The 576,716-nt window shown below is 41.5% G+C and overlaps 4 protein-coding genes, 1 long non-coding RNA gene and 1 pseudogene across 14 annotated transcripts in view; 5 read left to right on the forward strand and 1 right to left on the reverse strand.

The window, feature by feature from the left end:
• Positions 1–30,066: 30,066 nt before the first annotated feature.
• On the forward strand, positions 30,067–349,834 carry STXBP6 (syntaxin binding protein 6). Of its 8 annotated transcripts, none has more exons than XM_079912942.1 (6): positions 30,067–30,085; positions 146,770–146,958; positions 282,488–282,618; positions 283,770–283,935; positions 340,715–340,872; positions 346,435–349,831. In XM_079912942.1, exons 2-6 carry the CDS (start codon positions 146,805–146,807, stop codon positions 346,456–346,458), a joined length of 633 nt encoding a protein of 210 aa, XP_079769068.1. In that variant the 5' UTR covers positions 30,067–30,085; positions 146,770–146,804; the 3' UTR covers positions 346,459–349,831. The 8 variants fall into 8 exon arrangements, with proteins under 8 accessions (XP_079769068.1, XP_079769067.1, XP_079769071.1 ...); XM_079912941.1 differs by lacking the exon at positions 30,067–30,085 and adding an exon at positions 75,039–75,350; XM_079912943.1 differs by lacking the exon at positions 30,067–30,085 and adding an exon at positions 76,027–76,045.
• LOC307181966 lies at positions 321,149–438,214 on the reverse strand. Its single transcript, XR_013827086.1, has 5 exons — positions 437,450–438,214; positions 337,825–337,874; positions 325,749–325,939; positions 324,052–324,188; positions 321,149–321,181 (listed from the first exon to the last, which is right to left on the reverse strand). It is a non-coding gene; the product is annotated as an uncharacterized lncRNA (long non-coding RNA).
• Positions 438,215–518,899: 80,685 nt separating this feature from the next.
• Positions 518,900–523,819, forward strand: LOC307179443 (granzyme B-like). Its single transcript, XM_079908599.1, has 5 exons — positions 518,900–518,975; positions 521,597–521,744; positions 522,199–522,334; positions 522,534–522,791; positions 523,447–523,819. The coding sequence occupies exons 1-5, from the start codon at positions 518,915–518,917 to the stop codon at positions 523,588–523,590; spliced, it is 747 nt and encodes a 248-aa protein (XP_079764725.1). The 5' UTR covers positions 518,900–518,914; the 3' UTR covers positions 523,591–523,819.
• A 12,412-nt stretch (positions 523,820–536,231) lies between these two features.
• LOC307182331 (mast cell protease 3-like) lies at positions 536,232–537,498 on the forward strand (annotated as a pseudogene). The gene is made up of 2 exons: positions 536,232–536,333; positions 536,813–537,498. The product of its transcript is annotated as a mast cell protease 3-like (transcript).
• Positions 537,499–538,060: 562 nt separating this feature from the next.
• On the forward strand, positions 538,061–541,124 carry LOC307179449 (granzyme H-like). 2 transcript variants are annotated; one of them, XM_079908612.1, is made up of 5 exons: positions 538,061–538,209; positions 539,283–539,443; positions 539,865–540,000; positions 540,202–540,459; positions 540,873–541,124. In XM_079908612.1, the coding sequence occupies exons 1-5, from the start codon at positions 538,156–538,158 to the stop codon at positions 541,047–541,049; spliced, it is 786 nt and encodes a 261-aa protein (XP_079764738.1). In that variant the 5' UTR covers positions 538,061–538,155; the 3' UTR covers positions 541,050–541,124. The 2 variants fall into 2 exon arrangements, with proteins under 2 accessions (XP_079764738.1, XP_079764739.1); XM_079908613.1 differs by having other exon boundaries at positions 540,202–540,441.
• Positions 541,125–574,737: 33,613 nt separating this feature from the next.
• Positions 574,738–576,716, forward strand: part of LOC307179462 (cathepsin G-like) — a gene marked incomplete at its 5' end in the record, with an annotated part of 2,668 nt that continues 689 nt past the window's right edge. Inside the window, 4 exons of the mRNA XM_079908647.1 lie at positions 574,738–574,792; positions 575,530–575,677; positions 576,125–576,260; positions 576,409–576,663. Of these exons, the coding sequence (XP_079764773.1) occupies positions 574,738–574,792; positions 575,530–575,677; positions 576,125–576,260; positions 576,409–576,663 (594 nt within the window). The remainder of the gene's footprint in view (positions 574,793–575,529; positions 575,678–576,124; positions 576,261–576,408; positions 576,664–576,716) is intronic.

Here is a 576,716-nt window from a genome sequence, read left to right on the forward strand (position 1 = left end):
TTCCCAAGCACACCATGGTGCTGTGTGTCCATGATTTTTATTGGTAGTTGCTGGATAAGCTCATGTGTCTGCTCTATACAACTGTCTCACTCCAGCCACTTTGATTAGGGCCTCTCTTTCATTGCACATATTTCTACAATAATACATATTATCTTATTACATTCTGACTTTAAAAAAAAATGCCGGCCTCCCTTACTAGACTGTAAGTTCATTAAAATCAGTGACCATGTCTAATCGCTGTATTTCCAGTGAAAACATAGATCTTGGCACTTCCTAGGTAGTCTATAAATATTCGGGGACATAATGAATAACGACCAGATCCGTTGTTAAAAATCAGCAAAGCTTCAAAAGGGCTTTGTTCAAAAGGGCTTTGCTTCAAAGTCCCTAATGTTGTTATACACATGGTCTCATGGACCCCTCACAATAAACCTGTGAATTCTTTCTTGATATTCTCATTCTAAAGATGGGAAACGTGCTCAGAGGAGAGAAGTGGTTTGCACAACATCTCAGAAGTTTTAGCAACAGAAGCAGGACTTCCAGCTAGAATCTCTGATGCCAAAATTAGTCAATGCTTTTTTACTACTTTATAGAAATCCGTGCCCTCTACGTGGTTAAAGAAGGAGGCACTTGTGCCCAGTGGTTCGAGAAACAGGAGTGAAATTCTGGTTCTATAGATGAGAGGATCAGTACGTGTGAGTTACTTTTTTATACTGAAGAATACCTAGAAGCGTAGCCAGGTATTCTGTGCAATGAATGAATGAACAAATGAATGAATGAGCAAAATGCCAGACTTGACGACATTAGCAATTCTCATCCAACAATACATCTTAGCACTGGCCTCAGGTGTGGCCTAAAATGTGCAGATCAGTCCTGAAGGGCTTTGGAACTGATTCGGAGAGAAATTACGTGTGAGGTAAATGAGTTCTCATTAAAATTGAGATTTTTGCCCTGCAAAATGGGCATTGCATTAGTTCATCTTATGATTGCCACCTTTGTCTTGAGTTCCTCAAGAAACTGTAAAAAAGGTAAGTATGAGGCCCTGCCTGCCCAATAATCACTCCTTGGTAGTACCCTGAGGATTCTGGACAGATTTTCTGGGGTCGGGGTATTGAGAGGTCTCAAGAAGAGAGACTTTGAAGACACATAGACCTGGAATGGAATCTTGGTTTTTCTCTCACTGCCTACGTGATGCTGGGAAAATTCCTTAACCTCGCCACACTTCATCTGTAAAACTGGGTTGATGCTAATGTCTACCTCATACGGTTTTTGTGAGAATTAAATGAAGTGAAACTTAGGTAGCAACTCAACCAGTGTTTGTTAACTTAGAGTCCCAGGGCCTCTGAAGGCCCTCAGATTTTCTTAAAATCCAAAAAGTCTATGATAATGTAGGTTTGTGTTTTCATTTTGATGATAATCTAACTATAAATAGTCATGCAAACATAGCTCATGTCACCTGGATGAATATGAGGTTCCAAAGGGTTCCTCTATATTTGTGTTTACAATCAGATATACAGCAACCCAAGGACCAATGATGTTACCATACATTGCGCAAGACTTTTGTAGCAATTTGAACAGAGACAAGTCATGGGAGAATTGAGTCGTTTTATGGCCCATGACTGTTGAAAAGCTAAACATCCGAGTGCCTGTGATGTTGCAGTCCAGTGCCATATTCATGCTCCCAATAAATAAGCAGTAGGCATCCTTTCCTTAAAGGATACTTTCTGGTTTTCAGTGTGGGAGTGTGCACTCTAAATTAGCCAACCCATTAAAGGTTTAACATGACTTTATTGTTAAAATAGCAAAAGAATAATAATGAAAATGACTACGATATAAATAACGATAGGCAGTCATTAAAATGAAGAGAAAACAGTCATGAGTAAGACATAATTATGCCAACGGAGGGGGATGAAGATGGCAGAGTAGGAGGACATGGAGCTCACCTCCCTCCACAAACACATCAAAAATATGTCTAATGTGGAAAATTCTCATGGAAAACTAACTGGAAACTAGCAGAAGAACTGCTATACGACCAAAGTTTTAAGAAAGACCTCCACATAACCAGGACCAGGGAGGATGGATAAAAAAGGCACTGTGGGGACCTGAGCTCCTAGGAGGGATCTGTAAGGAGGAGAGGGTCTGCACGGGCAGACCTTCATCCTGGGGAATGAGCAGGTCGAGCCACAATCTGGGCATCCCAATCCTGGGGTCCTGCGCAGAGGAGACAAGCCCCTTTGCCTGCTGGGAAATCCACTGAGACACTGAGACAGATAGAAGGGGTAGAGAAGCCTAGACTCTACTCATGAGGCGTGCACACATGGTGGCTTGCTAACAATCAGGGCGAAGACAGCCTTGCACTGGTGGCTGCTACCTTGCTGCACTTCCCAACCTGAAGGGGTGAACATCTCAGCCTCACCTAATCCACAACACAGTCTGGCATGAAATCTGGGCAGAGACTCAGTCTAGCTGTGCAGAGACAGACTGGGGCACCTGGGGTGTGATCTGGGTGCAACTACAGAGACCACTGTTAGTGAACACACAGGGCAGCAGGTATAGCCAGGGGGACACCATCAGCATGTACACAGAGCAGCACCACAAGAATGCACAGCAGCTATGTGCCAGATCTCGGGCAGACAAGCCCTGGGAGGGGACTCATCTAGCTACACAGAGACAGCGCAGAGGGCTTAGGGTGTGGCCTAGTTGGGGTGGCAACGGCCACTGTCAGTGTGCTCAGGAGTACCAGGCAATTTTTTTTTTCTTTTTTTGCGGTACGTGGGCCTCTCACTGTTGTGGCCTCTCCCATTGCGGAGCACAGGCTCCAGACGCGCAGGCTCAGCAGCCATGGCTCACAGGCCCAGTCGCTCTGCGTCATGTGGGATCTTACCGGACCGGGGCATGAACCCGTGTCCCCTGCATCGGCAGGCGGACCCTCAACCACTGTGCCACCAGGGAAGCCCAGGAGTACTTAGCAATTTGTCTCCCAGCAAAAGCACCCCAACTCTGCCCACTCCACACCACAGCTTAGCACTGGATCTGGGGCAGACAGGTCCCAGGAGAAGACTGCCACAGAGACAGCCCAGATATCAGGCAGCAGCGCAGACACCTCAATTGCTGCAGCCACAATGCTCTGACCCCATCCCTAGCCCACTCTACACCACAGCCTTGCACCAGATCTGAGATGAGCACACAGGAAAAGGAACGGGACCTTGGGTTGCTTCTGAGCAGAACCACAGATGCCTACACAGGTGGTGCATATGTCCTCTGTGACTGTATGGGTCTCACTTACTTCAGTGGTCACCTCCTTTGGGGCAGGGCATGTACCCAAGGGCAATGGAACCTGATTGAACCCAACCCTCAGGGCTTCTACTCCAACAACTGGGAGCCGACCCCGCCCCTGACAGGGCAGTGACAGCCAGGGAGCAGAGAGGAAGCTTAGCCTTTCATTCAGCAAGGCTCTAGATACTACAACACCAACTGCACCCCCTATCAAGGGGAAGATAGCAGCACACCCTGAGGAAAGACGTGATTGGCATCACCAAAACCAGCCCTCATACCAAAAACATTGGATGCACACAGTCTACACAGGGATGCTCCCACATAAAAACACCCCTTCCAGACCATAGTAGATAACTGTTTCTCCTAAATTCATAGAGACAGAGAAGGTTAAGTAAAATGAAAAGGCAGAGGAACTACTCCCAATTGAAAGAACAAGAGAAATCCCCTGAAAGAAAAAATAACAAAACAGAGCTCACTAGTCTATTAGACTTCAAGTTGAAAAAGGAGGTAGTAGAAATACTAACTGAATTAAGAATGATTATCAATAGAAATGCAGATCACTGCAACAAGTAACTAGAAATTATAAAAATTGAACCAATCAAAAATAGACAATTCAATTGCTGAGATAAAGACCAATCTAGAAGCAATGAATAGAAGACTAAATGACACAAAAGAACAAATAAGTGATCTGAAAGATAGAATAATGGAACTCACCTAATCAGAATGCCAGACAGTAAGATAAACTTAAAAAATGAAAGCAACATACAAGATCTATGGGATAATATAAAATGTACCAACCCATGCATAATAGGGGTTCCAGAAGGAGAAGACAGAGAGAACAGGACTGAAAATGTATTTGAAAAAATTATGGTTAAAAACTGCCCAAACTGGGACTTCCCTGGTGGTCCAGTGGTTAAGAATCTGCCTTCCAATGCAGGGGATGCAGGTTCAATCCCTCGTCAGGGAACTAAGATCCTACATGCAATGGGGCAACTAAGCTCATGCAACGCAACTACTGAGCCCACACACTCTAGAGCCCGCACGCCACAACTAGAGAGAAGCCCGCGTGCCACAATGAAGAGCCTACATGCCACAATGCAAGATCCCGCATGCTGCAACAAAGATCCCGCATGCCAAAATTAAGACCTGACGCAGCCAAATAAATAAATATGGGCTTCTCTGGTGGCACAGTGGTTAAGAATCTGCCTGCCAAATGCAGGGGACACAGCTTTGAGCTCTGGTCTGGGAAGATCCCACATGCTGTGGAGCAACAAAGCCCACGAGCCACAACTACTGAGTCCACGTGCTACAACTACTGAAGCCCACACTCCTAGAGCCCATGCTCCACAACAAGAGAAGCCACCGCAATGAGAAGGCTGTGCACCTCAATGAAGAGTATCCCCTGCTCGCTGCAACTAGAGAAAGCCCGTGTGCAGCAATGAAGACCCAATGCAGCCAAAAATAAATAAATAAAAAATAAATAAACAAAAATTTTTAAAGGTGACATTTAAAATATATATATATTTTTTTTTTAAAAAACTGCCCAAACCTAAAGAAGAAAATAGATACCCAGGTATAGGAAGCACAGAGGGTCCCAAACAGGACGAACCCAAGAAGACCCTCACCAAGACATATCATAATCAAAATGACAAAAGTGAAAGATAGAGGACCCTAAAGACACAAGAAAAAAAAAAGAGTCAATTACAAGGGAACCCCCATAAGGCTATCAGCTGATTTCTCTGCAGAAACTTTGCAGGCCAGAAGGGAGTAGCATGATATGTTCAAACTCCTGAAAGGGAAAAACCCACAACCTAGGATACTCTACCCAACAAGATTATCATTTAGAATAGAAGGAGAAGTAAAGAACTTCTCAGGAATAAGCAAAAACTAAAAAAAAAAATTCAGCAATACTTAACCAACCCTAAAAGAAATACTTTAGAGTCTTCTCTAAATAGAAAAGAGGCAAGAATCTATAGGAGAGGGAAAATAACAATAGAAAAAGCAAATATATAAAAATACTGAAGATCACTTACATAAGCCAGTACATAGATTAAAAAACAATTTAAAAAATTATAAAAGCAATTATAACTACAATGAACAGTAAAAGGATAAGTATGAAGATGTAAAATAGGATATCAAAATCACAAAATGTGAGGGAGGAGAGTATAAAAATGTAGATCTTTTAGAATGTGTTTGACTTGAATGACTATCAGTTGAAAGCAAGTAGATATAGTTATGGGTCAACATACTTGAACTCCATGGTAACCACAGTTCAAAATTATACAATAGATTCACAAGAACCAAAAAGAAAAGAACTCAAGCATAATACAAAAGAAAACCATCAAACCACAAAAAGGAAAAATAAAAAGAAGAAACGAACAAAGAAGAACTACAAAAACAACTGGAAAACAAGGATTAAAGTGGCAATAAGTACATACTATCAATAGCCACTTTAAATGTCAATGGACTAAACGCTCTGATCAAAAGACAGAGTGGCAGATTGTATTTTTTTTTTTAAATCTACAATATGCTGCCTACAAGAGACTTACGTCAGGGCAAAATACACAGACTGAAAGTGGGGGAATGGGAGGATATACTTCATGCAAATGGAAATGACAAGAAAGTGGGGGTAGCAATACTCATATCAGAAAAAAACAAAGGCTATAAAGAAATACAAAGAAGGGCATTATATAATGATAAAGGGATCAATACAAGAAGAGGAAATTATACTCATTAACACATATGCACCCAGTATAGGAGCACCTAAATATATAAAACAAATACTAACAGACATAAAGGGAGAAATTGACAATAATATCAATACAATAATAGTAGAAGACTTTAACACTCCATGGATATCAATGGACAGATCATCCAGACAGAAAATCAATAAAACAACAGAAGTCCTAAATGATGCAATAGACCAATTGGACTTAATTTATATCTATAGGGCACTACCTCCAAAAAAATAAAAACAGAATACACATTCTTTTCAAGCACACATGGAACATTCTCTAGGATAGATCACATACTAGGTCACAAAGCAAGCCTCAACAAATTTAAGAGGATAGAAATTATTTCAAGCACCTTTTCTTACCACAATGATATGAAACTAGAAATCAACCACAGAAAGAAAAACGGGGAAGGAAGAAACAAATGGGGACTATACAACATGATATGAAAAAAACAACGGGTCAACGATAAAATCAAAGGAAAACATCAGAAAATACCTCAAGACAAATGAAAATGAAACACAACCTTACAAAACCTATAGGATGCAGCAAAAACAGTTCTAAGAGGGACTTTCATAGTGCTACAGGCCTTCCTCAAGAAAGAAGGAAAATCTCAAATAAACAACCTAAACTACTACCTAAAAAAACTAGAAAAAGAAGAACAAACAAAACCTAAAGTCAGCAGAAGGAAGGAAATATAAAGATCAGAGAGGAAACAAATAAAACAGAGATTTAAAAAAATAGAAAAAAATCAATAAAACCAAGCTGGTTTTTTGTGTGCTTTTTTTTTGAAAAGATAAACAAAATCAACAATCCTCTAGCCAGGCTCACCAAGAAGAAAAACGATAGGGTCCAAATAAATAAAATAAGGAATGAAAGGGGAGAAAAAAACCCAATACCACAGAAATACACCAAAAAAAAAGAAATAGAGAGAATACTATGAACAGTTATATGCCAACAAACTGGACAACCTAGAAGAAATGGACAAGTTTATAGAAACATACAGCCTGCCAAAACTGAGTCAAGAAAAAATAGACAATTTGAACAGACCAATAACTAGAAATGAAATAGAATCTGAAATTTAATCTGCAAACAAAAGCCCAGGACTGGATGGCTTCACTGGGGAATTCTAACAAACATACAAAGAAGAACTCATACCTATCCTTCTCAAACTAATCCAAAAAACTGAAGAGGAAGGAACACTCCCAAATTCATTCTATGAGGACATCATCACACTAATGCCAGAATCAGACAAAGACACTACAAAAGAAAGATAATTACAGGTCAATATCTTTGATGTATATAAATGCAAAAATCCTCAACAAATTATTAGCAAATGAAGTCCATCAATACATAAAAAGGATAATATACCATGATGAAGTTGGATTCACTCCAGTTTTGCAAGGGTGGTGCAACATACACAAATCAAGCAATGTAATGTACCACATTAACAAAAGGAAAGACAAAAACCACATGAACATCTCAACAGATGCAGAAAAAAGCAGTTGACAATTTTCCAAATCCATTCACGACAAAAAACTCTCACAAAAATGGATATAGAGGGAACATATCTCAACATAATAAAAGCCATTTATGACAAACCCACAGCCAACATAATACTCAATGGTGAAAAGCTGAGAGCCTTCCTGCTAAATTTAGGAATAAGACAAGGATGCCCACTCTCACCACTTCTATTCAACATAGTATTGGAAGTCCTAGCCACATCAATCAGACAATAAAAAGAAATAAAAGGTATCCAAATTGGAGGAGAAAGAGGTAAAACTGTCACTATTTGCAGATGACATGACACTCTATTTAGAGAACACTAAATTCTCCACACAAAAACTATTAGAAGTAATTCAGCAAAACAGCAGGATACAAGATTAATATACAGGAATTTGTTGCCTTTCTATACACTAATAATGAAATATCAGAAAGAGAAAGTAAAAAAAAAAAAAAAACCATGTAAAAAATAATACCTAGGAAAAAACTTAACCAAGGAGGTCAAAGACCTATACACTGAAAACTATAAAACATTGATAAAGGAAACTCAAGATGATTCAGAGAAATGGAAAGATATCCCATGCTCTTGGATTGGAAGAATTAATATTGTTTAAATGGCAATACTACCAAAAACAATCTAAAGATTTAATACAATTCCTATCAAAGTACCCATGACATTTTTCATAAAACTAGAAATAACAATCCTAAAATTTGTATGGAATCACAAAAGGCCCAGAATTTTCAAATCATTCCTTAGGAAAAAGAACAAAGCTGGAGCCATAACCATTTCAGATTTCAAACTATACTACAAAACTACAGTAATCAAAACAGTATGGTACTGGCACAAAAACAAACAAATAGATCAATGGAACAGAATAGAGAGCCCAGAAATAAACCCACACACCTATGGTCAATTAATTCTTGACAAAGGAGGCAAGAATATACAATGGAGAAAACACAGTCTCTTCAACAAGTGGTGTTGGGAAAGCTGGACAGCTATATGTAAATCAATGAAATTAGAACACTTCCTCACACCATATACAAAAAAACCCTCAAAATGATTTAAAGACTTAAATATAAAACAGGACACAATAAAACTCCTAGAAGAGAACATAGGCAAAACATTCTCTGACATAAATCATAGCAATATTTTCTTAGATCAGTCTCCCAAGGCAAAAGAAATAAAAGCAAAAATAAACAAATGAGACCTAATTAAACCTAAAAGCTTTTATACAGCAAAGTAAATCATAAACAAAATGAAAAGACAGCCTACAGAATGGGAGAAAATATTTGTAAATCATGCAACTGACAAGGGGTTAAAATCCAAAATACACAGACTGCTCATACAAAAGAATACTGCAAAAACAAGCAACTCAATAAAAAAATGAGACCTAAATAGACATTATTCCAAAGAAGACATACAGATGGACAACAGGCACAAGAAACAATGCTCAGTATTGCTAATTATTAGAGAAATGCAGTGAAAACCATCATAAGGTATCACCTCACACCAGTCAGAATGGCTATTATCAAAATGTCTACAAATAAATGCTGGAGAGGGTGTAGAGAAAAGGGAACCCTCTTACACTGTTGTTGGGAATGTAAATTAGTGCAGCCACTATGGAAAACAATATTGAGGTTCCTTTAAAAACTAAAAAGTAGAGCTACCATATGATCCAGAAATCCCACTCCTGTGTATATATCCAGAAAAAATGAAAACTCTAATTCATAAAGATACATGCACCCAATCTTCACAGCAGCTCTATTTACAATAGCCAAGACATGGAAAGAACCCAAGTGCCCATCAATAGACACAGATTGGCTTAAGAAGATGTGGAATACATATCTACAATGGAATATTACACAGTTGTAAAAAAAGAATGAAATATTGCCATTTGCAGCAACATGAATGGACCTAGAGAATATTATACTTCGTGAAGTGATTCAGAAAAAGACAAATACTATATGATATCACTTATATATGGAATCTAAAAATAATACAAATGAATCTATATACAAAACAGGAACAGATGCACAGACATAGAAAACACACTTATGCTTACCAAAGGGGAGAGGGAAGGAGGGAGGGACAAATTAGGAGTATGAGATTAACAGATAAAAACTATTGTACATAAAATAGATAAGCAACAAGGATTTACTGTACAGCACAGGGAATTATATTTTATACCTTGTAATAACCTATAATAGAATATAATCTGAAAAAAATATATAATTATGAAAATGTATCTTTCTATTAATGTATCCAGCATTGACAATTTAAATTAAACCAATATATCCTCTATAATGTCTTTAATTTGAAATATTTGATTGTAGTTTTGTTTATATTTAATATGTAATCTTTTGTGTTTTCATGATTTCTATACACATATGTATAGTTTTATATTTTACTTTTTTTGGCATTTTAAAAAAATTTTTCTTTTTTTTAACATCTTTATTGGAGTATAATTGCTTTACAATGGTGTGTTAGTTTCTGCTTTACAACAAAGTGAATCAGCTATACATAAACATATATCCCAGTATCCCCTCCCTCTTGCATCTGCCTCCCACACTCCCTATCCCACCCCTCTAGGTGATAACAAAGCACCGAGCTGATCTCCCTGTGCTATGCGGCTGCTTCCCACTAGCTATTTATTTTACATTTGGTAGTGTATATATGTCCATGCCACTCTCTCACTTCATCCCAGCTTACCCTTCCCCATTCCTGTGTCTTCAAGTCCATTCTCTATGTCTGCACCTTTATTCCTGGTCTGCCCCTAGGTTCTTTGGAACCTTTTTTTTTTTAAGATTCCAAATATACGTGTTAGCATACGGTATTTGTTTTTCTCTTTCTGACTTACTTCAGTATGACAGGCTCGAGGTCCATCCACCTAACTATGAATATCTCAATTTCGTTTCTTTTTATGGCTGAGTAATATTCCATTGTATATATGTGCTACATCTTCTTTATCCATTCATCTGTCGATGGATAATTAGGTTGCTTTCATGTCCTGGCTATTGTAAACAGAGCTGCAATGAAGATTGTGGTACATGACTCTTTCTGAATTACGGTTTTCTCAGGGTATATGCTCAGTAGTGGGATTGCTGGGTCAGATGGTAGTTCTATTTGTAGTTTTTTAAGGAACTTCCATACTGTTCTCCATAGTGGCTGTATCAATTTACATTCCCACCAACAGTGCAAGAGGATTCCCTTTTCTCCATATCCTCTCCAGCATTTATTGTTTGTAGATTTTTTGATGATGACCATTCTGACTGGTGTGAGGTGATACCTAATTGTAGTTTTGATTTGCATTTCTCTAATGATTAGTGATGTTGAGCATCCTTTCATGTGTTTGTTGTCAATCTGTATATCATCTTTTGAGAAATATCTATTTAGGTCTTCTGCCCATTTTAGGATTGGGTTGTTTGCTTTTTTGATATTGAGCTGCATGAGCTGCTTGTAAATTTTGGAGATTAATCCTTTGTCACTTGCTTCATTTGCAAATATTTTCTCCCATTCTGAGGGTTGCCTTATCATCTTGTTTATGGTTTCCTTTGCTGTGCAAAAGCTTTTAAGTTTCATTAGGTCCCATTTGTTTATTTTTGTTTTTATTTCCATTTTTCTAGGAGGTGGGTCAAAAAGGATCTTGCTGTGATTTATGCCATAGAGTGTTCTGCCTATATTTTCCTCTAAGAGTTTTATAGTGCCTGGCCTTACATTTAGGTCTTTATCCATCTTGAGTTTATTTTTGTGTATGGTATTAGGGAGTGTTCTAATCTCATTCTTTTACATGTAGTTGTCCAGTTTTCCAAGCACCACTTATTGAAGAGGCTGTCTTTTCTCCTCTGTCTTTTCTCCATTGTATATTCTTGCCTCCTTTATTAAAAATAAGGTCACCATATGTGCGTGGATTTATCTCTGGGCTTTCTGTCCTGTTCCACTGATCTATATTTCTGTTTTTGTGCCAGTACCATACTGTATTGATTACTGTAGCCTTGTAGTATAGTCTGAAGTCAGGGAGCCTGATTCCTCCAGCTCCATTTTTCTTTCTCAAGAATGCTTTGGCTATTCAGGGTCTTTTGTGTTTCCATACAAATTGTGAATTTTTTTGTTCTACTTCTGTGAAAACTGCCATTGGTAGTTTGATAGGGATTGCATTGAATCTGTAGATTGCTTTGGGTAGTAGTGTCATTTTCACAATGTCGATTCTTCCAATCCAAGAACGTCGTATATCTCTCCATCTGTTTGTATCATCTTTAATTTCTTTCATCAGTGTCTTATAGTTTTCTGCATACAGGTATTTTGTCTCCTTAGGTAGGTTTATTCCCAGGTATTTTATTATTTTTGTTGCAGTGGTAAATGGGAGTGTTTCCTTAATTTCTCTTTCAGATTTTTCATCATTGGTTATAGGAATGCAAGAGGTTTCTGTGCATTAATTCTGTATCCTGCTACTTTACCAAATTCATTGATTAGTTTTAGTAGTTTTCTGGTAGCATCTTTAGAATTCTCTATATATAATATCATGTCATCTTCAAACAGTGACAGCTTTACTTCTTCTTTTCTGATTTGTAGTCCCTTTATTTCTTTTTCTTCTCTGATTGCTGTGGCTAGGACTTCCAAAACTGTGTTAAATAATAGTGGTGAGAGTGGACAACCTTGTCTTGTTCCTGATCTTAGTGGAAATGGTTTCACTTTTTAACCATTGAGAATGATGTTGGCTGTGGGTTTGTCATATATGACCTTTATTATGTTGAGGTAAGTTCCCTCTGTGCCTACTTTCTGGAGGGTTTTTATCATAAATGGGTGTTGAATTTTGTTGAAAGCTTTTTCTGCATCTATTGAGATGATCATATTGTTTTTATCCTTCAGTTTGTTAATATGGTGTATCACAATGATTGATTTGTGTATATTGAAGAATCCTTGCATTCCTGGAATAAACCCCACTTGATCACGGTGTATAATCCTTTTAATGTGCTGTTGGATTCTGTTTGCTAGTATTTTGTTGAGGATTTTTGCATCTATGTTCATCAGTGATATTGGCCTGTAGTTTTCTTTCTTTGTGACATCTTTGTCTGGTTTTGGTATCAGGGTCATGGTGGCCTCATGGAATGAGTTTGGGAGTGTTCCTCCCTCTGCTATATTTTGGAAGAGTTTGAGAAAGATAGGTGTTAGCTCTTCTCTAAATGTTTGGTAGAATTTGCCTGTGAAGCCATCTGATCCTGGGCTTTTGTTTGTTAGAAGATGTTTAATCACTGTCTCAATTTCAGTGCTTGTGATTGGTCTGTTTATATTTTCTTTTTCTTCCTGGTTCAGTGTTGGAAGGTTGTGCTTTTGTAAGAATGTGTTCATTTCTTCCAGGTTGTCCATTTTATTGGCATATAGTTGCTTGTAGTAATCTCTCATGATCCTTTGTATTTCTGCAGTTTCAGTTGTTACCTCCCCTTTTTCATTTCTAATTCTATTGATTTGAGTCTTCTCCCTTTTTTTCTTGATGAGTCTGGCTAATGGTTTATCAATTTTGTTTATCTTCTCAAAGAACCACCTTTTAGTTTTATTGATCTTTGCTATTGTTTCCTTCTTTTCTTTTTCATTTATATCTGATCTGATCTTTATGATTTCTTTCCTTCTGCTAACTTTGGGGTTTTTTTTTTTTTTCTTCTTTCTCTAATTGCTTTAGGTGTAAGGTTAGGTTGTTTATTTGAGATGTTTCTTTTTTCTTGAGGTAGGATTGTACTGCTATAAACCTCCCTCTTAGAACTGTTTTTGCTGCATCCCAAAGGTTTTGGGTTGTCATGTTTTTGTTGCCATTTGTTTCTAGGTATAATTTGATTTCCTCTTTGATTTCTTCAGTGATCTTTTGGTTATTTAGTAGTGTATTTTTTACCCTCCATGTGTTTGTATGTTTTACAGATTTTTTCCTGTAATTGATATCTAGTCTCATAGCTTTGTGGTTGGAAAAGATACTTGATAAGATTTAAATTTTCTTAAATTTACCAAGGCTCGATTTATGACCTAAGATATGATCTATCCTGGAGAATGTTCCATGAGCACTTGAGAAGAAAGTGTATTCTGTTGTTTTTGGATGGAATGTCCTATAAATATCAATTAAGTCCATCTTCCTTACTGTGTCATTTAAAGCTTGTGTTTCCTTATTTTTTTTTTTTTTTTGGATGATATGTCCATTGGTGACAGTGGTGTGTTAAAGTCCCCTACTATGATTCTGTTACTGTCGATTTCCCCTTTTATGGCTGTTAGTATTTGTCTTATGTATTGAGGTGTTCCTATGTTGGATGCATAAATATTTACAATTGTTATATCTTCTTCTTGGATTGATCCCTAGATCATTATGTAGTGTCCTTCTTTGTCTCTTGTAACAGTCTTTATTTTAAAGTCTATTTTGTCTAATATGAGAATTGCTACTCCAGCTTTCTTTTGATTTCCATTTGCATGGAATATCTTTTTCCATCCCCTCACTTTCAGTCTCTATGTGTCCATAGGTCTGACTTGGGTCTCTTGTAGACAGCAATATATATGGGTCTTATTTTTGTATCCATTCAGCCAGTCTATGTCTTTTGGTTGGAGCATTTAATCCATTTACATTTAAGGTAATTATCCATATGTATGTTCCTATTACCGTTTTCTTAATTGTTTTTGGTTTTTTATTTTAGGTCTTTTCCTTCTCTTGTGTTTCCTGCCTAGAGAAGTTCCTTTAACTTTTGTTTTAAAGCTGGTTTTGTGGTGCTGAATTCTCTTAGCTCTTGCTTATCTGTAAAGTTTTTAATTTCTCCGTTGAATCCAAGTGAGATCCTTGCTGGGTAGAGTCATCTTGGTTGTAGGTTTTTCCCTTTCATCTCTTTAAACATGTCTTGCCACTCCCTTCTGGCTTGCAGAGTTTCTGCTGAAAGATCAGCTGTTAACCTTATGGGGATTCCCTTGTATGTTATTTGCTGTTTCTCCCTTGCTGCTTTTAATATTTTTTCTTTGTATTTAATTTTTGATAGTTTGATTATTATGTGTCTTGGCATGTTTCTCCTTGGATTTATCCTGTATGGAACTCTCTGTGCTTCTTGGACTTGATTAACTGTTTCCTTTCCCATATTAGAGAAGTTTTCAACTAAAACCTCTTCAAGTTTTACCTCAGTCCCTTTCTTTTTCTCTTCTTCTTCTGAGACCCCTATAATTCGAAAGTTGGTGCGTTTCATGTTGTCCCAGAGGTCTATGAGACTGTCCTCAATTCTTTTCATTCTTTTTTCTGCCCTGGCATAGTTATTTCCACTATTTTATCTTCCAGGTCACTTGTCTGTTCGTCTGCCTCAGTTATTCTGCTATTGATTCCTTCTAGAGAATTTTTAATTTCATTTACTGTGTTGTTCATCACTGTTATTTGCTCTTTAGTTCTTCTAGGTCCTTGTTAAACATTTCTTGTATTTTTTCCATTCTATTTCCAAGATTTTGGATCATCTTTACTATCATTACTCTGAATTCTTTTTCAGGTAGACTGCCTATTTCCTCTTCATTTGTTTTGTCTGGTGGGTTTTTACCGTGCTCCTTCACCTGCTGTGTGTTTCTCTGTCTTCTCATTTTGCTTATCTTACTGTGTTTGGGGTCTCCTTTTGCAGGCTGCAGGTTTGTAGTTCCTGTTGTTTTTGGTGTCTGTCCCCAGTGGCTAAGGTTGGTTCAGTGGGTTGTGTAGGCTTCCTGGTGGAGGGGACTGGTTCCTGTGTTCTGGAGGATGAGGCTGGATCGTGTTTTTCTGATGGTCAGGACCACGTCTGGTGGTGTGTTTTGGGGTGTCTGTGACCTTATTATGATTTTAGGCAGCCTCTCTGCTAGTGGGTGGGGATGTGTTCCTGTCTTGATAGTTGTTTGGCATAGGGTGTCCAGCACCGTAGCTTGCTGGTCGTTGAGTGGAGCTGGGTCTTAGCGTTGAGATGGAGATGTCTGGGAGAGCTTTTGCCGCTTGATACTACGTGGAGCCGGGAGGTCTCTCGTGGACCAATGTCCTGAACTTGGCTCTCCCACCTCAGAGGCACATGCCTGACACTGGGCTGGAGCACCAAGACCCTGTCAGCCACACGGCTCAGAAGAAGAGGGAGAATAAAGAAAGCAAGAAAAAATAAAATAAAATAAAAGTTATTAAAATAAAAAAAATTTAATTATTAAAAATTAATTTAAAATTTTTTTAAATAAAAAGAGAAAGAAGAGAGCAACCAAACCAAAAATCAAATCCAACAATGATAACAAGTGCTGAAAACTATACTTAAAAAAAAACAAAAACAAAACCTCCCCCCCAAAACAAAAGGACAGACAGAACCCTAGGAGAATGGTAAAAGCAAAGCTATACAGACAAAATCACACAAAGAAGTATACAGATACACACTCACAAAAAGAGAAAAAGGAAAAATATATATATATTGTTGTTCCCAAAGTCCACCTCCTCAATTTGGAATGATTCGTTGTCTATTCAGGTATTTCACGGATGCAGGGTACATCAAGTTGATTGTGGAGCTTTGTGGAGCTTTAATCCGCCGCTTCTGAAGCTGCTGGGAGAGATTTCCCTTTCTCTTCTTTGTTCTCACAGCTCTCAGGGGCTCAGCTTTGGATTTGGCCCCGCCTCTGTGTGTAGGTCGCCTGAGGGCGTCTGTTCTTCGGCTCAGACAGGACGGGGGTCAAAGGAGCAGCTGATTCGGGAGCTCTGGCTCACTCAGGCCGGGGCGGGGGGCGGGGGGGGGGCACGGAGTGCGGGGCGAGCGTGCGGCGGTAGAGACCTGAGGCGCGCCGTGCGTTCTCCCGGGTAAGTTGTCCCTGGATCGCAGGACCCTGGCAATGGCGGGCTGCACAGGCTCCCCGGAAGGGGGGTGTGGAGAGTGACCTGTGCTCGCACACAGGCTTCTTGGTGGCGGCAGCAGCAGCCTTAGCGTCTCATGCCCCGTCTCTGGGGTCCGCACTGATAGCCGCGGCTCGCGCCCGTCTCTGGAGCTCGTTTAGGCAGTGTTCTGAATCCCCTCTCCTCGCGCACCCTGAAACAATGGTCTCTTGCCTCTTAGGCAAGTCCAGACCTTTTCCCGGACTCCTTCCCGGCTAGCTGTGGCGCACTAGCCCCCTTCAGGCTGTGTTCACGCCGCCAACGGCAGTCCTCTCCTTGGGATCTGACCTCCGAAGCCGCAGCCTAGCTCCCAGCCCCCGCCCGCCCCGGCGGGTGAGCAGACAAGCCTGTCGGGCTGGTGAGTGCTGGTTGGCACCCATACTCTGTGCGACAATCTCTCCTCTTTGCCCTCCGCACCCCTATTGCTGCGCTCTCCTCCGTGGCTCCGAAGTTTCCCCCCTCCACCCGTGTCTCCGCCCGTGAAGGGGCTTCCTAGTGTGTGGAAACCATTCCTCCTTCACAGCTCCCTCCCAGAGGTGCAGGTCCCATCCCTTTTCTTTTGTCCTACCCAGGTATGTGGGGGAGTTTCTTGCCTTTTGGGAAGTCTGAGGTCTTCTGCCAGCATTCAGTAGGTGTTCTGTAGGAGTTGTTCCACATGTAGATGTATTTCTGATGTATTTGTGGGGAGGAATGCGATCTCCACGTCTCACTCCTCCGCCATCTTGAAGGTCTCCTATATTTTACATATTTAATGCATTTTATAGAATGATATGATGTAATGCTCTAGGCCCGCAAGAATTTATTTCCTTTCAAAGGGATCTGTGTAAACCCAAGGTTACTCAGGTCAGACACTGAACCAGACAGCTCTTCCAGGTCTTAAATTTTCTAATAAGAAACTAATGACTTCAGGGTGCAGGTGGGAGGGAGGGGAGCCATGGGGTGACCTCAGTTCATTATAAGACTTTTCATTATAATTATTATACAATTTTCTCTCTGCTTTTCCATAAGGATTAAGAAAAGACAGCAGAGATATTCCAGATGATCAAGCATGGAATGCTATTATGCAAATTCAAAACTATAAAGGGAAGCATCTCACACTTGGCATGATTATATCTCATTACTCAGAAATCAGTAAACAGGGGAAGAGGTAGAAGTTACCACATAGTCAAATAAGGACTGTCTTACCTGTGGAGGATTCATCACAAAACTGCTTTTAGTATTTGTAAACTACGAAGTCCATACACTGGAGTATATTAACCCAATGCCTTTATTGCAGGAAACGAGCTGAAAAGTGTCTCTAAGTGACCAATACCAGCTCCTGTTTTCTCCAAGCCAAAACAATGACAAAGGCATTTCTTTTCAAATTCCCAGGGAGGGTGGGAAGGAGATGATTTTTCTTACCGTGTAGTTTTTTTTTTGTTTTTGCGGTACATGGGCCTCTCACTGTTGTGGCCTCTCCCGTTGCGGAGCACAGCCTCCGGATGCGCAGTCTCAGCGGCCATGACTCACGGGCCCAGCTGCTTCGCGGCATGTGGGATCTTCCCGGACCGGGGCACGAACCCGTGTCCCCTGCATCGGCAGGCAGACTCTTAACCACTGTGCCACCAGGGAAGCCCCTACCGTGTAGTATTTACTCTTAGGTCGGCATCCTCTTTGCCTCCGTCAATGAGCATCACATCCTCCTTTCATTTAAATTCCCTGCTTTGGTGATCCTGTGATTTCAAACAGAGGAGACAGAAGTGACAGTAATAGTGTGGCAGCGTCTCCACTCTGTAACCTGTATGCTAAGTTGAAATCTTGTTGATTCAAGTAAAAACAGGTTTCCAAATTGTGGAGTCAGACACAGAATGTCATAGGTGCGTGGTTAGACTAGTTGGGCCATGCTAGGGAAACACCAGCATGAAGGGCAGGCTGCCTTGGACTAGCCCCAGAGTGGCCTGCTGGTGACACTATATCTCACATGCTTTCTCCCTCCTTTTAGTTATAGCATGAATGGATCTTCTCAAATAAGTGAAATATTATGGACTAGAGGAGAGCATCCAACCCCAAACAGCAAATACACAGCATGACCACAGATGCTTGGTGGGCGAGCTTGGCCCTATACCCACCATAGTGACTCACGACAGCAATCTGTGTCTCTTTCTCAAACATGTAAACTCAAGGTTGACGTTGAGAGTCAGTTGCGACAGATATAATGGGAAGACAGTAATGACAGCTTTATTCTTTGAGCAGTTACGGGGTCCCAGGAAATCCTGTAACAGGTTACACCTGTTATCTCATTTAATCCTACAACAAGATAGATACAATTAGTATTCTCATATTTCAGACAAGAAAACTGAGGCCCAGAGAGGTTAGGTAAAGTGCCCAAGGTCATACAGAGAATAAGCCAGAATTCTAACTCAAGCAGCCTTATTCCAGGACTTCAGCTAAGCCACTCTGCTGTAAACAGAGACAGAATTGTTGAGTCATGAGAGGATTAAGGCACTAGAGGAACAAACCAGGAAGAAACTCCTGCAGCTGGGCAAGCGATGAGTCAGCCTGGCCTGCCGTTCCTGATCTTGAATCACACTCCATGCTCCCAGACCACATCCCAGTTCCTGGATGCCTTGCTGTGCCACGGAGGTTGGTCACACATATCCTGATTGCGCAACTTTTCCTGGGTTCCCATGAAACCTGATTTCTTATTCCCACAAATATTCTTGTAGTAAGCCTTCTCCATTGCTGTGGATAAGCTGGGGAAATCCACTTTTCTTGTTTCTCAAAAGCCGAACACTGAGGCAAACTGGAAACTATTATCTAGCAGTGGTTCTCAAACTTTAGATACATCAGAATCACCTGCAGGCCCTGTTAAGCCGGATTACTGGGCTCCACCCCCTGAGCTACTGATTCACTAGGCCTGGGTTGGGGCCCAAGAATTTGCATTTCTAACAAGTTCCCTGGTGATGTTGATGCTGCAAATCCAAGGACCACACTTTGAGAACCGCTGATCTAGAGCCTTGCTCCCCAACGTGTGGAGAGCAGCGGCAGCAGCCTTACCTGGGAACTTGTTAGAAATGAGATCCTCAGCACCAACAGGCCTATTGAATCAGAATCTGCATTTTTAACAAGGCCCCATTTTAACAAGCACATTTTAACAAGGTGCTTTCTGTGCACATAAGAATTTGGAGAATCACTGCTAGAGCAGAGGTTCCCAACTGGCTGCACACCGGAAATACCAAGAAGCTTTAAAAACAGCACTGATGCCTGGTCCACATACAGAGATGCTGATTTGGTGCCTGGCCCCTCCCCCAGACATGTTAATTTAGCAGGTTGAGTGTGTGTCTGATGCGGGGATGTTTTAAATCTCCTCCTGTGATTCTGATGTGCGGCCAAGGTTGTGAACCACTGACACAGAGCTGTTGACTTCAGCTGACCTGCCGACATTTTCTCTTGCCCCACGCTCATTTACGAAGTGTGTTCTTCTAGAAGGAAAAAGAGCAGTCACTATAGTATTTATTAAACTGACAGAAGAGAAGAAAAAGTGGAAATAACTTTATGCCTGAAATCTCCACTTTGGCCAAGTTCAGCTTCAAGTTGTAATCAATTGAAGAGTAAAGGAGACCAACAAAATAAAATCATGTTTAAATCCAGCAACTATTACTCTAGCACTGGTCTGCAGCAGACCAGTCAGATAGAAAAATACGCTCTTCCCAAATGAGCATTTGTTCTCAGAATGAAGTGCTTCACTGCAGCCCCATTTCCCTGTGAAGCACTATTCCTCCCCTACTTTTTATGTGTTTGTTTAGTTTTGTTTTTTACTTATTTTTTTAAAATGTATTTTATTTATTTATTTTTTTTGCCGCGTTGGGTCTTCATTGCTGCGCACAGGCTTTCTCTAGTTGCGGCGAGTGGGGGCTACTCTTTGTTGAGGTGTGCAGGCTTCTCATTGCGGTGGCTTCTCTTGTTGCAGAACATGGGCTCTAGGTGCGTGAGCTTCAGTAGCTGTGGCACATGGGCTTAGTTGTTCCATGGCATGTGGGAACTTCCCGGACAAGGGCTCGAACCCGTGTCCCCTGTGCTGGCAGTCGGATTCTTAACCACAGTGCCACCAGGGAAGTCCCTAGTTTTGTTTTTTAGTAAGATGTGTGACTTTAGACAAGTTATCCAAATTCTCTGTACCTCAAGTTTCTCAACTGAAAATGGAGATGGATCCCTAGCTCCACAGAATGTGGAGACGGAGTTGGATTCTATACAAGGTGCCCGGCATATGCCTGACTGTACAGGGAAAGCACAGTAAATGGTCTACCTGGGAGAATTCCTCAATTAAGAGCTTTAAAGATTAGGTAGCTGATGATCTGTAATACCCTCCTGAGCACCTGCTCATCTCATTTTAATAAGGAGAGTGTGTTCGGCCTTCTACAGGAAGTCACAGATACTTCAGCCAACAAGGTTGGAGGAAAGACTAGATCTGGACCAAGAAGACTGGTCAGCAGGTGCTCAAAAGCCAACCACTGAAATCATGAATCAGAAAGGCTTCCTGCAGCTCCAGGCACAGGATGGGCAACAGCAGGCGCCTCTCCAAATCTTGCTGTAGTCAGAGAATTCGGGATATGAGCCCACTCAGAAAGGGTAGGGTGTAGCATTTCAAGAACTGTTTTCATCACCAGGAGAGTGAAGTAGGTTGTGAAAAGGCAAATATTTCTATAGACTCTCTTGAGAGAGAGTTTTGACACAGAAAATATAAAGGAGAAGGGGTTGGCATGAGCAGTGAAACATGCCTCCTTCAAGCTTGTTTCCTTCCAGCCTCTCCCTTATCCTCCATCTTCTGAGCTCTGAGATGGGAGGTATTTAAGAAGGCATCTCTCCTAATAGATGTTTTGTGAGGCCTCAGAGGCATTTCCAAGTTGGAGTCAATATACTTTGTATACTGAGGAGATTCTGCAGTAAACTAATTAGCAGTCTGCAACAAGTTAATTAAGAGATCCTGCAGTACCTTGGCCTCAGGCATTAAGCAACTCTAGCTGATAAGCCGGAAATTGGCAAGTAAGAGGATTGACAGTACACAAGGGGATTATGTGTCACTCACTTAGGAATATGTTTTTCCAAGCGGTAGATGAATACAGCCTAAAGGAGGTCATATGGGTGGGATCTTCATGAGACTCCATAATTGTCAGAAAAGCAGGGATTTCCAACTCTTGGGAAATGCAGCAGTAAACAGAGTTCTCCCTAAATTTCATTCTGTTTTCCCTCTTTCTATCACCACAAGACCTAGTTTATTGAAGTCAAGGAGGGCATTAAGACTCAGAGATCTTCGGGTATGCCACCTGGCAGGGTCATAATTAACATAGACCCTGTGCAGATTTTTTAAAGGTGCCCATTTCTCTGGCTAGCCAGAGCCTGTTACCAAACCAAACTCGGGTCCACTTGCCCACCATGCAACAAAGCCAATCTACTGACGCTGGGTTGCGATGAAGGAAAGTACAGTGTTTATTGCAGGACCCAGCAAGGAGTATGGGCAGTTAAGGCTCAAAAGACACAAGCCCCCCAACGGCTTTCAGAGAATGGTTTTTAAAGGCAACATTTGGAGTGAGGGTTACCGAGTACATAGCTTTCTTCTGATTGGTTGGTGATGAGGTAACAGGGTGCTGTTTCGGGAAACTTAACCATCAACCTTCTGGTTCCAACCAGTCTGGGGTCTACATGGTTGTGGTCAGCATGTAGTCACCATCCTCCATGTGGATGTGGTTCTTAGTTTCTGCAGAACAACTCAAAGGTCCTGCTCGGTTTCTAGCCCTTGGCCTTGCTCTAACATCTGGCCTAGTGAGTAGGATCTGGACTGGACTCCAGCTATACTCTCCCTTTGGGAATGCACCTGCAGCCTGCATAACTGTAGGCAGGGACCTCACCTTCCACCCCCAGCCCAGATCAAAGGAAGACTAGAATTTGGAGGGGGAGCCCTCATGCTGAAGGGACCAGATTATCTCTCCCCACCGTCGAAGGGAAGGAACATTCCCAAAGCCAAGCCTTATCTGCTACTCACCCACAATGCAAGTTCTCTGGTGCCTTGAGTGTTAGCAAAAGTCTCCTCACACCCAGAAATTCCCCAAGAGACACTGGCTATTCTCTAAGCTAAGAATCACCTCTTGGTGAGTGGAGTGAGAAGTAGGAAATATTATCAGCATCTGGGAGGGCTTTACATATGCCCACCTGGAGACTATGATGTGTGACCGCCCCTCTCATTGGCACATTTAACTCTCCCACTACCCCTACCATGGTTTTCAGTTTCCTATCTGATGAGGTAATGGTGAAAGAATATATAAATGTGAAGAGGATCAAAGCAGAAAAAAATGTTTGGAAATGACAGATAGCCCTTTAAGTCAAAACTCTGGGACATCTGAATGGTTTGCTCTCTGTCCCAAGCAGTTTCTGCTCTTCAATGCCGTTCTTTCTTATTGTGTGCTCCACTGACTCCTTGCATAAGAATCACTTGGGGCACATATCTAAAATACATCCCAGGCCTACTCAGTCAGAATTACTGGGAGCAGAGCTGGAAATCTACATTTTTTAACAAGGTCCCCAGGTGACGTTTATGTATTTTAAGGTTTGTGAATGACTAATCTACTAGGACAGGTAGCTTATCTGGTGAATACTTATTCATCTCGTTTATCTGCTTATGACTTCTTTCACATTTAGAGAGTGGAACCTGAGTCCCCAGTGTCATTTACACAGATATCTATTAGCCTAAACCTAGCATAATGTAGTTCTACTTCGTTGTATTCACAGAACAGCAATCTAACTTCCAATGGCCATAAATAATCAATCATAAGTTTTGACTAAGCAGTTACCATTGAACTTATATGGCCTCAAGCCTCCAGTTCTAACACTGCCCTAAAACCAATCCTATCTCAAGTAGATGCCTTATTATCTTACGTGTAGTCCCAGCCATTTGTTTCTAACTCTTGAGACAGTGCTGAGAAGGAGCTCTTTGCTGGAAAGAAGAGTGAAGAGACAGATGGAGTTGAAGGGGAGAAAGATGAATAGGTGAAACTGTCACGTTGAGCAGCGCAATCCACTTCCTGGCCACATTCAGAACCTCTTTCTTAGTGCCCAGAGGGAACTGTGTAAAGTTAAGGGGTCAGACCAAGAAGACAACTTACAGTAAAGTAGACAGGTTATATTAGGTTCTTTCCCATTTCTGCTGTAGCAAATTACCACAAACTTGATTTTTTTCCATATCTACCTTTCAACACTTACTTTTTAAAGAAGATAAATGAGAGGAAATCAATTATGCGTACAAGTGGAAGAAAATGAACCTCTTTGTCATTATTATCTGAGTTTAATTTCATCCATATACTACATGCCAATGACATCTCTGGTGCATTGACTATTATTTATCCATGAAAAATTTCACGAAAGTTTTGCATGTATTTTAGCACCTATTATAAAGAATCTTACAGTGTCATGAACACACTAAGCATTAAAATGTAAATTGAGGGGAAGAGAAAGTTAAAAAAATTGCTTCAGGGGAAAAATAAGAGGTCATTCTGAAGTATAGAGTCAAAAGGATTGCTGAAGAATAGATAGTAATGCTACTAGGAACACTGGCTGGAGTATACTGGTATGTAGGAGAAACTGGATTCTTGTTCTACCAGCAGCAGTTCTGCCAGGAGCAGATGTTAGTGGCTCTCCTAAGTGGAGCAAATTTCAGCATATGTCTGTATTTCTGTGTAGACACTGGTCCAGAGTCACGCATGACCTCAACTTACCATTCTCTGCCTCTGGCCCAGAAGGATAATGGTCTACTACTGACTGTTCTTCACTTTTACTTTATGAGTTTATTTTAAATTGTGAGAATAATAAATGCTTGATGTATCTTCCCAAAGTTCAAAGCATGAAGAAATGTGTGAAGAGTGAAGGTCACTGTATCCACCCCTTCCTCATTCTACCTTCTCTCCTCCAAAATAACCACTAAATGGTATGTGTCCTCCCTGACCTTTTCCCATGTCCATTGTATACCTTTTTGTGTTGTTCTCATTAACTCAATATATCCTGGGTACCCTCCCATGTAAGTATATACAGTTCAACCACATTTTTAAATGGCTTCATCGTACTCCTTAGGGAGAAATGCACTGTAATTGTTTAACTCTTTTTTTATGAATAGATATTTGCTTGGTTTCAGTTTTCTATTTTTAAGCAGTGTTGGAGTAAATACCATTGTACACATATCCTTGCACACTTACATGGTTATTTCTGGAAGAAACATGCCAAAGAGGAGATTTCAGGGTAGATTTTAATTCATGTTGCCAACTTCCATGCCTACCAACAACAAATGAGAGTTCCATCTTCTCTATATTCTCAAAGAAACTGGATCTTAAAATACTTATAATTTTCGCCTACATGATGGCATGAAAATAGTATCTAATGTGGTTCCTTTGATTTGCTTTTACCTGATCAGTTATAAGATTGAGCGTTTTCTCATATTTTATCATAGTGTTTCCTTTTTTTAAAAATATTTTCAGTTATTTTTTTATTTTTAACATCTTTATTGGAGTATAATGGCTTTACAATGGTGTGTTAGTTTCTGCTTTATAACAAAGTGAATCAGTTATACATACACATATGTTTCCATATCTCTTCCCTCTTGCGTCTCCCTCCCTCCCACCCTCCCTATCCCACCCCTCCAGGTGGTCACAAAGCACCAAGCTGATCTCCCAGTGCTATGCGGCTGCTTCCCACTAGCTATCTACCTTACGTTTGGTAGTGTATATATGTCCATGCCTCTCTCTTGCTTTGTCACAGCTTACCCTTCCCCCTCCCCATATCCTCAAGTCCATTCTCTAGTAGGTCTGTGTCTTTATTCCTGTCTTACCCCCAGGTTCTTCATGACATTTTTTTTCTTAAATTCCATATATATGTGTTAGCATACGGTATTTGTCTTTCTCTTTCTGACTTACTTCACTCTGTATGACAGACTCTAGGTCCATCCACCTCATTACAAATAGCTCGATTTCGTTTCTTTTTATGGCTGAGTAGTATTCCATTGTATATATGCGCCACATCTTCTTTATCCATTCATCCGATGCATAGTGTTTCCTTTAAAACCTATTAGAGTCCTGAGGGTCCTCTGGAAGATGGCTATGGTCATTGACAGACAGTATATGACAACCTGGAGTGAATCTGGAACATAGCAAGCTAAGATTCTGGGAAAGTGGGAAAGAACCATCCTTCAGATTCCTAATTAGGCAGCTCCCTATCTATCTGTAGGCTTCCTCTTTTCTCTCTGTGAACTAACAAGAGGCTTACGGGCAATCAGTAGTTCTCACCCTGCAGGTCATCAAGGTTGGGAAATGTCTTTGATTTTTCCAACACTCACCTTCTGGAAGGGCAACTGGTCAGCAATCCCTGAAGAACCCCCAAAATGGCATAAAAGAAAGAATATGGGTTTAGAGTCAGTCAAGCCTATATCCTCTACTTAATAAATTCATCATCTCGATCAGATCACTAAACCTTTCTGTGAAGAGTGCTCCCAGAAATGCTGCAAGAATCCAAGTACAAGGAGTATTAGATGCTCAATAAGTGTAAGAATTCCTTACCTTTTTTCATCTCCTCTGCCTAGGCCCTTTGCAGTCCTAGAGTCTGTCCCTCTACCCACGGGGCGTCGGTGCCAGCCGGCACAGTCTTGCCCCCTGCTCGAGTCGCGGACTAGGGCTTGCTGTTTGATCTCTGTCCATCCAGCTGATTTTGCCAAAGGTTGGGCTTTGGTCCTTGCTCTTTCTCTGCCTTATATTTAGAAAGGTTTTCTTGAAGGACACTATTCTTCCTCATTGTCTCCTCATCCTTTCCCTATAGTTTAAAAGTCTCATCCCCTTCCTCTGGATTTCACAATCTGCCTGACACTAACCCAGAACTACCACTCCCAAGTTTGGATTTGGACTTGACCTGCAATTAGGCACCTTCACCCCCTCATAATTCAGTCTCCGATATAAATGGATATAAACCCTACGTCCTTAACCCCCAATCTCACCTCCTGTTCCTGCTCTACTGCAGTTTTTCCTTTGCTAGAATAAGGCATTGCAAAGCAGTCTCTAACAGCCTCCCAGGAGCAAATGCTCAAGGCTTATCTAGGTTCTAGCAAGTGATGCTGATGAAGAGAAGGAAGTAAAGTTGCCCAGAGAGAACGACATGCCTCTCACTCTTCTGTTTCTCCTTCTTACCTATTGGCCTTCATACAGCCACTCGCAGTACAAGAAGCCTCCCCTTCTCCCCAAATTGGAACAACTGGGGGATAAAGATCAGACAGAGCAAACTGGATAAATAAGCACACATATCCCATACTGCATGCCAGGGACAGGGGTGGAACACAAAAATCGCCACTAACACTCTATAGCTTTGAGACCACTTAGAGACCTAAGCAAAGCTTTCATCTTTTTACAACTGCATCTGCCGCTTTTCTGAAACATATGTATATCTGATTGCCAGAATAGCAGAGGCACAATGTTAAACATTCTGCTTTTATTAATGAAACTCCTATCAGGACCTCTTAGTGTTATTACTAAGGCCATTAGTGTCCTTAAGTATGAAACAATTATAAGGAATGAAAATGTTAATATATTTTACACAGTTGCTATCTGTGCTAGTTAGGATATAGTTCAGCTGCTTAAGCAGAAGACTCTATCACAGTGGCTGAAAACAAGATAGATATTTCTCCCGTTAAAGTTCCACGTGACAGGTTCAGCAGGGAGAAGCTGTACTCCACAAGATCATCCAGGGACCTAGGCGCCTATCTTACTGTTCTGTCATTCCTTAGAGTGTTGTTCTTGTCCTCATGGTCAAAATTGGCTTACCAACTACCGCATCATATATCAGCCTATGGAAAGGGAGAAAAAAGACATAGGGGGCAAGTAGCTTTCTTTTGGGAAGATGTTCTGGAAGTGGCGTCCATCACTTCTGCTCACATGCACCGGCTGGAACTTGCTTGTGTGGCCCCACCTTGCCAAGGGAAACTGGAAATGTCATTTCTAGTTGAGGTCTTGGACCTCAGGTGCTTCTGTTACCAAAATTCCATCATACCATATATACAATTTTTAGCCTACCTTTTCATTTAATATTTTAACAATCATTGCCTCATGTCATTAATAAATTTTCATGAACATCATCTTTAATGATTATATAGTGGTCCTATATATGAAGTATTTCCCTATTGTCAGACATGTATGTTGTTTCCAATTTGGGGATTGTATAAATAATACTACAATTAAAAATAATACTACAATAAAAAATTAAAATAATTAAACAATTAAAAATTGTTTAATTTTATTATTTATACCTTATTAAAAAATAATTTTTTATTTTATTATTTTATTTTATTTATTAAAATTTTTATTTATTTATAATATATTAAATATAATAAAAAATTATAAATAAAATAAAAATTTTATTTATAATTTTATAATAAAATTTTTTTATTATTTTTTAAAATAATTTTTAAAAAAATTTTTTTATTTAATAATAAAATTTTATAATAAAAATAAAAATTATAAATAAAAAAATTAAATTAAATATATTTTATTTATTTATTTTATTATTAAAATTGTTTAATTTTATTATTTATACCTTATTTAAAAATAATTTATTATTATTATTATTATTAAAAATAATACTACAATAAAAAAATATCCAGCATATTAATCTTACTTGCTTTTCTGGTAATTTCCTTGGGATTTATTCTCGCAAGTAGGATAGTTTTACTTAAAAGTTGTACCAGTTAACCTTCTCAGCAGCAAATGAGAGGGTCAAACTTATGCCACTACCACTAGCAATAATTTAGTCTTTTTTTATAATCTTCACAAATTTGATTGATTGAAAATGGCATCTAATTGTAATTTTAAATTTCATTCCTTTAATTATCAGTGTGTTTATTTCATTACTTGTGAATGTTAACAAGTTCCAAATATTTATTAACTGCTTGTAAATCTTCTCTTAAGAATTTGTCTTTGCCATGCATTGTCTCCGGTTATTTTTTTCATCTGTAAAACAAGACAATAATAGTACCTGCATAATAGAGTATGGTGAGAATCAAACTTTGTTTCCTCTACTCCATCTGTTCTGGTTTCTTCTGGGTAAGCCTTGCAACCTAGGGCCCACTGTATGCTGGGGCCACTGTGGATTGGTCTGAGGACCCCTATTCATTCTGCCACATTACCCCATCTTATTTTGTTCACAGCACCGATGATTTTCTTCTTTTTATAAATTTATTTACTTTTGGCTGCGTTGGGTCTTCGTTGCTGCACACGGGCTTTCTCTAGTTGCGGCGAGCGGGCGCTACTCTCCGTTGCGGTGCGTGGGCTTCTTGTTGCGGTGGCTTCTCTTGTTGCGGAGCGCAGGCTCCAGGCACGCAGGCTTCAGTAGTTGTGGCTCGTGGGCTCCAGAGAGCAGGCTCAGTAGTTGTGGTGCACGGGCTTAGTTGCTCTGCGGCATGTGGGATCTTCCCAGACCAGGGCTTGAACCCGTGTCCCCTGCGGTGGCAGGCAGATTCTTAACCACTGAGCCACCAGGGAAGTCGCAGCACTGATGATTATCAGAAATTACACTTTTCCACTGGTCTGCTTATTTCTGTCTGTCTCGCCCCACCCCCGGCCCTGCCAGCCCACATCTCCCACCCCCTAGAAGAACCAGGCCCTGGTTTCTCCTTTTCACTGGTGTTTCTCTACCACCAAAACAGCATCTGGCCCATAGTAGGTACTCAATAAACACTTGCTGGATAAATAAACGAACTTCCTTCTCTCACCGCCGGAATCTTTTGACTATGTAAAAGACTTGGGCACAGTCTGCAATTACCTCTTTCCAAAGACAAGCCTTGAAGCCCCCCGCGCACGCACGGGCACGCGCGCACACACACACACACACACACACACACACACCCCACATTCCAACACCGTCACTCACTCACGCTTCCAGGCTCTGGTCTCTGCCTCACTCTGTCACACTGACAATCCCAATTCCATGCACTACCACAACCAATTATGTCTGAACATTCCCCACACTGCATCACACATCTGGCCCAGTTTCTACTAAGACCTATAGTCTCTAATCAAGACTGAAGAGAAAAGAAAGAGGAGGTAAGCCCTGATCTGGCTGCCTAAAAAATATTGTCCTCATGCAGAAAGGAATGTGGTTGCCTGACTTTCTGGTTAGAAGCCCTGAGCTAGGGAGGCTATGACTGTAACAGAGAGCTTCTTCCTCTCTTCTGCCAGATGATGTGCACTTTGCCAAGACAGAGGGTGGAATAAATAGAGTCCACAACTGTGCTTCTCAGTCCAGCACCACTGATGTGGCAGTCTGTGGAAATCCTCCCAGAGTCCAGCATACGATTGTCCTGTGTACTGATTATCAGAACGGCTGCAATTAAAAACCGAAAAAAACACTTGTACATTTTCAAAGGGATTTTCATGGAATGTTAGGAGAAGACCGATAAGGTATCTCTCGCATGACTTATATTAAACTGGAAGTCTAGGTAATGTCTAATTTTTTATTTTTTTTTTGCAGTACGCGGGCCTCTCACTGTTGTGGCCTCTCCCGTTGCGGAGCAGAGTCTCCGGACGCGCAGGCTCAGCGGCCATGGCTCACGGGCCCAGCCGCTCCGCGGCACGTGGGATCTTCCCGGACCGGGGCACGAACCTGTGTCCCCTGCATCGGCAGGCGAACTCTCAACCACTGCGCCACCAGGGAAGCCCGGTAATGTCTAATTTTAAATTCACTTTTTTTAGCATGAAGCAAGAGGTATTATACACCTTTTTGGACATTTTGTTCTATCTTACTTTTGTTGTCTCAGAATTATTATGAGTGTTTTCAAATGTATTTTAATATTTTAAAATCAATTCCACTTTAATTAATATACTTTTATGGTCTATAGTTAGAAGATTAACCACTTTTGAGGTCCAATAATTAAGGACTTAACTTGCAGAATTTCTTTGACAAATTAAAAAGCAGATTGAACATGTAAATGTTTTTGGAACTTAGGCTGAATATTCTCTAGTGAAAATATGAACTATCCTTCTGAAGTGCCCAGGGAAAGCATGTCCCTGGTCCTCCCAACTGCTAAGTATCTCCCACCCTCTGTTACTCTTCCTGCATCTACTCAGCTTCCTTGGTGAATTAAATGGAAGTCCACTTTAGTAAAGCTACTTCAAAACTATATCCTGACCACCCTCAACCCCGGATCTTTCCATCTTGAAACAAAGGGAAATGACCTCTTTTCTCATTGTTTTATTTAAAAGAACTACAAACTCATGAAAATACTGCATGTTACTTTAGAGTCACGCCAGCCACATTTTTGCTGGTTTGGAGATTCACTGGGAAGAGAATGAGCTGTTGGCCAGATAATGAGCTCTTGGCCAAATCCCCTCGTGTGTCCCAATGTGTTACCATGTCCTAAACGTGCGTTCAATGAGGCTTCTATTGTGGCTAACATCCAGCATGCCCAGAACTGAAGCCAACTTAGTCATTTCTTCAATCTCTTCCAGATCTGGCTGGGCTCGATAGCTAGGAGGCAGGGATAGAGCAGCCTGAGAATAATTAGGTGGGGAAAATATTTACTATGATAAACAAGGTGTTGATGTGGCAAGCTAACCAAAATATCCCTTGTCAGGGATATGATGACAAACTGTGTCTCTCTCCCAGTCCTCTTGTCCACCTATCGTTTGAGTGATTATCTCTAATTTCATCTCAGCACTTCATGTTCTTCACAAATTGATGACCTCAGAATTCATGCCAGGATATTCTTGGTTATACTGGGAATCTAAGATATTCTTATTATCATTATGCTTTCAGAGACATTGATTTCTATGATACCGAAAATGTTAGGAACTGGCATGTCTATGAAACCAAAACTTACAAAACCTGTCTTGTTTTGGGTAGCATGAAAATAGTCAAGGGATAAATTGCTCTCTAATAAAACTACTCTTTATTACCACAAGAACTCTCTGCAGTGCACAAATACAGATGCTCTAAAGGAATGAAATCACTAGCGTTAATACACTGCACCCCGTGGCATATGTAAAGGTGAAGTAAAATGATGTACAAATATATAAAATTTTTAAACGACTTCACGGGAAGATGTTTAAAAGTTTCCAAGGTTCTCGGTTTATAAAATCAAGTTTTAAAAAGTTTTAGTACATCAACAAATGTTTTAGTGCATCAGTAAGACCTAGCCTGGTGACTAATGAATCTGGAGGATTCAATCTAGGCAGAACTATCTTTTTTTCACAGTATTTTAAAGGACATTAAATCTCTGATGTTCCCAGATTATGCTTTAGAAGAGTTCAAAGAACTGGCTTTGATAGAGATGGCTTTGAATGTGGACTGATGATCGTTTCTAAGAAGAAACTTGAAAGTAGGTGGAGGCAGTGACAGCAAAGAGCAAATGTAGGTCCAGGAGCCTGTAAGCAAGGTCAGGCTTTAAACATGGCAAGAGTCCTGCCTCCTAGGAACCTTAGAATAAGAACAAGTTAGAATGCTAGCTGCAGAAGCAGAGAAATGTCCAAGCTATCCTGCAGGACTTCTAATACCCATGTAGTGGTCGCTAAGATGGGTTCATCCAGAGGAGATATGAAGGGGAGATTAAATAATTTTTCTGTTGAAGAAGTAGTTTTAGAAACTCCTAGGAGATGAAGTGTGCTGACCTGAATTTAATTCATGAACCTGACCTAACTCTGAGCCAGTCATAGGCTCACTGGGTTGCAAGAGGCCTTAAAGGTCATGTAGTCTAAGTACCTACATCAGTGTTCCCTGGAAGGCAGACGGCTAAACAGCTGGATCAAGATCCTCCTCGGGTGATATTTTAAAATATAGATGCCCAGGCCACGCCATGGGGCCTTCTAATTCAGTTGGTCTAGAATGAAGCCCAAGCATCTCTACTTTCAACAAGCTCCACTGTTGGAAAAGCAACTTGGAAAGAGACGGATGGATCAGGCTGATAGAGCTCAGGGCCCAGGAACCTGGCCCACCTGCCACTTGGATGCAGGTACTTGGATGAGTTTCCAGGCAGGAAGTCACACCAAGGGGCTATCAGATGGGATGCCCAAGCAAGAGGCTAGGGCATGGTGATCCCTAGTGATCCAAGTAGACGGCAGGCAGGCAGAGGCCAGCAGCTCCCTTCAAAAGTCTGGAAGGAGGCATAGTCATAGCTAAGGCCAGGTTCAGAGATAGATGCTCAGTCTTGAAAGTTATCAGAATCTGAGGAGGTTATCCACACCGGGACACAGGCATGGAAGGACCAAAGAGGTCCATGGAGGTGGGCGAAGCTGCGGCTTGGTCACGAGAATAGGGCAGAAGCCCAGTCTTTAAAACTAAGACAGAACCAAGGGGAATTCATGTTTGCTGAACACTTTTTCTCTGGGAAGTACAGGCTGTCTCCTGTCCTCCTCCCTGTGTTACCCTAACACATGCTGATTTAATCTTAATAGGTGAGGTGAATTTGCAAGGTGATCACAAACTAATTTTTATCTCTCTGGGCCACAACATCATCATCTTTAAAATGAGTGGAAAAATTCTTACGCCACAGAGTCTGGAAAGGATAAAACACGACAGTATAGTCTAAAAGGAATTTCATAGTTCCTAAAAGGAAATCCTTAATTTATGTGGTACTATTTTGCAAGACAGTGTGTTCAAAAACCTACCAGGACCTTCTATATCCAGTTAACCTCCCTGTCTAGCTTTTTTTTTTTTTTTTGCGGTACGCAGGCCTCTCACTGCCGTGGCCTCTCCCATTGCAGAGCACAGGCTCCGGACGCGCAGGCTCAGTGGCCATGGATCACAGGCCCAGCTGCTCCGCGGCATGTGGGATCCTCCCGGACCAGGGTACGAACCCGTGTCCCCTGCATCGGCAGGCGGACTCTCAACCATTGCGCCACCAGGGAAGCCCCATGGTCTCTGTTCTTGACCAAGCAGTCTGTCACTCAAGGCTAAACTTAAACCCCAAGAAGTGCAGGGCTGCTCTAGGCTTCACTGGATCAAAGTAACACCAAAAAATTTATTGAAGTACATCACAGTTTGGAAACCAAATAGAGAATCAATGAGAATGCATCATTCTCCCTTGCCTTTGAGGCAAATAGGAAAATGGTGAAGTTCACTGAAAACTTAACTGGAGTCTTTTCCCAGGAAGACAGGAGCTGAGCCTCATTTTTTAAAAGTCAGAAGCATGAAAACAAATAGTAATACATGCTTTAGGAAAATCACTCTGAACTTTGGTTTTAACTCTGTTTAACTCTAGAGAGGGTGTTTTAGGACAAACAAGTCAAAGTCTGTCCAGTTCTCATCTCTGAATCTTTCCTCTCTTCCTGGCGAGGGCCTCTTCACCCACACCTGCGGCCCTGGCTCCTCCAGGAAGAAGTTAAAACTCCTAGCCTCACATTCTCTGACTGAGGCTTGTCACGACTTACACTACTCTGGCCCTGGCCTTATAGTCAGTTTCAAAAACTAAGAGATGGTTGTTGGATAAATATATAGGTAAGTTTATATAATTATACACATATGCACAGATTTATGTATCTGTATAGATCAATTTGCCTATCTATCAATATAAATATATCTGTACGTCAGTCACCTGGTAGGTGATGTGTCAGTTTAACAAACATTTATAAAACCCCTACTGTGCACCAGCCTCTGTATTATGCACTAGAGAAAAAAAATATAGTCAATATTATGCACCTAGATGTTACCTCATTTGGTCAGAGTCACCCTGTTACACCTTTATTATTTTATACAGAATGAAAAGAGAGACCAGGGACACCCAAAGAAATTAAATAATTTGTTCAAGGTTATAGAGAAAGTAAGTGGTAGATGCCTCTGTCCCCAAAACACAAACACATCTGGCCTCCATGTGTTGCTTCTGAGTCTTTCCAAGATCTAGTCTTCCACTTTGATCCTGTTTCTAGCAGTTCAACCAACCTATGGATCCGTTTCCTGATTCCTTGCCCAATAACCCTTAAATTTGTTTCTGAACTCCCACACTCTGATAGGGGGAGCTTCCCTAGGGATTGAAATTCTTCCACTAAACTCCAGGTGGCGCTCTGTCACTAGAGACCATGCACGCCAGCTGCTGGCTGCTGGGCCCTTTGCATCTGTTGTAACCCTTGTTTAAGGAGGAGAAAGCCACAGTGCTGGCTCCATTGTTCCATCAAGATCAATGTTATTCCAGTGGTGACCTCCCTGATGCTCCCGGCTTCACCAGATGACATCATTGCTTGTCTCCTCGCCCTCTAGATACCACGCTCTGCCTAGCAGCCTGCACGCCCTCTCAGACCTCCTAGGCCTGCCTGTGTGTGTTCTAGGTCTTTACCTCCCCACGTGTGCCCCATCCCAAGGTGGTTAATCAACTCATGCCTGACTACGCCCCAAGACATAATAGGAAGTACTATAACTGTATTCAGTTCTCCTGCAGCTCAGTTTGTCAGTAAATAACAGCACATAAAATGTCAAGGGACTTCCCTGATGGCGCAGTGGTTAAGAATCCACCTGCCATTGTAGGGGACATGGGTTCGAGCCCTGGTCCGGGAAGATCCCACATGCCGCGGAGCAACTAAGCCCGTGTGCCACAACTACTGAAGCCCACGTGCCTAGAGCCCGTGCTCCGCAACAAGAGAAGCCACCGCAATGAGAAGCCTGTGCACCACAATGAAGAGTAGCCCCCGCTCGCCACAGCTAGAGAAAGCCTGCACGCAGCAACAAAGACCCAATGCAACCAAAAATAAATTTAAAAAAAAAAATGTCAGGAAAGAAAGGGGGTCCACACTAGAGGAGAGAGGACTGGCAGGCTGGAGGGAATAATCTGAATTAATCTCTCTCTTATACACCTACACACACACACACACACACACACACACACACACAGTCTCTCTCTTTCACATATACAAATACAGTTTCTGTCTCCTTCTCTCTCTCTCTCCTCATTCTCTTTGTCTGTCTGTCTCTCTCTCTCTCTTTCTCTCAGTTAAGTTTCTATAGGACTGAAGTTCAGAGCAAGGAGTTCTCACCCAGAGCCACAATGAAGGGGTCAGAGTGACTTGTGAATCCAGTGAGGCTAGAGCTATTAGGCCCCTCACTCTCGCTGGCCTCTCTGAGCACCAGGAATATGCTTTGAGTGTTCTAAGTGGTAAAAGGAAGCCAGGCTACAACAGGAAGCATTTCATGTTAGCTTTTCTGATAAACTGCCTAAAGAGATCTCTGAAGAAAGAAACATAAATTTCCAAGGAGCCATGCTGTGATTTATTTTCTCATTCTAAACGAGTATTTACATTTTTACCCGTTAGTATTGATAATTTTGTAGTATATTAGGAAAGCTCCCCAAATTGAATAAGCTATGGGCACCACAAAACTGAGACCCGCTCCTGGGAGGGAGAATACTGATACCAAAGAAGGAAGAAAATTCAAAAGTTGTGCTGAGATCCGAAATGCGGGAGGAGACTCTCAAGTGTCAGCCCAGCACGGGGAGCAAAGGCAGTCAGGGAAGGTGATGCATACAGTCTGGAATCCAGGAGTCTAGTTACAAGCAAAATGGGAGGGATTCAAAGAATTGCTAGAGTATTGTAGCTTGCCGTTAGGAGTCCCAGTCAGGGGAGAGGCCAATGGGAGGGGTGATGGTGTAGATTGGTCAGGGCAAGGCATGGTGTCAGGGGTCCAATCAAGGGCACTGGGGTTGATGGCAAGGCTGCAGTCCAAGCAGAGGAGACCAGGACACAAGTGCTATTGCACAGACTGGGCAGACACGGTGGGGGAGGGGAGGGGAAAGCCCTTGACCAGTGGGCACACAGGCGCCGTTGTTGCCTCACCCTAAGACATCGCACCCCAGTGGTGCAGTTGGGCACCTTACACGTTTGTAGGCTGCCTCAGGGACTCCTCAGAGAGGATGTGGTGCTAAATTAGCAGGATTGGGGAAGGCAGGCAATGGCAGGCCAGGAAGCATGATAAGCAGTAGAATCTTACCTATGAGATGGGGATACGAATATTACTAACCATCTCGGAACATTGTTGGGATGATGCAGTCAACGGTGTAGATAGAATGGAAAGCCTGGTGCCTTATTCAATCCTGGAGAACCACTCAGCTTTCTGGAATGTGATTCTACCTTGAATATGGTCAGAAGAAGGGAGTTAAAAGCATCCTGGTATGAGAGTCGCAAATTGATTCAAGGAAATATCACAATAAGGAAAGAGCAGCTAATTTTACTTCAAAAAAGAAATCACCAATACAATGCAAAAAGGCAGCTTATGTGTTTCCTCATTGATTTAATGAATTCCTTGGTAAATTTCTATCTGCTTAGTTGGTTAGTGATTGGTTAGTCTTCCCTTATGGTAACAGTAATAGTTTTAGTTTTCCATATAGTAATGACTACCATTACTGTATTTTATTTTCTCAATTGACATTGTACTCTAATACCACTCTGTTTCCTTGTGTTGTGGGAAAAATTAGAAATTTCTTTCCGTTTCAACAGTTTACCAGGTGTTTGTGCCCCTCCCCCAACTGCCCCTCATTCCGGAATGCGGAGTGTCCCGAGTTGACTCCCTGATATCTGTACATAGATAAAGTCTCCTGGGCGTCTGGTCCATCACTCAGAGATCCTGCCCTCATGAGGACATGTTGATCCCCAGCACTGAGACCTGTCACCAAGGCCTTTGGAAGTGATCTTATCCCCAACTGAAAAGCTAGATTCCAGTTCTATCTCATTACAAAAGGTTGGGTCTCAGCCTTTCAACAGAGCTGTTTAGACCAAAGCAAGAGATACATGGTTACAGTTAAACCGCCGAAGGATGTCAGAAGGTTAGAGGCTGGGATTTTTATTCAGTTCAGATGTGGACCCTTTTGCCTTCCTCTGAGGGGAAAAATATTTACTGTTATTAAGGAAAAATTTCTACTAACTGCAGTCGTGTTCAAAGCACCCACAGAAAATACTTTGAATGCACGAGGTTTCTCTCAGGGAAGAATATTTACTGTTTCAGAGGAGGGAAAGGAGTCAGTCATACATTTTCTCCCACCTACCCTAGCACCCACGATTAAGGGAATTAATTAGGTTTTACTGAATCTCCATGACAAAGCAATCCTTGCTGGACCTCTCCAATTCCCATCAATCTAGAGATTATATCACCAGAAGGAGTGGTGGTAAATGCTCAAGAGACAACACAGGTGAAAATGGGCTGAAGTCTGGAATCACCAATTGCTGTCTAAATCTGTGGGCTCTGGGAGTCTTCCTAAATTGTACCCATAAGCCATAGCAAGATTAAGCCATGCTTAAATCTCCCCATCCTTTCTTTTAATTGATAAATTGTAATTCTTTTTGAAAGACAGGAAATATTTACCCTAGCTCTTATTTATTTAAATGAGAGACGTCGCTTGCAGAAAGAAGCAAATGCAAGTGAAAACACAGCTACCATCACTATGTATCATTTTCTAAAATGATTTATAACACAACACAGCATAAATAACATCCAAATTAAAAGAGAATCATCAACTCAATAAAGGCAAAGCCAAATCATTGCTCTTTAGTAAATGTCTGCTAGAACCTCAAAAATGTACACGACGTGGAAAAGTTCAGAAATACAACAGCTGTACAGAATTCAGCTTAGTGCTTTGTATTTGGTATGTGCCGAATAAATTTTTACTAAATTTTTCACCTTCAACTCTAATGACCAATACACATTTACATGGTCTGAGGTGAAGTCTGTGCAGCTTTGACATAATTCAGTTAATTCAGCATTATAAATGCCACGACTAATCTGGCAAAATTATACTACCAATTCCTCCTTATTTATCTAGTTGATTTATCAACCCCACATTCCATTTTGTGTCTGACCTCAGAATGACATACAAACATAATGAAAGTGAAAATTGAGGACACCTGCAGATATGGTTCACACTCTAAATCCATGACAGTGTGGGCATCGAGCATAGAAGAGCTCATGCCATGTGTTCTCCAGGGATCAAGGTGGCAACAGGTTGTCCCTGCAGCCAGGCCTTCACATTTGAAGGAGGAAACTGTCAAACTGTGATTCCTCTGGGCAACTCTTTGCTCTGCTGTAGAGAAAATCCAATTAGGGCATTGCCTGATTGGGTACATTGATTCTTGCCCTAATAAATAGGGATTATCTGCCAGGCCATGGCCTCCTTCTAGCTGCACTGCAGAGAAAAGCCAACAGATATTCTTCTCACACCAGGCCGGTAGCTTAATCTATTACTTTACATAGTGTCCAGGGCAGCCCCTGATTAATATAGTTCAGCCAGTTTAGGAATCCGGTTGGAGAGTGGGGGAATACTGCTGCCGTGCTCTCCAAATAATCCTGACTCTGAGATAGCAGAAAAAGAAAGGGTGCTTTAGAAAAAATTAGGAACAGATAAATTGTCGGTAGAGATGAATATTTCTAAGTGTTCAGACCTCCCTTCCTGCCCACTTGAGATCTTTCAGTGGTTGGCTTTGAAGTTAATTTTTATCTTGGGCTTCTTAGACCTCCATCAGTAAGACGGGATGACTTTACAAGGAGAACTGGTCCTGCTAGCTTTGAGCGGCTTCTGTGTAATTTTAGGCAACAAGGAACACGCTCCACAATGCAGTGTGGGAGGGACAGCACCTGACTGTGAGTCACAAGACCGGGGTCTGGCGGAGCCTCCACGGACAACAACAGAGTCTCCATCTGGGTCGATTTCTGCATCTTCAACATGGGGTTGATGGGCTACTTTCTGCCATATCCAAAGGAAGTACCTTGGGAAAATATTCTAAGAGAGTTCAAACAATTTATAATATTTTGGAAGAGAAACAGAGACTGTTAAGGTAAGCCAAGGGGCGTAGGTTCTTTGCACATGGAGGTGGAGAATGGAGCAGTTAGTCAAACAGTTACTACAAAAACCACTCCGGCCTGCCACAGAGAAGGGCAAACAATACTCACACACTTACCAACACTTATCTCACTAACCTGAGAATTTCAGATCAAAGGAAATTCTTGATCTGATTAATTACCTGAAGTACCCAGATAATTCCCTTAAAAATCTCAATTTCACATCGGTAGGGATAACCTCAATAAGGACAATATTCTCTTTTAAGGAATGAGACACTAGACCTAAAACCACTTCTCTCCCTTTGAAGTTCATGTCTGAGGAAGACAAGTATTATGCCATTTTCACCCAAATGGAACCTAAGACTTCTGAAGACCACAGGAGCTATCTGGAGTGTAGCTAAGAGGTTAAGATTCAGACTCTTCCAGAAAGCCTCTCTTGAAGTCATCTCTCTAGGGTGACAGACTGAACCCTGGGGGTTTCTGGGTGATCCTTGCACAGCATTAAACTTTAGTTCCATGGTTGTGCTACTAGGAGATATACATCAAGATTGCAATAAATTGCAATCCTTCAGGCTTAGACGAGCTTGGGGGGATTTTATTGTGGTCCTTAGTCTAATTTCTGGAAAGAGTTTGTGAAAGTTCTTCTCAAATCAATAGATAGGATGAGAGAAAGATACACCAACTTTGTACATTCAATTTAAATATTATTGGGGGAGGGAAAGGGAAATAATTCTCTCACTGTATCTTACTCTTTGATTCCAGAAATGAATCTACATTCTTAATTTTTCAAAGATATTTGAGACATACAAGTACATACACATATATTTCTCAATTTATGACTACCCTTAATTGTTGTTATAACTCAGGTATGTCATTTAGCATTCCTTAAGACAAATCCCTTATCTTCATAAGGTAGGTCATTTTAATAATGCATAAAAGTTATTGAGAATTTTAATCCAAAACCTTTATTTATGTTACAGCTTTACAGTAGCCTTGGGTAGAAGACAGGCAGTGCTTCATATTTATGACCACAAGATGTTAAATGTAACTTCCTGAGTATAACCTAGTTGCCTAGGAAAAACAAAATGCTGCTTCTAGAAGCACCTCTGTTAAAGTGCCTTCTGTTGGGGAGAAATTGACTGAACAAATGTGACAATGCAAGAAAAAAAAAGTGGCAGTACCAACTCCATACCTAATGATACTACTCCTTGATAAGACTTGGGCTCTGAGTGTCAGCCTTCCATGGCTCCTGTAATCTGTCAAATTCACCACCAAGTCTCATAAACTTGGGAATCCAAACTTTCTTATAATTTATTGTATAAGTCTTAACCTGCACAGAGATCAGTCTCCCCTTTGGCCTAATGTTCTATCCTTTCATCCAAGCAGTGGTTTTGCCCTTCCCCTAAGAGACAGGCTCTCCCTTCAGCTGCTGAATCAGGCCAAACAACCCTACAGCCACCTCTCCCACCCTCAGGAGAGCACACTCATGCTGGGTTCATCCTGGACCCTGATTCAGAGCAGGAGCAACCCAGTATTACACAGGAAACCACAGCAGCAAGAGAGAGAGAAAAAAAAAAAGGTCTCCTGGCCTACAGTGCCCTAGCCCTGTTCAGTAAGGTTTTCTTAAAGATACAACTTGAAGCACACTAAGAATCCAGCATTACATGTAACGCCCAGAATTCCAGACCAACAAACACTGATTCATTTTACAGATTCAAGGAAAAACAGGACGCAGGAGGATATGTGAAAATCAAGGATCTTGTTCAAAAATATAATGTTCTGACTGCAGAAAGTAAGTCAAAGCAACATGACTATACATCAGGTTTCATAATTCTTAATATTTGAGGAAAAATACCTTCTTAGACCTACACGACTCCAAATTAAATATATAGGTATATATGTAAATCTCTATGTATCTGTGTATCTTGACCCCTTATAGTTGAATATCAGGCTTAAACAGGGCTTAGCACACAAGCTCAAACACTGACCTACAGGCCCATTAAATCAGTATTGATATTTGCAAGATCTAAACAAAATGAGAAGAAAAATTTAGTGTGTGTGTGTTTGTGTGTGTGTGTGGGTGTATCATTGTTAAGCTTTCTCTTTTCCTTACCCCAAAAGACTTACTCTTTATTATGTCCTTCCTGTGTTTTTTTTTTTTTTTTTGGTAAAATTATCTCTCTTTTATGAAATGATGCTCATAGTAGAAAATGGTTTTGCTTTTTTGATGTTGCTTGGTTTGTTTTTCATTTGGCAAAATACAATGTTGAAAACTTGATATGAGTGTCCAAGTTTGGGGAGTAGCATAGGTATTTTACTGATCCTTGAAATCCTTACGTCTGGGACGTAAGACCCAGACCACATACAGCGGACTCGATCTGATGTTTAAATGCTTCTTAATAACCCGCACTCATCAGTCCTAGTTCTGGCTCCTGCAGCCACGTGGTTGTCCTTCTTCCACATGAAAGCCCTTTTTAAGTTCCTGTGCTGCCCCTAAAATCTTTTTTGTTCACAATAAAAACAAAAACCAAAAATAACACCTTTTATTGTCTTCAACTATCCTTTTGAGCCAGACCTCTAAAAAGAGCTTGTCAAGAGGAAGAAAAAACTTGAAAGAAATATGTATATACTGTTGTTATTATTTTTGTTATCATTTAAAGAAGGAGTCACATCTTTTCTATGTTTTATAAATGAGGAAACTCATTTATAAAAGTGGTTAAGAGACAATCGAGATCAAACAGCTTGTAAGTTACATTCGGAATATGGTAAAAGAATATGCCTTGCCCTTGATAAATGTATGCATGAAGACCAAGGACACAGAGAGTAGCAGATGTATATAAATTAATTCAACAAACATTTTCATCGTGCAAACTACACCATGCCTCGCTATAGCAGCAAGCTTACAAAGAACATGGAAGCGTCCCTGCTTTTGAGGAGCTCACAATCATGACACAGTATGTAAATGAAACAGTGAAAGTAGGGACTTCCCTGGTGGCGCAGTGGTTAAGAATCTGCCTGCCAATGCAGGGGACATGGGTTCGAGCCTTGCTCCGGGAAGATCCCACATGCCGTGGAGCAACTAAGCCCGTGCACCACAACTACTGAGCCTGCGCTCTAGGGCCTGCGAGCCACAACTACTGAGTCCACGTGCCACAACTACTGACGCCCGCCCACCTAGAGCCTGTGCTCCGCAACAAGAGCAGCCACCAACCACAATGAGAAGTCTGCGCACCACAACGAAGAGTAGCCTCTGCTCACCGCAACTAGAGGAAGCCCGCATGCAGCAACGAAGCTCTAACGCAGCCAAAAATAAATTTATAACAACAAAAAAATATCAGAAAAGTATTTTAAAAAAACAGTGAAAGTATGAAAACAATTGCATGAGAAAATAGGAACAAAAACAACTAAGTGAAAGTATGAACAAAATTGCATGAGATAATAGGAACAAAAACAACTAACTTGACTTGGGAGAGCTGGAAAGTCACAAGAGAGGACGTGATATTTAGGCTAAGGCCATGAAGGATGAGTAGAAGTTTGCCAAGGAGCATGAACCATTACCTAAGATATTTCCTACAGAAGGAAGAGCATGTTTGGAGGGGAGATATGAAGAGTTCAGTTCCAGAGTTGAACTTCAGGTAACTTGGAGACATCCAAACAGGATAGCCAGGAGGCAATTACACCATGGAAAAGAAAACTGAAAAAACAGACTTAGGACGTGCCTGCTGTAGAGCTGCAGACTGTAGAGCTGGAAAAAACCTTTTTCACTCTTCTACTAAATTGCAAAATGCTTTGTATAAAAGCTTAGAATGAATTACTTTTAGCTCTATGATCCAAGAGGGTTTTCTTTTCTGAATCCTGGTGCAGAAACCCATTTTCACTGGTAGTGATGAAATGAGAAAGAGAATAGGAAAAGTATCCTCTAAAGGGGTGAGTTTCAACAGTGTGAGAATAAAGTTATTCACCATCAAACTGTCTCTTTAACTCATAGCTACATACTGTTAATCTACAGCCAATGGGTTCTCAGGGCTTAGAGAATATTTACTGTAGTTTGTCATTCTAGCAAAACAGAAGTGAAGGTTTAGCCTTAGCTTTGAAATTCCTTAATATTGCCTGCCTAAAATTATTTCCCGATAAATATGGAAGTGACTTCTGGAGAGTGATAAGCACTCTGTGATTTTTTTTTTTTCCATCCTAGCAGAGATAGGTAGCTTGGTTTAGGTCTCCGTCGATTTGAAGCATGTCTGAGAGATACCGACGTACAGATTTGCCATCATTAACTCTGTCTTTAAAGGCAGATGGGTGGTGGGACAGAGAAGGCTGCCAAGGAGCCACTGTGTGCCAAGAAGCATCACTCTGATAACTGTTCTGTTAAAGTGAAGGGAGCTGGCTTATACCAGGGTTACTCTGCTGTGAGAAAGGCTGCACACAACAGGCTGCACCTGCATGAGACAGTTCTGGCAGGATCTCTTCAGCCTGGTGTTCGCTGAGCCTGCCTCCTGCATGCTCCGTCCAACAACCACAAATTCCACTCCTGGTGTCTCCTGGAATGGAAGCTTGGACCTCATCATCTTAGCTTTAGCTACACTTACACACCATGCCATGCACATCGTAGTAGCTCCGTAATTATTTTCTGTTTGATGATAAACGCAGCCAACAACAGTCACAAATTTAAAAAAATAAATTTGAGTCAACCCCACCTAGCAACGCTGCCTGCCCACACGCTTAGGATCCATATGTGGAGGTCTTCAGAAGACACGATCCAGAAAACCTCCTGCCGGCATTGTTTGCTCCTTCCTTCTTACGCATCCCTTGAAAGTTTCAACTTGAAATTTTGAATACTAACCTGGATAACCAATTGGGCTTACTTTAACCTCTAATACTACATTTCAACTTACTGAACGAAATGATCTCTCTCTGTCCTGAGGCTTCTATTTTGAGTTTTCTCTTGGCACCATTTAAGCATGCACTTAAAACTGGGATTTTTTTGAGCTTGGATGAGATGCAGAATAATTTTCTGTTATGCATGAGTGAGAGGCAGGAAAAATATTTCAGAGAAAGAAAGCTCTCTCTAAGTGGTTGTAAGAATAATTTTGGATAGAACTGATAGAGAATTTAATTTTAGCAGCATTAATATGTGGAACAAAATACTAAAATATCACTTCCCTTCTTTGTGGTATATTGCTAATCACACGTAACACCTGTGATTAATATATATTTTATTTGCATCTAAAGAATTCTCATCTATATGCCTGCATTAAGAGCCTCCATTAAAAATACAGAGCTTCAAAATTTAAAAAACCCAAGACTTAGATACAATCCATTCAAGAATATTGTTCTCTGGGGCTGCTGTTGGTCAGCCTCCCTCCAGTTTAATCTGTCTCTCAGCAAAAATGCCAAGACAGTTCCAGGGAATATTACACTCAAAAATATTGCTTCTATATATATTGGCAGGAAGCATGTCTGGGAAGGAAAATCATCTTGTCCTAGAAGGCTGCAGAAACTGTCCTGTGAAAAACAATGAAGTAAATCCAACGTGGCAAACCAAAACAATGAAAGTAAAGGTGCATTTTATAAAGGCTTTCAAAGCAAATTCGGTTTCCTTTCGAAAATTTTTGAGTCCTGCGTAGACTCTACTCCTTAAGGCTGGAAAAGAAATAATTTCTCTCTGTCTTGTTACGAACCCTTCAGAGGAAAATCTGAGCAATAATTTGTGGTATTGTGGGATAATCCATTTTAAAACTAATTGTGAAAGCAAGGCCATAATTTAAAGAAAATCAATGGATAGGTTCCCAGGGAGCTAATCCTGGAACTGATGTATTCCTTGTTCTCTTTCTCCTTGACTTCGTTGTCCCACTAAACACAGCTGGAAATCTTTGCCCCCTGAGCCTCTGGTCACAGCACTTGCCTTATTCTTTTCTTTCCTCCCCATCTTCGCTCTGTTACCTACGGTCCCACGCCGATCATGAATTCACATCAAGGTCTCCGCTTATGTAAAGTTATGAGAATCCATCTCTTGAATTTTCCACGGCAAATCTAATGCCCAAACCTGGTGTCCCTGGGACTGCTGCAGTTCTGGCAAGCCACACATACCTTTCCAATGACACAGGCAGCTAATTCTCTCCCACTTATGCCCTGTTATCCAGTTATCCAGTTAGACATCAACTTTCCTAAATTCTTCCACTGTAATATCACCTAACAATGTTTATTTCTGGGTGATGGGATTTTACAATAAATACATATTAATCATTTAAGCACACACACATTGCATCTTTAATATCCATATAGACAAACATTTTCCTACATAGCCGTATCTTGTGTCTGTCACTTCTTATCTCAATACTAAGCTTTGTGTTTCTCTTTACTTCATTCCTAAGCTCATCTCACTTGTCCTCAAAACCTCACTTCTGACTTGGTTAAGAAGATGGAAGGCTTCCAAAGTGTGTTTTCCCTATTTCCATTCTTATAAACCTCAGAATTTCCCAGGATACTCAAATATTCCTCCCTTGTGTTTTCTAATTGGCCTTGATTCTTTGCCTTTCTTGGATTTTGGCCCATCGATTGAATATCTCCTATCTCTCTCTGGCATCTTCCACCTCTTTCTGGAAAAAAAAAAATCAACTTCTCCTGTACCCACAACATTCCCATAAGTCATCTGAGAAAAAAGGGCCTTTTTTAGCTGTGCTAATCTCTTAAGCTACCAGGCCAATCCCTCTTTCCCTCACACCATTCTTGTTGAGAGAGGTTTGCTTTCCCTCCCTAACTTCCCACTGATTCCTCAACCCGCTGTACTATTTTCAGTTTTTAGCACCCTACTGAAATAGCTGTCTTGAAGATTATCATTTAACTCCCCCAAAACAAATGCAATAGCCTCACTGCAGTTCTTAGCCTTCTTGGCTTCTCTAATACATTTGTCACCACCAACAACCCCCTGATTCTCAAAATTCTCTCCTCCCTTGGCCCTGTGGCTCTCCAGTCCTCTGAGTTCCTTTCTATTTTCTTGACACATATCAGATTTCCCTTTCTGGCATGTCTTCCTCTTTCTATCCCGTAAATATAGATTTCCCCCAAGGTCCCATTGTTAAACCCTTACTTTCTCTCTATATATTCTTTTTCAGGTCCATTCATTGGCGCACGTGTGACTGGCTAGCAAATTTGTATCTCTTACTTCTCTCTTGAAATGAAGATTCGGTTTCTAACCACCTTCCAGACAGCTCTAATTCGTCTTTTGCAGGCACCTCAAACTCAACTGTCCAACATGTAGCATAACATCCTCCGTGTAAATTTCCTCTCCTTGCTTGAAGTTACCGTTTTATCCATATCCTTCCATGTTAAAAAACGATCGAATGGGATTGTTCTATTTACTCAACTGTTTCTTCATAGATATTTTAAGTGATCCTCATTACTGGAATATCTTTCTTCTTTCTTTCCAGCAATCCAGATGCTGTGCAGCTTTTCAGATCTTGATGTCGAGTCCCTACTGTCCTACGACCTGACCACTTCTCTCCTCTGACACCTGTGTCACTTAGGGTCCGTTGCTGTGATTGAACATTTAACAATTTATTACTTGTGACTCATTTATTTTTGTATCATATTTTCTTTAACTTTTTATGTGTCTATATTTCATTTACTCAATTAGATTGTAATTTATTTCAAAGCATGGTTCATTTATTACCTTTCCTCAATCTGTCTCCCTCATTCGTGTGTTAAAAACATGTTTGTGGGTATGGACTATATGCCAAACACAATGTTAGATACTGGAGAAAAATATATAGGACATATTCCAGGTCATAGAGGAATGTACCATCTAATGGAAGAGCCAGAAATAAAAATAAATAGGTATAGCAATGTGATGAATGTGTGTTAGAGCTTTGTGTGGTCTACTTTGGGAAAACAAGAAAGAATGGCCTTGATGGATTAAAAATGATCCCAGAAGACACTACCTGGCTTTATTCTCAAAGGAGGAATAATAGTTAAGAAGGTGGACAAAAGTGAAAGGGCATTCCAGACAGAGCAAATATAAATAGTTAAGAAAAAAGATAGTTTATTTGTAGGACACAAGTAATGAGGTATGAGTAGACTGGGGAAGTGACAGGACTTTGGAAAGACAAGAATCACCAAAGGTTTTAAATATCAACTAAGGGGTTGACTCAATCCTGGAGACAATGAAAAGCCATGGGGAGATTTTTTAATATAGCTTTTTATTTAAGTCAGACATACACACAGGTACATAACTCATACATCCACAGCTCAATGAATTTTCACAGAGCAAACATACCTATTTAGCCAACACCTAGATTTAGAAACACTACCAGAACCCATGGAAAGATTTGAACCAATGGAAATACATTATCAGACTTGCACTTTGAAAGATCTTTCTGGTGCATTGGAGGAAGAAACTGTTTGGCAGGGATTTTTTTCCCCGAAGTTCCTGAATCATTTCTTCTCCCCTCCTTGAGATAGAGCCCTGAAGCTAATTTGCGAGGTAAATACCACTCACTTCTCCAAAGGGTCTCTCCAGATCAAGATGTCCAGAGCGGCCCCTGAGCCCAGACCCAACAAATTAAGCACCAAGAGGGATTCCCCTCCACACTTCCTCAAAGGTCCCCCAGCAAATTAGATGAATTCATCAGGTGAGCTGCTGCAGCCCACTGCATCCCCTGTTGGGAACTGGAGGAACCCAAAGGGGTTAGACAAGTGGTCCTGCCAGAGTTGCCAAAATGTGTTAGCTGAAAACCGGGTTCACCTCTTACTGGGTGTTGAGCCAAAAGACACAACAAAGCCAAGGAGCAGGAGAAGGAAGGATGTATTACTTGCAGCAAGTAAGGAGAACACTGGGGATCTTTCCCAGAGCAGTGTCTCCTGTTTGACAGGGATTTAGATTGCAAAAGCACAAAATCATAAAGGCTTTAAAGTAGTGGCATTGTGAATGGAGAGGAAACATTTAAGAGGCAGAATCAATAAGATGAGAGGCAGTCTTTCAATAGACCGTTATGCCCATATGTACCAATAATGCCCATATGGGGCAGCGCACTCTCTGGTTCTTTGGCAAAGACCCTGTTTAGTCAGGGTTCTCCAGAGAGATAGAACCAATAAGGGTGTGTGTGTGTGTGTGTGTGCGTGTGTGTATGTGTGTAGGAGGCAAGGAGGGAGGGAGGGAGGAAGGGAGAGAGAGAGAAGGGAAGAGATTTTTATTATAAGGAATCGGTTCACATGATTATGCAGCTGTGGAGGCCGAAAGGTCCCAAGATCTGTCGTGATCACCTGGAGACCCAGGAGAACTGAAGGTATACATTTTCTCTAAGTCTGAAGGGCTGAGAACCAGAGAGCTGATGGTATAATCCAGTTTGAAAGCAGGCAGGCTCAAGACCCAGTTCTAAGGCAGGAAAAGACGGATGTCCCAGCGCAAGGTAGTCAGGCAAGAGGAGTTCCCTCTTACTCAGGAGAAGGTGTCTTTTCTCTCTATTCTTGCCTCCACCTGATTGAATGTGATCCACCCACTATAGAGAGGACAATCTCCTTTACTCTGTCTGCAGATTCAAATGTTCATCTCATTCAAAAACACCCTCCCAGACACACCGAGAATAATATTTGAGAAAATGTCTGGGTACCCCACGGCCCTAGCAAGTTGACACGTAGAATTAACCATCATAGAACCCTCTGTGCTGATTGTTCCTTGAATGAGCACTAGAAGAATTGGGCTCTGTGCCTTTCTTCTTGTTCTGCCTCTGTTGCTGGCTGTGTTTTTGTTTGACATATTCTTTCTTTAGATGGTCTAGCAGCCTTTCTCTCTCTTTAGAGTAACTTTCAATAACTACTCTTGTCGCTTAACCACCTCTACATCAATTCCCATGATTAGGAGACTCACATTATCCACCCATCCACACTCCCATACTAGCGGTTGGCCAAAAAGTTCCTTCGGTTTTTAAGTAAAAATAAAAGACACATTTTTAATTTTCACCAAGAACTTTATTGAACAACATATTCACCATTTTGTTCCACTACCTTCTGCCATTTTTCAGGCAACTTCGTAATTCCATCTTCCCGAAACTGTTCCAGGTGCCTTTTACAGTCTTCCTGGGAATTGAACTTTTTCCATTAAGAGAGTTTTGTAAAGACCAAAATAAATGGAAATCCAAAGGTGCAATGTCTGGTGAATAAGGCAGATGAATCAGAACTTCCCAGCCAAGTTGTAACAGTCTTTGCTTGGTCACCAAAGAAACATGCGGTCTTGTGTTATCCTGATGGAAGATTATGTGTTTTCTGTTGATAATTCCGGACACTTTTCATTGAGTGCTGCTTTCAGTTGGTCTCATTGGGAGCAGTACTTGTTGGAATTAATCATTTGGTTTTCCGGAAGGAGCTCATGAGAGAGGACTCCCTTCCAATCCCACCCTATACACAACATCACCTTCTTTGGATGAAGATCGGCCTTTGGTGTGGTTGGTGGTGGTTCATTTCGCTTGCCCCATGATCACTTCCATTCCACACGATTGTACAGTATCCACTTTTCATCACTTGTCACAATTTGTTTTAAAAACGAAATGTTTTCATTACGTTTAGGCAGAGAATTGCCTGCAGAAATACTGTCAAGGTTTTCTTCCCTTAATTTATGTGGAACCCAAACATCAAAGCGATTAGCATAAGCAAGCTGGTGCCAATGATTTTCAACGCTTGATTTGGGTATTTTGAGTATGTCGGCTATCTCCCGCGTGGTATAACATTGATGGTTCTCAATTAATGTCTGGATTAGATCGCTATCAACTTCAAATGGTCTACCCGACCGTGGAGCATCCGTCCAGCGAGAAAGCTCCAGCATGAAACTTCACAAACCACTTTTTAAAATTTATTTATTTATTTATTTAGTTATGTCTGCATCGGGTCTTCGTCTCTGCGCGGGTTTTCTTTAGTTGCGGCGAGCGAGGGCTACTCTTCATTGTGGTGCGTGGGCTTCTCTCATTGTGGTGGCTTCCCTTGTTTCAGAGCATGGGCTCTAGGCGTGCGGGCTTTAGTAGTTGTGGCACGTGGGCTCAGTAGTTGTGGCTCGTGGGCTCTAGAGCGCAGGTTCAGTAGTTGGGGCACACGGGCTTAGTTGCTCCGTGGCATGTGGGATCTTCCTGGACCAGGGCTCAAACCCGTGTCCCCTGCATTGGCAGGCAGACTCTTAACCACTGCACCACCAGGGAAGTCCCGCAAACCACTTTCGACACGTTCGATCCATCACAGCACCTTCTCCATACACTGAACAAATCTTTTCTTGCGTTTCAGTTGCGTTTTTACCTTTCTTGAAATAATAAAGCATACTATGCCGAAAATGTTGCTTTTTTCTTCCATCTTCTGTGTTAAAATGGCTACACAAAAATTCACCAATTTTGATGTTTTTTTTTAAATGCACACTATCACAGCTGTCATAATACAATCTAACAAAATTGTTTCAAATGAAGTTAAAGAAAACTAAGTGCTACTAGAGTCATCTTACAGAAAAAACTGAATGAACTTTTTGGCCCACCCAACACTTCTATCTGGTATACATGCCAAATGATAGAATAATTATTATTATTATTATGTATATTATTATAATAAGGATAATAAGAGAAAGGATATATAGAAAACAGAGGAAGTAATACATGTGTGAAAACAGAAGTGCCCTTTCTTAGCTGTAAATCAGTTTTTAAAATGTTTATTGCTATGAATCTGAACAGGTAACATATATTTAGTTTACTGCTTCTATTTTTTTTAAATTTATATTATTTCTCAAAGTAAAGGCATTGTCCAGGGCCTTTGCACATACAGTTCTCTTCACCTGAACATTTTTTCTAGGTTTATTGAGATACAATTGACATATAACATTGTATAAGTTTAAGGTGTACAGTGTAATAACTTTATGTAAGTATTGTGATATTACTTCTATTTTAATTATCTGTTTAATTTATCTTAAAATATCTTGGGCTTCCCTGGTGGCCCAGTGGTTGGGAGTCCGCCTGCTGATGCTAGGGAACGCGGGTTCGTGCCCCAGTCCGGGAGGATCCCGCATGCCGCGGAGCGGCTGGACCCGTGAGCCATGGCCGCTGAGCCTGCGCGTCCGGAGCCTGTGCTCCGCAGAGGGAGAGGCCACAACAGTGAGAGGCCCGCGTACCGCAAAAAAAAAAAAAAAAAAAAAAAAAAAAAATCTTGACCTCAGCTGCTCTCTCTCTCTTTTTTTAAAATGTCTCTAGCCTTCTTATTTCTTCTTGGTAAATTTTTAACTTTTATCATGCCTGGAAAAAGCTCTGGAATGAAACACACTCAGTGATGGCCGTTCTGGAACACTACTCTCTCCTTGGTTGTCTGCCTGCTTATCTGACCACTGTTTTTATCTTTCTCCCCCGGTACTCTCTTTCCCACTCCCTAAACATTCATGCTTGTAAGCTTCTCTCGTTGGCTCTTAGCTCTTCTCAGTTCGTGGTTCTCCTTGAATAACTAATCTACTTTCATTGCTTCAACAGAGTGTTAGGGTCCTCTGAGCAGCAAAATCCAAGATGCAAAGGAAAGTAAGAAGGGAGCTGGTAGAGGCTGAAAAGCTGCCAGACTGCGATGCCAGTCGGAACCTAAGTGAGTCACAGAGAGGGAGGGAAAGTCGGGTGGAAGCATCCTGGAGGGCTGTGCAATTCTGTGAATGTTTGCCAAGGTCACTGGAGAGTCCGCAAACCAGTCACTTATCAGAGGAGCCCCCATTTCCCTTCTGCATCCATTCATTGCCTGGGAGCTGTGCGTGGGAAAGTTGGCCTTGGTGCAAATACGGGAAGTATTTCAAAGTGTAGCAGCTGGAGCCATTGGTCAATTACACTCCCTACAGTCAGTGATATAAGGAGAGCATTGCACAGCTGCCACAAACCAGCACCTCACAATTCCCAAAGTCTAATCTCCAGCCCTGGCTTCTATTCTAAGCATCAGAATCATAATCTTTTTTTTTTTTTGCGTTAAGTGGGCCTCTCACTGTTGTGGCCTCTCCTGCTGCGGAGCACAGGCTCCGGATGCGCAGGCTCAGCGGCTATGGCTCACGGGCCCAGCCGCTCCGCAGCATGTGGGATCCTCCCGGACCGGGGCACGAACCCGTGTCCCTTGCATCGGCAGGCGGACTCTCAACCACTGCGCCACCAGGGAAGCCCCAAAATCATAATCTTGCTTTTTCCACCAATTATCTTCAACAGATGCCCCATATGAACCTCATTAATGTGCACAATAAATCATTATTGAGTCCCTATTATATGCCAGACATTGTACTCTTCTGAAGAAGCTGGACAAGGGGATAAACATGTAATAAATAAATTATAAGTCACTTGTTCTCTCAACAAGTATTGACTGTGTACCTATTGTACACCAGGCACTGGGGCAAGGTCCAGAGCTACAACAGTGAATAAAACATGATATGTGCCCTAAGGACCTCACAGTCCAGTTGGATAAGCTGAATTAAAAACCACATAATTATCATACAATGTAGTATGTGTAATAGGAAAGGCATAATCTATGTCTTGAAGTATAAATAGGAGGTGTCCACATGGATAAGGGGAAGGGCAGGGTTTCTTAGGTTCTTAACGGCATTAGCAAAGATGCATTCACAAGTAAAGGTATGGTGTGTAAGGAACTACATGGTCTTATTGTTGTAATTGGCTATTTTGATAAGTGAAAAATAATAAATACCGGAGTTGAATGTTTGCCAAGTAAATGAAAGACTATGGAGGGAGAAAGGAGGTATGGGAAAGATATTTAAGAGATACAATTGTGAGGATTTGGCGACAGACTGGATTTAGGATGGCAGAAAAGAAGAATCTTCCCAATCTCAGCATGTCCAACCCCTGTCTCACCTCCTATATTTTATCTCTCCCTGCTACCGTCATGCACAAGGATGCTCCAGTTGGAAACTTCAGTGAGATCCCAACCCAGAGCCTGGCAGGCATGTGATAAATGCATAATGAGCAAACGACTTCATATCTATGAATCCAAAACATGAACTGGCATCATTGCCTATATCACCAGAGTTCTTAGCTGCAACCACAGAATCCATTCCAGAGAGCTTAAGCAGTAAAAGGATTTATTAAAGGGTATTAGGTAGCTCATAGGAAAAAAAGAGAGCTGGAGAATGATAGGAGGCTAAATTTTCAGGAAGAATGTTCATAACCAAACCACAGAACTGGTCTGAGGAGGAAATGGCCACCACCACCTCCAATGCTAAGTGTTAAACCTTGCAACTTGACCGAAATGGCTGCTACAGCCGGTACCAGGGCCACTTCTGTGTCAGGCATTTGGCCTGCCCAACACTGCTGCGGCAACCACTATCAAAACTGGGTACCACCCACAGCAGCAACAACCAAAGTCACACGTGGAGCCCGTCTCCTTTGGTTCTGGTATCAGTGGGTGTATCTTGTGTGGGTGTCACTGACTGGTGGAACCTGGATCACTTGCTTGAGTTTCAGCTGCAAAGGAGACTGAGACGCTTGAGTTTTGTTTTCAAAGTCAAAAATTCTATGTTGGAGAAGTGGGGTTCTTAATGTGGGAAATTTCCAAATATAGGAAGTAGTCAAGCTATGATGGGCAGCTCTACGCACGATGTGCTTAGCTTCACGCATCTTGTGATTTTTATGTAAGAATTAATATTGATGCCTATTTAGAAAAGGCACCAAGCAGACTGTCCCAAGTTAAAAAAGGAATATCCCTGCCTTGAAGCACGCATTTCTGAAGCTTAGACTTCTTTAAAGGGTGTGAGACCATTTCGTACTGCAAACACAGGTAGTCTCACAAGTTTTGATTGCAACTAACATGTGACATTTTTTTACATAAATGGTTAGGCCTGTGTTCCACAAAATACATTCCCCTTTTCCAGGCTTACAGATTAGCTGACAATTTCTTCCATTTAGTGGGTTCCTTTATTTATCTTAGATTGAATAACAGTCTGTTTTCTTCTTTCTTCTTCAAATTGAACAGTTTGGGAGTGCAGTGTATCATTCCGCCAGCTACCACTGCTAGTTCTTGAATAAAATTTGCTCAGATGTTTTATGGTCTAAACAGGTACTTCCAGTAGAACTTTCTGTGACGATAGGAATGTTCTAAATCTGTGCTGTCTGGTCAGAAGGCACTACTGTAGTCCCAGGAAGCTATGGAGCGCTTGAAATATGACTGGTGACTCTATGGGACTGGATTTTTTATTTTATTTAATTTTAATTAATCTAAATTGAAAGTTAAATAGCTACATATGAATAGTAGCTAGTGAGTTGGACAATGTAGGTATAAACCTTCAATATTAGAAAATGACCTTAAATATTAAAAAATGATCCTAAGTTCTTCAATCCCCAACATTCTTTCCTTTACCTCTATTTATGCAAAATATTACTATCCCTGCTATCTGGAGTTGGGTCAGTTTCCTTTCTTTAAATTTTATTGACAGTCTTGACCTAGACTTGAATAACTGTCTTCATTATTGGAATCAGTCAGAACTGGACACACTCCAAGTATATAAAATCTGGATGATCTAGATAAGTGTGTAAAGGCCTCCTTGATCCATTCATTTCCAGCAGAAAATGAATTCAATGATTAACAGTGAAGTGTGATTATACAAGCACATTCTGGGAAAGGTTATATATATACACGTTTTAACAATAGAGGGACGGATTATTCATACTGATTACAGGTGTGTCTTTAAAATCAGGTTATAGGGGAAAATGGCCGAATACTATCAGTGCAAATATGCATCATGATGGTTGTAGGATTAACCAAGTGACCTTTAACGAAAATAAATACATAATGATGAAACTAAACCAATCACAATCTATGCTAAAAAAAGAGAATGGAAATAAACGCCAAGTCTACATCTTATCTGTGTTGCAATTATCCTACGAAGTAACTATCACTCACAGGCAGGCTCAGTAAGAACCTGCTACAAATCCATCAATGCATGGCCGCCAGAATTCATAGCAAAACATAGATAGGATTTTAGTTTAGTTTAGTTTATAAAATTTTAGAACTCACTTGAGAGGACAGTCAAATTGAATACAAATATACCATCCACGTAAATTGTATCATTCACCTGGAAAAACTGAAGGAAGGTCGCACTTTGCTTTCGATTGGTTCACAGCCCAAAGGACTCTCACACTTTGAGAATCCCCTCTCTAGTCATTGAACGTAGACTCTTTGTTCTCTGACACCGTGTTCCTCCACATGGGTCATAGTCCGCCGAATTTAAATAGATAAACAAGCAGATAAATAAGTAAGGATCAGTTACATGATGTTTAACTGGACTGGATATTAAAAGGCGTTCATATCTACATTGAGATTTTCCTCATCGTTCTAAAATATAATCATTTCCATCATGAAAGCCCTCTTGATCCTTACACATGAAATCAGGGGGAAACAAAGTAAAGGAAATTGGAAAGCTGAGACGGGTCAGCAAGAAGGTCTCCTTTGGAGCGTGGAGAAAGTCGTCAAAGCAAATGTAACCTCCCAAGTATACCTGAGTCCAGGTCTGTCCTGTGACATCCTTAAGGGAAATCAGATCTCCCAGACAGAAAATCATTCACTTATTCAACAGTATTTACCTGGTCCTGCTTAGCAACCTTATCCTAGATGTATGAAAACAGAAAAGCTTAAACACTACCTTCCAGGGATTACAATCTATTCAGTGAGACTAATTCATCAGACTCATTCTGAACCTAAAGTGATAAAATATAGTTCATCTTAGCATTAGGCAGTGCTCTTATTTTTTAGGGTAGCATGTCACATCCAAATATTCCAGAAGTTTCTATTCATTTAACTATTTTTGTATTATTACAGTACTGAATAAAAACAGGTAAAGAAATCATTTATCCACAGCAATAATGTTAACAGCATTATGATAATTATGGTGATAATTCTATGAAAAATAAATATGTAAGCCATCCCTAAACATCCAAAACATTCATAAGTCATGTGGAAATCAGATTCTCTTATTTTTGAAGAGCAATGTAAAAGTCAATGTATCAAGAAGAATAGTTCCACCACCTGAGGTGGAGATCTTCTCTAGAAAAATAGAACATTAAACTAATCTTAATATTTCTATGAACCAAAAATAAAAAGATAGTGTGTCCAATCTGAAACATAAGCAAAAGATTTGTTTAACCCTCCTGAATCTAAGTTCCTCCAGTCAACTCAATAGTGTGAACTACTTGTAAGCCTTTTCACCCAACAGGTCCTTACAATGCCTGGAAGTAGAGAAGAGTAAACCAATAAATTAATTTTAATGCTTCACATTATCCCTGGCAAAATCCTTAGAAAGTTTTCTGTGACACATCCGTGATAGATTCCAAAATATACTGTTAGTATAGTACAAACTCATTTATACAAATAGATTATAACTTAACATGATTTCTGTATTTAAAAACATGCATATCCATTTAAAAACATGGATTTAAAATCATGTATTTAAAAACATGGACCACCTTAGAGTGGTCCCCAGAGGGACCACTCGTCATACACTCACACATGACGTAAATTCCAGCTTTGGAAGTAGTCACAAGCAAATCTTTTCAGCCCTTCTTCCATATACATTCAGATTCTACAGAGGTTATCTCCAAAGAGAGGTGCTCATACCCCTGAGGACTGTATGAGAAGGAAATATTAGAATACCTACTTACGTGTATACAAAAAATAAGAAATAGATTGTTACTAATATCTTCCATACTAGGTCCCTCACTTGGTTCACTCGTTAGGTGGTCACATGAGTGTACAACACCAGAGGTGTCCAGAGGGAAGTAGAGGAGTTCCATGATACCGAAGAATCGGTATTGGCAACCTCACCCAATCTCTGCTTCTAGCAAACTTCAGTAAGTTGTAGTTTACATGTGCTAAGTGTAATGAAAAGTATTTTATCTTCATTAGTAGACTCCTAGGCACTGGAGTCTAGCTGTTAAAAGGAGAGTCTCTAAAGCCAAAATGGCTAGGGTCAGATCCTGCCTGACTTGGAACAAGTTTCTTGTTAACTTGTCTCTGCCTTAGTTAATCTCATCTGTAAAACGGGAATGAAACTGAATTGATAATGTATGTAATTATGAGATTAACTGAGTTAATATTTGTAAAGCGCTTAAAACAGTGCCTGGAGAATAGTAAGCTCCATATAAATCTCTGTTAAATAAATATGTACTCATGAGACAAGGAGTGTCTGTGAACATATTTTGTGCTGCAGAGAGGTTCATGGTTACGCCATGGCAAAACATTTCAAACTCTTGTCAACCTTAAAGGTGAATTATATAGTTTTCTTTTACAGAGAAGAAATGTTTTCCAAATTTGCTGATCTTTTCTGTGAGGATCTGGGGGAGACAAGTAGAGAAACCCCAATTGCCCATCCAGACAGGTCAAAGACAAGAGGCAGACAATAATCAGGATGGATGTGCCCTAGTCAATATCCTGTTTGACCAATGTGGAGCATCCTAGTAGATATGAAGAAAAAGAAAATTTGCTTAACTTTTCTGTGATAGATGCCGGTCAGTAGTAAGCCTCCTACGAATATTAAGACAAAACAAAATGAAATGAATCTGTCCATCAAGGTGGAGGTGAGATTTTAGCAATAAGTAAGAAAGTAACTGCTTCTTTTTGAGTACTATGGAAACAGCCTTCTGAAAATGGGTGTTTAAAAATGTTTAGATCAGTGTGTGATTTTTGTTTGAAAATGATGTGTCATTCATTAACATTTTTATTTCTACACACACAAAAAATCTTGGAAACAGAATTTTCTAACTCATTACAAAAATATGGAGTTGCCTTGGAGTTTGGAAATGTTTGAAAAAACTTAAAAAGCAAAAAACATCCCATTTATACTTCATATTTTTATTTATTAAGTAGTGTTTCTTTGATCTTTGTCACATTCTTTTTAAATTTTACCTTTATGTATGCTTTATGCCCATAATATGTTTGTCAAGAAGGAATATGTATATAATTTGTAAATAAATAATTAAGGGTTATATGATGAAAATATTTTTACTGCTATGGGTGCATGATTTAAAAAAAAAAAAGACTACCATTCTACTACCTAGAAATGGTCATTCTTGAGCACCTGCTGGGTGACAGAAATTTATCATATTAACCTTACTTAATCTTCACGATAAGTCTAAGAGATAGGCACTTACATCATTCCTATTTTACAGAATAGAAAACTAAGGTTAAAAGAAGTAAAATAATTTCCCTAAAGTCATAGAGCATGCAAGTGATTGAATCAGGATTGGAACACGGTTTTATCTGGCTCTAAGGACATAATGGTAACCATGCTGCTTCTCCACTTTCCTAAATACAGAAGGATGGTGCTGATACCACACAGCAAAATAACTTGAACAGAATAATAGCAGAAAATTCAGACTGGTTAACCTAAAGAAAAGATATTTAAAAGATATTTTGGTTACATATATACAGACAGTCTTTAACTTTCAAATGGTTTGTGCTCTAAACTGGGAAATCATTTGTCAGGAATGTAAACAGAAAGCATTTTCTTATAGAAACAAAACTAAAGATAGCAGCTGAATTTCTGGAATATACACAATCCTATTCTTCTCATAACATGTCTGAATTATTAGATATTAGCAGTGAGAAATAGCAGAAAACCAAACTTCTGCAAATGTCAGCAACTGAACACACACATAGAATCAGAATATTGCTGCTTAAGGGAAAACACGTTCTAAAGGACTGTGATAAGGTATAGGGAAATTTTGTGCATGTTTCCAAAGCAATAGTTCCTTCTTTTCATGGACTTCAGAAGTTAATGGTATCAGTTCTTTACAAAGCCTAATTTAATTTCAACGTATATACATTTAATGTTCTTGATAGAGGTGTATAATTAGTGTCCTCTTACTTTTATCAGAATTGATTAAGTCTGTTTTCTGAGCTAAGGAAAAATGGGCAAATGGGCAGAGAGAAAGAAAGAGGGGTTGAGAGCTCAATTTTCCTGAGATAAAGTTAGCAGAAAAAGAGAATAGGAAGATTAGCAATGACGTGTATATTTGTAAAACACAGTGTCTTCGATAAAAATGGCATGGGCTGGAGAAAAGAGACACAGCATGGCAAGTGCTTATTCAAACCCATTCACTGTGGTTCTGCTAGGTGCCAATTTTGCTGTTATATTATGATCTTGTTTAATGGTTTTGGATGAGGTAGGCCCTCCTTCCCCTGAGATTGCCAGTAGCTTGGTTGCTCCAGGGCAGTCTGGTTGTGGTGGTGACTGGGAGGGATAGGCATCAGATGTCTTGAAGGACAGATGTCAGGTATGTCGATTGCAAGAACATTCTCAAGGTGGCTTTGAGAGCAGAGAATGACTAACGACCAAATTATGAGTCCAGAGTTTTTAATTCAAGAAGCACTTAAGATGCAGCATTATTCTTTGGGGCAATGAATTAAATTCAGCAACCTCCACTGAGAGAAATATTCAACTAATCACTCTGTGAAATCTCCCAGGATTCTCTAGCTCCAAAGAGGAAGAACATTAGAATTGGAATACTTTTCAGAGAATAATTCATTCTCATCTTTACGAGGAAAATGTTTTCTATATTTTCGGTCAGCTTCCCTAGATTGTTGTACTTAGAAATACACTGGATACACTGGCTACTCTCTTCTTACCTACAATACACTTTTTTATTTTTTTTGACTTAAACAAGAAATTTATTTTCTCACAGCTCTGGAGCCTAGAAGTCCAAGGTAGCTGTCAGCAGGTTTGGTTTCTCCTGAGGCCTCTCTCCTTGGCTTGCAGATAGCTGTCCTCTCACTGTGTCCTCCCATGACCTTTTCTCTGTACATGTGATCCCCTGTGTCTCTCTTCTTATGGATCAGGGCTCCACCGTAATGGACTCATTTAAACTTAATCACCTCTTTAAAGACATTTTTTTTCCCAGTCTAATGGAGATATGATTGACATATAGCACTGCGTAAGTCTAAGGTGTGCAGCATAATGATTTGACTTCATACATCATGAAATGATTATCAGTAAGTTTAGTGAACATCCATCCTCTCATATGGATACAAATTAAAGAAACATTTAAACGTATTTTTCCATGTGGTAAGGACTCTTAGATTTACTCTTAACAGATTTTGTATATAACATACAGCTGTGTTAATTATTTTTATCATGTTGTACATTACACCCTAGGACTTATTTATCTTATAACTGGAAGTTTGTACCTTTTGACTGCCTTCATTCAATTCCCCATCCCCCTCCCCCTGGCTGCTGGAAAACACAAATCTAACCTTTTTCTGACTTTTTTTTGTTTCTTTGTTTTTGAAATATAATTGACCTACAACACCGTCTTAGTTTCTGTTATACAACAGAGTGATTCAATATTTCTATACATTTCAAAATGATCACCACATTAAATTGAATTACCATCTGTCACCATACAAAGATATTACATAATCATTGACTATATTCCCTATACTGTACATTTCATACCCGTGACCCATTTATCTTGCAGTTTGAAATCTGTAACCTCTTAATCTCCCTCACCTATTTCTTTCCTTCCTTCACCCCCTCCCCTCTGGCAACCACTGTTTGTTCTCTGTATTTATGACTCTGTTTCTGTTTTGTTTTGTTTGTTCATTTGTTTTGTTTTGTTTCTAGATTCCACATATAAGTGAAATTCACATGTAAATGAAATCTGTCTGATTTATTTCACTTACTATAATACCCCTGGGTCCATCCATATTATCCCAAATGGCAAGATTTCATTCTTTTATATGGCTCAGTAATATTCGGTTTATATATATATATATATATTTATTTATATCACATCTTCTTTATCCATTCATCTATTGATGGACACTTAGGTTGCTTCCAAATCTTGGCTATTGTAAAGAATGCTGCTATAAACATAGGGGTGCATGTATCTTTTTGAATTAGTGTTTTTGTTTTCTTCAGATAAATACCCAGGAGTAGAATTGCTGGATTGTATAGTTGTTCTATTTTTAATTTTTTGAGGCGTCTCCATACTCTTTTCCATCATGGCTGCACCAGTTTACCTTCCCACCAATACTGTACTAGAGTTCCTTTTTCTCCACATCCTTGCCAACACTTGTTATTTGTTGTTTTTTTGATAATAGCCACTCTGACAGGTGTGAGGTGATATCTCATTGTGGTTTTGATTTACATTTCCTTGATGATTAGTGATGGTGAGTGTCATTTCACATGCCTGTTGTCCATCTGTATGTCTTCTTTGGAAAAATGTCTCTTCATATGCTCTGCTCATTTTTCAATCAGGTTGTTTGGAACTTTTGGTTTTTTTGTTTGGTTGTTTTTTGACGTTGAGTTTTATGAGTTTTTTTGTATATTTTTGGATATTAACCCTTTATTGGATATATCATTTACAAATGTCTTCTATTCAGTAGGTGGCCTTTTCATTTTGTTGATAGTTTCCTTCACTGGGCAAAAGCTTTTTAGTTTGATGCAGTCTCACTTGTCTAGTTTTGTTTCCCTTGCCTGAGGAGACAAATCCCCCCTCCCCAAATATTACTAAGACTGATGTCAAAGAGTACACTGCCTGTGTTTTCCTCTAGAAGTTTTATGGATAAAAATTTTCAACAAAATGAGTATAGATGGAACATACTTCAACATAATAAAGGCCATAGACGATAAGCTCATAGTTAACATCATACTTAATGGGGAAAAGGTGAAAGCACTTCCTCCAAGATCAGGAATAAGATAAGAATGCCCACTCTTGCCACTTTTATTCAACATAGTATTGGAAGTCCTAGCCACAGCAATGAGGCAAGAAAAGGAAATAAAGGAATCCAAATTGGAAAGGAAGAAGTAAAACTCTCACTGTTAGCAGATGACATGATACTATACAGAGAACATCCTAAAGACACCACCGAAAAACTACTAGAACTCATCAACTTTGGTAAAGTTGCAGGATACAAAATTGATATACAGAAATCTGTTGCCTTTCTCTACACTAACAATGAACTATCAGAAAGAGAAATTAAAAAAAAAATCCCATTTACAATCACATCAGGAAGAATAAAATACCTAAGAATAAATCTAACTAAGGAGATAAAAAACCTGTAGTCAGAAAACTGTAAGACACTGATAAAAGAAATTGAAAAGGATACAAACAGATGGAAAGATATACCATGTTCATGGATTAGAAGAATTAAAATTCTTAAAATGACCATGCTACCCAAAGCAATCTACAGATTTAATGCAATCCCTATCAAAATACAAATGGCATTTTTCATAGAACTACAACAAATAATTCTGAAATTTGTATAGAAGTACAAAAGACCCTGAATAGCCAAAATAATCTTGAGAGAAGAACAAACCTGGAGGTATCGTGCTCCCTGATTTTACACTATACCAGAAAGCTATAGTAATCAAAACCGTTTGGTAGTGGCACAAAAATAGACACATAAATCATTGGAACAGAATAGAGAGCCCAGAAATGAAGTCACACTTATATGAACATTTAATCTACAACAAAGGAGGTAAGAATATACAGTGGGGGAAAGACAGCCTCTTCAAAAAATGGTGTTGGGAAAACTGGAAAATTACATGCCAAAGAATCAAACTGGACCACTTTCTCACACCATATTCAAAAGTAAATCCAAAATGGATTAAAGACTTAAATGTAAAAACTGAAACTATCAAACTTCTAGAAGAATACAATACTCTTTTAAATTCATTGTAGTTTAACTTCTTGGTCCTCACCCTCTCTAACCTTAAGATAGGGCATAAATTGATATTACTCACCTCCTTCCTTTTTGAAACTCTTGTCTCTCACTGAACTCTTATCGCTCTCCTTCTACTTTTTAAAATGACTCATTTCTGTCTGTCTATGACTTTATATCTGCAGCATTTCTAAATTTAAATATCTTCTAACATTCTTCTTTCAGCTCTATTTGTTTCTTAAACCCTCCCATGGGGTGTCATCCACACACAACTTGAACAATTACCACCATTGAACAAATCTCCACATGCAATTGACCCCTGAAGAACATGGATTTGAACTGCTGGGTCCACTTACATGTGGATTTTTTTCTATAAATATTTACTACAGGATCTGAAGTTGATTGAATCCATGGATGCAGGACCATGGATACAGAGGGCCAACTATAAAGCTACACATGGATTTTGACTGCATGCAGGGTCAGTGTCCCTAACCCCTAAGTTGCTCAAGGGTCAAATGTTTATCTGTCTCCCCCTCCTTTATATATCTTGACCCCTAAAGTCCCAGGACTTGACATCCATGCTTGATAGTAATTCAAATTGCTACATCCAGTAGGTTCTATTTCCTCAGTGGTTTTCCCTTCCAATCTCTCTATCCAGTCCTACTGCTACATTGGCAACTTGGGAACAATCATTATTTCCATCCTGAACTATTAGATAGCAACCCAAATACTTTCCCTACTTCCAGTTTTCCTCTGTGGATTTTTATTTTATTTTATTTTTTTTACTCAAGTTGCCTTCTGCAAGCATATTCTACATATAATATCCTTGTTCAAAAACACTTAATGGCCCTGAGAAGAACCTAGCCAGGCTATGTGGGAATCCTGACCCAGGTAATAAATGGGTGCCGTTTTAAGCTGCTAAATTTGTGGCGATTTGTTGCACAGAAATAGAAAAATAACACACTCTTCAAGACATGGCAGCTAACATCCCCTAGAGTGAGCAGTCCAAGAGACAGCAAGGAGGTAGCCACAGTGCTTTTCTGTGGAAAAATGATGAACAGTCTATTGGTTAGAAGTCACTAAGGCCAATGCACACTCAAGGGGAAAAACATTAAGCTTCACCTCTTGGAGCAAGAAATATCAAAGAATTTGTGGATATATTTAAAAGCCACCATAATAATAATAATAATAATTAATGTCTTCTTATTTTTACTATGCTAAACAATAGTTCATTTAATACAAAAAAAATAGGTAGTGTTTTTACGCACATTTTGTAGATGAGGAAAGGGAAGCACAGAGAAATTAAATAATTTTCCCAAGGTCATGGCCAGTAGCTGGCTGTGTTGGATGCCAGTCCCAAAATCTTAACTCCAAAGACACTGTGTTAATTTTGGCAATGCAATTAAAAATAAGCTTCATAATAAAATCTGTAAACAAAATACTAAAATATTTGCCAATGAAAATATACCTGGCTGAATTCATAATTAGTTCAATGACCATTTCTTTCTAATTAGGGATGACCAATTAATGACTGAAGTCTACCTGGAAGGGAAAATAGAGTGGTTTGCTTAGAATTATATCTTCTACAATGTTCTCTAAAATATTTTATTAATGCTTTGAATGTCAGCATCAAAAGCATGCTTACCAAATTAATGAATGGCAAGAAGATAGTAGAAAAGCCAGTATACCAGACCACAGAATCAGGATCCTAAAAGTGCTCATAGTATATAATTATAGGAAAAATCTAACACAATGAAATTTTTAAATGATAAATTTAGAAGTTCAACACTTGAGTACTGGATTGGGAAAACTGACTTAATATTTGCACTCCCAAAAACAATTTTAGGCAGGTGTTAATATATGTTAACTTGGTGACGTGCCTGCCAGGACCTGAATAGAACCTCAGGCTGTATTAGGAGCAGAAGTGATGGTACTTAGACCAGACCTAGAGAAACAAATCTGGTATTGATTGCTACACTGACATAGGAATGCAGGAATTTACAGAGAACAGATTAATAGTAATTGCAGGAGTCTTAAAAAGCATGTCATAAAAGAAACAATTAGAGCAACCAGGAATATCTAAATTAGAAAAGAGAAGCCAAAAAGGAGAACATATTTCCTGACTTAAATACTAGAAGAGCTGATATGAAAAAAAAATCATTTTAGGAGGCAGAACTAAAACAAATAGACATTGTGGGCAGGCAGATTTTCAATCAATACAAGAACTCTAACAATTTTAGTCATCTAACAGCAGTCCAGGCTGTCTTAGAAGTTGGTGACTTCTGAGTCACTAGAGGAATTCCAAAAGAGACTGAATGGCCTCTTGTCAGATGCTGTAGGAAAGATCCATTTTGTAGACAGAAAGTTGGAAAAAATTACTTCTAAATCACCTTCAGACTCTAAATGTCTTCAGTTCTATCCTACAAGTCCTTGATACCTCCTCAACCTTAACTTCCATCATTTGGCCTACTAAACCATGGCCCCCAGGCAAGCATGGCTACTCCCTGTTCCCCATAACAACCACCTTTTATTTCTTGGCTCTGTAATTTTTCTCATCTTCTTCCCTTCACTTAGATTGACTCCGTTAGCACCTTATGTGATTGCCAGAATCACACTCATCCTTGAAGATCAAGTACAAAGCTTCAGCATCCCCGATGCTTTCTCCAATAACTAATTATCCTCTTCATTTCCTTAGCACCATGGTCACCTCTCTTACATAGCTTTTTTGACACTCTGTCTTGTATTAGACATTTTTATTAGCCGTCTTTATTCCCTATAAAATTGAAAGCTACTTGAAGGCAAATGACCATCTATGCTCATTTCAGCATTTCTGTTCAGTGTGAAGTATGACTGTCGATAACAACCTTAATAAGACATGCTTATTAAACTGGATGTGGCAGAGTTACTGCACGAAATCAATAGCAATACTGGAAGAATAATTTAAATATATTTTTCTGATTAAACATACTTCTGAAGTGGAATATTTGTGCCCTTTTCATTGATCCTACTCTTTTTTGGCCTGATTTTTCAAACTGTGGTACGATACCTGGCATTTACCATTTTAACCATGTTAAAGTGTACAGCAGCATTTAGCACATTCACAGCGTTGTATAATCGTCACCACTAAGTAGTTCCAGAACTTTTTCATCATCCAAAAATGCAACCCATACCCTTTTTTTTTTTTTTTTTTGCGGTACGCGGGCCTCTCACCGCTATGGCCTCTTCCGCTGCGGAGCACAGGCTCCGGACGCGCAGGCCCAGCGGCCGTGGCTCACGGGCCCAGCTGCTCCGCGGCATGTGGGATCTTCCTGGACCGGGGCACAAACCCGCGTCCCCTGCATCAGCAGGCGGACTCTCAACCACTGCGCCACCAGGGAAGCCCTGGTCAAACCTTTTAAATGCTTATCAAAGAAAATATGTCTCCCCTTTGTGAACTCCACTCCTACAACAAAGTCTCTGCATGTGGGTCATCGACTCGTTTTATGAGTCACAACAGTATTGACACTAGTAAAGTCTAATTTCTTATAAGTCCTTAAATCCTAGGAACATTTCCCATTATATTTTGTGTGTGGTAAAATTATAATGACACCAGGATGTCTGTTGGGAAGATATGTTTATTGTGAATATGACATCTGATCTAGAGTCAAGGTTTTTCATTGACTCAGCTATCAAGAGTAATAAAATGATTTGTTCTTTTAACTTGTAACTTGCAGCCAGAAACTCATTGCCTTTACTAAAGGATGCATTACAAAAACTTGAATTAGGAACACTAAATATTGTTTTCAATAAGATTTCTTTTTAAAGAAAAGATATTAGAATCTGAAATATATTTTTAAAATACTTTTTTTAAAGAAAAAAATGAGTATATTAACTTTCAAGTGGGAATAGACCTAGGACAGAAAGTGGGTGAAGAGGTATTCCTTTCAGAGCCCACAGCATACTTTTTAAAAGCTAGGGGTCAAGGCCCTAGCAGACAGAATTGTGATTCTATTCCAGAAAGAGGCCTGCTTTGGGCCAGTTCCAGATGGTGAGTGCTGTGATGGGGTGGATTTGAATCTAATCTAGTCCAGTTAGCTCTGGAAACTATGACAGTTCCATGCCCAGTGTATTGGGGCTCTTTTAAATTCCTGTTTCAAACAGGCTCAAGTCCACACCTGGGGCTGAACTCAGTTTTTCAGAAACATTTGCTTCACTAATGGAGTTCTTTTTTCCCTTTCTTCCTTCCTCCCTTCCTTCCTTCCTCCCTTCCTTCCTTCCTTTCGATTAATAACTACGCTTTTTTTTTTCTTTCCATGGCCCACTGTGCTAGACACTCTAGAGGATATAAAGAAGGTTCTGGCGAATCTCAAGCCTCAAGCAGGATGGATTAGACTCATGCAAACATACTTGTACAGTGTAAACAGACCTGCTAAGAGCCAAAGGGAAGATCCAGGTAAATGAGTGCGAGATGCCTCTGGCTGACACAATCAGTAAAGATTTCCACAGAGCAGGCATTTCAGACAGCTCAGAGAAAAACAGGGTAGGATTTAGATACGCAGAGATGAGGCCTGCAGATTGGAGTAAGAAAGGGCATCCAGGACAGCGGAAATAGATTTCACCATTAAAGTGCCTTTTATTTTCTCCTTGTCTTTCTTGGCTGGGTGTCCTAGGGCAGTGCTCCTTAAACTTTAATGTTTAAAATGAATTACAGTCTTGTAATTCACCAGGTCTGGGTAGACAGGAATCTGCATTTCTAACAAGCTCCCAAGTAATGCTGAAGCTGCTAGTCTGAAAAGTGCACTTTGATTGGCAAAGTCCTAAGCTGCACGTTTCCAAGGTGAGGCAGCAGCAACAGGGAATTATAGGGCCACCTATGGCTGGGCAGGTCTGCATGGCCTGAAAAGCTTCTGGGGACGCAGCAGCAGGAGCTTCTTTCACTGTTAGTCTTTGGCAGGGCTCAGCGGCCATAACAAACAGAAGGAAAAGAGCTGCTGGATGCAATAGAGATGACCTGTCCTCAGACTGTGAATGGATTGCATCATTCTATCCTCCAAACTAGCAACACAGAGACTTGGGGAGAGATAGCAGCTCTGTGTGTCCAGGCAGAAGAAGGGATTCTTTGTTCGCTCAAAGCCTAGCAGCTTTTCTGGATCTTGGTGGAGAAAGTCATTTGGAAACAAAAATAGGTCTTTCAAAAACATTGCTGAATAAAGGAAGGAGGAATTAGGATGATTCAGTCTACCAAACTCTGAACTTAACACAACAAACCAGGCCTGAGTTAAGGTGGGAGCTCTGTTGCAGCAAAAGGTGATCGTAATTGTCTTAGCGGACTTTTATTTTTCGGCTATATACTTCCAGATTTTTAATTCAAGCAAGTCAAGAGATAAGAGGAGTCATACTTGACTATTTGTGATTGAAATTCAGAACTAGTCACTGTTTAAACTTATGTATCTGTATAATGTCTTAGTAAATCCTGAGTCCTAACTTAATAAGTACAAATGATGAAATCGCTAAACTTTTAATACCCCTTCTCCATCCCCCCGCTTCCCACCTTAGGCCTTTTCTTTGGAAATATAGTAATAGGTGGCAACACTAGGACACCTGGACAGGGGAAGGTGGAAATTTTGTAAAAAGCACTTTCTATATAAGTAAAATTGTTTTTGTGAAAACAGGAATGCTATACTGCATCTATGGAGATAAAATATGATTGCTATAGCAGAAGCAGTGCTTCTTAGAAACAGCTCAGATTGGAAATCTAAAACACTCTTTTGGTTTCCCCTTCCCATTTTTCTGGAAGTTACCAAGATGGGTTGGAAGTAATATTTATTCAGCTCTTGCTGTGGGCCAGGTACTGTGCTTAGTGTATTACATATGTATTCCCATTTAATTCTCTAACTGAAGCCATGAGTGGATAGTAATATGCAGTTTTTGGAGATAAGAAATGTAGTATTTAGACTTTGCCCAAGGTTATAAACAAGAAGGAGTTGAAGCAGAGGTTCAAACTCGATCTGTCTAAAATAAAATTCAAGTCCTTTCTCCCATGGCCTGCAGTAGTTTAATAAAAGAGCAACCAAGTCCGGAATGTAACCAAGTTTTTTGCAAGACTAAAACTTCTTTGGTTTCATTTCTTTCAAGAAACTGTTTCTTGTTTTAGCCTATGTCTTATCTATATGTTGGTATATGAAAGCTGAAGCAGCTTAGGGGATAAAGTAGTATCATTAGAGAAGCAGAAAGAAGCTCTGAGGAAAACAGAAGACCAATAAAGATGAAAGGGCAGAATGAGAATGACAGTTTGACATGCCTCTCAGTAATGTTCTCTTACAGTGAATGGCAGTGGACTCCGTCCCACCATATTTCATATCAATAGTTAATATTTACCCTGGCTCTCAAAAACATAGGAGAGAAAGAAACCAGAAGCTTAGTAAATTAGGGACAGAGTGTTGTCCCACGACAACTCAGTCAAAAAAAGGTGAACTCTGTAAGGCCAACTGGCCCGAGGCAGGGGAACACAATCAGATTCACAGGTTGCATCAGACCGAAATTCTCCGGACCACCCAGTTCCAGAAACTGCCCTGGAGACATTCCGGACCACCCAGTTCCAGGAACTGACCTGGGGACTTTGAACCCAGCCCAGCCTTCCCGTCTTTCGAGGGGCGGGAATAACGGTCCCCCAGGATACCGGAAAAGACCACCAAATAAGGAATACCCTGCGCCCTCCTAGATTCACCACGCCTCTTTCCCTTCTTCCCCTATAAAATCTTGCCCAACCCTCGCCCGGGTGCGACTTCTGGCCGCTTTCTCTCGGACCAGTGAACCTCGCCCGGGAGCGCTCCCTAATAAAGCTCACTTGAAGCTTTCCTCTGTTTCGCGGTGCCGTTTGTTAAGATCCGACCTTACAAACTCCAGTTATAAACCGGCTAGAAACCTTAAAAAGTAAAAGCACGAACCAAGACTAATTGTGTGGGAAACAGAATAGGATCCCAAGCATAAGCTCCACTAGCCCACTGGATTCTGCAGGTCTTCCAGACCCCACCATATCCATGTCACTGGAAATGAGAGGTTTTATTCCCAATCTACAAATGGTACATACATGCAAGAGCCACAGACCTATCCTAGCCTGGGGATGCTCACTGCTATTGCCAGGGGAACCACTGTGGAAAGCGAAAAGTAACCCCAAACCTCAAAAGAAACCATAGTGTTGAAGAAGGAGGATGGAAAGAAATTATAAACTGTAGAATGATAGGGAACAGAACTAAAAAAAGTTCCTTGTCCTCAATATGTTGTTTCTACCCCTCACGACCAGAATTGTTTCTTTTGTCACTTTTCATTCTCTGGAATTTTATTATGGAAATGTCCCTTTGGGACCACAAAATACTCTTAAAATTACATATATCTTTGGGAAGATGGATAATCTTCCACAGATAAGTGTGATTTAGTTTATTAATCAAGTTATTTTATTTAGTTCTAACTTGTAGTATACTAAAGGAATGCTGATTTTTAACACTAGAAAGCAACAGTCAATCTGGGTGAGATAGGGGTGTGCACTAAAGACATCTAGGAGATGTTTGGGGAGAATAGTGGGGAAAAAGGCACAAAAGGAGCTAAAGATTATTTTTTACCTATTTTAAGACCAACCAAGACTGGTGCTGTACTCACCAACAGAGGAAGAGAAATGTCCTCCTTTTTGACCCTTTTGTACAGACTGGGCCCAACTCTGGTACCATTAAAAACCACAAATATTAAATAGGCTTCTCTGAGCTGGTTTAGTGACACAGCTCTTGTGGGAAAATGAATGGTATGCCAACCCACTTAAAGAAAAGAGACTTTCAGGTCTAAAAATGTATCATTTTTGGTTGATTGAACCACATGAAATTGCCAATATTCAAGTAACTGTGACCAACAAAAATGGCAGTTTCATATGGATCAACCTAAAAGCTGATAAACTGAGACTTACCTGAAGTCACATGGTTGGAATGAAGAATTTAGAACGCTGTCAGTTATGCTGTATAGAAGGATTTTTTTTTTTAATGCAGATTTTGCTAGACTTGAAGACATAACCGTGACTGATGATGCTATACCATAGTGATGCTCTTAAAGACAGTGATTTATAGGGCTTCCCTGGTGGCGCAGTGGTTGAGAGTCCGCCTGCCAATGCAGGGGACGCGGGTTCCTGCCCCGGTCTGGGAAGATCCCACATGCCACGGAGCGGCTGGGCCCGTGAGCCATGGCCGCTGAGCCTGCGCGTCCGGAGCCTGTGCTCCGCAACGAGAGAGGCCACAACAGCGAGAGGCCCGCGTACCGCAAAAAAAAAAAAAAAGACAGACAGTGATTTACAATGCACAATTCCCTAGATCAAGCTCTCTTTGTCCACGTCACTTCATTCCAACTGTTATTTAGACAGTACCTCCTTCTACAGCCCTGGGCAACCTAGGATATCTAAATCTGTGGGTGTTTTAGGTTGAGGTTGACAGTGGGCATTATGGGTTTCAGGAGAACTCTAGGTGAACTCAATTTTTTCTTGTACCACTCAATGCTCAGAAGGAGGGTTTCACCACGTGATCTGGTGTCCTTATGACCATGAGTTGACTTGTGCCATAAGAGAAAACTGCTCTCATGGTTTCCTTTTCTATTCCAAAATATAATAGTCATTTAAAGTCTGTAATTTGGTATCTTGATGAGCTATATAAGGTATTTTTCAATTCTATAGTTTTATGATCAGACTTTAAGGAAAAAAGCCAACTATGCTTGTTCTCACGCTCATCGGGTATTTCTGTAATTATATGCAAGAAACTGATAACAATAGTAGTTCTTGGGGAGAGAAACTCACTTTTTTTCTCTTTACTGAGCTTTTTTTGCATTGAGCTTCTTTTTAATATCATGTATTATTTACTACTACTACTAAAAATATTTAAAAAACAAATACAATTAATTTAAAATTTAAGTAGACAAAGCATTTTACTTTAAAAGTACAGAGTCCCTCCCTTGACAAATGTTTACATCCTGTTCTTCTTGCTCTTCTGTACAACCTTATCACTGTTGTGATTATTTTTTCGCAGGGCCTCTCCCTGTCGTGGCCTCTCCCGTTGCGGAGCACAGGCTCTGGACGCGCAGGCTCAGCGGCCATGGCTCACGGGGCCCAGCCGCTCCGCGGCATGCGGGATCTTCCCAGACCGGGGCACGAACCCGCGTCCCCTGCATCGGCAGGCGGACCCTCAACCACTGCGCCACCAGGGAAGCCCCACTGTTGTGATTTTTAAAAGTAATTCTTAGGAACTGTGGGAGGCGGAACAGAGATACCGAAGATTTTGATGATGGAAATTGCTATTTATGCTGCAAATATTTGTAATTACCTATTATGTGATAAGTCCTCGGCTAGGTACTTCCTCCTTTCCATAACTTCTGGAAAGCTTATGTAAACACCAAGTATTTTTTTTTTCTTTGAGAGTTCTGCATGCTTAAAATGCTTCCCATAGATAAGCAGTGGTCTGTTCTTTATGAATGCAGCAACCAATGAGCTCACCTGCAGGGAGTATCCCCCAGGGCACTGAGGGAAGTCCCAGGTGTCTGGCTGAGGCAGGACTACACCATGACCTGTAGGTGAGCTAGAGGGTAGTCATGGAGCAGGGTGGGGTGGGGGATCTGCAATACTGAGAAAAGGTAAAAAGGAAGATTTAAAAAAGGAAGGTGGTAGAAGGGAGGTGACAATAGAAACTAGTACAGGGACTTTTTTTCCTTCCAGTTTTACTGAGATAGGATTGACATATAGCACTGTGTATGTTTAAGGCATACAGCATAGTGATTTGACTTAATCATGAAAGGATTATCACAGTAAATTCAGTGAACATCCATCATCTCATATGGGTACAGAATTCTTTGTGTTAAGAACTCTTAGGATTTGCTCTCTTAACAACTTTCATATATATCGTGTAGCAGTGTTAATTATATTTATCATGTTTTACATTACATACCTAGTACTTATCTGTCTTATAACTGAGAGTTTGTACCTCTTGAATACCTTCATCCAATTCCCCTTCCCCCCACCCCTGGCCTCTGGTAATCACAAATCTGATCTCTTTTTCTATGAGTTTGTTTCTGAAGTATAATTGATCTATAACACTATGTTGGCTCCTGTTACACAACATAGTGATTTGCTATTTCTATACATTTCAAAATGATCACCATGATAAGTCTGGTTACCATCTGTCACCATCCTAAGATATTACATAGTTATTGACTATATTCCCCACACTGTACATTTCATACCTGTGACTCATTTATTTTGCAACTAGAAGTTTGTACCTCTTAATGTCCCTCACCTATTTCTTTCTATACAGGGACATTTTAATGCACAAAATCGTTAAATTACCCAAAAGCTGATTCTGAAGACTTGTAACAGAATCCTAAACACAGAGAGAGCGAGCTTGCTAAATCAAAGATGCTTACTACTTAAGACAATTTTTGTAAAGCTATAGAGCTTCCTCGTTTAAATTCAGAGTTCATAGAGATGACGTGTAGATAAGAACAATGCCTTATATTTGCTTAAATTCTCAGTTTTCAAAGCCCTCAGATATACATTGCTGCTCTAAATCCTCTCAAAAAACGCTATGAGAACTGTTTTCCATTTCACAGATGAGGAAAGTGCAGCTTAGAAGTGGAGCCATTTGCCCATGGAAACCTGGTAGAAAATGACTGAGGCTTAGCTGCAGCAGCCCTACCTGTTGGCGTTAAGCTAGCCCTACCACAAGAAATAAGCAGAGACACGTGAATTTATTAGGGACATCCCTCTGACTTTCAAAAAACCACAACCATGAATATGCCCTAGGTATCCCCATTTCTCCCATTCTCCCCCTCCAAACCACCTTCCTGGGTCTGCAGTCCAGCCCATCTTCCTAGAGTTCAGTTCTGATTGTCGCTTTCTTCCCCCAGCATCTGCTAGCTCCACACAGCCTACAAAATGAAGTTCAGGTTCTACAAAATGGCACCCAAGTCCTCTGCCTCAGCCCCCATCCACTACTCCAGCTCTCTTTCCCATGTCAGTATGGTGTTTCTTGCCCCTTATATTTTTAATCGAGCAGACCGGGGTACCACCATCTGACACCCCAGCAGGGCCTGGGCTAGGATGAGGCGGGCTGCACAGTTTAACGGGACATCAAAGAACCCAATCATCAAGATAAATGTTTTAATGCAATATTTTAAAAATTAATACAGAAAATGAAAACTATCAAAATTTAAAATAAAGACAGGGTCATATTACTGGTTTTCCCTTTTTTCCTTTTTCAGACTCCAAAAATGCCTCAGCAGAGTTCTGTTATGGATCCTACGGTGACTTTCCACTTGGGTACTTTTATTAAAGATGTTTCCCAAGAGTTAGTTCTCACACCCCTTTCCACATTAGTATCAGTACCTTACTTCTCTTCTTGAATGCCTCAGCACTTATCTGTAACCCTCTTCTGTCTGGAAAACCTCCTTCCCTTAGTAACTGGTCGTACTTTGATGGCAATCTGAATCATCTCGGATACTCGCCAGCGCCTTCCCAAAGCACAGTGGGCACTCGGCTGCTCTTTGGTAAAAGAACGCAGAAATCACAGTCCTCACACTGGCTGGCTGTGGGGTTGAGCAGAGAAGGAACTCAAATATATTTTGTTTGGTCCAGAGTGCTTTTTAAAATCTGAATTAGTTATCAAGATTGAAAAACCAGGATATTTTACATTTAAAAAAATCGAAATCTCTGTCATTTTTTGAAAAAAAAAATCAGAAACTCTAGCCAAAGCAGGCCGCGATTCTTCCAGGATACCAACGGGAGTTTGCAGCCCAGTGGCTCTGCCTTCAGAGCTCTCTCCAGTTCGCCGCCTGCTACCCGTTTCACTCACTCACATTGCCGGCCAGGCCCTATTCGCTTTTTTGGCGACCCTAGGCTTGAAGCAACGAGTGCACTGGATAAAACCAATCTGCTGGGTCCACTTGTTCTCTCGGGGAGAATAATGTTTCCTCGTTGTCCTTTCTAGGCTTGCAGAGGCTCACAGAAGCAGCTCGCCTTTCTCACCCACAAACTTCCCACGACCTGTGAAACTTGCAAGGCCCTCCTCCTTCACTGTTTCTCCTCCGCCCTTTGCTCCAGGGTCCCCTCCCCGGCACCGGCCCTTCCCTCCCTCCCCCACCCAAGGCGCTCCGGAGCTCGGGGCGGGTCCCCGGCCCCCAGCTCGGCCATCTGCCCCGGCCCAGGGCGCTGGGGCTCGCCCACGGCGGCACTGGGCATGCTCAGAGGCGGCCGCACGGGCAGCTTCGCTTCGCAGGCGCTAGCACTCGGCGGCGGGCGGGCGCGCGGCTGCAGCTGGAGCTCCAGCGCCTGGAGTTGGAGTTGCCGGGAGTTTCCCCCCCTCCCCCTTGCGCGCGGCAGCTGGAGCCGGCGCGGCAGCCGCGAGCGGCGGCTACCCAGCACCCGGGCCGGCCGAGCCTTGTCCGGAGCCCGGAGCCCCGCGCGGGGCAGCTTCCGAGGAGGAGCCTTGCGGGCTGGGACGCGTGCAGCGCACTGGCACTGCCGGGGCACGAACCGGGCTGCAAGGTAGGGCCGGGGCGTGGGGAACCAGGCGAGTGAGGCAGAGGCCAGGCCGGGGGTTGCGGAGGGTGGAGGATGCGGCTGCAGAAGCTGCGGCGTTTGGGGCGCCCAGCGCTGGGTCTGAGGCGCGTGGCCGGGTCGGGGACGCCGCTGCGGGGCAGAGGGAGTAGGCAGGCGCCCAGGGAGATGCTTTCAAGTTGGCGAGCGACGGGAGAGGGGGCCGCGCGCTCGGGCGCAACTGCTTTGTGCGCGCCGAGAGGGACTCGGGTCCCTGGTTCTCCCCAAACCTGGGACCCGATGTGCGGGCAGGGCTGGGCAAGCCGCAGAGCCGAGCAGTTTCATCCGAGAAAGTTGAGGATGGAGCCCTTCTTTCCTCACTGTCCCCGCGGTAGGATAGCCCCGCGGGTGCCGCCCTGAGGCCCCCACTGTGGAGGAGCTGCGCCCCTGGGCTAAGTTCCTCCGCCCCCGGCTGAAATCCACGAATCACCCAGATCTTCGCTTCCCTGGCTGGCGTCTAGGAAAATCATTCCTGCCAAATCTGAGGTAGGCTGTCCGGGCGGGAATGGCTCCCTGCCTCCGGGACGCTTAGCTGGGCGACGCCCCCTTCTCAACCTAAGACGTGGCCAAGGGCGCCCGGTTCCGAGTTAGTGCTTACGGTGCGCACTGGAATGGAGCCTCACACACATGGCGGGGAACGTGGGGTAGGTGGATGGCCTGATTTTTCCTCTAGTCTTTTCTCAGCTTTACAACACCCCACCAACCCCACCCGGCTCATCTTCGCAGAGGACAGGACCTGGAGGGGAAGGCCAGGTGGAGAGTTTGGGTTGACATACCGTTCCTTAGGAGAGGATGCCTGGGCTGTATCTGGCTTGGGTTCCAGCCCCAGAACTTCATAACGAGCCCTCTCCCCTTTCGGTTATTCTTCCTCAGGGACCGGGTGGGAAGGAGTAGGGGCGGTGGGTCCACAAGAATGTCCACTTCGTCCCACCATCTCCTAAGAGTGCGTTCCAGGGGACCCCAGGACCCTGGAACTGGCGTTATGTGGATTACGAGAATGTGGAGGATGCTGACCGTTCTCCTAGCTCCACTTTTTTCACTTCTTGTTTTGAGTTTTGGGGTATTGCCTGCACACGAGTCAGAGCTGCTCTGTCATAACCGGGGGATGGTGGAGCTTCAGCCTGGCAGTGAGCCGCTGTTCACCTCCGAGGCTGCTAGTGGGAATTGGTCCAGAAATGATTATGCAGGCTAGAAATATGCCTCTTTTTTTTCCCCCCGTCTTTTGACTGAACACCTTGGCTGTTGGGTTTGTGTGTTAAGTTCTTAAAGGAGAACCCACACACTGCTCAAGTACTATGTTTTAGGGATCACCATTTCTGCTACATGTTCTTCTCTTTGCTTTTTTCCTGAGGGTGGGGGTGGGAATCTGCTTTGGGGCAGATTTCCAAATGTGGAAATCACCTGGTGTTGGTACACAGGTTCTAGAGTGAGATAGACCCGAGGTCAAGATTTAGGTTTACAGTCGGATTACTATGCTAACTGACAAATTGTTGGACACTATGAACTTCAGTTTTCTCTTCTGTCAAATGGGGATAATAGTGGCCTTATCTCCTTTCATTGCAGGGTTGTTGTGAGACCTGGGGGAGATAATGGGCATCAGAAGTGCTAAGAAAGCTTTAAAGCACCAATTGTGTTTTCCTGTGGCTGTGCTCTTTACTCAGTTTTTTTTTTTGAATTAACTACTTCTTTTAATTGTAACAAGCTGCCTGAATCTTCTCTCCTCCACCCACTCTTCACCAAAAGGTTTGGTTTCTCAGGGCTTTGGAAGTCGCTCTTTATCTTCTTTTTTCTCTTCCCTTAAATCCATCTCTTTTTTGATTTTAAGGGTTGAGGCTCCAGTCCTTGTATTTATCTGAAGGAAGCAGCGAGGTGTAGTTTAGGAGATGGGAGCGTGGTGGGGTGCGTCATCAATGTTCAGAATCCTGGGCCCCAGAACTGGCATGTTAACAACGCCCCAGTTTGAGATCCAAGGTTGATGAAGGAGTCAGCAGACTTGGGGCTGGAGCTCTGGCATGGTCTCTAATAGTGACCTTGAACTAGGGACTCAACCCTTCATCAGTGGAATCAGACTGAGCTTGAGGGCCAGTGCTGATCAGAGGCCAGAACAGGTGAGATGTCTCTCACTCAGTTAATAAGGGATTAATCAGGCTCCTGACCCCTCCCCCCCCAGGTGCTGCACCTTCCCTAATCCTAGGGTAGTGGTTCTCAAACTGGAGCATCAGAGTCCCCTGGAGGGCTTGTTAAATCACAGCTAGGTGGGCTGCATTGCCAGAGCCTCTGATTCTCTGTGTCTAGGGTGAGGGGAAGGGGGGGGGGGGGGTCCAAGAATTTGCATCTCTAACTAGTTCCAGGTGATGACAGTGCTGCTGGTCCAGTGACCATGCCTATAGAATCACTGACTTAGGGGGTGAGAGAGAGTAAGAGAGGTGAGGTTTGTTCAGAAACACCATTATTTTAATACCTCATGTGTGGAGACAAGGTTTCTTCAGGCCGTTTTAGGAACTTGCCTGAGGCATTTTCTATTTCTGATACCTGTGCCACTTCTCATTGTCCAGTGTAGATAATTCTGATTGCTTTTCAAATGAATGAATTTTACACAAAAGAAGTTCCCCCTTCTTTTCATACTGTAAAATACTTAGCCTCTGGTTTCCAGGACACTCTTGGATAGGCTGAGATTGGTGACCTTGATATTGATAAATCCAGCAACTACCCTATTTCCTTTCTTTGGGGATCTCAGACGTTTGTGGAGAGGAGGTTTCGAGAAGTTCTGGCAGCTTAAACCTTAAGATTGGAGAACAGGGGGCTTCCCTGGTGGCGCAGTGGTTGAGAGTCCGCCTGCCGATGCAGGGGACACGGGTTCGTGCCCTGGTCCGGGAAGATCCCACATGCCGCGGAGCGGCTAGGCCCGTGAGCCATGGCCGCTGAGCCTGCGCGTCCGGAGCCTGTGCTCCGCAACGGGAGAGGCCACAACAGTGAGAGGCCCGCGTACCGCAAAAAAAAACAAAAAAAGATTGGAGAACAGGTGAATCACTTATGAGCAAGATTAAAAAGAATTTGCAATGTGGTGTCTTCTCTGAAGGGACAGCTTTGGGGGAGGTGACAGATGTCCTGTGGTGGTCAGATCTGGTGAAGGCCTTCCATTCCTTCTAGAGGATGGTACTGTTGGCCGTAACTGAGGGAGACCCTCCATCACTGTCTGAGGGCTGGGAAGCCCAACGTTTTGGAGCAGCTGTGCAGTATCAGTGCTGCTCTGTGTAGCTGAGTTTATAATCGAGCACTGTTTGGGCACAACCCAACCTTAATCTCTTCCTTGCCCCCTAAGCTATGGTCCAGGGCTGACAGTTCACTGTGACTTAAGGTGGCCTAGGTTGTGGCCTTGAATTTTAGCTGCTTTGTATCAGAGAGGCTTCGGGAACCTGCTGGAGTCAGGAAGATTCCCGAGATGATATTCGAGGGCAGAAATAAGGTTTACGTAGCACCCAAGTGGACTGTGTGTCCAAGGGGCTCTTGTGTTGCTGTACCAAATGGAGTCCAGCTGACTGTCAGGCTTTATCTCAGCTTTCCATTTGTGCTTTGTTTTCGTTTTCAAGTGATTAGCACTAGAGAAACCTATCAGTAAATCAGAAACCTATTCAAAAACTCAAGTGTACCACTTAGTGTTCCAGCAGATAAATCTGCAAGGCCCATGCCTGTCTTCCTGACCGCAATCAGCCCTCAGTAGACACAACCTTCAGCTTGAAATTCTTTAGATGCACTAATCACTGATATAAATGGTTTCTCCTACTTAACACGAGTACAGAAAATTTCTATTTTAAAATTCTTTTCCATAACTTGATATTTATATTTTGGGTGTTACCCCTACTTTTTGCTGGGAGGATTTCTTCTCCAGGGTGGGGAAGCTTCTTTCCTTATCACTGTTATTCACTTTTTTCAGCACATGACCACTTGATATCTTGGCTCCCTTGGCTAAGTTTGTTGTGAGACAGTCATTTTGATAACTTTATTTCTCTTTGATCATCAGGGCTGTTACTGGGTCCTAGAGAGTCATGGTCAGTTCCTGGAAGGCTCTCTTCCTCAACTGTCCTAGAGGATTCTTTTAAAATAACACTCCGTTTATACTGCACTAGCTCATTTCTAAGATCCTTTTTTTTTTCTTTTCACATTTCATCATTTTCCAATTTCAAAAATCTAGATGGGTCTGAAAAGTTATGAACACATTTAATGTATGGTTTCTTTCTTCTCTTCCTGTAACCTGTTAACAGTGGCTTCCAATGAATGGCATCCTAAAACAAAGCAAGTTTGGTTCCTGACCTGGGTAGAAAATGTGGTTCCTGCTGTCCAGCTGATAGAATTGAGCAGTCATCCAATTAGCTCAGCAGTTCCCAGAGCACTGGGAAGAATACTGTTAGGTGGATGTTAATAGGTGTGGTCTTGTAAAGGTCAAATCAATTTGGAAGCACTGCCTGTTATTTTCCCCTGTCTCAGAGATTCTCGGTGTTCATCCTTGTATCAAAGACTCTGAGAAGGACTGCAGTTAACGATATCAACAACAAGAAACTTAGTTCTATTTATCTAACCAGACATTTCCCAGAGCATTTTGAGGTTATGTGTGTAGCTTCTAGGACTGCTTTACTGAATCAGCACATCCCAGCAGTTCTAATATATTATTTAACACCATCTATGGGTAGGGTGGTTTCACCTGGTCTATCTCTAAAATATAGGGGCATTCATAAGCTATGGATATTAATTGATGCATGGACTGTACAGGTGGTTACTGTTTATTTCAGAGTAGAGAGAAGCCATTTGAAGCTGTGGTGGCTGAGGAAGCCTATACGGATGGGCTAGACTATGAAAACTCTGGCAACGATGCGTAGCACTTCTGTAGAGAGGAGAAAGGGTGTTTTAGGTTGCTGGTGTTAGGGAGCAGAAGTGTGAAGTCGTACTTGCGCCTGCATATAAAAAAATACCTTTCAGAGCACATAAGACAAGCGATGTGCCTAGCACAGAGTGAGACTGTGTGAATCTGTGGCAGTGGTCAAAGAACCTGTCGTCAAGTTCTTTCTTGATTCTGTGAATTCACTGAAGTAGCAGATGAGTTCTCGTGACCACAGGAGAGCTCATTGTGGATAAAGGGGGGCACAGCACCCAGGCTGAAAGCAAGGAGGGGTGCATGGGACAGAAAGGGAGAGAGAAAGTGTTCCCAGGCTTTCAGAGGGTAGTGGTTCCAGGTGCAGAGGGATTAATTCAAATGTATGTCCAGCTGAAGAATATTGGATATTTGGGGGAAGAGCTTTTCAGGAAGAGGGGAACTTGACTGGAGTTTCAAAAATAAGCAAGAACTCTTATAACTCAACAATAAAAAGGCAAATAACCCAATTTATAAAGGAGCCAAGGGGCTTCCCTGGTGGTGCAGTGGTTAAGAATCCACCTGCCAGGGGACACGGGTTTGAGCCCTGGTCTGGGAAGATTCCACATGCTGCGGAGCAACTAAGCCCGTGTGCCACAACTACTGAGCCTGCGCTCTAGAGCCCGTGAGCCACAACTACTGAGCCTGCGTGCCACAGCTACTGAAGCCCGAGCGCCTAGAGCCCGTGCTCTGCAACAAGAGAAGCCACTGCAGTGAGAAGCCCGCGCACCGCAACGAAGAGTAGCTCCCGCTCACTGCAACTAGAGAAAGCCTGCGCGCAGCAACGAAGACCCAATGCAGCCAAAAATACACAAATGAAATAAATAAATTTATTAAAAAAGGGGCCAAGGATTTAAATATACATTTGTTTTTTCAGGTAAGATAAACAAATGGCCAATAAGGGGATGAAAAGATGCTCAACATTATTAGTCCTTGGGGAAATACAAATCAAAACCTCGGTGAGGTACCACTTCACACCCATCAGGATGGCTTTGATCAAAAAGATGTATAATAACAAATGTTGGTGAGGATGTGGAAAAATCAGAACCCTCCTACATTACATTGTTGATGGGAATGGAAAATAGTGCAGCTGCTTTGGAAAACAGGCAGTTCCTCCTCAAAATGTTAAACATCAGGGTAGCCCATGACCAATTCCACTTTTTGGCAAATCCAAAAAGTTACATTAGCGGTTGCCAAGAGCTGGGGGGCAGGGCAAGAAGAATGGGAGGGCCTGTTGATGGACATGGGGTTTCTTTTGGGGGTGATGAAAATATTCTGGAATGGTTGCACAACTTTATGAATACATTAAAACATTGTGAATACATTAAAACTACTAAATTGTACACTTTAAAAGGGTGACTTTTATAGTGAATATCTCAACTAAAAGAAAAACAGTAAGAATGCCACTGGGGGTAGAGTGAAAGGAGAATAATAAGAAAAACGTGGAGAGAGAGATGCAGGAATAGGCTATCAGTTTCAGGGCAAATTTTCTGCTCTTGGGTAAAAAAAAAGGTAACTAGATAATTCCTTTCTCCTTGTTTGTCTTTGGATCTTTTAGGATTTTTCTGTTACTCTTTCATCCCAAAGTCCTTCCTCTGAATTAAGAGGGTCGTGTGCCAAGTTGCTTCTGAGTCAGTGGAATCGTTTTCATGGCAAATACCCTGTGACCTTCGGAGAGGAGTGTGTTTCTGGGCTTTGCTCTGGGGACTAACTCCATATTTAGGCTTCGTTGCTGTGATCCACTAGAGGGCAGTGGGCAGGGCTGACCGGACAGCTTATGTTTAGCTTCTCCCTTAAGATTTGACTGTGGTAGACGTTTTAGCATCATCTTCTAAGTTGTTAGTGGAACTGTGTCAACACTGTCCTTAAAAAAAAATCTCTGGGGTTTCCCTGGTGGCGCAGTGGTTAAGAGTCCGCCTGCCGATGCAGGGGACACGGGTTCGTGCCCCGGTCCGGGAAGATCCCACATGCCGCGGGGCGGCTGCGCCCGTGAGCCATGGCTGCTGAGCCTGCGCGTCCGGAGCCTATGCTCCGCAACGGGAGAGGCCACAACATTCAGAGGCCCGCGTACCAAAAAAAAAAAAAAAAAAAAAGTCTCTGTATTAAACAGGATTCATGTGGTACTTGGCACTACACGAGCATCGGTGTATTTGGGTGCAAGAGTCATGATGCTAAATGAGGTTAAACGCCACTGGAACAGTTGTTCCCTTGGTAGAGACTTTCTACTCCCTTTAACAGTGTAGTGTAGCCTAGCTGTGCTTCTCCAACTCGTGGACAAGAGCACTTGGGGATCTTGTTAAGGTGCTGATTCTGATTCAGTAGGGGTTGGGGTCTGGGATTCTGCACTTATAACAAACTCCCACTGATGCATGTGCTGCCAGTCCACGGATCATTCTGTGAGTAGAAGCTAATACAGTGTGAAGATGGCAATGGCGTGGGACAGAGCTGAATGTGAAATGTGGCTCCACCATTGATTTGTTGTGGGAACTCGGGTGGGGTAGTTAACACCTGAGCCATGGTTTTCTTATCTGTAAGATCAGAGGGAGACCTAGCTTGTAGACAAGTACCTAATATGATGCACCTGGAATGTTTAATGTTCTTTGCCTTCTCGTCCCACAAGGGCTAAGAATCCCACTGTTAGGACTAAGGAAAAAGTATATGGAAGAAAGTCAAGAGCTTCGAAAAGTTTTCTGATTTGTGTGGGTGAGGTTGGGGTAGGGGGAGAGGCTGTAGGGGAGAAGGGCATGAATCATCCTCAGAACAATGTAAATTTGCATATTGATTCTTAAATTACCATAGTTTTGGTAAAGTCACAGAGCTAGTCTCAGCTGAGTCTGGCTGACTTTCAGTCAAGGTGTTGGGTCTTTTTCTTTTTAATTTATTTTATTTATTATTATTGGCTGTGTTGGGTCTTCGTTGCTGCACACGGGCTTTCTCTAGTTGTGGCGAGCGGGGGCTACTCTTCGTTGCAGTGGCTTCTCTTGTTGGGGAGCACGGGCTCTAGGCACACGGGCTTCAGTAGTTGTGGCACGTGGGCTCAGTTGCTCCGTGGCACGTGGGATCTTCCCGGACCAGGGCTCGAACCCGTGTCCCCTGCACGGGCAGGCAGATTCTTAACCACTGCATCACCAGGGAAGTCCAAGGTGTTGGGTCTTGAATCTGCTATCATGGAGTTGGTTTCTTTTTGACCAGAAAGGCAGCCCTGAGCTGCTCAGTTGGTGCTAAGTTTCCTTCGTGTGGTGGTCTCAGCCCATCCTTGCCTGGCTGCCTTCCCCCCATCACTTACTGATTTTCATCTCTTATGCAGACGGGAGGCGATAAAGCGACCTAAAATGCACACCGTTGAGTTTCATTCACAGCGGGAGTGAACGTTTCTTGGGATTAGGTTGAAAATATTCGCTTCATTGTTGGCTGTAGAAAATCTGGGCATTTCATTAGTTTACCTTCGGTGAGTCTATTCAACTCTGGAAAGGTTTGGTTGAATTAGGTGAATGGGAAACAATGGAAGAGGAAGAATTGGGAGCTAAATCCTGGCACCTGGACCCTGGGTCACTGCCTTCACCAAGCCTCAGTTTCCTCTGCTGTTATTTGGGACCAGTTCCTGCTGGCCGGCCTGCCTCATGGGCTTGGTTTGAGGCTCAAATGAATAGCACCTGTGAGGGCACCCTAAGATGACGGGCCTCTGTAAAGTGTGGACCATCCCTCAGCACTGCCGGCTCAGGCGAGGGCATTGTCTCAGGGTTACGGTGGCCTGTTAGCTTTTGTTCTCTTTCTGTCTCCTTTGTCGTCATCCAAAGTGGGAGGAGATAAGAGATTGTGTTTTGTTTCAGTGAAGTTGATGGCTCCTTTTCATTTTCCCCTGGGGAAGAAATTACACCCAGTTTGTAAGATTTGAACAAAGCCTCAAGTGCAGTGAATCAAACGAGTTTCCAGTCTTCACAGCCTGAAATTCACTGCTTTCCTAAGGATGGTAATTTTGCCCTATTTCACCTCGTTGGACTGTTTTGTGGATTGGCAGGTGTGGGCCTTTAGTGCCCAATGGCTCTGAAGAAAAGGGCCGCTTTGTTACAGAGCCGGGGCTAAGCATTTAAACCCAGGCTGTGCCAACATTAGTAATCAAAGAGAGGATATCAGAGTTGAAGCCGAATACACTAGGCCTCACCGGCACAGCACTGTCCTTCCCGACGGTGCAAGTGGGAATGATCTCAGGTGAGTGAATACATGTGTGACCCTGTAACCACCTTTCATAACCACTGTTGGTCAGAGAGGGTGTATGTCAGTGCTGGTCTTTGTTTTTCGACTTCCTAGGAATATGTCACCTCACACAGTCCAAGGTGACAGCCAGCAGTATCTAGTGGTTGAGAAGCTAATATTATTCCTGAAGAATTTAATCGACCCTATCATTAAGTAGCAATAAGGAGCTGGGTGTAGAAAGCTGGGTGTCCCTGAAGTAAGTCCTTTTAAAATTAAATCCTTATGCAACTGTAACAGTAGTTTAAAAAATAAGTTGAAGGTAGAAATTTGGTGCTTATATAAAGAGCTCAGTGCTGATAAAGTGGACATTTCTCCCAGTTTCATCCACTGGAAAGTGAGACTTTCTCCTTTTAATCAGATCCTTTTCTGACCTTGCCAACCACACACTCGCTGGTCTATCTGGTGGTTGACTTTTGAAAATGGAACAGAGAATGCTGAACTCAGAAATCTTGTTTATGAACAGCCTTGCTTTCAACCCCCCCCACCCCAGACTGTGAACTCCTCCAGAGACTGGGATCTGTGTGTGTGTCTGGCATGTAGGAGAGAATCAATAAAAATATGTTGAGCTGGACAGCTGCTTTCTCCTGGGATTCCCCCTTCCTGTCTATTAATTTTTCTGTTCATATATTATTTGAATAATGTTTCCCTAGAGGTGATTAGGTGCTTCCATAGTACATGGTTCTAAGCACTTTACAGATACTGATTCCTTTCATCCTCCCAACAACTCTCAGAGGTAGGTACTATTACTTATCCCTATTTTACAGTTCAAAAAACAGGCATGGAGAGGTCATGTTGATACCAGCCAGGGTTCTTGGCCTTCGTTAATCAATAGAAATTGATAAGAGGCCAGAAAAGAAATTCAGGTAAGGCTTTACTGGGGCCCCTGCTGCAACGGGGGGGAGAGAAAACAAGTAACAGTTTCCCTTGTTCACTCCCCAAGGGGGAGACGAGCTGGTTCCTTACATGGCATGAGGGTTGGGCAGGAGGGGGGCTTAGGAGGTCTGCCCACCCCTTTGGTGGTGTTGAGTGCAGGGGGCATGCGCAGTATCCTATTTCTGCTCCTCCCACCCTGTTTTTCCTCCAGGCTCTTCAGAAGTGGCGCTTGGGTCTTTGGTCTTTTTGTATCTTGTCCATAATTTGCCGCGACTGTGCTTTCGTGTAGTTATTTTTAGTCCCTTATAGTTTCTTTGCATTTTGTTGCTCAAGGAGGTGTTTGTCCAGGTGCCAGCACTGCAGCAAAGGGTCCCGGGTCCCAGCCTGTCTCAACGCGACTTGTGTAAGACCCCAATGCTGCCGCGTAGAGAGCTGCAGGTGAACCAGGTGCCCCAGTTTCAGGGTTCCTGCTCTCATGGACAAGACAAGCCTGGCTAAGCTTCAGTAGACACCCCTCTCCTGCCTGCTCCGTGTTCCAATATTACCTTTCTCCCCACCCCCACCCCCGTCCCACCCCGGCTTTCCTGAGCGCTGCAGAGAAATGAGGGCAGGCACACCTTTTCCGTCTTCCTTCTCCCCGCCTCCTTTGTCCTCTGCCCTTTTCTGCCCACTCCCAAGTTCCAGGAAAATGTGACCCTGGATTTGGAAAACAGGTACAGCACCATGGCCCATTCGTCTGGGCCCCGCCTTGCGGGGAGGCCGTTCACAGAGGGGTTGTTAGAATGAACTCCACTACCTGGGTGAGGCTGTGACCTCCAGCTCTGGGCCTCTCAGTTTGTCAGGTGACAGGCAGTGTGACCTAGGTCAGTGCCTCTCAGACCTTTAAGTGCAGGTGAATCTCCTGGGCGTCCTGTTAAGGCACAGATTCTGATTCACTGGGACCGAGGTGGGGGGGCCTGGGATTCTTCTCACAGGCTTCCAGGAATGTTGAGGCTGCTTGTCCTTGACCCAGGGCTCTAAAGGAGCCCTGAGTCTGTGCGAGGTCAAACCTGCTATTCCAAGCACTGAATAGCTGAACAGGCCTGAACAGGCCTGATTCCTAACCCAGGGCCCAGAGGAAACTTAAGACATCTAGGGAGAGACCCACCAAGATTGGAAGTCTCATGAAGGCAGAGGCTTGAGACAGAATGAGAACGTAACTGAGAGTAAAGGAAAGTTGATGTTCCGAAAGGAAGCATGCGCATCATCTTCAAACGTGGCCTGAAAAGTGCTCTCTTTATGATGGAAAGCTTACTACAGAGTGGCTCTAGGGATCCAGCAGAGAGAATACAAAGTGCAATAACTCCTGTTTGAGTTGATATGAAATTTCACAAAGAACCTATGCTACTGGCCCCTAAAACTCTTGAAAGTAACCCCCCCGAAGCTCCTCAGAATCTCCCTGAGTCTCCCCAGGTTCTGCCTGCTTTCCAGCTGCATCTGCTATGGTAGGTGCCACAGTCCTAGGAACCAATGTTGGGATACCAGTGGGACAGATACGAAGTGCTCTCCTATCTCATCTGAGTCTCCTAATTACCCAGCTGTTTTTGATTGATGAGTCGTGAGACTCAGGGAGTCAAACTCCCTGGGAGCCACAGGCTCACAAGGGAGGGAGCTGGGAGCAGGCACGGCGAGGCAGTGTGGCCTGATGTCTCTTGCTCTCCTTACCCGACCTGACTGCTTAATTAAATCAGTTTGCCCTGTTTGGCTTTGCAAGGAGGAGGCATCCAGGTGGGTTTGCTTTTTAAAGAAAATGACTTTTTTGAAGGTTAACTTAACGTAGAAACAGGCAGAGATTCCATGGGTGCGGTGTAGTGAATTTCTGTTCCAAGAGCACACCCATTTATTCTTAACACAGCTCAAGAGAGGAAGAGCCACCAGCACCCTGGAATCTCTCCTCCGGTGCGTCCCCTCCCGTTACTTCCTCCTCCATGGTACCGCTGTCCTGACTTCTAAGACTGTAGATCACCTCTGCCTGTTTTTGAGTTTTCCGTAAATACGCTGGTCCTTTTGTATTCTTTTATGTCTAACTTCTTTTCCTCAACATTGTAAGATTCATCCATGTTGTGCATGCAGCAGTAGCTGGATTATGTTCCATCGTATAAATACACTGCAATTACTGATTATGGACATTGGAATTGTTGCCCGTTTTTGGCTCTTACGAATAATGCTGCTGTGAACATCCATGTGTATATGTTTTTGGTGGTGCCCATAGGTATGCATCTCTGGTGTGTGTGTATGTGGGTGTTTCTGTAATGCCTGGTTCCTTTGATGTGACTATGTTTGCCTTTAGTAGATAACGCCAAAGAGTTTTCCAATGTGGCCATTCCAATTTATAGTCCCATCTGGTGTGAGTGAGCGTTCCATTACTCCACGTTCTTGCCAATACTTACTTTGATAGGTCATTTGTTTTTTCAATTTTATTTATTTATTTATTTTTGGCTGTGTTGGGTCTTCGTTTCTGTGCGAGGGCTTTCTCTAGTTGTGGCGAGCGGGGGCCACTCTTCATCGCGGTGCGCGGGCCTCTCACTGTCGCGGCCTCTTGTTGCGGAGCACAAGCTCCAGACGCGCAGGCTCAGTAGTTGTGGCTCACAGGCCTAGTTGCTCCGCGGCATGTGGGATCTTCCCAGACCAGGGCTCGAACCCGTGTCCCCTGCATTGGCAGGCAGATCCTCAACCACGGTGCCACCAGGGAAGCCCCTGATAGGTCATTTTAATCTTAGCCTTTCTGATGTGGTATAGAGGGCTCTCATTATGATTTTCACTTGCATTTCTCTTATCACCATTGGAAGCTTAGTGTCTTTGCCTGTATATTTGGCATTTGGATATCTGCTTTTGTGAAGTGCCTGTTCAAGTCCCTTGCCTATTTTTCAATTGTGTTGTTTGTTTCACTTTTAAAAACAAAATGAAAACATCTATGAAAAATCCTTGAAATCTATAGTGATGGGAATCACCTGTGAGTGAGATCGGATTATATTCTCAGAGGTAATTTCTGGAGATCCCCTCCTGCAGGAGGCCCAGCAGGCTGAGGATAGGCAGAGGCATAAAACCCTTAGCAGGGAACTTGCTGCCAAGTTGAGGAGCCCCGGGCTCTGTGGCTCAGGGCAATTGTCAAGTTGTGAGATCACCTGAAAGCTTGAAAGCACTTCACTTCTAAATGTTTGCCTTTTACAGACCGTCACTCTGGAAGATTGTAGACCAACTCCAAAAGTATTGCTGAAAACATTTTTGGAATTGCTTTGAGTATATTGTTTTGGATATTTTTAGTTGCTTTCAAAATGCCCTTTGAGAATGTATTTGATTTGGGGAAACAGCAGCAGACCTCTCAGAACCCAGCCCAGTGAATAAGGAGGGTGCTTCATGGGTGACTTAAAAAACAAAACATTATTTGTAAGGCTTGCCTGTAGGGGGAGGGAAGGTGAGCAGGAAGGAGGAAAGCACTGCGCTCAATGCCTGAGTTTCCTGATCTCTTTTCATCTTTATAGTAACCTATGAAGTACTAACTGTTGTGAGTATTCCTACTTTGTAGATGAAAAGTCAGACTTAGAAAGGGAAAGACAGCGTGATTGAGGAGTCAAACCTAGCTCTGTCTTACTTGAGGGCCACTAGTACCCTTTCCTTTTCCCCACCCTGCCTCGCCTCTGATGAGTGTTAGAGGAATCAAAATTGTTGCAGCCAGAACACCGTGTGCTGATGGCGAAGGTCTGGTTTCCACCCTGTCCTGTTATAGACCCTGGGATCTGGGTGGGTCCTCTTCCTGGTGGGGGTTGGGAGAGGAGAGGAGAACTCAGGCTTCAGGGCACTCATTTCCAAACACGATTCCTGGGCTTCCCTGGTGGCGCAGTGGTTAAGAATCCGCCTGCCAATGCAGGGGACACAGGTTCGAGCCTTGGTCCAGGAAGACCCCACATGCTGTGGAGCAACTAAGCCCATGCGCCGCAACTACTGAGCTGCGCTCTGGAGCCCACGAACCACAACTACTGAAGCCCACGTGCCACAACTACTGAAGCCCTTGCACCTAGAGCCCGTGCTCTGCAACAAGAGAAGCCACTGCAGTGAGAAGCCCGCGCACCGCAACGAAGAGTAGCCCCCGCTCACCACTACTAGAGGAAGCCCGCGTGCAGCAAGGAAGACCCAACGCAGCCACAAGTAAATAAATAAAAAATTAAAAAATTTATAAAAAACCCCCCACGATTCCTGTGGCTCCTGCTGTTTAGGGGAGCAGCTGAGGGCCTTTCAGTATCCTGGCCCATGTCCTGCCCAGGATAGTCTGACCTGTAGGCTTTACTTTGCTCTTCCTTTTTTTTTTTTTTTCTCACGGTACGCGGGCCTCTCACTGCTGTGGCCTCTCCCGTTGCGGAGCACAGGCTCCAGACGCGCAGGCTCAGCTGCCATGGCGCACGGGCCCAGCCGCTCCGCAGCATGTGGGATCTTTCCGTTCGTGTCCCCCGCATTGGCAGGCGGACTCTCAACCATAGCGCCTCCAGGGAAGCCCTGCTCTTCCTTTTAAGTGGCTGGCAAGCCACCCAGGAAATACTCTAGGATGTGTTCATGAATATTGTCACTGTTGGAAACTTTATTCTATGTAGAGAGTCTTTCTCCAGATGAGCACTTACAGAAAATCTGACCAGAAGAGGCAGAATGTTGCTGAATTCTTTAATATTCATTCATTCCTGATCTTAAGGGAAAAATCACCCATTAGTTTTCTCTGAAACAGAGTGGGTTAATGGCTTTCGGTGTGTAATGAAGACCTTCAGAAATGATTCCTGAAAAGAGTGTCCTGGGTGGATTGCTTTCAGATAGACCCTGGGGAATCCAGCCGGCCCTGAGATGTGAAGGGCCCGGGAGAGACACAAAAATACACTTGGCCATCGCAGAGGCTTGTTCTCACCCTTCCTGTCTCATGGACCCCAACAAGCTGACCCCCTTCCACTGAGCTTTGGAATGTTGTCTCAAAGTTGAGTACCCAGAACGTAGAAACTACAACCTATTTTTCTGTCTCAAAGCAGTAAAGAAGCCTCTGGACTTCTTTTGAGACTGCACAGTAGAATGGTTTCTTCGTTTGATGGTTTCTTTATTCTTAGCACCTTAGATCCTGCGTAGCCTTGCTTTTCGGGGCAAAGCTCTGGGCTGTGGGTAATCAGATAACCAAACCATTTCCTAAACAAATTAGAATTTGATTTCATTCATAGTCACACAGCTTTCCCTAGATAAAATGAGGCATCTGAGAAAAAAAAATGTGAGGAAATTTTAATGAAAACTTCTCCTGGTAAGATACTCATTTTCCTATCACATTTAATTCCTGTAGAGTATTCTAGAGCAGGTGTGAAGAGCCAGGTGTTGCCCTCGTCCCCCAGTGACTGTGGATACCTGATGCAGCATCTTTACCTGTTTCCTAGCAGATTATATGATCCCATGCATGTGTGCAGGTTGAACACCTCAGATTTGAACTTGGCTGGGGGACATGGGAACTTATTCACTTCCTGCCAAAAGAAAGAAACTTACAAGTAGTGCTTTGTGTTTTGAATTTTACAGTGCGCTGAGTAAACACAAGTTATGCATTGTGATGGGAGGGGTAAAAAGGTCTGCCACGTCTTTATTTTTTGAGTGGGTGTAACTAAATGACTAGGTCCTGGATGTGTTACTAAGATGTAGGTCACAGTCTCCGGCAGAGCGACAGTAAACATTTCTCACCTGTGTTATCTTACAGCTGCAGGTGTCTAAAGTTCTTTTTATCCTAAAATGTTTTCCTCAAAGGTTTTTTGTTTTGATTTGTTTTAATAAGCCTCTTGCTTTGGGAATAAGGAACTCACTTCAGTGAATACCTAAGGCTTTCTTAATTCCCTTATGTTACAGATGAGGACACCAGGGCTGTACAGTTCTACCATGAATCAGTAGTAAACCAAGGACTCTTTAATTCCAGGCTTTTGTTTCTCAGCTCACTGTGATTTTCTAGAACTGTAAAATATTCCTAAGATTCTTTGTTTTAAAATCTAGCTTTCAGTTTAAGGTCATTGTCTCTTAGCAGTTGTTTCCTTGCTTTATGGTAACCAAAGCTTTAAAATGATCCAGTACAAGGGGAGAACCAAGCCATGACTTTCTCTTGTTCTAAAATTAATATAAAAATGTATAGCTGTATAAATAATATTTACTGAATTTGACACTATTATTTGTATGTATGAATAAATAATTTTGAAGTATACCAATATTTTATGGCTGATCTGGTCAAATTTCCACTTGGAGGAGACTGTATCTGTGTTGAAACACACCGTCCTTTCTCTATTATCTTGGCCTTTGTGAAGGATGAATCCTTGGACTCATGATTTTTCACCCTGAGTTTGTGTAGGAAATCAGGATGTGTCTAATTATCATATAGGGCGTCAGAAAATTCTCATAACAGTTCATTTAAATTCACTTAAATTAAAAATAAAGAACACATTATATAGCAACAGAGGTTTTTTTTTTTTTTTTTCTTTTAAAGAGGAGATCGGACTCCGTGAATCAGATGAGCACTTTCAGAACTCATGGGGATTACTGCTTTAAAGGCCCAGGAGGAGTAGATAAGAACCCGTCAGCTCTGTCAGTCCTCACTGTGCCCTGGTATATTGATGCTCTCTGTGACTGTTGATCTATGACCTATTTCTCTCTAAAAGCTGTCTATTTAAAATCAGTTCTCTCTTCTTCTGCCCAGCTCAGTGAGCATGTCTTTTTTTCTGTGCTGCTCTTGGAGCTGACCCTCAGGATGGAGAACCTTTGACAGAATAGCATCTTATCCTCAACTCAAGGTCTCAAAGTCATGATTAACTGGCAGATACTGGCTTCAAGAAAAAAAAAACAAACACACCAAGACACTAGTGCTTAGAATCCACAGGGCTTATGGGGTAAGAGTAAGGGTACTAAGAGAAGAGTTGGAAAACATGTTGGGCAGAGGTGGCCAGGCTCTCCTGGTGAGTTGATGAGTACCTTGGCTCCCTTTGCCCATGTGTCTGCCCCCTGTCCTCCCTTTTCTCCCACCTTTGGGGGCGGGGTGCTGTCTTAGGTGCTGAGCTCAGACAGGCACAGAAGACTGGTCTTTGGGGACTAGGGTGTGTTGACCTTTGCTTCTCTATTGGCCATCTCCATCCTTCTGTCCCAGCTTTCTCTCTCCGTTGTCATTTGATACTATTCTGGATGGCATGAAGTACCCTGGTAGCATCATTCGTTTTCATTCTTTTGTCCTTAAATGCCCTTCTCCTCCTGTCTTGTATCTTTGCAATCACTCTTCAGATACCACCTCTTTGAAACCTTCTGTGACCACTGAACTTGTACCCTGAGGCAGAGATGGTCTGTGCTACTCCTGTGCCGTATATAACTTATCATGCTCAAGTGTGATTACTTGCTTGCATGTCTAGACTGAACATTTGAGGGATGGGACTGTGACTTGTACATCTTGTATCTTAGCATGGTGCCTGGTGTATGATAGGTACCCAAAAGAGGGTGGATGGATGGATGGATGGATGGATGGATGGATGGGTGGGTGGGTGGGGCACATTCAAAGAGAACTTCTGAGAAAGGAGAGAGAGCGTATTTTCAGCTGGGATACATGGGAAAAGCTCTAGGTGGGGACAGGAGTTGCTTATACTACATAGTTACTGAAAAAGCTGTATATATAGTAGAGGATAGAAGTATGTGCTACGGAGAATGAGCTGTGCCTTTTTTTTTTTTTTTTCCAGAGTAGAAACCATGTAGTTGGCAAGAGATGACATTGCAGTCATTTGGCTTTCCTTCTTAAAAGCTCTGGGATTTTTACTGAAAGATCCAGTTTCTTATGTGTAAAATGATATCCTATAATGTAGGTTCTATTTTTAATGTGAGGATCAATTGAGACTTTCAAAGGGCTCAACACCCTGCCTTGTCTGTCGTGAGGGCTCAGTAGGGTAAATGGTAGCTCTTGCTATCACCATCGGCCTCTATTGTCTGATAGAATTGAGGTGCCTGGTATAAATGTTCTCCCACACCCTGAATAAGAAATGTAGATTCATAGGTAACCACAAAATGTGTGTCTGGGTGTTAGGATTCACTGGAAATGGGATTATGTCATCTCTTTTGTCTTCCTACTTACTTAGTACTTCTTTTTAGAAAGAAAGGCACTTATCAGTTTCTTAGGAAAGCACTTGGTTCTAAAACAAATTTTTCATGCAAGGCATTCATGGGAGTCTTTCTAGTTGTTTAAAAAATATATGTGATAGATGCCTGTATCTATATATTATTTGCAAAAAGTGTAATTCTTTCCTGACGTTCTAGAGAGCAGGGGACATGCGTTGCTGTTTCTATTTTGATATGGAAGCAAGTTGTGTTCTTCCGGGACAGCTTGATTTTGGCCATTGTTTGTATGTGTACAGTTCTGCCCCCACTATTGGAGATACATTTAAAAATCAGTGGTAGGAGTTTCTAATAGTATTTATTTACACAGTCATTCATACATTCATTTCCTGCGCTGCTTTTCTCACCTGGTCTTGCAGTGCTGGATCCGGCAATGATTACTGTTTTTTTTCCCCCTTAATGTTCTTAGAAGCTACTACAGTTGCCAGTGATAAAGACTCTTTGCATGTGCCTCTGAGCCCCTTCTCCTCCGAATATTTTATAGCCTATGTTGCTGTTTGGGTAGTGGCCAGTTTTCTTTGTTGCCTAATATAGGTCAGTCCTGCCGTAGTGAATTTCTGAGCAGATGAGGAAATGAATGGGAACCATCTACACACATCTGGTGATGCGGACCCCCCATCCTTTCTCTCTAATTCCAAGATGCTCAGAAAGCTCTTGTAATCCATTTGGCGGCAAGACCTCCCTTGAGCAAGAGTCTATTTATATTCTTCATTTATCTTGTTTAGTGTGGTTATCCGTCAGTTCCGCTGCAGAAGTATTACTGTGTTTGAGTATGAGGTGCTGACCAACACTTTACGGGGAGCATAAAGTACATGTTACATTTCTAAAATGTTAAAACTTTTGCATTCCAAAATACATTTGGCTGTATGGGATTTGGGTAAGAGATGTGGGCCTGTAGTATTTTTATTAGGGCCTCTAAGCCTTTTTTTTTTTTTTTGCGGTACGCGGGCCTCTCACTGTTGTGGCCTCTCCCGTTGCGGAGCACAGGCTCCGGACGCGCAGGCTCGGCGGCCATGGCTCACGGGCCCAGCCGCTCCGCGGCATGTGGGATCCTCCCAGACTGGGGCACGAACCCGTGTCCCCTGCATCGGCAGGCGGACTCTCAACCACTGCGCCACCAGGGAAGCCCTAAGCCTTTTTTTTTTTTTTTTTTTTTGACAGCCTTCCCTTGAGATTCTCTCCTGGGTACCATCTTTGTGTGGCATGCAAATGAGGACCTCCTTTGTCTGTCACTCAAGCAGTATTTAATGAGCTGCTGTGGCTTTGTACTAGGAATTGGGAAGAATGAGGCATTGGCTCTTTTTGCCCTGGAGAAGCTCAGAGACTCATAATGATGCGGAAGGTGCTCAGTCTGTGGATTCCTGCCTGTGGTGGGATAATCACAGCCCGAAACTTCACCAAAATTGCAAAGGTAAAGAAATGTGGAAGAGAATGTAATCAAGGAGCAGTTGTGTATTTGCTGTGGTCTTTGAAAAGTAAAGCCAGAGATGGGGCTGCAGAGGAGCCAGTTTTTGAAGAGCCTTATCTACCAAGCTAAATAGTTAAGAATTTATCCTTTGGCAGTAAAGATTCTTTAAACCTGGGAATGAATGATTGGGTTCGCATTTTAGTAAGAGCCCTCTAACGTTATCTTAGGGGACCCCCAAAAGAAGTCATTGAAATATTCTGGGCAACAGTCCTATAATACTTATATTGTATAGTGCTTTAGGGTTTTCAAAAGATTTCTCCAGCCTTAATTTCTTTTGCAGTAGCCTTGGGGGATGGGTAGGTAATAACTAAGGAAACATTTCAAGAAGTGACTTGCCCAAGGTCATATCCAGCAAACGGCTGTACCAGCTCTCCTAATTCTACATTCATTCCTGCTTGAAAGTGATATTAAAACATTTTAATATACTGTCCAGATACTGAGCATACTTAAAGGTAATCTGCCACCAGCGTATCTTTTATACTTGTACTTGATTAGACTGTCAGCTCCTTGAGGACTTGCAGTATTAAATTTGATAAGCTCACAATAGGCACCACCAAGAATTTGCTAAACTTTCTCCTCCAGAGCAAGCACAGTCCTAGAAAGAAGAAACATTTGTGAAAACAGAGGGACTGTCGTTTTTCTTGTTGTATATCTCATCATGCGTACTTATTAGGCAGTTTCTATGTTTAGGACACAGCACTAAGTGCTGTGGGAATACAAAATGCAAAACAGTTAGATTTAAATTTTTTTAAAAAGTCATGAATTAAGCCTGTTCTGTCCTATTCAGATCTCACCAAATTTCTTGGCTTTTTGTAACAAATTTCCTTTTTAAAGGATGTTAGGTGTTGAAATCAAAAGCCTTCTTGCACAGACTGACTGGAACTCTTAGGCTTATACATTTGCTTTGCAGTCATTAGGTATAACATGGCACATTTCCGGGTGGTTATCTTTGAAACAAAGAAAGAAACAAAACCATTAAATAGGCATATTTTATTATGAAAGAATGAAAGTTTTACCTTGACTAGATGCCCAGTAATATCACCTCACAAGTGAGAATCATCTTGTGATTCATACTTAAAACCAGTAGTCACCTGTAAGTTTTGTGTCAACCCTACTGAATTAGCACTGAAATTAATGATGTAATCTTTTTCTTACACACCTGGCATATACTGCTGTTTATGCTAGCAGTATTTCCTAGACTGTCTAGGCGTTAGGGAAAAGTCAAGGTCTAAATTATTCTCAGTCTTAAGAATCCATGTCAGTTTTAAAGCATTTATTGAGTTGATTCAGTTCTGATTTCTTTTACCACCTTTGTATCAGAAAAGCTTTGGGGGCCCCAGAAGAAATTCTAGAGGTCATTCAGACCCAGGGGCTAGACTGGGGGAAAGACAAATTAGGAAACTGATTCCTGTGGGTTCAAGTCCATTCTTCATCTTGTTAATTATAACTTTGGTCAAGTGTTTGAGCCTCTGGTTCCTTATCTGAAAAATGAGGCTTATGATAATGTTTTTCAAAGATTCTAAGACATACATTTTTATCTTAAAACAAGATGTGTTTTTGTTTTTGTTTTGTTTTTTCGTGGTATGCGGGCCTCTCACTGCTGCGGCTGCTCCCGTTGCGGAGCACAGGCTCCGGATGCGCAGGCTCAGTGGCCATGGCTCACGGCCCCAGCCGCTCCGCGGCATGTGGGATCCTCCCGGCCCGGGGCACGAACCCGTGTCCCCTGCATCGGCAGGCGGACTGTCAACCACCTGCGCCACCAACTGCGCCACCAGGGAAGCCCAAGATGTGTTTTATAGTGCATTATATGTTATGGTTTAATTTGTGGTGTTTTTGTTTAATATAGTGGTGCATAAACTGATGCATCTTAGAATCAGTGATTTCTTACATTTGATGAAATATGGTAATAATTTGCCTTACCAACCTCCTGAGTTGTTGTCAGGATCAAATCAGATATGTTTACTAGAAAACTACCGCTGTGCCAACTAACATGCAAACAAAAGCACCTTCCAAGGTCCCTGGACAATTTTTCTGCCTTTGGTATTTCTGGGTTTTTAAAATAAATTTTATTTATTTAATTATCTATTTTTGGTTGCATTGAGTCTTTTGTTGCTGAGCGCAGGCTTTTCTAGTTGTAGCGAGCAGGGGCCACTCTACGTTGCTGTGTGCGGGCTTCTCATTGCAGTGGCTTCTCTAGTTGCGGAGCAAGGGCTCTATGCGCACAGGCTCAGTAGTTGTGGCTTGCAGGCTCTAGAGCGCAGGCTCAGTAGCTGTGGCACATGGGCTTAGTTGCTCCGCTGCACGTGGGATCTTCCTGGACCAGGGCTCGAATCTGTGTCCCCTGCATTGGCAGATGGATTCTTAACCACTGTGCCACTAGGGATTTCTATGTGTGTTAAAAAAAAAACTGGGAAGAGTTGGAAAATGAAAATTGCAAATCTATATGAATTAAGATATCAAATGTCTTTCTTAAATATTTGAAGTAACAACAGAATTTCAGTTGACTTACACTTGGACTTCCTGAAAGATTCTATTTTTCTTTCAAGCAGTACCTCAGTCATGTTGGTCTTATCTCCCCTTACTTTTCCCTCCACTTCCCCGCCCCTAAATAAGAGCGCTGAGTAAGGCCAGCTTTGGATGGGAGAGGAGTGTGGGGTGAGAAGATCATTAATTTCATTTTGGGCACATTGAATTTGAGATGAGTTTGAGGCATCCAAGTGAAGATGTTGAGTAGGCAGTTGAATTTGTGAGTCAGAGATAAAAAAATGTGGCATTTGGGTTATAGAAATGGTAGATGAAGGCTTGAGCTTGGATGAGATCACCTAGGAAACAAGAAAGCAGGATTGGGACCGGACGTTGACAAGCCACCTTCAGCCAGCAAACCTGTTTTATTTGGCCTATGCAGTGTTTTTCAAATATTTGAACAAGTTGCTGTAGCATGTTTAGGGGTTTTTGGCTGCCCCAAGTATACTTTGTCTTTTGATGGCAGCATCCTAGTTTCCTTTTAAGAAATTCCCTATCCCCCAGTCTCAGACCTTAGCCTTAGGTAAAGTTCTTCCCCTGACTCTGAATGAAGCATGGGACTCAGGGCTGGCCAATCATTCCTGAGTCGTCTGGCCACAATGGTTGGTTCAAGAATGGCCTTCTTAATAATCCAAGCTGGTCTAATCAGAGGGAATTTTGAGACTGGGGGGTGGGAGGTAGAGGAAACTCCAGGAAGAGAATCTTTCTCCTTTTCTGCTTAAACCTGGCAGGATGTGGTCTGGAGGTCTAGCAATGGCCTTGCTGCCATAGGGTAGATCTTATCTGAGAATTAGGGACACGAAGAATCCAGATAGAGAAACTGGCCCTGATCATGTTGATTAAACCCTGTGGCAAGCTGTACCTCTAGGCTTTGCGGTTAAATGAGCCGATAAATTCTCCTTTTGGTGTAACCCAGGATTTCTTTTATTCACACCAGAAAGAAATCTTAATTGCCAAGATTTAAAAATCGTGAGTTTTCATTTATATATCAGGACTTTGGCTTGAGCTAAGTAATTGTTGTTTTAGTAGGAACATCTGCTCTCCATTTTATTATAGTCTGTACCTCTCCCTACTGTCATCTGACCCTGATGCTTCAGGTCTGTTGCCAGCTATCCTGTTGGTTCTGCTGTGCTTTAAATTGTAGACCTGTGGGGGAAGTGAAAGTCAACTTTGTTTCCCTTAATTGTATTAACTTGCTTGTCCCTGTGGGTAGTTGGGCTTTTGGCTGCTGATATAGAGTGAAAAGGGAAGGAGACCTAGATTCCAGCTTTGAAGAGTTTGAACCGTGGAAGAATAGGCAGAGGAGGATAAGCTTGCAAAGAGAAGGAAGCCATGGCGGCAGGAAGAACATTGATTGTAGAGGCCAAAGCAAGGAGTGTTTCAGGGAGAAATTGATCAACATGGCCAGATACTGTCAGGATGTCAAATAAGATAAAGAGTGAAAAAAAAAATTCTCATTTGAATTTGGCAACAAAGAGATCATTATTGATCCAGCCTGGAGCTGTTTCAGTGAGCAATGGAGCCATGCTAGGTTGGAATGGGTTGAAAAATGAATGGGAGATGGAAAAATGGGAGATATCCAAGGAGGACAATCTTTATTTTTCCTGTGAAGGAAGCAAAGAAATAAAGCACTAGCTGGAGACGTGAGGTTGAGGGTAGAAAGCTTTAAAAATAGGATTCGAGGGCTTCCCTGGTGGCGCAGTGGTTGAGAGTCCGCCTGCCGATGCAGGGGACACGGGTTCGTGCCCTGGTCCGGGAAGATCCCACATGCTGCGGGGCGGCTGGGCCCGTGAGCCATGGCCGCTGAGCCTGCGCGTCCGGAGCCTGTGCTCCACAACGGAAGAGGCCACAACAGTGAGAGGCCCGCGTACCGCAAAAAAGGATTCGAGTGTGTTGAATTGTTGATGGGAAAGATCTGGTTGAAAGGGAGAAGCTGGTTGAATAGACAGGAGAGAAGAGACAAGGGGTAATTGATTATATGAGTCTGAGAAGGTGGGGTGAAGTGGGATCTAAAGCCCAGTGGAGAGATTGACCTTGGGGGAGAGGAGGGAACAGGATGCAACGGGAGGGCAGAAGCTGAAGTTCAGTAGTAAGTTAGTCTGATAATGAGAAGTTGCTGTGTCATAGGTTCCATTTCTCTGTTAGGAGGCAAGGTCATCTGGGAATGGGGGTGATGGTGGTGTGGATGTCAGAAGGGGTGGCCCTTTGAAGGTGAAATAAGAGTTGAGGAGAGTGGGAGAATGAGTGGGTGGGATCACCCAGCGTTGTGGAGGACTGACTCGTGAGTGGTTGGTGCTCACGAATACTGAATGACTCTCGGCAGTGCCTGGGTACTCATTTGTGGGCACAGACAGAGCTACCATAGGTATCAGCTATGGGGTTTGGCAGAAGAGGAAGGACAAAAGGGTGAGCAAGGTAACTTGAGGGCATTTGTCAAGGGTGTTATGGGATGCGCTCTATGGAGATGTTGGCCTTTAGAAAGGAAGCTGAGTAAGAAGGGACATGAAATGAAACTTCAGATGAGGCCCAAATGGTTGATCACAATGAAGGGGATTTTAATGAGGCAGCCGAAGCTGAGGGTATTGTAGTCAGAGGAGGGATGCTGGGTGGTGAGTCTTGGGTGGAGTGCTGGAGAGGTTTTGTTGGAGGTGAGGCAGGCCAGGGAACAGAGACCAGAGTGGTGATGGATTTTGGATATTCAGGTCTCCCTTGCTCATTGCAGGACTAAGACCGGAAAGGAGAATTTTGGTCAGGGTTCAACGTCATTTGTATCTGGGTTGGCTGTTTTAATAAGAATAGGTTATCCATTTCCTCTTAACCTCCTTCCCTTTGATTTCAATGGAAGAGTATATTGAAGTGGTTTGGGGCCTACCTCTGTTTTTGCAATATGTCCAGAGAGTGATATTAGGAAAACTGTGTCTTTAATCACTTTTGGTACAGAAAATGTAAATCATTTAAACCTCTTGAGTTCATAGACTTTTCAGTTGCTGGAATGATTTGGTGCTCTTTTGCCTTCCATAGTCATGTTACTTCTGAAGGTGACTGATGGTGTAATCAAAACCTTTAAGAGGAGCCCATGTTTAACTGGATCCCTTGTGGCTCTCACTATGATGAGCTTTGAAGGCAGGGTAAGTAGGAAGCTATATCAGAGACACCTGTTGTTATTTGTAACGTGTGTCGTGCTTCGGCAGTAACAGAACCCGAGCAGGCCCATCAGTCGGTAGTTTATAAGCAGTAATCCGAGAGCTCAAAAAGTTCTTCTCTGAATGGTAAGGCATTGGAGCCAGCATTGCTTATATGTGAGAGGGGAAAAAGGTTTGGAAGTCTCACCAAGGGGGGGGGGGGGGAAACCTTGGGATTTGCGTTTAATAAGATGCTAAATCTGATAATCTCAAAACATCTGAAGGTTGTGATAAAAATCCTCACCAAGTAATCAGGATGCAGCAGTCTAGAGTCTTAAAAAAAAAAATTCAAGCGTGTAGGCTTTCAGATACAGCATCTATTTGTTACTGATTCTGAACAGATTAGATAAGCGACAGAGCACAGGGAAAGACGACTCAGAGATCTGCCACAGAATGAAGTGTCTTACAGCCCAGAGCAGCTCTGCTGCCAGCCAGCCACCACTCTGCTCTCTGTAGGGCTGTTTCCTTATTCTTCCCCAAGGAACCTGTTTATTTATCCCCACTCTTACCTGTACTTTGCCCCATCCCAAGGCCTGTCCTCCCCTTTCTCCATCTCACATCCATTTTACCCTGCCCAGTGAGGCCAAAGCCAAGTCCAAAATGATACTAGATCTTTCCTTTTTCTGACTCCCTTGTGTATATTGTTTGTGTATCTTAGTAAGTTAGCTCTTTCATAGACTTCTAGATTGTTAAGTTTGTGAGAAACCTTGGATATTTTTTGTTCTCAAACTATTCGCAAAACAAGAATCATTTTACCGGACTCAAGGCTTAACAGTCTGCAAGTTCCTTTAGATCTGGTGTATTCAAGAGTCTGGAGACTTGGGTCCTCCTGTCTGGGACTTCAGGCCTTTAAGGATTGCTTCATTTTTCTCCAATAAAGAGAACGTTGCTGATGAGCATGGCATGTCCTTGACCTCTGCTGTTTTATACTGTTTGACCCAAAAGCAATAGTTCAGACCCTGCCTTGATCATTTTTCCTTGCTCTCTAAATAACTAAACCACCTGCTTTGTCCTTAGAATTTTTTTTGAAAGGCTGAGTTCAGTCTCGACATAAGTCTTCTTGTGGCTTATTAATTCCTTCTGTACTTTTGTGTACATCTTTACTTGCTGTTGTAAAGCTTATAAAGTGGGAGGTGGGGTGTAAGTCTACCAAGCATTGCTTCTTGGGCTCAACGGAGCAGAGGGGGCTGAGTTAAATTGTAGCCAAGGAGCCCTTTCCTCCTTAAGGTCCTTTAAAGTCTCAGTTGACTTTGTAAACTGCCAAGAGCATTGCCTGGGACGGGGTAGGCCATTAATGGTAGCTATTCTTATTGGGCCTAGGTGGCTGGTCAGAAAGATCCCACATTAAAGAAGTTTATCACCTAAGAACTAATCTCCTACATGAAGTGAACCTCAGCATTTTCATGTCGTGGTAGTTCTCTGTACTGAGGCCAAAGTGTAAATGGGGACTTTAGAATCACAGAGTGTTACAGCTGGCAGGAAATAGATGTCAGCATCTAAAATATTATATAGAAGGAAACTGAGGTCTGGAGAAGATTGATAACCGTCCACAGGCCATATAGTTTATATTGGTACACTGGGACCTGGATGCAGCTCTCTGGGCTCTGGAACCAGGATTTTCCTAGCGGACCAAGGTGTATGACTCTGAAAATTCACTCTTGAGGGAGGAATGTGGAAAGACAGGAGGAAAGGGATAGTGTCCGGAGGGTACCCTAACCCTGGGTGGCGATGTCAAATAATAGCATAAATTTAGAGGTTTAGCCCCAGATATTTCAGCACATTACTCCTCTCAGATGGTTGTCCTCTACGTCTGCTCCTTTTTAGGTAAATTCTGGGTCAGTACTTTGGAAAACCAGGAGGGTGTGGGGTTCTAGGAATAATGAGAGCCTCCCGTAATATTAAAGGTCACAGCTTTGACAATGCATTTGGAAAAGACAGAGAAGAGCCTGGTCTCAGAGAAGCCTTCAGGCTTTGTGGGAAACTCGGGTTCTAGTGCATTGCTGCCGAGGCCTGGGGTGGGCGCTCAGCATTTAGCTATGTAAGGACCGAGTTGCAGGTGAGCACGAAGCCCCTGGCAGTGGCTGAGGTCTGAGATATATGGAGAATTTCTGGGAGACCTGCTTGTGTACACTGCGGGAAGGATGCGAGAATAAAAAAGTAATACCAAAAAAAGAAAAAAAAAGTAATGCAGCACCATGGTGACAAAACATTTTGAAAGGAATCCATCCAAAGATTAGGGGAAGAATGTGTTTTCTGGAATTACTGACATGGGAGCAGAGGATAATGGGGTTGTATGTTGTCGAGAAATCCTGTGTTTCTTTACTTGGGGAGAAGACCGACTAGTGACCCACAACCAGGAGAATTTGGAAAGAGGGAGAGTTCAGGGGTGGATGTCTGAGCAGGCAGAACAAGCACTGAGTTTGAGCTAGTGGATGACAAACTGAGGTTCAGACCCACGCGGTTTGGTTTCACAGTTGGAAATCTCAACTGCTGTGCTGTCTGTCTGCCCCTGCTCAGCTGCTTGCTGTGATCCAAGCCCTGGGAGAAGCAGCCAGGTCCAGTTTAAGTGCTCCTGCTTCCTGGTGTCCCCCAGGGATTCCTTAGAGCCTAGTAAGCCGTTGAGACATATGATGGCCCAGGGCCACCCTTAGTCAAACGGCCATGATTTTTAGGTCCCCATGGAGTCTTGATCTTTTAATGCACTTGCATCCTTTCCTTAGACCATCAATCTTATATCTTGGTAACTGAGTACCAACTGGTTTCCTCTGCCCTTTGGAGGTCTTTAGTCAAACTTGGCTCAACCCAGAGCCTTCTCGTGATTCCACACATTCCTGTGTCTTCCTTGCTCACGCCTCCCTCTGCCTCTGAGCGTCTGTGTCCTAAACTGCTCTCGTGTCACTCACGTGCGTTCTGAGTGCAACACTTTTTCCCACGCAGTTTCCCTGGGAAACCGAGTCCCATCAGATGGGCTTTTGTGAAGACTCGAAGAGTCACAGTTTGACATATGTGATCTTTCCCCAGCTTTACTGATTCCACCCCTCCTTCATATTCTTTCTCACTCGAGTATCAAAGTTCTATCCACGTAGGGGCAGCTGTGGGACAAGTCCTCACTTTATACCTTAACAGCTAGCACAAATAAATACTGCCTATTTTCTGAGAATTCTGGTGAATAAAAGATTTGTCCCATTACATTCACTTCAGCTTGGGTGCAAATATATACAGAGATACCTAGGCCTTTGACTATGCCATTACTGGACTATTTCATATTAATTGCTACTAAATCTTTTACCGCTTACTCAGCACTGTACACTGTACCGCTGGACAGCACTCACCTCAGATTTCTTTATCTCCTTTATCTGCCAACTTCTCTTAAATGCAAGACATTAACTTTGCGTTCAGTTCTCATACCAGTTCCCATGTTTTTAGAACCTAAAGCATGTGTGAATCTCATTCCATTTCCCCTTTCTGACTCCTTGTAGCCTAGAATATAATGATCTTGGGTTGTTTTTGTTTTTTCATGTCCTATTTCATATCCAGGAGTCTCCCTGATAGTACAACGCACCTAGAATTTTCTTTTGAGTAAAAGCTGTGTATGACATGTGAATATTCTGAAGACTTGTGTTCCTTTCTCTAGAATCATGTGAATTTCTCCCCATCATTCTTATTGGCATAGATTGTCTGAATGACTTATTTTCTCAAAAGAGCCATGAGTGACTTAGTGGAATTGGAAACTAGATCCCCAGTTCAAAGGCATCTGGTGGGGATTGGGGAGTGACTGTCTCTAATTCTGAGGATTGCCTAGGATCTCAGAAACTGTGAGAGATTTTTTCTAGGTTCAGGGAGTTGGGAATCTGCTACCATTCATAAACTAAAGGGAAATCTAACTGCATCCTTGTTTTTGCTTTTTTTTTTTTCCTAGACGAAAAGTTTCTGCTCTGGGGAAAGTAGAAGAGTCCAGGTTTAAAATAGATTACGGTATTCACTGATGAGGCTAAAGAATTAGAAGTTTGTAAAATCTTTTGTTTCTTGGATGAAAAAAGGAAAAAAGGGAGAGGATAGAGTAGAAAAAAGATGTATTAAGTTATAATAGCAGTAATAGGTAGCATTTATAGAGCATGTATGTGTTAGGTACTGTCCTAGGAATTTTTCCATTTCTCATCTCAGTTAGTGTAGCCCTATGACACTCCCACTCTTTATTTTGTACAAGAGGAACCCATGCTGCACAGAGAGGTTAAACAGCTTACTCAAAGTCTCATAAATGTCAGGTTGGTGATTTTCACGTTGGAAATGTAGTCGAAGTCTCACACTCTTTAACTTCAAGGTTACAATGCGATATGTTGAGTCATCTTAACTTTTTCCCTTGATTTGAGTACAGCCTCCCACAGTATATATAAAGCACAGGAGAAGTACCAGTTTCAGCTTCTTTTTCTTGTTGTTGTTTGTTTATTTAATGGCAGGGTTAAAAAAAAAAGGCAGTGTGCAGTCTAAGTCAAGTTTAATTAGACCCGTGTGGAAAACATAGCAATTATCGATGCCAATTTCCAATGTTTTTCTTTTTTCATGTTCAATTATTAATAGATACGGCACACATATTCTTTCATTTTCTAAGTGAAATGATTGAAGCAGGCATAGGATTCTAAGCTGTTGCCTAGTTTTTTTTTTTTTTAAGAATCTTCATCTGAAAGGAACATTTTCTCTAAAAAAGAAAAAAAATCTGTTTTTGTTTGTGGGACGCATCTTCCCTTGGAGAATATGGTGTTACCAGGTGTGGAATCTTGGCATTAAACTAAATTTCCCTTTCTCTTTCCTGAACTGATGGAAAGGAGTGGGGTGGGTTGGGGGAGGGGAGGGGTGGTGGTGGGATATACACGTACATAGATGTATATAGATGCACATCTCCAGACCTGTCCAGTATCTGGAAAGAAGGTCTTTCATTAGGTCCCAGACACCCCTGTTTGTCCCCAGCTTCCAGTGCTGAAACTGAGGTTTTAGAAGAATCTCAAGAGATTTTCTTGGGCTAGGTTGTCCAGACGGGGTTTTTTAAAAATAGCATCTCTCCTTTATTTTATAGAGGAAAAGATAATGAAGAGTATCTCCCCTTTCCCAAATATAAAAAGGATGTTTTTCTGTTGCTTTCATAATTGAATTAAAAATCCCTCAAGGATAGTTTTTAATATTTTCTTCATGATTATAATGTTCTTCCTTTATCTGAGCCATGGAAAGGTTCACAGAAATATAACAAAGAAAATATTCTTACTATTTATAAAGAACTGTCTATAGAGTTTTGGTATTATAGATGATTTAAAAATAGTTTATTAGGTGTCTTCCCACATTTAATACAGTAATTGCAGAAAATTGGGGAAATTCAGAGAAATAGATGCAAAGAAAAGCAAATTCTCGTAGTCCCTATACCCGGGAGAATAAACAACAACAACAAAAACCTTAAACTTACTGTTTTCATGTGTGTTCTTTATCTGTGAAGAGTTTTTACACCTTTCTCTGTGTTGAGTTTTTGTTTCTCGGTTAGGATCATACTCTAAATGCAGTGTTGTTTCCTGCTCTGTTGGAAAGATGTCTCAGGTTCAGAGACAGCGGATTCAGGGCTTCTTTGCTGAACCTACCCCGTCACAGGTCAGCTGGCAGCCTGGGTCATGGAGTGCCTCAAAAACTTGCTGTGTGGTCCATGCTGCTGAGTGCTGGGCGGCAGAGAGGACCTGCCTTCCCAGCTCACAGAATCGCTGGAGAAGACAAGCAGATGTTTTCATGGCCACTTCTGTTTTTTTGGAGTGGAAAATTTCAAACATACAGAAATAGAACATTACAATGGACCCTGTGTGCCTTTCTCTCAGCTTCAACAATGGTCAATTTATAGCCATCTTTCTTCATTTAGATCCCAACCTCTTTTCCCACACCCTGGACTATTTTGAAGCAAATCCCTAACATCCTATTATTTCACTAGTAAGTATTTCTATACACATCTCTGAAAGAAAAGGACTCTTTCTTTTCTTTTAATACTGTAATATTACCATACTTTAAGAACTTCTGTAATATAATCAAATATGAAATATCTAGTCAGGACTGAGATTTATCTGTTTTCTTTCTTTTTTTTTTTTTTTTTTGTTTGTTTGTATCAGGATCCAAATAAGGCCCGGACATTGCAATTGATTGACATCCCTCTTCAGTACCTTTTAGTCTGTAGGTTCACCCTTCACTATCTTTTCCTTGCAATTTATTTTTTGCCAAACCAGACCATTTCTTCTGGTCTATTGGCTGGATTTTGCCAATAACATCCCACAGAGTTAAATGTCAAGTGTTCCTGTGTTTAACATATTCCTTTAGCCACCACATTTCTTGGGAATTGGTAGTCACATCTAGAGGCTGGGTCAATTCTATTTCCAGTTTTTGTCAAGAATACTCTAAGTATGTGTGTACTCTCATCAGGAGGCATTTAACACCAGTTCCCTCTCTCTCTCTGTGTGTGTGTGTGTGTGTGTGTGTGTGTGTGTGTGTGTGAGTGTGAGTGTGAGTGTGAGAGAGAGACAGAGAGACAGAGAAGGAGAGAAAAAGAGAGAGATGTGAACAGTTAATGGTGATTAGGGGTTTCAAAACCTTCATTTCCATCATTTCTTCATTTATTAACTGGAATACTTGAATAAAGAGAAACTTCTTCTAATCAGCTACTTGGTTCTCCTGGGTAAAATTTATATAGGAAAGGCAGGAAATATGTCTGATTCTTTCTCTTTATTTACCAGTTTTTAAAGTAGTTACGGTTGACCCTTGAACAACATGGGGGTTAGGGGTGCTGATCCTTTATGAAGTTGAAAATTTACATATAACTTATAGTCCGACCCTCCCCATTGGTGGGTTCAACCAACAGCAGATAGTGTTGCACTGTAGTATTTACTACTGAAAGAAACCCACATATAAGTGGGTTCAGTTCAAACCCATGTTGTTCAAGGGTCAACTGTTGTTGGCTCCATTAGCCAGCTAATTAGTAATGTCCTCAAAAGGTAGCCATTGAGAGAGAGTGAGAGAGGTATGTGATTCATGAAGAATTCATGAATGAAAAAATATTGGTGTTTTAATCCATTGCATTTATTCTTGACACTAAAATTGTCCCGTCTTTGGCCAGTGGGAGTCCCTTGGTGCTGACTCCTGGATCCTCTTGATATGATTCTAGTGGTCTTTGACAGCTTCTCTGCTTTCTGTATGTTAAGATATTCGAGGCCAGTGGTTCTCAAAGTATAATCTGAAGGTGCCTGAGGGTTCCCAAGACCCTTTGAAGGGGTCTGTGAAGTCAAAACAGTTTTCATTGTGGTACTAAGACATTGTTTACCTCTTTTATTTTCTTATGTGTTTAGTGGAGTTTTCTAGAGGCTACATGTTGGCTCTTGGAATGTGTGTATATTCTTGTTTTCTAGAATTTGGAGTCTTCAGTAATCTCTAAGAATGTAAAGGGGTCCTAAGAACAAAAAACTGCTGCTCTAGGCTCATTTTTTAACATTTCTTGCCATGTACATGGAATCACTGGTGACCTTGTAAATCAGCTCCCTTTTTTGTCAACTCTTTTATTATGTGGGTGTGATCTGCTCCAAATCTCAAAGCTAATAAATAGCAAAACCAGAATTTGAACGTAGATTTTTATGCAGTAGTTTTTTTCCCTGTAAAACAATCACTGATATCCAAAATTTATGATTAATTAAAGCTTAGAAATTGTAAACACTGCCCGAAATGCCAGACGTGTACATTTTAGAGGCCACCAAACAAAATTAGCAGTTCTTTTTCTCCAACGGAATGGCTGTCAAAAAGGGAAAAACAGATGTAGAGGCAGGATGAGTGGTTGCTATAGCTCCATGATATAATGTAAAACCATGCACTGAGTATGTTGTTTTTCTGGTCACAGTAAGGAAATTCAGAATGCAGTAGTAACTCATTAGCATGGCAGCTTTTAAAGATTTCAGTCATCTGGCGAAAAGCCTGCTTGGCCCGTGGAATTCAATAATGGCTCATGCGGGCTTCCCTGGTGGCACAGTGGTTAAGAATCCACCTGCCAATGCAAGGGACACGGGTTCGAGCCCTGGCCGGGGAAGATCCCACAAGCCGCGGAGCAACTAAGCCCGTGCGCCACAACTACTGATCCTGAGCTCTAGAGCCCGCGCACCACAACTACTGAGCCCACGTGCCACAACTACTGAAGCCTGCGCGCCTGGGGCCTGTGCTCCGCAGTAAGAGAAGCCATGACAATGAGAAGCCCGCGCACCGCAACGAAGAGTACCCCTGCTCACGGCAACTAGAGAAAGCCCGCGCACAGCAACGAAGACCCAACCCAGCCAAAAATATTAATTAATTAATTAAAAAAATAATGGCTCATGCGTTTCCCACTAATTTCTGAACCCAGGTACCGATTCATTGCTTGAACATGTAGCTTAGAAATACCTTTTTTTCATCTTGTAGTTCGTTGAATCAAATCCTGCAAGAAAACATCCTGCAGTGTTCAGATAATGGTGCCTTAAGCCTGGGACAGCAATTTTTCCATCACTAGTTTGGGATTAGCAGATGCAAACTATTATATATAAAATGGGTAAACAACAAGGTCCTACTGCATAGCACAGAGAACTATATTCAATATCCTGTGATAAACCATAATGGAAAAGAATATGAAAAAGAATATATATTTGTTTAAATGAATCACTTTTCTGTACAGAAGAAATTAACAACATTGTAAATCAACTATACTTCAATCAAATTATAAATAAATAAAATAATTTTTCCATCACTGAATAGTATACAAACCTCTAAAAGATGGCTACTTAAAACCACTGGATTTTGCAGTTCCAGCTCCTTGGGGGAATCTTTATTTTGTCTCACTGTGTTGAGCTGAACTCAGTAACTTGTCCTTTGTTTACCGTTCCCAGTAACTGCGTCTTCTTTTGGATACTGAACAACATTGACTCTTACTTCCCAGCCACGCAGGAGAGCTTCCATCATAAGAAAAGGAAGTAAGCCTTCAAAACGGCTTTCTGAAGCTAGTGTATGTACCAGAGGCGATCAGCCTTACGTAAGGTCCTTGAGTATTTGCCAAAGTAAGAAACACCCGACAGCCTCAGGCGCCATCTGGAAAAGTGTCCTCATAGAGGAAGCTTGGCTCAGAGCTCACATCACTGTTCAGGTGCTTCATCATTACTTTGTGGTTCAGGGGGGGAGTGAGGCAAAGAACTTGTCCAGAGTTTCAGGACTCTCAGTAAAATGCAGATGTCTTTGTTGGAAAGTAGATTTTGAATACTGATACGTTTTTTTCTTTATGAGCAAACTCATTTTCCACTGGAGCCTTGCTTGTGATTTTTCTCGACATTAAATGTCAGAGCAAAATGATGTAAATATCTGCTCTAGGTGACTAGTTGCATTTAGATTTATGGATTTGTAAAGTCAGGTGCCTGGGCTTTTCTAGCAAGTCATTCATTGATGTTGTGAAGATAGTTTTAGAATACGTGCAAGTTAGAGTAAAGGTAGTGTTTCATAGGGATGGGCACTACCATGGGTCATGTCAAAATTTTATTTTCTTTATTTGCCACTTTGACCAAATTGCAAAAACAAATTTTTTTTTTAAATTTCATGTTCAGTTCACTGAACTGTCCTGTCTCCATATGCTCACTGAACCACAGCATGTGGTTTATGATGTAGCAAGCCTTGAACGTATGGCTGGGGAATGTCAGGAATTTTGGGTTCTGGTGTCATTGAGGAAAATGGCCCCGCCTTTCTACACTTTGGTTTCCTGTTTAGAAAGTTCTGTTCCTTCATAAGGACCTTGAAGTTCTAGGAGGGAAGGTGCTGTGTGTGTGGAGTTTTCCATGAAGTGCAGTCCTAACGGAAAGGCTGAGTTAAAGGTAGGTGAATGCTTTATAAAAACATGTTTTACATATATATGAGATATTTATTAGTTTATGCCACACTTATTTATTTACTTAAGTATGAATTAGCCCCAGGCAATTTGAAGTCAGATTTAAAATTCAGGTTTTGTTTACTTAATGCCCTTCTTTCTCTTAAGGAGGAATAGAAAAGCTTAGGAAGTGGAAATTGATGTTAATGGCCTGAACAGGTTTACTGGAGAATCATTTTATCGAGGTGAAAATGAGGGCCAGATTATTTTTGTTCTTGCTGTGTGTCTAATTCCAGGCAACTTTGGAGGAGTCCATAAATCTCACTCCAAGTCTCAGGGAGAATCTCCATCATAAAGTGAGCCAGAATGGAACAACTCTGTGACGACTGCCTTGGCTAAACATCTCTACTGGTGAGAACTCAGAATTACACGAGTGCACTTGGATGTGGGATCGATTATACCGATGATTCCCACGAGGAACAGGAAACTCTTTTAGGCTCTCCCAGTGTGCTTTTGCAGCTCTGAAGACCTCTTGCCTGTTCCCCCAGAGCTCAGTGAGCCACTGTTGGGAGCAGTTGTGTTCTGTACTCTTGAGGTGAAGCTGGACTGGTGTGAAAAGTGGGGATAGCCTATTAGAACAGCATTTCTCTCTGGGGGGTGCTTTAACTCTTTCAAGAAAAGATACGTAGTGGCATTGAGTGATTTGTAACATACAGTGGCAGTCACTGTTGCTTAAATTTAGGATCATGTGATGTTCAAATGTGTGGTATTTTGTTTTGGTGTTAAATGCAGGTTTTTTGTGTGTGATGTCATTTTTGCATGAAGAGTCTATATGTAGGTGCTTTGGAGCCCAGAAACCAGTGGGACTGGAAAAGCTGCTCTGTTTAGTTGAGGGTCAACACCAAGTTGGAGTGAGTTCTCAGAGAGTATGTGACACTGTGGCCATGCCATGTTCCTTAGTGAGTGAGATTGGGCTTGTTGGGTTTCTGTTTCACTGAGGGGGGAGAGCTTTTGTGTGCGTTTGACTCTGCTCCATGATATGTGGAACATGACATTTGTGGACTTAGGTCTGGGGTTTAAAAAATGTGGTTTAATTTTTTATTGCATAGTTTTGTATAATTTGTGTAATTTTTCTCTCTGTTGCTTTGAGAAGCAAGTAGAAAAATGGAAAAGCAAAGAACTCAAGTGATCTGCACATGAGATTAAGAGGAAAAAAGTCTCCAGGAAATAAGATACGTGAATGTTTAAGTTTTAGAACATCAGGTATTAAACCCAGTGATGGAGAATTCTCTACTGGGAGTTCCCTAGTAGCTTAGTGGTTAGGATTCCAGGGTTTCACTGTCACGGCCTGGGTTCAGTCCCTGGTCGGGGAACTGAGATCCTGCAAGCACGTGGTGGGCCAAAAAAAAAAAAAACAGATTTCTCTACTTACCAAAGTATTTTGAAATTTCACTTTCTAAAAAAAATTTTTTATTGAAGTGTAGTTGATTTTCTGCTGTACAGCAAAGTGATTCAGTTATACATATATAGATTCTTTTTCATATTCTTTTCCATTATGATTTATTACAGGCTATTGAATATAGTTCCCTGTGCTATACAGTAGGGCCTTGTTGTTTATCTATTTTATATATAACAGTTTGTATCTGCTAATCCCAAACCCCTAAGTTAGAAATTTCACTTTTTCATTGTTGCCTGACTTAACTCGATGTCTTGAAAAGTCTTATAGTTGTTTAAAGTTGTTCTGAAGTCAAAACAAAACAGATTTGCTAGAAAGAGTCTTGGCTGTCATCTAGTGTGTCCTTTGTACTTGCTGATGAATCTATCCAGTAGCTCACGGTGAAACTTACATCTGAGTCTCATATTCCCCATGCCTAGCACTAGATTTAACACATAATACATATTGGCTGGCTGGTGGGCTGACTAGGGTAGTACTTACTTTAAAAAGAAAAAAACAAAACAAAAACAAAACTTGACACAAACCTTTTGGCCAGAATGTACTTGAATAGGGTCTTAGTGGAAAATTTGAAAAGTATGGTTAAGGGTATAAGAACAACTCTTCTGGGCTTCCCTGGTGGCGCAGTGGTTGAGAGTCCGCCTGCCGATGCAGGGCCCCGTCTGGGAAGATCTCACATGCCACGGAGCGGCTAGGCCCGTGAGCCATGGCCGTTGAGCCTGTGCGTCCGGAGCCTGTGCTCCGCAATGGGAGAGGCCACAACAGTGAGAGTTTTGGGATTTAGAAACTTTGCCCTTCTTCTATGAATTGTTAGATCCTAATGTCTTTAGAATGTAAATTCTAAAGACTTCTGATGTGTAAAATGTATAAAAACATTTTGGTGTGTAAAATATCATTTGTGTTACACATTTTCAAGCTGGTAGTCTTTTTACCATTACTTTGTGAGTATTATTTAATTACTATTTGAGAGTCAACAGAAGAATGAATGAATAAGGATCATCGTTCCCGATAGACACTGTTCTCCCATATACCAAAAATTAAATATAATGCGGATTTTAAAGTTCAAACAAGAGTTTGGTAAATTAATATTAACATTCAGTGATTTCTTAACCTAAAGGAGTTTATTTTATCAGGTCATGGCCATGTTTGGAAAGCTGAGAATTTGAACTTGAACCATATTTTTTCTTCCTTTAAGTGAATCGTGGCTGCTTCCCATGGGTAGAGCTGGGTCTAGGATCTGATCATTTTGCTCATGTGAGACTCAGGAAAATTGGTTTCTGAAGCTGTTTGAAGGAATTTCCCATCCTCCTATTTGGTTTCATGCTTCAGGTGCTGGTGCCGGCTCCATGGGCAAGTGTCTAGAATGGAGAGGGAGCAAGGCCTGCACACGTGGTCCTTGTTTGGTGAAAGGCTGCCCAACGTGTGTCCACTCCGGGAGATTCTGTCCATTCTCAGTTTATTTGGGGACTTTAAGATGGCATGATAATAACTTGGGTTTCTAGAAACCCTGCTTTATGAGCTAACAAATGTGTTGTCTGTGAGATCTCTTTTTGAGATGTTCTCACTAGGTCAGAAGAATCTAACCATGCTGGAGTATTGCAGGGATCATTTCTTTTGTGGCTAAAATCTTCAGATTTGGAGAAAAGAATCCAAATATCTTCTGTATTTCATCCATTCCTTCCACAAATGTTTATTGAATATGTCTGGTGTGCCAGGTACTCTTCTAGGTGCTAGACAACATGGGCATAATTCCTTGTCCTTATAGAGCTTCTCGTTGGGAGAAATAAGTTAAATATGTCAGATGGCGTTATGAGCTCTGGAGAAAATTAAAACAGGGATGGGAGATAGGAATAGGGCTGAGGGAACCGTATTAAGACCTGGGGTCTTACTTCCGGGGACTGAGTAGACCCACCCGCATGAAACAGCCCAGTCCTTTCTGTTTTGTGGCTGATCGTGCTGTCACCTTATTGCCAGCATTGTCACTGTCACAGTCGGAAGGCGTTTATCTCACACCTATTAGCAAGACTGTGCACAGAATGAGTCATGGATGAGTCCCCAAGACTGGCAGCCCTTATGTGGACACATGCAGAGGACTTACAGATGACAAATTTTTCAAATGACGGTATTCATTCAGCAAATGTTTACCGAGTGATGGTATACAGACAAGGCATTGTGGGGAATAACAAGATTAATCATGTATATACCTTGCCAACAGAATGTATGGTCTAGTAGATTTGTATATAGTAGATCATTTGCAAGCCAGTGATTCCATATCACAAGAAGTCCATAGCGTATGCTGATTTGGTCTTTTGCTGAGGCGTGGTGTTTCAGTCAACTGCTTTGGGAGGTGGGTATGGGGTAACTAACCTAGGAGTGGTGGATTAGCAGTTGCCCGCTGTCCAAATTCCAGGGCAGCACTGTTTCTACCCCTCGTTTCATGTGTAAAATGCACACTTGAAGTGAAATATGCTTTCTTTGTGAAAGATTGCGCTGAGAAAAAAAGCCAACTTCCAGTGCTGGTGACGAAAGTGCTGATCCTAAGGCGTGATGATTCTTAGCCAGAAAATGGAATCATTGAGGGTCTCAAGGAAATACCAAGCATTTTGCTCCCTTTATAAGGGGAAATCATGTACTGCACTAGTATTTTGCCAGCTTGGAGATGAGCCCCTCATGAGTGTATTATTTGCGTGGATCTTGATAAGGTCCCTAAGGGAAGTGTGGACGTGGGAGGGTTTATCCCCCTTGTCTGAAGGTGCCTCTCAGAGGAAGCTAAGCAAAGCTTCTTCATGAGCTGCTTCACCTGTGTCGTAATATCCAGTTATTCCCATTCCTTCCAAATAAAGGGTCACCCATCTTTGTGTGAGGCTCCCTGGCGTTTATTATACAGATGGGATCAAAAGTTTACTGTATAAAACATAGTTTTATATATGTATGTGTGTGTGATATACACACACACACACACACACACACACACACACACACGTACAGACATGCATCCATGCATATCCACAGAGAGCAAGGGAAAGCTTGGAAGGGGAGGGAAAAGTCATAAAATACAGTGGCCGAGGCTGTGGGTTAGTCACCAAAACCCACATTTCCCTCTTCCTGAGCCCACAGCAAGAATGCATTTTCCAAGCTCCCTTGCACTTACGTACGACAGGTAACTGAGTTCTAGCCAATAGAGTGACCCTGATAAAGATGGCAGAGCCTTGCAGCCTGAATCCCTATTTCAGTGTGAATAAGAGGAAGACCTCATTCACCCCTTTCCCAGGCACAAAGTTCTGAGGTGTTTGAGCCATAATATATTTTGAGGTCTGTTTCAGCAGTGACTAGCCTTCCCTTACTAATACTGATTCTCTGTGTGGTAAATGAGAGAGGCAAAAACCACAGTTTCAGGGCTTTACTCTTACTTCATTGGGACCCTGGACCCAGTTGTTTCTACCTGAATGTCAGAATCGGTGCTCTTGGAAGGGGGTGGTTATTGTGCTTATAGGTTCAGGCTGTGTGCTTATTACTGCACTCACCGTTCAGTGCTTACAGAGAGCTACGCTTCTTCTTGTAGCCCCAGTGTCTGAGGGTAGAGTGCTAGCTAACCCTGATTTTCTTCTTTTTTCCTCTTGTCCACAAATATTTTAGTTGACCAGACCACCTCAAATGGTACTCTCAGCTGGAGGTAACAAAAAACTCAAGTCAAAGAGAAAAAACAGGTGGTTGCCAGAGGGAGGGGGTGGGAAGAGGAAAGAAATGGGTGAGGGAGACTGAGGTGCAAATTTCCAGTTGCAAAATAAATGAGTCACAGGCATGAAATGTACAGTGTGGAGAATATAGTCAGTAACTATGTGATGTATTTGTAAGGTAACTAGATATTGCGGTAATCATTTTGAAATGTGCAGAACGATTGAATCAGTATGTTGTGTAACAAGAACTAACATGGTACTGTAGGCCAATTAGACTTCAAAAACAAACAAACTCATAGAAAAAGAGATCAGATTTGTGGTTATCAGAGGTGGGGAGTGGGGAGGTGGAATTGTCAAAAGGTACAAGCTTCCAGTTATAGGATAAATAAATACTAGGGATGTAATGTACAACAGGATAAATGTAATTAACGCTTCTGTATGTTATGTATGAAAGTTGAGAGTAAAACCTAAGCGTTCTCATCACAAGAAAAAAACATTTTTTTCTATTTCTTTAATTTTGTATCTACATGAGATGATGGATGTTCACCAAACTTATTGTGATAAGTCAAATCGTTATGCTGTACACCTTAAACTTACACAGTGCTATATGTCGATTATATCTCAACAAAACTGGAAGAAAACAATCGAGTGGATTTCCTATAGGAATAAACCGTTTTTCACCAGTTAGTGATTTTATTAAGAGCTGAGTGGTACGTTTGACTTCAGGTGCTGTTTGTCTGTGACTCTTAATCCAGTCAGACCTTCATCCACAGATTGCCACACCTCAGCTATCTTTGTATTCTTTCCCTAGTCCTTTACCCCAGAGCATAGCACCGTGCTTTATATATTATGTGTGGCTAAATAAATGTTTGATGAATTAATTAATTACTTAAATCTCGTATGCTGGAAGAGCTTCTTGAGCTAGTTTCATGCTCGGTGAATAGTTCTTTCCATGGTGAACATCACTCCTGCTACGGATGTGTTGCTGTCAATTCACGTGATGTTTCATCTTGTTTAAGTTTGTGATGCTGGCCTTAGCCAATAACAGGAGTCACCCAGCATGAGGTTTGAGAAGGGAGAGAGGTGATGGGCTAAATGGTTGCTATATGAGTGTAGTAGCATGTGTCTTGACCTGGTTCCAAAGGTACCTGTAGGGCTCATGTCTGGTAGATGATACTGAGGTACATTCCTATGCTTTTCTTGGCAAAAGAGTCCTCTCATGTTATTATATGTACTATGCCGCTTGATTTAATAGAAGAACAACAGATTAGTTTTTATCTGCCTGGTAACTAGGTTTGTATCTTAGGTCTTGCTTGACTCAGCAAAGGTTCTAGAGAATTCTCTGTAAAGAGATACATGCACATTCATAATTAGGCTTGTGTCCCCTAATACAATTACAGCTGAAATCTTTCCCTCAGGGATTTATGCTCCTTCTTAAGAGCACGTTTTAATATCGGTAACACAACGGAAGGATGACTTAACAGGATTGAGGACACTAATGGCTAGGAAAGAAATTGGGCGTTTCATCAGCATATCTTCCTTTGAGCAGCAGTGGGGTTACCTTCCATGTCTTTCTTCACTGGTCCTTCCTTCCTCTCCAGCTGAGAGGTGACTTTGAAAGAAGCTGGCCAGAGCTTTTCTCTGATCTTGCTCTTCTCACTTCTTTTGTCAGTTTATGATCCTTTTGCCAAAAGTCAGTGAAGCAAAAGATCATCTTCACATCTTTGATTGTTTGACCCTTAACATTCAAGAATCTGCGATGTGAACATTTCAGTGCGGACTTACTTGTTGCTAAACTTCAGCTGGCTTGGTGAAGATGGGGAAACCATTGTTTCTTTAACAGGACTTAGGAAGTCACAAGAACTCAATTGTTTAGGCTTCCCTGTCATAGTTACTTAAATTGTAAGCATTTATGTTGGAAATATGCAGCCTATTATCTTCTCTCAAGGTAGTCTGTGATGATTAATAGCAAAGAAGTTAAATTTTTTCTGCATCTCAATTCACTGGCCTAAATGACATTAGAGAGGCCTGAAAATACTGGTCCAGTCTCATCTACTTAAAGGAATTAGTTGTGGAGAATGTTTTTACCACAACTGTATGTTGGGTTATAAGAAAAGCAACTAGTTTGTAATGTGGATAAATCAGTGCTGTCTCTAACCTTGACTGGTATTGTGATCCCACCTTTCACAGTGGTTAAATGGTGTTGCTTCAAGTGGTAGCCTGAGAAACTAGCTCAGTCCAGAGACCTAACAGAAGGTACATGTTTGAACAGGGAATAATGATTAATAAGTTCAAGAATATTTATTGCTTTATTGTGGAAGATAATGCTACCCTCTGCTTTCATTATAGTCACTGTGATGGAAAAATAAAAAATCATCACCCTAAAGGCCTACTTACCTCACTTCCTATCGACTGACACAACCTGCCCCACATTCAACAAAAAATTACAAGGCATGCCAACAGGTAAGAAAGAGCACAGTCTAGAGAGACAACATAATAAGCAAAAAACAGACTCTCTTATGACACAGGTGTTAGAACTATCAGACAAGGAAATTAAATGAATTAGGATATGTCAAGGGCTCTAATGGAAAAAGACAACATGCAAGAACAGATGGGTAATGTAAGCAGAGAGATTGAAACTCAGAGAAATAATTACAAGAAAATGCTAGAAATCAAAAACATAGTAACAAAAATGGAAAGTAACTTTGACGGACTTGTAAGTAGGCTTGACACTGACAAAGAAAGAATCAGTGAACTTGAAGATAGATCGATGGAAACTTTCCAAACTTAAATGCAAAGAGAAAAAATAATTTAAAAAAAGAATAGAACATACAAAGTCTGTGGAACAATATAAAAAGGCATAGCATACGTGCCATGCCAGAAGGAGAAAAGAAAGGAGCAGAAGAAATATCTGAAAACTAATGACAGACACCAAACCACATGTCCAGGAAGATTGAGCTAAATATTGGGTTGGCCAAAAAGTTCGTTCGGGTTTTTCCATAAGATGTTACAGAAAAATCTGAATGAACTTTTTGGCCAACCCAATACCTGCGGGTTCTCCCCACACCCCACACCAAATATGTGTTGTTGTTTTTTTCCCACACCAATTCTCCAGTTCTCTGACACCAACTTGGGTCTCCAGCAATTCAGTTCAATTCTGACACTAGTTCTTGGAGTTAGTGCAGACCCTACTGGTTAAGGGCTCAGTCCCACAAGTCTGTCCCCACTTCAGATGCCAGCCACAAATGGGGTGCTCAAGGCTACCCACATTTCTGCGCAGCCAACGACAAATTCTGGGGTCCCATGACCCTAACCCCCTGAGGTTGGATCATTCGCTAAAACAACTCACAGAACTCAGGAAAAGTGCTATGCTTACTATTACCAGTTTATTATAAAGGATACAACTCAGGTGGAAGAGATGCACAGAGCAAGCTGTATGTGGGGAGGTGGGGGCACAGAGCTTCCATGCCTTCTCCGGGTGTGCTACCCTCCTAGCACCTTTGTATGTTCACCAACCTGGAAGTTTTCTAAAACTTCATTTTTAGAGGTTTTTTATGGAGGTTTCATTATGTAGGCCTGATGGACTAAATCACTGGTGATTGGTGATTCAATCTCTAACCCCTCTCTCCTCCCTGGAGGTCAGGAAAGGAGGGCTGCTGAAAATTCCAACCCTCTAATCGTGGCTTGGTCTTTGTAGCAAGAGCCGCCATCCTAAAGCTCTCTTCTAAGGGTCCACAGGAGTCACCTTATTAGCATAAACTCAGGTATGGCTGGAAAGGGCTTTTTATGAATAACAAGACACTCCTGTTACTCCTATCACTCTGGCAATTTCAAGAGTTTTAGGAGTTCTGTGCCAGGAACCAGGGACAAAGACCAAATATATACTTCCCATTACATCACAGTACCCCTCCAAAACAACAACAACAGCGCACACACACACACACACACACACACACACACACACACACACACACACACACACACACACACACACACACACAGTAAGGCATGTCTTATATAAACTGCAGAAAACAAAAGACAGAGAAAATCCTGAAGGAAGCCAGAGGGGAAAAAGAACACCTTGCCTGTGGAGGAACAAGGATAGGAATTACAGTGGCTTCTTGCTCATCAGAAACCATGCAAGCAAGAAGAGTGATATCTTCAGAATGTTGAAAGAAAAGAACGTTTTCATTGAGACCAACAACCTTAATTGAGTTTCTGTGCTCCCATCTGGGATATAACCAGGAAAGAGTAAACCGTGAATGCTGCCCTCAAGCAGTAAATGAGAGTGTTGGACTAGATTAGTGGCCTTTTATGCTTTTATTTTTCCCTTTTTTTCTTTAGAAATAGAACTTTTATTCAAAGGATCTCGTCTTTAAGTTGGGAGCAAATAAAACAGGTAACAGTGGAACTGTTCTATTTGAGCTAGAATAGTTGATGGGTGGGAAGTGATGCTGAGGCTTCCCCCTCCCCATCCTCAAGGAGGCTCCTGGGGGGACTCTGTGGGACCCCCAGGGCACTGGGGGAGCACTGGTGGAAAACTCTAGCCTAGCAGGACAGGGGAGCCCTTTCAGGTCTGAAGACTCTATAGCCAAGCCACTAAGCTAGTTGGATGACAGTGCTTCCTTCACCTTTAGATGTGTCTCTCTTTTGGCCTAATTTCTTCCCTACCTAATATTCTGTGTACATCCACGTTCAGTGTCTTTTTTCATCATACCTAAAGAGCTTCTCTACTTTAGGCCCATCTTCTTGCCATTTTTCTTCTCTCATATCTCTTGTTTCTTATCGATTTTTTTCCACTGTAATTTGTGTGAGTAGACTGGCCTTTTTAGGATACAAAGAAAGTTATGAGAGGTAACACTTATTGAGTGGCCATGGTGGGTGCTGTTCTAAACAGCTTGTGTAAATGATCTCATTTCATCCTCATGATACTTCATGAGGCAGGTATTAATGTCATGATTATTTTACAGTTGAGGAGACCAAAGCAGGCACAAAGAGGCAAATAATGCGATGAGGTCAAAGAGTAAGAGTTGTCAGAACTGCAGCTGGCGTGCAGGTGAGCCCTTCCACCTAACTGGGGCCTCAACTTTTTTACTTTCACTTTTTTAGTTGTTAATTCTCAGGAAGGGTGTGCTCACACTCATTCATGTCTTGGTAGCTCTAGAGCTATGTCTTTCCTTCCTTTCCTTCCCCCTTCCCTTTTTTTGAAAAGAGAGAAGCAAAGAAACCCTATGTGATGCCAAGAACGAGATAATTAAGATTTAACTGAAACTCACGAGAGAAGTGGTTTGGGGATTGTTGTTCTGAGTGGCTTTCTCAGGATGGGACAGAGGGAAATGAAGCTGAGAGTTTCAGGTGTAGCAAGACCATTTAGGCTGACAGTTGTAAGTTGACCAAGGAGTTGGCTGTGAGGAAGGAAGGCAAGGGGAAAGGGGGCAGGGCCAGCACTAGCCCATTGTCAAAGTCAAGAGAGAGTAGAGTAATGATGGAAAGTAGAGACAGCTTCCTATTTTGAAAAGCTAAACAGCTTTTAGGTAATGATTTCTCCTTTTGTGCTGCTGTGCAATTTTAACATTATTAAGTGTGGTACGAAGACTATGCTATTAATTATATTAAGAATAGTCTTGGGCTTCCCTGGTGGCACAGTGGTTGAGAGTCTGCCTGCCGATGCAGGGGACACGGGTTCATGCTCCTGTCCGGGAAGATCCCACATGCCGCGGAGTGGCTGGGCCCGTGAGCCATGGCCGCTGAGCCTGCGCATCCGGAGCCTGTGCTCCGCAACGGGAGAGGCCACGGCAGTGAGAGGCCCGCGTACCGCAAAAAAAAAAAAAAAAAAAAAGAATAGTCTTAATATAATTAGCTGAACATAATAAGAAATGTGTGCCATCTTTGATCTGTGCTAAAGTATATTGTTGCTACCAAGAAGAGATCAAGGGAAAAAGTAAATGGTTAACCAAATTCCTGAGGACAAAAACCTTTGAACTGCAAAATGTTATGATGTTTACTTAGCAGAAACAAGTCTACTAAATGGCCAAGAAGCATTACAAGAAATTAACCTAGAAGCTTTTGGCCAATGTTCGACCTATTTCATCATAAATAAATTTAAAGTGTGAAAGGTAAGTTTTGAGAAGTAAAATTCATGTAGATCTGTTACTTTTACTATAAAGTTACAAAACTTTAGGAAAAGTTAGCCATTTCTCTTATTATTTAAACTATTTGGGGTGGGGGTAAGACTGAGTTCCAAATATGGAAACACATTTCCGATATATATAGTAAATCTATATAGCGAGATCAATAGAAAGAGCTTTACCTCATTGAAGCATTTTTCTTTCCATTTACTGAGTTCTGAAAGTACTGTTCAGGTTTATGACATACTTGATTTAAAGCAGGTTCTGAAATCTGGTGTGTGTGAGGTTTTTGAAAGGAAAGCAATAAAGTGTATTGGGATCTTATACACAGTTTACTTTAGAACAGATGTTGGAAACCAGGTAGGCCTTCTCAAAGGGGAAAGTATGGGTCGATAAACATCCAGGAGAGTTCAATCTCTGTATTTCTTTTTTTTTTAAAAATAAATTTCTTTGTTTATTTTTTAGCTGCATTAGGTTTTCGTTGCTGGGTGCGGGCTTTCTCTAGTTGTGGCAATTGGGGGCTACTGTTCATTGCAGTGTGCAGGCTGCTCATTGCGGTGGCTTCTCTTGTTGTGGAGCACGGGCTCCAGGCTCACAGGCTTCAGTAGTTGTGGCTTGCGGGCTCTAGAGCGCAGGCTCAGTAGTTGTGGTGTACAGGCTTAGTTGTTCCACAGCATGTGGGATCTTCCTGCACCAGGGCTCGAACCTGTGTCCCCTGCATTGGCAGGCAGATTCTTAACCACTGCACCACCAGGGAAGTCCCAGTCACTATATTTGTAAGGTAGCTTTATCCAGGTGGTTTGCCTGTGGATAAATCCCAAAGATATGTTTTATTCCCAAGAAGCTTATTTTTCAAGAGCTGCTTGATAATTTGGATACCCCTAGAAGAAAAATAATTCTTTTTACTTATTTTGGGAGTCCATGGAAACTAAGGATAATAATTTCTGTAAAATTTCTGCAGTGCTGGAGATTGGGTTTAGCAGCCCAGGGCAAAATCCTACCTTCTTTAAGAAGCATTCCCACATCTCCCTTGTAGGAATTAATCTACACCTTCTTATTTATGGATTTGTTCACTCATCCAACAAGTTATTATTGAAAACTTGCTATGTGGGATTAAAACTGGGAGCCAGATAAACATAGTACCTGTCTTCCCAGAATTCGTGGTTCTGTGGGAATACAGAGTAAAGACAGAGTTAACAGGCAGTATCATTACTGCTCTAATGGGTGAAGTTAGGCTGCAGGCAAATCTGGGAAGAATTCCTGGAGAAGGTGTCATGTAAGCTAAGTAGGAGCTAACTGGATGAGCAGAGAGGATCAGGGACACCATATACAAGGCTGGGGACAGCTTCGTGAAGGGAATGAAGGAGGAGAGTGGTTCTGAAATGGAAAGGAGTTCAGAGTGGTTGAAGCCTGGAACATGAGAAGGAGGAAGGAGTGGCAAGGGGAGAAGCTAGAGAGAGAAACAGGGGCTCTAGAACCCTGAGAGCCGTAGTGGGTTTCACTTTCCTGATGGCACTGGTGAGCCAATGAGGTGATGGCAGACGCTCTATAAGCATCACAGTGGCGGCTGTGTAGGGAGTGCATTGGGAGGCACGAGGTTATCACCTTCAAGGTCCAAGAGGTAAGCAACTCCGTCCCAGAATCCCACGTTTGGGGTTGATGTCCTGGGAACTAGTCCTGGTACCATGTACTGCATCAGCCAGGATCCAGTCAGAAAATAGATACCAGGCTGATATTTCAGATACAGGTGATCTGACGTAGGGAATTGGAGACACAAGGTGTCTGAGGGCTGAAAGAATAACTAGTGGAAGCAGAGGTAACACAGAGATTTGTAACTTCAGGAAACGGCTGCTGTCCCTGGGGGTGGGAGGAGCAAAAGGGAATGGGTGTGGTTAACTAAACCTAGAAACTCAGAGGGGCCGCCATACAGCTGACGGGCCAACTGCCGAGCAGTTGCGTGGGCCTCTGGGGAGGGACTTACCTCATGGCCGGTGCTCCCACCATCCAGGGGGGTCCACGGCTAGTATATAGAGTGCTAAAAGCACGGGGAACTGGAATAGCTGCTACTGTGAAGTCCGACAGGAGCTGGAAAGCGGGAGAGTTCCTTCTCCCCACCTCTGCCTTCCGATCTGCCAGTGGCTTGCAACGGCAGAATTGAACAAGAAACCAGTTGCAAGGGAGTCTGGAAGATGGGGTTTGCAGATTTCTAGCTCCAGCATCATAAAGCAGAGTACAAAAGGGTGGGCTTGGGCCAAGACGGCTGGTAAATAATCTGCCCCAGGTATTTGAGAAAAGTAACTCTAGCTCTACCATGGGAAGTGGGTTGGAGGGAGGCAAACCGGGATATTGGTTGATCCGTTCAGAGGTTGTTATCAAGACAGGAGATGATGGCTGCCTGACTGAGGGCAAGGACAGAGAGAGAAAAAGAAGTGGGTAGATGCGGAGAAATTTAGAATGTGGAATTGAAACAGAATTTGGGAACTGATGTATTGTGAGGGATGAGGGCATAGATCAGAGGGAATAAAGGAGGAGGAGGTAAGGAGGAGGCTTGTGTTGCTGGTTTCTGACGTAGGAACACGGAAACTGTTTAGGGGAAGATGATTCATTCAGTTTTGGACTGTTGAGTCTGATGTGTCTGTGGTTCATCCAGATGGAAATTCATTGTGGATGCCTGGGAAGAAGATGTAGATGTGATTTGTTTTCAGCCTATAGGTTTTAGGAATGAATGAAATTGCCAAGGGAGACTATAGACGGCAGAGACAAGAGAGCTGTGGGCCAGAACCCGGAGGAGTAACAGCATTTTAGGAACGAACAAGGTAGTGGAGACAAGTTTGTGAAGGCGACTGTGAAATAGTGGTCAGAGAGGTTGGAAGAAAACCAGAGCACGTGATGTCCCAGAGATCAGGGAAGAGTGTTGGAAAAGAAGGTCGTGGTCAACAGTTCAGGCGCTCAGAGGTTTACTGTTGGATGTTTTTGGTGCTTCTATACCATACTCATCAAGTCTGCCTGTTTTTCATTGTTACTTATGGGTGGTTGTCCTCTAGAATAGTGTGGGCCTGGGACACTGCAGCACATCCCTCAGCATCTGGCGTTGCTGTTTTGCACATGAGTATATCTGTGATATGTGTTTGTTTCATTGGGTTATTATAGGTATCTGCAAACTCCAGCTTGTGGATTGGCCATTTGATCTTGTAAATAAAGTTTTATTGGAACACAGGCTGCCCATTCATTTATCTGTTGCGTGTGATTGCTTTCATGCTGTAACGGCAGATCTGGGGAGTTGTGACTGAGACCCTATGGCCTGCAAAACCTAAATTATTTACTATGTGGCTGTTTATGTTTGCGGATCCCTGCATTACGGTCTTGAAGCTGTTTTATGTAAGCTGGTAAGATTGTATCTTTGAATTTCTTTTTTTAAAAAAATCCGTTTAATATATTTAGGGAGAATATGGAGCATAGAACATGCGTTCTCCGGGTTGGTCATGGTCTTGTTTTTGGTATGAAGGCAGCAGAGCCAAGGGAAAGAAAAGTTAGCAGATGGTCACAGCAGTCTCTTCAGCATGACTGTGGGGCTGAGTAGTACCCTTATCAGGACACCTGCCAGCCCAGGGATGGTGGGACAAGAGGATCGTGGACCTTAAAGGCATGCGTTTAAGACAGGCCTTTTCAGCCCTGTGATGTACCAGCCACTGTGCTAGGTGCCCGCATTCTCCAGTAGCTCAGAATCTGGTTGGAGACACAGACCCACCAGCAGAAACGTACAGTTGCCTATAATATGCCAGGCCCAGTGATAAAGCTGCACATGTGGTACCTAAGAGGGGCAGCTAGTCCGGCCTGAGGAGAAGCAGCGGGAGGAAGAATGGCCATACCGGGTGCCACCCCGCCACGTGGGAGCTGGGAGTGGGTGTGGAGGGGAGGAGGCTGGGCGGGGAGGTCTACCAGCTCTGGAGTTGGAAGTTCTGTGTGAGAAGTAGGGCCCTTGAGGCTGTGCAGGCATGGAGACAAGTGGAGACAAGGCAGTTCTCAGAGGTCTACTTGTCTGTCACCAAAGTTTGTCTTCTAGGCATTCTTTTCTTTACTTTTTAGCTGACATATTTAGCGTGGTTTGCGTTTGTGGGAATCATAACCTTGAATTGGTTGGGTTTTTTTCCCCTCTTACATAAAGTCCAGAAGTCGTCTTGCATGAATATGTCTTTTTGTCTTGCCTTTAGGGATGATAAAAGCTCAGTGAGCTGAGCAGGTTAACATAGGCAAGGAAAGTTTTCTGTTTATTTAGAACTGTGAACTTGCTGTCATTCTACTATCCACACCCCTCGGTAACAACAAATTACACATTCACAGTAATCTGACTGTGCTCCCCCAATGGCTTGTGTGAACTGATTGGGCAGGTGTTAGGCCTGTTATATGAATAAAGAAAGTGAGATACATACTTAGATTTTAAGTTGCTTGCCAATGTTCGTTGCTTCCAGTAAGTCCTTTTGTTTGCATGTAAGAGCAACTCATTCCAATTAGTTCAGGAAAATAGGAGTTTTTCATTACCTTGCTTATGAACCAGAAAACTGGGTGTACCCAAGAGGCTCTGAGTGTTTCCTTTCCTTTTCTCTGTCTACTTTATCTGTCTGTCTCTCTCTCTCCCTCTCCTTCTCCCCACATATCTGCACCATCCTTTCCTCAATCTACAGGTCAGTTTTCTCTCTAAGTTTGCCTTCCATGAATCTGTCTTTCAGCCTCTCTCTGCATCATAAATGACAGTTAAAGCTTCAGCTTCCACTGCTATTTTGGTCATTAACTGTTTTCTTTCAGAATCTGATTGGCCCAGCTTCTCTTTTTAAGTGAGGCCATATTGTAGCTGGATTGACTCTTCCTGGGTCAAGGGCCTTTCCTGTTCCACTCAGCTTGGACTGGGAAGGTGTACCCATGTGGTTCATAAAAGCAGGCAGTTGGGTAGCTCCCCTGAGAACCATAAAGGGAGAAGCAAGGCATCTTGAGTTGTGACCTGTCCTGTACATCCCTTCCCTGCCTAGCTCATAACTCACTTCCTACATATAGTTCCAAAGATACCCTCTACTAATGTAACCCAATCCTCATAGGTAAAACCACACATTCATTTACCCCTCTCCTAACAGGAAGCACCCCAAAGTCATAGTCAGCTGCTGCCACATTGAGAAGCAGTCATGGGACCCCATCATCCAATCTGAATCCACAGCTCTCAGTGATGTCCATTTCAACTCTGGTTCTCTCACGATGCAGTCTAGCCATTCTGAAACCCATGGACTAAATGTTATGTGTAACACCCAACACACCCTGTGTACAATGGTGGAGACTCTCTTAATGCTCATTTAAAAAAAAAAAGGGAAAAGAAATTTCCACCCCTTAATCTAGCTGCGAGATACATACATTGGTCACCAGCTCAGCCTATATTCTGTCTAGTAGACTAGAGCCCACATCTGGTGATGGGCAGCCTCCTGCTGGTATGGTGAGGCCAGATGCTTGGACATAGTAAGATGTATTGGAGGAGCCGGGACTGCTAAGCCTTTGGCTTGCTGCCTTTCCTCTTCCATGAAACGAGTTCCCTGATCTGTAAACAACTACTCTAGAGATATTGTCTTTGGCTGTTGATTGACCTGGGTCTTTGGAAACACCATGGAATCTTCTATTTTCTTCCTAGGCCTTTTCTTCTATTTTTCTTCTCTGTGTCTTGTGAAGTCTGGTTGTGGAGGTTTTTGTTTTTGTTTTTTTATGAGTTCTTTAGTAGTTAATGATGTGACATCATAAAACTATCAGCTGAGTGGCTACATCTCAAGCCAGAATCTTTTGGGATTTTTTTCCATTCAACTCCTGTTAAGAGTTTAGAGCACTCTAATTTTGTAATAGATAGAGTAGGTATCTATGGGGCTGGGCTTCTGTAATCAAGCTTGTTTATTACTGAGCGTTCTTTCTTGGCTAATTTCCATGTGGTTTCTGGGTTAATTGCATAGAAAAAAAAAGAAAAATTTCATTTTCCGCACTGTATTGACATGACTTTTGCATTTGCGTTTAATCATTTGCACTTCTTCTATCTCAGTCCCTACAGTGAGCTGTCTTTATATTTACATACCATTGAGAACCATATGATAAATGAGGGGTAGAATTAGAACAGAGGAGATCAGCATAGTTATTTTGTAAATAACTAAGTATCAAGGAATGCTGCAGCCATCAACCAACACCGAATAACCTCAAGCTAATTAAGGCACTGGAGTATTTTTTTAAACATATGTTATTTAGTCTTAATTTAGCTGTAAGAGTTCCTGTTCCCTAACCTGTCCTCTTTCTCTTCAGAGCTTCCCAGCTTTTGCTGGGTTGGGTGGGGCTTACCAATGAGAAATGGATACAGCTATCCAGAGCCACAGGAGGATTTCTGTGTTATAGGAGCATACACACATGCACATACATATAGAATTAACAGACCATGTTTATAATGATGTGCAGTGCTAGGTATTTCACACAGGGTGTGAGACAGGTGGTGATTGTCCTGGGAATGATGGTTTGGCATTGTGTCATTTACTGCTGTCTAGGTATTTTTGAGGTGAATACAGACATCTAAGAAGTCTGCTGCATGGGCTATGAGCAAAAGGCCAGATTTAAACATTCTTTTAAAAAAACAAAATGCAGGTCTTATATGTTTAAGCTCTCTTCATGAAGCCAGGGGTTCTTAGGACAGCAGCGGTTATTGAGAGCCCCCTGCAGTTCTGGGCCTCTTCCGGTGAAACCTCCTGCCCATGCCTGTCCTGCCTCTCATGTGCATGTCTCCAGTCTAGCACAAACTAGTAGACACTCGAGGAAATGCCTGGTCAAAAGCAGGAAAACACGGGTAGGTTTGAAGGTTTGGGCCTTCAAATTTCTGTGGAACACTGACTCTTTACGATTTATATTGAGATTAAATATGATATCCGTGAAAGAAAACTACCAGGCTGGTGTTTTAAGAGAACCAATCAAGTAGATAAACATCCTTGCATATGCACCTTTGCCCACTTGTTTGATGATTTCCTTCGTATTCTTAGGAGTAGAATTGCTGTGTGCCAATTTTCAGAGCTTTTGATAAATGTACCACAAGTGTCCTCCAGGTGGCTGTGTGTGAGGCTGCAGGAGTACCCACCTTCCACGTTTCACCTCATTTGTATTTATGGCTCCAGAGCCTGGTGACACTTTCTCAGAGCAGTTGGCTTGTTGGGAGGGGTGAGAATAGGACGTGTATATAAACTTCTAAGATGACAGAGTGATATGAACATTGGCTTGTTTTTGTTTATTTTGATACCGTTGGTTTAATTCCCCCCGATTCATGTGATGATTTCTTGATCTTGGCTTTACGTTCCCATTGGGCAGTAACATTTTTTTTTTAAACTGTGCTCCCTCTGCCTTATGGGCTCTTAGAAACTTTCCCAGTCATGCTAATTAATTTAGTATCTACATCAGGTTATTCATACTCAATAACCATACAGAAATAAATTAGCCAACAGGCCAGATATAAGAAAAGCAGGGCAACTTGGATGATGGTCAACTGATGTTAAGCCTCAGTTTGGGCAATAAAATAGACAGTGGTGGGGATGATGAATTTGAGACTGTGGACCGTGGTCAGTGGTGGGGGGAGGGGGGCTGCTGGGAGAAGACTGTAGGACTACTTAATGTTGCTGGATCTTCAGGAGAAACTAGAAATCGGTTTCACATAAAATATGCATTTTTTCTTTTTCTTTTTTTTTAAACATCTTTGTTAGAGTATAGTTGCTTTACAATGGTGTGTTAGTTTGTGCTGTATAACAAAGTGAATCAGCTATATGTATACATATATCCCCATATCTCCTCCCTCTTGCATGTCCCTCCCACCCTCCCTATCCCACCCCTCTAGCTGGTCACAAAGCAACGACCTGATCTCCCTTTGCTATGCGGCTGCTTCCCACTAGCTATCTGTTTTACATTTGGTAGTGTATATATGTCCATGTCACACTCTCACTTCGTCCCAGCTTACCCTTCCCCCTCCCCGTGTCTTCAAGTCCATTCTCTATGTCTGTGTCTTTATTCCTGTCCTACCCCTAGGTTCTTCATAACCATTTTTTTTTTAAGATTCCATATATATGTGTTAGCATATGGTATTTGTTTTTCTCTTTCTGACTTACTTCACTCTGTATGACAGTCTCTAGGTCCATCCACCTCACTACAAATAACTCAATTTCATTTCCTTTTATGGCTGAGTAATATTCCACTGTATATATGTGCCACATCTTCTTTATCCATTCATCGGTCGATGGACACTTAGGTTGCTTCCATGTCCTGGCTCTTGTAAATAGAGCTGCAATGAACCTTGTGGTACATGACTCTTTTTGAATTATGGTTTTCTCAGGGTATATGCCCAGGAGTGGGATGCTGGGTCGTATGGTAGTTCTATTTTTAGTTTTTTAAGGAACCTCCATACTGTTCTCCATAGTGGCTGTATCAGTTTACATTCCCACCAGCAGTGCAAGAGGGTTCCCTTTTCTCCACACCCTCTCCAGCATTTATTGTTTGTAGATTTTTTGATGATGGCTGTTCTGACTGGTGTGAGGTGATACCTCATTGTAGTTTTGATTTGCATTTCTCTAATGATTAGTGATGTTGAGCATCCTTTCATGTATTTGTTGGCAATCTGTATATCTTCTTTGGAGAAATGTCTGTTTAGGTCTTCTACCCATTTTTGGACTGGGTTGTTTGTTTTTTTGATATTGAGCTGCATGAGCTGCTTGTAAAGTTTGGAGGTTAATCCTTTGTCAGTTGCTTCATTTGCAAATATTTTCTCCTATTCTGAGGGTTGTCTTTTTGTCTTGTTTATGGTTTCCTTTGCTGTGCAAAAGCTTTTAAGTTTCATTAGGTCCCATTTGTTTATTTTTGTTTTTATTTCCATTTCTCTAGGAGGTGGGTCAAAAAGGATCTTGCTGTGATGTATGTCATAGAGTGTTCTGCCTATATTTTCCTCTAAGAGTTTTATAGTGTCTGCCCTTACATTTAGGTCTTTAATCCATTTTGAGTTTATTTTTGTGTATGGTGTTAGGGACATTCTTTTACATGTAGCTGTCCAGTTTTCCCAGCACCACTTATTGAAGAGGCTGTCTTTTCTCCATTGTATATTCTTGCCTCCTTTATCAAAAATAAGATGACCATATGTGCGTGGGTTTATCTCTGAGCTTCCTATCCTGTTCCATTGATCTGTATTTCTGTTTTTGTATCAGTACCATATTGTCTTGATGACTGTAGCTTTGTAGGATAGTCTGAAGTCAGGGAGCCTGATTCCTCCAGCTCCATTTTTCTTTCTCAACATTGCTTTGGCTATTCGGGGTCTTTTGTGTTTCCTTACAAATGGTGAATTTTTTTGTTCTAGTTCTGTGAGAACTGCCATTGGTAGTTTGATAGGGATTGCATTGAATCTGTAGATTGCTTTGGGTAGTAGAGTCATTTTCACAATGTTGATTCTTCCAATCCAAGGACATGGTATATCTCTCCATCTGTTTGTATCATCTTTAATTTCTTTCATCAGTGTCTTATAGTTTTCTGCGTACAGGTCTTTTGTCTCCCTAGGTAGCTTTATGCCTAGGTATTTTATTCTTTTTGTTGCATTGGTAAATGGGAGTGTTTCCTTAATTTCTGTTTCAGATTTTTCATCATTAGTGTATAGGAATGCCAGAGATTTCTGTGCATGAATTTTGTATCCTGCTGCTGTACCAAATTCATTGATTAGCTCTAGTAGTTTTCTGGTAGCATCTTTAGGGTTCTCTATGTATAGTATCATGTCATCTGCAAACAGTGGCAACTTTACTTCTTCTTTTCTGATTTGGATTCCTTTTATTTCTTTTTTGTCTCTGATTGCTGTGGCTAAAACTTCCAAAACTATGTTGAATAATAGTGGTGAGAGTGGGCAACCTTGTCTTATTCCTGATCTTAGAGGAAATGGTTTCAGTTTAAAATATGTATTTTTAAAATGTACATGGGCCAAGAACATTTATTCTTGCAAAACTACCCATTGGTGACCTCAGGTCTGTCCACCCCCACTTCAGTGAACAGGTGGGGACGTGCATTTTAAAAGTTCACCTTTCACCTTCCTTCCTCCCACCAACCCCCATAAGACTTAGTACCAAATGGACATCGGAGGAGTTTATATTTGTCTCAGATACCTTTTTTCCTTAACAGCTTCTTTGACCATGCTTCCTCCCATACATGTACCCGGAGTTGCCCTTTGCTGTTCTGAAAGTGTGTAGGGTCTGTGCAGAAGTAAGTATGTCCCTCCAGGGAGTCCTCTGCATTCACCTTAGGTCCGCCTGTGTCCGTCTGTCTTGAAGCATTCAGGGCACAACCCTGGCACAGATCCCAGGTGGAAGCCCAGGCATGTGTCAGGTGACTCAGAGTTAACAGCTTCCATGGCTTTCCATCAAAGTGGATCTCCCTGCATAATCCGTGCAGGTCGACCTAAATAAATTCTTTAATTACATCTCAAGGACAGGCTTAGCAGAGTAAGTAGCTCCTGATCACCAGCCTCTGAAGGATTAAAATACCTGCCTCTTCTGCTGCTGTGAAGCAGCAGCCTCAGACTCCTCATTTGGTCCAGGGTGGCCTGTTTCCTTGTGCTTCTCCTCGACTAGACTCTTTCCATTGGATGGATCTAACTGGTCTGTAATCTCCATCCCTCGTACAAAGCCCACGTCACGGAAATTACTCAGTAAATGTGTGAAGAAGGATAGGTCCCGTCCCACGGTGGAATTTCTTTGTTACCTCTGATAATAAGGAATAATGTGTTTGGAGCAGAAATGGTCATCAAAGCTGGATGTTGTCCTCTTAGAAGGCTTGGAGAGCTTTAGCTCCACATGATGTATTTCCCTGTCTGACCGTGAGTGGTGAATGATAGTGACTGTTATTCATCAGCCCCTTCCCTAATTGCTGAACCCACTGGACCAGTCTTAATTAATTTCTTCTCAAATGCTGCATAGAATTGCTTGCTTGTTGATTGTTCTTCTTCTCCACTAGGATGTAAACTCTGTGAGGGAAAGGACTGCTTTGACCTGAGTGTCCTCAGTGTCTAGGACAGTGTTGCCTATTGAATAAGTGAGGCTGTGTCTTATCCCAGCTCTGCTCCTTGGGTGTGCCTTTTCTTTTCTCGCCCTTTTTTTCTTTAAATGTCTACACAACCCTGCATCTCTCTTGTGTAGCAACACTGCATCCACATTGGGGCAGACTTCAGTTAGCTCTGTCATTATTTTCCTGTGTAAGCTGGCAGTTCCATATGGTGAGGCAGAGAGGTGCAATGGAAACAGGACAGGACTGCAGGAAGAAAACCCATCTCTCTTCCGGCTGAGTCTAGCAGAGCCATCAAGGTTTTTCCCTTCTCTGAGCCTTACGCTCTTTACCTGTCTGGGAGAGATGATAACCTCCCTCATAAATTGGGCAGATGAAATAAGATGACACTGGAAGTAAGCTTTGTAAGATACTCTGTGATGTGTATATGCTTTTGCAGGTATAAGCTGACATGCTTACATGTTCGTCTGCCTTTCAAGGACCAGGGCACCCCAGGTAAAAGCAGGCTGACCCAGGGAGCTGTTTTCCTCCTCCTTCATCCTTCACAACAGTCTTGTGAAGTGGGTGGCACTACCCCATCTTAAAATTGAAGGTACGGCTCTCAGAGATCTAGAATTTTACTCAAAATTATTCGTCGAGTAAAGGCAAAGACAGAGCTCAGACCTGATCATCTGATGACAACATCTAGAAGATTGAGTGGGGGGTAGTGACCACTATGCCCTTGTCCTGGATTCTGGAGCTGGATTACGTGTGCTTGAACGTCTGTGTAATTCGTTAACGTGTGATACTATAAACTTGTGCTAGTATTAACCTGAGTTAGCATTAGAGGAGTGTTCAATTTTCAATTGATAGATTTTTCTTCCCTATCAAACACTGCACAGCTGGTTAGGTCAGAAGTTAGTTATTTTCTGGAACATGCTGACTAAGAAAGGGGTTGACATTGAATGACAGAAGAACTGAGCGAATGGGGCAGAACCTGCATTTGCATATGGACCTTGCGTCTGACCTGGATTTGTAGGCTGATCTGTGGCATCCCCAATGCATAGAACGGGGATGCCTGCCTACCCACCGATCCGTCCCTCTCACGTGGAGATTTCACTGTTGATTGGATGGTGGATCCTAACCAAGGCATTCTAGTTTGTTGCTTCTGGGGAGTCTCAAGTGAACCTGTAGAGAACTCTTCAGTTACCCAACAGGACCTTGTGCAGCTGCGTGTGGAAGTCAGGATAATTTCGGCATTTCTGAGAGCATTTTAATAGAGCACTGATTACAGATTGCAGGCACCTGGTGGTGTTTTTGTACTGAGGCTGAAGGGTGCAGTTCCAAAGACAAGAACTGGACTTGACAGATTCCTATTTTCCTCCCCTGTTGTTTCCAGGGCCTGGAATAAGTGCTGAGAAACCTTTATAAGAGCTGATCCAGACTCTTAGTGTGGTTAGCATTGTGCTTTCAGGAGACCCCCCAATCCAGAGCATTAATTCCCAGACTGGCAATAGACTTGTGCCTTTGCCCAGGGCATGTTCTCCTTCCAGTGGCTCAGAGCACTGAGACGGTAGGAGGGGCTCCTGTTCGTTGGGGTCAGCACAGAGCCCTGTGGCTTGGGACTTGGCCAAAACAATTCTGTGCTTCTTGGACTGTCTCAACCTGTTCCATTTGGGCAGGCCATCATTGCTTTTGGCCTCGACAGCCAAATGAGAAAACATAAACTGTGAAAATTCAGGGGAATAGAAGGTGATAGCCAAAAGTTGAGGTTTAGAAATCTATGGGCTAGGGATATTCTAGTCCAACACTTAATTCCATGCCAATTCATGAGAAAAAGGATGAATCTGAGAAGAGTCGCCACTGTAATAAATGATATTTTCTCTCTTTCCCTCTCCCTTCTGACATAACCACCTATTCTCACCTTCCACAAACTTGGGATCGCAGTTATGTGGAGAACATCGCGGTAAGGTGGAGAATAGTGGCTGGCCCTCATCTTGGCCTTGCTACTCTTTCGTTGTATGATTTGGGAAGTACCCTCTGGATTTCAGTTTTCTTATGATTTAAGGAAGAGAATTGGATGAGCTAGACAATCCCTAGATCACTTCTAGCTGTTAAGTGTGTAAGCTTAAGAATGCTAACATACTAACTTGCACACATCTTTCAACTGAAGTATAAGCTGCTGGTGGGTAGGGCCCCCAAATTGGTCAGGCAATGGTTGTTGGTTGGCTCATTTGGAAGGTCTTGCTGAGATCCTACTCAGTAAAGTCAAGTGGATAGAATTCCTCTTGCCAAGCGTTTCAAATGTGGGAAGCCAGGGGCACTGCTGTTAGGGAAGCAGCTAAGGTTGCTTGAAGCCTTGGCAGTGGAAGACAGAAGACACAGAAAGAGTATGGGGTAGGAGGTAACAAGGAGGGTCCCAGTTGTGCTTTTGAAATACTAGAGGGGGGTAATACAGCAAAGGAAGTGGAAAGAGGAGTTTTCCCTGAGAACCAGCAGAAACCTTTGAAATATGTGCCTTTCATTTTTAAGCCTTTTCCGGTTTGGAAAATAGCCTGCAAGTTCATAAAACTGCCTGGTGGCAGCCATCCAAGATCCTCCCAGGAGTTGACTCCTGTTATAAACAGCTGGTCTCCAAAGGAGGGTGGCAAACAGCTGTGATGAGGCTTTGGTGGGCATTGTCCTGTTTGTGGAGATAGAGCTTTATCACAGACTCTCTGCTAATGCATCCTGAACTCCCCAATTTTCATCTGTGGAATCAAAACAAGCTCTATTCTAACTAGATTACGTGATCCTCTCTGCCAGTTTCACAGCATGACCTGCACACCCAAGATGAGCAGATATCCAGAAAGAACGACTTCAAACTCCAGCCTGACCCGTTACCTTTGTAGTAGCTGGGCAGGGATGATAACAGTATCTTGTCCACCCGAAAGCAAGGCTGATCAGAGGCAAAACTGTGAAGCAGATGAATTTGTCTTGATTTACCTGGAATGTATTTCTATCTCATCTCTTCCTACCTTTTTCATTTCTTCAATAGGAGATAGAGAGAGCAAAGACTACAAGTATCACGCTTCCCAGGTTCACATCCTAGCTCTGCCCTTGAAAAGCTGCATGATCTAGAGTAACTTACTTAACTACTCTGAGCTTTAGTTTCCTCATCTATGAAATGGAATCTCACCCTCCTCTCGCCCACATAAAAATGTATTAATGAGGACTTTCAGATACCAAAGTCACACGTTTAAGTGTACACAACTCCTGTCGGAATTTGAGGTGCTGACGGGAAAAGCCTTTGGAGGCTGGGAGGGAATCTTTTTCAGCACCATTCAGGTTACACTGCACAGGCACAAAATCATGAACCTGGTTGTTGGGGAGACTGATTAAAGTTGAAATGACAGTCCTTGGCTTGATCCGTATGGGAAGAGTTTAATGACCTTATTGATAATCTCACTTGTGAAATTGAGCCATTGGAGGACAGAGTCCTTAGTCTTTTAAGTTGACAGTGTAAATATGTATAACAGGGCTTCTGGATGTATCACATTTCTTCTGCGCCCCTCATTGCTGTGAAGGACTTCATGTCAGAGTATAACACTGATAAAATGTCAATTACAGAAAACGAATTGAAACTCTCTCAAGAAATTATAAAGTGATGATATTCTCCAAATAAGGGATTCAAGTAGGAAATATTCTCAGAATTGATGATTCAGAGACTATTTTGAGAAGTTTTGCTCTGATTTTTAGATTTTTAGAAAATATATAAACTTGTTTCAGCTACTTTTCTGGGTTTTGTAGGTTTCATACACTTAAAATTGGAGGGTCTTTTTAAAGGTTTATTACCTTTTTAGTGTTATATTCCAGGTCTGTTCTAAAACAGAAATAGCTGAATCAAGAGAATTTAAAATTTACCTAAGATTTGAGTTAACAAATATCGATATAAAAGGCTTATTTTATGCTTACTGGAGGATTTGTTCATTGATTTGTTTGTTTTTAGTGGTTGATATGTTTGGTCTTTATTTTTTAATCCAAAACTTCTGTTGTAAACTTCTGTATACATCAAAAAGAGAAAACACCTGAACCACACTGTCTTCCACTTCCTTTCATGTGTGGGTTCAGTGTTTCCCCCGTTGTTTTATCTTCAGTGTAAGTAGAAGAAGCACACTAATTCAGCAATCAGTACAGAGCGTGGCACACAATTAAAATGTTTATTTTCATGTTGTCAATCTTCGTGTGGCTTGGTCCATATTTGGTTGGAATAGATTTGTCTATAATGAGTGTTGTTAATAAACAATGCTCTCAGGCCAACATATTGTCTTGTTCGTTTGCCAACTAGCTGTTGGGCACCACAATGACATGAGTACTCGAAAATTGGGAGATGCCAACAGTTGGAGCTCCTTTTGGTTCATTTTCCCTTATAACCCTTTGTTCTTTCTTTGATACGCTTAAACTCATTTTTAAGGCCTGCCTCACACTTTGGATCAATAATTCTGTCATAATCCAGTGAGTGCACCCCAGCCTGCCCTTCCCTTTGGTACTTTATTTCTCCCCATCACTGTCGAGTCGGTATATGGGTACTGTAGGACCAACTTAGCTGATCCTGGAAATTTAAACTTGTGAATGTGGAGGTTCTATTACAGAATAAATCCCTCAACAAATCCTCCAAATGGCGTATTCCCAGCAGCCTTTTTTTGTTCTTGGTAATGTTATTTTTTGGCTTTGTCATATCATCTGTTAAAGGTAGGAAGTGATCGACAAGGCGGCTAAAAAGTCCACCCACCACGTAAATAAACTTGTGTAAACACAGGTCTTGTGGTCTGGGTGCAGAGAAGGGTTTGTTCTTTGGATATTAAGCCTACAAGAAGAATGTGCTCACTGAACATATAAACAAGGAAAGAGGAGATGACAATAGTCTAGATTTATAATTAAAGCAGACATGAGTCACCGGCTTGGAGGATCCTGTGAACGTAATGTCTCATACAAGAGGAGGGTTAGTATATACACGGAAGAGAAAGCCAGCCAGGTCTTATGGTATTTGGTAGCCTGGTGGTAAAAAAGAGCTTCTTTTCCTTCCTCAAGGAGCTAAGAGTCATGACCAGGGTTGCTGTGTGTGGTTGTGCTGCTTTTGTACTGCTCCAGGGGTTGTGTCCAAGCGAACAGGTGCAAGTGGACATCTGGCTGGCATTCTGCTCACCAGGTCGTGGGTCCCGGCACGGAGCTGCATTTGCTCAGAGGAAAGGTGACGTTTTCTTCTCACCAAAATCACTTCCAGGCCTTGTGGTAATCATTCACAACATCTGCTCTCCTTTCTCACAGCTCTTTGAAGGTGGAAATGTATCCGCTTTCACCTTTGGGATTCCCGACACCATGCCTGGACTGGAGTTGAAAAGAGAGTAGGGCAGACTGATAATTGGATCTCAATAAAATAAATTTTGATATATCTTCCAGTTTGGGGAGAAAGAGTGTACCTCAAAAACACATTTTTTTAAGGAACACTGTAGTCAAGTTATAGTGGAATAAGAATACTGCCCTGCAGAATCTTAGACCTATTTTTCTTTGTTTCAAAACCCAGACATAATCATATTAACATTTTGGCAGACTTTTTTCTAGAAATCTCTTTATGCGTATCAGTACACACATATACGTTTACATTCATGAGCTCATTTTCTGTCTTGTAACTTCCTTGTTTGCACTCTGTATTACGTCATTTTTTCAAGTTAGTATCTATAGATCTTTGCCATGATTTTGAAAGGTTATGTGATAGTCCATTGGGTTGAAGGGCTATACTGCATTTTAACAATGTAGATTGAATATTGATGGGTATTTAGGTTGTGTATATGTTTTGCTCTTAAAAATGGATCTGAAGTAAGCATGCGTCATGTATAATACACACAACATTTCCTTTTTCTCTAGTAGTGGAGTTGCTGGTTCTGGAGGTTTCAGTTCAAATACTAATCTCCATAAGAGAGGAATTATAACTTCTTCATAATCCTGAGACCAATAGGGGTGGGTTAAAAATGCCATAGTTTACCATTCATAAATGCACATACCTAAAGATTCTAATTTACAAAAAGAGCAAGCTTTGGAAGATGCGTTCAGCAGCTGTCTTGATTGTATACTTGGGATCGCACGGAGGTGTTTTGTAAATCATGAAGTGCTGTACAAACCTCAGTGACTCATTACTAGAGCTTTACAGAGCATCTGCCATGTACTCTCAAAAAAGGTTTACGGAGTCTTTATTTTATAAATAATTCATTAAATACAGAGAAAAAACCAAAAACCCAGAGACAGTGGATCTGGACCTGGTTGTACAGTGGAATAGATCAAAGATATCATCAAGAAAACAAATCCCAGACCTTGCCCCCACAGGTCCCCTGAATCTGTGTGAACAAGACCTGGGCACCCCCAGTTGATGTTGATGTACACAGTCTTTGTTTGGAATTCCCCCTTTAATATATTTTTTGGTCTATCTCCAAATATTTTTCTAGCAGAATAGAGAATATTTTTAGCTTTTATACCTATACTTAAAATTTTTATTTTTCCTGTTTGTAAGTTTCTGGCTCTTTCTAGGATATTTTTAGCAGATTTGCTGTATGACATTGACTTAGTCTCAGTCTTTGTAAGTCTTGTGAAATCTTAAGTGTGGGTTCTTGGTCTGCCATCCCCTTCTGGTTTTATACCATTGGCAAGCCCCTTCCTTAGCCCTTGTTGTTTCTACCAGAAAGAATGATGAACTCATAGTGATTGCAGTTTTCAACTTTGAATGGTATCACCAGATTAAAGTTATCTGTCTAGTCTAGTGGCATATCTGGCTCCCCTTTTAGATTCTATTTATAAGAACTTTTAGTTGAGAGTAATAGTTGAAGTACATGGAAAAATTGTCTGGTAGGTTGAAACTTTCGTCTAATTAATTTATCCTCATGCTTACATGCTATGGATAGACTAGAGTTTTCATCTTGAGAACTGTCTTATCCAAGAGTAAAGTTGTCTAAGAAGAAGTAGAATTGCATATTTATAATAATCAGTAACCCTTACTTGCGTAAATTTTTATAAAGTAGCTAAATTGACCTCATATTATCTCATTGGTCTTAATTTATGAAACAAGAAAAAATAAAATTGATTTTTATTGCCTAACAAGTTGCATATTTTCTGGCTACTAAGTGAAGTTTTTGGATTTTGGAGTACAGTTAACATTTTTAGATTATCTCCAAGTTTAATGACTGTGTAATAACATCTGACTTGTAACCTTTAGTACTTAAATACGGTGGAGTTTAAGGGAAGCAATTTAACATTTCTCTACTTTGGCCTCAATATTTATAACATTCCCCAGTTCCTTGTCAAGGTAATTGTGTTTCTCTTTCAGGACATGAGGCATGGAGTAGAAACAGTTGAATACAGGTATACTTGAATCATATTTATCCTTTAGAGTATTACCTTGGACAGTATAGAGGGACAATGGTAGCAAGATGGGAGTGGTACTAGAACCCTTTTAGGAGGCATCCAAATCTTTCAAACCAGGGACGATGGGGATCCGAATTAAGGGAGAGGATGTGAGGGTGAAGAGAATCTGGTGGTGCCCAGAAATATTAAATTGGATCTACAGAACTTGGTCATTGGTTAGTTGTTATGGGGACTTGGAGGGTTGGAGAGACAAGACTGAGTCTAAATTAACTCTTAGTGGAAATGCTCAGTTGCCAGCTAGACACATGGATTTAAAACGAGGAAGGCAATGGGATCTGTCATCCAATTAAAGGCGGGAGTCAAGTTGCATTTGTAGAATTTCGGAAACAAAGTGGCAATGTAGAGAAGTCCTATCTTAGAGAATAACCTTATTTCTAAGTTATTTGAGGTCACCTCACTAGAGTTCCCATGCACCAGTAGAGACCAGCTGATTCTCCCCAAAAGTGTTCTGGGATGATATCCTGTTTGCTGTTAACTTGCAGAATTCTGAAACTTGATATTGGCTGGTTTTGAATGCATCTACCTCAGGGTTGAGTCATAGTAACTAGTTTAAGAGGGTGAGGTCTAGGGCTTCCCTGGTGGCGCAGTGGTTGAGAGTCCGCCTGCCGATGCAGGGGACACGGGTTCGTGCCCTGGTCTGGGAAGATTCCACATGCCGCGGAGCGGCTCGGCCCATGAGCCATGGCCGCTGAGCCTGCGCATCCGTCCGGAGCCTGTGCTCCGCAACGGGAGAGGCCACAACAGTGAGAAGCCCGCGTACTGGGGAAAAAAAAAAAAAAAAAAAGAGGGTGAGGTCTAAACCCAGGCATTCTGGTTACTTGTTGGCAATGGGAATATAATCGTCATCCAGTCCAGATTACTTGTGTTGGCATAGCCAGTGCTATACCACGATCAGAAGATTGCATGTGAAGCGTGGCAAGTGAATAAGGTTAGAGAATTTGTTATCTAATGATATTAAGCGAAATAAATGGCGCCTCTGTTTCACCAGAGGCCGCGCTTACCTCTCAGGTGAGAAATATTTAAGCCCGGTCAGCCCCACCGCCTTAGACCCACCTGCAGGATGATGAGTGCACCACCACAGGTCATCTGCGGTTTTAATGAGTTCCTACCACTCCTCCTTGTCTCTTGACCACAGAGGACACGTGTCAGTTCAAGTACCGGAAATGGAAAATGTTAGTGTTGGAATGCAAAAACGTCTTACCTCTCTACCCCTTAACTTATGTACTTCATCTGCCTCCTCCGTGAGGTCCTTGGAGTTTACAACTCCTCCTGGAGAGGAGGATAGTAGGTGCAGGGCCATCTCACTACCATAACAATGTGCTGACAAAAGTGGTTATGGGTTAGATGGCTTAAAGGGAGAAGAAGATAGATGAAAAAGCTTGAGGGAGAGGAAAGCTAAATGTGATTAGTTTCCAAAACTACCACGTAAGGCAGCCAGCTGCTTTGACTTGCAAATCATATTGTAGGTTGGTTTCTTGGATGGGAAAACTTTGTAATTATAGCCTTTAGAAGCTGTGGACCAGGAAGAAAGAAAACGTCCATGGGTTGTAGGGGAGGAAAAATAATTTTCCCTTTACTCTTCTGAGTTCTTAGCTGAGACCCCTGTAATAAAAGACAGATTAACAAGAGAAAACCAATCAGAAGTTTATTAACATGTATACCTTGTGTATACATGGGAGATACCCTGGGAAAAATGAATAATTCCCAAGGTGGCTTAGAATTCAGGATTAAATACCATCTTATTAGGGAAGGGGGACGGGGTGTAGACCTCTTAGGGGAGAGAAAAAGATTTTTAGAGAAGATGAATGGGCCCTTACAAGACTAGATGGGAGGTGTGACAGTTTGTGACAGAGTGTGTCTGAGTGCGGTGTCGACTTCTAGTCTACTGTCCTGTGGCAAGAATCAGTCTTTGGTGGATGAAACTCCTGGAGAGGGATTTATAACAACTGAGTTCCTTTTGGAGGATCTGTCTTTAGACAGATAAAGGGAATTCAGAGAAAGCCTGTCCCTACATTTGCTGTTTTTCAGATACCTTTGGCTCAAAACCATCAATATATTAAAGCAGAATATTTCAGGGCGGCATGTCCTGCTCCCCTTCAGGGTGATGTAGGTTGGAGTAACTGTGGTCAGTGGTGTACCACCGCTGTGCATTCATCTTGTTTTCCTTACAAAGAGGTACAGCTGTGGGCTGGACATTGATTTACCAGTAGGAAGATCTAAGACCTGAGAAATCTGCTTGGTTGAATGGAGAGAAAAAGTTCTGTACATTCTCTTCCTGTATTCTCTCCTGAGAATACACTCCTTTCCATCCCCACAGTTCCTCCTTAGTTAGGCTGTCAGCTTTTCACTTAGGTGTCAGGATGGCTGCAGTTAGAGAGTTGTTTAAACTACAGATCCCAAGATTCTTATTTGGTGGGGGTAAAGGAGGGGCCCAGGGGTCTGCATTTTTGAAAAGCTCTCCTTGCCGAGTTCAGATGTGCAGTCAGGTTTGGGAGACACTCATAGATTATTTCCATGAAGCTACATTATCACCCCTTTTACGTTCTGATTCTTTCTCTTCTAATCCACTGTCCGTTCCCATTTCCAGGTGGCATCAAAAACATACATGCGTGCTCCCAGGCTTGTTAGTATCCTTGGCCTGGACAAAAACTTTAGACAATTTCCCATAAACATGAGCCTGATTGGGCTTCCGGAGGGGAAGCAGGGGACACGGGTTCGTGCCCTGGTCCGGGAAGATCCCACATGGCGCAGTGGTTGAGAGTCCACCTGCCGATGCAGGGGACACGGGTTCGTGCCCCGGTCCGGGAAGATACCACATGCCGCGGAGCAGCTAGGCCCGTGAGCCATGGCCGCTGAGCCTGCGCGTCTGGAGCCTGTGCTCCGCAACGGGAGAGGCCACAACAGTGAGAGGCCCGCGTACCGCAAAAAACAACAACAACAACAAAAATGAGCCTGATAGTCTCTTGCGAGTGAGTTTCCTGAGGGTGAAACCTATAAATAGCTCATCCTGATAACACTTTATACAGAGCCCTCCATATGTTGGACTGTTTATCCATATTTAGAGGGTTTCATACCCATGAGTGAGAAAAGCAAAGCTTTGGTAAATAAAATCGAGTTTCTCTTTTACAAATACCTTCTGTTATGGATGGCTCCATTTACTCAGTTTCTGCAAGTTCAGAGGGTCTTTTATTTTTCATATCTTAGTAGGAGAGTTAATAAAAATTTTCCACTTTAAGCATTCATTATGATTCAGGCACCAGAATAAGTGATTTGCATGCATTGTTTCATCTAATTCTTTCAATGCTTCCATGAATTAGGTGACGCTCTCTCCATGTTGCAGAGAGTAAACTGAGGGTCTGAATTTTAAGAGATTTACCCACATACAGGTCTTCAGTTTGGGAAATAAGATTTGAACCCAAGTTTGTCTGATTGTCTGATAAGATTTGAACCCAAGTTTGTCTGATTCCAAACTTGTGGTCAGTGAAGTTACTGACCAACAAAAAAACCAACAAAAGGCCATTTCCATTTCTTACCAGTTTTTCAAAAGAAGAGCAAGATTTCCTGAAAATTTAGTAGCACATGCATGTTGTTCCTTTTCTTTTTTTTTCTCTGACAGATTTTGCATAATACAATGATAGCTCTCTATTTCTTTTAGCCACAAGTTTTGAAAAATGTGAATCTGATTTGGAAAAGCAAAAGCCTTGTCACAGTTGGGAAGGCGCTGGTTAGAGAATGCCTGATGAGTTTGGGAAGATGACTTTCTTTCTACATTGTTTTTATCGGACGTTTGAAGCCACCGTGCTACCACTGGCTTTCTCTTTCATGTGTCCCCAAACGCTGAGAGGTGAGAGGCCTTGGAGCTAGAAAAGAACTAGTTTCTCTCTTTTTTTTAAAAAAAAGTCCCTGTAAATTATAACACCCTGCATAGCAAAGTCATGGGGTAAATCGCAGTGGGGGAAATTCTGTTTGCTAACTTCTAGGAAATCACAGGGTGTCAGTTAGAGGTCAGCACTTTGAGAAACTCCGTCATCATTTTGTACTCAGCTAGTATGAAGAACCTGATGGCAATGATAAAATGGCATGATCTGAGCACATAGATCTGGGCATAGATCTATAATGTATAGATAGAGGTATAGATAGATAATAAACACCAACACTATTTATTCTTTATTCTTGCTGCCACTAAGAAAACCTACTACAGAACTGAAACCACGAGAAATTTCTTTAACCAGGGGAAGGTTCTTTTTTAATATATCTCTTTCCTACCATGAGGTTACAGGTGTGGGACCAGTTACAGGTGGACAGCTGTGTGGGCAGCATTTGTGAATCTTGCATTGGGAAGGATGTTTCATGGTCTTGCATCATAAATAATCTGGATGTAAGGGAAACCTTTGATGTAGTCAGTAGTCAACTCCTTTTAGAGCAGGGAGCATATCTTAGTTATTTCTTATATCTCTACACTGAGCACTGAGGTGGCACGTAATAGGTGTTTGTTTACCAACTGGCTTGATTTTACAGTAGGTTGACCAGCTCTTTGAGCTACTGTTACCATATATAGCTGTGCTGTTGATCCCTCTGCAGGATCTCTGAATGCTCTGTACAGCCTGCATGACCAACCCATTGGCCTTCTCTGCACCTTTAGTTCTGATTTGTTATTTGCTTGAGCAAATGTTGGTTACTGCTTAAGACATAGACTCTGACTAGGATGTTGGAATAGAAAACATTTACTCATTTACTCAAGTTGCAGCTGAGTTTTTGGATGATAGAGGGTTAAAATTCAGATTGACCTTGAATATAATAGACACAAATAAGCAGAATCAAGACCTTTAGGGAAGTACAACTTTGGAAAACTAAATATAACATGGGGTCTGTGTATATGTAAATTTGAAGGGTGGGGGGGGCTCTTTGGGAGTCAGCAACACGATGCTTTATTTTCTTAATTATTGGGCACACACTGCCAGTTAACCACAGGAGCATAACATGTGGGAACTGCTGGGTAACATTTCCAAAATACTTGGCATTAGTCAGACATTTTTTTAGAATTCTGTGTCCACTTTGGCTGAAGGAAACTGTGGAGAATTTGGCGAGGGTCCAGAGCGTGGCAATGAGAGGCAGAGGAGCAATGGAAAATAGGACCCGTTGAAAGAGGCTAATAAATAAGGATTAATTACTTAGCCTGATCGAGAGCAGCTGAAGGGTGATTAAATTAATGGGCTTCTGTTGCATATATAGTTATTACGTGGTAGATGATATAATTATTTCTGCTATGAATAGAATTAGGGAAATGGGTTTACATTAGAGTTAAAGGAGATTTTGAATTTGCATAAAGAACTCTTGACTTTAAAGATTTTTAGACAGTGGAAAGATCTCAGCTGGAAATGTGAAATCATGGTCCTTACAGGATGGGAATGGGGTGGGTGCCACTTGCCTGTTAGAGTCAGGTGCAGCTGGGGTAGAGACTGACACACTTTCTAGATCTCATTTTGTGCTGCTCATCTCACATTGCGTTTGTCATTTTCAGCGAGTAAATCTGTATTCCTTTTTTGTTTGAGTTTTTTCACAGTTATTACAAATGTAAAGGCCTTTTAATGATTCTATGATGCATTTCAAGCGAGAGGTTAAACCACAAATTGAAAATTACTTCATGTGTGAATCAACTTGTTGCTTATTCTTTTTTTTTATTTTAGTTGATTTACAGTGTTCTAGGTGTACAGCAAAGTGATCCAGTTATGCATATATATGTATTTTCCATTATAGGGTCTTACAAGATATTGGATATAGTTCCCTGTGCTATAGAGTAGGTCCTTGTTGTTTATCTAATTTTATATATAGTAGTGTGTTTCTGTTAATCCCAGATTTCCAATTTATCCCTCCCTACCCTTTCCCCTTTGGTAACCATAAGTTTGTTTTCTATGTCTATGAGTCTGTTTATGTTTTATAAATAAGTTCATTTATATCATTTATTTAGATTCCACATATGTGATATCATATGATATTTGTCCTTCTCTGACTTACTTCACATAGTATGATAATCTCTAGGTCCGTCCATATTGCTGCAAATGGCATTATTTCATTGTCTTTTATGGCTGAGTAGTATTCCATTATGTGTGTACACCACATCTTCTTTATCCATTCATCTATGGACAGACGTTTACATTGCTTCCATGTCTTGACTATTGTAAATAGTATTACTGTGAACGTTGGGGTGCATGTATCTTTTTGAAATAGAGTTTTCATCTTTTCTGGCTGTTTGCCCAGGAGTGGGATTGCTGGTTCGTATCTGCTGCTCATTCTTATACGAGCCCTTGTAATACTGCCAATTCCAGCTTGCCTTTTCTTTTTCTTTAGAAAACTCACTGCGTGCCCTGCTTGCTTGGTCAACAATGAGTGCCAAGTCTGCCATCAGCAAGGAAATTTTTGCACCTCTTGATGAAAGGATGCTGGGAGCTGTCCAAGTCAAGAGGAGGACAAAGAAAAAGATTCCTTTCTTGGCAACAGGAGGTCAAGGCGAATATTTAACTTACATCTGCCTGTCAGGTAATGAAAATCAGATATGAATATCATTAAAACAACTTCTGTTTTAAAGCAGTTAGTTCTAAGGTGTCCAGGAGGGTTATAGCCCAAGGTTTGGATACACCTGCCTTTCCATTCCTTTCCTGTTTCTCTGTTACCTTCTTTGATCTTTATTTGCTCCTGGCACCTTGGCTTTTGATGTCGCCTAGCACGGAAAGGTAATGAAGTGCAATTTTAATGTCCTTTCAGTTTCATTAAGAGCATCTGTAAAGGGTTTGGCAAACACTTCTGTTTGTCCATACTTTTCCTTCACTAGGGCCTTGACAGAAAGTGGGCTATCCTCTGAGATTTTTTGTTTTAGAACACTTCCTGGTATTTGCATAATTGTTACTACCAGCAGCCTGAGTTTCATTGGCTTTTCTTTTTCTTAAGAGTTGCCAATAATCAGTAATAGTTGGTCTCAAGATAAATATCGACACTGTATGGAATGTGAGAAAGTAGACTCAGCTCATAAATCACAGCTTTGCCTGACAGCTGTTCCTTGTCAGGAAGAGACATCTGTTCTATTAAGCTTAGAATTTTGTGGGATTACTTTTTTTCTCTTTCCGTTTGTGATTGTAGGTTATCTGTGGGACTTACTGTGAATTCATACCAAGTGTTTTGAGATGAAATTTGGATAAGTTTTCCATGGAACTATGGGTGATGCTAATCTGAGCACCTGGAGCGTTTGTAATATTTCTGATATTTCTTGTAACTGGGCAATGGAGGAATTAGGCTTACCTTAATTCATCTTTTTTCCAATTTTCTTCAGTTGTGGCTTGGGAATAAAACTTTATTTTTAGACCCATTTTTAGCTTTTTTTTTTTTTAAATTAAGCCTCAGATCATTTGTTTTATCAGAATTTATTTCAAGGTGGAAATAGCTTTTTTTCCAGAAAGAACATGTAGAGATAATAATAGGACTGTATCTTAGTTTAAAATAAAATGGAAATATAACCCTTTGGTAAGAATGCCTTTTCAATGGTTAGAATGAGAATTGACCTTGAAATATTGGTCTTTCTTTAATCCCAAGTAACAATTAGGTTAATAAGATTTGGTGACTGTTGGAAGACATTTGCATTCCTTTAGTGTGCTGAGCAGTGCTTGCCACATAATAGGGGCTCAGTTAATAACGAAAGAAGTAGCCTTTCCTAATACCTTCCTAGTATTTTGTTAATGAGGTTCAGGTCTTAAAAATATTTCCACATCTTTAAATTTGAATTCTAGAGTTTTCGCTTATACCAGTAATGAATAGAATGCATTAAAAGAAATTTTGTTTTGTATTTGGGCTGAACTGAACATGGAATGAGCAGGGACACATAATATTCTAATTAACCTCCATTCTCTCAATGTTTCATTGAGATTTCTTGAAGACAGGCAGTTGCAGAAAAGGTGGATGAAGAAAAGGGCCGTTTTGTTTGCCTTTTAGGCACGTGTTATTGTCAGCCTCTTTCTGATCATGAGGTCTGCAAGAGTGATATGGGGCCTCTAATTCCCTCTCCCGGTGAAAGAGCATGACCATTTCCCCTGCCATAGGAGATAATGACCGGGGACTTACTGGATAACTGCATTTCCTTTACAAATCACCAAGACCTTCAGGTTTAAAGCCTGCGACTATGAGAATTACTTTTCTGTTGCATTCTAATGGAGGACAGTCTTGAGTTCTGAAAGCCTTCATCCTTTTCATGGATTTGAATTTTGAGAGGATAGGTTGACAAAGCAGATCTGACATTTAAGCAGCTGATTTAATGGAAACTGGGGCAGGAGAAGACCAGGCAACTTTGACACCCACAGCGTTTTTGCAGTTTGATTTTTCTTGTAATCGAGAAAGAAGCAGCCACCTTTATTTTCGAACTCATGAAAAGCGTAGAGGGCTATCAGTACATCTTTGATAAGGTGTTGCTTTAATTAACAAGTAATCAATTAATTACGTACATATTTATTAAGTACTTTTTATGTGCTGAGCACTCTTGGTGCTGGGGGTTCAGTTAGGAGAAAAACTCATGAGGCTTACCTTGTTTGTTGGGGAAGGAGCAGTAGACATTAATATTTTATTCACTAAAATAAACATAATTATTAACTGTGAAAAGGTTAAAGAGGAAAAATATAGTGATGTGAAAGCATGTGTGAGGAGGATTTGACCTGGTTGGGAGAACCCAGAGCTGCAAGAAAAGTAGGGCCTCACTGGTTCTGAAAAGAAATGGTGTGGGTGCAGGGAGCATTCCAGGCAGAGGAAGGGCGGCTTCTTTGAAAGATGAACTGGATTCTGAGTTCCTCCTTGTCTCCTGTTTAGTCCTGTTTAGTCTTTGTAGCTCAACTCACATAGGAGGCTGTGAAGTGAAAGCAGAGCCCTGGAATGACAGCTGTTCCTTCCTGCTATCAGTGTGAACCTCCTGTGCTTTCTGGGAGTCCGAGCCCTTCAACTCTTGTGGTTTGGATGATGAAAACCAGCTCTCCATTTTGAATAGGCAAAATTTGTCCAAATTAGGGCAGTGTCTGCAAATAATTTTTAACCACTTTCCAAACAGCATAGTTATATTCTTTTTTTAAAGAGAAGAGTATCAAAACTTTAAAAGTTTGCCAACATATGCATGTAAGCATGGGTGTTTTATATATCCAGTGTCTTTTAGTAATGATTCTTTGTGTGAATTTTTTTCCACCAGTATTTGGCAGAGTTTATAATCTGAGAGGGAGAGGCCTGTGATCATGAGACTTATTATTTTCAGAGCGGGTTGTATATCCTCTAGGGGAATCCAAAATGGTGCTGGAGCAAAGGAAATAAGATCTTTCTTGAGTTACTTAGCTATAATTGTGTAAGGAGAGAAATAACCTCTCCAATTCATCCATGGAGCTTTGGGATGGAATTTGATTGTTTCTCATTGGACTTCCTGGCTGGCTTCTTGAATGGTATGCAGATACTTACATACTGAGAGGCCTCTGTGATTAACATTCTTAAAGCATTGGTTTCCAGTTTCTCTTTTCAGCAATGGCTAAAATTAAAAAGGCTGACAATACCAAGTGTTGGCAGGCATGTGGAGCAATTTGAGCTCTCCTACTTTGCTGGTGGGAATGTAAAAATGATAGAATTGCTTTGGTAAACAATTTGACAGTTGTTTATAAAGTCAAACTTGCATTTATATGACTCAACAAGTCTGTTCCTAGGCATTTACCCAAGAGAAATAAAAACATATGTCCACATAAAGACATGTACATAGAGGTTCATAACAGTTTTATTTATAATAACCAAAAATCAGAACTCAGATGTCCATCTATATGTGAGTGAATAAAATTATTTTTATAACTATGCAGTGGAATGCTACCTGGAAATTAAATGAACTACCAATACATGCAGCAACATGGATGAATCTCAAAAGCCTTGTGTTCTGTGTGAAAAAAAATGGAAAAGATGACATGATGTATGATTCTATTTATATGAAATTCTAGAATGGACAGAACTTAAGCTATAGTGACAGAAAGCCCATTGGTGGTTGCCAGGGGGTGGAGTCGGTGATTGATTGCAAAGGAGGGAGGGGATTTCTTGCAATGGTGTAAGGGTTCTATATGTTGATTGTGGTGGTGCTTACTTGGGTGTATCACAAGTAACCACCAACTCATCAAACTACACACTTAAAATGGGTGCATTTTATTATATGTAAATATATCTTGGTAAAATTGATTCTAAAAAATGTCTTACAGAGTCACTTGTGGGATGATCATAAGAATTAATTAACCTTCTTATCTTAGTCTGCTCTGTAAGATGGACAGAGGCTAGCCCTCTCCCTTAAAGGTATGAGAAGTTATCCTAGATGGCCTTTTGAGTCCTCAGACAGAAGCAGCTGTGTATCATGTAAACCTGTGCTTCCATCTCTCTGATCTGTGTCTCGATAGTTCCTTATAGCACCTGGCACATTGCTGAGTATAGACACAATAGATACTTAAATGGAAGATGCTATGTAAATGGATAGCTTACTAAATATCTGATGATAGTATGGACTTTATTTATAACTTAGAGCTGTTAACTCATTCAAACTGTAAAGCAAGCTCTGCCTACAACTATTTCTATAATCAGTTGCCCCCTCCATGAAATTTGGGTCTATAATACTACACTAGACACTGTCTGTGGAGAGTGTTTCTCTCTAAATAAGTGCACTTCTTACCTATCAAAAAAAAATACTACAGTAGAAGCATGCTAAGAAGTTAATATCAATTTGCTATTAGAGGCCAGTTACCTACTGAACATTCCATAATTTCCTGTTTAAAATCTATTTTCCTGATCCTGTTTTAATTCAGTATGCATGATGTATGATGCTACCCTTCGTATACGTAAATGGATAAAAATCTTTCATTGGCTGCTCCCCATAGAAGGAGCATGAAGAAACTTCCGTTTTTGTAATTAATACATTCTCTTACATAAACTTTAATTTTTGTGATTAAAACATTCTCTGTTCTTAAAACAGAGAATCTTAATCTTTTCAGAATGATTTTAGATTTGTAGAGAGCAAAATTTTATTATTAAAAAAAAAAGTTCTGGGCTTCCCTGGTGGTGCAGTGGTTGAGAGTCTGCCTGCCGATGCAGGGGACACGGGTTTGTGCCCCGGTCCGGGAAGATCCCACATGCCGCGGAGCGGCTGGGCCCGTGAGCCATGGCCGCTGAGCCTGCGCATCCGGAGCCTGTACTCCGCAACGGGAGAGGCCACAACAGTGAGAGGCCCCTGTACCGCAAAAAAAAAAAAAAGTTCTGAGTGATCTTTGATGAAACCATTTATGTAAATGGATCCGCATGGAAAGGTAATGATGGGGATTAGGAGGCTAGGACTTGGCAATACTGTTCTTTATCTCCGTAGTTGCCAGTCCTGGGTGTTCCTTAGAATAACCTCTAGAATTTTATGGATGGCCTGGTTCCACCTAGGCCCTACTAATGCAGCACTAGGGGTAGTGGGGAAACTTACCTGTATCTTGAAAGTGTCATGCATGAGATACTGAAGCTAAGGTTGAGAAGTTTCACCATCTTGGGGAGTTACGCTCTGCGTTGTCTAATTGTTGTACTTGACATAATGATATATTTATGGTACTCAATTCTATCAAAAGAATACATCTTAGTCCTTTTCTTTTTGACTAGCCATGGTCAAAGCTCTGAATTTTTCTGGGCTTCAATTCAGTTGACAAGTTCAAAGCTTCTTTTAGGCCCTGAGGTTCTAGGATTCTGAACCACCTTGGAAATTTTGTAGCAAATTTCATTCTTGTTTCATACATAATCATATAGGGAGAAATTCAGGTTGTTAATAATCCAAATGGACATTCAAACCAATTATGAGGGTTTGAGGACATTTTTTATAGGTTGCTATTGGATTAGGGTAACCAAAGTTAATTGTCAGAGATCTGGCATAAGAAATTCTTTTTATCTACTTTCTAAAGTCAGACAGGATCTCATCACAAGGTCTATAAATATTAGAAGAGAGAGAAGGAAAAAATACAAGACAGATGAAATTTGACCTTGATAGAAATGGTTTATTCAGGAGTGGTGAGCTGACTTTCTAAGAGTTTTTATCCAGGAAAAATGAAGAAATCCACAGTGAACTCAGAGATGGACAAAGGTATTAGTAGTGAAAGAAGAAACACAAAACAACTGTAATAATGATATATATGTTATTATACTTTGTTATAGAAGTAGTAAATATTGAAAATACCAATCTTTCAGATATTATGTAGAAGAAAATAAAAATCATCCTGTGTATGTTTTATTATTTGTTTTAATTCCAGTTAATCCTCACAACATCCCTATGCCTATCCCAATTGGGTGGTATATTCTTTTCCCAGGTAAAGGCACCAGTGTTCATCAGAGAGGTCGTGATGTCCCAGGGTCACCACTTTTGAAGTAACAGAAGTCCACCCAGTCCTTGTGACCCCATTGGCCATGCTTGTAGTGCCACAGCACCTCATTTTTTCTGACATAGGTCAGGAGGGCTTGTGGTGTAGAGTGAGCCATATTTTAAGGAACAGGTTTCTCCCTGACTCTTCAAAATTCATAAAGACGTTGAACAGTTTTGACCTGTACTGTGTCTTCTATCTCATTTCTGAGGTTATTGAGTAATAAACTCTCCTCCATTTGGAATATACATCAGGGTAAGCTTTTTTTTTTTTTGCGGTATGTGGGCTTCTCACTGTTGTGGCCTCTCCCGTTGCGGAGCACAGGCTCCGGACGCACAGGCTCAGCGGCCATGGCTCACGAGCCCAGCCGTCCCACGGCATGTGGGATCTTCCCGGACCGGGGCTCGAACCCGTGTGCCTTGAATCCGCAGGCGGACTCTCAACCCCTGCGCCACCAGGGAAGCCCAGGGTAAGCTTTTTATCTCTTTATCATAGAGATTTGGTATGTAAATCCAGCCCTAAAACTTTAAGTAGCTCTAGAAGGCAGTGCAGTCAAAAACAAAGTTATTTCCAGTGCCATGATTATATGATTCTTTGTACATCCTTTTTTATTTTAGAAAAATATAATATCTTCTATTATATTTTACATTGAGAATTTGGCCCTTTTGTGACACGTGCATAGACACATTGGATTAAAACATTTGCAATGATATCCTTGGTTACATGAAGTTAAAAGTAGAGAGGGTTTTCTTCTGCACTGTTTTCTGGTTCAGCGGTTGTTGCCACCAGGTGTCACTCGTAAATGACCTTCAGTGTAGCACCTGCCATGAACCCATCACATGCTTCAGTGCTCAATAAGGTTAGAGAAGCACCAGTCCCCCTATGAATTAGGAGTAGTAATAATACTAATAGTAGTAATAGTATTTATTGAGTTCTTATATTGGGCGTGGTTTTATGCCCTTTACATATATTAACTCATTTAATCCTTATGACAATGAGGTAGATAACAGTACCATCCTCATTTTGTAGATGAGGAAACTGAGCATATGGAATTCAATTGGCTGGCTGGTCCAAGGTCATCGGTTTGTGAGATACAGAACAGAGATTTAAACCCAGGTGCTTTGATTCTAGGCCTGTATTGCCTTAGACACTGTGCTTCTCTGTTTGTCTGTCTCTTAGGCATAAGAGTTATATGAGAGAGGACTTCCCAAACCAAGCATCTTTTCTCACACTCCCTCGTACATCTTTAGAGATAATCATGTTTCGCGATTACTCTACTTTCCTACCAGTTTAGGCCTTGGTTGGTTTTGGCTGGGAGGTGACAGTCCTCTACACCAGTATCTAGACTGTTAAGGAAGCCCCACAGGAGAATGAGAGTGTCAGCGGATGTATTTGAGTCTTAGAGAAAATCAATTCCCCCGGGGAAATTCTGAGAGGCTCCTGACAAGGACACCGCCATGTATGAACTTGTCTTCAGTTATGCAGTAAAAAAAAAAGTAGATGCCTTAAAGTTGTTTTAGAGTTTCCCTGATGGTTCTAGATCTCTTCCTGAGAAAACTGGTAGTAATAATATTTGTCTTTTCTGAAGCCTTGTGAATAGGAGACTCCAAAAATGGAGAACAAAGCACTGAACAGATGTGATGTCATTTAATCCTCACAACAGCTTTGTGATGTGGCTTTTGTTGTCGTTTCTACTTTCCATGCAATAGCCAAGGTTTAAAGTGGGTGGGTACACTGCCCAGGGGCAGACAGCTAGATGGTGGTAAGGCTGAGACTCAAATCTGGGTCCCTCTCCCTCCCAAGTGTGCACTCTTTAAAATTTTTTTTCAGGACAGGCCTGGACCCAAGAAAATGAACTCTCCCCTTCCTTAAAAACAATGTGACAACATGCCTTGTGCAAAGCGTTTTAATCTCCAAGGATTTAGAGGATGTGCTGTTGACCACCTTAGCTTTTCTAGTGGTTTGGCACGCCAACAGAATTTTCTTTTTCCATTCTCTCATGTACGTGTTCCAATACTAAAACCAGATGGAAACAAGGGAAAACTCTTAACAGAGGCTAGTGCCAAAACATTTCCTTTAAAAAGGAAACTCCATCTGTGCTCTCTCCCACCACACAGCCCACTGTGCAGAACAGGGATTTCACAGCTGATTCGCTTATTTTCATTTTGATTAGTTTGGACTAATTGCAAAGGTAGAGCAAGTGGAGGTTCGGGAGATTGCAAACTAAGGCAGCTCTCCTTCTGGGATGTTGCTGGCAAGGTGCTGGGAACCTGGCCAATGTCCTAAACAGCAGCCTAGCAGTAGGCAGGGTTTTAATTCATGCCCATGCGTTCTTTGGTGGTCGTCGTTTTTACCCCTTTTAGATGTTAGTGCTCTTTGCTGTTGTATTTCGCGTGAAACATCATCAGGGGTTCATTCATCAGTAAGTTGCAGTCAGAGGCGCTTGGGTCTCTATTGCTCCAGGCCTTCTCCCAGCCCAGCTGTGCAGAACACGGGGGTAGGCATAAGACTGACTTGGGGTAAAATACTGGCTTGTAGTCTTTGATACTCGGTTTTCTCATCTGTAAAATGGAAATAATATCCATATCCCAAGGGCATTTTGAGGATTAACTGAACTCTGTGTGTGTGTGTGTGTGTGTGTGTGTGTATGTATGTATAAGTCCTGATTCCTAGAAAGTACTCAGCTTTATGAACAGTATTATTACCTTGTCACTAAATGGGACATCCACCTGCTATTGCCATACAAACGTAATTCATCTGCAGATTTTAGAAAACATGTGAATGTATGTCAGATAGGCTTCTGTGACCCATGTCATGTGAGACAAAAATCCCATGAAAACCCAGATTTGTCTTGGGATTTTCCTACCTCCCCTTCCATACTTTTTCCCTTTCCCTCTCAAGTTCACTTTCCCCTCCCCTCTGTGTCCCACCCCTGCCAGGGATCTCAAGGTCATTCTGACTCCCAGTTTCTAAACCTGGCTTCTCTTAATTCTCTGCTCCAAATTATACGACCCCACGCAAACTGCAGTACTAGGGGGAAGCCCACTGCTCTTCTATTTCTGAGAGTTTGAAGACGCTCACTCTGATCTCATGAGTATTTGCACATTGTTGGGTATATTGGCTGCGGGGGTCCTGTGTTCAGGCCTCTTTATCCCCTTTTGTGGGGAGTTAGAACTGGCTTAGTGGAGTTCCTGTTCCTGAAATGGGAGATGTTATTTTCCTACACCTATCTTCGCTGATCAAAAGAAAAATCGAAGCAAAATAAAACCAAACATCCTTTGGGGTCAATCAAGTGCACTGTTAAGCAAACAGCAGAAGTGGGAGAGGCTGGTACAAATGCCTGGACCCAGCTTTTCAGCCCAGATCAAGTTCTTGTTTGCCCAGCTCTTTCCTGTTACCTTTCCTTTAGAGAGAGAGAGAGAGAATGAATACGAGTGATATTTCCATGCCAGTTACAGTCATGCTAAACCACACGCAGAATTTTCCAGAAGAAACTATAAATGACCACGAGGACAGTGAGGTTGCTTGAGACTAGATGACCAGTTCGTTAGAGTGTTGAGACTTGCTCGCATTTCTCCCTGGTCTCCCCTGTCATCTCCATGATAGCACTTAGCATTGCCAGGTTGTATTTGTCACTCTGCTTTCTGTTTACCTCCCCAGACTGCCATTCCCTAGAGGGCAGGGTCCATGTTGTACACACCTCATCCCTTTGTGGAACAGAGAAGTGTCTGGGGGGAAAATCAGGCAAAATCCCCTTTGGCTGGGACTGCTGGCTCGGCCTCACTGTCTGGGCTGGAGCTCCCGCCTGTAAGCTGGAGTGTTTTTTTTTCCTTTGGTTTTGTTTGTTTGTTTGTTTAAGATGCTGCTGGGTGGTCTTTGAATTCCCTTGGAATTCGTCAGGTTACTGAGCAGGAGTTTTTATTCTACCTGACAGCCCAGTTACCAAGAAGAAAGCGTAGATTTGTCTGGTTTATTCAGACTTGAAGAATCATCAAAAATGAGCAATTTATAAATGCTTCTGTTGTAACCTACAGTGGGATGCTGTTATCTCAAATTTCTGAAGCACTTAAGTGTTTCTCCTGACGAAAGAGTTCACATTACAGGGGAATAAATGATCATTTAATGAGCATCGAATATATCGAAACTCTCCCTGAATGGTCTTTTCTCACAGCAGTCGTTTTCAGTTCTACACATTTCCTTAAAGTCGGCTTTCAAGGGAAAAATGGAAACTCTATTTTTATTAAAAATCTCTGAGGATATTCATACTGTCTCCCCCTCCCCCGTACACACCGTTTTAACACAAATTATTTTTTATTCACCGCATGTGGCTCCCATGTAGCTTAGGTTGTAGACCCCATGCCCAATTACATTTTGATGTTTATATCGGTTTAAAAAATTATGCTTCTTTGAGAAGCTACAGCAGCTTGGCAAGTGGATTTGAGATGACAAGAATATATCCAGCCTTGATTCCTGGAGATCTCAGTTTCCATTTTCATAAGAGGAAGCAACAGAATTGAGAGTTGTCCTTTTTGGTTTTCCAGCTAATATGACTAAGCAGCAGATACACAAGTTTTTTCTCTGGTTAGAATCCTTTCCACCTTGTGGGTAGGTAAGAATCAACTGGTTTTGGATCCATGAATTTTCAACTGTATTTCTCCCTATAAATGTATTATCAAAAACATAAAGTACCACCAAAAAGAAAAAAAAAATGGGAAAAATCATGAAAAATTGTGACATTGGCTGTTTCGGTTTCACATTTTTTTTTTAATACCCCTCCCCCTTTATAATATTCTAGGTACAATTTTGTCTTCTCTTTTCATTTTTATGGTAACAAACATGTTAATTTTTTATACAGTCTTTATGAGGTTAATTTTAATGGCTTCTTGGGTGCCTAGAGTATTTAACCATTCATCTGTTGCTTGATATTTTGTTTTTTCAATTTTCACAGTGAGAAATAAGGAACTTGGTCTTGCCTTTTTAGAAAACACCCCTCTTGGGCTTCCCTGGTGGCGCAGTGGTTGAGAGTCCGCCTGCCGATGCAGGGGACATGTGTTCGTGCCCCGGTCCGGGAAGATCCCACATGCCGCGGAGCGGCTGGGCCCGTGAGCCATGGCCGCTGAGCCTGCGCGTCCGGAGCCTGTGCTCCGCAACGGGAGAGGCCACAACAGCGAGAGGCCCGCGTACCGCAAAAAAAAAAAAAAAAGAAAACACCCCTCTTACAGGTGAGGAGATTGAGGCACACGCATAACTTGTAAGAGGAAACCTCCACACTGCTCCTGAGTGGTAGGAGCAACTGGAATCTCAGTGCTCTGTGGGCTAAAATAAGCTTATCTCAAAGCCCACGTCTGCCAGAACGCCTTAAAAGTAAAATGTCCTGTGAGTTTGTATGCTTAATAGCTGGTTAGTCATCTCTGTGATATTTAAGATAGCTCTAGATCAGGCTCTTTGAGGTTCATGTGATGCCTGCTCCCTTTAGGATTGGGACGTTAGGCGATTTTCGTGTGCATTTGCAGGTGTTCGTGCGTGTGTGTGTGCAACTGTGTTTGCAGAAAAAGAAGGCATGTGTCTTACCTAGAGTCAGCCCTCATGTTCCTTCAAAGAGGTGGCTCTTCGCCACATCTTTTTGGTCTGTTTCACGTACTAATTCATTCGACATCTTCTATACTGTTGTTAGATGAGGGATGGGGGAAGTGGTAAATGTCAACCAGACATATGATGCTTTGTATCCTAGGTCAGTGCATTTCCTTAATGATTCACATATGACATTATATCAGATCCAACATTTGAAACTGTGGAGCAAATAGGTTGAGGGAAGTTAACTTCTGAGGAATTTTCTTTCAGAACTCTAGATTTTTATAGCTAGGAGAATCCTTAGTCATTCTCAAATACATCACCAACTTTTATATGAAAAATGAGGCCGAGGGGCTTGGATGGCTTGGGCTGACATCGCAGAACCACTGCAGTCAGGCAAAAGAAGGAAGAAAACGTGCCCTGGGGGCGTCCCTGGTGGCGCAGTGGTTGAGAGTCCACCTGCCGATGCAGGGGACACGGGTTCGTGCCCCGGTCCGGGAAGATCCCACATGCCGTGGAGCGGCTGGGCCCGTGAGCCATGGCCGCTGAGCCTGCGCGTCCGGAGCATGTGCTCCGCAACGAGAGATGAGATTCGTAGCTAAACTGAATTGGAGGATATAGCTCTGTGCCTTTCCTTTTCACTTGTACCACTCACTCCTGGGAAGAACCTGTCGGCTGCCGATCAAGGAAGTGGCTCTGTCCGTTCTAGGGTCTGGGTATTGTAAGAAACTGGACGTGGGTTACCTGTAACAGCCAAGTGTGCAGGCTTGTCTCACTTCTCTGTCACTTCCTTCTGGGCTTGGGGACCCATATAGTGGAGAGTGCCCAGTGGGAGTGTTTTCGAGGGGAAAAGCCAGAATGTCATTGTCTCTAAATGTGATGCACTGCCTGATCCATTGGGCTAAGAGAAGAAAATGTTAGAATTTCTATTTAAAATATAATTGTTTTCTAATTTATATCTTTCCTGTATGTTTTACAATCGCCATAATAGTTTAGAGCCGTAGTCCAAGTCTGTAACTTACAAGCATGCATATATTGGCAGTTAATACTCATAATTTTTTATTGAGGGGCTGCATAGTCAGAAATGGTTGGAGGGCTTCCCTGGTGGCGCAGTGGTTAAGAATCCGCCTGCCAATGCAGGGGACACGGGTTCGAGCCCTGGTCTGGGAAGATCCCACATGCCGCGGAGCAACTAAGCCCGTGCACCACAACTACTGAGCCTGCGCTCTAGAGCCCGCTGGCCACAACTAGTGAGCCCGCGTGCTACAACTACTGAAGCCCTTGCACCTAGAGCCCGTGCTCTGCAACAAGAGAAGCCACCGCAATGAGAAGCCCACACACCACAACAAAGAGTAGCCCACGCTCGCTGCAACTAGAGAAAGCCCGCACGCAGCAACAAGGACCCAACGCAGCCAAAAATAAATAAATAAAAATTAGTTGATTAATTAGTTCATTAAAAATGCTTTAAAAAGAAATGGTTGAAGAGCCCCAGCTAGAGTCATGGGGGATGGAAGCTTTTGCTACAATAACAACAACTTCTGGCTGGTGGACTGTAAATGATTGCTGTAAAATTTCTGGCTTTTAGACGTAGTTGCCCCAAGCAGTGAGCATAAAACTGCCCTTTGGAATCAGCCTAAGCCCCACTCCTGCCCCTAACCCACCCCCAGTGATTCCACGGCTTTCCGGAAGGCAGAGAGCCAGCTGCTGTGCGAACTAAGTGTCCTAACACAGGTGCGGGGCCTGGCACAGTGCTTGGCGCTTGGTAGTTGCAACTGATGGCTCTCCTTTTGGAAACTGAGATCTGGCGAAGATAGTTATCTGTTTCAGTTCTAATGTTTGGTTTGATTTGGACTGGCTGTAAACAACTGTGGCTTTGCTTTTCCTACACTATCCTCAGGTCGGACATGGTTGATTTAGTTCTGAAGCTTCTTGGTCTTTTGTACTGTTTAAAAAAGGGAAACCTACATTTCCTTTCTGGGCCTGACGTTTATTGATTCATCCAAGGGAGCCTCATTCTTTGCTGATAGAGCAATGTCCTTGGTTCCCGTATGAGCAATTCTGTTTGTTAGTGCATTTCCTCTTTTGTACATAATTATTTTTCTTTATTTGTCAGTTGTTATACTTCATAGGTTAGAGTTATAGAGACCATTTACTTCGAGCATGGCTATGTCACCCTTCTTTGAGACAGAAATTTTTGAACTTAAATTCAAATACTAGGTCTCCAAAAGGCATTCAGCTGTGTCACATCTTACATAAACATAAGTCAGAATATTCCCTTTTCCATGGAATTCGGACCTATTAAAAGTATCACTTTTGTTACCAGAAATAGCATAGTTCTGAGGTTGGGTTGCCTTTGACTCTGTGAGTGTGTATTTCAGAGATCGTGTTTACCCTCCGTTCCCCTTTCTCTGTGGCTCCTCGCTTCAGGGGTCCTTTTCAGCTCCTCTTAGGTACTAATACCCTTTGCAGCCCATCGCAATTGGCCACTGTTCCCTCACTCATACTATTGAAAACACAGTTCCTCAGAGTGACTGCTCTGAGATGTTAGGAGAGAAATACTATAATTTATGAAAACCTTTACAGACGGATATGTAAGCTGAATACCTTCCCTGAGGGCATTTGTATTTGCAAAACATGGCAACCCCTCTAAGACTAGTGATGCTGGTGGTGGTAGTAACACTGAGAGCATTTATTGAACGATTCCTATCACCCATTTTGTACCTTCTCAGATATTATATCTGGGGTTGATACCCACACTGGATAAACATGTGGTGTTTATCAGGGTGTCCTGTTTTGATCATTATTCCATAGTGCTTATTTCCTCATGTCCACGTTGGAAGCATTCATTTGTTCAACGTTAATACTTAAGGACTCTTGCTTGGAACCTTTTTGTGTGGTGACAGTTTTTACCTTGAATTTTAGAGGACAGCCTGTTAAACGGACTTTGATTTCATTTAATTTGGCCGCTGTTGGTTTTTGCATTTTAACAAAAAGTGTTGCAGAAAAAGACACAACTTGATACTAAGGAGCCTTGCATCACTCGTTTTCATAAAGTGACTTCCTGACCAAGGGCACTTAGGAGTATAAATGCCTACTTCAGTTTCAAAAAGGGTGTTTGTGGTGTTTTTTTTTTTAAATCGCTGTTAGCCAGCCTTACAGATAAAATTCTCTGGCTTTGAGACCGTGATGTGATAGGGATCTTGTTGCCAAGATTTTTCTACATAATATTTCAAACTCGCTTCCTTCCAAAATCTAATTTTATTCTGAGCTACAGTATAGCTCTGTGAATGTTGAGGTCAGAGGAAGAAAGGAATCTTCTTCCTCTGAGCATAAAACGAGCTCTTTGAATCTGGACTGGGGATACCGCACAGGTCACAAGCAAGGGGGGAGAGTCTTGCGGCAATGAGTTTAAATTTCCCTGTGACCAGTTTAATTTTCGCCTGGAGGTAAGAATAGGATGGTGATACTTAAAGTCTTTTGAGGATACAGCACTTGGCATTATACAGTGTAGTTAGTACTATCATAAATACGTTGGTCTGTGCAGTATTGGAAACAAGATTTGGATTGGAATGACTTACTTAGACTTATGAGTTGGATTACTCTAATTTTAGCCTCACCACACTGAGTCCAATTAGAACTTTTAAGTTTTACTTTGATGAGAGGTGCTCTGTAGAGCATCATTTTCCGAAGTCTCTAATGGGTCTTGAAAAGATAAGAGTTGTCTGTGTTATGTTGACAAGTCAGGTACACCGTGTTGGTGAGAAGTTGCAGAAGCCCTTCTGATTGGAGGCTTTTTGTCACGCATAGTGTAACGAGTGGGGAAAACCTAGGGCCCAGAAATGGCTAATCAAGTGTTGGTTCTGTGTGCATAATCTTTTTCATCCATTTCCAGGATCAAAGTGACCAGAAGTAACCCTGCATAAGGGCAGAAGTTTTGGAGACAGAAAAAAATACGGATTTCAATCTTGGTTCTACTACAGACTAGTCGTATAACCTGTGTAACCTAGAGAGAATCAGTTTGGCCTGTCTGGGCCTCAGTTCCCACTTATGTAAAATGGTGGTTAAAAATAGCTCTCTTGGTAGACTATTATGAGAACTGAAAACATTGTATGAGATGATATATATATATATATATATATATATATATATAAACCACCTTGCTTGGCCCCAGAATATAATAAATGTTAGTTTCTTCATCATCCTCATCTGACATTTGGAAGTGTTCTTCTACTGGTGACAAGGCGTAAGAGACATTAGTCATCTGTCATAGACTGAACTAGAAAAGGCAAGAAAGCAGCAGCTGGTGACTTTGCACGTTCCTCCAACAGGAATGGAAATCTGTGGAGGGGCCAAAGAGGGTTTCTAGTCCAAGGAACTTGACACACCTCAGGAGCCTGATCACAAGTTTTGTCACTGCCACAGTGACTTGTATAACAGTATCCCTTCTGAAGATGAAAATTATCCGTCTTTTCTGAAGAGCAAATAAGTGACAAGTTTCAGTTTAAAGCGAGGAGGTTGGATGATACTTAACATCATTAACTGTGCTGCAAGGTTTGGTGTGGTGAAAGCACAGGAGGGCTCAGGCACAGCTCTGTTCGAAGCTCAGCCGTGGCCCTTTCTAGCTGGGGTCACAGAACGCACCTGACCCCTGTGAGTCACGTTCCTCAGCTACGCAGTGGGGGTACAATTCATATGTGGGCTTGGTGTGCAAGTTAAACAAGGCCACCTGCCGAGAGCCTGGCACACCAGAGACCTCAGTGAATGCTGGTTGACAACACACTAAGCTTAGTGTGTGTGGATGTGTGTCTGTGTACATGCACAGAATCGTGCAAAATGCAGCTCCATCCAAAGAGAGCTTAAGAGCCCTGAGGATACCTTGAATGCTTAAACAGCAGTACATTCAAGGGAAGAAAACAGTGGGACCCACCCGACTGCTTTATGGCTATGCTACCTGTTGACACCAAGTGCCGTGGCCCTGGCATCAGCATGAGTGTTGTCTCTGTTAAGAGCTAAGTTCCAGTATCTTGTTTGGAAGGAATGGTCAATCCGTGTGTTACAAGAACAAAGCACACAGACACTTGCTTGGTCGTTTAGCATGAGTTTTTTTTTTTAAGCTGATACACTGTCAATTTTAATTTTCTTCTTCTTAAAATGTCATTGTTTGGGTGGAGAGCCTTAAACCCCCGCAGGCAGCAGGCAGCCTTCACAAGTCTGTACACAGCCATGGCTTTAAGCTGGGCCACCAGTCTCCAAAGAGCTTGGATTCCCTGCAGTTTGATAACACGCTTTAAAGATATAAAAGAAACCTCTGAAAACCAACTTCTGGTTTATCATTCTATTTTCTCCATGTTCATTTTTATGCAAGCTAATGCCATTCATCTGGATGTTTTTTCCTACCATTAAAAGCTTTCAGAGTGAAAGCCTGCCCCTGACGACTTAGTCTGTAGCATTTCAACTGGGTCCCTGGTGAGGTGTCACTCCCTTCATCCCAGTAGGCAGCAGCGAAGCCCTGTGCTGTTGGTGTGGCAGCCTTTGTAACTTGGTCCTAGCTCCTTACTGAGGGCTTGTTCTTTTCTGTGTAACTCCAGTCTATTCAAAGGTGCCATGTTTTTTTTGTTTTTTGTTTTCTCCCTTAATTCCATTGACCCACATGATCAATACCCGGTAGGCGATGGTTTCTTCGTGTTCAGTTACCCAGTTGTTTGTCAGTTGGAAATTAAACTCTCTCTTGTGCTTTCGGAGGCGCATGGGGATCAGTAGCTAGTAGCTGCATCATATAGTGGAGAAAAGAACTGGGCCTTGGCAGTCAAACAGGCTTGGGTTTGAGTCTTGCACTGATACCTGCTGTGTGATATTGAGCAAGTGCCTTCTCTTCTCTGAGCCTTGGTTTCCTAGGTAATAAAGGTGGACGTTCGGTGTGGTTGTGAAGATTAGAGGTGATATGTGTGAAGCACCTGGTATGTTTCCTGGCACGTACTAGGTGGGTTGAACGGCAGCTGCTGCTACTGTGGTTGTCGTCTCCTGGTTGTCCACCTGGTTGGTTTGGAGCCCTGGCCCTGGTCTCTGTGGAGAAGAACTTGCTGAGGGAAGCGGGGCCAGATCCTGGAACCACCTGCAGGCTGAGAAATGCTGTGCCTTGAGGAGCAGCCTGACCACAGCCACCGACTGCCCATCATAGGCCTTATGCCCAGCTTACTTCCACTGAGGGCTATGACTCCATCTCACTTTGCCATTTGGGCTTAATGTCTAATTGTTCCTGGTGGTGAGAGTTCCATGCTACCAGTTCACCCCGTAGACGTGTGCAGAGTGGCTGGGGTACCTACATTCCAACCTGTTTGTCCTTATCAGCAAAGGAGGCAGCCAGGACCCCAGGGGCCAGGTCCAAAAATAGAATAAACGTTAACCCTTTCCCTTCCACCTGTGTGATGAAGATGGAGAAGGTACGGCAGGATGGGTGGCTCTTGTGGCAGCTGGAGCAGAAGAGTTTGGACGCGTGGCCTGTGGGAGCTTTGGCATCAGACATGGGACTCCCGTGTCGAGTGGGGCACCAGCCCCCAGGGGGGTCGATCACTTTAACGTCTGTCCACTAGGCATCCCACTAGTCCTTTGACCATTTGGAAGGGGGTGACCAGTTAGGCATCTTACTAAGGATGTTCCTCTCCCTTCCTGCCACATTCAACTTGATTTTTATAGACCAATAGCTGAGCATAAGAGAACTTTTCAGATGGCAACAGCAATACAAATAACATTAATTGAACACTTACTATATGCCAGTTACTGTTCTGAGCAGCTTACATGCATGATCTTATTTAATCCACACACATATATATGGATTAAATATATATACACATATACATTTATATTGAGTATCTACCTGTCTGTACCTATACTCTTCCCAGAGAGGCGTGGTTGCTTGTTATCCCCTTGCTCAGGTGAGGAAAGTGAGCAACAGGGAGGTCCAGTAACTTGCCTAACATCACAGAGCCAGTGAGTATTGGAGCAGGGACTCAAACCAGATCCTTCTGTCTCCAGAGCCTGAGCACTTAGCCTCCATGCTTCCTAAAACCACTGCTTTCTGTGTCAGGCTGTGTCCCTCTCCTCAGAGAATATTCCTAAGAGGGAATTGTTGATCATTTATTTTAGCGCCACTGTTGCACTGCCTTATAGCCACCTCATTTTATAGGAAAGATGACCCATGTCCCCACCACGCACACACACACGCACACAGAGGTTGTAAATTACTGTGGGACCCAGATAGCACTTGGCCTCTCCTCGCCTGTCTCCTGCTCATACCTGTTCCATATCTGTGACCCTGGGTCAGGGTCAGCTCACATGCAGATCTCAGTGCTCCGTTAGACCTTCACTTAGGGTGATTCACTTAGCAGAGGGCATTAGTGAGCAGTGTAGACACCGTGAAGTTTAGTAGAGGGGGGAGAGGGTGTTTACCTCATGTACTGACAGCGGGTAACACACCCTCTGTTCCCCACGGGACTTGTCTCTCAAAGCTGCCTTTTTATGAAGAGTGTAGGGCTCTGTTTAGAGGACCTCCTCTCCTCCTCAGCCTGCTCTCCCCTGCCATCAGGCAGAGCAATTCAGGACTTCTTCAGGTGCTACCCCCTCCCCTTGCTTAACCAAACCCATTTGAAGACTCGCCCAAACCCATCTTAACCCAAAATGGAGATAAAACAACCCTAGTCATTATTAGGACCTATCCTCCTTAGGAAGCAGTTAGGGTTTGAAATAATTTTATTTCCCTGGTTGTTCCCTGAGTTAAGGAGATTTGGCAACCCCTTCCATGCGTGCCGGAAATGTAGATGGGCCGCTTTTCTTTGGAAAAGAACTGGCTACTTTCATGTCTAAGAGCCAGTGACCAGCTCGCTGTCCCCTTTCTTCTTGGGAGTCGGCAGCCTTTGCAAGGATGCTCAGCCCCCACTGGGACCCACTCTCTTTTCCAGCCCTCTCTGAGGCCCCGCCACCCCACCCATGGAGACCAAGTAGTACTTAGTACACACTCCACGTCTTCATGCCCTTAGCCTTTTCTCTGTCTTTTCTGAAGATGCTAACCTCTGCTATGAGTATCAGTGATTCTAAGCCTTAGGGCCACCATTTAGCTCAAGTTAGTTTTTCACTCATTCAATAAATATTTATTGAGATCTTACTGTGGACCAAAAATTGATTAACACGGTCAACTGCATTTATGGTGTTGAGATGGGGAGAGAGCCATAAATAATCAGCTATAAAATATTGAGTTGGTTACTATGAAAGAGAACATAGAGCAGAACTTGATGTCTTCAGGAGGAAGCGAGTGACTAACTGGGATGTGATGGTAGGGAAAGAGTTTACTTAGGGGTCTTGGGAAGGGGCGGGGAACCGAGGGGCTACAGGCAAACATTCTCTGCTCCATGTGAAAGAAGGGAGCAAGCCAACCTTGAGAAACAGAAAGAAGGCCAGTGTGACTACAGCACAGTAAACAGAGGGAGCATCATGGACCGGAGGACCAATAGTGGCTCCCAAAGGTATGTCCACATCCTCATGCCAGGAACCTGTGAATTTTACCTTATTTGGAAAAAGGTTCTTTGCAGATGTAATTAAGCATTTTGAGATGAGGAGATTACCCCAGATCATCTTGGTGAGGCTTAAATGCTACCTCACATGTCTTTATGAGAGTGGCAAAGGTAGATCAGATACACAGACGAGAAGGTGAAGACGGAGTCAGAGATTGGGTGATGCGGCCACAAGTCAAGGAGTGTTGGCAGCCTCTGAAGCTGGAAGATGCAAGGAACAGGTTTTCCCCAAGAACCTTTGGTAAGAGCATGGCCTGCTGACACCTAAGTTTTGGGCTTCTGACCTCCAGAACCGTGAGAGAATAAACGTACCTTGTTTTAAGCCCCATGGTTTGTAGTAATTTGTTATGACAGCTGTGGGCTGTTCCCCTCTAACATTCTATATTATCAGCACTCAGGATTTTAGACATTTAGACAAAGCCCATTCCTTTAGACACAAAGGAATGCTATCAGAGGTGCAGAAGACATTATTCTTACCTTCATGCTGTCTGTCAGAAATTTCATAGAAATTTAAGCGGGAACAGATCTGTCCATTGAGCATTTTGCATGTGCTTGCAAATATATGAAGAAATAAAATAGGTTTGGGGGTATTTCCTTACTGTTAGAAACTTCATGGTATGGCTTCCTCCTCTGAGCTAGAGTGTCCTTTGGTCATATCATTTATTGTTGTGCTTGTTTGACAAAATTTGTTGATAGCATTAAACAAACCAAGAGGGAAAATGTACCTTTTTCTACCTATGCTTCGTGAGATGAGGTACTTGTCTAGTTCATAGCGTATTTTTCTTGAGTTACAATACTTCAGAATACTTTCAACCCAGAACTTTGTTCTAATGGTAGAGTCTTAACTGTGGGGTCGGGGTTAAATTTTCATGATTCAGAACATTAAACGCTGCTTGCAGAGCATGAATAGTCACAGTCCTGCCACTTCAGAAATTCAGTTTTGTCTAGAATAACTCAAAAAAAGAAATATAAAATGATATTTGGGTTTAACCAAGTAAAATCTTCAGATTTGCTTTTTGTTGTGCAGAATATTAGGAATGAACTTTATGGAAGCTTAGAAAACATTTGGTAAAAAAATGTCTATGGTATTAATAGGTGAATATAATATGAATATAATACATGAGAACTGTGCTGACATGTATTATTTATGTGCATTTACTTAAATAGGCCACTTGGCCTACAGGCTTGCATTAAGCTTATTATTTTTCTGAATGGGATTTTCTACTTATTTTTTTAAATTTTTTCATGGAAAATAATAAATATGCAACAGTAGAGGGAAGAGTATAATGAACCCCATCCCATGTACCCATCATCGACCTTCAACAGTTAACTCTCCTGGCCAATCCTGTTGCATTTATTTCCCATCTACTTCCCCTCACTGAATCATTTTTATGTAAGCCATCTCATTTCATTCTTAAATATTTCGATATATGTATATTCAAAAGACAGAGACATTTAAAAAAACACAGTCAAAATACCAATATCATAACAACAAATTCCTTAATATCATGGAGTCAGTATTCAACTTTCCCAATTGCCCCATATAGATTTACCTCTCGTATATATAAATTCAAATAAAGTATGAAAATTTGAATGAACTGTAAAAAATATGATTTTTATACCTCATCCATATCCATACATGTTTTTATGCACCTCTAATTAGAATCCAGGTAAGGCCTAAACATTACAATTGCTAATCTCTTAATAGCTTAAATTTATATTTCCATACAAAAAAGTATACAGATTATCAATGTATAGCCCAGTGAATTTTCACAACGAGAACACTGCTTTGTAACCAGCACCCAGATCAAGAACCCAAATATTATCAACTCCTCAGAAGCTCCCCATGTCCCTCTCTTCAATACCTCCCACCCCACAAGATAACCGTGATTTTTATTTCTAGCACCACAGTTTAGATTTACCTGTCTATGAACTTACGAAATCCTAGAGTATGTACTAGTTAGTCCTTCGTTTCTTCCTCTCAGTATCGTTTGTGAGATTGATTCACCCATGCTGTTGCATACAGCTGTAGTTTGTCATTCTCATTACTGAGTACGATTCTGTTGTAAAAACTATACCCCAGTTTTTCATTCTATTTTTTGGTTTGTTTTGTTTTTAATTGAAGTTTAATTGATTTACAATATTGTGTTAGTTTCAGGTGTACAGCAAAGTGATTCATTATATAAGTGTGTGTGTGTGTGTGTGTATATATATATATATAAAATACACTTATATATATATTCTTTTTCAGATTCTTTTCCCTTATAGGTTATTAGAAAATATTGAGTATAGTTCCCTGTGCTATACAGTAGGTCTGTGTTGACTATCTATTTTATATATAATAGTGCATATATGTTAATCCTGAACTCCTCATTTATCCTTCCGCCCCCCACCCCCGAATCAATGAACATGAGAGGAGAAGAGTACAAATGCAGGATATTTGAAATGCATTTCATTCTGTTTTTGATGGACGTTTGGACTTTTTCCAGGTTTTCGATTATTACAAATAGTGCTGCTATGAACATTCTTGTACATGTCTTTAGGTGACTGTATACCTACATATTCCTGTTAGGTATGTACCAGGAATATGATTACTATGTAGAAGAGTATGTACCTCTTCAGCTTCAGTATATGTGCCAAACAGGTTTCCAAGAGGTAGTACCAACTTACGCTCTCAACAGCAGCAGATAAAGTGCCAGTCCCACTACATATGGGGTCATTATGAATTATAAATTACTTAGTGGGCATGTAGGGTTCCTAAATGTATTTTTGCAGTTGAATATTGACAGGTGTAAGAAAGATATTTCTTCTAGATCTTAGATTTAGAACGTAGAAAACACATTACTATTTTTATTAAGCTGAAATTTTAAGGAAATGGATTTTGGCCACATTAAAGGTAGTTTACTCATTCATTCTACATCTGAGAAATATTTCCCATTTATAAAGTATCCAACTCTGAGAGGGCAGACAGCAGAAGCAAGAAAAACTACAATCCTGCAGCCTGTGGAACAAAAACCACGTTCACAGAAAGACAAGATGAAAAGGCAGAGGGCTATGTACCAGATGAAGGAACAAGATAAAACCCCAGAAAAACAAATGAAGTGGAGATAGGCAACCTTCCAGAAAAAGAATTCAGAATAATGATAGTGAAGATGATCCAGGACCTTGGAAAAAGAATGGAGGCAAAGATCAAGAAGATGCAAGAAATGTTTAACAAAGACCTAGAAGAATTAAAGAATAAACAGAGATTAACAATACAATAACTGAAATGAAGACTACACTAGAAGGAATCAATAGGAGAATAACTGAGGCAGAAGAACGGATAAGTGACCTGGAAGACAGAATGGTGAAATTCACTGCCGCAGAACAGAATAAAGGAAAAAGAATGAAAAGAAATGAAGACAGCCTAAGAGACCTCTGGGACAACATTAAATACAACAACATTTGTATTATAGGGGTCCCAGAAGGAGAAGAGAGAGAGAAAGGACCTGAGAAAGTATTTGAACAGATTATAGTCGAAAAGTTCCCTAACATGGGAAAGGAAATAGCCACCCAAGCCCAGGAAGCGCAGAGAGACCCATACAGGATAAACCCAAGGAGAAACACGCCGAGACACATGTAATCAAAGTGGCAAAAATTAAAGACAAAGAAAAATAATTGAAAGCAGCAAGGGAAAAATGACAAATAACATACAAGGGAACTCCCATAAGGTTAACAGCTAATTTCACAGCAGAAACTCTACAAGCCAGAAGGGAGTGGCATGATATACTGAAAGTGATGAAAGGGAAGAACCTACAACCACGATTACTCTACCCGGCAAGGATCTCATTCAGACTCGATGGAGAAATCAAAAGTTTTACAGACAAGCAAAGCTAAGAGAGTTCACCACCACCAAACCAGCTCTACAACAAATGCTAAAGGAACTTCTCTAAGTGGGAAACACAAGAGAAGAAAAGGATGTACAAAAACAACACCAAAACAATTAAGAAAATGGTCATAGGGACATACATATAGATAATTACCTTAAACATGAATGGATTAAATGCTCCAACCAAAAAACACAGGCTTGCTGAATGGATACAAAAACAAGACCCCTATATATGCTGTCTACAAGAGACCCACTTCAGACCTAGGGACACATACAGACTGAAAGTGGGGGGATGGAAAAAGATATTCCATGCAAATGGAAATAAAAAGAAAGCTGGAGTAACAATACTCATATCAGATAAAATAGACTTTAAAATAAAGAATGTTACAAGAGACAAGGAAGGATACTACATAATGATCAGGGATCAATCCAAGAAGAAGATATAACAATTATAAATATATATAAATATATATGCAGCACTATATATAGGAGCACTTCAATACATAAGGCAACCGCTAACAGCTGTAAAAGAGGAAATCAACAGTAACACAATAATAGTGGGGGACTTTAACACCTCACTTACACCAATGGACAGATCATCCAGACAGAAAATTAATAAGAAAACACAAGCTTTAAATGACACAATAGACCAGATAGATTTAACTGATATTTATAGGACATTCCATATGAAAATAGGAGGTTACACTTTCTTCTCAAGTGCACATGGAACATTCTCCAGGATAGATCACATCTTGGGTCACAAATCAAGCCTCAGTAAATTTAAGAAAATTGAAGTCATATCAAGCATCTTTTCTGACCACAACATTATGAGAGTAGAAATGAATTACAGGGGAAAAAATGTAAAAATCACAAACACATGGAGGGTAAACGATACGTTACTAAATAACCAAGAGATCACTGAAGAAATCAAAGAGAAAATCAAGAAATACCTAGAGACAAATGACAATGAAAACCCAATGATCCAAAACCTATGGGATGCAGCAAAAGCAGTTCTAACAGGGAAGTTTATAGCTATACAAGCCTACCTCAAGAAACAAGAAAAATCTCAAATAAACAATCTAACCTTACAAGTAAAGGAACTAGAGAAAGAAGAACAAACAAAACCCAAAGTAATCAGAAGGAAAGAAATCATAAAGATCAGAGCAGAAATAAATGAAATAGAAACAAAGAAAACAATAGCAAAGATCAATAAAACTAAAAGCTGGTTCTTTGAGAAGATAAACAAAATTGATAAACCATTAGCCGACACATCAAGAAAAAGAGAGAGAGGACTCAAACCAATAAAATTAGAAATGGGAAAGGAGAAGTTACAACAGACACCGCAGACATATAGAGCATCATAAGAGACTACTACAGGCAACTCTGTGCCAATAAAATGGACAACCTGGAAGAAATGGACAAATTCTTAGGTATAACCTTCCAAGACGGAACCAGGAAGAAATAGAAAACATGAGCAGACCAATCACAAGTAATGAAATTCAAACTGTGATTAAAATTCTTCCAACAAACAAAAGTCCAGGACCAGATGGCTTCACAGGTGAATTCTATCAAACATTTAGAGAAGAGCTAACACCTATCCTTCTCAAACTCTTCCAAAAAAATTGCAGAGGAACGAACACTCCCAAACTCATTCTATGAGACCACGATCACCCTGATACCAAAACCAGAGAAAGATACTACCAAAAAAAAATTTACAGACCAATATCGCTGGTGAATATAGGTGCAAAAATTCTCAACAGAATACTAGCAAACAAAATCCAACAACACATTGAAAGTATCATACACCATGATCAAGTGAGATTTTCCCCAGGGATGCAAGGATTCTTCAATGTACTCAAATCAATGTGATCGACCATATTAACAAATTGAAGAATAAAAGCCATATGATCATCTCAATAGATGCAGAAAAAGCTTTTGACAAAATTCACCACCCATTTATCGTAAAAACTCTCCAGAAAGTGGGCATGGAGGAAACCTATCTCAACATAATAAAGGCCATATACGACAAACCCACAGTAAACATCATTCTCAATGGTGAAAGACTGAAAGCATTTCCTCTAAGATCAGGAACAAGACAAGGATGTTCACTCTCACCACTATTATTCAACATAGTTCTGGAAGTCCTAGCCATGGCAATCAGAGAAGAAAAAGAAATAAAAGGAATACAAATTGGAAAAGAAGAAGTAAAATTGTCACTCTTTGCAGATGACATGATTCTATACATAGAGAATCCTAAAGATGACACCAGAAAACTACTAGAGCTAATCAGTGAATTTGGTAAAGTTGCAGGATACAAAATTAATGCACAGAAATCTCTTGCAATCCTATACAGTAATGATGAAAAGTCTGAAAAAGAAATTAAGGAAACACTCCCATTTACCATTGCAACAAAAAGAATAAAATACCTAGGAATAAACCTACCTAGGGAGACAAAAGACCTGTATGCAGAAAACTATAAGACACTGATGAAAGAAATTAAAGATGATACCAACAGATGGAGAGATATACCATGTTCTTGGATTTGAAGAATCAATATTGTGAAAATGACTGTGCTACCCAAAGCAGTCTACAAATTCAATGCAATCCCTATCAAGTTACCAGTGGCATTTTTTACGGAACTAGAACAAAACATCTTAAAATTTGTATGGAGACACAGAAGACCCTGAATAGCCAAAGCAGTCTTGAGGGAAAAAAACAGAGCTGGAGGAATCAGACTCCCCGACTTCAGACTATACTACAAAGCTACAGTAATCAAGACAATATGGTACTGGCACAAAGACAGAAGCATAGATCAATGGAACAAGATAGAAAGCCAGGAGATAAACCCATGCACCTATGGTCAACTAATCTATGACAAAGGAGGCAAGGATATACAATAGAGAAAAGACGGTCTCTTCAATAAGTGGTGCTGGGAAATCTGGACAGCTACCTGTAAAAGAATGAAATTAAAACACTCCCTAACACCATACATAGAAATAAACTCAAAATGGATTAGAGACCTAAATGTAAGACCGGACTCTGTAAAACTCTTAGAGGAAAACATAGGAAGAACTCTCTTTGACATAAATCACAGCAAGATCTTTTTTGATCCACCTCCTAGAGTAATGGAAATAAAAAGAAAAATAAACAAATGGGACCTAATGAAAGTTCAAGGCTCATGCACAGTTAAGGAAATGATAAACAAGATGAAAAGACAATCCTCAGAATGGGAGAAATATTTGCCAATGAATCAGTGGACAAAGGATTAGTCTCCAAAATATATAAACAGCTCATGCAGCTCAATATTAAAACAAACAACCCAATTCAAAAATGGGCAGAAGACCTAAATAGACATTTCTCCCAAGAAGACATACAGATGGCCAAGAAGCACATGAAAAGCTGCTCAACATCACTAATGATTAGAGAAATGCAAATCAAAATTACAATGAGGTATCATCTCACACAGGTTAGAATGGGCATCATCAGAAAATCTACAAACAACAAATGTTGGAGAGGGTGTGGAGAAAAGTGAACGCTCTTGCACTGTTGGTGAGCATGTAAATTGATACAGCCACTATGGAGAACAGTATGGAGGTTCCTTAAAAAAGTAAAAATAGAATTACCATATGACCCAGGAATCCCACTACTGGGCATATACCCAGAGAAAACCATATTTCAAAAAGACACATGCACCCCAGTGTTCATTGCAGCACTATTTACAATAGCCAGGTCATGGAAGCAACCTAAATGCCCATTGACAGACGAATGGATGAAAAAGATGTGGTACATATATACAGTGGAATATTACTCAGCCATAAAAGAGAACGAAATTGGGTCATTTGCAGAGACGTGGATGGATCTAGAGACTGTCATCCAGAGTGAAGTAAGTCAGAAAGAGAAAAACAAATACCGTATATTAACGCATATATGTGGAACCTAAAAAATGGTACAGATGAACCGGCTTGCAGGGCAGAAATAGAGACACAGATGTAGAGAACAAACGTATGGACACCAAGGGGGGAAAGCGGGGTGGGGGTGGGATGAATTGGGCGATTGGGATTGACATGTATACACTGATATGTATAAAATTGATGACTAATAAGAACCTGCCATATAAACAAATAAAATTTTAAAAAAAGTATCGAACTGTGTGTATAACCATCTTGTCTGGATATATCTCTCTCGATGTGACGAAAATGGAGAATTGTTTGCCATGATTCCTTTGGTAAGAACTCTTAGAAATCTGGGGCGTCTCAGTCTTTTCAAGGTCAAGTAGTGCTTAACCCAAGTACCCCCTTTTCACCCCTTTAGTTGTCTGTTTCACTCTTCTGTGGAATCATTTTTAGTTTCTTCATTTCTCTGAAACTATGAAGGTTAAGCAAAACTTCAAACTTAGGAAGAGAGAATCACTACTAAGTGTAGAGAAAAAGCTTACCTTCTGGCCTATGCATTTTATACTTCTGTTAGCATTTTTTAAAGATATTAGATGTCAAAATAATGGCATTGTGTGGTGAGGTATCCAGCTGTATGTAACCAGCTTTTGACTGTAGCTAAAATATGTTCCCTCTAATGCTTATACTCTGTGCTCTTTCCTTTGGAATTTAGTTCTAATTCAGATGGATTCATGCCTTTCCCCCTATAATTACTTTTAGTTCTTTCCTTATCTTTCTTTTCTTTTTAATAAATTTATTTATTTTATTTATTTATTTTTGGCTGCGTTGGGTCTTCATTGCTGTGTGCGGGCTTTCTCTCCCTGTTGCGGTGAGCAGGGGCTACTCTTTGTTGTGGTACATGAGCTTCTTATTGCAGTGGCTTCTCTTGTTGCGGAGCACAGACTCTAGGCATGCGGGCTTCAGTAGTTATGGCACGTGGGCTCAGTAGTTGTGGCTCAGGCTCTAGAGCGCAGGCTCAGTAGTTGTGGTGCATGGGCTTAGTTGCTCCAGGGCATGGGGGATCTTCCCAGACCAGGGCTCAAACCCGCATCCGCTGCATTGGCAGGCAGATTCTTAACCACTGCGCCGCAAGGGAAGCCCTCCTTATCTTTGCATTTGCTCTGTGTGCGCTCCCCTTCCCCACTGATGTCATCAGCTCTGGACACTGGGCATCAAGTCATGCACCAAGGTAGCAGGAAGAAGGTAGGATCAGTTTGAGGATGACCACGAGATCTTGTTCTCCACTTTAAGCTATGGAACACATTTCTGTCACGTGGCAAAGACCCATTTCCTTCAGCACTTAGGAGTCTGTGTGATATTTTTGAGTAATTTATAACCGATCGCGTTTGCGATTGTTATGTGAGACACAATCGGTAATACTTTTTTATTTCTCCGAGACAGGGATTTCTCTTTTCCTCTCTCACCTTCTATTAATTTTTAAAAGTCTTGTTAAGGATGAACTGTACACTTTATTGGTCTCTGGTTAATCAGGGACCGCCCCTGCCAAGGTGGCAGCGAAAGAGGAGAAAGTGGTAGTTAGGAATCATTGAAGATGCTGTCAAGGTGCTCGTGGGCAGAAGGCAGTTCTCATTTGGTTTTTCTATCTCAAGAGAGTTCTCTAAGCTCAGAAAATCTACCATATGAGAGTAACGTCAGGTGGTCCCTCTTTGGGCCAGTAACAGGGAGTCTGTTACTGACTGTGAGATACTTCAGTGGCACAGGGCTTCCCAGTGCCTGCCCCAGAGCCTGAGCTCTTGGCACTTCCCAGAGACGCTTTATGTAAGGCACCCGATCCCCGCCGACTTCGAGAGGTAGGCTCAAAGTTTCACTAAAGGGCGTATAACATCCAGGCTTTTCATCACCATTAGAGTCTCCCCTCAGAGATTCTTTGGGTCTAAGCGCAGGGCTGGGCCATTGCCTAGGAGTCTCAGCAAAGCCCTGCCCTTTTATCAGGCTCCACTGTGGGTTCAAAAATGGATCTTCACAAATTTTAGGACTTTTTCAAAGTGTGAGTCCTTTTCAAGCATGTTTCCTGTCTCCAGAGGAAGTGAGATCGGGCACCTTTTCTCACTTCCACTTTCAGGGATGTAGCACTTTGTGCCTTTTGTTTAATACGGGGGCAAAGGATACGGCATAGAGAGACTTATTTTTTATATTAAATTAAGGTTTGTTTTTCAGACTGGAGACTGATCTGACTTAAGAAGCTGTTAGTCATTAGTGAAAATCTGAGTGATCTTCTTGAAAGCAGAGATCAATCTGTGTAGACATATGAGCTTATCTAATGAGATGGTACTTCTGATTATTAATCCTTGATCCTTATGAATCCAAGTACATCTTGGGAAGTGGCATGTGGGGAGAAGGTGTTCCCTTTCAAGAAGCCTGTTTGGCAGGTGATGATATCATCCTGTAATTGAGCAGTGTGTGGATTTAGACTTTATTTTGGTCATTAAACTTTAGCTATAATATTATACATTCTTATCACTGCCTATTTACTGTTATGTAGAACAGCCCACTCCCCAGTCTTCATATTTAGTCAGTTTCCCCCACGTGTAAAGAATGTGCAGGGTCTAAGAATGGAAGTTTTGTTTGTGGAAACGTCTCTGTTTTGTGTAGCTGATGTGTGAATAATATTCTTCCTCCCAGTTCTGGCTTCTTCCCGCTGTAGTTGACAGTTACTTTTCTGGTTGGTAATTGGTCTTTGTGTGTCATTCTTGGACATGTGTACACCATGCCTCCTTGGCATTCTGTCAGAATTGTTCTGGATTTTCTCATTACTTCTCCATCACTGTCTCTGTCACCATTTCATGCTTCTCACTTCCTGTTTTCTTCAAAGACCCATCTGTGTTGCCTTCTGTGAACTGTGCCCGTCATGGCTGTCACTCCTGTCTGAGCATAGCCACAGCTTCTTGTTCAAACTAGTTTGGTCCCAGAGAGTCAGAATAACTGTGAATTCTTTTGCTTTCCCTTCACATATGGAGCTCTGTATTATTAATACTGTGTTCTCCCTTTACTTTCTATTTCAGAAGACCTGTTTCACCTTGTTAATCGAGGTTAGATTATTTGGGGAGAATTTTACTGATAGATGGGGCCCTTTCTGTTTATAGTTAATAAGCTCTTGACTTTGATAGTGATCTGCTATGACTTCTGTACTTTCTTAGGTTGTTACTTATGAGCAATTTCTCGGTTACCCATGTCACATAAATTCTTAAGTTACAGGACTCTAGTCTCTTGATCCAACTACCAAAAATCCTGGCCGCATTCATCTTTCTCTTCTTGCCTCCTTTCAAAGGCTAGCCCTTCCCTCTGTGTCATCTGTATCCCATACCTTCTATGCTCTTCTGGCTGTCTTCTCTCCAACCAGCTCTAGGAAACTGTTCTCATAGGTACACCTACATGTTTTCATGTCTTCCATTCAAAAAATAATCCTTTTATGACTCCAGACCTCCTGCCAACCTTTCCTCTTAGCCTCATATCCCTGGAGAGATGTCTGCACTTGTTTTGGGTACTTGTTAATTCACCCTTTAGCCTACTTCAGTCTGGCCAAGACCTTCCCCACTTGACTTCTGCTCCTGAAAGGGTTGTGCGGAGCCCCTGTGCTAACCCACTGGCCAGCTTTCCCCTCCTCTTCACCTCATCTCTTAGTAGTTTTCAACACAGTTGACATCTCTCTGCCTTAAAATCATTTCTCTCTTGGCTATCCTTCCACCCCATCACTAACTGTTGTTTTTGTCTCCACTGCAGATCTCCTGTACCTTAATTCTTAAATTTGGAGACTCTCAGGCTCTGCCCTGGGGTCCTCTGCTATTATACTTCCTCTCTTTCTCTACATTCTTAGTGCTCTGATCAGTAAGTGTTAGGGATGATTATTTCTAATCTTTATACGGTATTTATGACAATAAGAATTTACATAAACTGCCTAGAATACAGAAAATATTCCATAAATGGTGCTGTTACATACTTTTTAATCTTTGTTTCTCTCATAAACTTGTATATCGAGTAGACTCCACTATTCGTTAAAGGAAAGAATAGTTGAATTTATCTTTCTTTGGTTTCAGACATTCAATATCTTGGTTTCCTATTAGGTGTCAATTGCCACACACTCTAAGAAGACATGTATCCAGTCCACCAGACATTGGGGCAAACATTTTAAGATCATTTTTGTTTTGACCCATCTACCTTTATTGGTCCACTCTCTTGACTTCACCCATTTTGATTGTTCCCAAATCCAGTGTGCATTCCTGAAAGTCAGGTAGTTACTAGTTTTAGAAAAAAATTATTATGTTTCTAATTAAGATGCTTTTGAGAAGAATTCAATGAGTCAGTATAAGTTTGTAACATACATAAAGCCCTTAGAACAATACCTAGCACCTAGTCAATGTCTGGTAAATGTCAGCCACTATTTTTTTAATTCTTATTATTTGGCAACATAGGGAACTCCTTGAGGGAAGGGCAAATCCATCTGTTTATGGACATTGTGGCAGTGATGGTCTGACTTTCCTTTTCTGTAGGGTAGGGTTTTCAAGTATTGTCCAAAGGCTGACCAGTTTAGGACAATGCGAGATATGCAGAAAATAGCAGATTCCTGGGCTCCACTTCATCAGACTTACCATACTAGGATCTGTCAAAGTGGGAACTAGGAATCCGCTTGTTAAAACAAATTTTCCTGGTTGGTTCTTAAACAAAGTCAAGTTTGAGAATTATTTTTGTACCCAATAAATGGTGAGTCCTTGGAGGTACAATATCTTTTGAAACATCATCCATGGTGTAGTTACTTAATAAATGGTTTGTGGAATTATAGACCTTAGAGAGCATTGGTTCCATTGCCCTCGTGTTGCCAACAGGAAATAGAAGCCTAGTGAGAAGAATCTCCTTCCCCAAGATCAGATCGTCTGCTAGTGATAGAATCAGAGCTGAGGCTCAGGCTTTCTGGCTCCCAGTTCTGTTTACTTTCCACATTCCACCCAAGCTCCCCACACCCACATAATGGCTCAGAGGTTTTCCAATGTGCCTTCCATTAGGCAGTGGAGGGACTGTCCTAGGGGAAAATAGATGAAGGAGAAAGAAAATGTGAGAGGAGACAGAGTGGTCTAAAGGAAAAGAAAAAGAGAACCCAAGAAGATGGCTGGGATTTTGTAAGAAGACCATAGGTTTTGTTTTGTTTTTTTGCGGTACGAGGGCTTCCCACCGCTGTGGCCTCTCCCATTGTGGAGCACAGGCTCCGGACGTGCAGGCTCAGCGGCCATGGCTCACGGGCCTAGCCGCTCCGCGGCATGTGGGATCTTCCTGGACCGGGGCACGAACCCGCGTCCCCTGCGTCAGCAGGCGGACCCCCAACCACTGCGCCACCAGGGAAGCCCAAAGACCATAGGTTTTGAAGATAGGAGGGTTTAGGGGAAACAAGAAAGGAGGTTATATATAAATATAGAGAGCAGAGTAAAGGTAGGAAAAACTGGGATAGGACTGTAATGGGTAAGTGTTCAAGTTTCATGCTCAAAGTGTTCACAGTGCAGTGTAGTGATGAGAGCCCTGGATTGAAGACTGGTTTCAAACTCTTCAGCACCTCAGACTCCTGGACAAGATTCCCAAGCTCCTTCTAGTTCCAGCCTCTCCAGCTTTGATCTGAATGTGATAAAGTGACCAGTGCATTGTGGTCGATTCAAGGCACTCTCGGGTTTTCACTGGGGAAAACGATGGGCTCCAAAGGAAACCCTCCCCCATATTCCTAATGCCCTCCCCACGTTTGCCTGAGCATGGCTGATGGTGCAAGGATTCTGCGACTGTGATGCATTTTAAAGTAACTTTAATTAGAACTTTTTCATGGGGGGGGGGCGGTTAAAAGCAAGAAGAATAACAGCTGTGTTTATCTACCTCTGCCTGAGAGCGAGGCTTCCCGCCCATGTTGGAGGTGGTTATACCCTTGGCTGCTCTTGGTGGTGGTCAGCATGTCCAAGACTGACGGTGACCAGACCTTCTGTGCGATGGCAGAACTCCATAGGGTTCCTCCTGCTTTTACTATTACTCATCTTCAAATATAAAAAAAAAAAAAAGAATTGTCAGGCTCCTTTTACTCATTCGTTCCTTGAATTGACAGCTTTTTGTTGCATACTCTGGCCTCTTCTTGGGGAGGAAACTACATTTTGACTGGCTAAAGAAAGATGGAGAAAGGCCATGGCAAAAAAAGAAAGAGAAAAAGCCCGAATTTCTGTTCAAAATGTGTTTGGAGGGAAAACAAAGCATGTAAGAAATTCATGTTGGGCTTCCCTGGTGGCGCAGTGGTTAAGAATCCACCTGCCAATGCAAGGGACACGGGTTCAAGCCCTGGTCCGGGAAGATACCACGTGCCGCGGATCAACTAAGCCCGTGTGCCACAACTACTGAGCCTGCGCTCTAGAGCCCGTGAGCCACAACCACTGAGCCCTTGTACCACAACTGCTGAAGCCCGTGTGCCTAGAGCCTATGCTCTGCAACGAGAAGCCACTGCAATGAGAAGCCCGTGCACCGCATCAAAGAGTAGCCCCTGCTTGCTGCAACTAGAGAAAGCCCGTGTGCAGCAACGAAGACCCAACGCAGAAAAATAAATTAACTAATTTTAAAAAAAGAAGAAATTCGTGTTGCTTAATACAAAAGAGCAACAAATGAATTTCATTGACTACGTAAATAACAATGTTGACTCACCAAGTTACAAGTTTTTTTAAGTAAGAAAACAGGTGTTCATTCCAGTTCATTGGTACATTTAAGTCAAAGCTGGAGTCCCTGCTGTTCAAAATTTTTAATGATTTTTTTTAAAAAATGTTGAGCCTTCTTTTTAATTTATTTATTTTTACTTTTGGCTGTGTTGGCTTCCTCTGGTTGTGGCAAGCGGGGGCCACTCTTCATCACGGTGCGCGGGCCTCTCACTGTCGTGGCCTCTCTTGTTGCGGAGCACAGGCTCCAGACGCGCAGGCTCAGTAGTTGTGGCTCGCGGGCCTAGTCGCTCCGCAGCATGTGGGATCTTCCCAGACCAGGGCTCGAACCCGTGTCCCCTGCATTAGCAGGCAGATTCTCAACCTCTGCGCCACCAGGGAAGCCCGAATGATTTTTACTTAAAGGTCAAGCTAGAGGCATTATACGAACCAGTGAAACCAATTTTTATTCCTTTCTAAATCTTATAATCCAATTATATAGTAGTGCATTGTGCTGAATATATTCAGCTCAGTAGTGAAGAAAAACTGGTCTTTATTATCCGTAGCAATTAAGTTTTCAAATGTCCTTCTTGACTTCAGAAGGAAACCTGGCAGTTTTCATTAAGTGTACCTTTTTAACAAAGAATTCAGGATTTAATTACTGAATGTCATAAGGAACATAGAACAGATGTAAAAAATGTAAGGTTTTGATTCTGATGGAACTTTGAGAATAAATCATTTATCAGTTAAGATTCCGTTCAGCTGCACATAATGAAAAACCTGAATAAACAGTGGCTTCTACAGATTGGGAATGCATTTTTTCATCTAGGCGTCCAGGGTGGGTATCGCCACTCTTCCGCCTTTTAGCTCTGCCAGAGTTGCCTTGTGGTTGCAAGAGGAATGGGCCACCTGCAGGGTCACACCTGCCTTTCTGGAAGGCAGAAGGGTCAAACCAGGAGACAAAAGGAGCAAGCCAGCTTTCAAAGAGTTCTCCCAGAAACCCAGGTGACCAGCAAGTGCGTTTCATTGGTCAAGACTCAGTCACATAGCCGCGCCCAGCCTTGAGTGAGGCTGAAAACACAGTGCCACCTTCCCATCGCCAAAATCAGGGTTCTGTTGAGAAAAAAATGTATATTGGGTGGGCTACTAATAGCCCTGTCATTCCCTGGAGAGGGAACATACACATTTTCTGAAAGGGTCTTCACCTTAAAGAACTGATTCTAATTAACTTAAGATTTTTCTCTGATCCTTCTTTCACTTGTTTTCTTCTCTGGGCCGTGTCACTTTCCTCTTTACTAGTAAGGGTACCCATCTTGATGTTTCTGCTTCCTAGCAGTCAGTTCAAAAACAATTAAACATGCACTTAGCTATTGGTCTGTGAATTGGGAAGAGGCCAAAAGGGCACAAGTCACCCCGTTACCTTTTGTGGAGATTCCTGCCACTTGTGAGTAATTGACTTGCACTTTTCGTGGTCTTCACAGCACTCACTACCTGCCCTCACATCAAGGGTGGCTGTGTTCAATAAATGCTGAATAAAAATGAAAACTGTCAGTGATCAACTGTCAGTGATCAAAGCATGAGGACAAGATAACTGACCGTTGGATTCTGGCCATTTCATTATTCTTGGGAAGAGGGTGAGAGAATACTGTTCATGCATTGTGATGACAGTTTTCTGCAGAACACACTGTCTCCCGCCCACCGAGGCCCCTGAGGGTCCTTAATCTCGTCCCTTCCGTGATGGGACTGTATGTGGCAGATACCACTGTGACCACTGGGGAGTTTTCTCACACACTCACCTCCTCCTTCCCACCTTCACCCAATGAGGGTGAGCCATTTCCAGGTAATCTACTGGTGTCACCCTTCTGCCTCCTCTGGATGGAGTTGTTGGCAATGTGCATTCGGTTATCCAGTCTGCTTTGAAATATGGTTCTAATTTTCTCCAATAAAAATGAGGCCCAGGTGGTACCACTTGTGTGCCTTTGGTCCTTTGGTCTCATTATCACTCTTAAGGCCTCCACCGAAGGGATCGAAAGTGGTTCAAGACCTATTTGAAGAGTTGGTTTCTTCTGCTTATTCTGCTTCCCTTCATTTTCTTTCAGGAATCCTGTCAAAATCCATCCTGCAGTTTCATTGAATCATTGCTCTTTACAAGTTGACTGTGTTCCCAGCCCCAGATTCTCATTCTCTCCTCTTCTCAGCAGCCAATCTCTTCACAGTCTCATTTCTCAAACACAGGATGAGTTGAAATAAGCCCCTCCCCCAGACAGATGTGCAGATGTACAGCATGGAAGCCTGTTGGCGTTCAGCCGGCAGCGCCTGGACCTGTACTCAGGGGCTCTCAGAGACTGAGGAAGTATTACCTCATTCATTAATTTGTACAAGTCTCTGGGACTGGTGGTCCCTGAGTTAAGTACATATGATGGCACTCACTCAGGCAGAGGAAGTAGCCAAGGAAGAGGGAGGACTGAGACAAAAAAGGGTAGACACCTAGGAGTAGGTAGGGGGGTGCACCAGGTGGAGGGCTCCTGGCCTGACCCCAAGGGGCAGAACCTATTGCTGGGCTCTGTATTCATGGCAGTGAACCTGGAGTAGCTAGTGGTTACAGGGTCTACTCCGTAATGGCCCCTGGACAAAAGTTGGGACTCCATTTAGAATTATAAGCTTGTAATGATCTGTTGTTTGCTTATTTCTTTATTATTCACAACTCTCTGACACTCATATTATAATGGCCACTCTTTTCCCTGACCCCACGCACAACCTTCGTGTCTGTGTCAGCCGTGTGGATTAATCTGATGAACTTGCATATTTTTCCATCTTCCTTTATTTGCATTTCCTATTTCTGTACTCATCTGAATTTGGTGAGTCCTTCCAACTTCCCCTCACATGTCGGTCCCAGATCCCTGCTTGAGTCCCCCAGCCTGATTGGATGCCCCTCACCTGTACTGTCACAGTGTCCTTGTGCATCCTAGTCACATTGTCCTGTAGTTTAGGTTTGCTTGTCTTCCCTCCTCCTAGATGGCAGGACTTTGAGGTTAGTGACCATATGTTATTCAGCATCCTAAACACAGTGTCTAACCTGGTGTCTGACAGAAGGTATTTGCTCAGTACTGTTAGCTGAATTAATGGATAAAGGCTAAAGGAACTGGTTCTGTTGTCAGATGTCATAGCTGCATTTTTCATCTCTCCAGTTCACATAATAGATCCTACTTGCCAAGTCCCTGTATGATTACTTAGCTTCATTGTCTATTTGGGTTTGGGGTGAGGTGGAGTGGAGTGGGGGAAGTTGCTGTGGGAAGAGAGAGGAAGGGCATTGATTTCAGAAAAAGGTTTGCTTGCAGGTCAGCAGGTCTCTGACATGCACCAGCATAAAAATCGACCTACGGTCCTTATCAGGCTACAGACAGCCTGTTTACTGAAAGGTCAAAAATGAGGCATCGAGCATCACGGCAGGAGAGCAATAATGAAAAGCAGCCGATGACAGATTCAGGATAAAGGGAAGGTGAACATCATCTTAACCACAGACTGTACAAACACTGCATGCATTTCTCGCCCATGGACCCACCATCTGGCTGAGTGCCTTCAATGTGAACGTCCCTTTTCCATAATCACAATTCTGAGCTGCACTTTGTTTGCCTTGTCCCTTTCCGCAATCGTATTTCCCACTAAGGTTACGTGTGCCTATGTGAAGGTAAGAGTTTTGGAACTGGAACCATCCTTCTCCATTCCTTCTAGATACCAGATCTTGTCATTTTATCTTATATTGGGAACCATCCCAGTAAAACTCATCCTTTTTACCCCAGTTGGGTGTTTTTCTTCTTCAGGTACCAATTGGATAGACAGGCAGGTCATCCTCCAAAGTTAATCTCTAGGGCTTACATTGCTCTCTCAGCTTTATAAAAACATGACTATCTCAAAAAGACAGCAATATTTGGGGACTGGAGTGTAGGAGGTCAGTAATGACATACCTTTTTAAGATACTGGGCAAACAGGCAACAGAACCCCTCTCTTTCTAAAGGATGTGGATGGGGCCTCAGTTTGCTGTATTCTGTAATATAAAGGTCTAGAGATGTGCTGTCCTGTATGGCAGCAACAAGCTATATGTGACTTTGAACACTTGTAATTAAAACTAGTCCCCGGGCTTCCCTGGTGGCGCAGTGGTTGGGAGTCTGCCTGCTGATGCAGGGGACACGGGTTCGTGCCCCAGTCCGGGGAGATCCCACATGCCACGGAGCGGCTAGGCCCGTGAGCCATGGCCGCTGAGCCTGCGCGTCCAGAGCCTGTGCTGCACAACGGGAGAGGCCACAACAGTGAGAAGCCCGTGTGCCGCAAAAAAAAAAAAAAAAAACTAGTCCCAATTAAGTTGTGTTGTAAGTCTAATATATACACCAGATTTTGAAGATTTAGTACAAAAGAAAAGAATATGAAATAACAACGTTTTTATGTGTATTACATGTTGGGTTAATTGAGATGAATTTTTAATGTCATCTGTTTCTTTTTACTTTTTAATATAGCTGTCAGAAAATGAATGTTGTCCACATTTCATTCTATCGGACAGTGAAGCTCTAGTGTTGTAACATCATGATACAGTGCACATGCAGTATACATAGTAGGAATTCAATAAACCTATCTTGATAGCTTTGACTTAGAGATAATGGCCATTCCCACCTTCAGAACAACAGAAACTTCCTCATCTTCCCTTCTCAGATTAGCCCAACAAAGCTGTAACTCCAAGGGTACATATATCTAATTGAACCTTTTGCTAAAATCTTTCATTTATCTCTGTTGTTTCCAGAGGAAACCATTGCTTTTCAGTTGCCTAACTGAGCATCTAGGGTTGGAGTTAAGACTTCCCAAACTAGAATAGAAGTCAGGAAGATACTCAGACACCAAGAGCCAGAATTACGTTCATCCATATGGTCTTCTGATGCAGTATCTCTGTTGCCTTGGCCACCAGATCACCACGAGGGGATGTAAATGTTATTAGGCAAATGCAGCAAAACATCTTGGTATTTAGCTTCATCTAAATTAATCGTACCTCTTTAGACAAAGGCAAATGAGTGCAATGTGGTTATTTTCTTTTCGTATAATGTTGAGATGTAATTAATTTACTGCCTTTCAGTCCCTCGTACCCACCTAATTTTTTTCAGTTCTGGATTAATGGCACTCTCTGGGTCCTTGAAGTTGACACTTAAGTGTCCTTTTTCCCCTGGACATCAACAGCCTGCTTTGTTAGTTCACCAGTGAGGCTTATTTGAGCATGTTGAACAAGTGTTTATGCAGAAACTGGGCTAGACCATGTCTTAAATCAGCATGGTGACTTTTCTAATAGGAATGTCTGGCTAATGGGGAGAGGACTTGATGGTTAGGGCTTTTGTGAAACCTTTTGGGTGTGGTTCACCACGGAGGTGCTTTTTGTTCTGTTTCGAGGAAGGCGACGGCTGACTTGCCCCCATTAGGAGCAAATAATATTTAAAAATTCAAACATCATTCCTTATAATGCAGTTTAGCTCTGGTATAATGAGCAAACTTTGTTTTGTACTTTTTTCCCCTTTTCTTATTAAAAGCTGAAAGAGTGACTTCCTCTGGCCCTTAGAATCGGGAAGGGGATTTGGTGTAGACATCAATTTTTAAATGCCTTAGAAATGGAGGAACAGTGTCTAATGTAAAATGGACAGGGCTCTTGTGGTGGGGTGTTATTTTTCTTAGCAGAGATAAAGTGTGAAGTTAAGTATTACAATCATAAAATCATCAAAGAAGAGAGAAATGGAATCTTTTGAAAGACTGAATCTTTGCATGACTGTGTTAGCTGTTATAGAGATATTAGGAGATAAGCAATCCTCAGCGCTGGTAAGCAGGGCACAGCATCTGATGAAGCAGCTCTCCTGCGGTTACCTGTTTACACGTTGTGGTTAATATTACCACTTCTATTTTTTTTTTTTTTTCTTTTTCCTTCCTTTTTGCGGAACATGGGCCTCTCACTGCTGTGGCCTCTCCCGTTGCGGAGCACAGGCTCCGGACGCGCAGGCTCAGCGGCCATGGCTCACGGGCCCAGCCACTCCGCGGCATGTGGGATCCTCCCAGACCGGGGCACGAACCCGTGTCCCCTGCAGCGGCAGGCGGACTCTCAACCACTGCGCCACCAGGGAAGCCCACCACTTCTATTTTTAAAAAAAGTGCTGAGATTGTCACGCTCCCTGCGTATTTTGTGTTTTCAGTCCAACAGCCAAATACAAGAATCTAACCCTGATGTTCTCCTTTCTAAAGTTTTATGTGATTTCCATTGCCTGATACGATGTGTGCACTGTAGATAAACAAGATGAATTATTTTGTTGCCCACATAAAGCTAGGCAGAATTTTTGTATATAATTTTACATCTAATTAACGTGTTACTGCATTTGTAAAGTGGTAAAGTATAAGTGATTTTTGATTGGCAGTTCTAAAATGCCTTCCATCCATAAAGCCCAGAACACGGGAAGCAAAATGATTACCCAAATCTCTGAAAACCTGAACGTACACAGGCAATATTCTTACATCTCAGCCAAATGGCTGCGTGCACATGTACACACACAATACACACACAGGGACTCTAAAGCTTAATGTCAAATGGTAATATTTAAAGACAAAACTTACAGCCAGGAAAATAATTGCTTAATTATTATCATGTTTCTGGGTGTTCACATGTTTAAAACATATCAGCTATAGTCAGAAATGGTAATATAAATTACTTTGTTTCCTATATTTCTAAGTTGGTTTTTTTTTTTTTTTTTACATTTTATTCTGCAGTTGGGTTATATCTTAGAGTCTGTGGCATCTTTAAATTGTTATCAGCCAGGTGGCCGTCGTGACCTAATTGTGATTGCTGTGCAGGCTGGATATAACTGCCCATATTGTCATCACGTCATTTAAGGTAGATGGGATTTAATTGCCCTGTAAGCTGCCTTCAAAAAGATCATGCCATTCAGTGTATCTATAAAGGCACAGGAACAGAGCAACGTGATATATGATAAGTCTGAGTCTAAAAGAGCTCTTTCAGAAAGTATGAAATAGAAGAGTGTGGTCAGAAAGCACTGTGTCACGGTTTCATTGATAATTTCTGTACTTATTTAGAGTTACATTAATAACAGTACATCTCGATAATCAGTAGTGACCTGGATATGATGAAAACCAAAATATGAGATCGGGACCTTTGCGAAGCGAATGTAGATTTTTCTCCTTTACATTCTTCCTGCGGATATATTTTCCGTTTCTCCATCTCACTACAAGCTAGTGATCTCTTCTGTCTGAGGCAGCATTGCTGACTCAGCATCCAGAGAGCATGCCCCTCTGGTTTTGGTGTATCTGATGCATCCCCTGAGTGAGCGAAGGAACAATCCACCTGTGTTCTTTTGCCCATACTCTGTGTGTGTGTGTGTGTGTGTGTGTGTGTGTGTGTGTGTACGTGTACACAATAGTGTTGAAAAGGCAAATGGCCAGTGTTCAAGTCGAGTTGGGACTAATGAAACAGAGAAAGCCATTAGACTCCCAAATGGCCCTAAGTCTTGACTGTGACCTAACATAGGTCTCTAGCCGACAGAGCTAACCTGCTACAGATACAAAAACTGAGCTAAGGGCCTCCCTGGTGGCGCAGTGGTTGAGAGTCCGCCTGCCGATGCAGGGGACACAGGTTCGTGCCCCGGTCTGGGAAGATCCCACATGCCGCGGAGCGGCTGGGCCCATGAGCCATGGCCGCTGAGCCTGCGCGTCCGGAGCCTGTACTCCGCAACGGGAGAGGCCACAACAGTGAGAGGCCCGCGTACCACACACACACACAAAAAAAAACTAAGCTAAGTTCAAAGACATGTGGTCCTACCCAACCTAAAGCTACTTGTAAATGAAAGGAAGCCTCACACGTGCTCTGTGACGCTATATGCATTCTACTGTGTTTCTTGTTTGTTTGAGACTCCGGGGCTAGGTCTCTCCTGTGAAAGTAGATCTGAATGAGAGTTGCCAAGTTGTTTCTGTCTGGTCCATTCGTGGATGCTAAGTTGTTTTGTGGTATGTGTTTATCAGGAAATGATTATTTCCACGGACAGTGCAACATTTGAGAAGAAACCCTTTCTAGGTGGAGATATGTCAACTAATCTTGGATTTCAAGGAAAGACTTCAAAGAAAACGCAATCTAGTATAATTCTATTCTAGTTTATTCTAATTCTGTAATTCTATAATTCCAAGCTTATTATAATTCCATAATTGTGTATTCTAAAAGTAGAAGTTTTATATTTTTATGGACATGTTTACTCTTATGTTTTCAGACAGTACTTTTTTTTGTATGCAAAGCCCATCCGACTTCATCTTGAATTATCTTAAATTTCACTTCCTCTTGCAATTCGTTTACTGCACGTACTTCCACAGTTTTCTTTTTCCTGTTAAAATTCAGATCATTCTTACTTGTTTTGCTTTAGTTTGACTTTTGATGAGCTCTTTTTCACATGAATCATGCATATGGACTTTTTTTCCTGGTTTTTGTTTTTTTATCTGTTCTCTCTTTTTTTTTTTTTGGGCATTTTACCTTCAGTTCATTTTCAACTTTATTTTCTACCTTTTCTGCATATTCTACCCTTTTCTCCATTGCCCAAAATTTATTTCCTTAATTTGGAGATTCCTATATTATCAATGTTGTCCAGCAATATCTATCTCCAGTGGAGAGGCTCTGCAGGAAACATTATGGTAAAATGGTTTATTGCTTTGAGAAATTGAGTGCACATAAAAATCCTACATTTGCCCTTTCCACTTTTCCATATTTACTAAATGAGTTTCATTCAATGCTATATTTGAAAATCAGTTTTTGTAAAATACAGCTCTAGATGGTACAGAATTTCTCTCTGGGAAGATGAGTCTCCTAGAGAGGTTTCCGTCCTTTCTTTTTGTGCCCCCTGCTCTTACACCCATCCCACTGTCCTGCTCACCATACTCCAGTACCTGAAACATGGCAGGTATTCTGCAAATATGGTTGAATGAGTGAGTCTGTCTTTAAAATGTATTTTTTTTGCTTCCCCCGAAAGAAAGAAGCCCAACTGTGCCAGGAGAAGTTTGGTGGAAGCTCTGAGGAATGAGGGAGAAAATGGGCAATAACTCTTAGCATCCGACTTTTTCATCTTGGGTTGGGGAAGTTGGCTAAACAGTAGCTTTCTGAGGATGTGCAATATGCTTACACAAGAAGGTATTAATTTTTATACTTCCAGGTAATTTCTTTTAATTACTTTTATTCAAATATCAGTGTAATAACCATTTAAACGTTTTCTTGTGAAAGAGCCGAAATCCTTAATCCTGTTACTCAAACACACTTTTCAGCCCTTGTCCATGTTCTTTCATACAGTTGTGATTTTAGTAAACCAACCCTTCTCTGTATCTGAGTAGGATGTCTCAAGAAATGTTCTCTTTCATGTTACTGGTTAATTGTGATGGAAGACATTCTGGGTGTGATCACCAGAATAATGAAGTGATTTATTTAGTTCATAGAGAATAAGGCACAGAGCATCCCCCCCTCCCCCCAACAGTCATCGTGAAAGAATTTATTTTCAAGACTATTATATGCAGGTAAAAGTTGTGTTCATAAAATCTGTGTTATAACTAGCACAATGCTCGTCTCAAAAACGTGTGGTCAAGGTTTCATTATAAAGGATATGCTTTATTTTTTTAAGGAAATGGGGCTTTTCTGCAGAAGCTACAAGTTCAAGGGACAAATGAAAAATACATGAAAAAAAATACTTTCCACAATTTTAGGAAAACGCAGGTGCAGTGAGATCTGAGACCAGCGCGGACCATGTTATCTCTGAGTGATTTGTCATGGTCCTGCTCTCCCTGAGCAAGTGTGATTAGCCATCAGAGGAGCACATCACAGCCTAAAGTGGATTTGGTTTCAAAAGTGGATTCGTCCTGTGCTAACAGAAGCATAGCAGGTCTTGAAGAAACCAAACAATATTTCTGTACCTATGGCCTGGGGAATATTTGTAAGTTCAAGTGCCTCTGAAAGTTCAGCCTTGCACGTTGAAGACACAGCTATGTTCTTTTTCGTATAGTAATGAAGTGCTGCTTTGTGTGAGTAGGAGGCTACGTATTTTCTGCATTGTCTAGAAGCCATTTTGGTGTGACACTGCTAGCATTTCTGCCAGACTACACTTTTCTAAGGGCTGGGATCCAAGGGGAGGAAGGGGAAAGTTCTTCAGTGGAACGTGTTTTCATTCCAGCTTATTGAACGATGCCCAGGGTGAAGCAGAGGTCACTCGCCCATCCTTTGTAGAACATTGTTTTTTCTCCCCTTCAGCCTTTTCAAGCTGGTACAGTCTATAACGTTTTGTTGCTGGTATAAATATCTAATTTGAAGAAATTCCACTTGTGCTGTACATTCTCCTAGTACTAAGAATCTAAATGCGAAACCAGACAGATGTTTATCAGCTTCCTGGGAAGTTCAACAGTAAAATTTCCTGAAACTGCCGATGTGGGCACAAATGCTTTTTAGAACTGCCAGCTACTACTTGAAATCTCTGCAGTCTCTGGTTAGCGACAAAATAATTTGTTGTCCCAGAAAAGGAATGGTTTGCACTAGATGTTGTCTTAAGGGAACAGAGATGTTCAGAAATCCAGCCTGTGTGTCTCACACCTTAAAGTGATGGACGGGAAACAGTTTCAGCTCTGTGCAGGTGTGTGGAAAGAGGGAACGAAGGCGTTTGCCATTGCAGTGTCTACGGTGTCCAAGGAATGGAAAGATTGAAAGGCTTCTGAGAACTCTTTGATTTTGGAACAACTTTTTTCTGAAAGGCCTATGACTTGCCAAAGAGAACAATTTTCCCCAAACTTAGAGATTTTATTCAAAATAGCCAGTCTCTTCTTGGGATAGGTGATGAGATTTGTGAAGAATAGATTTTTTTTTGGAGGCCTGTGTTCACTCTCTGTTTTAGAGCATATTCTTTTCTGCTGGGTTTCAGGGTGAGGTTTGGAAACCTGCAGGGCATATTTCCCTTTGCTGCTCTGCTGAACTTTTACCTGATATCTTCTGTCATCCATTGGCCTTGTAGAATGTCACACTTTTTTTTTTTTTTTTTTTTAATCTAGTGCCTATGTTGGGTTTTCGTTTCCAACCCAAGGGAACTACGTGGATTGATATTCAGAGGGCTTTCATTTTTCAGTAAATTTAAAGAACACTTAAAAACTCTATTCTCTTCTGAATACCCATGTACCAGAATACTGGAAATGTTTAAAAATCTGGGAGTGCATGGTCTCAAGTACCTTTGAAACAAACAAATCAAAATAAACAGTGATCAGATATGAGGACTGCCAGCCTGGCTTGGAAGCTCTGAGCTGGTGATTGCATGTTTTTGCTTCAATCACCAAGATACTAATTTATTTCAGCTATGCGTTTCTTGTTTCTATGTATAGGTTTATCAGTATCAGAAGTGACTGCTCATAAACTAGAAAGTGGTGTCAAAAGCCGGGTAGGTTATCCAATTCTAATCCGTGTTCACAGTGTGGGGTTGCTAATACACTAATAAGCTAGTAGGAAAAGAAATAATGAGTTTATGAGCTAGAGACACCATTAAAATTGTAAATGAACAACTTTGCATATGGCTGTGATGAGAATAAAAACAGAAATTGAGGAAAAAATAAAACACAAAACAAACCCCAACACGTGGTTTGTTTAGAAGCATTGACAGGGAGCAAGGTTAAACTGGAATCTCTACATTCCAGACCATTCTTTCCCAGCTTTCCAGTCATTTCCGTGGTGCTGGGGCCTAAACCCTCCTGTTCCCCTATGTACTTGTACATCGTTTTTAATGTTCCAGTTGTTAGTGATGCGTATTTGTATCGATTAGGTCTGGTTTTCTAAGGAGAGTGAGAAGTCTGTAGGGTGCTGACAGATCACTCTGGTTAGGGCTTGATTGTTCTAAATTCGGGGGAACTCTCTTGCGATAGGCAGGGCACCTCAAGGCACCTCTGTGTTTCAGTTTTCTACTCTCTCTTCACCCATCCCTCCACTCACTTGTGCGCAGAGGTGTAACAACATTGGATAGTAATTCAAAGGCTGTCTGTGCAGTAAATGAAGATTAGTGAGAATTAAGCCCCGGATTAATTATAGTTCTCCAGAACTAGAGAAAAGGGACTTTTTGTTAAGTTGCAAATATAAAGATTTAGGAATATTTCATTTTAAGTGTTAACACAGCACAGTGAAGGGAGACAAACTATAATAAAGAAAAATAAGCCCCAAACATAGCTGGTTGACATTTCTGCTAATGTCACCCAAAGGAAAGCTACTGCAGTTCATCCCTTGGACCAAGAAGGACTATGGGTCTGACGCAGCACAGAAGCGGGTAAAAAGGACGACGTCAGGAGTGATTTAGAAAATAAATAAACTGTTCTTTGAAGATGTCTTTAGAGAAAAGGTTATTGCAACGTATAATAGTTAGAAAAACTTTCTCTGGAGATCAAGATTTGAGTGATAACACTCGTTAAAAGATTTTGAGCATAATATGCCCTTGCCTTTGGCAATTACAGATAACATGAAAAATATTCTCGCTTGTTTCACTCGACTCTATTTCAGAAGGATGTCAACACAGCCCAGAGGCCAAGACCCTCAGCCACGGAGAACCAAAGATTAAGATGTGAGGGAAGATGGATTGTGCAGCCAGGAGGGTGGGAGTGGAAGGACCCTCCAGGGGCGGCCAGGGACCAGGGCTGGGTGTGGAAGCGCAGAAACCCCCGAGGCGGCCTCCATCACTCGCGCACATCAGCCCTGCGCTCATAAACATTCTTCTTCAGTGGTGGCTCACAAAACGCCTGATTCTTCACACGGTGCCTGACTGTCATACAAGCACTTCATCCATTATGGTTTCCTTATACCTCTAGTCTTCACCTGTAGTATTCTACACACAAGCTTTTACTTGTTCTAGTCCACCAAAACCTTGAATTTCACCCACTCTTTTAAAATTAGGGAACCAGCGTTGGCTAGTAGCAATCAGAAACTTTATTTTTAAAAAAGAAAATAGGGCTTCCCTGGTGGCGCAGTGGTTGAGAGTCTGCCTGCCGATGCAGGGGACGCGGGTTCGTGCCCCGGTCCGGGAAGATCCCACATGCCGCGGAGCGGCTGGGCCCGTGAGCCATGGCCGCTGGGCCTGCGTGTCCGGAGCCTGTGCTCCGCAACGGGAGAGGCCACAAGAGTGAGAGGCCCGCATACCGCAAAATTAAAAAAAAGAAAAAAAAAAAGAAAATAGCAGATGGCCTAACCTTTCCAGAGTACACGCTCAGTCTGTTCCAGGTAATATTCCAAGTGTTGCATGTGTATTAGCTCCTTTGATCTATACCTGTATGGCATGGTTCAGATTATCAGCTCCCTTTTAAAGATGAGGAGCCAGGTGTGGAAAGGTGAAGTAACTTGGCCACATTTATGCAGTGGTTAGTGTGGAGCTGGAATAGGAACTGAGGGCCGGGTTTTGTGTTCTGATCCGTTGTGCTATCCTTTCCTATTGGCAAATGACTAGATCCGCATTGGAAATCGTTGTTTTTTTTTTTTTTTTTAATTTTTATTGAAATACAGTTGATTTACAATATTGTGTTAGTTTCAGGTGTACAGTAAAGTGATTCAGATATATATATATGTGTGTGTGTGTATGTTTGTATATATATACACACATATTCTTTTTTAGATTCTTTTCCATTATAGGTTATTACAAGATACTGAGTATAGTTCCCTGTATTATACAGTAGGTCCTTGTTGGTTATCTATTTTACATATGGTAGTGTGTATATTTTAATCCCAAACTTCTAATTTATCCCCCACCCCTTTCCCCGTTGGTAACCATGAGTTTGGAAATAGTTTTTTAAATCTTAATTTAGCATTTATTTATTTACAGCACTACTCTCCAGCTCTAGGCATGAACACACCAAAAAAATGGTAGCAGAGTACTAATAGAGTTCCTTAGCCTATATGTTTTTCTCAACAATCACAGGGAGTAAAAATGTGTGAAATCTCACCTCTTTAACTTGCCTGACATTACTTGTTACTTGCCCGAATGAAAGGCCATGAGATAGACTAACCCCATGGTTCCTACCTGGAGGAAGAGGTATCCATACCTGACTAGGCAGAACAATGTTGCGAACCCAGGGACATCTAGAGAAGCAATTTCAGAAAGTGGGTTTAATCTCCCCTATTAGGCCCTCCCTTCTCGTCCTAATTTTCACCACCTACTCTCAGTTCCCATTGTGTTCTAGCCCCTTTTAGCAAGAACTTTTTTCCTTTCCTTTTTTCCTTTCCTTCCCTTTCCTTTTTTCATCAGGACTTTGCTAGACTGGTGGGAAATCGAATAAATGCTTGCTTGTTTGTTTATCCAAAGAAGAAAAGTGGAAAGAAACAAGCATAAAAGCTCCTTGCCAAAAATTGAATACAACTAGGCAGGCAGCAGAGCAGAAATATTTGAGAATGTATCAGAGCCCTCCCTGAGGAAATATTTCCATTGTAACAGTACTGTTGCATCTTTGTTTTACGCCTAAGCCACTCAGAAACACTTGCCCCTTACCCGTTTTCTAGGTGACACAGTCTAGGGGACTTCTGACAGGGCCGAGGTGAAATGCTGATTTTTTTGTGTTGTGAGGTAACTTCCAAAACAAGTCAGAGAGTTGTTTTTCAGTTGGATTCTTCTCTCTTACCCTCTTTAATGTAGGGAAAGGATGGAGATTATAAAATTTCTTTCTGGGGGGTATTCGCAGATTATGGAATACTGTAAAAACCTGTGTGTGAGCTTATTCAGTGTTTCTAAAGTCAATTAATTAAGCAATTGCTACAATTTTGCTTGGTCCATGTATATGGTTCTGTTATACTTTAAAAGTAGAATTGCTTGGGCTTCCCTGGTGGCGCAGTGGTTGAGAGTCCGCCTGCCGATGCAGGGGACACGGGTTCGTGCCCCGTTCCGGGAAGATCCCACATGCCTCGGAGCGGCTGGGCCCATGAGCCATGGCCGCTGAGGCTGCGTGTCCGGAGCCTGTGCTCCGCAACGGGAGAGGCCACAACAGTGAGAGGCCCGTGTACTGCGAAAAAAAAAAAAAAAAAAGTAGAATTGCTTGTTTCTGAGAAATGACTCAAAAATCCTATGGCGCTGAGAAGCATCTGAGTGTAGAGAAATGCTGAGACCCCTTGTCCTTGGTATTTCCTCCGGGACAGGGCAGCTCCCAGGACTGAACCAGAAGGTTCGCATCTCCCTCTGCTATTGTAGTTTTACGATTATGGAAGCAAATACCTGAGTAGCAGTGACATCTTCTTAACCGTGTTTTCTGGCCCATGTTACTTCAGTTGTTTTGCTTCTGTAATTGCTTATGCCTGGAATGGAATTAGTTGTATAAAGTCTCTAGTAATGGCAGGAAATATTCTGATCTTCAGGGTACCTAGGGTCTTTGTGTTCATCTGATTGCAGTGTGCTTCGTGTGCAGCTGACACCTGGGCACAGGCTGTCTTCTTTATCTAGGTGTGTCTTGTAGTGAGCAGAGAAGGACTCTTGGGATTGTTGTCTAAACCACATTTTGTGAATAATTAAATGAAAATGCTTTTAGGGGAATTCACCATTTAATGATATTCTATTGTGAATTCCCTTTTAAGGGCAAGTCTTACCCCTATGTAATTCCGTATCTCTCTACCTGTCACGTGTTAACGAAGGTGGGGTGCATTCGTGACTGCGAGTAGTTTCTCAAATTGAGTACCCTACCCTGAATGCAGCACTGTACTGAAACCTGCTAACTGAATGGGCAGAAGAGTATCTTGGTACAATGGTATCCGCTTTTTTTTTTTTAACATCTTTATTGGAGTATAATTGCTTTGCAATGGTGTGTTAGTTTCTGCTTTATAACAAAGTGAATCAGTTATACATATACATATGTTCCCATATCTCTTCCATCTTGCGTCTCCCTCCCTCCCACCCTCCCTATCCCACCCCTCCAGGCGGTCACAAAGCACCGAGCTGATCTCCCCGTGCTATGCAGCTGCTTCCCACTAGCTATCTACCTTACGTTTGGTAGTGTATATATGTCCATGCCTCTCTCTCGCTTTGTCACAGCTTACCCTTCCCCCTCCCCATATCCTCAAGTCCGTTCTCTAGTAGGTCTGTGTCTTTATGCGGTAAACACGTGCTTGCCTTATTGAATTCTTCGAGGAAATCGATAGGTGAAGAGATGGCTAGTGAGAATGTAGAAACACCAGATAGGGCGCAGAGTTAATGAATAAGAACTAAAAGTAGGTCATTGACCATTGCCACACTTACTTTTTTCTGACTACTCCCTTGGAGTTTGAGATTGTATCTACTTCTAAGTGAACTCAAAGGCCTGTAGTAATTTGAAATTTTTTCCAAGACAAAATTGCATTGTTGGGTTAGAAATGAGTCCCTTCGCTCGTTGTGAGTGTGCCTGTCAACCACTCAGCATCTCCATTTCAGTATAGTTTGAGTCTCTGTTTATCCCAGAATAAGAAGAACATTTTCTGAGCCATTTTCACAAAAATGCAAGACTGCTAATGCAGCAGAGTGAAGAAGTAAAATAAACGGATGGTCCACACACAGATGACAACTTGATATTTGATAGCTGGCAGTGCAGGTCAGTGGAGCAAGGATGAGCTGACTGTTCAATAATTGGAACCATGACATCTGATTATGTTTGATGAGAAGATAGTGGACCTTTAGCTCACACCGAAACCAAAAATCCATTCAAGGTAGACTAAAGATCTAAATGGAAGTTTGATGAGAAGATAGTGGACCTTTAGCTCACACCGAAACCAAAAATCAATTCAAGGTAGACTAAAGATCTAAATGGAAAAAGCAAAGCCTTAAAGCTTTTAGTGGAAAATATGTAGGAGTCTATATTTACTTTCTCAGGGTAAAGCAGGATTTCCTAAATGACTACAGAAAGGACAAATCATAAGGGAAAAGATTAATTTGACTATGTTAACATGAAAATCCTTTGTGCACAGAAAAGCACCATCAACAAAATGAAAAGATCGCTGCATTCAAGGAAAAGATATTTGCAACTTTGTGTAACTGACAAAGGACTAGAATAGAAGGAGAGTTTTCCACAAATCAGTAAGAACAGCCCAGTAGAAAGTGGACAAAGCCTTGGGGCAGGTAGGTCAAAGAAGAGGAGCTGCGAGTCAACAGTAAGCATGAAAGATGCTCAGCCTCGCTAGTCATCAGGAAGATGTAAATGAAATGCCGTTTCACACTCACCAGGCTTGAAAAAGGTTTTGAAATTTGGCAGTACAAGCATTGGTTGAAGGTATAGAGCAATGGGAAGTCTAACACCTTGTGAATGGAAATGTAAATCAATTCAACCACCTTGGAGAACCATTTGGCAACAGGTCCTTAAGTGTAAGATATGTTTATAGGGCTCGGCTACTAGCTACACCCTAGAGGAACGGACACGTTCATAAGGAAACACGAAAAAGAATTTTCAGGGCAACATTGTTTGTAATGTTGTAAAATTGAGCATAGGAAAATGGGTGAATACATTGTGCTATTTTAATGAAATGGGATACTATACAGCAGTGACAGTAACTAAAACTACAGGAATCAACAAGAGTAAATTTCACAAACATAATGTTGAGCAAAAATAGCTAGTTGTGGGAGGAAATATTTCCTGTGCTGCCGTTTACATAAAGTTTACAAACATACAAAATGTTACATATTGTGTGCAGTTAGTAACATGTGAGTATAATTACATGCAGAGGTATGGTTAACATCAAATTCAGGGTTTTGGTCGCCGTTGTCGGGGACGGGAAATGAGATCAGGAATGGATACATGAGGTGTTTGCTATGGATTATTTCTTATATTGAATGTCAGAAATATTGCATATTAAAATTAAGCAAAAAGAAGGAATATTTCTTAACTAAGGGTTAGGAATCAGATTAAAGATCAAGATACTAAATTCCAGATAGCTCAAATCTGTATCGTAAGTCCATCATTGAACTGGACATGCCATTCTTTCATTTAAATTCATTAATGGTCAGAATCTACTTCTCCATCTAAAGTACGTGTTCATTAGTTAAAAGTGCTCTCAACACTGCGTCTGCTTCTCACCTATCAGAGCTATCAATGCCGTTATTTTCCCTCTCTTTAAAATACATCACCAAGGGCTCATTTTCCTCTTGCCACAGTCAGGCTCTTATGTCTGTAAAGATAATCTCTTTCCCTTTCTTATTTCTGGCCTTCCCCGTACTAAATCTTCATGGCTGGAATTCTGCTTGTTTTTAACATTCTTCCTAGAATGCATCTTTTTTTCTATAGCCTTCTAATTCCTTTATGTCCGCAGGAATGCTGCCCTTTCCAGCCGCAGCCTGGGCACAAGATAAATGCATCCTTCCACTTGAGACGTACTTTGTTTTACACTTCTGCCCAGAGAGCACATATGACCAGGAATCAAAAGGTGGTCAGGGGGCTTCCCTGGTGGCGCAGTGGTTGAGAGTCCGCCTGCCGATGCAGGGGACACGGGTTCATGCCCCGGTCCGGGAAGATCCCACATGCCGCGGAGCGGCTGGGCCCGTGAGCCATGGCCACTGAGCCTGCGCGTCCGGAGCCTGTGCTCCGCAACGGGAGAGGCCACAACAGTGAGAGGCCTGCGTACCGCAAAAAAAAAAAAAAAAAAAAAAGATGGTCAGGTCTGCTCCTGGTTCCCCCACATACTGACTGCCTGGCTTTGCAGACATCACTTAGTACCTCTGAGCCTCATTTTTCTTCTCTCTAAAAGTTAGGGAATTGATTTTGATGAGCTCTAAAGTGACCTTCAGGTCTGGAATTGTGTGCTAATTTTCCATCTGGAGAGAGGGAAGTGTGAGGGAGAGGACTTGAGGGGAGAAGGCAGAAAGAGATGAAAAAAGGACAGAGGACCTAATAGAGGGGTTGGAGGGTGGCTCATTCTGGTGAGATGACTGCTGAGAGAGTAAAGGAAGAAACCTAAGAAATCCAATTGTAAAAAGGAAGACCCAGGTGAACTCCTGAGGGGTGAAAGGAGTCTTGGCAAGGCCCGGAACATGATGCATGGTGTCCTGAAGAAGCAGGATGAAGATGGAGGAATTTGGGAGTCCACTGGGTATCTTACCAAGTAAGGGTGATGGTGGGGGGTAGGCAGCAGAAAGCAGGGAGCACAGGGACCAAGTGATAGAGAGTGTGGGAAGCGGGGGGCAACTTTGAAACAAGAAATAGCTGAGATGTAAGAGGAAGGGTTGGAGCTCCTGAGCCATGTTCTTATTTTAAAATATAGTAGGAAGGGCAGTAGTCAATAAAGTAGGTTAAAATAGGCAGATGGGGGTGATTTCCTTCCTATGAGAAAATGACTGTAATTTGCTGCCTGACATTCCTGAGCTGTTGGGGACTCTGTGCGTGTGCCTGGGCACCATGAATCTTTGTTCTGGAGTAAACAGGGATAGGCCTTCCGCTAGTAGCAAAAAGGGATAATAACAAGTTCCTGTTACTTTAATGCCAGTTAATTTTAAACCTTGAATTGGTCTAGCCACCTGCCCTGTTACAATGAAATTGCATTTAAACAAAAAGAAACAACTTACACAGGATACCACTTGACAGCCAGAAATAAAGGATATTATATAGATTGAATTAAGCCAATGCATGTTGGCATGTGTTTGCAAATATTGGCAAATTTTAGTGAAATTCCTTTTCTTAGGCCATAACTATAAATTCCTTCATGGAGATCCCATTTTGCTCTCAGCACCTTATTAAACTGTTAAAGAGCCATCAGATAGATTCCTGGTGGAGCTGGGAATATATAGCTCACACCAGGTTTGCTTTGTTCAGTGGATGAGAACAGCAGTCATTGTTACCATGCACTGAGAGCTGGTATGTACAGCATTGTATTAATTAAGTACTTTACAAATATTTCTTTGAATCCTCACCACATCTCTGTGAGGTAAGTAGTGCTATTTCCACTTTACGGACAGGAAAAATGAAGCTTCAGAAGATGGTACAACTTGTCTACTGAGTGGCAGTGATGAAAAGGCAGAGCCTCTTTGAAACTGGGTCTCTCTGATTCCAAAGCCAGATTTATTAAGATTTAATAAGTACTAAGCCTCGCCTCTGGTGCCTTGTGTCTGTCGTGCCATCAGCAGTGCATCCCACGTGCCAGATTTCTAGATCCTCTGGTGGTCATGGCATGTGCTGCTCCGCTGAGCTCATTTTCCTGTTTCCCGGAAATGAGTGAAACAGACCATATTGGTGGGAAAAGACAGGCTCCAGTTATAAACAGGTTGCTTGGCAAACCCTTCATAATATAAAAAGTTAGATGTCTCAGGACGTTTGATACTGAAGGTGAGAAACTGTGCGACGGTCGGGGCTTGAAGGGTCTGACACTGAGGGAGGCGTTGGGATTGACTGTCAGGTGAAGAAGAGGGAGACCGGGCTTATTGAGGTCCTCCGGGAGCCGTGTGACTCCACTGGGGCAGAGGCCTGGCTGGTTAACAGAATTTTTCCAATTCAGATAAGATTTAGTGTATGAATCAGGGTTCTCCAGAGAAATAGTTCCGATAGGATATATATGGATAAATACGGAGAGATTTATTATGAGGGATTGGCTCATTTATGGAGCCAGTTATGGAGGCCAAGTCCCGTGATTTGTTACCTGCAAGCTGGAGGCCCAGGGAAGGAGGTGATGAAGTTCCAGTTCAAACCTGAGAAAAGGCCTGACCACCAGGAGCATTGATATCAGAGGACGGGAAAAGATGGCTGTCCCAGCTCAGGCAGAGGGCGTATTCACCCTTCTTCCACCTTTGTGTTCTCTTCAGGCCCTCAGTGGGTTGGTTGACACCCACCCGCATTGGTGAGGGCGATGTGCTTCACTCAGTCTGCCCCTTCCAATGCTTACGTCTTCCTGAGACACACGTGCACACACACGCACCCACACCCAGAAATAATGTTTTACTGGCTACCTGGGCATCCCTTAGCCCATTCAAGTTGACACGTAAAATCAACCATCACGTATGGCGAACGTTTTATTAAAAATAAAAAAAAAAAAAAGGAGAATAGCTAGAAATGTGCACTTCACTCAGGAGCCTTGAGTTTCATTCTCATTAAACTAGAAAAAGGATAAACTATCACCAGCAAGGAAGTATATAGCACAACCCCTGAGCGATCACCTCCTCTCTTTGGAAGCAATAAAGAGAAAATGTTAAGTAGTGTTGATCAAACATTAAAAATTGTTGAGGATTTTAATGAGCAAATGTTTTTAAACTGCTAAAAACATTAAAGATGACTTGTAAATGATAGTCTTGTTATTTTTCTAAAAATGGCCACAGTTAACACACCTTCTTTGAAACCTAATTTAGCGTACAAACACCAGACATTTACATAGCTTCCTCCAGTGTGTTTTGGGTATTGAGGTCCTAATCTCTTTGCTTTCTTTGCTTTTCTGAATACCAGGCACAAGTACACTCATGAGTTTCAAGACTGGTTTGTGGTGCCTTTTGATACATGGCTGCTGTTTGATATTCTGTTCCCTTAAATTGGAAAGACCAAGAGCTACATAAGAATTTTTAAAGTTTCTAGATATCAAAATCTTTGGGAAGCTAAACGTTTTCGAGGGTTTCTCTCCTCTCATTTTCCTTTATATTCCCTATTAGGACACAAATGAAGCTTCTATAGTGTTCCATTTGACCTCACTTGTCTCTCTTAGATGTTGTCACCTGAGTAGCTATTTTTCTTCTTATTACAAGCATACCTTCAAAATTTCAGCTCTTGGGCACTGTCAGCAAGTCAAAATTTATAAAAGATGAATCTCATTTTTCCCCACGCACCCACCCCATCCTTAACTATGTACCCATGTGTACACGGACACATACGCAGGCACACCACGCCCCTTTTCCCACTCCTGTTTTTCCTAACAAGTATACATTTATTTAATTAACCAAATTACTATTTTACACAAAAGAGACTGAAGGGTATTAGCAGAGTCACAGGTGTGAGGCGTATTCACAGGTTTGTTAAAATCATCGTAGATGGGGTAAATTCGCTCCTAATTTCCAAGTAGGAGCAGAATTTAACCTGACTTGAGGGCAATGTGGTTTAAAAAAAAATCCCATTGAATCCTTCTGAAGAGATATAATTCTTCTTTAAAGGAGTCTGATGAGCCTTAAAGGTAACTTAAAATCTGTTTTAGGGGGTTATTTTGCATTTATTCATCAGTTGTTGAAACATCCAAAATGTTTTTGTGAAGAACTAGGAAATGAAACACCATACATTCCTGCCAGTGTATTTGTTATGGGGTAGTTTTTCTTTTCCTAGAAACCTTTCTTCCTTCTCTTTTCTTTTTTTTTTTTAAACTTCTTATTTTATATTGGAGTATAGCCGATTAACAATGTTGTGATAGTTTCAGGTGCACAGCAAAGGGACTCAGCCTTACACATGCATGTATCCATTCTCCCCCATCTTCCTTCTGTTTAATATGATCTACGAGTTACTGTATGATGCACCCATGTCAGAATGAGATTTGTTAATGAGGTTATTTTAAGCATGTGAGGCAGAAATTGCCCTGAACGTACTTGATTTCTGAGTGTGTCTGTTGCATAAGTAAAAGGCAGGCAACACGGGCAGCCCTGACACATCGCACCCCGAGCAGCGGGTCTTGGGAAGGAGGGAGTCAGGCTGTGGGAGGTGACACAGCCTCCGTCATGGCAACAGCGGCCTTCTCATCGGGAGCACATACTTAGATTCGGAGCACTTGCTGTCCTCCGCGTGTGGGAGCTTGAGCCTACGGCCTCGGAGTTGAAAAGCACGCATTACTTCATAGTGCAATTGGGAAGTTCCTTTCTTTCAAGCACTTAGTTTAGAATAAAATGGAAATTTAATTTTAAACCAAGTATTTGGCAATGAATGTTCACACGTGAGGTGTTACGATTTTGCTTTCCCATATTCGATCTGTCAATATTCCGTGGTGGTCCAGGTGAGAATGTGCTGTCACAGGGTAGCAGACAGTATCAGAATGATGCATACTTCAGTCTCTATTATAATAAAGCATTTGTATTGAATAGATAAATCCTTATTCTTCAGCAATTTGACTACCAATTTTAGAGTATTTCATTAAGTGAAACTTTTTTTCCTTTCTTTCACTTCACCAACTAAACAAGATTTCCCATGGGTTAGACATCTATGCCTGCAGTTAAGTTTTTTGTTTGGTTGTTTTTTTGTTAAGAACTGATCACACCATTTTTAGAAATTGAATGTGTACATGATTCTTGGGACTATCAGTGGCTTCCTTTTGTCACAAACACCCCATAATTCCAGCTCCTTTGACAGTAACTGTAGGTTAGTATGGACACCATTTAAATAAAATCATCAGGGGCCATTCTTTCGTCCCCTTATTGCTGCCTACCTTTTTTTTTTTTAAAGAATAGCTTTATTGATATATGTCATAGACCATGGAGTTCACCTATTTAGAACGTATGATTCCATTTTTTAATATATTCACAGACTTATGAAAATATCACTATCTCTACACAACTCTTTTTATCACACCCCCTTCCCCCAAAAATCATACCCCTTAATAGCCACTCCTCACCTCCCACCATCCCCTGGCAACCAGTAATTTACTTTCTGTGTCTGTAGATTTACCTATACTGGACATTTCATATAAATAGAAAGATACAGTCTTTTTGACTGACTGCTTTTATTTAGTATAATTTCTTTTAATATAGCAATAATGTTTTAAAAGGAATGAAATACTGATATATGCTACAACGTGAATATCCATGTTGTAGCATATATCAGTATTTCATTCCTTTTTATTGCTGAGTAATATATACCATTGTATGACTGTACCTCAACTTGTTTATTAATTCATCAGCTGATGGACATTTGAGTCAGTGGTAAGCAGAATGATAGTACCCAAAGATGCCCATGTTCTTATTCCCAGACCTGTGGCGTGGCAAAAGGGACTTTGCCAATATAGTTAAGGTCAAGGACCTTTTGAGACGAGATTACCCTCGATTAGCTGGTGCACCTACTCTAATCACATGAGTCCCTCAAAGTGGACAGCCTTTCATGTCTTTTGTGAAGAGTCAAAGAGATGCAATATTGCTGCCTGTGAAGATAGAGGAAGGAAAATTCCATGAGCCAAGGAAGTGGGTGGATCCTAGGAGCTGGAAAAAGCAAAGAAATGGGGGCTTCCCTGGTGGCGCAGTGGTTGAGAGTCCGCCTGCCGATGCAGGGGACAGCCCCGGTCCGGGAAGATCCCACATGCCGCGGAGCGGCTGGGCCCGTGAGCCATGGCCGCTGAGCCTGCGCGTCCGGAGCCTGTGCTCCGCAACGGGAGAGGCCACAGCAGTGAGAGGCCCGCGTAGCGCAAAAAAAAAAAAAAAAAAAAAAAAAAAAAAAAGCAAAGAAATGGAATTCTCCCCAAGTCCTTCCAGGAAGGATGAGACCTGCAGTCTGTAATATAATAAACTCGTGATGTTTTAAGCTATTAAATTTGTGGTAATTTGTTACAGCAGCAACAGAAAACTAATATAGGTTTGTGTCCACTTTGGGGCTTTCATGACCAGTACTGCTATGAACATTTGTGTCCAAGTATGTGTGAGGACACATGCCTTCATTTTTCTCGGGTATCTACCTAGGAGTGAAGTTGCTGGGTCATATGGTAACTGTAAGTACAACATTTTAAGGAACTGCCAGACAGTTTTCCAAGTTGGCTGCACCATTTTGCTTTCCCATCAGCAAATATTTCCATTTCTCTACATCCTCATTAACACTTCTTATTATCTGTCCTCTTGATTTTAGTCATCCCAGTGGATGTCAAGTAGTATCTCATTATAGTTTTGATTTGTATTTTCCTAATGACTAATAATGTTGAGTGTCTTTTCATGTGCTCATTAGCTATTTGTAGAATTGGCTTTATAGAAACGTCTATTCAATCTTTATAGAAATGTCTATTCAAATCTTCTGTTGATTTTTAACCTTGCATTGTCTTTGTATTATTTAGTTGTTCTTTATATTCTGGATACAAGTCCCTTATTAGAGCCACGGTTAGCATATATTTTCTCCCAGTCGGGGGGTTGTCTTCTCACTTTATTGATAGTGTCCTTTTGAGCACAAAATGTTTTAATTTCGATGAAGTCCAATTTATTTTTTCCTTTTATCTCATATGCTTTTAGTGTCTTATCTTAGAAACTACTGCCTAAGCCGACATCACAAAAATTTATAACAAGATTTTTTGAACATTGCCTCTTACTTTGAGATCTGTGATCCATTTTGCGTTAGTTTTTGTGTGTGGTATGGGGTAGGTATCCAGCTTCATTCTTCTGCGTGTGGATATCCAGTTTTTCCGGGGCTTAGATACAGTTAATTTTTAATTGGAAATGTTAACCCCCATAGTTTATCTTTGGGTGTTTCCCATGCCGCTGGTGTTTGGGGAGGGTTGCTGCTGCGGCTGTGTTCCATGTTTGGAATTCACCATGCTGGTGACAGGCTTTTCTCACGGGCTTCAGTGAAGAATGTATAAGGAGTCTCCTGTTCCCAGATGGGTTGCAATACCTTGTCAAAAGGTGTGCGAAATTTAGGAAATCAAACACACTTTTGGCTACCTCGTCCTTTCCCCTTTTCCTCTAGTCTTTGTTTCATTCCTGATGGTATTGGATTTTTGTCGACAAAATCATTACTTGAGTTGCCATGATCGGGAAGCCTGTTGAAAAAAAGGATTTTAATATTACCATTTCCTCACTAATTTAGAGTTGCTCAACTGTTTAAGCCCTTGGAAATTATCAAGTGCACCAGGGGCCCGAATGCATTTTATTCCTCCTCTTCTGGTTTCCTTATGCTCTGCTTCCTGGGCAGAGATGGGTTTTTCTCAGCTATTCCTAAACCATAGGATTGCTCTGTGCCATCCCTAGTTTATTCACGTTAGGACGTCTCTGGAAAGTAATTGTGGCGTAGGAATGGTCATGTGTGTGTCCAGGAGTTAACTACTTCTGATTTCTAGGTTGGAGAGATCCTTATTCTGGAAAGAACTGGTTCCCTAAAGTAGTGCTTCTCAAATTTGAATGTGCATCTAAGTCAGTGGCATGGACATATATACTACCAAATGTAAAATAGATAGCTAGTGGGAAGCAGCCGCATAGCACAGGGAGATCAGCTTGGTGCTTTGTGACCACCTAGAGGGGTGAGATAGGGAGGGTGGGAGGGAGGGAGAGGCAAGAGGGAAGAGATGTGGGAACATATGTATATGTATAGCTGATCCACTTAGTTATAAAGCAGAAACTAACACACCATAGTAAAGCAATTATACCCCAATAAAGATGTTAAAAAACAAAAAAATGAATTTGAATTCAGTATATCCAGGTAGAGCCTGAGATTTCCACATTTGGTCCGTGCAGAATCTCACAGGGGTGCTGATATTATTGGCCCATGAACCACATTTTGAGAAGTCAGGTCCCCCAGGATCCAAGATTCTAGGGGGAATTCAGGAACTGGTAAACTTTGGATGCATTTTAATCTAGACCCTGAGTTTTCCCTTTAAGTTTTCTAGAAACCAAAACAAAATTTTTTTAATAAAACAAAATATTTCTCCCATACCCTTCAAAATAAGTCTATTTCAGATACACTCCAGCAGCTGCAGTCAGGTAGAAGTTCAGTTTCTTGAAGAAATGAAAAATTGCCTTTAGAATAATCAGAAATGTTGCTGTGGCTAGTTACATAGTTGCAAAGCCTGATTTATATGCTCCAGGTGATGTCAGGGTGACATATCTGGAGGGTCTTTTGGTGTAGTATGCACATCATGCCTTACAAAGGTGTTACATGACTTATGCTTTGAGAAGAGTGCCCATCTGGCTGTTTTCATGATAAATTTCCCCCAGGCGATTTCCCCCAGGCGATTTACGAATGAAGTGGAGGTAAGAGTTGGATCCCTCTAATTGGTCAATTTTACTTTTCTCTAGGTTCAGTTAAGCTTTCATAGCAATTTAGGCAGGCATCATCTGATTCCTTTATCATGAAATCCGCATCTAACCAAAGTCCAGGGCTTGAAGACCTTGTATGTTGCATTTCTTGGGAGTGATTTTACCTTAATTCATTCAGTGAAAGGCTGATCTCTCACTGACCAGCGTGTCTATCTATTAGAGTCTTTCAGTTTTTGCTGGTAGTTACTTCAAAATCAAAGTTGTAACTGCATTAACTATCATAGTTAAAACACAATGATTTTTATAAAACATCTGTCTGCTGAATGCTATTAAGAAGCGAGTTTTGAAATGTCAGTGAATTTCTGAAAGCATAAACCATATTTTTAGTTTCTTTTAGGATGATTGCAGTTTTCTTTTAGGTTCTTTTTTTTGTTTTGAATTTTAGAATTTTATTGTTTTCTACAGCAGGTTCATATTAGTCATCCATTTTATACATATTACTGTATACATGTCAATCCCAATTGCCCAATTGACCACACTACCACCATCCCCTCCACTTTGCCCCCTTGGTGTCCATATGTTTGTTCTCTACATCTGTGTCTCTATTTCTGCCCTGAAAACAAGTTCATCTGTACCATTTTTCTAGGTTCCACATATATGCGTTAATATACAATGTTTGTTTTTCTCTTGCTCACTCACTTCACTCTGCATGACAGTCTCTGGATCCATCCATGTCTCTACAAATGACCCAATTTCGTTCCTTTTTATGGCTGAGTAATATTCCATTGTATATATGTACCACATCTTCTTTATCCATTTGTCTGTCGATGGGCATTTAGGTTGCTTCCATGACCTGGCTATTGTAAATAGTGCTGCAGTGAACACTGGGGTGCCTGTGTCTTTTTGAACTGTAGTTTTCTCTGGGTATATGCCCAGTAGTGGGATTCCTGGGTCATATGGTAGTTCTATTTTTAGTTTTATAAGCAACCTCCATACTGGTCTCCATAGTGGCTGTATCAATTTTCATTCCCACCAACAGTACAAGAGGGTTCCCTTTTCTCCACACCCTCTCCAGCATTTGTTGTTTGTAGGTTTTCTAATGATGCCCATTCTAACTGGTGTGAGGAGATACCTCATTGTAGTTTTGATTTGCATTTCTCTAATCATTAGTGATGTTGAGCAGCTTTTCATGTGCCTCTTGGCCATCTGTATGTCTTCTTTGGAGAAATGTCTATTTAGGTCTTCTGCCCATTTTTTGATTGGGTTGTTTGTTATTTTAATATTGAGATGCATTAGCTGTTTATATATTTTGGAGATTAATCCTTTGTTCGTTGATTCACTTGCAAATATTTTCTCTCATTCTGAGGGTTGTCTTATGGTCTTGTTTGTATTTTCCTTTGCTTTGCAAAAGCTTCTAAATTTCATTAGGTCCCATTTGTTTATTTTTGTTTTTATTTCCATTACTGTAAGAGGTGGATCAAAAAAGATCTTGCTGTGATTTATGTGAAAGAGTGTTCTTCCTATGTTTTCCTCTAAGAGTTTCATAGTGTCCAGTCTTACATTTAGGTCTTGAATCCATTTTGAGTTTATTTTTGTGTATGGTGTTACGGAGTGTTCTAATTTCATTCTTTCACATGTAGTTGTCCAATTTTCCCAGCACCACTTATTGAAGAGACTGGCTTTTCTCCATTATATATCCTTGCCTCCTTTGTCATAGATTAGTTGACCATAGGTGCGTGGGTTTATCTCTGGGCTTTCTATCTTCTTCCATTGATCTATGTTTCTGTTTTTGTGCCAGTACCAAATTGTCTTGATTACTGTAGCTTTTTAGTATAGTCTGAAGTCGGGGAGTCTGATTCCTCCAGCTCTGTTTTTTCCCCCCAAGACTATTTTGGCTATTCGGGGTCTTTTGTGTCTCCATACAAATTTTAAGATGTTTTGTTCTAGTTCTGTAAAAAATGCCATTGATAATTTGATAAGGATTGCATTGAATCTGTAGATTGCTTTGGGTAGTATAGTCATTTTCACAATATTGATTCTTCCAATCCAATAACATGGTATATCTCTCCATCTGTTGGTATCATCTTTAATTTCTTTCATCAGTGTCTTATAGTTTTCTGCATACAGGTCTTTTGTCTCCCTAGGTAGGTTTATTCCTAGGTATTTTATTCTTTTTGTTGGAATGGTAAATGGGAGTGTTTCCTTAATTTCTCTTTCAGATTTTTCATCATTAGTGTATACGAATGCAAGAGATTTCTGTGCATTAATTTTGTATCCTGCAACTTTACCAAATTCATTGATTATCTCTAGTAGTTTTCTGGTAACATCTTTAGGATTCTCTGTGTGTAGTATCATATCATCTGCAAACAGTGACAGTTCTACTTCTTCTTGTCCAATTTGGATTCTTTTAATTTCTTTTTCTTCTCTGATTGCCGTGGCTAGGACTTCCAAAACTATGTTGAATAATAGTGGCGAGAGTGAACATCCTTGTCTCATTCCTGATCTTAGAGGAAATGCTTTCAGTTTTTCACCATTGAGAATGATATTTGCTGTGAGTTTGCCATATATGGCCTTTATTATGTTGAGGTAGGTTCCCTCTATGCCCACTTTTTGGAGAGTTTTTATGATAAATGGGTGTTGAATTGTGTCAAAAGCTTTTTCTGCATCTATTGAGATGATCATATGGTTTTTATGCTTCAGTTTGTTAATATGGTGTATCACATTGATTGATTTGTGTAGATTGAAGAATCCTTACATCCCTGGGATAAATCCCACTTGATCATGGTGTATGATCCTTTGAACGTGTTGTTGGATTCTGTTTGCTAGTATTTTGTTGAGGATTTTTGCATCTGTATTCATCAGTGATATTGGTTTGTAATTTTCTTTTTTTGTAGTATCTTTGTCTGGTTTTGGTATCAGGGTGATGGTGGCCTCATAGAATGAGTTTGGGAGTGTTCCTTCCTCTGCAATTGTTTGAAACAGTTTGAGAAGGATGGGTGTTAGCTCTTCTCTAAATGTTTGATACAGTTCACCTGTGAAGCCGTCCGGTCCTGGACTTTTGTTTCTTTGAAGATTTTTAATCACAGTTTGAATTTTATTACTTGTGATTGGTCTGTTCATATTTTCTATTTCTTCCTGGTTCAGTCTTGGAAGGTTATACCTGTCTAAGAATTTGTCCATTTCTTCCAGGTTGTCCATTTTATTGGCATAGGGTTGCTTGTAGTAGTCTCTTAGGATGCTTTGTATTTCTGCAGTTCTGTTGTAACGTCTCCTTTTTCATTTCTACTTTTATTGATTTGAGTCCTCTCCCTCTTTTTCCTAATGAGTCTGGCTAATGATTTTTCAATTTTGCTTATCTTCTCAAAGAACCAGCTTTTAGTTTTATTGATCTTTGCTATTGTTTTCTTTGTTTCTATTTCGTTTATGCCTGCTCTGATCTTTATGATCTCTTTCCTTCTGCTAACTTTGGGTTTTGTTTGTTCTTCATTCTCTAGTTCCTTTATGTGTAAGCTTAGATTGTTTATTTGAGATTTTTCTTGTTTCTTGAGGTAGGCTTATATTGCTATAAAATTCCCCTTTAGAACTGCTTTTGCTGCATCCCATACGTTTTGCATCGTTGTGTTTTCATTTGTCTCTAAGTATTTTTTGATTTCCTCTTTGATTTCTTCAGTGATCTCTTAGTTATTTAATATCATATTGTTTAGTCTCCATGTGTTTGTGTGTTTTACGTTTTTTTCCCCTATAATTGATATCTAATCTCATAGCGTTGTGGTCAGAAAAGATGCTTGATATGATTTCAATTTTCTTAAATTTGCTGAGGCTTGATTTGTGACCCAAGATGTGACCTATCCTGGAGAATGTTCTATGTGCACTTGAGAAGAAAGTAATCTGCTCTTTTTGGATAGAATGTCCTATAAATATCGATTAAATCTGTTCAGTTTCTTGTGTCATTTAAAGCTTGTGTTTCCTCATTAATTTTCTATCTGGATGATCTGTCCATTGGTGTGAGGTGTTAAAGTCCCCGACTCTTATTGTGTTACTGTCGATTTCCTCTTTTATAGCTGTTAGCAGTTGCCTTATGTATTGAGGTGCTCCTTTGTTGGGTGCATATATATTTATAGCTCTTACATCTTCTTCTTAGATTGATCCCTTGATCATCATGTAGTATCCTTCCTTGTCTCTTGTAACATTCTTTATTTTAAAGTCTATTTTATGTGATATGAGTATTGCTACTCCAGCTTTCTTTTGATTTCTATTTGCATGGAATATCTTTTTCCATCCCCTCACTTTCAGTCTGTATGTGTCCCCAGGTCTGAAGTGGGTCTCTTGTAGACAGCATATATATAGGTCTTGTTAGGTTTGTTCCTATTACCATTTTCTTAATTTTTATGGGTATGTTTTTGTCAGTTCTTTTTTTTTTCTTGTGTTTCCCACTTAGAGAAGTTCCTTTAGCATTTATTGTAGAGCTGGTTTGGTGGTGCTGAATTCTCTTAGCTTTTGCTGTCGTAAAGCTTTTGATTTCTCTGTTAAATCTGAATGAGATCCTTGCTGGGTAGAGTAATCTTGGTTGTAGGTTTTTCCCTTTCATCACTTTAAATATATCATGCCACTCCTTTCTGACTTGTAGAGTTTGTGCTGAGAAATCAGCTGTTAACCTTATGGGAGTTCCCTTGTATGTTAGTTGTCATTTTTCCCTTGTTGCTTTCAATAGTTTTTCTTTGTCTTTAGTTTTTATCAATTTGATTACTATGTGTCTCAGCATGTTTCTCCTTGGGTTTATCCTGTATGGGTCTCTCTGCGCTTTCTGGACTTTGCTGGCTATTTCCTTTCCCATATTAGGGAAGTTTTCGACTATAATCTGTTGAAATATTTTCTCCTTTCTCTCTCTCTTCTCCTTCTTGGACCCCTATAATGGGAATGTTGTTGCGTTTAATGTTGTCCCAGAGGTCTCTTAGGCTGTCTTCATTTCTTTTCATTCTTTTTTCTTTATTCTGTTCCGTGGCAGTGAATTCCAGCATTCTGTCTTTCAGGTCACTTATCTGTTCTTCTGCCTCAATTATTCTGCTATTGATTCCTTCTAGTGTGTTTTTCATTTCAGTTATTGTATTGTTCATCTCTGTTTGTTCTTTAATTCTTCTAGGTTTTTGTTCTTTAATTCTTCTAGGTCTTTGTTAAATATTTCTTGCATATTCTTGATCTTTACGTCCATTCTTTTTCTGAGGTCCTAGATCATCTTCACTATCATTATTCTGAATCCTTTTTCTGGAAGGTTTCCTGTCTCCACTTCATTTAGTTGTTTTTCTGGGGTTTTATCTTGTTCCTTCATCTGGTACAGAGCCCTCTGCCTTTTCATCTTGTCTGTGTTTCTGTGGTTGTGGTTTTTGTTTCACAGGCTGTAGGATTGTAGTTCTTCTTGCTTCTGCTGTCTTCCCTGTGGTGGGTGAGGCTACCTAAGAGGCTTGTGCAAGCTTCTTCATGGGAGGGACTGGTGGTGAGTAGAGCTGGGTGTTGCTCTGGTGGGCAGAGCTCAGTGAAACTTTAATCTGCTTGACTGCTGATGGGTGGAGCTGGGTTCCCTCCCTGTTGGTTGTTTGGCCTGAGATGGCCCAGCACTGGAGCCTACAGGCTCTTTGGTGGGTCCAATGGTGGACTCTGGGAGGGCTCATGCCAAGGAGTACTGCCCAGAACTTCTGCTGCCAGTGTCCTTGTCCCCAGGGTGAACCACAGCCACCTCCCACCTCTGCAGGCACCCCTCCAACACTAGCAGGTAGGTCTGGTTCAGTCTCCTATGGGGTCACTGCTCCTTCCCCTGGGTCCCGATGCACACACTACTTTGTGTGTGTCCTCCAAGAGTGGAGTCTCTGTTTCCCCCAGTCCTGTCGAATCCTGCACTCAATTCCCAGTAGCCTTCAACGTCTGATTCTCTAGGAATTCCTCCTCCTGTTGCCTGACCCCCAGGTTGAGAAGCGTGACGTGGGGCTCCGAACCTTCACTCCAGTGGGTAGACTTCTGTGGTATAAGTGTTCTCCAGTCTGTGAGTCACCCACCCAGCAGTTATGGGGTTTGATTTTATTGTGATTGCACCCTTCCTACCATCTCGCTGTGGCTTCTCCTTTGTCTTTGGATGTGGGGTATCTTTTTTGGTGAGTTCCAGTGTCTTCCTGTTGATGATTGTTCAGCAGGTAGTTGTTATTCGGGTGCTCTCACAAGAGGGAGTCTGTTTTTGTTATGTAAAACTTAGTCCAGGGAGGGAAAGGGGGAGACATTGATTGACTCACTGACTCATTTGTCATTCCACTTACACCTGATAAAGATTATTTATCTTGGAGCTGGATTAGAAGTACAGTCATCCCATGGTATCTGCAGGCAGTTGTTTCCAGGAGCCCCACTGATACCAAAATCCTTGGATGCTTCAGTCCCTTATGTAAAATGGCAAAGGACAATGAGTACAGTGAGCCCTCCATATCCGTGGGTTTCACATCAGTGGATATGGAGGGCCGAGTTTAGTTTTATGTGGTTGTGGGTGCCCATGTTGATTGGAAAGGGGGAGAGAAAAAAAGAGGAAGACTGTTCATTTGTATGAGTATATCAGGACTTCCTAGTCTATGCTAATTTCTATAACTTTTATAAAAAGTCTTTATGACTTAGCTTCCTTGCTAGGAGATGAAGCAAAGTTAAAAATTTGTATGTTCTCCTTAGTGGACTATATTTAAAATCCAAATGGTTTACCTAATGTGCTGTTTTTGGTAAGTAAGAGCCAGTGCCTTCTGGTGGCTGGCTTAGGATGAAGTACAACTGTAATAGTAATAGCAACCATAATCATTGGGAGTAGTAGTTGTTGTTCCATTGTTTTAGCTGTGAAAGGATCCATGCCTCAACCTGTGGGTAACGTCTGGGTAACTCGATGGACCATCTGCTTGGGTCTTGAAAACCTCACTTATACTAGCTGAAGGAGTTATATCAGAGTGTGGTTCTGAAATGCAATTGTATATTTTTGTTAAGCTCTGAGAAACATGACAGATTGACCTCATCCATGAGTCCCCTCTCTCCTCCTTGAAAAAGACTGTGTTGACCCAAGCATTGTGATAAATAACTTCTGGTAATAATGGCGAAAGCTGAGGGAGAGTACTGTTCTGCTTTGCAGCCATCCTGGTGCCTGGTACTCACGTTTGAAACAGTTGAGGAAATAATTTTCAGAAAATGAACAAAACTGTGAAGCCAAGAGCTACATCCGTTGGAAGTTGTTGAGTGAAATACTGAAATGCAGAAGCAAGCTCGTACATCTTAGTCCGTCATCGCGAATCTCCATCAGAGAATCGTGCATGGGCCATCCTTTGAACGTACATTTTAAATGCAAAAGATGCGAAAAGGGAAGAGTCATTGTGACAACTCATACAAGATCATGGAAGAGAGAGCCACCTGGAGACAACCAGCAGAGTCCATGCCAGGGGTGTGAGGGGCCAAGGGCCTGGCACACAGGATAGTCCCAGGTGGTCTTCTAAGCGAGGCAAGAGAGAGATGGATAGCTTCTTTAGGAAGGGGAAGGACAGTATGTCAGCTCTGTCTTTGAAGATGTGTAATTGTCATGAGTGTGTAGATTTTTCTTCCATTCATTTATTAAGGCCGATACAAGGAATCATTGCATCACCTGGGATTTTGAAGTTCAGTTAGAAAACAAAGAAAAACACGAAGCTAAGCGTCTGACTATCCAGTTAGGATGCAAACTTCACACCTCAATCTTATGATTAAGAGAATATTAAAGGGTGCTATCCATATTAGTAATGAAGTGGTGCTAATCTGTTGTACTGAAAAATGAAGGATCAAGGAAAACTCTAAAATACATCTTGTGATCAAAACTTGGAAGATAGTCCTGCAGTGACAAATGATTAATTAGAAAAACATTGACCTCAGCCACCAGAAATTAAGGTATCTGTAAGATAAAATCCATGAGAAATTAATTTTAAATAACTTCATTTTTTTGCATCACAGTGGCATATTTTCTGTTACCAGCTTTACTGTCTGTTACCAAACGACAGTGAAATATAATGCATAATTTAAGACTCAGTAAATCCCAGTAACGCTGAGCAGCTAAAAAAAGAATGACATGTTGACATCAAAAACAAGGGGCGCAGCAAAGGAAAGGGAAGAGCCATGCTGCTTGTTGGCTGCAGTGTTTCTTGAGTCCTTACCTGCATCCTCAAACCCCTGTCCTGGTGACCTCCTTACCCCATTTCCACTTCCTTGGTGATGCTTTTTTGAGATTGGTAAGGTGTGACGCAAGACAGCAGCGTTTTTTAAAGACAGAAAAGATTTCATCACTCATTGTTTTTGATTGATGCCTTTAAAACAGAAGGTGAAACATGGAAATTATACACTACAGCAAAGCAATTCACTTTTCAAATTGACTGTTTAAAAATTTTCCAATGAAGACTAATTGCCTTATAGACTTTCCTGCCCTTCCTCTCAGCGTACCCATGAGCTAGGGTTTTAAAAGAGGCTATACAGTCCTTCTCTTCTGAAAGTAGCCCAGAACACGCACAGAGATGACCTATTCTTTATTAAGTGGTCCTCATCTCCTGTTTCCAGGACTGTGGCCCCTTCAGCAAGGAGGGAATAATTTCCCTTTGGCCAGTGAAGGAGTGAGCAACCGTAACGGTTGAGCTACTTTTTTTTGTGGAATCCCTTCAATGGAAGTTCTCCTGTTCAGCGTCTTTTAGGATCATTTGAGTTTCATACCTGTTCATGATTCTGCACATTACTCCCCTATTACACCCACCTCCTGACTGTGTAGGTGTTTGCAGCATTCAGACTGGGCACATAACTCAGGACTGCAAAGAAAAAATTGTCTAAAGAAGAAAAAGAGCTCAAATTCCAATTAATCTAGTGCTGGCTTCTCAAAATAGCTGTGCGCTGAAGGACCCATTTTTAAATTCCCAGTCTGCTTGGACCGTTGCTTTAAGTACATGGAGTAAAAATGAATTGGTAGAAAAATGAAATGAAAAAAGACACATCCACATTTTTTTTAAAAAAGTATTATTAGATTCAACAGTCATAAAATTACTCTTCAAGTTCTACAAAAGTTTCTGAATACTCTTTCTCAATTTCTTCTCTTATTACAGAACAGGAGGGGATAGAACAGCCTGAGGCCCACACTTTGAGTAGCTCTCATCTAGCGCACTCATATTCACTCACTTGTACCCACTGCCGTTCCAAGTCATCTTGTTTTTTAAATAAATTGTTGTTTAAACCTTTAGATAAAGTATTGCACTTAAGACAAGGCTGTGTGCCTTTTAAATAGATGGAGGTACATCTAAATTACAAACTCGAATACATTATTAGTCATAGAAGATTTTAACAATTATTTGGCAAACACTAATTGCTGCATTTCACATTTCTTTGGCTTCATCTCCTATCACCCATTATAAATCTCACCCAGCCACGTCTGCCTACTAACAATACCAAATGGTGCTATCGAGTGATTTTTGACAACATCCATCTAGATACTTTACATATCTCAACATAGTTTTTAAGGTCTTGAATTATTTAGTTGAAAAAAGCTAATCTGGGACCTTAGTTTTGTTAAAATTACTTTTAAAGCTATAGAAAAATAATCACATTAAATTCTAATCCACTCATATCTCAAGCAGTTAAAAAATGTTTGAGTTCCATGAATTCCTTGTTCAGAGTGGGTACGTAGAGAAATAACGTTACTTACAGAATACCAGCTTGATGGACCTCGCATGCCAAACAGATACTGTCTGCCATTGGTGGTTAGGTGAGCTTCTCTCTTCCCAATGCACAAGGTAGAGTTTAACATGGAAAGAACTCAAGGGGGTGTACTTGCTGTCTTGCAGTGTTTGGCGGGCTGCCATGTGGACAGGAAGGTTGAGTAGCCCTTTAACTGGAGAGCACACAGACCTGTGGGTAGAAGTCAACAGAGAGGCTGATTTCAATTAAATGAAGGGTTTCCCAACTAGCACACACACGTTTAGAGGGAGACAAGGAGGAACTGAAGAACTCTTCTGGTCTTCCTCAGCTATGGGAGGTCCTGTGCTGCACATGAGGCTGCTGGGGTGAGCCTGAGAGTAGAATAAAAGCTTGGACTACTCACTCCAAGAAATGGAAGAAGGCCTTGCCAGTGAAAGAAAGATGGAGGAGAAGGCATACGACTGATTGTTGGGCTGTTGGAGAGGGATACCCATGCTGTGGATACAGATTGGTCTGGGTGACTCTGAAGGAGTTTTCCATCTTTGAGAAGCTCAGATAGCAGATTCTGGTCTCTGTGATGGAGACTGGCTACTCCTCCCTCCCTTCCTTCCTTCCTTCCTTCCTTCCTTCCTTCCTCCCTCCCTCCCTCCCTCCCTCCCTCCCTCCCTCCCTCCCTCCCTCCCTCCCTCCTTCCTTCCCTCCCTCTCTCTCTCCCTCTCTCATTATAAAACAGCTTGAACCTATAGAAAGTCACCAGATTTAATATTTTGCCATATTTCCTCTCTCTCATTCTCTTTTTTTTAATGTCATGGATACAGCTAAGCCTTATCACCACCATTTCATCGTTTTTTTCCTTCTTTCCTACTCAGAGGTGGCTGCTGAATTGTTCAGAAGCTCTTTGACTGTCTCTTGTGAGATTCCTCTGTGGTGAGGAATTTTATTTTTACTTTCTGACTTTTACCCAGCCAAGGCATTTCTGAGTGGTGACGGTTTTTTAACATCTCTGGTATAAGCAGTAAAGATAGACATAGAAGGTTTGAGGGCTTTGCTAAAATTTATGTTGTTAAAATCAGCCTCTAGTAACTGATTATCATATATATGTGTTTTCTAGTCCTGTGATCTGTCATATACAAAATTGTGAATTGCAAAGTTTACTCTGATTAAAGACACAGATTTTTTTAAATTTATTTACTTATTTCTGGCTGCACTGGGTCTTCATTGCTGCACACTGGCTTTCTTTAGTTGTGGCGAACGGGCTACTCTTCGTTGGGGTGTGCAGGCTTCTCATTGCGGTGGCTTTTCTTGTTGCGGAGCATAGGCTCTAAGCACACAGGCTTCAGTAGTTATGGCATGCAGGCTCAGTAGTTGTGGCTCGCGGGCTCTAGAGCGCAAGCTCAGTAGTTGTGGTGCACGAGCTTAGTTGCTCCACGGCATGTGGGATCTTCCCGGACCAGGGCTCGAACCCGTGTCCCCTGCATTGGCAGGCGGATTCTTAACCACTGCGCCACCAGGGAAGTCCCAAAGACACAGATTTTGATACCAAGAATGCTATAGTTGCCTGTCTTATGGTAGCCAGACCAGAAGGGACTAGAAGATGATAATCACGATACGTTCATTCATACAATTAGTTTATTCACATCTCTCCTCCATTTATTAGATAAGTGTTTAAAGGGCATACTCTGTGCCAGCCATTGTACTAGGCTTCATGGATACCAGGCAGTAGACAGAAATCCCTACTTTCATCAAGTTGACAGTCTAGTTACGAGAAGACAGGAGAACAAAGGAACACGTCAGATGGAGAAGAAATATGTACCGTGGAGAACTATAAAAGAGGGTAGGTGAAAAGCAGTGTGGGTTGGAGGCAGGGGCCACTGTTCTGTTTTGGGTGGTTGGCGAAGGCCTCTCTAATATGGGGACATGTGAGCCTCCCTCGAGGAAGTGAGGGACAAGCTGTGGGTGTCGAGGGAAGCGCGTTCTAGGGATCAGCAAGTGGAGGGAGGTTTAGGCGGGAGTGTGCTTCGTGTGAGGACAGCCGCGAGGCAGTGTGGATGGGTGGTGTGAGCTGAGGACCAGCCATAGGCGATGTGATCAGAGGTCGGTCGCAGTTGCTCCTCAAAACAGTCCTGGGGCAGGGCTAAAGCTGTGGTTATTACACCCATTTTTTACACATGAGGAAACTAAGGCCTAGATAAGTGACTTGCTCAAGGCGACTTGCTGGTTGATGACAGGACCAGGACTAGCTTGTCTGCTGGATTCCAAAACACTGCCCCTTCCTGTACCACAACTTCATTTTTTAATGTAACTAAGACATGGTTGAGTTTTTATAGCTCGTTCTTTGGTCGAATTGCATAAAATCCCTGGACATCAGTTCCCACATCTATAAAATCGTGGAAATAAGATTCAGGGTTGTTGTGAGATCCAGACAGGATGACATTGATGGGGCCCTGTGGACTGCAGTGCTCTCTGGCTGGAGCTGGACAGCGCCTGTGGCCAGGTTCCTGATGGGCAGGCCTGGAGTTTGTAAATTGACCTTATTCAAGGCCAAATCTATATAACCAGAGCGTAGCATTTTTGGTCCCTATAGATGCCCCATATTCTGATTTTTCAGGAATTGTCAAGTCAGGTTCAATGCAGATTCTAACAGATTTAGACGTACTTAAGTGACTCTGCATCTCTTTTCCTGCTTGTCCCTAAAGATAACACAGAAATGCAAATACGGTTTGATGCATTTAGCTGGCACAGATTCTACTACTGTGTATTTTACCTATCTCTATTTTAAGTGCATTTTCCTTTGTAATTTCTGGTTTCCTTTTATGTTCTGCCAAATCCCATTAACTTGTCCTTGAGCTGTGTAATCTCGAGTTAGCTACTAGGAGTGACGGGGTTTGCCCAAAGTGGAACCTGACGGGCCGGGAATGACGAGCTCCTTTCTGCCAGCGCTGCAGCTCAGTCCAGCCTCTGACTGCTCGCCGTCTATTGTGTCTTCTCAAGGCAGCTGCTGGCCTGGTGGTCCCGGCACAACCTAAGCCTTATGAGGAAATTTTAGATCTGTTTGGTCTGAGTAGTAGGCCAAGGACCATTTGTGAAGGTAGACTTAGGAAAGCGCTTTCCAGGCAGAGGGGACAAAAAGTGATGCAGTTCAATGACCAAAGAAAGGTCAGGGTGGCTGGAGCACAGTGGGAGTGGAGAATAAATGAGATTGAGGTGGTAGGTGGGTCCAGAGCCCATAAAGGCCTTGTCAACCACGATACAGAGTTTAGATTTTATCATATGGATGGTGGGACGTGGGGGACAGCTTTTAAGCAAAGGTATGACATGACATGTTTTGCATTCCTGCTACCATGAAGACAGATGGGGTCATAGTGCACACCACTTAGGCGGCCGGTACGGGGGTCCATTTGAGAGATGGCTGGCTGTGGCCAAGTGGAGGCCACAGAAGTGGTAGGAAGCAGTGGATTCAGGGCATATGTTGAGATGGCACTAACAAGTCTTGATAATGGATTGACTTCTTTGAGATGGTTAGGAAAAGAATGGAATCAAGATAGTTTCTACTATTTTGTTGTAAGCAACTGAGTAAATTAGTGACACCATTTAAGTGAAAGACTCCAGGAGGCATGGATTAGGAAAGACTGGGAAATGGAGGAGAGAGCAAATCAATGATGCTATTTGGCAATGTTATGTTTGAGAGACCTGTGATAGACACCCAGGTGGGATTGTCGGGTAGGGGGTTGCAATCCAGAGTTCAAGGAGGAGAAATACAGACTTTGGATGCTTCAGCATTGAAGTGGTACTTAAAGGAATACATTGGATGGTTAAGATCACATAGGAAGAGAGTATAGCCAAGACAGAGACCTGGGATACTCCAACAGTTAGAGATCTAACTGGAGGAGGAAGAGTCAGAAGAGGGAGCAGAAGGAAGCACACTTCACAAGAAGTGGGAAAAAAGGATTTGGTAATTAAGCTTTTTTAAAAGGCGGAATAACATCAGTGTCTTTTTCTTGGAAACAGTGTTATTGGTATCATTTATTCAAGTACGAGAACAATTCATGGTGACTACTTTTAGCTTTTTAATTAAAAATTTTAATTAAAAATTAAATTACAATGAAAAACCAATCCATTCTCATTCTTTAAAAACATTTTAAATAAAAAGTATAGAGAAGAAGAGAAATCACTTAAAACTTGAAGACTCTTAGAAATTCCAATTTCAGATGCTAACGTTTTAGTGTGTTTTTCCAATCATTCCTGATGCTTCCAAGGTATTTTTATATAACTGAGGTGATGTTGCATAGATGTAGACAGCTGTGTGTGATGCTTTCTACATGCAACATTATAATGGAAGCAATTCCTGGTGTTATAAATTGTTTAATAAAATTTTAATTTCTGTTTAAAATTAAACAGAAATTTAATAAGTTTTTAATAAAAACTTATTTTTTAAATGCTTCCAAATCTGTATCTTTGCTATTCTTGAGCAGTTCCTGATTTTTTCATTTTTCCTCCTAGGGGAAAAAGTGAAGTAGACAACTCATCTCCTTGACCTAGTATTTCCCTACTGTATAAGAAGAAGTAAAGAGTCAGTCAAACTACCTACTTAGAAATTTGGCTCAGTAAGATTCCCTCTAGTGAGGGATATGAAAACCTTGTGATTCAGCTCTATCCTTCATTTTCCTGTAGCCCTTAAATTAAAATCTGTCACGAATACTCCATTTTCAGGTTAGATTTCCTAACAAAACAGTCCTTTAAAATATCCAAATACAATGACTTAAAAAATAAGATGGCAGATAAAAAAGGGAAATACTGCTGAAGTATACAGTATTCTGTATTTGAAAGTCTCCAAGCTAGAAAGCTAAATATACTTTCTGCACACAAAAGATCAGAGTCAATGGCAGTTGAGACAGTGGCCCTTTCTGACCTGTTGCTTGGATTGCTGTATGTGAAAGTCATTAAAATGGCCTCATAAAAAAAGACTAAGTAAAACGTACACATATATACGTACCTGATTTTTAAAATTTTTACTTATTGTGGAATATCATTAATACGTCTTTAACCTTGGGTGTGTTTAGTCTAAAGGGACAATTTATGTGCAAATTGAAAAGTAACATAATATTTATTTTACAGTAGTAAGGTTTGCATTGAGATGAGTAGATCTCAGATCTCTAAATAAAGGGGTGATAGAATTGTCATTCGTGGACTTTTTAAAGAAAATCTGATTATTTGGAACAATGGAAATATATCTTTAATCAAGATGCATTCACCTTTTAGGGAAAGTGTATGATTAAATGATCATTAGAAGTGGTTGATGAGTGTTGTGTGTGTATATGTCCATGCCTTTTTGCTACTCCAGGTTTTTACTCTCAGGTTTCCATCACCATTGCTTGCTACAACAGATAGGAGGGTTTCTGTAGCCCCCAGTTTATCTCGCATTGCACCTTGGCACCATCTTCTACAAAGGACGTGTGTGTGTGTGTGTGTGTGTGTGTGTGCGCGTGCGCGCGTGCGCGCGCGCAGGTGTAGGAGCCAAAAGCTACGTGAGCTTCGACCACAAGCAGGCCCTCTGTTGTTCTTCCAAGGTTTTGTTTAGGAACTGACACATAAAAAGTCTTAAGTATTTATTTGTTGGAGTAAGTGAAAAACAGTGTTATAGAAACAACAGTGATTCCAGCTGGGAGAGGATTGCACAACATGTGGAACTGGATTGGGATAACTAGCCTCGTGGGCTATCTTCCTCCTTTGGCAGTTCTGCTCCATGGGTCATAGAGCCAGAGATCAGAACAGCAGACTTCCTGTAGGTTCTCAAGGTTTTCTTCCTTAGACGGACTGGGACGGGAGAGCAAAAGACCAGACTTGTAGGGTGGAGAGTGCACAGCAAGATTCAGGTTCAGCAAACATGTATTCAATGTCAGCTGCATTCCAGGCACTTTGCAATCACTTTCCCATGTTCCTTGTGTGAGATGACACTCCTCTACGTAGACATCATTAGCCCACTTTACTGATGAGGAAACTGAAGCTTAGAAAATGTAAATAATTTGACTCAGGCGACCTTGTGTACAGGCAAGGCTGAAATTTGAACTCAAGCCTCCAGACATTTAAGCCACCATAGGAACTTTCAAATAAATAGCCCCAAAGAGTAGATGTGTAGATGGTTAAGTCTGAATCCTGGTTAAGATGGTATCTCATGTCCCTTTTCTTCTTCTTTTTTAAAATTTATTTAAGTATAGTTGACTTACAAAACTATATTACTTTCAGGTGTTCAACATAGTGATTTTTATAGTTTTATAGATTATACACCATAAGAGTTATTGTAAAATATTGGCTATATTCCCTGTGCTGTACGTTACATCCCTGTGACTTAGTTATTTTATAACTGCTAGTTTGTACCTCTTTTTTTCTAATTGCATTTTTTATTGAAGTACAGTTAATATGCAGTATTAAATAAGTTACAGTATACAACATAGTGATTCACAATCTTTAAAGGTTATACTTCATTTATAGTTATTATGAAATGTTGGCTATTTTCCCTGTGTTGTACAAGTCCTCGTAGTTTATTTATTTTATACGTAATAGTTTGTACCTCTTAATCCCATACCTCTATCTGGCCCCTCCCCCTTCCCTCTCCCCACTGTAACCACTAGTTTGTTTCCTATATCTGTGAGTCTGCTTCTTTTTTGTTACATTCACTAGTTTTATTTTTTAGATTCCACTCATCTGTCCCTTTTCTGATATCCAATAAAAAAAAATCCATACAAACCATGGCAGATTCCAGTAAATCACAGAATCCTCTATTTGGAAAGAATAGCTTTGTATTTGGGGAATAGAGGCACAGAGAGGACGAGTGATTTACCTGTAGCCACATTGCCACTTGTGACAAAGCCAAGACTCAAAACCCTCAGGCTGAGGTCTTTCAGCATCCTCTTAATAACCAATATTCGAATGACATGGTAACTTTCCAGCACCTGGCTGTAGTCAAATAGATCTGCTTTAGATGAATCAAGGGAGTATTAGAGCACTGGTCCCCTGTCACTTAGATGGGGTGCTTGACCTAACCAAGTAGGTGTGAAGTTGTAGCAGGATGCAATCACCTATATTATTCCATAAAACCAGTTTAATAACTGGGGGTCTGTGTTTGGACTGGACATGTGGGACTTGAGGAATGTATTTCATTTCAGTTCCTTAACTCTGTTCGTTCTAATATGAATGAGTGACAAGGTCATTCATGAGCTTGATGTTCCTGGTGCTAAACCTCTGGCATCCTTTGCCTGTGCCCTGAGGCTGGCCCTTGAGCTTTGTGACTGAATGTCATTGTTCTTGCTTCAAAGGGACTATATCAAAACCTGGTTGGGAAGGGAGAGGGAAGCAGAGTCGGAAAGATAAAACTAGTATATACGTATACAGGCCCTTTTATGTAAATCTTCATTTAAGCCTAGAAAATGTTCTGTGAAGTAAGCAATACCCCCATTTTCATAGATGGAACACTGAAACTCAGTGATATAATATAGTTTGTCCACGTTTCTCAGTGGAGTGAATGGTTGAACCTTTGCTTTAAACTTGGGTTTCTAACTTTGAAGTTCATATTCTTTTTTACCCCTCTGTGTTATATCCCTAAAGTATAGAAAACAAAGCATTCTTATTTAGTAGATTTTGTTTTCACAGTAGAGAGACTTCACACTGGTTGTTCTGGTCATCTCTGTCTGAACTTTTAAGCATATTAAATTTTGGAGTTTCATCTATGTACCAATTGTAACACATCCCTCAAACATTTATAGAAAACTTAGGGGGGTGGAGGGAGGAGAGAAATAAGTGAGGGAGATTGAGGTACAAACTTTGAGTTACAAAGTGAGTCACAGATATGAAATGTACAGTGCGGGGAATATAGTCAATAATTATGTAGAATCTTTGGTGACAGATGGTAACTAGGTTTATTGTGGTGATCATTTTGAAATGTATAGAAATATTGAATCACTATGTGGTATACCAGGAGCTAACATAGTGTTGTAGGTCAATTAGACTTCAAAAACAAACAAACTCATAGAAAAAGAGATCAGATTTGTGGTTACCAGGGGTGGGGGAAGAGGGAATTGGAGGAAGGTTGTTAAAAGGTACAAACTTCCAGTTATAAGATAAATAAGTCCTAGGGATGTACTGTACAACACGATAAATATAATTAACACTGCTCTATGTTATATTTGAAAGTTGTTAAGAGTAAATCCAAAGAGTTCCCATCACAAAGAAAAATCTTTTTTTCTATTTCTTTAATTTTGTATCTGTATGAGATGATGGATGTTCACTAAACTTGTTGTGATAATCATTTCATGATATATGATATATATATATCATATATATGATATATAAGTCAAATGATTATGCTGTACACCTTAAATATATACAGTGCTGTATGTCAAGTACATCTCAGTAAAACTGGAGGAAAAAATATAAAGAACTTTCTTTAATGGACTGTACTAGGCATTACAGAAAATAAAGATGAAAATTCTGTTTTCAAGTTGTAAAGTATGGGATGTAAAATGTAAAGTTAAATAAGCATAATGTAATGCAATAACTAGCAAAGGCCACTGGAGAGACACTGCACAGGCACTTGGGCAGTTAGAGGAGAGCTTTTAGACAGGAGCCCAAATACCAAAGTATGCCTAGGTTACCTTGAGTCTCTGGACAGGTCGTCCAATCCATTCTTTTTCTTTTTTTTTTTTTTTTTTTTGTTAGTACGTGGGCCTGTCACTGTTGTGGCCTCTCCCGTTGCGGAGCACAGGCTCCGGACGCGCAGGCTCAGCGGCCATGGCTCACCGGCCCAGCCGCTCCGCAGCATGTGGGATCTTCCCGGACAGGGGCACGAACCCACGTCCCCTGCATCAGCAGGTGGACTCTCAACCACTGCGCCACCAGGGAAGCCCACGTCCAATCCATTCTTAACACTCTTTCTTTTTTACATACTTTTTTAAAAAAAATTTTACTGGCATATAATTGATTTACAGTGTTGTGTCAGTTTCAGGTGTACAGCGAGGTGAATCAGTTACACATATACATCTATCCACTCCTTTTTTAGATTCTTTTCCCATATAGGCCATTACAGAGTATTGAATAGAGTTCCCTGTGCTATACAGTAGGTCCTTATTAGTTATCTATTTTGTGTATAGTAGTGTGTATATGTCAATCGCAATCTCCCAAAACAGTCTTTCAACAAGACAACAAAAGTAGAGAAAAACCGAAATAAATGTGAACACCAAAAATGAACGCTCTAACAGATCTGGAAAACTTACAGCAAAGGCACAGGCACATGTGATAATTCAGAGGGATTCAATATAAAAAACCTTGGTTAATAAAATTTTTTTAAACCTCTGATAAAATGGTTACCAGTTGCTTGTTGGAACCACTTTTCAATGTGGTTATTAGCTGTCTTTCATAGATACACCAAAGTTCAAATTAAATGCAAAAGCGTATTCAAAGATAAATAAATTACAAAGTATTTTGCTTAACTTAGTGTGATCCTTGGTGAAAATTCTAGGATGGATCTCCTGGTTGAATTTAGACCCGCCACAATCCTGGGTATTTATACAAAGAGCCCATGGAATTACCTACAAACAGAAAAATGTCGAAATGAAGCAGTAATCCCCAGAAACACTGCTATACCCTTCTCATCAAATTCCATCACCTTAGATGATATCAGATCTTATCTCTTGATTAACTTTCTCATATTTTTCTCTCTTGATTGGAAAAAGGACTGATTGAACTCAAGGATTCCCAGAAAACTAGTTGGGAGAGATAGACAAGTAGTGTATGTAACTAAGTACTTCACCAAACTGTGTTAGTGAATATTTGATAATCAGTTGTCAGCTATCTGTAGCACTGTGAAGTTATTCAAAGGATAGTGAAGTGGTCCTCACTCTTAGGATGCTTAGAGAAGCATCTGTGGTAGGCGCAATAATGGCCCCACCAAAGACATCCAAGTCCTTGTCCCCAGAACCTATGACTTTGTTACCTTACAGGGCAAAAGATGTCATTAGAGGTTAAGGACCTTGAGAGGAGGAGATTATTCAAGATTATCCAGGTGGGCACAACCTAAGCACATTCCCTAAAAGAGAAGAACCTTTTCTGGCTTTGAAAATGGAGAAGAGGGATCTTGAGCCAATGATATGGGTTGCCTCTCGAAGCTGGAAAAGGCAAGAAAATATCCTCCAGAAGGAATGCTAACACACTGATTTTGGCCCATTGAGATCCATGGTGGACTTTTAACCAACCATCATACAATAAATTTGTGTTGTTTTCAGACACTAAGTGAATGGTAATTACAGCAGCAGTAGATAACTAATGGAGAATTTGAAAAGTTAATTAGCCAACTAGAGCTATTTCTGGGAAGGAGAGTTTTCAACAGGTTGGTGTTACCTAGAAAGATATAACAAGGAGTTATGGAAGTTTAGCTGAGCCTTCAAGAATAAACAGTAATACAGTAAAGGGCGAACACTAGAGCATTCCAGGATAAAGGTGGAATCAGGGATATATAAGGTATCCTTGGAATCAGTAACTAGGCCAGTCAGGGGGAAAAAAAAAAGGTTTATATAAGATAGTGTTCGTAGGTAGGAGGAAAGAAGCCTTCAAGTTAGGTTTAAGAGACGGAACATTTAGCGCTTGAAGTTTGAATTTGTTACATAGAATGCTGGTTTTCACAGTGTCATTTGGGACTTGGAGATACGTCAGGGGATAGCAAAGCATAATTCCTGATACTCCAGCATCCTACTCCTCCTACCAGAGCAGCTCTGTTCTTACCTGTTGCCAGGTTGGAGATTGCGCCCACCACCCACCCCTGTTCTTACCTGTTTTATATATAGGGGATCTGCTTAGATTTTGCTCAAAAAAAGATTCTACTACTTTAAAACAGTTAAGTGAGGAAAATTAAGTGGAGCAGCTGCAGTGGGCTTCTTCTCCAGCCAGTGCCCTGCTGCTTTCTTGCTTTCCTCAAGATTGTTTCTATTTAACCCTTAGCACTTTTTAAGATAAATACAACAGATGTCTAATTTTACAATTAAATTACTTTTACAGTCACTCTTGCACACTATGTCTTGGTATTCTGACTTAAAAAGAAAAAAGATATCACCGAAAGATAAAGCCTGTTATATTCAACAGTGTACTTTTCTGCATACACACCCATATAAAAGGAACCATAAATGTTCTTATACCTGGCTTTTTCTTTTGCTAGATTTTATCTTTCCCTGTCTCTGGCAAATATTACTGTAACATTTTTATTTAGTTCAGGTATAGTATTCTAACATATAAATATACCCATAACCAATTCCCTATCATTGGACATTCAAATTTGTTTTTCTAATTTTTACCTGTAAGAAACAATTTTACAATGGACATTCTTGCACTTATCCTTTCATTAGCAAAAAATAAGTATTTCTTATATTTCTTACCTATAATCAGATTTTTAGCTGTCCTTTAGATGCACAGATATGAAATTATTTAATGTTAAAAAATTTCATCTTTTTGGATCTGTATCCCAAAGCAAAGGAAACAAAAGCAAAAATAAACAAATGGGACCTAATTAAATTTAAAAGCTTTTGCACAGCAAAGGAAGTAATCGACAAAACAAAAAGACAACCTACTGAATGGGAGAAGATATTTGCAAATGATATGACCAATAAGGGGTTAATATCCAACATATATAAACAGCTCATACAACTCAGCATCGAAAACAAAAACACAAAAAAACCCAACCCAATTAAAAAAAGGGCAGAAGACCTGAATAGACATTTTTCCAAAGAGGACATGCAGATGGCCAACAAGTACATGAAAAGATGCTCAACATCGCCAGTCATCAGGGAAATACAAATCAAAACCACAGTGAGATATCACCACACACCTGTCAGAATGCCTGTCATCAAAAAGAACACAAATAACAAATGTCGGCGAGGATTTGAAGAAAAGGGAACCCTCGTATGCTGTTGGTGGGAATATAAATTGGTGCAGCCACTGTGGAAAACAGTATGGAGGTTTCTCAGAAAAACTAAAGGTGGAACTACTGTATGACCCAGCAATTCCACTCTTGGGTATATATCCAAAAAAACCCCAAAAACACTAACTGAAAAGATGCATGCACCCCAATGTTCATAGCAGTATTGTTTACAATTGCCAAGGTATGGAAGCAACCTAAGTGTCCATCAACAGATGAATGGATACAGAAGCTGTGTTAGACACAAACACACACTCACACACATACCCACACACCACACATACATACATAAATACGTATAAAATTAATACTACTCAGCCATAAAAAAGAATGAAATTTTGCCATTTACACAAGATGGATGGACTTGGAGGGCATTATGCTAAGTGAAATAAGTCATATAGAGAAAGACAAATACCGTATGATATCATATGTAGAATCTAAAAAATACAAGAAACTAGTGAATACAAAAAAGAAGCAGACTCGCAGATATGGAGAACAAACTAGTAATTACCAGTGGCGGGGGGCAATATCAAGGTAGGAGATTTTTAAAAAATCATGTATGTGAAACTTATGAAAATTGTAAAGCACAATAGAATTTAGAGAATCATTCAATAAAGAGAAGAAAAAGATACTAATGTCTTCAATGTTGTTCATTATTTTACTGAGGGATAACACATGTGCAGTAAAATGCATACATCTTCAATATACTGCTTGATGACATTTTACATGTGTGAATACCCCCCAGATTGAGATATAGAACACTTCTGGCATCTGAGAAAGCTCCTGTGTTCCCCTTACCGGCCAAAAGCCCCGGTCCTCAGAGGTCACCAGTATTCTGACTCTTCTCACCATTGATTAGTTTTGCCTGTTCATGAACTTCGTATACGTGGAATCATACAGCGTGTATTCACTCTTTTAGGTCTGGTTTCTTTTGTTCAGTGTGCTTTTGAGATTCTTCCGTGTTGTTGCTTACGGTGATGTAAACAGTTCCTTTTTATTGCTGAGAAGCGGTCTACCGGCTAGATACGCTCTACTTTGTTGATCCGTTCTCCGGCGGGTGTGCATTTGGCTTGCTTCCAGTTTTTGCGTATTATGAATAGAGTTGCTTTGTACATTCCATTCTCTGTCTTTGACGTGCACTCATTTCTCTCAGGTACACAACTTGGAGTGGAATTGCTGGGTCATAAGAACGTGATGCTTAATTTTATCAGAACTTGCCAACAGTTTTCCAGGTGCTTATAACACTTTACAGTCTGCTTGGAGAGGTATAAATATTCTGGTTGTTCAAACTCCTAGCCTTCGCTTGGTATTGCCAGTCTTATTTATCTCTTCACTCATTAATGCGTGCATGACATCATGCTGAGTATGTTGTGGTGTTCTTTTTAGTTTATCTAAAAAAAATGTATGTCTAAAATGACCCTAAGTAGCTGGATTTGAGAACATTTTGATTTTATATAATGAAAGAAAATGTTAATATACTCTATACTTAATCCTACTTTTCCATAGCTAAAAAAGCCAAAAAAAAAAACAAACAAAAAAATCCTGCGTATACAGGCCAATTAAATAAATTATTTTTTCCTCTATTTATTTAAAATAAGACTAGTAATTAGAGTCTCAGTTTTGTGGTTTGGCTTTTAAATGTAAATGTTTTGCTTTAAGTTACAAATTTCAAGACTCAGTCTGTCCTGGGTTAATACAGTTTAATACTGCCACAAGCAGAATTGTTCCTTCTCCCAATTAAGCAGACATCCCGAGTTTTTTGCCTTCATCTCTGCGTCAGATTTTGCTGGTCATCATTTACTTCTGATATTTAGTAAAAGCCAGGCAGTTGGGAGTCCTGGTTCCTTTAGAGAAGACATACACTATAGTTGCCTTATAGGACAGGCTGATTGCTTCAGTGTTGGATGGGGAGATAATTCATTTTCATGATTTTTATGGCAACATCATTGGATCCTATCATTTTCACAGTCTGGTATGGACTCCATTTCTTTCTTTTTCGATCCCATGGAGACGGGTCCAGAAACCTCACACTGAAAAAATTAGGCATGACTAAGCCACAGTAGCTCAAGGGAACAATTTTGTAAAACTTTCTCTCATCCTTTGGCCCAGTTATTTGGCGTAGAGCTCTTCCAAGATTGCTCTTCCAACAGAGGTCTGACTCTTAATCTGTACCAGATGCAAGGAGGAAAGCCTGGAGTTTATTTTGGACTTCATGATAGATTAGAAAATTAGCAAATGCAGAGTTTCTTTCTTGCTGTTGGCAACTGGTTGTATTTTGTTTTGACTCTTCTGCTGCTCTCCTGTAGCTCAGAGTTCTGTTGGGGTCTATTGTTCTACAGAGCCTGGGATAGTACCACACCCAGTAGGTGCTTTGACAAAAACATTTCGGTGATAACATTATCCCACCAGGGTTGAAATGTAGCTCTCTGATAGAACTGAGAGGAAAGAACTTGAGGTGTGTTAGCCTTAGGACTTCAGGGAAATATGTACGTTCTCCCTCCCTCTGTGTCTCCCTCACAGACGACAGAAATGTGCCTTTCCCTTAATATAGTTCCTAAGAAGATGGAAAATGAAAAATTTTATGTTAGGAACAAAATCGAGCAGATGAACTAAGATTGTATGCATTCATTTTAATCTTTCTTACTGTTTGTAAATTACAATCTGTAAAACATGACGCTCTGTTTACCCATTGGGTAATTTGTTGTGTGGCATTTAGCAAGTTGCTTCACCTCTCTGTACTTCTTTCTTTATGCGAGGTGGTACTAATGATATCCAAGGACCCTCTCAGGTCAGAGGTCAACAAGCGGCCACCTAGCGCGGTGTCTAAGAGCATCACTCAGGATGCTTAGTAGATGTGTGACCTCTGAGTAAGTTACTCACTTTCTTGGTGCCCTGTGTAAGATGGTGATAACTATAGCACCCTCCCAACCCCCACCAGCTACCATGATTCAGTGAGGCAGAAAAGCACTTCCCATTCCTCCTGGCGAAGAGCAGTTTCTCTGAAGTGTTAAGTAAGAGATCACAGTAATATCTGTGCTAATTTGAACTTTTTAACATCATTTCCTAAGAAGTATCTTTTGACATTCTTACTGGGATTTGAAGGAAGACAAATCACTGTTTATTTAATGTAGTGCTTTAATTTCATTGAAATAAATTTCCAAATCAAATTATATTAAATATCTAGAGAGATTTTGGAAAACACAAACTAGTAAGAAGAAGAAAGTAATTAAGTGACTTATATGCTTGCCACCCAAATATAATCATTTTGTTTCCAATCAGGCTTTGATTTTTTTCTTTTCTATTCATAGGTTAACTTCATTTATTTTCCAAGTTATAATTATTCTTTATAAACCATTTTGATTCCTAATCTTTTCATTAATCATCAGTCATAAGCATTTTCCTGTTATTACCTGGGATTAATTAAACATCACCTCACTGGTTGCATAATCATTTTAAATAGATACTTTTGTTTTGTTTTGGTTTGTTTTTTTTGCGGTACGCGGGCCTCTCACTGTTGTGGCCTCTCCCGTTGCGGAGCACAGGCTCCGGATGCGCAGGCTCAGCGGCCATGGCTCACAGGCCCAGCCGCTCCGCGGCATGTGGGATCTTCCCGGACCGGGGCATGAACCCGTGTCCCCTGCATCGGCAGGCGGACTCTCAACCACTGCGCCACCAGGGAAGCCCCTAGTACTGTTTTAATTTGTGTTTCACTATTGGGTGCCTAACAATTTGGTCATGGACTTGCTTAGTAAAGGTATTTGCTCTTTCAGGAAATGTCTGTTCATGTCCTTAACCTGATTATTAGGAGTGTTGGTGTCTTCCTCGCTAATTTGTGTGAGTTCTTTTAAAGGAAAGAACACAACCTATATGTGAAATATTTGCTAAGAATATTTCCTCTTGTATTTTTTGCCTTTTATTTTGGTTATGATCTTTCAAAAGCATATAAAAATAAATGAGTGTAGATAGTTAAATTGGTATTAATTTTCTGTTGCCATTTCTTCTATCATTTCTAAGTTTAGAAGCTCTTCACTTCGTGGAAGTTGGGTAATTATTCAGTTCTGTTTCCCTCTGGTTTTTCTAGGAGTTTGCATATGTATTTATCCATCTATATCTATACTTAATGCCTTTATAGAAATTTAAATGCTTTTAAAGAAAAAAAGAGACTTAGTTTTCTTTTGTCAGGTGAGCCATGGCTATAGCCTGGACTCAAACCTAAATCCCTTGACATTTCAGTACTTGGTTAGAAAAGCCTGTGGTTTCAGTGGCTTCAGTAATATTCCCCAGTGGTGCACTTATACTAATGAGGATCACTGTCAGGGAGTATTTGTTAAATGCTCCCTGTATGAGGCAGCATCTAGTCATGATAGGTGGACTCCTTGCTCTAGAAGAGATTGTGGTCAGAGATGGAAACTTGTGATGCTCAGTAGACACTTACTGAGAAAGTCTCTGATGTGACAGTTTCAGCAGATGACTTGCCTGCTTTGTCCTCAGTTTCCTCATCTGGGAAACGAATGCGTTGAACATCGTGATTTCTAAGGAGCTCTGCAGCCCTGAGATTGCTGGCTTTGATGTACAGAGACTCACGTGTAGACAGACAGCTGTGTAAAGGTGAAATGGCCTCTGTCTACATTGGTTCACCATCTGTTTTCCAATTTGCAGCATCCTAGGCTTTGCTTATTTACACTTGGAGAGACAGGGAAGCAAGGACTGATAAGAATAATAAGGAGGAATTGTAAGTGCCGGACAGTCCAAAGGCACCTTCCCCTTTAGACACACCTCCACATCAGTCCAGGGAAATTGGCTGCTAGGAAACATGGCTCTGATGACTTACACTTATATATTGATATCGCCTCTTAAAAGGTTTCCTTGGTTTCTTAAAGCACCACGGCCACTAAACCTCCTTGTTTGTAAAGGTACACAGTTCCTCATCAAAACCTTAGTCCCAGATGTGTTTTAAAATTCAGAAATTTTCTGAGTTCAGAAATGTTGTATATAGTACATGAACTAAATAGTATAATATCCCCAAATGGGGCTTGGGGCAGTATCCCTAATCAAACATATTAATATTTTTGCAACAGAATGTATGAAGATTCACGGTGAGATCAATAAATAATGACTAGAGGTAACCCCACTTCGTTTCATGGCAGGTTTTGCCATCAAATGAGGTTAAAAAAAAACATCTTTTTGTTTCCGTGGCTTTTTGGATCTTGGAAAGTGGATAAGGATTGTGGGTCTGAGTAACCCTTTCTAATTCACCGGAGAAGACTCACCTTCTCAAAGCTCAGATCCGCTCAGAAGGTTTCCCTCTGCAGAAACCTTCCACAGCAGTTCCTGGCAAAGAGACACTGGGACCCAGACCCCATCTGGCATTAAAGACCTTTCATCCTGTCTGCCATCCAGTAACCCCTCCCCACAAGCCACTCACTTGGGCCACAGCCATACTTACCTGCTTCGACATATTCCAGACTTGTTTACTCCTGGGACTTCTGTTTAGCTGGTTCCCTCTATCGGTGACACACTTGTGTTCCACTGCTCCTTGTTCCCGGCCTGGCTTTTTTTCTGCTGTTCATCCTCACTGCCTTCCAGGCTCCCCTCCAGGAGGTCCTCCTGGATTTCCCTGTTTGGGACAACTCTTTCTCTCTTTTGTTCAGCCTCTATATTCCGTACCTTTATTATGCCACCTATCAAAGACTGCCTGGTATTAGAATAGCTTGCATGTGTGTATCATCTACTAAATTACGAAGCCCTAGAATAGTGGTTCTTGAACCATCATATGCATGAAATGCTGCTTGTTACAGTACAGATTCCTGGGTTCCCCCTTCCCCTCCTAGGAGATTCTCTTTCACCAGGTTTGAGTGAGATCCAGGTAACTGCATGCTAATAAGCCTCTAATAATTTAAACTGTTCTAGTTCGTCTCCTTGACTATGAGGCGCTCGACGGCAGATTCTGTTCTTAAAAGAAGAAGCTGCCCCAGGTCTCCAGAATCAGAACCTAAACCCAAATTGTGGCCTTAACATCAGTCCACACACAAGTGCTGCCTTTGTTTTTCTTGTCTTTTCTCCTTTGTGTAACTCCATTAGAAGTTAAATCTATAACAGATGACGGTGATTATGGGATAGTCTCTAGTAACAAGTATATAGGCAGTTTCTTGGTAGAGCAAAACTGGAATCAGTTATGCCTTTAGGAACATCAAAGTGTGGGAAACGTCCGTGGGCAATGCAAAACCAGCTTAGTGCCAGCAGACTGACAGGTTGGTAATCGATCTGGGGATACTGGATTATGGACTTGAAGGGCTGAAGAATTCATCTGTGACATCCTCTGCCTAAGACAGTCCTTTCAGAAGTTCTGCTGCCTATTCTGCATTTAGATTTCTGAGGTTGGACAGAGCCTACCAAAGATACCCCAGAGTGTTCTCTTTTGGTTTGTGATAAGAATGATGTTGATGAACGTAAGTATTAATTAACTGATGTTCAGTGAGCTCTGTGTGCTGGAACTGTGTTAATCACTTTACATAAACTATCTCATTTAATCCTCAAGATGGCCCTAAGAGGAAGTCTATTCATTGCCTCATTTACTAGTGAGGACGCACATGCCCAGAGAGGTTAGGCAGTGTGTCCGTGGTAACACAGCTAATGAGAAGTGGGGCAGGGATGTCAGCCCACGTGAGCTGACTCCAGAGCCCACGCTCTTTAACTGCTCCAGCTGCCACTTTTGAAGTTCTCAGCATCCTGACTTAGTATTGTAATTGGAGCAGCGCTTCATCTTGTGTGCACACGAGAGAATTTATTTTGTTTCAGTTGTATCTTTGAGTGTGTAGTGTGTGAATGAGTATAACTTCCATTCTGTGTGTATCTGGACGGCTACTAGGCATCATCTGGCATATGGGCAGCTTGCCCAACACAAGGACACACCACCGGGAGTGGCTGGGTGCTGCCGCAGCTCTTTAGAGAAGAGAAGGGCAGCTCCAAGTTGCACTTTCCCAGAGCATGAATGCCAGTGTGCCTAGCCTGTGGTTCAAGTCAGAGAGGAAGAAGGGCAGTCTACGTGAAATGTAAGCACGTTACATTTAATTCACTTCTAATTGCTCTTAATGGGACAAATAGAAAGGGATAAAGGGGGTAACATGTGAGAATTCCATGTGACTTCTTTTGTTTTTTGCAGTACGCGGGCCTCTCCCTGTTGTGGCCTCTCCCGTTGCAGAGCACAGGCTCCGGACGCGCAGGCTCAGCGGCCACGGCTCACGGGACCAGCCGCTCCGCGGCATGTGGGATCTTCCCAGACCGGGGCACGAACCCGTGTCCCCTGCATCGGCAGGCGGACTCTCAACCACTGCGCCACCAGGGAAGCCTCCCTGTGACTTCTTAAATTAGTTTCATGGCTGTAGTCAATCAAATGGTCATTTCAGTAGGAAAGAATCTGGACGGTTTTATGTTCTGTACCTTGCTCCTTTGCTGTTGATATTGGAAAATGTCACTAGCTTGACCAACTATAAATTAGACTGATTTCAGTGAGGAAAGCATTTCTTGGAGGCATTGAGGTGCTTAACACACTGACCATGGTTGAGATTGAGATGAAAATAGTTATTGACTTGGCATTATTTACTTAGAATCTTATTTTAGAGGTCAGGACTAATACCTGAGAGGTAGAGAAAAATCACCAGACAGGCTCAAGGCAAGCATCATAAAGCTGCTGGCATACAGCAAAGCAGCAGCTGGGGAAAATTTCCTGAGCATTAGTTTAAAAAGACAAGAAATAAACAGGAGTGTTAGAATGGGAAACTTTTAAAGTTTCTAGGAAGTTACACAAGCAGGAAGGTACATTCTCCATCAGCTTTTCATCTGCCACCTTGTAGTGCAATGCAAGAATTCCGTGGTTAGGTAGAGAGCGGGGCTGTTCCCTGTCCCGCTGGCCTATAGGGAAGTTATTCAAGCGTGAGTGGAGTTGTGAGACGTGGGTAAGTAAGTACCCCATAAAGCATACACGTGTGGGCAAAGCCAACCCTCAGACTATGAATATAGTCAAAAGAAAATGCAGTGTGTTCTGCGAATTTGGCTACGTGGAATCTGTTTAGAGCTCTTCTAAGCAGCCTTAACTTCCTGTTCCTAGGAGACCAGCCTGCTCTGGTTCTCCTCCAGTTAACTAGACTGTCTCTGCCCCCTCCACCCTGCCAGGCTGCCTATTAAATATTTCCACCTGACCTGAGTCCAGGCGTCACACAGCACCTCCTGGCTTCCCTCCCGTGAATGACTATCAACTATATCACCCTCTCTTTCCCTGAGCTAGAAACATTAGAATTGAACTTGGTCTTCCAATTTTTTTTCATCTTTTACGTTTATGTCAGTTACCACATCCTTGTCATTTTGCATTGTGTGTTTCAGACCTGCATCTTCTGTCTTGTGAAACACCAGGATGCTTTCCAAATTGATCTTTGTCTTTTTTGTCCCTTTCCGTTCAGGAAATCATCAACTCTGCCAGAATGTTTTTATTTCTCAAATGCAAACCTAAGTAAAATAGTCCTGCTTGATTTCTGAAACAAAGACCAAATTCTCCAGCATGACTTAATCAGGTCCCTTGCTGCTTTCACTGTAGAGCCTATAGACATGTGCTTTTTCTTTTTCTCTGGTTTGATGCTGTATGCATATTTTTATTATCCTTGACTGTGATTTTTATTCTTATTTATATTTTATCATTATTTTATATTTTATGGTCTTTTTGTAAGATGTCATTTGCCCAAAAGAGACATGATTTTACTGTAAATCTGGCTGATCCTTTAGTGATATTTGTGATCTTGTACTTGAATGTCATTAGGGAGGTCTAGTCTCTAACTTAAGATTTCTTGGAAAATATTAATGGGGGAGGGCATATATTTTTATTCCCGTTTGAGCCTAGGAGAATGGAGTATCTGACTAGGGCGTATCCCTCCCAGCCCCAAGTGCTATTTGTGAGATTCTCTGTCGGTGATTACTCACAAGATTTTAGTCGTAACAGGAAATCACAGATCCCTCTTAAATACCTTACATCTCACACAGATGGGCTTTGTTGTTGTTGTTGTTATATATACTGTTCATTCTGACACTCTAAGTGTTTGATGGTCCCAACCTAGGAGGCAGCTGGCAGGTCAGAGCACAGCCTCTGAAGCCAAATGGCTACATCATAATCACAGTTCTACCACCAACTAGCTGTGTGATCTTGGGTACATTCCTTAATTTCTGTGTGCCTTTATTTCTCCATCTGCAAAGTGGATTGAAGAGTGGTAAGTTTTGGGGCTTCCCTGGTGGCGCAGTGGTTAAGAATCCGCCTGCCAATGCAGGGGACACGGGTTCGAGCCCTGGTCCAGGAAGATCTCACATGCCACGGAGCGACTACACCCGTGCGCCAAAACTACTAAGCCTGCGCTCTAGAGCCCACGAGACACAACTACTGGGGCCCGTGGGCCTAGAGCCTGCGCTCTACAACAGGAGAAGCCACCGCAATGAGAAGCCCACACACCCCATCAAAGAGCAGCCCCCGCTCGCTGCAACTAGAGAGAGCCCGCGCACAGCAACGGAGACCCAACACAGCCAAAAAATAAATTAATTAATTTAAAAAAAGAAAAAAAAAAAAGAAAGAGTGGTAAGTTTTTCAAACTTACGGTTACCAAAGGGGAAAGGGGGTAGAGAAATTAGGAGTTTGGGATTAACAGATACACACTACTATATATAAAATAGATAACCAACAAGGACCTACTATTATAGCACAGGAAAATATATGCAATATCTTGTAATAACCTATAAGGGAAAAGAATCTGAAAAAGAAGAGATATATATTTGTTGTTAGAGCTGTATTTAATCACGTGTAAGGTCAACCTCCCTTTGTTCTCTGTCAGTATTTCTACCACTGAATCAAAATTAATCATTTGAGGACAGCCAGCATCTCTGGACATCTGAGCAGGCTGGCTGCACCGCACCATCACCGGGAGGCTGAGATCACAGCGCCCCTTGCTGTTGAGATGCGGTTCCTGGGCCCTGGTCCTTGCTGCACATCTCCCCAGAGAGCTCTTCAGAGCCGCAGAATGTGGAAAACGAGGCTCATTCTCCTCCCTTTCCTGCACTTTGGGAGTTCTATTTGTAGTAGTTGATAGTTGAGAATGCGCAGGGTCCACTCGGCTCCCTCCTGGTTCCCTCCAAGCCCCCTCTCGGTGACATCTTGGCAGCGTGCCCCACATTTGTCATCTTCCCTGGTGGCTGCCAAGGCTCAGCAGCTCTTGGGGCCGCGGGCCAGATGGAGCAGCGTGGGAGCCGCAGAGCCCAGAGGACTGCCACTCAGGGATGTCAGGGCGACACCTGGGCCCAAGTGCAGGGTCAGACACCTGCTCAGGCGGTCTGCTCCAAACGCTCACAGAGAGAGCGGTGTGGAGCGGGAATGGGCGCTGCCCTTTGCATGACTGTTCTGGAAAGAGGGACTCTCGTTGGCGGGGTGTGGCTGGCACAGAATCAGGATCGCTTTCTGAGGATGCGGCCCCATGTTTTCTTCCCTCTCAGAAATTTCTCGTTAGAGGATAGGAGCATCTGGCTCGTTTCCCACGTCCTCTGGCAACCTCTGAAATTTCTAAAGCAAAGTAAACAGATACATAATAAAAAGTACTCAGATACACAATAAAAAGTTGATTTAGGGCTTCCCTGGTGGCGCAGTGGTTGAGAGTCCGCCTGCCGATGCAGGGGACACGGGTTCGTGCCCCTGTCTGGAAAGATCCCACATGCCGCGGAGCGGCTGGGCCCGTGAGCCATGGCTGCTGAGCCTGTGCTCCGCAACGGGAGAGGCCACAACAGTGAGAGGCCTGCGTACCGCAAAAAAAAAAAAAAAAAAAAAAAAAGTTGATTTAATTTAGAAATAAATACTACTTCCTAAACTCAGGATTTGTACCTAGACTTTTCTTTCTTTTCCCTCCCTCCCATCCTCCCTTCTTCCCTCCCTCCCTCCCTCTCTTCTTGTTTTCCTTCCCTTTATCTACTTACCTCTTTCCTTCTTTTCTATTATTTATGCATGAAGTGTTCATTGGCCGCCTGCATTGTATTAGACACTGTAAACACGTGGGCAAACAGACACTGCGCTATAGTCATAAAGACCTAGTGTGTGTGGGGTGAGGGGGACACAGTCAATCTCAGAAATATGTAATTATACACTGAGAATAGGTACCAAGAAAGAAAAGTGCTAAGAGCCATGGGCATTTATAAAGGGGGCCTGATCTGGGTTGGGAGTTGTGCAAAGGTTGTCCAGAGGATGTGACTTTCGAGCTGTCCTAGAAGGATGAATCAGAGTTAACAAAAAAGTGGAAGGGCAGGAAGGCAATTCCAGGAAGAGGAAAATTCATGCTTAAAGGTCATGAGATGGAAGAAGCAGTATATTGTTTGAGACATTAGAATTTTTATGATGCAGATGTCAGAAGAGAAGGATTGGTGTTCCATTAGTCTTTTAATTTGTCATGGAGATTTTATATATTTGTAAAACAAATCGAAGTTTTACCTAAATATTTTTTCAGATTACTTTTTCTAAGTTATTAAGGACATGGGGTGCCCTCAAGGCTAATACCAGTTTTGGGTGAAAAGTTTTCCTCCGTTTACTTAAACAGGATATAGTATTCAAAAGAATTCTAAGTAAATTTCTAGGGGGTCTCCTGACACTTTTCTTCCTTTATAGTATGGGGCAGGAGGGGGAGAGAATGAATTAATGGTGAAGTTTTAGTGTGAAATGAGATTGTGATCTTTTAGTCACCTCAGTAACATTGTCTTTTGTCAAACAGGCTACACATCACAAGATATAAACAGCGTAATTCAAGGGGTCGTTAGTCCCCATTTATCCTACAGAGGGAGAAGCTCTGGGAGAGACAGATTTAAATTCCCAATTGATTGCCGTCTCCTTTTTTATTTTAATTTTTATTGAGATACAGTTGATTTACAATGTTGTGTTAGTTTCAGGTGTACAGCAAAGTGATTCAGTTATACATATATATATATAAATATTCTTTTTTTACATTCTCTTCTATTATAGGTTATTACAAAATATTGAGTATAGTTCCCAGTGCTACACAATAGGTCCTTGTTGGTTTTCTGTGCCCCATTCTTTTTTTAAACTGGGCACATTTTTGCCTGAAAATAAAATGTCCGTTAAGCCCGTTTGAAGGACTCCACGATTGGCCGAGGCAGTCTTTTCTCCTGTCTTGTTTTTGGGCTTTATTTGGACCCCAATTAACCCAGTACCCAAACATATCTGTGTATAAACGTTATTATAAACCCTTCCTTAGGAAACTCCCTGAGAACAAGGGTATAACTGAACAAGAGGGAAACATGAGATACAAGAAACAGGGATTCAACACAGGAGAGCGATAAAGGGAAGTCTTGAAATGAGCCCTTATGTTCACAGCACACTAGGCACAAACAACCGCAAACGTTAGGAGTCTACCCTGATACTTGATTGATAGCTTGGCTAGGTATAAAATTCCCACTTGGAATGATTTTCCTTTGAAATTTTTGAAAATGTAGCTCTACTGCATCCTGGCTTCCAGTATTGCTGTTGAGTAAAAAGTTTCCAAATTATTGATCTTTCCTATATGATGTCTATTTTCTTTTTTTCTGAAAGCTTGTAAGATCTTTTGATCCCCAGCGTTATGAAATTTCACAGTAATATATCTAGGTGTGGTCTCTTTTCATCTATTGTACTTGGACTCAGTGGCCTCCTTTAGTGTTGAAATTTATTTCTTTCAAATTCTCTTGAATCATTTTGTGTATGACCCCCTTTCCTCCCTTCTTCCCTCCCTCCCTCCCCTCCCTTTTACTTTTTCTTAAACTTGTTATTCGTATGTAGAGAACATTGTGATAAATGTGGTGAATTACCTCACATCCATTCCAACTTTCTTCTAGTTTACCTTTGGGTACTTCAGAGGCTGGAAAACTAAATACTATATATTTTCAGACTCTCTTGCAGCTAGTGTTCTGGATGTGATTTAGATTCAACTGTACTTCTTCCTATTCTGTTGGCAAACATGGTCGTGGAGGCTTTTTACCCTGGGACAGCATTAGCAGATATCCCAGCGTTTGCTCACTAGCTCTGTGAGGGTCAGGAAGCAGGCTCCTTGCCATTCATTTTGCTTATATGGATTGTGGCAGGCACAGCCTGGCTTTGGAGCCAAGAGCAATAGCTGTGACTCTCTGATCCTGGCAACAGTAACATGCTTCTGGATTCAGCAGCTGTATGTGGCAGTTTGCCACTTCAGGAGGGAGTCTCCTGATGTTACAAGTGGTTGCAGCTCCCTCTGTGGCTTGGTTCTTTGGTGTAGGTTGGGAGTTGTACTGAAAGCTCAATCCCAAACCTGTTTCTTTAGTCCTTCCAGTGATTATGCCATTTAACGTATTGTAAGAAATGATTCTGCTAAAACTAAAAAGAATGGATTCTGTTATCTGCAGAGGACCCTTTGCAGTATGACACTCCTGGATTTGCTTCTCTAATTTCTTTTACTTTTTTTTCTGTCTTTCAGCTGTTTGTCTTTCAGTTCCTTAACTTTAGTTTCTAACCCTGCAATTGAGTTTTTTTAATTCATATGTACATACACATATAATATCTAAGTACACTTTTCTTCTGTGAATGCTCCTATCTTATAGTGTCCTCTCCTTATTTTATCAGTAGATCACCTAATGTTATCTTTCTGAAGGTATTCATGATAGATATTTTTTTTTCCTTTAAGTTTTCTTCTTTCAGCATAGTCCCTATTTTCTCCAAGCTGCTATGGACTGTCTGTTTTAGTCAAGACCCATGGTCTTGACCTGAGAGGTGTTTTAACTTTTCTGTGACTCATGAGGAATAGAAGGGTATTGATTTGCTTTCCATATCTTCACTTGATTAGTTATTAAAAGTAATTATGAAATGTGTGTCTTTAAACTGTGTGTTATTAGGGTTAATTGTGTGTGTGTGTGTGTCTAAGCTTAAAATAGAATGGAGAATAGCTGAAAGAAAGAAATGCTATGTGTCCTAAAACATACACTGATTTCTTTCCTTCACTGCTGGTAGGACTTGCTTCAAGCTGCACTAGTACCAAAGATTTGTTCTTCAGGATGGTTTGAATATAGTTAATGGGAAGCATCTGCAGTCCACATCTCTGCCTTAAACCCTTAGTGTAGGGAAAGGAGTGGTGTTTTGGTTTTCTTTCGTTATGTTTTATGTGATGGGAATTTATATCCACCATCCAAATGGCATGCTACTGCTGGGGACTTGTGGCAAATCAGAAATGATTTGCTTGAGTTCAGGGAAACCTTTCACATCAGCAGATTCTCAGTGTTCTCCATTCCTGGTGCCTACAGCAAAGATTTAATCAGCTCTATTTGCAAAACAAAAAGAGAAAAAGGGGAATGGCTCAGCGGAAAGCCCATTAATGTTTCAGACCACTGATTGTTGAATCCAAATATAGATTTTAGGAAGGAGGGCTAAACTCAGATGAGGAGAGTGAATTTCCTCTAAAACATAAACCTTTTTGTTTTTGCTGTGAAGAAAGAGACTAAAATTGAACCATGGAAGGGAAAAATTGATAAAATTGAACCATGGAAGGTGTTCTAACGATAATAATGGTTTTTGTTTGGAATTTCGTAGTTCCTAGTGATAAATTAACAGCTTCAGTAGTTTGCTGATTTTGAGAAAAAAAATCAGAATAGATACATGTACTTTTAACAAATGGTACACTTAAAAAGTCTGTTATGAAACAAAGCACCGAAGGGAAGATAAAGGGTATATCGAGTATAATAGTTTAGAGGGTTTTTCATTGAGGCCTTGACTGTCAAGTGCTCATAAATTTGTGGAAGCAGAATTCCATTTCTGCCAAAATGTGTTCTTTAATACTTTGAGCCCTGGTATCACTTAGGGTACAGAAGAAATTAGATGAACTAGAGTCTGTAGTTCATGTTAATTGTGTAGAAACATGGTGTAAGGGGTTTCATGTTTTCACTGAACGTGTTTGGCTGTCTCTTTGGGGAGGATTTAGGGAGTAGAGGGATAGCTCAGTACCTATTTGGATACAAGAAAAGGCAATGTATTTTTTACTAAGAGTTGGAAAACTTGGATTTTAATCCAAATTTATCTACTAACTAGTTGCATGACCTGAAGCAAGTCCTTCTCAATTGTTTTGTTGGTAATTTTTTTAAAACTCTGAGTTAACTAAGATGCATGTGGCACGAGAAGAAAATAATACAGAATATTATGGTGGTGTTACTTTGAAAGTCAGATGTGAGTTCAGTCTGCATGAAGTGCTGGACAAAGCATAATTATTTAAAGGTTAAAGCTGAATAACAGGGCCTCCCTGATGGCGCAGTGGTTGAGAGTTCGCCTGCCAATGCAGAGGACATAGGTTCGTGCCCCGGTCCGGGAGGATCCCACATGCCGCGGAGCGGCTGGGCCCGTGAGCCATGGCCGCTGGACCTGCGCGTCCGGAGCCTGTGCTCCGCAACGGGAGAGGCCACAACAGTGAGAGGCCCGCGAACCGCAAAAAAAAAAAAAAAAAAAAAAAGCTGAATAACAAATCATAATGGTAAACTGAATGGTTGGCATTCCACAGAGCAATTAATACCACCGAGATTCCAGAATAAAATAGAACATCTAATCTGAATTGTTGATGAGTTCTGGGTATCAAAGATTTCCCAGAGATGATTGTTATGATAACCAAGGTTTATTGAGCGCTTAATACATGTCAGGCCCTGTATTACAGGTCACTAAATGCATTCGCTTATATATGAGCCTCATAACAACTCAGATTTATAGTTACTGTTACTTTACCTACAAAATAGTAATGACATCTCAACCGAAATCATTCAGGTAGGAAGGGTCAGGTTGCAGACTTGGAGCTAGATCTGCTTGACTCCCAAGCAAAATGTTTTTAACCACTATGCTATGTCAAAAACTGGCACCAGGGGCTTCCCTGGTGGCGCAGTGGTTGAGAATCCGCCTGCCGATGCAGGGGATATGGGTTTGTGCCCCGGTCCGGGAAGATCCAACATGCCGCGGAGCGGCTGGGCCCGTGAGCCATGGCCGCTGAGCCTGCGCGTCCGGAGCCTGTGCTCCGCAACGGGAGAGGCCACAACAGTGAGAGGCCCGCGTACCGCAAAAAAAAAAAAAAAAAAAAAAAAAATACTGGCACCGATTGAAGATTGTGTCACGGAGTACAATGTCAGAACAGCTAATGCTTCTTTTCTCTGTTTTATGAACTCTGAACTGTTGGAGCTAGTAAAAGATTCAGCAAAATTATGTAACAATACAAAAAGCGTTCGTCAGGCTGTCCTACCCCGTAGGAGATTCTAGTCTGGCTGAGGAGGTCAGAAATTCAAGCAATTTGAGTAAAGGATACAAGGTAGTGTGTGAACACAGATGAAAAAGCTAGGTATATTTACCCTAAAAAAGAGCAAATTCATGAAGATTAATTTCAGATATCTAAGGATTAGTAAATGAAAGGCAAGCCAGATTTATTTTCTGGGACTTGAGAAACATGTTCGTATATTTCTGTACATGGAGTGAATGGGCATCCATCCACAAGAGGTAGTGAATGTCCTTTCACTAGGTGAGTTCAAGCAACACAGGTGTTGTGGAGGGAATTCACACAGCCAGGGCTCTTTAAGGTCCTCTTCAACCTGAAAATACTTAGAGGTCAAAGATGTTATAGAAAAGGTCAGTTTGGACTAAATGGAACGAATAGGGAGGATTTCAGGGAGAAGGCAAACCTTGAGCTAATAGCAGAGAGAATAAATGTCCTTCATTTGTGGGTTAACAGGTCAAACTGCTTTTACAAGTAGAAAAACCGGAGATCCAGAGCTGTACTAGGGTCCACCATCTTGGGCAGGTCATCTGTTTTCTGACCCTTGCTTACACCCTGCTGTGAAGGTAGCGGACTGGGGGTGATGGTCTTAAGGCCTGTCCGTTCCAGGAACTCACAGGGTCCTGAGGTGCCTCTCTCCCGTGGCAAGCCTGCCCCACCTTAGCAGTCTGCCCTGTGGCCTTTGGATATGCCAAATCTTGAGTACAGAAAACAAGCTTTCTGCTCAGGACACTTATTTTGGAGGCGGAGAGACTCACCAGAGAACGAAGACTAGCATTTTTCAGCAGGACTTGGAAGAAGACATGGCAACAGCTCAGAAGGCCTCTGCGTTCAAAGGCATCGGTTGTACTTTTTTTTTTAAGCAGCACTTTGCATCAAAGTGAAGAAGAGAAACAGCACAGAAACTCGTGGTCCTCCAGATTTCCAGGGATACCACACAAAGTTTTATTTTACCTTGAAGGAGCAGGTTAAAATAAAGCCTTGAGACTTTTTTCCTTCCAAATGGGTACATTGTTCCTGCTTCTTGATTTTCCATGGCTGGGCCAGAGCAGAGCTCTGATGGAGAGAGCAGTGAAGTCGATCTTGGAGAATCTAGGAAGGTAGCTTCTTTACTTGTGTTACCGACAAAACGGCGGAAGACACACTTCCTTATGGTTTGTTTTGTTTTTTTGTTTTTTTGTGGTACGCGGCCTCTCACTGCTGTGGCCTCTCCCGTTGTGGAGCACAGGCTCCAGACGCGCAGGCTCAGCGGCCATGGCTTACGGGCCCAGCCGCTCCACGGCATGTGGGATCCTCCTGGACCAGGGCACGAACCTGTGTCTCCTGCATCGGCAGGCGGACTCCCAACAACTGCGCCACCAGGGAAGCCCCCTTCCTTATGTTTTTTTCCCTGCGGAACTTTGAAAATATTTGTTCCTCGTGTGACTTTTGACACAAAGGCAAAAGCCACATCACGGTACACAGTAAGGAGCTCTAAAATTCAGTATCTCATTTTAAGTGTACCTCTCTCTCATGGGGCAAGAATATGAACATGGACGGTTTAGAGGTAGGACTGAATATGTGCATTTTTTTGGAAAGTTGGCATTGAAGACTGATTTGCCAGGAGAATTCCTTTGATGCCAGAGGAGTGGATGTTTTGGGAAAAGACATAGAGATGCAGTGTTTGAAATGCCACGTCAGCAAATGCTCCCCATCTCTTACCGACTCCTGGATCAAATAGGCAAAACTTTGGATTTTTCTTATTGCTTTTGGAAAGGGGAGCTATATGAAAATCACCATCCTTTGGGAAACAAGTCAAAATTGGATTCCTTCAGTATGTCACTGAAATTTAAAATGAAAATTTGTTGATTCAGAAATGGAGATATGGGTACCTTCTGTTCCTGAATTTCCATTATGAATGGAAGATGGAAATCAGGAGCCGTTTGCAGCCATTCCAGTCCTTTTAACAAAAATTTTTTTTAATTATATTTGAACCTATAAATGCGTTTTGACAGGAGGAAACAGTTCTGGGTTTTTTTCGAGTATACCTATAAGGGAGTGGATTAGTCTGCAACCAGCCTCACTCCACAGACTGTAAGCAGCTGATGGATCCATTGACTCTCAATGGCTTACTGAAGCCTTTTCTTTCTTTTTCTTCTGTATGAGAAATGGCATTTTTGCAAAGAGAGCCAGAAGTTACATGCTAAAAAGTGAATATGATTCTGTCTTACCGAGGGAAGATAGCCTTTAATAAAACAGGATTTTGGTTTTTGTTATTTTCCTTCCTTTTAAGTATAGCTTGTTATTTTGTTCTTTCCTTTGCCAATTATTTAAGAGCTAGTGTTGTAGGAAAGTTCCAATTCAAAATATTTTTAAAAGGCATTCTTCCTGAGGACGATGGTCTGACATTTACATTCGCTTTTGCAGAAGAATCCCAGGGCTGTGTAGACACTATGGAAGGACAAATAGCTGGTCAGGGAGTCAGCTCCCCGAACCAAACAGCACAGTGGAGACTCAGGGGCAGATTCCAGGCCAGTGACGGCAGTGGGTCGTTTTTCTATAATAAACAGAATGTTCTGGAAGATTTTTTAAATGTCTAAGAGCAGCCTTTAAAAGTACTCAACTCACCTTGGAGACTTTGGGGAGTAAGGAGTTCCCATGTCTAGATAATTAGCTTAAAGCAGATGCCTCAGCAGTTATGGGTGTTGGATGAAACCATCACTCAGGAACACTGTCTTCATGGTCCCTGATATCAATTTGGGGGGTATCCTTGATGGATCCCAGAAGAAAAAAAGGATATTAGGTAAAAACTAGGGAAATCTGAATAGAGTGTGGACTTAACCCGCACTCACAGTAATGTATCAATATGGATTCATAGGTTTTGACAAATGTACCCCCTAATGTAAGATGTTAACAACAGGGGAAACTGGATGTGGGGGAATGTCTGTATTATCTTCACAACCTTTCTGTAAATTTACACCTATTCTAAAGTAAAAAGTTTATTAAAAAATAATAGATGCTTGTAGAAAATTTGAAAAGTACAGAGAAGTTAAAAAAATTGGCTTGCAGTTCTAAGACTCAGAGGAACACTGTATGTTTGTATACTTTCACGTATAGTTAAATGTGTATGCTTTTATATGCATATAATTTCATAACTTCCTCTTCTAATATACAGCTTTACATATCATTAAACATGTTATAGCCTTATAATTATTGCATAGTATTCCATTATAAGAAAACAGGTCAGAATGTATTAAACCAATCCCTGCTTATTAGAAATGGAAGTTATTACCCATGTTTCACTATTATAAACAATGCCATGACTTAGCCATGTAACTAAAACTTGCTCACACTATTATTTCCTCAGGAGCAGTTTCTAGAAATGGTATTACGGACTCAAAGCATATGCACGTTTCAAAAATGTCGATGGCTTTTTGGAACATAAATTTGAATTATATATCAAGGGGAGCTGATTATGCATGAGGGAGCATATGAAAAATTGAATTCCTGGTGGGGGGAGGTGGAGGCTGGAACCAGTTAGCTAGGAAGTCGAGGAAGATCTCATGTAAGGGTTCCATTTATTTATCTATTTATTTATTTATTTTTTTACTATCTTAACCTGAGTTTTGGCAACTCAGGTTAAGGTTTTTATTTATTTATTTATTTTTAATTTTGGCTGTGTTGGGTCTTTGTTTCTGTGCGAGGGCTTTCTCCAGTTGCGGCAAGCGGGGGCCACTCTTCATCGCGGTGCGCAGCCTCTCTTGTTGCGGAGCGCAGGCTCCAGACGCGCAGGCTCAGTAGTTGTGGCTCACGGGCCTAGTTGCTCCGTGGCATGTGGGATCTTCCCAGACCAGGGCTCGAACCCGTGTCCCCTGCATTGGCAGGCAGACTCTCAACCACTGCGCCACCAGGGAAGCCCTACTTATTTATTTTTGAGGCTTTACTGAGAACGACTGTGGGTAGGAAACTGGAAGAGGGTGACTAAATAGATAAAGCCCCATCGAGGCATGTGCAAGAGAGCTGAGTAGGTGCTGGTCAGTGCAGGCTGGGCAAGAAGTAGAGCTCGAGAGACAGGTGGGGCAGGTTGCGGTTGGGGCTGCTCATCTCCTCCTGCTGGGTCCTAGGAGGACGCAAAGGCACGAGGGTCAGGCGTCTGGGACCAAGTCTGCTAGGTATGGGAAGCCCCCTTCTTACGCTCCATCACCCGGAAGAGTGATGAAGGGTAGGTATTGATGGGCAGTGGCCGCTTTAGGTAGGAACTGTCTTAAATAGGGTAAGATGTGCCAGACAGTGAGGGGAGGACCCTGCCAAGGTATGGAGAGAAGAAAGCTAACATCCTCATTTGCACCTTTCCATCTGCAGGCCACTAGCAGGCAATTTTCAGCAAACTGGAATGAACCTCTCCTATTAATGGAGATACTCAACTACCTGCACTGTGCACCATCCCACCAGCCGACCACTAGCCCCTGTAGGCACAGTTCTTCTCTCTTTTCCACTGCAAATCCAGGGTGATGACCAGATTGTCCTGGCTCGTAACACTGCAGTTATCCTGCACACACATGCTGGCCCAGATTATCAGCTTTTGAAAATGCATCCATATCCGTGCTGGAGACAGCCCCCCGGCAGTTTCCTGGCCTGTCCCCCACCTTCAGGGAGTTTAGGAAACTCCAGGACAGCCCACATCGATGTCTCCACGTGGTGAGTGGCTGTAAATGGACAGAAGTGCGAGTTGTGTTTCTGGAATCCAAGATGCTCAGTGAGAGGCTCATCTCTGCAGTTTTACCTTGACTTGTCATTCTTAATGTCTTGTGCTGTTGCAAGCCTTTATCTGCTTGCTCTAAAGTTTAGGTTCCTTTTCATGATGTCTTGAAAGGAGGCTCAGATATTGACTGGCGTTCTTTTCTGAAGTCGGCTTCCTCACAGGGCCCCGCTTTCCCGCCATAACCTTACAGAGTCTTCCAGTGTAAACTGCGTCTGCTGCCTGGGGCGCTGGCCACCCACCATGGTCTGCAGAAAATGAGGAGATTCAGGAAGTCAGAGAGTTCAAAGGACGGTGTAGAGAGTGCTGCCTCTGGATTAATGACCCACAGACACTGTAGGCAGCCTGAGCCGTTCCCCCCAGGATGCCCACTCTTCTCTTCTGTTCAGATTTGCAGAAAAATCCAGAAGGTGATCAAATCTCTGGCAGCTCTCTGGTGGTGACCTCACCTGCTAAGTTAGGTGTGTGGGAAAGCAAATAGGTGGAAAGGGAAGGAAAAGAGTGTGAGAACAATGGTCTCAGAACAATGGAGTAGTATCCAAATGGTATCCTTGGTTTGGAGGTTCTCAAAGCAATGAGAAAACACCCTGTTGCTGGATGAATGTGGAAAAGCATATGAAACGTGACTCATCTAACCTTTTGGAAACTGGAACTGCCCACGTTCTACTCTGCTGAGTCCTGCCCTCTGCCCATCCCTGCTCCCCGTTCTGTTCTCTGCAGGAGAAGTAGGCTCATCATAATTGTTGGTTCATGACATGTCCTCATCATTGATCCATTCCTGACCCACTTTTATGCATTTGGTCTTTTTTTTTTTTTTTTTTGCGGTACGCGGGCCTCTCACTGCTGCGGCCTCTCCTGTTGCGGAGCACTGGCTCCGGACGCGCAGGCCCAGCGGCCATGGCTCATGGGCCCAGCCGCTCCACGGCATGTGGGATCTTCCCGGACCGGGGCATGAACCTGCATCCCCTGCATCAGCAGGCAGACTCTCAACCACTGCGCCACCAGGGAAGCCCTGCATTTGGTCATTTTAAATAACTGTTTCTTCTATTATTACGGACTGGGCTATTTCCAGATTTTTGCTCTCATGTCTAACTTTACCTCTCGTTTACACACCCAGAGCCCAAATTCCCAGCACCAGATGGCAGAGAGCAGTGAATCATACAGCTGGACTGCAGGTCCCAGCACTAGGGATGTGGTCCTATTGCTTCCTATTGTATGTTTCCCAACTCTGACCTTCAGAGGTTCTGCCATCCTTCCAAGGTTCTCCTCTGTGTACCTTGAACCCAAAGCCTTTGTTAGCACAGACCTCAGTCTTACCTGTGGCAGAGGAAAAGCGTAGATGTGAACTAAGCATTATTGTACCCCAAGAGGTTGGGAATAGGTTTTACGTTCTCTGGGAATTGTTCAAAATCTTTGATCTTGTTCCTAGCCACTGTGTTGTTTTCTTCAATGTCAGAGGCGAATTCCTAGTGGTGCCTAGCTCAGGACCTTTCCACTAGTTTCCCTAAGGGATATTCTGAACAATATAGTGAATTAGTAAGTCTGGTTTTCAAAGTGTTTTGTCAGTACCCTTTAGCACGAGACAACTTGGAATACGATGAGGAGAGAAGACAGATGTCAGTTCTACCTTGTCATTTCTTAGTCATTCGCTCACAAATGCAGCCACACCCTTCTCAGAGCACATGGCTGTCAAGCCTAGTGGTAGAAACAGTCACCAGTGAATGAGTGAAGAGAGAGTGCACACCAAGAAGATAAAAGGGAACAAGAACCAGATCATGTAAGTGTTGCCCCCATGTCAGGAGTGGGCTGGGAGCAGGGCAGCCAGACACCCACAGTGGGGAGCGTGCCACCCTCCAGAGCCCCTCAGAGCTGCCATGCAATTGTGTGGGAATCAATGTCTCTGCTGGGCTTTGTATTATTCACAGAGGCATCTCCTGCCAGGCAGGATCCTGTTTCTGTTTTGTAAAAAAGTGTGCCAGGAGCTCAGAGAAAGAAAGGCTGTGTGGAGAGGCAAGGAACATTAAAAGGAGAGGAAGAAAGTGGATTCTGTCAAGTTGTTTGAACAGTTTGTCTCCTTACTTCCTCATCTCTTCTTAAAATAATTGGTTTAGGACTATAATAGAATTGCCTTCAAACAAACCCAGAGAGTCGGTTATCTTGGATGGAGGATGAGTGAAAGTGTACCAAATGAGATGGTGGAGTGAGAATGAAAGAGATATTGATCCAGACTCGAGAGCCAGCCTGGAACAGGAAAGAGCGCAAGAGATGTGTGTGTTGGGGCCGGGGTGGGGGGGGCGTGTTTTTGATCAAATAGTATCTTATACTAAGCATTTATCCCAATAGCAAAATGGATTACAGGAAAAAGCTTTAGGGTACAGAACTCTTTACTCTTGCTCTGTTCTTTTTTTTTTCTTTATTTTTTCTTATAAATTTATTTATTTATTTACTTAATTTTGGCTGCGATGGGTCTTTGTTGCTGCACGCAGGATTTCTCTAGTTGCGGCAAGCGGGGGCTACTCTTAGTTGCAGTGAGCGGGCTTCTCATTGCAGTGGCGTCTCTTGTTGCCGAGTGCGGGCTCTATGCGTGTGGGCTTCAGTAGTTGAGGCAGGCGGGCTCAGTAGTTGTGGCTCGTGGTCTCTAGAGCGCAGGCTCAGTAGTTGTGGCTCACGGGCTTAGTTGCTCTGCGGCATGTGGGATCTTCCTGGACCAGGGATGGAACCTGTGTCCCCTGCATTGGCAGGTGGATTCTTAACCACTGCGCCACCAGGGAAGTCCCAAGAAGGAAGACTTCTATTCATATTATATATAAAGGCTATAGAGAAGATATCAATAGCCATAATGAACCCAATCTTATATATTATTTTCTATGTGATACTTAATTACTAATTATTTCATAGGGGTGATGAACTGAATAGACAGAAATTTCCTTCCTTTTCTTTAAAAGGAAGCTGTTTTCTAACCTACTTCAGTGGCATGTCTCCTGCGGTGTAAATTTACTTGGCCATTAGTTTTTCATTGTTTGTTTTCTTTTTTCAGAGTTCACATGCTTTGATTCTCTTATAGATTCTCAGTAGTCTTTTCTCGTTTTTGTCAACTTCAGCACTGAGGCCTGTGGTGGTCCTGATCAAACACAGTATAATGAGAACTTTAGCTACTGCGTACTTTTTTATAGTCATTCTATCTGGCTCACAGTTTCATTTCAGTAAGAATGGGAATAGGCATAATAGCTCCCTTACATATAAATCTATTCAAGCAGATATCAAACTACCTCCTAAGGAGAGAGCAATTTTTGAATTTGAATCAGGCAAGGTGGCAAGGGAGGAGGGAAGGGATGGGAGTATATGGACACAGAAGTGGGAGTAAGATGTCTCAATATGTTACTCTTGTTTGTTTGTTTGTTGTTTGTTTTAACCCCAAGGTTGAGGTGGGTTTTTTAAATACAATTTTTAAAGGTTTCACTCCATTTACAGTTTGTACAAAATATTGCCTACATTCCCCATGTTGTAGAATACATCCTTGAACCTACCTTATACCCAATCATTTGTACCTCCCACTTCCCCACCCCAGTACTGCCCACTCCACACTGGTAACCACTAGTTTGTTCCCCATATCTGTGAGTCTGCTTCTTTTTCGTTTTATTCACTAGTTTGTTGTATTTTGTAGATTCCACATATAAGTGATAGCATATGATATTTGCCTTTCTCTGTCTGACTTATTTCACTTAGCATAACACCCTCCAAGTCCATCCATGTTGCTACAAGTGGCAAAATTTCACTCTTTTTTATGGCTGAGTAATATTTCATTGTGTGTATATATATATATATATATATATATATTTATATTTATATTTATATTTATATATATATATATACCACATCTTCTTTATCCATTCCTCTGTCGATGGACACTTAGGTTGCTTCCATGTCTTGGCTATTGTAAATAATGCTGCTGTGAACATTGGGGTGCATGTATCTTTTCGAATTAGTGTTTTTGTTTTTTTTCAGTTTCATTATATTTTGAATCATGTGAATATTATTACCCATTTAAAATACAAATTTTAAATAAATTTAGAGTAAAGAGGCACTGCCAGTCGTTATAAATGGCTTTGAGGTCTTTGGTCAAGATCGTCATGAAAGGACCATTCACTTGCTTGACGGCCATCTAGCTGACTGTCTTCTGGGTGCCCCAGTGAGGAGCCGGGTTCTAATGTGCTTTTCACAGTTGAACCGTGTCATGTTCATAGCGCTCAGACTCCTTGGTATCCCCTATAGGCGTAAGCAATCCCAATTGCATATTAGGCCAAATATATACCTGCTGAATTGAATTGAACACTTTTAAGGTGGAGTTTTGTGACAGGGGAAGCCAAGCTTAAAAAGTAAAATATTTTGATAACCCCTGGCATGTAAGGAAATTGAAGAAAACCAACCAAGCTCAACATCTTCTGCTCAAAATACTAGTTGGCTGTGTTAAATTATAGTGCCCAAATTCATTCACTTTCCATTTGCATCTGATTCATCGTTGCTCTCATTTTCAATGTTCTTAAACATTGCCTGTTGAAGCTGTTAGAATCCAGTAAGTGCCTTCGCAATCCCAGTTAAATGCCCAATTACCAGTTTAGAGCTCTTGACTTACGTTTTAAAATGAGATGAACCTAGCCCTACAGCTGAATTGTTTTTGGTTGTTTTTTTTTTTTTTTTTTTTTGCGGTACGCGGGCCTCTCACTGTTGTGGCCTCTCCCGTTGTGGAGCACAGGCTCCGGACACGCAGGCTCAGCGTCCATGGCTCACGGGCCCAGCCGCTCTGCGGCATGTAGGATCCTCCCGGACCGGGCCACGAACCCGTGTCCCCTGCATCAGCAGGCGGACTCTCAACCACTGCGCCGCCACCAGGGAAGCCCCAGCTGAGTTGTTAATGGATGGCAGATCTCAGAGGAAGTAGGATTCTAAGTGTTCTTGCTCAGAAACATTGTTCCCACTGTCTGTACAGGAGCACAAGCACACCATTGCTGCTTCTACATCAAACCCTGTGTAGTTTGTCCTGAACTAGTGTGAGTGATAACTGTGGGTGCCCTTTCAAGAAGAGGAAGAAAATTAAGGGCAAGGAGGAGTGAGTCATTGGAGCCTGGGCAAGGGCACTGGAATCATTTCCTTTTCAAGAAAATAATTGTGCCTTTGTGTTGAGGCCAAGAAACAAGACCAGGAAGCTCCCAGTTCTGCTTTTGAATATAAATATGCATTTAACAAAATTACTTCCTAAACATTGAGTTTGAGCCCCAAGGAGTATCCAGGATTCTTGGCCAGGAAATGGGTTGTCTTGAGATTCATCCCAGGTCAAGGTAATTTAAAAGAAATCAGCTGCTCTCTGGTGGTCTTATTTCTGGTTCCCAGTCAGGAGGGTCATCTTTTTAGTTATGGAAGCACAGGGATGGTTGGAGGCGTGAATCAGATCTGTTTTGCTTCTCTTGGCTTGATCCCCATAAGGCTTATCCATCCTTCTGGCTACAGCTCAGATGACATATCTTTCCTAAAGCAGTTGTCCTGCAACTACAGAAACCCAGCTCCATTCAGAGCATGTTCTTTCCCTCCTCCAGATGCCTAATTACACACCTGCTGGTGGTAAGAAATCTTACATCGTGGTATTTATCATACCCTGCCTTATATTTGAGCACTTAGGGACTTGTCAATTCTCTTCTGAAATGCAAACCTCCTGTGCAGTAGGGCTGTCCTTGAATCACCTTGTCCTTATCCGCACCCCCCCAACTCATCTCCCTCGTCCCTCACTGCTTATCCATCACTTTGCCTTCAGTATGCATGCAGTAAATATTTGTTGAATGACTGTTATTTGTGACTTCAGATTTTCCCAGGAAAATAGAGTAGTCATACTCCTTTCTGATCCAAGTGTTGGCAGTTTAAATTCTTCTTAAGCGAAACAGAAAATTTACATAAATGTCTCATATTCAGCTATGATTCCTCTAGGGGAATATAGGAGAGTTAGGAGCATATCATTTTGCCACTCCCCAGAGAAGAGTGTTCTCATCCCATGATTCTCCCTTCCCGCCAAGAGACCTCCCCTCACCACGCCTCATCCCAGTGCTTCATCAGCCCTGCAAAGGGAAACAGCAGGGCTGACAATCTGTTTGATGGAGATTCCTTAAAAAACTACAAATAGAACTACCATACGACCCAGCAATCCCACTACTGGGCATATACCCTGAGAAAACCATAACTCAAAATGAGTCATGTACCACAGTGTTCATTGCAGCTCTATTTACAATACCAGGACATGGAAGCAACTTGTGTCCATTGACAGATGAATGGATAAAGATGTGGCATATGTATACAATGGAATATTACTCAGCCATAAATAGAAACGAAATTGAGTTATTTGTAGTGAGGTGGATGGACCTAGAGTCTGACATACAGAGTGAAGTAAGTCAGAAAGAGAAAAACAAATACTGTATGCTAACACATACATATGGAATCTAAAAAAAAAAATGGTTCTGAAGAACCTAGGGGCAGGACAGGAATAAAGATGCAGACATAGAGAATGGACTTGAAGACACGGGGCGGGGGAAGGGTAAGCTGGGACGAAGTGAGAGAGTGACATGGACATATATACACTACCATATGTAAAATAGATAGCTAGTGGGAAGCAGCCGCATAGCACAGGGAGATCAGCTCAGTGCTTTGTGACCACCTAGAGGGGTGGGATAGGGAGGGTGGAAGGGAGGGAGATGCAAGAGGGAGGAGATATGGGGATATATGTATATGTATAGCTGATTCACTTTGTTATACAGCAGAAACTAACACACCATTTAAAGCAATTATACTCCAATAAAGATGTTAAAAAAAAAAAAAGTTCCCTGCTAAAGAAAAAAGAATCTAAGAATGAGTCTAGAACAATGACCGGGTAGAAGGAATTCAAGATATCCTTTATGTGTTCAACATTTTTAAATGAATGGATCGTTTATATTTTCTGCTTTTATTCATTGATTTAACTAATTATATTAATAGAAAGATCAGTCTTACTATTTTTATCTGTATAATGGTTTTCTGAGTTCGTTTCTCATTCTATCAGTGAGACGCCTACACTTGAGAAAACGGGCATCATCGTGTGCATTCATGTGACTCGAGAGTCATAGACTGTTAACGCTGGCCAGGGCACGCGGTGTCCGCCTAGCATAGCTTCACCCTAGAAATGATGACATTGAGACCCACACGGTAAAAGACACGTGTCTGAAACGCCCATAGACAGGTAGGCGGAGTGGGCGCAAGACCAGAGCTCCCTGACTCCCAGTGCATTGCTCTCTCTCGCTGAAGTTTGCCCTGCTTAGAAGCAGTGCTGGGATTCAGGGAGCTCTAGTCCAGTGCTAACGGACGCAAGGTTGGTTCCCACAGAGAGCAGCGTCTCCCTTCACAGAGGGCATTGCTTAGTTTCTAGGCCAAATCCTGAGCCTAGAATGCCGTTCTGGTCCATGATGGAGCAGGTGAGGAGCTGTGGGGTGATTCGATACCAGAAGCGTTGGCCCCTGCTGGAGAGCCATTTACTGAGCATGACAGATGTCAGAAAGGAACATTCCCTCCCTCTCAGGAGACAGCAGGTTGAGCTGTGGCTCTTTTTTTTTTTTTTACACACATATTATTTAATAAGCTTCCATTTCTGTGGTTATAGAACAATTCAGTAGAGTAATTTAATTTATGAGAACGGATAAGGAATAGATTGAATGATACAATGGAGTTTATGATGTGCTGGAGCAGAATTTCCCATGCTAAAATATGTCTCTCTGGCATATTAATTGTTTTAAGTTGTTTTTTCTTCTTCTTTCTTTTCTGAGAGACAGCAGACATGGGAAGGGCTCTGAAAACCAAACCAATTTCTTATTTTGTAAGAAAAATTTACATTTGTAAAGGAAATCTCCATTTGTAAGGGTGTCTCCGTCTCTGTATCTGGAAGAGAAAGATGACAAAATCTAGAAATTCTCATCAGTGGAGAAGGCCGGGACTAAATCTGCATCACAATCGCCGTTGTTTACTGTGCTTTTCTTGGTAACCTCCCATAACTGACTCTCTCCACCCTCAACATCCTCTTTTGTCTGTAGCTGAGGATAGTATTGAAGGTGAGGGCTTTGGACAGTTGGGCTAATGACTCAGTTTTTCTGGGTATCTCCCATGAATACATGTTATTAAACTTTTGTTTGATTATCTCCTGTTAATCTGTCTGATGTCCATTTAATTCTTAGACCAGCCAGAAGAACCAATAAGTGTAGAGGAAGATTCCTTTTCTCCCGGTATGATCAGGTCATTCAAGATGGCTGTTCACTTGCTCTCAGTACATCCCCTTGCTCCATCAGTCCCTGCTTCACCTACACCCTACTCAACCTGACTGACCTTCCCTCTTCATCACGGAGCCTAATCAGTAAATGCCTACATGAGCTGTGGCTCTTTTAAAGGGACTTTTCTGAGGCTCCCAGCAGGAAACATGTTATGTATTCTCACATAAATTCCTTTTTACTTCTTTGTCTCAGCAAACAACTCTTTTCTCATATCTGAAAAATAACCATTTAATTAGCTTTACTCTTTCAATGAAGATGACCGTCCACCCATGACAATGCATGAACCATACTAGCTTTCTGCTTGGCTTATATTTGGTGAGCAAAGCTTGTTTACATGAGAAGCCAGTTGGGTTTCTCAGAAGCCTTTCAAGCATGGCGGCCATGCATGGGATGGAGCCTGTGGTATATACCTGTGGGTGGAACTGGGGCCGGGGCTTTCAACAATCCTCTTTTGAACATGCCTGAACAACAGAAAAGAAGGCTAGTAGTGTAGTGAATTCCATTATAACGCAAATATGACATCAGGGCATAAGCACTGGACGTCAGAATCTGAGTGACTGTTCCTCTCCTCTGGCTTTGGTATACAGCCTGGAGTCTGCCCCTCTCAGTTCAGACCACTGGCCAGCGAATCTTCCTTCCTCTAAGGGAGGAGAGAAGGAGTGAGCATTTATCAAGGACAAAGCAGGTTTCCCTCCTCTCTCTTTCTCTCTCACTCAGAAATTGCCATTACTGAAGATGAGATGTTCCCACTCGGAGTGCTCGATGTATGCTCATTTTAGTTTGGGATCCTATAAATGCTTCCCCATCTCACTTATAGGGCAGCAGAATTGACAGTGGAGATCTTCGGCACCTGCCCATTATCAAGAATAGGCACCTCGGCTAGCTAAGGGGGGTGCAGTGGGCTACGGATTGCTAGACACATTGTCTTAGGAACAGATCGCACACAGGAGTCCAGGCAGATGCGGCTGTGTCTGCTGTGTTTGGACACTGTCCCTATGAGTTCTCCCCACACACCCTCATTATTCCCAGCTGTCAGGGAAGAATGAGATGGACTTTCATCTGCCGCATAAACCTCCTTCCAAAGGAGCCCTCAGGAGAAGGGGGAAAGTTAATGGTCGTGGTCCAGCACAAAGGAAGAAAAACAAATGTGGCATGCAGAAGGAAGTGACCTTTCCTATGCTTCCTTCTGTGGTGACGCCATGATGGCTTCAGTCCAGACGCGGAAGTCACTGTTTTCATCTGTCCATTTCACCAGGATTCCCAGCCAGTCACACTGTGGCCGTTTCCACCCTTACTCTCTTCCCTCTAGAAATGTGGCTTTGGGGCATTCATTCTTGCACTTGAGAGAGTGACTCTCCTGAATGTGTCCTCCCGCTCTCAGGGATTCCGCTGCTTCTCTTTCTTAGGGTCTCCCTTTAGAATGTGCCTCCCCTGAACGATGACCTGGCTCTTCTGGCCTGTTGAACCCTCCGTTGGTCCTGAAATATAACTACCATCTCTTGCTTGATTATTTTTTTCATCTAAATGTAACCTGAAAGCCCTTGAGAAGCAAGAACTGTATCCTGTTTTGCCTAGAGTGCCAAAAACGAATTAATTAACAACAAGATCCCACTGCAGTATTATCAGGGAATACATTTTCATTTGAGGGGGCCTCCTGTGTTCTGAATTTAGAATGTTTGCTAATTCGTCACAAGTTTGGCTGGAGCTTCTCTTTGCACTACCTGCAGGGGGGAAATGCTTCCTGAGCAAATGAGTAGAATGATAAGATGGGTACAAAAAAGGTTTCATCTACTAAATTTTTGTTCTTTTAAACTGGCAGTTTAGGACTAATCATTTGTTTGCAAACAGCATATTTCCTTTGTGTTCCTGAATTAGATTCAGTACATCAAAGCCCTAAAAGGAGTGTTAGAGAGGAATACCATGGACGTTTTGGGAAGGAACGTCTTGTGTCAAGGAAAAGTCACGTGGCTGAAGGAGGATCCAGAGTTGGCCTGTGACGGATGCACACAGTTTAGATTTGCAGGAGGTGCCCTAAACCCCCCCAGGCTGAGAAGTCAGAAAGAGCAGAGGTGTGCAGACAGGCGGTCTAGGATGTGTGCAAGGCCCTGGGAGGAACCTGGTACTTTGTGGTGCTGAGTCCCTGGTGGAGTCGGTCTTGGAGGTGTGGAGTAGAACGTGAGGCTGGAGAGATGGGGGCCAGGGGCACTTAGGAGCCATTGCATTGTATTCCTTAAAGAATTGAACATGTATTTTTCTGAAAATAAGTTCCACCATTCAGACTTGAATTATCAGGGCTTCGGAATGGTTTACCCATCAGGATAGCATCTTCTACATATGACAGCAATGGGAAGGACTCCCACCCAGCACCATTTGCAAAGACTTCTTGCTAACTGTGATGGTGGCTAGCCATCAAGAGGGCAGCTTTGCGATTCATCTGGGGTGGACACTGGCTTCTCCCCGTAGAACCCTCAGTGACATCGTGGACCTCCTTAGTGGAGGAAGCACATAGGAAAGAAGCATTAATTCTATTCTTATAACAACATCAGACCCTAAAGTGGCCTTTGTGATGTGTGTTAGTCACTTCCTCAAAGTCTGTGTGGAATTGGCACAGTTTTGCTAGTGCTTATGGCTTTGTGCTGGCTTGTATGATCTGTCTATACAGGGTCACAAGTGACTTGGAACTCCAAAATGCACATGCCCAGTTATCAGTGACCATAGGTATGAAATGAAAGCAACTGAGAGAGACCAGGAGTCTGTGAATGCGTTGCTAGACTACAGTTTGTGTTTGGAGACGTGAATCTTTGTGGGAATCTTGGCGTAGTTTAGTTTCTCTATTTGTTTGATATTGCTCGTTCCTGGAGAGTTTTCCATCTTCACAGAAGTGGCAGTACCTGTAGGTAGTAAGATTCGCTGAAGGCTCAGCAAAGGCTGCTTTGGGAATGGCTCTCCTTGGCCTGTGGAGTCAGATGGTGGAAAATTGGTACAAATTTGTATCTAGGGTTTCCCTGGTGGCACAGTGGTTGAGATTCTGCCTCCCAATGCAGGGGACACGGGTTCGTGCCCCAGTCCGGGAGGATCCCACGTGCCGCGGAGCGGCTGGGCCCGTGAGCCATGGCCGCTGAGCCTGCGCGTCCGGAGCCTGTGTTCCGCAACGGGAGAGGCCGCAACAGTGAGAGGCCCGCGTACCGCAAAAAAAAAAAAAAAAAAAATTGTATCTAGTCTAGGAATTCCTGCATTAGGATGTTTGTGGAGATAATCAGGAATTTGATCCCTGTAGCCATTAGGGGCACAAGGAAGAAGCACCAGATCGCAGCCAAAGCACCTCAGGCAGATGCAGTGCCTGTGTTCTCACTTGTCCCATGGAATCAGGTTCTTGTAGAGTCACTGCCTCTGCTGAGCAAGGTGAGGATTTTGAGTCTATGGTCCTAGGCAATGATATTTGAGTGGACTAGACCTTAGGTTATGGGAAGACATCAGAGTTGCCGAGTTAGCGATCTTAACATTTGAAAACTGTGATCTGGTCTTACCCCAATCCCTCTGGGTACCATCCAGTAGGGAACCTTGTCTGGAGAGCAGCAGCACAGTGTGGTGTCCACACGCTGGAGATGAGATCTTTTATCATTTGCTTCCGCGAGTAGTAAATATTCGGCTGCATTGTGAGAGTTCTGGTGACCTTTGGACCCCTGACATCGTCATCTGGGGTACACTTTGACAGAACAAGACCTACAGCACATACCCATCCTCCCCATGGCCATGGTTGAAACCATGGCAAACTACCGATTATACACCTACACAGAGAGACTTCGTGCAGAGCCTTTCATTTTGTGCCTTTTTTTTTTCCTAATGCCATCCTCCCACTTTCATCAACCCCCACTCCCTGATAGTCAGAGTATTCATTCAACAGACGGTCAGTACTGATGTTTCCTGCATGCGAGGAAGATATTTCCCTGAACTTTGATCGAGAGTGCGGGGATGGAAAAGGGATGGACCAGAAGCCATGCCCACACAGTGTAAAATTCCCTAGTGAGGATAGGAAGTAGTTTCTCTCCCTCAGGGAGCTCCAAATGGGCATGATACCTGCTATGTGGAAATAGTGGCAAAAAGAACATAGTAGGATGTGAAATATTGGTGTTGCTTGTAGAGAAATGTTTTAAATGTCGATTAAAATTTTTCTAATCTCTTTGAGAGATGATGTGACCAAAAAATGGGTCTGTAAATACTTGTGGTAGAGAATATGAACATAAGCATGCAACATCATGGGTTTAAAAAATACTAACATAACCAAATAGAAACCCACATCAATCTAATGCTGAACGTGAATATGTTGCATTGTGTTCGCCATTTTTTTTTTTTTTTTGCGGTACGCGGGCCTCTCACTGTTGTGGCCTCTCCCATTGCGGAGCACAGGCTCCGGACGCGCAGGCCCAGCGGCCATGGCTCACGGGCCCAGCCGCTCCGCGGCGTGTTGGACCTTCCCGGACCGGGGCACGGACCCGTGTCCCCTGCATCGGCAGGCAGACTCAACCACTGCGCCACCAGGGAAGCCCTGTGTTCGCCATTTTTTAACTGTTCTACTTAGATCTGGTTTCGTGAAGGGAACATGAAGGCCCATGGGTGGTAGTGATTGAAAAAGAAACCCAATATGGGAAGGCTGAAGGAACTGGGAGGGTTTTAACTAGGAGAACACTGGAGACCAATTAAATGATGACTTTAGAGAATGTGAAACGCAAGTGGCTTTAATCATCACCTAAAAGGAGAGTTTCTCATCAATGAAGCATTTCAACTATTAGGGTGAGTTGTAAATTATTATTATGGACATTAAAAAAGGTAGAAAAATAACCTATATAAAGTAACTGAGAAGGTAACATGCCCAAAGGTAAGACCTAGACTGGGGAATAAACCTCTTAAGACATCTTCCAATTCTGTAATTCCATATCACTGTGATTGCATAGGCAGAAGTAGAAATCATACATATAAGATCGGTTAAGTGAGCTTTAGTTCTATCAAACTAGTGTCATAAACTGAATAAAACTTTAGTTTGTACACTAAAAGAATGCAAAATATTGCTTTTGAAGGGGTCAATAGAAGTTATAATTTTTAGTCTTTTGTTGATGTAAGGAATTCACTCATTTGGCCCCTGGTTCTAAGTGCTAAATATAGTTTTAAAACAAGTTTAAGTTAACTTGGAATGCACAATTGGTGACCTCTGTCCCAAATTTCAATCCAGGTAGACTGAGGTTGTGGTGCCAAATTAATTTCATGCAAAGAGTTGGAGAATTCAAAGTTAGTAGGTGCACTTACTGGCATGCATGACCCTTCAGTAAGTTTCTTCTCAGCCGCACATGAACTGTGCTTACTCTTGCTGTTCATTTTTTAATATAATGCCTTTACTTTCATAGTGAAGATACACAGTGACATCCAGTCAAACCAAGGAACTGCACTCCATAGTGTATACACTGAAGGGCTAGGTGAGGACTCAACTATATCCCTGAGCCCCTGGGCACAGAGTTTAGTGACCAATTCAGCATTTACTGAGAGCAGCTGCTTCTCTCTCTGGCACAGAGTAACAACAGCGCAGTACAATGACTGCTCTCCAATTCAGATGGGTCTTAATCAGAATGGCCCCTGGTCTAGGCTGTAAGTATGAGGGAGAGGAATGATACCACGGGACAGGCAAGTGGAGGCCTGCGGACATCGTGACTAGCTGAGTTTTGAGAAGAACGATGTATCCACAGTTGTGCCTCACCTCCCTAAGACCATTTGTCCTCCACTTATGTTCTGATTTATTTGGAGGTCATCGGTGGGGAGTTGGATAGAGGAAGCTGGATGTATCTCTACTGGGCACCAGAGGGTCAGGCGTTTTACTCCTTTTGTTCTGAATCTTCATCGAGGCTGTGCTATTGAAAGATCCCCAGGGATTTTTCTTAGGAAGACTCATTTAATACAAGTGGCATCATTTATTTCGGAAATGATTCCTAGGCTGTTCCATAAATACTAATGAAGCGCTTAACAATGTGTTCCACCTTGGAATTTGCAGCAGAAGTCACGGAGGTGCTGGCTTTCTGTGCGCGAGAAGCAGCTCTTTACGTGTCGGAATTTGTAATCAGGTGTGCCTGGTTATTCTTTTTTTTTTTTTTTTTTCCTTCCCTGACATTGCCTTAAATGACTCCAGACAGAAAAAGAAAAACAGAGACACGGCCAAAAAAGAGAGGAGGGTGGGTGAGATATTGCTAAGCACAGTCATCAGTACATACAGCAAAAACTTGCTTATTTCTGATGGGAATGGAGGTATTTCATGTGATGCATGATTGAATTAGGACTCTGTGTAGGGCACTCTCCCAGGTGCCCTGAAGTATGCAAAGACATCATCTTTTACTCTCAGGGTGTTTATAATGTGGTAGATGAGATAGCACATACAGATAAATAAAAGTACAAATCAGAGAGTGATCTTTATTCTGACATTGCAAAGTGAGATGTTTAATAAACAGTGGCTTACGGTACATGAGGCATTAGAGTAGGAAGATGACTGGGACTTGGCGATTGACCTTGAGGATTTCCTCTGGGGGCTCAACAGCTGTGGAGAGTGGGACACACTGTCCCTTTTCTGTGTAGAAGCTCCTAAGTGCTTTCCCTGCTTTCATGCACACTCCTGCCATAACCATGACCTACAACAGTTAGTTTTCTTTTTAATGTAAATCAGACCCATTACACTCCAGCTTCATGTTTACAAAGCCTTGTCCACCTGGGCCTTCACAATCTGGCACTTGCTTGTGTCTGCGACCTCATTCATTCATTCCTTTTCTCACTATTTTGCTACCCCAGTCTTCTCTTCTTTGAACATGTCCAGCTCTTTGCCACCTTTGAGCTTTGGCATTAACTGTTGTGCCCAAAAGCCTTGTTATGTCCAAAGAATGCCTGAAGGATTGTCTCGAGTGTGTCTAGACTGCAGGCAGTGCTGCAATGAAACAAGGAAGATGATGACAGAAGGAAAACCCATTGGGTAACATAGTTTGGAGGCATTTTAATTTTCATAGAGCAGTTTCTGGAGAGTGGTAAGTGGGCAGGGAAGTGATGGGAGAAGCAGTGAGGGACTAAGCGCACATACCTCTTTTCACTCACTACCACATTTCTCAAAAGAATGGATGGAGCTTGAGGACTGGCCTTGTCAACAGAAGATTCTCATGGGAAAAGAAAACATTAAGCACATTCACAGTTAGAGTAGAAGTCTGAAAAGAGGGAGTGATGGAAGCTTCAACCAAGAGTAGGGGTAACTGGAGAAAGGTTCCAAAAGAGTTGAGCAGAAAAGGGGACCATTAGCCCACGTGGAGAGCTTTGCAAGTAGGATATACTTTCAAGTCCCACAGGTAGATTTTTATAAAAGCAAGTATCAGAATTGCAGTGAATAAATTCACTTCTGTTATGGACTGAATGTTTGTGCTTCTCCCCTCCAATTTATATGTTGAAATCCTAACTCCCCCAACATGATGGTATTAGGAGGTGGGGCCTTTGAGAAGTAATTAGGTCATGAGGGTGGAGCCCTCATGAATAAGATTAGCGCCCTTATAAGAAGCGATCCTAGAGCATTCTCTCCCCTGCTGCCATGTGAAGACACAAGAAGAAGATAGCTATCTGTGAACCAGAACGTGGGGTCTCACCAGACACTGAATATGCTTTTGCCTTGATCTTGAACTTCCCAGCCTCCAGACCTGTGGGAAATAAATTTCTGTTTATAAGCCACCCAGTCTATGGTACTTTTTTATAAGCAGCCAGAACAGACTAAGAAAACTTACAAGTTTGCACATTATTCCTCTGTGGGGAACATTCTGGGTGGTGTGACTCTTTTAGTGACATTAACCTTGGAATGAGCTAGGTGTGCGGCAAGTGCTGAGATACATCTGTCAGGGTTGGTGATGACAAACTGGTAGCAAAGAAGTTCATAGCAGCACTACAGGGAAATTCTCAAACCCTTCCATTATTATTATCATTGGTTTACTTTTTATTTAGGTATAACTTACATATTGTAAGGTATACATATCTTAAGTGTACAGTTCAATGAGCTTTTTATATGTGTGTAAACCCATGTAAGCATCACCTGTACCAACATATAGAACCTTTCCAGCACCCTAGAAGGTTCCCTTCTACCTCCATCAAAGGTAATCTCCATTTTGACCACAATCACTATAGATTAGTTTTGTGACTTTTTTAGTAGCATTACTGAGATACAACCAATCTGGAAGAAACTTCATATATCTGAATGGTACAGTTTAGTAACTTTTTACATGTGTGCACCCACAAAATCATCACTACAATCAAAGTAATTAACCTATCCCTCATCCCCCAAAGTTTCCTTGTACCCCTCTGTAATCTCTCCATGGCCCTGAGCATTCCCATATCCCACTCCATATGTTCAGGCAACCACTGATACGCTTTCTGTCTTTATATGTAAGTTTGCACTTCCTAAAATTTTATGTAAATGGAAACATATAGAATATACTGTTGTGGGGTGTTTTTTTGTTTTTTTGGTCTGCCTTTCACTCAGCATAATTATTTTGAGATGGATCTTAAGGTTTTTCCAGTTTGGGGCTGCTCTGAATTCAGCTGCTCTGAATATTTGCACAAGCTAATACTTGGCATGGTCAGCCTTTTGAATTTTAGTCATTCTAACAGGTGTGCAATGGTACCTCATAGTACCTCATCAGGTATTCATTTCCTTAATAGCTGATGATGTTGAGCATCTTTTGTGCTTTTTTCCCATCCACGTTGTCTTTAATAGAGTGTTTCTTCAAATCTTTTGATCATTTTTTTAATATGGGTTCTTTTTATTGGGTTTTGAGAGTTTTCAAAAGTATACTCGGATACCAGTCCTTTACCAGACAATGATTTGCAAATATTTTCTGCCACTTCGTGACCTGTCTTTAATTCTCTCGAAGAGCAGTTTTTCATTTTGATCCTAGTTAATTTATCCTTTCCTGAGTTGTGCTTTCAGTGCCATATCTAAGAAGCCTTGCCTAGCCCAAGGTCACAGAGATTTTCTTGTTTTCTTTCAAGTTTTATAGTTTTAGACTTTTTACATTTAGATCTCTTGATACATTTTTTACTTAATTTTTGTATATGGTACAAAGTATGAGCTGAAGTTCCTTTTCTTTTGCATGTGGGTATTCAATTGTTCGAGTATCATTTGTTGAAAAAAACGATCCTTTATCCACTGCATTGCCCTTGCACTTTTGTTGAAAAAAAATCAGTTTTCCGGTGATGTCCCTGGCGGTCTAGAGGTTGGGACTCCGTGCTTCTACGGCAGGGGGCCTGGGTTCGATTCCTGGCTGGGGAACTAAGATCCTGCAAGCCACATGGCACAGCCAAAGGAAAGTAAAATAAAAAAAGGAAAGAAAACTAGGAAAAAAAATTTTAAAAAAAGAAAATCCGTTTTCCATATGCAGGCGGTCCCCAACTTAGCTTATGATGGTTCAACTTACGTTTTTTTGACTTTACGATGGTGCAAAAGCAATGCGCATTCAGTAGTAACCATACTTTTTTGAATTTTGATCTTCCCTGGGCTAGCAACATGCTGTATGATCCTCCCTCATGATGCTGGGCAGCGACGGCGAGCCAGGCTCCACTCAGCCATGCAGTAACGAGAGTAAACAAACAACAAACTGAAAACCATTCTGTACCCATACAGTCGTTCTGTTTTTCACTTTCAGTGTAGTATTCAATAAATCACATGAGATATTACACACTTTATTATTAAGCACCTTATTATAAAATAGGCTTTGTGTTAGATGATTTTGCCTAATTGTAGGTTAATGTAAGTGTCCTGATAACGTTTAAGGTAGGCTAGGCTAAGCTATGTTGTTCAATGTGTTGGGTATATTAAGTACATTTTCGACTTAAGATATTTTCCATTTACAGTGGGTTTGTTGAGACGTAACCCCATTGTAGATCAAGGAAGATCTGTATACTGGACTCTCTATTCTGTTCCATTGATCTATGTGTCTGTCTTGATGCCAGTACTATAATATCTTGATTAGTTTGGTTTTATGACAAGTCATGTAATCAGGTAGTTTGAGTCCTCCAACTTTGTTCCTTTTTTCCCCTCAGAGTTATTTTTGCTCTTTTAGATCACTTGCATTTCCATGTGAATTTCTGTAATCAATTGGTCATAGTCTACCTAAAAACCCTGCAAGAATTTTGATTGCAGTAGCATTAAATCTATAGATTATATTGGGAAGAATTGACATCCTTTTTTTTTTTCTTTGGCTTTTTTTTTTAGTGGAAGTATAGTTGATTTACAATATTGTATTACTGTAGTTTCATGTGTGTACAACATAGTAATGCAATATTTTATAGATTACACTCCATTTAAAGTTATTACAAAATAATGGCTGTTTCCCTTTGCTATACAATATATCCTTGTTGCTTTCCTACTTTATAGTAGTAGTTTGTATCTCTTAATCCCATACCCCATTTTGCCCCTCCCCCCTTCCTCTTCCCCGCTAGGATCCACTAGGTTGTTTTCTATATCTGTGAGTCTGTTTCTGTTTTGTTATATATATTCATTTGTTTTATTTTTTAGATTTCACATATAAGTCATAACATACAGTATTTGTCTTTCTCTGCCTGACTTATTTCACTAAGGATAATACTCTTTAGGTCCATCCACGTTGTTGCAGATGGCAGAATTTCATTCTTCTTTTGGAATGGCTGAGTAATATTGGAATGGCTGAGTAATGACAGAATATTAAAGAAGAATATATCTTTTTTATCCATTCATCTGTTGATGGACACTTGGGTTGCTTGCATATCTTGGCAATTGTAAATAATGCTTCTGTGAACATTGCGGTACATGTATCTTTTCAAATTAGCGTTTTCATTTTTTTCAGATATTCCAGGAGTGAAATTGCTAGATCATATGCTAACTCTATTTTTAGTTTTTTGAGGAACCTCCATACTCTTCTCCATAGTGGCTGCACCAGTTTACATTCCTACCAACAGTGCAAGAGGGTTCCCTTTTCTCCACACCCTCTCCAGCATTTGTTATTTGTAGACTTTTTGATGATGGCCATTCTGGTGTGAGGTGATATCCCATTGTGGTGTTGATTTGCATTTCTCTAATAATTAGCGATGTTGAGCATCCTTTCATGTGCCTCTTGGCCATCTATATGTCTTCTTTAGAAAAGATGTCTATTCAGGTCTTCTGCCTATTTTTTAATCCAGTTGTTTGTTTCTCTGATATTGCGTTGTATGACCTCTTTATATATTTTGGATATTAACCCCTTATCAGTCAAATATTTTCTCCCATTCAGTAGGGTGTCTTTTTGTTTTGTCGATGATTTCCTTTGCTGTGCAAAAGCTTTTAAGTTTAATTAGGTCCCGCTTGTTTATTTTTGCTTTTATTTCTTTTGTCTTAGCAGACAGATCAAAAAAAATATTGCTATGATTTACGTCAGAGTGTTCTGCCTATGTTCTCTTCTAGGAGTTTTATGGTTTCAGGTCTTATATTTAGGTCTTTAATCCATTTGGAGTTTATTTTTGCATATAGTGTGAGGAAATGTTCTAATCTAATTCTTTATATGTAGCTGTCCAGTTTTCCCAACACCACTTATTGAAGAGACTGTCTTTTCTCCCTTGTATATCCTTGTCTCCTGACATCTTAATAAAATTGAGTCTTTTTTTTTTTTTTTTTTTGCGGTACACGGGCCTCTCACTGTTGTGGCCTGTCCCGTTGCGGAGCACAGGCTCCGGACGCGCAGGCTCAGCGGCCATGGCTCACGAGCCCAGCCACTCCGCGGCATGTGGGGTCTTCCCGGACCGGGGCACGAAACCATGTCCCCTGCATCGGCAGGCGGACTCTCAACCACTGCGCCACCAGGGAAGCCCTAAAATTGAGTCTTTTAACCCATGACCACAGTATGTCTCTCCATTTGAATCTGTAGATGAATTTGGGGATTTTGCCATACTTAACAACATTAAGTTTTCTAATCCTTGAATACAAGATGTTTTTATGTTAAGTCTTCTTTAATTTCTTTCAGTAATGTCTTGTGATTTTGACTATACAAGCCTTGTACTCTTTTGGTTAAATATATTCCTAAGTATTTTATTCTTTTAGTTGTTGCTGTTTTCTTTGTTAGCTTATTAGCTATTGTGTTAGTCAGGATTCTCCAAAGAAACAGAACCGATAGGATGTGTATATATTAATATTATATATAATATTTATAGTGTGCGTGTTTATATTTATATATGGAATTTACTCACGCGATTGTGGAGGCTGTGAAGTCCAAAATCTGCAGGGTGGGCTGGCAGGCTGGAGACCCGGGCAAGAACTAATGTTGTAGTTCAGCTCTGAAAACCACAATTCCTTCTTGCCCTGGAGAAGTCAGTCTGCTGTTCTATTCTGCCCTTCAGCTGATTGAATGAGGCCCACCCACATTATGGAGTGCAATCAGAGTCTACCAATTTAAATGTCAATCCCAAGACACCCTCACAGAAACATCAAAAAGAATGTTTGACCAAATACTGGGGTGCCATGGCCTAACCACAGCCAAACTGACACATAAAACTTAACCATCTCTGATTAGTTTGACTCTCTGTTTTGTTATTTCAGTTATTGTTTTAGAGTTTATGGCATACGCCTTTAACTTAACATGCTTTACCTGCGAGTGATAGTATACTAGTTCATATATAGTATAAGAACCTCCCAGTACTTCACATCCCCTTTTTCCTGTCCTGAGTTTTATGCTATTTATGCTCTGGGAACTAAGATTCCGCAAGCTTTGTGGCGCTGCCAAAAAAACCCAACAAAACCCCAAAATCTAGTCCCTTCCAATTTTAATCTTCTTACCCCTGTCAATAATTTTACTTTAACTATAAAAATACGTAGATTTTTATTTTGAAAGGGTATTCTACTTTTCAAGCCAATGACAGGCTCAGGTACATCACAGGTAGTCTTGGACTGTTAAATCTTTACCTTGAAATCAGGAAGCTTAATCCCCAGAAGGCTTGAGTTCCCATCTCAAGATGGGTGCTCCTTGGGCTTCCCTGGTGGCGTAGTGGTTGAGAATCTACCTGCTAATGCAGGGGACACGGGTTCGAGCCCTGGTCTGGGAAGATCCCACATGCCGCGGGGCAACTGGGCCCGTGAGCCACAGCTACTGAGCCTGCGCGTCTGGAGCCTGTGCTCCGCAACGGGAGACGCAGCGATAGTGAGAGGCCCGCGTACCGCGATGAAGAGTGGCCCCCGCTCACCGCAACTAGAGAAAGCCCTCGCACAGAAACGAAGACCCAACACAGCCAGAAATAAAAATAAATTAAAAGAAGGCTCAACATTAAAAAAAAAAAAAAAGATGGGTGCTCCCCTCTCCAGACCAGTACCACGATGCCCTCCCTATTATAAACTGATACCCGGTGCCAGTGCAGGTACACACACATAAATGAATGAGTGAATCAACAAAGGAAGAAGACAAAAGGAGGAAGAACACCAGAAACCATGAGTAAGCCAACAACTTATATCAGGCTCAACTGGTCTGTTTCAGGATCAGGCCATGGTTGTAAGGCTTGATCTATTTTCTTACTAGAAAAGAGGGGTATCCTGGGAACTAAGGAGAGCAGAGAAAATGGTAAAAACCAGGAAATTATAGAACTATTAGGAGACTAGAAGGAGAAGAAGTTGTGGATTAAAGCCTTTTAAACAATCTTTTTTTCCTGCAAGCCTTATTCTAGCAGCATCTCTCTTAAAATTCTGTTTGTCTCAGCCTCCCTGAAAACATGATTTCATGAGATTCAGCAACCCAAGGTTTCCCACTGTGCTTGAGTTTTTAACTTCCTTAAACTTTTCCCTATATACCTGCGGAAAAAACCAATTTGCATGCATTCTGGGTAAAGGGGAAACATACGATGACTTAAAAAACCTGGTTAATGTTAGTTATTGAAACTTCATATTTTATATGGAAAGCGTATAATATGTCTGGTTTATGTAGTGTAACTGTGAAACAAACAAATAAACAAACAGGCCCAAGCCAGGGAAGTAAATGCCTTGATTTGTGAGAACAGTGATGGTTTCTGAAAGAGATTAAATCCAATACCAAATCCCATAATATACAATGAAGAAAACAGAAGGGGTTAACTGCAGTCATAAAGCCTCATTCTGTTCTTACTTCCTCAATTCTGGAAACAGATATAAACATCATTTTTGATCTATTCTTAGGAGAGATTTACAAACAGAGCATCTAAAGACAAAGGCATCAAAGCAGCAGCTACCTGACTGAAGAATGAATTACATTACTCTACAAGCAGCTCAAAGGCTGGGAATAAAACTTGAAAAAGCGACTCCTTGAACGTGACACTTTCCTTTCGCATTATCTATTATATACCGAAAAGTACAGGCCAAGCAGCAGTTCTCTTCAGGGAAATGCCACACTTGGTAGAAATTCAATACCTTTTTTACCAGTGGGAGCTGCTAAAAAGCATTCTTAGAGCTCAAACGCCCCTTACAGTAAGAAAAGATGGAATCATTTTTGCAGCCTCTACTTCCCCATCTCTCGGCAGCTGTGAAGAGGGGCCCTTACTCCTCACTGTGTGAGGGAACAGCCTGGTTCCCAGCTCCCTGACATGACCCCACCGCTGCAGAATCTTTTAATAGGAATATTTATTCTAAAAGAACCATGGGAGGATGTTACGTGGATATGCTATTATTGTCACACATTTTACTTTTCCATATGTTATAAAATCATACACCATTGTCATCTGTAAGCAAGACTAGAGCATTGTTCAGTCTAGGGCTAATTATTCCTCACTCATAGGGCAAGACCCCTCTGTGTATCCTCAGTGCCCCCTGAATCTTGAGGTTTTCCAGTCAGGCTGGTGGGGATAGGCACTATGCCCAGCCCTTTTGGAGCCTGGAGTACTGTTTCCTCTGTTCATTTTGAGTGGTTCGTTCTCTGGCCTCAGGTAGTTTCCTCACACACCTGTGGTGAGAAGTACTTAGCTAAATACTTAAGGCCAAATCTCTGCAGGTCTCCAGAGTTCTCTGTGCGTGTAGTTCTCTCTCTTCATGACTCTGTCCTGAGAATTTTAATGACCTTGATCTCCCTGCGCTCTCGGCTCTGTCTCCTCAGTGTAGGGAGTCTGACCGTCTCTGCCTGGGTTCCTCCTCCTTGCACTACAGCCTGCAAAACTCTCAAACCCGGAAACGAGGGCAGTTGTAGGGCTGGCCTCATTCATTTCCTGTGTCTCAGGGATCACACTATCATTCCCTGTTTCATATACTTTGTCCGTTTGGGTTGCTTCAGGCAGAAGGGTGGATGTAGCCCTCACTTCTGTTGTGTAGACACAGGGTTAGAATTGCGGAGTCTTAAGAGTATGTGCGTGTTTAGCTTCAGTAGATATCACCTAGAGTTTACCAAAATAAATCCAGGTAATTTTAATTGCAGATAATTTTCACTAATATAATTGACATTCGTTTTACCTAGAACATGTTGCTAGATCTTAGTCCCCCACTTAACATAGTAAAGAGTGAAGGTGACAAGTTCTCAGTGGCACCGTTCACTTTCTTTAGAACTTCAGTGATGTACACCCTCACATTAAATATATTATTGTAAGTATTGAGTAAGTGGTGGTGGCAAGGAGGAGGGAAAGCAGAGAGAGCAGATAAATCTGTCTTTGCTTGACTGTTAGTTGTCATTATATTTGATAGCATATGTTTGCTAAGGCATAGCAGCTTTGATTTTTCCAGAAACCTAGTGATATTATATGTTGCTATTATAGGTACCTGGTCCATTAGCAAATTCTCTGTTGCTCTGTCTTTACAATCTCACTGGGGGGGAGCGGGGGGTACTCTTCTCACATAGAAGGTGTGTACCTGCACTGGCACCGGGTATCAGTTTATAATAGGGAGGGCATCGTGGTACTGGTCTGGAGAGGGGAGCACCCATCTTTTTTTTTTTTTTTTAATGTTGAGCCTTCTTTTAATTTATTTTTATTTCTGGCTGTGTTGGGTCTTCGTTTCTGTGCGAGGGCTTTCTCTAGTTGCGGTGAGCGGGGGCCACTCTTCATCGCGGTGCGCGGGCCTCTCACTGCCGTGGCCTCTCCCGTTGCGGAGCACAGGCTCCAGACGCGCAGGCTCAGTAGCTGTGGCTCACGGGCCCAGTTGCCCCGCGGCATGTGGGATCTTCCCAGACCAGGGCTCGAACCCGTGTCCCCTGCATTAGCAGGTAGATTCTCAACCACTACGCCACCAGGGAAGCCCAAGGAGCACCCATCTTGAGATGGGAACTCAAGCCTTCTGGGGATTAAGCTTCCTGATTTCAAGGTAAAGATTTAACAGTTCAAGACTACCTGTGATGTACCTGAGCCTGTCATTGACTTGAAAAGTAGAATACCCTTTCAAAATAAAAATCTACGTATTTTTATAGTTAAAGTAAAATTATTGACAGGGGTAAGAAGATTAAAATTGGAAGGGACTAGATTTGGGGGTTTTGTTGGGTTTTTTTGGCAGCGCCACAAGGCTTGCGGAATCTTAGTTCCCAGAGCAAGGATTGAACCTGGGCCCCAGCAGTGAAAGCACAAGAGCCCTAACCACTGGACTACCAGGGAATTCTCAAGACTAGATTTTTTTTTTTTTTTTGCGGTACGCGGGCCTCTCACTGTTGTGGCCTCTCCCGTTGTGGAGCACAGGCTCCGGACGCGCAGGCTCAGTGGCCATGGCCCACAGGCCCAGCCGCTCCACGGCATGCGGGATCCCCCCGGACCGGGGCACGAACCCGCGTCCCCCGCACCGGCAGGCAGACTCTCAACCACTGCGCCACCAGGGAAGACCCCCAAGACTAGATTTTTAACTTGGAGCTCATGTTGGCATGAGACATTGAAGTTGTACATTCCAGAAGTAATGCTGTCTCCTTTTGGTAATTTGGAAACATTAAAACCAGCTAGTACTTCCTGCAGAGTTAGTTTAGGGGGCTTGCTTGCTCTACAGACGTGTAGCTGTCAGCTACTTTGGGTATGATGCTGTACTTTCATATTAAAAGAATCCTTCCTGAAGAATGCTTGATGAAAGATGTTTCGTATTCTTCTCCTTCTACTGAAGGGCTCCTCCAAACTTATTTAGAAAAAAAGAGGTTTCCCATACAAATTTCTTTTGGTATCCTTTTGGAGAAATTTCCTAGACTTTGAATCTCATCCTCCTCCCCCTCCAATTTGGAGATGAGAATGTGATGTAGGTACAGCCCTAGGACCTAGTGATACCAAATAAGGAATCGTTTGTGTGGAAAACTCCTTTCTTGGTGATTATCCCTCCTGTAGACCATAGAAGTCTGCCTTTAAAAAACAAACCTCACAGCCCTGTGCAGGACTCTCCCCTTCCCTCCCCTTTAGAGTTAGTGGAGCGGGGACTGTAGAAGGGCATCCTGTATTCTTCCTCACTGGCTTGGTGGTCATGACTGAAATGCCACCGTTTTTGTTGTTGCAGCTGTTGTTTATTCGGATTAAATTTTTCTTCCTAAACACATGCAGATTGAAGAATACCCTTTCAAACCCATTTGGGGTCCTGTGAGGAATCTGACCAGAGAGCCCCCAGGACCTAAGATGGAAGGAGAGGAATAGGGCCCCAAAGACAAGCTTGGCCATTTCATGAATTGGTCTAGTTCGGGAGCCTGTGGAATCTAAACAACTGTGTCCCTAAATTATGACACACTTTGAGAAATCACGTGAGAAGCAAATGATCAACCCTGTGGGGAGAGCGCCAGGCTCCATTCCCCACTCACCGTAGCAGTGATGACGGGTCCCTGTTCTGAAAGTATGTGAGGTAACAGTCTAGATACTTTTGCTTCTAAGCTTTGTAAACATTCAGCCATCTCACTGCATAAAATTGCTGATGCAGCCTCAGACTTGAAATTTATTTCTCCATAGATACTGTGAAATCCACCTGGAATTAGCATACATTAGGGTTTGGGAAGAGCATTAAGAAAAACAGTTCCAAGTAATCATTTCTCACCTTGTCCTCTTAGCCCGTCTCTGTACCACATCAGCACCCAGCACCCATGCTCAATCTTGCTTTTACTTCCTGAATCACATCTCAGAGGATTTCTTTTTTTTTTTTTTTCTCCTTTATGTCTGTCACCTCCGACACAGCCAGAGAGCAGCCCTGATGAGATTCTACGTGGACATCACTTTTTTTCCTTGCTCCAAATTGTTTATTTCTCATCAACAGTCTTATTGAAATCAAAACGTCTGGCCGTTAGACTCCAGCAGAGCAGAGGGCTAAATCACACCACAAGATGCTGACTTTCACTCAACTACGAGATCAGGAGAGGGCTAAGCATGATGACAGACATTTTTAGGTATCTTAGGTACATAGGTATGGTAAATTCTACGTTTTAGCTGCCTAGCCTTGACCTCAAATTATATTGTAGATACTACAATTTGTTCTTCACCTTTTTTTTTTAATAAGAAATGACCACATAAAGTTATAAGATGATTCAATTTGACTTTAACGTGTAAAGAAATGTTTGTGTTAGTGAAAATATAATATCTATGGAAAATGAGATGGTAGAGGTTGTGAGTCATCATTTTCTTTAAATGCTGATTATTTGTTTTCTTTAAAATAATGTCTTAGGACTGAGACTAGATGTTTTGTATTTGGGCAAAATTGATTTTCCTGTTTGGGACGATTGAGGAATGATACTCTGAATAATGAGATTGTAGAGGAAAGAGTGACTTTAAAAAAAAAGCAGTCTCCCAACCTTTGGACCTTGAAATGGAGGATCAGCCTCTTAATCCCTGGCAGAGTATGTGTTTTTCTGCCATTTAGCATCACATGCAAGTAACCTGCATTTCTGTCTTTCCTTTCTGATAACAGCCTTTGTCCCCTCTTCCACCAATTCCTAACTTGATACAAGACCAGGTTTGATCGACTAGATGGTATTGTACTATTGGCTGGCTTCTCTGGTTTTGATTAAATAGAATTTTCTCACTGGGCAAAAGCAAGGCTGGTGATCTCCACTCTTTGACTATGGCTAAGTGTCTTATTTCTGTACAGTATTTCATGGCTGGACCATTTTTTATTTTTATTGTTTGCGGTACGCGGGCCTCTCACTGTCGTGGCCTCTCCCGTTGCGGAGCACAGGCTCCGGACGCGCAGGCTCAGCGGCCATGGCTCACGGGCCCAGCCGCTCCGCGGCATGTGGGATCTTCCCGGACCAGGGCACGAACCCGTGTCCCCTGCATCGGCAGGCGGACTCTCAACCACTGCGCCACCACGAAAGCCCCTGGACCATTTTTTAAAAGAACTCTTTACACCATTAGTTCATGAGAAAGAGATGTTACACCACTAGAGTAATGATGGTAATGATATTCTAGACATAAGAGTTCCTAACACTGCTTCTTAACTACAGCTGAGATGTAGATAAGTCTACATGAAGGCTGAAAGAAGGCATGCAGCCATGAAAACCACATTCTTTTTGTCACAACTGGTAGTAGAAGGACCTGGATTCGGTTTGCCCCATGCTTCTGTCTTCCTCTGATGCCACCATAGAAAGCAGTGGGTTCCAGGAGTGAGTGAAAAGAAGCATTAGGCTTGGATAACCCCAAAACTTGACTTACCGAAGCATGTCACCTCCAGCTTTGTTCTTCTTTCTCAAGATTTCTTTGGCAAGGAGTTTTTAAAAGATGGTTCAGTCTTACGTATTTCAGTTTGAATAGCCAAGCTGGTCAGAAAGCCGGTTTGGGGAAAATCACAGACGTCCAGGTGAGGGCTAATGTTATAACTCCTGGAATGTGGCTGCTTCATGAAACCTCCCTGACTTTCCCCAACTCTACCTTGGTCCTTAAAGCACCCCCACCTACACACCTCAGATGACTCCTATGTCATTTTTCCTGTTATGCTTTAATACTCTGTTGCATCATTCTCATCTCCTCCCCACCAAAGTTCTTGATTCAGAACCACTTTTTACTCAATATTTGAATTGCCATAAAACTTCCTTCTGTATCTTCCATCTAATAAATATGCCATAAATATTTGTTAAATGACTAAATACATAATTCAGTGGCTCTCAACAGTCAAAGTGCCTCAGAGTCAACTGGAGAGATTTAAAATATGGATGCCAGGGCCACACCCCCAGGGATTCTGATTGACAGTGTTTGGTGTTTTTGTTGTAAAACTCCCAGGTGATTTCGATGTGCGGGTCTGAGTGGAAAACCAGGGGATCAGGCTGATTCTGGGTGGTCTGCAGTATTACCTGGGAATATCATATCCCCTTTGAATGCCTATATATTTACCTTTTCCTCATGAATGATCAAGGCATGACAGAAATGCCCTGATTATCTCGCCTTTAAAGTTATTCAAAATAATGAATATGGAGTCTACCATATGGGGGTAGTTGGACATACAGCACTATGCTGTTACTGATTCAGATCATTTGGTTGCATTTTCCAGCGTGTGCTATCAATTAGCTTTCCTTGGGAAGGAGAAGGTGAATTGCTGTTTTTCACTAGACATCTGGAATTTGACTGACTGACTTATTTTTAACAGCTCTGGATCCTAAAAACACCAAAAGAGGAAGGGGTTAAAACATGCCTCCTTCTAGCACAGAACTCAACGTCTGGCAGTGGTGTGATTGTACAACTGTTTTGACCTCAGCAGGGGAAAGTCTTTATTTAATTCTATGTAATGTGTATATAATAATATCATTTTAAGGCACCTGCTTCAAAATAGAAACTGGGATGTTGGAGATAATAAAAATAAACAAAAATTAAAACCAAACCGGGCTCAGTGCCCAGGAAAACTATCAGATTCCAAGAACTGGGCAAGCAATAACGTAATAGAGGGAAAAAAGTCAGGAATGGATGAAGTTGTAACTGCCTCCGTTAAAAATGACCACTGTGCAGTGCGATTGCTGTTGAACAATTCCGTGGGGCATTTGTTGGGTGGGTGGAGTTCCTGCCCTTCTCATTTCAGTGACAAACTTCCAGTGGAACTTGCCTTCCTAAAAGTGTCAGTCTCAAACATGCCAATAATTACGGCAATCTTGCTTTATGCTTGAACTTTTATAATGCTATAAACTAGTTGGAAATAAATGGACCAGAAATAAAAATATGAGTTAACTGCAGTCAGAAGGAAAGCCTTCATGTTTCCCAGGATGCCTAAATGTCGTGTGATTTACATAAACAAAGGAGGAAATCCTCTTTGTGTGTTTAGGGGTGTGTGTCTAATACAGGAACCCATGTTTTCCTGTTATTGAAAAGCATTCTTTAATCGTTTAAGCACATTTTAGGACCCACATATATTCCAGGTGTGTTGTTTCCCTTGACATTAAAACAGCAGAGCAGGGCCTGACTATCAGAGAAACCTATTAGCGCTTCCCTTTGTGTCATATAGACACATAAAATAAATGAATTAAATTGAGTGGACAGACAGCCCTGGCAGACTGGTAATATTGTGTGAATTTAGTGAAGGGAATGGTTGTTCCTAATGGGACTTAAGCAGACTTATACATGGAGCTGTAGGCTAGACAGGCCATTTGTGAATGGAAGACTGTAACATTTCCTTGATCGTGGGTGTTAAGGGGATGATGACTTTTTAACCGTGAAAGTAAATGTAATTGGTGTGAAACGTTCATAAGCTTCTAGCCAAATATAACTGAATAATGGGCAGTAAACCTAAGCATTATTTGACATTTTTAAAAAATGTTTGCCAAATTCTGGTTAGGAACAAAGGGAGAAGATTGTACTGAGATCCTAAAAACAGCCCAGTCCTGTACCATAGGGTTCTTACCCACCCTAAAGGCAGGGTGCCCACATTTCTTTCCCCTCTTGGTCACTGCTTTCATGACCCCAGACACTGAAGCTGTGATAAAACTCTGGTATGTGTGAAGGAGAGCCTTCTTACCACCAATCATGACTGGAATAGGTGTTTTCTGTCCTTCATCCCGCAAGGATTCTTTTTGCCATCTGTTGAGCATTTGCATGGTTATTTGCAAGTGTGGGATCTGTGGGCTTATTTGAAACTAAGAAAGAATGTAGCACTGATGCACAGTCTTACTAGGATTGCATTCATTACAAGGAATGCTTTCCACTTTTCCTGGCTCCTTCAAGAGCATCGTTTCTATTTAAACTTACAATTCTTATAGGCAGAGCTCAGGAGGAGCTTTTAGGAAAACCCTTCTAAAATACTTAATTACCTCCCCTCCCTTGAGGCTCTAATCCTGAAGTAAGCAGACAGAGAAGTATTCAGAGTGACTCTCTCCTGGTGGCTGCTACTTGACCTCTGTCCAAGAGGTGACAAGGTCCATCCTCAGCATGGAAGGGAGAACTGACTAAGGCCAGGAGGAGGAACTGTCCTGGCCCTACAGTTGTGGTGACCTCAGGAATTCATATGTGGAGAGGGGCAGGGGTTCTAATCAGATGCAAACTGGATACAAACTGACTATATTTTAAAGCCAAATAGTTGGGGGTTTTTTTTGAGTGAAGTATTACTTCTTATCTTCTCACTAAAGCCTGGAATATTTACACTGGACTATAACATTAGAAATATGCATTGCAGCTCCCTAGGGGAACCGGTAACCTGCACTTCCTTTAAAATGCAGCCCCATACGCTGTCAGCCCCATACACTGCTTTCCCTGCTAGACATCATTGTGCATTTGTAGCCTCCATTAGAGGAGCTTGGTGTTAATTATTCCTGTCGTGTTCAATGTGAGTGGATGACGGCATAAATGAAGCTGCCCTTACAATTAAAATTCTATTGTAACTGCTTGAGGGTGCGCGTTATAGTTTCTATTTCTTTTGAGTTCATCTCCTACTAAAGGTACACCTATTCATTCATTTTCATTTTCTCTCTTTCTCTGCTTCTCTTTCTTTCTCTCTGTACTTCTCTGTCCCTCCCCCTCCCTCCTTCCCTCCCTCCCCCCTCTTCCTCCCCTCTGTACTCATACACATACACATGTATATACACACACATGTATATTTCTCTCTCTCTATACACACACCAGATATATCAGTTTTTCTCTCTCTCTCTCATTGCACATATGTATGTAGGTATAAGATAGACACACCACTGAATGAGGACCCAGACCACCCTGCACACCCACTAATCTGACTGGTCTTTTCTTGGCAGTGACAAACAAGAAACCCACACAGGCATCCATCACGAAGGTCAAACAGTTTGAAGGCTCCACGTCGTTCGTGCGGAGATCACAGTGGATGCTTGAGCAGCTTCGCCAGGTTAATGGCATCGATCCTAATCGGGTGAGTGAACTGTCCAGTGCTGAGCGAAGGTGTTCTTTCCACACAATGACTCTCTCGTTGACCTTGGCAGGGTGATGGTTGTCTGAGTCATTTTTAACAAGACGATTGCTCTATTTCAGTTATGTGGCTAAGGCTTTTTGATTCCTGTGCCCTTCTTACGGGAAATTATAAACCTTTTCATCATGTTTGACGGAGGTGCCTAAGGGGATGAATATTGAAGAAGTGCTACTCCAGTAATATGTTTATCAGCCAAGTGCAAAGAGCAGATTCAGATAATCACATCTGTGATTATCAATATGACAAACCATGTTCATCGAAGCTCCATTTATCTCCTAATGCCACCAGTGATGAGGTTTATTTACCAAAAATCAAATAAATGAACTGCACCGTAAAAATGATGTATTAGGATTCCATTGGATTTAATAAGAGAAACATTCCATGGTAGAGTTATGTATTCCAAGTGAATTCCCTTTGCTCACACACTCACCATAAAATACATCAATAATGAGGAAAAAGAGGGCTTCCCTGGTGGCGCAGTGGTTGAGAGTCCGCCTGCCGATGCAGGGAACACGGGTTCGTGCCCCGGTCCGGGAAGATCCCACATGCTGCGGAGCGGCTGGGCCCGTGAGCCATGGCTGCTGGGCCTGCGTGTCCGGAGCCTGTGCTCCGCAACGGGAGAGGCCGCAGTGGTGAGAGGCCTGCGTACAGAAAAATAAATAAATAATGAGGAAAAAGAAAATGTAAAATGTAACTATATACTATAATAGTAAGGGGTAATCTTTTCCTGCCAAAGGTTAGGGACAAGATTAATACTGTTCAGTGCCAAGAACCTAAAGGAATCCTTTTTCGAGTAATTGGGAAGGCAATGCATAGTCTGAATTCTGACACAAGTTGATATGCAGTTAAGCTAAAGGGACTTCTGTGCTCTTAACTTCCTGGGGACATCTAAAAATGCCATGAGATTTGAGGTCTGCTTGATAAGGAGAGAAAGGTATACTCTCTGTGCACCTAGGTGCTAGTTAAATGAGTCTTGTGATTAGGACAAAAGTCTTTGAAAGGTGTTTTAGCCTTTATGAGTCTCTTAACGTGGTGAACTGGAAGCAGCAGTTTTTATAGCTTGAGATCAGTCGTTATTTCACTGTCTTTTCCAGGATTCTGCGGAGTTTGATTTGTTGTTTGAAAATGCTTTTGACCAGTGGGTAGCCAGCACGGCCTCAGAAAAATGCACCTTCTTCCAGATCCTCCACCACACCTGCCAGCGCTACCTCACGGACAGGAAGCCAGAGTTTATTAACTGCCAGTCCAAAATCATGGGAGGTGAGTGGGCGTTTGTGTGACTTTACTCATTCTGTTTCCTTAGATGCACTTTTACATACAGTTAGGTGTTCAGCCGCGTAATTAAAGACCAGAAAAAAAGAATCCGGACGCTCAGAGCTGGACCGTGTGAGGACCACTCTGGGAGTTCATCGCATGCTAATCTAGACACAGTGGTATGTTTTCACTCTTATCCAAAAGCTGATCTTTTAAAAGGAATTAACTCCTTAGCTAAGATTCTTTGTACGATGAGAACAAACCTGTCCCTTTATTAGAAAAACCTTTCCGTTTGGTTTCTTCCCTACCATTTCATCGCAGAACACTCTCCTGGGTTGCTTTTTCCTAGTATTTCTCAAGATATTTTACAAATACTGATATGACCGTTCCTACAGATACAGTCCCTTTCTTTCAAATTGCACCTAGTCTCACATTTATTCCTTGAATGGCAGACAGCTGAAGTAGGATGAGTGCTGTAAGCCAGCCTTAAGGAACGAGTACCAGCATTGGCAAGTTAATGAGAAACACTTAGAGGGTGCTTAGCACATTTCTTTTAGGTGGCGTTTCTTTTTAGAGACTTGAAACTGTGCTAAAAATATAAAGCCTTGCCAGTCACTATGGGAGTTGAGGAAGAGTGTGTATATTATTGGTCTTTTCACTGACCTGTTCTCCTGGTTTTGAGAGCATCTTTTTAAAAATGTACCAACTTTGTCTTAATCAAATGTAAGTGAAGGTCACAATAGAGACAGTACATCTTCCCCTTGGGCTGTATCTATCTTTCATATGAACATGAGGCAGAATCCATCGTTCTGTCCCAACAGCTGCTACGCACACTCTCATTTTGCCATTAGTCTGCTAGATATTGTGGGAGAAAATGCTGTCAATACTTCATTATTTGCCACTGAAGTGTTAGTGTGCCTCTTAAACAGGAAGTTGCTCACATCGTATGAACCTTGAAAGGTCTCTCTTAGATGCTGATAAAGACTCTTGTGTTATCACTTCTCTGTTTAGTCCTAGAGAAATACGAGGTGATGAGTGCATATTTTCTTCAAAGTGACTACATCCTATGGTACAAAAGTGAAAAAAATATTATACATAGATGTTGAAAGGAAAGGAAATATCAAACACTAACCTCTTACTGTTTGGAAAACATAATGAGACTCTATCATGTCTGTGCCACCAGTGTTGTTCAAATGAATCCTGCTTTGAAAATCCAGCATTAATAGACTTGGCCAAAGGTTCAAGCACCCAGGCTGAGGACCACAGATGGTCACATTTTCAGGGAATGGAAAATTGACCAGGCAACCCCAGCTTTCCCTCATTCTTCCTTAGGATCTTCTCTAGTATCCTAGAATCACATTTGTTTCTTGATCTTAAGTTCCTGCTATGAAACATTTCCCCCGTCAGTATCAGTATGGTCAGTAACTTGCCCGGCTGGCCCCTAAGCAGAGTCTCCTCTAAAAAACAGTGTGACGTGTGGATTTGAAATTCCTGTTGCTCTTGGAGACAGACTTTCTCTCGAGCACTCCACTTCTCCAGGTTCCATCCTGGGCGCAGAGGGCATCAGAAGCAGAGGCGGTTCCATGGGGATGACTGCATTTCCTCAGAGTGGAAATATGAGGCGGAAGCAAGGGGGCACAGACTCACTCCTCCGTCCCCATGAGGGAAACAAGCCGCCCCCTTCCTGCAGAGGTTAGGGAGAGCTCTGGGAACTCTCCCATAAGGGACGGCGCTAGTTGTCTTCTTCTCTGTTGTCTCTGAAGCTCTCATTTCTTCTCTCAGAACAGGCCCTTGCATTCCTTCATTCACTCTTAGCTCATCATCCAACCACACAACATGTAAGTACTAAGTACCTACTATGAGCTAGTCACTTTGTTACATCCTCGATGTGGAGAACCATTCTATGTTTGGTCCCTTAATAGACCCTAATTGCCACTACCCAAACCCCAGCCTGGCAGGTCCCTAACAGCCTTTCCATATGCATTACCCTCTCGAATATCCTCAGACCTTTCCACACATTCCCACCCAGCTGCTGTCATTGGCCCAGTCTTTCGATGTCTTCCACTGCCCTATGAACCCCAAATTATGCTGAGTTGAGACAAGAATCTATATATCCATAGTTAAACTGTTGGTATGTATAGTGCGTAAAACTAAAGATTGATCTCCTGTAGTAAGAAAAAGAATACGTTAATGAGACCAAGTGCCAGAATTGGCTCTGCCCTCTGTGACCTTAGATGTGTCTCTCATCTTCCTCAGACCTCAGTTTTCCCTGGTGTAACCTATGGGGGTTAGACTAGATGATATCTACAATCTGTCGGGTCGTTTGAGAATCTGTAATTCCTAAGTTACAGCTTTATTGTGTAGGTTAGTCACTTCTTAATTTAAGAATCAAAAGATTTAGTGCTGTTAAATACTGCCCAGTTCTAGATTCCCAGGGAAGGCAAAAAAGTTCGAATTAGACACATGGTAACTTGCTGGCAGCACATACATCCTCAGTGAGTACAGCCTGTCTTATCTAAACAGTCGCCTATCCTTGATAACAGTTGTACCAACACACCCTAGTGAATTAGCATGCTGATTAGTCTTCCTTTCTGCCAGTTATCACAATTCGGAGACTTAAAAAAACTGTGCAGTTTTCAGGTCACTACATTCTGACCCCTTTAACTTTTAGGGTACCTACCCCATCTTCAGCAAATGAGATCTGTTCCAAATTTCACAAAATCTTTTGGTTTGTCCTTACGGTATGGGCCGTAAGTGCTAGACACAAATTGTTTTCCATGCTGTGAAATGGGATAGGTTTTGTAATTTTAGAGAACTGATGCTGCTGGTGGTGTGCTGTCCTCCATCAGGTTCTGTACATACGTTACCTCATTTAGTTTTTACAGCAGCCTTTGGAAATACAATTTATTATCTCCATTTTACTGAGAAGGAAATAGGATCAGAGAGGTAATTAAACAGCTTGCCAAGGATCGTATAGCCTTTGTCCTCAAGTGGCAGGGCTGAGATTCAAACACAGGCCTTCGCCAATCTAAAACCATCGTTTTTGGGGTCACTGAGTGGAATGCTCCAGGGAACACCATTGATATTGTCTTTGGTATGAATGGTGGCCCCTGGAGTTGTGCAGGAATTTGGGGATATATTTTAGCCAGCACATTCCTAGGTATTAAAAAAAGGAGCTAAGAGGAGAGGGCCAGAGATTATGAGCAGTTTTAACTCTTTTCCTACTTTTATTGAGGTGTATGATTAAGATAATATGATGGAATCATCCGGGACCTCTAAAATCATTTTGCTTTTTGTTTTTGTTCGTGAGAATTTCAATATATTAAAGAGATGAAAGTGAGGCTATTTTAGTCAATGGGGAAGATGCTGGAGCCCTGGCCACTCATCAGACCTCTTAGATATTTTGTTTCTGATCTAACCGCCGTCATTGGGAAAACTGAAGCCCAGTGATTTTGAAGGACTTTTGAAGGACAAATCTGTCTGATTCCCACTGAACCATAGTTTCTTCTTAATCTTTTTTATTTATTTTTTTTATTTATTTTTGGCTGCGATGGGTCTTCATTGCTGCGTGCGGGCTTTCTCTAGTTGCGGCAAGCAGGGGCTACTCTTCGTTGCAGTGTGCAGGCTTCTCATTGCGGCGGCTTCTCTTATTGCAGAGCACAGGCTCTAGGCACGCGGGCTTCAGTAGTTGTGGCATGTGGGCTCAGTAGTTGTGGCTCGTGGGCTCCAGAGCACAGGCTCAGTAGTTTGGCGCACAGGCTTAGTTGCTCCGTGGCATGTGGGATCTTCCCAGACCAGGGCTCGAACCCGTGCCCCTTGCCTTGGCAGGCGGATTCTTAACCACTGCGCCACCAGGGAAGTCCCCCATAGTTTCTTTAATACCAGTTCAAATAGGATTATCATTTAAGCATCTACAATTTCATGAAGTTCTTCTCTTATATTTATTGATTGTTTATACTCCATATGGCCAGGTTTTTCTTCTTGGGGAAAGTCAGTTACACAGAAATAAATTCTTTGGATTGTTTGAAATTCTGTCCTCCAAACATGATATTTCCTTATCTCCAGAGGATAGACTGGGAGCTTTGATCTTCTGGTGCTGGTTACAGGATCCAGGAGACATGGCCAAAGTCTACAGTTGTGAAGACCCCCATAAATTGAAAGACAGCGGGATGCTCTAAGCAGGTGTGAAGCGGAAAGCGTTGGTTTCTTCTGCCTTAGTCAGCATCTTTTCAGCCATCTTCTCTTGTCTGGATGGTTGGAGGACTTTGTCCTCAAGCCTTGGTCATTCCTGACCTCCACCCTACCTCTCTCGTAGTTCATTCAAGGTCAGTCACCTTTAGAAATACAAAGCCATTATTCAGTTGCTGGGTCCCTAAGCTACCAAGTAACCTGCAGAGAAGGAAGGTAGAGGTGTGGAGCGTCTGGCTCCTGGAATATCACACAGCATCAGGAGCGACAGGGCCCTGAAGGTGAAGTCTTGGGTTCATATAGGTCATATTTACTTGTTCTAAGATGGTAGTTTTTTTCTGTTTATAGTAAGCAGAGATGATGATATAAATGATATACTGTTATATGTGTGATAACACATTTGTACTACGAAGATGCCTTGAAGGAGTTAATCACACATGTAGAACTTCAGACTCTAGAAGAGAGACTTGCTTTCAAGAGAGCAACATGGTCTGCCCCAAGTGGTAGCATCAGTTTACTTATAATGGACCTGTCATATTAAGTCAAGGTCCCAAGGGGGACTTTGTTTTGCTCTCTTCATGCTTCTTGACAAAATGTGAGCAAATCCCTCATAGTTCCCCATTGCTGTTTTATTTACACTGACCTTCTGTAGTGATTACTGTCGGCCTATTATTTTTATGCCTAATTCTGTGAAGTAAGGAAATCTTGAATGGTGTTGGCAACTTCTGTGTTAGAACCACAAAATAAATGCTTTGAAACCTATTTTCTTTTTTAGTAAGCACGGTAAATTATTTGCTCACAAAAAAGTAATTTATTCCTCAAGGCAAGGTTCTGTTTAACCTGAAGCATGTCCTAGCATTTTCCTTGAATTCTGAGTCCAAACACCCTTGGCTACCTCATTCAATTACCTCTCACTCTTTCATCTGTTCTATGTGGGTCATCCTTTAGGGGTGTCCCACCTACATTGTTTGAGGCCCACTTGGTTCCATAAGCATTTACTCAGCACCATCTGTCTGACAGGTACTGAGCTACCTGCCGACATCCAACAACCAAGTAGACACCTTTGCCAACTTTACTTATGTTCCTGGAGGGACATCAGATGTAAACAGATATGAAACAATATGATACACCAAGGTGATGGCTAAGCTGCATTTTAAGGGATGGTTAACAGTTGACAGACACACAAGGGCAGGATGAAATGAGTTCTCTCTTATTGCAACAGTTAATCTAGACAGTTTCATTTCAATGTTATCTATATTCAGAATTTGGAACATGGCAGATTGTTTTTTCACGAAACAGGCTATTTTGCAGTGCCATGTATTTTTATCATCATCAAAGGGTATTTCTTAAGCATTGTCTGTCTATGTGCAGACCTTCAGATGATGGTATAAAGCCCAGACTTCTGAGCTCTTTTAGAATTCCAGGGACACAGATGTCTCTGATGTCTGCTTCATAGCAGGCTGGCCCTCATTTGCCCCTGCTGATTGGCATGCTAAAGAAGAACCAGATTGCTTTACTTCGGATTCCCCTGGGGTGGTACAGAATGTCAGGATTCAGACTGTGACTTTGTATTGTACTTTTCTCCCAAACAATGAAGGGGCATATTCCTGAGCAAGGTGTGCAAATATTTCACCTTGTGAGTGTCCCAGGCATGGGCATGTGTAAGGTGAGGTAACATAGATGACACAAAGAGCACATGTATGCATCCTAACAGGGCTCTTACAAAAAAAAGTGATCAATATGGTTTTTAATCCAAATATATGAATGTAGTGCTCTAGTACAATCTATAACATTTGCCATAATTTTTACAGTTCTTCCTCGTGTTTTAATGTTTTCTGTCACTGAATAATGGCTTTGTGGGATGTGAACTTCACCCTCGTACACATGCTCCAACCACAGGCACATTACAAAGAGTTGCTTATTTCTCAAGAATAAATTCACGTGTAATTTTGCCCCTACCACTCAAACTTCAACATACTCGGGGATGCGTGCAGACATACGCTAGTGATTATAATTCACATACCGAGTTAAATCGTATTAAGACCACCATATTGTTGCTTCTTGATGACATGTAGATGAGGGGCAGGCCAGGCTGCTTAGCTGATTCGCTGTTATGAGAGGGTCAGCAAGTGTTTCTAATAGTTCTTTAGATCTAGAGGAATCCATGTCATAGTTCCTCCAGTGAGTTTTTGTTACCCTTGAGGAAATAACAAAGTAGCAAACTTCAGTTATCCTGTACCATGATACAAACAAGGAAAGTGGTGTATGAGGAACTTGCCTGAGGTCCCACAGCTAAATAAGGGCTGGAGCTAGTACCTCCGTCAAGGCCTCTCACTTATTCCCCATCCATTCAGTGGGGACCAGGACTTCCAAGTTCCCTCAATAAGCACAGGTCTTCTTTTCCTTGTATTGATTCAGTCAAGCAGAAGAGGAGATAACTCCAATTTAACAAGGTATTTTTATGAGGCTCAAATTAAAAATTCTGTTTGAAAGTTCTCTCTCGATGTCTGTTAATGATATTAATTGTATACACATGCAGACTTACCCACCACTGTCCCATCACTCCGTCCTCTTCATGGCAGCCCATACCATCCTTTCCTAGACAGCGTGATATTTTATTTAAGACTTGCTTTATAGAAACTTTTTGGAGAGAGTAAGAAATTAAGAATAGAAACCAAAAATTATGCATCAATAAAAATAATGGTACATATTTACCATTACCAAAAATAATGGTACATAACTATACAATGGGAAAAGCCCAGTTTGGGGGATTTTTTTGCTTTGGTTATTGGAATCCCACCAGTGTAACTACTGCGTCAAACACAAGTTTGATATATACTGTGCCACACAAAGTACTAACAAGCATCTGACACTGGCTGAGCGTTCTTCGGAGCAGGACATTGTAGCAGAAGCTATGCGGTGTTTCTTGATCTGAATCTTTTATGTATGTATGTTTAAAATTTAGGATGACATTACCAATCGTTATGTTGGGCATTTTGTGTGCTTTCTCATATTTTCTGATAGTCAGTCTATTCAATACTTCATCTTATTCCCAAAAGGTGAATTAAAAGCAGATGCTTTTATTTTCAGTAAGAAAATTGGAGTAACCAAGGACTAGTTCCTTAGGTCCCATCCAGTTCTATGCATGATATAAATGACTAGTAACTAAAGAAAAATTGGGTCACAGATGTGATTTTCTCTTTTTCATTGCTCATTGGCTGTAAGCCACACAGAAATGCATGCTGTGAAACAGCTGGTGGGTTATGGTTAGTCGTCTTGAGCCAGAGTGACTTTGTGCATTAAGTGCTTTGTGAATCATCTCTCTCCACCAAAATCTTGAACCAAACCAAAGCTACATAAAGGGGACTTCTGAGGTGTCATTTATTGGCACGACAAGGATCATGAACATACTTTGTCTTTCCCATGGTTAAACAATCTGCAGTAGACGAGAGCCATTTCTACTTTCAGAATCAACCAGAACACATAACTTGATAAAGTGGATAAAGTGAAACAACTTGATAAAGTGAAAAGAGCACAACTTGATAAAGTGAAAAGAGCGCAGACTAGATTCACTTACCCCTGTTTCTGATGGCCTCGCTCATTAGCTCTGTAACCTTCTCCAAGCTGCTTAACTTACACTCAGCCTCTCTGTATCATGGATAGCAACGTATACCTTGAAGGAATGCTGTGGGGATTAAAATGAATTTTAAAATATTCAGTCAGATGGGATTTTTGCAAAGTGCCAGTACATGTCTGAATATCCTATTAAAAATTACTATATGCCTATTCATAATATTACATGACTTCTTCTAGGATATTTATCAAAAGCCCTGTCTTATGAAAGGGGTAAGAAAATATTCTTAAACTTTCCTAATCCACGTTGGCCATAAGAATTGCAAAAAAAAAAAAAAAATTAGTAATTTCGTTGTTCCAAGTGGGAAGGAGCTGAGCTATATTATAGACATTTCAGACATCTGGAATGCTGAGTTGTTTGCCTGGTTTATAGAATGCTGAATGTGTCGCATTTTATGTTTGACATTTACAGAATGCATATGTTACTGCTGCCTTTACCAAAACAACAGTGTTTAAAATGTATTGAGTGACACTGTGCCAGAGATCAGGGCACATAATTCAGATCTTCTTGTAGGAAAGAAAAAACCTAAAACATGTTTTCTGAACTTTATAAGAGAATAGAAATGTTTTTTTACCACCAGCGTATCTTCAAGCTAGAATATTTCTTTGAGTCCAGTTCTCTTTACACAGCCCCAAAAGGAGACACATGGATCAGAGGTAAAATTGTTTAATATTGTTAGACAGGAAGTGGTATTTCCAAAACAGACATAAAAGGCATGCTGCATGATTCCCATACTTCTAGATTTAGACAATTTTTAAAAGAATTTGGGAGACAAGTTTGCCAACCAGTTTTCTATGTAAGATGTTAAAAAAAAAATCTTCATATCCAGCATCACCAGTTTCACAAAAGAAAGTTTACTTTAATACTAAAAGATACAAAGGACATAAGGGCTAGTCCTTAAATTGGAAACATTTACCTTTACGAAAAACTTACTACATCTGGTTCTTATCTTTCTTAGTTCACATAGACCAATAAAAACTCCATCGTTGGCATTTAAAAGTTGTTGCTCTGCTGTAACACAGAAGCATCAAGAACTAAAATTACTTGGAATTTTAGTGAAGAGAAGCTGTAAATTCACAAGAACAGTAACTGGTTCTAAAAATGGTCATTTAGTGATTTGTCAAATTCATTCCCACTTCTGGGGGAACCCACTCAGAGCACACACCGTTTGGACAGCAGAACAGATCGTCTTCAGGGTTGAAGGCCATAGTCCTATTCCTTCCCTGGAACAGAGGTAAGGAACTTGCGCATAGTACCTGAGAAACGACCCAGAAATATGAGATTTCTAAAACCTTTAGTGAAGGAGTAAATGAAATGGCCTTTTTTCTCACATTATATCCTAGGCTTTTAAAAAGTTCAGCCTTGTATCTGATCATCAAAATAAGACTAAGCCGCTAAGTTTATCACAAGCAGTTATTTGAAATTTGGACATTGATATAAATCGGAATGTGGAGACTTCAGATTTACAAGACCAAACATTTTTCACCCTTCCATTTGCAATATGCCTACCCAGGGCTGGGTTTATTAGGTGTCCTGCAAGAAGCAAGAGCATTAGGATTGGCAAATTGAGGAAGCAAAAGTAGAAGATGCACAGTTAAATCTGAATTTTAGATAACAATGGATAATTTTTTAGAATAAGTATATTCCATGCAATATTTGAGACAACTAAAAAATTATCCATTGTTTGTCTAAAGTTCACATTTTATCGAGTGTCCTATATTTTATCTGGCAACCTTCATGGGCATCCCAGTTTCTAGCTACCATAACCAATATGGAAAACATAATATGTTTATTGTTATGTAAATAAACTTTATGGTGGCCAAATTATTAGGACTTTAAGATACACTGAGATGGAAATCTCCCAGGCATAATGTTAGGTTAGCCGTTCAAAGATACAAACAGAGAAAAATGTGAGACAGACTGCTAAAGAAGGACAATTAGAAGAACTGAGAGTATTCCTGTCTTATTGTGGCTATTCTACACAGAAAAATGCTGTGAAATGCAAATTAAAGTATTAATAAGTATAGCAATTCCACTAAAGCTCTTTTGTTACCAAACATGAGATTCCTGCTTACTTTTGCACAGGGAAGAAAGCTGTCTTGAGTCTGAATGTCTTTGGCTTGGTTTTGAGGAGTTAGTTTCCTGCAAGAGCAGTGAAAGGAGCCTGCCATTGACTCTTGGGGACACCAACAGACCAAAGGCTCTCATTTATGGAGAAAGAGTAAGAAGTTCTAGGGTCTCAAGAACTAGAAGCAGCTGCCACTTTAAAAATTTAGCCTCCTGGGCTTCCCTGGTGGCGCAGTGGTTGAGAATCTGCCTGCTAATGCAGGGGACACGGGTTCGAGCCCTGGTCTGGGAGGATCCCACATGCCTCAGAGCAACTAGGCCCGTGAGCCACAACTACTGAGCCTGTGCATCTGGAGCCTGTGCTCCGCAACAGGAGAGGCCACGATAGTGAGAGGCCCGTGCACCGCGATGAAGAGTGGCCTCCACTTGCCACAACTAGAGAAAGCCCTCGCACAGAAACAAAGACCCAACACAGCAAAAATAAATTAATAAACTCCTACCCCCAACATCTTAAAAAAAAAAAAAAATTTAGCCTCCTGTCTGACCAGTCTGATGGTTTTCTCAGTAATGGGAGTGACTGGTCTAACAAGGGTCCCTTGTCACACCCTTGTAGCTTGCCTACAAGCTTTGGCTTATCTTTATACATCATACTGACCATCTGTAGCCTCCTCTCATTGTCAGGTAAATGAACATGGACGATAACCCTGGCTTAGCTTTTGGCTGGCTGGTTTGATTTGGGTTTTGTTCTAGCTTCATATAACATCCAAAGGTGATGCTACTATAGGTTCCATTTACCATTCAGTGGGTCCCACCTATGAAAGGGGAAGAATGTCTTCAGTATTTTCTCACTGTGAGAGCACCTTCAGCATAAACACTTCAACTGCAAGACTCGAGTGACAGGAAGGCAATAAAGTATGTCATTATGTTGAGGTAAAATACATGTTTTAGGAAAAGAATGAGGACAAGTCTTCATTGGCCTAGGGATCTGTTTACTTTAACTTTTGAGTGGTTCAATTGTGAGGTGACAAATGTGCGCCTTTTAAACGTAGTGGATGCTGTTGGTGGGAAAGCAACTATCTGTTTTTCTTTTATTTAAATTCATAGTCCATGCCAAAAAGACAGTAGTGGGAAGGACTCAGAGTATTTCTGAGTTTAGATACCTAAGCAGAAGCTGATTATTTATACTTTGAGAAAATCTAAATTGTCATAATCACTCATAATGCTATGCCCTATAGAAAAGAACTTTCAAGTGGAATCGATATTCCCCTCATTGAACCTGATCGAGAACATTCTGGTCAGAATCAGCTTCATGTCCCTTATAACCCAGAGAATTAAACAGGACAGAGTATGATGGGTAAAAAGTCAGGAGCATTCCATGCTTCACATATAAATATTGCACCAGATCTAATCTCCTTGTGATTATGTATACTATTTTATATTATTCCCACTATCAGTGTTTCACTCCATCCTATGGACCTATTTTCACAGTTGGTTGATTTTATTGATCTTCTTTCCAGTTCCCATTATAAGAGGTTGAGACTTACAGAGGGGAAAAAAAGATGGTTTTCACAAGGTCAGAGTAGATTCACACATCTGTGATAAAAGCCAAAAGCCTGTCCTGATGGTTGGGTTCTAGTAATGTTAGGTTTCTTAGACACCAGGTGAAGGAGAGAAAAAACACTTGTAATTTTAAGAAAGTCTTTATGGTGTCAGTGTACAATCCTTGTGTATTTTCCTTAAGCTTTTGACTTTCAAACTTGAATAAGACAGAAAATATTAGAATTGTTTAAAGGTTTACATCATTTAAAAGCGAATTGTTCATCTTAGAGTTAAAATATATTTTTTCTATCGACAGTATGTTTACCATCTTGGCCATTTGTGTTAGTTTCTGAGTGATGCTGGTACAAAATTATCACAAACTTAGTGGCTTAAAACAACACAAATTTATTATCTTCTAGTTCTGGGGGTCAGAAGTCTGGAGTGGGTGTTCAGGCAGTGTTCCTTCTGGAGGCTCTAGGGAAGAATTTGTTTCCATGCCTTTTCCACCTTCTAGAGGCTGCTTGTATTCCATGGTGTGTGGCCTGTTTCTCCATCTTCAGAGTCCCCAGTGTAGCACCTCCAAATCTCTCTCTTTGGCTTTTACACTCCTGCCTCCCTCTTATAAAGACCCTTGTGGTTATATTGGGTCGACACAGGTAATTCAGGATAATCTTACCATCTGAAGACCCTTAAGCACAGCTGCAAAGTCCCTCTTACCGTGTAAGGTAACATATTCACGGGTTACAGGAATTAGGATGTGGGCATCTTTGAGAAGCTGGTGTTCTGCCTACCATAGCATTTTTCTAAGAGCTATAATGTACACGATTGTATAATACTGTCCTACATTTAATTTTTTTCCTTTCGTAAGATATACTTTTAAATACTACCTATAGACTGTATTACTTGTACTAATCTATTATAATTTAAGACACTTAGAAACACCTAAACTTTTTAGGAAAGCCCAGTACTTAAGTAGCTGAAAGGGCTTGCCATGTGCTAGATTATCCAGTAGTTCCTTACTTTACCAACTGGGATATTTGTACCTTTCTCTTCACTTAAGGAATTGATTTTCCTTAATAATTACACAGGTTCTTTACAAGTTCCTAGGAAGTCTTAGTATTTAAGTTTTTGATGATGAAGATGTTGTAGGCCATTTGGTTTTGTTAAAAATCATCCTTTTCCTTCGTATTTCCCTTCCTGCATCCTCAGAAAATGATCCTAATGCCCTACTTGCAAATACCTTGGTGCTATTCCTCTTGAGACTGACAGTCCCTCTTCAGCTTTGATATAAAATGTCAAGGTCAAGTGTATTTAACACATACGCATCAGACAAGTTCACATTAGCTGGTTGGATTTATCTCTTTAATTCAGCATACATTTAGAAGTGATCTAACATGAGCCCCTGAAATGCAATTAGAATATTAATTCAACAGTTTTCTGTATTGCTTAGGGTGTGTGCTTCTTTCCCTGTGGTGGTGTTTCTTACACGCTGTCTTCCCAGTATGGTATGTTAGACACTAAAAAGAAAAAGACTTTGCACAGATCTGGGTTTGAATTTCTGATCTATCATTTACTATCTGTGGACAAGTTACTTAAACCGTAAGCTTGATTTCCTCTTCTTAAACACAATAATAATGCTTATTCCATAGGGTTGTTATAAGATTTTAAATAAGGGCATGTATGAGCATTTAGCATGGTACATAGGGAGTACTGTGGAATGTAGTGGTAGCTGTTATAATTAATAATTATATTAATATAATTATTTTTTTCTTTAAATTCTGCCTTCTTGCTATTGTCCTTCCTTCCCTCCTATTCTGAATAGAATCTGAATTCCAGTCAGACACAGAGGAGGGAGTAGAAATACAGAGATAAATAGCTTTCAGCGTGTCCCTTACATCAGATACAGTAGAGGTACAGTCATATTGTATTTGCATTTTTCTTCTAGGAAAAAAAGCCAGCTAATGATGATAACACTGATAGTCACCATATTGAGTTCCTACCATATGCCAGACAATTCTTTTAGTTCACATTAATCCAAAAAAGTCATCATTGTTATCCCCATTTACAGGTGAAGAAACTGGGTCTCCTAACGTTACTTAACATGCCTAAAGTCACATAGATAATAAAGGAAAATCAAGATTTGAACCTGTCTATTCCTAAAACCTACCTTTCCGCCTTCCCCGTTAGAGAAAAGTAGAGAAACTCTTCAAAGCTATCACTGATGCATGTTTTTGTCTAAAAGTTCCAAGTGTTCCTCCAACAAAATGAGATTCTATTCTCATTTCATCAGCAGTTAGTATAGTTCTTGACATTGGTCAATGCTGTGTTTTCAGGATAACATTTGAATTATAGCATTCATTGCTTTATCACTGTTATTTTCCAGTCAAGGGTTTGATTAAGTTCACTTTCCTAATGCTGCCCTTTCTTATGGTGTTTCAGATCTATTTTCTTTTCCTCTAGGGACACATCTTTGAAATCATATTATACTTAAAAAAGAAAATGCAATATTATTTGTTGAAATATAAGATATACATAAATTTTCAGGAATACATGTTATATAAAGTATGGTACATTTATATTCAACTCTTGTGCATAATAAACACTTATAGGCCAGCAACATGCACAGGAAATTAAGTTGGAGTCCTAGGTAAGGCAGCCTTTGAAAATAGATTATGTATGTATCTTGTTTTGGGAAATAAAAGACTTGGAAGAATGTGTTAAAGCTTTCTTCAATGCTGATTAAGAAAATTCCAAAATTAAGCCTTCCGTCTTTTGGACTATTATACTTCTCAGCTTCATCCTTTAAAAGCTGAGTAAACACAAGTACAAATAGCTGGATTTCTTTCTGATTAAGATGAGGTTAAAAGCTGCAGAAATTTTAAGTTCTAATACAGATAAAAATCAACAGGACCAGTGAGTTACTACTGCTTCTCAACTCTTTTTTTTTTTTTTCTGTTAAGAAATGTAAATTGAGGCGACTTCCCTGGTGGTCCAGTGGTTAAGACTCCGTGCTCCCAATGCAGGGGGCCCGGGTTTGACCCCCGGTCAGGGAACTAGATCCCACACGCATGCCGCAACTAAAGAGTTCTCATGCCACACCTAGAAGATCCCACATGCTGCAACAAAGATCCCACAGATGGCAATGAAGTTCCCACGTGCCGCAACTAAGACCCAGCACAGCCAAATAAATAAATAAATATTAAAAAAAAAAAGTAAATTGCAATTCATCATTTGGGTCCATCTACTTTCAATTAGCCAGGCCTAGGTAAATAAGAGAATCTATCAGTAGGATATAATCAGCTTGTTCTTTGTTTGCTGGTGAGAACAAATGGAAAAATAAGTATTATCACTGCTGAACATTGTAGAATTTTTGGATTGTTATATTGATAAAAATGAATGTTTTAAAAATTGACTCTTGGTGCAGTTTGATGTGAATTCACATTTTAAGCCTCCTTCAGCACCACCACATACAAAATAGAGGAAATTAAAAAGAAAGAATCACTTTCAGGAAAAAGGTAAGTATGCATAAACCAGCAACATAACAGAATCACAAAGCAGTTAGTAGGAATGAAGCTGCTTGCCTGCTGGGCTGCAAGTCTGGAAAGAGGTAGTTTGAATTCCATGCTGTAACAGTGACTAAAAGTACCCCATGCAAAGCAGGAGACCAGAGCCACATTTGCTTTTTGGAACCACAGCTTCTCTGCCCAAGCAAGGAATCTACAAAAAAGCCGTGACCAACTGCTCTATGGGGAACTGGCTTATAAGAAAGAATCTGCATTCCTGGGGAGGCAACAGAAAGAAGACATAGTCTCCCACCCAAGACCTGGAGCCAGCTGCCCACTGGCTTGGCACTGGCTCTGCAATATCCAGAATAGCACCCAGGACAGGAGCCTCAGACCATCACCCTAAGTCCCAGTTGTCTTAGGGGCCAGTACCAGAATCAATAAAACTACACATAGGGGAGAACGGACCAAGGTAGTGAGGAGAAGGGGGAAGAAATTAAAATTCCCCACTCAGGAAGAATGTACTAACCAAAATTTTACAATATATGAGAAATCCAAAAAAAAAAAAAAAAAAAAAAGGAATTTACTCCAAATGAAATGAAAGTAACAGCAATTTGAAAATGACTTTAAAATAAATATGCTTATGATACTCAAAAGATAAAGGAATTAGGAAAAAATCAGATATTACAAAACAAAACCAAACTCAATGAAAAAATGAGGTAGTGGGAAGGAGTGAAAATGAAAAAATATGGTCTGAAATACACTGAGTTGTGAGATTAAACTCTAGATTGGCCACAGTTAAAGAATTAATGAATTGGAAAATAATGAGAAATTCACCCATGATGCAGCTCAGAGAGATGAAGAATATAGAGGGGCAGGTGTGCATGGAAGATAGAAGAGGCTCTACCATTCATCTCATAGGAGTTTCTGAAGATGAGTCTATCAGAATGGTGAGAAAGCAGTATTCCAAAAGATACGGGCTAAAACTTTTCCAGAATTGAAGACTCAGATTGAGAATACCACCAAGTGCCACACTTGAATATTAAACAAAGCTATACCTAGACAAAAACACAATGAAGGAGTAAAACACTGAGGACAAAGAGAAAATCTTCAAAGATACTAAAAGTTTCCTACAGTGGAAGGAAAAACTGATGGCTGTTACCGGCGCTAAGAGATGCCAGAAATCAATAAATTTCCAGAAATAACTGTCAATCTAGAATTCCATACCCAGCTAGACTATAATTTAGAAGTGAGAGAAAAACATATTTTCAAACAGGCAAAGATTATTTGCTTTCTCCTCCACCCTTGCTGAAAGAGCTACTAAATGATATACCTCAACATGGAGCAAAGTGAACCCAAAGGGAAGGAGTATGGTGTGAGAAACAACAGTGATCGCGAATATGGTAAAAATACATCGCCAAACTAAATTGCCTAATGATTATTTTTAAATTATTTTGGATGTTTCCTTTAAAAAACTGGAGCTAAAATTCTAGACATAATTAAGGAATATATGCTGTATGTTCAGTGGATAGTTAATCCATGCTAAAGTCTGTGCTGAGAATGATAGAATTACTGAATTAATTTGACTTTGATAGGGAAAAAAAGTCATAGTTGCATCTGTTAGACTTCTGGTTTTAAAATGGTGGAATAAAAAAAGGATTTTCCTCTCTTCTCTTGAATACTATCCAAAATCAACTAAGAGAATGTAGGATGCAAACTCTCTCTGATGAGTTGAGTAGCTGTCTCTTAATTGCAAACCCCTATATGTGGGGAAGGCCTGACAAGTACAGTAAAGGTCAAGGTAGACCCCCAGAGAGAGCTCTCATAGCTGTGGTCTCAGAGCATAAAGCCAGCAGAATGAAATGGTCCAAAGTGTATGCTAACAATCCCTTTTTGAACAATGAGCAGATGCCAGAAAAGCTCTGGGAGTTTGATGGACTCAGCTTGGCACGATGCCTGGACAAGCAAGAAAGGCTAAACACAGAATCACAGTCAAAGCCATATTTGTAGGAATCAATCTGTTGATGGCAGAAGAAGGAAACTGAATTCTATGTAACCCTGTGGTACAGATCTCATTTGGGAAAGTAAAGGCCTCTGTCACATACACAGCCCTGTGTCATAAAGAGAACACCTGGCGCCTTCTGGTCTAGAATGTGGTCTTCCCTCTTCAGTAACATGAACCTCCTACAAATAGGTGTTCAGAAAGTGATCATCTTATTTTCAAAATGGTCATCCCAACAGAGCCAGCTTAGGCAGCTTCATCACTTACTAGGTTAGTCCTTACACAATTCGCAACCTCCCTAAACCATGGTTTTTGTTAAAATAGGGTAATAGCTCCTCCCATATAGCACTGTGAGTAGGATTAAATAATATATGTAAAACACTAGGCATGCCAACACATGATTAAAAGTCAGTAAATATTTGCTAATCCACAGAGAGGTCCAACCATCTATCTGTGAGGTGGAACTCCCAGGGCTAAGCACTGACTGGCCTTCCTTTTCCTCTTGCTGTCTTAAGAGTAGGGATTAAGATCACAGATACAGGAGCAAGAATGCATGAGTTTGAATCCTACCTCTTTCACCTACTAGCCTTATGATCTTGGCCAAATTATTCATCTGGCCCTCAGTTTTCCCATCTGTAAAGTGGGAATAATAACAGTACCTACATCACAAAGTTGTTGTAAGGATTAAATGAGTTAATTCTTGTAGAGCATTTTTTATAGTGTCTGGGATAGAGTAGTTCAGTACGTATTAACTATTAGTAGTATTTTTCAAGAATTACAAGTCACACCATAGATATGGTTACCATACTTCTTAGGTTTTTAGGAACGGTCACTTTCTCAGGAATGGGATTCTTTTTTTAACATTTTTTTTTCAAAGATTGCTTTATTCTTTTTTTTTTTTTAACATCTTTATTGGAGTATAATTGCTTTACAATGGTGTGTTAGTTTCTGCTGTATAACAAAGTGAATCAGCTATACATATACATATATCCCCATATCTCTTCCCTCTTGCGTCTCCCTCCCTCCCACCCTCCCTATCCCACCCCTCTAGGTGGTCACAAAGCACCAAGCTGATCTCCCTGTGCTATGTGGCTGCTTCCCACTAGCTATCGGTTTTACATTTAGTGGTGTATATATGTACATGCCACCCTCTCACTTTGTCCCAGCTTACCCTTCCCCCTCCCTGTGTCCTCAACTCCATTCTCTCCATCTGCTTCTTTATTCCTGTCCTGCCTCTAGGTTCTTCAGAACCTTTTTTTTTTTTTTAGATTCCATATATATGTGTTAGCATAAAGTATTTGTTCTTCTCTTTCTGACTTACTTCACTCCGTATGACAGACTCTGGGTCCATCCACCTCACTACAAACACCTCAATTTCATTTCTTTTTATGGCTGAGTAATATTCCATTGTATATATGTGCCACATCTTCTTTATCCATTCATCTGTCGATGGACACTTAGGTTGCTTCCATGTCCTGGCTATTGTAAATAGCGATGCAACGAACATTGTGGTAAGTGACTCTTTGAGTTATGGTTTTCTCAGGGTATATTCCCAGTAGTGGGATTGCTGGGTCGTATGGTAGTTCTATTTTTAGTTTTTTAAGAACCCTCCATACTGTTCTCCATAGTGGCTGTATCAGTTTACAAGGAATGGGATTCTTTAAACATAGAATTGACTGATTTTTTTTTTTTTTTTTTTTTTGGTCGGGGTGTAATACCCTATTGCTAGATCATGTATTCCAAATTTTGGTTTATTTTGATCATAAGCAAAATTCTGTTTTGCCAATGGTTAGTTATTTTTTTAAGGTAGATCAACACCATGTGCTGAATAAATTGGTTGTGGGCTGGTACCACCCTTGAATAACTTTAGTTATGAGGCTAGAGCAGAGATCTGCAAACTATAGGCATCAGGCCAGATCCAGCCTGTTTGGTAAAAAGTTTTATTGAAATACAACCATGCCCATTAATTTACATATTTGCTTATAACTTTCACACTACAACAACAGATTGAGTAGTTATGCCAAAACATTATGGCCTTCAAAGCCTAAAATAGTTACTATTTGGCCCTTTACAGAAAAAGTTTGCAGACTCCTGCCCTAGAGTAGTAGTTTTCAGTAAACTTTTAGTTAGTCAAAAACAGCATTTCTGGATGCATTTGATTATGGGCTTTAGCATAATTTGAAAATATAAAGGGTAATGTAATTAGAGGGAAGTTGGCAGTGGTATGGTTCCAGTCCCCCATAATGTTTTTTGTGACTGCATGAATCTGTCAGTCTACAAGAAGACGGTAGGGAATCCCACTCCTTTCTCTGAGTGTGGGAAACATCAGATTTTGGACCTAAGAGCTTGCTGCTGGTCTTTTTGTTAAGGGATGCTGTCAAGGCCAATATGTCTTAAAATTAGAGAACAGAACAGAAAGAGGGCAGACAACAGGGACAGACATGCAACTTCCACTCATAATCACAGAACTCAAGTCCCTGTGGGGTTGCCTGGCCGGGTTCCCTGTTGAGAAGGGAGATCTCTGATGGACTTGGATCATCGGGACTATCTTTTTCTTTTCTTTCCTCTTCTCTGCTTTGGATTTTTTGTTTCATTTTCTTCAGAATGATTGACTTTTTAATCTCAGCTTATAGAAAACATCGCTATTTAAATCTGTTGGGAATGTTTAAATGGGAGGGCATCGTGTGTGTGTGTGTGTGTGTGTGTGTGTGTGTGTTTTAGTAACTTTATTTTCTAAAAATCTGTCCTACAAGTGTTTTTTTCCTACATCTTCACTTCTTTAAATAGAAACAAGGGCAAAAGCTTATCATGATATGGGTTTAGTCAGCCAAATTCAGCTTTTAATAAGTTAAGGTCAACCAGAAGTTCTGCACTTGGCTGCTACCAAGCACTGTCCTTCCAGCAGCATTGCTTGCTCTTCTCACGTCTTTTCCCAGGGATGGAGTCTGTGGCGTCAGCTGCTGAGAGAGAGGGATGGAGATTATAGACTGTTATGGCATAGAGCACATACTGATACTCCCCTGAGTAAGGAACCTCCTGGGTTTGCCAGAGTGTGATGGCAAAAGAGGAGATGTCAGCTTTGGATGTTATGATCTCTTCTGTCAGGAGTCGTGCAGCTCCCTGGGGGTATGTGCCTCCTGGGTGGTAAGGAGGAGTCTGGATGCAACCGGTCACCGATCTTGCAGACATCCTGCCCATTTCCATGACTACACACCACAACAAATACGTCTGTTGCTCATTTAAAAGCCAGCAAAGCTCTCAGTTGGGAAACTGAATCCAGATCCTCAACCAGAATTTAACAAGAAGGAAAAGATTCTCTTGGTTGCCAAACTCCAAGAGGTCATTAGCTGTTGTGCTTCCTTTTTAGTTCCTATTTCCAGCCACCATCAAGTCAGCTCACCAGTGCCTCTCGGACACTTATGCTCCCTAGAGATGACCTAGTCTTTCTGGCAGACCTCCCTTAGGGTGGGGAAGTCCAAGATAAAGATGCTCATCTACAGCTAGTCAGGTCAGAGCACTAGCCTAGACCTCTTTGAGTAATAACGAGTGTTATGTTTCCTACTCATTTGTTGCCTTTCTATTTAATTTGACCAACACGTTCTGCCCTAGCCTTCGCTGAAATGAGCCCAAGTCCCTGTGTAGCAGAGCTCTGGGTGACTGTGCTGGCAGGTGCTCTACTTGGACTCAGCCCCAAAGTTCTAGGGACAGTTCCAACCTGCTCACGCAGTTCCTCCTGCCCACCACCCCCAAAGCCATGGAACAACCTTTTGCTGCCTCTTTTACTTGCTTTTGACTAAAGTATTATGTGTGGAAAAACTTAACATGTGAATATGCCGCTTGAGGGTACAGCTGGGTGGCAATAAATGATCAGATCACTAATGGTGGATCTGCTTCTATTCCTGAACTTAAACCAAGAAAGATAGTAGTCTAGCTTCTTACCAAGAGTATCCATTTAAATATTTCCATGGAAATAAACTACCTGGTGGCCCCTCAAGTTTGCACAGTTCTCAGACTCCTTTTCGTCTTTAAGAATACTAAGCTTTCCTGTGTTCGGCAGAGCTGAGGAATCTGTCCTATTTTCTTCCATCTTCCCTGCTGTTTCAACGTCTTGTTTTAGATCATTTGTGTCAACTTACATTTATTCAAAATAAGCAAAGTGTTCAATTACCTGAAAAAGAGAATAGAAAAAACTGCAATGCCATAGGTTCCCTATAACTTCTAATAATTACGTCTGTATCGACTAACGTGAATCAAAAGATGCATGTTCTTGATGTCTTCTAGTTCACAAAAGGAAATGATTGCTGCCTTTTGTCAAGCTAATGCCGATATGATGATACGTAAAAACGTTCTGCTTGCAGCTGCAAGTTAGTAAGCCATATAAGGGAAAGCTGTAATTATAGCTTCATCCTGCAGTAAAAGTGCTTAATTAGACTCATGTAAGATTTTACTTGAAGCTAGATTTCTTTCTGAAGATTTACAGAATTAAGAAAAAGATTTCTTTTCCTATTCATCTTCCTCTTTCACTTGTTGACCTTGATCCGTACCTACTTCCACCCTAGTTTCCTCCTATAACGAGAACTAACATAAGGAGATTTTAGTCTGTCAGTTAATAGATACTCTCTTGACTGGTTGCTGACTTTCACTTCAGAGTTATGAGTTTTCAGATGCTATCTGTCTTTAGTATTTTGACCAGGTCTTCAGTGCAAAATAAATATTTCACAAAGTCCCTTTCTGTACTGAATCCAGTGGTACTGTTTTGCATTTTGCCAGTAATGTTATTAAAAACCGTTCAAGTACCAAAGCTTGAGTATGATTTCATACATACCTTCAAGGGTGTCACTCACTAAAAGGTGAGCAAGGGTATTGCTCTTGGCTTTCTTGAGTGGCAGTGAAGGGTGGAGTGACGGCCAGCATCCCACTTCTCTCTGCTGCTGTTTCCAGTCCTAATGGCCACAGTGACTGCAGTATATGGTCTGTCTTGTACAATACACTATTTCTTACCTTGTTGCCGTTTTTTCTTTTAGTTTACCCATGGATACATTTTTGATAAGAAGGCAAGTAGAAAATGGGTATTTGAATCTACACTGCACAGAGAAAATGACATTTTGAATCTTGTTACTAAGAGTAGCTATAGCTACAAATTCAAAGCAGAAAATGAGATTTTAATAATAATACTTATACTAGTGTATTAAAGTCTGTTTTTATATTTTAAATCATAAAATTAGGTTAATGCTTATTTTTCAATAGCACCTACTTTTTTATCCTTGTAGTACAGAAATGAGTAAAAAAGAACTAAAATAAAATTTAGTACTTTTAATTAGATAATGTTATGGACTGCATGTTTGTTCCCCTCCATAATTCATATGTTAAAACCCCAACCTGCAGTGGATGGTATTAGGAGGTGGGGCCTTTGGGGGGTATTAGGTCATGGGGGTAAAGCCCTCATGATGAGATTAGTGCCCTAATTATTAGAAGGGAGCTTCCTTCCTCTCTGTGCTATGTGAGGACATAGCAAGAAGATGGCCATCTACAACACAAGGAGAGAACCTTTCATTTAGTTAAATAAAACACTTTTAAGGAGGTCTTCTAAACCTGGTTACTCTCCTCAAAATGTTTTGAAAATGTGAACATCATCCCTTTTATTGGTCAGGACAACACTTGGTTATGCTATGATAACAAACATGTGTCAGAATCTCAGTGGCTTAACAAATAAGACATTATCTCTCACTTCAACAAGTTCCGTGAATTTAATTCCTCTTGAGGGCAGCTTTTAAGTGGTGACTCAAAGATCCAGTCTGCTTGCATCTTGTTGATCCACCGTCTCAACAAGTTCCTTCCAGAGTCAAATTCCATGGGGCAAAAGAGAGCTCCAAGGCCACCCTGGACTTCTCATAACCTCAGCCCAGAAGTGACTCATTGCTTCTGCTTACAGCCTGCTGGCTGTATTACCAATCTAACTGCAAGGAAGGCTGGAAAATAGATACTTTCTATGTATCCAGGAAGAAGGAAAATGAAACACAATTTTGTCAACACCTATCATCATTTCCACCAAACCCTTTGTGTGTATCATGGAGAAGCACTTTTTGAGATCCGTAATTTCTGATCAGGTAACTTGAACTGATCTTACAGTAAGTTACCAACCCAAAGACTCTGCTTTTTCCCTTTCAAAATCCATGATATACTGTCAGCAAACAAGTCATCTTTAACAAGCCATTCTCCCTTACCCTGGGCGCTCCCTCTGTGTCTCTTGAAACTCTGCTTTTTCATTTCTATCTTTACCATTATAGCTCAGGCCCTTGTCATCTTTTCCTGGAATATTTGCAATAGTCTAATCACTGGCCACCTTACTTCCTTTCATTATTCCCACCCCAACCGGATTATCGTTATTTATTCGGCATTGTGTGGTCTCTCTACCTTATAAATTTCAAGGAGCCTTAGCCTCTGTATTACTCATGTGCTATGTAACAGTTACATACCTTAAAAGTACCAAAATTTATTCCTCAAAATATAAAGATCCTTCACACAACAAAGATTACAAGTGGCTTATAATGATACTTAGAAAACCCAATGAGTGAAACGCAAGGTATTTTTAAATTGACAGAAATTTTTATCTTTTAGATGTGATTCTGTTAACAGTTTAACCTGTTTGTTGGCAAGGGATGAAATATATGAAAAGTTTATTCTTCTAAATTGAGTTTTCAATGCTTAATCCTTTTTATTTTTTTAATCCTTTTTAAACGTGTGGTATTTAAACAGGAGGTGTGAAAAACATGCCTTCCTTCATGTATTCTAAGTAGAGTAAACACAGGAAGAAGCAAAATCTGTTTTGGTTTTCACTCACTTTGTGTGTCATCTTTTCCCCACCAGAACCATAACAACAATTTTGGAAATAGGGCTGTTTCTTTTCAAAGTAACATATTCTATAGCAATCAAATATCCTGAGCTTGTATTCTGTACATTATATCTTTGACAGAATACGAAGAAATCCCAAACAATTTAGAAAAATGCTGTAAAACTGGAATTTTATTTCAGGACATCCAGAATTTGATCCTTTCTGTGTGCTGGTTAGAATAGCACAATCTAAGAAGAATACCAATGAAAATAACGATTTAGTCATACATAGTAACCTCATCACATCTTTGTAAAACCACTGTCTTTATCAGTTCACTATCCATTCAACAAGCATCTCGTGGACACCTAATAAATGATAGACATCATACCTGGAAATGCCAAAAAATAAAGGGGCTTCCCTTGTGATCAAGAATAAGTACAAATAAGTAGACCAACAGTTTGGGTACATTATAATAAAATACCTCATCAGAGAAATGCTAAGGGTTCTATGGGAAGCATAGACAGAATGGGAATCAGAACTGAATTCCAGGAGGAAGAATTGTGGCTTAGGTTACCAGGTGATGAAGAGGGAAGGAAAACAGCATGTGAATGTCATGTTCATATCCTAAGGATAAGCATACATCATGTGGCTGGGACAAATGAAAATCTACCCTTGGTACTTTAAGATTGGGTACATGTATACCATGGAATATTACTCAGCCATAAAAAAGAACGAAATAATGCCATTTGCAGCAACATGGACGGACCTAGAGACTGTCATAATGAGTGAAGTAAGTCAGACAGAGAAAGACAAATATCGTATAATATCACACATATGTGGAATCTAAAAAAATGGTACAAATGAACTTATTTACAAAACAGAAATAGAGTCATAGATGTAGAAAACAATCTTATGGTTACCAGGGGGGAAAGGAGGGGAGGGATAAATTGTGAGATTGGGATTGACATATACACAACTATACATAAAACAGATAACTAATAAGGACCTACTGTATAGCACAGGGAACTCTACTCAAAACTCTGAAATGACCTATATGTGAAAAGAATCTAAAAAAGAGTGGATACATGTACACGTATAAGTGATTCACTTTGCTGTACACCTGAAACTAACACAACATTGTAAATCAACTATACTCCAATAAAAAATTTAAAATGAATAAAATAAAACTAGGATAACAAAGTGAGGAAAAGAGAAAAGATTTCGCCTCCCAAGGTGTATCCTTAGGAAACTCTTATGATACCAAAAAAAAAAAAAAAGTGATAATAGAGTTACACAGACTTGAATTCGAATCAAGATTCTGTCACTCACCAGCATTATAATCTTAGGTGAATTTCTGACTTTTATCAGTTTTAAGAGGGGGATAAGAGTATCTGGCTTAAAGGGTAGCCATTAAGGTTTATAAAATAATGGATGTAAAGCATTTAGCACAGGTCCTGGTACACAGCAGGCACTTAGCAAGTCATAGTCCCTAGTAAGAAGAGTACAAATGGAAATGGGTTGCATTTGTAACTTTCATAATAGACATCCAGGTCTACAGTCGGTTGAGCATTCTTTCTTTCAGTTTGTATCTTGTTAATATAAACTGAAAATATTTGTGTTTAAAATGATACAGAATAGATTAAAATTCTTTATGTAACTGAGAATAATTCGATTCAGTTGATGATAATTGCAGTGGATTTTAATGACCAGTTGGCAGGAGTTTTCAGAGCATTCTTCTTAGGAAGTAAAATGTGTCACAGGAATTCATTAGTAATCAAACAAAATACATGTAGACTGTAGAATAACTAATGAATAGTCACGAAAGCCATTGGAATTTTATATCCATTTCCAAATTAAGTATGATACCAGAGAGATGGTACAGCTATCAGCCTGGACAGAAACTGTACTTGACATATGTCAGCATAGCTGCTCACTCATTACCATATTCCCAGTTTATCTGTGAGGTGAGATTCTGGTTTTGCATTCACCATATTAAAACAAGAAATTAAATGACTCTCAAGTTCATAAGGGTGCCAGTATGGGACAGAGTCAGAAAGAGAAACTGAAGTTCAGTGAACTGTCTGCTGAATTCTGTTACCCATGACAATGTCTGAAGCGTAATTGACCCAAACTTTGAAATATCATAAAAGGAAATAGGTCATGGCTGCAGGCTGACTTGATTCTCTTATCTCCTAAAAAATAGGATTTAACTACAACAATGACCTAATCCAGTAGTAAAGTAACCCCGGTGACTGTAATAGAAGGTTTTTGTTATGTTCAGCGTATTTCGCCTGAAATTTAGCAGCAGGCTTATCTTTGTCTGTGGAAGTTCATCTGTCTTATTTCACCTGCTCAAGATAAGAGGTTTCCCGTGCTGCACTGTTTGAGTCTCGTCACATTGCCAGTTTAAGGACTGAACTGTCAGCAGAGCTTTCAGTAATTGAAAGTTTTCCTCACAATTCTTCAGTCCTTTGGACCACATAAATTGGCCATTGGTGCCGTATACGTGTACACTTTTCCTTGAAGTGTATGATTTTCCCCTTGGATTTTATGATTATGAAATCAGAGCTGGGCAGTATCATACACTGAAATCACAAACTAGTGTTTGGGTACATATTCACTGCTGTTAAGGGTCACACTTTCCAAAGGGGACACTCGTATAGGTGGTCTTAAGGAAATCAACTGCCTGATTCTCAGCTTCTGCATGTGTTTTTCTTGAACGTTGAAGACCATGATGGAGCTGAAAACCTCACTGAGCTCCAAGCCAGCAAACATGGCTTCTAGGGTCAGCTCTGCAGTACCTGGGATGTGCCTGGAGCAAGTCCTTTCACTTACCCCTCTGACCACACTTTTCTCTCCTAGGAACTGGATGATCCCTAAGTTGCTTTCCAGTGGAAAGCATAGGGATATTAGCTTGTTTTACATGAAGAAGTCAGGCTAAATTCCCAAAGAGGCTGATCACTCAATGGCAATAGGACTAAGAGACAATTTGAATTAGTTTGAGATAAAACATCTCTGAGAAACAATTTGGGCTGGACACATCCTACACGTGGCAATCGTATTTTCTTAAAGGGCACAGTAAATTCATTTTTGATTACTGTAAAGGATAGTCAAGCTCAGACTTTGTTCTCTATTTCTAGAGCCTCAAATCACTCAACCTTTTATTGTTTTAATCCAAGACCATTTAACTTCCTATTCCATGTTAATAAATTAGCCCTGGTGAGTTCTTTCTCCTTGGTAAGGTTTCTCTATATTTTCCACCCTTTGTATCCTTATTGCATGTTTGTAAAAATGTATGTATGTTCAGAGTAGTACCAGCCACATAATGCACGGGATGTACAGGTTGGGTGCCCTCCTTGGCACCAAATATACAAATAAAGAGGAAAAAGTCAGGAAAATATAAGAAATTCACAGTCTCTTTGGCTAAACAGACACTTAAATGGGTAATTTTAATACAATGTGTTAAATATAGTAATGGAGGCATGGATAAAGTGCTAGGGAAGCTTGGAAGAGGGAGCGTAATCTTCTTATTAATGTTGATGAAGTTACTCTTCTTTTGTTGCTTGTGCTTTTGGGGTCATATCTAGGAAGCTATTGCCTAATCTAAGGTGAGGAAGATTTGTGCCTATGCTTTCTCTGTTTCACAGTTTAGCTCTTATGTTTAGGTCTTTGATCCATTTTGAGTTAAATTTGTGTATGGCGTGAGGTAAGGTCCAACTTCATTCTTTTGCATGTGGATATCCAGGTGTCCTAGTACATCTAACTGAAGACTACTCTTTCCCCATCGAATTATCTTGGCACTATTATAGTGCCTTTTGGATGTATTGTCCTGACTTAGATTCCACTATGCCGAATTCACCTTGGGTTTTCTTCTGCCTCTCAGGCTATTTCTTCTCAGTGTCCTTTGCAGGCACTTTTACCTTCACCTTACTCTAAAGGCTAAAATTCTTAAAGGTATGGTTTGGGGACCCCTTCCCTTCTCTCTCTCGTGTTGCTTTCTAGGTAAGCTTACCCATTCCCACTCTCTTTCTATGCTGGTGACTTAGAAATTTCATCTCCATCACAGACTTCTCTGCAGAGCTTCTATAGGAATATCTATTTGCTTACTGACTTCTCTTAGATATTTCAAAGACAACTTAAGCATAAAATTATCCACAATGAAATACCTGATTCTCGTATCTGCTCACCCTCCAAGGAAATTTGTCTTTCCAACAACTTTTTCTATCTTGTAAAGATATATACCTACTTGCTCAAGTCAGAAACCTGGGATTCACTCCCTGTTCTTCCTTTTCTCTCATCTCCCATGTGTAGTCCCTCAGTATATGTCTTAAATCTGTCCACGGCTCTCATCTCCACTGACATCATTCTAGCTCAGGCCACCAGTATCTCTTACTTGAGTTACTGCAATAGCTTCTTAACTGTTTATTCTGTTTTTCCTCACGCTCCTGTTCTCAGACTATAGCTACAGCAAGAATGTAAAAAATGACTGTGGTCCAGGTTACCCCTGTTTTAAAACCCTGCAATGGCTGCTAGTTGCACTTAATATCCATCTCATTACCATGGTCTATAAGTCCCTACGTAATCCACTCCTGCTTTTCTCCCTAGGCTCATCTCAAACCATGTTCCCCCTTTTATAGCTTATGCCAGTCTTTTGGCTCATGAAACACACAAGTTTCTTTTCCCCCTTTCAAGCCTTTGCACATGGATTTTGCCCCAGCTTGTCTTTTCACATCACAGCTTAAATATTAGCTCTTCAGACAGGTCTTCCTTACTGATGCTTCCCCTTCCCTTGAATTCACTATCACAGCACATTGTTAACAGCCCTGCAGTTTTTAAATTGTACTTGTGTGCGTGTACATAACATACATACACCTACACGCATTGTTTTAAACTATACATAGTTTGCCTCTTGTTGCTAGACGGGCTCCATGCCTGGCATGGGGGGTGCAGACAGTGTGTTGGGAGCGCGTGTCTCTTTTACCTAGGACTGTGCCTATGGCAGATAAAAGATGACTGAAAAACATTTCAGTGAATAAACAAACCACCAGCAGGGAAATTTGGAAAAGATGGGGTGACATCTGATGAGTGCAAATTACCAGGTAGTCCAGGAAAGAAAGGGCATCACAGGTTGAGGAAGAACCAGAGTGTACAAAATCTCAGAGGCAAGAAGAGAGATGGTATGTTTGAAGATATTGATTGTATTCTTTAAAGACTGGTGGGATGTTGTGCATGGAGAGAAAATACCTTTTTTTTGCTTTGTTTCATGCTTAACTTTTAAAATATTTCTACTAAACAAAACTTGGAAAATCAAATTTTCTTGCTCTTTTAAACATTGTTTATTGCAATTTAATGGGACTGAGTATTTTGAACATTTTAGATACTTTAAACAGATAAGACATATGCAAAAATAACAATTATAATACTTAAAAGATTATATTTAAGCCTGTTATGAACTAGCAACATCATGAGTTTAATATATGTCTTCATTATTTATTTCTTCATAGATCTTCTAAATGTAATTGAAATGCTTATTTTCATGGTTCCTGAGTCTAGAGGAATTGGGTTGGCAAACAGTTGGCTTTTGGACAGGGCACAGCCTGACTTCTTCTCACAAAGTGATTCAAACCTGAGTCCCTGGATATCTCACTGGGTCCCTTTTTGTAACTGGACTCGATGTTTCACATCAGCAGCACTGTTAAGCGCACGGTTTTTATGTGAGTCCGTCTGGTTGATGATGAGTTTTCCTCCCAGGGTACCCTCTGCTTTGCTTGGCCGGCATTACATAGTCCTCCACCATGTCATTATTATACACTGATCTGGTATATTAGGAAACATACAGATGCCTCATTACTATCTTATTGTAATTTGTCACGTTACCAGTGGTTTCTTCTCCTAGCAGATGTGATCTGAACAGGTAGCCACATTTCTAATGACCATTGACACCAATCAGTCCTTTCTGGAACAGTTTCTACCCATTGCTATTGGTACAGATAGACACAAATAATACTTTTATAGAGAGATAAATACATAGAAGAAATCAAATATCCAAGTATTTTAATAATCCTTACTTATTTTTTTTAACATCTTTATCGGGGTATAATTGCTTTACAATGGTATGTTAGTTTCTGCTTTATAACAAAGTGAATCAGTCATACATAAACATATGTTCCCATATATCTTCCCTCTTGCGTCTCCCTCCCTCCCACCCTCCCTATCGAACCCCTCCAGGCTGTCACAAAGCACCAAGCCAATATCCCTGTGCCATGCGGCTGCTTCCCACTAGCTATCTACCTTACGTTTGTTAGTGTGTATATGTCCATGACTCACTCTCGCCCTGTCACAGCTCACCCTTCCCCCTCCCCATAACCTCAAGTCCATTCTCTAGGAGGTCTGCGTCTTTATTCCTGCCTTACCCTTAGGTTCTTCATGACATTTTTTTCTTCTTAAATTCCATACATATGTGTTAGCATACGGTATTTGTCTTTTTCTTTCTGACTTACTTCACTCTGTATGACAGATTCTAAGTCTATCCACCTCATTACAAATAGCTCAATTTCCTTTCTTTTTATGGCTGAGTAATATTCCATTGTATATATGTGCCACATCTTCTTTATCCATTCATCTGATGATGGGCCCTTAGGTTGTTTCCATCTCCTGGCTATTGTAAATAGAGCTGCAATGAACATTTTGGTACATGACTCTTTTTGAATTTTGGTTTTCTCAGGGTATATGCCCAGTAGTGGGATTGCTGGGTCATATGGTAGTTCTATTTGTAGTTTTCTAAGGAACCGCCATACTGTTCTCCATAGTGGCTGAACCAATTCACATTCCCACCAGCAGTGCAAGAGTGTTCCCTTTTCTCCACACCCTCTCCAGCATTTATTGTTTCTAGATTTTTTGATGATGGCCATTCTGACTGGTGTGAGATGATATCTCATTGTAGTTTTGATTTGCATTTCTCAAATGATTAATGATGTTGAGCATTCTTTCATGTGTTTGTTGGCAGTCTGTAGATCTTCTTTGGAGAAATGTCTATTTAGGTCTTCTGCCCATTTTTGGATTGGATTGTTTGTTTCTTTAATATTGAGCTGCATGAGCTGTTTATATATTTTGGAGATTAATCCTTTGTCAGTTGATTCATTTGCAAATATTTTCTCCCATTCTGAGGGTTGTCTTTTGGTCTTCTTTATGGTTTCCTTTGCTGTGCAAAAGCTTTGAAGTTTCATTAGGTCCCATTTGTTTATTTTTGTTTTTATTTCCATTACGCTAGGAGGTGGGTCAGAAAGGATCTTGCTGTGATTTATGTCATAGAGTGTTCTGCGATTTATGTCATAGAGTGTTCTGCCGATGTTTTCCTCTAAGAGTTTGATAGTTTCTGGCCTTACATTTAGGTCTTTAATCCATTTTGAGCTTATTTTTGTGTATGGTGTTAGGGAGTGATCTAATCTCATACTTTTACATGTAGCTGTCCAGTTTTCCCAGCACCACTTATTGAAGAGGCTGTCCTTTCTCCACTGTACATTCCTGCCACCTTTATCAAAGATAAGGTGTCCATATGTGCGTGGGTTTATCTCTGGGCTTTCTATCCTGTTCCATTGATCTATCTTTCTGTTTTTGTGCCAGTACCATACCGTCTTGATAACTGTAGCTTTGTAGTATAGTCTGAAGTCAGGGAGCCTGATTCCTCCAGTTCCTTTTTTCGTTCTCAAGATTGCTTTGGGTAGTAGAGTCATTTTCACAATATTGATTCTTCCAATCCAAGAACATGGTATATCTCTCCATCTATTTGTATCATCTTTAATTTCTTTCATCAGTGTCTTATAATTTTCTGCATACAGGTCTTTTGTCTCCTTAGGTAGGTTTATTCCTAGATATTTTATTCTTTTTGTTGCAATGGTAAATGGGAGTGTTTTCTTGATTTCACTTTCAGATTTTTCATCATTAGTATATAGGAATGCCAGAGATTTCTGTGCATTAATTTTGTATCCTGCCACTTTACCAAATTCATTGATTAGCTCTAGTAGTTTTCTGGTAGCATCTTTAGGATTCTCTATGTATAGGATCATGTCATCTGCAAACAGTGACAGCTTTACTTCTTCTTTTCCGATTTGGATTCCTTTTATTTCCTTTTCTTCTCTGATTGCTGTGGCTAAAACTTCCAAAACTATGTTGAATAAGAGTGGTGAGAGTGGGCAACCTTGTCTTGTTCCTGATCTTAGTGGAAATGCTTTCAGTTTTTCACCATTGAGGATGATGTTTGCTGTGGGCTTGTCATATATGGCCTTTATTATGTTGAGGAGAGTTCCCTCTGTGCCTACTTTCTGGAGGGTTTTTATCATAAATGGCTGTTGAATTTTGTCAAAAGCTTTCTCTGCATCTACTGAGATGATCATATGGTTTTTCTCCTTCAATTTGTTAATATGCTTTATCACATTGATAGATTTGTGTATATTGAAGAATCCTTGCATTCCTGGAATAAACCCCACTTGATCATGGTGTATGATCCTTTTAATGTGCTGTTGGATTCTGTTTGCTAGTATTTTGTTGAGGATTTTTGCATCTATGTTCATCAGTGATATTGGCCTGTAGTTTTCTTTCTTTGTGACATCCTTGTCTGGTTTTGGTATCAAGGTGATGGTGGCCTCGTAGAAGGAGTTTGGGAGTGTTCCTCCCTCTGCTATATTTTGGAAGAGTCTGAGAAGGATAGGTGATAGCTCTTCTCTAAATGATAGAATTCGCCTGTGAAGCCATCTGGTCCTGGGCTTTTGTTTGTTGGAAGATTTTTAATCACAGTTTCAATTTCAGTGCTTGTGATTGGTCTGTTCATATTTTCTATTTCTTCCTGAATCAGTCTTGGCAGGTTGTGCATTTCTAAGAATTTGTCCATTTCTTCCAGATTGTCCTTTTATTGGCATAAAGTTGCTTGTAGTAATCTCTCATGATCTTTTTTATTTCTGCAGTGTCAGTTGTTACCTCTCCTTTTTCATTTCTAATTCTATTGATTTGAGTCTTCTCCCTTTTTTTCTTGATGAGTCTGGCTAGTGGTTTATCTATTTTGTTTATCTTCTCAAAGAACCAGCTTTTAGTTTTATTGATCTTTGCTATTGTTTCCTTCATTTCTTTTCATTTATTTCTGATCTGATTTTTATGATTTCTTTCCTTCTGCTAGCTTTGGGGTTTTTTTGTTCTTCTTTCTCTAATTGCTTGAGGTGCAAGGTGAGGTTGTTTATTCGAGATGTTTCCTGCTTCTTAAGGTGGGCTTGTATTGCTATAAACTTCCCCCTTAGAACTGCTTTTGCTGCATCCCATAGGTTTTGGGTCGTTGTGTCTCCATTGTCATTTGTTTCTAGGTATTTTTTGATTTCCTCTTTGATTTCTTCAGTGATCACTTCGTTATTAAGTAGTGTATTGTTTAGCCTCCATGTGTTTGTATTTTTTACAGATCTTTTCCTGTAATTGATATCTAGTCTCATGGCGTTATGGTCAGAAAAGATACTTGATACAATTTCAATTTTCTTAAATTTACCAAGGCTTGATTTGTGACCCAAGATATGATCTATCCTGGAGAATGTTCCATGAGCATTTGAGAAAAATGTGTATTCTGTTGTTTTTGGATGGAATGTCCTATAAATATCAATTAACTCCATCTTGTGTAATGTATCATTTAAAGCTTGTGTTTCCTTATTTATTTTCATTTTGGATGATCTGTCCATGGGTGAAAGTGGAGTGTTTAAGTCCCCTACTATGAATGTGTTACTGTCGATTTCCCCTTTTATGGCTGTTAGTATTTGCCTTATGTATAGAGGTGCTCCTATGTTGGGTGCATAAATATTTACAATTGTTATATCTTCTTCTTGGATCGATCCCTTGATCATTATGTAGTGTCCTTCTTTGTCTCTTTTAATAGTCCTTATTTTAAAGTCTATTTTGTGTGATATGAGAATTGCTACTCCAGCTTTCTTTTGGTTTCCATTTGCATGGAATATCTTTTTCCATCCCCTTACTTTCAGTCTGTATGTGTCTCTAGGTCTGAAGTGGGTCTCTTGTAGACAGCATATATAAGGGTCTTGTTTTTGTATCCATTCAGCTAATCTGTGTCTTTTGGTGGGAGCATTTAGTCCATTTACATTTAACGTAATTATCGATATGTATGTTCCTATTCCCATTTTCTAAATTGTTTTGCGTTCGTTATTATAGGTCTTTTCCTTCTCTTGTTTCTAAATTGTTTTGCGTTCGTTATAGGTCTTTTCCTTCTCTTGTGTTTCTTGCCTAGAGAACATCCTTTAGCATTTGTTGTAAAGCTGGTTTGGTGGTGCTGAACTCTCTCAGCTTTTGCTTGTCTGTAAAGGTTTTAATTTCTCCATCAAATCTGAATGAGATCCTTGCTGGGTAGAGTAGTCTTGGCTGCAGGTTTTTCTCCTTCATCACTTTCAGTATGTCCTGCCACTCCCTTCTGGCTTGTAGGGTTTCTGCTGAGAGATCAGCTGTTAACCTTATGGGGATTCCCTTATGTGTTATTTGTTGTTTTTCCTTTGCTGCTTTTAATATGCTTTCTTTGTATTTAATTTTTGACAGTTTGATTAATATGTGTCTTGGCATATTTCTCCTTGTATTTATCCTGTATGGGACTCTCTGTGCTTCCTGGACTTGATTAACTATTTCCTTTCCCATATTAGGGAAGTTTTCAACTATAATCTCTTCAAATATTTTCTCAGTCCCTTTCTTTTTCTCTTCTTCTTCTGGAACCCCTATAATTCGAATGTTGGTGCGTTTAATGTTGTCCCAGAGGTCTCTGAGACTGTCCTCAGTTCTTTTCATTCTTTTTTCTTTATTCTGCTCTGCAGTAGTTATTTCCACTATTTTATCTTCCAGGTCACTTATCCGTTCTTCTGCCTCAGTTATTCTGCTACTGATCCCATCTAGAGTACTTTTAATTTCATTTATTGTGTTGTTCATCATTGCTTGTTTCATCTTTATTTCTTCTAGGTCCTTGTTAACTGTTTCTTGCATTTTGTCCATTCTATTTCCAAGATTTCGGATCATCCTTACTATCATTATTCTGAATTCTTTTTCAGGTAGACTGGCTATTTCCTCTTCATTTGTTAGGTCTGGTGCATTTTTATCTTGCTCCTTTATCTGCTGTGTGTTTTTCTGTCTTCTCATTTTGCTTATCTTACTGTGTTTGGGGTCTCCTTTTTGCAGACTGCAGGTTCGCAGTTCCCGCTGTTTTTGACGTCTGTCTCCAGTGGCTCAGGTTGGTTCAGTGGGTTGTGTAGGCTTCCTGGTGGAGGGGACTAGTGCCTGTGTTGTGGTGGATGAGGCTGGATCTTGTCTCTCTAGTGGGCAGGTTCACGTCTGGTGGTGTGTTTTGGGGTGTCTGTGGCCTTATTATGATTTTAGGCAGCCTCTCTGCTAATGGGTGGGGTTGTGTTCCTGTTTTGCTAGTTGTTTAGCATAGGTTGTCCAGCACTGTGGCTTGCTGGTCCTTGAGTGAAGCTGGGTGCTGGTGTTAAGATGGAGGTCTCTGGGAGATTTTCGCCGTTTGATATTATGTGGAGCTGGGAGGTCTCTTGTGGACCAGTGTCCTGAAGTTGGCTCTCCTACCTCAGAGGCAGAGCCCTGACTCCTGGCTGGAGCACCAAGAGCCTTTCATCCACACGGCTCAGAATAAAAGGGAGAAAAAGTAGAGGGAATTAGTAGAAGTATGAGGAATGGAGGGAAGGAAGGAAGGAAGAAAGAAAGAAGCAAAGAAAAGACGGCAAGAAGGAAAGAAAGGAGGGAGGGAGGGGGGAGGAAGGAAGGAAGGAGGGAAAGAAGGAAAAAAGACAGAAAGAAGATACAGTAAAAATAAAATAAAGTATAATAAAGTTATTGAATTAAAAAATTCTTATTTAAAAAAAAAAGGACAGATAGAACCTTAGGACAAATGTTGGAAGCAAAGCTATACAGACAAAATCTTACACAGACGCATACACATACACCCTCACTAAAAGAGGTAAAGGGGGAAAAATCATAAATCTTGCTGTCAGAGACCATCTCCTCAATTTGGGATGATTCATTGTCTAAAGGAGGGAAGGAAGGAAAGAAAGAATGAAGGTAAAGTATAATAACGTTATTAAAATTAAAATTGATTATTAAGAAAAAAATTTAAAAAAAAAACCAGGGACGGATAGAACCCTAGGACAAATGGTGAAAGCAAGACTATACAGACAAGATCTCACACAGAAGCATACACATACACATTCACAAAAAGAGGAATAGGGAAAAAAATCATAGATCTTGCTCCTAAAGTCCACTTCCTTAATTTGGGATGATTGGTTGTCTATTCAGGTATTCCACAGATGCAGGGTACATCAAGTTGATTGATTGTGGAGCTTTAATCCGCTGCTTCTGAGGCTGGGAGAGATTTCCCTTTCTCTTCTGTGTTCTCACAGCTCCCAGGGGCTCAGCTTTGGATTTGGCCCTGCCTCTGCGTGTAGGTCACTGGAGGGCATCTGTTTTTTGCTCAGACAGGACGGGGTTAAAGGAGCCGCTGATTCGGGGGCTCTGGCGCCCTCAGGCCGGTGGGGAGGGAGGGGCACGGAGTGCGGGGCGGGCCTGCGGCGGCCAAGTTGGGCGTGACTTTGCACCAGCCTGAGGCCCGCCGTGCGTTCTCCCGGGGAAGTTGTCCCTGGATCCCGGGAACCTGGCAGTGGCGGGCTGCACAGGTTTCGCGGAAGAGGGGTGTGGAGAGTTACCTGTGCTCGCACACAGGCCCCTTGGTGGCGGCAGCAGCAGCCTTAGCGTCTCCCGCCCGTCTCTGAGGTCCGTGCTTTTAGCCGCGGCTCGCGCCCGTCTCTGGAGCTCCTTTAAGCAGCGCTCTTAAACCCCTCTCCTCACGCACCAGGAAACAAAGAGGGAAGAAAAAGTCTCTTGCCTCTTCGGCAGGTGCAGACTTTTCCCCCCGGACTCCCTCCCAGCTAGCCGTGGTGCACTAACCCCTTCAGGCTGTGTTCACGCTGCCAACCCCAGTCCTCTCCCTGCGCTCCCAGCGCGCAGCCCCGCCCGCCCAGGCGGGTGAGCAGATAAGCCTCTCGGGCTGGTGAGTGCCGGTCGGCACCGATCCTCTGTGCGGGAATCTCCCCGCTTTGCCCTCCGCACCCGCTGCTGTGCTCTCCTCCGCGGCTTCGACGCTCCCCCCTCCGCCTCCCGCAGTCTCCGCCCGCGAAGGGGCTTCCTAGTGTGTGGAAACTTTTCCTCCTTCACAGCTCCCTCCCACTGGTGCAGGTGCCGTCCCTATTCTTTTGTCTCTGTTTTTTTCTTTTTTTCTTTTGCCCTACCCAGGTACGTGGGGAGTTTCTTACCTTTTGGGAGGTCTTCTGCCAGCCTTCAGTAGGTGTTCTGTAGGAGTTGTTCCACGTGTAGATGTATTTCTGGTGTATCTGTGGGGAGGAAGGTGATCTCCGCGTCTTACTCTTCCGCCATCTTCTCTGAGGTCCCAATCCTTACTTATTAAAGTCAATAAAATAAATTAAGCATCCAATTATAGTTATTTTAGATTTCAACTTCATTTTTGTACATTTTATATTAACTCAGCATTAAAAAGTTATGGCTTCCACAAAGTTATATAAAATTATTATAATTATCCTCTTCATTGTCATAACTTTTATTGCTATTGAAGTTCTGACATCACAATTGATATCACAACTTGTCTAGTAGGACCTGCTTTAAACTGGCTTCTCTTTCCTTTCAGCATTAGCCCTACCATCACCATCCTTGAAGGTATCCTCGTTGTCTGGCAGTAAGACATTTCAGACCTGAGTTTTCCTTGCCCCAAGGCATAGAATTCACTACTTTCCAAAGAACTTTGCTTTCTTCGAGCAGAAAACCGTGTTAGCCACCAAAACCTAAGTGCTAGGTTTGCATTTAATTATCAGTGTTGAAAAAAAAAAAGCTGAAAGCTGCTATTGCCAATGTTTAGACACTCTTAAGGACAGAGCTGGACCCAGTGTTCCTTGTTATTCACATTCATTTTTTCCAAATTCGTTTATTATACACTCTACCTATAGTAAGAGACTGATAAAATTTTAATGATTTTTCTAAAATTTGTCAAAAAATTAGGCAGTAGAAAGAGATTGGAGTCTGCTGGGGGTGGCCGGTAAGTAACATGGCATGAAATCAGGAAGGACTGCTTTAGCTGACTGTGTTGTATTATGAGTGTGCCAACAAAAGGGTTGAGACAAGGAAGAAACATGATCAGGTTAGCAGTATGGAAAGAAGGGCATGCTATGTTAGAAAACTGAGAGACCAGTGGCAGGAAAACCACCCAGGCCTCTGTGGTGGTCCGGTATGACCTGGTAGGTACTAGAAATAGAGTGGAGAGCTGGGTGAAGAGCCCTTGCTGAGATAAATGCCCTGGACTGCATGAACATTTGGATGTGATGGAGAGTTAAAGGTGAATTGAGTGTAGGATGCTGGGTGACAGAAGAGCCATTAACTAATAGTGAATTCAGGAGGCGGAAAAGGTCAGATGGAGGGTGAGGAGGGAAAGAATAGGCTAATGTTAAGGTAAAATATGAGAAGCAGACACGTATAGATTATGTCTAACCCATGTTTATTCTACAATAAATGTGCTGAATGAATCAGATATTACTAATACTGCAGTGTATATTAAGTTCATACTGCACTACCAACACTATGATAAGTATATATTTTATTTAATTCTCAAAACAAACTCTATGAAAAAGAGGTACTGTTTTTATAACCATTATGCTTATGAGAAAAACACAGGCTCACAGAGCTTAAGGAATTGACCTGAGGTCACAGTGCTAGTACATGGCAGAGACATACTCAAACCCAGACCTCCCTGACCTCACAGCCCTAACCAAGAAAGGAATGAAACTGACTGGGAAGAATCAAAGTGATGGGGGTTCTGGGGAGGTTATCAAGAAACAGTGTGTTATAGAAGCCCAGGGCAAAAGCAGCTTTTAAGTCAGCCCACTTGTAGTCCAGTGGCCAAGTGAAGGAAACTTAAGCAGTAGACTTGGTAAGTCATTGATGAATTTGAGAGACAGTGTTAGGAGAGTGGGCTGGAAGCCACTTCACTAAAAGTAGAGTGCCTGGGAATAGGAGTAGACTCTTCCTTCAGCAAGGTTCAGGGTGAGTGAGAGTAGGGAAGGAAAGATGAGCTAAAGTGGAAAGCTTAACGGAAAGACTCTTTAGTGCCAGGTAACTGAAGTGTCTAAATGGCTAAAGTGTCGGCTATGTGCCCAACACTAAGTGCCGTACTTGTACAACCTCATTCATTCTTCCCAACAATCTTTTGAGGTAGGTACTAGATCAACCCTCACGGAAGGTAAGGAAACAGACTGAAGCCCAGAGGGTAAGGTATTCATTCAAGGTCACACAGCTAGCAAGTACCAGGCTGCCCATGTTGAACAGAATTTGTTTTGGCCAGTAACATTGTAGAGGGTTTTCAAATTGTATCTATCAGGACTTGAAACTGTGGTTATTGAAGTAAAAAGCCCTCGCCTCCAACTGTAATAAAAGCAGAGAGCTGCCGATCGTCGCTGCCTTATTGCCATACACACCAAAGACAGAGAACAAAATCAATTTGACGAAACTTAGAGGCGCTTTAGGTGGTTGACCTCAGGAGAAGGGTTCCCTCTTTGAAGCTGCATTTCAGCCACCCTTCTGAGAACAAAAGAGAACCAAAAGAAGTCCTGATGCCCTCTGAGAACAAAAGAGAACCAAAAGAAGTCCTGATGCCCTGTAACTCCTGGAAGAACATGTTCATAAGGACCAAGTTTCAATGAATATTAAAAGACTGGTGGGGCTTCCCTGGTGGCGCAGTGGTTAAGAATCCACCTGCCAATGCAGGGGACATGGGTTTGAGCCCTGGTCCGGGAAGATCCCACATGCCGCGGAGCAACTACGCCCACGCGCCACAACTACTGAAGCCTGCGTGCCTAGAGCCCATGCTCTGCAACAGGAGAGGCCACTGCAATGAGAAGCCCACACACCACAATGAAGAGTAGCCCCCACTCGCCACAACTAGAGAAAGCCCGCACATAGCAATGAAGACCTAACGCAGCCAAAAATAAATACAAATAAAATAAATTTTTTAAAAAAGACTGGCGAATTTCTTTACATAGCCTGAGTTTAAGCATTTAAAGGACGTGAATAAAATCCTAAATGTTTGAGCCTTGCCATTGAAAATACTGGGACAGTGAATTGAAAGGAGGGTATGAACTCATACCTTTTATAGGACAGGGAGGGTCCATTGGGCTTTCTTCTGAGTTCTTAGCTATGCACATGCCTTTGACTCGGGAACAGGCGGAGGTTCCACTAAATTACTTTAACATTGCCAGCAGAAGACCTGATAGAATGGTCCATTCTTCTTCCTTTGGTAATACCAGCAACAGATAACTCCAAGGTCTCCTTCAAGTAGACTTTTGAGTTTATGGGTTTACAAAGTATTCCTGAACTCTGAGTCCATTTTTCTTTGTCATCCAGCTGCAGGAAACAAACAAGTTTCATGGTCCCTGAAATTAGCCACCAACTTAAGACAAAAGATAATTCTGGAACTGCCACTCAGCATGCTATATCTGTTCTGCTGCCTCTATAAAGCAAGCCTTTTTAATGTAATTATATGACTAGTCCATCTATTGCTAAAATGATGAGGACAGCCTGGATTGATTTATCTTTCCTGCTTTAACTTAGCAATCAGTGTACTTTATTGTAGCATTTCCCAAAACAGATTCTGCAGAAATCCACCCTAAGATAATCTGTGCAGAAGGAACCTGTGAGTAAATATATTGGGGAAATTCTGCTAGCAGATCTTTCCTGCTCCCACCCCTACCTTCTTTTGATTACAATCTATGTTCGTATATTAAAGGTTTTCCAAAACCTTTCATTTCCCAGTTTTTGTTTGCCAGTTTTCCAAAACTGGCATTTCATAAAGTCATGTACCATAGAATTGAGCTTTCTATGTAGCACTGTTTTAAACCACAGAACCACTTTGGGAAATGCTGACATAGTTGTTCAGAGCTTTGAGGTCAACTCTCAGTTTCTATGTACTCAGCTTTTTTAGAGTCCATATATAAGTGAGGTCATGCAGGTTTTTTCTTTCTGTGCCTTGCTACCATGGGCAGGGAGGTGGGGGAAATGGGAACGTGTTGGTCCAAGGATACAAAGTTGAAGTTATGTAGGATGAATAAGTCTAGAGATCTAATGCGTAGCATGACTATAGTTGAATACTAGAAGTCTGCTGAAGAGTGATTTCAGGTGCTCTCACCACAAAAAAAAAAGGAAAAAAAATGGTACCTACGTGAGAAGGCTATGTTAAAATTAACTTGACTGTAGTTATCATTTCACTATGTATATGTATATCAAATCATCATGTTGTACACCTTAAATATATACAATTTTTATTTTACAAAATGATTTTTTAAAAAGAGCTTTGGGGTGAAGATCTAGGTGAACGTGGGCAAGCTATCTCCCCTTCCTGACCACCTGTTTCCTTAATTGTAAAGTAGGGTAAGAATATATTTCTTTGAGGAATTTGACAGTTTAACATAGCACTGCACATAGTAACCATTCAGTGAATTGTAGCAGTTTCTGCAACTAGCTGATGTTCACACTGCATCAGTGCCCAGCATGGGTTAACAACTCTTCCTTTTGGAAAGCTGATGTAACATAACCTGGATTTGTAACAGAATTTATCTGATTAGTCACTACCACAAAAGTACAAATGAAATTTTAAAATTTAGCAGTTTGGAAGAATCTCCCATCTCTAAGGGGCTCCTACAGGTTGTCCTACATTGAGATGCAGCTGTGTGATTAGTATTGATTAGTCAATGTAATGTAGAAAGAACTTGGTAATTTACCCAAGCTCTCAGATAATTAATGGAGACTGTGAAATAAGAACTAACTTGTTTCACCAGGTGGGACTTTGCATTTAATCACTCTGTAGAAATTAATATCATCATTATTATTTAAATTATTATTCATTTATAAAATGCTTAATGCAAGTCACAGTCCTAAGCAGAACCTCCTTGGAAGTATCACAATTACCATGCAGCTGAATTACCACCGACAGGGCTGGAGATGGCTGCTCATCTCAGGAAGCAGAATAGTATGTACACGGTTCAGAGAGCCTTTAGGACTGAAAAGGGACCCTGCCATCAGGGAACCAAGTTTCCACGTGACTTTTCTTGTCTTTTGCTCATATGGCCTCTAATGATAGAGAAGCTGGGCAATGAAGACTGGAAGTAGAAAAAAAAGAAAACACATCTTGAGTGCATCCTATAGATTTATACCTAAATTAATGTGAATGTCACTAATACTGGACCAGACTTAAGTGAACCTTATGTCTAACCCATGAAAATACCCTTGGTAAAAAAAATTAATACAGTAGACAAGAATAGAATAGGAACTATTTAATCTACTCAAGGAATAAATAATTACTGAACACTTTGGGTATACAATATGAGAATTACTAATGTTCCTGGACTACTAACAGTTTGCATATAATAGATCTCCCTGGGGAGAGGAACCAAGATGGCAGAGTAGAAGGACGTGCTCTCACTCCCTCTTGCGAGAACACCAGAATCACAACTACCTGCTGGACAATCATCAACAGGAAGACACTGGAATTCACCAAATAAGATACCCCACATCCAAAGACAAAGGAGAAGCCACAATGAGATGGTAGGAGGGGCACAATCACAGTAAAATCAAATCCCAAAACAGGTGTGTGGGTGACTCACAGACTGGAGAACACTTATGCCACAAAGTCCACCCACTGGAGTGAAGGTTCTGAGCCCCATGTCAGGCTTCCCAACCTGGGGATCCAGCAACAGGAGGAGGAATTCCTAGAGAATCAGACATTGAAGCCTAGTGGGAATTGACTGCATGACTTCGACAGGACTGGGGGAAACAGAGACTCCACTCTTGGAGAGCACACACAAAGTGGTGTGCACATCGGAACCCAGTGGAAGGAGCAGTAACCCCAGGGGAGACTGAACCAGACCTACCTGCTAGTGTTGGAGGGTCTCCTGCAAAGGTTGGGGGGGTGCTGTGGCTCACCATGGGGACAAGGATACTGGCAGCAAAAGTTCTGGGAATTACTCCTTGGCATGAGCCCTCCCAGAGTCTGTCATTAGCCCCACCAAAGAGCCCAGGTAGGCTCCAGTGTTGGGTTGCCTCAGGCCAAACAACCAACAGGGAAGGAACCCAGCCCCACCCATCAACAGTCAAGTGGATTAAATTTTACTGAGCTCTTCCCACCAGAGCAACAGTCAGCTCTACCCACCAACAGTCCCTCCCATCAAGCCTCTTAGATAGCCTCATCTACCAGAGGGCAGACAGCAGAAGCAAGAAGAACTACAGTCCTGCAGCCTGTGGAACAAAAACCACATTCACAGAAAGACAGACAAGATGAAAAGGCAGAGGGCTATGTATCAAATGAAGAAACAAGATAAAACCCCAGAAAAACAACTAAATGAAGTGGACATAGGCAACCTTCCAGAAAAAGAATCCAGAATAATGATAGTGAACATGATCCAGGACCTCGGAAAAACAATGGAGACAAAGATCGAGAAGATGCAAGAAATGTTTAACAAAGACCTAGAAGAATTAAAGAACAAACAGAGATGAACAATACAATAACTGAAATGAAAACTATACTAGAAGGCATCAATAGCAGAATAACTGAGGCAGAAGAACGGATAAGTGACCTGGGAAACAAAATGGTGGAATTCACTGCTGCAGAACAGAATAAAGAAAAAAAAATGAAAAGAAAGGAAGACAACCTAAGAGACCTCTGGGACAACATTAAATGCAACAACATTCGCATTATAGGGGGCTCAGAAGGATAAGAGAGAGAGAAAGGACCTGAGAAAATACTTGAAGAGATTATAGTCGCAAACTTCCCTAACAGGGGAAAGGAAATAGCCACCCAATTCCAGGAAGCGCAGCGAGTCCCGTATGGGATAAACCCAAGGAGAAACGCACTGAGACACATAGTAATCAAATTGGCAAAAATTAAAGACAAAGAAAAATTATTGAAAGCAGCAACAGAAAAATGAAAATTAACATACAAGGGAACTCCCATAAGGTTAACAGCGGATTTCTCACCAGAAACTCTACAAGCCAGAAGGGAGTAGCATGATATACTTAAAGTGATGAAAGGGAAGAACCTACAACCAAGATTACTCTACCCAGCAAGGATCTCATTCAGATTTGATGGAGAAATCAAAAGCTTTACAAACAAGCAAAAGCTAAGAAAATTCAGCACCACCAAATCAGCTCCACAACAAATGCTAAAGGAACTTCTCTAAGTGGAAAACACAAGAGAAGAAAAGGACCTGCAAAAACAAACCCAAAACAATTAAGAAAATGGTAATAGGAACATACATATAGATAATTACCTTAAACGTGAATGGATTCAATGCTCCAACCAAAAGACACAGGCTCGCTGAAAAGATACAAAAACAAGACCCCTATATATGCTGTGTACAAGAGACCCACTTCAGACCTAGGGACACATACAGACTGAAAATGAGGGGATGGAAAAAGATACTCCATGCAAATGGAAATCAAAAGAAAGCTGGAGTAGCTATACTCATATTAGATAAAATAGACGTTAAAATAAAGAATGTTATAAGAGACAAGGAAGGACACTACATAATGATCAAGGGATCAATCCAAGAAGAAGATATAACAATTATATATGCACCCAACATAGGAGCACCTCAATACATAAGGCAACTGCTAACAGCTATAAAAGAGGAAATCGACAGTAACACAATAATAGTGGGGGACTTTAACACCTCACTTAAACCAATGGACAAATCATCCAAAATGAAAATAAATAAGGAAATGAAAGCTTAAATGACACAATTAACCAGACAGATTTAATTGATATTTATAGGACATTCCATCCCAAAACAGCAGATTACACTTTCTTCTCAAGGGCGCATGGAACATTCTCCAGGATAGATCACATCTTGGGTCACAAATCAAGCCTCAGTAAATTTAAAAAAATTGAAATCATATCAAGCATCTTTTCTGACCACAATGCTATGAGATCAGAAATGAATTACAGGGGAAAAAACGTAAAAAACACAAACACATGGAGGCTAAACAATACGTTACTAAATAACCAAGATAACACTGAAGAAATCAAAGAGGAAATCAAAAACTACCTAGAGACAAGTGACAATGAAAACACAATGATCCAAAACCTATGGGATTCAGCAAAAGCAGTTCTAAGAGGGAAGTTCATAGCTATACAAGCCTACCTCAAGAAACAAGAAAAATCTCAAGTAAACAATCTAACCTTACACCTACAGGAACTAGAGAAAGAAGAACAGACAAAACCCAAAGTTAGCAGAAGGAAAGAAATCATAAAGATCAGAGCAGAAATAAATGAAGTAGAAACAAAGAAAGCAATAGCAAAGATCAATACAGCTAAAAGCTGGTTCTTTGAGAAGATAAACAAAATTAATAAAACATTAGCCAGACTCATCAAGAAAAAGAGGGAGAGGAATCAAGTCAATAAAATTAGAAATGAAAAAGAAGTTAAAACACACACTGCAGAAATACAAAGCATCCTAAGGGACTACTACAAGCAACTCTATGCCAATAAAATGGACAACCTGGAAGAAATGGACAAATTCTTAGAAAGGTATAACCTTCCAAGACTGAACCAGGAAGAAACAGAAAATATGAACAGACAAATCACAAGTAATGAAATTTTAACTGTGATTAAAAATCTTCCAACAAACAAAAGTCCAGGACCAGATGGCTTCACAGGTGAACTCTATCAAACATTTAGAGAAGAGATAACACCCATGATTCTCAAACTCTTCCAAAAAACTGCAGAGGAAGGAACACTCCCAAACTCATTCTATGAGGCCACCATCACCCTGATACCAAAACCAGACAAAGATACTACAAAAAAAGAAAATTACAGACCAATATCACTGATGAATACAGATGCAAAAATCTTCAACAAAATACTAGCAAACAGAATCCAACAACACATTAAAAGGATCTTACATCATGATCAAGTGGGATTTATCCCAGGGATGCAAGGATTCTTCAATATACGCAAATCAGTCAATGTGATACACCATATTAACAAACTGAAGAAGAAAAACCATATGATAATCTCAATAGATGCAGAAAAAGCTTTTGACAAAATTCAACACCCATTTATGATAAAAACTCGGCAAAAAGTGGGCATAGAGGGAACCTACCTCAACATAATAAAGGCCATATACGACAAACCCACAGCAAACATCATTCTCAATGATGAAAAACTGAAAGCATTTCCTCTAAGATCAGGAATGAGACAAGGATGTCCACTCTCACCACTACTATTCAATATAGTGTTGGAAGTCCTAGCCACGGCAATCAGAGAAGAAAAAGAAATAAAAGTAATACAAATTGGAAAAGAAGTAGTAAAACTGTCACTATTTGCTGATGACATGATACTATACACAGAGAGTCCTAAACATGCCACCGGAAAACTGAGCTAATCAATGAATTTGGTAAAGTTGCAGGATACAAAATTAATGCCCAGAAATCTCTTGCATTCCTATACACTAATGATGAAAAATCTGTAAGAGAAATTATGGAAACACTCCCATTTACCATTGCAACAAAAAGAATAAAATACCTAGGAATAAACCTACCTAGGGAGACAAAAGACCTGTATGCAGAAAACTATAAGACACTGATGAAAGAAATCAAAGATCACACAAACAGGTGGAGAAATATACCATGTTCTTGGATTAGAAGATCAATACTGTGAAAATGACTATACTACCCAAAGCAATCTACAGATTCAATGCAATCCCTATCAAATTACCAATGGCAGTTTTTACAGAACTAGAACAAAACATCTTAAAATTTGTATGGATACACAAAAGACCCCGAATAGCCAAGGAAGTCTTAAGGGAAAAAAACGGAGCTGGAAGAATCAGACTCCCTGACTTCAGAATATACTACAAAGCTACAGTAATCAAGGTGATATGGTACTGGCACAAAAACAGAAACAGATCAATGGAACAAGATAGAAAGCCCAGAGATAAACCCACGCACCTATGGTCAACTAATCTATGACAAAGGAGGCAAGGATATACAATGGAGAAAAGACAGTCTCTTCAATAAGTGGTGCTGGGAAAACTGGACAGCTACATGTAAAAGAATGAAATTAGAACACTCCGTAACACCATACACAAAAATAAACTCACAATGGGTTTGAGACCTAAATGTAAGACCAGACACTATAAAACTCTTAGAGGAAAACATAGGAAGAACACTCTTTGACATAAATCACAGCAAGATCTTTTTTGATCCACCTCCTAGAGTAATCGAAATAAAAACAAAAACAAATGGGACCTAATGAAACTTCAAAGCTTTTGCACAGCAAAGGAAACTATAAACAAGACGAAAAAACAACCCTCAGAATGGGAGAAAATATTTGCAAATGAATCAACGGAGAAAGGATTAATCTCCAAAATATATAAACAGCTCATGCAGCTCAATATTAAAGAAACAAACAACCCAATCCAAAAATGGGCAGAAGACCTAAATAGACATTTCTCCAAAGAAGACATACAGATGGCCCAGAGGCACAGGAAAAGCTGCTCAACATCACTAATTATTAGAGAAATGCAAATCAAAACTACAATGAGGTATCACCTCACAGCAGTCAGAATGGGCATCATCAGAAAATCTACAAACAACAAATGCTGGAGAGGGTGTGGAGAAAAGGGAACCCTCTTACACTGTTGGTGGGAATGTAAATTGCTACAGCCACTATGGAGAACAGTATGGAGGTTCCTTAAAAAACTAAAAATAGAATTACCATATGATCTAGCAATCCCACTACTGGGCATATACCCAGAGAAAACCATAATTCCAAAAGACACATGCACCCCAATGTTCATTGCAGCACTATTTACAATAGCCAGGTCATGGAAGCAACCTAAGTGCCTACTGACAGATGAATGGATAAAGAAGATGTGGTACATATGTACAATGGAATATTACTTAGCCATAAAAAGGAATGAAATTGAGTCATTTGTTGATACGTGGATGGATCTAGAGACTGTCATACAGAGTGAAGTACGTCAGAAAGAGAAAAACAAATATCATATATTAACGCATGTACGTGGAACCTAGAAAAATGGTACAGATGAACTGGTTTGCAGGTCAGAAGTTGATACACAGACGTGGAGAACAAAAGTATGGACACCAAGGGGGGAAAACCGTGGTGGGGTGGGGATGGTGGTGTGCTGAATTGGGCGATTGGGATTGACATGTATACACTGATGTGTATAAAACTGATGACTAATAAGAACCTGCAGTATTAAAAAAACAAAAAAAAAAAACCCAACAAGTAATACTAAACTTTCTTTGGGTTATTTGTATGGAAATATGTCAATATAAATGTTTCAGACATTACATGAAATTTCTAAAAATCTTATATGTTCTGGTATAATGTTATAAGCCATAATTCTAGTTATTACTTTAAAATGTATATCTCAGAAATAACTAAATTTCCTTGTCTATTGCATTATTATGAACTTTCATCAAATCTTTAACTGTGGTCCTTTTTAAGTCTTTTGTCATTTACAGAGAGTTCTGGGTGTATTCTGATGCTTTTGCAAAAATGTTCCTATAAAAGGGTTTCGTCTTCAGGGAATTTATGCAAAAGACTCTGACAAGTACAGGTTTCTGGTAACTGCCTATACTGCTGAACTGAATGAATAAGCATTTTCAGAACTCTAATGGAAAACTGATGAATTCATAAAAGTGCTAACAAAAGATCAAGATGAAAAAAAATTAATTACATGGGACTGAGTGAACTGATGAGGATGATTATAATTTTTGTGACTTTGTTTGAATTTTAAAAAAAGGTAAATAGAAAAAAAAAATAAAATAGATCTCCCTGCCCATTTTTTAAGTTTATGGTACTAAAACCCAAATCCAGTTTTTTTCATAATTGGTTTTCCTTTAAATTAGTTTGGATAAATGGGGCTTTATTGTACAGTTATTCCTAAATGGTCAAACTGATTATAGAATACAAATAGTCCATGCAAAACTATTACCAGATTTCTGTTTTAAAAGAGTGCCCTGAGATGACCATGTTTACTCAACTCCGAGTATAGACTGCCTTAGGTTTATCAATCGTTTATTTTTTAGATGATTTTCCTGCTTTTTTCCAAACATGATGAGTATTTTGCACTTCATATATCTACATGTGTGTTTAATATAGGAAACACCTGCTGAAAATTCTATTTAAATTGACTCTTTACTAGCTATAGAATTAGGAATTTTGATTACCAAGATACAACCTGAAGTCTAGGATGATATAAAGAAATTATGTTTATATTTGTTGGTGTGGTCTGTGGGCTTTTAAAAAAAATCCTCCTTTCTCTTCCATTGTCACTTTTCAATATACCTTATTGTTTTCCCCTCATTTTCCTATACATTTAAATTTATTTTCATTGTTTTCAAACAGTGACTGAACACAACGTTATAGCTTTATCTCAAATTGCTCTCTCAGGAAGGTCTTCTCAATCACTTAACGTAAAATATGCCAGCATAATATATTTTTTAAAGCACATATTGAGCGGAACCAATGTGAATGCAACATCAGTGAAGTAAGACTGGTCTCTGCTCTATTCTCAGAGACTGTAGTTCAAAAAGTAGTTGACATTATTTGCAGTGGTTGACAGCCTCTTAGACTGTTTGAATAAATTTGGGTATTAATGTGCTTCCTGCCTATTTAGAGAGAATTACTGTTCTATCTGCCTCAGGAGACCTTTATTTCCAGATTTAACTCAGCACAGTATGATGGGCCCCAACTTTTGAGTTAAGCATCCTTCTTTACAAGGCATGCCTTGATTTAATGAACATGAGTTCAGCTCTTTCTGAGGTGCACACAGCAAGTATACACAGATCTAAGTGTCTCCTGAGAGCTTCAAGACACTTAGCCCCAAGATAAAAGAGGAGACATGCAAAGAAACTGGGTGGGATTGTGTACTTTTTCCAAAGTTCCTAGAGTGGATGTGGTCTTAGGGAGGTAGAGGGATAGACATTCACTGAGCACCTGTAGGCACTTTGTATACATACATCTTCATCTTAACTTCTACAACAACCACATGAGGTGGAGTTACAGATGAGGAAACTAAAGATCAGAGAACTTAAAACACTCCCTCAAAGTCATTCTGCCTGTTTGTCAAGGTCACAGTGCTTGGCACATAGCATGCACTCAAATGCATAGTTCTGAATACTGAATGAGTCTTTCAGGGAAGCAATTTTCAGCATGCACCAAGAGCCTCAAAAACTGTATGTCCTTTGAACCAGCAGTTTAATCTCGAGGAATTATCAGAGTTATGGACAAAGATTGTGTGTGTGTGCATGTAAATCCAAGAAAGTAACTGCAGCCTCATTTTAAAAGCAAAACTTGCCTAATAATTAGTGATGCTGAGCACCTTTTCATGTGTCTGTTGGCCATCTGTGTGTCTTCTTTGGAAAAATGCCTATTCAGATCCTCTGCCCATTTTTTAATTTTTGTTTTTTATTGTTATTAAGTTGTATGAGTTCTTTATTTTATTAATCCCTTATCAGATATATGATTTGCAAATACCTTGCTCTATTCAGTAAGTTGTCTTTTTTGGGGTTTTTTTGATGGTTTCCTTTCATGTGCAGAAGCTTTTTAGTTTCATGTAATCCCATTTGTTTAATTTTGCTTTTGTTTCCCTTGCCTGAGGAGACATATCCAGAAAGATACTGGTAAGACCAAAGTTAAAGAGCATACTGCCTATGTTCTCTTCTAGGATTTTTATAGTTTCAGGTCTTACATTCAAGTGTTTAATCCATTTTGAGTTGATTTTTGTGTATGGTATAATATAGTGGTCTAGTTTCATTCTTTTGCATGTGGCTGTCTAGTTTTCCCAGCACCATTTACTGCAGAGACAATCTTTTCTCTGTTGCATGTTCTTCGCTCCCTTATGTAGATTAGTTTTTCATGTGTGTGTGGATTTGTTTCTCGGCTCTCAGTTCATTTCCAGTGATCTGTATGTCTGTTTTTCTGCCAATACCATACTGTTTTGATTAAATATAACTTTGCAGTATAATTTTAAGTCAGGGAGTGTGATACCTCCAGCTTTGTTCTTTGTTGTCAGGATTGCTTTGGCCATCTGGGGTCTTTTGTGGTTCCGTATAAATTTTAGGATTTTTTGTTCTAGTTCTGTGAAAAATGTCATTGGGGTTGCATTTAACCTGTAAATTTCTTTGGGTAATGGATATTTTTAACAGTGTTAATTCTTCCAGTCCATGAGCATGGACTATCTTTCCATGTCTTTGTGTCTTCAGTTTCTTTCAACAGTGTCTTACAGTTGTCAATGTGTAGGTCTTTTACCTCCTTTGTTAAATTTATTCCTAGGTATTCTTTTTGTTGCAATGGTAAATGGAACTGTTTTCTTAATTCTACCAGTTATTAGGGAAATTTAAATTAAAATCACAATGAGATATTACCTCATGCCCATTAGAATGGTTATTTTCAAAAAGGTGTTAGAGAGGGTGTGGAGAAAGGGAAACCCTCAGCACTGTTGTTGGGAATGTAAATTGGTGCAGCCACTATGAAAAACAATATGGAGAGTCCTCAAAAAATTAAGAATAAACTACCATATGATCCAGCTATTCCATTTCTGGGTATTTATCTGAAGAATATGAAAACACTAATTCAAAAAGATATATGCACCCCTGTGTTCACTGAAGCATCGTTTATAAAAAGCCAAGATATGGAAACACTAAGAGCCTACTGATGGATGAATGGATAAAGAAGATATGGGTGGGTGTGTGTGTGTGTGTATAGACAATGGAACTCAGCCATAAAAAAATGAAATCTTGCCATTTGTGACAGCATGGATGGACCTTGAGGGTATTATGCTAAGTGAAATAAATCAGAAAGGAAAAAAAAATACAGTACGATTTCACTCATATGTGGAATATTTTTTAAGTTAAAATTAATTTTTAAAAAAATGAACAAGCCAAACAAAAGGAAAACAGATACATAGATACAAAGAACAGAGTAGTGGTTACCAGAGAGGAAGGGGGTCGGAGGAGGATGAAATAGATAAAAAGGGGGTCAACTGTATGGTGACAGATGGAAACTAAGCTTTTGGTGGTGAGCACACTGCAGTGTATAAAGAAGTTGAAATATAATGGTGTGCACGGAAGAAGGAAGGATGGACACTTTTGAACACGCACCCAATAATGAAAAGGGAAATAACTGAATAAATTACAACAGTGTTATGTACCCATTATAAACAGTATTTTCAAAGAATTTTCCATGGCATGGGAAAGTACCCACAATAGGATACAGTATTAAATATATATAGTATGGCCACAACCATGTTTTAGAAAAACATAGACAGAAAAATTACTAGAATAAAATGTACCATAAATGTAAATGTGGTTATCTCTAAGCAATTGAATACTACACGATTTTACTGCCTTTTTATAGTAATATGTATTCTAAATTTTCTATAGTAAATTGTTTTAGCTTGTAATAATGACAAGATGTTTTCTTTTGTATTATGGCGTTAAGAAATGCTTTAGGAACTGCTACACTGAAGTCTTCATTCCATACAGTTAATGCAGACTGTATTAATCTCAAATACAAGAAAATTCCCATGGAGAGCCAATATAACAGTGAGTAAGAGAACTGGCTCTGGAGCTGGGCTTCCTGAGTTCAAAACCTAGCTCTGCTCTTCACTTACTGTGGGATCCTTGGTGCACTGCTAACCCTCTCTCTGTCCGTTGGTGCTCGCGTTGGTAAAAACGGGATCAGTGATGTGCTATCGCATAAGGCTATTGTGAGGAGCAGATGTTAGTAAGTGCCTAGAACGTAGTAAGTGGTCAGGCAACTGCTATTCTTGCATTGGATTTAAAAGCTATTTAACTTCTGTTATTTTTATACCTTGTAGTTGTTTATTTTAAGGCTGGTAACAACAGATTTTTCACCAACTTTCTCTTCGCGTTCACTATAGCAAAAGCATTCCCCTTTTTGCATTTTGTTGTTGACTTAATTCACTGAATTCCTGGCACAATCTCTAGGTGAGATAGCTGGCTTCATTAGACACAGACTAAACCCTTAGTCATTTGGCAGGTTTAGAATTTGAAGACCTAGTTAGATCATGTAACAGCATCAGTCATGCGTCCAACCCTCTGCTAAGCCATGGAGAAATCATTAGAAGGATGATATATTTTTCCTGCCTCTAAGCCAACCAACATTTATTGAGTCTCTCCTGTGTGCCAGGGATTGCAAATACAAAAGTGAGAAAGGCCCAGCCCCTGCCTTCAAGGAGCTCACACTAGATACCCAGCAATTACATGCATTATGATAAATGCACCATTTGAAATAGACACAAGATACTGTGTATGTTGGGGGCAACAATGGTTTAGGGTGGGCTAGACATGACAGTCTTTCCTAGGAAAGGGGTATGAAGTGTACTGAAGCACATAGGAGTAAGTGGGAAGGCTAAGATGAGACTCAGAGTTCACACAGAGGTAGCAGTAAGCACAAAAGCATACAGGTAAAAGAAACATGACACATCTGCGAAAATTTAGGTAATCTGGCAAGGCGTGGGATTGGAGATCGCTAGGGAGAGGAAAAATGGATGAGGTTCTAAGATAAGCTGAGAGTGAGGCAGGGCAAAGTTCTCAATTTTTTCTTGGAAGCAGTGAGAAGATGGTAACAAATTTGCCTTTTTAAAAGTGTACTACAGAAATGTGTGGAAGATGAACCAGAAAAGGTGTGGGGACACCTAACAACAAAAGGCTATTGCTGTATCTCTGAAGGCAAGAGGGACTGGATCCATAGAGAGATAATGAAGCTGGCAAAGAGGGCGGAGAGTAGAGGGCTGGACAGCAGGTGACTTGTAGTTGTATGTGGTAAAAGTGAGGGAGGAATCTGGACTGGGCTCCCAGATTTCTGAATTGAGGAGCAAGCTGGGCAGATAGGGGAGTTATTGACTGAGCAGGGGACCCCAAAGGACAAGCAGGTGTGCTAATGGGGTCAGGTGTAGACATATTGAATTCAAGATGATTTTCGGTGACTCACCTGAAGTTGCCCAGTAAGAAAACGTGGGTCTGGAGCCTCAGCAGTGCAACCTAGAAAAAAGCAAAAATTTGGTCATTGAAGCCATGAGCTGAGTAGAATTGTCCTAGGGAGAGTCTGCAGAATGAGAAAGAGAAGAGGGCCAAGGACAGAACCCTGGAATTACAGCATTTGCAAGATATCAGAGAGAATAGAGCAAGCAAGCGGGAGACCCGAATCTAGAGGAGGAAGATTCAGGATTTAGGGAATGGTCAGCAGAGCGAAAGGTGCCCTCAGGGAATATATAATCCAGCTGGGAAGTCATCGCATCTATGGGTGAAGAAATGAGGTAGAAGAGTTGCCCATGACTGTACTTGATCAGTCACCCAAGAAGGATACAGACAGTTCTTACAAAGTTGAGAAGAGAATGTAATTGACCTGAACCTTGATAAAGGCGATGGGACTTCACTGAGCCTGAAATACAGGTAGACTTGAAACCAGGGGAGGACATTTCAACTGAGGTGATGAGATTTGTTCAAATCCATCCTCGTGGCTGAAAATAACTGAAGGTGGATTTTTTATTGATAGTGGTCAGCAGTGTCATCACTGAATAATGAAGACAGCATTTGGTTCTCTTTTAGTTATAACAACTCTTGGTTAAACAGTATCATATAAAACTGGGTGCAGTGTTGATCTGACGTCTGTACAAGATTAAGAAAGTCATGACAGGAAAACAGTATGGCTCACACAAAGCAGATTCATTCTAGAAACACAGATGTGTCTCACTTTGAGGGCACCATGAGGGTCAGTTCCGATGGGGAGAAAACCTATCCTGGTTATATACCCTCTTGATTTTATGAAAACTAATTCTAAAATCCCTTTGGTTTAATGCAGCTGTTCCTGGCTGTGGAGTTGCAGGTACCCGGCCCCATCTTTTCTCTAGCCTCTGGCGGCTAAGCTGTGGGCATGTGGAAGGAAGCAGGAAGGGGAGATTTTCTTGTGCCCTCCCCCAACTCCTCTGCACCTTCAGTCCCTTCACTGTCTTATTCTTTCCCATTGGCCTGTTCCTTCTTGGGAGCACCTGGCTTGCAATGCAGCTTAGGCAATAACTCTTCATTTACCAAGAGGAATAGGTTTCTTTAGGACAGAAACAGTCAGGCATTACCTTGGGAAATAACCTGTCAAAACCTATCTATGCTGGTGTTCTCACAATTCTGTCATAGTGATTGCTTTCCATGACCAACGCCACACCTGCAGAGAGGAAGGTACAGAATAAGGAAAAGGCATTGGGAAACCAGGTTCCAGTGCTAGCTATGTCACTTCCCTAGTGACATGATCTTGTGGAAGCCCTGAACCTCACCTAGTCTCAGTCTTCTCAGTAGAATTTCTGTGAAAATCAAATGAGACAATATTTGTAAAGATGCTTTATGATTGCAAAATGCTATTCAAATATTAAGCAGTGGTGATAGGCTATAATCATAACCATGATATGAAAGCAAATGGGAACCCAGATTTCTCCTCCTAAATCTGTTCTGAAGACCGAGACAGACCTTCCATTCCAGCCCTTGCAGTCAGCCAGTTTCTCCAGAGCCACACCTCCTCTGTTAATCTGTGCTGACTTATCTTGGCTCCAGTAGTGGTTGAGGCAGCTGAGTAATAGTGAGCTAACTCCATTCTCCTCCCCTTAGTGCAGAGTGGAAGCCCTTGAAATCCACCCCTAAAGAAGAAAAATGGAAAACAATTTACAAAGTGCTTCCTCTGGGGCAGGCACTTTCTTTGCCTGAGATCCTTTTCCACAAACCACAGACTGTTCCCACAGAGGAGAAATGAGGAAGCCTTTGCAGCTGAGACCAGTGGAAATTACGTTTCTATTAAAAGCTGTCTGTGGCTAGATGCATCCATCCCAGGTACAAAGTTAAATGATGTAATAAAAACGTATTCAAAGACACAAAGCTATTACATAAAATGCCATTTAACTAGCTTCCTCTCAGCATTAACAAAATACAGCTATAAATCTCCTTTGGTTGTAATCTGGCAAGTTTCTAGGTCTCCATGGGTTACGCACCTGCCAGTTCGTCACTGTTGGATCTCTTTTCCAGTCCTGGTACCTGGGATGTCACGAATGCATAACCATTTGAAATGTGATGGTTTTCAACTTTCTCAGTATCATCATTCATCAATCTGGGAGTGCCAAGTTCCTTCTAGGACAGGTTTCTGTCACTGTTTTTTACCTGCTGGCTAAGTACAGTGCTGAGGCCCCATATTTCATATACTTGAGATCAGAGGCAAAGAGGACCAACCAACCAGGCCATGGCTCGGGATTCAAGGTTGGGAACTGACATACCTCCTCTGAACTTTGAGACTGATCCACAGCTTCTTATGTGGGGCTATGCATATAGGGGTGAAGGGGTAAAATGGAAGGGAACAGTTGAAAGGAATACAGAGCATCCTATCCGGAGAAGTTCTGTACTCCCAATTTTCCTGTGGTTATCCATCTAAACCCCAGGTCAAGAGGAAATGCTCATATGATCCAGATATGCCTCACTGAACTTGCCTAATTCTATGGACTTGTTAGGGTTCCCATCTACCTTTGCAAGCCAAGTCCTAAATTCAGATGGACCCCGCTCTTCTGAGCCTCACCAAACAGAATGCCGGCAGAACGGAAACGAGTGCTGTCAGCGATGGGGCTGCGAAAGCAGCCTTCAGCACTTGCCCAGGTCCTACCGTCAGTGGGTATTCTTCCTAAAAGCGAGTCAGTCAGACCAAGTCAGAAGAAAAGCCGGCTTGTTTCCTAGACACTCAAGGCCTTTCCAGAGTCTGACCCACCTTGCTTTTTCGGGGTGCTCACCCTGGGTGGGGGTGTCACTGTAGGTCAGCCGAGCCAGCTTCTGATGCTCTTCCTGTCCCCTTTCAGGAAATAGCATCCTCCATTCAGCGGCCGACAGCGTGACCAGTGCAGTGCAGAAAGCGAGCCAGGCCTTGAACGAGCGTGGGGAGCGCTTAGGCCGCGCAGAGGAGAAGACGGAAGACATGAAGAACAGCGCCCAGCAGTTTGCAGAAACTGCACACAAGGTGGGTCCCGCAGCGCGGCCGAGGGCTCAGCTCTGGGTTGTCAGGGAGCTTTGGTGCCCAAAACTTTATTTCAGTATGTTTCCCAGGTGGGAGGGACAAAGTCAAGCCTTTTTGGCCCCTGTATACAGTTTCCTTTTGCTACTTAGTAAGTGCCAGAGTTGGGAAGATTTCTTCTTGGACCTGTTTCTTTGGTTATCTCGTTTCTGCTGTCTCCATCCCTGTCTCTGACCCCGTATCTTTGGGAAATGTGGACCATCTTTACTTCCTACCCAGAAGTTTAAGGCTCCCATTTCTGGGAACAGGATGGGGGTGGGGGCAGGACAGGTGTAAGAATATCCCTCCTCTGTTAGCCAGTGCTTGAAAGAGGACTGTGGGCTCTTGTGCTTACTTTTCCATGCTGTCATGAGCCTCGCATCCTGTGTTCTTATCTCTTTACTATACAAAAAAGCAAATTCTAGTCCCAGGGCACCGCAGGGCTAGTTTCCCCTGTGGAGGGGCCTTGGACCTCCTAAGGCTGACCTGACTAGTGCAGAGCTGCCTGCAAAATTCCCACCTGCCTCTGGGTCCAGAGAATGGTGTTTTCCACATGCCTCAGGTGTACACATGCACTGAAAATGTGCCTTTCTGAAGGGGAAGGGGGAGTTTTTATTGGCAGCCAGCTATCTAAGGCAGTCACAATCCAAAGGAAAGAGAAGCCCTGTTGGTCAGGTGATAAAAGAGGATTTATTACTGTTCTTGTACTTTGGATCAAAGGGCAGCTCCTTTCTGGCTAGTGATTTTGAATTTAGGTTTCCAGAAACAACTTTTGCTGATAATTGTTGGCATGTCAGACTCATGATCTGGCCTTTCAAGATACGCTTTTCAGGTGACCTTTGGGGAAAAAATTAATGTGCTTCAAAAGAAAACCCCGCTTTTGCTGAGGAACCAAGAATGGACAACCTGAAAAGCAACGGGAAAAATCTCCCCAGGTCAGCCAGGCCGGCCCCTTCCCCAGGCTTAAGCCCAGGCCCGACTGCAGATCCAGATCTGAGTGGGTGCATCTAGCCTGCCCTTCCTGCATCCCCTTTGCACAGACCTGTCTCGTTGTGTCATCAATTCCCTATCATGACAGTGTCTTACTGTACTGCTGCCTTAGGGGCCCATTTGGAGTTCAAACCTGGCTGAAAATGCAGGCAGCCCTGCTGGGGGCCAGAGCCTGTCTTGCTGCGGCTGTCACAGAGGGAACAAGCTCAGAATTGTGGTTCCCCTCATCCCTTCTGCAGCCTTCGTGATATAGAAATAATGATGGAGTGGAGATGTTAGAATTCCTACCCAACTTCATTTATAGCAACAGCAACTGTAGTGATTTAAAAGGGGGATGGGCAGTGGAAGTCTGGGGGAACATTTAAAGTGTTGATTTGGAGAAGAGAAGACTACAGGAATTATTTTTTAATTGTCTTCAAGTCTGGGAAGGGCGATACTGCAGCAATTCTTTTTCGTGTCTTGTTATACAGAATAGAGCACTCAGTGGTGCACTGATAACATTCTGCTAAAATAAGAGTTTAGATTAATGATGAGGCCATGAACCAGGTTACCAAGGAAGTCTGTGAAATCATTCTTCCTAATGCGGAGTAGACAATACCTGGAGGTCATCCATGTCACTATCCGCCCCAGAGGAGGTCATACAAACACTGGGTTGGATAACCTAACCAGATGGCCAGAATTCTTGGCCCTGGTCACCCTGTTTCCCTGATACTGTGGCCAAGTTTGCTAGGTAGTTGGGAAGACAGTATGGTATGGTAGTTAACATCTTGTGTTTGATTTAGCAACTCCATGACCTTGGGCAGGGGCTTAATTTCTCTAAGCCCCAGTTTCCTCATCAGTAAAATAGGGCTAACTAATAATAGTACCTTTCTCCTAGGGTGTTGAGAGAATTGAATGCATTCAAACCTATAAATTGGTTAGTACAATACTTGGTGCATATAAACCTCAGTTAATATTAGTTATAATTGTTTCCATAAAAATGGTTTCTGCTGAGCCTGCTCCAATCCATCAAGTGATGAGCACTGTAGAGGGTTGGAGAAATGTGACTGAGGATCCCAGCACAGGGGTGGGGAGGGACTGGTGGTGAAGATTTTGTGCCCTCCAAAGGGGGGGTGGGAGGGCCTCCTGCTGAATGCTGACGCTTTCTAAACACAGAGCAGCCCTTGCAAACAGGACCTGTCAGAACAGAAACTGATTAGGCCCCCAAAGGCACAGGGTTCTCTGGCTTTGACCACTGGGAGGATTGGTACCAGCCAGTTCCCTATTTCCGTAGAGATGGATGCGGCAGGGGACAGTCTCCACTTACTCTGGCTTCCTCTCCTGTGGGTGGCGTAAGGGTTGGGGGGGAGGGGCTGCTAGTGTCTCTTACTGTGTTTGAGGGAGTGGGAGAGAGACACAGTAATAACCAGACTTGCAGTTTTCTAAAACTGCACGTCTGGGATGTGTGCTTATGAATCACCAGCATGGGCAGGATTCCTCAGGAGGAGGTTGACCTCTTGAGATAAGGGGTGGCTATTTTCCCAGGGACCAGGACTCCTGATTTGTCCCACTAGTGTAGGCTGTCTGTGAAGATGTCATTTCACTGGCCAAGCCCCTGCCAGGCCTACTGGTGAGGAGAGAGTTCAGAGATGGAACCCAGGCCTTCCACCACTGCCTCCCCAAACATGGCTCTGTTGACTCATGAAGAGTGGGCTGTGTTTAGACGTCGAGACAGTGCACTTGTTAGAGCCCTGACAGAGAAAGGCAGTGCTGGGTGACAGTTCCTCTGGGCTCCCTGGCTGAACAAGAGCATGCAACCTCAGCTGGAGAGTAGGGCACACCTTCTGGACTGCAACAGAAGAGGCTATCTGTGGCTTTCTCGATTTTCCCAGGACTCCTACAGTGACCCGGGTACATTAGTGAGTGGATCACCTTTGTAGGAGCCTGCCGTCAAGACATGTGGGCGCTTGACTCCTGCAGAGCCAATGGAAATGTGTCTGCAACCCCTCTCCACCGGCTGTGTTCAGCCTGGCTTGGGAAGCGTGGTTCCTTCCTGAGCTATGAGCTTGGTACAGTCTCAGACCTTAGGGAAGTCAAGCTCAGCCACAGAGCAGGCTGCTCACTCTCCTCTGCTTCAGAAAGTGCAGCAGTGCAGTGTGTGCAGTGCTTTGACGCCTGTGTGGGCTGGTGAGTCAGCAGGCGAGAGGGATACCCACACCTAGGCATCCTCAGATGCTGTTTATTTCCCACAGAAAAGAACCGTGATCTGCCCTGTTCTGCACAGGCGCACATTTGTAGGGGAGGGAGTGGTGAGTGGCATTTCCCTCACTGGCAGGGAATGGCTGCCTCTGTCCCTACCACGGTCATCTACTCCCTGTGGGTCTGAGCTAGAAGGGACCTCAAGAGTCCAGGCCTCTTAAAAAATACCCCCTGTATGAGTAACAACTTTTTCTATTATTGTTGTTTTTTTCTATTATTGTTGTTGTTATTTAGATGGAGTCATTTACACAGCTTTGAAAGAGAAAGCTTTCCACGAAACATTAAGAAAACAAAAATATAGCAAAAGGAAGTTTTTAACTTCTCTTCTGTAGGAACTCTGACATCTACATTAATCCATAAGCATTTGAGTTGGAGATGATATTTATAGACAGGAGGAAACTGAGGTACGGGGCAATTGTGACTTCGCGCTCAAGGTCATACAGCAGATTTGTAGCAGGGAAGCAACAGTATCGTGCCTTCCATATTCTAAAGCTTCTAACTCCCAGGAAGTTAAAGAAAAAACAAAACAAAAAGAGGTAGCGTGGAAATGATGCGCCTTTACGCAAAAATACCTCAAATGGCAAAATGTCCAATCCATATGTACTTCTGCAAAGCTGAACTGGCACGGGCCTGCCCGGCTGGGGCTCCCCTTAGTGCCAGTCCCAGCTGCACCGGAGAGGTAACCAGGGTCTGGTGTGAGAAGCAACACGACTGCTGCTGAGGATTAATGACTGTGGGTAAATTGGCAAAGCCCATTAGCTGAAGGTTAACAGCTGAGTGAATAACAGGACAGCAGCACTGATCAAATATTTATGCTGGGTATTCATTATGCACAACGCTTAACAGCTCTGTGTTGATTTGAATGGTCCACATCGCTAAATAATGTACTGAAACTAGAGACAGAGCAAGAAGCGGAGGCCATACAGTGGAGGGGCTCAGAGTGTGGCCAGGGAGTGGGACGGATCTGAGAGAGAGCCCTGGCTCTGCCATTTCCACCCACCATGTTTCCCGGACTGTAAACTCTTCGAGTTCAGGAGTTAACCTTCTTGGCAAAAACCCACAGCACTGAGCACAGCAGCCTGGACACACTCAGGGCTTCACAAACACCATCTGACACCCACAGCACTGAGCACAGCAGCCTGGACACACTCAGGGCTTCACAAACACCATCTGACACCCACAGCACTGAGCACAGCAGCCTGGACACACTCAGGGCTTCACAAACACCATCTGACACCCACAGCACTGAGCACAGCAGCCTGGACACACTCAGGGCTTCACAAACACCATCTGACAGTTGACTGGCTGGTGGCATCAGCACTGCAAAAGGTCCTTGGGGGTATTCACTTAGGCTGGCTTCACCAGGTACAGGCACCTGGAGCTCTTCCAGCTGACGCTGCCCAAGTAGAGATTAATTTAGCGACATGACTACCCCCAGTAACTCCAGCCCTAGTCTCAGGGACTAGTCCCTAATACCAGACTCTAGACACATGAGGGATCACAATTCAGCCTCAACCCTGCTTCTGCTTCACGTCAGTATATGGGCTCCTTGGAAGGGATCTGGCTAAGGAAAGCAATGTCAGATTAATCTTATGTGTTGTACCTGCATACATTTCCTTAAATATATTATCATGGGCTCCAGCTGGGCTTGGGAAGCTACTGAATGATACAGTGGTATTTGGTGTTCCCATTTATACAGATCTAACATTTCAATAAACCACATTTTTCAAATACCAGTGAGAGCAGTAAGTCAAGGTCTGAATTTGGTCTATTGTTCAGTCCTGGTTGGTAAAACAGTCTAATTGTCAAGTGCTTTGGACCTGGTTGAATGTCCAGGATATTACGTGGATTATTGCAGCTTGTTTGTTTCTCTACAGTTGGTGATTTTTAATACTTTACGAGATGTCAGTAAATACATTTGGAGAGTGTTGGTCTTCCTGGATAACTAGTAACCTGGGAGCCCAGAGGCCTTTGTTTCTAGGGTAGGTCACTCATTCTGCCTCTACTTTGGCTCTTCCATTTGCTCCTTCAGTGGCATGAAGGAACATCACGTAGCACGCTCCCTGACCTGGACACGTACACCAACAACAACACTGGAAGGACGAGTGACAAATGCAGTGCTCCGTGGACCGTTTAGGGACACGCTGCACATGTACTAAGGGCCACTGTGCACTGTAATGGTGATCTGCCTCAGCAAGAAGGATCTTGGTGTCGCTTCTCATCGCGGATGTGGGGAAGGAGCAGCAAAGGAACCCTCCCCACTGCTGATAACATCTTACTTGTGTCCCTTTCTCTCCTTAGCTTGCCATGAAGCACAAATGCTGAGAAACTGCCTCTCCTGGTGACCTCTGGAGAGAAAATGAAGTTTGTTCAGCAGTTTTTACAAGAATTCTGGACCTCCGCTTGCTTTTTTTTTCCCCCAAATGTGGACATTTAGGTTATTTTTCCTTTACAGATGTTAATATGAGAGAAAAGGTGTTGTGTTTATACGTTTCCCTAATAATCTTGCTAAGAAATGCTGCAAGCATCAGCTTCATTTTTTTCCCACTGTGTGTATGCGTGTGTCTGTATGTGTTTCTTCTTTAAGGCTTTCTCGGTTTTTTTTTGGTAGTTTGAATATGAAATTCGGACCAAATGATATATTGAGCTAGGTCTAAACTGTATTTTTTTCCTGATATTAAGCAGGAAGACATTTTAATGTGGTGACGTCAGATGTTATTGTTCTTGGTTGGAAATAAAAGTCAAGCAGTGATTGGCTTCACTCAGTCTCTTAGGTACTCTTAATTTGAAGGTTAAGATTCTAAATCCTGAGACACAAATCTGTATTAGAAAAAACAATTGGATTTATCAGGGGAAACAGCAGTCTTAGATTTTGCTTTTTGTGTAGGAACTTTTTGCATGAGCCATCACCAGCATTCAAAAAAACAAATCAGAGTCACAGATAGAAATCTACTTTCTGAGCTACAGTTTAAATTCTTCCATTACTTGTTTCCAGGCTGATTATTTAGAATTACCGTATAAAGGATAAAATTTTGAGATGAAAGACCTAAGGAAAAGCCCATTGAAAAACCTCTGTGCATTCATGAATGTTTCTTTGTCACTGTCCCAGATTACGGTAGCCGGTCTTGAAAAGAGCTTGGATTTTTATCAAGAATTGATTTGTCCAGATAAAGGTCTGTGTAAAGGATAATGTGAAAAGATACTACATTTTAAATCTTTTTTCTCTTTTTACGAAGTCATGCCTGTTTAGAGACGCCTTCATGATGTCCTTGGGAAATGGCCTTCGGTTCTTGGTATCTGATTTTTGGAGGTTTTGATGTTGTTATTGCTATTAATCTAATTTAAAGTGTGGGTTTCTTGACAAATTGCATTTCATGGCAATTGCAACTTGCCTGGTCTGACATAAAACAGCACAGTCATGAAGCCTTTACATTGCAGTCAGACTGAATGGGGTTGGTTCATACAGCTCCTGATTTTGTATCACTCAACACAGGCCTGGATTTTCAGTCTGGGAGTTTGGTTTCTTAGAAGGTTAAAATGCTAAATATAAAAGCTGTGCTTTGTCGTCCTGAAACAAGGAGGCAAGCTGTACATCCCAGATACATATGCTCAGCCTCCCGCTGCGATGCACTGATTTTTTTTAAGCTGCCTGGATCTTCAGGACCCCTTTCTATTCCTTCCTACCCATTGAGGCCATGTGTATTGCAGGCTCTTACACAGCAGCATATGATGACTTTGGGATTATTTATGCTGATCTAAATAGCTTAAGTTCTCCTGATAAAAGCATTCCCAGGGAGATAGAAAATTGGGCTATTGTGGGGGAAAATGATCTTAGTCACTATGTGTCAAAAGGGAGATGGGATTTGCCAGAGACAAAATTTCTGAATCCTCTTAGGGAGATGATCCAGTTCAAGAAAACTCTCTGTAAAATTTATCGGGTAAACTATATACATGTACTATAATATTTTGTACTTTTCTTTTGATGTCTTAAAAGTTTAAAGCAGCAAGGAACTTGCTGTCTGGTGAGTACCATTGGAAGCATTTACAATTTCTAAGAAAAGCTGAAAATCTCACGCCACATAGGTTTTCTTTGCAGGCCTCAGTATAGAAAATGCACGTGCGCGTGCGCACACACACAGATATATTCATCTTCCCGAAGTGGATTCTAGCTTCAGATAGACAGTTGGTATAAATAATTGAAGTGGTAAGTCTAAAACGCCCCGACAATCAGCCAAACTCGATTTGTCGCCACGTATCTAACGTCAGTGTTTGTGAAGCTGCTTCTAGAGTAGCAGAGGGTGAGGTCATAAGCATACCGTGAAATTTGAGATTTTTCCCTCTCCGGTAGACTTGTGATAGTTACTCTTCATAAATATAAGTACTCCACATCTTGCCCTCTTTCCTCACTCTCTGCTTATCCTTTTAGACTTAAGTCTTCTTGGAAATATCCAGGATTTGAAGAAAGCCTGTCTGCATTGTTTTTACCTTCCTCTATGGATTTGCTTCCAGACTGTGGTCATGTCCTTGACCTCCCTGTGTCCAAGTCCTACTACCTAGGCCTCTGCCCACAGAAGAGGCCAAACAGCAACCCCAGTCCCTCCCGGACCTCCTGACTTCTTGCACAGGAGCGAGTCCTGTGATGACGTACATGAGGTTCTTTGCTATCCTTTTGTAGAAGGTGCTTCAATACAAAATATTAATACAATCTAACCTAGAGAAAATTGCTAAAATGACTCACATTATTTGGGACCAATTCAGTGGCTTGCTAAAATACATTTAATTTCTTCGTTTCATTTCTGCACCTCACTACTGAGTTTTGGAAATACTACATTTCAGTGAAGGATTTCTTAAATTGTATTGACAACTCGTAAAGAAAAGAGACTTGCCAGTGTTCTCACTTCTTCCTGGAATGTAGCTGTAGTATTCTTCCCTAGTACTATTAGGTACCTGTGTACAGGAAGTAGACAGTGATTCAGGTTAATGTTTCATATTGAAGGTATTTGTAAAATGTAACAAGATCAGTAGTTAACTTTTTTAAGCTCTGAAAAAATAAAGATTATGTGTTAGACTTAAAATTACAGTGAAATCTGTCTTAATACTACTTTTGTGGCTAACAAAGGTTATGCATTTATGTAAAAATATTTACAGAATGCCCTCAATAAAGGATATTAAAGATAGGTTTCGCTTTTAAATTTTAGAATTGTGGCACTGCTGATGTCTGTTGTACAGTTATTAATTCTTCAGAAGTTCCCTAAGATGTCAAATATCATTTTTGTTCCTTTCAGAGACAAGTAACACCTGCTCTGTGATTCACTAATACAGCAAACTCTAATTTTGTCATTAAATATTTGAATTCTGTGATGAAAGTTCGTTTCTCTCCGTTATTTGGGAAATCTCTCAAACACTACCAGATAGGTAGGCAACGTCACACTTTTGTTGCTAATGGGAAGACCCTGTGTGCCTCCAGGAGACCTAAGAATTGGGATTAGCATTCTGATAACATTTCTTCATGGACATTCTAATGGGAGAACTTGAAATGTAAAAAAGACTAAAGAGCTAACTAACCTTAATTTAGACAATGAGCTTCTATCCAGCAAGAGTTAAGTTTTTTTATTTTCTTCTCATGGGCAAAGCAGTTAAGCTGATTAGTAGTTGCCTTTCTGCTGATATTAGTGATGTGCTCAACTCAAGTACATATTACTGCATGTGCCCTCATTCAGCAGACTGTTTTCATGTCCTTTTAAACTGGAAAGAAGACTTGATCAAATTATGTCAATCTATTTTTATGGGAAAGCAAATGCAACTTATTGCATCGCCATTTGCTTTCAAGGCAAGTAGCTTTGGTGATCGCTGTAGCAAAACAACCCTCTGTAGGTTGGCATAGACACAGTGAAGCAGGCAGACTTTGAAATATTTCCTGGGAGGACTGCAGGTGGAAGGGAAAGGCTACCACCTCCACTCTCCAGAGAAAAAAGGATAGATGGTTTGCCTAGATGAGGACTTGGCCTTTAGTTAATTAGGTATTTAAAGGCACCGTTCTTGTGAACTAATTATAAACCCACTGACTTGCAAAGATGAGCTTTTCTTTCAGTATAATTTTTGTTAGCAATTATACCACAACCAGCTCTCAAATTTTATGGGAGAATTAATACAAATGTATATTTTTTTAAATCAGTAATGCCTTTCCTTCTTGCTGTCAATGAGGACATGCTTAGAAAAAACTATAGTTGTCCCTTGAATAACGGGTTTGAACTGCCTAGGTTCACATGCATGTGGGGTTCTTTTCAATAGATGCATACTACAGTACTACGAAATCCACAGCTGGCTGAATCCAGATTCAACCAACCACACATATGGAGGACCAACTGTAAAGTTATAGGCGGATTTCTTATTATTTGGGGGGTGACCCTTTCATTGTTCAAAAGTCAACTGTATTGACTTATCAATCATCATCTGCCTAAACAAGCAGATTGAGGGCAGGGTGAGACAGAAGAGGGAGGATAAAAATACCAGAAATAAATTTCAAACAAGTGCAAATGTTTCCATATTATTCCCTGATGATAGCCATCCTGTGTCCCTCCTTTCCCTGGCGTGGGCAAACCTGGGTGGCAGCTGGACATATGTATGCACATCCACATATGCATACACACAGCCGGCATTAGAAAAGATACACGCACCCTAATGTTCATTGCAGCACTATTTACAGTAGCCAAGACATGGAAGCAACCCAAATGTCCATAGACGGAGGAATGGATAAAGAAGATACGGTATATATATATACAATGGAATATTACTCAGCCATAAAAGGAATGAAATACTGCCATTTGCAGCAACATGGATGGACCTAGAGATGATCATACTAAGTCAGACAGACAAATATCACAGGATATCATATGTGGAATCTAATTTTAAAAAATGATACAAATGAACTTATTTACGAAACAGAAACAGACTTACAGATATTGAAAACAAACTTATGGTTACCAAAGGGAAAGCATGGGGGTGGGGGAGGGATAAATCAGGAGTTTGGGATGAACATACACTACTATGCATAAGATAGATAACCAACAAGGACCTACTGTATAGCACAGGGAACTCTACTCAGTATTCTGTGATAACCTATATGAGAAAAGAACCTGAAAAAGAATGAATATATGTATATGTATAACTGAATCACTTTGCTGTACACCTGAAACCAACAACACATTGTGAATCAACTATACTCCAATAAAATTTTTAAAAAGAGCTGAGCTGCACTCCTAGATTCACCTGAATTCTCTTAGTGACCCCTTACTGCCTATCTGGACATAGACTGGCAGGAGACAATAGTTCCAGGGGTCAGTGAAATCTGAAAGTGCCTCAGGTGGGCCATGATCAGAGCATGCGAAATACAAAGACTGAGACATGGAAGAAAAACACATCCCACCCACGAGGCAAGTCTTACTTTATTTCAGTAAACGTGAGTGTGCTAATGGCTGTCTTTCCACAAGATGATACAGAAGATGGATTTCCTTTAGGTTTGCTTTTTGAAAATCCAGGGAGTACATATACATAAAATGATTTTGTAGAGCCAGAGCCAGTCTGATGCAAAATTGATCTCTACTTATACATCAGCCCCCTCCCCGTTCTCCCCTCCACGCTCTTCGCCTTGCTTTCTGACATTTCTTAAGTTCAGCTTTAAGCTAACCCCTCCTAAGGTGTTACCTGTATTACAGTGCTGGTTTATAGTGGCTTAGGGCAGTTTCTCCATCCAAGCTCTGTGTCACAGTTATTTGGGGAGGCTTTGGAAAATGTACACATTTTATTCCCAATTTTGCTTTCTTGTTGCCCCTAGTCATCTTGTCTTTTGCAAAGAAAATAAAATGGCTCCAGCAGGCCTGAGCAGTGGGGCACTGGCTTCTCCAGATGCTTACTAGATTTAAACCAGCAAATTAAAGCCGTCAAGGAAATTAACATAATGTGCCTTTAAGCTGGATTACTGCTATAGTGTAACCTTCTGCCTTGACCCCCATTATATTTTCTCCCTTGAGCCTCATCTGGAGCCTCAGGATTTCCTGAGTCGGATTTTCACTTCCCAACCCCCTCCCACCCCTGAAGTTTTCTGCCACATTTTCTTCTTTCTGCTGATGAGTCATGGTCCTGGGCATTGCAGGTCTTTGGGGGGGCTGCTTCAGTGGCCTGTCCCACTGGGCACTGCAGGATGTAGGCTGGTTGGGCAAAGCCACCTTGTTTCCCTCAGTCCCACAGGAACCAGTAGACAGACCTAAGAGATTCTAAAATGGCCACTGAGGTGCACTGTCCCTGCGCTCACGTTTTGTCTATTAGGCATTTTAAATGCTATTGATTCTCTCAGATAGAGTGGAGCTGTTCCTATAGAACATACATTCTTTTCCTGTCTTTAAGTGCTCAACCCGTTCAAGGACGCCTGTTTCAGTGGGGTCTGGCCCCATCACACACTCATACCTAAATGTGTCAGAGGCTGGACAGGAATCGCCATTCCGACAAGTCCCAGGTTTCACTTATCAACACTGAATAGGAGCCTTTGTCCTATGACACTGTATCCCAATTGCTTTACCACTCGGGTTATTTGTCAGATGACATGGAAAGAAGGGAAATGAGCTCATGAATTCTCAGCTTTCCCCTGAGAGCTAAAACATGGCTGGGATGGTTCACAGCTTCTGAAGAAAACTCCTCTTATATGCTCTGACCATGTGCACCAAGTGCTCTGTTTAATTATACTACTACATACTCGGTGATTGAAACCTGAAGCTTTCTGTTAGTTTTTCGTAAAACCAATCCTTTCTTTCACTGCCCCAGGAAGGAAAATCTGGTTCCTACGATCAAACATACTTTTTTATTCACAGTACAGTGGCTTCCTTCAAGGAGTTTTGCTTTTTGTACACCTGGAATTACAGTGACCGATACTGGTGGACGCATGTACATTGGTCTGAAACTTTCCCATACTGAAATAGCCTCAGCATTCGGACAGAATCTGTGGGAACGAACAATGTGTAAACTGTGTCCCACCCCACACCCCCCGGGGACTAAAAATAAAACACACCTTTAACTGGAGTGGACATGGGCAGGACGCCCCCTTGTGGTGGTTTACTGGAGGCAGCATTGCCCTGTGGTCCTGCCCTGCTTTGAGTTCCAGCTCCAGTCTTACCAGGTGGGTGGTCTTGGGCAAGTTATTGACTCTCTCTGTGCCTGTTTTCTTAGCTTTAAAATGGGAGTGGCTGTCTACTTTACACGTTATCATAACGATTAAATGAAATAATGAATGTAAAGCCTTTAGCCCTGTGCCTGGTACATAAGGCTTCATGTACGTCAGCTCAGCTCTGGGCTATTCTCTGTGATGGACCCAAAATAAAGTAGTAAACCTTGCAGGCTGACGATGCCTGCCAGACCATACTGCTGGCTAGAAGAATGGACGTGTTTTTCTTAAATCCATGTTGGTACAGGGCACATGGGCAGACATTCCAGGCCTCTTTGGCCATTTTTATGATCTATGGACATAGATTCCCTTGATATTTCATATATTCCAGCCCTGGGATAAAGGAGAGGCTCTGGTCTAAAGGCGCCCAGGGGTAGCCATTTTCTGGAGGAAATTTCCCAAAAGACTAAATTCACAAGAAAGAGGACTGAGAGAATTTGTCTTTAGTGTCTGTGGCATCAACTACAGGAATGGAAATGAGTGGTCTTATGGTCTAGGAGATTATCTGATATGCCCTTTGGGCAGCAATTCATACTCCTCTTTAAAAAGAAGTTCAAGGTTGGCCTACATATGTATAGCATTTCTTTTCTGGAAGCATCTTTAGACATTCAGCTAAAAGAAGGAAAGAAGGCCCCAGAAAAACTATGATGGCAGCATACTGTTTCCCCACGATTGTCATGGTGCTATTATTTATGATGTCCAAGTAAACCCAACATGATTTGGGAAATAAGTCATTTGCAAAGGACCATCCAGGCAAGAAGGATCAGGCTAGTTATAACAATGGATCTGCCCCACCCCAAATCCCAAACTCTACTTTTCTAAAAATTACACTATGCATTATTTTTTAACAAATTGCAAGCCATGCAAGTTTCTTTATAAAAATCCTTTCTAGCTGAGAACCTCCTGGCTTTGTCATTAGCTTTTTGTTCTCAGGCAAATTACATAATTTTTTTGTGTGGTTTTTCTCCTTTCAAAGGAAAATAATCTACACCCTGCCTGCCTCAGAGTCCCGGTGAGTAAATTAAGATGTGTGGAATGTGAAAGAGCTCTGGGAAGTACAAAGTGCTAAAGAAGTGTGGGTTTCACACTAAAACCTTGATCTTCAACTGTTCCCACCCAGTGCCTAAGGGATTCCTTTATACACCACCCCCCTTTCCTCTACAGGTCCATCCTTGTAGTACTAGATGGTATCATTACCCCTCTCTTCCCTCTCTCTCAAGGAAAAAAAATTCCCACAGACAGCTGGAGGCTACTTGCCATCTGGGAAGCAGAACAAAAGCAGGAGTAAGAGACAGTCCCAAACTGCTCAGGGAAGGGGACAACTGGGCTTAGAGGCAACCGCAAGGGAAAAGATTCAGAGCATTCCAGGGGCTCAGGGAAAGAACTCCTGGGCAAGTCTCCTGGATGCAGCTCACCTCAGGACCACAGGTAACTCTCAAGAGTTCTGACATCCTAGTATATAAAGTGCTCTCCACCCACGTGGGAAGACTGATTGAAAAAAGAACATTTCAAGAACCAGTCAGAGAGGATGGACATACTCCTCAGGACCAGGGGCTACATGGAGGCACGTCCATGTCCTTACTGTGTCTGGGGGTCCTAAGGTAAGCCTGACATGAAGAGGGCCACAGAAACGGCCGAAGTCTTAGGAATTCACTGAGTAAATGTGAATGCAATGACAGTTATTCCAGAGAGACAGGATACTGATTAAAGGATGCGATCTGAGGACGTTCTTTCAGACACAGGAAAGACTAGACACTCTTCAGCTCCACTCACTGGGAGCAGCGTTATTATCCCGACTAGGGAAGACCGGGGCCATCAGCTCTGTTCTCCCCTTTGGCGTGTTTCACCTGGCCTCACTTTCCCTTTAGAAAAAGCAGGATAAAGGGCTAGAAGTGGACATAACTGTCTCCTCCCAGGCCTAATGCCAAGTAGGTCTCAGCCACCTACTCATGCTTCTGTTCCTCTGGGCTCCACCAGATTCTCCATGGTGGGTGAGTTCCCCCCCCACCACACACACACACACACACACACACACGCGCGCGCGCACACGCGCGGCTGTCCTCATGCACATGCCACTCACCAGCTATGTTAGATAAGAGAGCTTGAGGACCCCACATGGAGAACGGGAATGCGAACCGCAGTCGAACCCCCTTCCCTGGGCTTCCTTAGGGCCCCTGTTTAGTTTTCCGCCTACTCAGTTTCTCCTCCCCGAGGTGGAACGAGGGTAGATGAGAGGCAAAAGGAGGCTGATGTTGCCACTGGGGGGATAGCAGTTAACTCTACCAAATACCATCCTTACAAAAGTGTGAGTGACAGGAAGGGGCAATTAGGGAAAAGGACTGACTCTTCTTTCGGAAGCCATTCAAACCCATCCTTACAAAAGTGTGAGTGACAGGAAGGGGCAATTAGGGAAAAGGACTGACTCTTCTTTCGGAAGCCATTCAAACCCATCCTTCTCTGTGACGAATGGTCCAAGAGTAGCCTTGCCTGTGGGCAGATGTCAGCTTCTAAGCCATAATTCCACAAGTAAACCCACACAAGACACTGGCCTAAAATTTCATTGTAGGCTTTTTATCTAAGAAAAGCAAGCCTTGAATATAGTGCTCAGGTCTGCTTAAGCCTTCAAGAGTTCGATCCCCCTGAGTTCAGTCAGGACAGGAAATAAATCCCACCTCATTACTCACTGTGCTTTCACTGGCCTGGCCATCTTTCACTTCTCCAAAAATGTGAGGTTCTTTTGCACCTAAAATCTTCACATGCTGTCTCTGATGCCAAGAGTACTTCTTTCCCCAACTCTCCTCGTGGCCCTTCATTTCTCATCTATCAAGTCTACACTTAAATGTCTCCTCAGAAAGACCTTCCCTGACCACCACATCTCAAGGAGATCCCTTGCCTTTTCCTCTCACAGTATCCCTTCTTTCCTTTCATAGACCTGATGGAGACGTGTATTTATACGTTTGTTTTCTTCTTTACTGTCTCGCCCACATCCAGCTCGGAGAGGTCAGGAACCATGTCTATTTAGTTCACCAGGTTGCATCAGGACCTTGGATTTACCAGGCACTTAGGACACTCTTATTACATAAATGAACCTGTCCTCCACTTAAAGCCCCCATGCAGGACCAGTAGGAGTTCACAGGAAAAAAAAAAAATCCAAATACCTAAACACATGAAAAGATATTAGCCTCACTCATAGTTAGATGACACTTGGTAATCAAATACTATTGAACAAGACCACATTTTTGAAGGCAAATTGTTAACATTTATCAAGATTCTCATCACTTGAACCTGCCCCCCTAACTCAGCCACACCTCCAGGCTCGTGCTCTGCTGGTCTTCAACCACCAGCTTTTCTCGACCACCCACACTGTATCCACACTCAGATCGCTGTTTCTTAGCTCACCCTCATTAAAGCAGCTGAATTACAGTAAGTTTCTCCAGCTCTGGAAGACGGAAAGCAGTTATCGGGGGTGAGTTAACTCCCCAAAACAAATAAAATAAATACACTCTGTTTTTGTGTTCCTGTTTTATATTGGGTGTAGTCAGGTACTCCACTGCTCCCATTCACCTTCTGCGGCAATGCATTCTCCTTGACTCTAGTACTTTCCTATTCTTTAGGAATAATGCTTTTCTAAGCATTAACTGTGGTATTGGGCAACCCTCTTATTCTTCTACACCAGTTATCAGTTAACTGTCTCTCAGTTCCAAATCCACACTTTTTTGCTCTACTCTGTGATGCTGGAGCTGGACTCTGTGAACATTGCACCTGCTGCTTTTGGACTCCTGAGCAATTAATCACTTTTAACTAATTAGTGATTACTGATGTTAAATTCTGCCTATTCCAATAACTGGCATGGTTTATTTTTCCTGCCTGATATAACATCTCAGTAGATTCTCAGGCAACTGGGCACAGCAGCTGTTCCAGCCTGTAATCATTCTCCCCAAGTCTCTTTTGGCAAATCCCTTACTTCAGGCAAATGATCTAATTTCCTACTTTGCTAAGATCAAGACTATCCTATTGAAAATAATCTCACTCCTCCCACCTCCTTATCTAAGTTCTGTTGCATCTCCTGCACTCCCAACTTTAGTACTCCTGTACCTATTTAATGAGTACCCCTCTTCTGGAGCCCTTGATTCCCACTTCCTTCTGCTTCTTCAAAGACCTACTCCATCAACAATAACCTCATTTTCTTATATCACTAGTCTTTCCTCCTTCACTTTTCCTTCTCTCTCTTTTTTTTCTTTTTTTTTTTTTTTGTGGTACGCGGGCCTCTCACCGCTGTGGCCTCTCCCGTTGTGGAGCACAGGCTCTGGACGCGCAGGGTCAGCGGCCATGGCTCACGGGCCCAGCCGCTCCGCGGCATGTGGGATCTTCCCGGACTGGGGCACGAACCCGTGTCCCCTGCATCGGCAGGCGGACTCTCAACCACTGCGCCACCAGGGAAGCCCCACTTTTCCTTCTCTTAAAGGACAAATGTTTGCTTCCTCTATCGTGAAATCTGTTCAAAACTTTTTCTTGCCCTTGCTACCAATTAAGATACCACCTTCTCGCGACTCCTGCACAACAGATTTCTTGAGTGAATGGTCTCGACTCACTAAGCCTTAAAAGTCTGGTTTCTTTCCCCATCATCCTGCTGGCACTGCTCTCTCAGGGACAACCCAGTCCAAAACTCGATGACCAGTTCTCTGCAGTCGCACTGAAGTCATCCACTTTCTAGCTTTCTGACTTGCCTTCTTCCCACCCCAACGGCATACTTTTCCAAAAATTCTGTACTTCCTCTCTCCTCTTTTTACACACTTTTTTCCAAGTCAATGAATTCATTCCACACGCTAATTCTTTTTACTTGTAGGCAATTCTACTACTCTAGCCTTGACCTTTCTCCTGAACTCCAGAACTGAATTTCTGGCTTCCTGCTGGAAATTTCCACATAGCTCAACAGGTCCAAATCTGAATTCACCTTGTCTCCTCACAAGCCTGTCTTCCTTCTCTTAACATCCTACTTAGGCTGAAAAACTTGCTCTCCTTGATTTTCCTTCCCTTTCCCTTCCATTTTCTCAGTCATAAACTAGGAATAATAATAGTGCTCATCTCATGGGGATAAAATTTTGTTGTAAAACCATTAAGAGAGTTAATATTTTTTATTCCTACGATCGCTTCAGTTAGTGGAAATCTGGCAATCATATTTCTTATACACCACCTTTCCTGCATGACTTTTTCCATCTCTGTCTCTAACCTAGCTCTGACCCTCACTAATGTTGACGTGAACTACTCCAATTGGCCAACATTTATCAATAGTCTGCTGTATGCAATGTGTTTTTCATAATAAGATAATTCATACTCAGTCTCAAAGAGTTCTACTTTTTACTCCAGTGGGAAAGGCAAACACACAAATTGAATACAACCCCAAATGAACTGAGGGCTGCACCAGAGATTGGGGGTTGCAGTAGCATTTCCCTGCCTCCCCAGTCCAAACCTGCCTGAAAGTACTGTCAGATTCATCTTCAGAAACTGATCAGTTACATGAGAGTTCACATATTCTTATGCCAACACAGAACAAACAAGGAATAAAATGGAATGAAGTAGATTTGTAGAAGGAAGTAAAAAGTGGTGTGGACTGTGGCTAACTGAACGTGGTGAGTGTATGCCCTGAAAGGGCATGCTGGTACTCAGTTTCAGTCATTGTGGCTATATGGGAAGCAGGCGAGTCCTGCTATATCCTCCAACTTTTTAAAAGAGAAACCAGAGTAGACATTTTTATGTGAACCACCTCATTTGAGCCAAACAAAACACATCAGTAGGTAATATCTGGCTCATAGGCTATGGCTACCATTTTGGGAGCCCTCATTTATGTCACTTTTCTGCTCAAAAACGTTTAGAACATCCTCATTACCTGCAAAACTAAACCTGAATTCCTCAGTCTGACATGCAAGGTTCTACGTGATCTAACCCCAGCCACCTGCCCAACCTACTCCTCACTCTCACATATGATAGTGCAATCCTAATTCTACTACAGGAGGCCAGTTCTCTCACCTCCTAGGCTTTGGTCACAATGTGTGCTGGCCCAGGATGCCATCCCCATTCAAATATTGTCTATTAATGAAAACACAACGACCCAAAACCTATGGGACGCAGCAAAAGCAGTTCAAAGAGGGAAGTTTACAGCTATACAGCCTACCTTAAGAAACAACAAACATCTCAAATAAACAACCTAACCTTCCACATAAAGCAATTAGAGAAAGAAGAAAAAAAAATGCCAAAGTTAGCAGAAGGAAAGAAATCACAAAGATCAGATCAGAAATAAATGAAAAAGAAAAGAAGGAAATAATAAAACTAAAAGCTGGTTCTTTAAGAAGATAAACAAGGGCTTCCCTGGTGGCGCAGTGGTTGAGAGTCTGCCTGCCGATGCAGGGGACATGGGTTTGTGCCCCGGTCCGGGAAGATCCCACATGCCGCGGAGCAGCTGGACCCGTGAGCCATGGCCGCTGAGCCTGCGCGTCCGGAGCCTGTGCTCCGCAACGGGAGAGGCCACAACAGTGAGAGGCCCGCGTACCGCAAAAAAAAAAAAAAAAAAGAAGATAAACAAAATTGATAAACCATTAGCCCGACTTATTAATCAAGAAAAAAAGGGAGAACTCAAATCAATAGAATTAGAAATGAAAAAGGAGAAATAACAACTGACACTGCAGAAATACAAAGGATCATGAGAGGTTCCTACAAGCAACTATATGCAACTAAAATGGACAACCTTGAAGAAATGGACAAATTCTTAGAAATGCACAACCTTCTGAGACTGAACCAGGAAGAAATGGAAAATATGAACAGACCAATCACAAGCACTGAAATTGAAACTGTGATTAAAAATCTTCTAACAAACAAAAGTCCAGGACCAGAAGGCTTCACAAGCAAATTGTATCAAACATTTACAGAAGAGCTAACACCTATCCTTCTCAAACTCTTCCAAAATATAGCAGAGGGAGGAACACTCCCAAACTCATTCTATGAGGCCACCATCACCCTGATACCAAAACCAGATAAAGATGTCACAAAGAAAGAAAACTACAGACCAGTATCACTGATGAACACAGATGCAAAAATCCTCCACAAAATACTAGCAAACAGAATCCAACAGCACATTAAAAGGATCATACACCATGATCAAGTGGGGTTTATCCCAGGAATTCAAGGATTCTTCAATATACGCAAATCAATCAACGTGATATACCATATTAACAAATTGAAGGAGAAAAACCATATGTTCATCTCAATAGAGGCAGAGAAAGCTTTCGACAAAATTCAACAGCCATTTATGATAAAAACCCTCCAGAAAGTAGGCACAGAAGGAACTTTCCTCAACATAATAAAGGCCATATATGACAAACCCACAGCCAACATCACCCTCAATGGTGAAAAACTGAAATCATTTCCAGTAAGATCAGGAAAAAGACAAGGTTGCCCACTCTCACCACTATTATTCAACATAGTTTTGGAAGTTTTAGCCACAGCCATCAGAGAAGAAAAAGAAATAAAAGGAATACAATACAGAAAAGAAGTAGTAAAGCTGTCACTGTTTGCAGATGACATGATACTACTATACTTAGAGAATCCTAAAGATGCTACCAGAAAACTACTAGAGCTAATCAATGAATCTGGTAAAGTAGCAGGATACAAAATTCATGCACAGAAATCTCTGGCATTCCTATACACTAATGATGAAAGATCTGAAAGTGAAATTAAGAAAACACTCCCATTTACCATTGCAACAAAAAGAATAAAATATCTAGGAATAAACCTACCTAAGGAGACAAAAGACCTGAATGCAGAAAATTATAAGACACTGATGAAAGAAATTAAAGATGATACAAACAGATGGAGAGATATACCATGTTCTTGGATTGGAAGAATCAACATGTGAAAATGACTCCACTACCCAAAGCAATCTACAGGTTCAATGCAATCCCTATCAAACTACCACTGGAAATTTTTACAGAACTAGAACAAAAAATTTCACAATTTGTATGGAAACACAAAAGACCTTGAATAGCCAAAGCAATCTTGAGAAAGAAAAGCGGAACTGGAAAAATCAGGCTCCCTGACTTCAGACTATACTACAAAGCTACAGTCATCAAGACAGTATGATACTGGCACAAAAACAGAAATATAGATCAATGGAACAGGATAGAAAGCCCCGAGATAAACCCACGCACATATGATCACCTTATCTTTGATAAAGGAGGCAAGAATATACAGTGGAGAAAAGACAGCCTCTTCAATAAGTGGTGCTGGGAAAACTGGACAGCTACATGTAAAAGAATGAAATTAGAAGTCTCCCTAACACCATACACAAAAATAAACTCAAAATGGATTAAAGACCTAAATGTAAGGCCAGACACCATCAAACTCTTAGAGGAAAACACAGGCAAAACACTCTATGACATAAATCACAGCAAGATCCTTTTTGACTACCTCCTAGAAAATGGAAATAGAAACAAAAGCAAATGCGACCTCATGAGACTTAAAAGCTTTTGCACAGCAAAGGAAACCATAAACAAGACAAAAAGACAACCCTCAGAATGGGAGAAAATATCTGCAAATGAAGCAACTGACAAAGGATTAATCTCCAAAACATACAAGCAACTCACGCAGCTCAATAACAAAAAAACAAACAACTCAATCCAAAAATGGGCAGAAGGCCTAAATAGACATTTCTCCAAAGAAGATATACAGAGTGCCAACAAACACATGAAAGAATGCTCAACATCATTAATCGTTAGAGAAATGCAAATCAAAACTATAATGAGATATCATCTCACACCGGTCAGAATGGCCATCAACCAAAAATTCTACAAACAGGGCTTCCCTGGTGGCGCAGTGGTTGAGAGTCCGCCAGCCGATGCAGGGAACACGGGTTCATGCCCCAGTCCGGGAAGATCTCACATGCCGTGGAGCGGCTGGGCCCATAAGCCATGGCCACTGAGCCTGCGCGTCCGGAGACTGTGCTCCGCAACGGGAGAGGCCACAACAGTGAGAGGCCCGCGTACCGCAAAAAAAAAAAAAAAAAAATCTACAAACAATAAATGCTGGAGAGGGTGTGGAGGAAAGGGAACCCTCCTGCACTGTTCGTGGGAATGTAAATTGATGCAGCTACTATGGAGAACAGTATGGAGGTTCCTTAAAAAATTACAAATAGAACTACCATACGACCCAGCAATCCCACTACTGAGCATATACCCTGAGAAAACGATAATTCAAAAAGAGTCAGGTACTACAATGTTCATTGCAGCTCTATTTACAATAGCCAGGACATGGAAGCAACCTAAGTGTCCATCAACAGATGAATGGATAAAGAAGATGTGGCACATATATATACAATGGAATATTACTCAGCCATAAAAAGGAACGAAACTGAGTTATTTGTAGTGAGGTGGACGGACCTAGAGACTGTCATACAGAATGAAGTCAGTCAGAAAGAGAAAAACAAATACTGTATGCTAACACATATATATGGAATCTAAAAAAAGAAAGAAAGAAAAAAAGAGCTCAGAAGAACCTAGGGGCAAGATGTGAATAAAGATGCAGACCTACTAGAGAATGAACTTGAGGATACAGGGAAGGGGAAGGATAAGCTGGGACAAAGTGGGAGAGTGGAATGGACATATATACACTACGGAACGTAAGGTAGATAGCTAGTGGGAAGCAGCGCATAGCACAGGGAGATCAGCTCGGTGCTTTGTGACCACCTAGAGGGGTGGGATAGGGAGGGTGGGAGGGAGGGAGATGCAAGAGGGAAGAGATATGGGGACATATGTATATGTATAACTGACTCACTTTGTTATACAGCAGAAACTAACACACCATTGTAAAGCAATTATACTCTAATAAAGGCGTTAAAAAAAAAAGAAACAAATATTGTCTATTACTCAGGGTTTCAGTCAACATCTTTTCTTCCCCAAAATTTCCCAATTTTTTTGCCAAGCTGACTTTACTACCTCTTCTTTTACACTCCCATTGCTTTTCCTGATACTCTGGCACATTTTGCTGTAATTTATAGATGTGATTTGCTCTCATGGCTAAACAGCCATCTCCCAGAGAACTGAGACTGAATTTCAATTATGTCTGCATATCTAAGAGCACACATTAGTAAATAACATATGTGTGTTCATGTATTACATGAGGACATTGTCTCAGTCAGCTCAGGCTGCTGTTACAAAACACTATAGACTGGGTGGCTTAAACAAGATATCTCACAGTTCTGGAGGCTGGAAAGTTTAAAATCAAGGTGTCAGGCAGATTTGGCTCTTGGTGAAGACACTTCCCGGCTTGTAGAAGGCTGCCTCTTCATTGTTTCCTCACATGGCAGAGAGAGAGCTCTCGTGTTTCTTCCTCTCTTTATAAGGGCATTAATTCCATCATGAGCACCTCACCCTCATGAGCTAATCTAACGCTGATTATGACCCCAAAGCCCCACCTCCAAATACTATCACACTGGGTATTTGGGCTTCAACACATGCATTTAGGGGTATACAACATTCAGTTCATAGCACACATGAATGACAAATGTTACTGTAAGGCTTTACCATGCCTCTACCGTCAAAAAAGACCAACCTAAAGTATTTTTCTCTTTCTTTAACACTGTTTACTGCTTCCATTTATATATTAATTTTTGGATTTTTTTTTTAACCTAAACTCTGCTGAGAATTGTGTATGTGTCTGTGTGGGCATGTGTAGTGTGCATGTGTGGTATGTACACATACACACTGAACAAATCACTTTGCTAAACCTTAGTTTCTTCACTTGTAATATGAGAAAATACTACTCATCTCATGGGGTGCTGTCAGCATTAAATGAGATAACTGCATGTATGGCAATTTGCATACTGTAGGCATTCAATGCACGGTGACTCTATTGTGGCAGTGGTTGTATGTATGTTTGGCTATGAGAAAGCTGAGGTCTTCCTTTTCACAAATAATAAATCTAAAATACTTTTGAAACTACAGACCAGAATTCCCTGGTGGTCTGGTGGTTAGGATTCCTCACTTCCGCTGGAGGGGGCGCGGGTTCAATCCATGGTCAAGGAACTAAGATCCTACATGCTGCGTGGCGTGGCCAAAAGAAAAAAAAAGGAAATTACAGGCACCTGTGAGCTGTGCCAATACATGTTGTACAAAGACCTAACCGGTTGTGCAGAAGAAAGAGGATGAGAGCATAACATCCCTGGAACAGAAGGCAAGGGTGAAAGCTTAAGACAGAGGTGACATCAACAGGTCACCAATGAAACTGTGTGTGGTAGCAGGTGGGGGAAGTGTGATAGATATTTTTACTCTGAAATACGGATGCCTGCAGCACAGCTGGTGCTTCCTGTCAAGTAAGGTGGAGCTGGGAGTGAGAGTGGGGCAGAGAATGGGAGGAACAGACCTGATCCTTCCTAAGGAGGCTTAGGCCTGGGGAGAGGGTGCTGATGAACTCACATTCCAGATATCTCTACTGTTTTCTGAAGGTTTCCTCTTAGACCCTTCTTAGAAGAAGCATGTATGCAGACCATGAATGTAGGTACACCAAGGTATGCAAACCAAGAGCCAGAAGAGACCTTGAGAGTATGTGCTCAGTGCCAGCAGGTGAATTCCTAAGCCACCTGAGGAAGAATTTCTCTCTTTTCTTTGATCAACTTGATAGTACTTCTGTAGCCTACCACACACCAGCGTTCTTCATTCCCCCTGAATACCTTATAAAGAACATATTTCCTCTATTCAGACAGACTGGAAAGAACCTATGAGAACATTAATGATGGCTGTGACCTTTCAGTAACAAAGCGTCTGACCAAACAACCTTAAAGTCTGGTTTGAGAGGGCCCTGGTAGGCTGAATAAATGGCCTCCTAAAAGTGTCCATGTCCCAATCCCTAGAACCTATGAGTAAAAGATGATTTTTACAGAAGTGATTAAGGATTCTGAGATGGCCAGGTTATCCAGGTGACCCCAATGTAGTCCTAAGGGTTCATATAAGAAAGAGGCAGGTGGGTTAGAATCAGTAAAAAAGCAAGGAGAGGGAGAGGGGGAGGGAGAGAGGGGGAGAGGGGGAGAGGGGGAGAGGGAGGGGGAGGGGAGAGGGAGGGGAGGGGGAGGGGAGGGGAGGGGAGGGGAGGGGAGGGGGAGGGGAGGGGGAGGGGAGGGGGAGGGGAGGGGGAGGGGAGGGGAGGGGAGGGGGAGGGGAGGGGAGGGGGGGAGGGGAGGGGAGGGGAGGGGAGGGGGAGAGGGAGAGGGAGAGGGAGAGGGAGAGGGAGAGGGAGAGGGAGAGGGAGAGGGAGAGGGAGAGGGAGAGGGAGAGGGAGAGGGACTGACTGGAAGATGGTAAACCACTGGCTTTGAAGATGGAGGAAGGGGTACAAAACACGGAATGCAGATGGCCTCTAGAAGCTAGAAAAGGCAAGGAAACAGATTGTGCCCTGAGCTTCCAGAAGGAACACAGCCTTGCCAACGCCTTGATCTGAGGACTTCTGACCTCCACAAGTATAAAATAATAAATTCATATTGGTTCAAGCCAATTTCTTACAGAAGCAAAGGGACACTGAAATATCTACTTAACCCCAAGGGGAGGTAAGTGAGCTCTCAAGAGGGATCGCCCACAAGGTGGAGGCAGGGGTAGGGTTTCCCTCTGAAACCACAGAGAGCCAACCTCAGACCCCAACCTCAAGCACAGATCCACATGAAGAGAAATGAAAATTTAAAGCAGAATATACTAAATGCCAAATGGATGACAAGTTCAGCTAGGGCTTTAGGCATTTAGAGGAGGTAATGAATGAATGCTTCTCCTATTCAGCCTTTCCATGACAGGCAAGAGGTTGTGTGCCCAGGTTTTTCCAGGACAGTCCAAATTTGTAACTGTCATCCTAGTGTAATCATGAGTAGGGACTACTTTCATTCTCAAAAGTGTCTGGCACCATGATAAACCACATGGGCATTCTAATGACAGAGCACTAGACAGGAAGCCACTGGACACTCCATACCCTGTTAGGAATAGCTTTGAACTTGGATCTCAATGCATAATTAAAAAATGATACCCAAGTTATCACGCCACTGAAATCTTAGAAAAAACTTTTGGTTGACTGTGAGTAAAACAGACATTTCAACAATACCTGACATACAGTACTCAGATTCTCTTGCTGGCAAAGTTAAAGTGAGGAAACTTAATTTACATTGTCTAATGAGATAGTGATTTTAATGTATGACACCTCCTGCAGCTGAAGCAGTCGAGAAGGATTTTTGTTTTTGGTTTTGCTTTGAAGCATTACAATAAGCAGGATGGTGGTAGTGGTACAGAGTTGGGGAAAGGAAGAATTGGAAGAGTTGGAGAGGGAGATTATAAGACTATAAGCAACACTGAAAAGACAGTGAGTTCTAGGTTTCTTGCCACATTTACCTGTCTTAAAGAGCAATCATTGGATCCTACATTTGAACTTGATTCTCAAGGTGCTATCCTTCCAAAGACATTTCCTGCTCCAGATGGGAGGACAGACAGTGGGAAGGACAGACTCAACTCTGAGTCTGTGCCAGGAGGGTGCTTTGGAGTGCGGAGGTGAGAGCTATGTGTGGGGCTTCAAATCCACATGTCACATCAAACCAGGCACGGGTCGAATCGTGTCACTCAAATTGGTCCATAAAGGGATAAAAATTAAAATGCTGATAAGTGAGGACATTTATCGAACTATGGGAAGCTATTTAGTGTGCTCAAGTTCACGCCTACCTTTGGGGGATTCTGATGAGCCTCCATGTCTTCTAGCCACCTTATTAGCCACGATTAATGCAGTATCTAATGGGGGCACCTCGTCTTCTGTGTTCTTGAATTCCTCTTTGTATCCCTCCTCCCCTGGGATAATACCACCTAGGATTCCAGGGCTGACCTCTGGTTGAATTTGCAGAGGTTTTTGTCTAGTCTCCTTTGCACACTCTCCCTCAACACTCCCTTCTCTTCACTCCAGGCCTCCTGGAGGCAACAGTAAGATTTCTCCCAAGGTATTTGTGTAGTTTTGTGAGAGGAAGATTAAAAAAAAGAGAGAGGAGGAGAAAGGGGTGAGGAGAAGAAGTGGGGACGGGGGGAGGGGAGTGAGGAGGAGCGGGGAGGAAGGGATACAGGAAATATTCCGTATTTCGGGGTAGAGTGGCTGGGGAGAGGGGAAAAGACCACTAAAAGTTCCTGGTCAGTCACAGGCCCTGTGTCCGCTCCATGTTTTAACGTCTCAGACAGGCTGAAAACGGGTCTGTGGGAAGTCGTAACACCTACCAAACCCTCGACAGCCGCTATTCTTCACAGAGGCTGTGAACAATGGCCTGGCTGCCAGCGTCTGACTGAAATAATAGCTGTACCTACAGGATCATTTGGAAGACAGATGGCGGAGGCAATCCCCATTCATCTGCCAGCAGCCATTTCATAAATTCTCACTGTCCTGTCTGGCCCAGGAGGGGAAGGCACAATGCAGCCTTGCTAATTATCCAAGCTCATTAGATAATTATTTTAAAGACAGAACTTCTGTCCCACCTCTCCTGCTCCTCCACCCAACCCCCCCGTGCCAACCCTACACCAAGGCGCTTTTGAGAATACCTTTGGCACCCTTAGAAAAAGCAGGTCTCTAGAGCGTAAAAGCCTTGATTTTTGCTAGGTGGGGGTTATATTTTCATTTTTTCACTCTGCCCTCCTTCCCAGTAAGTCTTGCAGCTCCAAAATTAGGTCGTTCGCCTTCCCTACTATTTACTGCTTCCATGGTCTGGCCCATCAGTATTCCATATTTCGAAGTCTGGATGACTTTTCCCATTCTGAGCTGCCATTCTCTCCTTAAAGTACCAGACACATCTGTTATCGTTTTTCTAGCACACATTAAGCCAAGACTTAACTCAAGGCAATGGTTATGGATTTAGAGAACTTTCGAGAGCTCCGTATCATTCCAGCGCATCTGAAATCCTTCGTTGTCATTCAGAAGCAATTTATGAGAATCTACTAAGTGGATGTGAACAGGAATGAGGGTGGGGAGAAGCAGGGAAGCCCTACAACTGAGGGTGGCTTATTGAGCTTTGACCTGTGCAGTGACACGGACCCCACACTGGCTTCAGTACTCTGCAGTCACCATCTTGAAATTCTTAATCATTTTAACAAAAGCACCGCATTTTCATTTTTGCACCGGCCCTACCAATTGGCAGCTTGTTCTGCTACAATTGTTGGAAAAGGGGAGCATTCGGCAAGGGCTTAGGAAGAACTACCTCCTGGGCCAAAGTTGAGAGGCCAGAAGCTCCAGACAGAGCAGAGATGAACCAGTGGAGGAGAGGCAACGATCAGTACATGTGGCAAGGGAGACATAAATGGCATATATTATTAGTGTCTATTTGAGCACTAGCCCAGGCATGGCCTGCTTTCAGGGTGCTGACAAAATCAAATGTGCAAGCCTAAAGCCTGGAGACAGATCCCAGATCACTGTAAATTCAGCGAACTAACAGCACCGCCTGTGATTCTTCTTGGGAAACAATTAGCTGGCTTCAACCACCACACTACCAATTTCACTATGTACCAGACCTCAGCAGAAGATGCATTACGTGGATTTGTGAGAAATAAGCCCAGAATGTAACTTGGAGACTGTAAAGGGAAGGCTTTGAATGCCAGACTGAGGAATACGGGAAAACTCTTGAAAAATTTGGTCAGGAGGCTGACTGCTGGAGCTCTGGTTGCCCCAAGAAAAGAAATATCCTTTCTAGATCCACTAGGCCATCTGTTCATAAGGCTTATATAACAAATAACTCTCCACCACCTTCCCCTTGTGGCACATTTCCCTCCCACTGCTCTCTTTCCCTATACTGCTTCTGCCACCACAAACACACAGCAGAAAAAGTGTAGCTGTTGTCTCCAATACTGGCCCCACTGCTGCCTTGACTCACCTCGGACTCAAGTCACCGATCATGCTTTCAGTGCATTGCACTGCATATACCTGACCTCTCCCAAATTGCTTAGGTGAGCAATCCCATCCATGACCCTGTCTATGGCAGGCAGAATTCTAAGAATGACCCTAGTGACCCTTGGCCTGGTATAATCTCTCCACCAAGAGTGTGAGTAGAACCCGTGAATATGATGAGATACCATTCCCATGATTATGCTACGTTATATGGCAAAAGGGATCCTGCAGATGTGATTAAGGTTACTAATCAGAAAGAGTGGGCCTAATCTAGCCACATGAGCCCTTTGAAAGCAGAGTTTTCTCCAGCTGGTAGCAGAAGGGCAAGTCAGAGATGGAAGCATGAGAAGGACTAGATGCCCCGATGGGCTTTGAAGATGGAGGGGCCATGTGAGAAGGAACGTGGGTGGCCTCCTGGAGCAGAGTGACCCCCAGCTGATAGCCAGCAAGGACATGGAGACCTCAGGCCTAAAGCTGCACAGGCACTGAATTCTGACGACAACCTGAATGGCTTAGAAGATTCTTGCCCAGAGCCTCCTGGTAAGAGCCTAGTCTGGCCAATGTCTTGATTTTGGCCTTTGGCAACCCTGAGCATAGAATCCAACAAGTTGGCTGAACGTCTGACCCACAGAACTGGGTGTAGTTTTACATACAGAAATGTAAATGTATGGTAATTTGCTAAATGTATGGTAATTTGTTGTGTAACAATAACAAAGTAATTCACTACTTTAGCCCCTTCCCAGCACTGTCCTATTTGGTGGCTAAAGTCCTGCCACTTAAAGACAAGGTCATAATAAGTGAGCTTCAGGAGCTGCATCTGAAGGGACAATAAACTGAAAATGAGAGATGAGAGTCCAGTCAACCAGTTGGGACATTATTGCAAATGACCAGCATGAAGAAATAAGGTCCTAAATTTAGAGGCATTAGTTATGGATAAGAGCAATAGATTTGAGAGTCCTTATGAAAGAAAAACTGTCTAGATGTAGCAACTGACTGGACGGGAGAGACAGAGATGGCTATTATGTTGGCTTCTGGAATGAGCTGAAGAGAACACTGGTGCCCTGTGATGGCATGTCCATTAAACTTAATGGAAATAAAATGTGTGTTCAGCTCCTAAAGATGACTCATTTCCTGTAAGAAGGTACCATGTTAGTTAAATTTGTTGGTGGCAAGTAACAGCACTAATTCAATTCAAACCAGTTTAGGGGGAAAAACGAGGAGGACGCTTCATATTGAGATGCAGGTGTTTCATAGACCCTAGAGACAGGAAAGCAGCAGAGCCTCTGAGAGGACTGCACTGCAATATGAAAGCCCCTGGGACCAGAGAGTGTGGTCCCTCCATCTCCCGTCTCTTCTTCCGCCAACGACCATCCTGTGTGCCAGTTAGCCCACTCGGCAGATGGAAGATGGCCACAACAGAGCTCTAGGGTTGAAGGGGAGCCAAGGCCAGACTGGAATTGCTAAACCCAACTCCTAATCTTCAGGGAAAAGGGTCAGGTTTGTTAACATGGTTGCCTCACCTCCCAGCCCACCACCACACTGCTGCTCTCAGGGAAGTGGGAGAAGTGCTGGCTCTTGAGCATGGCAGACACTCCCAAAGTTGCTGACGCAGAAAGCATTTTCAAATCTTAATTTCCACAGACACAAGAATGTACGCTCCTTTCTATGAGGGAAATGTAGCATCATGCCTCAAGCAGCTGGATTCTAATCCTGATGCTCCCTCTAACCAGGGGTGTGAGTGACACCGAGGAACTTCTCTAGGTCTCGATACCACTAGCTATAAAACAAGGAACTTCGTCCGGGTGTCATCGAGGGCTCCAGCTTTAACACCTGTGATTCTAAGTCCTTGTGAGCGGAAACGACGCTGCATTGATCCCGTCCTCTTGTTTAACTTTCCTTTGCCTTCCTAAAGATCAGAAGTAAAGCCTCTCAGCATTAATCCTCTCATCGGCTTACAACAGGAAGAAAGCCAGCCAAGGAAAACATACAGCTTGTATTCTGAGAGAGCTGGACCATCTGAAAATCTACTTAGTACTCAAAAGAACACTCACCCTGAGCCTGGCGTTAACTGGCTTTAAGTCTCTGTCTGGACAGAAGGAGCAATGGTTCTGTGCTCCTTGACAAAAGTGTGTCTCTGAGATCCCCTGGGCGGCCGCAGCTGCCAACATCCTGACTATTTCCTGCAGTTTTCTTTAGATCCACAGAAGGTCAGAACTTCAGGGGCTTCGGTCTAATTCCTTCATTTTCTATATGACAAAACAGAGACTGAGAGAAGAGAAGGGACTTGCCCAGGGCCATATGGATAGTAGGGGACAAAATGGGGAGTAGAGCCAAGTGGCCTCACTCATGTCTTTGCACTGCCCCCTCTTCTGTGAACAGAGTAAGTGATGTGATCAACACTAGAGCCTCAGGGATGAATCAGCATCCTTCACTGATGGTACCTGTTATTGATGGGTTCAGTTGTGACTCTCCCCAACCAAAATTCATATTTTGAAGTCCTAACCCCCAATATATCAGAATGTGACCTTATTTGGAGATAAGGTCTTTACAGAGGCAATCAAGTTAAAATGAGGCCATTAGAGTACACCTTAATTCAATACGACTGTGCCCTTACAAAAAGTGGACATTTGGACACAGAGACACACATAGAGAGAAGCTGATGTGAAGAGACACAGGGAGAAGATGGCCTTCCATTGTTTTAATTTCCAAATGATTGCTTCCCCCTCCCCATCTTTGTCTAAAAAACACGCAGATATGTATTCATGCTTTCATTACTGAAAACGTTTGCTTAATATTTGAATAGAAAGATACATATACACCAACCTGTTAATGTTCTCTCCATATTTCACGGCACCAAATAAGACAACTCCAACAAAAGCATAACACAGCGGCAACAGGAACATTCCTCGCCCCCCCCCCACCCCCCAAAAAAGAAGATGGCCTTCCACAAGCCAATGAGAGAGACCTGGAACAGATCCTTCCCTCACAGCCCTCAGAAGGAACCAACCTAGTAGACACCTTGACTCCTGGCCTCCAGAACAGTGAAACAATAAATTCGTGTTGTTTAAGCCACCAGGTGCTTTTGTTACAGTGGCCCTAGCCCCAGAATTGTCTGTTAAACTCTTTTCATTTCAGGGCAACTTCTTTCACTAGGATTGAACATTGAAAGCAGTGCAAGCAACAGTAGGTACAAGGAATTGTTCTCCCTCACTGTCTTCCTTAACCTCCTTCCTGACCTCTTACCCTTTCTCTCATCCACTACCCGCAAAGAGCCAAAAGATCCTAGCTTTCTTCAAGTGGCCCAATAGTCTCATAATCATCCCGCTATAACCTGAGTAACTGCCCATGCTATCATTCCTTCTTTTTTTTTTTTTTTTGAGTTTTATTTATGTATGTATTTATTTTTGGCTGCATTGGGTCTTCATTGCTGCATGTGGGCTTTCTCTAGTTGCAGTGCGCAGACTTTTCATTGCAGTGGCTTCTCTTGTTGCGGAGCACAGGCTCTAGGCGCGCAAGCTTCAGTAGTTGTGGCATGTGGGCTCAGTAGTTGTGGCTGATGTGCTCTAGAGCGCAGGCTCAGTAGTTGTGGCTCACAGGCTTAGTTGCTCTGCTGCATGTGGGATCTTCCCAGACCAGGGCTCAAACCCATGTCCCCTGCATTGGCAGGCAGATTCTTAACCATTATACCACCAGGGAAGCCCCCATTCCTTCTTTTAAGCTACAGCCAGAAGCACAAATCAGTTTGAAAAGATAAAAATGATAAAAAAATTATTTTTGAAAAAGTACACTGTGACTATCTCCTATCATATACGTGATTATTTCAACTGTTCCCTATGATGGCTGGCTGTACTCTTTTCACAAGCAAAGCTATCTATCTGGAGCCAACATAATATCTCACCCACAGTGGTCACTGAGGTGCAGCACCCAAACCCTGAACAAGGAAAAAGTATGTGGGAGAAATTAAGAACATTTTAAGGTAAAGAGAAGCTAGTTCCTGGCAATGTAACCTCCTCAATATTTTGGGTCTTTCAAATTTGTGTTCTATGTACATCATACATCCACTGCTTCTTCTTCTCCATGTGAAATCATGGGAGTAGACTCATCAGCCATGGATCTACTGTCACTAAATTGGAATTTATAGGAAACTTCTGGTGGCTGTAAACAATTCCCCCAATACCAGACCACCCTAGCATAACAAGAATTCCAGAGTTTTAAAATCAAGTGTGCCCAATCGTAGCAATATCTTTTTGGATCTGTCTCCTAGAGTAATGGAAATAAAAACAAAACTAAACAAATGGGACCCAATTAAACTTATAAGCTTTTGCACCACAAAGAAAACCATAAACAAAACGAAACGACAACCTACAGAATGGGGGAAAATATTTGCAAACGATGCAACCGATGCGGGATTAATCTCCAAAATATACAAACAGCTCATAGAACTCAATATCAAAAAAACAAACAACCCAATCAAAAAATGGGCGGAAGATGTAAACAGACAGTTCTCCAAAGAAGACATACAGATGGCCAACAGACACATGAAAAGATGCTCAACATCACTAATTACTAGAGAAATGCAAATCAAAACTACAGTGAGGTATCACCTAACACCAGTCAGAATGGCCATGGTCAAAAAGTCTACAAATAATAAATGCTGGAGGGAGTGTGGAGAAAAAGGAACCCTCCTAGACTGTTGGTCGGAATGTAAATTGGTACAACCACTATGGAGAACAGTATGGATGTTCCTTAAAAAACTAAAAATAGAGCTACCATATGATCCAGCAATCCCACTTCTGGGCATATATCCAGAGAAAACCATAATCCAAAAAGATACATGCACCCCAGTGTTCACTGCAGCACTATTTACAACAGCCAAGACATGGAAGCAACCTAAATGTCTATCAACAGATAAATGGATAAAGAAAATGTGGTATATTTATACAATGGAATATTACTCAGCCATAAAAAAGAATAATGTTATTTGCAACAACGTGGATGGACCTAGACATTATCACACCAAGTGAAGTAAGTCAGAGAAAGACAAATATCATATGATATCACTTATCTGTAGAATCTAAAAAAAATGATGCAAATGAACTTATTTACAAAATAGAAACAGACTCACAGACATAGAAAGCAAACTTATGGTTACCAAAGGGGAAAGTGGGCAGAGGGATCAATTAGGAATTTGGGAGTAACATATACACACACTACTATATACAAAATAGATAACCAGCAAGGACCTACTGTATAGCACAGGGAACTATACTCAATATTTTGTAATAACCTATATGGGAAAAGAATCTAAAAAAGTTATATATATGTATATAACTGAATCACTTTGCTGCACACCTGAAACAGAAGATTGTATATCAACAATACCTCAATTAAAAAAAAAAAAAAGTACGTCCATAATAGCTTCCAACGTACATTTGCAAACAGCCTCAAAACTAGGCAGGTCAAGTTTCAGAAGCAGACAGATAATTATAAATTTCTACCCCACCAATTTTTGTGCTCTGACACTTCCCTCTACTGGAAATTGCCTTCTGTGTCCAGCCATGGAGTTCCCTCCCTCTGCTCTCCCTCTAGCTGAGACACTGGAATGCCTTTCTCCATCTCTCCAAACTTGGGTTAGAGTCTCATTTCTGCCCCCAAATTTTTTAAGGCTCTGACTACATTCACTCCCCCATCTATTTCCTCTGCACAGTGGCCCAAGCTTCTCAGGCAACCATGAGTAAAGCACCTTGTGAAAAAACCAAAGTCTGTTTCTAATGCTGGAGCAGTGGACCTGGGATCTGAGCAAGAGATGCCGTAGCTGGAATGTGGTATCCTGGGTCCTCACTTTCAAAGGGAGACTTAAATGTGGTCCAGTGCGAGTCCGGCACCATAAGATGCAAAACTGTCTACTTTGAGTGCTGGTGGCGTTTTTTAAGTTCTGAGATAAACTCAGGAAATTATCAGAAAGAAGGATGATGATAGACTTGCAAATTTTGTAGAGTATTATTTTTAAATTGTTGATGTGCATTTCTTAGAAACTGTCTCAGTCTAAAATATTTGTCAATCTCTGTGTCCTTGTCTATACAATTTGTTGATATAGACTCTTATAGCATGCTAGCTAATGTAGCAGCAGGTTAAAACAGGACACAGGCTCGATGTCGGCAGAGAATTCAAGACTGTTAGGTGTTATTCGACTACTTAAGGAGAACTGGAAATGGGGGTATGTGAATGCCAGTTTTTGTGACTCTTAGCCCATTACTCATCTGCAGCCTATAAAGAGGTTGAAGAGACCAAAAGGAAAGATGGGAATTGGAGAGAGCCTTTTATTTGGAGGTCAGTAGACTATGAACCTCTTTACCCCCTCCATGAGGGAGGCTGACACCTCACCTCAAGCCTAGTGATAAAGATATTAAGGAGGCCCTGCAGAGGGCTTCAGATGAGCCCCCTAGAGAGCAGTTCTCTGGTGTTTGACTCACAGATAAGAAATCTGAAGGAGCTAGAGGCTAGCAGAAGCATCATGAGAAAACACTGTAGAAGTCCCTGCTTCAAAGTAATTTTCATGCCCTCTACTGAAGGATTTAAGATGAAGATATTTTCTGTGCAGCAGAGATAAAAGGAGGGAGAGAGAGAGCATGAGAGCATGAGAGAGAGACCAGAACCATCTCAGAGGGACCTTGCCCATGAGAACACCTGGAGGAGCAGTGGGAAAAGAAGTGGGGAGATTCTGTGTGGAGGCAGTCATAGAGAACCAGGATTGTTACAGACTGAATTGTGTCCCCTAATTCGTATGTTGAAGCTCAATATGATTATATATGGAGATAGGGGCCTCGAACGGGGTCATTAAGGTTAAATGAGGTCATAAGGGTGGGACCCCAATCTGATAAGACTGGTGTCCTTATGGGAAGAGACCAGAGCTCTCTTTCTCTTCCCTCATGTGCACCTGATGACACAGTGAGAAGGTGGTCATCTACAAGGAAGAGAACCTTCACCAGAAACCAGCCCTGCTGGCACCTTGATCTTGGACTTCCAGCCTCCAGAACTGTGACAAAATAAATGTCTGTTATTTAAGCCATCCAGTCTGTGGTATTTTGTTATGACAGCACAAAGCAGACTAATATAGGGGTCTCAGGCAGTCAGCTGGAAAGTGCATCCCCTGAAGCAGAGGTTCATAGGTAAATAGTCCCTAGTGATGAGGGCATCTCCAAAGAACTCACAGAGCAATCCTAAAGAAATAGATTCATCCCACAAAGAAATCTCCAAGATTAATGTTTTCACTGGTGAAGTATACCAAACATCTAAGGAAGAAATAACAATCTTACATAAACTTTTCCAGACAACAGAAAAAGAGTATGTACTTCTCAAGTCATTTTATGAATATATCATAACCATGGTAACAAAAGCTGAGAGAGACATTGCAAGATAGAAAAATGTCAGTCTTCTTCAAAAGTACAGATGCAAAACCTTAAACACAGTAAGAGCAAACCGAATCCAGTGATTTGGGAAAGGACAACAACATCCTGAGTGGAGTTTAATCCAAGAGTGCAAATGTTAACATTTTAAAAATCAGTGTAATTCTCATAGTAACAGAATAAAGAAAAAAGACCATTTGATCACCACATGAATATAAAACAATTTTATAAAATTCAATAATCATTCATATTAAAAAAAACTTTTAGCAAACTATGATAAATATGATAACATCTCCAAACAAAAGAACAAAACAAAACAAAAAACCCTGAGATCAGAAATGAGCAACATTGTACTTACTGGAGGTTCTCACTAGCGCAATAAAGCAAGAGAGCACTGAAGATCTGCCAGACCTGGAGACAGCAGTGCCAGCTCACGACTGCACCAATCAGGTAAGAACTTCCTAACCTCCTGTCCCTCCCCACCACTCCAGCACTGGAGAGGAACAGAAATCCCAACTAGCCAGTCGGGAGTGGAGTGGGGTGAGGGCACAATCAAGAAAGAAGAAACCAACCACTCAGTTGCTCCCACCTCATGTTCCTTTCCACTGAAAGCGTTCTATCATCAACAATGCCAAACTGGGGGAGGGAGGAGTTTTAAACATTATTTTTTAAATGAAGATTGGAATTTTGACTCTTACACAAGGCTGGAAATTTTAGTTACTGAGATAGTCAGTACTATTTTGTAATACGTAGTGGCCACAGGACTTTTCCTTATCTGAGAAAGACCTGGAAACTAGAGAATCTGCTGTAGATTTTATCTAAGGGGTGAGGGAAAACTATATGAGAGCAGATGTGCATGGGGGAAATGAAGAATCAAGTTGTCTTCCATTCCACCCTATGACTAAAGCTCTTTCAAAATCCTGGTTATGCTGTTCTTGATGTTGTTAATGCGCTCACCGCTAGTCCTCAAAGGGCAAATGCTTCCTCTGAACCACACTTTCCTAGATTTGTTGGAAAAACAGTCTTCCTCTGCTGTCTTTCAAGACTTGCCTTTTGGTCTGGGCTGTTCCTGAGCAGGCAATGTACACATCCTGCACTGACTGAGAAGGCAGAGGATTCCACAGGGGTCACAGATGGCGGTTTCTGTGTTGGGTGTGAGCAGAACATTGCCTTGTGCTAAAGCCAGCTCCAGCCTGACCATCCCAACTCCCTTACTCTGAAGCAGAGTAAGCAGGAGCAAAGCTCAAGGGCTATGGGAAATTTGTCATTGTGCGAGAATAGAGGGATGGCCCTGAAGGGTGTTGCTCTGCAAGTCTGAGACAATCACCAGTACAAGCAACTCATTCTAAGGGCATATTCACTGTGCAAAAAGTGCTTAACATATTATTGTCAAGACTTAATAGATATAGTCTCTATCCTCAAAGAACTATTTAAAACCAAAGATGGAACTAACACATAAAACACTATAAAAGATATGCAAAATGAATATGCAAGATTATTAATATTGCCTAGAGCCTGATACATCATCTCAGCCAGTGGAGAGTCCAGTGTCATTAAAAACAAAATTATTTATTAAAAGTCATTTTCTCTATATCTGACCCCAGTCCGTGCCAGATTTTAGCAGGGCATTGGGCCCATTCTGTTTTCTCTCTTTTGAAGTTAGTTTCTCATCTTACTCCTGTCTTGGAAATGTAACGTATCACTGAGGTGGTTCTGAGTTTATGTTTTGTTCATTTTTAATGTGTGCTAAATGATTGGAAATGGGAAGCAGGTGGACACTTGGCCCAGAGATTATAAACTCCATCTCCTTAATTAGATGGTGTTGATTAAGGCTTCCATGGGGTCCTTCTCACTGCCAAGTAAAAGAGCTCTCCAGTGGGCTCCTCAAAGCATTTAGGAACTAATGTTTTACTCAGTTCCTCCTTTGCATTTATTCACAGATACTGACCAAACAGAATCCAAATTATCTTTATATCTTTGGTTTTTCTCTAACAGTTTCACCACTGGACTTTCCTTTTTGGCAAGAGTTGAAAGAGAATAAAGGGAATTCTGGATAGCCCCTGGCTGAACTTTCCTTCCTATTTTGAGTTAGCAGAATTTAGTTGGGAAGGGGTGGAGGCTGGGGGTCTTCAGAAGAGAAAGCTTCAGAGCCTTAGGAAATTGCTAGGTACTATATCAACCTGTGGCTTCTCTTAACCAGGGGAACAGAGCAAGAGTTTGGAGACTGACAGATGTGAGTTTGAATCTTGGCTCAGCTGGTTATTAGCTGCAAACTGTGGTGTGCTGGTAAATGTTTAACAACAGACTCTTTTTTAAAAAATATTTATTTATTTTTGGCTGTGTTGGGTCTTCGTTTCTGTGCGAGGGCTTTCTCTAGTTGTGGCAAGCGGGGGCCACTCTTCATGGCGGTGCGCGGGCCTCTTACTATCGCGGCCTCTCTTGTTGTGGAGCACAGGCTCCAGACACGCAGACTCAGCAGTTGTGGCTCACAGGCCTAGTTGCTCCATGGCATGTGGGATCTTCCCAGACCAGGGCCCGAACCCGTGTCCCCTGCATTGGCAGGCAGATTCTCAACCATTGCGCCACCAGGGAAGCCCTAAAGGAAATTTATTTCCCTAAAGGAAATAAATAAGGCCTTAATTTGTAACATGTGCCAATTTTTGTGGTGTAAATACTCCTACCAGGACTGATTTTAAGCTGCCAATGTGTTGTGACTAAAGTCAAATTTGAGAAGAGATTAGTACTACTGGTTCTCATAGCTATATAAGCTGACATCCAGCTCGCTAGTAACCGAATGTAAGCAACAGTTTCACCATCTGTATGAAAGGGATATTTTGCATTATAGAGAGTAAAGTAATAACTGAAAAGTGGCCAAAACAGAGCCTGACCCACACTAGGAGCTCAATAAATTGTCACTACATATTATCATTTTAACCTGGGCTTTAAGGAAGTGACTTCACATTGCTGAGCACTCCAAGAAGTCACAGCAGGTCGAGGAACCAAGATGGCAGAATAGAAGGATGTGCTCTCACTCCCTCTTGTGAGAACACCAGAATCACAACTAGCTGCTAGACAATCATCGACAGGAAGACACTGGAACTCACCAAAAAAGACACCCCACATCCAAAGACAAAGGAGAAGCCACAATGAGACGGTAGGAGGGGCGCAATCACAGTAAAATCAAATCCCATAACTGGTGGGTGGGTGACTCACAGACTGGAGAACACTTATACCACAGAAGTCCACCCATTGGAGTGAAGGTTCTGAGCCCCACGTCAGGCTTCCCAACCTGCGGATCTGGCAATGGGAGGAGGAATTCCTAGACAATCAGACTTTGAAGCCTAGTGGGAACTGAGTGCAGGACTCGACAGGACTGGGGAAAACAGAGACTCCACTCTTGGAGAGCACACACAAAGTGGTGTGGGTATTGGGACCCAGGGGAAGGAGCGGTGACCCCAGGGGAGACTGAATGAGACCTACCTGCTAGTATTGAAGGGTCTCCTGCAGAGGTGTTGGGGGGTGGGCTGTGGCTCACCGTGGGGACAAGGACACTGGCAGCAGAAGTTCTGGGAAGTACTTCTTAGCATAAGCCCTCCCAGAGTCTGTCATTAGCCCCACCAAAGAGCCCAGGTAGGCTCCAGGGTTGGGTTGCCTCAGGCCAAACAACCAACAGGGAGGTAACCCAGCACCACCCATCAACAGTCAAGTGGATTAAAGTTTTACTGAGCTCTGCCCACCAGAGCAACATTCAGCTCTACCCACCACCAGTCCCTCCCACCAAGCCTTACACAGCCTCATCCACCAGAGGGCAGACAGCAGAAGCAAGAAGAACTACAAGCCTGTGGCACAAAAATCACATTCACAGAAAGACAGACAAGATGAAAAGGCAGAGGGCTATGTACCAGATGAAGGAACAAGACAAAACCCCAGAAAATCAACTAAATGAAGTGGACATAGGCAACCTTCCAGAAAAAGAATTCAGAATAATGATACTGAAGATGATTCAGGACCTCTGAAAAAGAATGGACGCAAAGATCAAGAAGATGCAAGAAACGTTTAACAAAGACCTAGAAGAATTAAAGAACAAACAAACAGAGATGAACAATACAATAACTGAAATGAAAACTACACTAGAAGGAATCAATAGCAGAATAACTGAGGCAGAAGAACGGATAAGTGACCTTGAAGACAGAATGGTGGAATTCACAGCTGCGGAACAAAATAAAGAAAAAAGAATGAAAAGAAATGAAGACAACCTAAGAGACCTCTGGGACAACATTAAACGCAACAACATTCACATTATAGGGGTCCCAGAAGGAGAAGAAAGAGAGAAAGGACCCGAGAAAATATTTGAAGAGATTATAGTCGCAAACTTCCCTAACAGGGGAAAGGAAATAGCCACCCAAGTCCAGGAAGCACAGAGTCCTATACAAGATAAACCCAAGGAGAAACACACCGAGACACATAGGAATCAAATTGGCAAAAATTACAGACAAAGAAAAATTACTGAAAGCTGCAAGGGAAAAATGACAAATAACATACAAGGGAACTCCCATAAGGTTAACAGCTGATTTCTCAGCAGAAACTCTACAAGCCAGAAGGGAGTGGCATGATATACTTAAAGTGATGAAAGGGAAGAACCTACAACCAAGATTGCTCTACCCAGCAAGGATCTCATTCAGATTCAATGCAGAAATCAAAAGCTTTACAAACAAGCAAAAGCTAAGAGAATTCAGCACCACCAAACCAGCTCTAGAACAAATGCTAAAGGATTCTCTAAGTGGGAAACACAAGAGAAGAAAAGGATGTATAAATCAACCCCAAAACAATAAAGAAAATGGTCATAGGAACATACATATCGATAATTACCTTAAACATGAATGGATTAAATGCTCCAACAAGAAGATGTAGGCTTGCTGAATGGATACAAAAACAAGACCCCTATATATGCTGTGTACAAGAGACCCACTTCAGACCTAGGGACACATACAGACTGAAAGTGAGGGGATGGAAAAAGATATTCCATGCAAATGGAAATCAAAAGAAAGCTGGAGTAGCTATACTCATATTAGATAAAATAGACGTTAAAATACAGAATGTTACAAGAGACAAGGAAGAACACTACATAATGACCAAGGGATCAATCCAAGAAGAAGATATAACAATAATAAATATATATGCACCCAACATAGGAGCACCTGAACACATAAGGCAACGGTTAACAGCTATAAAAGAGGAAATTGACAGTAACACAATAATAGTGGGGGACTTCAACACCTCACTTACACCAATGGACAGATCATCCAAAATGAAAATAAATAAGGAAACAGAAGCTTTAAATAACACAATAGACCAGATACATTTAATTGATATTTATAGGACATTGCATCCCAAAACAGCAGATTACACTTTTTTCTCAAGTGCGCACAGAACATTCTCCAGGATAGATCACATCTTCGGTCACAAATCAAGCCTCAGTAAACTTAAGAAAATTGAAATCATATCAAGCATTTGTTCTGACCACAATGCTATGAGAATTAGAAATGAATTAGAGGGAAAAAAACGTAAAATCACAAACACATGGAGGCTAAATAATACCTTACTAAATAACCAAGAGATCACTGAAGAAATCAAAGAGGAAATCAAAAAATACCTAGAGACAAATGACAATGAAAACACGATGATCCAAAACCTATGGGATGCAGCAAAAGCAGTTCTAAGAGGGAAGTTTATAGCTATACAAGCCTACCTTAAGAAACAAGATAAATCTCAAGTAAACAAGCTAACCTTACACGTAAAGGAACTAGAGAAAGAAGAACAAACAAAACCCAAAGTAATCAGAAGGAAAGAAATCATAAAGATCAGAGCAGAAATAAATGAAATAGAAACAAAGAAAACAATAGCAAAGATCAATAAAACTAAAAGCTGGTTCTTTCAGAAGATAAACAAAATTGATAAACCATTAGCAAGACTCATCAAGAAAAGAGGGAGAGGACTTAAATCAATAAATTAGAAATGAAAAAGGAGAAGTTACAACAGACACCACAGAAATACAGAGCATCCTAAGAGACGTTTACAAGCAACTCTATGCCAATAAAATGGACAAACTGGAAGAAATGGACAATTTCTTAGAAAGGTATAACCTTCCAAGACTGAACCAGGAAGAAACAGAAAATATGAGCAGACCAATCACAAGTAATGAAATTGAAACTGTGATTAAAAATCTTCCAACAAACAAAGTGCAGGACCAGATGGCTTCACAGATGAATTCTATCAAACATTTAGAGAAGAGCTAACACCCATCCTTCTCAAACTCTTCCAAAAAACTGCAGAGGAAGGAACACTTCCAAACTCATTCTATGAGGCCACCACACCCTAACACCAAAACCAGACAAAGATACTACAAAAAAAGAAAACTACAGACCGATATCACTGATGAATATAGATGCAAATATCCTCAACAAAATACTAGCAAACAGAATCCAACAACACATTAAAAGGATCATACACCATGATCAAGTAGGATTTATCCCAGAGATGCAAGGATTCTTCAATATACGCAAATCAATCAATGTGATACACCATATTAACAAATTGAAGAAGAAAAACCATATGATCATCTCAATAGATGCAGACAAAGCTTTTGACAACATTCAACACCCATTTATGATAAAAACTCTGCAGAAAGTGGGCATAGAGGGAACCTACCTCAACATAATAAAGGTCATATACGACAAACCCACAGCAAACATCATTCTCAATGGTGAAAAACTGAAAGCATTTCCTCTAAGATCAGGAACGAGACAAGGAGGTCCACTCTCACCACTATTATACAACATAGTTTTGGAAGTCCTAGCCACGGTAATCAGAGAAGAAAAAGAAATAAAAGGAGTACAATTTGGAAAACAAGAAGATAAAACTGTCACTGTTTGCTGATGACATGATACTATACATACAGAATCCTAAAAATGCCACCAGAAAACTACTAGAGCTAATCAATGAATCTGGTAAAGTTGCAGGATACAAAATTCACGCACAGAAATCTCTTGCATTCCTATACACTAATGATGAAAAATCTGTAAGAGAAATTATGGAAACACTCTCATTTACCATTGCAACAAAAAGAATAAAATACCTAGGAATAAACCTACCTAGGGAGACAAAAGACCTGTATGCAGAAAACTATAAGACACTGATGAAAGAAATGAAAGATGATACCAACAGATGGAGAGATATACCATGTTCTTGGATTGGAAGAATCAATATTGTGAAAATGACTATACTACCCAAAGCAATATACAGATTCAATGCAATCCTGATCAAATTACCAATGACATTTTTTACGGAACTAGAACAAATCATCTTAAAATTTGTATGGAGACACAAAAGACCCTGAATAGCCAAAGCAGTCTTGAAGGAAAAAAACGAAGCTAGAGGAATCAGACTCCCTGACTTCAGACTATACTACAAAGCTACGGTAATCAAGGCGATATGGTACTGGCACAAAAACAGAAACATAGGTCAATGGAACAAGATAGAAAGCCCAGAGATAAACCCACGCACCTGTGGTCAACTAATCTATGACAAAGGAGGCAAAGATACACAATGGAGAAAAGACAGTCTCTTCAATAAGTGGTGCTGGGAAAACTGGACAGCTACATGTAAAAGAATGAAATTAGAACATTCCCTAACACCATACAAAAAATAAACTCAAAATGGATTCGAGACCTAAATGTAAGACTGGACACTATAAAACTCTTAGAGGAAAACATTGGAAGAACACTCTTTGACATAAATCACAGCAAGATCTTTTTTGATCCACCTCCGAGAGTAATGGAAATAAAAACAAAAATAAACAAATGGGACCTAATGAAACTTCAAAGCTTTTGCACAGCAAAGGAAACTATAAACAAGACGAAAAGACAACCCTCAGAATGGGAGAAAATATTCGCAAACGAATCAACAGACAAAGGATTAATCTCCCAAGTATATAAACAGCTCCTGCAGCTCAATATTAAAGAAACAAACAACCCAATACAAAAATGGGCAGAAGACCTAAATAGACATTTCTCCAAAGAAGACATACAGATGGCCAAGGAGCACATGAAAAGCTGCTCAGCATCACTAATTATTAGAGAAATGCAAACCAAAACTACAATGAGGTATCACCTCACACCAGTTAGAATGGGCATCATCAGAAAATCTACAAACAAAAAGTGCTGGAGAGGGTGTGGCGGAAAGGGAACCCTTTTGCACTGTTGGTGGGAATGTAAATTGATACAGCCACTATGGAGAACAGTATGAAGGTTCCTTAAAAAACTAAAAATAGAATTACCATATGATCCAGAAATCCCACTACTGGGCATATACCCAGAGAAAACCATAATTCAGAAAGACACATGCACCCCAATGTTCATTGCAGCACTATTTACAATAGCCAGGTCATGGAAGCAACCTAAATGCCCATCGACAGAGGAATGGATAAAGATGTGGTACATATGTACAATGGAATATTACTTAGCCATAAAAAGGAATGAAATTGAGTCATTCGTTGAGACATGGATGGATCTAGAGACTGTCATACAGAGTGAAGTAAGTCAGAAAGAGAAAAACAAATATCATATATTAACACATGTACGTGGAACCTAGAAAAATGGTAGAGATGAACTGGTCTGCAGGGCAGAAGTTGAGACAACAAATGTATGGACACCAAGGGGGGAAAACCGCAGTGGGGTGGGGATGGTGGTGTGCTGAATTGAGCGATTGGGATTGCCATGTATACACTGATGTGTATAAAATTGATGACTAATAAGAACCTGCAGTATAAGAAAACAAACAACAAAAAAAAACAACTAATACTAAACTTTCTTTGGGTTATTTGTATGGAAATATGTTTATAAATGTTTCAGACATTACATGAAATTTCTAAAAATCTTATATGTTCTAGTATGATGTTATAAGTCATAATTCTAGTTATTACTTTAAAATGTATATCTCAGAAATTACTAAATTTCCTTGTCAATTGCATTCTTATGAACTTTCATCAAATCTTTAACCATGGTCATTTTTAAGTTTTTTGTCATTTACAGAGAGTTCTGGGTGTACTCTGATGCTTTTGCAAAAGTGTTCCTATAAAAGGGTTTCATCTTCAAGGAATTCATGGAAAAGACTGTGACAAGTACAGGTTTCTGGTGACTGCCTATACTGCTGAACTGAATGAATAAGCGTTTTCAGAACTCTAATGGAAAACTGATGAATTCATAAAAGTGCTAACAAAAGATCAAGATGAAAAAAAATTAATTACATGGGACTGAGTGAACTGATGAGGATGATTATAATTTTTGTGACTTTGAGTTAAAAAAAAAATCCCACAAGGACTCAGAGGCAAAAAGTATACAAATCAATTTTCACTGCAAAGTAAAGGAGCTGTTCCAGTGGAGGATTACTGGACTGAATGTCAATATTATGACATAGTATGAGCGTGTTTCATGTTTGGTAATTGCAATCATTGTTGCTTTTGTTATGGTCATCCATTACAATGCTTGGTGTCAATTTATTTATCTCTTGTAAAAATAAAATACAATGTGTGTGTGTGAAAGAAAAAAAGAAAGATCATCCACATTGAAAATGTAAAACAAATCAGAAACTACACTAACTCTGATTCACTCTTCGTATACCAACAGCTAATCAGGAGCCTTGTGCAAAAACATCTTGATTAGTTGCTAATAAAACTCTTTAGAAGCAGACCCCTCCACATGCCTCAAAGGGAAGATGCAGACCTGTATGCTTCAGGATTTTCTCACCAAAGCCCCACACAATTTCTTTACTATTCCAGCCAAGTACAGCCTAGCCCTACCCTCATACCTGTTTTTCTTGGTTTAGTAATAAAGAAACACAGATGGAAATAAAGAAGAGATATCAGGTAGAAAGATATAAAATAGTGGGAAAAATAATATAAGTGAAGTCAAGTACCACCACCATTTATAGAAGTGAACTTTCAGCACCAGCATTAATATTTTTTCCTGTTATAGCTGTAAATGATAATAACTAATATGTATATAACAATTTTTAATCAAATCTCATTTTTGTAACTACTTCACAACAAGTAACATGCTAAGGCAACATCAACAGATGAAAAAAGGTAGTCCCTGGCCCCAAGGAACGTTGCCCAGGAGAAGACAGAGATATGTAAAAAATACAATTACAATACAGTGTAGCGAGTGCAACAATCAGGCATGCAGAAGTGCAAGGGAAGCCAAAAGGACTGTGTCACCACAACACTAAAAAGAAGACTGCACAAAACTGAGTTTTGAAAAATGAAGTGGGTTTCCCAGATGCCCCATAGGGAGAAAGGAATTCTTGGAGGAGAGAAAAGTATAATTCAAGACAGTGAATTGTTCATATAATCCTAAGAGTGAAGTAGGCAATGGCAGGAGAAATGATTGGACACAGGCGTCATGAATACTTGTATGTCTGCATTTTAGCAAGTCCATTCTAAAGGAAACTTTGAGGATCAACTCGGGGGTGGGGAACGGCGGGGGGGACAGAACTAGTCATTCCTGCAAGAAACACTGGAACCAGTTTCTACCAAACCACCAAAAAAATGACTTCAAAGGCAACGTGGTATCACAGAAAGGGCTTGTTCTTTTCTTTGTTTTTAGTTCATTAGGTCTCACTTAAAATTCTGATTCCACAATGTACCTGCTTTGGGATCTTGAACAACACTCGTAACCTCTGCAAGTTTCAGTATAGTAAGTTTATGTGATTACCTTCATCTGTAATATCCCTGTGTTGCAACCTCAATGGAAACTCAAGTTCAGGTCAAAGACTAGTTTCTCTGCGACTTCTCCTCTGAATTGATTCAAAAGCCATCTCTCCTGTCCTCATTTGGCTTCTCTTATGGAATCTCATAAAAACTTCTATGATCTCTTTGGGTTTTTGTTGTTGCCTGTTTTTTAATTGAAGTATAGTTGATTTAAAATGTCGTGTTACTTTCAGGTGTACAGCACAGTGATTCCTTTTTCACATTCTTTTCCCTTATAAGTTATTACGAAATATTGAGTATCATAGCTCCCTGTGTCATAGAGGAGATCCTTGTTGTATCTATTCTATGCCTTCTTTGAATGACCATAGCACTTGTTGTATCATTTTTTTGTCTGTTGTTGCTGCTTTGTGACTGAAAATGAAAAATTTCTATTCGTTCAAAAAAAGAAAAAAAAAAAAGAAGTCACAGCATCCGCCTTGAACACTTAACAACTAAATTTTATTACACAGGTGTCCAGGGAATGTATCCACACTAATCGAATGCATACAGGGCCGTTATATAAATCAAAATGCCAATTTACTACTTTAATTTAGTGTGTATATAGAATTATAATTTTCCAAACCTAAATTGGATTGCATGGCCCAATAAAGGATTTCTTTTTGTGGTTTAGGAATGTGCTTATATGCAAAGTGCTACACAAGCGTGTTAATTATATTCAAATATGCTTAATTAATGATCTGGATTAAAAATTAAATTTCAGTTGCCCCAGAAAATCCCTGGCCTCTGCTGACATTGGCATCTCCCTGGCCTGGTGCTCTGCACCTGTCTCCTTGCAAACAGCTAGCTCTCGTGTTGACCCTGTGGAAGGCTGGATGGGTGAACGTTAAGTGGAGAGTATATATAACCACCCCTGAGGGAGTTCTGCCTGGAGTTTCCCCAGTCACAACTATAACGATAGATTTTAAACTCACTGGGTAAGGGAGGAAGGATAGAGATTACTGGTTCCATTTTATCATTATGCAAACTGACACACAGAGAAGGGCAGATAGAAAATTTACTAGGAGGGCTGAGAACAGAATTCAGATCTCTCATGCGTACTTTAGTGCTCGTTCTTCTGCCCCTGGGATGATCAGTTGGGCTACATAAAAACCTCACTGTTCAGTGCAGGAGAAAACTACAGGAGTAGATAAATATTGAGAGAGACAGAGAGAGAATTTCTGTGATGGAACCATATATAGGATGTTATGGAAACACTAACAAAGGAACACTAACCCAGTCTGGAAGGGGAGATTGTATGGGTATAGTTGTGGTGGGGGGGGGGGTGTTAGATACGGGGACCTCTGGTCTGAGTTCTTAAAGGATGAGTGAGAATTACATTGGAAAAGAGGGACATTACAGGTTGGGTTCACCAGGAAGCAGATTCTAACGTGGCAATTAGCACATGAGATATTTATTAGCGAATACTCTTGGGAGCAGAAGGATACAGGATTGGGGAGAGGGAGGAGTTGAGCAATGATACAATCTAAACACAGGCTTCAGCCAATTCAGTAAGAACTCCAGGACAGATGTGGTTCCTTCAGAGTTTTTCCAAGTAGGAGTGAGAAAGCCAGGTCATCATACCATGATGTGGATCAGCCATTGGATGCAGGCTACCCCTAGAAGGAGGGGTGACTTAGGATGAGTCATTTTCTTCAAAAGAGGGCTGCTTCCCAGTAATGATTTCAGGTGATGGGGAAATAAACCCTTCATTCCTGAAGGGGATCTAGGCAACAGATCACCCAAGAGGGGAAGGGTTTTCTTCCCAGAGAAAAGCACTGAAGAAAGAAACAGTGATGCATGTGGGTGTCATGCAAGTGGTTCAATGTTTGCCATGGAAAGGGTTTCATGGGAAGCAGATTCTGAGCCAGAGACAGACATCTGTGTACAGGGCGTTTACTGGGTAGTGGTCTCAGGAACGACATCTTTAAAGGAGTGAGGGAAGCAGGATTAGGTAAAGGGAGAAGTTGAATGGCCATACAGTTGCCAGTTGGCCAGTGAATAACTCATCTCTAAAATCTCATTACAGAGCTCATCTCCTTGGATCGCCCAGGGCATCAATTTTCGTAAGTAGGATTGCCAGAAAACCAACTCTGAGATGGAGATTTACACACAAGAGACTTAACTGAGAAGAGTGCTCAGGAACCTTTAAGTAAGTGAGGACAGAGGGCTGGGGTTTAGTCCCGTGGGAGCTCTGAAACTTAAGATGGCCCTTCAGAGACAGATTAGAGAAACTGTTAGGAGAAAAAAAAAAAAACATATGAGGAGTGAGGGAGAGGAAAGAATCAAAGTTTGTCTACTAGAATTCTAGTTTGGATGGCTGAATGGATGAAGGTTAAAAAAAAAAATGAGAGAATTTTGGAAAGAGAATCAGCTTGAGAAAGAGGATGAAGGAACATTTTCAGACATCTTGAATTTGAGTTGAAAATGCCCACAGAGCAGTTGGCTCTATGATGATGAAGCTGGGGGAGCAGCCTAACCTAGAGATTGGCTGACTCATTGAGCGGGGATGAGATCACCTGGGACAGTGAGGAAAGTGAGAAGATGAGAGGCCAAGGATGGCACCAGGGAACAACAACATTTAAAGTCAGCAAAGAAGAACATCCTGTTAAAGGAGACATGAGAAATGACCTCAGGTAGCAAGAGAAGAAAGCCAAGAAAAGAGGAATTGAAGTGAGCAGAAAGGTTCAGAAAGAAAAAGTGGGGGTTTTGTATTTGTTAAATTTTAGGGTCATCATGATCTTAAATTAGTTTGGTGTAGCTTCAAATCGTTCGATGATGGGACTGAGGAAGATAAATCAGATTGCAGTAAGTGAGACATTTATAGGAGCTCAGCACAACTACCTCAGTCATGGTGTGAGTGTGTGGGCAGATGGGATTCTCTTTAACTCTTAACATTAACATTTAACTTTACAATTGCAGAAATATCATAGAGGAAAGAAATTATTGAAGTCCCCTAGCCTCCCTCTCAATGGAATCAACGAGAAACAGCTCATTATTGCTTCTGAACAAGAAAGTATCTCTTTTCATAATGGAGACATTTAGATTTCCACAAACCAACTGCTTAGACTGGTTGAATATCTGTGGGCACTTTATCTTGGTTAATGGGGATGTTTCAGAGTCTAGCTTAAGGGAATTTTATGACTGGGCAAGTTTTATTCAGTGTTGGGTTTCCTAACTGCTATGCTATTAGACCCCTTTCTTTCCTCCCCATCCTCCTCTCCTTAACTTACCCCTTCCTCCTACCTCTGCTGCTGGAAAATACTTCAGCTTATCTGGATACAAAACTCAGTGCATTTAGATGTTCATTTCTTTTTATGTTTATATATTTATATTGTTTTTATTTATGTAAGTTCCATTTATATTTAGCTATTAATTTTGTATTTAATCAACTTATTTAATGAGGATCTTGGAAAGGGGGAGGAGTGGCATTATCTCTTAGCAGGGAAAGGGAAGTGCAGACACAGCGATTAGCTGTGAGTTTGTGGTCCGTATCAAGTGGAATTACAGAAGGGCTCTCCAAGCTTCCAGAATTTGAGACTATAGCGGCGGTCACTTTGCCCTTCTGCAGTACTCAGCAGGACACTTCGGTGTGTGAACTTTTAATACACTTTGCCTGGTGGTGCTGCTGCCGCCGCCAAGCCCACTGATGATGCTGATGACGTTGTATAAGGAAGATGCGTTATATCCTTCTGCACACTTGTTCTGACTTCTTTCTTGCCAGCTTTAACTCCCTTTTTTTTTTTTTTTTTTTTTTTTTTTGCGATACGCGTGCCTCTCACTGTTGTGGCCTCTCCCGTTGCGGAGCACAGGCTCCGGACGCGCAGGCCCAGCAGCCATGGCCCACGGGCCCAGCTGCTCCGCGGCACGTGGGATCCTCCCAGCCCGGGGCATGAACCCATGGCCCCTGCATCGGCAGGCGGACTCGCAACCATTGTGCCACCAGGGAAGCCCCCTATCTCTCTTAATGATCATGGTTTTAAGGCCTGAGAGTACGCCCAACTATTCTCAGGTGTCAGCAACCTGGAAGGACTTCATTGGTCTTTAGCGGGGAGCAGATCTATCTTCTTTCAACTGAAAACCTGAGAAAGCTATTTACCCCAACGATCCTGCCTGGGGGAAGACGTTTCTTGCAGCAGGGACTCCCTTAAACTTCTCTGCAGTAGACTTTCCTACAGCTCTCCTCCTTTCCTCATTCACTCATTTATTCATTTTGTTAACAAATATTTATTGAGCAGTGACTATTTTCCAGGCACTGGAAACTACCATCCTGGAGTTACAGCACTGATAGATACTGACCCTAGCCTCATGAAGATCACACTCCATCATACTGCTTAATCTCATGTTGCCCCTACTCACAAGTACCCCTTTCTTGGGAGAGAGAACACAGTGTTCTACAAAGCTTTGATATGAAAGGGCTGAGCTCAGAAAAGTTTGTGATAATACCTACCATTGGTTGAATACCAATGGAAACAAAGATGATGCAGTTAAAAAGGAAAATGGATGGTGATGCTGGTATGGTGGGGAGATATGTGCCAGTGTCAGAGCGTGAGGGAAACTGAGAAGCCTATACTTACCCATAAATCAAGTGGATTGTAAAGGAAGATAAAATGGTAAAAGAAATACAGAAGAGTTACACTTGTAACTTTAAAGTACAAAATAGCACTCATAATCATTCTTTCTATTTGTTTTCTGTCCTCCTGAAGATTTATTTATGCTGTCATAGAATGAATAGAATTGTGACTTTCATTTCACACATCATCTGATTTTAGGTACTTTTGACTGTCGCATCAAGTTTTCAACAGGACATGCTTCTGGGAGACCAGGGAAGTATATCTGCCCCACCCCACCCCAGTCACCTGTTTCAACTCTTTGATGCTGCATATATGCAAGAGGACATTCCCTGGGGCTACTCAGTCCCTGATGTGAACCACATCTATTACAATTAGCAAACATAGGTCCAGAGCAGCCCACCATCTGCCAGTCTCCTTTGACCTTCTGACCTGTTTTATGAGGTCTTTCCTTTTCATGCCTAACACAGACACAGTAGATGCACAATAAATATTTATTGATTTAATAAATTTTGTTTCCACTTTCATACGCTTTCTCAGGTAAGAGACGCTTGTTACCTTCATGGAAGAAGCATTCGAATAAATGAAAAGGAAGAGCAAGTCAAAGTCTACATTTATATGTTTCCAGCTGGGAGTGCAAAAAACAAGTTGATTTTCCACTCCTGTTCCTTTATTCTAGGTACTGACTGGTTCTTAATCTAAAAAGGCACATTGGCTTGTGGGCTTGGATTATCTTCAGCACACCTGGAGAGAAGAGAAGATGGTTTGCTAGATCCAGCAATTCCCAGGAGCTTGTCTCCATTATTCAAGAGATCATTAATACGGAGTGTCAAAGCCACAGCTGAGCACTAAGACACCTAAACTAAGGACTGGTTGGTCCTTTGCCTTCAGAGAGATCGGTAATTATTAGAGTTCTCACCATCAATCAACTCAATAAAAGAATGAAAGCTGAAAAACAAAAGCTGTCTTCCACAATTTCAAAGACCCCTGACAATATGATACATATAGGATAATGGGATGGGGATACTCCCACACACCCCCACTCTTAGAGGATAAGATGTGAGGAAAACTCTCTTGTCTAGGCCTTTCTCAATTCTGTGTAGGACTTAGAATTCCAGTGAAATGGTGCTTCAGTGTGCAGCAGCCAGAAGAAATTTTAGTGATTATCTTGGCAACTTCATTTCCCAGAAATCTGTAATTCTTAAATCACTGAACTGATACAAAACACCTGGAAATTTTAAAAAAACACCTGGAAATATAGCATAAAATATATCAAATATTTTTTAAATGCTTGGTTGAATTCAGAAGGAAGTAGAAAAATTCCAAGAGGATCCTGCAAGCAGAGCTGTAAGCCAAAATAGGAGCCCGTTTAACAGGAACTAAGATCTAGGTTTGATTGGCAGTGCTGGGGGCAAGAGACAAAGCCTTAGGCCCACGCGAAGCAGGTAGTGGGAGGTCCCACATAAATTCAGGTCCCTCAAAGGCCTACAAAGACACAATAAGAAAAAAAGAGTCATCTCACCAGCAAAGGATGACAGGGAAGCTGGCCTATCTTGATGTGGATTCTGGTTGGAAATTTTACAAAAATTTCCTGTGAGAATTTGTAACCTTAAGCCTGCCTTCATGTGGGTTTGGCATTCTAATTTACCACCTGCGGGATCCGGGGCAACCCCTATGAAAATTTTTTTTAATTTATTCCTGGGCAAGTACCCATACCTGAATCAGTAAAATAACGTGACTTAGTAGCTAATGCTTGATTTAGAAAGAAACGGTGGACGGTGAGCACACTGCTGGTTTATTTGTATAGTGCTTATTTTACATATCTGTAAGTCTTTATCTACCTACCTACCTGTGTAGGCTTGTACAGAATTCATCCATAATGTAATTGAGCCCCTCTCAAGCACCTCCTCTTATTGTCATTCAAACTCGAGGTAGAAAAAATGTCTGTTATTGAAAGATACTTGAATCTGGGTGGCTCCAGCCAACTCTGTATGTTGTCACATGTCCTGGTACTTTGACAGGGAGAAATCCTGATTATACAGAACAGGTTACAAGCTGTTCTAATTGATGAGAACTCTTTTAACATCTAGGAACATGTGCCCCTCCTTCAAGGCAACATAACTGAGTGCTTAAAATGAGCATTGCACCCACAGTGAAATAAAGCCAGTATTATCTTCTCAGAAATGTTCAGATCACCCAACTTTTCCATGACCTGCCCCTTGACATCCTGACCTGGCTCTGGGTCTTCCTTTCCTTCTCCCTCCTTCCCCCCTCTCTCTCCCACCCTGCAATGCAACCTGAAATCTCAGCTCCACACCAGATCGTGCCAATCATCACTGCTCACCCTGTGGGGAGGTTTGTCCTGCACCAACTCCATGAACTGGTCTGCTAAAATCCACTCCTTATATGGTTCTGGTTGAGAGCTGGCCAAGAGAGGAACTTGCATGGGACTTGGAAGGGGGAAGTGAAGCAGTGTCCGTTACTTGGCGAAGGTCACCAAGATTAGAATGCGGAGGTGCCAGTGGGGTCCAGCTTGTCCGCACTCTCCTCCCCTCTGTGTACTCTTCTTCTATCCTGACTGTTGATCCTGTTGACCAAGGATAGCTCCAGGTTCTCCCCAAGCACTTGCCAGCAGACTCAGACAGAGGCACAGCTGCCCACAGACCTCCCATGAACTTCTCCTTTGCTAAGTCCGATCTTAAAGGTCAGACGTGCTTGGCATTTCATACAGACTGGATAGGCTCCTTCTCTGATCCTCCAACTCCACTCTGCACCTTCACCTCCTCAGATCCTACCATGTAATTGAGTTAGGTCTAGTTTCTGTAATAAACCGTTTATTCCATGATGAATAGTGGTTCTGTTCCTTTTACTGAACCCTGACTGATTCATCCTATTATCTGGTGCCCAAGAGAGGCCTGTAATATAGAACTGGGTGATAAATATTTGATATATCAGGATTTAACCTGAGCATTTTTTCCTGAACTGTGGAGTAATGAAATCAGACAGAAAAGATGGGATGGCCCTTCTCCAAAAGGAGGAGTATTGATTGCTACAATCTGTAAAGTTCTTATTAGCTCATTTTCCTGGTTCAAAACATCATTTTCACGTTCTGCTGTTTCTGTCCCACCCCTCAGACCATTTAATGCTCAGATTCACAGGTTTCAGGCCAAGGCAGAATTGCCAGACCGTTTTCCTCTCACTGTTTCCTTCCACTCCCAACCCCATCCCCATTTATATCCTTTGTATTTCTTTCTCTCCCAGGCCATGGCCAGCAGAAATTATGCCACTCTCCCACACTCTGGAAAGAACTGTTTTCAAGCTGTCTTTTTTAAAGCTGTCTTGCTGGTATTGTGGAGCAACAAGCCCATCAGCTGAAAACTGGGTAACCTTCATCTCTGCACACATTTCTCACTCAGTGAGTACACCCCAGCAATCCCCATTTAGACTTTTAAACAGAACAATTTTGTAGCACTTCCATTTATTACACGGTTAATTGCCTTTTAATTGGCGCAGCTGTTTTCAGCATGTTTAAGGCATACTGGAGCTACCTTCCTTAGAGCCCATTTCAGGCTAACTTCCTGTCTTGGATTACATTACTGTTGGTCAAACCTCTGTGCTTGTGCCTCCAAATTTAATCAGACTTACTGTCTAATATAAAGGCTTCTGATATCATTAATTCCTATGGGCAGTGCAGAAAGAACAATGGAAAATTTTGGAGGCAATCTCAGAAGCTAAAACTACCACTGCAATACACCAAGTTTATGTCAACTTGTAATAACCATCACTGGATCTTGGAGTCCAGGCCCTTAAATTTAAGTTCTAAATCCATTATTTTCAAGTGGTATGTCTTAGGCAAGAGGTTTAGCTTTCCTGGACTAAGGAGTTTGGGCCGTAGAGTCCTTTCTGCATTTAATATTCTCTCAATCTGATTATAACTTGACAAAAGATGCTTATGAGTTGTATACTTGAAACCTTTTTAACATTAGTAACAGTTTTAAAATTTTGTGTTTGGATTATTTTCACCTTCGGGACAAATAGGCTTTTCTTATTTGTTTGTGTATTTCACTTAGCTATTCGCTTATTACACTAAGGAATATAGTGGTAGGGCAGGTTCTGAAGAGGTCTTGGCTAGGAGAGTCTCTGAGCCTTGGTTTTCACACTTGTAGCCCTGGATTAATAATATCTACATCACTGGAAGAAGAGAAAGAGGGATCAAAGATGTATCTGAAGAAATTACAGCTGAAAACTTCCCAAACCTAAAGAAGGAAACAGATATTCAGGTACAGGAAGCACAGAGGGTGCCAAACAAGATGAACCCAAACATACCCACACAAGATATATTATAATTAAAATGGCAAAGGTAAAGAGAGGATTCTAAAGGCAGCAAGAGAAAAACAAAGAGTTAGTTGCAAGGGAACCCCCCCTAAGACTATCAGTTGATTTCTCTACAGAAACACTACAGGCCAGAAGTGAGTGGCAGGATATATTCAAAGCCCTGAAAGGGAAAAACATGCAACCTAGGATACTCTACCCAGCAAGGTTATCATTTAGAATAGAAAGAGAGATAAAGAATTTCTCAGATAAGCAAAAACTAAAAGAATACAGCAATACTAAACCTATCCTCAAATAAGTATTGACAGGTCTTCTCTAAATAGAAAAGAAGCAAGAATCTATAGGAAAGAGAAAATCACAATTGGATAGTGAACTACTTAAGCCAGTACATAGATTTTTTTTTTAAATTGTGAAAGCGGAGCCGCGTCTGCTGTCCGGGGCCTTGGGAGCTTTGCCAAACCTTAAGTTTTTCATTCAAGTGCTCCCTACAAGTTTGGTTCTGAGAGAGAAGACTGAAACGTCACTCCAGTGCTCTCCAGCACAACTGGTTTGAAACTGATGGATGGAATATCAGTTTCTATATTCAAACTTAACAGTTGCTGGTGTTTTGGTTGTTCACCTAATGAGACTACCTGTTCCATTGACAAGTGAAGAAATTAAAGATGCCACTAGCTAACAATGGGTAATAAACATTAAGAACTTCAGAGGTAAGGTATTTGATTCCTGTTACAACAACTTACTTATATTTGTGTTAACTGAATTTCACTGGAGTCACACATAAAACCGTTTGGGCTTCCCTGGTGGCGCAGTGGTTGAGGGTCCGCCTGCCAATGCAGGGGACGCGGGTTTGTGCCGCGGAGCGGCTGGGCCCGTAGGCTGTGGCAGCTGGGCCTGCACGTCCAGAGCCTGTGCTCCGCGGCGGGAGAGGCCACAACAGTGAGAGGTCCGCGTACCACAAAAATAAATAAATAAATAAATAAATAATAAATAAATAAAACCGTTTGGTTCCCTCTTTGTTTCCTGGTGTGCGAGGAGAGGGGATTAAGACCGCTGCTTAAAGGAGCTTCAGAGATGGGCGCGAGCCGCAGCTAACAGCGCAGACCCCAGAGACAGGCATGAGACGCTAAGGCTGCTGCTGCCGCCACCAAGAAGCCTGTGTGCGAGCACAGGTCACTATCCACACCTCCCTTCCGGGGAGACTGTGCAACCCGCCACTACCAGAGTCCCGGGATCCAGGGTCAACTCCCCCGGAAGAACGCACGGCGGGCCTCAGGCTGGTGCAACGTCACGCCGGCCTCTGCCGCCGCAGGCTTGCCCCGCACTCCGTACCCCTCCCTCCCCCCCGGCCTGAGTGAGCCAGAGCCTCCAAGTCAGTGGCTACTTTAACCCCGTCCTGTCTGAGCAAAAAGCAGACGCCCTCCAGTGACCTACACGCAGAGGCGGGGCCAAATCTAAAGCTGAACCCCGGGAGCTGTGCAAACGAAGAGAAAGGGAAATCTCTCCCAGCAGCCTCAGGAGCAGCATATTAAATCTCCACAATCAACTTGATGTACCCTGCATCTGTGGACTACATGAATAGACAACCAATCATCCCAAATTGAGGAGGTGGACTTTAAGAGCAAGATTTATTATTTTTTCCCCTTTTCCTCTTTTTGTGAGTGTGTATGTGTATGCTTCTGTGTGAGATTTTGTCTGTACAGCTTTGCTTTCACCACTTGTCCTAGGGTTCTATCCGTCCGTTTTTTTACTTTTTAAAAAATTTTTTTCTTAATATTTTTTTATTTTAATAACTTTATTTTATTTTACCTTACTTTATTTTATTTTCTTTTATCCTCTTTCCTTCTACTTTTTCCCCCTTTTATTCTGAGCCGTGTGGATGAAAGGCTCTTGGTGCTACAGCCAGGAGTCAGTGCTGTGCCTCTGAGGTGGGAGAGCCAACTTCAGGACACTGGTCCACAAGAGACTTCCCAGCTCCACGTAATATCAAACGGCAAAAATCTCCCAGAGATCTCCATCTCAACACCAACACCCAGCTTCACTCAACAACCAGCAAGCTACACTGCTGGACACCCTATGCCAAACAACTAGCAAGACAGGAACACAACTCTACCCATTAGCAGAGAGGCTGCCTAAAATCATAATTAAGCCCACAGAAACCCCAAAACACACCACCGGACATGGACCTGCCCACCAGAAAGACAACATCCAGCCTCATCCACCAGAACACACACAACAGTCCCCTCCACCAGGAAGCCTACACAACCCACTGAAACAACTTTAGCCACTGGGGACAGACACCAAAAACAACGGGAACTACGAACCTGCAGCCTGCAAAAAGGAGACCCCAAACACAGTAAGATAAGCAAAATGAGAAGACAGAAAAACACACAGCAAATGAAGCAGCTAGATAAAAACCCACCAGACCTAACAAATGAAGAGGAAATAGGCAGTCTACATGAAAAAGATTTCAGAATAATGATAGTAAAGATGATCCAAAATCTTGGAAATAGAATAGACAAAATGCAAGAAACATTTAACAAGGACCTAGAAAAACTAAAGATGAAACAAGCAACAGTGAACAACACAATAAATGAAATTAAAAATACTCTAGAAGGGATCAATAGCAGAATAACTGAGGCAGAAGAATGGATAAGTGACCTGGAAGATAAAATAGTGGAAATAACTACTGCAGAGCAGAAAAAAGAATGAAAAGAACTCTGAGGACAGTCTCAGAGACCTCTGGGACAACATTAAACGCACCAACATTCGAATTATAGGGGTTCCAGAAGAAGAAGAGAAAAAGAAAGGGACTGAGAAAACATTTGAAGAGATTATAGTTGAAAACTTCCCTAATATGGGAAAGGAAATAGTTAATCAAGTCCAGGAAGCACAGAGAGTCCCATACAGGATAAATCCAAGGAGAAATATGCCAAGACACATATTAATCAAACTGTCAAAAATTAAATACAAAGAAAGCATATTAAAAGCAGCAAGGGAAAAATAACACACAAGGGAATCCCCATAAGGTTAACAGCTGATCTTTCAGCAGAAACTCCGCAATCAAGAAGGGACTGGCAGGACATATTGAAAGTGATGAAGGAGAAAAACCTGCAACCAAGATTACTCTACCCAGCAAAGATCTCACTCAGATTTGATGGAGACATTACAACCTTTATAGACAGGCAAAGGCTGAGAGAGTTCAGCACCACCAAACCAGCTTTACAACAAATGCCAAAGGAACTTCTCTAGGCAGGAAACACAAGAGAAGGAAAAGACCTACATAAACAAACCCAAAACAATTAAGAAAATGGTAATAGGAACATACATATCGATAATTACCTTAAACATGAGTGGATTAAGTGCTCCAACTAAAAGACACAGGCTCACAGAATGGACACTAAAACAAGACCCATATATATGCTGTCTACAAGAGACCCACTTCAGACCTAGAGACACATACAGACTGAAAGTGAGGGGTTGGAAAAAGATATTCCATACAAATGGAAACCAAAAGAAAGCTGGAGTAGCAATTCTCCTATAAGACAAAATAGACTTTAAAATAAGGACTATTAGAAGAGACAAAGAAGGACACTACATAATGATCAAGGGATCGATCCAAGAAGAAGATATAACAATTGTAAATATTTATGCACCTAACATAGGAGCACCTCAATACATAAGGCAAATACTGAAAGCCATAAAACGGGAAATCAACAGTAATACGTTCATAGTAGGGGACTTTAACACCCCACTTTCACCAATGGCCGGATCATCCAAAATGAAAATAAATGAGGAAACACAAGCTTTAAATGATACATTAAACAAGATGGACTTCATTGATATTTATAGGACACTCCATCCAAAAACAACAGAATACACATTTTTCTCAAGTGCTCATGGAACATTCTCCAGGAGAGATCATATGTTGGGTCACAAATCAAGACTTGGTAAATTTAAGAAAACTGAAATTGTATGAAGTACCTTTTCTGACCACAATGCTATGAGACTAGATATCAATTACAGGAAAAGATATGTAAAAAATACAAACACATGGAGGCTAAACAATACAGTACTTAATAACGAAGTGATCACTGAAGAAATCAAAGAGGAAATCAAAAAATACCTAGAAACAAATGACAATGGAGACACGATGACCCAAAATCTATGGGATGCAGCAATAGCAGTTCTAAGAGGGAAGTTTATAGCAATACAATCCTACCTTAAGAAACAGGAAACATCTCAAATAAACAACCTAACCTTGCACCTAAAGCAATTAGAGAAAGAAGAACAAAAAACCCAAAGGTAGCAGAAGGAAAGAAATCATAAAGATAAGATCAGAAATAAATGAAAAAGAAATGAAGGAAACGATAGCAAAGATCAATAAAAATAAAAGCTGGTTCTTTGAGAAGATAAACAAAATTGATAAACCATTAGCCAGACTCTTCGAGAAAAAAAGGAGAAGACTCAAATCAATAGAATTAGAAATGATAAAGGAGAAGTAACAACGGACACTGCAGAAATACATAGGATCATGAGAGATTACTACAAGCAACTACATGCTAATAAAATGGACAACCTGGAAGAAATGGACAAATTCTTAGAAAAGCAGAACCTTCCAAGACAGAACCAGGAAGAAATAGAAACTATAAACAGACCAATCACAAGCACTGAAATTGAAACTGCCATTAAAAATCTTCCAACAAACAAAAGCCCAGGACCAGACGGCTTCACAGGGGAATTCTATCAAACATTTAGAGAAGAGTTAACACCCATCCTTCTCAAACTCTACCAAAATATAGCAGAGGGAGGAACATTCCCAAACTCATTCTACGAGGCCAACATCACCCTGATACCAAAACCAGACAAGGATGTCACAAAGAAAGAAAACTACAGGCCAATATCACTGATGAACATGGATGCAAAAATCCTCAACAAAATACTAGCAAACAGAATCCAACAGCACATTAAAAGGATCATGCACCATGATCAAGTGGGGTTTATTCCAGGAATGCAAGGATTCTTCAATATACGCAAATCAATCAATGTGATACACCATATTAACAAACTGACGGAGAAAAACCATATGGTCATCTCAATAGATGCAGAAAAAGCTTTCGACAAAATTCAACACCCATTTATGATAAAAACCCTCCAAAAAGTAGGCATAGAGGGAACTTGCCTCAACATAATAAAGGCCATATATGACAAACCCACAGTCAACATCATCCTCAATGGTGAAAAACTGAACGCATTTCCACTAAGATCAGGAACAAGACAAGGTTGCCCACTCTCACCACTCTTATTCAACATAGTTTGGAAGTTTTAGCCACAGCCATCAGAGAAGAAAAAGAAATAAAAGGAATCCAAATCGGAAAAGAAGTAGTAAAGCTGTCACTGTTTGCAGATGACATGATACTATACATAGAGAATCCTAAAGATGCTACCAGAAAACTTCTAGAGCTAATCAATGAATCTGGTAAAGTAGCAGGATACAAAATTCATGCACAGAAATCTCTGGCATTCCTATACACTAATGATGAAAAATCTGAAAGCAAAATCAAGAAAACACTCCCATTTACCATTGCAACAAAATGAATAAAATATCTAGGAATAAACCTACCTGAGGAGACAAAAGACCTGAATGCAGAAAATTATAAGACCCTGATGAAAGAAATTAAAGATGATACAAATAGATGGAGAGATATACCATGTTCTTGGACTGGAAGAATCAACATTGTGAAAATGATTCTACTACCCAAAGCAATCTACAGGTTCAATGCAATCCCTATCAAACTACCACTGGCATTTTTCACAGAACTAGAACAAGAAATTTCACAATTTGTATGGAAACACAAAAGACCCCGAATAGCCAAAGCAATCTTGAGAACGAAAAGCGGAGTTGGAGGAACCAGGCTCCCTGACTTCAGACTACAAACCCACAGTAATCAAGACAGTATGGTACTGGCACAAAAACAGAAATATAGATCAATGGAACAGGATAGAAAGCCCCGAGATAAACCCACGCACATATGGTCACCTTACCTTTGATAAAGGAGGCAGAAATGTACAGTGGAGAAAGGACAGCCTCTTCAATAAGTGGTGCTGGGAAAACTGGACAGGTACATGTAAAAGTATGAGATTAGATCACTCCCTAACACCATACACAAAAGTAAGCTCAAAATGGATTAAAGACCTAAATGTAAGGCCAGAAACTATCAAACTCTTAGAGGAAAACACAGGCAAAACACTCTATGACATAAATCACAGCAAGATCCTTTTTGACCCACCTCCTAGAGAAATGGAAATAAAAACAAAAATAAACAAATGGGACCAAATGAAACTGCAAAGCTTTTGCACAGCAAAGGAAACCATAAACAAGGCCAAAAGACAACCCTCAGAATGGGAGAAAATATTTGCAAATGAAGCAACTGACAAAGGATTAATCTCCAAAATTTACAAGCAGCTCATGCAGCTCAATAAGAAAAAAGCAAACAACCCAATCCAAAAATGGGCAGAAGACCTAAATAGACATTTCTCCAAAGAAGATATACAGACACATGAAACACATGAAAGAATGCTCAGCATCATTAATCATTAGAGAAATGCAAATCAAAACTACAATGGGATATCATCTCACACCTGTCAGAATGGTCATCATCAAAAAATCTAGAAACAATAAATGCTGGAGAGGGTGTGGAGAAAAGTGAACACTCTTGCACTGCTGGTGGGAATGTGAATTGGTTCAGCCACTATGGAGAACAGTATGAAGGTTCCTTAAAAAACTACAAATAGAACTACCATATGACCCAGAAATCCCACTACTGGGCATATACCCTGAGAAAACCAAAATTCAAAAAGAGTCATGTACCAAAATGTTCATTGCAGCTCTATTTACAATAGCCAGGACATGGAAACAACCTAAGTGTCCATCATCGGATGAATGGATAAAGAAGATGTGGCACATATATACAATGGAATATTATTACTCAGTCATAAAAAGAAACGAAATTGAGCTATTTGTAATGAGGTGGATGGACCTAGAGTCTGTCATGCAGAGTGAAGTAAGTCAGAAAGAGAAAGACAGGTACCGTATGCTAACACATATATATGGAATCTAAGAAAAAAAAAATGTCATCAAGAACCTAGCAGTAAGACAGGAATAAAGACACAGACCTACTAGAGAATGGACTTGAGGATATGGGGAGGGGGAAGGGTGAGCTGTGACAAAGTGAGAGAGTGGCATGGACATATATACACTACCAAACGTAAAATAGATAGCTAGTGGGAAGCAGCCGCATAGCACAGGGAGATGAGCTCGGTGCTTTGTGACCACCTAGAGGGGTGGGATAGGGAGTGTGGGAGGGAGGGAGATGCCAGAGGGAAGAGATATGGGAACATATGTATATGTATAACTGATTCACTTTGTTATAAAGCAGAAACTAACACACCATTGTAAAGCAATTTTACCCCAGTAAAGATGTAAAAAAAAAAAGTCTACAAATGACAAAAAGTCTACAAACTCTATTAGAGCAAGCAAAGTAAATTGAAGAAGCAGAGGAACTACTCCCAATTAAAAGATCAAGAGAATTCCCCTAAAAGAATAATCAAACAGACCTCTTCAGCCATCATTAAAACATCTACAAATATCAAGTGCTGGTGAGGGTGTGAAGAAAAGGAAACCCTTCTACACTGTTGATGGGAATGTAAGCTGGTGCAGCCACTATGGAAAACAGTATGGAGGTTCCTTAAAAACCTAAAAATAGAGTTACCATATGATCTGGCAATTCCACTCCCTGGCATGTATCTGGAGAAAACTCTAATTCGAAAAGATACATCCACCTCAATGTTCATAGCAGCACTATTTACCACAGCCAAAACATGGAAGCAACCTAAATGTCCATCTACGGATGAATGGATAAAGGAGATAAAACTGAATCACTTTGCTGTGCACCAGAAACTAAGACAAAATTGTAAATCAACTCTGCTTCAATAAAAAAATATATATATATATGAAGAACTTCCATGATTATTGTCTTCATTTTTACCTTCACAACAACCCAGTGAGGTACCTGAAAGCTGATGCACAAATACAAGCCATCATTATTTTAACAAGAAATACATACCTAGGTCATGAGAAGAGTTCTTTCTGGAAAAAAAAAAAAAAGTCTAGGCAGATTACGGTAAAATCTCAGTTATTCTGGGACTTTTGTTTCCGGACTCTTTCTCTGCTCTATACTGAGTGGATATATAAGAAGAGAAACCAGTTCAGTTGGCTACTTGAGAAAAAGTCTTATTAATGCTTTAGTGTGGATGCAAACGAAGCATTGGAACTACATACCCCAGAATCCCCTTCCCTCTGGCTCCTGGCTGGAGTCTACCTCTGACAGGCTCTCACCTGAAAACACAGGTGGGAGAGAAGGCGAGACCTTGCTCTCTGTGGGCAGTGGCAACCTGGGATTCCCAGCAGCTTCCCAGCAAGCTCTTGATGTTTGTACTTTCAGCATGACTTAGATTGAGATCACTGGTGGGGATGCCCCAGAAACTGTTGAGAATTGCCATGGTTTCTGGTGAGCTCATGAGAAGCCCCCCACCATTAAATGCTTCAATCTGAGATTTAGGGGATGGTTTCCCTGACCCTTGGCTCCCCCAGCAATTCCAGTGATTGTATGAGCCCCTAATTCTCTATATTAAGAACTGTAATTCCCAGACTACATAGCATGGCTTCTGTTTTCCCTATTGGACCCTGACTGATACAAACCTCTCCCTTTCCACCAAGGCCATGTGTAACAAAAATTTGTTAAGCACTTACTATAAAATACCATGAGCCAGTCACTTTGCTAAGTGCTCTACATGTATTATCTCATTTTAGCCTCATTATAATCTTATCAGATCAATCTGGTTACTTCCTCCACTTTACAGATAAAGAAACCAAGGCTTGGAGAGGCTAATTTGCCCCAAAAAATCACACAATATAATATGCAGAGCCATCGACTTTTGGAGCTACAATATCCTTATGAAATTGGCCAGTTGGGTAACATTTTTCCATGATAATACATTTTGATAGTACAACGGAAGATTTTTTTTTTTTTTTTTTTTTTTTTTTTGCAGTACGCGGGCCTCTCACTGCTGCGGCCGGCCTCTCCCATTGCGGAGCACAGGCTCCGGACGCGCAGGCTCAGCGGCCATGGCTCACGGGCCCAGCCACTCCGTGGCATGTGGGATCTTCCCGGACCGGGGCACGAACCCGCGTCCCCTGCATCTGCAGGCGGACCCTCAACCACTGCGCCACCAGGGAAGCCCCCAACAACGGAAGATTTGAGTGAGCATTTCCCAAATAGTGTGGCCATTCTCACTGAGCTAAGCTCTAAAAAAACCACTGTTGGAGTTGGAGTGATCAGAGATCTAAAGTTACTGGTGAAATTAGGAACACAGGAGGGAAATGTTTGGTGCCAATAGGCATTGTTTAAAAATAAGAACTGGTTTTTGAATCAGAGGTGAGGCCAGGGGAATGATGTTGGTGGTGGTGGTGATGTCACCTCTTCAAGAAGCTCTGCAAGAGGGTCTTGAATTCTGATCACTGTCACCTTTCCTACTGAATTGAGACCCAACATATATTGAGACCCAACATATATTCTTACCTGACTTTCAGGTTAGGGTTCAGAAAGATCTCTTCACTCTAAAGAGACACTGTTTTGAGCCTTATTATATTAGCTGAGCAGGAGCCCACGCGGACGTTGATATGACTAAAAAGTACAGCTGTTGTCACGAGATATTTTTAGTAATTAACACCATTTCCTGAATCCAGTCAAAATAGTAGGTATTCCTTCCTAGAGGTGACTTCAAATATGACTATTATAGGGTTGGATTGAAGGAAGAGGAAGAAATGGAGAATAAACAAGGAAGTTAAAGAATTGCTTTTGTAGTAGACATCTGAATCCTACTGCACAAACTAGAATGTGCAAGAAATGTGACACTTTCTTTATAATGAAGCTGACTCTGAGGTCCCCATTCCTCTAACCTGGTGGGAAATTCAACTGCCTGGGTTCCCTCTCCTCCTGCCCTCCCCGATCCCAGGGACATGTGAAAGTCCTGAAGTTCATTTGCAGAGCAGGCTATTCAGAAAGGCCCCTCTGGCTATTGCTCCCTGGGTCACTGCTGAACGTCATCTTTCAAGCTCACATATCTCCTTGGAAATGAGAGGCTCTGCTGCGACTGTACCACACACGGGTTCAGGAATCTTTACACATTTGGGTCCTCTTTCTGGGGCTGTACTCGCATGGAAAGCATGAGCCATTCCTCACTGAGAACCTGGGCCTCCCTGGAATGCTTTAAGGGAGTGGGGCTCTGTCCCTGGTACTTTGCATCCATAATCCTCATATCACTCAAGTCATTTTCTTCAAAGTGCTTTTTTTTCTATCTAAATTAGTATGGTTCATTTGGATCATTTAAGTGTCTATTTCCCATCTTTCTCTAGTCCCCTCCTCATATCAACAACATCAAACATTTATTGAAAGTTTACTATAAACCTGGTATGAATCTTTAAACGATGCTCTTTTAATTATCAAGATAACCCTACGATATGGGTTCTGTTTTACCAATCCCATTTTACAAGTGAGGCAACTGAGTCCCAGAGAGGCTAAGTAACTCATCTAAAGTCACACAGCTAGAATGGCCAAGGCAGGATTTAGACCCAGAGCATGTGGCTCTAGAGTCCTACTGCTTAACCATGATGCGTTCAATCTTTTCCTGTTACTATCATCCAAAATTTTACTTTTGGATTATTAAGAATATGCCCACTCCTTCCTCCCTCCCTCCCTCCCTCCCATTCTTCCTTCCTTTCTTCAGTGCTTATTCAGAACAAACTTAAATTTACTGTTTTGTTTTCTCATCCTCACAACCATAGCCTTTGATTTTAATTTCTCCTCTAGCTGAAATTCTTTTAATGATTTTCTCCAGTAGCCTTTGTATGGTAAATCTTCTGGGGCCTGGTATGTCTGAGAATATCTTTATTTTACCCTCATATTTAGATGATTAGTTAGATATAAAATTCTGGATTTGAAGGTCTCTTTTTTATTTTTTTAAGAGTTTTTTTGATGTGGACCATTTTTAAAGTCTTTATTGAATTTGTTACAATATTGCTTCTGTTTTATATTTTGGTATTTTGGCCGCAAAAAATGTGGGATCTTAGCTCCCTGACCAGGGACTGAACTCACACACCCTGCACTGGAAGCGGTGGGGGGCAGTCTTAACCAGTGGACCACCAGGGAAGTCCCTGAAGGTCTTTTTTTTATACTTTAAAAATATTATCAGTTTTGTTATATCAGAATTGTTGAGAATTCTGATGTTAAACTGATTCCTTTTCCTTTGAAGATGATCTGCTTTTTCCTTTCCAAAATATTTTAGAATTTTCCCTTTGCCTTTTATGTTTTTGTTATAAGGGTGTGTGTGTGTGTGTGTGTTTAAAGCTGTCCTGTCTAATCCACTTTGAGCCTTCTCAGCCTGATCTATTAACATACTCTGTATCAGCTTTCTATTTCTGTGTAATAAACACACCAAAACTTAGTGGCTTAAAGCATAAATTTTTATCAACTTATATTCTATAAGTTGGCAGTTTGGGCTGGGTTCTGCTGGTGTTTCCTCTGTGGTGAGCTGCTAATCAGCTAAATAGTTCTGCTTCTGGGTGTTAGCTGGATGTCAACTGGAAGAATAGGTCAACTGGGCCATATGTCTTTCCTTATCCATCTGGCTATCTTGGACTTGTTAATGTGGTAGCTCAGGCATCTAAAAGCAACAAAAGATGGCAAGTCCCAGTATGCAGCAGTTTTAAATTCTCTGCTTGTATCCATTTTTCTCTTACCCCATTGGCTGAAACAAGTCACTTGGCCAAGCCTAGAGTCATTGTGGAGGGGACTACCACAGGTCATGAATATAAGAAGTTGAAACACCCTGGGGACCATCACGGCAAAATCTATCATATCCTCCTCTAATTCTGGAAAATTCTTAATTGCTTTTTTTCTCTCCTATACTTATCTTTGCTATCTCCTGAGATTTCTAACATACCGATGTTAACTGCTATTTTTATCCTCCATCTCTTCTAACTTGCACTTTTATAGTTTCAACTGTTTTAATCTTTCTTAAAACCTTCCAGGAGAGTTCTTGACCTGCGCTTTCATTTCATTTGTTCATTCTTATAGCTATATCCGTTCTGTTATCCAAATAATCCACTGAGTTCCTTATTTCAACAATTATATTTTTCACTCTTAGCATCTTCAGTCAGTTTTTCTTTGTTTCTGGTTCATGTTTTCCAAAATCCTCCCTTATCCTATTGAGGGTATTTCCTATGCTTATTTTAAATCTGATTCTGCTTGGTTTATTAATTCTACATCCTTTGCTATATGTTTTCCTTTTGTAGCTTTTCTTTGAGAGTATAAATTTATTGTCACCTCTTCCCTGTGACTAATATTACCCTGGGAGCTTCAATTGCCTTGGCTGATAGCAGGTATCTAGAATAAGGGATGAAAGCTCAGGTCCTTGGCTGTGCCTTTTCTGGTGAGCTTAGGAAATAGGCATTGTGTGAAAAACATACTTCTGGGCTCCACCATTTCCTATTTACTCCCCAACTCCCAAAAAAATGACACTGCCCCTCAAGGGAAGTTCCTCCAGTTTTTTTTTTAAAAATTTAAAAGCTAACGTTTCTTGAGTATTTGCTACGTACCAGTCCAGGTTTAAGTCCTTTTACATGTATTTCATCCTTTAAACCACCCTAAGAGTTAGGTAGTATTATTATGCCCATTTTAGAGATGAGAAAACAAAGAGAGAAAGCAGGTAACTTCCTGAAAGTCACAGAGCAGTAAATGGTAGAACCAAGATTAAAATCTGGACTTTTCGGCTTTAGAACCCATGGTCTTAATTTATTCTATGGGGTGGGGAGGTCTGGGAAAGGAACTTTCCTGGCCTTCCACTGCCCCAATTATTATCTGCTTTCCACTCAGGTGGGCTCTGATACTTCCCTGATGTCACCCTGATGTTCCTAGCTGGTACAGGGCCAGCAAGGCTCTTTTTCAGCCTGGCAAGTAATTTTCTGCCCCAGCACTGCAAGATACCCCAGGATACAGCTAGAAAACTTCTGTTTCCATTGTGACACCAGATCCTCTCTCCCTCTTCACACTCTCCCCCCATATTTCATCTCTCCCTGCCACCCCATCACATTCTGCCTCCCAGGATCTTTTATTCATTCATCCATTCATCCATTCATTGCCATGTTATTAGATGCATCAAACTTGTTTATGTGACATCTTTGGGGCTGGTTCAAGGGAGGCAGCCAACATCTCATATTAGGTCATATTAGGCAGGAAACATCTGTATATGTAATTTCCGAAGTAATTTATTCACTAACACAAGCCCCCAAAGAACACCTAGCTCCATGAGTGCTAACCTCTGCTCTTCACCAGATATTTCCTTTCAGCCCATATTCAGTCTCCAAAATCAACACAGGAATTCTATTATTATAATATCAATCTTTAAACTTTCTCGGTCTCCTGTAGAAATGGATCCCAGAATACAGTTGCATACATGTAAACACCCGGATTCAGGGCAAAAGTTAACTTTATCAACAGCAACATTTTTGAGTCCTTCCTACAACTGCCTCAGACAATTAACTTTCTCATTCTTGATACTGATGTTTAATGCCTGATGCTTTTAAGCACTTTTAACCGTTTTCTTGAGTAAGACATTTAGCTCTCACCCTAACCACATTTAAAAGGGCGCCAGGCTTCACACTAATTACAGTCCTTCTACAAATGTCTAGGACTCACCTTTTGACCCAGGCTGGGCCTGCTGGTCCTACTATTGCTCCTCACCTGAATTATAGCCAACTTTTGAAGTTTAGTTCAAATGTTCCTACCTGTAGGACCCTTCCCTCATTGCTCAGCTTAAAGTGATCCCTCTGAGCCTACCCAGCAGAGAGGTTGTAAAGTGTTTGCATTCAGACTCTCCAAACCATCTGCTAGGCTGTCCACAGTCCCTCCCAAGGCTAGTCACAGGGGTCAGACATGAAGACATTTGAGTTCTGGCCTTCCCCCTGCTCTCACATCCCCCCTTCCTTTTCCAGTTTATTCCAGCGTGCACACACAGTTTAGATTTGCATTGTGGTTATAATTACGAATATGAGCTGTAAGTTAAATGCCAATCCTGGCTCTTTTACCACTTATTTTCATCACTGAACCAGTCACTTTCCTTATCTGATCCTTATTTTCCTCAACTACCAAAAGAGAAGTCTGGTCTATGTGTTTTCTGAGGCTCAGTCTATGATTCAGGTTGTAGGTTCCTTTAGGTCGGAGACCTCATGCCCTGATTTGGGGGGGAGGGGTCATGGCAGGGGGAGCTTCTATAGTACTGTGAGCAAATACTAGTGCTTAATATTATTAGATTAATCAAGAAATCAGTGATAACCTTAGGTCCGTTTGTAGTCCTAGGTCTTTAGTAGGTGGGCCCTAAACTACTGGATTGCCATCATGGGCACATTTTCAGAAAAGATCTCTGGAAAACAGAGACAGCATTGGCCAGCTGGCCCTCTTTTTTCAGGGGAGTCCAACTTTCTTAAGACTTACTCATGCTGAGCAGCTTTCCTGAAAAACATGTCCAATAGGTAGCACAGATAAATTGACATGTGGGCTTCCCTGGTGGTGCAATGGTTAAGCATCCACCCACCAATGAATGGGACACGGGTTCAAGCCCTGGTCCAGGAAGATCCTACATGCCACGGAGCAACTAAGCCCGCAAGCCACAACTACTGAGCCTGTGCTCTAGAGCCTGTGAGCCACAACTACTGAGACCGCGTGCCACAACTACTGAGACCGCGTGCCACAACTACTGAAGCCTGCGTGCCACAACTACTGAAGCCTGCGTGCCTAGAGCCTGTGCTCTGCAACAAGAAAAGCCACTACAATGAGAAGCCCGTGCACCGTGACAAAGAGTAACCCCCGCTCACCACAACTAGAGAAAGCCTGTGCGCAGCAACAAAGACCCAAGCAGCCAAAAATAAATAAATACGTAAATAAATTTATAAATAAATAAATAAATAGAGATGTGCTACAGGTCACTTATCCCCCTATCTAAATTACACAATTCCCATTTTTCCAGAAATTCAAGTCAAGACCCCGGGCAAAAACCAATTCCATCCAAGGTATTTTATGTTTTGTGGCAGGGGGGCTTCCTGGGAGACCACAACCTTAGGACGTGGTCTGAGGGTGGTGGTGAAGAGAGAAATTGGATTCTTTCCTGAGGTTGAATCACTGGTTCCAGAAAACTTCCCCCTACTGAGACTGCAGAGAAGAGAAAAGAGCTGGCTTCAAATGCAGAAGCCCAAACTCACATGGGGATTTCTGAAAATACAAGGAGCAGACAATCATCTAGAGACAACCCAGCAAGAGAAAGCCCCCTAGGGCCACCCCAACCAGTAACTGTGTGACTCCCCCCCGACCCAGGGTTTCTAAGAGAGTTTAACAGGCCGGAATCTTCACAGCTAATTCCCCACATGTGCACACAGTGGAGGGGCTGGCTCTCTGCTGTCACATCAGTTAAAACCTAGCCAAGCACTGGGAATTCTCTGTATTTTGTTCTATTATTAGAATCCAATTACCATCTGGTGGTATGCTATAAGGAAGTGCTATTCTTCTGCGTCAGCAAACACAAAATGCAGCAATTTGGTGAGCAAGCTGGGAGCTCAGAGCTTAGAGCAAAAGGTAGAGAAATCATTTTATTTCTGCCCAAAGAACCTCATGCCCATGGGGAGTCCCCTGGCTTCAGGATACAGTTAGTTGAGCTTAGCCTTAAAACGGCAAAGACCTTATCCTGGTGTCATGCTGACCTTTAAGATGTCAAACCATTTGCCCAGGCCTAAGCCCATGTATTCTGGTCTGTTCTATTTACTATACCCACCTGTTTCTGTCCCTCCTGAACGCAGCCCCACTAGATACCTTTTCTTGTGAGGTAAGAAGCTGCTACTTCTTCTTGAACTGCTATCTTGAGGCAAGACTGAACAGCCCCTGGCCTTCATGCTCATCCCTCTTCCATTTTCTTGACTGACGTCCCCCTGGTGAGGGAAGCCACAGGCTGCCTCACAGGAAATGGTTTGATGAATGTGGAAAGAGTTTGATGCATTTTTGATGGATATAAACAGTCTGATGGATGTTCAGTTCAAAGATTCTCTCAGCAAACTCCTGAGATCATTTGTTCTACCAAGGATGGAAAAGAAGTTATGCCTAGAATCTCTTTTAGACAACCTGAAACTTCCTTGAATGTTTAAAGAATTAAAATAAAAGAAGTATTGCTAGAGTGATGGAAAAGGAGGATCTACGAGAGACAGCAGGGGCAGAGTGTCTTCTAAGTATAACTAAGGGACAGCACTTATTTACGTCAGGTCTTCTAGATGCCTCTGAATTACAAGATTTTCTTTGTCCCTTTCAATCACTGAAATTCCTAATTTGATTCTTTTTTATTCACTCCATTCTGTCTTTTCCTTCACGCAAGTACACCAGATGTTGCAAATAGAAAGGCACTGGAAAAGATCAGGATACAGGCTCCTGAGTCCTTAAATTTTATAATCAGTGGGCTGTCTCCAAGCCCATGTTGTCCCTCTGTGGCTAGGGAATTTCCTTGTCTAGATTAGAGACAGACCTAGGTCTTGAATCAAAGCAGAACAATGGGCTACCGTGTTCCCTTTCCCCTAGGCCCACACCCAAATCTCAGCGCCCTTTGTCCCACCTCCCCTGTGTGTGAATAAGAAGAAGCTAATGCAGAGCACATTCGTCCCAATGTCTGGAGAAGAGATTGTAGGAAGCCACCCATGCAGGTGTCCTAGGACAGGTTAGCAGTCTTAGGCCATCTGATTTCACCTTGGACTTCATGACTTATCCTCGAAATCTCTTGGGTTTTTTTTTTCTTTTACTTGTAGTCAAAATAGTCCTATATAATATAGCCAGGAATCACAGGAAACCAAAACATGGTTCAAAAACATTGTAAATTTCAGGCTACCTTCTATCTCCTGGGCCAGGCACAACTAGGTAAAGCTTTTCCTTACTCTACACTCCCGTTTTTGCCATTGTCCACTTTTCCAAATCACCAGCTTTCTTTTGATGCACAGGATCTTCTGGTACATATACTTCTAATGTTAAATCCTGCTCCCAGAAAATATTATCAACACATAATGGTGTGTTTTATAATCAATGAAATAGAGTGTTAAGCATGGACTATGTATTTGAACTATTACATATTATCTCACTTAATCATCACAAAATTCTACAAGGTTGGTAATATTCCTATTGAAGAGATTTGGGAAGTGGGGACCGTAAACATTAATTGAATTGTTCAGTCATATGTCTGGTAAGCAACAGAACTGAGTTTTGAACCCCAGTCTTTCAATCCCAGATTCCACGTTCTTTCCATGTTGTGTCTCAAAAACAAATGAGCACTTGCCCCCATGCAGGTCAGCTCAGAATGAACAATAAGATGGCAGAGAATATTCTGCTGCAAACGCACACAAAGGCAGCACGTGGGGGTGAGCAGCACAGCTGAGAGCTCTGTGCACAAACTCAAGGCAGACAGTAAAAGTGAGAGGAAAACAGCATGTTTATCACCATGTGCAGGGGGAAAAAAAATGCCCTCATTAGAATTTGTAGCAAGCATAGCAAATCTCTCTTAACCTACGAGTTGTACACTGGATACCTTGAGGAGGGAATCTTCTGAGTCCTCCGCAACATAAATTTTTAAAGGACAACATATTAATACGTAATGATAGAGAAGTAGAACATGGACACTGTATCAGGATGCTCCTGATGAAGAGCTACGGCCAGCTCTCTGGCAAGAGGAACTGGTGGTCAAAATTAAGCTCAAAATTGTTGAAATGCTGATTTAAGGAATCTAGTAAATCCAAAAGAATATGTATTTTGATATTTCACTTAAAAAGAAACCCTCTTGATATGGGGAGGGGGAAGGGTAAGCTGTGACAAAGTGAGAGAGTGGCATGGACATATATACACTACCAAACGTAAAATAGATAGCTAGTGGGAAGCAGCCACATAGCACAGGGAGATCAGCTCGGTGCTTTGTGACCACCTAGAGGGGTGGGATAGGGAGGGTGGGAGGGAGGGAGACGCAAGAGGGAAGAGATATGGGGACATATGTATAACTGATTCACTTTGTTATAAAGCAGAAACTAACACACCATTGTAAAGCAATTATACTCCAATAAAGATGTTAAAAAAAAAAAAAGAAACCCTCTTGGTTATAACTCTATTTTAAGAAGCCCAATACCACAGTGTTACTGTCATGTACACGTGTTCCTGTGGAGTTTACCATTCAGGTGTTTCCTGTGCTGATGCTCAAGTAAGGACCGTTATCCCTGCCTGCCTGCACTCCAGCACACCTCTGAGAAAAGGCGATTAGAAGTTGGGACCAAGAAGGGAAACTGTGGGGCTTCCCTGGTGGCGCAGTGGTTGAGAGTCCGCTTGCCGATGCAGCGGACACGGGTTCGTGCCCCGATCCGGGAAGATCCCACATGCCGCGGAGCGGCTGGGCCCGTGAGCCATGGTCGCTGAGCCTGCACGTCCGGAGAATGTGCTCCGCAACGGGAGAGGCCACAACAGTGAGAGGCCCGCGTACCGCAAAAAAAAAAAAAAAAAAGAAGGGAAACTGTGCCCTAAATTGAGTCTATGTTAAAATGATAATGATGACCAGTTCTCCTGTTCTTGACAGGGATAATGTGAGGACAAAAGGAATAATGCATATCCCTTCCCAGTTGTGGATTAGTTTTCTTTGTAACAAAGGAGTTACTCAAGATAATTCCATTATAGTCAACTCATCGGTAGTATTTATTTTAGAAAAAAATGGTATAAATATTATGTAGGTCACCCAAGTTAAATGAATTGGGCAATAAAGGATTTGTTAAATACCTTTCTCTGCTGGGCGCTGTACAAGCTGCTGTTTTTATTAAAGACTAATTGGGCATTTAGTTGGCTGGGGAGTAGCAATTGCTCTGTAATGTGAGCTATTCTGAATAGCTATCAGTTTAATATGGGCACAGAGGGAAAGGGTTTCAGAAAAAGACTTGAGCTTATAGGGCCCATGCAATTCCATCAGACAATTTTTCCCATGAGTCCCTGGAAATGGATATTGCTTTCCCCCATGGAGTCATAGGGCCTGCGTTTGTAATTAATCAGGAAGAAATAAAATGTTTTGATAACCCAACAATTGGCTAATCTGATCTTTCCAGGATGGAGTTAGCTTAAGATCTGGCCTCTCACTTGTGGAAGAGAAGCTCATTTTCAAGGAAATAGAGCTAAACCAAGTACCAATTTTCCATGGAGAAGAAATGTTTTTTGTTCATCCTTTACTCTCATCTGTATTTTTTGTAAACTGAGAGTTAGATCTATAGCCTTGATCAGATTCAGATTCACTATTTTGCCAAGATCCCTTCAGCAGCGATTTTATCATTTCTACTAGGAGGCCCTAATGCCTGCTTCTCTCCCTATTTGTGATGTTAGTAGCCGCTGATTATCAGTGTCCAGATTCATTAACCCACTAGGGCTTGCAGAAGGTGATATTCTGATTCTGGCATTCCTTTTCTATTTATTAGGTGAAGTACTGATACTCCCATAAAGAAAAATCTCCCCTCAGCAACTACTTGGTTACCTTGAGGTATCCTGAGTTTACAGGAGAAAGGCAGGATTCAAGGTCTAGAAGTCATAATGAGAATATTGGTAACTGCAGTTTTGCACACACACTGAACCCTCCCCAAACATACACACACACACAAGCTTCTGCATGATCAAAAATACCATAAGCAAAGTTAAAATACAAATGATAAACTGGATAAATAGTTGCAACACAAATCACAAAGGGCTAATCTCTCTAATATGTAAAGAACTCCTAGAGATGGATAAGAAAATAATCAGCCATTAGAAAAATCAGCAAAGCACACTCAGAGAGTTCACAGGAAGAGGAATAGAAATAAAATGCCACTTTAAGAAATGAAATGATGTCCAAACTCAATCACAATAAAAATCTAAATTAAAAATTCACTGAGATAAATCTTTCTTCACATATCAGGTTAGCAAATATAGAGCAATTCTGATAACACGCTCTCTCAGCTGGGCGTGGGGAAATAGGCAGCCTTGCACCTTGTCAGCGAGAGGGTAAATTTACTCTCTCCTATAGAGAGAAATTTACCAACTTCTATCAAAATTGCAGATGCATAGACCCCTTTGTCTCAGCTTTCCATAACTGGGAATTTATCCTACAGATACTTTGCATGTACGCAAAATTACACCAAGTATGAGCTGCTCACTGCAGCACACTTTGTAAAAATAAAAGATTGTCAGCAACCCTAAAAGACCATCAACTCTCCTCGATGGACTAGGTAAATAAATTGTTGCTCTTCCACACAGTAGACTATTTTGCAGCTATAAAAATAGAGTTCTCTCTCCACTAATATGGAAGGATCTGCAGAATATTGGGAAAACAGATGTAGTAAGACCAGAGTGGGGGTAGCACTGTGCCACTGATACAGGCAATCCAAGCTTCACTGTCTGTAGAAATTTTAAAGCAATTTTTAAAACAGGCTAAAAACTAGTCTTTTTTTAAAAAATAACCATGTGCCAATAATTCTAAGCAATGTAAGTCAACACTCCTTCTTCCAAAACTCTTTTATTGGTCTAAGTTGCTGATGAAACAATTGCTGACATTTCTCTTAAGCCTATATGGGACACTTCCACCACTCTGCCTTTGGCAGGCTACTGGTACACAGTGGCGTAACAGTATGTTACCTTTTGGGTAAAAAAAGGTGGGAAAATAAGAATATATGTTGGTAACAGCTTGAATCTGAAGAAAGATGTGCCTGATGGCTAAACAAGCAATTAATAACAGTGATGCCATTGGTGGTACGGATCTGAGCAGATGGGAAACAGAGGTTGGGAGAGAGTCACTTTACTGTACACGCATATATATACACACACAAACACATGTATACAATTATATATGATTTTTGAACCATGCGATTTTTCTACCTATTAAAACTAAATTAAAACAATAATGAAAAAAGCAACAAGACAGATATGGGTAACTCAAGGGGACCCCCCTCCCATTAATATATTTTGGGGAATGCTTACCAATTTTCCTAGATGTTTTTTATAAATTTGTAATTTTTCTCATGTCTTACAAAAAGGAGAAATAAAAATACTTGAACTTTAACGACTGCATACAAGGGTTATCCAAAAGTACTTCTTTTACATATGCTCAGGCTTGGGGAAAAAAATCACACATGCTTTCCCTGAACTTTATCATTGAAGACTCTGATGATTCTGAATAGAGCTTCTATTTGCCTCATTTGTCTCAGTTCCAGTCAGACTACATGTTGCATAATGCATCAAAGTTATATTTATTTATAGCCTATTAGTCACACAAGCTCTTTACGGAAATGCTGGAAGAACTTTTTTGAAAATTGGGAAATAGATTTTATGGTGTAATTCTCACCTCCTCTGTATATACCTATAACAGTGGGATATTCCAAGGTAATTTTCAACAATTGTGTCTATAATCACGATTCTGATTGCCCTAGTTCTAGGAGCAGAGGCCAAATGGTTATATTTTACATAAAAATGTGTAGGGAAAGAGGATTTGAGCAACCCCCAACCAAAGACCAGGAGTCCTCCCAAGGCTTCTGTCTGTGAACCTACCATCTATCTTCTAGAGGAGAAGTGACTGAGGACCATAAAATAGCTGCTTAATAACACTGGAAACTGATGTAAATAAACAGTGTCAAGAAAAAGGGTCAAATCAAAGCAAGTTATAGACATAATCACCTAAGCCGCCTCCGCACCCTCCTCTCACAAATACACACTGGGATGTAGCCCCGAATATTGTAGAATGAGAGACGATCACAAAACACTGCAGATGGTGGGGCTGACAGCAGCCCAACCTCCCTCAGTCCTTGCCTCCTGGATCCCAGCAGGGAGGGAGTTATGCCTGACCCTGTTAGGGTTCAGAAGAGGCAGAGGGAATTCAAGGGACAGAAAGTGGACTTGCTAAGGTCCTGGAGGGACATGCAGTATTAATCCCATACAGTATTTTTTCTAAATATGTATTTTTCATCTCTAGAAGTTTCATTTGGTTCTTTTTGGTTTTTTATATCTTCCATGTTTCTCCTCATTATGTAAAGGTTTTCCTTAAAATCCTTGAGGATATAGAAGAGCTGAAGTCCTTGTCTGCTTATTGAATCATCTCTGTTATTTCTGGGTCTGTTTATATTGATTGATTCTTCTACTGGTTATGTGTCCATTTCCCTATTTCTTTGAATATCTAATAACTTTTAATTAGGTGCTGAACACTGGTAAGTTTATGTTACTGAGTGCTAGATTTGTTTCATTCCTCTAAAGAGTGTTTGCCTTTTTCTGGACGACAGTTAAATAAAATTGTCTTTATTCACAGATGACATGATCATATATAGAAAATATTAAGGAAGCTACAAAAAAGCTACTAGAACTACTAAATGAGTTTAGCAAGTTTATAGGATACAAATTCAATATAAAAAATAAATTGCTCCAGCTAACATTAGATGCAGCTTATTTTGTGTAATGGCTACAACCAAAACTTGTATAGAAATTATATCATTTAGATAGTCTCATGTTATTTGACTGAATATACAGTACACAAAATATACAGTAAATATCACGAGTGGAAATTAAGCTAGGAGGATGCTCTCATTCAACATGAAGTGTTGAAATCAGTTGTATATCAAACTTTTAAGAAAAAGTCCTCTGTCTACAGATGATATGTATTTTTTTTTTTACAAGAAGACAAAAGCTAAACAATTATCCCTCAACATTCTTACATTGTTGACAAGTATTTGAATTCTTGAGGACAAAAAAATTTATTGAAGTTCACTTTCTGCACTAAAAATGCTAAATCAGGGCTTCCCTGGTGGCGCAGTGGTTGAGAGTCCACCTGCCGATGCAGGGGATACGGGTTTGTGCCCCGGTCCGGGAAGATCCCACATGCCACGGCGCAGCTGGGCCCGTGAGCCATGGCCGCTGAGCCTGTGCGTCTGGAGCCTGTGCTCCGCAACGGGAGAGGCCACAACAGTGAGAGGCCTGTGTACCACAAAAAAAAAAAAAAAAAAGCTAAATCAGATCAACTGAGATTTTTTTCTTGGTGTCCCAGAATTTTAATTTATTAATTCATTCAACCAATATTTACTGAATGTGAGCTGTGTGTATATTATTATTAGGAGCTAGAAGGAGAGATTAATGAATCAGACACCATTCTGGCCTTCAAGAAGCTTGCAAATGAAAGAGGAGATGAACAAGTATAAAAGCAACTTTAAGATAAGATTAAGGATGTCATCATTGTTTCTGCCCTGCCCGTGTGTCTTTAAATGTAATCTGTCCTCACTCCTCCCTCACTTTACCCTCAAATGTGTCAGAGAGAGGAAATAGGCAGTTTTGGGTGACTGCTAGGCCTGTTCCTGGATTACCTTCTTGTCACTCTTTGGTCTCTCCTGCCTGGTGTTCTAATTTTAGCTCTGGGTATCTATATTGTGATGAATGGTTTAGGCCCCATTCATTCACTCATCAAAGATTACTGAGTGCCCATTACCTGCCAAGCCCAGTTCTGGTACTGGGGACGAAGAAAGCACTGCGGTGAACAAGGCAAGATGCTGTCTTTCAGACCTTACCCCGTACCCTACTTTACCTTGATTCTGTGTAGTCCCTTCAGCTGGGTCACCAGCACTCCGAGAAACTGAAATATACCCTGCTGACCTCAGCCCTGAAGGCAATAAAGACCTAAGGCAATAAAACTGATATAAAGAAAGGGGGTGAGAGAAGGATTTACTTCATTAAAGAACGCAATCCCAAAGGTCTAGAGAGAGATGTGCATGTATGTATGTGTGTATACACACGCACACACATCTTCGTACACATACATATGATTAAAGGCCATATCTGTCTTTTTTTTTTCCTTTCCTTCCTTTTTCTATTTCCCCTTAGAATCAAAGGGTGAATCTGAAACACGTTTGTAATTGTTTTGCAGGACTGTTTATTCGGCCAAACCTCTGGGTCCTGTGTGTCCATCCCATCCTCCTGGCAGGGGTGGACCTTTGCAGTCATGTATATCCATAACCCCTTCTACTGTGATAACTGATCAAATCAGGGTGACCATATGACTCAGGTAACATCAGGTGGCTTCTGCCTCCCAAGAATTTGGATTTGGTGCACAAATGCTATTACTACTCTCTGTTAGGAACTTTTAGAGCTAGGGCTAGAGGGGCCATCCTTAACCTGAGTTCAAACGATCAGAGAAAGGTGGTAGCAAAAAGAGGGATAAAAGGAGCACTTTCCCAGAGGAACACAGAAGTAAGAGACTGTGACACAAAGGAACAGAGACGGCAGCTGCTGCCCCACCGACTGGTCCTGCTTTGGATCCTTCGAGAGCATTGGCTGCACTTCCAACCCACGGGCTCTGTAGCTATCACGTTATCTTTCCAACAACCCTCTTTGTTTGTTTAGTTGATTGGGTTTTTTCCCATAATCAAACAATCTAAAATACAATATTTCACTGTTCTGGCTATTGTGACTTTTGAGTAATTTCTACTATCTCCCAATGGCTAATCAATCTGAGAACTCAGACTTAAATACAGGGTGAAGGCCAGAGAAAATGCTACTAAAGAGAATTTAGCTGGTATCTGCTGAGATAAAAACCTGTCCCAGGATGTGATGGTCTGTATGTTTGTGTCCTCGCAACATTCATATGTTGAAACCCTAACTTTCAGTACGATGGTATTAGCATAGATGAGGTCATGAAGGTGGCGTCCCCATGATGGGACTAGTGTGCTTATAAGAAGAGACTAGACCTTATTCTTTCCTCATTTGAAAACACAACTGCAAACCAGGAAGACAGCCCTCATCAAGAACCCAACCAAGCTGGTACCATGACCTTGGATTTCCAGCCTCTAGAACTGTGAGAGACAAATGTTTGTTGTTTAAGCCACCCCGTCTATGGGGATTTGTTACAGCAGCCCAAGCTAAGACACAGAATGTCATGTTCACGTCACTTGAGAGATCATTCCCTAGACACCTGAGCTGTCCCAGGGCTGGGGAGGGGGTCGAGGTTGCTTCTGCAGAGCTGTCTCTATACAGAGACACAGCCCCTGACAGAGTCCACCAGAGTCCACCAGAAGAACACAGGCCCAGCCCAGAAAGAACTGGAGAGACAGTGGGCCAAGGTAGAAGCACAGATGTGTCACAGTCAGCTAGGATTCATTCTTCACAGGAAGCTGTGGGACTCTGGGAAAAATCCTGAACTCCTTTGAGCCTCATACTTTTCAACTTCACAAATGAGGAGGATCAAAATCAAATTATAATGCCTATTTCTCATGCTTAAAGTCAGTAATCTACTTATGACTTTTCTGCAAGAAAACACTAATACAGAGACTCTCATAATTGTAAATGGAAAACTTAGCGGTATACCTGAAACCAAAATGCCCATTTACTATCCTAAAGCCAAACTAAAACACTTATTTTTGAGTAACGTACTCTCATGCTAGAATGGAAAACGCTTAAAACAACCCTCTCCTATCACCAAACAATTAATAAGGTTGCTGACACATGGCGGTTTTTGTATAACTCGTAATTCAGCCCCGTGGTCCCAGCAAGGCTGTGTTGACACTGCATGTGCTTTCCAAAACACGGAACTCTGGAGCTCTGCCGATTATATTTGGAACTCAAGACTTCTTCATGCCATTTTGTTAAACGTGATGTACTGATTTGGAGGGATGTAATATAAATTTTAAAAATGTAAACATCAATCAAAAATGTTTTTAAAAATATGTATGTTTTGTGAGGTTTGGGTTTTAATAAACCAAGAGAGAAATTTCTACTGCAAGATTGGTAATGGGGTATGCAGGGTAGGACTGCATACGTGAAAGCACTATTAAACGGAAGAGCTTACCACTACAATCTTTGCCTTGTATCTGAAGAATATCACCTAAGGTGTCTAAAAGAAGGGAAAGCAAGCAAAGCAAGCAGAGGCTGAGAATATTAATGGAAGAACAAGAGCGACAGTCTCTGATGTCTGATTAGTGATTTTCAATTTACAAAGCACTTCCAGGCACATTATCTCCTGATCACCGTAAAAGTCCTGTAGGCAGACGGGAAGTTCTTCTAATCTCCTTTATTTATGAGGCAGCTAAGGCTCAGCCAGGCTAAGCCACAGCCCAAAGTCACACAGTTAACATCCAAGGCAAGAACTGAGTCCTCACCCCTAGGCTCTTGACACTAGTTCTCAAGTCACACTTTGGAGTTCAGCCCCAGGCAGAGTCCCTCTCTTCACTGGCCCCATAGCCTCCCAATCAACTTGGCCAGGTGGGAAGCTGTACCTTCATCCATCTCTAGCCAGTGGCCTTTGTCTGGCGTGTGATGCCCTGCTGAATGTGGTCCATCAGTCTCAAGTTCATAGATTTATCATAACTTTTCTGAAACAGCAAAGTTTCCTTATAAGCCCACGGGCCTGGGCCAAGACCAAGCTGTGAGAACCTACAAGCTGTCTTTATCTTCCTCTCCACAATGTTCCCCTGAGATCTTCACATACCATCGCCTTCCCCAGAACCCCTTCAACCCCTCTATTTCCCTCAACAGACTCATGGGCCTGGATGGGACCATAGGAGTATTACCAGTCAAGAGAGCAGGTTATGCTCTGGGAACAAATAAACCCCAAATCTCAGTGACTTAAAACAACAAAACTGATTTCTCACTCCTTCTACATGTCTAATGCAGGCCAGCAGAGGGGCTCTGCTCCCAGGGATCACTCAGGGCCTCAGGCTAACAGAGGCATCACCTCGGCATTGCTTCTATGATGACTAAAGTAGTGGGAGTCGGATTGGAAATGACACACATCACTTCTGCTCCCGTTTCTTTGGCCAAAACCAATCACACATTGGTGCCTAACTTCAAAGAGGGTGGGAAGTGGTTCTCTGTGTCTGTGGTGGGAGAGGCAGAACATTAGTGACCAGCCTAATGACAACCACAAAGTTCAGTCCCCATCAGATGCTTGAAGCTCCCCAGTAACAGCCTCACAAAGGAGTCCAACCTTTACCTGAACTTCTCCTGTAACAGGAAGCGCCCCACCTCATAAACAGCTGATTTAATTTTAAGGGAGCTATATTTGTTAGCAACAAAAAATTTCTAAAAATAACCAAAATTGGCCTCCCTGTAACTTTTGCTCCTTGGTATTTACTTCTTCCTCAGGGTCTTAGGATAAATCACTAATATGTTGAATAAATAAAATATCTTCAAACATTTGATGAGAGCTATTGTTCTCATGTATTTACTCATTTAACCATGTTAGATCCCTGCCCTGTAAGAGATCTTGGGTGTAAGATGGGTAACCAAGACTGCAGTACCTTATGGCATGGGATATGCCATAGATAATCCCCTAATGTTACTAGAGGAAAAAAATCAGGGTTCTCAAAATTGAGGAAGGTGGGTTAAAGGGAGGCTGTGGAGAAGGCTTTCTGGAGAAAGAGCATTGCTGTGAACACAGCAAGGGAGGGGCCTGCTCGGAAGATGAGACTATAGCAGGCAGAGGAAACAATCTGTATTAGGTAGCCTAGGTGCAGAACTGCACAATGCATTCAGGGAAATTACAAGGAAGACTGTAACGCAGGATGTCTTCTGCGGGGGGGGGGGGGGGGGGGGGGGGCGGGGGGGGAGGGAGGGAACTGAGATGGCATCTCAAGGGGGCCCCTAGCACTAAGCTAGAAGTCTGGAATCCTGAAAGCTACTGAAGAATTTCAAGTATAAAACTGACATGGGCTGCTTCACATTTTAGCAGCATTATCCTGGCAGCAGGAGGCAGAATGGAACACAGGAGACCTGCCTGAATCTGATCCTGGGTGGTCCTGGACAATGAGACCAGAGCTAATGCTGTGATCTGTCAAGAAGGGGGCAGGTCTGAGGAGATGAGATGGGATGGGCAGCACTTGGTAGTTAATGCCAAAAGGTGAGGCAGGGTGCAGTGGGGGCCTGTGATGCCTCTCGTGCTTCTGGCTTGGGCAACCAGATGGGGTAATTCACTGAAGTAGAGGTATTCAAGGAGATGGGAAGGGAAAGTTTTGTTGAGTTCAGTTTTGCACAGGTTGAGCTGAAGTTGTGGGTGTGACTTAGTGATGATGTATTAGACAATGAGGTGCATCTATGAAGAGAGATCTAGCCAGAGGTCATAGATTAGGGAGTAAGCAGTTACTGAAGCCATGCATGTGGCTGACAAGCAAACTATAACTTTTCTACCTATATAGGAAAATGAAAATATTGATACAATTTTCCAATTTGACCTCTCCCTTGCCAGTGGCCAGATGCTCCATATCTACGTTCCATGGTGCCTTCTTACAATCAAGAAACCTAAAAAAACTGAATCACAATCAGTGCCTTGTTGGTAACCACAGAATCAGACCACAGAGAAATGGAGAATTGTGAGAAATATTTCATCCAAACATACAAAGGTCTGATGAGTCATTCCTGCTCCACAATGGAGAATACCTCTAGGATAATTCAAATACTCACTTCTCCTAGATCCAGGTTATTTCTCTCCCCTGCCTGTGCTGAACGAACTGTACCTTACCTTTTTCTATCTCATAGGATAACTACATCTAATCTTTTTAAGACACGTTTTTTTTTTTCTGTCTGTTTATATAAATTGATAAGGTTACTGCTTTAGGCCAGCAAAAACTGACATATATTCAAGGGATTGACCTGGGTTAATATTTTTCTAGCTCAGTTGTTCTTGAAAACTACCCATCACACATTCCCAGATTATTCCTTAGAGATTAGGAGCCAATACAATTCATTACATGTTTGGTTTGTCTAATTTCATTCTCAAAGGGAAATTTGAACATCAATATTAGAGGCCACCTTGCTGTCCCCTATGGTGTAATAAAAAATATATTTGATGTTTGTCCCTGGTTCCTGGCACAGAGCTCCTAAACCCTTGAAATTTCCTGAGTAATAGGTAGGAGGGTTGTTTGTCATTCACAATGAGCTCCTTTCCACTATTCCTGAGTTTATACTAATGAGATGACTCACAGTGGAGGTCCCTAGATAGTTTCCAAATGAAGACTAGTCATCAGAAAGACCAAACACAGTGATTAGAGTGTGGGAACTTCCAGCCCCCTCCCACCTCAATCTCTGGGGAGGAGAAGGAGGCTGGAGATTGGGTCATAACAACACTTGAACGAAGAGATTCAGAAAGCTTCAGGATTGGTGAACACACTGATGTGCTGGGAGGGTGGCATGCCCTGAGAGGGCATGGAAGCTTGGAGCCCCTCCTCGCCATACCTTGCCCTATGTATCTCTTCCATGTGACTGTTCCTGAGTTGTATCCTTTATAATAAACTGGCAACCATTAAGTAAACTATTTTCCTGAGTTCTAGGAGTCATTCTAGCAAATTATCAATCTTGAGGGTGGGTCACAGGAACCTCCAAATCTGTATTCATCCAGACAGAAGTGTGGGTAGTTGGCACCCCATGTGCAACTGATGTCTAAAGTGGGGGTAGTCCTGTGGGACTGAGCCCTCAACCTGTGGGGTCTTTGCTAACTCTGGATAGTGTCAAAATTGTATTGAATTGTTGGACAGCAAGTTGGTGTCAGAGAATTGAAGAATTAATGTATTGATAGAAGTAAAACACATATTTCATGTCATAAGTGGTATCAGAAAAACCACCAGGCACACCCCCCTGTGTGACAGAGAAAAGCCACAAAATCTTTACTGAGCTCAAAAAATATCTTACCATAAAAAGCAAACCTTTATCACCAGCTGTCCATCACTAAGGAATCATCAGCAACTACTAGTTGTATCTTTAGTAGATGCACTCAGTTGGAGCTAAGAGATGTGGTCAAACCCATGTGGATACAATGATAGAAACTACTTAAGCACATAAGGTCCTTTCCTCACCCCAAGGTGATGCAACAGGGGCTATCAGGGACCCTTTGCACTCTGTTCTGAACCCACCTCTTAGCTGGTTTCTGCTTCTTGGCCCAGTTACATTAGATTCAAATGCTGTGCGTGAATTTTCAGCTTGGCCTTGGATCCAAACTTTGCATAAGGTCGTTGACTTTTGCCTTTCTCTTTGCTGCAAATCCTGCAGCCCCATGATCAGCCCAGACTCACCTCCATGCCAGCCTAAGCTCCTTGAATCTTCAAAAATCTAGTCATCTCCTTATCTGGTAGAGGGATACAGACAGAGTTTAAGAGATACTGACAAATAGAAAATTTTTGTTCATGATGACAAAGGAGAGAAAAGAAGCTCGTGTCACATAAGACATTATTAAAGATCTTAGACATGTTCAGTCTTCAGGAAAGAGAAAATTAGAGGCAAAATTGGATAGTGCTTTTCAAAGATCTGAAGTACAATTGAGAGGAAGAAGATCAGAAGTGGGATCTATTGTTGGACAATTCAAAGAAGATTTCTATTTAATATCAGATGACCAGAAATCTTGCCTTGTGAGTTACAGCACCCTCTCCTAACCCCATCATTAGAAGCATTCAAACGTGAGGAAGATGACTGAGCTGTTAGGGATGCCATAGAAGGCGTTGCCCATTCTATTTCTCTTACATGGACTCAGAACACAAGGGTTACATTTCCAATTGTGTAGCACTTATTCAAAATAGAAAGAGAGAAGAAAAAGTCTGAATATATAAAATTAGCTTGGAAGTCAAGTATCCAGCTTGAGTAAACAAATTTGAGCACTGTAGGAACATGTAAAATGTGAAGAAATGATGAGTGCAAGAATTCTTATAATTAAGCAGGTTAAATGCCTTAATGAAACTCGATGTGAATCTGTAGAGTAGTGATCAGTGGAATGTGTAGTTATAAAAACAAGCGGTGAGACAAGATGACCCATGCTCAGTTTCTCCAGAAGGAGATAATCAGTCTTGCAGAGGAAATGAAATGATGGGGTGCAGACGGTCCTGTGTGTGTTCCCTGCTGCAGAGCCTCCTTCAGGATGACAGAGCAAGTTGCATTTTCCTTATACATTCTGGGCAGGAAGCAGTGGGAGATTTATACCCCCTGACCAAAAAGAACCTCCCTTTCCAACATGTTAATGCCTGGAATACTTTTGCCAGGGTCCTCCCTGGAGGAAGAGTAGAGAGAGGAGGAGGAGGAACCAAGCCCAGAAATGTCAAGACAACTCCACTGTTTTAACATGTTCATACCTGCTTTTGATGACAATGACACTTCAGGAGGTCAGAGGTGGGCTTATCCATGGTGCTACGCCCTAAATGGACAAACACTACCTCTGAACTATTGTGAGCAATTAAAGAACATGATAAAAACAGTGCCACCATGAAAAAACTGTTCCTTCCTTGTTGCGTGTTACATCGCCGACTCCTTCAACACTCTTACATGAAATGGACTTGCCATCCCAGTGTGGTCATTCTCCATCCTGCAGGGGCCTCTTCCTCTGGTCCAATCCTCCTCTCCTGAGTTATCTAGTGCTCTTGAAACAATGGCTCTAGGGAATAATTTAATTCCAGCGCCCTCTGCTGGCCCTATAGAAGGGCAAGACATTAAACTAGATGGGTAGTTGCCAAAGTTTTCACAGTCACAAAGCCAATTTACTATTTTATTAACTTCAGGGACCTCACATTTTGAAACTGATCTTTCGAGAAAACTCATTCTGCTAAACAATAATTAATTCCTTTACCAATCTGCATTTATCATAGTCATCAAAAACTGTCAATTAGAACTTGTGATCAACAGGCAATAACCAAGTTCACTATACAAAGATTATTTATTTCTAATCAAACCAAAAATTTTACCTTTTACCTAGCCTGTAAACCTTATTGTTGATGACAAGGCAATTTCTGTGAGGCTTTTTAACATTACTACAAATAATTTAAGGACCTTTCTTCCTGCCTAGAGATCCAGGGGCCCCAGGTTTGGAACCACAGTTAGAATATACCTCAGTATCTAAACAATAAGCGTATTTCTGAGAAATTTTTACTTTATTAGTAAGAACTTCTGGATGATGCTGGATGCCACTTGGTTATAATTCTTCAAATTACTTTGGTGTGTTAACTGATCATATAGTGGCCTGAAAGGTTAATACACCATGCAGCATTGCAAATATCAGAGCTGAGTTTTCAAGGGATCAGCTTTTAGCAATGAGTAGCTGAACAGGGGTCGTGGTGGTTGACACTCATGCAACTCAGAGTGGAGAGGGGTACATTCTAGCGATACCTGAAATCCAGCTCTCAGCTGACTTCCTGCCCCAGTGCGCTAGCTGTTTCAACTCTGCTGCAGTGTGGCTCCATGAGTGGAAAGTTGATGTATTCACAGGACACAAGAGAGGAAGATGGAGAAACGTGGTAGGCTCAGCAGAGTGTGTGGGATGGGACCTGGGTGGAGCAAAGTAGGAGACTAGGGAAGTCTAGAAATAGAGTAGACAAGGAGTTCTCTGAGGGTAGGTCTGGGTCTTACCCATTTTTCTAACCCCAGTAACTGACACAACACCTGGTACACAATAGGCTCTAAAATATTTGTCAAATTTCTGTAGGTATTATGCTCACCAACCCTAGAAATGCTTTTAGCTAGGTGCAAAGCTTTACCACGGACACTAATAACTATGACTACTAAGATAATGCCATGGGTAGCTTGTTCAGTGGTAGAACTGAGCTTGCTGTTTGGTTAAGTTTTGTACAGAAATGGTTCTATTTTTGGAAAAAGATGAATGTATCTCAGAGTGATTTTCAGTGTTTAATTTTTTTCTTTAAAAATATATATTTTGTAATATAACATACAAATGGAAAAGTACACAAAATGAAAACAATATAGCCAGCACTTAGATCCAGAAGCAGATCATCTTGGAACACCAGAAGCCCTAGTAGTGTCTCCTTCCTGCCACTATCTGACACCCCATCCCTACTATTCTAACACCATAGATTAGTTTTGCCATTTCTGAAGTACACCCACACTCTATACTCCTGTGTCTGGCTTCTTTTGCTCAACATTATTTTTGTGATGGTAATTCATGTTGTTAGTTGCAGTTTGTTCATCCTCATCTTTGTATTTTATTTATAAATGTACCACATTTTAAAATCAATTACCTAGGATGGTAAACTAGTTGATTCCAGCTTTTTACCATTCTGAACAGTGCTGGTATGAGTATTCACGTACATTTCTTTTGTGTGCATGTATACCCATTTTTGTTGGGTACAAGCCAAGTGGTAGAACGGCCAGGTCAAAGGATGTGCACATGATCAGCTGTTGCAGATACTTCCAGGTTCACAAAGTGATTGTGCCAATTTTGGGAGTCAGCTTTTGTACAAAGCTAGATGCCAGAGACGTTGAGAGGGCATAAAGGACAGTGGGGAAGTTATCACTAGGCCTATGACTTGGAACCTAAGGGGATTTTATGGAAAGGAAGAAGATAATATAATCCTCAAATGGACAGGTCCCATCAATTAGCAACTCATCACTGGAATGCTTTGGAGGCCTGCTTCCTAAGGAGAAAGGAAGGCAGAATAATAATACAAAAGGTAGAGGAAAAGAAGAAAAAGAAAAAAGAGCAGAATAATTGGTAACCCCAAATGCCAAGGAACTGCTAAAAATTTTACCTTCGTAAAAATGGCACAGTGGTTTCCCAGAGCCCTGACTCCAGTAGAGCAGATTAGAACCAGAATGCAGCAAAAGGCACTCTGTATTTATATGTTTGTGTTTATCACAAAACTTCCTGAACTTGTCTGGGGATTTGTGAGTACTTAACGTTATTAATCAGGACAGCTCCTCTTTATGAATTTTGGGATAAGGCCTTTTACCACTGCTGATACTCACAGGAAAAGAATAAAAGCTTATCACTGAGTTTCTCCAAGAGATTTCTGTAAAGTTTAATTTGCAAATAAGTAAGCCAAATTGGAAATGCCAGATGCTATCAGACAGGAGGATCAGATTTTCCATTTAAATGTGATTGTCCCTCTTTCAGCTGGATTCAGGGCTTTCCTCTGAAAGTCTCAGGAAACTCATTTGCAAGAGTGACTCAGAATGAACCCACTCTATAAGACTTTGTTATCAAAAGGCACTTAAACATTGCAAAGAGGAATGCAATGTTCTGTTTACAAGAGGAATTTGATTGCTAATTATGAACCCCTAAAAAAATATGCATTTCATACTTATCTCTCTGCAATTCAGCAATGAATCCTACAGTAGTTCTGGTCTCCTCTCAGCTGAGGTCCTCTGACACTCTGCTACGACAGAGAGCTCCTACGTGAGCACTGACCCCTAGGTATCTGCCGTTTCTCAAATTGTTTTTCAGCTCCAGGACAATTTGCTCTGCAGCAGCTGTTGTCACAGAACAGATCAGGAGTGCCTTTCCTTTCAGAGAGCAGCCAGGTTTACATTTGCATTCATTGCCTTGGGGCCATTTCCGTGAATTAGACCTGGCACAGCCCTGGCCGCTCACTTTTGATCTGACATGTGGACAAGGAGTTCAGTTCATTTGCTGCCTCTCCAGCAACCATGTCCAAGACCATTATCCTGCAGGAGGTCTAAGCAAGCTGCCACTATCAACGGCCGACAGGCACACTTGAAAATTCATGAGTAATGTGTAAAAACGCAGGAGTCCTTCCCCTTGGTGCTTTCACCGCCCTTACATGGAGATGCTGGCTGAGCCCATACAGAGAGGGGGAAATTGATACAGACCAAGAATTCAGTGGTGGCTCCAAGGCACAAGGATCTAGAAGCTTCTGATTTGCCTCCAAATATTAACCAAGGGCACAAAGAAATGGCATGCCCAAAACTTAGCAGGTCTAGCTGATATGCAAATCAAGTTGACTGCATCCTCCTAGTGATGAACATTCACCGTATGAGCTCCCATATGCACAAATGGATGTCTGCAAGGCACCAACCACCCAGCTGCCCGGAGACTGCCTGAGTTGCCCTGCAAATCAAGAAGTGATGGAGATCAGCTTGGTGCTTTGTGACCACCTAGAGGGGTGGGATAGGGAGGGTGGGAGAGAGACGCAAGAGGGAGGAGATAAGGGGATATATGTGTATGTATAGCTTTGTTATACAGCAGAAACTAACACACCATTGTAAAGCAATTATACTCCAATAAAGATATTAAAAACAAAAAAAATGAAGTGATACAGTTCTAGACGAACACCTAGAGGCAATTTAATAAATTATGTATCTACCTCATTCAACCGAATGTTCATCAGGGACTTCCTTGGTGGAGCAGTGGCTAAGACTCTGCGCTCCCAATGCAGGGGACCCAGGTTCAATCCCTGGTCAGGGAACTAGATCCCACATGCATGCCGCAACTAAGGAGCCCACCTGCTGCAACTAAAGGAGCCCACCTGCCGCAACCAGGACCCGGCACAACCAAATAAATAAATAAATATTTTAAAAAATAAATAAATAAATAGCCTCCGCGGGACTGCCCATGCTACCAGCCTCGCATTTCTTTAGACCCTCCTGCTTTCAGACTCAGTTAATTCTACCTAAGCACCTCTATTTTTCACATCAACACACACACACACTTTAACATAACCCCTTCTTCTGCTCTCTCTTTCAACTCGGGCCTGGTTACCTTAGGGAGACATTTTTTCCCCTCTTAAAAGGCTCTTTGTCTTCAAAAAACAAAAGCAATTACTTAAAGATCCCTAGAAACTTTAGGTAAAAGAAAACTACCCTGAAGGTATCAGTGTTGTCAAATTCTAGAACACTTGGAAGTACACAGAAATCCTGTTTGGAATCTTATCAAAATTATTCTTCTATCCCTTTATCCTCTAAAACATCCAAAATAAATAACAGCTATTTTATATTTATTATTTCTTTTGGGGGGGGCTGAATTACTGGTGCTACAATAAAAACACTACTTTTACTACAAATGTATAGTATTTCATTGTAACAAATGTGCATTCAAATTACGGATTAAGGGATTTCCCTGGTGGCTCAGTGGTTAAGAATCCACCTGCCAATGCAGGCAACACGGGTTCAAGCCCTGGTCCGGGAAGATCCCACGTGCCACAGAGAAACTAAGCCCGTGCGCCACAACTACTGAGCCTGCGCTCTAGAGCCCACAAGCCACAACTACTGAGCCCACCGTGCCACAACTACTGAAGCCTGCACACTCTAGGGCCTGTGCTCTATGACAAGAGAAGCCACAGCAATGAGAAGCCAGCACTGCAATGAAGAGTAGCTCCCGCTCACCGCAACTAGAGAAAGTACGCACGCAGCAACGAAGACCCAACACAGCCAAAAATAAATAAATAAATTTTTAAAAAATTATGGATTAAATGTGTACCAGACAGGGGCCCTAATCTCTGTAAATAAGAAAACTTTCAAGCTTGTTAAGTTCTGAACAACTGACAATAAATGAAGTTTTGGAGCACAATCAGCATAACATGTTACCAAGCCAAGGACAAACTGCAGTAAACTTCTGATCAGATTTTCTCTCTAGGTGTCAATCTTGATGGGTCTCGCCATCACTTTTGGACTTCTTACTTAATTTAATCCATCCTGAAGGTGGGCCTCAGTGCTGGGCCTACTTACACAGAATCCTGGTGGGCAATTATGCAAGATTAGTTATATTTCTAGGTTCTGCATGTTGATAACTAGAACGCCTGATTTTTTTTTTTTGGCCTCCCCGTGCAGCTTGTGGGATTTTAGTTCCCAAACCAGGGATTGAACCTGGGCCACGGTAGTGAAAGCACCGAGTCCTAACCACTGGACCACGAGGGAATCCCCTATAATGCCTGATTCTGAACAAATATTACTTTAGCAAAAAAGTTAGGGGACCAAGCCCCTGAGAAAAGATTCAGTGAGACACAAAATCCTGCACTTAACTGCCATGATATATATTTTTTTAAATTTTAGTTATTTAGTTATTTTTGGCAGTGTTGGGTCTTCGTTTCTGTGCGAGGGCTTTCTCTAGTTGCGGCGAGCGGGGGCCCCTCCTCACTGTGGTGCGCAGGCCTCTCACTGTCGCGGCCTCTCTTGTTGCAGAGCACAAGCTCCAGACGTGCAGGCTCAGTAATTGTGGCTCACGGACCTAGTTGCTCCGTGGCATGTGGGATCTTCCCAGACCAGGGCTCGAACCCGTGTCCCCTGCATTGGCAGGCGGATTCTCAACCACTGCGCCACCAGGGAAGCCCTGCCATGATATTTTATCTTCCTCCCTGAGGCTGTGTCCTCATCTGAACTTCAACACTAGGAAGTAGCACAGTTTTGTTGAAATAGTAAAAATATAGAGTTTATTGACATGTAACTAATTTAATCTTAGATACCCAGAGACTATAAAAAGAAAAAAAATTGCATAGTTAATCACAAAATACTGTCATAGAAGGGGAAATTTACATGTTTGGAATCATAAAACATGGCAATCAGGTTGAAGAAGTTTCCAGCTGCTTGTTTCTATCCAATTTTGGAAATGTCTTACATTTTAGATCTCTCCGAAGTTTGACTGACTCTTGATTACCTGTGATCATGAATGGACAGTAGTATATTCCATATATATTTCATAGAGAATCCACAAGGTGACATGAGTCACTACTTTTGAATGCACATCTGGGTCTAGCAGACAACATAATGAACTTGAGTTTTCGTCCCTTCTTGCTCTTGACTAATTTCTAATGGACAGCCTCCAGTCTATAATGTGAATAGTATTCTTCTTGACTCTTTTTCAACATAGGAATTCATGGCAGTGGACTGTTTTAGGAATGCTGACAGAACACAGTGATTTCTGTTTGCTTCCCATTCCGTATCCACACACCCAAGCACCTTCACAGAGCAGGATGCTTAACAGGGTTCAAAACATCTCAATTAGCCTAATTCAAGGATGGCAAATATGCCACACCTCCCCCATAGGTTAGAACTGAGGGGACCTAATAAGTATTATCCCTCTTCACTGCCCAAGTTCAGAAACAACTGAGAGATAAACACAAACACAGGAGTCAGACAGACAGAAATGATATTCATGATACAGTCCTTGGGCACCTGGCTTGGGCATGAAAGGCAAACGGACTTCTTACTGTTGCCTAAATTAAACTTCCCAGGCTTCAAGCCTCTCTGATTGGGGGCAGTGCCTGCTCTTCAGTCTTCCCACATAGTGGGGAGAATAGGCCAAAACAGCATATTCTCCATACAAAGGCAGTTTCCAAAGAAAGAGAACCAGAAGGGTCTAAAGAAAGAAGTACCAGAAGCACCTCATATGCCCACTTTGTTCTCTCAAATGTATTAATCTGATAGGTCATTCCCACCTTCCCCTCACCCACTAGGAACAGGCAAGAAGGTAGCAAGAGACCAGCAGAATTACTTCACTGCTGTGGTTCACAAACTTGAGCATGTATCAGAATCACCTGGAGGGCTTGTTATAAACACACATCACTGGGCCCACTTAAGAGTTTCTGATTCAGTGGGGCTGGGTGAGGCCTGAGAATCTGCATTTATAACAAGTTCCCAGGTAATGAATCACCGCTCTAATGCAATGGTTCTCAACCTTGAACAAGCAATGGAATCAAGAGAAAGGAGTGTTTCCTCCTATCATTCCTCAGCTTTTTTTTCTTTCTTAACCCATTGGGTTTAACCTCTAATTCTGTGGTCTAGCAGAGGTGTGGCACTCCATTCAGGGGGAGGAATCAGCAGTCTCTTGGAATAGTGTAGCTCTCAGTTCATGAGGTTTCTCTCTCAATATTGACCACTATTCTTTCATGGCACTGTTAATGCACAGTGATGATTTATGTCCCTAGAAATCTATGCAGTGGGTGATAACATAAATTTTAAAACCCCAAGCCATACTAGCTGCATGCACTCCACATTCCATTTCCCACCCAAAATTAAGTCCAGCCACGTTACCCAAAAGAGCTCATTAGATATTAAGATATTCCAATAAAATGACAATAAAAGTTTTCCAAATTTGAGTATAAACCTTCTCTTACCATGGATTTCCCAGGTTGACATTATACGTCCAAAATTAAATTCCTTGAATATTAAAGTCTAAAATCAAATTATCTTTCCTTTGTGTTAAAAGCCAAAAGAAACTAAAGTCCCAAATTCTATCCTCCTATTTCTTATTCTTCTGACTCTATCCAGAGGATATCCCTATGCAGGACTGTGGTTCTTTTAGCAGCTGCAGTTGAGTTCTCTTCCACTGGAATAGGTGTAGTTCTCTTAGGATCTTAAAAGTTCAACTGCACCCATATGTGCCTCACTTTTGAGGAGACCAAAGAGAACTCTAAAGATTATCAAAGAACCTGTCTCACATCCCCTTGTTTTAGAAAACACTTCAACCCTTAGCACTTAGCGGCTATCCCAGACAAAATCATATTCCCAGACCCTCTATTTATTATTGCCAAAGACCATAGCAGAGACTCAGTAACATCTGAGAGAGGGAAGTAGAAATGGGACAGAATTCTTGACTGCAGCTTTGCCAGGAGGCTGGTCATTCTGTGTCTTTGTTGGAAGAACATGACCTTTACGGCACCATTTCACCATGTTAAGGGGGAGTGGATGGGAAGGCCTTTTATGCATATTTTCTCAGCCATTAGAGCGTGGAATTTGAGACCTGGTTCCCTTCTAACAAAGTTTTAAAACCCGCAATGGTGGCAGTGCCAGCCACTAGGTCTTATTTTATTTACAATCTAACATACTGAAAACATCTTAATTTCCATTTGCCTTGGAGCCCTGTGTTGCTAGCATCCCACTGCTGAAATGAATGAGGGTTCCGCCCAGTTACTTAGTATCCACTATCTCTTGTGAAGACATATTTTCAGCCCTAGGTCACAGATTTTAAGTACACGGATGAAACAATTGTTGTTGTTGCTGTTGCTTAGCTGCAAATCTACAATCCAAGACTTTAAAAAGCAAAGAAGCTACACTTCTTGTGGGGGTCAAAGAAGACTTCACCCCAAAATTAATGTTTTGAACTGAATAAAAATGAAACCACAACATATCAAAATTTTTGAGATGTACCTAAAGCAGTGTTTAGAGGGAAATGTAGAGCATTAAATGTTTCTCATCTAAAAGAAAAAATATTTCAAATAAAAAATCTAAACTTACACCTTAAGAAACTAGAAAAAGAGTAAGTTAATCTAAAGCAAAAAGAAGGAAGGAAATAATAGAGATAACATTGGAAATCAGTAAACTAGGAAATGGACGTACAGTTGAGAAAAGCAATGAAATCAAGAGCTGATTGTAATAGGCTGTATAATGGTCCTCTGAAGATGTCCATGCCCTAATCTCTGGAACCTGGGGCTACATTACTTTAGCTGGTAAAAGGAATTTTGCAGGTGTGATTACTTAAAGATCTTGAACCAGAGAGATTATCCTGATCATCTGGCTGGGCCCAGTGGAATCACAAGCATCCTTATTAGGGAGGACAGAAGGCTCAGAGTTAGAGATGTGATAGTAGAAGCAAGAAGTTGAAAGATGCAAGAAGGGAGCATGGGTCAAGGAATGCAGGTGGCCTCTAGAAACTAAAAAAGGCAAGAAAATGGGTGTTCCCCTCAGAACCCGCAGAAGGAACTGGCCCTGCCAGTACTGTGACCTCGGCTCAGCGGGGCTGATTTGTAACTTCTGACTCCCAGAACTCTAAGGTAATAAAGTTGTGTTGTTTTAAACTACATTAGTGGTAATTTATTACAGCGGCAGTAGGAAACCAATACAATAATCCCTTGAAAGATCTATAAAATAAATAAACCTCTACTCAGACTTACCAAGAAAACTAGAGAGAAAATACAAATGACCAATATCAAGAACCAAAAAGGGTATCACTCCAGATATTCAAAGGATAATAAAGGAAAATAATAAACAACCTATGTCAAATTCTACAGCTTAAATGAACAGGCGATTTAAGACTCAAATTACCAGTTTAGTCACAAAGAAATAGATAACCTAAAATGATAAACAACGTATACCTATGAAAGGAACTGAATTCTTATTTCAAAAGCTTATGTCACCAACAAAGCTCATTCACAATTCCTGGGAAACAAAAATAGAATCTGAGTAGTAAAATAAAGTCTAACCTTTTATTTTTCTCTTGTGCTTCATCTCGTTTCACTTGCTCACAGGTTGCTGCAGGCAGAGAGGCCTCTGACCAGAGCTCCTCACGCAAAACCGCCGCGCAGGACAACTCAGCTCTGCGGCCCGTGCACAGAAGTACTGCGCCCGACTCGTCAATTCAAGATGGCGGCAGCGGGCCGTGTGCAGAGACACTGCACGCGGCACCTCAGTCTGGAGCCGTGAGGAGCACACCTGCACGGAGTTGGGAGAACTCCGCCCTCTGCCCTCTCCGCTGACGAGAGCCCTATAGAGAATCCCCTCCCACATCCTGTGGGGAGAGCTAGGACTTCAGAGTGCGAATCTCCCGTTATTAGGGTCATATCCATTTAGAACAGGTGTGTCCTCTTGGTGAAATGACCACATTATCATATAATATATAATGTCCATCTCTATCTCTGGTTATAGTCCTGTTGAGTTTTCAAAGGACCAGAAGCTGTGTAGCTGATCTAGCCCTGCCTATTTATACCTGGCACATCATTTTAAAGTGAGATCCTCACACATAAATGGCTTTTAGGACACATGAAATGTAGCTTTCTTTGCTTTTTTTTTTTTTTTTTTTTTGCGGTAGGCGGGCCTCTCACTGCTGTGGCCTCTCCCGCCGCGGAGCACAGGCTCCGGACGCGCAGGCTTAGTGGCCACGGCTCACGGGCCCAGCCGCTCCGCGGCATGTGGGATTTTCCGGGACCGAGGCACGAACCCGCGTCCCCTGCATCGGCAGGCTGACTCCCAACCACTGCGCCACCAGGGAAGCCCCACTTCCTTTGCTTTTTAAAGCTGGATTGTAGATTTACAGCCAAGCAACAACAAAAATTCTTTCATTCCCTATGAAACCTTTTTCTTTTCCCTCTAATCAAAACCTTGCCTCAGCTGCTTGTGTTTACTGAAGCCAGTGCAGCTCTAGCATGTTTGTGAGGCTGAGCACTCGCCGCCCTGCGTGTTTAAAACCAGCTACTTGCTTGTGGATAAAGTTGCCATTAACTGCTAGGTCAAAATCCCACTGGACTATGCTTACTAAAATCTAAAGCCTTAAGCTACCAGTCCAACCCCACTAGTCAAAAGAAAATCACATAACTGTAAAAACCAGCCATGTGTCACAACAAAGCCCTACAAACCCGCAAAGCAAAAAGAATAAAATAAAATCATGTGGCCCATGTTTATTTCACCTAAGGCCTAAAGCTACTTACTCAAAGCCTCACATATTTCTGGCTCCCCAAGTTGCAAATTCAACTATTTGTCTGTCTCTCAAGCTACCTGGATTATGCTCCAAATGCTGGGGGAAAGGATGCTATATATTGGATTCCTTCAAACTCCATCACCCTCCTCACCCAACAGCCAATCATCATAATTGATCACAGACAATGTGTAATAAGGCGTCTTTTCCCCACAACCCAGCCCCACACAAGCCTCAGAATTTTTTTTCTTCACTATTCAAGGTCCTGAAACCAAGCAGGACCCTGTGGGGCTCCTGGGCACAAAAGTCTTTCTGCGTACCCCTTTTTCTTGATTATAGGAAAGAGGCTTCTTTCAGAACTCCAAGACCTTTCCTGAGTTCCAACAGAGCAGGTTCAAACAATTGTTAATCAGGGAAGGGAGGGGATGCAGAGATAAGGAACAAACAGGGGGGGGGGGGAACAATAGCGCAACCTTGAGGCAGGGTCCTGGTTCCTCCTCAAGAAATATACATAACAATGTATTTGAGCTGTTTTGCAGATACTGAAATCCCCACCAGGTGAAGGAAGTTAACTGTATGCCGCCCAGGAGCATACAGACCTCAAACTGGTTGGAACCAGAAGGTTGATGATGCTGACTCCCACTTACCTCACCACCAACCAATCAGAAGAATGTCCGCGAGCTGATCACGCCCTCTTTGAACCATTACTATAAAACTCCTCACTATCCCCTCCAGGGCAGGACACACAGTTTTGAGGGTGTTAGCCTGCTGTGGTCCCCTTTGCCTGGCAAAGCAGTATTCTTTTCTACGTCAGCCAAAACTCTGTCTCCAAGATTTAATTTGGTGTCAGGGTACAGAGGCCAGATTTGGCTTCAATCCCTTGCTCTATTTCATGAAGGAGGAGCTTACTAGGATCCTGGAATGATGACAAGGGTGAGAGATGTCCCACACAGGACAGTTTGGATGGAGGCTTGGCCACACCTAGGATCCCAGTGGGTGTCCGTCTGCTGGATGAGCCACAGGCAGTGAGCAGGGCAGCAGGCTGTGTCATGCTCTTCTGTAGTAACTGCTTTCATTCATGGGGCCCCTCACCTCAGTCAGCTACTTAATATAGCCTCTGGCTGCCTACACAGCTGTGTCCAGGATTACCTTCGGATTCCTGCACCCTCCCCACCCCAAATGACCCTCATACTCTGTCCTGGAGAGAAAGGCATGGCTCTCAGCCTCACCCTCCATCTCTTATTAAACTCTGTGATGGCGTATACTATGCTCTGCGCCCCTCAAGGCCTTTCCTTTGAATTCTTAAGAACCTAGTTTGGAAGTCAAACAAAAATGGATATTAACAATTTCTTTCTCTTTCCATTTGAATGTTCTAACTGGGAGAAGGGTCTAGACATATAGTAAATTACAGACAGTGCAGAGATTAATATTTCAGGATTGCAGGTTAGCACACGTGCTTACCCACACTACCCCAAAGGGTCTCACGATCCTTTCAAATGCCCATTCTATTAGAGTTTTTCCACACAAGGAAAACTATTCATCATCAAGTCTAGTCAAATGACAGTGCTGGCAGTTAAGCAAGTCAGGAGGTCTTACAAATGGAGGTACTACTGCTGGGAGAGGTTAAGATGTGCGTCCAAGACACACTGCTAGTTAGAAGCAGGGATTCAACTCCAGGCTCCTGAAGCATCACCTGGGGTAACTTGACAGGACTGGCTGGCAGCCAGCTCAAAGCAAGATCTGGACACAGGGCGGAGGTCAAAGCAGGGAAGATGCTTCCTTCTACAATCAAAGGGCCACAGGGGAAGATGGGAGAGAAAGGTCAAAAGGAAGGTGAGCCTGATTTTGCATTATGTGTGAGTGAGCGGGCCACCCTTCCAAAGCACCAAGACCCAAGGGGGCTCCCTTTAGATACTTTTTGATTGTTTCTCATCCAAAGCTATGTTCCAAGACCAAGAATTTTCTAGCTACCTTTATAAATAGGATATAAGTGTAATATAGAAAATGTAAGGAAAATGCATATCCTAGCGAGGTAGACCTATGTATGGTAGAGCCTGTGGCTGCAGAAGGTACTAAAGTCCCACCACTTATGTCATTACCCTTCTAGGCTATTCTTTAGTTAGCTACAATAATATGATGCTTTCTTTTACTGAGCTCTGCACACCAAAGCAACACCCAGCTCTACCCACACCAGTCTCTCCCATCAGCAAACTTGCACAAGCTTCTTAGGTAGCCTCATCCACCACAGGGCAGACAGCAGAAGCAAGAAGAACTACAATCCTGCAGCCTGTGGAAGGAAAACCACATTCACAGATAGACAAGATGAAAAGGCAGAGGACTATGTACCAGATGAAGGAACAAGATAAAACTCCAGAAAAACAATTAAATGAAGTGGAAATAGGCAACCTTCCAGAAAAAGAATCCAGAATAATGATAGTGAACATGATCCAGGACCTTGGGAAAAGAATGGAGGCAAAGATCGAGAAGATGCAAGAAATGTTTAACAAAGACCTAGAAGAATTAAAGAACAAACAAACAGAGATGAACAATATAATAACTGAAATGAAAAAAACACTAGAAGGAATCAATAGCAGAATAACTGAGGCAGAAGAACGGATAAGTGACCTGGAAGACAGAATGGTGGAATTCACTGCCACAGAACAGAATAAAGAAAAAAGAATGAAAAGAAATGAAGATAGCCTAAGAGACCTCTGGGACAACATTAAACACAACAACACTTGCATTATAGGGGTCCCAGAGAAGAAGAGAGAGAGAAAGGACCCGAGAAAATACTTGAAGAGATTATAGCCGAAAACTTCCCTAACATGGGAAAGGAAATAGCCACCCAATTCCAGGAAGCGCAGCGAGTCCCGTATGGGATAAACCCAAGGAGAAACGCACTGAGACACATAGTAATCAAATTGGCAAAAATTAAAGACAAAGAAAAATTATTGAAAGCAGCAACAGAAAAATGAAAATTAACATACAAGGGAACTCCCATAAGGTTAACAGCGGATTTCTCACCAGAAACTCTACAAGCCAGAAGGGAGTAGCATGATATACTTAAAGTGATGAAAGGGAAGAACCTACAACCAAGATTACTCTACCCAGCAAGGATCTCATTCAGATTTGATGGAGAAATCAAAAGCTTTACAAACAAGCAAAAGCTAAGAAAATTCAGCACCACCAAATCAGCTCCACAACAAATGCTAAAGGAACTTCTCTAAGTGGAAATACAAGAGAAGAAAAGGACCTGCAAAAACAAACCCAAAACAATTAAGAAAATGGTAATAGGAACATACATATAGATAATCACCTTAAACATGAATGGATTAAATGCTCCAACCAAAAGACACAGGCTCACTGAATGGATAAAGTAAAAGGACCCATATATATGCTGCCTACAAGAGACCCGCTTCAGACCTAGGGACACATACAGACTGAAATTGATGGGAAAAGATATTCCATGCAAATGGAAATCAAAAGAAATCTGGAGTAACAATACTCATATCAGATAAAATAGACAATAAAATAAAGAATGTTACAAGAGACAAGGAAGGACACTACATAATGATCAAGGGATCACTCCAAGAAGAAGATATAACAATTATAAATATATATGCACCCAACATAGGAGCACCTCAATACATAAGGCAAATGCTAAGAGCCATGAAAGAGGAAATCGACAGTAACACAATAATAGTGGGGGACTTTAACACCTCACTTAACCAATGGACAGATCATCCAGACAGAAAATTAATAAGGAAGCAGAAGCTTTAAATGACACAATAGACCAGATAGATTTAATTGATATTTATAGGACATTCCATCCCAAAACAGCAGATTACACTTTCTTCTCAAGTGCACACAGAACATTCTCGAGGATAGATCACATCTTGGGTCACAAATCAAGCTTCAGTAAATTTTAAAAAATTGAAATCATATCAAGCATCTTTTCCAACCACAATACTATGAGATTAGAAATCAATTACAGGGAAAACAAACATAAAAACACAAACACAGGGAGGCTAAACAATTCGTTACTAAATAACCAAGAGCTCACTGAAGAAATCAAAAAATACCTAGAGACAAATGACAATGAAAACATGATGATCCAAAACCTATGGGATGCATCAAAGGCAGTTCTAAGAGGGAAGTTTATAGCAATACAAGCCTTCCTCAAGAGACAAGAAAATTCTCAAATAAACAATCCAACCTTACACCTAAAGGAATTAGAGAAAGAGGAACAAACAAAACCCAAAGTTAGTAGAAGGAAAGAAATCGTAAAGATCAGAGCAGAAATAAATGAAACAAAAACAAAGAAAATAATAGCAAAGATGAATAAAACTAAAAGCTGGTTCTTTGAGAAGATAAACAAAATTGATAAACCTTTAGCCAGACTCATCAAGATAAAGAGGGAGAGGAATCAAATCAATAAAATTAGAAATGAAACAGAAGTTACAATGGACACCACAGAAATACAAGGCATCATAAGAGACTACTACAAGCAACCCTATGCCAATAAAATGGACAACCTGGAAGATGGACAAATTCTTAGAAAGGTATAACCTTCCAAGACTGAACCAGGAAGAAATAGAAAATATGAACAGACTAATCACAAGTAATGAAATTGAAACTGTTTTTAAAAATCTTCCAACAAACAAAAGTCCAGGACCAGATGGCTTCACAGGTGAATTCTATCAAACATTTAGAGAAGAGCTAACACCCATCCTTCCCAAACTGTTCCAAAAAATTGCAGAGGAAGGGGCACTCCCAAACTCATTCTATGAGGCCATAATCACCCTGATACCAAAACCAGACAAAGGTATTACAAGAAAAGAAAATTACAGACCAATAACACTGATGAATATAGATGCAAAAATCTTCAACAAAATACTAGCAAACAGAATCCAACAACACATTAAAAGGATCATACATCATGATCAAGTGGGATTTAACCCAGGGATGCAAGGATTCTTCAATATACGCAAATCAATCAACGTGATACACCATATTAACAAATTGAAGAAGAAAAACCATATGATCATCTCAATAGATGCAGAAAAAGCTTTTGACAAAATTCAACACCATTTATGATAAAAAAAAAATCTCCAGAAAGTGGGCATAGAGAGAACCTACCTCAACATAATAAAGGCCATATATGACAAACCCACAGCAAACATCATCCTCAATGGTGAAAAATTAAAAGCATTTTCTCTAAGATCAGGAACAAGACAAGGATGTTCACTCTCACCACTATTATTCAACATAGTTTTGGAAGTCCTAGCCACAGCAATTAGAGAAGAAAAAGAAATAGAAAGAATACAAATTGGAAAAGAAGAAATAAAATTGTCACTGTTTGCAGATGACATGATTCTGTACATAGAGAATCCTAAAGATGCCACCAGAAAACTACTAGAGCTAATCAATGAATTTGGTAAAGTTCAGGATACAAAATTAATGCACAGAAATCTCTTGCATTCCTATACAGTAATGATGAAAAATCTGAAAGAAATTATGGAAACACTCCCATTTACCATTGCAACAAAAACAATAAAATACCTAGGAATAAACCTAACTAGGGAGACAGAAGACCTGTATGCAGAAAACTATAAGACACTGATGAAAGAAATTAAAGATGATTCCAACAGATGGAGACATATACCATGTTCTTGGATTGGAAGAATCAATATTGTGAAAATGACTGTACTATCCAAAGCAATCTACAGATTCAATGCAATCTCTATCAAATTACCAATGGCATTTTTTACAGAACTAGAACAAAACATCTTAAAATTTGTATGGAGACACAAAAGACCCCGAATAGCCAAAGCAGTCTTGGGGGAAAATAACAGAGCTGGAGGATTCAGACTCCCTGACTTCAGACTATCCTACAAAGCTACAGTAATCAAAACAATATGGTACTGGCACAAAAACAGAAATATAGATCAATGGAACAGGAAAGAAAGCCCAGAGATAAACCCATGCACCTATGGTCAACTAATCTATGACAAAGGAGGCAATGATATACAATGGAGAAAAGAGAATCTCTTAAGTAAGTGGTGCTGTTAAAACTAGACAGCTACATGTAAAAGAATGAAATTAGAACATTCCCTAACACCATACACAGAAATAAACTCAAAATGGATTAGAGACCTAAATGTAAGACTAGACACTATAAAACTCCTAGAGGAAAACATAGGAAGAACACTGTTTGACATAAATCACAGCAAGATCTTTTTTGATCCACCTCCTAGAGTAATGGAAATAAAAACAAAAATAGGGTCTTCCCTGGTGGCTCAGTTGTTTAGAATCCGCCTGCCAATGCAGGGGACACGGGTTCAAGCCCTTGTCCGGGAAGATCCCACATGCCGCAGAGCAACTAAGCACGTGAGCCAAAACTACTGAGCCTGCATGCCACAACTACTGAAGCCAGCACATCTAGAGCTCGTGCTCTGTAACAAAAGAAGCCGCCACCACAATGAGAAGCCCGCGCACCACAACGAAGAGTAACCCCCGCTTGCCGTAACTAGAGAAAGCCCACGCACATCAACAAAGACCCCACACAGCCAATAAATAAATTAATTAATTTAAGAAAAAAGACAAAAATAAATGCGACCTAATGAAACTTAAAAGCTTTTGGAAAGCAAAGGAAACTACAAACAAGACGAAAAGACAACCCCCAGAATGGGAGAAAATATTTACAAATGAATCCATGGAGAAAGGATTAATCTCCAAAATATATAAACAGTTCATGTAGCTCAATATAAAAAAACAAACAACCCAATCAAAAAATGGGCAGAAGACCTAAATAGACATTTCTCCAAAAAAGACATACAGATGGGCAAGAAGCACATGAAAAGCTGCTCAACATCACTGATTATTAGAGAAATGCAAATCAAAACTACAATGAGGTATCACCTCACACCAGTTAGACTGGGCATCATCAGAAAATCTACAAACAACAAATGCTGGAGAGGGTGTGGAGAAAAGGGAATCCGCTTACACTGTTGGTGGGAATGTAAATTGATATGGCCACTATGGAGAACAGTATGGAGGTTCCATAAAAACTAAAAATAGAATTACCATATGACCCAGCAATCCCACTACTGGGCATATACCCTGAGAAAACCATAATTCCAAAAGACACATGCACCCCAATGTTCACTGCAGCACTATTTACAATAGCCAGGCCATGGAAGCAACCTAAGTGCCCATCAACAGATGAATGGATAAAGAAGAAGCGGTACATATATACAATGGAATATCACTCAGCCATAAAAAGGAACGAAATTGGGTCATTAGTAGAGACATGGATGGATCTAGAGACTGACATGCAGAGTGAAGTAAGTCAGAAAGAGAAAGACAAACATTGTATATTAATGCATGTATGTAGAACCCAGAAAAATGGTACAGATGAACTGGTTTGCAGGGCAGAAATAGAGACACAGATGTAGAGAACAAACGTATGGACACCAAGGGGGGAAAGTGGCAGGGGTGGTGGTGGTGTGATGAATTGGGAGATTGGGATTGGCACATATACACTAATATGTATAAAATAGATAACTAATAAGAACCTGCTGTATAAAAAGTAAACAAAATTTAAAAAATAATAATATGATGTTTTAAAAATTGTTCAGATCAGCAGAGAGTGCTGCTTTTATGGGACTCTGAGGAAAACCCTCATATGCGTTTTAGAAATATAATGGGGAAAATTACTGGTGCTTGGGAGATTTTGAAATATTGTCCTTGAATTTACAATCCCAGAGAAAATGGATGCTTGATGGGCTTTTCAAAGTTGATAAGGACAAGAGTGTTTTTTTTTTCTCCCAGCTCACATGTGAGAGAATCATTCTGAGGGGGTTTTGGCCATTCCTGCCAACCGTAATTATGGTTGGATTCTAACTGGTACCCTGAATGAGGCTCAATTCGAGCAATAGACTCAGCAGCAGTGGCTGTCCTGAAATGCCCTCTATCCCAACGAGGACCATAATAATATAAAATTTGGATGGCAAGGACTTCCCTGGCAGTCCAGTGGTTAAGACTCTGCACTTCCACTCCAGGGGGCATGGGTTCGATCCCTGGTTGGGGAACTAAGATCCTGCATGCCATGATGTGCGGCCAAAAAAAAAAAAAAAAAAAAATTGGGGTGGCAATTTTCAGTCTGTTACACACCTTTATTAACATCTTAATCCTCACACCACTTAGGGAAACTGAGTCAGTGGAGAAACTAAGGAAGGCTGAGTTCCCCAATACCAGCTACTTAAAGAGTGATCCAGAAACTTGGTGTGCCCATCTGCAACCATGTAAGTATAGGAAATGAGAGCCAGCTTTTAGATACTTTCATAGCAATTTGACAGAATAATGTTATGTCTTATAACAAAAAGAGGTTTATTAAAAAAAAAAAAAAAAAGCTGGTCTCACAGTCCACAGTGCAGTCAAGATTCAATTGCTCCCCAGCCTCTCCCGCTGACCTCATCTCATACCCAATCTTCTCCACTCATGACACACCAGCCCCAGTGGCCTTCTTTATGTTTCTCGAGCCCACGGAGGCTTCCACCTTATGGCCTTTGAACTCACTCTGCCCTCTGCCTGGGATGTTCTTGCCCACCTCTGTGCCTGGCTGGCTTCTTCTCATTCAACCCACTCCTCAGGGAAGCTTCCCTCACTGGCCACATTAAAGAAGTTACCCAGAACCTCTCTTTCCCACTTCCACGTTTTATTTTCCTCATAGCAGTTATTACTATTAGTTTCTTATTTATGCATTATTTTACTGTTACTCTCTCCCATTAAAATGTAAGAATCTTGTCTTCCTTGTTCAGTGCTGTATCCCACACACCTGCAACAGCGCCTGGCACATTGCAGACACTCAGTATTTAACAAGTGAAGGAAACGATGACAGTGGACGAAATGTCCGGTGCCACTTGATGCAGGGACCGCTGCTCTACTTATCCGTGAACGACCACAAACTTGGAGTGTTCTGCAGGCCTTGGAGACGTGCGTCAGTGTATCAGCCTGGCTGTTCCCTTGCTAGGGGGCCGGCATTTGGGCTCACATTTGAAAAAAAGAATTACAGGGCTTGTGCTGAAAATTGCATCTGTCATTACCAGCTGGTTTTTGAGATAGTGAGGAGGGCCACAGAGCTTTCTCATTTTAGGTACAGCTACGATTTCCTAACGCATTTCTCTCAGTGGTGACCCATTTTGAATGACTGTAGTTTGTCTCATTTTTCTTTGAAGTATTGTTCACAGCTTGTGGCCTGTCCTAGTTTGCAGGAGTTTGAAAGTGGGACTGGGAAAGGCTGAAGAGCCCCCTGACATAGCGCAAGAAGGTTAGGTCACTGGTCCCGGCGCTTCACAAGATCATATGATGGACTTTGTAAAGGCTACAGGCAATCACCATTCATGTTCTTCATTCACAAGAATCTCGGAACCTTCCCCAGGGGTCCTCTGGTCCAACTTTCCACCTAGTGCAACACGTTCCATGACACGGCTAACAAACAATTGTCCACCCTTCGAGTGAATAGATGCAACAATATTGCAAGGCAGACAGCCCATATTTAACCCTGGGAAAACTTTTCTGAGGAGATTTTCCAATAAAATGGATTCTTTCTTTTTTCTTTTAAAAACCTTCTCTGCGGGCAGTTGGTAGATATTTTTAAGTTTGGGATTCAGGCCATATGGAGTGTAATATTTAGAAATGTTTAGAGCTATTTCGTCCCTTATGAAAACGAGATTGAGAATAACCTAAGAGAAAATATAACACCATTGGCTTTTCCATTCATAAACACATTCTGCCGGGCGCTTCTCTGACATTCTGTGAGGGGAAGGAGCCTGGAGTTTAAATTCCATTTGCATGTTATCCCACTGTGATAGGAAATTATTTCTCCCCAGCCTACTCTTATCATGCAGATTGCTCTAAAATCAGATTACAGCTGTTTGTTTTGATTGATTAGTTAGTTCTGCCTTTTTAAAAAAAATCACTTATATATTTTATCAGTGAAAATAAGGCCGAGAAAGCAAATACAACACTTCCTTGTAGGTTTCTGAGAGTGTTTTAATGAGAAGCTGGGCAGAAACAACTTCTATATACAGGTGAGACAAACAAAATTTTTTAAATCATGAGTAAATCTGTCAAATAACCCAAGGGGTCACAGAATTTAAGTGCAAATTATTCAGTCTCTGCAGCACTGAGCACCCATTAAAGGCCAGGTTATTCCAGGAGCTGCAGAGGATGAATAGAACTTGAAGTTTGCCCTCAAAGTGCCCAAAGAAGCAGCCTACCCCTCTGCCCTCAACCAGAGAAATCATTTAGTGCGTGCACTTCATGTTCTAACCAAGTGTCATGGGCAACTTACAGGGATAAGAGCAGTAGGGACTCAGCTTTAGGGAGATGCCGTGTATATTCCAGGCTTTGGGACCAGTCATCCTGGTGTAAGTCCCAGCTCAGCACTTACTAGTTTCATGATCTTGGACTTTTTTTTTTTTTTTAACCTCTCTGTATTTGTTTCCTCACCGGCCACATGGCAATACTATTCTTCTTGCAAAGCGGTTGGGAAGATTAGAGATAATATATGTAAAGCCTCTAGAACGGTGTGAAGCCCAGGGTAAGATGCGCCAGCTGCTGGGGTCTGGGTTTGGTTTTCCCTGATCAGTTTCAGCTGGCAGGGAAGGCAACTTTCAGGGATTCCTAAGTTTATCTTGCTGGAAGGTGACCTTGGAGAATCTGCGCCGAGACAAGCTGCAGAAACTTTTTCTGGCCCTTCGTTCCTTAGCAAGGGTTGCAGCTCTGCAGAGGGACTGACTCAGGGCAGGGGCTGAGACCCACGCCGCGCAGACAGACGCCGCGGAGAAGGCGGGTGAGAGGAGGCGAGGGAAGAAAATCCGAGATAATGTGTTTAATTTGATCCGTTCCCTGGAGTCATTAAAATGCATCCTCCCCTGGACTCTGAAATTCTTGAGCTGAAATAATCAGTCCAACAGGCTTTTTGCTGAAGATAGTGGAAGCACACATTATGATGCAGGCGAAATCTCAGACCTGTTGAAATACTGCCCTCTTGTGTTGCGGGATGGCAGCAGCCTCTTTGGGAACCGGCTCAGCCTTCCAGCCTCTTACCAGAGGTGCTAAGAGGTGTTTGGAAGCCTCTCACGCTTCCAAACGAAACCCCCAGGCAAGGCCGACCCAAACGTTCCATCTAATGTGTGAGGTTGGAATGGGAAAGCCAGGAGTCCAAGCCCTTATTCACATGCTAAAGAAACACGAAAATCTCTATCGTTCATTTTCAAGGGGTCCCCAAATGAATTCTGAAGGAATTACTGACCTCTACCGCATCCTCTCAACAAGGGAGAAAAAACGTACTTTAGAGAACTGACAAACTCCAGACAAGAGCTCCCTGTTTCCCTCCCTCTCTGCCTCTACTCTCTAAGAGAGTAGAACTTAAATGTTCACACACACACACACACACACACAGTAAAAAAAAAAATTTAGAACAAGACCTGTTCTTGTAAACACTTAACAGTTGTTATTAGTCATTATTATATCTTTTTGTATGTCTCAGGCTTTATCCTAGGTCCTAGGGATGCAGCTGGGGCAGATAAACATGGTCCCTGCCCTCATGACAGGTACATCCACAAATCCTGGTCTTCAAGCTACTTGGGATCTTATCCACACTGGAGGGCAAAGAAAAATAATGCGCCCAATGTCTAATAAAAAATTCCAAGGCAAAACAATCCATGATAGTTCAAGGCTCACTAGGAAATATTAGTGCCAATTCTCCCTAACAGAGCCAGAATTTCCACAGGTAGGTGTCTGTAGGCCTTGGAGAATTCTTCTTTTCTCAAACATCATTCATGAAACACAATTCTCCTCTTTCCAGTTCCAGGGTTTACCCACATTTTTAGCTAAAGAGAAAGATTAGTCTTGGGGCAGGTGGAATATGGAGCTACGTGGTTTGAGTCATGCTTGTCTTACTCTCCTTGAAATTATATTCCTTTATCTTATAGAATTACTGTCTCTAGGGGCTTCCCTGGTGGTGCAGCGGCTGAGAATCTGCCTGCCAATGCAAGGGACGTGGGTTCCGGCCCTGGTCCGGGAGGATCCCACGTGCCGCGGAGCAACTGAGCCCATGTGCCACAGCTACTGAGCCTGCGCTCAAGAGCCCGCAAGCCACAACTACTGAGCCCGTGTGCCGCAACTAGTGAAGCCTGTGCACCTGGAGTCCATGCTTCGCAACAAAGAGAAGCCACCGCAATGAGAGACCTGCGCACGGCAACGAAGAGTGGCCCCCGCTCGCCGCAACTAGAGAAAGCCCGTGCACAGGAACGAAGACCCAATACAGCCAAAACATAAAAAATAAAATAAAAAAATAGAATTACTGTCTCTAGGAGTCCTCTGCGAAAGTGTGCATGTCCCTGCACATGTAGCCTCATTCCTTATTAGTCATTAACACTCACTGTGAGATTGAGTTGTTAAATCCTTCCTAACTTGATGGCTAAAGCCAGGGAGGTTCAGAATGAGTCCATTTAAAAAAAAATGTTGACTTTTTCTGACTTTAAAGATAACAAATGCTCATTGTAGAAAACATGGATAGTAGAGAAAATTCTAAAGCAGAAAATTATCCCCACCGTAAGAGAACTCATCTTAACATTTGATACTTCCTTCCAGCCGTGTCGTTATAGATCTTGAGGTCTAGGTAAAATGGTGCCAACCCCATTCCTCTCCTTGTCGAAGTCCAAAGCCCTCCTCTCAATTTCTGCAGATTGAGAAGGTCACTCTTTCATAGTCAGTTCTTACGTTCAGCTCTTACCTCCACAAATGCTGTCTCTGCTCTTTGCCAGGTCTACCTCCCTCCCCACAACACGCACACACACACACACACACACAACCCCACTCACATCAAATACTTGTGCCTGTGGCATGCTGAACGTTGGGGAGAGAAGTATGCGCTGCAGCGAGCAGCTTCAGATAGGACATCCCTTGGGCCCTTCTTACGGTTCTCTGCCGGAGAATCCCCACCTGCCACCGTTGGCCCTACCGCCCTCAGCCTGGGAGGACCTCCCTTGCTCTCCTGGCCTGATCCTGGCCTCATGCAGAGCAATTTAGCCACTTCCTGCTGTTGCTCAAGCTCCTACGAGCTCTCCCATCCCCAGGTCTTCCCTCTAACTCAAGGACTCATAGCAGGTTATTTTCTAAAGCGTGGATACTTTGCCCCCTAAGAGGAATATTACTGTCAGCAGTTAAAATAATGAAATTTCCACCCCTATTACAGTTTTTAATGTTGTGGCTATTGTATGGTTTGGAATTCTTTCTTTTTTTTTTTTTTTTACCATTTTAAACTTTTTTTAAAATTATAGTTGATTTATAATGTGTTAGTTTCAGGCTTATAGCTGTTTTGGGATTCTTTTAAAATTAAATGATATTGTTAGCATTTCACCATGCCAATAAAAGGTGCTCGAAAATTTATATATCACAAAATATTTCATCATCAGGATGAGCTAGTGTTCTAAGGACACGAGAAGGAGCAAGTCTCGATGGACGTAGGAGGACTGAGGTTAGTTACTGGGGAATGTGATGCTCCTATTTCCCCTGGGGAAAAGATGTTAGCTTTTATATATAGATTAGATAAACAGCAAGGTCCTCCTGCATAGCACAGAGAACTATATTAAATATCCTATGATAAACCATAACAGAAAAGAATATAAAAAAAGAATGTATATATATGTATAACTGAATCACTTTGCTGTACAGCAGACATTAACATAACATTGTAAATCAACTATACTTCCATTAAAAAAAAAAAAACTAAAAATTCTTCTTAGTCTGACACTTAAAAAACTCAAAACCTGCTTCATTTACCATTGTCTCAGGCATCCTCTCCTTGGCCCTGACCTCTGTTCTTCCACTTTGTCTAATTTTTGCTACAGACTCTCCTTTTGGGATCTGTTTCATCTCTCTCGACCACCCCTTTTGAATCCGATGCTGTGGCCTGTCCCTGGATTCCTAAGCCTTTGCCCTGGCATTTGCTTTAGACCCCCCCTCCTTGTTCCATGTCCTCAAGCCACAGGCCAGCCCTATTTTCCTACTATTCTGATTCTCTATCTCTACATACCAAACCCCCTCAAAATCTCACGGTATCACAATAACATTCATCTGTTCTTGATTCTGCAATTTGAGCCAGTCTCACAGGTGTAGTTTGCCTCTGCTCCGTGGGCTGGCAGCTGGGGCAGCCTGACCGAAGTGGGAGGGTCCACTTCCAGGATGGCCTTACTCACTTAGCTGGCAGGTTGGCATGGGCTGACAGCTGGGGCTCAGCTGGGGGACTTGAGTTCTCCTCCTTGTGGCCTTTCCAGATGGCAAGGTTGAGATTCTCCTGCCATGGCCATCTGAGTGAGGACAGTTGAACCTCTTTCATGAAAGCTGGTCTCCTCCAAAGAGCAAAAGTAGAAGCTGCCAGGCCCTTGTAATGCCTGGGTTTAGAAGTCCCAGAACATCTCTTCTACTACATTGTATCTGTCAAAGGAGTCACCAGGTCAGATTCAAAGGGAGGGGAAGTAGATTCCCCTTCTTGATGGGAGAGTTGCACATGGAACGAGAGGTAGTGTTGCGGCCATCTCTGGAGATACAATGTACCGCCCACCCATGCCATACCCATTCCCATCCCTAACTTTCAGAACCTCAGCACAAAAATGAGAGTTGTGGAACTCTCTATAGAGACTTTGGACAGAAAGACTGTTTTGGTAGACTTCATGAAGTATCGTGCCTGATTAATTAATGGCTGTGAGATAGTACAATTCTTTCTCTCTCTAGGCTGAGAGCATTCTAGGTCAATGCTCTTTGGCACCTGTACTCTCTCTCCCATGATTAGCTTTCTTCTCTGTACTGTGGCAATGTGTGGGGTGTTTTAAATTCCCCATTTCAGATTAGAATCAATTCCTGTTTGTACTCTGAACTGGAAATAGTTTTTCCCTTGATCTATGCCATGACTCATAATTTAACACCCTTCAACCTTCACCTGCAAACAGAAGTTCACTGGCCTTGTAGGGGTTCACTGATATCCACAAGGCCTCCAGAGTCCAAGCCTGTTAACACTTGGGCATGCAACTTTACACTTATATCCCCAGAACAAAGCAAATGAGAGTCTCTCATACCTGAGTGGTATGTTTATAAACATAGAAGCTAGTTTTCCACTTACTGTCGCTGTGTAACAAACTGCCCCAAGATTTTGTGGCCCAAAACCACAACCATTTTACAATCTCTTACAGTTTACATAAATCAAGAACTCAGTCAGGTTTGACTGGGCAATTCTTTTGCTTCCTGTGGCATACTTTGAGGTTACTCAGTGATGTCCAACTGGCAAATGGAATGGTTCGGAGGTTCCAAGATGGGTTCACTCACGTGTCTGGCTGGACAGCTGGGCTCAGTTGGCACTGCCAACTTGGAGTCCTACATGTGGCCTCTCTGGCACAGCGGTCTCAGGGTAACTATGCTTCTTACCTGGAGGCTGGCAAGTGTTCCAAGAGAACCAGACAAAAGCTGTGTGGCCTTTCTGCAGTTAGCCTTGCAAGTCACACACATCACTTCGGACACATGCTATTCATCACTAGAAAGTCATTGGGCAGTCCAGATTCAAGGGAGACACCACCTCTTGATGGGGGATAATAAGGTCATGCTGTAGAAGAGCTTGTGGGACATGTGATGTTGTTTCCATCGTCTTTGGAACACGCCATCTGCCATAACCAATCCGAACTTTAGCAAGAGTGAAGTTAGATGAAGTTGCCCCTCCATTCCTGCAGATCCAGCCCCATGTTTCTCCTCCTGTTGCCCTTACCCACAAATTCCCCCCAGCCCCAGATTCTACTTTGCTTTCCTGACATTTCCTGGTACTTTCTCTCATACAGAACTTACATATTTTGTGTCCCACTTCCTCCTGACCCCATTAGATGACTGGAGGCAGCACTTTGCAGTGGAAAGGGTGTTGAACTGAAAAGGCACATCCCAATGCTTCCAGCAGTGAGCTAGGTTAGCCTAGGCAACTCAAAACTATTGCAGTTTTCTCATGTACACTGGAATACTGGAAGTGGGTTTGGGGGATAAGACAAAACCACCTTCAACGTCAATTCTAATCATCCCAAATCTAATCTGACAATTATATGCCAACAAATTCAACAACCTAAAAGAAATGGACAAGTTCCTAGAAACATACAGTCCACCATAACTGAATCAAGAGAAAAGAGATAATTTGAACAGACCTATTGCTAGAAGTGAAATAGAATCTGTAATAAAATAAAAAACCTCCCTACAAACAAAAGTCCAGGACCAGATGGTTTCACAGGTGAATTCTACCAGACATAAAAGAACTTTTACTGATTCTTCTCAAACTTTTCCAAAAGATTGAAGCAGAGGGAACACTCCCAAAGACATTCTATGAAGCCACCATCACCCTGATATCAAAACCAGACAAAGACACCACCAAAAAAGGAAATTACAAGCCAATATTTTTGATGAATATAGATGTAAAAATTCTCAACAAAATATTAGCAAACCGAATCCAACAACATATAAAGAAGAGCATACACCACGACCACGTTGGGTTCATCCCAGGGTCACATGGATGTTTCAATGTACAAAAATCAATCAATGTGATAAACCACATCAACAAAAGAAAAGATAAAAACCATGTGATCATCTCAATAGATGCAGAAAAAACATTTGATAAAATTCAACATCCATTTATGACAAAAACTCTTACCAAAATGGGTATAGAGGGAACATATCTCAACATAATAACAGCTATTTATGACAAACCCACAGCCAATATAATACTCAAAGGTGAAAAGCGAAATCTAATCTGAGTTAAGGAATAAATGGATAACCACAAAACATGACCATTTAACCCTACTAAAAATATTTACTTATCATCTACCTTAAACAATTCTGGGTCACTATAGGAGAGAGGAGTTTGAATGTTCATTGGCAGGCACAAATAAGTAAAAAGTTAGCAAAAATATGAAAAATGCCACTGAATGACTAACCATGAATGGCTCATTGCAAAGAAGTAATCTAGGGAATGTATTCTAAGTTCCTTCAGTAATGTGATAGTTCACTGAATGCTAACATGGTTGTGGAGGTGAGACTCTACTACAAGCACTGACCCAGGGATGTATGTTCTCTCCCGTTAGTAGTTATATAGTAGTTATACTGTCTGGAACATGTGACCATGGTAGAAGAAGTAGGAGTGGAGAGAATGGGGGATCACACAGGCAGTTTTATATTCAACCCGGAAGTGGAGCATGTCACTCCTTCCCACATCTTATTGGCCAAAATGCTGTCACATGGTTTGAACCCACCTGTGACAGAGTCTGGGAAACATAGTTTTTCTTTGTGCCTGGAAAAAAAGAAATTGATTGGTAAACATTTAACAACTGACAGGACCACTTACAAATGAGCTGTTCCTTGTTTCTATCTTAACATCATTTGTTGTTTGGGGCGATTTAAAGAGCTATTTATTGTACAACCAGCTGGATTCCATAATCCCGATCTCTTCTTGATGGCTAAAATAGCCAGAACATGGTGTATGGAAGTACATACACACACATCCTCTCTCTCCGCTCTCTCTCCCCTTCTCTCTTTTTGCTAGCAGCAAATGTGTTAACATCATTGTTGAGTTGGGTATATTAATAATGGATCCCCATAAAAAGCATAGCTCAATATCAAACACTGGGCTGTGCTTTACTTTTTTTGTCTGTTTGTTCTATATTTGTTTTTTATTATACTTAATAAATTCCACTAAGTTTCTCCTACTTTTTTTTTTTTACTTTTTTTAATAGATCTTTATTGGAGTATAATTGCTTCACAATACTGTGTTAGTTTCTGTTATATAACAATGTGAATCAGCCATATGCATACATATATCCCCATATCCCCTCCCTTTTGAGCCTCCCTCCCACCCTCCCCATCCCATCCCTCTAGGTCATCGCAAAGCACCGAGCTGATCTCCCTGTGCTATGCGGCTGCTTCCCACTAGCTATCGGTTTTACATTCGGTAGTGTATATATGTCACTGCTACTCTAACTTTGCCCCAGCTTCCCCCTCCACCCCTGTGTCCTCAAGTCCATTCCCTATGTCTACATCTTTATTCCTGCCCTGCCACTAGGTTCATCAGTACCATTTTTTTTTTTAGATTCCATATATATGCGTTAGCATACTGTATTTGTTTTTCTCTCTTCTTTTTAGTGATTTATTTATTTTGTTTAAACATCTTTATTGGAGTACAATTGCTTTACAATAGTGTGTTAATTTCTGCTTTATAACAAAGTGAATCAGCTATACATATACATATATCCCCATAACTCCTCCCTCTTGTGTCTCCCTCCCACCCTCCCTATCCCACCCCTCTAGGTGGTCACAAAGCACGGAGCTGATCTCCCTGTGCTATGTGGCTGCTTCCCACTAGCTACCTATTTTACATTTGGTAGTGTATATATGTCCATGCCACTCTTTCACTTCATCCCAGCTTACCCTTTCCCCCTCCCTGTGTCCTCAAGTCCATTCTCTACATCTGCGTCTTTATTCCTGTCCTGCCCCTAGGTTCGTCAGAACTTTTTTTTTCTTCTTTTAGATTCCATATATATGTGTTAGCATACGGTATTTGTTTTTCTCTTTCCGACTTACTTCACTCTGTATGACAGACTCCATCCACCTCACTACAAATAACTCAATTTCATTCCTTTTTATGTCTGTTGTGCTTTACTTTCATGCATTACCTCAATTGATCTTCACAAAATTATGCGAGACAGTCATTAATTATTATTCTCATTTTACAGAGGGAATGAAACTCGAGTGAGATGATTTGCTCAAAGTCATACAACGACAGATTGGCAGGGCTGGGACTCCTATCTGAGTCCATCTGCCTCTTGAACCAGTGCTCTTAACTGCTGTACTGTACTGACCTCCCATTTGTAAAGACATTGCCAGAGTGAAGAGGAAGAAAAGCCCATGGGGAAGGAATTTCAGGTTTTTCTGATCTTACACCCACACTGGTTCTAAGTGTGACTCTCTGACCCTCCCAACGGTTTTGCATACATCACCTGGACTGAAGCCACACGTTGCCCAGCTTTATGTTGTGTGGTGGGATGATGTTCTCATTGCTCTGCTCTGCCTCAAAGCTCGCACCCTTTTCCACCCTGGCTCGTGGAATGATCCCAGTGTGGAGTATGGCTATAAAACAACACGGACCACACTTGCTCATGCTTGGTATATTGCCACATGCTGTCTTTCAATCCTTACATGTGCGGTTTTATCTCTCCACCGAGAGGGTAAAAGCTTAAGACCAAAGCTGTGCATTTCCCCCAGCACCTAGCACAGTACAAGGCACAGCAGAGGCATCTGAGGAACGCTTGCCGATACAGGGTGGGCAGCCCTGACGTCACCTCTGTACCTCAGTTTCCTCCTCTGTAACATTAAGGGCTTTGGCAGGAAAAGATCTAAGGGCTCACCCAGCTCTATGATTCTACACATCACTGGGCACTGCTCTTCAAGGGCACCCTGTCCAAAAGCCTCATAAATTTTTCCTGCAAAGCCAAAGTCACTGTATGGTCACAGGGCAAGTAAAGTCACATACTCACCAGCTAACCTTTCCAAATTCATGCGACTATAACTGAGTTTCCATAAAGGAAATTGCATTTTAAAGTGACAAGAAGCCATTATTATAAAATGACTAATAATGCAGCAAAGAGCCGTAACGTGATTCTGGCCCAAGTCATTAATCAATTGGTGCATTTTAATGAGGAGCTTCCTTATGCCTGTCGCTAGTCATTTATTCAAATCAAGTAAATATTGTCCACTGAAAAAGTACAGAGTGATTTATTAAGGAAGTGAGCAGATCACATTTCTTAGAGAAATTTCACAATGAAGGATTCTTTCGACAAAGTGTTTTCAAGGTGTCGGGTGGGCTCTATGGGCTGTGTGATGTGTTTGCTCATCTTGGGGCCTCATTGGGTTCTGTCTCACGGCCTAAGGCAGTGAGGTTCAAGGCAACCTCCCTGTCTCATGGGTCAGCTGCTCTCACACATGGGACAACTCCATTCAAGAGTCAATAGTGTGGGGACAAAGACACTGACACACACTTGTACTTTCTTTGAACTCAATGGCTTGCCTCCCTTTCTGGTTTATCAAATAAGTAGTCACTTTGCAGAACCACAAGCCTCAAACTTAGGTGGGTTTCATCGGGATGTGATGGCATCTCCTAGAAGGATGTGCTATTTCGGGCTTATTCTGTAGCTGTTATCACTACCACAAGAAGAGGATGAATAGAGGCAGGATAGTTCTAGGACCCGCAACCAATAACCTTTTGCCGCTTAGAAGGAAATGCTCAAAACAATCTCAACTGTGAGGCTTCTGGAAAACTATACGTGATGATCCGCTTTATCACTAGCCAGGATATAATAATAGCTGGAGGTCAGAGCAATCAGTCGGTGCCAAGTTAGGACAAAATTTAGACCAGGTTATATCCACTCAATGGCAAAACATCTAGTAAATTCAAGTAATTTTTCTTAAAGCACATCCTTTAAGTTCAAGTAAGCAGTTGATTTCTTTCCTTTCATATGGGCCGTTGCAACATCCTAGAAACACTGCCTGGGACTTCTCTCAGGAGTTTTGCGATCTGATTTTGCAAACTGGCTTCAAATATACACAAACACACACTCGGAGACACACACACCAATACACAGGCAAAAAGCCTCTTCCCTTTTTGCTGTGTCCCCCAAACACCTGCAGGATTCCTTGACCACACCCCCTCCCACAGAATGAATATTTTCAAGGTCTCTACAAGTATGGAAGAGTGTACCTCCTTCCTTTTGAAGAAATGATGTCCCTGAAAGGGAGGCTCAAAAAACAAAAACAAAAAAGGAGGCACTACATGGGCAGCTTCATAACGCATTCCACCTTCATTCTCATCATAATTTATTAGCACTCTCAAATGAAAAATGAATGACTTTAGCAGTGGATTAATTGGTGAAGAAACGCTTTGTATAAATGTTTCTTTACAATCTGTCCTTCCTGCTGGCATTCACTGAAACTCCCTGAGTACGTGTCACCACAAACTTTACCTCCTAAGGGTCCTCTGACCCCCCCGTTTCTCTCCATCTCCACTCCTTCACCAGCAGGACTATAACAGCCTCATAACCACTCTCCCCACTTCTGTATTTGCCCCACTTCTCCTCACAGCAGGCACAATGAGCTGGATAAGCCCCATAGGTTGATTCTCAGAGCTCTTTAGACCCAGTTGAATCCTTAATATGGACTACAAAGTCATCTTTCACCCTGTATCTCTTCAACCCCATCTCTCCCTGATCCCCCATGTTTCTTTTTTTTGTGTGTGTGGAATTCTTTTTTTTTAACATCTTTATTGGAGTATAATTGCTTTACAATGGTGTGTTAATTTCGCTTTATAACAAAGTGAATCAGTTATACATATACATATGTTCCCATATCTCTTCCCTCTTGCGTCTCCCTCCCTCCCACCCTCCCTATCCCACCCCTCTAGGTGGTCACAAAGCACCGAGCTGATCTCCCTGTGCTATGTGGCTGATTGCCACTAGCTATCTACCTTACGTTTGGTAGTGTATATATGTCCATGCTTCTCTCTCGCTTTGTCCCAGCTTACCCTTCCCCCTCCCCATGTCTTCAAGTCCGTTCTCTGGTAGGTCTGTGTCTTTATTCCCGTCTTACCCCTAGGTTCTTCATGACATTTTTTTTTTTCTTAGATTCCATATATATGTGTTAGCGCACGGTATTTGTTTTTTACTCAGCAAAGAAACCAGGCTCTTTCAGGTCCTTCACAGAACCAGCATCCTCCCTCCCCTCAGCCTTTGCCTAGCCTGCTCTCCCACCCTCACCCCCTTCCCATCGTGCTCCCGTTCCCCCTTCAGGTCTCCGTTTAAGTGTTACTTCCCTGGGGAAGCCTTTCCTTCCTCACCAGACTAAGCTAGCACTCCTATTTTATTTCCTCATAGTACACTGTGCTTTTCCTTCATAGCATTTCTCAGTTGCAATGAATAACTCTTTGCTCGTGAGATTCATAGCCTGTCATCAATACAGCAGAAAAGCCCAGGGCCTGGGTTCTGGAGTCAGACCGCACAACTCCGATCTTAGCTCTGCCGTTTACTGACGTCCTGGGCAAATCACATCACTTCTCTGGCTTCTGATTCTTCATCTGCCAAACAGGGTTAATAATAACATCTATTTCGTGGGATCACTTTGGACATTAGATGAGTTAGCAAGTAGCCCATGCCTGGCACTCCATAAACACAGGAAGAAAACCTTAGTAAGTACCCAATACTTATTTACTGAAAGAACGAATGCTTTTCACATAAGGTGAGGATAACAGCCTTTGTCCTGCCAACCACTCGAGACGGATATAAGATGAAATAAATTACTAAGTGTGGAAAGGCTCTAACTTGTTAGGTTCTACAGACGTGGAGTCCTGCCATTGCTGTTTACACTTTCCAGTCCTAAGCCTTATCTCGCTTGACCAAAAAAAAATCTCAGTGATCTGATTTTTTTTTTTTTTTAACAAGAGCAAGGTTGAAGCAGAAATGGATGTTCCATTGTCTTCTATGCGAAGAAGTTTTCCCAGAAGCGCAAAGACCACATCACCCTCATTCCCACCAAAGAGAGGCACCATGGGAAGCACAAAACTCCTTCCCAGGAGGGTGCAGAGAAAGCAGGGGCAAGGAAACTTCCTTAAGCTCTGCTTGTACTGTGTAAACACAGTCTCTGAAGCCCAGGGGCTGACGGTCTAGCACTTTATCCCCTGGGGAAAATATTAGCCCTTAGCAAATGAATGAACCTTGAAGTTTTTCTTCAGGGGAACAAGTACTATTTAAATCTCTGCAACAGCTGAATGCTAACGTACAGCCTTGGCAGGAGCAGTGAAGGTATACTGTAATACATGATAGAGGCCCCTAATTAACCAAGCTACTCCCAAGCCTGTCCACAGCCAGTGCACTTCCTCTAATTTAATTCAGTGCCACATGGAAGTATATATTCCTGCTATGAATAGAGTTCTAGAGGTTTATGGATTTTAAGGGTTGGAAGGCATCTGAGAGTCACTGAACCCAAAAGCCTGTTCCATGCACATCCATGATTCTCTCCTTGATATGTGGCCAAGCTGCGGGTCTCAGCCTTCCTGGATGGGGTCCCCTGGCACAAGGATAGGCAAGCCCCAGGCTGAGGTCCTACCTGATCTACCCAGTGAGGCTCTGGGAGGAGAGTGGAGAGCCCAGTGAAACAGCAGTGACACAGCCAAGGTGTGTCGTTAGAACCAAGGAAGGATGCTGGAGGCAAAGGAGAAAGGTGAAGATTTTAACAAGGGAAAAACAGAGAAAAGTAAGACACGGACACAAGGGGAGATGGTGGCGAGAGATCATCCCCCAAACCGGGCAAGGACTCCTTTCAGATACATACCCACACGTCCTGGGGTGAAATCACAAGCCAGGTTGAAGTCTTCGGGGGTACAAACCACCCCCAAACAATGAGAACTGAAGGGGACAGTGAAATATCATTTAAAGACACTGAATGACACACTGGATTGGGAGTCAGGAGCCCTGGTTTCCAGGTCTGACCCTGCCATGTGAGCCTTTGAGAAAGGATTCCATCAGGGTGGAGAGATTTCACAGTCGTCAAAGCACTCCCAATGCTGGCCAGTAGACAGGGGGCTGAGGGATTTTCTATTAAAGCTGGTGTGGTTGGTACTTCCCATCCTGATCAAGAAGGTCCACACACAGCTGCCCCCAGACCCCAGCTGGCTATGACAAGTAAATATTTTATAGCGTGAGTGTCCTAGAGAGAGGACGTCTAACAGGAAATGGCAAAAGACCCTCTGAGTAGAATGCCTTTCTCACAAGTCTCCTAAGCATCGTTCTAAATGTCACCACATATAAACCCCCTTGATCATTTCATTGGAATCGTGCCTCTCAGAGGCCCCTCTGACTGCGGCCCCAGCTGCTGCTCTGAAATCCATCACTGAGTTGTGAGGAGGCCACACCGCCTCCAGGCTGCTCTCAGCCACGACGGAGCATGACGGGGTACTGAGGCAGGCCAATTCCTGGAAGATGCTGGACGCCTCTAACTGCGGATTTTGACTTGAGGACACCCAACAAGCAGTCTAAGACGCTTCTATCCAACCTGACTTTCCTCCCTCCAGGGGGGTCAGATCTGCATCTCAGACCGACAGGCTTCCCAGCACCCCCTGTTTCCCCTCCCACCTTCCTCACAGGTGTTTCCCTAATGAATCTCTCACACCTGTCATCGCCCCTAGGTGCCTGCTTCCCAGACGCAGCACCGTTAGTAACCACTTCTAGTTGAATGAGTGATTGACTGTTTCTCATGGAATTGTTCAGCCCATTCAGTTAGAGCCATCAGAGAGTCTAGGGAAACGTTTTTAAAAGGTGTTACTGGGCTTCCCTGGTGGCGCAGTGGTTGAGAGTCTGCCTGCCAATGCAGGGGACACGCGTTCGAGCCCTGGCCTGGGAAGATCCCACGTGCCGTGGAGCAACTAGGCCCGTGCGCCACAACTACTGAGCCTGAGCTCTAGAGCCCGTGAGCTACAACTACTGAGCCTGCGCGTCTGGAGCTTGTGCTCCGCAACAAGAGAGGTCGCGATAGTGAGAGGCCCGCGCACCGCAATGAAGAGTGGCCCTGGCTCTCCGCAACTGGAGAAAGCCCTCGCACAGAAACGAAGACCCAACACAGCCATAAATTAATTAATTAATTAATGTTTTAAAAAGGTGTTACTAGCTGAACTCATGTAGAGACTTGTGTATAGAGCTGACAGTGGGTGTCCTTCTCTAGGGTCCTCGTCTATTGACTGATTTGTATTAAGGCTTAAAAGATTTCTGGGGCTAGAATTCAAACAGTATCAATGCCTGGGGGTCAGGCACAAACGGAGTGAGCTGGAGGAATAAAAAGAAGCCGGATTAGAACAGGGCACTGGGTGCCTGTGAAGCAAACACCAGTGGACTAGTGGCTGGCATTTGAAGCTGCCCCCTCCGAGCAGCCCTCCCAGAGTCTGCCTGCCTTGGCGTAGGGATGGGGAGTACTGTTTGTATAAAAGCAAAAGCACTGACCCTCATGCATCGCTGGTAGGAACGGACAAGGTGGAACTGCTGTGGAAATCTGTCTGGCAGTTCCTCAAAAAGCTAAATTTAGAATAACCACAAGATCCAGCATTCTAGTCCTAAACATATACCCAGAGGAATTGAAAGCAAGGACTCAAACAGACACTTGGACACCAATGGTCATAGCGGCATCATTCACAATAACCAAAAGGTGGAAACAATCCGTGTCCATCAACGGATGAATGGATAAACAAAATGTGATACGTCCGTACAATGGAATATCATTCAACCAGAAAAAGGAATGAAGCTGTGGCACATGCTGTAAACTACATGAACCTGAAAATATTACGCTAAATGAAAGGATCCAGACACAAAAACATAAATATTGTATCGTTCCACTTATATGAAGTACCTAGAGTAGGCAATTCCATAGAGACAGAAAGTAGATTAGAGGTTACCAGTAGAGGGGAAGAAGAAACAGGGAGTTATTTTTTAATAGTTAAGAGTTTCTGTTTTGGGGTGACTTTAAAAGTTTTGGAAAGAGATAGTGTGATGGTTGCACAAAATTTTGAGTGTAGTCGATGCCACTGAATCATACACTTAAAAACTGTTGAGATGGAAAATTGTGTCACATATGTTTTTGCTATTTAAAAATTAATATACCCAAAAATTGAACTTTCCATGGGCAAATTTTATGATATATGAATTATATCTCAATAAAGTCGTTTTTTAAAAAGTGAAAGCACTATAGCAGCCCTGGGCCTATGCAAATTTGCTGCTGAACCCAAGGGTCAAATCCAAGCAAGAGGGTGGCTGTTTCCCTGTCCATTGACGAGGTGATGCAGTACAAGGACCCAAGAGCAGGGCAGGTGACATTTCCTGAGCAGGTGGGCAGCCCCAGTGGTGTGTGTGTGGACCTGGGGAAGCACCTGGACAGAGGCTTGGAGTGAATGAGGCACAGAGGGTGCCCTGAGGGGTAAGAGCAGTTCACACATCACCCTAGGCAGCCTGTGTTGTTTCCCATATTGATTCTTAAGAGAAGTGTGCCCCCTGTGAGCCTCCTTAAGGTAGCCATTGTGGGTGGAAGCTTGAAAGGGGGCAGATGTTTCTAATTCCATTGGTGAGGGCTATCAAGCCAGCGAAACCACGATGTGCACATCAACGTGACCCCAATCACACCCGACATCATTTGTCCCCCCATGTGGTCCATCCAGGGATACTTGGTACACAAGCGAAGTCAGGGATTAATACAATTATTTAGATGACTTAAAAAATAAGAAAGGATGAGGTAGGAGGAATGGGGAGACTGGGATTGACACATATACATTATTGATACTATGTATAAAATAGACAGCTGATGGGAACATACTGTATAGCACAGGGAACTCTACATAATGCACTGTGGTAACCTAAACGAGAGGGAAGTCCAAAAGGGAGGGGATATCTGTATGCGTAGGGCTGATTCATTTTGTTGTGCAGTGGGGGCTAACACAACATTGTCAAGCAACCATATGCCAATAAAAATTAATAGAAAATAAAAAGAAAGGAAATTTGCCTAGTTATCTGAATTTCCTATATTTATCCATTTCTAGTACAGGGGGTACACCCATGGAGTGCAAGCAAATGTGGAAAATAAGCCGTTTTCTATCAATGTGGAAAGATATCTGGACAATGTAAAAGACAGACTCATAAACCTGACTGTGAACCCATAACTTCTATCAGCAATTTGAAAAGAAAGAATGAATCTGCATGTTCCAGATTCTAGAAGGACACAAAATTATTGAGGTAAGTATAATGATGTTAAAATAGGTCTCTGCATTCTCAGTGTTGGCCATGCTTTCTCCCATCCAATGTCTATGTTAATGTAAGAAACAATGGACAGACTGTCATTACAATTCTGAAACACCTACCTGTCTGCTGCTTTAATGCACTGGAATTGAGGTATTTGGATCTCCATAAACATATAAGCTACATATATGGCACAGCTAACAGGCCTAAGCATTATGGGAAAACTGATTATTTGTGATTATTGTTACTGCCAATGCATGTTTTGTTTTTAATTTTTGGAAAAGACAATACGTGCAATTAAACATGGGGGTATAGAAGAAATTCTCCCCCTCAGCCCTTCCTTAGAAACACCACTGCTGCCAATTCCTCCCAGGTACTCAATACGACTTTCAACAATGCTAAAAGTTTCTCTGCACTTGCGATAGATCAGTAGTCATCCTTAGGGAGACATACCTCTCTTCAGATGGGTATTTTGCCCACAAACACAAATATGTGTATTTGTAAACACATAAACACACACAGGTTAATTGAAAGTCTCTTAACAGATTGGAAGAAAAACATAACAATGGATTTATCACTGTCTACATGTAGAAAAGAAAAATCTCAAAGTTTATGGAATTCAAAGCACTTAACCATATTATTAATGATTGAAAGAGTTTCTCTGGCTGTGTTTCATTTTTAAAGAGCAGAGTTGTCCTGTGGATGTAAATGCACTCCCTTAGTGACTTGTATTCCACATTCTGTGCATGTGTGTAGAAATAGCCACACAAAATAACTATACCTTTTAAACCATTTTTCTCCTGGTCCATTACTCCACAGGTGTAATTTGAGTAGGCATTGATGACGCTAAACACCATAGTTTAGAAGATGTTAAAGCAAGCTTATCAGAGCTCACATAGAGAAACAAATTAGGCAAACTGAAGTAATTTGAGCTAATGAACTTTGATTCCAAACATCCAGATCAATTAAGCTTCAAGTACTTGCTTGGGCTCCTGCTGTGTAAGGCAGCCGGGAGCTATTGTCTAGAGGAAGAGGCTAGGAGTGCTGATTGAGAAGGTCTGAAAATAAACGTGACAGATCCGTGCAGTGCTTCATGGATGTATTTCTCAGGCCTTACTGTTTGAGGATCACATCATATGGAAATGCATCCACGGGGACCCTGCTCATAGGAGTCTTATAGGAGGCTGGAAACAACAAGACTCAAGATACGCAGTGGTGAAAGGTTTGGTAGTGTTTCTAATGTACTTATTGTATATGGGCAAACAAACTGAAAGAGAGAACTCTGGTAACATGAGCAAGAGATGGGCTCAGAGGGGATCTGCCTGTTTCCATGGATGGAAAGAAAAGTAGAGAGCTCAGAACTTCTGGGTCCTGAAGTTTGAAAAATGAAACTGTGCCCATCTACCACCTGTAAAAGATAAAACTGAATAGAATATCCTTTGGAATAGAAAGACCTTTTACTACTACATCTCAGGGTGAAGACCAAACCAAGGGTGTCGCCAGCAAACCGATTAAGACTTCTGATGGGATTAAGGCGGCTCCCAGTAATTTTTTTCCCATTGGGAAAAATAGGTCAGGGAAAAGAGATCAAGAGTATGTTCCCATGGAAGCATGATACGCTCAAAGTACCTGTAATTAAGTCTAGAGAGAGAAGTATGTCTCGAAGAAAATAGTGGCTATGTCTACTGAAACATGGATTCAACCAGAATCAAATAGATTAAACAAACACAACGAAGTGTCTGAGAGAGTTATACTGTCGAAAGTGCCGCCAGCCGGTGACTGCTTGAAATACCAAACAACCCTTGGGCCAATTTTTCTACGGGCAAGAATGTGATGTATTCAGGAGGGAAGTAAATATATGTGATCAATGATGGATTATGGTGGATGGAACTATTGTTCTCAATTACTTGCTACTGTCTTCTATTAGGATGATTTATCCTCATTCATTTTCAGTCATGTGAGTTATCTGTGCACCCTCGGCAGGGAAAATATGTCTCCACCTTGCATGTCTGGATACGGATATGATTTGGTCAATGAAACGCGAGGGCATGCACATGTCTGAGCAAAAGCTTTAAATGTGACTTCATGGTTTGTGTTGCACTCTCTGGCTCTGCCTTCACCATAAGAAAAACACAGTCCAGAAAAGGGCTACCCAGCCTAGAACGAGAAGTCATACTGAGTCCAGCCAAGTCAAGCAGAGCCACGGTTGAACCATAGCCTTCATGTGACATTAACAGGAAATACGTGTTTGTGGTAAGGCATTTAGATATTGGAGTTATTTGCTACTGTAGAGAGAGTTGATAATACAGGAGTCATCAGTGTATAGGTAACGTATTTAAGGCCCCAGAACTCAACGCCATCCCTTAGGGAGTGAGCGTAGATAAAGAAAAAGACTGAGCCCAGGGAAGAGGAGAGGCCAGGAAAACAGAATGAAAAGCCATGGACAAAGATATCAGAGGAAAGTCACAAGAGAGTGAGCTAGAGGCCAATTTAAAAAAAAAAATTTAAAAAGTGCTTTATGAAAATGGGCGAAGACGGTGATGTGAAATAAACCTGAGGGTACCTGAAAGAAAAAGACACAGAAATGACATTAAATTCAGCAAGAGGGAGAATATTGATGACGTTGACTAAGATGATCTCAGCGAATTGTGGAAAAAATTAACTGGCAAGAATTGGATAGAATATGAGGTGGGAACTGGTGGCCGTAGTACAAGTGACATTTTTAAAATAAATTTTCCATAAACAGAAGCAGAGAGATGGAGAGGTAACTGGAATGAGTTGAGAGGTTTAGGAAATTCGGTTTTATTTTGTTTTCCAGATGAGAACAAATACAGAAGGTTTGCATGTTGATGGGGAAAATCCAATAGAAGGCCATCATTTCAAAGGGAATATGATAAACTAATTGATGCTCAGATGAGTGATGACTATTGCCAGATTTTATATTTTAGTTTTTACATTGATATTGTTTACCATTGCCAGAAATCCAAAGAAAAATATTAAAATCCTGCAACGCCAATTATTCTCTTCCCCCCAATTCCTTAAGGATCCAAAAGGAGCCACAGACAATGAGTAACAAATAATTTACATGGTTGTTCAAGTGCCCAATACACCAGTTCAAAGGCCTAATAATGGTTGACTAAGACCTCCTTCAAGTCCTGAATCTATTTCTTGGGATCTTAATCGCTCTAGAAAACTTCAGGAAGAAAGTCCGTCAAAGACAGTGGTCAGAATCCAAGTGGTCTTGAATCCATTTACACATCCCCGTAGAGCGGAAGAGAGAGCAAAGGAGAAGGAGCTATGTTTGCACTTACGTCACAGCGCCCCATCCATTACCCATTAAGGCCCAGTCAACGTCTTGAGTTCCAAAAATTCACACTAGTGACTCTTCTACCCTTAAAGGGGCAGCCAGCAAGGGTGTGGGCAGAGTCGGTCATGATATGGCAAGCTCTTCTCGACCTGCATAGGTGGATGACTGGGCTATTCTCCATGGGCAACTCATTCACATCCAACTGGCAACCTCTGCAAGACCATATCCTAATCCAAAGGCACGGCCTTCAGAGTGGAAATTTCAGACATGGAGGCACAGGACTGACAGAAAGACTTGGGCTAATGCTCTGAGGCCCTCCATCCTCCCTCAGAGTAAAGCTGGCTCACCCGAAGTTCTGTCTCCTTTGGGACACTTACACACCCATCATGTACAGGTTCTTCACTATAAAGCTTCCATAAAGCTCCCTTATGATGTCTGCTCTCTCCCTCCCAGGGTGTTTGGAATATTCTCTTTCGAAACAGCCCATAATTATCAAATCACTTGATTTTTACTGCAAAGAAAGAATAGCACCAGAATCCAGTGACCATGCTTTTTGGGTGGCTCAAAGGGAATTTCAGAATTCAGAATTAATTAGGCAATAAGAGAGAACAGGAGGCATGCTTTAGTGTATTAATTCATGCCAAGTTCAAACTCATTGTGAGTAATTATGCCATTAATTCAAGGCAGGAGGAGAACTATTGTGACTGCAACATATTTCTAAGCAAATAAAGAAAAATGTCGCTTCTCTCCTTTAACCAATGCTCTGAATAGAGCTACCTTATAATAATACTTTTATTTATTTATAAGGCATAAATTCCCTAGAGCTCAATAGACTACGGGATAAGCAAAATGTTAGTTAAAGAGGAAAAACAGAACTTTTCTAGCTAATTCTGAAACAAAACATTAGACAGGGAAAATGACTAAGGAGAGAAGCTGAAAATTTAAGGAGAGCATGGAAAAGGGCTAAAAGGAAAAGGCCGTGATGTGGCTTTTTCATTTCCCTCTCCCCTTCTACGGCACACTCTCCCCACTGTGACTCAGACAGGTAGCAGTCTGGAGGAGAAAAGTTTCAGGCATATTTAATCTTCCTTTGCTGTCAAGGTGTTGCAGGTCAGCCTGCCCCTTTCCCCCCTTCCAGATGCCCTTCCAGTGCATGTAGAGTTTATTGAGCATAGAAGAACTGGGGGATCAGTGTGGTTTCCCACCCATACCCTCTTAGGATGGATCAGAAATGCACTGGGTGGCCTGTGTGGGCCTTCCAGCTTCACCGTGTTGAACAGGATACTGGGGATGGACAGAAAGTCAGCAGTATGGGAGGGCGGTTCACATGTCCTCTGGGACCAGAAGGAAGGGGGTCAAGGTCCACTGCAGGCAGGCCCCCATGTGCAAGGAGTTGCAGAGGCAACGGGTAGCAGTCCACACTGTTCAGACGCTGGCCCTTCTGCAGAACCTTGGTGTAGCTCGGCGTACACATAGCCCTACTTAGTCCTGCCAGTCAGAGCAGACAGGAGACCCTGCGGCCACAAAGGCAGAGGAGATGAGGCGGGAGACAGGTGGGGCAAGACCTTCTTCGCAATGGCCTCTAAACCTAGCACAGTGTCCAGAACACTTAAGAGTTCTGTCCGGGGCTGGTGGTGCAGTGGTTGGGAGTCCGCCTGCCGATGCAGGGGACACGGGTTCGTGCCCCAGTCCGGGAAGATCCCACATGCCGCAGAGCGGCTAGGCCCGTGAGCCATGGCCGCTGAGCCTGCGCATCCGGAGTCTGTGCTCCGCAACGGGAGAGGCCACAACAGTGAGAGGCCCATGTACCGCAGAGTTCCGTCTGTGTTGCGTTGAAAGAAATGAAAAGCTCCAAGTCTGCCTCTCATTCCTTTTTAAATTTGACTTAGTAAAGGAAAACTGTTTCTCTACTCACAATACTTCTGACACCAGCTGTGTAAGTTTTTCACATGAAATAATTCTTTAATTCTCTGTGGAATTCAGCTAGGTGCCCTACAACTGAATTCATTCTGACACTAACAACCCAGAGTTAGTGAGACACCACAGGTTAAGGGCTCAGGCCCAGAAGACTGTCCCCCACTTCAGAATCCAATTGCTCATGGGTCCCAGGTTACTCACATTTCTGTCTGATTTGGCTAACAGGTCAGGGGTTCCCATGACCCCCTCCTCAGGTACAATTATTTGTTGTAACATCTCACAGAACCCAGGGAAACACTCTACTTACTATTACCATTTTATTCTAAAGGATATTATAAAGGATACAAATAAAAAAACACATGAAGAGGTACTAGGGTGAAGTCTGGAAGGGTCCCTGAGCATAGACGTTTCTGTCTCCGTGGAGGTTGGGTAGCATCATCCTCCTGGCACATGGATATGTTTACCAACCTGGAAGCTCTCCAAACATTTTCACTTGGGCTTTTTAATGGAGGTTCCATTACATAGGCATGATTGGTTAAATCATGAGCCATTGGTGATTAATGCAAACCCTTCTCCTCTCCCCAGAGGTCAGGGGGTGGGACTGAAAGTTCCAACCCTCTAATCACATGGTTGGTTCCCCTGGCAACCACCCTCCAACCAGAAGCTATTTGGGGGCTTCCAGTCGCCAGTCATCGCATTCATATAAACTCAGGTATGGTTGAAAGAGGCTTGTTACTGAATAACAGAAGACTCTTTATCACTACCATATGACCCAGCAATCCCACCACTGGGCATATACCCTGAGAAAACCATAATTCAGAAAGAGTCATGTACCACAATGTTCACTGCAGCTCTATTCACAATAGCCAGGACATGGAAGCCACCTAAGTGTCCATCGACAGATGAATGGATAAAGAAGACGTGGCACATATATACAATGGAATATTATTCAGCCATAAAAAGAAACGAAATTGAATTATTTTTAGTCAGGTGGATGGACCTAGAGTCTGTCATACAGAATGAAGTAAGTCAGAAGGAGAAAAACAAATACCGTATGCTAACACATATATATGGAATCTAAAAAAAAAATTTTTTTTAATGGTAGTTCTGAAGAACCTAGGGGCAGGACAGGAATAAAGACACAGACCTACTAGAGAATGGACTCGAGGACACGGGGAGGGGGAAGGGTAAGCTAGGACGAAGTGAGAGAGTGGCGTGGACATATATACACTACCAAATGTAAAATAGATAGCTAGTGGGAAGCAGCCGCATAGCACAGGGAGATCAGCTCGGTGCTTTGTGACCGCCTAGAGAGGTGGGATAGGGAGGGTGGGAGAGAGACGCAAGAGGGAGGAGATATGGGGATATATGTGTATGTATAGCTGATTCACTTTGTTATACAGCAGAAACTAACACAACATTGTAAAGCAATTATACTCCAATAAAGATGTTAAAAAAAAAAAAAGACTATCACTCAGGAAGTTTCAAGGATTTTAAAGTTCTGGGCCAGGAACAGATGATGAAGACCAAATACATATATTTCTTATTATATCACAATGTCACACGTGGGAAAGTCACTTTACTTCATCGAGCTTCAGTTTCATTACCTATAAAGTGGAAATAATAAATGTTGTGAAGATGAACTACTTGAATTCCTATTTTTATAAGCCAGAATTTTTAAAATGTCAACAATTTCACGTAATTCAAGCTAATAATTAATCCATTCCTTCATTCATCATTTTGTATAAACTATGTGATTTGTTTGTTTCTTGGCCACACTGCAGGGCTTGAAAATTTTAGTTGCCTGGCCAGGGATCGAACCCCGGGACCAGCAGTGAAAGCACCAAGTCCTAACCACTGGACCATCAGGGAATTCCCTAAACTATGTGTTTAGAACTGAGAATTTTGTTCAGAAAGGAACAAAACAAAGTCACTGGCCATGAATCTTATATCATAGTCAGGGTAGGGTAGACAAGAAACACAGAGAGAGAGATGTAATATACTATCAGGTGATAAGCAGTAAAAAGAAAAATAAATCAAGGCAAAGGAATAGAGAGTATGGAGGTGGCTCTGTTTGACCAGACAGTTGGGAGAGTCTGTGATGACGAGGTGACAATTAAATAGAGACCTGATGGAAGTAAAAGAACTCTGAACATGGACCATTCCAGAGAGAGGAAAGAGCAGGGGCAAAGGCCCAAGGAACAGCAAGGAGGCCAGTGTAGCTGGAAGGGAGTGAGGGCTGGAGAGGATGGAGGAGGATAAGATCAGAATGTAGCCCATGGGAAGAGCGTTTGAGTTTAATTCTAAATGAGATGGGAAGTCCCTGGAGAGTTTTGAATAGAGGCAAGATGTGATCTGACTTGGAGTTTTATAAGATCACTCTGGTTGTTTGAGAAGAAGATGACAGAGTGGTCTTGGGGAACAGGCGGAGAAGAAGGAGGTTGACCACTTAGGACATCACTGCTGTCATCAGGAGAGAGACAAGGGTGGCTTGGACTAAGATAGCAGCCGTGTCAATGGTAAGAAGTACTTAGTTCTATTTGGTATATATTTGAAGGTGGACCTAACAGGAATTCTAGTGGATTAGAAGTACGATGCGAGAAAGAGAGGGATCATTCCTAGGCTCTGGACCCACGCAACTAAGAGGATGGCGGTGCCAAAGGGGGGAGGAAGTGTGGAGGGAGGACCAGGTTTGGAAAGAAGGGGATGAATCAAAAGTTCCGTTCTGCACACAGTTACATGTGCTGTGCCTTCTAGTCATATATGGAGAGTTTGGGCAGGCCAACTGGAGTGCAGACAAAAGGTCAAGGCTAGAGATAGTATCTCTAGCTATTTGGAGCTGAAATGAGTTAAAAAGACTTCCACATACGTGGGGCTCTCTAATGAGCTGTGTGAGCATGAGGAATAAATGAGTAAACGCTTCCTCTCAGTTGCTATATCAAATGCGCTCATTAATAATTTAGTAACAAAAACTCTCTTCCCATATTCTGAATGATCTTCTAGTCAATAAATTGGATTATCTAAGTTTTAAGAATGTACATTTCTTTTTAAATCCCTATTATTAGTATTGTTAGTAAAACTTCTACTATTAGTAAAACTTCTATTATTAATAAAACTTCTACTATTGGTTTTCCCTGAATTGCTCCCTCGTGTGGGGAAAAAAAAAAAATGCCCGGGACTAGACAGTGAAGTAACTCAGTCTGGACACAAGAGGGCGCCGTGCAAACAGTTAGTGCGCGAAGCAACTGAAAAGGTGGCGGCGAGGGAGAGAGTTCCCAGATCCCTTCCCTTCCTTCTCCCATAATTTGTAAACCAGGGCTCCTGGGACCATGAATCCAAGAGGGCAGCCCCCAGGCCACCGGCGTGTGACCATTTTGGTCAGGGTGTAACAGGGCCAGACAGGATTTTTCCAGAGCGAACCCCTGTCAGTCCTAATGTTCATTAGAGGAGAAAAAGGAAAATAAGAAAGGCATAAAGGAGAAAAAGAGGGAAAAATAAGAAAACAAGCAAAAAGGAAACCAAGAGGTACCTATTTTGGGAATCGGAGAATTCCAGGAATTCAGGACCAGAGGGGCCTCAGAGACCATCTTGTTGAACCGTCTGTGTCCCAGGTAAAGGGGCTGAAGTGCCTTCCTGGGGTTAGAGTTCAAGGCCTTCCCAGGTTGCTTTTTCTCAACCAGTACCCTTCATCTACCCCCTGTGTTATCTGTATGAAGTGTATAAAGTTCATCAGGTGCCTGCTGGATCATTTTATCCTCAAAAAGCCTGAATATGAGCATATAGCTATTTTGTATATTTATTTTGCAGAGTCCCCAGTGCACTGTGGTGTACCAGTATAGAGTGCTACCACGTCATCAGTGTGATGACACATCTCAGGCTAAGGTGCAAGATACAGTAAATCTGAATCTTAAGTTGTCATTTCAATGATTGGTCTTGTGGTTTAAACTTTAGGAGGACTCTGGGGATGACCTTAGATTTCCTAGCAGTCTTAAAAAAATTAAAAACTTTTCCCAGCATGCACAATGGTAAATAAAGAATTGAAGTTTTGGTATCACACAGACTTGGATTTAATTGTGGCTTTCCTGTGTTGCTGGCCCATGGGCAGTATTTCTAAACCCTCCTGCCTTCTCATCTATAAAATGAAAATAATACTATATTAGAGGACTGCTGTGAGGATTAACTAAAATATTGTTGATAAAGTTCCTAGCTTATTGTATCCTCTCAATTAGCAATTTGTAATGTTTGTGTCAGACGAAAGGTTAATATCCTTAAACAATAAGGAGTTCTTATAAATAGTAAAGAAAATGGACACAGGGTATGAATGGACAATTCACCAAAGGAGATAAACATATGTAAATAAAATAAAGCTCACACGTAATGAGAGGCTGCAAATTAAAGCCACAATGGGAAACATTTTTCTCCTCCTTGGTTTCAGTTAGATGCAGCCTCACCCATCGGTTGTTTAAGCCAGACACCTAGGCTTAAAACTGACTCCTTTTTCAAATATGGGACAATTTGAGCATCAAAACAAATGACAGGAAAGGACTGAATAAGGTAAAAATTCACAAGTCTACACTGATATAAATGAATGTATAAATAAAAAAATAGGAGAGAAGAGACTTTTTCTTACATAAGGAAGTCAACTAACGAATGTATAAGGAGTGAGAGAATCGGAAAATCACCATTTGGCAGCCATCCTAATAATAATTTTTTGAGTCAAGAACCATCCCAACTAGTAAGTGAACATTTGAGGAGTAACAGGATATTACATAGTTTCAAAGTATCTCCCCACAAGAAACCTATACATTACAAAGATAAAATAGTAACTTTACTATTTGACTGGAGAACTTTGGCAGGTATGACCTTAACTGAATAATCAAATGTAACACTACCAGTAACAGGATTAATTGACAGCAACTGCCTCCTGAAGTGGTGCACTGAAAAGCACTCAGCATCACGTCTGCAGTATCCCAGCGAAAAGTCCATAACCTGGATCTAGTCCTGAGGAGGCATCAAACCCAAACTGAGAGCCGTGCTACAAAATAACTGGCTTGTACTCCTAAAAATTGTCAAGGTCATGAAATATAAAGACAGACTCAAAAACTGCTCCAGATTAAAGGAAACTAAAGAGAGACAAGATGAAATGCAATGCATGATCTTGGATTTTTTTTTTTTTTTGCTACAAAGGACATTATTGAAATAATCGGATAAATATGAATAAGTTCTGTAGATTATATAATAGTATTATAGCAATATTAATTTCTGATTTCAATAATGGGACTGTTTTTAAAAGAGAATTCCTTGCTTTTGGGGAAACACACTGAAGAGTTTAGGTATAAAAAGGCAATATGTCCACAAATTACTTTTAAATGAGAGAAAAAAAAATGTAGTAAAATATTTACAATTTGGAAACTTGGTGAAGGGTATTCAGGCATTCATGTATTATTCTTGCAGCTTTTCTGCAATCCTGAAATGATGTCAAAATAAAATATTTCTTTTTTTTAGTCGGTTCCTTCTCTCTTCAGCTCCACAGCCGCTATCCTAATACAAACCACCCCCCCCTTGCATGGATGACAAAAAACTAACAAAAAATAGCAAATATCTTAACGGTATAATCTTAGAAGCTTTACCTTTCCAGAATTCCTTTTAATCAAAATTGTATTTGGGGTCCTAACTTAATAAGACAGGAAAGGGAAGTAAATGTTATAAAGTTTGGAAAAGGAAAAGAAATAGTCAATTTTCACAAATGATATGACAGTCTACCTCTCTATGGGTGACCCAAGAGAATCTACAAACTAATACAACTAATCAGACTCAAGATCAATATATAAAAATCAATTCATGTACAAAAACCAATTTGAGTATGTATTTTTTTAAGAAAATGACATAATAGCAATAAAATTATAGGGTTCCTAGGTATAACTCTAACAAAGGTATGTAAAACATATGCAGAATAAAATAATAAAAATATATGAAGAACATAAAAGAAGACTGAATAAATTCAAAAATATAATGTTGATGGATGGCATAGCAAATCTACAAATTGCCTACTTGAAATCTATTTACCACCTTCTTTTTCGCTAACAAATCTGAATATTTAGAGAGAGAGGGATAGAAATGTATTTTGCTAAATTTTCACGCAGATAGGCATACTTTTTGATAAAGTTCTGGCCAACAAGGGGTAAATAGATGTCTGGAATAGTTTTTTGTTGTCTGCTTGTCTGTTTTGCTTTCTTGGAATAAGCATCACTGCTCTTTCTTCTTCCTTTTTCTTGATAGAAATCAGATATGATGCCTGGAGTAGCTGCAGCCATCTTATGACATGGAAGCAACAAGCATAGGGATGAAAAATCAACATGTACCAATAGAAGAAGTCAAAGACTTCTTCTCTACTTATGAGAAACACCATGCAGTCACTGCAGCAGCCCTGGACTGCTCACCTCCAGACTGCTTGTCATATGGGAAACGTACACCATTATTGTCTGCACTGCTGTAAATCAGGTTTCTCTTACTTGACCCCAAAATATTGCTAAATGTTGCAGTTTGAAACACCTACTGTTTTAAAGATAGCAATTCTCCCCAAATTAATTTATAAATTCAAGCAAACAGTTGTGGCTGATAATCATTGTTATTCTTCTTGGAGCTGTGTGAACTGTTAAACAGGAAGCTACCACATCCGGTCCTGAGCTTCTTTGGCTTTTTCTAGGACCAACCCAGACACCTAGAAGCTGTTTGCTTCACTTATTGCATTTGTCCCCCTCCTTACACCCCAACCAGTTCATGAGCTCCCTTTGCATTTATCTATACTCCAGAGACACCCCTCCTCAGCAGTGGCCTGGGCCCCAGGTTCCCCCCGTCCCCGACCTTCATTGACACTCTGATTTGATGTGAAGGGGAATGCTGAGGGGGCTTCATCAGAGCCGATTCACAGTCAGGGGCAAGAATCCACCCTCAGTGCGCTGAGGGTGGGACAGTGGGAATGGGGGTGGAAGGGAAAATTGGCTTCCCTCACTCACTTCAAAATGAGAAAAGAGGCTGTGTTTTCTCAGAAATAACCACCAGATTCTGGTCACTCATGGGGGGCTTCTGATAAGTGGTTCACCAGGCACCTCTTCTCCACCTACTGCCGTGATGGCGCACACACCACGCCAAGGTGAGCCATCCTTTCCGGGAACACCCTCCACTCCACAGGCTCGTACTTGGGCCCTTGCCCCTGTAGCTTGGGTCCACGAGGTATCTGTATTTTGTGGCTTCTAACATAGAACTGTCAGGGTCCAAGTACCTCACTCACGTCCTCACCCTTCCTGTCCCATAATCCCTGGATGTCCCTGAAAGGAACTGCATCACAAGTGCTCACAAACGGGTGCTCTGCCTAGCCACGGAGCTCCAAATGTCCTCTTCCCTGGCCCTGTCTTGCTTTCCCCTGCGGAGCCTGACAGCCTGCGAAGCTACACCACGGGACCTCAGCACTCTCCGTCGTGTCACCACGGAGCCCTCAGCTTCTTTAATGTCTTATGAATGACACGGACCACTGAGACCAAAAGAATGCTGTGTTTTCTCTGAAGTTCTAAAAGCACCCAAACCCCACTGCGTCACATGCCTCAGTGCTGTTAGCATCTCTTCCCCTGCTTTCCCTGGTAAAGAAGTTTGATATTCCAGCAGCAATTCTGCTCAGGCCTCGGTGTCTCTCAGAAAGTTTTAGGGGAAAGAATGCTTTTGGTTTTGCTCATGACTTTTCTCTTTCACAAGCTGAGCTGGGGCAGAGACCCTGTGCTGTCTCCCTGTCCTTCTCTGTCTCCTTGCAATATCCCTGCTCCTTTAACCGAAGCCAGGTGCTCCACTTTGAAGCTTTCAATAAAAGGGATTGCTTTAGTCCCTCTTCTAGTTTCTAGAGAAGGAAGACACCTCGCCGGCTGGACCCAGGTGCATCACCTTACTTGGTTTCTAGCCTCAATTATATAGAATTGGAATCTAGCTCCCTCACACATTCAGCCACTTCCACTTTCATTTCTCCGAGAAACCCTAACTCCTCTCAAACCATCTTTTTTCAGACCCTGATATGGTTTCTGGAAAAGTCTTTCTCTAGCCTCTGCACTTTCAATCTTCCATTCAACAACCAGAGGAACATTTATCAAGCAGCATCACTGACACGTACCACCCAGTTTGCGTATAATCAAAAAACATTTAGCCATGGATGAGGGCAAGATTGTAGGTATAAGGATGTTTATAGCAGGAGTGTTAATAAAACAATGAAAATGTAAATAATTTGTCCCCAAATAAGTAGTTGGTTGAATAAATAATGGTACATTCACCCCTGTAAAAACTTACAACCATTAAGTCTAGTTAATTGTGAGGGGAAAAGGTGACAATATGTTTTTAGATTAAAACTGTAGATTATAGAAAATAATTTACAATAAAATTCCATTTAAAATAGTGTAGCTAAAATAATAAATGCTGGAGAGGGTGTGGAGAAAAGGGAACCCTCCTGCACTGTTGGTGGGAATGTAAATTGGTGCAGCCACTATGGAGAACAGTATGGAGGTTCCTTAGAAAAAACTAAAAATAGAATTACCATATGACCCAGCAATCCCACTCCTGGGCATATATCAGGAAAAGAGGAAAATTCTAAGTCAAAAAGATACACGCAGGGCTTCCCTGGTGGCGCAGTGGTTGAAAGTTCACCTGCCGATGCAGGGGACACGGGTTCGTGCCCCGGTCTGCCGTGGAGCGGCTGGGCCCGTGAGCCATGGCCGCTGAGCCTGCGCGTCCGGAGCCTGTGCTCCGCAACGGGAGAGGCCACAACAGTAAGAGGCCCGCGTACCGCAAAAAAAAAAAAAGATACATGCACCCCAATGTTCATAGCACTATTTACAATAGCCAAGACATGGAATCAACCTAAGTGTCCATCAACAGATGAATGGATAAAGAAGATGTGGTACATATGCACAATGAGATATTACTCAGCCATAAAAAAGATGAAATAATGCCATTTGCAGCAACATGGATGGACCTAGAGATTATCATACTGAGTGAAGTAAGTCAGAAACAGAAAGACAAGTATTATACGATATCACTATATGTGGAATCTAAAAAAATATTACAAATGAATTTATTTACAAAACAGAAACAGTCTCACAGACATAGAAAACAAATTTATGGTTACCAAAGGGGAAGCGGGGTCAGGGGAAGGTAAATTAGGAATGGTGGATTAAGAGATCCACACCACTATATATAAAATAGATAAACAACAAGGATTTACTGTATAGGACAGGGAACTATATTCAATATCTTGTAATAAACTATAATGGAAAAGAATCTGACAAATATATAGAGATATAACCGAATCACTTTGCTGTACACCTGAAATGAACACAATATTGTAAATCAACTATATTTCAATTTTTTTTTAAACTGAAGATTTTCAAAAGTAGAAATTGAAAAAACAGTGTAGCTAGCTAGGTGATAGGTAGACGAGACTAAAAGGATACATGCCAGAATATTAACAGTAGTTGATGGTGAGTTTATAGAAGATTTTTATTTTACTCTTTTTACCTGTTTACTTGTTGTGTCCGATTTCTAAATTTCCAAAATAAGCATGTATTTCATGAGTACTTAGCAGAGCAATAAAAGCTGCTTTGTTTTTACAGCATTATACAGGAATTAAACTATATAAGTTTTTTTTTTTTACTTTTACTCTGGATTTCTAAAAGCAAATTTGAGGCAGCTTGCAAATTCTAATTCTTTCTAATGAAGAATTAGAAATAAAGGGAAAATGCAGGTATTAATATAAAATGAAGCCAGGATTAAGTTAGTTTCCAAGAATCCGTAGCCATAAACGTTAGTATTGTTTCTAAAGTTAAGAAATTCGGCTCCTCCTACTATTACATGATAACTGAGTGGAGGTAGGTGGTTAGGGAGAAAGAGGAATGGAGGGTCACTGGAAGCTTTTACCTTGGAACAACTATGTGGATTATAGTGCCCTGACCAAGACAAAAGATTCACTGGGAACTTAATTAATGTTATTACTCCCCTCCTGAAAAGAGAACAAGGAAACAAGGATGGAAGAGAAAGCTCCCTCTGCAGCAACTGCGAGGCACTTGGCTAAGTGACCACCCCACACAGCAGGCTTGCAGCCTGACACTCAAATTCAGGTCTCAATAAAAAGTAGGTTCTTCATCACCTAGGGGTAAGATGGGAATAAAGACACAGACCTACTAGAGAATGGACTTGAGGATATGGGGAGGGGGAAGGGTAAGCTGGGACAAAGTGAGAGAGTGGCATGGACATATATACACTACCAAACGTAAAATAGATAGCTAGTGGGAAGCAGCCGCATAGCACAAGGAGATCAACTCGATGGTTTGTGACTACCTAGAGGGGTGGGATAGGGAGGGTGGGAGGGAGACGCAAGAGGGAAGAGATATGGGAACATATGTATACATATAACTGATTCACTTTGTTATAAAGCAGAAACTAACACACCATTGTAAACCAATTATACTCCAATAAAGATGTTAAAAAAAAAAAGTCGGGATCATTATCAAAAGGGAGCAAAGGAGTTGAATACAAAGATAGACAAAGGCAAACAAGCACCTGAAAAGATGTCAATGTCATTAGTTATTAAGGAAAATGCAAATCAAAACCATCATGAGATACCACTTCACACCCACCAGGATGGCTAGAATTTTTAAATAGGAAAATAAGTGTTGGCAAGGATGTGGAAAAATTAGAACCCTCATACATGGCTGTGGGCGTGCAAAATGTACAACGTAAATGTAAAATGGTGCAGCCACTGCAGAAGACAGTGTGGCGGTTTCTCGACAAGTTAAACATAGAACTATCATAGGACCCAGCAGTTCCACTCCTTGGTATACACCCCAAATAATTGAACACAAGCAACAAATACTTGTACACACGATAGCCGTAAAGGGGGAGAAAACCAAATGTTCATCAACGGATGGATGGGTAAACAAAATGTGGTATATCCATACAGCAGAATATTATTCAGCCACAAAAATCTATGAACTACTGATGCTACGACATGCATGAGCCTTGAAAGCATTCTGCTGCGTTAAAGAATCCGGACATAAAAAAATCACATATTTCCTGATTCCATTACATTAAACATGCAGAGTAGGCAAACCCACAGAGATAGAAAGTTGGCTCTAGGGTTTTCTAGGGCCTGAGGGAGGGGGAAGCGGGGTGTGACTGGTTAATGGGCATGAGATCTCCTTTTGGGGTGATGAACATGTCTTGGAACTAGATAGAAGTGATGGTTTCACAACACTGTGGATGTACTAAATGTCAATGAATTGTACGGTTTAAAATGGTTAATGGTTAATTCTATGTTATGTGAATTTTGCCTCAATAAAAAAAGTCAGGGACTTTCACGATCCCTTAGTCATCGTTTGTGAAAGTTAAACCTGAGGATACTGGGATTTTCAATTAAACTCTGTTTGGAGAGGAAGTGGAAATAATTAGTTCCGTTTTGAACCTTTGAGTTTGACGTGTCCTTAGGGCATCTAGGTGAAGGTGCCGGAGCCAATTAGGACCACAAGTCTAGAGCTGGTCTCTAAGTCTGGACTGCAGCTGTAGATGTGAAGGTCGTCAGGCTGGAGGTGAAAGTTGAATCTACAAGCCTGTGTTCTCTTCGGAGGCCCAAGCACAAAAGGAATGGAATGCAGGCCTGAGGGGAAGAAATCCCGTCTTTGGCCCTGGATCATTCTTCCTTGAAAAGTTTCCTCATAGGTGTGGGCTTTATCTTCTTCATTCACTGTTTTCATTGAAACTGGAGTGTAGTATGTCAATTTCCACGTCGCCGAAAAGCCTTTGCTGGGCTGTGGTTGGCTTTCTCCGACACACACGCCAGCATAGTAAAAACTGTGACGTGTGTTGGCACACCACCGAAACAACTGACCACAGGTCCTTCCTCCTCAGCTTTCATCTCTCTGTCCCCGAGGAAGTGTGAAGAGGGTCCTCCCTCGCCTTTCTCAGCATTTGATCCCAGGTGTTTGTGGTGGGCTTACTGGAGAGCCCACTGATGTGTCACAAGAGATGTGATGCTGCGGCTGACAAAGCCGGGTCCCATAATTTTTTCCAACTTATTTCTGACGTTTGAACTGGAACAAATTTCAGGGCCCAAATAATATTGAGAATGGCATTTTAAAAAGAAAACGTGATAAATTTGGTAACTGGTTGTTCTGGGTGAGGAGTGTCTGGGCATTTATTGTACCATTTTCTCCATGTCTTACGTGTTGAAAATATAAGAACTTTTTAACAGAATCTTTGACGTTATAGTCAGTTAGATTTCACACAAGTTTATTAAGCCTCAGTTTTGTTCCAGGCACTAAGCTAGGACGTTTCAGACATGACTAGTACCTGTATGATGGACCAGGTTGGGGATATTTCCTATTCCAAATAAACACCCTAAGCCTTAGGTTACAATAAATAATACTGTGCAGTAGGAATGTGGTTAACAGTTATCCCTTGAGTCAATAAGAGGTGAAGGTGAAATTTGGCATGGATAAGAAGTTTGGGGATAGGAGGCATTCCCTACCCTCCAAGGGATAAACTTAACTTTTTTGTATATCTCCCGAAATAATATTTGGGGGAGGGAGGGGTTCAATCACATAGCTACATTTCATAGAGAGAGGAGTTGATTCCCCCAGCTACAAGCTGAACTTCCCAGAGCAGGCTGCCCTTGTCCACCCTCTGCTGAGGATTCTCAAGGCAGCCTCATCTGCTGGGTGCTGGTCTGAGGCAGGTCCTGCCGACAGCACCTAAATCTGGCCTTCCTGACACTGCCTTGATCACCGTGGGCTGTGGTGACCACAGGCCTGAGCAGGCCTATCCTCCTTATGGCTTCTTGGGTGTGCAGATCTTTTTATCACTTAGGCAAATATATTAATATTTTCCTTTATGGTCTGTATTTTTTCTATCTTGTTAAGGAAACCTCTCTACCATAAGGTCATAAATATATTCTATATTTTCTTTTAGAGTTGTAAAACATTGTTTCTTACATTCAGGTCGCTAACAATCTTTCATATCTCTGGTATGAATTGGGGATGTCATTTAATTTTGGCCCCTGTGCATAACCAATCGTCCTGCACCACTGATCAGAGTTCATCTTTTCTCCACTAATTTTTCATGTCTCTTTCATCTATGGAGTCTAAACATGAGGAGATCTGTTCCTGAACTTTCTACTTTCTTCCACTGGTCTTTTTTTTTTTTTTAATCCTTGTGTAAATACTGCATTGTCTTAATATAGCCTGGAACAAATATTGATATTTGGTAAGGTAAGCCTCCATTTTATTCTTCTCAAAATTTTTCTTGGTTATTCCAGGCCTTTTACTTTCATATTGAAATCTTAAAAACAACTTGAAGTGCTTGAAGAACTCTGTTAGGCTTTTGATGGGAATGTTATTCCATCCATGAGTTAATCTGGGGAGAACTGACACCTTTAAGAATATTGAACCTACTCATTCAAGGACAAAGTATATTTCACCATTTCTTGTTTAAAAATAACTTCCCCCATAAAAGTCTCACAAACCTATTATTTATTCCAAGATACCTTAGAGACTTTGCTCCTGTTGCAAATAAATTATACTTTATGACTGTTTGTTGTAGGTGTCTAGAACCCAGTTGATTTTTCTATTTTCATCTTGTACCCGGAAACATTGCTGAACTCTTTTATTAGTTTGTAGGTCCTATTAGATTGTCCAATGACTTTTTTTTTCCACTAATAAGTATTGCATTGATATAGGCACTCAAAATTATGGCTATACATGTATAAATTTTTTAAACTCCAGAATTTGAAATATATCACCTCGCTTATTTTCTATAAATCAATGTAATTTTGATTTGAGCTGGCAGGGAATCTAACCTTAATCAGCCATTCCTGGGACTAACTTCACTAACTATGAGGGTCATGTCATAGTCCCAGGGTCTTCAACATGGCCAGACCTGGGGGCTTGGGAGAGCTCTCTCGAGTCACGTGTCATCAGTACAGTCGGTTCACTGCTGAGACATCTGCTCTCTCTGTGCAGTCTCCTTCAATCTAGTGGCTCTCTGCAACGTTCGTGCCCTTTTGGTGATTGTCTGGAAGGTGTCATGGGAGGTGAATCCCTGAGCGTGCTTCATCAGGCATCAGCAGCTATTCCGTGGACAGACTGGAAACAAGACATTGTGATGGAGAGAGAAGGAGAGCAGACTAGTAAAAGGGAGCGAGAGGAAGGGAAGGAGAAATCCATCTTATCGTCTGACGGTCACACGTCATAAGTAGTGCTCCTTCTTGGGCATGAAAGGAAGGGACAGAAGACTGAAGAGAAGGTGCCCTTTTAACAATCTCTCCTAGAAACCCTGCTCAGTGACTTTCCCGGGCTAAAACTGTGTCACACATAAACCCTTATGTGCAAAGGAGTCTGGGAGGGTGTGTATATTTAGCTGGGTACATTACAAAATGTAATGAGCAAATTTCTGAGCAAAATTGGAGTTCTTTAGTGAGGAAGAAGCGAGGATGGGCATTGGGCAGGAAACTCTCAATGTCAGCCACAGATAATAGCCTCCATTTCTAAAAGGAGGACACTAAGTCTTAAAGCTTCATCCACACACAGGAGCCGGGAAATCTTTCGGGCTGCTTGGGAGAATCTTAATAAAACTTATCTCCTAAGGGAGTCAGGGATGGACTCTGAAATGAAACTGTGTACCTCAGTTTGCCACCTTTGTATAATGAAACACTGCTAGAGCTTGGAGCTACAAGAGATGTTTTGATGTGGTTGCTGTGTTACCGGGGAGGAAGCTTGTAAGGCTAGACCTGAGGTTGTGCACAGGAAGTAATCTGCCCACCCCACCCCACCAAGTCCTCGGGTGGTGGCAGCTGAAGAGTTAGTGGGGAAAGTCACACCTGTCATTTTGTTTCTGCACCAGAGTGTCCTAAACAGCTATGGCGCTATGCTGTCTCCCCAGCCGGTGATAGGGACCCTGCTCTGGGACCACCAGGAGGTTTTTTATTGGATTAATGAGGTCTTTGGACTACTTGCCTGGGCAGAGTTGGCTGTCCCCCCAGGGCCACAGCAGGAGCAGTTTCCCTCAGAATCTCAGGATATAGGTCCAAGCAGTGGCCAGCTTCCAAGGTCCTCAGACCCCACCACTTCCTCTAGCCAGGCTGCCGGTGAGGGCCTGAGTGAGGTATAAAATTTCTTTCTGACACTTTTCCAATTTAACTCAGAAAGCTGCTCAAGGATACTCCGGACACAAGAAAATCACTTGAGACTACCTGCTCTCACCATCACCCCCAGGATGTGCAGAAGACCCGACCTTGTCCTGGAGATCGGGGCAGCTCTAAGAAGACCAGGCGACAGTCATCATGTGGGTGGTAGAGAGAATGCTCAGGGAGCTTGGAATTCACAAGGATACACACGATGTATTAAGTTTTCCCAAAAGGAATTTTGACTTGGATAAAAATTTTCTGTGTAGTGGTTAAGTGTGCATACTCTACAGCCAGAACCACCGAGGTGTGAATCCTGGCTCCACCCCTGCCTAAATCCACAACCATGGAAGAGCGGCTTCACCTGGCTGTGCCTCCGTTTTCTCAACAGTAAAATAGTGATAATAACAGTACAACCTCATGGGATTGTTGTAGGAGCAAAGAAATGCATATAAAGCACTTAAAATAGTACCTAATGCAGAATAGGTGCTCCATAAACGCTGTCTGTTCATCATTTTCCCCTTCTTACTGCAAGGGGCTCACAAGAGCTCACGGCTCACACCTCCCTGGGTTACTGATTCCCCTAAGGCTTCGCTAAGAAGCGAAAGCGGGATTGCACCATAAAGTGGGAGGGAGATTTTCTATCACCGTGTAACAAGTTACCACAAATTTAGCAGCTTAAAATAACACCCATTTCTGAGTTCATAGTTCTGTAGGTCGGAAGTCTGGGTGGGCTCAACTAGGCTCTCTGCTCAGGGTCTCTGAAGACCAGATCACGTTGTCAGCCAGGCTGGGGTCTCATCTGGAGGCTCTGGGAAGCCTTAGCGCCAAGCTCACTAAGGATGTCAGCATGAATCAGTTCCTGGCAGTTGTAGGACTGAGGTGCCATCTCCTTGCTGGCTATCAGCAGGGGGCAGCTCTCAGTTTCTAGAGGCTGCCCTCATTCCTTGCCACGTGGCCCCCTCCATCTCCAAGCCAGCAATGATACATCAAACCCTCTGCATGCCTGGGATTTCTATGACTTTTTCTTCTGCAACCAGCTGGAAAAACACTCTCTGCTTTTGAAGAGCTCATGTGATTAGGTTAGGCCCACCTGGATCATCTCCTTTTTGTCATATAACATAACATAACCACAGTCACACTCAAAGGCGAGGAGATTATACAAGGGTGAGAGTCACCAGGGGTCATTTTAGGATTCTGCCTGCCTCAAATGCCATGAACTCCAAGAGTGACAATGACAAAGACTTTAAATGGAATTAGGGAGAAAAACGGGGCAGGGACAGTTCAGGGTCACCTGAAGAGTTGAGTTTGGTCATCTCCATCCTAAGACATTAGACCTTCTCTGTCTCAGATTCAAGATCACCTCCAGGGGTCAGACACTCAGGAAACACAAACAGCAACCCAAGTAAAAGGCATGTAGGCCATGAAGATGCACGAGCAGGTTCCTGAGCAGGTGGAACTGTGAGCAGGCCTCAGGGGACATGAGGCAATGCTCACCTGGTTCTGACCTGAGGGGTCCTGATACAGTGGTCCCAGGACTTAGACATCACGAGATATCAGCAGAAGCTTGGGACATTCAGTAGACATTCAATGGATTAAGAAAAGGAGGATTTGCTTCTCCATGGGCTTCTTTAAGAAATTTGAAGACTATCTCAGGCAGAGGAATACTCACTGGCTCCTCTTCCAGTGGGAGGACTCCAATCCTGCCTACCTCACACTGCAGCTCAGAAACGCAGCTCAGAAACAGATCTGGGGGCTTCTACTCCAACAACTAGGGAGCAGACCCTGCCCCTGACAGGACAGTGATAACCACAGAGCAAAGAGGAGGTCCCACTCAATATCCAGTGCAGACTCTGGTCACCACAACACCAATCACGCTCCCTACCAAGGTGATAAAGGCCAGCATACACTGAGGAAAGAAGCAGCAGGCATCCAAACGCCCTTGCACCAAAAATATTAGACCCACACAGGCTACACAGGGACACTCCCACATAAAAATAGCTCTCCAAGACCACAGTAGATAGTTGTTTCTCCTAAACTCCTGGAGCAAGAGAAATATAAGTAAAATGAAGAAGCAGAGGAACAACTCCCAATTAAAAGATCAAGAGAATTCCCCTGAGAGAACAAACAATGAAATAGACCTCTTCAGCCATCATTAAAAAGTCTACAAATAACAAATGCTAAAGAGGGTGTGGAGAAGAAAGGAACCCTCCTAGGCTGTTGGTGGGAATGTAAATTGGGGCAGCCTCTACGCAAAATGGTACAGAGGTTCCTCAGAAAACTAAAGCTAGAACTACCACATGATCCAGCAATCCTACTGCTGGGCATATAGCCAGATAAAACTATAATTCAAAAAGATGCAAGCACCCCTATGTTCATAGCAGCGCTATTCAGAATAGCAAAGATATGGAAACAACCTAAATGTCCATCGATGGATGGATAAGGAACATGTGGTACATGTATACAATGGAATATTACTCAGCCATAAAAAAGAATGAAATAATGCCATTGGCAGCAACATGGATGCAACTAGACATTATCATACTAAGTGAAGTAAGTCAGAAAGACAAATACCATATGATATCACTTATTTGTGGCATCTAAAATATGGCACAAATGAACATATCTATGAAACAGAAGGAGACTCACAGATATAGAGAACAGACTTGTGACCTTATCCTCCTGCTGGAGGGGACTAAGACACACCAACTACAGAGCTGAACTCAGACACACCAAGGTTTAGAGATCTGAGCAGGTCACAGTGTAGACATCAGCCAATTTATACTTTTATTATGACAACATATAAACAGATTTCAGCAAAGTGCCTTGTTCCAACTCAGCCGGCATATTGTGATAATTTTCTGACAGAAGGAAATAAACAAGCTTGAGGAGGAAGGAGAACAGCTGACGAGATCAGCCAGAGGAGCTGGGCTTTCCAGAGAGGCTGTCCAGGGCAGGAGCGGCTCTGCACACCAGGTGTTTGCCCTCAGCAGTGAAAGGAGAGTGGGAACTCAGTGGGCCCAGCCTCTCCCAGCTTGTGTGGGTTGTAATATTTCACTGGTCTTCGCTATATTTTTCTTCCCCTGTTGTCTTTATTGTCAGAAGCAAATAATGGAAGAAAACCAAGAGCTTTGGTTTCCAGCCAATGCAGTGGCTCAGGTTCAGAAACCAAAGTGGTGGGTCTGGACTCTGAGTTAAACTGTGAGCAGTCTGGGTGGTCGAAACAATGTAGGGAGCAGAAGTGACCTGGTTGTTCTTCACTGTGTCTGTTTTTAAACTTTCAAAAAATAATACATCCTATATTTATCCTATAAAAGCCCTCTGCATCCTTTTTATTGTTTAATAATAAATTAAATTTATTGAATCATACATGTTATTGAATCATAAATTTATTGAGTCATACATGTATGTATTTTTTCAAAAAGAACTATGTTTAGTTGGTACAAAATTTAGGTTCCAGAAGCATAAAAAGTAAAAATACTTCTCTCACCTCTGACTCCTAGTCATCCAGTTTCCCTCCCTGGAAGAAACAAATCAATGATATATTTACTGAGATTTAGCCATGTTGATACATGTAAGTATAATTCATTCATTTTAATGAATGCATAATAGTTCAATATGTGCAAATAGCACAATTTTTTTAATCCATTCTTTGGAAACTTAGGTTGTTTCCAATCTCTGCTGATAAAAACGATTGCAGTGAGCATTCTTTACCATGCCTTTAAGTTTACATGTGCAAGAATTTCTCTGGGGTATATCCTTAATGTGGGATGGCTGGGCTGTACAGTATATGTACCTTCACTTGTCTTTGATATTGCCCAATGGTTTCACAAAGCTACTGTTCCATGTGATACTCCCAACACTACTTGTTATTGCAAAGCTTAATCATTTTTGTCAGTCTACTAGGTGTGAAATGGTAAATCCTAGTGATTTTTCTTACCACTTCCCTGACTACTGGTAAGGTTTATTATCTTTTCAACTATTTATTAGTCATTTGAGTTTGCTCTTCCATGAACTGTCTGTCCTATCCCTTGCACATTTACCCTTGAGTCATTTGTCAAGGATTTAAAGACTTCTTGATATATTCTAGACATCAATTTTTTAACAAATACTGTAAACATCATCCCCCAATCCAAAGGGGGTTTGTTTGCACTATTATGATGCCTTTGGCTAAACAGAAGATTTAAATATTCAAAGATTCCAATGTATTCATTTCTGCCTCTTGTCTTTTAATTCCACATAGTTTCTGGAAAACAGAAGAATTTAACTTTTGGTAAAATCCCTCATTACTTCTCATAATGCTCAGGCCCTCCAGAACCTCTGTGTGTGTGACCACCTCAAGATAGTTACTTGAACATATCAGAGAACACTTTCCATCCTCAGCTGCGTGTGAGCATGCCTGGCAAATCTTACCTCCTTGGGAAGGTCAGGTTAGCCTGTGATAGTCTCCAATGATTTTTTTCCTTCAGAGTGTTTGCCACCATTCATAATCATATACATGTGTGTTGATTTGGCTAATGTATGTCTCACTCCTCAAGATTAGAAGTTGTATCTGTTATTTCTCACCATCTGATTGCCAGTGCTCTGTAGACTGCCATACACAGAGAAAGTACTTAACAGTACTTAATACATATTTTTGAATGAAAGAATCGCCCAGACATGGACATTGCATCTCCACCTGTATCATATTAAAACCCTTCCCTTAAGGACTTCTTCTCCAGTCTTCCTATGATTTGGCTTCCCATGTCAGTTTAAGCAGTGGAAAGGCTCAGAGTCTGCAGGAAGTAGCATCTCTTCCTTTGATCTAAGGCCCACAACAATCTCTTTATGAGGTTCCCACTGTGGCAACAATGGCTATAAAGAGTCAATGACGCTTTTGACTCAGTGAACCCTAGGAGGGTGATTTGTGGTGACAGCAGGTAATTGCAAGATTGTGGTTATTGACTAATAAAAATGAGTCCTCAGCCTTAGCTCATTCCCCAAGCATTTTGTATTTTTCTTATGACACATTTTCAAGGGATTATCTTAAATTTTTTAGATTTAGGGCAATTAAAGGAATGCCAAGGTTATATGATGACTGATTTGGTCAAGTTGCAATGTCTATCTTCCATTTGGATGCTATAGCACAGGGTTATGACATATGGACCCCACCCATAACCCTCCCATTGTCTGCCCATTACCGGTTTCCCTGAGTATATCATACGTACTCTCCTTCCCTTAGTTTGGCTAGAGTTTGGATTAGAAGCAAGATGTCAGAATGTAACATTGATGTGGAACATCAGATACATGGTGTACAGTCACTTTATATAATGAAGGAAAAAGAAGGATGGAAATCACATAGGAAAGAGGGAGTCCAGTGGAATTCCTAAAGATGAAAATTTATTCTTCATGGAAAAAGGCAAAACTGAGGTTACACAATTGGTCTCTACTTTTAGAATGGCATCCTCCTAGAAAAGAAACTTAATGGTGGAAGGTAATGATACCCAGGAAGGGGTATGCACATCACACCATTTAAAAGTAATCCAAAAAAGGCAAAGAGGATGAGAGTAAATGCCAGAAATGAAACAATCTACAAAGAGACAGAAAAAGTAAGAGATAAAGTTTTTGTTGCACAGATTGAGAAAAATGCAAAAAAGTGCTTGGAGACAATGAATTCTAAAAGATTCCTCCAAGTCTGATTTCCTGGAGATCCCAAGAAGCTCTTGCAAAGTCAGTCTCTTTTTCTATCACTGACTCTTCAACAGTCTTCTGAGTATCAACTAAGTAATTTATAAACCATCAGTTTATTTCTCACTATCCCTCCCCTTCTTACTCCAGGTTCATCCCAAGCCTTAAAGTTCACATCTTTTCTATTTTGCCTCATTTTTATCATCCTCATTGTTCCCTGACAACATTAAGTAAAGCTCTACATGTGGGTGGTCCCCAAGGCTGGCATTGAGCATACAATAGTGCACAGTGTGTTATTCTTTGCCTGTTTTTGTCACTGTCTGATTGAATAATCACACAACTGTAAAACAGGAAGAATGAAGAATATGGAATAGTGGAGGAAAATACAACCTCTTTTGAGGCCAGCAGTTTTTTTGGTGACTTAGTAGCACTGAACCGCAATTCTTCTTTTATTACTAAAGTATTTGCCAGTATAGACATCTTATGTTCCCCCATGAGATGCTGTGCCCTTAAAAGGCACAGGATGTGCTTCCTTCCTTCAGTGGGGCTGAGAATCTCTGAATGCTCTTTGTAAGGCGGCAGTACTGGCTTTACTCTACCAGTAGAAAGTATTTAGGTGAAATACCTGGTTGGTCCCCCAGAAACAGATTGTAAAAAGGGATAAGAAAGGGGTTTCCATCATAAACCTTGGTTAAACAGAGGGGAGAAATATCCAAGAACTACCAGGAGGGGATAACATTTGGAGGAAAGATTTTAATGGAAGTATATCCCTGGGGATTATCTTCTCTGTAATTTATGAGAAGACTCCCTCTGAGTTTTAACTTCCAGCCTGAGGTACAAGGAAACAAATGTCACAAATTGTACTTTACCACCTTATCCTATCCTGACTCCTGTAGATAACAGAGCCTGAAGCAAGGATTACAGGGACAACAATTTATTTGGGAGGTGCAAGCCCCGGGCAATGACAGTTGAGAAGAAGAATGGAGTCAAGGAAAGATGCAATGCTTTCTCCCTTGGATCTCCTTTTTACATTCTCCCCCATTTTTTATCTATAGACATCCTTGAAAGGATCCCACTTGTGATATTTTCTAAACTCAAGCCTCCCAAGGAAAAGAGCTGAGAGAAGAATACCAGTGTCACACACCTTATTTGCAAAGCAGCCTGGAGAGAAGGGCTTTCTTGCATTCTTGTGGGGAAGATAGAAACCCCAATTTCCTTACTAGATAAGCAGTTGACTAAATGGTTTCTATAGGTTTTAAAGATATCATTAGATTAAGGAAACTTCTCTCCATTTTGGTCTGCTAAAATATTACCTTTGTTATCAAGAGAGGATGTTGAATTTTATCAAATGCTGTTCTGTTTATTAAGATAATAATATGGTTTTTCTCTTAGATCTGTGTGGCAAATTAATTGACCTAAGGTTAAATGAGGTCTGCATTCGTATAAACCTAATTTGCTCATGATGTAGTGACCTGTTTATATATTGCTGGACTAATTTCAAGAGTTGATACTTTGTGTAGGATTTTTGTGTCTATGAATCATGAATGAGATTAACCTGTAAATTTCCTGTCTTATTCTGTTATTTGTATCAAGACTATGCCAGTCTTATGAAGTGAGATGGGTAGTGTTCTTTGTTTTACTCTTTTCTGGAAAAGTTTGTAGATGAAAAGTTTTCCTTCCTTGAATTCCAGTGGAAATATACAGTAAAGCCATCTAGGTTACTTGGAAAATTTTTGATTGCTGATGCAATTTCTTTGGTAGATTCCGTATTACCTGGAAAGTATGCAATTTCTTCTTGAGTAGGTGTTAGGCAATGATATTTCCATTTTGTCTAAAATTTCAAATTTTTTAGCAGAAAGTTTCTTATAACATTCTTGACTTATCTTTTAATGTTCTGTGGCATTGGTTAAAAAAAATTCCCTTTTTAGTTCCTGATATTAAATATTTGCACCTTCTTTCTTCCTGTGATAGTTTTCTATGGTTACTATAAATATGGTATATATCCATTTCCTTGTTTTTACTTTCAACTTTTTAAACCTGTCTATTGCACAGAGCATATATTTACGGTTTCATTTTTCATAGCTGATCTGATATTCTTTAACTTTTAATTGGAACATTCTGTATGTCTATATTTAATATATTTATTGATATATTTGCTTTTAAATCTACTCTTACTTTATCCTTTGTATTTGTCTTAACTATTCTACAGGGTTTATTTCCCTCTCCTTTCTTACTTTTCCTTGAATGGATTACTTTTTACCCTTCCTTTTTTCCCTTCTAATTTGGAAGTTATACATTGTTTATATTATCTTGGTGGTTACATAAAAGTACTGCATGTTTTCTTAACTTATCAAAGATTAAATTTAATCAATAGATTTACCCTCCTCCCTGTAAAAACAAGAAACACAGGACTTTTAATCTCATTTAATTTCTCCCAACATTTTTGCATTTTATTTCTACCCTGTTTTTTCAAGTGCCATTAGAAAATGTGATTATCATTATATAAACAATGTTCATTTTCCTTTAATAGTTACTAGACTAGTTTCATTTTTTCTGCATTGTACTCTAATAATTTCTTCTAATATTTCTTCCAGTTAATAATTATTTTTTCTGCTGTCTGCAATCTGCAAGCAGATGATTCATTTAATTTTTTATTTTGTTATTTCATTTTCTACTTTTGGAAGTTCTGTTTAGTCCTCTATCAAATCATAATGACACTTCATATTTTCCTGTTCCCTCCAGTTTTTTTTTAATAAAGTTATTTATTTTTATTTATTTATGTTTGGCTGTATCGGGTCTTCGTTGCTGCGCACAGGCTTTCTCTAGTTGCGGCAAGTGTGGGCTACTCTTCGTTGTGGTGCACGGGCTTCTCATTGCGGTGGCTTGTTGCGGAGCACAGGCTCTAGGCGCATGGGCTTCAGTAGTTGTGACACACAGGCTCAGTAGTTGTGCCTCGCAGGCTCAGTAGTTGTGGCTCGCGGGCTCTAGAGAGCAGGCTCAGTAGTTGTGGCGCACAGGCTTAGTTGCTCTGCGGCATGTGGGATCTTCCCGGACCAGGGCTCAAATCCGTGTCCCCTGCATTGGCAGGCGGATTCTTAACCACTGCGCCACCAGGGAAGTCTCCCCTCCAGTTCTTTTAAAATTTGTGCTATAATGTGTGCTAGATAATTCCAAAACCTCAAGAACTTGCTGATCTGTTCCTGCTAAAAGTCATTTCTCCTGGCTCTCATTCATTGTGCCATGTTTTCCTGTGTTCTCCGGTATTTTGACTATGTGCCACTTATTATGTTTAAAAAGATATTGTGTGTGTGATGGGGGAGGGTAGGGGATGGCAGGATTCCCTAGACTAAATGTATCTTCTTCGGAGAGGATTTGCTAATGCTTCTACCTGGCATCTGAAGGCATTTCCCCTGTAAACCACCTGAAAACCAAGACCACTGCTTCAGACCCAATGAGAACCTAAGCTGTAAATCATCAAGAAGACGGGCCCTAGGTCATAGCTTCTCAGAGTCTTGTTGTTTTTCCCTTTTTTTTTTTTTTTCTGCTTTGCTCAGTACCAAGGCTATCTTCTCTGTTGGGGGTACATTTCATTGTGTTTTATTTTTATGCTAAGGGGCAGCCCTTGGGGCCCCAGATGAACACAAGGAGAGTTTCTTTCTTGACTCTCCATATTGGTTGGACCCAAGGCCTTGACTTTTATCCTTCTGTCCCAAGAAATCACCAAAACCAAAGGCCAAATTGTTTAGATGACAAATACCTTTAGATACCCCAGACTTACATTTCTTAAAACAAAATTGGTAAACCATAGCTGTAAAACTTCCATAACTGAATGGAATGTCTGTCTTGTTTGGTATTTCAAGGCTTCCTCAAGTTACTGGGAGCCTACAATTGCCTCCCTGCCAGATAAGATTTTAAGATTCACTGAGGCAAGCAATAATTAAAGCAAGCTAAGATGGCTTCTGACCTCACGCTTTTCTTCCCTGGCTTCTTTGTCTCAGGCTCCGCCTCTGGCACCATCATCCTCCTTCCCTCCTATACCACCTATGCCTCCTCCATACCCTCAGTTCCCCCTACTAATTCTCTCATTGAACCTCCCTCTTTCCCTGTAACTCTCCCCGCTCCTATTTCCCCTGAACCTAACAGAACCTATCCCTTTAAAATTAAGCCTTCTGAGGACCCAGAGGCTAAACCCTGAATTTCTTATATTCCCTGGACTAAAGCAGAACGGTGAGACATAGTCAAAGATTTTCCCCAATTAACCAAAGATCATCACAGATTTGCTGAGAAATTTAATACAGTCATTCAAACTTATCAACCTGGTTTCTCTGATTTAATCAGCTAGTTCATATGCTTGTCAGTGAAGGCCAGGCCCAGCACTGGATGAAAACTGCTACTTGGGAAAATCCTGAAAGGTCTCTAGAATTATAACTGAGACACCAGCCCAACAACATATTATATGATCAGGCTCACGAAATTCTTAGGCAACTTTATCAGGCAATTCTCAGGGCTTTCCCATAGAGATTCCTACTATTTGAATTGTCCTAATTGACACCAGAGCTACACTCTTGGTGCTTGACCCCACTACTACAAAATAGTCCTTGCCTCGGGAGTACCAAAACAATTCAAATAGTAGGAATCTCTAATGAACCTCAAAAGGTTCCTGTCTCTGAACCTATTCCCTTTCATCTAGGCTCTTTGAAAGATACACACCACTTTCTCTTTAGTTTATCCACCCCTATCCATTTATCAGGCTGAGACTTCTTGGAGAAGTATCATGCCAGAATTTCTTTCTCCTAAAAAGGGAAAATAATTCTAGAATTTGACAATTCACCACCAAGTGAATTAAATGACCATTTGACATCTTTTATTTGCTCCATCTCTGATGATACTAGAGCTGAGTCTGGAAACACTGATCATTTGTCCCTATTGAATCAGCCACTACCCTTCTTACGGGCAAAATTTCCAACCGATATCGGCAAAATTCACAGCACACCTTCCATCGTGATTCAAACAGATTCCTCAGAACCTCTTCCCAGAATTGATCAATACCCAATGAGTAATGAAGCCCCTCAAGGCATAAAACCCATAATAGAAGATTATAAGCTTCAAGGCCTCATTATCCCTTGTATTGTACTAGTTCCTGTAACACTCCCATTTTAAGGGTGAGAAAAAAAGGGCTGAGGGTGGAGGTTTGTCTGGGACCTCCAAGTAATAAACAACATTGTTATCTCTTCACACCCTGTTGTTCCCAACCCTCCTAAGCTACTAACGTCCATTCCCACTGGAAACAAATCCTTTCCTGTAAGTGATTTATGCAGTGCATTCTTTAGTATTCCTGTTGATAAAGCTTGCAAATACTTTTTTTGCCTTCACTTGGGAAGGAAATTAATTCAGTAATGCCTCAGGGTTTTAATGAGGAAATGCCTCAGGACAGTAATGCCTCGGGGTTTTTACTGAGAGTCCTAATTTCTCACAGACCCTGAAGACTGGTCTAGATGATATAAAATTCTCTAGAGGTTATACTTCGTTGCAGTATGTGAATGATTTGCTTCTTTGCCCTCCTTCTCAAGCCTCCTCACAAGAAGACAGCATCCACTTGCTAAAGCTTTTAGTCTTAAATGGACATAAGATCATCAAGGAAAAATTACAGTTTGCCCAAAACCATGCTTCTTAGTTCCCTGTGAAAAGACCTAGAAATAAGATATATACATTTTCAACTTTAAAAAGTAATGCCAAACTGTTTTCCCTTGTAAATATAACATTTTGCACACTCAACAACAATAAATGAAAGTTCCTGCCACTCTACTTCTTTGTCAATACTTGATACTGACGGATTTTGAAAGGTTTGATAATCTGTAAAATGTGAAATGTATCTAATTGTGGCTTAATTTTCACTTCTCTTACTATTAATGCAATTTAGTATCTTTTCATCTTCATGAGCTGTTTCCTATTTTGTTTGTTTCTGTTGTTTGTTTATTTTTGTTTTTTGGTCGCACTTCATGGCTTTGAATCCAGGGGACGGCATTGAAAGAGCCAAGTCTAACCACTGGATTGCCAGAGAATTCCCTTATTATTATTATTTTTTTTATTTTGGCCTCACCACATGGCTTGCAGGATCTCAGTTCCCCACCAGGTATTGAACCTGGGCCACAGCAGTGACAGCGCTGAATCCTAACCACTAGGCCACCAGAGAACTCCCTCCTATCTTCTTTGTCTTTTCCTAATCTTAATGTAGTTAAATTTATCAGTATTTTATCAATAGTGAATTTTGAGACTTGTTGAAGATTGTAACAGTTTATCAAAAATTTGTTTTTTCTTCTTCCTGGGCACACAGCTAGACTACATTTCACAGCTTGTATTGTTAAATGTGTCCAGGTGGCTGAGTTCTAACCAATGGAATGTGAGTAGACATGATGTGTGCCACTTCCTGGCTTGACCCAAAAAGCCCTACCAACACCTCAATGCTCTTTTCTCCCTTCCAATTGATTAGGTTAGAAAAACCCCAGGGGATAGTGGAAGCCACGTTTTGAAGATGACAGGGCTGCCATTGGACTAACTGCTTGGAGGAGAGCCACCCTTCCAGTCATGTGTACCCTCTTTAAACTTACAGAAGTGAAAAATAAACTTCTATAGTGTTTGAGAAACTATACCTTAGTGGTCTATTTGTTAGAGCTGTTATCATTAGGCTGACAATACATGTTTAAGATATTCTTCATTAATCTGAGATCAGAACAATAACTCCTACATTTTTTGCTAAAAGACTGAAGCATTTCAGTAAAGAACCAGATGAATTATTGGACAAATAAGTAATCTTGATCTTTTGCCCATTCCCATCTGTTATGGGCTGCGTTGTGTAGTGGTGTCACCCAACCCCCACCCCTCCCAGCCCCAGGATTCATGTGTTGAAGTCTTTATCCCCAGTACCTCAGAATGTGACTTTGTATGGAGATGGAGCCTTTAGAGAGATAATTAAGTTAAAATGAGATCATCAGGGTGGGCCCCGATCCAGTCTGACTGGTATCCTTATAAAAAGAGGAAATTTGAGTATAGGTCTATACAGAAGGAAGACACTGTGAAGGCACAGGGAGAAGACAGCCATCTTCAAGGCAAGGAGAGAGGACTCTGAAGGAACCAGTCCTGCTGGCACAGTCATGTTGGACTTACAGCCTACAGAACTGAGAAAAGAAATTTCTGTTCCAGCTGATTTAGTTTCTGGTGAGGTCTCTACCTGGCTTGTGGACAGCTGCTGTCTTCACATGGCCTTTCCTTGGCGAATGTGTATGGAGAGAAAGAGAGAAATCTTTCTGGTGTCTCTTCTCCTAAGGACACTAATCCAATTGGATGGGGCCCCACCCTTATGACATCATTTAGCTTTAGTTGCTGCTTTGGAGACCCTGTCTCCAAACACAGCCACACAGGGATTAGGGCTTCAAGACATGAATTTTAGGGGTACACAAACATTCAGTCCATGACAAATGTCTACTGCTACATGCAACAATATGGATAAATGTCAAAAATGTAAGTGAAATAAACCAGACACAGAAGAATACATACTGGGTGATTCCATTCACATAAAGTACAAAAATAGGTAAAAGTAATCTATGTTTCTTGAAGACAATTTAATGCTTTGGATTGGGAGACAGTGACTAGAGTAGAGCACAAAGTGGTGGGACTTTGGGGGGCTGGTAATGTGTGGGTTATTGATCTGGATCCTGGTTACATGGGTATGTTCAATTTGTGAAAATTTATCTAATATGTTTATATTGTAAATTGTACTTTATTAATAAATTTTTTAAATGTGCTAAGATCATGTTCAGAAAAAAAATGAAGGAAACAAACAAAAACATACTATACACACATGCACACACAAATATACATGTACACATATATACATGTGTGTATGTAATCATATAAAAAGTGTACATAAAACAATATGCATACTTGTGTCTATATACATAAGTATAAATATACATATAAGATATAGGTATAGATATAGATATTTGACTTCAAAAAGCTACCTTCGCACATATATAATCCATTTGAGGAACCATTTCTATGGTTAACATGTTTAAGAAGCCTCTACTATAGCCCAATCCTCTTTTATGAGATGAAGACAATGAGGCCCAGAGAATAGCAACTGCGCCACATCACTGAACAGGAGACCAGGGCTCCCAACCCCCAACTCAGGTCTCTTCCTACTGAGAGATAAAGTCTCAGAGCTGCAAAAGGTCTTAAAATTGATCTTATGCCCCCAGCCATGATAACCTCCCAGTCCTCCTGACAAAGGTGTTTTCCAGCCTGTGTTGCAACAGTTCCCTGCAGAGAAAGCACCTGAGCAGCCCTCCCAAGAGAACTCTGTCAGAACACTCTTCTTTGCTGAGCTGAAATCTGCCTGCTGTGACTTCCACCACTTCTGAGAATGATATAGAGGAAAGTTTGCAGCTTGCCAGGCATGTGTCCTGTGTGTGTGTGTGTGTGTGTGTGTGTGTGTGTGTGTGTGTGTGTTTCTACACAGTTTCTGTAACCATGTAACCTTGGGCACATCATTTAATATCTCTGAGTCATTTTCATTTTAAAATGTGATTAATAATAATGACCAGGCAGAAGGTGGAGAATTCAATGAGATAACATATATAAATTATATATGCTTTGGAACATAATATGGTGTGGGTTATTATTAATGCTCTTTGCCTTCCCTCTTCCCAGATTTCCCCTACATTATATTTGTGTTAAAAACAAACAAACAAACAAAAAACCACACCAAGTGACAGCCTCAAATTTTTTTTTCCTTCAGTACACGGGCCTCTTACTGTTGTGGCCTCTCCCGTTGCGGAGCACAGGCTCCAGACGCGCAGGCTCAGCGGCCATGGCTCATGGGCCCAGCCGCTCCGCACCATGTGGGATCTTCCCGGACCGGGGCACAAACCCGCGTCCCCTGCATCGGCAGGAGGGCTCTCAACCACTGAGCCACCAGAGAAGCCTCAGCCTCAAAATTTTTGAAGCTAGCTATGATATGCACCCATATCCCAGTCCACTTTTTCCTACATGAGTCAGCTGGGAGTTACCTTATCAGTGAAGACTCTTTCCTCTGGACGCTGAGTAGAACCCAGTGTGGACACCATCTCAGGACACAGCTTTCCTCTTCTTTTCTCTTTTAACCTCTATAGAGTCAAGAAAAAAGCCTGACCTCCCTGCCCCTGTAAGACGGTAGCAAAGATGATATTCCTGGGAGAAAGGGGCCAAGCCATAGGATACAAGTCAATGCTAATTCTACTGATTCTGATCCCCATTATATTCTCAGAAGTTACCAAGTACCATTTATGTATATTTATCTGTAGGTATTTAACATGCTCATACCTGCACAGCCAAAATCTTAGCATATGATGCCAAAGGAAGCTGGAAAACCACAAAGGTGGAATTCAATGTCTTGGTGAATTAAACATGGTCCAGTAACAGATCAATCCTCAGGCTTCCAGGTTTAGAAAACTGAAATCAGGGAACATAAAAAATATCTAGAGGTTTGTAGTCATATCCTGGAAGTTCTGACAAATGAATGCTAATAGAGACTACAGAGAGACTAACATGGTCATTGGTATCACAGGAAATCATCCTGCCACAGTTCCTTTGGTAAAATGTTCTCAGCAGCCCAGCAGGTTTCTGCAGTGCCTGATTTCTCTTGGGCAGACTTTGAAGGGCTGAGTGGAATGGTCCAGATCTTGCTTTGTTCATATATATGGTTCCATATATATGGTTCATATATATGGTTGCTTCTTGGTACTTGGTCATAAACAGAGAAACATAATAGTAGGGGATATCTACAACTAGGAGATGACATACCAAGACTGAAAGACAGATAGAAGATGTGACACAAAAATTCTTAGGTGTGAATTAGATTTTTGAAAAACAACACTTTGTTACATGTGCCCTGAACTGTGAGATAGAGAGAAAGGAAGATGAACAGTTTTGCAGTCATATGCTGGAGGTTCTTGTAAATGATTCAGCAGCATCTCTCTTACCTACCCCAAACCAAACCATTTGCCACATCCCATACAGACATGGTGAGAAAGCACATAGCACTAGACCTTGAGTGAGATGGGAAGAGAACAAACCCATTCACTCCAGAAGCTTAAGGTGAGAACTTTAGGCTTTGTGGGAACAAAATGCTTGGGGAAAGGAAATGGTCTTGCTGGGCAAAGATCCTAGGGAGATAAAGATTCTCAGGTGGGGAGCAGAGGGTAGCGGGGTCTTAAGTGAGATCCAAAGTCACATCAAAGGCAACATCACAACCTGGAACATCACTCCCTTCTAATTCACTCCCACCCAGAAGTGCAGTCAATACCAACTGATTTCTTGGCTTCTGTATATTTATATTTTCCCTTAGTTTGCTGGGGGTAGGCACACCATTCTCAATCAAGCCCACTTCTGCTCTCCTTTCCTCAGTAATCTTCCTCCTACTCATCACCCCAGATATCTAAACACTCAACAGTTTTACTGAATTATCCCCAATCCAACATCCAGACCTTCCTCTTTGTTGGCTGAGCAATGAGTAGAGTAGGCAACAAGGGAAAATTAAGGGTGTTCTAGTGTTTAACATTACTCTGGAAATCCCATAGATGTATATCTGTCATAAAGATATTTTCTCTCCACATCCCTGCCATCTCACTCCATCATAACTACTACAGAAACAAAATGGAAGTACTACTTCCCCACTCCATCACATGACCTAGGTTCATCTTCACTGACAGTTCTTTCCCTTAAAGCTGTCTTTGATGTCATGTAAGCACCCCAGAAATTCTGACTCTCATCCTAGCCTCCTAATAGAAATGCAGGGATAACACCTGAGGCAGGAATCTCTTCTCAACGACAGGGCTCAGTCTCATTGTTGATCAGCTGGGGTCACGTTCTGACACCTTGCACCTGTAGGTTCTGATTTTAGCCATAACAAGAGTGATCAGGCTCAGGGAAACTCGTTTATAGCAACAGACTCCAATGCCACGCATGAGTGTGGGAAGGTGAGAGTGAGGCAATGTCATGTCATTGGGCCATTGCCATGGCCCTACCCCCTTCCAATAGGCACTAATTATGAGAGGTTAAGGCCCAAGGGGATTACACATTATGAGCCAAGCATGACATTATCTTGCATATTGGGGAAACCATCAGGATATAAAGGATAAAACCAAAGAGAATATGTGATCCAAATGAACTTTTCCAACACAGTATGGTAGCCACTGAGGCACCTTTTATTTCTAAGAGAAACAGAGGCGTACATTATAGACATAGACAGAAACTTTTATTATTCAGCATCCCCTTAATTTTTCCCCAGAATACAGGGGGAACAATATAGGAAATGGTCAAGTTACTGGAGCTATGGATAAGATCACAGACTTTGGAATCAGATCTCTCTACTCTCACAAGCTGAGTGAGGTAAAACAAGTTCCTTTCCCTCTCAGTGTCTCAGTTTTCTCATGTATGAAATGGAAGAAATGTCCATAGCTAACTCGGAAGGTGGAGTGAGGACCTATGATCAGTGATCAAAAATATTAACCACCCAGTCACTCCCATCAGGAAACTTGCATAAGCCACTTAGATAGCCTCATCCACCAGAGGGCAGACAGCAGAAGCAAGAACTACAATCCTGCAGCCTGTGGAACAAAAACCACATTCACAGAAAGATAAACAAGATGAAAAGGCAGAGGGCTATGGACCAGAAGAAGGAACAAGATAAAACCCCAGAAAAATAACTAAATGAAGTGGACATAGGCAACCACCCAGAAAAGGAATTCAGAGTAATGATAGTGAATATGATCCAGCACCTCGGAAAAACAATGGAGGCAAAGATCGAGAAGATGCAAGAAATGTTTTACAAAGACCTAGAAGAATTAAAGAACAAACAAACAGAGATGAACAATACAATAACTGAAATGAAAACTACACTAGAATGAATCAATAGCAGAATAACTGAGGCAGAAGAACGGATAAGTGACCTGGGAAACAGAATGGTGGAATTCACTGCTATGGAACAGAATAAAGAAAAAAGAATGAAGAGAAATGAACACAGCCTAAGAGACCTCTGGGACAACATTAAACACAACAATATTCGCATTATAGGGGTCCCAGAAGGAGAAGAAAGAGAGAAAGGACCCGAGAAAATATTTGAAGAGATTATAGTCAAAAACTTCCCTAACATGGGAAAGGAAATAGCCACTGAAGTCCAGGAAGCACAGAGAGTCCCATACAGGATAAATACAAGGAGAAACACACCAAGACACATAATAATCAAATTGGCAAAAATTAAAAACAAAGAAAAATTCTTAAAAGAAGCAATGGAAAAATGACAAATAACATACAAGGGAACTCCCATAAGGTTAACAGCTGATTTCTCAGCAGAAACTCTACAAGCCAGAAGGGAGTGGCATGATATACTTAAAGTGATGAAAGGGAAGAAGATACAAACAAGATTACTCTACATGGCAAGGATCTCATTGAGATTTGATGGAGAAATCAAAAGCTTTTCAGACAAGCAAAAGCTAATAGAATTCAGTACCACCAAACCAGCTCTAGAACAAATGCTAAAGGAACTTCTCTAATTGGGAGACACAAGAGAAGATAAGGACCTACAAAAACAAACCCAAAACAATTAAGAAAATGGTAATAGGAACATACATATCAATAATTACCCTAAACATGAATGGATTAAATGCTCCAACAAAAAGACACAGGCTTGCTGAATGCGTACAAAAACAAGACCCATATATATGCTGTCTACAAGAGACACACTTCAGACCTAGGGACACATTCAGACTGAAAGTGAGGGGATGGAAAAAGATATTCCATGCAAATGGAAATCAAAAGAAAGCTGGAGTAGCAATACTCATATCAGATAAAATAGACTTTAAAATAAAGAATGTTACAAGAGACAAGGAAGGACACTACATAATGATCAGGGGATCAATCCAAGAACAAGATATAACAATTATAAATATATATGCACCCAACATAGGACCACCTCAATACATAAGGCAACTGCTAACAGCTATAAAAGAGGAAATCAACAGTAACACAATAATAGTGGAAGACTTTAACACCACTTACACTAATGTACAGATCATCCAAAGTGAAAATAAATAAGGAAATAGAAGTTTTAAATGACACAATAGACCAGATGGATTTAATTGATATTTATAGGACATTCCATCCAAAAACAGCAGATTACACTTTCTTCTCAAGTGCACATGGAACATTCTCCAGGATAGATCACATCTTGGGTCACAAATCAAGCCTCAGTAAATTTAAGAAAATGGAAATCATATCAAGCATCTTTTCTGACCACAACACTATGACATTAGAAATCAATTACAGGGAAAAAAAGCAAAGAACACAAACACATGGAGGCTAAACAATACGTTACTAAATAACCAAGAGATCACTGAAGAAATCAAAGAGGAAATCAAAAAATACCTAGAGACAAATGACAATGAAAACATGATGATCCAAAACCTATGGGATGCAGCAAAAGCAGTTCTAAGAGGGAAGTTTATAGCTATACAAGCCTACCTCAAGAAACAAGAAAAATCTCAAATAAAATATCTAACCTTACGCCTAAAGGAACTAGAGAAAGAAGAACAAACAAAACCCAAAGTTACTAGAAGGAAAGAAATCATAAAGATCAGAGCAGAAATAAATGAAATAGAAACAAAGATACTACAAAAAAAGAAATTACAGACCAATATCACTGATGAATATAAATGTAAAATTACTCAACAAAATACTAGCAAACTGAATCCAACAAAACATTAAAAGGATCATACACCATGATCAAGTGGGATTTATCCCAGGGATGCAAGAATTCTTCAACATATGCAAATCAATCAATGTGATACACCATATTAACAAATTGAAGAATAAAAACCATATGATCAGGCTTCCCTGGTGGCACAGTGGTTGAGAGTCCACCTGCCGATGCAGAGGGCACGGGTTCGTGCCCCGGTCCAGGAGGATCCAACATGCCACGGAGAGGCTGGGCCTGTGAGCCATGGCCGCTGAGCCTGTGCGTCTGGAGCCTGTACTCTGCAGCAGGAGAGGCCACAGAAGTGAGAAGCCCGTGTACCGCAAAAACAAAAACAAACAAACAAAAAACAACATATGATCATCTCAGTAGATGCTGAAAAAGCTTTTGACAAAATTCAACACCCATTTATGATAAAAACTCTCCAGAAAGTGGGCATAGAGGGAAACTACCTCAACATAATAAAGGCCATATATGACAAACTCACAGCAAACATCATTCTCAATGGTGAAAAACTGAAAGCATTTCCTCTAAGATTAGGAACAAGACAAAGATGTCCACTCTCGCCACTACTATTCAACATAGTTTTGGAAGTACTAGCCACGGCAATCAGAGAAGACAAAGAAATAAAAGGAATACAAATTAGAAAAGAAGAAGTAAAACTGTCACTGCATGATACTATACATAGAGAACCCTAAAGATGCTACCAGAAAACTACTAAAGCTAATCAATGAATTTGGTAAAGTTGCAGGATACAAAATTAATGCACAGAAATCTCTTGCAATTCTATACACTAATGATGAAAAATCTGAAAGAGTAATTAAGGAAACTCCCATTTACCACTGCAACGAAAAGAATAAAATACCTAGGAATAAACCTACCTATGGAGACAAAAGACCTGTATGCAGAAAACTATAAGACACTGATGAAAGAAATTAAAGATGATTCCAACAGATGGAGAGATATACAATGTTCTTGGATTGGAAGAATCAATATTGTGAAAATGACTATACTACCCAAAGCAATCGACAGATTCAATGCAATCTCCATCAAATTACCAATGGCATTTTTTATGGAACTAGAACAAAAAATTTTAAAATTTGTATGGAGACACAAAAGACCCCAAATAGCCAAAGCAGTCTTGAGGGAAAAAACCGGAGCTGGAGGAATCAGACTCCCTGACTTCAGAGTATACTATAAAGCTACAGTAATCAAGACAATATGGTACTGGCACAAAAACAGAAACATAGGTCAATGGAACAAGATAGAAAGCCCAGAGATAAACCCACGCACCTATGGTCAAATAATCTATGACAAAGGAGGCAAGGATGTAAAATGGAGAAAAGACAGTCTCTTCAATAAGTGATGCTGGGAAAACTGCACAGCTACATGTAAAAGAATGAAATTAGAACACTCCCTAATGCAACACACAAAAATAAACTCAAAATGGATTAGAGACCTAAATGTAAGACCGGATACTGTAAAACTCTTAGAGGAAAACATAGGAAGAACACTGTTTGACATAAATCACAGCAAGATCTTTTTTGATCCAACTCCTAGAGTAATGGAAATAAAAACTAAAATAAACAAATGGGACCTAATGAAACTTAAAAGCTTTTGAACAGCAAAGGAAACCATAAAAAAGATGAAAAGACAACCCTCTGAATGGGAGAAAATATTTGGAAACGAATCAACAGACAAAGGATTAATCTCCAAAATATATAAACAGGTCATGTAGCTCAATATTAAAAAAACAAAGAATCCAATCCAAAAATGGGCAGAAGACCTAAATAGACATTTCTCCAAAGAAGACATATAGATGGGCAAGAAATACATGAAAAGCTGCTCAACATCACTAATTATTAGAGAAATGCAAATCAAAACTACAATGAGGTATCACTTCACACCATTTAGAATGGGCATCATCAGAAAATCTACAAACAACAAATGCTGGAGAGGATGTGGAGAAAAGGAACCCTCTTGCACTGTTGGTGGGAATGTAAATTGATACAGCCACTAGGGAGAACTGTATGGTGGTTCCTTAAAAAACTAAAAATAGAATTACCATATGACCCAGCAATCCCACTACTGGGCATATACCCAGAGAAAACCATAATTCAAAAAGACACATGCACCCGAATATTCATTGCATCACTATTTACAACAGCCCAGGTCATGGAAGCAACCTAAATGTCCAGTGACAGACGAATGGATAAAGAAGTTGTGGTACATATATACAATGGAATATGACTCAGCCATAAAAAGGAACGAAATTGGATCATTTGTTGAGACGTGGATGGATCTAGAGACTGTCATACAGAGTGAAGTAAGTCAGAAAGAGGAAAACAAATATCGTATATTAATGCATATGTGTGGAACCTAGAAAAATGGTACAGATGAAACAGTTTGCAGGGCAGAAATAGAGACACAGATGTAGAGAACAAACGTATGGACACCAAGGGGAGAAGTGGCGGGGTGGTGGCGTTGTGGTAGTGGGATGAATTGGGAGATTGGGATTGACATGTATACACTGATGTGTATAAAACTGATGAGTAATAAGAACCTGCTGTATAAAAAAATAAATAAAAGAAAATAAAAGAAAAATAAATAAATAAAATTTTAAAAAAGGAAAAAGAAATATTAACCAGCATTATCATGTTGGATATTATTCTTTCATTGGTTCAGTGGGCTGATTAATCATACCTCCTTTTACAAATATATGTTTTTATTATTACTTATTTTTACTTAGACACAGATTCTTAAAGTTACAAGTCCCAAATTGTTTTCACTACCTCTTAGTGTGGCTCCCTTTGGTCACATCTAGGAAGAAATTTGGTCTCTCCACTAAGGCTTTTTCCAGGTGGGGGTTCTTTCTTAGGAAGTTTCCTGTATGATGCTCTTCTCCACATGTGTCCACCTCAGTAAGCTTTCCTCTGCCTTATATTTGTGTTACTGTTTCTGGATTTGGGAGGGATACTACACAGTCTTGGCCATTTGACTAGCCATTGAAGTTTAAAGAAAAATTTCCCCAAACTCCCTACATCCTCCCTCTTCAGCCTAATCAGCATATCATGTCAACATGGCTATATTCAGGACCTCAACCCAACTCTTGAATAATCAATCCAAATAGGGAGGGGGATAGAAATGAGGGTGGCAGGAAAGGGCAGGACCTGAGACTCTGAAGTTCCAGGTCCTCCTGTAACATCTCCTTCCTGTATGAGAAGCTGATACTAAAGCAAGGGAGTAGTTAGTGAAATTGTGGGACCTCTAGCAATTCAGAGAGGAATCACCTGGGCAGGGATGGACACAAAGCCCTGAAATTCTCCAGCTTAAAGACAACAGAAATGACACACACACATCATAGACACAGAGCAAATAAATGTTCCATAGAGCTGTGCTCTGCTGACTCTGTTACCCCTCATCTTGTCTGATCAATCTGTCACTTTAGTCTTCAGACAACACTGAAAGCCATGAAAAATATTCTGAAACATCTCCCTGGTTTCTGTACTTACAGAGATTGAGCCAGTCTTCGCAGGGGCAATTAGACAGAGCTAAGGTAACAGAGACTTCAGTGACCACACAAACATGGAATATAGTCCTTGCAAAAATAGTTCAGAAAAGTCACTAGACAAATGGATGACTGTATCATTCAACAAACAATACAAGCAATCCCTGGGGGATGGGGACAGTGCAATTCCCAGAGTACAGTATTGTTTTCAAAATATCCTGTTTTCAATGAAAATATGCAAATACAAAGGAATAAGAAAATATGGTCCATTCACAGATGGAAGAAAAGAACTTGACAGAAAACATTTTTGAGGAAACCTGGACACAGATTTTTAATTGACTGTCTTAAAAGTACTCAAAGAGCTGAAAGAGACCATGAAGGGAACTAAAGCAAATCAGGAACAATATATGAAAATGTAGAGAATGTCATAAAGAGATAGAAATTATAATTCTGGAACTGAAAAGTACAACAACTGAAATGTAAAATTCAAAAGAGAATTTCAAAAGTAGATCTGACCAGGCAGAAGAAAGAAACAATGAACTTGCAGGGAAAATAAAATAACCCAGTATGAGGAGCAGAAAGGAAAAAATAATGAAGAAAAATAAACAGAGCTTAAGGGATCTATGAGACGATATCAAAAGTAACAACATAAGCATTATGGGAATCATAGAAGAAGAAGAAAGAAGAGTCAGAAAAAACACCTGAAGAAGTAATGGCCAAAAATATCCCAAATTTGATGAAATACAGGAATATGTGTATCAAAGAAGCTCAACAAACTCCAAGCAGGATAATCTCAAAGAGATCCACACTGAAACACACTACAACCAAACCGTCATGAGCCAAAAACAAAGAGAAAATCTAGAAAGCAGCGAGAGAGAAGTGACTCATCATGGACAAGTGATTTTCAATGAGATTAATGGTCAATTTCTCATCAGTAACCATAGAGGCAGTGAGATGATATATTTAAAGTGCTGAAAGAAAAAACAAAAAACTGTCAACCAAGAATTCTATATTGGCAAAACTTCCCTTCAAAAATGGAGAAATAAAATATTCTCAGACAAACAAAAACTTTGGGAATTAATCATTAATTCCTGCCCTGTAGACCTGCCCTACAAGAAATGCTAAAGGGGGGTCCTTCAAGTTGAAACCTAAGGACAAGAGATGGCAACTTGAAGCCAAATGAAGAAAAAAGATCTCTGGTAAAAATAACCACATAGATAATTACAAAAGCTAGTAGTATTGTATTTTGGGCTTATAATTTCTTTTTGTTTCTTGTAGGATTTAAAAAACAAATGCATTAAAAGAAATTATAACCTATGTAATGGACACACATGTAAAAAGATATAATTTGTGTCAATAACAAGATGGAGATGGAGCTGAATAGGATCAGAGTTAATGTATGTTGTTGAGGCTAAATTGGTATATATTCAAACTATATAAATTGGTATAAATTTAGGGCATTAAATACAGTAACCATTAAGAAAGTAACTTTAAAATATACAGAAATGGAAATGAAGAGGTATTTAAAATAGTACAGTAGAGGGTCTTCCCTGGTGGCGCAGTGGTTGAGAGTCCACCTGCCGATGCAGGGGATGCGGGTTCATGCCCTGGTCCGGGAAGATCCCACATGCCGTGGAGTGGCTGGACCCGTGAGCCATGGCCGCTGAGCCTGCGTGTCCGGAGCCTGTGCTCCACAACGGGAGAGGCCACAACAGTGAGAGGGCTGCGTAAAGCAAAAAAAAAAAAAAAAAAAAAAAGTACAGTAGAAAAAAAAAGCAAACAAAAAAGAAGGCAATATTGGAGGAATTGAGAAACAGAAAATACATAAAAACCAAATAGCAAAATGGCAGAGGTAAGCCTATCATTATCAGTAATCATTTAAATTTTAAGTGGATTAAACTAACCAATTAAAAGATAGAAATTGGAAGAATAAATTTAAAAATATGATTCAAGTCTATGCAGCTTTCAAGAGACTCCCTTTAAATACAAAGACAAAAATGTTGGAAATGAAAAAGTAGAAAAAGATATTCTATGCAAATAGCAACCCAGAGGAAACTGGAGTGGTTATATCAATACCAGGTAAAATAGATTTTAAGTGAAAAATTGTTAAAAGAGACAAAGGACATTATATATTGACAAAAGGTCAATTCATTAAGAATACATAACACACCAAACATCAGAACTCCAAAATATATGAAGAAAACATTGAGATAATTGAGGAGAGAAATAGACAGTTTTATAAACATAGTTGGAGACTTCAATACCTTACTTTCAATTGTAGATAGAACATCTATAAACCAATTAGAACAAACAGACATACAAAACACTCTGACAGCAGTATGCTACACGTACTTCTCAAGTGCATACACAGAATTCTCTAGGATACACCATAGGTTAGGCCATAAAACATTTCTCAATACATTTTAAAAGATTAAAATAATATAAATTATCTTCTTCAACCACAATGGAATGAAGCTAGAGATCAATAACAGAAGGAAAACTGGAAAATTCACAAACATGGAAATACATGGAAATTAAACAACACAATCTTAAGTAACCAGTGGGTCTAAGAAAAAATTGCAAGAGAAATTAGAAAGAACTTTGGGACAAGTGAATATGAAAACACAACATACAAAATGTATAGGATGCAGTAAAAGCAATGCTCAGAGGAAAATATATAGCTATAAATGACTACATTAAAGAAAAAGAAAGATTTCTAATCAACAACACAAATTTAAGCCTAACAAAACTAAAAATAGATCAAACAACCCAAACCAGCAAAAGGAAGGAAATAATAAAGATTAGAGAAAAATAATCAAAATAGAAAGCATCAACAAAACCAAAAGTTTGTTCTTTGAAAAGATCAACAAATTTGACAAACTTTTAGCTAGACCAACAACAACAAAAAAAGAAGACTCAAATTAAGAAAATCAGAAATGAAAGAAGGGGACATTACTACCAACCTCAGAGAAATTAAAAGGATTATTAGAGAATGCTATCAACATTTCTACACCAAAAAATTAGATAATTAAGATGAAATGAACAAATTCCTGGAAACACAGAAACTACCAAAACTGACTCAAGAAGAAATAAGAAATCTAACCAGACTTATGACAAGAAAAGAGATTGAAACAATAAACAAAAACCTGCCAACAAAGAAAATCCCAGGACCAGATTTCTACACCGGTGAATTCTACGAACATTTAAAGAAGAATTAACACCAACCTTACCCAGACTTGTTCCAAAAAATTAGAGGAGGGAACTCTTCCTAACACATTGTATAAGGCCAGGATTACCCAGATACCAAGACCAAAGATACCAAAAGAAAAGAAAATTGCAGACCAATATCCCTTATGAAAATAGATGCAAAAATCCTCAACAAGATACTATCAAATTGAATTCAACCGCACACTAAAAGGATTATACACCATGACCAAGTAGTCAGCCCGTGTGGATGGGATGTTCTTCTGGGGTTATGAAAAAGTTTTCAAACTAGAGAGAGCAGGTGGTTGCACACTTGGAATGCACTTAATGCCACTAAATTGTATTTAAAATAGTTAATTGTAGGTTATGTGAATTTCACCTCAATTTTAATAAAGGGTCACAGCCTTGTATTTAGCATAATCCCCTTATGATTTTTAAAAATGCAGATATACATGAGAAAAAATGTTAGATCACCCTTCAAGACATTAAAGATGATTATCAATGAGTGATGGGAAATCAGGTATTTTAAATTATTTTCTTTCTGCTTAAATTATTTTTTTAATTTTCCAACAATTTTAGAAATCAATTTCATGTTAAAATTTTTAATAATTAGAGAAGAGAGACTATGGTGATATTGACTAATAGATGTTTAGGAATGTGGGGGAAATGCTTAAGTTGCAGGGTTTAGTGAGGATAATAGAAAATTACATTGTATATGTAACATGATCCCAAGTATTTTATTTTTTTTTAACATCTTTATTGGAGTATAATTTTTTTTACAATGTTGTGTTAGTTTCTGCTGTATAACAAAGTGAATCAACTATATGTATACATATGTCCCCATATCCCCTCCCTCTTGCGTCTCCCTCCCACCTTCCCTATCCCACCCCTCTAGGTGGTCACAAAGCACTGAGCTGATCTCCCTGTGCTATGCAGCTGCATCCCACTAGCTATCTGTTTTACATTTGGTAGTGTATACATGTCCATGCCACTCTCTCACTTCATCCCAGCTTACCCGTCCCACTCCCTGTGTGCTCAAGTCCTTTCTCTACTTCTGCGTCTTTATTCCTGTCCTGCCCCTTGGTTCTTCAGAACAATTTTTCCTTTTTTTTTTAGATTCCATATATATATGTGTTAGCATACAGTATTCGTTTTTCTCTTTCTGATTTATTTAATTCTGTATGACAGACTCTAGGTCCATCCACCTCACTACAAATAACTCAATTTCATTTCTTTTTATAGCTGAGTAATATTCCACTGTATATATGTGCCACATCTTCTTTATCCATTCCTCTGTCAATGGACACTAGGTTGCTTCTGTATTCTGGCTATTGTAAATAGAGCTGCAGTGAACATTGTGGTACATGACTCTTTTTGAATTATGATTTTCTCAGGGTATATGGCCAGCAGTGAGATTGTTGGGTTGTATGATAGTTCTGTTTGTAGTTTTTTAAGGAACCACCATACTGTTCTCCATAGTGGCTGTATCAATTTACATTCCCACCAACAGTGAGAGAGGGTTCCCTTTTCTCTGCATCCACTCCAGCATTTATTGTTTGTAGATTTTTTATTTTTATTTTTTTGCGGTATGCAGGCCTCTCACTGTTGTGGCCTCTCCCATTGCGGAGCACAGGCTCCGGACGCGCAGGCTCAGCGACCATGGCTCACGGGCCCAGCCGCTCCGCAGCACGTGGGATCTTCCCAGACCAGGACACGAACCTGTGTCCCCTGCATCGGCAGGTGGACTCTCAACCACTGCGCCACCAGGGAAGCCCTGTTTGTAGATTTTTTGATGATGGCCATTCTGACTGGTATGAGGTGATACCTCATTGTAGTTTGGATTTGCATTTCTCTAATGATTAGTGATGCTGAGCATCCCTTCATGTGTTTGTTGGCAGTCTGTACATCTTCTTTCGAGAAATGTCTTTTTAGGTCTTCTGCCCAATTTTGGATTGGGTTGTTTGTTTTTTTTGATATTGAGCTGCATGCGCTGCTTATAAATTTTGGAGATTAATCCTTTGTCAGTTGCTTCATTTACAAATATTTTTTTCCCATTCTGAGGGTTGTCTTTTCATCTTGTTTATGGTTTCCTTTGCTGTGCAAACGATTTTAAGTTTCATTAGGTCCCATTTACTTATTTTTGTTTCTATTTCCATTTCTCTAGGAGGTGGGTCAAAAAGGATCTTGCTGTGATTTATGTCATAGAGTGTTCTGCCTATGTTTTCCTCTAAGAATTTGATAGTTTCTGGCCTTACATTTAGGTCCTTAATCCATTTTGAGTTTATTTTTGCATATGGTGTTAGGGAGTGTTCTAATTTCATTCTTTTACATGTAGCTGTCCAGTTTTCCCAGCACCACTTATTGAAGAGGCTGTCTTTTCTCCATTGTATATTCTTGTTTCTTTTATCAAATATAAGTTGACCATATGTGTGTGGGTTTATCTCTAGGCTTTCTATCCTGTTCCATTGATCTATATTTCTGTTTTTGTGCCACTACCATACTGTCTTGATGACTGTAGCTTTGTAGTATAGTCTGAAGTTCAGAAGCCTGACTCCTTCAGGTGTGTTTTTCTTTCTTAAGGGTGCTTAGGCTATTTGGGGTCTTTTGTGTTTCCATACAAATTGTGAAATTTTCTGTTCTAGTTCTGTGGGAAATGCCATTGGTAGTTTGATAGGGATTGCATTGAATCTGTAGATTGCTTTGGGTAGTAGAGTCATTTTCACAATGTTGGTCCTTCCAATCCAAAAACATGGTATATCTCTCCATCTGTTTGTATCCTCTTTAATTTCTTTCATCAGTGTCTTACAGTTTTCTGCATGCAGGTCTTCTGTCTCCTTAGGTAAGTTTATTCCTAGGTATTTTGTTCTTTTTGTTGCAATCGTAAATGGGAATGTTCCCTTAATTTCCCTTTCAGATTTTTCATCATTTGTGTAGGAATGCAAGAGATTTCTGTGCATTAATTTTGTATCCTGTTACTTTACGAACTTCATTGATTAGCTCTAGTAGTTTTCTGGTAGCATCTTTAGGATTTTCTATGTATAGTATCATGTCATCTGCAAACAGTGACAGCTTTACTTCTTTTCTGACTTGGATTCCCTTAATTTCATTTTCTTCTCTGATTGCTGCGGTTAAATCTTCCAAAATATGTTGAATAATAGTGGTGAGAGTGGACATCCTTGTCTTGTTCCTGATCTTAGTGGAAATTGTTTCAGTTTTTCACCATTGAGAATGATGTTGGCTGTGGGTTTGTCATATATGACCTTTATTATGTTGAGGAAAGTTCACTCTGTGTCTACTTTCTGGAGGGTTTTAATCATAAATTGGTGTGGAATTTTGTCGAAGCTTTTTCTGTATCTATTGAGATGATCATATGGTTTTTCTCCTTCAATTTGTTAACATGGTTTATCACATTGATTGATTTGCGTATATTGAAGAATCCTTGCATTCCTGGGATAAACCTCACTTGTTTACGGTGTATGATCCTTTTAACGTGTTGTTGGATTCTGTTTGCTAGTATTTTGTTGAGGATTTTTGCATCTATGTTCATCAGTGATATTGGCTGTAGTTTTCTTTCTCTGTGACATCTTTGTCTGGTTTTGGTATCAGGGTGATGGTGGCCTCATAGAATGAGTTTGGGAGTGTTCCTTCCTCTGCAAATTTTTGGAAGAGTTTGAGAAGGATGGGTGTTAACTCTTCTCTAAATGTTTGATAGAATTCACCTGTGAAGCCATCTGGTCCCGGGCTTTTGTTTGTTGGAAGATTTTTAATGGCAGTTTCAATTTCAGTGCTTGTGATTGGTCTGTTTATAGTTTCTATTTCTTCCTGGTTCTGTCTTGGAAGGTTCTGCTTTTCTAAGAATTTGTCCATTTCTTCCAGGTTGTCCATTTTATTAGCATGTAGTTGCTTGTAATAATCTCTCATGATCCTATGTATTTCTGCAGTGTCCATTGTTACTTCTCCTTTATCATTTCTAATTCTATTGATTTGAGTCTTCTCCCTTTTTTTCTTGATGAGTCTGGCTAATGCTTTATCAATTTTGTTTATCGTCTCAAAGAACCAGTTTTTAGGTTTATTGATCTTTGCTATTGTTTACTTCATTTCTTTTTCATTTATTTCTGATCTGATCTTCATGATTTCTTTCCTTCTGCTAACTGCGGGGTTTTTTTGTTCTTTCTCTAATTGCTTTAGGTGTAAGGTTAGGTTGCTTATTTGAGCTGTTTCTTGTTTCTTGAGGTAGGATTGTATTGCTATAAACTTCCCTCTTAGAATCGCTTTTGCTGCACCCTATAGGTTTTGGGTTGTCGTGTTTTCATTGTCATTTGTTTCTAAGTATATTTTTATTTCCTCTTTGATTTCTTCAGTGATCTCTTGGTTATTTAGTAGTGTATTGTTTAGCCTCCATGTGTCTGTATTTTTTTCCAGATTTTTTCCTGTAATTGATATCTAGTCTCATAGTGCTGTGGTTGGAAAAGATATTTGATATGATTTCAATTTTCTTAAATTTACCAAGGCTTGATTTCTGACCCAAGATATGATCTGTCCTGGAGAATGTTCCATGAGCACTTCAGAAGAAAGTATATTCTGTTGTTTTTGGATTGAATGCCCTGTAAATATCAATTAAGGCCATCTTGTTTAATGTATCATTTAAAGCTTGCATTTCCTTATTTATTTTCATTTTGGATGATCTGTCCATTGGTGAAAGTGGGGTGTTAAAATCCCCTACTATGATTGTATTACTGTCAATTTCCCCTTATATGGCTGTTAGCACTTGCCTTATGTTTTGAGGTGCTCCTGTGTTGGGTGCATAAAAATTTACAATTGCTATATCTTCTTCTTGGATTGATCCCTTGATCATTATGTAGTGTCCTTCTTTGTCTCTTGTAATAGTCTTTATTTTAAAGTCTATTTTGTCTGATAGGAGAATTGCTACTCCAGCTTTCTTTTGATTTCCGTTTGTATGGAATATCTTTTTCCATCCCCTCACTTTCAGTCTGTATGTGTCCCTAGGTCTGAAGTGGGTCTCTTTTAGACAGCATATATATGGGTCTTGTTTTTGTATCCATTCAGCCAGTCTATGTGCGTGGGCTTTCTGTAGTTGTGACGAGCTGGGGCTACTCTTCATGTGGTGTGTGGGCTTCTCATTGCGGTGGGTTCTCTGTTGTGGAGCATGGGCTCTAGGCACATGGGCTTCAGTAGTTGCATCATATGGGCTCAGGATTTGTGGCTCGCAGGCTGTATAGCGCAGGCTCAGTAGTTGTGGCGCACGGGCTTAGTTGCTCCGCAGCATGTGGGATCTTCCCAGACCAGGGCTCGAACCCGTGTCCCCTGCATTGGCAGGCAGATTCTTAATCACTGAGCCACCATGGAAGTACCTCAAATTTTCTTAATAACATATACTACCACTAAAATAAAAAAACTAATTTTATTTTTAAAATTTCTACCACTGGGCAAGCTAAGTTCAAAAAAGTAGAGGCTTAATAAATGTATCTGTTTTCATAAGGAGGATATTTACCCTGGAATTATGTCTTTTGATGCATAATATTCCTCATAGAAAAATTGTAAAGTACAGAAATGTAAAGATGGAACCTTAAATCACCAGAGTCTAATCACTGAGAGATTCTTTGTTGTTCTTGAACAGAACTGGGCTTGGGCTATTTAGAAAGAATGGTCCTTCATTTCCATTTTAGCAAGATCATTAGCAGAGTTTGTTCAGCCAATGTCATCCTATAATGTGCCAGGCCTGCTGTATCAGAAGTGTGGCTTTCTGCACACAGCACAGAGAATACTAAAAGGACAATTATTGGTCTTTGGTCAGCCAGCATGCTTTCCCACTTCACATGGTACAGGCTACTTAGTAATTTGAACTTCCTTTGGCGAACCAGCCTTTTCTGTCTCAGTTCATGTGGTTTGGGTGAAACTGACCCCAGCCTATCCAAAGTAAGAATGACCTAGGCTTAAATCATCCCTGGATTCAATTTCTAGGGTCAGAGTGATTCATGAATTTAGGCCAAATGTCAAGTGCAGAACGTTTGTTTCCAAACATTAACAAGAGAGATGGACTCTATCACTCTGAGCATTTGTAATTAAAAAAAATAAAAGATGTTAAAAGTCCTCTAGAAAGGAAGTTAAGGTGATGAATGGGTGCCTATATAGATTTAGTACATGGTGGCCATGCTCTGTTATTGTCCTGTGCGTCCCTCAACCAAGCCCTTCCTGAGTTGCAATCTGGTCACAGATGTTTCTTTCTCTTCCACCAGACAGTCAGCTCTCTAAGGGAAGGAGACACATGTGCAGTATGTTTGATCATAGCATAGAGAAGAGCCTAAACTCGCATCAGCTAAAGAAGTCATCCTGTGGACTCAGCAGCATGGAAATGAGGCCTTGGTGGTTCAACCACTGATGACTCAGGTTTCTGGGCTCCAGGACCTCTACTGGGCGATACCACATCCTACAGTCCCCACCCTGTATTCTTGGGTTCCTGCTCTAGGCTGGAACAAGTGGTCTGCGCTGAGTCATCATCTGTGGGTACACATGTGGTCACTACATATTTCTCACACAACCACCCAGAGAACGTCATCAGGTAGACGGAGTGGGGGCGAGGCAGCTTCCGTAGAAAGCCTTCTAGGATGAAGCACCACAAAACCAGAGGGGAACAAGAGGTCACTGAGCCCACTTGCACCTCCTTCCTCTCCTGGGGGGGCTAAAAAGAGAGCAAGGAGGAAACACCAGCAGCTCCGACCTGGGCAGCCTTCCTGGGAAGATGCAGCCACTCCTGTTCCTGCTCCTGTTGGCCTTTTCACTGCCCCCCAGGGCAAAGTCTGGTGAGTGACCATCCCCACCCTCAGAGGCCCAACCTCTTACCCCAGTTGGCACCGATCACCTGCCCCTTCTGCACACCCCTGATCCCTCTATCCACTGGAAACATTCTGAACACCAGCTCCCGTCCCATCTCATACCCCCAAGTATGATGCTGGATACGCCTCCAGCAGGAGTGACAGAGCAAAGGTTGTTCTCAAGAAAAGCCAGTGGGTACTATCCCCTCCTCCAGCCCTACATTTGCTGTGTGGAAAATCGAACTTTCCTAGAAGTGATGGCAGAGGGTCGGAAACTGGAAAAGAGAAGATAATCAATTCCCCTGAAGACGGCAGAGTAGGCCTGGCTTCTGCATCTAGGATGAGACAGGTGCTCCCTCAGCAACTGCTCAGCAGACCTCGGAGTTGGTGCTGTTGCCTTTGCTCAGTCCCCAGGCTCCTCAGTCCCTTTCCCCACCTCTGCTTTCCTCTTCTTTTTTTTTTTTTTTTAACATCTTTATTGGAGTATAATTGCTTTACAATGGTGTGTTAGTTTCTGCTTTATAACAAAGTGAATCAGTTATACATATACATATGTTCCCATATCTCTTCCCTCTTGCATCTCCCTCCCTCCCACCCTCCCTATCCCACCCCCCCATCTCACCCCTTTAGGTGGTCAGAAAGCACCAAGCTGATCTCCCTGTGCTATGCAGCTGCTTCCCACTAGCTATCTATTTTACATTTGGTAGTGTATATATGTCCATGCCACTCTCTCACTTTGTCACAGCTTACCCTTCCCCCTCCCTGTGTCCTCAAGTCCATTCTCTAGTAGGTCTGTGTCTTTATTCCCATCTTACCCCTAGGTTCTTCATGACCCCTTTTTTTTTTTTCTTAGATTCCATATATATGTGTTAGCATACGGTATTTGTTTTTCTCTTTCTGACTTACTTCACTCTGTATGACAGACTCTAGGTCCATCCACCTCACTACAAATAACTCAATTTTGTTTCTTTTTATGGCTGAGTAATATTCCATTGTATATATGTACTATATCTTCTTTATCCATTCATCTGTTGATGGACACTTAGGTTGCTTCCATGTCCTGGCTATTGTAAATAGTGCTGCAATGAACATTTTGGTACACGACTCTTTTTTTTTTTTTTTTTTTTTTTGCAGTACACGGGCCTCTCACTGTTGTGGCTTCTCCCGTTGCAGAGCACAGGCTCTGGACATGCAGGCTCAGCGGCCATGGCTCACGGGCCGCTCCGTGGCATGTGGGATCTTCCCGGACCAGGGCACGAACCTGTGTCCCCTGCATCGGCAGGTGGACTCTCAACCACTGTGCCACCAGGGAAGCCCCATGACTCTTTTTGAATTATGGTTTGCTCAGGGTACATGCCCAGGAGTGGGATTGCTGGGTCGTATGGTAGTTCTATTTGTAGTTTTTTAAGGAACCTCCATACTGTTCTCCATAGTGGCTGTATCAATTTACATTCCCACCAACAGTGCAAGAGGGTTCCCTTTTCTCCACACCCTCTCCAGCATTTATTGTTTTTAGATTTTTTGATGATGGCCATTCTGACCTGTGTGAGATGATATCTCATTGTAGTTTTGATTTGCATTTCTCTAATAATTAATGATGTTGAGCATTCTTTCACATGTTTGTTGACAATCTGTATATTTTCTTTGGAGAAATGTCTATTTAGGTCTTCTGCCCATTTTTGGATTGGGTTGTTTGTGTTTTTGTTATTGAGCTGCATGAGCTGCTTATAAATTTTGGAGATTAATCCTTTGTCGGTTGCTTCATTTGCAAATATTTTCTCCCATTCTGAGGGTTGTCTTTTGGTCTTGTTTATGGTTTCCTTTGCTGTGCAGAATCTTTTAAGTTTCAGTAGGTCCCATTTGTTTATTTTTGTTTTTATTTCCATTTCTCTAGGAGGTGGGTCAAAAAGGATCTTACTGCGATTTATGTCGTAGAGTGTTCTGCCGATGTTTTCCTCTAAGAGTTTGATAGTTTCTGGCCTTACATTTAGGTCTTTAATCTGCTTTTCTTCCTGAGCCATTACTGGCTCCCCTCTTTCAAGGATGAAGCCACTGTTGGGCAGACCAGAACTTCTCTCCTTTCCAGAATCCCACCAGCGTTGGCCCTACCAACAACCCCCTTCCAGAGGCCCATTTTGTGTGTGTGTCGGTGGGGGGTGGACAGGGGTGTGGTCATTCCTTCATGTAGCCAACAAATACTTATTGGGCACTTACTGTGTGTCAGGCCCTGGGAAATAGGCTATGATGACATCTAGATCCCTCCTCTAAAACCCTGAGCACTGGAAAGCTAGGCTACCCTAGACATCACGGGATGACAGGGCCCTTAGAAACTCATTAAAACAAAGCATAGTCGGGAGAGGAATGTTCAGAAGCCTCTAGGACTTTGCTGTACCTAAGACAGGTATGCTCACCTCCAACTATGTGTGGAAGACAGTTTCACAGACCCAGACTGCTGCTCTTCCCTTTTCTAGAAGAGGATGTTGAGGCCCCTCACACTGCCAACCTCAGGCCAGGCTGGACCTGCAGTGCCCAGCAGTTCTGAGCATCAAGTCGATGCCTGCCAGGTGCAGTCAGTGGTTGCACACAAGCAGAACAGTCTTTTCCTTCAGGGGAGATCATCGGGGGCCATGAGGCCAAGCCCCACTCCCGCCCCTACATGGCATTTCTTCAGATCTGGGACCAGGATGATCAAAAAAGGTGCGGTGGGTTCCTGATTCGAGAGGACTTTGTGCTGACAGCCGCTCACTGCTGGGGAAGGTGAGGAGCCGGAAGTAGCCCGCACCCTCCTGAAAACCCCTGACAGGGAGCCCTGCCTTTTTCTCTGGAAGCAACCAGCCTCCTAGGAACGCATGAGCTGGGAGGGCTCCTGAGAGGGTGAGAAAGAGGGCAGCGGGGAGGGGCAGGTCAGTGTCAGAGGCATTGCTGAAGTAAGAGAGACTAGAGATAGGGCATGCCTTGGTATCAGAATACAAACTAATGCAATTTCACATGTTTTCCTGGGGCTGACACTTGGGAACCACTGTGCCCTTACCAATGGCTCCAGAATCCGACCTTGCCTGCCAAGAAACAGAGGGCACAGACAGTTCAGCCCCCGGGGCCCTCCTGTTGCCTGCATTTCCCCTCAGCTGCAGCCCGGCCCTGGTGTCCCCTGCCCTTCGGCTCCCGGGCTGTATCTCCTGTGACTCCACCCCCTGCTTTGCTGTCTGTGCAGCTCAGTCAACGTCACCCTGGGGGCCCACAACATCAAGGATCGGGAGAGGACCCAGCAGGTCATCCCGGTGAGAAGAGCCATCCCCCACCCAGGCTATAATGAAAAGAACTACTCCAATGACATCATGTTACTAAAGGTAAACCTCCTTGCTTCTCCTGCCCTCCTGGAAACAGATCATTTCCCCTCCCACTGCCACGCATCCCTTTCCTCCCTCCCATCTGGCTGCCTGACCAGTCCCTGTGGCTCAGGTGAGAGGGAAGACACGGCAGCATCATTGCCATGTCCAGGCCCGGGGACCACTGGCTGAGCTGGACTCTCTTGCCTCTTCCCATCAGCTGGAGAGAAAGGTCAAGCAGACTGCAGCCGTGAGACCCCTCAGCCTGCCCAGGCGCAAGGCTCGGGTGAAGCCAGGACGGGTGTGCAGTGTAGCCGGCTGGGGGCAGGTCGCTCTGGGCACGTACTCAGACACACTGCAGGAGGTAAAGCTGACCATACAGAAGGATCAAAAGTGTGAACTCTACTTACACAATTATTACAACAATGCCATTCAGCTGTGTGTGGGGGACCCAAAGGAAAACAAAGCTTCCTTTAAGGTGAGAATGACCACCTACCTTGCCTGGCTCTGGGGAGACACGTGTTCGTAGAAGATCTGGGACCAGGGGACCCAAGCAGTGTGGGAACTGCCCCACCCTCTAAGCTGGGACCTTTCTCTCCAGGAAGAGAAGGGGGAACAGCCAGAGCTGGGAGTGCCTAGGGCCCCTACAAGTCTACAAAAGACCTATGGGGAATCTAAACCTGGTGCTCCTTCAGAGCGGGAATTTGCAACACACTGAGGCGCAGGTGTTAGAAAACTGGGCTTCCTGAGTGTGTGGTAGTTAAAAGCAGGTGCCTCCTCAGAACTGGAACCCACCTGGCTTAATGAGCTCATCCTCCCTGTTGAGTGTCAGCCCACCAACCTGCTTCCATGTCCTTGAACAGCAGCTTGGAGCCCACAGTCCCACAGCGTCCTGATAGAGAAAGGATCTGAGACCTGGGGGAGGAGAGGGTGCTGCCACCTGGTGAAGTGAAGCAGTGACAATGTCCAGGGTCAGGGCTTGGCAGCTGAGGGGACCACGGGGGCCTGCCCTGCCCTCTGACCTCCTACCTGGAGGCCATGCAAGGTGGCCTCCCCCGAGAGGGGGCTTGGGACGGCAGGGAGGCAGGGCCAGGAGGAGACCTGGCTCAGTGCTTCCCCTTCTCTGTCCTCAGGGGGACTCCGGGGGCCCTCTGGTGTGTAACAATGTGGCCCAGGGCATTGTCTCCTATGGACAGAAAAATGGGTCACCTCCACGGGCCTGCACCAAAGTCTCAAGTTTCCTGCCCTGGATAAAGAAAACCATGAAAAGCCTCTGACTGTGGAACCAGACCTTCTTCCCTGGAGCTGATCCAGAATTACACTGGGGGGCTGGGGGTATCAGCAGCTGAATAAATGTCTCTCAGCTGAGCAGGAAGGGCTGGCTTCTCGTTTACTCATTGATCCTTCTTCATAGGCACCCACTCTATGTTTCGAAAGCCAACGACCAAATTTTGCAGTTTTCTGCTTCCACCTCTTCCCCCTCCCACCACCTCTTCCCATAAACCCCATGCAAAGCTGTTACCCAGGTCCTGCATACCCACACCTGTCTTTCAGGGCCTGCCCTCCTTCCAGGGCTGCCGCTGAGCACCGTCAGGAGAAAACATGAACCTCTCTGGTCCTGGGGCTCAGGGTGAGCTTCTTGGCTCCTGGCCCTGTGTTACATGGCGGAGAGGAGGGGATCACACCACGGGTCCTGGACACCAAGCAGGCACAGCCTGGGGCTGCAGCTGCAGGACAGAGCCCCACCACTGGGGAGGGGAGGCGCCTTCCTGAGCAGACGTTTCTCTCCCACAGCCAGGGAGGCCGGCGCAGAGCAGGGGTGGGTCTCGTGAGAAGCTCCTCATTCTCACCTAGGCTGAGTGTCCTCCCAGCCCTCCTCGGAGCTCACGGACCAGCTCTGCCTCCAGTCCCCAGGCTGCCTCTTGTCCATCCCTGCTCACCACCATGAGTTCTCAGAGTCCACCGACTCCTGTCCCCTCCAGACCACACTGATCTGAGCTGACCCCTTCCTCATATCCTTCCCACCCAGGACACCCTGAGCACCCTAGGGTTCCAGCAGGGCATCCCCACTGAGATGCCATCCCAGCTCATGCCCTGGCAGAGAGGGGTATCAGAGGGACCAGGCCTGTGCTGGCACCAGGCAGGGCCCATGAGGGATGTCTCTCCAGAACCCTTGGCCCCATCTCTCTCCTGGTCAGGGCCAGCTCAATTCCCACATGCAGCCCAATGCCCGCCATGTGTTCAGGGTCCACTGGCCACGTGGTCACTCAGTAGCCTGAGTCCCTTTCAGCCTGTCCCTTTAGTCACTGCTGGCCTCTAGGCTGAGATTCCCTGCTGGTCACCTGGGAGCTTTTGAGTTAGAAAGGACTCCTGTCTTTAGCAGGACTGAAAAGCACAATGTTTTCCACCAATCAACACACGCACTGATTGAGCACCTACTAAGTGCCAGACATTGGGGTTGTACGGTGGACATAAGATAGGTGTAACAGTGAGGAGCCAAATCTGACTACATGTTGGATCTGTTTCTTTTACTTTAACCTTTGCTTTCCGTTGCTTTTGTTCACTAAAAGGATACTGTCTATACACAATGACCTGCCTCAGGGAACCCTGCCTCTCTGCCTGAATGTTAAAGGAAAGTGCCTTTGTTTAGGGAAACATCCTGACCCTGTCAGGATGTTTGCAAGAAAGAAGATGGCTGGCTTCTTTGGATGGCTGCAAGAAAGAAGAAATTGGACTTCCCTGGCGGCACAGTGGTTAAGAATCCGCCTGCCAATGCAGGAGACACGGGTTCGAGCCCTGGTCCAGGAAGATCCCACATGCCGCGGAGCAACTAAGCCCGTGCACCACAACTACTGAGCCTGCAAGCCACAACTACTGAGCCCACGTGCCACAACTACTGAAGCCCGTGCACCTAGAGCCCATGCTCCACAACAAGAGAAGCCACCGCAAGGAGAAGCCCGTGCACCACGACGAAGAATAGCCCCTGTTCGCCGCAACTAGAGAAAGCCTGCGCGCAGCAACGAAGACCCAAGGCAGCCAAAAATGAACGAATGAATGAAAATAAATAAACAATAAAAAAATAATAAATTTATTTTTAAAAAAAAGAAAGAAGAAATTATCACATCCCCTCCCCGAGGGAAGAAATTAGCACATCCCCTCCCGAAGGCTGGCCATTCCAGGGGACAGTTGCCAATCTTATGGTCTTTTTACCTTACTTCCTCATCTCCTCTCCCATCTCTCTTCTGTAAAAGAAATTGGCATCCAAACCAAGACAAGATGGTTAGCTTTGAGACTTTAGTCGGCCGTCTTCTCGGTCTGCCGGCTTTGCGAATAAAGCCCTATCCCTTACCTCGATACCTCGCCTCTGATTTATTGGCCCATCACGCAGCAAGCAGAGCGCGCGTGGACGCGGTAACACAGGTTCTATCATCTGAGCGCGCGTGGAACTGACAGTGTTGACTTTCATCTGAATCTTTTCTCTCCCTACCCACCTTCACATGATTCCACCTGAGGGGCCTAGATCTCTTTATCCCCGTGGGAAGTCCACAGGGATAAAGCATTTGTGTTTATTTTTTTTGCTGGTTACACTCTGTAGAAGTGCTATTACATGTGACTCTAGAACGAGTCATTTGTTTCCTAGATGTGAAGATCCCGCTCTGCTCACGGGAGCATCCTTGTCCCCTAGGGGAGAAGGTAGCAGGGAGGGAGGAAGAAGGAACAAGGGCAACCTTATTTCTTTTACTCTAAAAGTAGCAGGTAGGAATGTCATCGCACACATTCAGGTGGTAGGAAAACCCATATGAAGTATTTGTTTGAAGGTAATCAAAATCTGAGTCTACACGCTCATCCTGTTGGATGGACCAAAAACATGATCCCTGTCATGACTGCAAGCTCCTGCCTGTGCAGATGAAACTGGAATCAGGGAGGCCCATGTGGTCTGGACAAATGGAGAAGCGTCTCTGCTCTTTAGGCCATCACGGTTGCTGCTGCATCCATACAGTCCAAGACGACCTAGACTTTTCAGACTTAGGAAGGAAAGGCTTGGAGGCCACCATGTAGAGTATGTGATTTTTTGCTGAGCAAGGATCTCCCTGTGCTGGGCTCACCTCGCCAGACACTCCTAGCAGCCATCTACCCAAGGTCTTGCACTGCTATGCAGCACTGCCTGGGAGCTGAGTGTGAGTTCCAGCTCTGTGCAGGTGCCATCCTGCCCCAAAAACACACCGTGCTCCTCTGCGCCATGGGGTCAATACCCTGGGATCACATAACCCTCAAAAGCACGCCGTTTCCCATTTTTGTGCACAAAGCATGCAGCAGCGTAATCTCCTAATGACCTGGGCACTTTTACAAAGGAAGAGCAGTGATGTCACACAGCTTCTGATTTAGAGCTGAAAAAAACCCTAAGACATACTAAGGACCTGGCTCCTTGATTGAAAAAGACAAAAAGGAAAATATAGAAACAAAAAAACACAGCATTTTAAAAAGTTGCCCAGCCACATACATGTGCAGCTCAAGTATTACATTTATTTTGAGGAAATGGTTTTATGATTTAAAACAGGTTTAAGAATCTTTGTTGCAGACCCTCATTCTCCTTTGAGAGATGAGGGAGACAAAGTCCCAGGAGGGGGTAGTGACCGACTGGAGGCACCATAGGGTTAGGACAGAGCCTGGACTGAGCCAGACTCCCTGACAGCCAAGCCAGCAAGAGGCCTTCCATGTTTTCTAACCCCTGCCCTTGTGATGACTTCCTGGCATCCCTGGACAAGACATGAGCCTCTGCTCAGACACTTACCTCCCCAGAGAGCAAGCCTCTGGGCCCCCGTGGCAGCCATTCTCTGACAAGTATTCAAAACACCTTCCTGGTGAGCTGGTCTGTCTGCTCATGGGCACACTTGGATGGAGGCAGGTAAGTACGTGAAACATGCTGATTCCTTCAAATCTTCTTGTCCTTAGAAGTATCCTCTGTCCCCCACCTTCAAGGAAAAAATTCTTGCCTTGCTTAAGCAAGATCTCTGTAATGGAAATAAAAAATGAAATGCAGTAAAACATCTCCGCAATGACCTCTAACGAAATGCCTCTACTCACCAAGACCCTCTCCCATCACCCCTCCTGCCCTCCAGACCCACAAGAAGACTCAGGTCCCAGTGTGGTTGGAGAGAGAACTGCCAAGCCAGCTCTGGGGCGAGAGACCTAAAGGGATGCAAGTTCTTGCTAATTTCTCTTGGGAATGTGCATTGGAACAGGGATGGCTCTGTCTTCCCTGCCCATGACCATACTTCTGCCAATAGCACTCACTGTGGACTTGCAGAACTTCCAGGGTTTATTTCCTGTCTTGGTATCCCACACAATACCCTTTTGGCCAACAAACACATTTCACTATGAAAAAAATTCAACAAAAGTTTCCTTACTTTCCAGAGGCATATTGCTAGACTACATTTCTTATTCAGAGTCAAGAGGCTCAATGAACCTGTGTTAATCAAGTAAGACAAAGAAAATCACATCTAAGCATGTAATAGTCAAATTAATGAAAATCAAAGATAAAGAGAAACAGTTGACCATAGGCAGAGGGGAAAAGAACTTACATTACTTTAGGGGAAACAAGAATCACAACAAGCTTCTTGTCAGAAATAATGGAAGTCAGAAGGCAGGGAAATAACATTTTTAAATGATTGAAAGAAAAAAAATAGCAACCTATTTCTGGAATTCAACCTAGAATTCTATGTCCAGTGAAAATATTGTTCAAAAATGAAGACAAAATAAAGACATTTTCAGAAAAACAAAGGTAAGAGAATTTGTTGCCATCAGACCTGCACTGTAAGAAATACTAAAAGAAGTCTTCAAGCTGAAGGGAGATGATTCCCCCATTTGCAAGCAGGAAGGGAAAAACAAAAATAAAAGTGTAAAATGTGGACTCAAGATGGTGAAGTAGGAAGACCCCGAGCTCACCTGCCCCCAAGAACACATCAAAACTACAACTACATATAGAGCAACTCTTGCTGAGAATAACTGGAGACTAGCAGAATAGCTCTTCTACAACCAAGGCTATTAAAGCACACATACACACACACAGGGAGTCTGGGAAGAGGAGGGGATGATATCTAGGCAAGACCATTATCCCTAGTGATGACCCATAAAATGAGGGGATGTCACAGACTCAGGGATCCTCACTGTGAAGAAGGGGGTTTGAGCTTCATATTAGGCACCCCAGCCCTGGGGTCTGACACTGAAAAGGTGAGACCCATTAGCTGGTTTAAAAATCATTGGGCTTACTGGAGGGCTCTCCCTAGACTCCACTCTTGAAGAGTGCACAGACTTGCTCCCAGTCCCCACACCAAGGTAGCATACTGAAAACTGCCCATGTTTTTTTCTTTTTTTTAAGAAAAAAAGGGAGAGAACCCAAATAAGTAAAATAAGAAATGAAATAGGTGAAGCAACAATTGATACCACAGAAATACAAACAATCATAAGAGAATACTGCAAAAAAGTTATATGCCAACAAATGGGACAACCTAGAAGAAATGGATGAATTCCTAGAGACATACAATCTTCCAAGACTGAATCAGGAAGAAATAGATCATCTGAACAGCTGATAACTAGAATTGAAATTGATTCAGAAATCAAAAATCTCCCAGTAAACAAAAGTCCAGAACCAGACAGCTTGACAAAGGAATTCTACCAAACATTTAAAGAGTTAACACCTATCCTCCTCAACTATTCCAAAATAATGAAGAGGGAACACTCACAAACATTCCATGAGGATAACATTACTCTGATACTGAAACCAGACAAATACGAAAGAAGAAAGAAAGAAAGAAAGAAAAAGAGAGAGAGAGAGGGAAAGAAAGAGAAAGAAAGAAAGAAAGAGAGGGAAAGAAAGAAAGAAGAAAGAGAGAGAGAAGGAAGGGAGAGAGGGAGGGAGGGAGGGAAGGAGGAAGGAAGGAAAGCAGGAAGGAAGGAAGGAAGGAAGGAAGGAAGGAAGGAAGGAAGGAAGGAATGAAATACAAAAAAAGAAAATCCCTGACCTACATAGATGCAAAAATCCTCAATAAAATATTAACAAACCAACTTCAACAATACATTAAAAGGATCATACACCAAGATCAAGTGGGATTTATTCAAGGGACAGATGGATGGTTCCTTATCTGCAAATCAATCAACCCTACACCACATTAACAAAACAAAGAATAAAAATCATATGATCATCTCAATAGATACAGATAAAGCATTTGACAAAATTCAACATCGATTCATGATAAAAACTTTCAACAAAGTTGGTATAGCGCGAACATGTCTCAACATAATAAAGGCCATTTATGACAAACCCACAGCTAACATCATATTCAACGATGAAAAGCTGAAAGCTTTTCCTCTAAGGTTAGGAATAAGACAAAAAGGCCCACACTCACAATTTCTATTTAACATAGTATTGGAAGTCCTAGCCACAACAATCAGACAAGAAAAAGAAATAAAAGCATCCAAATAGGAATGAAAGAAGTAAAATTGTCACTATTTGCAGATGACATGATATTATATATAGAAAACTCAAACGACTCCACCAAAAAAAAAATATATTAGAAGAAATAAATGAATTCAGTAAAGTTGCAGGATATAAGATGAATATATGGAAATCTGTTGTTTTTTTATATACTAGTAATGAACTCTCAGAAATAGAAAGAAAAAAATCCCAATTACAACCCATCAAAATAAATAAAATACCTATGAATACATTTATTCAAAAAGGTGAAAGATCTATACTCTAAAAACTATAAAACATTGATTGAAGGAAGTTGAACAAATAAATGGAAAGATATCACATGTTCAGGGATTGAAAGAATTAATATTATTAACATGAGGTATGACCCAAAACAACCTACAGATTTAATGCAATCCCTATAAAAATACCCATGCCATTTTTCAGAGCTAGAACAAATGATCCTAAAATTCATATGCAAAAACAAAGGACCCCAAATAGCCAAAGAAATGCTGAGGAAAAAGAACAAAGCTAGAGGTATCATCCTCCCTGACTTCATACGGTACCATAAAGCTATCATAATCAAAACAGTATGAAATTGGCACAAAAACAGACACAAAGATTAATGGAACAGAATAGAGAGCCCAGAAATGAACACATGTACATAAGGTCAAAAAATATACCACAAAGAAGGCAAGATGATGCAATGGAGAAAAGTCTCTTCAATAAGTGGTGTCAGGAAAACTGGACAGCTACATGTGAAAGAGTAAAATTAGAACATTTTCTCACACCATATACAAAAATAAACTCAAAATTTATTAAAGATCTTAAACCATTAAATTCTCAGAAGAAAACATAGGCAGTGCACTCTTTGGCATAGGTCTCAGCAATATATTGGGTTTTTTTGGATATTTCTCCTCAGGCAAGGGAAACAAAAGCAAAAAGAAACAAATGGGACCTAATTAAGCTTAAAAGCTTTTGCACAGCAAAGGAAACCATCAACAAAACCAAAAGGCAACCTACTGAATAAGAGAAACTATTTACTAGTGATATGTCTGATAAGCAATTAATATCTAAAATATATAAAGAACTCACACAACTCATTATCAAAAAAAAAAACCCAATTGAAAAATAGGCAAGGTGCAGGGAACTATACTCAATATCCTGTGACAAATCATAATGGAAAAGAATATGAAAAGAATATATATATGTATAACTGAATCACTTTGATGTGCAGCAGAAATTAACACAACATTGCAAATCAACTATACTTCAATTAAAAAAATGTTTTTAATGGGCAGTCATCTGAATAGACATTTTTCCAAAGAAGACATGCAAATGGCCAACAGATACATGAAAAGATGTTCAACATCACTAATCATCAGGTAAATGCAAATCAAAATCACAGTGAGATATCACCTCACACTTCTCAGAATGGTTATTGTCAAAAAGACAAGAAATAACAAATGCTAGCAAGGATGTGTTGAAAAGAAAAAACTGGTATCCTGTTGGTGGGAATATAAATTGGTATAGCCACTATAGAAAACAGTACTGAGGTTCCTCAAATACTTAAAAATAGAACTACCATGTGATTCAGCAATTCCACTCCTGCGTATATATCTGAAGAAAACAAAAAACTAGTTCAAAAAGTTATACCAATGTTCACAGAAGCCAAGCTATGGAATCAATCGCAGTGTCCATCAACAGATGAATGCATAGAGAAGATGTGGCATATATATATGCACAATAGAATATACTCAGCCATAAAATAAACAATGAAATTTACCATTTGCAACAACATGGATGGACCTGGAGGGTATTATGTTTAGTGAAATAAATCAGATAAAGATAAATACTGTACATTTTCACTTACACGTGGAATCTAAAATATAAAACAAAAGAACGAATGTAATAAAACACAAACAGACTCATAGATACAGAGAAAAAAGCTAGTGGTTACCAGAGGGGAGAGGGTAATGGGAGAAAGAAGATAGAGGAAGGAGACTAAGAGGTACAAACCACTAGGTATAAAATAAATAAGATACAAGGATGTAATGTACAACACAGGGAATATAGCCAATATTTTATGATAACTTTATAGTCAGTATAAACTGTAAAAATACGGACACTTGAAACTAATATAATATTGTAAATCAACTGTACTCTAATTTTTAAAAAGTGACCAGGTGGAAAAGCATTTATATCAATTTCTTACATGGATTATTGACTTTAAGGCAAAAAATGCTTTAGTATTTACGGCATATAGTGGTGAAATGTATGACAAAAAGAACTCAAAGGGTGAGAAGGAAGACAAATGAAAATATATCATTACAATGTTCACATATGAAGTGGTATAGCATGAATTCAAGGTTGCCTGTAATATATGAAGGAGGCATATTGTAATCCTAGAGTAATAGCTAAAATAATATATAGATATATAACTAAAAGCCAATAAAGAAGACAAAATGAGATACAACAAAATATAGCAGGAAAAGTCGGGCAAAAGAACAAAGAATAAACCACATTAATAGAAATCAAATAGCAATACGATATTCTTCAATCCAACCCTATCAGTAGCTGCATTAAATGTAACTAGATTAAATACTCCAAAGGACACAGATTGTTAGTCTGGATAAAAATGCAAGACTCAACCTTGTGCTGTTTAATGAGAAACATATAAATATATAAAGACATGGATAGGAGGAAAGTAAACTTATTGGGGGAAAAAAGATGTATCTTGCAACACCAATTAAAAAAAAGCCTTACCCATGGTATATGCTGTTTAACTTTAGAACTTTTGGCCATCTGAGAGATGAGATAGAGTAGAATAATTATTTTCTTTTTTCCTTTTCTTATTTCTATTTATCTGAATAAGAGTGAAGTTGAGACTCTTTATTATTTTTTACATTTATTTTACTGTGAACGCTCAGGTCTTTTGCCCATTCTATCAGGTTTTTGGTCTGTTTCTTCTGGATTTAGAGATCTTTGAATATTAGATTAGCTCCTTAATTGTGACAAAGGTTGCAATAATTCTTTACAAGTTTGCTGCATGTAATTTGAATTTTCTTACACTCTTCTTTGATATACAAACTTTAAAATTTAGTTTTTCAAATCATAATTTATTTATCAGTCTTTCTTTTAGAGTGTATGAATTTAGAGTCATTGTTAGAAAGCCTTTCTCCACTCTCACTTTCTAAAGGACTTTACCTATGTTTATTTCCAGGCAATATATGGTTTTATTTTGTGTATTTCAGTATACAAATATCTTACCTATTTGGACTTTATTCTGGTGGTTTCTGTAAGATACTGCTCCAACGTAACCTCTTAACAAGTGACTATCCAGTTGTTCCTAAATCATTTATTAAAAGTCCATCTTTTCCCTTATGATTTGAATTGCTACTTTATTATAAACTTCATTTCCATATATACCTGTGAATGTTTCTGAATTTTTCCATTGTGTTTCACTAGACTCTCTCTCTGTTCATGATACAACACCACACTGTTTTTCGGAAAGAATTTTTATAGGCGTTCTTAAGATCTGATAGGCTAACCCTCTGCCGTACTATTCCTTTTTCTCTTTAACAATTCCCCTAGTGATCCTTTCATGCTTATTTTCTACACAAATTTTAGAAACAATCTAGACCTTGTGTAACACCAAGTGAAAAAATTGGGTGGGTTTTTAAAAATCACATCATATATATTATTTTAATAATCACATTTATATATTAGCTTTGGGAGAATCAGTACCTTTTTGGTGTAGATCTGTCATATGTGAGAACTAAGAATATCTTGCTGTTTCTAAAGTCTGTTTTTGTGTTTTTCAGAAGTTCTTTAACATTTTGCACAAATAGGTTTTTCACAATTCTGGTTAAGGTTTTCCTAAGCCCCTCATCTTTTTTTGCTGCTACTATAACAGATTTTCTTCCCAATTATATCTTCAAAGTGTTTATTATTTGTATATATGAAAGGTACAGATTTCCTTTTAATTTTGAAATAATCTCCAGCTTATAGAAAAGTTGCCATTGCAATACAAAAACTTTTATCTTCCAGACCCATTTGCGAGTAAAGTTACTGACATGGTGCTCCATCAACTTCTCAAATACCTTATAGAGTGTAATCCCTACAAACAAGGACACTCTTGCATAACCACAGTCCTACGATCAAACCCAGGGAATTAACATTGATGCCACCAATACCATCTAATCCTCAGACAGTGAGAAACCTGGCTCATTAGCTTAATATGTTGACTTATTTGATTAATCCCCACAGAGATTTCTATAACAGATCTCTCACTCATCTTCTCCAAGTGCCTCCCCTGCTCCCCCCACCCAGGCTCTGGCAATCCACATCAGGCAGCCCCTTCATACCCATGCCCACCTCACCCTATTTATCCTGCTCTGACACATCCCGCCAGACTCCCCCCTCTCCACCGCCCCGACTCCATGAAGGCCTTTAAATCTCCCTTGAGCTCCGATACCACCTAATAGCCAGTCCCTGTTTGAACACCCTCTTCAACAGACTTGGGCATCCACTCCCTGCCTCACGTGTATTCTAATTACTCATCCAGGCTGCCCAGTGCAGGGTGTCCGAGCCCACGTAGGGAGTGTGTCCACACAGGAGAGACGCCTGGAGTGGGCACATTCCCACCCCACGCAGGCTTGGCTTGGACACCACGCTCTCATTTACCGTGGCTCCCCTGCCAGAGTCCCTACTGAGAGTGTGCTTTGTTTCTTTAAGGTTTTGTTGCTTTTTGAGAGACTTGGGATCACGATATGTAGAACCAACAATGTTTTCCATTCCATGACTCTCTCCTTCTTTTCCATTATGGAGACATGATCAGGATAATTTGTTTAGCAAATGGTACAGAGACACCAGAATGCAATTCTCTGGATAGTGGTGTGGGTACTCTGCTTTGGCTCCCTGGCACCCATTCTCACTTCACATGGTATCAGTAATTCATTAAAAAGAGTAGCTCTGGGGACAGGCAAACTTCTTCCATTCTCAGTGCACGTGGGTTGGACAGAGCAGACCCCAACCTATCCAAAGGCACTGACCTAGGCTTAGACGGATCAGTGGTTTCAATGGCTCTGACTAACTCTCCAGACCCCTAAAGCAGTGTGGCAGATTCTGCTTTGCTACGACGACCGTTGTGTATCTCCCATCCCACGCGTTCTCCTTACATGACGGCAACACTCCTCCCGCTGGGAGGTGGGGTCTACGACCCTTCCTTTTTAATCTGGTGGGGGCTCTTGATCGCTTCAGTTAGTGGAATAGGGTAGAATAGATGCTTCTGCCTGGCTCATTCTTTTTTTAGCAGATGCTCATTCTGGGGAAGCCCACCACTCTGTTGTGAGGGAGCCCAACAATCCCATGAACTGAGACTACTTGAGGGGACCTTGTGAAGGGAAACCAACGGGCCCAGTGAACAGCAAGCGCTAACCACTGGGTAGGTGTGAGTGAGCCTTCAGATGATTCAGCTTCCAGGATTCAAGCCTCCCTGACACCAAGGGGAACAGAGGGCTGCTATCCACACTGTACCCTGACCAAAATGCAAATTTGTGGGTAAAAGCAATGTCGCTGCTGTTCTTAAACCACTCAGTTCTTTATAACTGGAGTAAGCCCTCTTCAGCGTCACTCTCACACCATTCTGTCCATCCCATACCAAGGATCTCACCACCCTTGTCTGATCGTGACGGCTTGTCTCCTCCACCAGAAGCAAGAGATGTTATCTCCAATGTTTCCCACAGTCTCACACAAAAAGAGGCCTCAATACACAGTCACCCTGGTGATCTAAAGAGAACCACGAGAATTAAGATATTCTTGAATCTATCATCCTGAGAGCCAGGCTGCTAGGGCTCAGGGACCTGCTACTGGCTGATACAACATCTCCAACTACCCCTACTTGGAGCTGCCTTTCTTGTTTTCTGCTGCTGTGGTGGCGCTGAGCCGAGAGCTACGGGTCCTTCCGTGGTGACCGGTAGTTCATGCTCCACTCAGACCCCAGGACTTGATCAGACAGAGCTGTGAGACTTTCAGAGAAACCTCACTTGATAAAGGTCACAACACCAGAGGGGACCCCCAGGGTTAAAGGACCAGAAGGAAGCAGCGGCGACTCAGATCTGGGCAGCCTTCCTGGAGAGATGCTCCTGCTGGCCCTTCTTCTGTCCCCGAGTGGGGAGGCAGGTAAGTGACTGTCCCCACCGTCAGAGGTCCAGTCCCATCCTGCACTGGAGAAACCCTGCTCAGGTGTTACACTCATACATATCCTGGCTCTGGTCCATCTCCAGGAACTTTCTGAACTCTGGTCAAATTCCCTCAAAGACCAGCAAATCTGCTCCCATCCCCCCTCTCCAGGCTTTGGCTCCATGAGCACAGCGGGCAGACTGCAATCTCTCTTTCAGGCAAAATCACTGGGGCCACGAGGCCAAGCCTCACTCTCATCCCTACATGGCGTTTCTTGAGTACCATGCTTCAGAGAAAAGTTTCATCTGTGGGGGGTCTCCTTGTGCATGAGGACTTCATGCTGACAGCAGCTCACTGCTGGGGAAGGTGAGGAGCAACACCTGGGCCCCCACCCCTCTGTAGACCCCTCACAGGGAACCCTCTTCTCAGGGGTTGCAGACCTGGGCCACCAAGTAACATAGGAGAGCTCTTCAGAGGACAGGTGAGCTCTGGGGAGAGAGGAACAGGTCAATGCGAGTGGCCCGTGGAGAGAAGGGACTGATCAAAGGGGGGATGGAAGGAAGCTGAGGTTGCACCCTGGAGTCCAGAGTGCAGATGTGAGAAATTCCTGGTTTTCCTTAGAGACGGTCAAGCTCTGTGCAGGACTGAACACCCTAAGTGGACTCCAGGAACTTGCACCCAGCCCGGGCTGCCAGGAAGCAGGCAGCACAGAGAAGCTCAGCCCCAGGTCCCACACCTAGAACTTTCTCCCCTCCAGTCCCACCCTGTCCCAAGCTGTGCTCTTTCCTTACGGCTCCTGGCCTGTATTTCCTGCGACTCCACCTCCCTCTCTGCTCTGGGGGCAGCTCAATCAACGTCACCCCGAGGGACCACAATATCTACCAGCAGGAGAGGACCCAGCAGGTCATCCTAGTGAGAAGAGCCATCCCCCACCCAGGCTATGATCATAATAAGTGGGTCAATGCTATCATGTGACTGCAGGTAGGGCACGTAGCCACACTGGTTCTTGCACACTTTCATACCTGGGTTTTGAATCCCCCATGACCTCATTCCTGTCCCTCCTTCCGGTATGACCCCTTCAGTTGTCCCAGGGCAGTGAGGAAGGCAACCCCATAACTGTCCCTGAGGCCTCTGTGGGCCAAAAGTAGGTTAGAATGCCTTTCCTCTGCCTTCAGCTGAGGAGGAAGGCCTACCTGACCGCCGCTGTGAGCCCCATCAGGCTGCCCTGGAGGAGGGAGCTGGTGAAGCCAGGGATGGTGTGCAGTGTGGCCGGCTGGGGGCACCTGGGCATGAACAATCCCGTGGCAGAGAAACTGCAGGCGGTAGACCTTGAAGTCCAAAGGGATGAGGAATGCATCTCTTGCTACAAAGATTACAACACCACTACCCAGATATGTAGGGAACCCAAGAAAGAGGAAGGGTTCTTTTTTGGTGAGATCCCCAGCGTTAGCCATGCAAAGCCCTGGGCACAGCCAAGCTGTGAGGGTCCAGGGCAGTGGGAACTAATCATATCCCTGTGTCCCCAGCCTTTTCTCCTATCCAGTCTCTGTCCTGTTTCCCTGGGGGCATGGAGACTGTCCCACCACCACATATGGGCAGAGGCTTCCTTGGGGAGGAGGAGGGGAGATTGTCAAGGCCAGGCTGAATCCTCAGGACCAACAGTCCCTGATATCAGCCAGGGCCCCCAACAGAGACCATCCACCCTGGGGCGGCATAGAGGACCACACCTGAAGAAGATCCGGCTCAGCCCCTCCTCTCTCTGCCCACAGGGCGCCTCTGGGGTCCCCCTTGTGTGTAGGACCTAGCCTATTGTGTAATTATTCAGGATTTCACCAGAATCGAAAAAGAACCAAGAGTCGAAAAATGAAGATATTCTTGATTCAGTCACTGAGGGGTTTCTGGGACCCAGCCCCTGTGCTGGCTGAACCACAGCCTTCACTTTCTTGTTCTTTCTTCTGGCTTTGTGACTCAGCGGTGGGAGTACAAGTGTGGTGACAGTGTCGTTCTCACTTAACCCACGGCAGAGAACGTGGACGACCACGTGGCATGCTGACACCTGGCTCGGCGGGGGAGCACAAGTCTGGGAGGTCTGTGTGTGAACTGAGCCTGCCCTCCTTCCTTCCCCTGTGTTTTGTGTCTGGAAGGAAGAAACACCAGCAGCTCCAACCTGCGCAGAACTTCGGGGAAGATGCAGCCTCTCCTGCTCCTGATGGCCTTTCTTCTGCCCACCGGGCTGGGACTGGTGAGTGACAATCCCCATTCTTGAGGCCAGAGCCCATCTCACTAAACCTGCTGTAGTCCTGACCCTTCTGCCCAGCTCAACCTTCTCAACCCCAGCTCCCATCCCAAACCCAGACTAACAATTTCGATGCTGCATAGACACTCAGTGAGGCTGGATGGCAGAAAGGAAGGGTGGGTCTTAGCTTCTCTCTCACCAGCAGGGCAAGTGGGTTGTGTATTTGGCAGAGGATGTGAAGCTGCAAAACACAGGTAATTAAAATCCCTCACTTCACCCCCGGAATAGGCAGCTCAAGTGAATCCACTATAGTATAGGAATCGTCAGTGGACCCAGCTTAAGAACCAACGAAATTTCTCAGTACCCTCCACCCCTCACTCCTGCCCAGGAGAGGAACCCAGGGGGTGGTTGATCAGAAGTCACTAGACGACAGCACCCAAAGCTCTCTGGGCGACTCGACTCTGCCCCAGGACGCAAACAGCTCATTTTCTGCCCCATCTCCCCCACCTCCCAGGCCCTCAGCTGCCCCACTGTCTTTGGCAGTGCCCTCCCCCCACCCCTATGGCCTTGAATGCCACCAGCACTATCCCCACCAAACCTCAGCCTAAAGCTAATTGGAGGCCATTCACTCTTGCAGCCAAAAAATCATTTACTGAGATCCTAGGTTGTGTTAGGCCCAAGGACATGAGGATTTTAGAAAATCCAATTCCATAAGCTCATAGGTAATTATTAGAAAATGGCACAAATCAAGATGTTAGCAGAGGATTAGAGGGTCCCGGAGACTCGGCGGGAGTGAGGGCTCATCAGGGAGTCCCGTCCACGATTCTCTGGGCCTCCACCATCGGGAAGGCAGACCCGCCCTCCTCCGCACATGTGCCTGATGCAGGACCTGAAGAACAAGCACTGACCCCTCTCTCAGAGGGAGATTGTGAGGCTTGAGGTTCAGAAAAGGTTATCCTGCTGCAGTGAGAACCTGGCGGACTCTCCCCCGGTGTCTGCAAGGTGCTGTCAACCCACCTGACCGTCACCTCCCTGAGCCTCCATCCTGACCACACCTCTCCCATCACCCCATCTTCCAGCCTTTTCTTACAGAGGAGATCATCGGGGGCCACGAGGCCAAGCCCCACTCCCGTCCCTACATGGTGTTTGTTCAGTTTCTGGATAAGGAGATTTGGAAGAGGTGCGGCGGTGTCCTCGTGCAAAAGGACTTTGTTCTGACGGCTGCTCACTGCAGAGGAAGGTGAGGGGCAGCAGCCAGCCTACCCCTCCTGAGACCCCGACAGGGACCCCAGCCCCTCCCCAGGGGCTGGGCCCAGGGGAGCCCCTCCCTCACCCTGAGATCGTGCTAACTCAGGACCACAAGACCTCATCAAACAAGCCATCTTAAGAGCCGCACTAGGGTGACGAAAAGCTGAGAAATGGGGCAGGTGAGTTTTGAGGTCAGAGGGTCAGAGGTGACAGCAAGAGGCAAGGTTGAGAAGCGAGGGCCCACATGGGTCAGATGAAGCATCAGTGGAGGATGAAAGGGTGCACAGAGAGTCAAAATCCAAACTCAGAGTAATTCCGCCGTATTGCCTGAGAAAGCTCCCAGGATCCCTGCCCTCATGTCATTGAGAAGCACAGGGCAGAGTCCCCACACTCCTGCTCTGCTCTCTGTGCAGTTTAATCAACGTCATCCTGGGGGCCCACAACATCAAGAAACAGGAGAGGACCCAGCAGATGATCCCAGTGAGACGAGCCGTCCCCCACCCAGACTATGATCCTAAGAGCCACTCCAATGACATCATGTTACTGCAGGCAAGGAAACCTCCCCGCTCCTCCGGCCCTCCTGGGGACAGATCGTTTCCCCTCCACTACCACCTGTCCCTTTCCTCCCTCCCATCTGGCTGCCTGACCAGTCCCAGTGGCTCAGGTGAGGGGGGTGGTCAGTGCAGCCTCATCCTGGCACCCAAGCCCAGAGGCCATTGGCTGAGCTGGACTCTTGTCTCTTCCCCTCAGCTGGAGAGAAAGGCCAAGGGGACTGCAGCTGTGAGACCCCTCAGCCTGCCCAGGCGCGAGGTCCCGGTGAAGCCAGGAAAGGCGTGCAGTGTGGCCGGCTGGGGGCAGGTGGCCGTGGGCACTCAAACCACCACCCTGCAGGAGGCAGAGCTGACGGTGCAGGAGGATCCAGTGTGCAAATCCCTCTTCCCAAGCTATTACAGCCAGGCCACCCAGATTTGCGTGGGGGACCCGAGGAAGGTGAAGGCTGCCTTCAAGGTCAGGTTCCTCGCATCTAAGCACACAGGCCCCGGGGAGAGGATCTTGGGGAGGTCTGGGTAGGGGACGGGCCATAACCTCATCCTCAGCCTGAGAGCTTGGGCAGGCAGGTCCACTAATCCAAAATTTAATTCTCTCCCCTGAGTGGATCAGGGTTGGGGGTGAGGAAGGATCAGTCATCCCGTAGCTGCGTTATCACCAGAGTTTCCATGAGGACTGACAGAAAGGTAGACCTGAGTCAAGCTGCAAAGAACAGTCATAGCCAGGCTGGACCCCAGCAGCGAGGGAGGTGACCAGGCCTCCTCTGGCCCAGATCTTCCTCACAGCCCCTGACAGGGACCACCCAGCCTGGGGTGGCAGGGAAGATAGGACCGGAAGGAGGCCCACTCAGCCCTTCCTTTCTCTACCCACAGGGTGACTCTGGCGGGCCCCTCGTGTGCAAAAACGTGATCCAGGGTATTTTCTCCTATGGAAAATCAACCGGGACATCTCCAGGAGTCTTCACCAAGGTCTCACACTTCCTGCCCTGGTTAAAGAGAACAATGAAGCGCCTCGAACAGCAGCTTGAGACTGACCTTCTTCTCTGCTGACCATCATTCTGGGGCAGCGGCAAGAATCCCACAGGGGTTCGCAGTGGGATCACGGGGCCACAATAAATGGATCTGTAGCGTGATTACACCTGAATTCCTATTTATTCATTGAACCGCCTCAATATGCAACCACACTGCTCCAGGATGCCCTCTGCTGTCAGTTCTGGGTATTGCTTCCCCCTCTCTCCCCAGCCCTCACTCCTCCCTCAATCCCATGCGGTCTGTATAGAGTCTCATTGATTTCTCAATCATGCCTCTTTGGTGCTTAGCCTTCTGCCAGGTCTGAGTCTAAAGTGAGATCCATTAAAAACGACAATCTTCTCTCCCTGAAAATGGTCCTCTCTGGGCCTTAGAAATTTTTTACCTTCTCTAAGCCAACCACTGTCTCCAACCCCTCTTCAGTTTGGCAGAGCAAAGAACAGGTCAGAGGAAGGAGAATAACTCCAGGGACCTAGGAGGTCAGGGGGTCATGCCATGGACACTCAGTTTCCTGTTTCCAGGGCCTCTCTCTCCAGTGAGGGCAGGCTTCTCCCATAACCAGGACTGTCTAGAGCTTAGGAGGCTGAGATGTTCCCATGATGGCCCTCAGTCTCACTGGGGTCCCATCTCCCCACTCTGCCCTGGGCCCAACACGGGACTCAGTCAACCTTGCTCCCTGTCCACTGTCCCACACCAGCCCCTGTTTTCTATCTGAGTGCCCTGGCCACCAGCTCCTTTCCCTTCCAGCTCATGCTGTTTTGAGCCAGCCTCCCTCTCATCTCCCTAACAGAGCTCCCAGGGCCCCATGTGAATTCTCCTCCTTTGACTGTCCCCTCCAAACCTGACTTGCCAGCCAGTACCTGATGCTTATCAGAGGAGCCAGTACCCATCTCCCACCTGGGTGGGGCCAGCTCAGGCCCTGGATCCAACCCAGCATCCCCCAGGGGCTCAGCCACCTCCAAGGCCTGTGTAGTCACTCAGCAGCCTAAGCCCTTTTCAGCCTGGCCTGGCCTGGGACCCCTGACTCTCCCTGCTGACAACCAGATTATGGCAGCCTTGTGAGCCAGAGGGACCCAGGGCTGCTGGGTGGGAAAGTACCACTCTGCCCTCCATCAGTAGATCAAATGTTGACCTCTCACTGTACCAGCACATAACAGGCTCTGTCTCCGCCAGTTGGGAAACTTGCAGTGATGAGAAATTTCCTCTAAATTCTGCTGGTTCCTCTCCTTCCACTAGGAAGTTCAGTTTGACACCGATGGACCTGTATTTGGAATCTGGAAGAAATCTTGTCTTGAAAATAATTAAATTCTCTGTATTTTAGCTGGATTGCACATTAGAGTTTCACACGCATGATCTTGCTTGATTCCACAAGGGCAATGTGAAATTGGAAGAGGCTTGGTGACCCACAGGTCCTGGGGTTTCCAATCTGTGCTCTGTGGAGTCCATGTCCGGAGGGGAGGGAGGGAAGAAGGAGAGAGGCAGCCAGAACAGCCTGATCTTTAGTTATATCACACGTGGAGACATGAACCTCAGTCCACAAATCCACAAAATGCCACACTTAAAGGGTAACACAGTTCACTGTGACCCAGATGTCCTGTATCCTTCAAACAGCACCACCAGTGCATTGGATGTAACAGAACACAACAAATTCACGATAACTGGACAAACACTGAATAAAGTGAGATCAACATCGTAAATAGAAGGAATTTCACTAAAAAGAAAAACAAATCGCATGAATATGAAAAGCAAAACTCAGCACGTTGAAAACTAAGGTGAAAAGCAAATAAAAACTTATTTTTTACACAAGACAGTCCCTACATCCATCTGCCAAGTCTTCCCTGGAGCCGGCAGAGCACAGGTGACAAAAGAGCTGAATACATGCATGGAGGTGAGCAAGCGAACAGTAAGATGTGCGTGAGACAAGGGACAACTTCAGGTCATGGCAGTAAATGACGACACTCTTAGGAGAAGCCGTCATGCAAAAGGAATGTAGAGAGCCCAGAAAGTCAGCCATGAAGAGCTCCATGGAACCCCAGGGTGTAAGCCAGAGCCAGCGGCAGATCCACCACCGCAGGCAAGGGTGTGTGGCCTTGAGGGACAATGCCTGATGGGTCACTCTTCCCCCTTACACCTGACAGAAGCACTTGACCTAGTACGAGATACATTAGGAAGAAAAACTATTACCTTATGATGACTGTAGCACCATGAACCCGGGGCTGCCCTTAATGGTATGTGTTTCCTTAAAATGATATCTAAATATATTTACATTATTTCTCTCTTTGATCTAGTGTTTTTTATTTCTAGGACTTTAACCTACATAAGATCTAAAGAGTGCGTGTGTGTGTGTTTAGGGGGGTTATTCGTATCGATGTTCATCACACCATTATTTCATCATAGGTCTCAAATTAGAATCAGTATTAATGTCCAAAATAGGGAGATGGTAAAGTATAGCACATTCGCATTACGTAGCCATTACCATCTACATTATCCACCGCTCTAGGAAACTAGGCTAAGAAAACAAAAGAACAAAAACTAAGCTGAGAAAACGAAAGAAAGTCAACTAGGCTAAGAACATTAATAGGCAAATCATAATTAAAAAAACTGAATAAACACTTGGGGAAAAGTGAAAGGTCACTAATTAATCAATGCAAATGAAAATATTAATAATTTTTGCTTATATAATTGAGAAGCATCGACAAAAATGATAATAATGAGATGCAGAACGGACATTGAGAAAATGCACTATCACACCTTGTACACAAACATCTTTTAAAAAAAAGGAAAAAAGGTGCCTGACGTAACCATCAACCACACCGAGAAAAGTGGAGAAGGTAATGCCTAAAAAAGTTACACAAGTCAAATCTTAGAAAAACTAATTAATCCAACACTAACTGGGGTTTTGCTTTTTAGAAGTTTCATAGCTTTGAACACTATGGCAACTTTAAAGTCATGATATAGAATTACAATTGCCACATGAAAGAATGTTCATTAGATTTAAGTCAAAGGCAGGTTAAGAGCAGCATACACTGCAGTCAATTTTTGTTTATACACACATTTTCCTTTTAGGCCTTTCTTTCTTCCTGCACATCCACTTATCTAATTTTTCTACAACATTTATGTATGATTTAGATAACTTAAATGCCTTTTTATTAAATATGAAGAGATACTAAAATGATCTTCACTAATAGATTTTTTAATAAAATTAGGAAAATGTTTGTTGAATGAACTATAGGATTCAAAACTGAAAGTATTGTAATCACATCTATAAAAAATACACATGTAAAAACTCTGGATGGAAATACATCCATTAACAGTGGTCAGTTGGATGGTGAGATTAAGGCTGACATTTTTCTTCTTTCTGTTTTTCATTTATTCACTATTTAAAATTTACCATTAGTAAAACAATTTTATTTTTAAAAACATTCCATGTTAGAAAAATGCTGGCTTAAGTAAGTTGGCATTTGTTAGTTAAGATAACCCTGACAATTCTAACAGATAAACTTTAGCATTTCGTGGCTAGCACAATAGAAGTATATTTCTTGCTCAGGCACGGTCTATTTCTTGCTCAGGCACAGTCCAAAGTGAGTATTCCTGCTGAGCAGTGCCCCCTTCCACTCTCAAGTGTCCCAGTTGGGTAATAAATTACATGGTCAGCCCAAGATTATGAGACACAGTCTCAGTTCCCTAAAGATGCTTCCAAGTTCCCTGTATTCATCTGTGTCAAATCGTGGAAAGGGAAGAAACTAGATGGTCAGGCATGGGAGTTTACAGCCCAGCTCTGGAAGAGGCTCACAGCATTTCATTCACATCCCATTTCCTGCGACAGTGACAGAGTCACACCTACCCTCAAGGTAGACTGGACAGTGGAGTTCACCTATGCCCCCTGGAAGAAAAGAAAATTGGTTTTGGTAAGCTGCCAGATCTTCTCTACCACGGTACTTACTACTGTTTGCTGTTTAAAAGGATCATGGGCCCCAAAATTTTCTTCTGCTTATTTTTTTATAGAAAAATCAGATTTAATTAAATTTTCATTTATTTGTTTTTGCTTTTAGATTTTTTTATGTCTTTTTATTGAAGTATAGTTGATTTATATTATTATATTTGTTTTAGGTATACAGCATAGTGATTCAGTATTTTACAGATTATACTCCATTAAAAGTTATTACAAGATAATGGCTATAATTCCCTGTGCTGTACAGTATATCCTTGTTGCTTATCTATTTTATACACAATAGTTTGTACCTCTGAATCACATACCCCTAAATGCCACTCCCAGCTTCCCTCTCTCCTTTGGTAACCACTAGTTTGTTTTCTATATCTGTGAGTGTGTTTCCACTTTCCATATACAAACAGTTGTACTATTTTTTAGATTCCACATATAAATATCATATAGTATTTGTCTTCTAACTTATTTCACTAATCATAATATTCTCTAGGTCCATCCACACTGCTGTAAATGGCAGAATTTCATTGTTTTTAATGGCCAAGTAATATTCCACTGTATATGTATACCATATCTTCTTTATCCATTTGTTTAATTGGCACTTGGGTTGCTTCTGTATCTTGGCTATTGTAAATAGTGCTATTATGAACACTGGGGTACATGTATTTTTTCAATTAGTGTTTTTGTTTATTTTTCTGGATATATACCCAGGAATGGAATCACTGGATCATATGGAAGTTCTATTTTTAGATTTTTGAGGAAACTCCATACTGTTCTCCATAGTGGCTGCACCAGCTTACATTCCCACCAGCAGTGTAGGAGGGTCCCCTTTTCTCCACATCCTCTCCAACATTTGTTATTTGTGTTCTTTTTGTTGATAGCCATTCCGACAGGTATGAGGTTATATCTCATTGTTGTTTTGATTTGTATGTTGAGCATCTTTTCATGTGCCAGTTAGCCATTTGTATGTCTTCTTTGGAAAAAAATGTCTATTCAGGTCTTCTGCCCATTTATTGATTGGGTTGTTTGTTTTTTGATATTGAGTTGTATGAGCTGTTTATATATTTTAGATATTAACCCCATGTCAGTCTTATCATTTGCAAATATTTTCTTCCACCCTGTAGGTTGCCTTTTCTTTGGTTTCTTTTGTTTCCTTTGCTATGCAAAAGCTTTTACATTTAATTAGGTACCATTTGTTTATTTTTGCTTCTATTTCTTTTGCCTTAGGAGATAAATCCAAAAAAATATTGTTACAATAGGCAGTGTTCTGCCTATGTTCTCTTCTAGGAGTTTTATGGTTTCAGGTCTTACATTTAGGTCTTTAAACCATTTTGAGTTTATTTTTGTTTATGGTGTGAGGAAGTATCTAATCTAATTGTTTTACATGTAGCTGTCCAGTTTTCCCAGCACCACTTGTTGAAGAGATTGTCTTTCTCCATTGTAGACTCTTGTCTCTTTTGTTGTAGATTAATGGACCATAGGTGCATGAGTTTATTTCCTAGGTTAAATGGACTGTAGGTGCATGGGTTGTATATTCTACTCCATTGTTCTATGTGCCTGTTTGTATGCCAGTACCATGCTGTTTGGATTACTGTAGCTTTGTAATACGGTCTGAAGTCAGAGAGAGTGATAACTCCAGCTTTGTTCTTTTTTCTCAAGATTGCTTTGGCAATTTGGGGTCTCTTGTGGTTCCATATGAATTTTAGGACGATTTTTTCTAGTTATTTGAAAAATGTCATGGGTATTTTGATAGGGATTGCATTAGCCTGTAGATTGCTTTGGGTAGTAAGGTCATTTTAACAATATTAATTCTTCCAATCTAAGAGTGCCAGATACCTTTCCATTTCTTTGTATCATCTCCGATTTCCTCATCAATGTTTTATAGTTTTCTATACGTCTTTTACCTCCTTGGTTAAGTTTATTCCTTAATTTTATTCTTTCTGATACAATTTTATTTTTTATATCTTTATTGGAGTATAATTGCTTTACAATGTTGTGTTAGTTTCTACTGTACAACAAAGTGAATCAGCTATAAGTATACATATATCCCCATATATGGGCATCCTTGACTTTGAGTTTGTCATAAATGGTCTTTATTATGTTGAGATGTGTTCCCTGTATACCCACTTTACTAGGAGTTTTTATCATGAGTGGATGTTGAATTTTGTCAAGTGCTTTTTTTGCATCTATTGAAATGATCATTTGATTTTTATCTGTTCTTTTTTAATGTGGTGTATCACATGGATTGGTTTGTGAATGTTGAATGATCCTTGTGTCCTGGAATAAATCCAACTTGATCACATTGTATGATGCTTCTTATACATTGCTGAATTTGGTTTGCTAATATTTTGTTGAGGATTTTTACATCTATATTCTTCAAAGATATTGGCCTATAATTTTTTTTGTAGTGCCTTTGTGTGTTTTGGTGTCAGGGTAATGGTGCCGTCATACAATGAATTTGGGAGTGTATCTTCCTCTTTAATTATTTGGTATAGTTTGAGATGGATAGGTATAAGCTCTTACTTATATGTTTGGTAGAATTCCCCTGTGAAGTCATCTGGCCCTGGACTTTTGTTTGCTGGGAGTTTTGTTAATTAGACATTCAATTTAACTACTAGTGATCAGTCTGTTCAAATTATCTGTGTCTTCTTGACTCAGTCTTGGCAGGTTGTGACTTTCTAGAAATTTGTCCATTTCTTCTACGCTAACCAATATGTTGACACATACATGTTTGTAGTATTCTCTTATGATTTTTTGTATCTCTGTGATGTCAGTTGTTATTTCTCCTCTTTCATTTCTTATTTTGTTTACTTGGGGCCTCGCTCTTTTCTTCTTGGTGAGCATGGCTAAAGGTTTATTAATTTTGTTTATTCCTTCAAAAAAATCAGCTCTTTGTTTCATAGATTTTTTTCCCATTATTTGTTGTCTCCATTTTATTTATTTCCTCTCTGATCTTTATTATTTCCTTCCTTCTGCTGACTTTGGGCTTTTTTTTTTTTTTTTTGAATGCCTTTAGATGATAGGTTACTTTGCTTATTTGAGATGTTTCTTGTTTCTTGAGGAATGCCAGTATTGCATTAAATTCCCTCTTAGGACTGCTTTTCCTGCATCTCATAGATTTTGGAGTGTTGTGTTTCCATTTCATTTGTCTTTCTTTACACATGTGGTGAAAAGACAATGGTGGTGGCAACACAAGCTCATCAGTAGAAGTTCCCCAAGGAGCTTCCAAAATGTCCTTCTAAGAGTGATGTTAAAACAGCCCTGATGATGTCCAGAATGCCTCAGGAGTACACTGGTCTCCTAGAAAGCCAAGACCAACTATGTTGATTTCTGACCAAAGAAGCAGCAAAAGAGGGAAGGGGAAGTGATCCAGTACCATCTGGCAACTGCCTGCCCAGAATATTTGGATTGTTGGTGGTATTTGGAGCCCCGGGAAGATATGGGAAACACCCTATCTAATGTCCCAACATCCCAGAGAAGAAAAAAATTGTAACTTATGGAAATGTAATAAAACAGTCCAAAGTAGATGTAAGTAGCTATGGATATTGTGAAATGTATCACAGTCTTATTTGTTCAACTATCATACTTTCTTTCATTAAAACAGAAAATAAAAGCATATATACCTCTCTCTACTGTCATATATCCCCTCTCCACCCAAATGTTCTCTCTAATCCCTAACCTCTGGCTTTTGTTTCTCTCTATTTTAATGTCAAAGTCATCAATACTTTTATTGATGATTAATACTTTTATGTAACGTATTTAAAATATTTACCTATCCTGAAGATATTGTTGCATTATATTTTCAAATACTTATTCACACTTGGATCTATAATCCACCTAAAATGGATTATTGGGCATGGTGTGAAATAAGGGTCAGGGATTTTTTCCATGTATAAATATGTGTTCTTATAAGACACCATAGAGACATTTATTGTCCTAGCACCACTTATTTATGAGGGAAAAAGAAAATAGTCTTTCCCCCACTCTCTGCCATAAAACCTCCATCATAAACCAAGTGTTCAATATGTGTGTATCAGTGCCCATATCTGTGTGGGATCTCTATTTCTTGTCCCTTAGTCTATGTCTCTATGCCCTCATCAATACCACACTATTGTCATTACTATGACTTAATTTGCTAAAGCAAGACCTCCCATCTTATTCTCATTCTTCAAGACTGTCCTGGCTAATGTGGGCCATTGATTTTTCCACATCTATCTAGAATCAATTAAGTTCTATGAAATACCTCTTGGGTGCAATGAATCTATAGATCACTTTTTGGAGAACTGACATTTTGAAAATATTTTCTCTTCCAAACATGAACATAGAATATCTCTAAGCTTAGGTCTTCTTAATATAATTCTATAATTTTCACCAAAGAGGTCTTGCACATCTTTTTTTAGATTTATATTTAGTTACTTGATAATTTTCATGGTTTAAACGTTAATCTTTTCAAATTTCATTTTCCAACAGTATTACAGTATATATCGAAATATGATTAAAGTTTAAGTTGATTTTGTGCCCAACTAATTTGTCAAACTGTCTAGTTAATTGTAATAACTGATCTGCAGGTTCTTGAGCATTCTCTGTGTACACTATAATATCTCATATATTCAAAGTTTTATTTCCTCTTTTCCTGACCTTATGACTTTCACTTCTATTTCCTGCTTAACTGCACTGGGTAAAATCTCTAGTGTAATACTGAAGACAAATGGTGATTATGGCTATCCATGTGCCCTTGTATTTTTTGCTCTCAAACAAAAACACTGTGTGTTTAAGCATATAATGATTGCTTGGGGATTTTTTTTTTTTTTTTTTGCTGTACATGGGCCTCTCACTGCTGTGGCCTCTCCCGTTGCGGAGCACAGGCTCCGGACGCGCAGGTCCAGCGGCCATGGCTCACGGGCCCAGCCGTTCCGTGGCACGTGGGATCCCCCCGGACCAGGGCACAAACTCGTGTCCCCTGCATCGGCAGGTGGACTCCCAACCACTGCGCCATCAGGGAAGCCCCTGCTTGGGGATTTTTATGGAGACATTTTATCAAATTAAAGACATTCTTTTTTTAGTTCTAGTTTGCTAGAATTTTAATTGATGAGGGTGAATTTCAGAAATTGCTTATTCTGTTTTGCTTTAATTGAATAATCATTTCATCAATCAATGTATTGTGTTATAGCAATTGGGTTTTGAATACAATGCCACCTACTCCTAAATCCAAATTAGTCCTGAGATGATATTTTTCCTTATTGAATGATTTGACTTACTTCAATATTCATGATATTAGCCTGAAATATTCCTTTCCCATATTGTCTTCACTGGGTTTGGCATCGAGGTTTTGCTAGTCCCATAAAAGAGATCAGTAGTGCCTACTCTCCAGTACACATTACATAATGTTCTTTGACTATTTTGTAGAGATGTTCAGTGAAGCTTTGTGAGCGTGGGGTTCTCCTTGATGGAATGTTTTTGAAAACTGAATCAGTTTATTTGTTTATAGGAAAATTCAAACTTCTTGGATACATTTCATTAATTTATATTTTTAGGGATTTGTCAATTTAATGTATATTTTCAAATTATTGCCTTCCCAATGACATATAAGATAACATAGATATGATTTATACATATACACACATATCTCCTAGATAGAAACCCTTTCTCAGTTATTGCAAATATCTTCTCCCACCCTGTGGCTTTCCTTTTCACTATCTTAATAGTATCTTTGATAAACAGAATTTCACCTCTATTCATATTTACCCAACAAATTTTTTATATAGATCAATTTATCAATTTTTACTTTGTAATTACTGAAGGTTAGTACTTTTTATATCTTAAATTTTTTCCCAATGTCAAGTTTATAAAGAAATTCTCCTATCTTCTAAAAGTTTTTTTCTTTAAATTAATTAATTTGAGATATAGTGTTAAATGGTCGTTTTATTTTTATTCATACATACTCGACAAATTTTACTACAAATTATTTGTAACACTATTAATCATTTTGAACTCATTTTTTTCCATTATGCTTTATATTTTGACTCATTATTGACACTTGACCCTTGAACAGTATAGGGGTTAAGGGGATCAACCCTCCACCCAGTGGAAAATTCAAATAAAACTTATAGTCAGCCTTCCCATTTTGTGGTTTTGCATTCACTTATACAATCGACCATGGATAGTGTAGTATGGTAGTATTTACTATTGAAAAAAACTCGTGTAGGAAAAGAGACAAGATGGTGGAGTAAAAGGACTTGATCTTACCTCCTCAAAAGAAAACACCAAAATCACAACTAACTGCTGAACAATGATTGACAAAAAAGACTCGAACCTACCAAAAAAAAAATTCAACACAGAAAGACAAATAAGAAGCTGCAATGAGATGGCAGGAGGGGCACTTACACAATATAATCAAATCCCATACCCACCAGGTGGGCAACCCACAAACTGGAAAATAATTATATTTCAGAGATTCTCCCACACGAGTGAAACTTCTGAGCCCCACATCTGGATCCCCAGCCTGGGGGTCTGCCATCAGGAGGAGGAGCCCTGAGAGCAATAGACTTTGAAGGACAGGGGGCTTGAATGAAGGAATTCCACAGGACTAGGGGAAACAGAGACTTCACTCTTGGAGTACACATGCAAGGTTGCACATGCACTAGGACCCAGGACAAAACAGTGACTCCATAAGAGCCTGGGTCAGACCTACCTGTGGGTCCTGGAAGGTCTCCTGGGGAGGCAGGGATCAGCTCTGGCTCACTGTGGGGGCAAGGACACTGGTGGCAGATACCTCAGGGACTCATCGGTGTGAGATCTCCCAGAGGTTGCCATTTTGGCACAGAGACCTGGCCCTACCCAACAGCCTGCAGAATCCAGTCCTGGGACACCTCAGGCCAAACAACCCAAGGGTGGAAACACAGTCCCACCCATCAGCAGACAGGTTGCCTAAAGTCATCCTGAGCCAAGATCTGCCTATAAACACATCCCTTGACATGGCCCTGCCCACCAGAGGAACAAAACCCAGCTCCACCCTCCAGTGGGCAGGCAACAGTCCCACCTACCAGAAAGCCTGCACAATCTTCTAGACCAACCTCACCCACCAGTGGGCAGACACCAGAACCAAAAGGAATTACCATCCTGCAGCCTGAGGAACAGAGACCACAAACACAGAAAGTTAGACAAAATGAGATGGCAGAGAAATATGATCCAGACAAAGGAACAAGATAAAACCCAAGGAGAACAACCAAGTGAAGTGAAGTTAGGTTATCTAACTTAAAAACATTTCAGAGTAATGAGAGTAAAAATGATCCAAGATCTAGGAAAACGAATGGAGGTACAGACAGAGAGGATACAAGTAATGTTTAGTAAAAGTCTAGAAGCTTTAAAGAACAGAGATGAATAATACAATACAATACAGTAACTGAAAAATACAATACAGTAACTGAAATAAAAAAATACACTAGAAGGAATCAATAACAGAATAAATAAGGCAGAAGAATGAATAAGAGAAACGGAAGACAGACTGGTGGAAATCACTGTTGCAGAACAGAATAAAGAAAGAAGAATGAAAAGAGATGAAGACAGTCTAAGAAGCCAACATTCACATTATACTGGTCCCAGAAGAAGAGAGAGAAAGGAACTAAGAAAATATTTAAAGAGATAATAGCCAAAAACTTCCCTAACATGGGAAAGGAAATACTCAAGCTCAGGAAGCACAGACAGTCCCATACAAGATAAGCCTAAGGCAGAATACACAAAAACACATATTAATCAAATTAACAAAAATTAAATACAGAGAAAATATTAAAAGCAACAAGGGAAAAGCAACAAAAAACATACAAGGGAATCCCCATAAGGTTATCTTTTGATTTTTCCACAGAAACTCTGCAGACCAGAATGGAGTAACATGACATATTTAAACTGATGAAAGGGAAAAACCTACAACCAAGAATACTCTAGCCAACAACGCTCTCATTCAGATTTGATGGAGAAATCAAAACTTTACAGACAAGCAAAAGCTAAGAGAATTCAGCACCACCAAAACCAGCTTTCCAACAAATGCTAAAGGAACTTCTGTAGTTGGAAAAGAAAAGGCCACAACTAGAAACAAGAAAATTACAAATGGGAAAGCTCATCAGTAAAGGCAAACATACAGCAAAGGTAGGAAATCATCCACACACAAATACGATATCAAAACCAACAATCATGAGAAGAGGAGAGTACAAATGCAGTATATTGGAAATGCATTTGAAATTAAGAGACCAGTATATATATATATATATATATATATATATATATATATATATATATATATATATATATATATATATATACATATATACATACATATATATATATGGCTGGCTGTATCAAAACCTCACTGGAACGACAAACCAAAAATCTACAATAGATACACACAGAGAAAAGGAAAAGCAATCCAAACACAACACTAAACATAGTCATCAAAACACAAGAGAAGAGAACAAAAGAGGAAGGGAAGAAAAAAGGCCTACTAAAACAAATCCAAAACAATTAACAAGATGGCAATAAGAACATATGTATCAATAATTACCTTAAATGTAAATGGATTAAATGCTCCAACCAAAAGACACAGACTGGCTGAATGGATACAAAAACAAGATCCAGCTTTTTTTTTTTGGTGGGGCTAATGGTGGACTCTGGGAGGGTTCATGCCAAGGAGTGCTTCACAGAACTTCTGCTGCCAGTGTCCATGTCCTCACGATGAGACACAGCCACCTCCACCTCTGCAGGAGACCCTCCAACACTAGCAGGTTATTACAGAATACTGAGCAGAGTTCCCTGTGCTGTACATCCTCATTCTATTTTCTGAGGCTCTTTGATGGAAAAGTGGGCCATGTACTGGTATATTTGATAGAGTCACATCTGCATTGGACCTGGAGTGATCCTTCTAAGGGCAAATCAAACCTGACCCAAGATCAAGACCCTGCAGGGACTCTCCCTGGTCTTCATGCTAATTCCAACCTTGTTTCAGCGCACAGAAAATCTGTCAAAATCTGGCCCTTACTTACATCTCCACCATACTTATCCTCTCTGGGCATATTTGTTATATGCATTACAGCTACATATGTTATAAAAACCCACAATTCAGGACAGGGGGAAGATGGTGGAAGAGTAAGACACGGAGATCACCTTCCTCCCCACAGATACACCAGAAATACATCTACACGTGGAACAACACCTACAGAACACTTACTGAAGGCTGGCAGAAGACCTCAGACCTCCCAAAAGGCAAGAAACTCCCCACGTACCTGGGTAGGGCAAAAGAAAAAACAAACAAAAGAATAGGGACGGGACCTGCAACAGTGGGAGAGAGCTGTGAAGGAGGAAAGGTTTCCACACACTAGAAGCCCCTTAGCGGGCAGAGGCTGGGGGTGGCGGAGGGGGGAAGCTTTGGAGCCATGGAGGAGAGCGCAGCAACAGGGGTGCGGAGAGCAAAGTGGAGAAATTCCCGCACAGAGGATCGGTGCTGACCAGCACTCACCAGCCCGAGAGGTTTGTCTGCTCACCCACCAGGACGGGCGTGGGCTGGGAGCTGAGGCTCGGGCTTTGGTTGGAGCGCAGGGAGAGGACAGGGGCTGGTGGCGTAAACACAGCCTGAAGGGGGCTAGTGCGCCACAGCTAGCCAGGAGGGAGTCCAGGAAAAAGTCTGGAGCTGCCGAAGAGACAAGAGACGTTTTCTTGCCTCTTTGTTTCCTGGTGCGCGAGGAGAGGGAATTCAGAGCGCTGCTTAAAGGAGCTCCAGAGATGGGTGCGGGCCGTGGCTAACAGCGCGGACCCGAGAGACGGGCATGAGATGCTAAGGCTGCTGCTGCCGCCACCAAGAAGCCTGTGTGCAAGCACAGGTCACTCTCCACACCTCCCTTCCGGGGAGCTTGTGCAGCCCGCCACTGCCAGCGTCCCAGGATGCAGGGAAAACTTCCCCAGGAGAATGCACGGTGCGCTTCAGGCGGGTGCAACGTCACGCAGGCCTCTGCCGCCACAGGCTCCCCCCGCACTCTGTACCCCTCCTTCCCCCGCAGCCTGAAAGAGCCAGAGCCCCTGAATCAGCGGCTCCTTTAACCCCGTCCTGTCTGAGTGAAGAACAGACGCCCTTCAGCGACCTACACGCAGAGGCGGGGCCAAATCCAAATCTGAACCCCGGGAGCTGTGCGAACAAAGAAGAGAAAGGGAAAGCTCTCCCAGAGGCCTCAGGAGCAGCGGATTAAATCTCCACAATCAACTTGATGTACCCTGCATCTGTGGAATACCTGAATAGACAACGAATCATCCCAAATTGAGGAGGTGGACTTTGAGAGCAAGATTTATTATTTTTTCCCCTTTTCCTCTTTTTGTGAGTGTGTATGTGTATGCTTCTGTGTGAGATTTTGTCTGTATAGCTTTGCTTTCACCATTTGTCCTAGGGCTTTATCCACCTGGTTTTTTGGGGGGTTTTTTGTTTTATTTTTTACTTAAAAATTTTTTTTCTTAATAATTATATTTTAATAACTTTATTTTACCTTACTGTACTTTATTTTCTTTTATCTTCTTTCTTTCTTTCTCTCTCTCTCCCTCTCTCTCTTTCTTTCTTTCTTTCTTTCTACTTCTTCTCCCTTTTATTCTGAGCCGTGTGGATGAAAGGCTCTTGGTGCTGCAGCCAAGAGTCAGTGCTGTGCCTCTGAGGTGGGAGAGCCAACTTCAGGACACTGGTCCACAAGAGACCTCCCAGCTCCACGTAATATCAAATGGCGAAAATCTCCCAGAGATCGCAATCACAACACCAACACCCAGCTTCACTCAACGACCAGTAAGATACAGTGCTGGACACCCTATGCCAAACAACTAGCAGGACAGGAACACAACGCCACTCATTAGCAGAGAGGCTGCCTAAAATTATAATAAGTCAACAGACACCAAAAAACACACCACCATATGTGGACCTGCCCACCAGAAAGACAAGATCCAGCCTCACCCACCAGAACATAGGCACCAGTCCCCTCCACCAGGAAGCCTACACAACCCACTGAACCAACTTTAACCACTGGGGACAGACACCAAAAACAACGGGAACTACGAACCTGCAGCCTGCAAAAAGGAGACCCCAAACACAGTAAGATAAGCAAAATGAGAAGACAGAAAAACACACAGCAGATGAATGAGCAAGATAAAAACCCACCAGATCTAACAAATGAAGAGGAAATAGGCAGTCTACCTGAAAAAGAATTCAGAATAATGATCGTAAAGATGATCCAAAATCTTGGAAATAGAATAGAGAAAATGCAAGAAACATTTAACAAGGACCTAGAAGAATTAAAGATGAAACAAGCAACGATGAACAACACAATAAATGAAATTAAAATACTCTAGAAGGGATCAATAGCAGAATAACTGAGGCAGAAGAACGGGTAAGTGACCTGGAAGATAAAATAGTGTAAATAACTACTGCAGAGCAGAATAAAGAAGAAAGAATGAAAAGAAATGAGGACAGTCTCAGAGACTTCTGGGACAACATTCAATGGACCAACATTCAAATTATAGGGGTTCCAGAAGAAGAAGAGTAAAAGAAAGGGACTGAGAAAATATTTGAAGAGATTATAGTTGAAACTTTCTCTAATATAGGAAAGGAAATAGTTAATCAAGTCCAGGACACACAGAGAGTCCCATACAGGATAAATCCAAGGAGAAACATGCCAAGACACATATTAATCAAACTGTCAAAAATTAAATACAAAGAAAATATACTAAAAGTAGCAAGGGAAAAACAACAAATAACACACAAGGGAATCCCCATAAGGTTAACAGCTGATCTTACAGCAGAAACTCTGCAAGCCAGAAGGGACTGGCAGGACATGTTTAAAGTGATGAAGGAGAAAAACCTACAACCAAGATTACTCTACCCAGCACGAACCTCATTCAGATTTGATGGAGAAATTAAAACCTTTACAGCCAAGCAAAAGCTGAGAGAGTTCAGCACCACCAAACCAGCTTTACAACAAATGCTAAAAGATCTTCTCTAGGCTAGAAACACAAGAGAAGGAAAAGACCTATAATAACAAACCCAAAACAATTAAGAAAATGGGAATAGGAACATACATATTGATAATTACCTTAAATGTAAATGGATTAAATGCTCCCACCAAAAGACACAGACTGGCTGAATGGATACGAAAACAAGACCCATATATATGCTGTCTACAAGAGACCCACTTCAGACCTAGAGACACATACAGACTGAAAGTGAGGCGATGGAAAAAGATATTCCATGCAAATGGAAACCAAAGAAAGCTGGAATAGCAATTCTCATATAAGACAAAATAGACTTTAAAATAAAGACTATTAGAGGAGACAAAGAAGGACACTACATAATGATCAAGGGATCGATCCAAGAAGAAGATATAACAATTGTAAATATTTATGCACCTAACATAGGAGCACCTCAATACATAAGGCAAATACTAACAGCCATAAAGGGGGAAATTGACAGTAACACATTCATAGTAGGGGACTTTAACACCCCACTTTCACCAATGGACAGATCATCCAAAATGAAAATAAATAAGGAAACACAAGCTTTTAATGATACATTAAACAAGATGGACTTAATTGATATTTATAGGACATTCCATCCAAAAACAACAGAATACACATTTTTCTCAACTGCTCATGGAACATTATCCAGGATAGATCATATCTTGGGTCACAAATCAAGAGTTGGAAAATTTAAGAAAATTGAAATCATATCAAGTATCTTTTCAGACCACAACACTATGAGACTCGATATCAATTACAGGAAAACATCTGTAAAAAATACAAACATATGGAGGCTAAACAATGCAGTACTTAATAATGAAGTGATCACTGAAGAAGTCAAAGAAGAAATCAAAAAATACCTAGAAACAAATGACAAGGGAGACACGACGACCCAAAACCTATGGGACGCAGCAAAAGCAGTTCTAAGAGGGAAGTTTATAGCAATACAATCCTACCTTAAGAAACAGGAAACATCTCAGATAAACAACGTAACCTTGCACCTAAAGCAATTAGAGAAAGAAGAACAAAAAAACCCCAAAGTTAGCAGAAGGAAAGAAATCATAAAAATCAGACCAGAAATAAATGAAAAAGAAATGAAGGAAATAATAGCAAAGATCAATAAAACTAAAAGCTGGTTCTTTGAAAAGGTAAACAAAATTGATGAACCATTAGCTAGACTCATCAAGAAAAAAAGGGAGAAGACTCAAATCAATAGAATTAGAAATGAAAAAGGAGAAGTAACAACTGACACTGCAGAAATAAAAAAGATCATGAGAGATTACTACAAGCAACTCTATGCCAATAAAATGGACAACCTGGAAGAAATAGACAAATTCTTAGAAATGCACAACATGCCAAGACTGAATCAGGAAGAAATAGAAAATATGAACAGACCAATCACAAGCACTGCAATTGAAACTGTGATTAAAAATCTTCCAACAGGGTTTCCCTGATGGCGCAGTGGTTGAGAGTCTGCCTGCCGATGCAGGGGACACAGGTTCGTGCCCCGGTCCGGGAAGATCCCTCATGCCGCGGAGCAGATGGACTCGTGCGCCGGGGCCGCTGATCCTGTGCGTCCGGAGCCTGTGCTCCACAATGGAAGAGGCCACGACAGTGAAAGGCCTCCATATCACACACAAAAAAAAAAAAAAAAAAAAAAAATCTTCCAACAAACAAAAGCCCAGGACCAGATGGCTTCACAGAATTCTATCAAACTTTTAGAGAAGAGCTAACACCTATCCTTCTCAAACTCTTCCGAAATATAGCAGAGGGAGTAACACTCCCAAACTCATTTTACGAGGCCACCATCACCCTGATACCAAAACCAGACAAGGATGTTATAAAGAACAATATACAGGCCAATACAGGCCATTATCATTGATGAACATCGATGAAAAAATCCTCAACAAAATACTAGCAAACTGAATCCCACAGCACATTAAAAGGATCATACACCATGATCAAGTGGGGTTTATCCCAGGAATGCAAGGATTCTTCAATATAGGCAAATCAATCAATGTGATACACCATATTAAAAAACTGAAGGAGAAAAACCATATGGTCATCTCAATAGATGCAAGGAAGCTTTTGGCAAAATATAACACCCATTTATGATAAAAACCCTGCAGAAAGTAGGCATAGAGGGAACTTTCCTCAACATAATAAAGGCCATATATGACAAACCCACAGCCAACATCGTCCTCAATGGTGAAAAACTGAAAGCATTTCCACTAAGATCAGGAACAAGACAAGGTTGCCCACTCTCACCACTCTTATTCAACATAGTTTTGGAAGTTTTAGCCAAAGCAATCAGAGACGAAAAGGAAATAAAAGGAATCCAAATTGGAAAAGAAGAAGTAAAGCTGTCACTGTTTGCAGATGACATGATACTATACATAGAGAATCCTAAAGATGCTACCAGAAAACTACTAGAGCTAATCAATGAATTTGGTAAAGTAGCAGAATACAAAATTAATGCACAGAAATCTCTGGCATTCCTATACACTAATGATGAAAACTCTGAAAGTGAAATCAAGAAAAAACTCCCATTTACCACTGCAACAAAAAGAATAAAATATCTAGGAATAAACCTACCTAAGGAGACAAAAGACCTGTATGCAGAAAATTATAAGACACTGATGAAAGTAATTAAGGATGATACAAATAGATGGAGAGATATACCATGTTCTTGTATTGGAAGAGTAAACATTGTGAAAATGACTCTATTACCCAAAGCAATCTACAGATTCAATGCAATCCCTATCAAACTACCACTGGCATTTTTGACAGAAGTAGAACAAAAAATTTCACAATTTGTATGGAAACACAAAAGACCCTGAATAGCCAAAGCAATCTTGAGAAAAAAAACGGAGCTGGAGGAATCAGACTCCCTAACTTCAGACTATACTACAGAGCTACAGTAATCCAGACAGTATGGTACTGGCACAAAAACAGAAATATAGATCCATGGAACAGGATAGAAAGCCCAGAGATAAACCCATGCACATATAGTCACCTTACCTTTGATAAAGGAGGCAGGAATGTACAGTGGAGAAAGGACAGCCTATTCAATAAGTGGTGCTGGGAAAACTGGACAGGTACATTTAAAAGTATGAGATTAGATCACTCCCTAACACCATACACAAAAATAAGCTCAAAATGGATTAAAGACCTAAATGTAAGGCCAGAAACTATCAAACTCTTAGAGGAAAACATAGGCAGAACACTCTATGACATAAATCACAGCAAGATCCTTTTTGACCCACCTCCTAGAGAAATGGAAATAAAAACAAAAATTAACAAATGGGACCTAATGAAACTGCAAAGCTTTTGCACAGCAAAAGAAACCATAAACAAGACCAAAAGACAACTCTCTGAAGGGGGGAAAATATTTTCAAATGAAACAACTGACAAAGGATTAATCTCCAAAATTTATAAACAGCTCATGCAGCTCAATAACAAAAATACAAACAGCCCAATCCAAAAATGGGCAGAAAACCTAAATAGACATTTCTCCAAAGAAGATATACAGACTGCCAACAAACACATGAAAGAATGCTCAACATCATTAATCATTAGAGAAATGCAAATCAAAACTACAATGAGATATCATCTCACACCAGTCAGAATGGCCATCATCAAAAAATCTAGAAACAATAAATGCTGGAGAGGGTGTGGAGAAAAGGGAACACTCTTGCACTGCCTGTGGGAATGTGAATTGATATAGCCACTATGGAGAACAGTATGGAGGTTCCTTAGAAAACTACAAATAGAACTACCATATGACCCAGCAATCCCACTACTGGGCATATACCCTGAGGAAACCATAATTCTAAAAGAGTCATGTACCAAAATGTTCATTGCAGCTCTATTTACAGTAGCCCGGAGATGGAAACAACCTAAGTGTCCATCATCGGATGAATGGATAAAGAAGATGTGGCACATATATACAATGGAATATTACTCAGCCATAAAAGGAAACGAAATTGAGCTATATGTAATGAGGTGGATGGACCTAGAGTCTGTCATACAGAGTGAAGTAAGTCAGAAAGAGAAAGACAAATACCGTATGCTGACACATATATATGGCATTTAAGAAAAAAAAAAAGAAGTCATGAAGAACCTAGGGGTAAGACAGGAATAAAGACACAGACCTAGTAGAGAATGGACTTGAGGATATGGGGAGGTGGAAGGGTAAGCTGTGACAAAGTGAGAGAGTGGCATGGACATATATACACTACCAACGTACAATAGATAGCTAGTGGGAAGCAGCCACATAGCACAGGGAGATCAGCTCGGTGCTTTGTGACCACCTAGAGGGGTGGGATAGGGATGGTGGGAGGGAGGGAGATGCAAGAGGGAAGAGATATGGGAACATATGTATATGTATAACTGATTCACTTTGTTATAAAGCAGAAACTAACACACCATTGTAAAGCAATTATACTCCAATAAAGATGTAAAAAATATTATATGAGAAAGTAAATTATAAAAAACAACATGTAAAAAAACCCACAATTCAATGTCAAAATTGCCCTTTAATTAATTGTATGTTATTTTAAATAAATTAACAGAGAAAATGCTCTTAAAAACAAGATCCGTATATATGCTGTCTACAAGAGACCCACCTCAGATCTAGGAACACATACAGACTGAAAGTGAGGGGATGGAAAACGGTATTCCACACAGATGGAAATCAAAAGAAAGTTGGAGTAGCAATACTCATATCAGATAAACTAGTCTTTAAAATAAAGACTGTTATAAGAGACAAAGCAGGACACTAATAATGATCCAGGGATCAATCCAAGAAGAAGATAAAATAATTGTAAATATATATGCACCCAACATAGGAGCAGCTCAATATACAAGACAAATGCTAACAGCCATAAATGGAGACATCAACAGTAACACAATAATAGTGGGGAGCTTTAACACCCCACTTACATCAATGGACAGATCATCCAGACAGAAAATCAATAAGGAAATATGGGCCTTAAATGACACATTAGACCAGATGGATTTAATTGATATTTATAGAACATTCCATCCAAAAGCATCAGAATACACATTCTTCTCAAGGGCACATGGAACATTCTCCAGGAGAGATCACCTGCTGGGTCACAAAGCAAGCCTTGGTAACTTTAAGAAAACTGAAATCATATCAAGCTTCTTCTCTGACCACAACACTATGAGATCATAAATCAACTATTAGAAAAAAACTGTAAAAAACCACAAACACTTGGAGGTTAAACAATATGTTATTAAACAACCAATGGATCACTGACAAAATCAAAGAAGAATTCAAAAAATACCTAGAGAGAAATGAAAACTAAAACACAATGTTCCAAAACCTATGGGATGCAGCAAAAGCAGTTCTAAGAGGGAAGTTTATAGCAAAACAATCTTACCTGAGGAAAAAACAAAAATCTCAAATAAACAACCTAACTTCACACCTAAAGCAATTAGAGAAAGAACAACAACAACAACAATAAAAAACCCCAAAGTTCTTGAATGAAAGAAATCATAGAGATCAGAGCAGAAATAAATAAAATAGAGACAAAGAAAACAACAAATGATCAATGAAACTAAAAGCTCATCCTTTGAAAAGGTAAACTCTAGCCAAACTCATCAAGAAAAAAAGGGAGAGGACTCAAATCAATAAAATTAAAAATGAAAAAGAGGTTACAACAGAAACACAAAGGATCTGAAGAAACTACTACAAGCAACTATATGCTAATAAAATGGACAACCTAGAAGAAATGGACAAATTCTTAGAAAGGTACAGTCTTCCAAGACTGAACCAGGAAGAAATAGACAATATGAATAGACCAATCACAAGTACTGAAATTGAAACTGTGATTTTAAAATTTCCAACAAACAAAAGTCCAGGGCCATATGATTTCACAGGTAACTTCTATCAAGCATTTAGAATAGAGTTAACACCTATCCTTTTGAAAGTATTCCCAAAAAAATTGCAAAGGAAAAAGTACTCCCAAACTCATTCTATGAGGCCACCATCACCCTGATACCAAAACCAGACAAAGATACTACAAAAAAAGAAAATCAATATCACTGATGAACATAGACACAAAATCCTCAACAAAATGCTAGCAAACCAAATCCAACAATACTTTAAGAGACCCATACAGCATGATCAAGTGGGATTTATGTCAGGGATGTAAAGATTTTTCAATATCTGCAAATAAATCTGTGTGATACACCACATCAACAAATTGAAGAATAAAAACCATATGATCACCTCAAAAGATGCAGAAAAAGCTTTTGACAAAACTCAGCATCCATTTATGATAAAAACTCTCCAGAAAGTGGGCATAGAGGGAAACTACCTCAACATAATAAAGACCATATACAACAAACCCAGAGCAAACATCATTCTCAATGGTGGAAAATCTGAAATCATTTCCTCTAAGATTAAGAACAGGACAAGGATGTTCACTCTCACCACTATTATTCAACATAGTTTTGGAATTCCTAGTCATGGCAATCAGAGAAGGAAAAGAAATAAAAGACATCAAAATTGGGTAAGAAGAAATAAAACTGTCACTGTTTGCAGATGACATGATCCTATATATAGACAATCCTAAAGATGCCATCAGAAAACTACTAGAGCTAATCAATGAATTTGGTAAAGTTTCAGGATACAAAATTAATACACAGAAAACTCTTGCATTTCTATACACTAACAATGAAAGATCAGAAAGAGAAATCGCGAAAACAATCCCATTTACCATCACATCCAAAAGAATAAAAAACCTAGGAATAAACCTACCTAAGAAGGCAAAAGACATGCACTTGGAAAACTATAAGACACCGATGAAAGAAATCAAAGACTACTCAAACAGATGGAAAGATATACCATGTTCTTGAATTGGAAGAATCAATACTGTCAAAATGACTATACTACCCAAGCCAATCTATAGTCAATGCAATCCCTATCAAATAATCAATGGCATTTTTCACAGAACCAGAACAAAAAATATTAAAATTTATATGGAAACACAAAAGACTCCAAATAACCAAAGAAATCCTGAGAAAGAAAAAAGGAGCTGGAGGAATCAGACTCCCTGACTTCTGACTATACTACAAAGCTACAGTAATCAAGACAGTATGGTACTGGCACAAAAACAGAAATATAGATCAATGAAACAAAATAGACAGCCCAGAAATAAACTTACACACCTGTGGTCAATTAATCTATGACAGAGGAGACAAGAACAGTCTCTTCAATAAGAAGAGGTGCTGGAAAAACTGGACAGCTACATGTAAAAGAATGAAACTAGAACATTATCTAACACCATACACAAAAATAAACTCATATGGAGTAAAGAACTAAATGTAAGACTGGATACTATAAAACTCTTAGAGGAAAACATAGGAAGAACAAACTTTGACATAAACTTCAGCAATATCTTTTTGATCCACCTCCTAGAATAATGAAAATCAAACCAAAAATAAACAACTGGGACCTAATTAAACTTAAAAGCTTTTAGACAGCAGAGGAAACCATAAACAAAATGCAACACACGGAATGGGAGAAAATATTTGCAAACAAAGTGACCAACAAGGGATTAATCCCCAAAATATACAAACAGCTCATGCAGCTAAATATCAAGAAAAAAATCAAAAAATGTGCAGAAGACCTAAATAGACATTTCTCCAAAGAAGACATACAGATGGCCAAAAAGCACATGAAAAGATGTGCAACATCACTAATTATTAGAGAAATGCAAATCAAAACTACAATGAGGTATCACCTCACACCAGTCAGAATGGCCATCATCAAAAAGGATACAAACAATAAATGCTGGAGAGGGTGTGGAGAAAAGGGAACCCTCCTACACTGTTGGTGGGAATGTAAATCAGTACAACCACTAGGGAGAACAGTATGGAGGTTCCTTCAAGAACTAAAAATAGAATGACCATATGATCCAGCAATCCCAGCCCTGGGCGTATATCCAGAGAAAACCACAACTTAAAAAGATACATGTAACCCAATGTTCACTGCAGCACTAGTTACAACAGCCAAGACATGGAATCAACCTAAATGTCTATCAACAAAGGAATGGATAAAGAAGATGTGGTACATATATACAATGGAATATTACTCAGCCATAAAATAGAATGAAATAATGCCATTTGCAGCAACATGGATGGACCTAGAGATTATCATACTAAGTGAAGTAAGTCAGACAGAGAAAGACAAATATCATATGATGTCACTTATATGTGGAATCTAAAAAAAAATGATACAAATGAACTTCTTTATAAAACAGAAAAACACTCATAGGCATATAAAACAAACTTACAGTTACCAAAAGGAAAAGGAGGGGGGAGGGATAAATTAGGAGTTTGCGATTAACATATACACACTATTATACGTAAGATAGATAATCAACAAGGACATATGTAAAGCACAGAGAACACTACTCAATAATCTGTAATAACCTATATGGGAAAGCATCTGATAAAGAATGGGTATATGTATATGTATAACTGAATCACTTTGCTATACACCTGAAACTAACACAACATTGTAAATCAACTATACTCTAATATAAAATAAAAATTAAATTTAAAGAAAAAGAAAAATAACTCGTGTATAAGTGGAGCCAAGTGGTTCAAACCCGCATCATTCAATTGTCAATTGTATTTAGCAGTCTATTTCTCTAGTTTTAAAAATATAAGGATTTTCGGGCTTCCCTGGTGGCGCAGTGGTTGAGAGTCCGCCTGCCGATGCAGGAAACGCATCTTGCAGGACCGGGTTCGTGCCCTGGTCTGGGGGGATCCCGCGTGCCGCGGAGCGGCTGGGCCCGTGGGCCATGGCCGCTGAGCCTGCGCGTCCGGAGCCTGTGCTCCGCAACGGGAGAGGCCACAGCAGTGAGAGGCCTGCGTACCGCAAAAAAAAAAAAAAAAAAAAAAAAAAAAAAAAAAAAGGATTTTCTTCTCATATTCTTTTTAAGGATTTCTAGCTTAAACTCATTGTGGCCTATAACAAATAATGTATCATTTTAATCCTTTAAACATTTTTAGACCTAATCTATGGCCTAATCTATGGTCAACATCCATCTCTGCTTGTAAAATGTGTAGTCTGCCTTTGTTGGGTAAGATGTTCTATATGTGTTCATTTTTTTCATCATCCATTTTAAATTCTATATCATTACTAATCAATTTATAATTTGTGTTTTTAAATCTTCCCAAATGACTATGAAAATGTTGCTTTCTGGGTAGCATCCACTCACTGCAGCTGTTGAAAACTCAGCTTTGATCTGCCAGTCACTTGAAAGTAATCTGCCTTTCTTTCTCTAGACGCTCTTAACGTTTCTGCAGTATGATGTCTTGATATGGATTTCTTTTTATTATTTTGCTTGAGATTTATCTTTTTAACCTCTAATTAAAAGTTTTTCACCAGTTATTTTAAAAATCTCGGCCAATATCTGATTATATATTGCCTCTTCTCATTGTCTCTCATTCTTCTAGAACTTTAATTCAACATATGTTTAACCTTCTAATTCTACTATTTTCTATTTTTTTATCTTTATACCTGTCTGGGATCCATCCTTTACACTTCTTTCAGAACTAATTTATTTACTTTTTTAACATCTTTATTGGAGTATAATTGCTTTACAATGTTGTGTTAGCTTCCACTGTACAACAAAGTGAATAAGCTATATGTATACATACATCCCTATATGCCCTCCCTCTGGGTCTCCCTCCCACCCTCCCTATCCCACCCCACTAGGTGGTCACAAAGCACCAAACTGATCTCCCTGTGCTATGCAGCTTCTTCCCACTAGCTAGCTATTTTACATTTCGTAGTGTATATACGTCAATTCTACACTCTCACTCCGTCCCAGCTTACCCTTCCCCCTCCCCATGTCCTCAAGTCCATTCTCTACGTCGGCGTCTTTATTCTTGTCCTGCCCCTAGGTTCATCACAACCTTTTTTTTTTTAACATTCCATATATATGTGTTAGCATACAGTATTTGTTTTTCTCTTTCTGACTTACTTCACTCTGTATGACAGACTCTGTCTGTACGTCCACCCACCTTACTACAAATAGTTTGATTTCATTTATTTTCATGGCTGAGTAATATTCCATTGTGTGTATGTGTCACACCTTCTGTATCCATTCATCTGTCGATGGACACTTAGGTTGCTTCCATGTCCTGGCTATTATAAATAGTGCTGCAATAAATATTGTGGTACATGTCTATATTTGAATTACGGTTTTCTCAGGGTGTAGACCCAGGAGTGGGATGCTGGGTCGTATTGTAGTTCTATTTGTAGTTTTTTAAGGAACCTCCATACTGTTCTTCATAGTGACTGTATCAATTTACATTCCCACCAACAGTGCAAGAGGATTCCCTTTTCTCCACACCCTCTCCAGCATTTATTGTTTATAGATTTTTGATGATAGCCATTCTTACTGGTGTGAGGTGCTACCTCATTGTAGTTTGGATTTGCATTTCTCTAATGATTAGTGATGTTGAGCATCCTTTCATATGTTTGTTGACAATCTGTATGTCTTCTTTGGAGAAATGTCTATTTAGGTCTTCTGCCCATTTTTGGATTGGGTTGTTTGTTTTATTGATATTGAGGTGCATGAGCTGCTTGCAAATTTTGGAGATTAATCCTTTGTCAGTTGCTTCATTTGCAAATATTTTTTCCCATTCTGAGGGTTGTCTTTTTATCTTGTTTATGGTTTCCTTTGCTGTGCAAAAGCTTTTAAGTTTCATTATGTCCTATTTGTTTATTTTTGTTTTTATTTCCATTTCTCTAGGAGGTTGGTCAAAAAGGATCTTGCAGTGATTTATGTCATAGAATGTTCTGCCTATGTTTTCCTCTAAGAGTTTTATAGTGTCTGGCCTTATATTTAGGTCTGTAATCGATTTTGAGTTTATTTTTGTGTATGGTGTCAGGGAGTGTTCTAATTTCATTCTTTTACATGTAGCTGTTCAGTTTTTGCAACACCACTTATTGAAGAGGCTGTCTTTCTCCATTGTATATTCTTGCCTCCTTTATCAAAAATAAGGTGACCATATGTGCGTGGATTTATCTCTGGGCTTTCTATCCTGTTCCATTGATCTATATTTCTGTTTTTGCGCCACTACCCTACTACCTTGATTACTGTAGCTTTGTAGTATAGTCTGAAGTCAGGGAGCCTGAGTCCTCCAGCTTTGTTTTTCTTTCTCAAGATTGCTTTGGCTATTCAGGGTCTTTAGAGTTTCCATACAAATTGTGAATTTTTTTGTTCTAGCTCTGTGAAAACTGCCATTGGTAGTTTGATAGGGATTGCTCTGAATCTGTAGATTGTTCTGGGTAGTATAGTCATTTTCACAATGCTGATTCTTCCAATCCAAGAACATGGTATATCTCTCCATCTGTTTCTATAATCTTTAATTTCTTTTATCAGTGTCTTATACTTTTCTGTATACAGGTCTTTTGTCTACTTAGGTAGGTTTATTCCTAGGTATTTCATTCTTTTTGTTGCAGTGGTAAATGGGAGTGTTTCCTTCATTTCTCTTTCAGATTTTTCATCATTAGTGTATAGGAATGCAAGAGATCTCTATGCATTAATTTTTTATCCTATTACTTTGCAACTTCATTGATTAGCTCTAGTAGTTTTCTGGTAGAATCTTTAGGATTCTCTATGTATAGCATCATGTCATCTGCAAACAGTGACATCTTTACTTCTTCTTTTCCGATTTGGATTCATTTATTTCTTTTTCTTCTCTGATTGCTGTGGCTAAAACTTCCAAAACTATGTTGAATAATAGAGGTGAGAATGGGCAACCTTGTCTTCTTCTTGATCTTAGAGGAAATGGTTTCAATTTTTCACCATTGAGAACTAGGTTGGCTGTGGGCTTGTCATATATGGCCTTTATTATGTTGAGGTAAGTTCATTCTATGCCTAGTTTCTGGAGAATTTTTATCATAAATGTGTGTTGAATTTTGTCAAAAGCTTTTTCTGAATCTATTGAGATGATCACATGGTTTTTATCCTTCAACTGGCTAATATGGTGTATCACATTGATTGATTTGCATATATTGAAGAATCCTTGCATTCCTGGAATAAACCCCACTTGATCATGGTGTATGATCCTTTTAATATGCTGTTGGATTCTGTTTACTAGTATTTTGTTGAGGATTTTTGAATCTATTTTCATCAGTGATGTTGGTCTGTAATTTTCTTTTTTTGTGACATTTTTGTCTGGTTTTGGTATCAGGGTGATGCTGGCTTCGTAGAATGAGTTTGGGAGTGTTCCTCCCTCTGCTATATTTCGGAAGAGTTTGAGAAGGATAGGTGTTAGCTCTTCTCTAAATATTTGATAGAATTCACCTGTGAAGCCATCTGGTCCTGGGTTTTTTTTGTTGGAAGATTTTTAATCACAGTTTCAATTTCAGGGCTTGTGATTAGTTTGTTTATATTTTCTATTTCTTCCTGGTTCAGTCTTGGAAAGTTGTACTTTTCTAAGAATTTGTCCATTTCTTCCAGGTTGTCCATTTTACTGGTGTATAGTTGCTTGTAGTAATCTCTCATGATCCTTTGTATTCCTGCAGTGTAAGTTGTTACTTCTCCTTTTTCATTTCTAATTCTGTTGATTTGAGTCTTCTTCCTTTTTTTCGTGATGAGTCTGGCTAATGGTTTATCAATTTTGTTTATCTTCTCAAAGAACCAGCTTTTAGTTTTATTGATCTTTGCTATCGTTTTCTTCATTTCCTTTTCATTTATATCTGATCTGATCTTTATGATTTCTTTCCTTCTGCAAACATTGGAGGTTTTGTTCTTCTTTCTCTGATTGCTTTAGGTTTAAGTTTAGGTTGTTTATTTGAGATTTTTCTTGTTTCTTGAGATAGGATTGTATTGCTATAAACTTCCTTCTTAGAACTGTTTTTGCTGCATCACATAGGTTTTGGGTCATCATGTTTTCATTGTCATTTGTTTCTAGGTATTTTTTTATTTCCTCTTTGACTTCTTCAGTGACCTCTTGGTTATTTTGTAGTGTATTATTTACCCTCCATGCGTTTGTATTTTTTACAGTTTTTTTTTTTTTCCCCTCGAAGTGATATCTAGCCTCATAGTGTTGTGGTCGGAAAAGATACTTGATATGATTTTAATTTTCTTAAATTTACCAAGACTTGATTTGTGACCCAAGATATGATCTATCCTGGATAATGTTCCATGAGCACTTGAGAAGAAAGTGTATTCTGTTATTTTTGGATGGAATGTCCTATAAATATCAATTAAATACATCTTGTTTAATGTGTCATTTAAAGCTTGTGTTTCCTTATTTTTTCATTTTGGATGATCTGTCCATTGGTGAAAGTGGGTTCTATTATTGTGTTACTGTTGATTTCCCCTTTTATGGCTGTTGGCATTTGCCTTATGTATTGAGGTGCTCCTATGTTGGGTGCCTAAATATTTATAATTGTTATATCTTCTTCTTGAATTGATCCCTTTATCATTATATAGTGTCCTTCTTTGTCGCTTGTAGTAGTCTTTATTTTAAAGTCTATTTTGTCTTATATAAGAATTGCTACTCCAACTTTCTTTTGATTTCCATTTGTATGGAATATCCTTTTCCATCCCCTCACTTTCAGTCTGTATGTGTACCTAGGTCTGAAGTGGGTCTCTTGTAGACCGCATATATATGGGTCTTGTTTTGGTATCCATTCAGCCAGTCTGTGTCTTTTGGTTGGAACATTTAATCCATTTACATTTAAGGTAATTATTGATATGTTTGTTCCTATTACCATTTTCTAAATTGTTTTGGGTTTGGTTTTGTAGGTCTTTTCCTTCTCTTGTGTTTTCTGCCTAGAGAATTCCTTTAGCATTTGTTGTAAAGCTGCTTTGGTTGTGCTGAATTCTCTTAACTTTTGCTTGTCTGTATACGTTTTAATTTCTCCATCAAATCTGAATGAGATCCTTGCTGGGTAGAGTAATCTTTGTTGTAGGTTTTCCCCTTCATCACTTTATATATGTCCTGCCAGTCCCTTCTGGCTTGCAGAGTTTCTGCTGAAAGATCAGCTGTTAACTTTATGGGGATTCCCTTCTATGTTATTTGTTGCTTTTCCCTTGCTGCTTTTAATATTTTTTCTTTGTATTTAATTTTTCATAGTTTGATTAATATATGTCGTGGCATGTTTCTCTTTGGATTTATCCTGTATGGGACTCTCTGTGCTTCCTGGACTTCACTGACTATTTCCTTTCCCATGTGAGGGAAGTTTTCAACTATAATCTCTTCAGATATTTTCTCAGACCCTTTCTTTTTCTCTTCTTCTTCTGGGACCCCTATAAGTTGAATATTGGTGTGTTTAATGTTGTTGCAGAGGTCTCTTAGACTGTCCTCAATTGTTTTCATTCTTTTTTCTTTATTCTGCTCTGTGGTAGTTATTTCCACTATTTTATCTTCCAGGTCACTTATCTGTTCTTCTGCCTCAGTTATTCTGCTCTTGATTCCTTCTAGAGAATTTTTAATTTCATTTATTGTGTTGTTCATCATTGTTTGTTTGCTCTTTTGTTCTTCTAGGTCCTTGTTAAACATTTCTTGTATTTTTTCCATTCTATTTCCAAGATTTTGGATCATCTTTACTATTATTCTGAATTCTTTTTCAGGTAGACTGCCTATTTCCTCTTCATTTGTTTGGTCTGATGAGTTTTTATCTTGCTCCTTCATCTGCTGCATGTTTCTCTGTCTTCTCATTTTAACTTACTGTGTTTGGGGTCTCCTTTTCACAGGTTGCAGGTTTGCAGTTCCCGTTGTTTTTGGTGTCTGCCCCCAGTGGGTGAGGTTGGTTCAGTGGCTTGTGTAGGCTTCCTTGTGGAGGGGACTGGTGCCTGTGTTCTGGTGTGTTGGGCTGGATCTTGTCTTTCTGGTGTGCAGGGCCATGCCCTGGGGGGTGTTTTGTGGTGTCTGTGAACTTAGTATGATTTCAGGCAGTCTCTCTGCTAGTGGGTAGGGTTTTGTTTCTGTCTTGCTAGTTGATTGGCATGGGGCGTCCAACACTGGAGCTTGCTGACCATTGGGTGGAGCTGGGTCTTAAAGTTGAGATGGAAATCTCTGGAAGAGCTCTCACCAATTGATACTGCATGGGGCCAGGAGGTCTCTAGTGGTCCAATGTCCTGAACTCAGCTCTCCCACCTCAGAGGCTTAGGCCTGACACCAGGCTGGAGCACCAAGACCCTGTTAGCTACACGTCTTAGGCTTCTAAATATGTATCCAGCATCCACTGCATAGAAGTCTGATTTTCTCCTGCTGTAATTCACTTTCCAGTCCTTGCAGATTGGCTCTGTTAGATCACTCTTCTGATGCTGAGTAAGGCTGCTCACTGTTCCAGTCGGCAGCTCATTTCCTTCCTTAAGCGGGAAGATATCTGAACTATTTTAGGTTAGTAATTCTCTTTTCATCTTTGTCTAAACTGTTATTAACTCTATTCACTGAGATTTTAATTTTAGTTTTTCATTTTTTCACTTTTGAAAGTCGTATTTAGTTCTCTTTCAAATGTTATGTCACTTTTTTTAAGGTTCGTGTTCCCTGGAATTCTTTTAAGGTTTGTTTTTATTTCAACATAATAAGTTTTTCTTATTCAATCTGTATTTTATTATACTAATAATATTATCCCAATAATTAATGGGTTTTTCCCCCTCTTTTCTTATCTATTGTTTCTTAGTCATGGTATCTTGTATCTTTGTTTGCTTCTTGATCTGTTTACATTTGACTATATGTTTATCATTAAACTTGAAAAATAAATTTTTAGGTGTCAAATTCTGGAATTAAGTGAATTTCCTCTAGATTTACATTTGACTCTGCCAAGTACTTTGGTACACAAGATATAAGCACATTAATGGCAGTTCAATGTTTGAGAGTCCATAAAAAGTCCAGGTAATTACAATCTTTCACGAAATTATTTGCAAGAGCTAGCCCAATACCTCTTTTTGGTTACTTTGAGCATGTAGACTTTTAAGTTCCCAGCTTATTGTGGGGAGGGTTTGACCAGACCTGCTTGTGTGGGTCTTGGTCTTTCATTTCTACACCCCTCACCTTATATGGTCATCAAAACAAAAGTGCAAATTTTGTGGGTTCAGCAAATTACCTCAGAATAATAATAGCTACTGCTGGATTCCCATTATTCCTTCTGTTTTAACCTAATAATCTCTCTTGCTTTGGGAGTTCTTCAAGACTTCTAAGGTTTTTATACATTTTAAACAGCTTTGTTTGGGGTTGTTTCTAGTGGGAAAATTGGCATGGAATCCTAGTCACTGTTAATGAAATCCCCTATCCACATCTCTATTCAGATCATTGGGAGCATATATTTTACTCCTCTTTTTTCACATGGGCAGTCTGTTGTTTCTACTTTCCCCTTTGTTTAAGTTAGAGTAATAATTTTAAAACAAAATTAAGAGTTAAAAATTTAAGTAACAATAAATTAAACTTACCCAAATACTAAGGCACTAATAAAGCTCTTATACTATTTTTGCTTTTTTTCCATTTTCTAGATATTAGTTTTCAGATTCATGAAGAAATTTCATGAGGTTGCAATCATTGAGAGTGTAATAGAGAAGGAATTAAGATCTTTACAGCTTTAAAATTGGTGATAATTGATGTATATTTATATATAGGGAGGAGATCCTTAACTTTCATAAGATTTTCAAGTGGGTTATCACAATCCATAAAAGACTGAGAATTGTATTAGTTTTCAATTCTGATACTTTTGCAAAAATTTTACCATACTATAATGTTTTTCTGTGCCAACACAGTCTTCTAAGTATTTTTATGAGTGTCTCACAGCCCCCTGTGTTACGCTGCAGGACTCTGCCGTGCCTTTCTCTCAATGATGAATGCCTGGGTCCACTTCTTCATGTGTTACAGGGAGCACGGCAGTGACGTACCTCCTTCTTAGGAGTTATCATCCCCGGGGCAGAGATGGGATTAAGTTGATGGGACTCTTATACCATGGATGAATAGGATTTGAGATGTTTTTCCACCAGGGTCTGATGGCTTGCAACAAAATCAAGTCACTAGGCCTTTTCTGTATGCAGAGAAACTTCTGGGACATAAAGGCCTTTGCCTTGAGTAGGAAGCAGGAGAACAGAAGTCGTCCACAGTGTCAGGATTTCACTGAGAGTTTGCTGGGGCTCAAGAGACCTGAGAGCATAATGGTCAGTGGCAGAGCCTCATTCTTCCCTTTCCTTTCTCTGGCGGTGCCCTCCACACACTCAGGAGAGAGAGCTACTCAATCTGCATGACAACTTCTAGAAAGAAGTGGGAGCAGCAAGGGTCTCAACAGGGGGCTAAGGCCAAAGGGTGAAGACATGCAGGCTCCAGTCAATGAGGGAGAGGAAGGAGGAAATAGAGAGCTCCCAGCTTTGATGCTTGTAGGGATTATTGAATTCGGTGGGTTTGAGGTTCTGGGACACAGTGACCCGGTCCCCATCCCTGTTGCCCTGGGTTCCCATTTCCGCGGCCAGCAATGACGCAGCAGCTGTGCGGGATATTGCGCTGAAGCCTTGGGTTACTGTCTTCCCCCACATCACTGGCAGTTAGTGGGCAAGCCTCTTGGGCAGCCTTGGGTGATGAAACCTAGCACAGCAGCAGGAGAATGGGAATGCGAATTCTCAAGCCCCCACCCTCACCCTTCCTTCCTCTTTCAGGGGCTCAAAGTCTGGCAGGAGGAAGACCAGCAGCAACTGACTGGGCAGACTTCCCAGGACGATGCAGCCACTCCTGCTCCTGGTGGTCCTTCTCCTGCCTCCCAGGGCTAGGGCAGGTGAGTGACCGTCCCCATCCTCAGAGACCGACACCATCCCATAGACTCTGGAGCCAGACCACTCAGGCACTTCCTAACCCTGTATCATTGGGCAGCTTGTTTGAGTTCAGAGTTCCTCAGCTCCATCATCTATAAAACAGGAATTATGTCAGGCCTACCTCAGAGAGCTGACATGAGAGTTAAATGACTTAGTGTACATAAAATTCCTGGAGTCGTGCTGGCACGTACTACTTGCTATATAAACACGCTCTCTGAACTCATTCTGCAGCTCCTGTGGCAGAGCCTAGGAGATAAAGATACAGCAATAGCAGGCCCGCCGGCTCATCCTTAGAGCCTTAAATTCATGAGCTGGCCGTGAGCTGGACTCACAGGGATCTGGAGACTCCCTGAGGAAGAAAGTACCACGGGACTGCAGGGAGAGGCTGCTCAGAGGGCTCCGGATCTGCCATCCCCACAGCAGAGGAACCTTCCTCATTATGGGAGGCTGCAGCTGGCCTTGCCTTCTGGGGAGGTGGGAGGGAGCTGAGGCTGGGATGGGGAGCCAGCGGCGTTTCCTGCAGACTCCTGGAGCCTCCCCCAAGGCTGGTGCCCTGCAGACCCAGTTCTCATGAACCACCAGCTTCTCCGGCCCGTGTAGCACCTCTCCTGCCTCGCCATCTTCTAACATTTCTGGAGCCACCAAGCCGAAGCCCACACACCTGTCAGTGCAGAGATAAGTGCCTAATGCTTCCTTCCAGGGCAGATCATCGGAGGCCAAGAGGCCAGGCCCCATTCCCACCCTTACATGGCATATGTTCAGATCCAGACACCAGTGGGTCTGACCACTTGTGGGGGATTTCTGGTGCGAGAAGACTTTGTGATGACAGCAGCTCACTGCTTTGGAAGGTGAGTCACTAAGGGGCTTCTGGGCACCAGCAGAGCAGGTCCAGAAGATTTCATGAGAGGAGCCATTGAAAGCAGGGTTCTAGCAATAAAGGGGTGAAAAAGAGCCGCTAGGGCTTGGGGAGCAGGGAGCAGGCCATTGTAAATGGGGAGAAAGGAGGACCTGATCAAAAAGAGCAAGATGGGGAGATGGAAGGCACGCATTGGGGCTCAAAATATGAATTCAAGCTCCTTTTTTATTGTAGGGGAGGCCAAATATAAGGTCACTGAGTTTCCTGCCACCCACAGCTCAAGGCTGTGGAGACCAAGGGCATAGAGCCCAGCGCCAGAGCCCTCCTGTCCCCACCTCCCTCGGCTGAGGTCTCGCCACCCTGGGCTGTCACGTGACCTGCATCGGGGAGTGCAGTTCCTGCAGCTCAGACCTACTTCTAGGCTCCCTTTCCTTTGCAGACAAATAAGTGTCATCCTGGGGGCCCACAACATCAGGAGGTTGGAAAGGGCTCAGCAGCGCATACCGGTGCTCAGAGCCATCCCCCACCCCGGGTACAATCAGCGGAACCACCAGAATGACATCATGTTACTGCAGGTACCGACCCTCTGGTACTTCACCCAGGCGGCTCCCTCCCAGCTTGGGGGACCAGGGAGGGGGAAGCCGAGCAGACTCCCAGGGTGGTGGTAGGCATGGGGTGAGCATGGCATAGACAGTCCCTGAGTGCCTGCATGCTTCCTGCCAGCTGAGAAGCAGAGTCAGACGTAATCGAGCTGTGAGGCCGGTGGCTCTGCCGCAGACCCAGGACAGGCTGAGTCCTGGGACCCTGTGCACCGTGGCCGGCTGGGGCCTTCTCGGCCTGAACAGGAGAACAGACACGCTCCAAGACGTGCAGCTGACAGTGCAGAGGAATGGGGAGTGCGGTAGACGCTTCATGTTCTACACTGGCCGAACACAGATTTGTGTGGGCGACCCGAGAGAGAGGAAATCCGCCTTCCTGGTAAGACCACGGGCATCTGCCGACACTGTCCGAGACAAAGGGACGTGGGCAGA

Source organism: Stenella coeruleoalba (genome assembly GCF_951394435.1).
Source record: "Stenella coeruleoalba genome assembly, chromosome: 2".
Lineage (NCBI taxonomy): Eukaryota > Metazoa > Chordata > Mammalia > Artiodactyla > Delphinidae > Stenella > Stenella coeruleoalba.

What these genes read in the sequence shown, in the direction of transcription:
- STXBP6 (XM_079912938.1), top strand. Translation starts at nt 137,989, where the DNA reads ATGGTATTTGGTAGCCTGGTGGTAAAAAAGAGCTTCTTTTCCTTCCTC. An exon ending in AACTTACATCTGCCTGTCAG is followed by an intron (nt 146,959 to 282,487) that starts GTAATGAAAATC and finishes TTTTCTTGGCAG; the next exon opens with TGACAAACAAGAAACCCACA. An exon ending in ATGGCATCGATCCTAATCGG is followed by an intron (nt 282,619 to 283,769) that starts GTGAGTGAACTG and finishes TGTCTTTTCCAG; the next exon opens with GATTCTGCGGAGTTTGATTT.
- LOC307179449 (XM_079908612.1), top strand. Translation starts at nt 538,156, where the DNA reads ATGCAGCCTCTCCTGCTCCTGATGGCCTTTCTTCTGCCCACCGGGCTG. An exon ending in GCTGCTCACTGCAGAGGAAG is followed by an intron (nt 539,444 to 539,864) that starts GTGAGGGGCAGC and finishes CTCTCTGTGCAG; the next exon opens with TTTAATCAACGTCATCCTGG. An exon ending in ATGACATCATGTTACTGCAG is followed by an intron (nt 540,001 to 540,201) that starts GCAAGGAAACCT and finishes TCTTCCCCTCAG; the next exon opens with CTGGAGAGAAAGGCCAAGGG.
- LOC307179443 (XM_079908599.1), top strand. Translation starts at nt 518,915, where the DNA reads ATGCAGCCACTCCTGTTCCTGCTCCTGTTGGCCTTTTCACTGCCCCCC. An exon ending in ATGACATCATGTTACTAAAG is followed by an intron (nt 522,335 to 522,533) that starts GTAAACCTCCTT and finishes TCTTCCCATCAG; the next exon opens with CTGGAGAGAAAGGTCAAGCA. An exon ending in AAAACAAAGCTTCCTTTAAG is followed by an intron (nt 522,792 to 523,446) that starts GTGAGAATGACC and finishes CTCTGTCCTCAG; the next exon opens with GGGGACTCCGGGGGCCCTCT.